A 479,367-nucleotide genomic window follows, 5' to 3' on the forward strand; every position below is an offset into this window, starting at 1 on the left:
GACGCTGTCTATAAATTTCGACGACGACGAACCGGATGTATTTACTGAAACACCACCACCAGCTACGGTCGCGAAATTCATACCCTTTTGCGATTCATTTTCTCGGCCACCCCACATCGATTGTTGAGTAACTTTGGTAAACGTATCGTTGAACAACGAATATTCGAGCGGCGTGTTATTCGCCGCTTGTTGCTGCTGCTGCTGCTGTTGTTGTTGTTGTTGTTGTTGTTGTTGCTGTTCTTGAATCGTAGACGTGATCGGTGTTGAACTCCTTATTTGATGCTGCGGTTGTGGTTGTTGCTGTTGTTGTTGTTGTTGTTGTTGCTGCTGCTGCTGTTGCAATTGTTGACTCTGCGATGATACGATAGGAGGAGACGGAGTAACGCGAACCGAACTCGAACAAGTTGTTGCGATAGAATTTTCTGGGCAATAAGCAACCACTGTACTCGTTGCCGGTGACATCGTGACGTTCGAACCAGGAGAGTAAGTAGATTTTCCGGTGTAATGGGTAACCATAGTTGGCGGGGCAGACAAAGTAGGCAGTGGTCGGCAGTGTTTCGGAGATGTACTGGCTACAGGCTGCTGAGACGTTGTTTGAGCCATTGCTGTAGCTGTAGCTGACATTACAGTGACGGCATTAGCTTGCAACGATTTCTGCTTGTTTACCGCGGTATGAGTGGACTGCATCACGGTGGTGGATGTATGTGTGGAGGCAGTGATTTCGGATAACTTTGCTGCAAATGTTTGCGTGGTGCTTGTCGTCACAATTTTTGTTGCCCGTCCGGCCGTCATGATCGCGCTCGTATACGACATTGTCGTCTTTGTGTTCGACGACGAAGCCATTTGAGCAGCCACAGCCTGAGCACGTTTCTCAGCTACACACGGAAAAGTAGCAAACAATTATTCAAGCATCGAAACACTTCGTGCTTGCACTAGATACTTCAAAGAATTTGACGGTTACACGACGTTCTAAAGAATATCTATTTGGTTACGCGCGTGTAACGAGACTCTGGTTTCGTTACTAATTCTCAACTTGAAATGTATGTGAAACGTATAATGTACATTACCTGCGGCAACAAGTCGGGGCGCCGTTGCACGCGGCAATGGCGTTGGAAATGCTCCGCTAAGTTTAATGGTGGACGACGATCGAATCGGAATTAACTGATTCACAGTTGAAACCCCCGATGTATAACTGGATTTGTTGATTTGCGTATTATTGGAATTCGACGTTAGACTGAGCGGTTTACTTACTGGGCCCAATTTTGGTTTACTAGACTGAAATTTAAGGTAAATTGCATTCGCAAAACGTACTTTTCTAATGCACAACGCGCTATACGTAGTATAAAGTTCGTTGAATCTTACGGCTATCGTGGAAACAGTTTTATCCCAAGAAGATGTCGTGACAACGACAAGTTTCGATTTTGGAAGCATTTGCAATATATCAACGTCAGGATCTTTGATCAACGCTGCTATTAGTGCATGAGCTTGCTTCGTTGCATCCGATGATCCCCTAAAATTATCCAGAAAATATCAATAAACGAAGAAAGGAAATGGAAACCATTTCCACTGCCAGACAGCATGAAAACTATGATAGGATAAATTAAGATTGAGATATCGTACTTGATAGTAATGATTCGTTCACCCTGGCATTTACTTTGTTTATCTACTTCAATATGTGCTCCCGTAGCGCCTCTGATTGCATTGATGTTGCTGCCGCCTCTTCCTATTACTCGGCTGATCGCATTCGGTGGAACAGAAACCTTCTTCGAACGGAACGGAGAATTCATGAACCTTCCCGAATCATCGGATTGTCCCCTATTTCGAAAATATTTACATTTCTTGATCCATTCTAGTTAGGTTTCTCGTTAAACGGGGAGAGTACGGGCAAGATACGGACAACACAGAATTATAAATTTATTTTCGTTGCTTTCCTTACTTTCGAACGACTTCTTTCCATCCTTCCTCGCGCTTGCCTCCTTGTTTCGGACTTGTGGAAGTGTTGGTTTTCGTGGTTGTGTTCAACGAGTCACCGTCGTATTGATTGCTGTAAGACTTTTTCCCTTTACCAGGTATATATGTCTCGTTGCCGGTTGCTTCGAAATCTTCCCTATCAGCGGGGTGCCTGGATGACTCGAATACCAATTGACCTTTTAATTTACGTTCGTTGCAAGTAATCGTCGAGGATCTGGCACTCGTCGTAACAGATATAGTGGACACAGATGCTCCGTTGGTGGCGTTAGTCATGATCCTTCTAAAAATTCAAATCAATTTAAATGTCGGCACGAAGAGACGCCCGTGTTCTATAGAAATTATGCGTAAAATAAGATGTTGTGCTACGAGATAGTATTCTACACGAGACTCACTTCTCAGTGGTATTGTTATTTTGAGACTTGGTTGGTGTGATGGAATTTTGGGTCAACGCGTTACTCTGAGCGATCACAGTTTTCGGCGATCTCTGGGGAGATGTATCCTTTTCGTTGTTGGCAGGGCTGTTGGTCTTCTTTTTCTTCTTCTCCTTTTTCTTCTCCCTAGCTTTGACATCGTTACTGCTACAACTACCTTGGCTGTTTGCATCGATTCCACTATCACCTTCTTCTCTGTCGGGATCTTCTGGACTTCTATTAACCGGTGACGGCATACTGTCCATTCTCTCGGATCCGTCGCCAGTTTCGTGTTCACTGTCGTCGGCTCGATCACATTCTTCGTCCCCAGACTTTTTTCCGCTTTCCTCCTTGTCTTCGTACGTGCTTTCATTCTTTTTATATTCCTCGTGTAATTTTCTCTTCTCTTCCTTTTTCTCGAGTTTCTTTTTTTTCTTCCGTTCTCGTCTGCGAGCAGCCGCCGCTTTCTTCGATTCTTCCCGTGTTTTCTCCATATCCAATTCTTCCAATAGTATGCTCGCGTTTTTATTCGCTTTGGCCGCTTGAGTTTCTTTCGCTGCTCGAATTACTTTAACACATTCCTGACACTTTTCGAGAAGTTCTTTGTCGCTTACAGTGGCTATGTACCTAGTCATTTCTTGGTCGCTTGGGAACTGTGTAACGTGATTCACCATCCATTTCACAACTTTAATATGTCCCTTGCGAAACGCTGCCATTAAACAGGACACCTAGATGATACGAAGTCACACGTGTACTCGTCGATTCGGTATAAATACAAGTATAATACAGTTTTAATGTATAGAATACAGACTTTCGAAATATTCAATATATACATACCTTACGATTATCTTGCGAATCGATGTCTGCGCCAGCATGGTATAACAGATCGACGACGTTCAAGTGTCCACCGTTTGCTGCTAACCACAATGGGCTGTTTCCCTTTTTATTTTTTACCTCTACTTGTGTCCCTCTACAAAACACGAACGAATAATAGAGAAATCTCGTATTTCTCTTCTCGCTTTCGGTGAGCGATTACAAAGAGATACGCGAAGAAACAAGTCCGAACAGACTACCTTGATAATAGTAATTCTACGAAACGGCAGTGTCCTTTATCGGCGGCGATGGTAAGAGCAGTGTCACGAGACGACGGAACGGGGGTGGCGTTCACATCTGCTCCTTTGGTAAGTAAAACACGACCGACTTCTACGTAACCACCACTCGCAGCTTCCATTAACGGTGTTAAACCAGTCTGTGAGAACGTACATATATTTTAACATAATGCCTAAATACGTCAAACTACACAACTCACATGGGGATATCTATAAATGCAATTGTATGTACCTTAGCACGATGTTCGACGTTGGCTTTACGATCGAGAAGAAGACTGACTACCTCGTGTCTTCCTTGAAAACACGCCAATGTTAGCGCTGTATTACGATTTGTCTCGATCTGGGCGTTTATATCGCTGCCCATGTCGAGCAACAGCTTCACCGCCGCTATAAGTTATCGTTGATAAAGTTACCGTTTACACAGATTTCATGGGACACAATGAACACAAATGATCACAACGTCAACTAAATGTTTTACGGTACGTACCAACGTGACCGTTCATAGCGGCAAGCATGAGCGGGGATATACCCAATTTTGAACCAGTTCTGGAATTAATTTCAGCACCATGACTGAGGAGAAGCTTTATTATGTTAACATAACCGCCGGATGCTGCCAGGCTTAAAGGTGTGTAATCAGAAACATTACGATGTTCTTTATTGGCAGCTCGATTAAGTAAAAGCTCTACCACTTCGTATCTACCACCGCTACAAGCCAGAGATAAAGGTGTATCCTTGGTGCGTTCAGACTGAGCTTCTATATCAGCCCCGTGATTTAAAAGGATCTCTACAACTTTATGATGTCCAGCTGTTGCAGCCAATATAAGCGGAGTGAATCCCTTTTTGTCTCTATGTTCTGAAAAATGTAACGCATGATGATAATGTTGCGAATTTGCAGATCGCATATCGTTACTTAAAGACCATTTACCTATATCTGCACCACGACTCAACAAAAGTTCGGCAAGCTCTACATGGCCACCAGCGCATGCCAAAGTCAAAGCAGTATCGTGATTACTGTCTGTTTCAGAGTCCACGTCCATACAAGAAAACGGAGCGGGTGGTACTTGATTAGTTGTGTATCCTCCAACCGTTGGTACGCCCGTTGTGTACTGACCGGCAACTAAAATTGCACACGAATTAGAAAAATTGTTACCGATTAATATCCGATATTCTTCTTTCCTATCGTATAGAGTTTTCTTACCTGTCGTCGGATCTAATTGGTAATTTTGACTGGGAAAATTGGGAGTCTGTTGTTGGGTATTGGCAGTTTGTTGTTGTTGGCATGATTGTTGTTGAGGTAAAAGCGGATATCTTCCCTTTTTTCCTTTACCGGTCGCTGGCGCAGTATAAACTTGTTTTTTGTCCGAAGCAACGATGGTGGCAGCCGTTGTCGTGACCGGTGCTTGCGTTTGAGTAGCCACTTGAACTTGATTGGTGTTACAAGCTGTCGATTGTGTGTAACCGTTCGTTTGATGAGGAATGCTATCTATTACTCCACTCGCTTCGGTTACATTTGGTAGAGCTTGCATGGGAACTGCTGAATACAGGAATAAATATATATATATATATATTTCTATGTGCAGTAATATACTATACTTGACAAATATACTTGAAACTTACTTATTTGCGACGATTGGAGTGGTAATTGCGGTTGGAAATGGCATCGTAAAGCATCGAGATACCCATCTTGAAAGTGTTTCAAATAATTCAAATCTTTCAACTCTTTAAACGGTTTATTTTGTAAAGACTGCGTACTGGTTAATTGTAGATCGGCTGATATGTCTGTTTGTATTTGAACACCAGCACTGGTGACTTGAAGCGAAGGCAAGGTCGGTAATGAAACAGAAGGTACCGATAACACAGGATTCGTGAAGTATTCTTGAGACGCATAAGGACTGCTCGTTTGCTGAACTATTTGTGCACTTTGCAATTGTTGTTGCTGCGCGGACTGTTGTTGCTGCTGTTGTTGTTGTTGTTGTTGCTGCTGCTGTAGTTGCTGCTGTTGTTGCGGATCTTTACTATTTGAAACTTCTAACCTTTTCAATTCAAGCTTCTCTTTATCTTCCGTCGCTACTGACACACGGGGAATACATTTCAGAAATAAATTTCTATGTTAATCGAAAAGGTTGAAATAATTACCGTCAACCGTGTCATCGAAACTGATAGAGCGAAAAATTTCAAAAGCGTCGTCTAGGGGAATATGCGTGCCGTCTTCCAATTTTATAACGCTTTCGCTGGTACAAAGTGCTTTTGCTTTTTGAGCAGCAGCCACAAACGGACAAGCGCCATCACGATGCAGTCTTGCTAATTCGGGATCCGCTTGCTCCGTAAGATTCTGTTGAGTTGATTGCTGCAAATGTGAATCGCATTATTTAAAGAATGTGATCATTCATTTTATGATACACGACATAAACTCGAGAAATCAATTTTAGTTTACAATTACCTGATCGTGAAGATGATGCGTATACGCAGAATGAAGATGCGACATTAATTGAGTAGGCATGAGTATGTTGTTTCCATTAGTAGTCACTGGACCAGATTCCTGTTGAGACTGCGAATGTTGTTGATGCGACTGTAAAGCTTGTTGTTGAATTTGTGCCTGCTGAGGTGGTGGCTGCTGCTGTTGTTGCTGCTGTTGCTGTTGTACCTAATTGTATTGTATGTAGATAATATTTTCATTAAAGGTGTAACATTATCGTAGTAAAACGAAAGTAGAAAACAAATATTCAAACCTGTACTTGATCAAGCTGTAATTGAAGCTGCTGATTAAGTTGTTGCAGTTGATGCACCTGTTGCACTTGGTAGGTGTGTTGCCGTTGTTTCTGTTGGTATTGCTGTTGAAGTCCAGCCATTAAAGTAGCCTGTTGTTGTTGTTGCTGCTGCTGCTGCTGTTGTTGTTGTTGCTGCTGCTGCTGTTGCTGTTGTTGTTGTTGTAATTTTCCACCTACTACACTAGACGTAGCTTTGCGGATGTTTTTACCTTCCTTTTTCGAGACGGGCTTCGCTTTAGGGCGATCGCTTATGGCGGTGTTTTGGCTGACGTCGCTACTTGCAGTGATTGGTTGAGAAACTGTCATGACGGTAGGTGGTGTAGATATACTTGGAGGGCTCGGCGTAGTCGTAGAAGATGTGTTAGAGGTAACCAATGGAACGGTCGACGTAACCGGTATCGTTGCAAGAGAGAGTGCATTTGTTGTAGGAAAAATCTCGCGACCTAATTTTCTACGTGCCATTTCTTGTCCAAGTTTTGTTCCTTCGAGAAAAGATTCATAATACTGCGAAATTTCCAGACTGGTACCTTGATTGAAAATATTACTATTAAGAATATTTTATGCAACGCAATTATTATCACCTGCAAAGAAAAGCCCAATAGACGAAGGATTTAAATACCTGGTGACAACATATCAGATTCACTGGGTTCTTCCGACTGAGACTGTTGTTGAGTTGGAACAGAATTTCCTGAACCGGAGAACCAATGGGCTGGACCCTTAATTTGAAGTTCCCTTTCTACCCTCTGCGCATATTTAGAATTTACAACATTAGAATCGTCAAAAATGTATAAATTAATAAAAAGTATACGCACCTGTAATTCTTCAAGTATTTGCCGTTTATGTAGGATTTGTTCTTGTCGAGTATTTTTTCGACTCTCGGAACCATTCAAACCCGGGGTCGGTGCTGGAGCTGGACTAAGGCTAATATTAGGTTCTGAAAGGTTGGTAAATCCTCCACTGCCTTTGTCCAAAATGTTAGTATCGTCTTTAGTTGCTACGATCGCTTCACCTGCGGGTTGAGAACGAACTTGTTGCGCCTCGGCCGAAGTAAGGCTCATATCAGGCATCATGGTTACTGATCGATTTTTTCTTAACAATGACTTCTGTGTATTATGTTTAGGTTGGATATTTTGCGCTTGCGATTGCTCTGCATTATGTTGTTGTTGCTGTTGATGTTGCGACTGCGTCGTGGATGCTTGTTGTTGATGAGGCATGCGTTGTTGATGTGCTATGTGCTGCTGCGGCTGTTGCTGTTGTTGCTGCGGCTGTTGTTGTGATTGTTGTTGTTGCTGTTGTTGTTGTTGTTGTTGTGGAAGTAACATTGGCGCAGGTGCAGCATTATGCGGAGCGCTCATCATAATACTGTGAGGATAATCTAACAAAAGTTGTACAACACTCGTATGTCCACCCTTCGCAGCTTCAATCAACATCGTAGAATTATCCTACAGTAAATATATAATCTTATTGCATTTACATAGACGATCAAATATTTGTCGGTGCCATTAAACTGATCGTAAAATCGTACCTTTAGTTTATGAAACGGATTTGCAGACTGTGCAAGTAAAAGTTCAACAACCGCAAGATGACCACCAGCACAGGCTAAGGAGAGAGGAGTATGATCGTTGTTTGTCGTTTGTCTATTAACATCCGCACGTTTCGATGTTAGAAACTGGACTGTACAGAGATGTCCAGCTCTGCATGCCTTCATCAATGGCGTTCTGCCACCTTCGGATTCATGCTCCTACGCATTAAAGAAAAAAGGGGGAATAGTAGACCGGCGGTCAGAGCTCGTTCGTATGTACTCTTTAATCAAAGATACATACTAAATCAGCGCCAAACTGAAGTAAGAGATCCGCAACATCGGTATGTCCGTTTTCACACGCATATGTTAAGGCTGTATCTCCTGTTTGAGTCTGAGCATGAACATCTGCCGCGGATTCAAGTAAATAACGAACAAGTTCCAAATGACCCTCTTGCGCAGCTTCCATCAGAGGAGTAGAAGCACCTAATTCGATGTCAGCTTCGGCTTTAATTAGAAAGTCAGCGACTTCTAAAAAACCACCACAGCAAGCTAAAGTAAGTGCTGTTTCTTGAGTTTCTTCCGTTTGAGCATTGATATTCGCTCCTATGTGTAAGTAGAAAATAAAGATTTTATTATACCATATTATGTTGTATGTTATATCATATATTCCTACCGTGTAATTAGACCAAGAATATTGCACAATATATTGATCCTTCTACAATACCTTGACTTAGAAGCAAAGCAACCATTTCCTCATGACCTTCACGCGCTGCTTCCATCAACGGAGTATAACCTTCGTCGTTTACTTCCTCAATATTTGCTCCTCTCTCAATCAAAAGCATTGCAAGATCAACGTGACCTCCACAAGCAGCCAATGTTAACGGTGATTCAAAACTGTCTGTTGGCATATTCACTTGCGCGCCCGAATCCAAAAGTAGTCGAGCTACTTCAACGTGACCATCCATCGATGCTTCCATAAGGGCAGTGTGCATTTCATCGGTTTTGTGCTCCTACAAATTGAGATGCTTTGACTCTTCTTCATGCGAGTTAAAATACAGTTAAAATACGCATAACACGAGTAATATCGGCAAGTACCTGGTCTGCACCAGCTTTTAACAAAAAGCGAACCATCTCTAAATGTCCTTTATAACAGGCCAGTGTTAACGCAGATTCTTTAAATTCATTGGAATGAGTATTAATTCCAGCGCCATGGTGTAGTAAGATCTTAGCTACTGGAACATGGCCAGCACTGGCTGCTTCCATTAACGGTGTATGACCATTCTCATTGTGATCCTCTACATTGGCACCCGCTTCTAACAATACTCGTACTACCTCTTCGTGACCACCCGCACAACCATACATAAGGGCAGTATTACCTAAAGACATCGAAAGCTATTTATTAACTTTCATATATCGGTTTGTACAAGCAGATAGGATATTAGATTTTTCTATTAGAAAGAATCCCTGATATACTGGCAGTAATGTCATGTTATATCTGCAAATTAAGTTAGTACCATCAAATTTCATACCTGAAGTAGATTGAGAATTAACATCGGCTCCATGAGCAATAAGCAAGCTTACAACATCCACATGCCCAGCACTGGCAGCTTCCATTAAAGGGGTACAGTCCCCCTTTATACCACGGTCCTCTACGTTTGCATTCATTGCCAATAGTACCTGTATGAAAACAAATTGCTCGTGAAATTATACGATTATGTTGAAGCATTTTTAAAAAGAAACTAACTTTACAATATATACTAAGATATATGTTATAATGTACACAGAATTTATATGGCATATATATATATATATATATATATATATATATATATATATATATATATATTAACATGAATTGTAATACAATAGAATCAATATGATAATGAAAGAAAGCAATTAAAAGCTGAATCGATCAATTAAATACCTAAATAAAAAACAAGTTCACAGTATAGAGGCAATCAAAACTATGGATGAATAACAGGAGATTTTCTAAAATGTTTTAATCTATACGGATCGCTCTGTTCAGATCGAAACAACTAATAATGTTCCTTTATATATACGTATATTCAAGAGATAGTGCAAGATGCACAGTGTAAAATAACTAACCAGTTTTTGGTAGTCAATAAAATTATTTGCGTTATATATACGCACAATCTTATTCTACATTTACTGTTTCTTTCAATTGCATATTTCCAAAACTAACCCACATACAGAATGCAGGGATAAAAAATTTCGACAAGTATCAAGAGAAAGGCAATGCACAAGCAAGACTCCAACCTGAGCAAGTTCGTAGTAACCAGCTGAGCAGGCGAGAGAGAGCAAACTCTCTCCCTCCTCCGTAGTCTCGTGAACACTGCGTCCTTCCGTTAATAACTTCCTGACAGTACCAACGTCTCCGTCTGTGCAAGCCTCTACTAGAGAGCGTTTTTCGTTTTGTGTGCGTGGATTATCGCTGCGCATTCGAGTTAATGCAGCTGCTGCTTCATCTAATGCACAAGAAACACTTGATGTTAAGCGACGGAGCACTTCGTGGTCAGCCAAGTGCTTTCCATCGCCTGACGACGACAACTTGCCAATACCAGCTGCTTCCAGTAAGGCTTCTAACCGTGCCTGTGTTTCAGGGTCCACGGATCTCTCTGGATCTTCCGGAGGCAATAAAAACTTGGACGATTCTAAATGATGACCTTCGTCTAATTCAACCTGATCAATTGCAAAACACTCCACCTGTAAGTCACAAAACGATACTTTTCTTAATAATTGGAGTCAATATGAAAGCTATTTGAATAAACAAGGAATAGAATGCGATCAGAAAGATATTGTATGCTTATAATTAAGAGTGAACATATTACAAACAGTAAAATGGAATATTTCACATGTTTTGTCGATAAACTCTTTCAAGTTGTTTCGATTAAAACAATCTATTTTTATACTTAGGCACACAGCTATTTAGCGTTTTTAATTTAAGCAAGATATTCCATTGACAAAGTAGCTGACAATACTAGCGACATGAGATCCAATCATGTTCCAATTATGTTCGTGCATATATAAAATATGCATGAACGTTATAACAATTAACCACTAAATTGCTGAGTCATTAGAATTCCAACATTTTTATGCAACAAACAGAAGAAGTCTTAAGATATTGTAAAGAAGACTGTTTTAACGAAAATTCGACAGGAAAGCATTTTTAATAAATTGAGGTTACTCTGTACGATATAATGTCGTGAAAATATGAGGAGACAGTAGCGATCGAAATATTATACCACGGCTTTGAAGATATTACGCGTACATCGCAATAGGAACAAAGAATGAACGTCAAGGAACTTATTATATGATACGTGATTCGAAGTATGTAGGAATAAAAGAGTCGTAGTACAGGTTCAACTTGCGAGTATAAATCTATATAAGTAATTTCTAAGAGTTAGGTATAAATTTCATCTAATCTAAATCACCGTACGTACATCTCGCGTAGAGGTCATATCCCCTCGCGCAACGAATGGAAACCGATGAGACATAAAAGCAAATCAGAAGAGAGGTGAAAGTATCCTATCTTCTTTAAACGACTAAAACCGCTTGCCAGTTACTACAGAACAGAGACATAAGAACAATGTGCAGCCATTCCAAGAAGGACGAAACTGACACTTCCTTGCTACACTCTGCGTGTCTTCGTACGCGTTTCGTTTGTTTTTCCAATCCCAACTAAAAAGGAAACGGTCGCGTACCCTTTGTTCACGTAAACACTGATCAATTAATATAATTGTTCACACTAAAAAATGAAATCGTGAAGAAAAGCTACGATTCTGTATAACCGCTGCTGGTAGAATATAGCATAATATGGTGGCTCTGCTCTCCACAATTTCCACGCCACGAACACGAGCGACACAGGAGAGTCGAGCAACCGGTAGAGGCAGTGGCAAGGATGAAACTGAAACACAGCTCCTTGACAGTACTACGGAAAGAACTAGTTGTTAGGATGAAGATAGAAATACACCTATCAACGACTAAGGAAGGTAAGTAAAGGCGACCGAGCAGACAAGCAGGCTCATGAACTCGCACGAATACGCGAGAAACGCAGCCGAGAACTCCGCTGGGTGGCGCACAACGTAGTGCAAACGGACGTAAAATACTTGTGCGCGCACGCGCGTGTTCGCACACTCTCACACATGTACACGCGCGGGGCATGTAAATAAAATAGAGGCACTACTAGATAAACGCACTCGCAAGGATGTACTTACATACGCACATCACCAAATTCACGTCGCATACGAATACACGAATTACCAACGCATGGAATCGTGTAACACGCATACGCACGCAAAACATGAATACATACCCGTACGTACATGCATGCATGTGACGAAAGCACGGGAGCTCGCACGCGCGCGCACTTGTCTATAAGTGCAATAATTGCCCACTTCTATAAACATATACATACGTATCTACAGGCGCACACGTGCGTGCGCACGCGCTTGGTTATGCAGTGCAGCTAACCAGAGTTCTTTACCCAACGGTTATACATATGTACGTACGTGTTCAATCACAGGGCATGCAAAGCTATGATACACGAAAAAAAAAAAACACTATACATATGTGCACATGTATAATAGATATATGTCGCCGTTTCGGTATCGTGTATCATTAATTTCAATACAGAATCTTGGTTTAGGGTCCGAATGGAGTGGCACGAACACATCGCCAAATTTTAGTCAAAATTCAAGTACACGTAAAAGCGAAAGTCGGTAGAAAACAAACATTTATATGTGTAAAGTATACAGCATGTATCCGTAGGAGCAGGGCATTATTCTTTGTAACTGTATCGTGTATACGCAGGCTACTATGACGCTTACAATTACCTATTAACGCATATATTCCTCTTATATAACATGCGTAAATCCCTTTCTGACTTTTTATTCTTAACTAAGGCGTCCGACTACAATTTGTCTCGAGAAAAACCGCGAGTAGCTGTTTTATGGTTATGTCACTAATTTCGTACGATCGTTGTCACAAATTTGAACATTGTGCTCAGCGTGGACACAATCTTTCCGTTTCGTATAGCCAGTTCGTCGATTTCTCTGCCAATAAATGATTTATTTACCAAAATGTATGATTCTACGTATATTACAGCACGCAACGATATGACATAATTTCCTACCTACGTTAACCATGCGTTATGCATCACGGTCGTTTTTGCATTATTCTCGATTAACAAATAATAATAATAATAATAATAATAATAATAATAATAATAATAATAATAATAATAATAGTTTCATAAAACTGAAAACCAGGATGAATCAAAGTGAAAAAAAATTAGGTAATCGTGTAAAATAATGTGACAACTATGTGTGTTCGTGCAGATTCTACCAACTGAGTTTTTCGTGACGTAGCGACAAGGAGAAGATTGAGAAGAAATAAGAAAATATCGAAGAAAAGATCAACATTGAGTGGAGTAAGTTTCATCGAAAGCTGGTGCGAATGTACCCCGCCATCTATAAGTCTACACATATACAGACAAGCACAGCTTCCACGTACACGCATATTCACGCGCGCGCGCGCACACACACGACACACGCGCGCCCACACAAGCGGAAAGAGAGGGAAGGGTGGGAGTGAACGTCTTACACACAGAAAGTAAGAAAGAGTAAGTAGAGAATACAAGCGTGCGTATGAGAAAGAAGAAGAAGAAGAACGGAACGAACGAATGGAATAGCAGGGCAAACGGCGGAGGGGAGGCGGTGGTGACTGGACGAGACGAACGACAGAAGACAGAAGCGACCAACGAATTTGTAGGTGTGCGTGTGCGTGTGCGTGTATGGTGCGTACATGCGTACGTTCAACCTCTCGTCGCAGCAATATTTTATCCACGACGTGGCATGCTTTTTTGACTTGGTTTACCTCTGAAACACTGTCCTCCTCGCTCTCTGACGAGTCTGCCATAAAGGGTGGCTGCAACTCGGAGAAGGTCTCGGTCTCTGACTTCGTAGGGCTGGAGTTCGAAGACTGGGGAGTCGACGACGTCTTTCCAATGTCGTGGTGAACGCTTGCTGATTTTTCGTGCTTCTGACTATCCGAGGTCGTTCCTTGTGCTACATTCTGCATCTTTACCTTCCAGATTAATCATATGATACTAAGGTATCGTCTCCGTGTCGCAAAACACACACAGAACACTTGCTTTTCAATAATAATCTCGAGCACGATCGCCGTCATTCACGTAAGCTAACACCCGCCATTTCTACTATGGCCGACTCCGAGACTCCCAGATGCCTCTTCGACCATCTATATCATTCCATACGATTCGGCGAGCCATCTTTCGTTTCTTGCGGCGGGAAATTTCAAACTACTAACATTTCACGATACGTCGTAGATCATGGATTTCGGTCTCTCTTAGGTCGTATATTTTTTCGAATCTTTTAAATATTTCTCTATTACTATTACGTTTAGCAGTGTCCTTATTTGTCCTCACCAAATGAATACTCATAGCGCGTTGTTGTAGGTCCCGATAAAATAGAAATTTACACGCGGATGGACGAATATAGGTTGAAACAAAGTTCATTTAGAGGCAATGTTACGTTTATTTGCATTTGATTCTAATTTACAATATCAAACATATTTAGCTACTCTTCGAAGGGTGTAAATTTATGTATTATACAGCAGTATTATACGCAGTTTATTTAATTGTTAGATAATTTTTTTTATTTTATTACCAGATAATTGCATAAAAACACCAACAAGTTTGCGTTTTCATAAAAATGATTCGATATCGATCTCTAGTACAGAGCAAGGCATATTTAAGTCAAACTTCGTGATTACGTCCGGATGTATAACGCCCATCCTCCCGATTACTCTCCCATAGGATAAAATTTCTGCACACCGATCAGGAAAATATGTAGCATCTGAAAAAGAAAAATCTATTGAAGATAGTACAAATGCTGAAAAGGTTGTCGCATTCTTGTTAGATAGCTTACCGTCGACTGTACGAAGACGGTATCCGTGGTCGTTTTCATTAATGATCCGTGGAATTTCCAATACTTGGAATATCCTATCCAGTAAACCATGAATTATCTCAAAACCATCCGACTTGTTGTAATAAACAGCGCATAATCGTCGATTATTGCGTGCACCTACTTCCGCCTTATCATCTTTCAATACAACATCGGAGATTTCAAATAATTTTTGAGGAAGGGGCATCTTCTTATTTGCAGCTAGCGTTTTCAATAATCCTGGTAGTAAAGTTGTACGTGCCACCTTTAACATTGTCTATGTTGTAGTAGTGTTTACTGTAAAATGCCAGACAGAATTTATCAAGGATGAGATCAACGTACTTGAAATTCTAATGTCTTCGGATTCGATATGTGTACCGCAGGAATATTTTCCAATTGATGACCCAACTTATCGGATATATCCTCACGGGAACACTACGGCAAGGAAATAATTGAATGTCATCAAAAATTAACAGGATCGATATTACTGTTCACATTTTAGCAAATATGTTTCGTACCGTACCAACGAGAAGGTTAATGTTTCCGTGAATCCGGTGCAAGCCAGTTCTATGCGCAATTGATCGGACAATTTGTTAAGCGGAAACTAAATTTCAATCGGAAACACAAATTATAAAGCTTTAATTTTCTTTGCCTTTGATAAACGGGTCAATTGTGATAGTATTCATCCAAACCTCTTCGGCAACCGTTGAGAAACATGGTATAGTTTTTTGAATATTATTGTATCCGTACGCTATAGCGATATCCTCGTAAATGTCACATGCATGCATCACATCGTGCCTTGTGGGTGGCACTTCTACAAGTAACTTTTTATTGTTTACAGCTGAGCTTTTCAATGACATTTTTGAAAGCAGATCGGCCACTTCCTCCACAGTTCGTTTCACACCGATATAATTGATTGCTGTTTCGCAATCGATCTCCTGGGTTCGATATTTTAAATCAGGATAACGAAAGACCTTGTTATTAGGATATATAATTTCTACCGCTTCAACCGTGTATTTCATCTTGGAGTATTGGCTGAAGGCACAAACTATAGTATCTAATACTATTTTCGCCTACAAATGCATGCAAAAAGAACATTCGTCTATTAATTTTTGCGTCCAAATATAGTTTTTTCACAAGATTGAGTATTTTAAAACGCAATTACTTTTTCAAAACTGTACCAAGTAACTTGAATTTAGCGGGACTATGGATAACGGGACTAGTGTACTAGACGATAATCAAAATGCTTTTTCTTTTTTTTTAATTTTGCTATTACTCGGAATGACAACGAAATAAAAAACTCTCGTTTTTAACTGTCTTATCTGAGCCTATAGCGTGTTGAAAATGTTATCGAAAATTTTTTAATTAAAAAAACGAGAGTTTTTAGGTCATTTTTGTGTCATCCTAATAGCAAAATTAAAAAAAAGAAAAAAAACGCATTTTAGTCATTGTCTAATAGTCTAGACTAGTCCTACTATCGTCTAAAAAAAAATTCAAGTCACTTAGTCCATTTTTAAAGAAGTTATTGCGTTTTAAAAAGTATAAGCTCAATTTTGTAACTGTATATTGCACGTTGGAGGAACATTATTTCTAGGTTTACCTTTGTAAGGTCTGTTGCTGTACATTCTATCAGAACGTTTCTAGTGTCGAGCGTGATTTTTGAATGATTTCCATTAATGATGGGGGGAAGAGATAATACGGTCCCATTGTTATCTTGCACTACAGGAAAAACTGGACTGTCTTTTATAATGTGTAAATATTGTTTTAACTTCGTATGATTCTAAAACAAAAAGTACTTTTATTAACTGCCTCCTTTAATTTCTAAGCAAAATAAAATAACATGTACATTCAAGTTCTAGCTTAGATCTTGTATACTTACAGCATACAAATTCATTATTTCTTCCCCCGTATATTTTTTATCTTGATTAAGCGGTATAAAATATATATTTGTCGGTGGCTTGGCATCGTAAAAAAATGGACCTCTAACAGTGTCTAAGTCGTGAGTACCAATCGATACCAAAGTACGGTTTCTTCCTATATTTTGGTGCAACTTATCTTGAAGATCGATAAAACTATTGTAAGAATCTTTTGTAAATTTAACATCGTGTAAAATAGCTGCGACTATATGTTCTCTGATTTTTAGACACTAAAATATAAAATGGTAGAAATGGTTCTGTTACGATTACATGTCCTGTTAATAAATTAAAGAGATTCGTTTGAAAATCATTCCATATACCTCGCTTGTCATGAATATTCTGTGGGTGTCGCTGTTTGAAAATATAGCCGTGTACCGTGGTATATCGACCCTACATGGAAACATTGAAAGACATAATTCTTAACCTATTCAGAAAAATAACATTACATAAACTAATATGACAATAATTTGATTTTCTTTAAATACTTGAACCTGTTAAATATAGCTCGAACAACATGTTATAACATATACCTTATGTGACTTTTTATAAAAGCATATAGAGATGAAAATAACGCTTACTTGTTTAGAAATATCAACAAGCCAAGAGTCAAACCTTCCAAACATAATAAATCGTATCTATTTGCCGGTATATCAATTTTATATATAACTTCCTCCGATGCTTCTGTAGTTGCATCTATACCTCTTTCTTTCATTATTATTTGTTTTTCTGTCGTCTTAAAGTAAATTAAGGTTACTCGTACATACATTACAATCTAATTAATTACAAATATTGTCAAAATTAAGATATACATACCACTTCGTCCAATTCTAGACCAAATTTGAAGCACAAATCTTGAAACTCGTCATCGGCTAAAACAATATTACTAAATGAATCAAAAAATATTACTTTAGTTTAAATTAAATAGATGAACATAGACAGCAAAATTGGTAGCAAAATTGGTAGCAAAATTAGAATAAAATGGAGTATTATATTATTATGGAGAAATATATTATTATACTCACTGTACACGCTGCCAAGTGTCTTAAATAGTAAGTCACGTTTGACATTAATCGTCGGCATGTTTTTATATTACACACGGTACTTCTTGAAATAGTACAATATATTTAATTCATACGAACTGTTTGCTTCTTGAACAACTATATTCAGGATTTCCCAAAGTAGCACTTCGGGTGACGATTAATTCAGAAAAATTTACCGGTGGACGATACAAGCCGAGGTTAGGATCGTAATTGCTGTAACATTGTACATCGACAAATGAATACAGGTTGATTATATGTATCGCTCGATAAACGTATATCGCGTTGGTGATTAATCCTTTAAAGTCTAGACTCTAGACTATTCTATACCTCAAGAGAATCATTCATAAAAACGAGAACTCTCGCTTATACAGCAATAGCAAGATCAAGATTCAGTGCCACATATCGTAAAGCAGTAAAGTAACTTACAATACAATTATACAATGCGTATGGCACAACGGCATGATATAATGCCGTACTTACTATTACATATTTACATGGTACGCCATACATGTATATACATATGTATGTAATATGGACAAGATGAACAAGATGTATAAGCGTATTAGTATGATTGGATAGGTCTACAATTCCGAAAGAACGACGCACCAATGTTCCAAACGTGTTAAACTGTTTTAATATTCGACATTAATGAATATGCGTTCGCACAAGCTGCTCGTAATTTTGCGTGGATGAATGCACCCCTAAAATTTTTGATGTTTGGTGCCATCATGAACCTAAAGGACGAAGCCATACGTCATTCATCGTCAGCCATATTGCTAGTGATTGGTAGGAAAAATAAGTAGTGCACTCTACAGGTGAGTTTAGTTATCACATACGCGATCTAAGGTAATGCCTATATGGTGATGCGAATGTTTGTAGATCGGCGTAGATGCTACGCCACTTCTGTGCTTGGCGCATCGACGTTCATAATCGGCACGCGCAAAACTAGCTTTCCGCGCATGACTCATACCTTACCCCTCAGTCGTGTAAATGTGTGTATGTAATATACTTTAGACTCCATCCTTTGACTTGGCAAAATTAAAGCGTAGACAACTACGCGAAGGAAACGGAATTGTTCAGGAGAATCTACTGTGTCGAAACCGTATGCAAAAAAACAAATGATAATATTGCGAAATGTAATTAATTGCACTTTGAAGTTTGGTTAACTATTACGTTAACTAAGTGTATGTTTCGTTGTCCTTTTTTATTTCCTCATTTGATCATAATTGATGTTTGTAAGCAACGCGATGCATTCTACATACGTGCGTGACACGTCTGTTGGCGAAGAAATAAAGCTCCGTTCGATGTCCGTGCAGCGCTAATTGTTGTAGTGATAAAATTCTCAAATTGTTAGCCAAAATCGATTGTCGATAATTTAGCTAACAGTTTGAACGTTTTGCCGCTGCACTTTACGTTGTTATACAAAGTTTCACGTCGTTGATTTCAGTTGACTTACTTTGCTTTACGTTGTTTTAAATTGTTTTTATCGCGCCCCCCACCTTGGCCTACTATGGTGAGGCACTACTGTATAAGAGCGGACCAATCACCATATGGAATGCTATTACTCTTAGAAGTCCTATCCTATTCCTCATCTTTGATAGTGACAAAACGCTCAAGCTGTTAGTCGAAAATTCGTACTTGTCGATTGAATAGAAAACTAATATACACAGAAAACTGTATTATCTAAATCATTACAGGTATATGGCAGACGCGCGCGTAGGTAAGTAATGTTTTCTATTTTATCGACAATTTTTAAATATCGATTAAGAGAGAGTGTATGAATTCAATTATTATTATTACCTACCAACAAAAAAAAAAGTAATCAATTTATAATAAATCATCGTAGAGCGAACGCGTATATATGAAACGGGAATAATTTATTATGATATGAAAATATTTTCATATAAAAATATATCAAATACCTAATTAAATTACACAATCGATTAGTTTATCTATTCTATACCCACAGAGGAATTTTATGATAGCGCCATCCGATGCTGACTCGTTCTTTCTCTGCCGATAAGTGTCTGCTAATAATTTGAGCGTTTGAAACTACATGAAACGGCGTTAAATTGCTATATAAATGTCGATACCGAGTCTGACTCGTGATAATAGTGGAAGGAGTTAATGAGCAAATGATTCTTGCCGCTATTCTCACACTGCGGCTTATGGTCAGAGCGGCACAAATCACCTGCGTCCATACTTGCAATTATTCTAATAATTAAAATGAATGATTAAAAGACAATAATACACTAATCATAGATGATAAAATATAGATAATACATTGTAAGATTGCAGAAAAATTCTTCCTGCGTCATAACTTGACGGAAACTCATAGTGAATCACATGGAAAATCCACATTTTTTGAAAATATTAAATTCATCAGAATTTTATTAACTAACATTCTGTATTTTACACAAACAGCATCATTTGCCTCCGGTACGTTTTCCCGTACCTTTTGCATGTACATTAATTACTTCTGTGTATAAAGTGCATATTATTATTATTATTATTATTATTATTATTATTATTATTATTATTATTATTATTATTATTATTATTATATTCCAAGATACAGCTCGATACAGTCGTAGGACATGTCCACCGTATCGATCCTTTAATTGTTCCTCGGCCCGCGATATTCCGCGGACTTATTCAATTAAAATGTATCCTTCCACATTTTGTCGGTCCCCGTTGAAAGCGTTTCATTCGCAGTTGTTCTGCCGGCGCCATTCGTTATTCGCGTCCGACTCGATCTCTCTCCTCTAACTTTGCTTTTAAGCGACTGCTTGTTCATTTATAATCCTGCATTGCTCTTGACTCGGCACAAAGAAAAGGGCATTCGAAGTTTTCACTGCTAAGCGAGCAACTTTCACCCTCTCGCAGTTCAAGGAGCTACCCTCGGTCGCGTACCATCGCCGTTCCGACTTCCTCGGACTTGTGATTCAAGCTGGCGCTGTTGTTTCACTGATTTTTATTTTCCATTCTTTTCACCGAAAGTAATTACGATTCGGAAATTGCCCGTAGACGTAATGGATCGGCGTTTCAGTTGAAAATAATTATACTCGGCGTACAAACGACGACGAAACGATCTTCTTTGAACCGTCGAAACGACTCCGTAGTACTAACATAGAAAAAGACCAGGTAACTCTCGTTATCTGCTCAGAGGATATGTATTGAGAGAACACTGAGAAAATACTGAGAGAAAGTTACCAGACGTAACAGTTGAACACAAATTCGATTTTAAAGTCCTCAAGAATGTTAGACCGTTTTAATTGGCCTGTAAAAATGTTCACGGTTGAGAGCAGAGGAATATCGGACACCGGATTCACTGTTTCCTCGGGTTACAACGCGACCGCGGGCGTAAATTATCGATTGAAAATTTGATACGGTCGTCCGGTATGCGATAATCGAACGTGTGTCAGCCAATGTGCGATTCCTCTTCAAAGACAACGGGGGGAAGGGGGTACATACTTCTGAAGCATATAAATGTGTGGATCCCGATGCGTACGTTCGTCTTTCGACAGTGATCTTGTCATTCAATTGCGCGCCGAGATTTTGTTTGCCATGGATCGATACCTGTGCTTCGTGCTGATGATCGTCGCTTTTCCATTCGCCATGTAACAATATTTTTCCTACAATATTTTATCGCTATTGTGCCGCCTACGTCTGTGACATTATCTGTATATCTTTGGTGATCCTTTCTTTGACTTGAACTTTGCTTCTTCTGCTCATTCTTTGTCGCGATTATCGCAAATTTCATACGACAAAGACATGTCCGTTTGAAAATTAGGTCCAGTCACCCTACAACTCGATTGAATTTATTATGTCAATCTCGATATGATATTAATTGAGAGAGAGAGAGTGAGAGAGAGAGAGAGAGAGAGAGAGAGAGAGAGAGAGAGAGAGAGAGAGAGAGAGAGAGAGAGAGAGAACAGTTCGTTTAACAGTTTCATTAATTGTGCCAGGCCACAGTCGACCGAGAGGGGACCGTGCAAGTGTGGTGTGTTTCCGGTGGGGACGTCAAAGTCGATCATCGAACGGTCGTTTCAGGTGAACGTCACGTGTGACAATGAGGGACTGGAGCAATGTGTTGCGTTATGCGTTGCTCTGGTAAGTAAATAGTTGGCGTTAATGTATCGGGGGAATAATTGAACCAGAGCAAATGGAAATTCTGCTTAGGCGAAGACTGCGCAAGACAGGATGCCACAAATGATTTGCGAGGCGATAGAGGAACACGTGGAAAATCTGCAGGTGCGTCCGTTGATCCTTTTTTTCGATCGTAAGATTCGATACGTCATTGTAAAGTAAATCGTTCATTTATTTATTTGACACTGAACCTACCGCGCTGGTTAAAATCGCCTCGAGGTTCGGTTTTTATAGTTGCCCCGATTGTCGACAACTGTAAAATCGAACCTCGAGGATCGAATAATCGTATCTCCTCTTCCCAATATTGTTCAAAAAATGGATATTGTCCACGAAAAAGTTTACAAGTTGAAGGCAATTGGGAAGAATCGATTATACATCGGCCAGTTTCGGGACTCGGTAGGTTTAGCGTTAAACGATGATATATTAAAAATGATGATAAACGCGAATAAAAAACCGGAACGATAACGTAATCGGATCGCATTGTTTTTAGGTTGCAGTGTTCGCTGAAACTTGCGACAGTCTCTCCTGGACGTTCACCGGTCTAAAAAGCGAAGAACCATTCCTCTGCTGTCATGATAGAAAATCGATTTCTTGTTAGAACAAGATCCGATGATCGCAGTCGATTAAACGCATCGATCCTTCGTTAGGCTGTTGAAGAAATTTCAAGTGAAAAGTTGCGTTGTTTTATCGTATAGTCTGTGTGTGTGTGTGTGTTTTAACGTTTTTTAACGCGCGGATGTCTGTATCGACGACAAGATCCACCAACTGTTTATCAGTTCGTCGGTAATCGATGAATTTGTATCGTAGCCGGCCCTTATCGCGTACGATTGACATAAATAAGGATCGATTGGTTCGGTAGAAACGGATTGTTACGGAATCCGCGTTAACGGTATCGGCGAGCGAAGTTAATTACTGGTAGTTGCGGCAAGCCTCGTGTTTTTTTAATCGACAAACGAAGAATCGACGATGAGAGATCGTGTAACTTGAATAAATTGAGACAATGGATTCTGTTGTTGAATATTTCTGATTGAGACTATGTCGATATTGGGCTATGAATATCGATGAAAAATGAAAATGTTTAGAGTCGATCGTAAGAAATGGAAGAACATAATTTGTCCTACGGTAGATTTGTTGCGTCGATTACAACGTTTATTAACCGACCCCTTTTGTTTGCTGTAACGCATGAAATTCGCAGTCTAATTGTCACTGTTTTTCGTGAATAACTCGTAAACGAAGCCGCGGATCGTATTTTCGCTAAGGACAAAGTTACTTCGAATCACCTTGGGAATCTCGCTTGTACAATAATTTTGGGACACCCTGTATCGTGTTTTTGCAGTTACGTTTATATTTCGAAAATTGCATTTTGCCGAATATTTTAGGAAAAGATATCACTGCGCGTCATCCGTCTCGAAGCCCAAATCTGATGGGACCTCGAGTGTCAAAGCTCTCGCTGCCGGAATGTATCCTGCTTAAAAGCATTAAACGGCGGCGTGTCGATTCTTGAACGGCGTCGCAGGTCGCCGAGGATATACACCGGAATACAAAGTGCGGCTGCTCACCCCGGCCCCCCTCGGATATCTTCCATTTCGTCGATGGTGTTCCAAGAGGTTCGTCGCAGAGAAGCCGCGCGCCATTCAATGGCAGGGTTTGTTATCGCGCCGACGACTTCGCGACGATGAATCCCGCGCCGCATCCCGCATCCCGCCTCCCGCCTCCCGCTAGCCCATCAGGCTATTGTGTTCAGCGCTGTCTTCTGCTTTTTTTCAACGCGCTTTAATGACTTCGTCGTTTTCGCGAGAAGTTCGTCATCCTCTCCCAGAAACCCACTCGCGGCCACGGCTCCACGCGAATCCGCGCTGTTCGTTTCCTTGCGAAAATTCGTCGGATAGATCTTGCTTCTCCCGACCGGGCAAACTGTTCTCTAAATTCCAAGCAGCGTTCATTCGCGGTTTTTCGGAGAGTAATCTGTAACATCGAGATTCGGTCCGTTTTTTCTAGACGTTTTATACATTTTTGCAGCAAACCATTCTTTCACGATGTAGTCAAATTTTCTCATTCGATTAATCGTGGTTATTTAATTGTTTCGCTAAGAAAGGAAAGAATTGCGTCGCTTTCGAAATGGTTTATTCGAAACGGACTTTATTGGAGCAATGCGTCGCGCAGTGCCGAGTCTCGAGGGTGTAACACCCGGCCAATCCTCGACGGCTGAGCAACGTTTACGTAAATAACTCTCTACACCGATCGGATAATCAATGAGCTGGGATTACGATGCCCGTACATCGTTGGTTCGTTAGCCGGGGGATATTAGGTTCTGGAGGTTGTGGAATTATAGAGGCTCCCCCGAGCAATCGTTAACCGGTTATTAACGTAAAGTCGATCGTTAGAACAAATACGGATCGATCAGCCTGGAAAGTTGTCCAACATTTTTCCTGCTGAAAACCCTGGGCCCCGTTCATCCGACGTCGATCGCAATCAGCGATCGTTGTCGTTCATCGAAACACGTGCTGTTCCGCGTCGTTATATCAACGTGAATATCAATGGCAATAATCTTGACGAATGCTATTGTAAAAGCAACGAGGATCGATTTCTAATAGAAAACGGTGTTGAGGAATGATTCTAGCAGAAATGAAAAAAAAGCTTGCGATATATACAAGCCCTGCGATCGGATTACAGTAGATTCTCCCTAATCGACGCTCGGAAGTGGAGGTACGCGATTAAAGGTCGATGCACATTTACGTGCCAGGCTCGGGTCGTGCTAGCAGCGTGCTCGATCGCGAGTGTTCGCATTAGACGCGCGAGCGAAAAAGTAATTCGAGCCGAGACCGGTGCACGATATTAATACGCGCGTTAGCGTCGCTAATATCCGCCTGGAGTCCGTTTTAGTCGATTCACGACCCGCCGATAAAGATAAATCACCGTTAGCGATGTACAGCTACAGTGTGTTTCTTGCGTTCCGGTCAAGCGGGGGGGCCCTCTAAAAGCGACAACTTTCCGAGATGAAAACGCGAGAAACTGCCCACGTGTAATGGCTCCGCGAAGTTTCCTACCCTTATTTCGATCAACATCGGAGTTCTCGGCTTATCCGTGCATCGGTGGCCCTCTTTCAATCTGGCTGTCCAATGCCATTTTAACCCTTTGCGCTCGAAGCCGTTTCAACCGCGAATCTAAACTGTGATTTTTCCGACTTATTTCGTACTTGTCATTTTACACGACCAAGCGCATTTTACGCGTACGAAATTCAGTCTTGCGACTCGTTCGCAACACAGTTAACACCGTTTAACGATCCTTGCAATCTGAACATCGATTGAAAATAAAAATGATTTCGGAACGCGATATCACGATTTTAGCGACGCCTCGGAGTCGCCACTCGAGCACGAAGGGTTAAGCCCGGAATGTGCCCGAAAAATGTCGACGCGGAGCGAATGTAATTTTACAGCCCTCTTTAGGGACCGAGCACTTCTTCCCCCAAGTTCTTGTCCCCGAGATAATTCCAAATCCTTGGAAAACCGGCCGATGCTTCTCCAATCCATGGGATAAGGACAATTCGAACACGAACTAATTAATGTACGTGCTGCCGAGCAATTATCGATGACGATACGAGCGTGTCTGCCCGCTGCAAGCCTCGGTGTACACAAGCTGACGCGCAAACATCGCCTTAGAGCCCATAAGCCGGGTAAATCCTGCGCGTGCCTTTCACGCCTCCTTAATGTCACTTCGATCCGTGGTTCACGGTTGCTGGCCCATAAACGGACTCCTTCGACTCGGATCGATAACGTATCGGAACGGTTGCGTTACATTATCGGGCGGGGGGTTCGGCAGCAGATTTCACTCGGTTAGAGGAACGTTCGCGGAACGCTTAAGCGGCGCTTGCACAGACCTAGTTTACCCGATGGCCGGTGCATTAACGAACCAAGGAATTCGTGCGAGCTGCCGTTATTATTACGTCCCATTTATGGCGCGATAAACGGGCGAGGAGATTGCGCGGATATGCAAAGGTAAAGAACGAAGATCAAGACCGGAACAGGTGAAACGTACAGAACAATGCGACGGAGAGAGGAACGTTAATAACGCTGCGGTGCATCGTACAGGTGATCTTCGTTCCGCCGAGAAATCTATATTTCGGTGCTTCAAGATTTCATTAGAGTTTTCTCGACACGTTTTTTAATCGCGAGACGTTCCGCGACCGTGCACCAAAGTTGCACGCAGCGTACGAAAAGCTAATGCAGAAGATTCTTGGGGGCACGGACTGCGAACTTAATTTCTGGTTCTTTCATTCCTTTTATATTTAATCTAACTTCGCAAGATGGAAAGTTACTCCCACAACTACACTTGGAAGTTATATAATAAAGATAATTTACCTGGAGGGGATGACTGAGCGAAGAAAACTTTGACGGGGAGGGGGGGGGGGATTGAAACAAGGAAGCTTCTGAAGCTATGGTCGAGAAAAATTGTTAACTTGCAGATATCGGGGAGTAAATAATTTCAGTAGAGGAAAGAAGCGTGTCGAGAGACGACGTATCCGACAAGAAACATCGATATCATCGGCGACGATACGCAAGAGAATCGTGCGAATCGGGTTACGGAGGAGCGAAATAGAGTAGGTAACGATGATATCAGGCATTTCGATAGAACCGTTGAAACCGGAAGTGAAACAGGGGCCACGAAATGTTCGGCAATCATAAGTATATAATTGAAATCCGCGGGATTCGCAGGTTAGAATAGCAATGTCCCCGCCTCGGTGGCGCCGAAACCTTTAACAGGGGTGGTATACAGCTTGGAGACAGCTGACAGAGAGTTCCTTCCATCGGAGGGGGACGGTCGATCCCGAAACTTTTCGAGGAAGCGGATTACCGTGCTAATAGCTTCGAAAGTCCTAATACAGTATTCCCGGCGTCGTGCAATTCCTCACTCGTGCCTGCGGAATAACACACAGGGTAGATGCGTCGTGATTCTTGTCGCAATTTAATTATTTCCTCATGTTTGACGCTCGAGGCGACGACTATTTTCACGTATCTTTAACTCTTCGATCGCAGTTTCTCGAATTGCGAATAATTTATATGGCCAGCTCTGCCGAACCCTGAATATGTTATAAACGATATACACTCGAAATTCGTCCTTCTGGAAACGAAATTCATCTCTCCTTCGGTAAAATCAAATTTATTCTTTCGTAAATTCATTTGTTTTCAAAAAAATGTTTCCTGTTGCAAATTATATTCACCTTCTCGCGAATCAAATTCTTCTTCTTTATTTTCCTGAAATTATTATAAATAACCTTGACATAAAATATTAGTACGTAATAATAAATCATATTAGAAATATAATGTCAGAAATGATAAGTAAAACTAGAAATCTCTAAACGACATATTTACAGTGGATTCTTATTTTTCTTTTGTAATAGTTTAAGAAAACAAAGTAGAAGAACTTACTTAGCCAAAAGACCATTTCGATCTGTGAAACGATGAATTTGATATTCAAAGACTGAATATAATTTGGAAAAATGTGAATATAATTCGTAGAAAGATAAATAAATATATAAATAAACATATGATATCGTATCGTTTATAGAAAGATGAATAAATATATGAATAATAATAAATATGTAAATAAAGATATATATCATTTACAGAAAGATGAACATAATTTGCAAAAGGATGAATATCGAGCGCGGAACCTGCGATATAACAAGATTTTCGAATACGCTCCGATATTAGAAGGAAACCGTGTGCAGAATTTAGTTGTTCGAGTCACAAACATATTCAAGATTCGCGACACTCTCCGAGCCAAGTAATCACAGTCTTATTAAATTATTGCGCTATCGATGAAATTTCGTAGAAATTCGTATTCACCGTCGAATCGATCGCAGGACAGCGAGCACAGAGATCGTATGACGGATGAAGTTGTCGTTCGAGGGTTCGTTGGCCTCGCGCGACCGTCCACGACCATGGTCCATCCATCGTCCATGGTCGACTCGTTTACCGCGAGAACGGCTCTGGTCGGAATAAAAATCGGGGGTGTTCCGACGCGCGGCACACACCGTAATTATCCTCTCGCTCGAATCGGACCGATGCGATGGTTTAAAGCCACGCGTTCCCTGTCGCGTCACGATACGCGGCGTTCGTGTAACGTGACGTGCAAACACCCCGTTAGCCGCCTTAAGCTGGCGCGAGCTCTTGTACAAGCCTGCCCCCCCCCCGCCATGCTTCCTCGACGCCATCGCAGATCATACGTTACATGTTAGTTCGGCCGGAAAGCAGATTCGGTGGTACATCTACGGCTGGCAGGCCCGCGCGGCCCCGACAATCGCGCGGCCGCCGCCTGGCCCGCCGTATTTATGCACACGCGCTGTTTACCTATTAGCGACACGTCCGTTCCGCCAATCTAGGCAGACGACGATTATTGGTTGCCTCGCGGTGATCACCGGTTGCCGTTCGATTCCCGTGAAATTGGAGATCCGCGCGACCGCAAACGCACTTTGACGATTCTCCCGTATCCGACGTATCACCGACTGCGTTCGCTCGAAAACCAATCCGTCGAATGATTTTTTGTTTGTTTGCGATATTATTTACTCGTAACATTAGTTTCGCGGATACGGTCAAAGAAACCACCGGCGGCGGATCGAAACTCCCGCGGCAAGGAATTTTCTGCAGGAACGTGTTTAGCTTCGCTTCGTTTTGATTATACGGAGAGAAGTCGATGGTTTTGCAGTGTCCGTGACAAGAAAATTCATTACCGCGATGCCTATAAAAGTCAAATTCGAACAACTCTGCAACGATGTACGAATAGAAAAGACAACAAAGAGTCTCGAAACCGATCGTCTCTGTAACTTTCGAAGGTTTCCAGAGCGACGAGGATCCAGGCAAGAGTGCCCTAACTGTGTCAGGACCGACGAAGGGAGGTTCGGTTTACGGTTTTGTTGCCGTCTCTCGCTGCATCGTTACTCTTTCGGGTGTACACTTTAGCGGTAGGTGAGAAATCTTTCGGTCGCGGTTAATTAGCCTTCGTATTCGGACATCGTCGTGGGAAACGTGTCGGATCGACCCCGCAGGATCCGGACGGGCCCGGATCGGCGCGCTGAACTTCGTGGCCCTGCTTATTAACTTATTGCGTCTTCCAAGTTCCTGCTTAACTGATATTAATTACCTTACACCTCCGATGCTCCAACTTCCCCCAAGTTGTCGTCGCCTTCTCGTTGCGACCCACTTGAAAATTTCCCTCCGCCCTTCATTCTTCGCGCGCAGTTCTATCCTTGCGTCCCTTTCTCCTGGCATTCTCTTTTTCGCGCGGTTCACCCTCTTCCCGAGTGCCGCTAATAGAAAAATCTCGTTGAGAAATTAGGAACTTTCTACCCCTCCTCGGGGATCGGCATAATCCTGTCTGAACGAATTCGAACTCTTTGCCTGCTGCGGGTCACCGGACTGTACATAACCTTCGCGTACCAAGACACGTCATCCGTATCCTCTGCTATCGTACACAGAAGTGTAAAATATAATACGACATTCGATATTATCGGTGAGACACGTCCGCCATTTTCATTGATCCTCGAATGGTTAAGTTGAAGACAGTAGTATCTTTGGCCGTATTCGGTATCGTTTAATTAGATCCATATTCATATCCAAAATGCTTAATTATATTTACAAGCAGATCGTTCAACGATCATATTTGATTCGTAGATCGGTATAATTGTTTCGACAAGTATCTCGAGCAATTATGTAATAATAACTGAACTGCGAATTTTTATGCGAAATAAAAATTGTCTACATCGATTGCAAGAAATAGAAACTAAATAAAGAGTTCGTTCTATTTTTTAATAACTTTTTAATAACTCATTTTTGCCACGAATACGTAAAATACATAAATTATAGTATAAGAAATCGTGTCGAGTCGACGTATCGAAACGAAATGTCTAGTGACACAAAGTGAAAAGAACGTAAATGGCTCGCGCGTTAATTAACGAAAGATTCGTTCGTTCGAGGCGTCCTGTACAGCGCCGGAATCGCACGTATAAACGAGCCACGTACACCGGGATAAAGAAAGCCAGGATGGCACCGTGAGAAACCGCAAAACCGATAGTGGCCCGCAAGCATCTTTCACGGAGAAAATATTTCCCACTAGACACCGGTCCAGGAGTCGTATATAGAGGATCGGGGATTCAGGAGAGTAAACATGATTCTCGTTCTTCGGCCAACATGTCCCCGGAGGTGGACACCGAAAATACGGCGGATCGTGTTAATGCGCTGGACAAACTCGCTGAAACGATCCACGCGGCCCGATCGATCTCCTCCTCGAACATGGATCCGATCGGCGTAGTAGTTTATACAGGTTCGGTTGGCAGACGTTATCGGCCACACGATTACTTTACCGATATACGCGAAATCGTCGATTTATTTCCGAAAACAGGCCCCGCGGGCTCAACTAAATCGCATGAAATTTAATAACACGCGTCATTGTAATTAAAAGAATCCGGTCGCTAACACGAACCACCGTACATACATACTATATACATACGATGAACTTCAAAATCAGGTCTCGACAGCGAAAAAGACGACATATAATCGACAACTTCGTGAAATACCTAAAAGAAGACAAAATTACTCGATGGTATAGCAATTGTAATGATAAGAGCCAAGCGGTTAAAGCGAGTTCAACGCTTGAATTGCCGCGTCACTCGCATGCCGGTGATAATATACTGTACTTGAATTTTAGATGTTGCTTCTGATATTTTTACAGACAGCTTGCTTACTTCTGTTCGTCGTTTCTTTCGCAGGGAATGGAAACAGCGACGCTCAAGATTTTGCAGGATATCGCGTTACATCGTAATTTGATTTTCGATGTGCACGGCGGTACGGTTGCACGATATCGTCGCTTGTCTAGGGGCTGTGTATCGAATTACCCAACGGCAACATCAATGACGTCACACAACGCAATTGCATTTGACTCGAGCTAAATCAATGTAGCTCGAACATTATGAAATATAAGATGTAAAAGATTTCTTGTTGTCAGAAATGACCCGGCATCGCTAACTAACTAACTATTAAACATCTACGGAAGCTCTTCAAGGAGGTACGGTTATGTAATTCTTAGGAAACCCGACGCGTGTCACGCATACGAGACTTTCGTGAAAATGTTTCGATTGTGAAATGTTGCGAAATTTCATACGCAGGCCAGTTTTCTGAAACGATATCCCCAAAATATGTATCTCGAAACCAAAACATTAAACGAGAGAGGACGCTCCGCTTAATAAATAACCTGTTATATTATAATATCATCGTTTTAATAAATTAATACGAATAAATCGGCGTTTTGAAATTCCTTTAATCTTAATACCGTTTTAAACGACGACAGCCCAATTTTGCTCTAAACGCATCGAATCCGCAGTCTAATTATCACCGGACTGGTCGATACACGCGCCGAAAGCTAGCGTCGATGAAACTGGCAAGCCAACGCGACGGACAGTGTTACAACGGGCAGAAATCATCGTGAAGTTTTCGCGACTACCATCGCAACGAATAACGCGGGAAAGTGTGAAATTTGACTGATGGGGTAATGCGATTTCGGACCGTTTTAACGCATTAGCACGCGGATGTTTGATGGAACATCGGCACCATACCGGACAAAAAAAAAAAAAAAAAAAGAACGATTCGAACGTTAATTTCAACCCAGCCAGAGATGGAACACAATTCGTTCCATGGTTCCGGCCGATTGAATTTTCATCCTCTGGACAGTAGAGAGTCCCCGTATGAACAAATACACGGCAAAATAAACCCCCGATGCGATTTTCGCGCGACTGGTCCCGCGGTTTTCCATTGATTCTCTATACTAAACTCGCGCGCATTGATAAAACTCGCTGTGCCAATGATAGCCGAAATAACATCGACGATCGTTGTTCGTCCGTCTGCGAACGAAAATCGGCATTGTAAACCCCGCACAATACCGGGCAGAATCGAATGAAATCATCGTTATCGGATAGAAAAAGGATTCGCGTTTAATCCCGCAGCAATAAAAACGGGAAATACGTTTTATCTCGATATACCCGGGACACAACGGAAAGAAAGAACGGAAACCTATTCGACAAGTTTTTCAGTGGGAGTAAAAACTTTCGCGACCACTCGAATTTTCCGCGCGAGCTAGGTCGAGCGGGCGCGCGCGCGCGCGCGCGCGCGGTAAAAAATCTTGTGGACAATCCTGTAATCGTTTCTCTACCGAATCCACCGGTGAACATGGTTTATTTTTGCGCGCATCACGAACGATCGTTGCCGCGTCAACGGCGCGCGAACATTATCGAATGCATATCCGCGTATATTTCACGCAGCGACGAAGCGCGCGCAGCTCGTTATAAAATATTTTCGAGAGTATTTCACGGCGGCTCGTTCCGGCCAAGCAAACAATTTCGATCGTCGCACAGCAAAAACCTTCGAACTTTACGAGAACTCGCTTTGTCGCGTGCGCGCACACCTCTGCGGACCTGTTGTCCCGACGCTGCCGATTTTAACGATCCTCTAGAAAATGTATATTACAATTCGCAACGTCGACCAACCAGGATCGGTTGCAACGATATCGTTCCTGTCGACGATATCGTTCGAGCACCTACATAATTGGTCGTTCAATTATATAGCGTGAAATGTTAATACGTGCTAATTTATTTAGCGCACGATTTACTTTGAACGCTGACAGGGCCAATGGAATATCCTGTCGCAAAATATTAATCTTGCGACCGTCGAATTTTGCAGCGGAGATGATTTTATTTTCTGCGCAAACATTAGGTTGCTGTAGAAATAACGGCCAATTTTGAAATCCTATTATACGAGCACACTGAATTAACGACGAACACAGTTTTAAATATTTCAACAAATTCGAAGCTTTCGTCACGAGGTAATCGAATCGCGCGTCAATTTGCTGCTCATAACCGTGCGAGAACCGATTGAAAAATTGACGAATTGTTCTGAAATGGACACAGGAACGGATGAAAATTATTGTACGTTAACCTGTCGCGGTACGATTTCTTTAACAACCACGTTGATCGACAAATTACTCGTCACCGATTAAATCCTATGCGAGATAGATAATCTATATGTTGTTCAAGTTATTAAATGTAATTCAGATTTTCATTGTATAAATGATGAAAGAAAGATGCGGCGAGTCTAGAAATGGATGGATTTCGAAATAGGTTCGTTCTATGTTTATACCAACCTAATGGAAAGCGGTAAATTAATAAATGCAGATACTCTCCGTGTTACCGATACGCCACGAATGCGAAGCTTTGTGCCGGTCACACCGTTCACCGACTCGCCGGTGAATGCTTGTCAAGGTTCGATCGGTTGCAAACGTGCCACTTCCATTGGATTCTTCGCGGAATCTACACCGTTACGTAATTTCCCAAAGAGAAAACAAAGGCGCGGGAAGAAAGAACGTTGAAGCGAACGATCGCATTAGGCAAATGAAAACATTTCGTTTTTCCCGCCGGTTTTAATTTAACACAACGAACAGACTTCCTTTTTCGTTCCGTTCTCCTGTTTTCGCCGCTGTAAGGAACGGCTGACTGGCTACTGACTCGTATTACTCGCGAGTCTCGAGGCACGGCACACGTTCCGCGACGTTCCCTTGCTCGGCTATTTTCGAGGGGAATAATTATTGTTCTTTCGCGTGTTCCCGAAGCTTTTCCGTGTCCCCCTTCGCGAGGGGGATATTCTTTCCGGCGGAATTCGCGCGATAGAACACCCAGAACATCGTCGTGAAAACGACCGAAACGTTTCGCAGGAGATTCACACCGCCGTCTGGTCCCTAATTACAGCACAATTGTTTTGCCTCTTGCACTTTTCAATTTGAAACCGGCGAGACCCGCCGGAAATGTTGGCGGAATAGAAAATCCAATGTTCGAAAAACAATGTATCGTCCGGCCTGCGTTAATATCGAATTCGTATGCCATTCCCCTCGAGAAGCTAGGACTCGCATGCCACTTTTATTCCTCGTGATATACCGTCAATTCTCCTTAGTTGACCCTCGGTTTGAAAACAAAAATGGACAATTTGGGAAGAGGACGTACGATTATTAATGCTAAAAAAGTAATAATATATTTTCTATTGTATTGTACTGTATTGTACTACATATTGTATCGTATTGCGTGGCATTATATTATATTATATTATATTATTAATAAGTTATTAATAACCTTGTGGCTCGTCTTTATAATTTTTGACAACTGGCGACTATAGGAACAAGCCGCGCGTGGCTCGGATAATCGTATCTCCACTTCCCGAATTGTCCATTTTTTCTTACAATCATACGGTTAGTTACTTTTGTCAGAAGAAACGAGAACATAACGAATCGACGCGGCCATAATGATAGCGCATTTAGAAAATATAGGTATACATTTCATATAAATTGTAAGTACATAAGTATGAGCAAAATGCATTTGTATATATTTTTAACAACGAGTGGAACATCCTTAATTTTCTATTAAAATAGAAAATGAGAAATCAAACGACTTGTAGAAATTTGGAATTCGAGTCTGTGATACATGGTACTGTTTACACGCATTTCAAAATGTTTACTTTATCGCAATTATATCGCGAGAAATTAGAGATAGCACACGTGTGCCACCTTTTCGTTTGGTAGCCTAAATATACAAGAGGCAGTATCACATTGTATCGAGTGTTCGCAAAAGTAGCGATCCAACGATATGTTTCGCAATTTTTATTTTCATTTGTGCTTTATTTCAGGAAAGTTTAACGAACCTTGTTGAAACACGCCTACAAATAGGTTGGAGAACACGTGGGTCAGATCGTTCGTCTTCCTAGAATAGACATATTGATAAATTCAAATGACGCTAATGCGGACAGTGGCGCGAACGATCTCTCGGACCGCAAAGTGCTAACAGCGCTTCCACAGTTTTAAACGAGGCACCGCCGCGTATTTCTGAACGGTGTGTGTATTATTATAATATTAAATTTCTCAGTGGCACTTTCTTCCCGAGAAGAAAGGTTATATTTCTCCGGCGTCGGTCGCGGAACGGAAACCAAGTAACCAAGATTCGAAAGGCTTCGATTCGTTCGAGGGAACGCTGTTTAATTGGCGGCTTTTACAGGAACATTTTTCAGAGTTCCGCGTCGAGTATTGGAAATTATTGTACAGTGGATTCGCGTTAGCTCCGGGGATTGGAACGGTCCGCGATAATCTGAGCAGGATCGATATGCCGGCGAAACGAAACGAGCGCGATTATGAATTCTTTGAGAGATTTTCACCAGAAATGTGCACAATGCGAGAGTTGGATGATGCAGCCGTACAAGAGGATTATCGGCTCGTTAAACGTTCCATTGGCACAACGTTTCGTTTGTCGCTTCTTCCAATTAATTAATTCTGCTTTTTAACCGATAGCGTATTTGCCGCCGGTAATTCGAATATTTCGCGCATCGATTCACGTCCTTCGGTGATCAAGCGATCTTTTTGCGACCGTGATTTTAGGATACACGTTCTGGCGGGTACAGTTTTAGTGTAATTACGCAAATTCATCCGCCAGTCTCGGATTCTTCTTATTTCTAGTACTTATTGATTTATACGAACCGGTCCACGTATATATTTCAACCATTTATTCCCGAACCATTTTTATTCCCTGCTTCTCGATCTAGTAATTAAAACTGCACAAGCACACGCCGTATCGATTCAAAATGAGCTAAAGTACGCTTAAACGAAAGAGCTTATTTAATCCTTGATTTTATAACATCGGATCACAGACTCGTTGCTTCGTAACGAGTAAACACGGTCGTACCTCTTCGATGCCAGAAGCAAAAACTTGGTAAAAAGAACGCCACAAATTTCACATATCTCTCTGCGAGCCTCGACCGTTTTTTCTCGCCTTTATAAAAATAAGAAAGTAAAATGTGTCGAGAATGTTCATTTTTGCCCTCCATGTTAAAATTGACAGCGAACTATCGGTTGTAAACGAAACTACACGAAATTTGTTTCTATAGTAACCTAAAAGTGTCAACTACCAAATCTGAAAACAAAAGAATTATAAGAAGAATATTCAACGGAAGAACGCGACGATACAAATATAACGCGAAGTTGAAGGAAATGAAGATAACTGTGTTGAAAGATGTGTCAAGTTCGCGAAGCTTCTAGTATGCCGACAAATAGAATCGACGCATGTTCTTTTTCTTCCAACCTAATTCTTCTCGAAAACGGAGCTTCGAACAAAAAAATATCATTCTAAATTTTTCTCTTATTTTTGTACGTTGAATCGGCCAGCCGGTTCTATCCCGGTTCTACCATCGGTTGATTACCACCCTGAACAAAAGAGACCATTTTCATGAGATCTGTGAATTTTGAAATCTACGAATCTTTACAGACGAAAGTTCATGAAATCTGCGAATGGCTATTCTCGGGGTTGGTCGAAAGAATACCTCGAACAACTGCAGGGGCTCGTGTGCAGCAGCATCGACGAGAAGCGATATCAAGGCGCGCAAAGCCCGATTTAATAGGTGAAACGGATCGCGGACGCAAAGCGTTGAACCGTCTGAAAAAAGATCCGGTTTTCCGTGATCGCGCGCGATCGATGGATCGAGTGTCGCGGAAACAGCGTGAACGGCTCGTAGGGAAAAAAAGCGCGTTTCCAGTGGCCCGTGGCGATTCGTTGGTCGGCTCGGACGGAATTAATCGGTTCTCCGGGAACGGGGCTGGCGGGTCACGTTTTATGAAATTCCAGCGAATCGAGGATGGGCCGGGTTATCCTCGCGGCGTTTCGCGCCGGGCTGTAAATAAGCGACGAACGGCCGAGTAATAAATTTCTGGGAATATAAATTCATATCGGCGTCGGGGCCGGTTTCCTCGCTAAATAATCCAGATCGTAATCGTTCGCGGTGGCATGCCGCGCATTTAAATTCGCAATTAGAATGTTCGTTATCGGCGGAGTGGGACAGGGGCCCGGCGTTTTTTAGCAATGCCGTGCGCGGCGGGCTGGTTTTAAGAGCGAATTGTAACCGGCGTGGCGTGGCGCGGCGCGCGCTCCGCGCGTCCGTCCTCCTGTAAATCTCTTGGAAGCGCTTTCGCGTCCCCCTCGCTTCTCCCTTTCCAGCTCCGTTCTCGCGCCATCCCCCACCTGTGCCGCCCTCTTTTTTTCCTCCTTCGTTTTTCGTTCGTTTGTTCGTTTTAAACTGCCGTAATGGCGCCGAACGCGCCGTTTATACCCCCGCGGTGTCCGTAATCAAGCCTTTCGATGCTACCAATACACCAGCGCATCCGCGCCGCTCTCTCCAAAAAGTATCAGCAGCGTTCGGCGTTTTTCCGCAATAATTCTATGTCGAAAAGTTGCACGATCCGGCAATCGATACGTATCGTACGAATCATTTTTCCGATTGCTTCGACTATTTTTCAACGATATCGATTACATGCAACGTTTTCATAAAGAGTGTACCAGAAACTAACAACGATAAAATATTAAAAGAGCCTAGATTGTACTTAAACAATTCGCAATCGTGTTTCATAAAGTAACCGCGAAAAAGCTGAGCGCGGCTCGATATTCGGAATATCCGACCCGCTGAAATTTGCATAGTTAGCTTATCAGCAAAGTGCTGTACCGGCTACTAATTCTTCGTTACATACGTGTCGTTACATACGTCCCGTGCATCTCACAACGTACACGAAAAAAGCTGTTTGCAGAGGAATCCGTCGCTGTCGAGTCGATTATGCGTTCTTTTTTTTAAACGTTCGCCCGAAGCTTCGCTTACACCGCTCTGTCATAACCTATATCGGACTTGAACGGATATCTCGTTAAAGAGGATGGTCGATGAAACGAGCGAACGGTAGAACGACGGTTCTGCATTTACTCGGAGAAAACTTCGTATCCGTCGGGGCCGTTAAATGTACACGAATAAATTGATTCGTCGAATTATTTAAGATGAAAGCGGTCCACGATCTCGTCGAGTGCGAGGAAAGGAATCTGGAATCGTTCGGCATTAATGGAAGGACGACGGGCGCGCCCCGAAGGACCGTTTCAATATTTGACCAACGAGAATTCTTTCAATTAATACGGTATTTCGCGAGCTCGTAATTACTGGCTCGCCGGCTTTTTCCCCGGGAGGCCGTGGAACAAAAATCGCATTACCCACACCCTGTCGAATCTATCGAATCGATTAGAGAATTTATATCGAACCCGATCGAAAATATTCAGACGAAAATTGTTGTTCGATCGTGAACTAATAGTTCGATGTTATTTGTTCGGGATTGGACGAGACAATCGCGAGTCGCGGTTGCTTGCGACGCGAACTTGAAATCGCGAGGACAATGTACATACGGTAACGTATCTGTATAATCTATCATCTGTCGCCGGGACCAAATTCGAAAATGTCGAGAGTAGTACGCAGCGATTGATTTCTTCGAGCCTCGCGGCTCGAATTATTATTATGTTGTATTATTATCGTTAATTTCAAAATTAGCCAAATTCATGAAACACCAATTTACCAAATGTATGTACATATCGGTCGCACATTTAAATGTAGTTTGATTCGATTCGTATATTCCGCACACCCGCGTATCGATATTTGAACGTTTACGAGAGTATTTCGATTTTTGTCAAAAATTCTTCCATTCGGTCGCGCCGCTCGGTCACCGTTTTTCCGCGTTTACAGCCACCGATAATTTGCCCCGAATCGAAACGATGGATCGTTCACGATATTACGATACACTTGGCCGAACCGCGCCGCCGCTTCTTTCGGCATCGGTCGATAAACGCGGACAAGAAACTTTGCCGCGCCGTGTTTGCGCGAGCTCGCCGCGTTTCGTGGCCAAGCAAATTCGCCGGAATTTATCGAACTTTGGCCGTTCGCAATAATTATGCGGCCTTGTACGGTTCCGTGGTGGCTGAAAAAAACCGGGTTCGTTCGAAAATGAAATTCCTCGCGCGTTGCTTCGATTATCTCGCATTTTTCGACGATTCGTCTCTGTCCTCCCAGCCCCCCCCCCTCCCCCCTCCCCCACCGCACGACCTTTCTTCTTCCTCTATCGGGTGTTCCCTGCTCTCCGGTTTCATCGAATTAACAGGAACCGTTGCGCGAACGGTCGCACCTCGGGAAAACAGCGAATTCCCAGTGATGAATTAAAACCGCTATAGCTGCCATTGGAGCAGGTACCTTTATACGTGACCCCCTGGGGAGAGCATACGACGCGCGCGAAAGCACGACGGGTTACCCACAGAGCCAGGGAGAAATCTGGGCTTTTATAAATTTTTACTTGTTTCGTCGTTTACACGTACACCGTGGTCAGCGGAGCGGAAGGGAAGCGAAGCGTGTTCTCCTAATACACGACGATTATTTTACAACGCTATTGCGAACACGAGTTATCAAAAGTAGCGGGCGACGCGAGCTTTCGAACCATTTTAAAATTCATTGCTCGTTCCATTAAAAAAGTTTCGAGTCGCGGTGCTCGTCGAGAACCCTCGAAAAGACGCGATCGCTAAAGGGCTCTTCATCAAGAACGTTTCAGCGGCCGTATTGTGTCCCGCGGGTACGAAAGGATCCGAGCGTGCGCGTTCCCCGAAACGAAGTCGTCTAAATAAGTCTTCTTCTCTCCGGTTCCGGCCGCGAAGCGATTAATCATCCGGCCAATTCTTCCACGTCGATCGAGAACCCTGCCTCCTCCCTCATCCTCCCCGTGGAATTCGCCGATAAAACGACGGTACACGAGGCGCGTCGGCGGACATTTACCAACCCGCAGCCCGAATCATCAGCCGGATTGAATGAACGAATTAAGTTTTCATTGGGCCGATACGTGACACAGCCTGGCGTTTCCTTTGTCTCCCTCGCGATCCAACTCGAATAGGCTCTCTCTCTCTCTCTCTCTCGTTCGAAGCGTCCTCCGAGTTTCGTAGCCGCGATCCGCTTGTTCTTCGACGCTGCGGCTGAATCGCGCGCGTTTCCCGCACGGAATCGAACACGCTTGCGGGATCTCGATCGACCATGATTTTGTTTCGCGTGGCCCCGATATTCTCGCGCATCACAGATTCTGTCTCCGAACGCGTACGATCGAGTTACAAGCACGAATCGAAAACAGTTATAATATTTCGGTTTCGGTTCTCGTAACGGTTAACGAAAAACCCAAATATTCAGCCAGAATCGATATCATCGTAAAAAAGTAATAACATTGTGTAAAAATAGAGTTCGAATACCTTTTAACAAATTAATTGCCAAGCACATTTCGAACAAATCTGTTGTAGACACCAATATTTTTGTTGTTGCAAGTAAATAAATAGAAATAAGTTTGAAATAATAACAAGCGAAAGTAATAACACGTGAAAAATAATAAATAGTCGTAGTATAACGTAGTATAACTTTTTTAATACTGGACGAAACGACTCGAATTTTTTGAAGATGTTACAGGGAATAGTTTACCGTACAATTACTAGAATACTCGTGTTTCAATTTTGCTGTTACTTGTAACGACAAAGAAGAAAATACAAAACGCGTCTTTTCAACTGTTTTATCCGAACTACGATCAGCGAGTAACATTGCACACGATGTCGTGGGCAATTGCGTTCGAAGGTAAAACAAAAGAGAAATCGTGACTTGAAATGGTAGAAATTGACTGCGAAACTTTACAGAATAGGAGTTTCCATGTACTCCATGTGGAACCTCGTGCAACGATCAGTCAATGAAGACGAAGGTCCCTGCGACCGACGCGTCGCAGGGAGAGAGAAGCTGCGCCCGCACGGAGCCCTCGAATCGCGCATCGCCGTATGAATACGCATAAATGGAAAGCAGCGAGCATCGTCCCACTGTCAATTTCCAAAGGTGCTGCCGACAATTTCTTCGCGAGACTGTATTATCCAGCGTCGATGCACGTGACTCGGCTGTCTACCAATTAGCTCGGTTAATCGTGGTTCTAGCTCGCACGGAAATCCGGCGACAAAAGCGGCCGTTAGGAAACGAAACGTTGTAATCGCGATGAAAACGGTTGCTGCGGTCCCGCGAGCCATCTAGTACGTCGAAAACGTTCTAAATTTGTGTAACCATCGCGAAACTTCATTAATTAGCAACGGCGTGGGGGCAGATGCGGCTCCGACCGAGGAGAGGAAGCTTAAAAGCGTAACGAAGTTCCGACAGGCAATTATATTTCCAGTCGGCAAGGAGCCATTTCATACCGGCGTCTCTATCGACCAAGATATCGCCGTCGTATCGAGCAATCCGTAACAACGGGCCGTCTCGCGAGAATGCGAAGTTAATTTCCGTTTTCGATTCGTATTTCATCGACCGCCGCGATAGCCGTAAATATTAATTCGCGGAAAGTATGAATGGATAATATTCCGCGGCGGCGGTGGCGGCGGTGGCGGCGGCGGCGGCGGGGTTCCCGCGAATCCCGCAGCCTTCTAGCGCAAGAGGAAACCGTGCGGCCCGAGTTCGATCGAAATTGAAAACTCATCCAGCGGGACAATCGTTTCCCCATATTTCCTACGTTCCTCGATTTCCTTCCGTAATCCTGGATCCCGCGCCTCGACCCCTTATCTCTTCTCTACCTTTTCCTCGGTTTCCTCGGGCTTATCCGTCGCGACCGTACGACAAACGGACCCGCACCGACGGAGAAACGTATCCCCAAGCCAAGGGCCGCACATTGAAATCATTGACACTCCGACGCTGTTTCCACCGGAAGGAGCTCGGCGAACCGGTTGGATCATTTACAAAACGCGGGACGTATTCTCCGAATATCATCCACGTTGAAACGAGGCCAGAATTAGGACAGATAAAAAAAGAGTGTTAATATTCGCGCGGAATATTATACAAATTTGCTGCGTCTATTTCAAGAATTTCTCTTGCTCGGTTCGTATCTAAGAAACAGAATCTTCCAAGTGAATGTCAACGAATGTCGGCGATGGAGCAACAAAAATGTTCTATATTAACGCAGGTGTTACTCGAGGTAATGTTCCGATCCCGACATTACATCGTCTCTACACTGCAGACCTACTTGCAATGCAAAGTATCGCAACGGCTGCATATGCGATTCTACCATCCCACACAACCCCGCGATCGATCCCGAGCAACTACGAAAATATTTGGACAAAGTTCGAATGTGTGTGGTTAGAAAACTGGAGAAATAAAGTTTAATGAAACTCTCGCATAACATTTGCATTACGAAGAAATATATGTCCTGCCGTCGTTCTCAACGGAAAAAATATACAGCAAGAAAACGAAGCGAGGTTATATTGTACGAAGCGAGGCCATAATTGCACGTTTCTTCTATCATCGACGTTTGAAATTACAATTACTCGTTTCTGTCGCAAGTGTATCAAATCTGAATCTAGTTGTTGTATACAAATCAAATCAGCATATTATCCACAGCGCGCATACGCCGATTTCATTCGTTCACTCCCCACCGATAAAATCCCGTTAATTTTCTTCGTCCTTTATTTCAGAGAGTACCGCGCTTTAAAAATACGCGGCGACCAATTTTCGTCACATTTTTCACGTTAACGTGCTATAAGCCAGACATCGATTTCGCGTAATATCTTTTTTATCGGGCATCGAAGATGAAAAAGATGGAAACACATATTTTGAGAGGTCTATCGGGAACTGCGATTTTTCACCGAAATTGGTAATTTGCCTCTAACTCTGTGTTTCATAAAACAACTTGTGGAAATAAAAAGTGACCAAGTCTGCTTCGCGATCGGTTATAATCGAACTGCGGATCTTTTCGGCAAATGAAAATTATAACTGACAACAGATCGAAGTAAGATTGTAATTTGTTTTCTTTCCGAATATGTCTGATAGATTGAAAATAATGTAATAGCATTCTTAAAGTCTTACAATCGTTCCACCGTTTGCTCTTCTACTTACACATTTTCCTCGCAAATGCGAAAAATCTCCAGTCTACAATGAGCACGGAATTATTGGCACGCATCTTAAAACGTAACAACGTTCTTAAAAGTGGATCGGACGACTTGCATTCATTCTTAAACGATAGAAGTTACTAGTTTACTGGACAATGACGAAAATGTTTTCTTTTTAATTTTGCCATTATTACTTTGAACGACAGAAGAAAGAAAAAACTCGTGTCCTTTTGCTTTTTCATTCGAGTCTATAACGAAAATTTAAAAAATGTTAACGCAGTATCGAGATACGGTCGTTGAAACATGTAGAAATATACAGACTTCTTACAATTTTTGCGACTTTAGCGACTTTTATTTATTATTAACTTTCATTGTGGACTCGAATGAAAGAGTCGAGAAAACGTGGGTCTTTAATGTTTTATTGTCGTTCCGAGTAATAGCAAAATATTAAGAGAAAGTATTTTAGTCGTTGTTCGGTAAACTCTTAACCCTCTAACATCGTCCACTTTTAAAAACGTTATTCTATTTGAAGAGGTGTGCCAATCATTCTGGGATTCGCTTAGTTATAATATTTCCTTTAAAGAAGAGTAGAAAACGCCCATTTAGGATCGTTATTTCCCCATTATTTCTATTTAACTAGATGGCTTGGCTCGAAACATTGTAGCTCCATTCGAGGCCGCGTCGACTATTCGTCAACCGAGTGGTAAAATATTTTTGTAGCGTGCATCGATCACTGTGTTGCCGATTAATCCACCGGTGTCAATCATGCTTGGTTTCAGTAAATCCTGAAGGACCGAAACAGTGTTGGTTACTAAAAAATGTACCTTGATTCGCCGTTGTCTCTGCCTGGAGACCAACGACGACAGCGGTTTTAGAACAACCCGAAGCTGTTCATCATTTTCGTCCGTCCGTTCCCTGGACGGAAAACGAAATTCCTGTCCGACAATCTGGTACATGTAATTGTTCGCTCGGAGCCACGTTGGAGGAGAGTGTTAACAGTAGTTAGAAAACGTCAGCAGTGTATGAACACTTTTTTCTCGCATCGTACGTACCTACCGTGTCAGGGGAAACGAGCAAACTGAAGCCTTCGAGGCAACTTACGACTCCGCCTCGCGTAAAACTCAGCAAAAAACCGGGATGCGCTCTCGTCCGTCGCGAAAACCGACTTTCCGGAATTTTCACATCGACTCCGCGAGCCTTGTTTTCGCATCTCGTCCCGAAAATTTCTCGTGGGAATTCGCAGGAAACTCGGCGCTCGTGAATTGCTACCTCCGCGAGTAATTAAAAAAGAATAAAAGACACGTTCGATCCGTTTAGAGCCTCGGTAACTGCGAATCGGTCGTTATCCGTTATCCTATCGGGCGGATCGGCGTGACCGTTTTTAAATGTTCATCATTTGCGAACAAGCGAAATTTTTGCAGTACATATTTATAAGAAACTCGAAAATGGATTCTTCGACTTTCTCGCGTTTTCCAAGCGATACGCGAACGCATAGTGAAATGGAAAAGTAAACTTCGAACAGGAACCGACAGATTTCAGGGATTGATATATTTGATGAAAGTTTGATCAAAGTTCAGCATTCCCCGCAGTTTCTTCGTGCCCTGCGCAAGGGTTTCCAACTTCCAACAAGAGAAACAAAGAAAAATCCAACCTGAATCTTTGACCAAGAGAGATCGAATAGAAAGCACGCGCGTGATACGGACAATTTTAAACGATCCCTTATATATTATAGAAATACGCGAAGAGATCCATTGTTACGTTTACATTTTGAATCCGTAGTTCTGTTATATCCGACCGTGATGTGCACAAAACGGAAGTATTTTATATAATCGAATTAAAATCGACAAGTTAACTTGTATAATAAGATCGATTACATTTTCAATAACGCGAATCTCGGTTAAAATTCAGAAAATACGGTAGACTGGTGCGAAAATTAATTTTCAAATCCGAGTCTCCCTTGACTGAAATGGGTCAAGGACGTACGAGAAAGAAGAAGAAACTTCTGAAAAGCCATGAGAAATGAAACGTTAAAACGATCCTAAAATATAGGCAGTCGCAAACCTAATCATACCGGGGACGTGCCAAATGTAGGTCATCCCATCTCGATTCGAGTCCGACAGCCTCGTGCATACGTGCATACGTGCATACTATGCAATTCCTTCGTCGGCAAAAATATCCGACCTTTTCTTGATCTATGTAGCGAAGTTTTTGAAAAAAAAGCGTGCCATCGCTACCTACCTCGTCCAAAAGGAAATTTCGTACGACGAGCGTGTCGTCCGATTTCCGTCCGCGGAGTAACCGCGTTTATACCCGTAAAATAAATTCTTCGCGGGGCTTGGTGTCCATGAAACGTTCACGCGCCAATTTGCATCGGGATCCGCGGTCCGGCGATCGTTCATCGAACGATGGTGCGCGCGTGTCACCTGTCCGCGAAAACTGTGTCGGCGAATCGCGCATCTCGTTCCCGGAAAATTGATTCCCGCGGAGAAAAACGTCTCCCAGCGAGTAGGTTCCGCAGCTAATCCTTGATCTCCTTCACGTGTTCGGCCCATTCTTAGCTCCCCTCTCCCTGCGGATCGTGGGGGCGTCGCGACGGACGGACGGACGGACGTAGGCGAGGACCAGCGGAGCAGGCTGGGAACGTCAGAGTACCCTACGACTGCGTCGCGTGCGCATCCCGGCCTGCTCGATCGAGGTCACTGCTCCGGATCGTCGTTCGGCTCTGATCCCGAGAACCGTGTCGAGTGGTGCACCGATCGATCCCGCGATCCGCGAGGATCATCGGATCTCCGACCGGTTGGTTGCTGACAGGTCGCCGACAGGTCGTCGACGGCGAAACCGGTGGTTCCAAGTGTTCTCCGAGGTAGCCTTCGCGTTCGAAGATTCAGAGACGAGGATTCGGAGACGCGGAGGATCCAACGACGGCCGTTCGAGGGATCTCGCTGGACGCTGGATCCGATCGCGGTTCGATCCGCGTTTCCCCGTGACGACCGTGGACGATCGGACAAAACGCGCGGGCAAAACGCGCGCGGATCGACGCTCGCGGGTTTTGCGAGCGTGTTCGACCGCGACCCGTGCAAATATCGATCGCTGCTCGCGTTCATCTAGCGTGCACGCAGCCTGCGACGATTGCTCGCCGGTAGATCCGGAGCACCTAGAGAGAGAGAGAGAAGAAACGTCCTCGAGACCTTTCGCGGCCGTGGACCGCGCGATCCAGCGGCCACCAGATCCCGGAGCGATCGCGACCGAGAGAGAGAAAGAGCGAGGCGGACGAGCGAGCGAGCGATGCGCTGAAGCATCGATCACGGACGAGCGCGCGGGGATGAGCGAGCCGTTCAATTAAAGCGTTCCAGAAGCGCGACAGAGACCGCGAAGGAACTGGGGGAGCGGAGCCGCGCGTGACTCGCTCGGAAAATATTAGTCGAGGAGGACGAGGCTTGTGCGATGTTGCCTCTTATTAGCGTGTCTGCCGAACGACAGTCGCGCTGAGAGTCGAGCCGGTTACTCGCAGCATCGGTGATCGTCCGCGGATTTCTTGCGGAGGAGTCGGTGCACCGAGAACGGGCCGGCCAGTTCGAAAAATTCGGTCAAAGTCCGCGGGACATGCCGAAGAGAATCTGAGCCGCGCGCGATCGCGATCGACGCGTCGATGCGAGACTGATCCTCCCTCTTTCTCTCTCTCTCTCTCTCTCCCTCTCCCTCCGTTTCTCAGCCGTTCTCTCTCTCTCTGTTCCCGTCTCTTTCGCCGCTTCGATTCTGTTTCGCGACGCCGAACGATCGAAAACACGATCGCGTTTTTTCGAAGCGTTCCAGACAAACGGAATATAGCCATCGCGAACGATGAAGTGGTGTTTAGTGATGCTGATCTTGGCCGGTGTCTCGTGGGCCGAAAACTCTCTCGACAACTCGGAATACATGATCTTTTCGTGTCCGAAGCTCAACTCCCAGGAAGAGATCGATCTCGACAAGGTTAGTGTGTATCCACTTAATCTTTTTTCCTCTCTCGAGTTGGACCACACCGACGCGTTGCGTAACCGTGGCGACTGTGTTAACGATCCGGCGGGATCGACTTCTGTATTCGAATTAATTGGGAAACGTCAGCGTCGGATCGAGGAGATCGTTCGGTGGAACGAACGCTTCTCTGACGTGCACGTTTGTTTCCGTAACATCGTCTCGCATTATTCTCGATCTCAATCGGGAATGTATGCGTACACAGTTCCTGCGGAACTTTGCGCGAATTTTATAATCTGTGATTCCATTGTGAAGCAACAGTTTTCGGTACAAGTAACACCTTTAGCATTTGCTCTGCCGAATCCTCGGAAAAGCTCGAATTATCCGGTCCGGTTTCAAAGGAATTCTCTCTTAAGCAATGTCTGAACATTCATGAAAAACGTTCGAAACGTTCGCTTAAGATCGATATATTAACATCTTGCACAAATTAATTTTGGACCTTGTTCTTCTGCAAAGATTAATTCGTTTAATTGAAAGAGATTCGAATGGTAGAACGTAGAGAAATTAGAGGAGCCGGTTAACAAGGCCTCCAGTCGTTATTTCCACGCATCGCAATTCGCAAACATTCTGCACTAGGGTTTCATAATTTTTCACAAGAGCCGCGTTGGTTGCAACAAGGCTGGATTATAGCAATTAGTATTTTTGACTTTCCGACAGTATATAACAATCTCTAATCGCGAGAATTTCAGCCCTCGTGACGTTTAATTAACAATTAGCAGCCCGGAAGCATTGTAACGTGTTGGCCCTTATGAAATATTAACAAAATACTATACACGATACTATACCACCGGTAGAATGTGATCTAGCCTAATCTCGAAACAGTGTATAGCTGGTTCGATGGAACTATAAATCGGTAACAATTAATAATTGCAAGGGATAATTAAAATCGTCATCGATAATACATAATCGGCAGCGCGCACAAGCATTTTATGCATTACCGCGTGCAGATTCGCGCAATATTCTATGATGCTAATTAGCTGAGAATTAATAAGTGAACTAAATTATGTACGCATCGTTAAATCCTCGGTCGATCTTTAACTTTGCAGAGCTTCCAACGCAAACTTTCCATAAATTAATAATAAAGAAAACATTGAGAAATTTGCTAGTGCCAGAAATGAATGGCAAATTTGCATTTTTGTGGAATTTTGCGCTGCAGCTTGCGCTAGCAATAATCGAATAGCTGGCAAGAATAATTCGGCCCTCCTCTCTGAAAATCCAAAATGGCGAGCATCGGGAACGTCTAATTCGAGCGACAAAACCCAATCTTTCATCGATTCGGGCAACGAGGATGACGAAATTAGTGGTTCGATATGCTCGTCTACGTGTCGCTCGAGCACCGATATCGCGACACGGTAATCAAATAATTATTTGCACGCCTTTTTCGTCGCGACGAGAAGAATTCGTTGGACGCCGGATTTTCCGGCTCTTTCCCTCTTAGGCACGAAGAGGCACCGTGTCCCGGGAACTTCTTAATTGCGTCATTAAATTCCTGTCACGTAGAGTGGAACGAACGATCAAGGCTTTTCCACGATTACCGCGAGATAATTATTCGGAGTGTTTCTAAGAAATGGTTGTTTGTATCTTTAATGAGAGGAATGGGAGATCTCATTCGACCCGCGCGGGTTGAACCGACGTGCAGAGGAAAAAATATGTTTTCGCGGCGACGCGGCGCGCCTTGGAAATCTGTGATATTTTGTTTGCTCAGTTTTCCGCACGATTTACCTTTTCCCCGAGAAATTCATTTGGGATTTGTAAATTGTCAATCATGGCTTGTAATTTGTATTCGTGCGCGGTTCGTTATACTAAAAAAAATAAAGGGAGGCAGCCTTCCATCGGTGCGAATTAAAACGTGTTTATACACGAGCTGTTTCGTTCGTACCGGTTCGTTTAACGATAAGATTGGTTTAGCGTGCAAACTGGGCATTCGATTAAGGAAATAATTTCTTCGAAATGAATAACGATATTTGGCATCGAGGCCATGACTCGCGATGGACACTTTTGATTATAACTTGTCAAATGGCAATGTTATTTCGTTCTTTCAACCGTTTTCTCCTCGTCGATATTTAATATCCAAGTAATTGTTGACACGCGATAGATATACGTATACAGGGTGTCATGTAACCGGTGTGGTACAACCGTTGGAACGGTTGTCATGGAACCGTTCGTTGGAACTTCATTTTCCAAAAAATCCAATCGTGACAAATCTTACTTAATTTTCGATAAATTTTGTTAATAATATTTAAAAAACAAAAGAAAAAAATATGCCTGCGATGTCTCCTATATTATTTTGGTCTTATAATGAAATTTCTATACACGTTTCCTAAAGTGTTGCTTTGCAATTTTAGTTTTTCAAACGCTATGATAATTCTTTCTTCTAACCGTTCGATATTCGTTGTTTCGCGAGTATACGCGATAGACTTGACCGATGACTTCAGAAATAAAAATCCACAGCTGCGAAGGCATGTGCACAGATGAAATCCCAATAACGTTAGCTAATAAGAAAGAAAGAAAAGAACATCGAGATAAATTATATTTCTAGAGGAATCTATCTCTTTTCATTTTTCAAGTCGCTTCGGGAGATTCGAATAACCCATAAAGCAAATTAGAAGCGCCCCACCACCGTGGTGGCTAAAGCATACTTCGTCGAACGGTCTCAGCCAGAGCACACGCGGTACATTAAATTGAATTAAAAATTGCATAACCGACTTGAAAAGCGAGCGATCGATATCGTTAAGGAAACAACGTTCCCGGGAAAAAGCGCGCGGAGGATCGAACGACGTGGGGGTTGATTAACGAGCAGAGATTATATTATTCACGATGCATCCGGGGCCGCGACTTCCGCGGATGTTGAAGGATCGCGAAATGCCTGGAGATTAAATATTCTTCCGTCGAGCGTTTCGTGCTCCCAGCGGACAGATCGGAAAAGGTTTTAGCGAGGAGAGAGGCCCCCGACTCTGCGTGCTGCGAAATTTGTCTAGCCCGAGAGATCCGTGCGCTTACACGATACGGCAGCGCAAGCCCTTTTCAAAGAGGGGATGAAATATCGACGCGCGCGAGACTGTTTTCGTTCGATTCGTTTTTGTCGCGACGCGAGCGAAGCAGGAGACGCGCGCGCGGTCTTCATCGTTCCCGTGTGATAAAAACGGGGAGATCCGGTCCAATGAAAATGCAAAGAATCTGCCCGGGGCAAAATGCGATTCGTATCTTCAGCCGCTGCCGCGAAGTTTATCCTCTCCGCGGAGATACGGATCTGGCTCGGTGCGTGCACGCACGGATTAATGCGATTCCGATAACCGTGGCTGCGAGTTTCGGAGCCGCCGCGACAGCTGCGATGCTCTCGCTTCCTCTCGTCCATGTTTTACCGCGTAGAGGCCGTGCAGGAGTCGCCGTGACGCGGAAAGAGATCGCGCCGATTTCACCGGCTCGGAATTGAAACGAAAAATATCGAACGAGCGCGTAGGAAACGGACAGCTTTCGATGCAACCGGCCTGATAAATGTAATATCGATAACAACGGGAAATGTGCCGGCCAGTTTTCGGGGGCGCCACGGTTTCCCAGGTTTTCGTTTCGCCGGCGATCGATTAAAAAATCATTTCACGCGACAACGGAGGAGAAACGGCCCGGCGACAACTTCCATGGGGGCAACGCGAAGGCCGCGGCGAGCTGTTCGCGTAGTTTAGAGCGTTGCGTTTTCGGATTTCAGTGTCGGAATTTCGATTTAACCGAGGACTCGACCGAGTGGACGCATCGCGAATTCCTATGCGCGGACGACTCTTGATAAGCGAGCACGGTGTAACAGTTTTTGACATTCGCTCGGACAGGATTGTTTTTGCATGGGAAAGCGTTCATCCCACGCCCGGTAATTTCTGGCGCACAATTCGGGATTGTTACGGAGGATTTCGGTCACGATTAGATGGTGGATTTCACGTACTTATGGCAGAAGTTAATGGGCGAGACTTGAAACAGCAAAAAGACCATTACCATACGATAACATTCTATTTCGATCGGCAAAATCAGTTTCCGTCGTTACCGATTCGGGCATTCGAAGGCCTGTAAAATTGCAGGAACGTCGGCGGTCCACTAATCAGCATTTTCCTACGATTTTATCGTCGTACAGCGTGTGGACCGAAACGTGGCCGAGTCGGGCACTAAAGTTCTCTATCGTTATTACCATAATTCCCCGTTACTATTCCCATTACCATAATTCACGACACGGTTTTTGGAGTCGCGTTACCCGCGGGAAGCCCGTAAAAAGTGTTTCCGAAAGTTGACCGCGGCGGCAGCGGGTGTCGTCTTACTTTTCCTCGTTGCAGTGCCGCTATCCGGACCGCAACGTACGAAACCGTGCGACGTGTAAAAAGCACAGAAGCATAGAAGAAAACCCAGCGTTTCTCCGCACGCGTTCGACTCGGCGGAGGCGCAGCCGCGCGGCCAACCGAACACAGAAGTTACGAAGCGACGTTGCTGGCGATCGCGCGACGGAGAAAGGGAGCCCGGCACGTTCGCTCCTCGGTCGTGTGCAAGTCGAAATAAACTGGAACGAATCAGCCGCGCGGCGGCCTTTGCCACGACCTCCGATCGAGCTTGCAGACTTCCGCCTTCCGGAAGTTCCACGGAAACGTAGCTTCCTATTCGGCAGCGACTGCCTCTGGCCTTCGAGGACCTGGTTTCCCCTGCCGTTCTGGCTTAGCTCCTTGCCGATTCGCTGTTTCGTTCATTTTACACGCGTTATCCGCCGGAGCTGCGGCTCGGCCGTAGGTTTCGCGCATTTCTGTGCGAATGGAATACGGAAAAATGTATGCAGAAAAATTTACTCGAACGTTATCATCTTCACGATTACAATATCGTTGACAAGAGAACAGAACTTTATTCTCGCGCGCGTAAACACGAACAGAACAACGTTCGTACTTGATAGAATTTTGTGCATTTGCCACAAGAACGAACGAACAGAATACAAGACATCGGAAGAAGATTGTAAGAACTTCTTAGAGGAAAATGAGTACTATAATTTATTGTGTGCCTACGTTTCCTCGAATGTTTAAATATTGATAACAAGGTAATATAATTTTATTCCAACATAAAGGAACGGTAACAGACTGTTATTATCGAAAATGGACTAGTACGCGTTTAATTTTTATATTATGCGTTCAAATGAATTTTATTTAACGATCGCCGATGAGAGTATTTTTATAATTTCAATAATTCCGATTGTGTTCCGAATATTCGTTGAAATCGTTATCGCGTGTCCGACTTAATGCGGCAAGGGTTCTAGAGCTTTCACCTCTGTTTCACGGAACGGATACAGAAAGTTTCTGCTTCGCGCGAAGATGCCCGGTAACGCACGACTCGCTTAGAAAGTTTGCAGGAACGTAGGGTAATATTTTATACACAGGATATGTTGTTATCGATGAACTCGTTAACGAAGTACCAAATAAATTCTCTGACAAGAATTAAGTAAATACTCTAACCCCGTGACATGGAATTGCGAAGTATATTTTCGGATAGCACGGGCGGTGAACAGCCGTTTTGCAAACGGAGCATCGCGCGCGGACATTTCCAGCTTCGTTTCCGGGCATCCTGCCTCGAAAAGCACGTTTACCCCAAGATGAAAAAGTTAGAAGCTGTCCACACGGGTGGCAATGATAAAGCCAGATTAAAATTCACATGCGGTAGTTCCAAGTTATGTCTCCTGCATCGCGGCCGGTTGCTTCGCAAATTATCTGTCACCGAGTGTGCCGTGTTGTGTCCAGGTTTCGCATGGACGATTGGAACTGGAACGTTAAAAGCGCAAAAGCGTCTGCAAAAATGTGCGATAATCGATTAACCCGTAGGGTCTCGATTCTCAGACGTTGATTCGATTTTCTGCGAACTAGCGCATTCCAGTCGTCTGCGTCATAAATTTGCCGATCGTAAAATCTCGAACGATGCGGCCTTAATCTCTATCACATTCCGTAAGCTAGCATTTGCTCTCAATTAGCGGAAAGTATGCTAGCCGCTTAACCGTTTACGGTCAGAAACATCTCTGGTCGTTTTATGGACCATCCGACGAGTACGAAAGATAATGTGTCTTCGATTCCTAAGCGAGCGTAGCCGGGGGATGACGTGCAAGTTTAGCGTGGCCGTCTCCTTGACAACGTAGGACAGAGAGAAAGAGAGAGAGAGAGAGAGAGAGAGAGAGAGAGAGAGAGAGAGAGAGAGAGAGAGAGAGAGAGGGAGGGAGAGAGCAGGAGAAGCCCAATTTACTCGCGCGGAGTAAAGCTTGTACGGCGCAGGCTTAAAGTATCGTTAATTCAAAACAATTACGAGTTCCTGGCGTGCACGCGGTCTCAGCGAGTCGTCGTGTTCTGGCTTCTGGTTATGTACGGGCCGCGGCATTAAGTGGCAGCTAGAATTTAAACGGCCGCGTCGAACGGCTCGTAATTCGTGTCTGCCTCCTCCTCCGTTATCGACGGAACCATTCGCCGTCTTTTGGAAGCTTGCCTCTTTTCCGCGGGGCGATAAGCCACCGGAGAGAATAGAACGCGACGGGAAACGCGATCGGAATCGTGGCAGATTGTGCGGAAAAATATTTATCGGGGAATCCTGTCCACCTCTCTACGCCGGATGTCTCGGAATGCAGCGCGCCACCGAGGAGACCTATTTCGAACGCTTGCGGATGCTTATTCACCGTTCGATTTCTGCACGGCAACCTCCCGATGTTGATGTCAAACGGAATATCGCTTCCGCAAGAAATTCCGACGTTAAAAATTGTTGCAAATACCGGGCCACTCGTCTGGAGCATTCTCGGACATGCCGAAAGCTCTGAAAAATCGTGTAGGAGAAAGCAGATTTTCTAGCGATCCACTTTGTGGATTAACGCGTTAAGCGCGGCGTCAGCCCCATGGGGCTGACAGTGGACTTTCCGTTTGGGCGGTTTCGGTCCTCTTGGACCGAGACGGTGTACTTTTTTTTGGACGACGTCAGTTCCCAGGGATCGACGGCGAACCTATCTCGTTTGGACGGCATCGGCGCATGGAACCCCGAATTAAAGCGATTTAAATGATATTTTCAAAGCGTGAAACGAAAAGCAATTAATTCTCTGAGGAGAAACCAAATGCATTCTTTCCTCGCGATAATTTCGACGAGCTACGAGAACGATGCATCGACATGCTTAAATTCGTTTCATCTTCGTGCCGCGTTCAAAACATATAATTTATCAAAGTCTCAACAGAGATCGAGACCGAGGAATTTATAAGGGAACAAGAAAATGATGCGCGTAAGCCCGAATATCGAGGTATCGGGAACGGGAATATACGATTGTTTTTTCCCTTCCTTATACAAAATTGTATTCCGTATCGTCGATTGTTTCTCCTGGCACGGCAAATCTTCGGAAAATTTATGCATTGGATATAAAATGATGGAGCGAGTCGGGGCGAGTTGAATTACGAGCGATCCGCCGGCGGCGCTCAAGATTGAATGCAACTTTGTCATCGTGATGCATTACGACAGGCGGCGTCCCATTCGCAGTTGCAACTGCAGCGCGAAATTTCAGGAGCCGTTCTTTCCGTCATCCGCCTCTTATCCGGCTGTTCGCAATCCGACGCGTTCGCCGAATGCTTCCGTAAATTCTGAAATCATGGTCGATTAAGTTCTTACTCGCTCGAGACACTTACGAACTTTTCAACAGCCGTTTATCCGCTTCCTGGAGACTCGATGTTTCAGAAAAATTGATTCGACGGTCGGCTATCGCGGTAATTGAAAGTGTCCCGTAACAAGTTGCTCGGAGAATGGAACGAGGATTCTGGCGTGGCGGCGATCGTGAAAACGAGATATCTCGACGGCCAGGTAAAAATACGGGCGCGATTAGCGGAGGCTCGGCCGGAAACGCATTGAACGCGAGGAAACTCGGCAGGGCCGCCGCGGGAAACGAAATAGGGCAGTTAGTTAAATCGTAGGCGTGCTGTCGTGACGCGAGATTGGCTGCACCCTCCGGTGATATACTATCACGCCACGCGAATGGAGCAAGCCCGAGTGCATTCGCAGCCGCAAGTAGGTTACTGTTTAACCGTGTGCTTCTTTCGCTGCTCTCTCTCTCTCTCTCTCTCTCTCTCTCTCTCTCTCTCTCTCTCTCTCTCTCTCTCTCTCTCCGTTCGTCTTTCTATCGTTGTTCCGACGTATTCCTCAGGCTCTGCTGACTTCGCGCAAATCCTATCCATGTCCGAGCATGGGTGCGTCAACCCGTCTGCAGTTTAGCATAGACGGATCGTTTCTGATTCGTGTCAACTTTTCTTGCCGTACTTTGACGGCAACTGACTCGCGGTGGAGATTTCTAATAATAACCTGTTAACGTTCCGCGCGAATCATGTGGGTTTTTGAGCAGTTGAAGTTTACATGCTGCCGCGTCGTGCCGCGATCTTAGTCAGAAGTGGACAAATTATGTATTTGTTATTAATAACAAATCGTTTATTTTTATGACATCGGTGTTTACTTTACAGAGGTCTGTTCCTATTACAAAAAAAAAAACGATAAAACGATTTCAACGGGTATCCTTATTGAAATTATATATTTGCAAATGGATAATTTTATCTCGATACGATTTTTTCAATGTTTAATCGTTTGTAGGTTATAACAACGTTAACCGATTTTGATGGAATTTTCAGTGTGCATTTAAGTTACCGCGATCTCCAAAACGCATTTTTCGTTGTAGTCACAGATAAAAACGTTGAGAGAATATAATTTTTTCATTTTTTTTATCGTCCCAACAATCTCGTTTATAGCCATTGTCCAGCGAACTGACCTCTCGAATATATTAAAAAGAAAATTTCGATCACTTTGATTCGATCATAAAAAAATGTTATTCCGTTTTAAAAGGTGTACGAAAAAATTTTCGACTCACTGCATGTAATAGATTCTGTTAAAAATCTCTGTCAGGAGTATATTATTAATATAATAAACATTCGAGTCTATATAGAAACACAATGAATATAATTTTCGTTTCTTTATAGGAAATGATTACAATCGAAAGAGGGTTGAAATATTCGTAACATACAGAAGACCGTGTCTAAAATCGTCCGCTAATATTCAGATCGTTCCCTTGCCAATCAGGTTATTACTTTGTGTGTGTGTGTAGGTGAACGTCGGTACTTTCATAAATTTGATATTTCGAGCGCAATGCCAAGGCAGCAAGGGTCGTGTTAACTGATGAAAGCGTTTTCCAAATTCACTGTGTTCTGCGTTTACACGTGCCTCCTCGAAATGGTTGAACCACGCCCGGCGTTGCTGTGATGGGCGTGCAGAGGCGACAGCTGCCGGCAAATAGCATTCATATTTAGTACACAATAACTGTCGGTCTTTTCCTGGCTCGTGCGAGTTCGGACAGCGACACTCTCGGCGCAGGGGATGCTGAATTATTCAGCCTTCCGCGTGGATTGCCGGAGAAGTGAAATTCCAAACGAAAGAGCGAACGCTTTGCCAACGTTATTTGATAGCCTTTTGAAAGTCGTTCATCGACAGCGAACATTTAATAATAATCGAAACAGCACCGATCCACCCTTTAACTCTTTGCACCCGACGACATTATATAAATCCAGAATTCTAGACATTTTTACGGACTTGGGAAATTTCCATTCTTTTTCGGACTTTATTCTCCTTTTGCACGTAAAAATTGAACGCTCGCTCGTGCCACGCTTAAATTTGTTGCAAGTACGATACATTTTATCGGCACCCCGGAGCTGCTATTCGAGCGCAAAGGGTGAATTTTGTGTTAATCCGATAAAAGATATTTACGTTTCTCCACGAATGAAATCTTGCAAACTTCATTTTGTTGAGTCAACTGGGATATTTGTGATTTACACGAACGATGCAGGAACGAACAGCGATGGGCCAGCTTTCTCGCTGCGTTTCTCAGCAACATTCTCTCAAGGATAATAATAATAACGAACGATTCAGCTCTTCGTTACACACCGAGCAACGGAACTGCGACAACCCGAGATCCGTGCTTGAAGAAAATGCTTCCAACGGTTCTCGAGTCTGATACCGTGGAAAGTTCGCGGAAAAACTTCGTAGCAGGTGGAGAAATCATTTATGGAGAACGGGAAAGATCGTGGAAGCTCTTCCGCGAGGTTCCAGTTGATGTACGAGGTAATAATCGTGAGGGAATTACGTGTAGCGAGTTGGTCGCAGACCGTGCCGACCGCAAACTTCCTTAAACGGTGGCAATTTCGCCGTTGGCATTGTTAAGCACGGTAAACTTTTCAATCTGTCGGCCTTATAACAGCATCGATCGCTCGGCCGGAGCAATTGGGGTCCGGCATTGTGCATGTAAAGCGCCCCGCTGTCGTTTATCTAATGCTGTGTGTACGTCGGTGCGTTACATTGGCTTCAATCATAGCGACGAACTTGGGATTGTAATAGGAGTAGCATTGAGAGCCCGGCCCTGACGAGAGACGGCCATTTGGCCAACCTAATTTCTACGGTTTCGATTCTGTGTTCTGCGATGCGATCGACGACCAGCAATGAAACCACCGCGAATACCGTAATCAAAGAATTTCCTTTCAGAGCATCAAGTGCCAAACACGGTCGAGCTATTTCTCATTTCTCAAATTAATTCACATTGGATTTAGGTTCACGGAGCACCGAGAGCAGCTGGTTTATACATTGCTTCATCAAATTATTATCATAATCGTATGCCAAATGAAACAAATTTATTGAACAAAATTGATATTTCGTTCTTTGTTCAATACCTTCTTATTGCACCGATTACAATTTTACTAATCCATTTTTATCTGCAGTCTAGTTATAACTTGTAAGCAATTGTTCTATTATTCGAACATTCGTGTCGCACATTCTCTGTTTATATATAATATATATAATACATAGCTCGGGTAATCGGGATTCGACTGTCTTTGAAGTTTTTTTTCACACACTCTAACATCCACCTTCCTGCATCCGATGTAAATTCAACATCTTTTAAGGAAACACGCTTACCGATAAACAAAGTTACTCAATAATATCCTATAATCTGAAATGATTTCGAGCCTTTTGATAATTTTAACACATTGACGGCCGGGCGCCGAAAACATCTGAAAATATCATAGAATTAAAGTACTTTAATCGATTAAATTAAACTTGCAAAGCAAAGTTATATGGCATCTCGATTACTATTTCAACATTCTTACTTCTTGCGAGTCTTCATAGAATTAAGAAATTTTTATGGATTGGCATGGAAATTCAATTTTCAATAATGTGTTAATGTTGCATGTCAAAATGCGTGCGTTGACAAAATGATAACAATTGAATTCGGTGCTTCGGAAGAGCTTCTTCTTTCGAATCTTTCTGGGAGATTTAGCTAATAATCTTGTACGCGGTAACTATGTATATCCCGGTTCGGTGTGTTCCGGCAAAGATTACCAGGATTGTTCTTCGGATAAGCCGGCGCGCATTTAGGGTAATCGAAGAATGGAAAACCAGAACGTCTGGCTTCGATGAGCCAGCGAAACCTTCGTTTCCCGACCATTGAAGTTCGAGGAGCCCTTAATTATACATTCTCAGCGCTCCAGCAAGGTAAACAAGCGACCAAGATTCCTCTGGAAATTAGCTCCCGATTAAATCCAACGTGAAAGCAGTCGCAGGCACGTTTCCAAAGACTTTGGTCGCGGTTAATTGCCGGAATCGCCATAACTGAGGAACACCGCAGCCTAGCCTTCGTCCCCCCCCCTCTCTCTCTCTCTCTCTCTCTCTCTCTCTTTCCCACTCTTTTTCTATCTCTTTGTCCTCCCAAGTCCTTCTCGCTCGCCACCCCTTATCGAGTTACTTAATTAGCGTGAACGATATTTCACCAAACAAGCCCGCTTTGTTACGTGATCGCTAATGAATCAAAGCTCGGACCGGCCCCATTAAATTACTTCCCGCCGCGGTCTCCAATCAGGACACCATTATCTCCGAGCAGCGGTGGTGTTCTTCCTTAAAAAATGACCGTCGTTAGGGGTCCATGGACGGCTGCCAAAACAGAATTAATTTTTCAATTCTCGGTCACCGAAACTTCCCGTTTAAAGCCAACCGAGTCTTCCGCACCTTCCCTCCCTTCCGTCCCCCTTTCATCCCTCTCGTACCTCTCGTTGGTTAATTAAAATGAAATACGCGGTGATATAAAAAATAAGCAGGAAGAGTTTCCCTCGCAAGAGCAGCAATTTCATGGCTTTGTGGGTCACTTCTCCGAGCCGGAAGCTTGATCTGTCCAGATTTAAACATTAATATCTGCCCTAGTACGTTGCCACGTAACTGTTGAATTTTTACTTCGTTAACGCGTTAATATCAACCTGAAAAATTATACGCATAATAAATATTATGCGCAACCTGTCAAATAAATCGACTAACATGTTAAGTAACGCTCGATACCGATGCTAAAACTGTAAAAGTTGCGATGCACAAAATTCACTAAAATGTTTGGATAATTTCGCCAGCTGTTGTTTCCAGGAAACTACAATTTTAGCAGCATCGTAGTTAGGTGAAAGAACAGTCCGGGATCGATCGGAGGCCGCGAAAGTTCGAATTGAAAGTGCGGAGGCTGATTGAAACGGTGGTCCGCGCGTTTCCCGTTTTTCCGCCCGGTTTTCGGGCGTCTTTGTTCCCCGTCTTTGTTCAGCGTGTAGCGTTTCGGCTCGTCGATTAGCATAAATTCCATTTAAGGTTCATGTACTGAATATATTGCGAGCGAGCGTGTTCCGCCGCGCGGAGTTATGGGCAAGCTGTTGCGGAATTGGTTTCGACGTTGGCTGGCTGGCTGGCTGGCTGGCTGGCTGGCTGGCTGCGTTCTCGCGAGCGTGTAAAAGGCAATCAGCCTGTCCTGGGAAATTTTCCGAGCCGGGTAACAACTTCGCTTTCCTTTCCATCCTCCGCGCGTTGTTTCCCACCGTTGCATCTTCCATTTTTTTCTCGCACGGCCGAAACCGCTTCGAAAAGCTTTCAACGGCCTGGCGCCCGGGCCGCTTTAATTACGTCCGATGATTTATGGGATCATTTGCGCGCGGACGCGACGGATCCCGGCCGGGTAAAATACGCGGTTGCAATTGCAGTTGCAGCTGCAGTCCGTGTCCGCGCGAAACTTCGCCGGTCTTTTCTTCGGCGAATAAATATATCGTTAGGTTGTTTTTGGATCGCTAACGAACAACCAACTTTCAGACACGCTTGGACCGTTCGTAATTGTACTGTAATTAGCTCGAAGGTGGAGCGGCGAGGAGATACTAATTAAAGACATTAATTACATTAGTGAAATTAGAGTAAGAATGTTAGACCGTGTAACGACCGCGCAACATTTCAATTCAGAAAACGCGAACACCCGGTGTTTCGGTCTCGCGGGGTTGAATCCGTCGCAACTACGCGGGAAAAAGTTTCTACGCATTCTCTGCCGCGTTTCTGATAATATGTGCCGGTGATTTCGGAATTGGTGTAACTCGTATATCTTTTGTTTCTAAATGTTATCAGACTTTTTGCGTTCGAGCGTATTAACTCTTTTAGGCACAGAATTTCAGAAAACAAAGTAGACTCGTGTTGCACAGAAATTTTATCGCGTTTGAAATTAAACGAAATTGGTATATTTTTATCAACAAAGGAATCGCATAATATAAAAACATGAGAAAATAATGATAATTCGATCGAATTATCGTTGGACACAAAATATTCGATAAAATATCGATATACCGTTGTAATATTGTTTTAGTAAGAAGCATGGAAACGTATCTTACGAATACTTCCATGACTTGCACCACTTTTATGATCACAGGGCACACATTTATTTGCTCTCTGATCGGTACAATTGATCGCGCACTCGAATCCAAGTTATTTCGTGCAGCGCCGCAGGCAAATATTCTAGTATTAACGCGATCGACGCTGACAAGAATACGTTCTGTAGCGCGTAATGTAATACATGTTTCGCAGCTGTAAACGCGTATTTTGCCGAATATTGAATTAAAACGTTCGTTGCAGACGACACAGTTTATTTGCTTTTCATGAATGTTTAGCGAGTTAACGATGCAGCCGAACGTTTCCCATGGGAATTCAACGATGCTGCTCGGAGATGTTACAACGCAATCCCGTTTTAATTCGTCGATCGAATATTTCACGGAACGTGAAACCGCGTTCCGATACATCGAATACATGTCGATAAATCATCGTTATCTTTATGTATTTCAAGAGGTAATTCCGTTACATTACGATGGATTATTTACGATAATGCATCGCAAAGCCCGTTCGCGCGTTTTTATAACTTTGTTATCTACAGTAATCGTACGTCGCGCGAGAGTATCGATTGAAATCGCGGTCTGTCGAATGTAACACGTGTCTGCTCCGCTGCCGTCGGACGCAGATCGCCAGCAGAAATCGTACGACAACTGCGTCGGCCGAAGCGAACACGTATTGTTCGAGTCTCGCTTCTTTTCTCTATTTCTCGCTTCTGACAAAACAAACGGAACCGTGAACGGCGGGACGGTTGCGGCTCGATCGCGGGACAGCAGTCGAGTCGTTACAGTAAATTCTCCCTAATCGGCGCTCGGATTGTGCGCAAAAATGGACAATTTGGAAGGGGGAGATACGATTATTCGAGCCTTGCGTCTCGTTTTCATAGTTGTTGACAATCGGTAACTATAAAAACGAGCCGCAAGGCTCGAATAATCGTAACTCCTCCATCCCAAATTGTCCATTTTTGCGCGCAATCTGTGCGCGAATCGGGGAGAAATTGCTGTACCGTTTTTCGTTCGCGCTTCGGTGCGGTCCGAAGGCTTCGTAGGCACCATTCTCTCGGTTCTCGGTGCGTCCCCGAACGTTCCACGGAACCGCATACAAATTAATCAAAGTGCAAATTTTCAGCAGCTGTGGAAAATGCTGTCCGCCCGATCCCCGAAACGCTAACAAAGCACGGAATTTGTAACCCTTTGATCGAGAACCGGCCATCCCGCAGAGTTAGCGGAGACATTAGTCGAAATGCAAATTGTCGTCAAAGGCGTAATTCCACGGAAATCTGTAGCGCCGCGGTTTTCGAATCCAACCGTCTGCCCTGTATTTCCTGACACCTCTGCTATCCCATACGAATTTTAATCCGCCCCTTCCTTTAATCTTCTTAAGGGACATCAGCGGCGACCGCGTTTTTATTTACGAGCTCAATTTATCCGCTCGTAATTTATCCACTAGGTTAGCATGATACATTTCGACTATGGTGGCCATAAAAATGTCACGGAATGAAAGCAAGCGCACGTATAAAATGACGTATCGTTTATGCAATTTAAAAATGCTATCCGAGATACATTTAGAAATAGAATAAATTGTACAGCTAGAAATCTGAATAAATATATGCTTGGCATTTTTACGAAGCAACATAAAATAGCTGCTCTTACGAAAACCTAGTGTTAAAAATACACGCCGCGTCGCGGTGCAAATCGAAGAGAAACCGAAGAGTTTGCAAAGCCCGGGTTCAGAAAATTCTATACAAGCCTGAAGTTTCGCAATTTTCTTCATCTCTGAATTAGAAGTTCGCGTACGGTGTTCCCCGATAAATCAAGCTACGGTACAGGAGCCCCATAAAGGTACACGTATTTCCCACGGGACCGAACAACAAGTATACACGCAGCCTTAGGGATCGAGTCAAAAGTTGCAGTAAAGTCGATCGCGAACTCGGGTCGGGCGAATCGACGGATCGATTAAGAAAGTTAAGGGAGAGACGGAGAAAAACAAGGTCCGAGCAGAAATTTTCACGGAGAAAGCGGCATGCAAAAGTCCGAGTCCCGTTCTGCCGCTGTATCATGGGCAAGCTGTTGCAGTTTCGCGGGATCCAACGGCGAGTTGTGCAGTCGCAGTTGCATGGGAGCCGGACCGATGCGGTCCCGCGCCGGTTTTGCACTGGCCGGGAAAGAATTCAATGTTTTCGCATCGCCGCACCGAAACGGCCGCGCTTTCTTTGCAAGCACGATCGATCGGGATTACCCGGGAGATTTATCGAGGGCCACGGACGAGTCTTTGGTCTTCTTTCGACGCGTGTCCCGAGCAGCCGAAGAAAAAAAACTCTCTCCGCCACGATGAATTGTCCATCGTGCAAGAAGAAAGCCCGATACCTTGGTATCGCTTATCTTTTGTCCTACTCCCTTCAGATTTCTTGTCCTCTTCCTCCTTGGCCCGCCTTCTCGCGAAATATTTTTCCGATCGTACCTAAAGAGCTTCTCTCTCTCTCTCTCTCTCTCTCTCTCTCTCTCTCTCTCTCTCTATCTATCTATCTATCTATCTATCTCTTTCTTCGCTGCGGAGGATCGTGCTTTGTGGACGGCGTTCGAGCTGCAGTAGATTTCTGTCTCCGATTTATCTCGTGTCTGCCGACGAGTTGATTCTTCGAGGGCGGATAAATGGACGAGGAAGAGCTTCGCGGCTTGATCTTATTTTCTGGCTTCGTTAAAGGTTAAATCGTCTTTTTGTCTTGTATATCACGTTCTATTAATTTTGTCGAACTATTTTCTCAGGTGCTATTACAGGAATTTTGTTACACTTTGTCATTCTGCTCCCGCGGAACGTCTATAGTTTTGTAAAGAGATTTCTTCGGCATTTCTTTGGATTTCTTTCTATCGAGCCGCAAAAGTAACTAACGCGTAGTATCGACGTATAATCTATACTCCAATTAAGAGTAAAATCATATTCTATGTTAAAGAGACACTTTATAACTTTGGCAACTTTGAAATAAAAAATGCGAAACCAATCAATTCGACGATCATACGAACTAAAACGATTTTCCCATCAGTTTCTTCCGATTAAGAAGGACTTCCACCTTGGATATGCTATCAAGAATGCCCATAAATTGTTCATTTTTATATCGAGAAAAGGTCTAACCGAGATTAAACTGCTTCTCGTTCCGTCGGATCGGTTGGAAACCAAAAGGTCGCGTTACTTTGGAATATCGGAGGATCGAAGGTTGGCGGGTTATGTCTCGATCGGCTTCTCTTTGATTTTTTCCGCGACTCGAGAAAGCGAAGACCGCGGATTTCGTTTTACGACGCGTGCGCGATAACTTTGTTTTACTATCCAGCAATCTCGGTTTAATGGTCCTCCCTCGAAGTTCGGTTTCCAACTGGCCGATTCGAAACAACAGAGGCCGGTCTTATTCTCTCGGGATCGAATGATTTTCATTTTCCCTCGCGGCGTAGACTTTCTTCTTCCGTTCGTCGTGCCCGTCAAAGTTGAACCGGCCAGCAACTTGGAGCAATTACTACGGGATCTGTTTTAAATTCCGTTTCGGAGTAGCCGGGAAATCCAGAAAAGCGCTTTTCTTCGAGATATATAGCCGGCAGAGATTGCAGGAGATTTACGGTGTCGAAGGCGCGCGTCTCTTCATCGACGAGAGAAGATTTCTGCTTTAAACGCTCCAAGTTTATTCCGCGAACGAGTCCGCGCGTACCTCGCGCCTCCAATTCGTTTGCTTTTCTTCTTCTTTACGGGCCCTCGGTCAGTAGGTCGCGAAGGACCCCGACCTACCGGTGAAATCGAGGATTTCGATTGTCGATAGTTTTTCCTTTTGCGCGCACGTTTCGCAACGTCGACACCGACTTCCGTATCGAATTTGTTCCGCTACTCGATAGGAGGAAGTAGACAAATATACATGGAATGGTTACTCAATCCTTTGCACTCAAAGTCATTTGCACTCAACTCTAAATCCAAATTAATTCTTCCGACCCACGATGAATTCTTCTTTTGTACAACTTGTTGCATTTTAAGCATAATCGAATCTTGCGACTCGCACAACATTAGTTACGCTTTTCACAGTTGCTTGGATAGGAACGAATTTGATAATGCAACAATTATTTTGAAACGCGATAGAACAATTTTTAGTGGTGCCTCGGAGGCATCGCTCGAGTGCAAAGGGTTTTAACCCCTAGCATGTTTAAGGGAGAATCAAGAATTGTCTACAGAATTTTAAACATGTATTTTTGTTCGAACAATGTTCTTTTATATTTTTAATTATACTTTTATTATTGTATCATTATTTAACAATATTGTATAAATAGATATACATAAACCACATGCAGAAAAAATAATATTTACAGATCAAGCGTTCTAGGGTTACTATGCAATAGTGTTATTTGTAAAAAAGATTGATAAATCAAATTTTATCGTATATTTATTATGTATACATTTATCAAATTATTTATTATATTATTATATACATTATATATGTATAATATAACGTATATTTGTCAATTTATCGTGCTATCGAGAGTTCAATTTATGACGGACAAATATTATTTGTTTCTCTTTTATGAAAATAATGACAGCTTCGATTACAGTTTGATTTAATTAAATGCCATACAATAGCCAAAGCGCTACAATGAATAAATAAATAAATAAAAAATTCCATATTTAACTTTTATTCCATTCAGGATGGTGTAATTTATTTTGGTTTGAAAGTCACTTCGCATTGACAAATGTTTATAATATGAATGCCCACCAAAATGTTTTCGAAAAACGGAATGGTATTATTCTACATATACGCAATTGGCCTACTTTCCTCTACCGATTCTATCGCTTCAGACGTTATTCACTGAAAATCTGGGTGTGTCGAAGTCATTGATCTCTCGACGAATAGGTGCGTAACGCATGTCGAACTGCCAGCTGGCGTCGATGCATCGAATTGTCTGCGATTCAAATGTTTTCTGCACGCGAAATTTTGTTCTTCACCCCCGTTTGCCATTATAATAATAAATATAAATGCATTACATTTGTATGTAGTAGATTGGCGAAGAATTTATTCGGTTAACGTGTTACTTGGAACAAATAAATTACAATAAAACCGTAAATATAATAAATAAATAATATCACGATAAAATCATAAAGCTAGCGTTAAAAATTCAAGAATTTTCTAATTCGATGGAACGCAACTTTTCGAAGGGATTTTTTCGCCTCCGAGGAAGCTAGATCTGAAACAAGAATAGGGCGAACAAAGGTGTGTCGGAGGGCGTACCGAAACATCGAGAATGAACCTTATTTAAATGCAGGTTGCGAGCAACGCGGGCTAGCTAATCGGGCCCATAAAAATTAGTTCACCCGGTCCCGGAATTGGTCGGAATAAAAAATTTCTAATTCAGCCTTAAGGTCGGGCGTATAGGAGAATTCGGGCGCGGGCGACGATTTTAATTAAAACATAGAATGTCCGTGAACTCGGGCGAAGAGGGTCGCGAATATACAGCTCCACAGAGAATTTGAATATGGAAATTTTATATCGTCGTCCGTTTATGGACCTTCCTTCTTCTCGTTTCTTTGCGTTCGCACGTAATAACATCCTAACACGAATACGCAGACCGCGAGCGTTGCGTAGCACGCGTTGGATAACGCGCAGCTTTATTTCTCGCCGCGATAAGGGGGGCGCAGTTGCGTCGCGCAAAGACGGATATAGAGATGTTTCCTGAAATTACCTGGTATTATTTTCCGGCGACAGATTATATTTTGTCGAGGACGCGGTCCACCCTTGAGAATATTTTGCTTCTGGAAGTAGGACGATATTCGATCGCTGTAACGCGAATCAATTGCTTCTGTGAGAACGCGCGACGCAGCTTTCTGGGAACAACAAATGCGACAACCTGCATCGCGCGGATCTTCCTATTCGCTTCTTCGACGATCCCAGTCGTTGCTCGCGATCCCAACACTCGACACGTTCACACTTTAAGCACTCTTTTCATGCACGTGCTCTGCGCAACTGCGACTCCCTTGCATCCTTATATCCGAGAGCTCCCATCTTTCCCCATATTTAAGCCCTCTGCCAATACCCACCTCCAACTCGTCTTTTAAATATTTTTATGTGCGCCAGTGAAATAGACATCCTGAGACATTCTTCGTAATCTTTTTCATAGTATTTTAATCCGACGAAGGTCTTTGTCTTCGTCGTTTAAATCGTTTCATTTTATTGCAGGTAAGCTTTACGCCCCGGGATGAAGATTCAGCTATCATCTTCCGCAGAATACCGTCGAATACCGTCGAATACCGTCGAATACCGTCGAATACCGTAGAATATCGTAGAATCGTTGATTACTTCCTGTTTACGACGTGAAATGCATTCGAGGCTCCGATGTAAATCATGATTAACCCCAGAATGTTTTGCGCGGCTATTTTCGATCATCACGCGAGGTTTTAATATAACATGTTGTTTTTACACTCCGACATTAATTTTAGTTTCTGGGTCAGGCTAAAATAGCTACACCCTTGTAGGAACTCTGTATTCGTTACGTTCCCATCGCGAATCGTTGTGTTCTAACGACTACGAAAATAATAATGTCAACTTTCCGAAGAGCACGCCGTGTCCGTCGCGTCAAACAATTAAAAGGGTGCGAACGCGTTCACCGGGAAACATCGCTGCCTCCGCATCGGTCGTACAGTACGTTGCTTGTTATTATAATGAATATCCAATTGGCTAAACGAACGCGAACAACCGTCTATAATTGACCGGACCGGTTACCGATCGACAACGACAAAACATCGGACTCTATTTATTCGCCGCGTTCGGCCGGCTGCGAGTCGATCACCGGCCCATTGTATTTTCACCGAGTCCGAATAAATTCCGGCGAAATAAAACCATAATTCGTTCTCCGTGAAATTCAATTGTACACAATACGATCTTCCTTTTTTCCTCTCTCGGTCTCGAATATCGGTTTCGGTTCGGGCTCTGCCGGGAGGCGAAAGAGCACGATGAATCGAGCGCCGCGCCTGCCCGGCGCGGGAATAAAATTCCCAAGTCCCGGAAAAAGTTTCGGATTGCCTCTTCGTTCGATGCGAAAAACCGTTTATTCCGGAATCTCGTTCCTCCGGGGGTTCGTTCCGCCCGGGATGTCTTTCCGCGGGACAGGAGGAGAGAGAGAGAGAGAGAGAGAGAGAGAGAGAGAGAGAGAAAACAATTTATAAAATAAGTCCCGGGACTTGCTTTAAATCGAGAGCGGTCGACCCGCCCCGGCGCGAAAATAAAACGACCCGATCGGGGTCGATAACGATGGCAATTGCCAGCGATATCATTATTTCCCGGCGAGCGACTCCGTGGAAAAGAAGGAAGGTGTGGCCGACAGAGCTCGTCGAATCGCTAAATACCGAGATAAGTATGGCGAACTTCGCGGATGGACGGTTGTTCGCGGAACCGAAGAAGATACTCGGCAGCAACCAGACTCCGATGAAACCGGCACAGAGAGATCCGAACCAATTCGGAAAACTTGCAATCGCGTCGTCCGGCTCTCCGCTACCGAACCGAAACAATCGAAATAAATAGAAACGTATCGATAAACAACAAGCCACTTACTCTTTGCTTAACCCTTGCACCGGTCGAAACGAGCTAACTTTTATCGTCGGTATTTGTCGGGGCCAGCAAGTCGACGCTCGTATCGCGGTCGCGTATCATGAAAAAGCTTTCTTTCCCGATAACTTCGAGTTCCCTGTCGTCTCTCTTCCGGGATCGCATCGTGGACGTACTTTTCTTTATCGACGGCCCTTGTCGTGAACATTTCTCCTGAAAAAAATGCTCCTGTTCGGAAGGGGATTCGAGAAATGTCATTCATTTTGTTCGATTTTCTCGCACATAGAAAGGCATTTTTAATCGAATTAGGCATTATCATCGAATGTAACCCGAATATATTGCGAAACGATTTTCAGTCGATCCAGTTTTCCCGAATAAATTCTTAAAAAGGACCCACGTTCCCGAGCGATTTTGTAGGGGGTGTTTTCGCGCGACTGTACCGCGAATCGACCGCACCGAAATTCCAGTACTTCGACCTAGGGAAAGGGGGGCGCAATCATCGCAGGGAACAAACTTTCCGTCGGCGATAACGTATCCAAACACGGGACAATCTTTTTCGCGTAATATCTAAACTGGAAGCCCTTGGCTGTCGTATCCCCTTTCCCGTCGCGGCCGTCAGCGGTGAAAAGTTGAGCTCGAAACCGACGGGAAACCCGAAGCTAAAAGCCTCGGTGCTTCCCAGCTCGCCTGGAAAATGTTTCATAGCTCACCGAGGGGCTTTCAGCGGGGAAACTTTCGACTCGTATAGAGTTACTCGTGTGGCAGGAAAATCTGTCCCTTCCCTGTGTTTCTCCCTTTCGAACCCGCGCGCGTGTCCGACGTGTCGGCGGCCTCGCGAGCTTTTAACTATCGACGAGGAAAGGAGCGAGAGCGGCAGCCGCGCCACGGGAAGAGGGTATTTCCTTTCTTGGCTCCGACGTGCTCTTAAAGATATATTCTCGTCTCTTTTTTTTTTCGGGCACGATCTCGTCGCATCGCGTCGCCGCCTTTCCCTCGCGTCCGTGCAATTTCTCGATCGCCGATCGATCCCCGTGCATCGTCGCTCTCACGGATCAGCGGGGTGCTGCTTGAAATATATGTGGAGAACGTCGCACTCGTTCAGGGAATTTTGAAAGCTTAGCGCCGAACAAGCCCCTCCTATGCTGACACACGCTGCCGAGACAAACTTTCGACCATTACGCGCGAAATGTACCGACAGTGGTTGGACATCTTGTAACGTTCGTTGCGGTTTGTTGTTTACTGCGATTATTTTGCATTTGTTACCCTCGCGAGTTATAACGAATTAAGTAATAGCAAAATTTAGAAAATGCATTTTAGTCATCGTTTACCAACATCTAAAGACAAATTCGAGTGGTTTAGTCGAGTCTCGAGAAAAGTTATATCACGTTTTAGAAGGTGTACGAAGACTTTTGTGGGCCTCTGTGTATGTGTCCGCCACTTTATAGATAACGATGCAATCGATAATGCGCAACACTTAGAAATTTCGGCCACGAAACGAAATACGACGATGAAAATTTGTATAAACATCCGCACGACGAACGTATTCCGAGAACGAATATATACTTTAGGTGGAAACGCGCGCCACTTTTCTCGCACAGATCGTTCGTGGTTCGCGAGACGAAGTCGGGAATCGGGACAGATTTTTCCGAGTCTCTCGGTCCGCGCGGAACTTCATTTCCTGGGCGTTGCTCGTTTTTCGATCCGGTTTTTTCCTCGGCCAGTGTTATTTCTGCGACCGCGGGAGATCGAACCGCGGCGCGCTTTTCGACCGTGGTTTTTCCCGGTGGCGGACAGCCGGCGGAATACAAATGAATCATAGCCCGCGACCGTGCTCGCCGATGCACGTACACGGTCCGCGGCATCATGTTTGCCGCACACGATCATAATCCGACGGTATCGCGATCGCTGTCCCTCGAGTGGAAGGGAACGGAGAAAGCGGATGTGCTCGGCAAAGCCGAAATCTTGCCTGGGCGACCGGCAAAATCCACGGAACGCCGGTTCCACGGCGGATGCCGGAGCAAAAAAGTTCGCCGAAGAACGTAACAACAACGGATGGCAGCCCCGGCTTCGTGCTTCTAGCTTTCCAGGTTCCAGCCCCTCGAGGAAAAACCGGGCTCGAGGCAAGAGTTTCGAATTACCACGCGTTACGTCGCACCTGCCTTCTTCGTCGGCTTTTCACGGGCCTCGAGGATTCTCGATACCGTGCACGACCTCCGCCGTATCACTTTTATTAAAACGTTCGACGCTCCGGTAACGGCTATTCGTTCCGGAACATCCTCGCCAAGCGTTACGCTGACTTTTCGACGAGCCTTTGACCGATTGCAGCGCTCCTCGGGCTGACACGACGACTAATAATTTAGTCGGTGTTAATAATTCTCGGCTCGTACGCGTACCCTTTATTCCTGTGCATCGACATTTTAGCGTCTTCCCTCTTTTTCTTTTTTCTTTTTTCTTTTTTCTTTTTTCTTTTTACCGTGTTTTCATCAATTCTTCGACGCCCGCACGAAGGCGCAGAATTCTCCCTGAGTTATGACTTGTCTTCCGGAGGATACGTTACATTGTTCGCCGTTCGTGTTTGATTTAGTGGCTCTTCTCCTCCGTTACGGTTTTATTTTATTACTTCGCGTTATTCACGGTCAGGGGAATGGAGAACATCGTCTCGTAAAAATTGCCGGCGTTTATAGAAACTCCGTGCGGTTTTTATTGCGCGCATCGAGAAAAGGGAGGGTTTAAAGTGCATATTCGATTCAGAAGCAACCCTTTCCTTTTACACACACACGCACACACACACACGCACACACATAAACGACGATTTATATCGCTTCTGCTTACTTGCTTGCTTGCTTGCTTGCTTGCTCGCTTCTAGCATAAGCTAGAGATCACGACTTTTCACGCGCATTTACCTCGCAAATATGCGCGTGTTCACGTGCAATTAACTCCCTTGCTGTACCTCAACGAGGAGTCTGACTTGCGATAACTATTTTGGCCCAAACACGAATATCACGGGTTACGCTCATGGGACGAAGGTTTGGTCAATAATTTCAGCCACACCCGTGGAACGAAGATTCGGTCAAACGTAAACGTCGCAAGTATGATTTATGGAGTACAGGTCGTGGTTTATCGTCACGATTCGTTTAAAATATTGTTTATTTACAAATATAGGTGCGATACTGTTATTTGTTGTTACGTAGAATTTAGAGTATCGTAATTTATATGTAAAAATATTGATTTTTTATGTATTGTACTATTTGGTGCATTGTATAGTATATATGTATACAGCAGCTCACGAAAGTATTTGAACGCCTTTTAAAACTGGACTAAGGGATTTGAACCATTTTCAGACGATAGCGGGACTAGTCTACCAGAGATGACTAAAATGCTTTCTTTAAATTTTCCTATTACTTGGAACGACAGAAAGAATAAAAAACTCTTGTTTTTTTAATTTCTTATCCGAGCCTAATTAGTTACTTTAATACTCTTTTGCCCGGAGAGGAGAATTTGCGCAACAATTGCCTGAAGAATTATCTCTGGAAATCATAAATGCTGTGCAACACGCGTAACAACCAAATCGGTTTATCGTCGAAACAGCGGGCGCTGTTGGTATCGAGAAAAACCGCACTTTTCGCGATCGACACGACATGAAAATGGCTAAATGCATTAACCCGACTAATATTATTCGAAAGCCGGTAACAATAGCCGCGGTAGAAGCTATTCCGCGCGCCATTCGTTCGATAAACATTGAATATAAAGCGCGGCGGGGAAGACCTGCCATTTCATTCGACGCGGCAATTTTTCAACGCGACGACGGTACATATATTTTTGCGCGTTTATCAAGGTGGCAAATTAATTCGCGTCGTCCGAACGCCGGTGCGCGCCGGCGAATCGCAACGAATCACGACAAGTATTGTACGCGCTAAACGGACGCGGCGTGTTACGTGAAATACGCGGGGCGCGAACAAAAAAATATACGACAACGAGCAGGAGGAGGTGGATCGACCCGATTGTTCCGCCGTTCTATCCCCCGCGAAGTGTATTCATCTCGTAGCCGATGTTCCGCAACGGCAGGATGCGCGTTTTTTTAAGCAAGCACAAAGCACTAATTAATTGGAGCGCGGGCGCGCGCCAGCCGATAGACGGAAACTTGCTCGCGGAGAGCGAAGTGTCTCGCACCGTGAACCGTAAACACGCGAACTTGGCAATATCGCGGAGCGTTGAATGTATTAACATTCATTAGTTCCACGAAGCATTTCGCCCCGGGGCCGCGGATGTAAATTAATTATCACTTGCCGCGAACGTCTAAGGGCGGTGGCGAATTGCTGGCAACTGGTAAACGGCAAGCGATGCGTACTCGTCGCGTCGCGACCGAGGGACACCGAGGCACTTCTAACAAGAGGCGTTTACCAAAACGGCGAAGAAAGAGCTTACGACAGAGGAATATTTTTGTCTCCGAAGCTGACCAAAATGATTCGATTCGTTTTCGTGAAAATAATAGTAGTCATCCAAAAGGTGATAAGAAATTTACAAATTTGCTAAATGTTTGTAAGAATTATGTGTCACGATCGAAGTCGCGTCTCTTTCCGAGTCGTTCGCAGAGTTTCTAATTTGTCTCTCGCGTCCCTCTAAACTCGATCTGATCGAAAACGTTTTGAAATTCGTACGGGCACCGATCAGCATCGAGTATAATAATAGTGCATTGGGCACCGATCAGCGTGGCACGTTTCGTGGCTCTTCCGAAATTGGCCATTTTTGCTTACAAGCCGAAGGATAATTGGGGAGAATTTCCTGTAATCCAGACATTACTCGAGACGGAAACGGTATCGCGAAAACTTGTTACTTCTAACAAAGCGTAACGCTTCGTGTGAGCGAATCGGATAAAAGAAAAGATATTGGAATATTCGGAAAGCGGATGTTTCATATTTCACACAAGATATTTTCAATCGACATTTTGGCAAGTTTTTGAAGCCGAATACACAGCATCGTGCTCGGGACAGAAAATAGTCGCCCGTGATTGTCCAGAGAATTATTCGCTCGCGTAATAAAAGTGAAAAATGCGATACAAATAGGAATGATATTTCAAAAATTTATAACACGACGAATGCTTCAACGAATATAATGTACTCGGCCCATTGTTGTGCAAGAGTTACGGATATTCAAATTGCTGTACTCCGAATAAAACGGACAGATACGCGTCTATATTAATATCTTTGCGATTTATGTCCGTATCGATGTCTTGTTTACACGTGTCCAGGTTTATCGTCGCATTTGGTTTCGCCAGTTCATAATATTTATGCAATCGTCGACGTACGCTTTTGCGAGCAGAATTTTTTTATAAAGATCGCCCAGTCCGCAAACTTTCGAGCGAATAAAAATGTTCTTCGAACGTGATAGAAAACGGACGCGGTACTTTCGACGAACCCCAATCCCATACGTTTATCCGTGAAAAATGCTAAAAATCGATAGTTCCGGGAACGAGAAAAATACGAAACGTTCGACGGGGGCGTGTACTCCTTGAATTCTCGCGGCACGGGTCAACGTGTCTTTCGTAACATTGAGTTTCGATCGGGCCCGATTATCGCTCGGCGAACAATCGGCAGGAAAAGCTGCGCGGCGGTCCAAGTTTGCGTGCGAAACCGGGCCGCGAAATTCCGGTGCCATAACGAGGGGTCGTCGTTATAAATATTCAACCGCTGCAAAATCTATCTCCGCGTGGAAAATTCTCCGGTCTCGTGGCCGTAAAAACGAACCGGTCCGGGCTTTTTTCCGGCGTTGCTTCCTCGTTCGCGCGCCATTAATGGATCGTATCTGGCGCGGTGACGTTCGTCGAGCAACGATTCCCGCACTCGGTACGCGAAAGTTCCTCTCTCTCGTTCGTTGTCCGACGAGATCCGGGGCCGACTTTATGAAGAAAGTTGCGGGAAATCGCTGCCCGATTCGCCGGCGATATTTTCGGCGGAACAACCCCGTTCGCCGGGTTATGAAAGTTCGCCGGTTTTACGGTCGTCTCGGCGCGAACGCGTCTACGAGAATCGTCGTAAATGCAAATCAGCCGCGATTCCGTGACACGATGGAACGTTAAGTAGCTGGCTCCGGTCGGATCTGTTCGCCGGCTGGCATCATTTTACGATCGATAACGACGCTCCCTTTCACGAATGCTGGATTTACTTCGCCGCCCGATGAAACAAGCGGTCGATCGATATTCATGCGTGGCCGACGCTCGATGCTTCGAACACCGATCACGCTTCGACTAATAGAATTGCTATACTTCGATCAGTGCCTCTCTCCTGCGATATCATCCCGGCAACGATGTCGAGTAGACTTTCAGCTTGGATGAAAATTTCAAGCGTAATCGCGTTCCGATTCGTCCGAATCGTATTACGATGAATGCGCGCGGCACGAATTTGCCTTTCTTCTGCATTTATTTATTAACGTTTGCAAACGTTGCATGGTAGCGTTACATTGGTTCCCGCTAATTCGCGCTCAGATTGCGCACAAAAATCGACGATTTGGGAAGAAAAATGTCTCGCGATACGGAAAGACAACGTTGCAAGGTCTTGTTTCGATCATTTTCTATAACTTTTCTATCTTCGATCTTTCTACCGTTTCAAATATCACATATTCGCTGTTATAACGCATGCATAATCGTCCGAATTTGTACGATCGTTACATATTTATGTATTAAAGAGTTTCTTTTAGACGATCGAGCAACTCCAGCATACGATTCTACCGTAGCAACTTCAACGTACAATTCTAATCTTATTTTAAAACATCGGTAAAAGGACTTGTTTCGACAAATTTTGTTCCCGAAACTGTGCTTCCGCGCGTGCAGTTATTATCTCCCCATTCTCCGAGAAGATTATAGAAACGAAGGCTGCAGACCGGGCAGATTGCGTCAGATAATAATGCGAACAATGCTCCGCGGTGGAATCGGAGCATGCCAACACAGTTTTTAAACTCCGTGCGCCGGTGCACGCTGGAACTTTCGGGCACGGAATGCGAACAGGCCGGCTCTCGAAAGATTAAAGACCAGGGTAGAGCTGAACGTTTCTCGCTCGTGTACCCCGTGTACCCCGTGTACAGTCACGAAATCGGAACGCTCCGAAACGATTAATTTTTCATACGTCCCGAGAACCGGAGCTTCGTCCAAATCCGCCGAGTCCCCGCCGATAATTATTCACGCTGATTAATCGTGCCGTAATTGTGCCCGCGCGCTCCGTTCGACTTCGCCCGATGAAAGAAACGTTTGTCATTTCTTCCCTGACACCGTGAAATTAATAGATCCACGTCCTTTCGATTGTCTCGTTGCGCGATCGTAATTGTTTCGGTGCCGGGGACCGATCGATCGCTGCAGGAAACGGTCGTGCTCGTGAAACGTTCGACGGATTACATTGCCCCGGCCGGGGAACCTGCCTTCGATCGTTATCGCGGTAACCGACTCGGTAAAAGATTACAATTTTAAATTTCACCGATCCACTTTTGCCACAAATATATAAAATTCGCGGTCCAATGATCAACATTTGCTCGTAGACTCGAGATGGACGTAACATTCTGATTTCATGCGGGAAATAATTAACAAAGTTACTCGCATGTGCGACGAGAGAAGCGAACTACTTAATTGCTACCGGTCGCGATGGAGATTTCTAGTAATTTCTAGTTACCTCATGTTTTTAAGTTCGAATAAAATTCTGTCAATATTTAACACCGAACTTACCGTGCCGTTTAAGACGACCGGTCTCACATGTTTATTTCCAAATTGTTTGATATACGAAGACTTTTGAAGTTAAGATACGATCGTTATAATCGAAACGATGCAAAGTCCGCATTAATTAAATCTTGTGATTTTCAAGCAAACCTTGAGACACGCGCTAAACATATATTTTCTTTTTCTTCCAAGTAATTATTACTTGGCGAAGAACTTCGAATATATAATTGTAACTGTGCGTGCGATCGTTGAAAATGGTACGGCGAAAGGTTAAGGTTCAGGGCTGTCGACCCTTCGTCGAGCTGGCAAGTTTCGGAAACATTTCTCATGGTTAGATCGGACGATTTCGCAACCGCGCGCAACGATTCCCGTAATCGCGCGAGAGGATCATTTTCTTCTCGGAGACTTATCTAGCCGTCAACGAGCGACGTTCAATTATCCGCAGATTAGGGGAACAACCGTAATCAAAGGAACCGCGCGCGCAGTAATCTCGTGGCCCGTTCTAAATCCCGGCGGAAGTAATCCACGTAAGACGCGTGTTTCCGTGTGCACTGGGATCGTTAAACGTCGGAACGCGTCGTCGACAACGGCTACAACAACGACGTCTGGTACAGGTGACGTCACGGTGAAAATGCATTTCCACCGAGACCCGTCGGCGACCCACTTCGCCCCCCCCCCCACCGTTACGTTCGCACAATATGTCGGCATTACCGTCGTTCGATACGATCTCGGTGGCGTCCGTCGGTGACGAGAAAACTCGTCTGCGTCAGCACTTTAACTTGATTTATTAGTCGCTCGTAAAAAGTACTCCGCCGGTATTCTTATTTGCTCGGGGATTCCATCCGATCCTAAATTAAGCGAATCTAAATCCGCTTCGAGACGTCGCTCCGCGCTGTTAAGTAGTCCAGCATATTCTTTGGAAGCGGCAAGATTGCACAAATCTCTTGGAACCTCTTCGAACGTTCTTGCTCGCTGACTTGATTTCTCAGTAAACTAAACTGCGGATTTTTATGCATTTACGACGATACTAAGAAATGTTTGTTGACAAATATTTCACGCTTGTCATCTTTATAGCCGTAACAGCCGTCAAAGGGGTAAAGGGAAACCATGTTTTTTCGAGATATCTAGAGAACCAGAGCGTTTTTGATCATCTTTTAATCGGCTAGGCCCTTCTTTCGCATTAGGAAATTCTGAAAGAAATATTTATTTATAAAATATTTCAAAAGTGAAATACTATTTTTCGACATTGCGGATAAAAAGAGAGAGAGAGAGAGAGAGAGAGAGAGAGAGAATACGTGTCCGATATTCTTCAACTAAAGTTTCATTAAAATCGAATTGGATAGAATTGACGAATATTCAAAGTCGAAATGCTTCCTCACTTTAGCTCTATGTCGTATTGATTTGGAAAATACGTATTCTCCATAAAAATCCGCAGTCTCGAAAAGTTAGATTAGTTCGAACGATCGAATTGAATATTGAAACACATGATACGTGCACGAATGTGTTGTAATCTTTCGGCTCGACAGCCTCTTAATCTTCTCGGGCCACGTAGATTACTGTCGCTTGCTACGTCGTTTGAGTAATTACGTGCCGCTAAAATTCCATGGGAGATTAACCACTCGCGAAGAGGAACACGAAGAAGCAAAGCGTGCGGTGATCTCGGCTGGACACGTTCTCCATCGCCGACGAAGCTTGGATTCGAGGATATCGTGAATGTAATTCGTGGTTCGGACATTAACATCTAATTACCTCGGTTTTTATCTCACGCGTTCCAATCCTGTGCAGACTCTTGAGAATTAGTTTGATCAGTTTCAGAGAGAGAGAGAGAGAGAGAGAGAGTTTCATCGACTGAATTACTATACCGTGAAATTGTTCTGTTTTCCCGCGTTTCTCTATAAAATTCACGCGATCCAGTTCGTGATAATGAAAATAAGTTTTGCGATGGTACAGTAATTTCACCCTAATTTGCGCTCGGATTGCGCACAAAAATGGACAATTTGAAAAGAAGAAGTCTCGTTTTCATAGTTGTCGACAATCGGGAACTATAAAAACGAGGCCGCGCGAGGCTCGAACGATCGTATCTCCCCTTCCCAAATTGTCCATTTTTGTGCGCAATCCGAGCGCGTATCAGGGAGAAATTACTGTCTTTTTAAATCTCTTCGTGCTCGTTTTAGCCACTCGACTTGTCAACAGGTTAAAGAACGACGATCGCACGTTTCTGACAAATAGCGAACAAGGAAGCCTCGTTTAATCGCGATTATTGGGTATCGCATGTCGGTGGTTATCGCGTGCAGCTTAGCACGGACGAGAGCACGGGAATTCCTCTGTCCATATAAGCGTGTGCAACTGGTTGCCACTAAGGCATCCACGATACGCTTATGCGTATAGATGTTTGTGGCTCGCGATCGACCGACGATAAGAAGCTCCCTATTGACGCGATAGGCGGAAAACATAAACCGTGGTTTGAACGCTACAATTCCCAAGCGACCGGAACGACGACTTTATACGCTTACCGACACAAAACTCGAGAAACAACGTAATCGTTTCATACATTTCGGTCTATTCTCTATCTTCTAAGATGCATTAACTTGGAACTAAAAATAGCATAATGAGATAGCATCCCATACATCGATGATCAATGAGTTTTTTCTCAAACATACTTGCACGCGCGCGAGAGTCGCAATTAAATTGAATCGAAGAAATAAGGTAAAAGCTGCGCGACATAAGTTAAGAAACGTACATCGCTCGAGTTATATATAATCGCTTTTAATGAAAAACAGCGATGTTTCGATGTCCGTAGTTTTCATGACAGTCCAATGAGGTGTTGGATAACCCTTGGATGCGAAGACTGCATTGCGTTTGCGTGGCACAGATTCAATTAATCGGTATTTCTGACCATATTTTCGTGATTGTTTCCATTAATTCTGCTTTATTATTATATTAAAAGAGTGACTTCCCAACTAACGTCCACAGATGTTCAATCGGGTTCAAGTCCGGGGATCGACTTGGCCACTCGATTACATTAATATTTTGTTGTGCAAAAAACGTCTTAACCAACTTGGAAGAACGTTTAGGGTCGTTATCGCGTTGAAATAACCACCCTGGTTTGTTTTCTCGTTTCAAGTCTCGTCCCCTTTGTCGATTAAATTTGGTAACAATTATCTCTGCGATCGTAGAAACAGCAATATGAAATTTATTAATTGTTTCTGTCGAATCGATAATTTCAACGGTAATACATTTGCCATTCGAATGAGCAATTCCAATTAATTTCGATTAATTATGGAGAGAATTCGTAACGTCAAACGAGAGTTTGGATTTAAATATTCATCCAAACATAATATTGTTTCACCGACAATAATAAATGGTAAAATCCATTCGTTAATTTATTATTACGTACAAAATATTTCTCGGTTCTACCCTTTTACGTTTATCGCAGCTCGCAATCGATTAAATTAGACTGCGAATTTTATGCATTTGCGACAGGAGCGCGTAGGTGATGTATGTACGAAACTTTTACTTTTTACGTTTGTCTTTTTGTCGTATACAAATCCATTCTACGTGAAAAAATAAGAAACAAATTTTGTACAACATTCTATGCAAATTCTTTGCAAACAATTTGAATTCTTCTATCCCAGTTGCCTCCGTCCGAGATAGTTATAGTATTCACCGAAAGGAATAAAGGAATAAAAAGTCGATTTTCTGTCGAAAGGATTGACTTTTGAACCTATGTTCACTCTTTAAAGAGAGAGTCTCGAGCAACTGTTCTTTTAACACCCTGTAGAGCAAATTCTCCCTAATCGACGTTCAGCTTGGAAACAGATATGGCCAATTTGGGAAGAGGAGATGCGATTATTCGAGTGTTACGGTTTGTTTTTATAGTTACCGAACGAACAACTATAATAACGAGCCGCGAGGCTCGAATAATCGGAGAATTTACTGCGTACGAGTAAAAATCGTAGTCAAGAAGTTAAGTAGATCGATAACACGATCATCATTGTCAATGACCTTTTCGCTTTTCGAACAAACTTTTCTATCCACGGTTAGAAAATGGAGCAAGATACGCGCAGCTTCCCTGTACCTTGATAGAACAGTTTTTACCCGTGTTCCGAGCCCTCTTTCCGCATCCGCGGCGCAATCGATCCGCTCTATCGCAACGATCTCCTCCGATCGAATCAACCCCGAAGCGTTCCTCGGCGTGTGTCGTTCACAGGCCTGATCCGAGCGAAGAGTATCCCGGCGTATACAATGCGATGACCGTACGCATCGGTGGCAACGCGGCCGATCGCATTTGCGGTGGGAAACGGGCCGTATGTAGGCCATGGGACACGGCGAGTCCTTGTCCCTCTATCGCGCGATACGCGCCTCCTTGTCCCCAGCGGCACCCTCGCACCCGCGCTGCTATATCAGGGTGGTCAAAGTTCGGCTTCGCAGCGGCCAGAGATACGCTCGCTTCTACGCGTCTCCTATCCGGCCGAATTTACGATTCAACTTCCGCGGTTTCGCGCCATTAAAAGCTGCTTTCACTGACGGAACTACCGGGACCCCGATGGCCGGGACACGATACCGAGTAGATTTATTACAGCTAACCCTCAAGAATTACGCAATTATCCGCGGCATTATACGTATACCGCGTGTAGTCAGTTTCAATCTCGCGGTCAAGGAGCACGACTTGGCTTTGCAGTAACCTTTGCACTTCCGTCCGCACATCGTATTATACTTGCTCGCATGCGGCTTGTCCGGGTCTCGTGCGTGGAATCGAGGCTGAGGTAAAAGTAACGCCTTTGACTTTGACTTTGACACGCTAGATTTACGGGGCACAAAAAACAGCTGTTACACGTATATATAAATAATCGTAAATTAAAAAATTAGTGACCCGTCATTTCGACGAGTTCCGTAAATTTCGTGTTAAACGATATCGATCCCCGTTTCGTTTAATAACATTTTGTCATTTCTCGGATAAATAAGAAATTCGACTTTCGTCAAAATGCCTTTGTATTATTCGAGCCTCGCGGCTCGTTTTTATAATTATTAATAATCGGTAACTATAAAAACGAGTCGCGAGGCTCGAATAATCGTACCTCATCTTCCCAAATTGTCCATTTCTGTGTACAAACTGAACGTTAATTAGGGAGACTTTGCTGCATTTGCAAAACAGTTAATAATTAATGCGCGTACTTGTTAATTATCATTTGTTCGAGATCACACGTTCCGAAACGTCCTCTAACCGAACGACCTTGTTTGTACCGTAAACGGCGTACGTGCAATGTACAGATGCAATAATTAAGCAACAAAGCCCACGTAACAACGATAATACCGTAGCTGTTCTAAAGCTACTTTTCTCAGAGCTTGCCACGGGATTATTCGCGCGGTATATTCGGTAATTGGTGGAGACACGCAGGTGCGGCGGAAGAAAAACCCATAAACAGGTATGCGGCGCGGAATACGCGCGGCATGCAGGGGTTTCGCACGTTGGATTAAAAATATTCTTCGACTACTCTCGTTAATGCGAATCACGGTGCGCCACGGCGCGGTGGGATTAATTAAGGAAGGCCCGCCGGAAACGCCCGAATTCGTTAAAAATTTTTAACTGGAAAGAAAAATTCGTTCGCCGCGGTCTCTATCTTTATCTCGCTCCCGATGCACGCTAGCAATATACACGAATAAGGTCGCAGACTAACGCGCGCGCCGATGCAATTGCCCTGACACCCATGACCTGATTCCACGAATTAAGTAGCTTCCGATTATTAAAGCCGACGCTGTGCAATTTATCGCGTCGCCGCTATTGGAAACGCATCTGCAACCGAGCGTTCCATCCCGTTTCCCGCCTAATCTTTTTTCGATTTAAGAACTCTTCTTCCGCTTCCCTTTCGGCGAGTTTAACAACTCGAACGAAACAAAAAATATCTTCTTCCCGTGATCGTTCCGTGGAGGCTTGTGCGAAACGCGTGGTAGTAAAATGTGTTTGGTTCAAGCCCGCGTTGTTCTTTGCAATTTATCCGAACGCGTTATCCACGGAAGCCTGTTAATTGGATTTTCAATTATTGGTGCTGCACGAAGAGGAATCTTAACGTTCTTTTTCAATCTATCCCCGTCGTGTACAATTCATTAAAACGGTTTCAAAAACGATAAAATCATCGTCGACGGATAATGTGTTAAATTTTTCAAACGGCGGTACACTTTTTATTCGAATCGCGATAAAGCGGTGGAGGAAAATCGTTTGAACACGTCGCTGGATAGGGAAGGCGAGCACACTGCTCCCTAAACCATCGATTATTTCGAATAGACGAAATCATCTATGAGTACTTGCAGTCGTCTGGAATCCTCGTAGTTGTAATTTGACTAGAAAATATGGCAGATCGAAGACTGAAGATACGCTGCGAAGCGTTCGCATCGTTGAATCATCGAAGCTGTTCCATCGACACCGAGCATTTCGCTTTAATTTCACGCATCACCGTACAATGCAACGGCAAACACGGAAACACGGAAACTCGGAAACTCGGAAACAGAGAGGACCGGCGCAGATCTGCCGCGTTAAAATTCCGTATTGGCGGATAGCCTCGCGATCGGTGAATCCTCCGCTTCGTCGTATAATATTATCATCGTCGCTCGGACGCGGACGTTTTCTTCGTTTTGCGAGTAAACGGGCGGAGGCTGAGGATTACGGACCGCCGCGGCGCGATATTCATGAGCTTAGCTGTGTATCGGTCGGTCGACGTATCGAGTTATTCGTGAAATATAAATTCTATTAAGCCGCGCGGCTGCAACGGCGGATGCTCCGGCTCGCGGCGACCGAAAGAGGTAAGATGAATTTCGCTCCGCGCGCGATTTCAAAGGGTTCTCGTCGGCGGCGCGATCCACAAAGGGTCTTAACGTACCGCCGACACCCGAATAGCTAGCCGGAAAACGCGGCCGAACCCGCGCGGTCGGCTCGCTTTAATTTATAATTTTAATAAACGCCGCGGCACAAACCGACCGCGTTTGTCTCGAGCGCGAAGTCCGCTCGCGGCTCCGCGAGCCTCCTCGACACCGCCATTCTTCCGGCCCCGGGCCTTTGTTCGTTTTTAGCCGGTCCTTCCGCGGGAAGAAACTTGGGAAGATCTCTGCCCGCGACACTGACTCTCCGTGGCCCGTGGCGAATGGAAACGCCAGAAAGAGGAAACACCGTCGAGATTCTCCCGCGCGCGCGCGCGCGCGCGCGGTATCGTCTTTTTTCTTTTTCGTTCTCGAGAGAAAAATCGCATTATTCGGTCTCGCCGCGGGGTCTCGTTCGGAAAAAAAGGTTCGCCCGTGTCACGCGAGTCGGATTCGCCTTTTTATTTCTTCCCGTATTTTTACTCGAACAGGTTAAAGAGCAGGTGCTTCGCATTGTTCCGTTCATTGAACAGGAGAGAGGGTGGGAAAGATAGAGCGGGACAAACGTCTCTGGCATTGTTCGGCGGAATGGAAAGGAAAGAGCTTGGAAAACGCGGCGCCATTGTTCCGAAAAACTCGGAAGGAGACAATGAAAAAGCAAACAGGCCGCGGGAGAGCGGCGAACGCGCGATTACAAGCCCGGACTCCGACCCCCGTCGGTCACCGATTAATTTCCAGCGAGCCGTGCCCCGAGCCTCGGTCGGTCACCGATTCGGAAACCTGCATAGTTTCCTGGTTAATGATTCGCCGCCGATATTTCGACGCCGCTCCGTGGCACACGCGCGAGCACGCGAGCGTCCAGAACGTCCCCGGGACCATGGCTGAATCGGTTCCGCGGCGTCCTCCGCGCGGGAACACGCTCGTTCATTGGTCTCTCGGGGAACAATTACGCGCGGTAGTAATTCCAACGCAAACTGTCCCCCGTCGACGAACCGGTTGCCCCGAAAACTTTTTAGCCTGCCGCGGCATCGGACGTAATCGCGTTACTAATCGACCTAACGACGACAAACTACCCCCCGTCGCGGCTTGGCTTTATTCGAAACTGAGAGCCACTGTCGCGTCGGGGCCGCGATCGCGAATCAAAAGCACCGCGAAATCTCCCTCGCCGCTGCCGCTGCCGCTGCCGCAGAAGTTTGCACGCTCGCCTTCGCCGGCGGATTCGGTAATCGCGATCAAATAGTAGCTAATCGTTTCGGTTTAACGAGCGCTCGTTGTTGGAACGGAGAGGAAGGGTCCGTACAACGGACAAGAAACGGCCGCGAGATGGTCGGAGAAAATGATTTTTCTCCTCGGGAAGCTCGATCGCGATAGATATCGATAAGACGATGTTCGAAATTTTTCTGCTAAAACGATACACCGTATCGCTCGAACAAGAGCATCGTGCGAATAGAACGATCGAGCGAAAAGCGACGAAGTTGGGGCACGCGACGAAGCGGGGATTAGCAGAGAGAAGCGGTAAAGTAGCTGAATCTTTTCCATTATGTTTCCTATCGGGCGAATGCTCGGCGAGTTTCCACGGCAGTGTTCTAGAGGCCGAAACGCGGCGAAGGAGAGCGGCGAAGAAAGAACGCTTGTGTGCGGGTAATTCTAGCAGGAGGTACGCGACAAGATTTGCATTGAAACTCAGCCCGCGAACAGGCGGCCAAGTTTTCCACGGACTAAGGCGTTGGCAACACGGTAGACGATCCCATTACTCTGCACCGAGGCGTCATTATATTTTGTATTTAACCAAACTTAGATGGCTGTGTAAGTTCGGCCGGAGTTACCATAACGATCCAGGGAAGAAGTTTCGCACGGCGGAAGTTCGAACGTCCGCTGTCTCGCTTCGATAGCGAACGAATTCGAGGACGTTGCGTAAAATGATGTTCGTTTGCTCGCATACGTCGCGTATTCTGGACAGGGATCTGTCGAAAGATGATTCCTCGATTCAAGGGAGGGGGGGTCTGTGCATTCGTTCGCGACAAAATGGATGCGTAACGAATAGACCGCGGATCTCTTGTGCATTTATTACAAATTGATAGATGAAATATATGATAAAATAGGGAAAAGATCGAAAGAAACGAGGAACGCGTCGATGTACTCGTTTCAACTTGTTAAAAATATTTCAGGAGGAAGAAAAATTGTATTCGGCTGTTGTGTCCTGCAATCGGTGCAGGTATCTTTTATTTTGCATAAAGAGCCGCGGGCTAGCGATAGAATCGAGTTAGCGAAACGGAAAACAAAAGACTATTGTTTCCATGTAACTACCACTTTTTGCACGATCGAAATCGTTTTGCCCCTAGAATAATTTTAATCGGCGAAACGAAGTTTTCTCCTGTTCTAGACTTCGTAAAGCGAAGCACGGAAATCGAATTGCGAGAAACGAAAGAATAAGGTAGTCGCGAACGATGTAAAAGCACATTTGAAAAATGCCAGGAAAAGTGAATTTTGCTAAACGCTTTCCCGAGCACGATGCCAGCCGTTTTTTTACTTTCTGCGCCGCGGATATTTTCGGTGGAAAAAAAGACGAATGTTGCACGATGCTGCGCGAGGAAACGGAAGACATTGTCACGGGACTCGTTTAAAACCGGCGAATATAACTCGGAAGCCAGAGGCCTAGCTGGAATAAAGAAACGGCGACGCGCCCCGTTGTCGATTCCCCTGCCGGCGGATTTCAGAAATCCAATCTAAATGTGACTGACAGTCACCGACGGATCCTCTCTCCAATTTTTTTGCGCCAGAGAAATGCGCGTCGAGCGACCGACTGAAAAAAAGGGAAAAGTGGAACGAAAAAAATAAAATCGCGAGACGAACTTCGGCGCGGAGAGGGGATCGCGCCGTGTTGCACGAGACACCGATGCCTTGATTTCGATATATTTTATCGCTGCAGTCTATTCGAACGGATTTTCCGCGGATTATCCGGCACGTGTTTTTCCAGAGGACTCGCAACGCGACGAAGAATCGTACATCGGATCCATTCGTCCATCCGTATACCTCGCTCTAAAAAATTGTTCCGCCTCCGAAAACGGCTAATGAAATTCTCAGTCTCTAGCTATTGAAAATGGAAGCTTTTTAATACTTCGACACGATCCTTTGTCAGAAGTTAAACAATTTCGTTTGCCTCCGATGAATTCATTGAATTAGAAAGTTTCATGGTACCGTCGCGAAGCGCGAGCTTATCGAATAACTTATTAATCCGCTGGGTATCCTCGACATATTGTGCAACGATTAATAGCAGGGATTATTTCACACGCGGAACATTTTTACTTTACCTTGCTCACGAAGGTCTGCAGCGAGCGTCGATAACCTGTTTTGACCGCGGATCAAAATCAACCGAGAATGTGACTATCGAAAGAGGACGTTTCGGGTCCGCAGTATTTTCATTTCGAATCGATTTCTTCAGCGATTCGTAAGATCGTTATTGAGAAAATGATAACGATACGCTTTTGAACTTTGATCATAAAAATACAAGCTTATCGTAAAAACGAATGCGATCGTGAAATTATGAAGAATAGGCTACTTGCCTGTCCAAAAGGGTCGTAGGTTGCCGGCGTCTGTTGTATCACGAGTTATGGTCGCTATTACGATGCATTTGTTTCAGCTTGACCGAGAATTTTCTCATTGTGCGCGCGAGAGAACGAGAAATGGTTGAAGAATGCGGGCAAGTGCAGAGGATCCGCGAACTAAACGGTATATCGTTCGCATCCGCGCCACGGTCCGGATGTCTAATATATAATTCATAACCAAATGGTGTACATAAATACGGGATTACAACAAGATCTGGTTTGCCGAGGCAGCCGGCCGTAGACAATGGTCAACAGTGTCCAAACCCGGAGCGAGAGAATTCAGTGAATAGCGGAACGCGCGAGGTTTTCATACGCGCAAGTAGAATATCCCGTATTTGGTCGGACAATGTGTCTACACGGTCCCCGTGGAACGCTGGTCCCTTAAATTGAATAGGTTTCTACACGTAATACCCGGCAACCGCATCCTCAAACACGCCAGCCTTACCAATACTCGGGCGAGCACATTGTTCGCGCTAAATACTCCTAGAGGTAAAAGGAGCAGAGTAATTTCGTTCACGGAAGCTTCTGTAATTAGAGGAGCCCGGAATGAATTAACACGTTCGTTGCTATCCCTCGTTTCTCTCGTAGCCTTCAAAGTCACAATTATATCTTGTCAACGCGGCATCGAGCGACCGTTGACCATGACTATCGTAGAGAGTATCTCGATTCGCAAGCAACTCGACTACAAAACTTGCGGCGTAGTTTTGTGCCGTGCATCGATCCATTTGGAAGTACAACGAACTTCCACGATAGAAAATTTGCGATCTTCTCGTCGACGCTAAAGTAACAAGCGACGAAAGAAACAAAAATTCTACGGTTCCGTTGAACGTCGAAGCATGAAAGAAGATAAAAATTTGTTACGGCTCACCTTTTCGCGAGAGCAATCGGCGGGATGATATTTCATCTTGGCGCAACGCCGTGTCGAAGTTCGCGCCGAAGTCGTTCGTTTGTCTTGGAAGTGGCGTGGCTGTATTTCGGTTCCATTAATCGTTGCTTAGCTTCGCCGAGCAATTCGATCGAGCGAGCCCCCGTTCCGGAACGGGCGCGCACTCGTTTTCCTCTGTCTTCCAGCACTTTCCGCGGGACGCCGAGCAGTTAGTATCGCCCGGTGAAATGAAACGCCGGAAATACGATCGTGCAATCCCGCAGAACTGGTCGGAACGTGTACGAACACGTCGTCGCTTCAATTTCCCTCTGTTTCGCCGCGGTGCTCTGGCCCCGAACGAGTAACAGGTATTATTTATTTTCCATCGGATAATATTTACCGGACCCTCTCCACACCGGTCTCCGCAACATTTTTCGTTAGAAATATTGCGCATAGAACCGGCTCTGCCGCGCTCCCACCGGCAGAATCAACAACACGAACGGTATTGTTAACTTCTGTCTATAGAGGCGAGCGTAGTCGAAGGTTTTGTTCGGGTTATATTAATCGTTTAACGGAAGTGGATTTTTGATCGTGAAATCTGTATCGCAAGGAAACTCTCTCTCGGACGAGGGATCGACCGATGCGAACGAGCTGTAGGAACAATATTTATCTGCGTTCGTTTCGCGTTTGCATCGTACGCACGCTTTGGAAATTGATTGCAAAAAAGCGAAGGAAAATACGATTTCAGGTGGATTCGTTTATCTTTTCGGCCTATACATCGTTCTTGCTGCGTGGAATTAGTACGGCTCTTGTTTTTGTAAACGTGTCCATACTTTAACAGATCGTGGCGACTACCTCCAGGCTCGCCAGCAGATGGATTCTCCTTTTCCGCAAGTAACCGATCCGTTTCTGTATACAGGGTGTCCCAAAATTATGGTATTTCCTCGCGAGCGAACATAGTCGCTTGGTTCGATTACCTTTAGATTTTATACGATTAAAACGATATAGCGTCGAGAATTTTACGGAAGAATACTGTTTTATGGAGTGCGAAGTTTTACGACCTTTTTTTTTATTACAAAGTGGTATCATAAAGAGAATGGAAACGAGTTTGATCGGCTACGGAGGCTTGCATCGCCGCGACCCGCTTCTCAGACTCCGCGCGATCGAACACTCATTTTTATGGCAAATGGAACAAGGCGAAATGTAGAATGCTTTATAGGAGCCGTGCTCGAGTTGTGTCGATACTTCCGGTTTTACTGTGGGAATATAGGGCGACGGTAACACGGTTTCATCGATTTAAAGCAAAGGAATGTGAAGAAACATTGGAAGATATCGTGCCGGAACGATGACAATGCGAAACAAATGACGTATCGACTTTCAGCGCATCGTATAGAATCTTTAACTTGGTAAGCGACGCGACGACGACGACGAGTGATACGATATCGTTGATATTCACAAACACACACACACACACCTTCTACCGTTTTTGCCATATTATCATTCGCGTTTCATATACAGTGACTCTCGTTAATTTTCGGACACTTTTCCAAACGCAATAACTTTTTCAGAACTGGACTATAAACGACTTGAATTTTTTTTTAAACGATAGAGCGACCAATCTACTAGATCATAACTAGAATTCTTTTTTTTAAATTTTGTTATCGCTTAGAATATCAAAAGGAAATGAAAAGCTCTCGTTTTTTAATTTTTTTATCCGAGCCTATAACAAAAATTTAAAAAATGTCTCTTGTAGATCTCGATAAGATACACGCATGTTAAAAATTTCACCGAAATAGGGTTACTTTCGTATGAGCTGTAAACAATTGAAGATCGCAAAAATCGCAGTTTTGCCCCGAATTTTGACTCTATATACTAGTCTACTACTGTACCAGTCTCTGCGTCATCGAAAAAAAAAGAAATTCAAATCGTTTATTCTAGTTTTAAAAAAGTTATTGGGTTTTAGAAAGTGTCCGGGGATATTAATGCGAGTCTCTGTATGTGGACAATTGTATTTTCGGAAAACAGAAATCTTTCAATAAACGGTTGCGCGTTCGATCACGGAAATGCCAAATATTTTTCATACGAATCGTATCGAAAATATCGTGTACGAGTACGAATATACGAGCGATAGAAATAATTTAAAACTTCGTTGTATTTTATTTGCTCGCTGCATTCCAATTTTATTATCGAAACCGTGCGCTATATCATAATTCATCGGACGTAACGAACTTTTCAAAAATCCTTGCGAATATTGCAAAGCGGGCATACAGCGAATCGCACCGATTAATATTCGTTGTTTTCCTTGTAACGCCACGAAAGCTGCATTCGACGAAACAAATTTTCCATTTTCTATAACACGAGCCAAAAGTGTAAAAATGCGTAATGCGGCTACTGTGCCGCGTCTACGAGAAGTTATATCCGAGAACGGAGCTCGCAAATACTTGCTCGTTCCACGACGCGCGGCCCCGAACGAAAAATCGGCCGGAACAGCGAGCGCGTTAGCAGGTAAAAAACGGCGAAGATTCAATTTGTACACCTGACGAGGCGCGAGGTAAGCGCGGCGCGGCACGAGGAGATTCGCGAGCAAGACAGCGGACCGTAGCGATGTAAAAAAGGAACCGAGAAGTCGTAACCAGGTATGGCAATAAGAAAAGCCGCGACGGCGGGGTCGGGACGCGTTCAATGGTCGAACGGAGGTCGCCGGGAAGCGGTTTAAAAGAAACGTTTCGGCGACGTGGATAGTTGAGCCAGCTGCAACGACGAAATTCTCGAGCTTCGGTAATGGCCGCCGGTGCGGGAACGGTGGACGTTGTTTACAGGAAGCATCGTAACATGTCGGCACGGTTCGCTGGTCGCGGAGGATTCTCTTGCGGCGCGCTCACGCGTTTGCGGTAAATTTCGCGCGGTGAAAGGATCTTGGCACCGAGTGCACTCCGCTCATAGCGAACGAGACACTCCGAAGATATTCTGCCGGAGGTCCGCTTCCGTTTTTTCCGATGTAGACATTTCTACGGACTTACCGACGAATGTAATTCCGTTGTTCAACTACGAAATCCTGGCCGAGACATTAGCGTCTCCGGAAGAACTTTATCGAGACACGAACGAACCGATTCCAACGTTGGAGACCGAATGGAAAGCTTGATCTATCGGGGTAGTATTTTTTTCATCGGGTCAGATTCATGACGAAGATTGTATTTTTTTGTTGTTAACAAAAAATCATGGTACAAGAGGTTAAAATAAAAATAAAGTCTATAGTAAAATTACGAACAAGTTCTGCTTTTGATCGTTTCTTCTTGAAAATCGTACGTTTGATATTTAAATAGAGTATCGCCATGGTTCTTGAAAACTAACGTCACGATGTTCTAATCATCACACTTGTAGTTACCCATCATTCTTAGCCATTAACACTTCCCTATGATAATTGTGTTTGTAGACCAACTCGTTAATTTGTTACCTTTTCTAGAAATGCGCGACTGTTCGATGAAACTCGGAAGTTCAGAACGAGTGAGATAAAATGGTTACAGGAAGAATGAAACACACACACACACACACACACACACACACACACACACACACACACACACAGAATAAACAAAGATAAAACTCTGCGGTTGTAAGAAAAATGGTCGCACGTCGCTATTAAAGAAGTCTAAGTTTACGAATTATTCGAGCAGTAGGTATTAACTCTTTGCACTCGGGTGGCAAAACTCCGAGGCGACGCTATTTTCACATTATTAAAACGAATTTGACGAATTGACAAATAATAGAAGTCCTCTAATTATACACGTTCAATTTCATGTGTATCAAATAAAAACTGTCATACCAAATGGAAGTACTGTAGGTTGAAACAAACGTCTTCGTTTTCGCGTTAAGAAAATCTCTCGAGTGTAAAGGGTTAATATACATATATGTATTGGGGAAAATCAATCAAGGAAACAAAGTCGATAGGTTCGAAGAAACGACGCGACTCGAACACACTGCTGATAGGAAAAATGAATGATCGGAGCTCTTTCGGCGACGATATCTCGAAAGCGAATATAACCTGCGGCACGAGACGTTCTCTGTCGCAGCTGTCGACGAAACGCGCCAGCCAGGTCGATTATCAAGAGAAGAACAAACGACGCAATCGAACCCACTAACCAGTGAATGTTCGGTAGCGCGAGTCAATGTAATCAGCCGCAGGAAGCGGCTGCGGGTAATGTAAATCAATATTCTTGCAGCGCGAAGATAGGCTAGTGGTACAGGTCAATGATTCCGGAGGCCAGGAGCTAATGAACACGGCAGTTTGCATCGGTTTCTTCGAACGCGAGCACCAACCCCGTACCGTCCCGAGCCACGGCACAGGGGGAGATAATAATTTCATCGTCGGACGGGGTGGCTAAAGTAAATATTTAGTGTCTCCGAAGAGTAACAAGTAGAGCGAGTCAATGTTATCTAGTTCACCGGAATATATTCGGTAGCGCGAGTCAATATTATTGCACTCCGCGAGCCGGGCGAGAAGCGTAGATCAATATTTTTGCAGTCTCGCGGCAGGCAAATAGCGTAACTTGTTAATTCGAGGCGTTAAGGATGTGGGAGGCCGATACGATGCTACGAGACTCCGACAGCAGAAACACGTATACGTATACGAAGCTTGCGATGGTTTCGAAGAAAAGGCAAAATAAGAAATACGGTACGAAAACTTGTCTCTCCCTCGTTATTCGGTAGCACAGTTATGGCAAACATAAATTATATCGATCGGAGCGAGTCCGAGTATCGGACCCATTCCTCGTTTGGTTCGTTTTTGCTACAAGGTTCCCGGCAAAACGCGAAACAACATTCTTTATTTTCGTTCCTTCTTCATTTTTTTATTTTTTCGTTGCTTCGGCAGACCCCGTCCGCTGTTGTTGGTATCGTCCCCTAAAGCAGCAAGTATTATACAATAATAACTATATATAAAATTAGCTAATTGACAATATTTTCGACCGATAGCTGGTTCAACTCTTTGTATTCACGATGAACATTTCATACATAATCTATTAAGTATGAAAGAAAATTGTAGTACAAGGAGTTAAGTATAATATTCTGTGACAAGAGCTAGTTTCTTATCGAGAGATTTAGCGTCTGCATGGATAATGTTTGAACGATGTATCTTTTCTCAACCACAGAATTGTTTAAGCCACAGTTTGAAATATTAATTTTTTCAATTTAGTTGGCGTTTAATACAAAACATACGTGGATCGTAGTATCGATCGTCGCTGCTCGGATATAAACTATAACGTTAGCGGTGAAAAATGTCGAAATTACGAGTTGCCGATTTGCGAAACGAATGATTTCGTCTTAGGTAACTGAGTAATGAATTATAAATACACAGGTGAACTAAAAATACGACGGTACCACTTTACGTACCTCAAAATCTATGACGGATATTAGTAGACAGTTCAGAGATATATCCAAATTCGGATATGTCCAAAAATGATTGTACAAGCGAGAAACGGAGGGTTCCCGATGTCATTTTCCGGAAGTACAATAATTTCGGAACACCCTGTATCGATATCCAGGCATTTATTCCGGCAATATCTAAAATATTATAAAACACTTGCGACGACCATCTAGACCACCGGTCATCCAGCTTTCGCAGCATATTTTCTGGCCAATTTGATCTGTCATACCAGAAACGCGCTGGCACAGTCGGAGCCGACGGATGAACGCTTTCCAACGAACCCGACGAGTCGAATAATAATGTTTCAAGTTGCTCCGTGTGTAATACGTTTCCGATGCGCATCGTTAATTTTGTAAGTTCTCGCTATGCCAGAAAGTACTTAGGAGGCGCCCTTCGTCCCCGCGCTCCAGCTCGAGGTTCCAGGCTGGTACACTCTTTCACCGAGCCAGCATTTCGGAATGTCGTCGAGGAAGTTTCGCAATATCTGGCGTCGCTTAATTCTAGCCATCGATTCGACGAGTATCTCGAGGGTTTCTCGTCGTTCGACTAAGAAGATTAGACGTTCCCGCGAGGCACTCGCTCTCTGTTCGGAAAACGATCGAATAAAACGCGCGCATCCTTTGAACCGGCTCCTCTTCGCAAAACGAATGGAAATGCTATCGCGCGCGATTCGCGGGGATACACGTCTACGCCGCGAAAGCGTGCCAATCGTCCTGCGGTCCTTCTTTCGGGCCGCGAGCTATCTTCTCCGATCGGTTTTTGTTCCGCCACCCGTGCCGGCACGGATTTTCGTTTCCCCCCCCCCCACCCCCCGCAGTTTCGCGAACGCTGCAACGCATATTTTCCCACTCGCAATTACTGCCTCGCGCAACCCTGTTGCCGCGGAATCGGCCAGTTCCCGAGAACGCCGTTCCATTTTTGTCGAGTAACGATCCCGACGGCGTATCGCCCGTAAAATCGCGACAAAATCGCACGTTCGATCGCACGCCTCGATTTTTTACGGTACTAGGTTCGCGCGACGATGCTATGGGCGGTCCTCGAATCGAATCTTCCGATATATTTTCGAGTATGCGAATCGCGATACGTTGCCTTTCTTTTACATTCTCGGAAATGGTCATCGTTTTCAATGTTTTTATAAACATTGCTTTCGTTCCGCAGATATCTGGCGAAATTTCTTTTTAACTCTTTGGGGCACGGTGGGACTAAAAGATGTCCCATCTTTTCGATGCAGGGCAATGCATGGGACATTATTAGACCCACCTCGAAATATTGCAATAGCTGCATGCGCATTCGTGTAGCACGACGAACTATACGAGTCCCATCCTATAACAACAAATTGAACCGAATGATTAGTTTCAACGAACCGACTTGTAACAACATATACGATTCACGCTTTGCTTTGCAGCTTGGTAAAGGTTTTATCGCAGCAAAGAAGATGGAACGTCGCGCGTCAAATTTCAGAAGATCCGAAATTCAGATCTAATCTAATCGTAAGCTATTTCCATTGAACATTAATTATTAATTAATTATTAAGTATCGATTACAACTTGGAAACATTTCTCGACAGTTTCTCGATATTCACAAGTATTCGTAGACCGAGAAAAAAGTTCTCCCATTCCATAAAACGTTTCGTCGCGTCGAATCCTCGTTCCGTATTTTTGATAAAAAATGACAAAATATACAGTTATCAAGAGCGAAGTAGCAGCTCGTCTCGAAGTTCTCCGGAGCTGATCGAGGCTGGAAGGCCGGTCGAATATTAAAGAAAGGATGAAAGTTTGACGAGACGAGAGATAAGCCGGGCGCCGGAGTTCATTGAAACGAAAGGGCGATGAAGTTTTACGTGTTTATGGCTTCCGTGCTTAGAGAGCGTTTCGAAGGGTTGTACGACGCCTATGGGGGTTTTATGCTTGTCCCTTGATGTCTGTGACCAGCTATAAGATTTCGCGAAGTTGTACGATCGCAATCCGTCCTGTTCGTTCGAACGAGCTCTTTGCACTAGGCTGCGCACACTGATTGGATTGTTCGGTTAAGCTCTCTCTCTCTCTCTCTCTCTCCCCTCTGTCTCATTCGCGAACAATTTCTCTCGTTTCTGAAAAACTTGGTGTACGGAGGTTCGATGCGTTCGCCAGCACGAGAAGTCCCGGGATTAAATAAATGGAACTGCGAGCAACGTGTTCCCACACACACACACGCACACACACACAGAGGCGGGCGCTGCTGTTCGATCGTGCGAGCTCCGGGAGCGTTCCGACGCGGCCACCGTTCCCGACGGCACATTTACTTTGCAACAACGGCTCCGCCGAGCTTGTTATTAATATTCCCGAGATTGTTCCGTTTTTCTTGCTCGGTCGATTGATTCGCCGCGCCAAAGGAAGAGCAGCCGGCCCGAGAAATTATACGAAAGTTTACAAGTGCCGCTTCGAAGCGCCTTAAGTAGACGAGATGTAAAGCACGAGGCAGCAGCGCCGCGAAGATCTTAATAAGCTCTTAACCGAGAACTTGGGTCACCGTGCGGGACCGTATCAGAAATTACGAGTGGGTAAATGAAAGTTCGTCGAGGGAATTTTCGCCGAGCAACGAGGGGGAATTTGAACGATCGACGCCTCTCCTACGCCGAGCCTACCGAGCCGGTCGCCATTTTTTGGTTTTAATCGCGCTGGAATTAAGCAGATTCGTCGAAAATGATCGAATAAACTTTTCGATCCAAGCATACGTTATAATAAAAATGGCGAACGCTCTAAATAAATATAACGCTCTATATAACATCCGACACGCGTGTCCGTACCGGTTAAGTTTCTCCGTTTCGAAGTAATCGATGAACGTTTGCAATTAGGTGTCCTTAATGTTAACGGGCGGCGTTTTATTTCGCACGCGGCACGGAACCTGCAGCGTCGCGGCGCGACGCGCGCCCCGCCGTCTGACAATATTACATGGTAAAGCGAGGTGTAACGACTGGAGCTTCGCGTCGTGCGAAATTTCACCGATATTGCCTCAATATGTTGCCGACGGAGTGCGTTTTATGGACGCGCGCGGGTCACCGTTTAAAAACAGCGAGCGGAAAATTGCTGCTCGTTCGGCTCTGTCCAATTCCTTTAACCGGCTCGAGCCTTTACCCACTGTCTCCTTTTCCCACGTATCCGGCGTGTGTTTCAACAGACTGCAGATACATTTCAATCCCTGCGGATTTCGACTCGACGCTGTCGCACAAAGTGCCGCGTCTCCCACGTTCGCGTTCTGCCACCCGAAACTACTGCGCGCCGTTCCAAAATTTTCGATCGCGAGCTACGCGCGCCGCTCCCGGAAAAAAGGAGAGCGAACGAGAGACAGCTTGCTCGTTTGTTACTGCTCTTTGATCGAGCCTGTGATCCGCGGCAATTTAACCGACGTACTTGCAAATGTTGCCGCGCGTAACATATCGATTCCTTTCGATTCGTTACCGCACTTGGCATTATCGACGAAAGCTTACGATTCGAGCGCGGAATAAATGTGAGAAATTCGATGGAACATCGTTGCTTACATCGATAATTTCCATGCTCGCTATTGCCACGTAAATTTGACTCGACCCCTGATCGATAGCGTTCAATTAGTACAAAGCGCGCGTCTTCTCGGGAGGAAAGTTTAATCTCGTGGAAGATGAACCGTGGACCTTGCACTGCGGGATCGCTACGTTTCTGCTTCGCTTAATTTTTCTTATTACCAAAAATTTCGTCTTATTACCAAAGAGATTATCTTGTTCGTCGTGCATATTACTCCCCGGGAACTTGCTCTGCTCGTACAATTCCCTATCGTTCGTGCGAATCTTTCATTACGCTGTGGGGATCCTAGACTCGTCTTCGGTCTGCTCAGAAACGGAGGGAGGTCCACTACTGAGATATTCAGCGAACAAATATAATCTGCGGTAGTCGGATTTCATAAATTCTACCTGTCTGGGATCGAAGCAAAGAGCTTTGTTTGTTAACGATGCTGCGTAACCGTGCTCGAGCTGTCATTTACATTTATTTATTTATTCGGCGCATTCGAAGAAGTTCTTCTCTCCAATCTTTATCTGTTATTCGAACGGCCGAGTTTATAACGCGGAGTATACTTCGAGATCAAGACGATTCTGGAAAATATAATTTTTAATCCCTTGAAAACGAGGATTTTTTCAAGTATTGGATCGTTTCGAAAATTCTGCGGTGTTAAAGAGGTATTTAAATTCTGCGGAACGAGGTAATCTCCATTTTGCCCAATAGTAGCTTTTTCCATCTCCCAGGTAAATTTCTCTTTCGTAAAAGCTCCTTTGTTTACTTGCAAAACAGACGAGATGACTCCACACAGACCCGAGAAACCGCAGAATTTTCCGATGGCCCGATATTATGGAGATTTTCCATCAGGGAAATGTATCAAAGACTTAAATAAGAGAGAGAGAGAGAGAAAAAACGAACAATACATCCTGATCTTTTGTCTTCGCATAATTACATTAGATACAGAATTGTTCGCTTACGTGTCACCAGGCTGTCCTCGCTACGTCCTGGAACTGTTCGCTCGAGCCAAACTCGACTTTTTCTATGACCTAGATCGACGATGACTCTATTATTAAGAAATCAGCCAAGCTATCGAAATAAAGATCTTTCAATCTTCGCGTTTTAATTTTAGAATTTCTATAACTAACTCGTTGAAATTCTTCCAATTAAAATAATACCAAATATAAACATTGTCGCTAGATCAATAGATCCCAACGAATGTAACTTGTTTCCGTTGACACACACGAGACACCGGGCAACGCGCGATAGACCAACTAGCCGAGGCGTCGAATGCTCGTCTTCTAATAACCAGCAGGTGTATAACGAAGCTCGTCCGCCTCCGCATTCCAGGATGCCGCCGGAATTATCTCGTGTTTCGGTGGCTTTCGCACCGGATTTCTCGGCTACGCTTACAGAACTATAATTTATTCGTGGCCGCGGTTGGTGATAACAATGACAAAACAACGGGACCGCGCGTTGCAAAATCTGCTCGACTGTATCGCATGCTGCGGAGACTTTAATATCAAATCCCAGGAACGAGAGAGGGCTGGAAGAGAGTGAAAGATCGAGAGAGAGAGAGAGAGAGAGAGAGAGAGAGATCCGGTCGGTTGAATCCGAGGCGTTCTCCACGAAAATCGGGCGATACCTCACCGTCGAGCGTGTATGCAAATCGATTCGCATAAGTTAGCATAAATAAAGGATGGTTCTTGTGTACGCGGGCCCCGAGTTCAGACAACTGATTCCGCGATGAATAGAAGCAACTTTTCGCCGGTGGGATGGGGCAGATATCAAGCCTGCAAGCGGTCGCATCCAGGCTGATGATTGAAACGCGAAATAATAACCGTTCTAGTCCGTAAACGTGCAAATCCTGCAAAACGGCACAACCGTTTTCACGATTAATTTACATATAATTGCCGATACTTCTGCTACTTCCGATTAATATTAATGTTCCCATCGCATCTTCTCCGCGTTATTTTTTTTTCAAGCGTCCATTTGCAAACATGTTCAGTTTTGCAATTGAATTTTGTGCTTCTTCCAATGGAAATACTATTTCGATATAACTCTGCGACATTTTTCACGATCCCAGAACTAATTAGTAGTTCATTCTAGGATATTCCACTGTGATATCTACGATAGATGAGAAACCGAGAAATATTTAGAGCGAGCCTAAAAGGTACGTCGAATCTCAAATGCAAATGGACCCGGTGAGTAGTGGAAGCCACTGTCTCTAAAATCGATTTCGTTCCAAGTAGATATCTCGATTGTTTCCGAGCTGCAGAGCCTCGAAAGCCTGCGCTCCAAACGTGCACTACACACATTGTAACAAGAACAGGCGAAGAAGAATCTTATAAATATTCCTGGCCAAAAAATAGATTTAGTTCACGATAATAACGCAATAAGAAAATGATCGACGTTTAAAAGAAGATCATCTCGACGTTAGGTTTCGCTTCACTAATACAAAGGAACGTGACAATATAATTGTCTATCACTTTAAAGATAATTTCATTATCGTCCACTTATCTATGCTGAAAGTTCGAAGAATCTTCCTTTTATCGTCCTGTATGCTTCCCAAAGTGGAGAAGTTCAGTTTCGTTGAAGGCGGATCGTGACACACGGGAAGAATTTGAAGAAGTTTACGAACTCTTCGAGAAATCGCGGGCGCACGACTATAGTAATACTAAAAAGTTGCCGATTCAGCGTCTCCCGTTGACCAGCGCACGTGTCAAGATCGTGGCGTAAGTCACATGTGTCAGCGAGTGAAAGATTCGACCGGTTGAACAAGAAAAACTCGGTAAACAAACCGAATAGCTTCGAGCAGAAACTTCTCGTGATTTGTTTATCGCGTCGACGCGAACGAAAACCAACTCTATGGAGAAATCGTTCGTGCTCCGAACAGTTGAACAAACGATACGTGAACAAAATGTTCTCTAACCGGAGGTTCGAATTCTTTGAAAGCTGTGTTCAACCCTTATTTCTGCGGGCGCCTCTTTCATTTCATGGGAACGTGAATTTCTGCCGTACGAACACATGAATTTCTCGGCTCGTACTGTCAGGAAGATATTGCTTTTCCATTTTCATTCGATTTAGCAAGAGTTTCCCGGGACTCCGGTGCACTTTAACGCGCCGGGTTTCCTGCAAACCGGCGAATTCAATGACGGTGCCTTGGAGAGTCACGTAATCGAATTACGAGCAACTTTGTTAACCCGTGGATGTGATTCCCGGGAAAATAGTGTGCAATGGCGGACCCGGTTAAACGAGCTTGCAAACCAGGGTGCAGGAACGAAGTCAAAGGCCGGTGTCGAAACGATCGATGTTTTCGCGAATCTTTGATCCGGCTCGAGCGCTACTTTACGATCGTCGAACAACGCGGAATCGCGGGAAAAACGGTGGAGATTGAAAACAATTACGGTCGTACGAAGAATCTCGGACTTTAATTTCACGTTGAACCAGAACACGAACGCGTTGAAATGTTTAATTAACCCCGACTAATCGAACGGAAGTTAATGTGGCAAAAATGCTAGGAGACCGCACCGGACTGGGAATCGCATCATTTATAGCCGAACGTCTAAATGAACGGGGAACATGCCCCGCGGCGGTGTACACACGTTTGCTCGTTGTTTCCCGGCAAGCATCGCGGATTCATTAATTCGCAGACATTAAAATACCCGCGAACGGTCCGCTCGTGAAAGGGCCAATTGAACCCGCCTAATCGGTCGGAAAATATCGGGGAGCGTAACCCCGCGGCCAGATTTGATTAATCCGTCGGTTCGAACGCATCGTTACGGGCAAACGCGTGCAATTACACGTGTGTCTCGTGAGCGATGCCGGTGGTCAGGCCAAACAAAACCGTTCGCGTTTCCGGCGGTCTGCCAACCGACCCGGATCCTATTGAATTGATACGAAGTCGAATTAGACTGATTAATATCGCACGTCAGGTGTTCAAGAGCGACCGCGGCCGCGAAACTGTCAGCGATCGCTTTTTTTCTTCGTCCGATCTCCATTTTTCGTTCTGATAAAAATTGGCCAATTATTTGTCACCGGTTTCGATGAACTTGAAACGTGAGGATCGACCGTATATAAATTCGACAGGAACTAATATTAAAATGTGACGCTTTTTATCATCTGATTATGATATAATAATAATAATAATAATTTATTATTAATTTAGACCGATGATAGTTTATCTCCTGTATCAGAGATTTTATATGATAATTTGAACGCATCTCCCCTATCGGTGATCGTTTAATACATTCAGCAATCAGAGCTCTATACATCGTATATCATCTGCTTCGTAGAAACATATTTTTCAACTTATTTACAGTAGCTCGCGAAAGTAAACTGTACCGAATGACTCGAATGTTTCTTTAGATCATAGAGGGACTAATCCACGTGACAATAACTGAAATGCATTTTCTTAATTTTGCTCTTACTTGGAATGACAAAAAAAGAACTGCCCTTCCGAGATCTCGGTAATTCGCGTGCATGCTGGAAATTGTATCGAAATCGGTTAACACAGAGTCAAGCTACAGGCGTTGAAAGATTTCAAAAACTGCAGATTTCTTATAGCTTTTGGTCAAAAGTGTCAAAAATCGGGACAAAACTGCGATTTTAGCGATCTTCAATTCATTGTAACTCGTAACAACGTTAACCAATTCGGATAAAAAAGTTAAAAACGAGAGTTTTCTTTTTACTTTTTTTTGTCATTCCAAGTAAGAGCAAAATTAAAAAAATGCATTTCAGTTATTATCTCGTGGATTAGTCCCGCTATCGTAAAAAAAAATAAAATTGAGTCATTTAGTTCGGTTTGAAAGAAGTTATTGCTTTTTAAAACGTGTTCGCGAATACTTTCGTGAGCAACCGTATATGAAAACCGCACTAATTCTCTCACCGAATTAAATACGAGCAGATGTTAATTTGAACTGGTCGTTACAAAATTCGAATTCGGTCGAACCGCTTTTAATGGACTATCCATTAAAATATTAACAAACTTGCAGCAGGTATAATCGTAATAACGTAACGCACGACGAGTTTCGCGGAAGGAGAGTATTTCGCTGGAGTATCGCGAGCCGCTGGAAGCCTGTCAAAAATCGTGGAGGCTGTGGTAAATGCACGACTAGACGTGAAATGGCTGGTAGGAGGGAATTAATCACGACGAATTTCGATCTAGCCCGGGGAAGTCGTAATCTTGATTAAACGCGCAGACTGCCACCGAGTCGAGCGGCTTTTCCGGAGGAAACTCGGTCGAGTTTCGTGACGTTAGCGGGAAAACTTCGAGTCGGCGAATGGCTTTAGAGCCTGCGGCTGCTTTGGACAGAGGTTTCGTGGGAAAATTTACAATTTGCCTCTCCCGCTCGCACCCTCCCGGTTAGCCGATTTGACGAATCGCGGGACAACAAACGGCAGAGCCGAGATTACGGAATTCCGGCGATTCTTTCGACGATCCGCCCCGGTCATTTTAATAAACTGATATTCCTGTTCTCGGGAAAAAGATCCCGGCGATAAGAATTACGCGAAACTTTCGTGACTTTTAAGCGTCCCCCTTCCGCGCGAACCTTGGAACTTTCTCGGGCTTCCATATCTCTCGGGCTGGGTCGGAGAGGACAATGTTTGAGGTCGCTGGGAAAAGTTTTAATGATTAGTTCCGAGAAGATTCTCCGGGACGGATATCGGGGATCCGAAAGTAGCCGCGCCACTTAAAACGAGAGCTTCCCATCCAATTTCTTGCGTCGTCAACGATGTAACAAATAATCTTACGGAATGTTTTCGCAATCCGTACGTTCTAGTTTCCGTGTCGGCGATAGATGTTTTGTACCTGCGCTAGCTGAACGATTTTTTTTTTGTTTTGTTTTGTTTTTTTTTTACTTAAACACCGATACGCAACGTGTTAATGGAGATTCTGCTAAAGTAAACGCAGACGCGTGGTTCACGCTGTTGCGATCGAAGACCTGGATCCGCGTTTTTATCGTACTCGCTTGTCCAAAATTTGCCTAACGTCGCCATGGTTATCTGGTGGAACTAAATATGGAATCCTGCGAAATGAAACCGTCGATGAAGCGTAAGAAAGATTCAAACGCTGGTCGAATACTAAAGATTAGAGCATGGTCGAACGAACAAGGCGCGGAAATCGGACGAACGAATCGACAGGGTCGATATCGAGCCGCGTTAAACACGGATAAATATAATTCCAAAGTTATTCGAGCGTTTAATCTAAGGTGCAACGGAGGTTGCACGCAGCAAGGGGAGAATTTACGGTGCACCGTATACCGTGCACATTCTGCGGCGGGGGGAATGCGTAATTTTCTGAAGCATGTCGGAACGATATTCGAGCCCGTTTATAACCGCCGTCAAATTAATTTCATCGATTAAGAACGGCCGTATTCTTTAACCGCTTCACGCTCGCCTGCTCGCGCGGATCATCCTACAGGATTCGTTTATTTCAGGGAACTTCAGCATTCTCCCGAAGTTTGCTTTTCCACCGACAAATTTCTCGTAATTTCTTCGTCGCGGGTATCCTGTTATTAATTATTCGTGGTTTTCCGTATCTTCCATCCCCTAAATCATTCTCTAGCCATCGTGATGTTATTTTGAAAATAAGATTTGCAATTTGTATTTCACGGTTGTATTTCTGCATCGTCGCGTGACCCAGAGATGAAGAAAAACTAGCATCGGAATTAATTTTAAATAAAACCGACTTTTCTATTGAAAAACTTTGCAAAAAACTCCTCGTAAAGACTCCTCGTTTGCAAAAGACTCTGCAAAGGATTCCTCCCGCCTACATTTTATTTTGCACAATAAATTTATTATCGTTACAACATAACATATTTATGCAACCGAATTGATTCGCATAAATATTAATATGCATGTTCCGTTCGCTGTGAAACACCGGCAACGGGCAGATTCGTTCGGAACAGAAGCCTTTAATCCATCGGCGCAGCTTTGAAGTCGTTCACTGTTTCAATCGCCTTTTTATTACGCTTCAAAGGAACACGCTGCAGTTCTCGCTGCATAAGTTAATGCAGAAATCGCGGTGATAAAGAGCCGAACGTGCGCGTCGCTCGGGGAATTATAGTCTCGGCGGTCACCGCGTTCCATTCAAAGTTCTTTCGACGATAGCGAAGAAGCGATTACGCGCGATCCAGGGAAACTCGTTTATTCGCCAGGCCGCATAAAATCGAGAAATGCTCGTCCGATTTTGAATGAATTATTTGGTGATATAAATCGATAGGTAATCTATACGAATGTAAACACTGATTCCCGAAAAAATCAATAGAAAATTAGGTTTTCCGATGCACATTGTTATTCGTTGACGAGTATCGAATAGCGTTTGTTATATTTATTTTTAATGGTTTGCAAATCAGCACATGTGAAACTACTCGATCAGAAGATAGCGACCAACGTTGGGAAAACTTGTCAAATTTTAATTACTCTGATATTGTATTCCGCAAATAAACATCAACGCTTGGACGTTTGCGAGAGCGGTTAAATTGTTGTCAAAAATTCTTCAATTCGGTCGAGCTACGCGCCGACGCGCCGTGCCAGCGATTTTCAAAGTCCACAAATTTCTTCGTGACGCGTTTATTAATTAGCGTTGTCGGTCGCGCGTGGCCGCCGGCCGCGGAATTGCAATCGCGCGACGCGACGCGACGCCGCGGCGCGCGAAATATCGCGTGAGCACGCTCGTTTCTTGTTCGATTATGTCACCGACACACCAACGGCGGTTAAGTGACGCCGGTTTACACAATGTATAATTAGGCGGCTCGTAAAACAATGGGTTTCAGTTTAGCCGTGTACGCGGTCGAGCAAATATAACCGTGGCGCGGCGGCCGCCATTTGTCTCGGACCCTGCTAACGCGCCGCATTTATGCACGACCTACAAAATTGTATATCAAATCACCGGTAGTCCCTCGCTGCGGTCGGACCTCTGGCATAATGCGTGAAAATTTCCGGAGCAAACGCGAAATCTCGTCGATCGTCGAGAATCCAAAAATTGCGGGACCCCGCGGGATTCGTTTGATCGAACGAGGAGCAAGCTGCGCGCGAAATATTTCAAACGTGCGTTGGTCTGCGAATTTTCCCGGTTTTAGAAAACCGACTGATTTTTCTGGAAAAAAAGAGCCGGTGAATTCCTGCTCGAAAATTGCCGACTTCATCGTTTTAACGTAATAAAGCTTTCCAATGTTTCGAACGAACAGACTTTGCCGATCTCCGTAAAATTCTTATTTTATACGCGGTAAACGTGGTATTCCACGTAGAAGCACCGAAACGTCTTCATCGCTTATGCTCGTACGTAAAAGCTCCTCGAGACAGGATTACGTTGCTTTACGAAGTAGAATCAATGTTCAAAGCCTGATGCACTGGCTTTTGGGCGTAAGCAGCTTAACACGTTTTTTTTTTTTTAACAGGAACGATGATCTCAAAGTTAGTTTTTATTCTAAGACCGTAAACACAACGAACGTGTCCAACCGATACCGTTCAAACGATCCATTTTTTATACTTTCTTTCTTGTTCATGCTTACCAATAAGATTTAACGACAAGTGCAGCGACGGAATGGTTACGAACATCCCGTCCCTCGTATGCGATAAAGATCATACTGCTATTGCCATTGTTATCATGTTTTCGTTCGATTTAAACGGCACCCAGCCGCGGAGCGAGAATACTAGGGATTTCTGGCCGCGTATCTCGCCGCCTCTGCCATCAAACTGTATATCCAGGCCAACAAGCAACGGCGGAAATCCACGGAATTCGGGATACGTATTTCGGAAATGGAATTCGCTGGCGCGGGACAGGGAAGACAGAGAGCACGGAAAAGGGAATAAGAAGACGACAGCTGAACAACGGAGGGTTTCCGTCGGGAAGTGATCGGGCCACGGAACCGTGAGAATCGCATCCTCGATCGAGATCCGCCGCCGCCGCCGCCGCCGCGGCAGTTGCTGATCCAACGAAGAACCCTACTAATTTTCGATTGTGCAATCTCGTCGCGCGAAGATATCCGGTCTCAATCGTCGCCTAACGAACGAAGTCGATATTCCATCTTGAACCGCGAACGAGACAACAGCGAGGTCTGCTAACCGTCCGAGACTTCTCTCGCTCGTTCAACAGATAGTGACAGAGCTTTGCTCGTTGTAAAGGGTAATTGGAGACGACCGGTGCCGGCACTACTCTACCGTGGACCTACGAGCGGCAACTAATTCGTTCCCGCTCTTCGGAAATCCAATGTTACGCCATGCCATTAGGGCTTAGCGGTGGTTAGAATTTCGGTTGCGGGCCCAGGAATGTACAGTAATTTCTCCCTAATTCGCGCTCAGATTAGGACAAAAATGGACAATTTTGGAAGAGGTCATACGGTTATCCGAGCCTTGCGTTTTCATAGTTACCGAGGTACAAGGCTCGAATAATCGTATCTCCTGTTCCCAAATTGTCCAATTTTGTGTACAAGCCGAGGGTCGATTAGGAAGAATTTACTGTCTTTGGAAACGTTATTTCACCAGATGTTTAAATTATGTGAAAATACTATTTACAATTTACACTCTGGTTTGAATACAAAGAACTGTATTTGAATAGATCGTTGCAACGGTATGTCATCGATCTCGAGGAGGATATCGATCTGCCCGTGAATCGTTTCAGCGAGTTTGCACGATTTTTAACGTTTCTATTTTCACGATGTTGAGAAGAAGCGTCTTTCGAGTTTTGTTGAAATTTTGTTGAGACTTTTGGTAACAATTTGCCAATTCTTTTAAGCTGAGATCAAATGTAGGCTCGCAATAAATCAACTTGTTTTCTCCTTATCTTCTAAGAAATTATTGCGATCGAGAAAGTTCCGGTCATCGCAACTGCGAAATAAATGGTACGTCGAAGGGTTAACACGAATTCAGCGTACAATTGATGAAACATTCGAGGACCGACCTTGAATACAAATTTAAAATTGATAGACGATAGGTATGAATTTCTTCGGAAATCCATAATGGAGCAATACTTCGATAAAATCTGCCCATTTTTGAATAGCGAGACCAGAGAACCGAACCGAATAATATTTTCAAGTGGATGGTCGTTCTAATATTAGCTTTACGGAAAATGGAACGAGGCAGCGTCGACTTACTTTCCCACCCGAGTGTTAACATAGAAATTGAAACCACGAGAATACAATTTAAACAGGATATCGTTGCGAAAAAGGAAGAAACCCAAGGCAAGTGAGAATCTCGAGTAGCCCAGAAGACTCCGATTCAACTTTTGAACAATTCGAATTATTCTTACTTGCCCTTGAAGCATCGAGGCAGTTTCTCCTCACGTTTTCGCCGGCGATCTACTTCCCCCTTTGGACGAGTGCGCAAGGAGAGTTCGAGGAACTTCCGTCCAGCTCGATGAAGGCACTCGATCTCTCGTAGGAGGCTCGCTTCTCTGCTGTTTATAAACAGCCTTAAAACTCGCTCTCTCGTCTTCTGTAGCCGTGGGAGAGAGACTCGCCCTTGCAATCGGGATTTCCTCGAGAGTGTTTGCTTTAGCGCGCCGTCCGTGAAGCGGAAGGACAGGATTCGAGTCCCGGAGCCGGCTGCTCTTCCGACGAGAGGAGACGAGAGGAGACGAGAGGAGACGAGAGAAGACGAGATGAGAGGAAAAGCGCGAAAGAGAGAGGCCCGTCGATAAGCCGACGGAAAAAGACGAACGGCAGACAGGAGCGGTAAATTTTCCCGGCCGGCACTGGACAAAAAAGATCGCGCTTTCCGCTCGGCGAGGTATCGATTTAAATATAAAAAGGAAATCCCGGGAAAGATAGAGTTACGGAAGCGAGAACCGTATCTCCTCGGCCTTCCAATCTCTTCCATTTTTAAACCTACCCACGCCCCAGGTGCGCATATGCGCTATTAAGCTTAAATTCCGGGCTACGGTTGCACATCCGAACCATCAGCTTGACGTCCGGTGCTCCAGGTGCGCCGTCGAGCTCGATGCTGACAGTTCTTTTATTCCTGTCCAACGTTTCCCAGCAGTCATAGCGAGAACAATACGAAAATGGATCTCGATTACCAATTATTCTGTTCGCGTTATTCACCGTTAACCCCTTGAGTAACCACTTAACGCGACAGTCACGGGCTCGCGTAACGCGAGCATGTTGCTCGATAACATTTATTAAAAATTTCCTTGAACAAAAAAACTACGTCACTTAGCAAACTATCGAACGGCAGTGAAGAAAGATAGGCAATTGTTAGACCAGATTCTCGAATTTCGTGGATCGCTTACGGAGCTAACTGTGTTCTCGGATCTAGCAAATGCTGTGCAGCAAGCTCTATGTAAGTTCGAATTAATAAATCTTTCGTGTGCGTTGATGTACCTGTTCGAATACGCGAGCAACTTTCCTGATTGAATTACCTTGAATTGCATTTCTTTATTGAACCGTGAATTTCACACGTTCGTAACATAGACGAGTAGGTGACACTAATTTACAAGAAATGAATGACACAGTAATTCGCACTCAAATTGTGCAAAAAGAATGGACAATTTGAGAATTGTTTTTATAATTGTTGACAATCGGTAACTATGTATAAAAACGAGCCACAAGGCTGGAATAGTCGTGTCTCTAGAGAAATTACTCTACATATTTAATCGATTATGTACGAGGTTTTCATCACGAGCGTGATTCGATCTTATAGCCCAACGGATCGATTACGATCATCTAAAACGCTCAACAAAATCAGCGAATATTTATTCGAATATCTATCGAAGTTTCCACAAAATCCATGCCTATGAACATCGACGGTCCACGAATCCGTCAGAGTTTGGTTACACGCAAAATGACGCGTTCGAACGTCGCCCAACCATCGAGGCCTCGGCTCGAAGCAAAGGCTGCAAAGAAAAGTCCGTAAAGAGCCTCTCAAAAGGAACGTGCGACGCTGAAGAACGGAGCCTGGAAAGAAACGATCGTGCGGAATCCATTTTCCCGCGAAACGAGCGGAAACGTTTCCGCGATGGGAAATAAGCGATCTGTTGCATCGTGGTCGCCGCTCCGGATCGATTCTCCTTTTTAATAGAAAACATCGTCGCGAACGATGCTACCGCCCCGGTAAGCGAAACGGTTTCGTATCATTGCAATAAGTACGGAAGTATCTAACTGCGCTTCGAAAGTTGTCTATTTATGCGACCATTCTTCCCGGGCTCGATCCAATTTCCTCGAATCGAATTCTCCGTCATGCGAAGTTCTTTCCATTTTCGAGACTGACGAGATTCTTGTTTTACAGCGATTGCGATCCCAGCAATCCTGATCTGATTTTTATTCTTGTGCACACCTTTCAGAAATAATCCTATCGAAGATCCTCCGATAATACCTTATCCGTTACGTTTCAAACGAATAGATTGTGTTTCAGTTGTAACGACCAATGTTATATACAGGATGTCCCGAAATATGGGGTTTCTAAAGTCATTCGAAGTACCCTTTTCCTCGGCGTAAATGCAATCCGCTGTTTTGTTTACGAGTTATCAACGAAAAATACTGACCAATGAGGGGCGACCTCGGTTGGCGCGAGGCGGTGAACGGAACTGGGCATCGTCGCGCTCTTCATCGGTCGATGATTTTCGCGAATAACTCGTAAACGAAGCAGCGGATTGCATTTGCGCCAAGGAAAAACTTATTTCAAATGAAATCGGGAACCTCTCATTTCTCGGAAGAAATCGTAATTTCGGAACATAACCTGTATATGTGACGACAACGGTTCTGTGTGTTCGCATAGAGAAGACTCAAATTACTTCCGTGTAGCTAGTCATCACAAATTTCCTGTGGCAATATTTTCGTTTTCATTTCACGAGACGATACGTCGTTGCATGTAACTACAATATATGTATAACGTACCTATGGAACTTGCTGCTAAAACAAACACTGGCAGCGAACATGCTAAGTGAAACTGGAGAGGATGTGTCCCCTAAGTGCTCTGGCTATATTACCAGATGTATTCTTAACACTTTTCTTACCGGAATCTTATTCAAATACTTTTCAATTACCGAGCTACATCTAAAAGAAGCTATAATTTTCTTTTAGATACCAATTTCAGAAAAATTCTTCTATTATACCGTTGAATTTCGACTTTAATGAAAGCACAGAACTCTGCAGATACGTAAAGTGTTAAATGAGCGACACGATGACTTATGAACGAATGAAAAAATCGTGCAAACAGTTAACTCTGGTGTTCTCCTCGAGTCTATGTATATAACCGAAATGAAATGTGCATTTCTAAAGATCCCATGTTCCCAAATATTTCGTTTATTTATATACCTTACATAATATTCGTATGTTTAGAAATTGTTATATGCTGGGATAAATATATTTCTTAGATATCAAATAAATGCCGGATGACTGAAAATAGTTATTTTCTTGATTTCTCGTCGAATGCAATTGAAAATAAAATTTGTTTATGCAATGAAATCTAAATAAAATCTATTTCGAACGAAGCAACAAACAGCCGCACCGTATTGCATTTAATGTAAGATAGAAAGTGACTTTCTATCGCAGAGTGGGTTATCGTATCCAAAAGTAATTTTCCACTTTTCCCACTCAATGATCCCGCAGTACTCGACGGAGAAAAACAATTTGAAAGCGGATCGATGTACCCTGAGGCGCAAAAAAATTTGAAGCACGGTACTCGTGCAATATTTAGAGAGTCCGCGACGGTACGAAACTTCTCGAGTGGACGGGAGGAACAGCTGTTCCGGTGAATTTTCCACGATCAAAACAGCGACGCATGGTCGGTGATTTTGAACTGCCGAGCGTGCTCGTCACGAGAGTTTTTCCGAGGAAAGCGATTCGGGCGATTTTTGTGAAACGCTCGTCAACGATCCCGCGGAGCCTTTCCCGGAAAACGTTTCGGGAGGTGAACCACGCCGAAAACCGTCACGGAAACATCTCACTTCCAGCGGCGCGACGGTTTTCCAGGAGAAAAAGCCCGGTGAACGATCCTCGCGAGTTCCGTCGTCCTTTCGTTCCAAATTTAATGACCGGGGTCGTCGGGTTTCGGGAACAGAAACGACGGGAACGGAGAACGCGATAAACTCGGGATCCAGAGGGATGAAATACGGTCCCGTATCATCCCCGAGGGCCGTTACCGTCGAACAAGAGCGGGATCGCCGAGATTCCATCGACTTCGAGCCGTTCCGGGCCTGACAGCCGGCAATTTTTCCACGGAACCTGGCATTTGCATCTTTACGACTCGCCCGATGTGCCTTCCGCAGCCTTTTTCGGCTTCCGCTTGCGACTCGCGTCATGAATCCGATGACAAATCACCTGGGAGACGATCTTCGGTGTGCTACATCCCCGCAGACTTCTTCCACCACTTTGCTAATTACAGTAATTTCTCCCTAATTCGCGCTCAAAGGAGAGAGGAGATGCGATTATTTGAGCCCTCGTTTTTATATAGTTGCCGATTGTCGATAACTATAAAAACGAGCCGCGAGGCTCGAACAATCGTGTCTCCTCTTCCGAAATTGTCCATTTTTCTGCGCAATCTGAACGCGAATTAGGGAGAAAAATTACTGTACTCGAAACTTTGCGCGGATCCGCATTTTTGTAAATTTTCGGAAATTAACGAAAGTGTACTAACGCTTTGAAGACGAATGTCGACACAGTGACGACGTCGAAACTTTTATTTCTCTTATTTCAACAGTTGCAACCACATGATTTGATCGCGTACGTAGTCAAATATCAAGGTGTATTCTTCATTATTCCCATTATTTAAGCATTCGATAGATTATCTAGATTTCTCAGAAAATCGATTTTTATATCGATAAGTATTGGGAATTTTTGTACGTCAGAAATGGCTAAAGACCGCAATTTATTCATTAACGGTCGATTATTTACAAGAAGACTTTCGCAAGCTGCTTTTACGGAACAGGCAATGGAAAGGAAATCCTTTCTTCCAGATGTATTCCAAGTGGTTATTGACCCGGTTGTCTGAACGATTCGTTCGAATGGTAATTCAGAGAAAAAATAAATGTACGATTTCTCAATTTCTGCATTCATTCTTATCGACCTTAATATTAGCATTATTCTATGCTCATAGAAAAAGCAAATATATTAAAATTGAGAACAGAGTACTATTATACCAACGATACAAATGCTAATGTCATATTACCAACGATAATGTCCATTTTGTTATTATCGATATGAAAGTGTTAAATAAATTGTTCTTACTTTCTACGTCGATAATGACGAGGTGTCCAAGTTCTGTTAAGTAGAGAAGCAAATGTATTAAAAATGTTCCTTCCATTTACAATTTTTCTTACAATTACGAATAAGAATGCATAAGTAATTAGTAACGGTCTCGCGGACCGGCAATGGTAGTCAAAGGTTCAAGAAATCGGTGGAGGTATATGAGAAAACTTGTCGTTGTTTCGGACGAGAAAGAACGGGAGGAAAACTTTATTCTAGCAAATAATCATTTCCATAGAAGCGTCTCGTAACGGACACGATCGCACCTCGCAAAGCTCCGGGTAGGAGAAAGCTCTCGACTCTCGATAGCTCGGGGTAAATAAATCTTCTCTCTCCGGGAGCACAATATTGCCCCTTTAATCGGCAGCGAGGTCGCAAACAGACGTTCCCGACAGAAAACATCGTGTAACCGTAGAGAGAGAGAGAGAGAGAGAGAGAGAGAGAGAGAGAGAGAGAGAAAGAGCTTCGCGAAAATTCTGTCCTCGGCGCAGACAGCGCGTTGAAAGCTGCTTTGCTGGCCGGGCTCCCTCTTTCCTCGAGTTCGCCTATCGCTTTTTTCCCCACCTTTTTCCCTTCGGCCCATGCATAAACTATACTCGTTTCACCGCGCTTTATCCATTGGTCGCGCGTCGTAACGTTTACATCGGCGGCGGCGGAGGCGGCGGAGGCGGCTGAATATAATTCCAGGAAAAAGGATACGTTGGTTCGCGCAGGAGGGACCCCTCGCACCGCGTGCCCGTCGCGTATAAATTATTAACAATGACTACAGAGACCGCGCACAATAAACGAAAATTTATCTGCGCCCCGTTCCCAGGAGCGGCATCGGCGCCGCTTGTTTATTCGCCTTCCATTATCCGCGGCACGCTATAGACAAAAGGAATATTTATTGCTTCCTCTTTTAACTGTAATTGCACGGCACCGGTCCAGCCGCTCGGGCAAAACTCTGGTTCCCGGTCGCGCAGTCATTTTTATCAACGAACGCTTGGCCTGTGCCGCCTCGCCCATATGCGGTCCACGGAATTATTCGTTCAGATTTGAATTTCTTCCCATTGTTTCCTTATTTTTTCACGTAGAATCCCCCGCTCGGTCGTATTACGAATTTCGGTCCATCCTCTATATACATTAACTCCATGGCATTGCTCGTGAGATGCAGTTCCTTTATTTCTTTCTGTCTTTTGCAAAAGAATCTAACACTAGTTTTGTATGTTATCTAAATATTATAATATAACACTTGTATATACCGATATAAATGTGTCGATGTTTTCAAAGTAACGCTCCTCGATTTACAGTACTGCAACCGAATCGCATACTCGAGAAGTACAATCAACGTAATGATAATATAATATCACGATTAACTAAATCGCTCCGATCGAACAGGATTTACGATTACGTGGCCCGAAATAATCGAGCTTTTTTCATTCGTTCTATTCGTTCGATTCCTGAGTCGGATCGAACCAATACGAAAGAGACCGAACTTGAACGGTTTTTGCTCGAACGGTAAACCGCTACCTACGATACGAGCTTCTCCGCCCGGCATTCCCGTACTTGCGATAGACCAAACCGTGTTTACGTTGTCACCCGACCCTAGCTCCGGTGACAAGTCAGGCCGAAACGAGCTCGGGCTTGAATCGGACCGATTCGACCGGGGAGCATCGACCGATTCGAGTAGAAAATGCTCGATGACCTATAACCAGACTGCGGATTTTTATGCGAGATTAAAATCGAATATATCGCTCCACCTAACAATCTCGAGTCGACGTTTACACCGCTCATGATTTTCCAATGTGCGAGCACTCCAGATAACGATCGAAGTTTTCTAAACAGGAAACGTCTCGTCGAAACACTCGCTATTTTCCACAAACGTTTGCAACCGGAGCTTTTTGCACCGTCGAGTGCGCGTTTAACCGGGGCAGCGCGTACGATGCGCGTACCATGCGCGATCGTTCAGTCCCATCGCTTCCGCCTTCTTTTCCCCCGTTCTCTGTCCCGCGGTAATGAAATTCGCTCGAGGATCATTGCAAATTGTCTCGTTCGTTATTCCGTTTGGCAAAGTTTTAATTGCTTCCTCCTCAATTTAGCCGGAGCCTTGAACGTGTCAACAATTGAACGCCCTCTTTGCAGTTGTTCTTTTTCACCCTTGCAATACACAACTTAATTTATTCTCGTCGGCCACTCCGACGAGAACTTCGGTTACAGCTAGCCCCCGCGACACTCGGAATTGCTCCGTTATAACCGAGGCTCCGGCAACGAATCAGAGTTAATTAACATTCATTATATCCAGCTTCTCCGACGCGGTTTTTCCCTGTCTCTTCTCCCGATCGGCCGAGAAATCGTCCGGTCCGGAGCAACAAGTATCGCTCCGCCGGAAGGAAAACAGAAAGAACGGCCGGAGCCATTCGGTGGTAATTAATTAACCGGCGCGATCGGGTATTCCCTGTGTCTAGATCCGGAAGTTCATCGCCGAGAGAAGCTCCGAAGTTTCTAATTACTTTCGCGCGGGCCAACCGAGCGAACGTTATCGACACCCGAGCGACGATAATACGCCGGAAGCCTATTTAATTTCCGCGGGGCTTATCGATTCGATAGGTTCGCGGGGCCGAGAGTTTCGCAGAGCCTCTGCTTCGTCGCGTTCGCTCGCGTTTTCGAAGCGGATGCGGCGCCGATCCTCCACGCGGAAACTTCGGTTATGTCGCTCTCGTCCGGCCCGGTATCTCCGCTCGGTTCGTCGGATTTACTGTGCTCGATTATTCGCGGCAAAACTCTCTGTATCTATTATGGTACACAGCTGCTTCTACCGATCGATCGATCCCTTGTTAGCGATAGCCGAATCCTTGCCGGGAACTTGATATCGAGGAGCCAGCCGATAATAGCTGTAACGCGAACACCGGCTAATTCAGATATTTGCGGATAACATGCAGAAACTTTAACCGTGTTAGCTTCGAAATAGTCGGTTATATGGACCAAAATGTGTTGACGGTACCACGTATTTCACCGGAAATAAACTAAATTGCCGATATCAGATATTCATTGGATAAAAATTAATTAGCTAGTTTTAAGTAATTCCAAGAGTGCCGCAGAACTTCTGCAGCGAATTTCTAATCCTCGTACAATACTCTGAGAACTGTCACGTTTGTAACGTCGGCATGCGATCGCGGAATAAGGAATAGCTGTAACGCGAACGCCGGCTAATTCAGATATTTGCGGATAACATGCAGAAACTTTAACCGTGTTATTAGATTCGAAATAGTCGGTTCTGTGGACCAAGATGAGTCGACGGTACCACGTATTTCACCGGAAATAAACCAAATTGTCGATATCAGATATTCATTGGATGTCATAAGCGATCTCTATGAAAGATTCATTAGTCCATTAATTAATCCACTCGCGTGGAATGTGTACGAAATTTTGTTACATTGATTTTATTATTATTATTATTCTTTATTTGCGGACTGCTAGACAAGTGAAACAGACTACTACACGTGAAATATAACATAATATTGACGAAATAAACGTTGCAAAGTATTATACAACATCTGATAACAGATACAGTGGAATTGGTAAAATGGCGCTAGGGTGCTCAGGATGCTTCAGAATTCAAGAATTCAAGTTTTCCAAAAAGATAAAACGTCCGAGTTTCGTAAGGTTCTGGGGGAACGTTAAGATTTAACAATTCCAGAATAAGTGGACAATCAATCATACGGTTGAGGACTTTAAAAATAAATGGATCTTCTAATTTTATAAGAATGATATAAAATTTATTTAATATATAACATCGTTGACGCAGTTTCCATCTGCACGATATTTATGTATGTTTCGTCAAGAAAATGTATCAGAACGATGCGAAAGGTTCTCTCCGGTATCTAGGCACCGTGAAACCGATCGTGATCTAAAATCGGTGTAAAAATGAACAGAGGACAGGTCTCGAGACATTGACAATAAAGCGACGCGGTACTTGCACGTGCATCCGACATTATTAAATTTCTTTGGTTCTACGGTGCGCGCGTTACAACGTGCCCATGAAGTTCGAACCGTGGCACGTTGCGAAATAAAAGTTATTAAATCAGCTTCGTGTATAGTCGGCTCGCGTAATATCCTACAGCGACTTATTCGTACGCAAATCTCTTCCATCTTACTCTCGCTGTCAGTGATTCGTTAGCATTCTTTAAAATTCATAAAATCTAAGATTAAAAAAGGAATAGCTATAGCTGAATTTTGATAGCCGGATACGCGACAAACTTGTTTTTATAACATCCTTAAATCTCAATCTGTAAAAATATTCCTCGTAATTAGACTGCATATTTTTCCTCCTAACAGATTTAATATATTATAACCCTTTGCACTCTCGCGAGCAGCGAGTCTGAAACGCCACTAAAAATTGTTATACCATTTCTCAAAATAATTGTAACAGTACCAGATTTATTCGTATTTTAAAAACTCTTAAAACTGCGTGTATTGTACTTGCGAATAGGATCAATTTCATATGCACAAACTGCATCGAATCGTATAAAATGGAAGTATCGTAGATCAGAAAATTCCGTTCCAACTTTCAATTAAAATAGCTTCGACTTCAAAGGATTAACAATGACATAATGAACGGTAACATCTGCATTGAATCATGATTACCATGATTTCTTTTCGTAATCGATTAGAAAATTAGTCAGAAAATAATAGATTGCTGTCCAACACTCTGATATCTCTATCGTTTTTATCAGAAATACATAAAATTCTCGGTTTACTCAGACTCGCTTATGTGCAAGCAAATGCCTCACTATGTCGCACTCATACTACTTACCGAACTGTCGAGCATTTGCAAAGGTTATACCACTTGTTCCCCTGACGCAGTCCCACCCATCCTCTTCCAATCGATGGAAAAGGCTATCTTTGCTATTGTTCGATATTGCTTTTTCCCAGTCACCGATCCCTTTCGTATAGATTCGCCATCGGCCGGGGATAACAATTAAATCAGTGCAGAAGTATCGGCGAAACTTTTGTTCGTCCTGGTTCTCGCCAGCGGCTGTATATTCGCCTTCGAATGTGAACCATCCTCCTGAGAAAAAGGAAGAGGCACGAAAACGTTGATTCTTTGGTTCGTTTAATTCTGAGTCCGGGCTCCGTAAAATCACCGTGGCCCTTCTATACGATTTCCATGCGAATCGTGCAACTTCCGAACTACTCGTTCAAATCGACGGAAACTTTTCATTTCCGAGCGTATTCGGCACCGATCACGTACTAAAATCTCCCTTTTCTGATTATTAAAACGTCCGATCTGGACGTAATCGCGAATTCCCGTGTTCTTGAAAGCTACTCCCTGATTTCGCGTTAATTCGAAACAATTGCCAAGATGATTTCGAGACAACAGCTGAAATGTTATCATTCGGTTATGCGAATTTGCGATATTGGAATCCTTGTCTCTTTTTTTAATAATGCTTCCCTTTCGGGGAACATGTGTTTCACTTAATAAACCTGAGTTCATCAAATTCGAATTATACTTTCGCTCCTTATTCTACTCTAATCAACTGAAATACGATAAAAATATCTTTCTGTTGTAATAACCAAAAACTTTGACCATCTCGTATTCATTTTACTTTCTTCCCTCCGTTACTTTTAACAGTCGCTATATATTTTTGCGACATCCGTTCATTAATTCTTTCGGGATATCTTCTCCCTTGTCTGTCGCACATTCTACACATTTCTTGCTCATTTTCCATCTAGCACCCCGCCCCCGTCTCGTATCATGATTCTTCATTATGTGAATAAAGTCTACAACTACGTACAACACGATTTATTTTACAAATCAGTTAGAATTCAATTTAATACTAATTAATGCTTGCACAACCCCCTGGGATTACCGACGAATTCACCAAATTAATTTCTCTGCAAAAGTGTAAATAGATACTAAAACGTTGAGATTATACATTATGTAACCTATAATATATAGTAATATAAATATATATATATATAATAATAATAATAGTAATAATAACAATATAAATAAATTTTAAAAATGAATTTCTGTTGAATAAGCCTGCAACATAATAGGAGGCTTTTAATATTACCTAAAATTACTTATGAAACAGCTTCTCTCGTTGCAAAAGCAACAATTACAGAAGCGTTGAAAAACATTTTTAACTGTGGATTTATGTAAATTACGATTTCAAACGTTTCATTCAACCTGTATTTTGCTGGCGTGGATTTCGCCGGGTAACCCGGTGAACAGGGTTGAAAGCATCACGGCTAAACGATTTTTCGTCTTCCTGGGTGGGTAAATCGACGCAGACCCTATTTATTATCTCGTTAATTCCGGTAGGACGGTTCATGGGCGAGCCCGATGGTCCTCCGTCCGGCCCGTGGACATTGATTTACGCCTGTTCTCCGGCGCAATAAAGGCGCATCACCGCACAGAGGCCAGGCAACGGTGAATTTTCCAACGAGGCGTTGTCGCGAGTCAGCTCATAAAAGAACATTGTTCGAGCGGCGCGTCGTCGGCTGCACGGTAAATGAAGCAATATCGGTGACAAATGGCCCGCGCGCGCGCGCGCCATTTTAGCCATTTCGATGCCGAAGAACGCAAACGAGGCCCTCGCGCCGCGACGTAAGATATCCGTTCGACCCAACTCGAAACGCGAATAATAAATAACCTTTCCGGTAGCAGAGGTAAGCGATAAGGGAACGACCGTTCCAACGATATCCACATTATTCGAATTTGAATTTCGGGAACGCTGCTGCTTCGCGACTGCCGCGGCTCCGCGAAACTGTTCGCGCGAATATTTCTAAATAATTTTATTTCTTGTTCCTCGGTTCCGGCGTGCTTCGCTTTTTCCCGCATAAAAGAGCTCTCGGGAGCCGGTGTCTGAAACGCCAGCGCCAGAGAATACGCAGGCTTCTTGCGATGCAACAGTATTCAGCGGCAGCGGGAATTTATAGTCCGCGGAGCAATGTGCCCGCAATAATACTTTGCTTGTTCCCAGCGGTTTCCTTCTCTCTTTGTCTTTTTCAAGACACCGAGTGAAATTTCGGTCTCCTCGCGGTGTAATCGTGTCGCGGTGCGAGCACTGTGTGCGCGTCTCGGCACCGACGCGTAACGAGCCTTGAAATTATGCCAAATTGCGTCGTCACCGGCGGCAATATAATAACTGACATTCATTTACAATTTGTATCGAACGAAGCAGGGAGATACGGTAGAAGATCCGATGCGATCATCTGGATTACAAAATGTAATTCCACGATGGAACTTTCATTTTGTATTTCAGATACCGTAATATTTATTGTCACTTTAAATGTGAAAAAAAATGTCCGGCTTTATACTCATCGTTCGAATGAGGATTTTACGCACTTATTAAATTCTATTCTCATCGCTATCGCTAATTTATTCTATTAAAAAATTGTTATTATTATTATTATATTAAAAAATTATATCTTCTCTACGCCGCCAACTACAACAAAATATTTACATCGCATTATATGTCTCTCGAAATCGAATCACTTTTGCCCGAACCTTTTTTCTATCGCTACAAACAAGCGAGATATTCGGGTGGCCTGTTTCAGATGTTTCTCCGTGCACGGTTCGAAATTTACGCTTTGCCCAACATTTTGACAAAGACGCCACTGTGTGCCGTCCGCAGCGATGCTAATCCACGGCAAGGACAATGTTTTCGGTAACCGAGATTGCAACTCGACTCCCGACGGTAGAGACAACATTTGACCGCATCCAGCAGGAGAAACAATAGCAAAGCCGCGAATGGACGTCGGCGCTGGTAGTTGCATCGCGATATCCTGTTGAAAACGACTGCGAGACGTTGCGAGGACATTGCGAGGACGCGCAGTTAGCCGCTGAAAAATGTGCTTGGCCGCGGAACACGATATTGCGAAACATCCGCGAGTAACGAAGGGCTCGGCAAGCAGGTATGCCTTTCATAAAACTGCGTTACGCAATTACGCGCGACTATGAACTCTCCGGTTAAAGGTCCGCAATTCCGCGCGGAAACGAATGCGCGTTGGTTCTCTGGTATCGGGCGTCGCTTTCATAAATTCCGCCTGCGCTCGTTTCCTCGGCCATTTTCGCCGTCCGGATCGCCCCCCCCCCTCCCCCCTCCCCCTTCTGGTATTTGTTATTTTAATTGTCGGGACACGCGCGGACAGCCATTCCGCGCCGTGTTTTCGACTCGGTTCGAATAAGTTTTCGCGCGTTATCTCGCGCCGCGGAAATAAGGGAAATTGGCTGGTCGGATTAAAACGGCGACGCCGCTAACGCAAGGCACCGTACAGATCTTTATCTCTTTCATCCCGCGGCGGTTCTCCCGTCAGCCGCCATTGGGAAATGAAATTTTCAGATTATTAAAAACGAACCGGCTGTGTCATCTGCCTCGAACGGCGCGATACTCGCCCCGCGCGCTCCCTCTAATCCCGCCACTATCCGGTCCACTCGTTAACGCTCTCTCTCTCTCTCTCTCTCTCTCTCTCTCTCTCTCTCTCTCTCTCTCTCTCTCTCTCTCTCTCTCTCCCTTTCTCTTGATCGATGCGCGACTCGTTTATTCGATGACCTGGAATCAAGGCGAACGAGATTTCCTGTCCCGTGGAGACTTTTAATTACCATGCATGGCCCCCGAGTCTTTGACCGTTTCGCGCTGCTGATTATGCAGCCCGTTCATGATGATTCCCGACAATCTATGCTCGAACAACCCACTCGCGACGAACGCGGATCGATGCGAATGCATTTTTACAGAGGAAACATGATTTGATTGGACCGACAGCGTGACTGTACGAAAAAAAGTTCCGATTTTGAGCGCTTGGAGAGCGATGTTCGAGCTGCCGCTATATGACTTCAAATAACATGTTATTTTATTCCATAGTCATTTTCATGTCTGCGATACCTTCTGAAATAACATTATTCGAAGTATTATTTTTTAAATATAATTATGAAGTTAAATTTAATGTTTGGGGCTGGTTTACACCTTTTTGGTTCAAACAATTCGTTGCGAAGATTTCATCGAATAAAATCTTTTCGTTCGTTATTATTTTGAGCATTATTTGTTTCGGCCAATTTGCAAAACGAAATAATTTATTATTTGAAACTGCTTTACCTCGAATGAATCAATATTGCTTTTATATCGGAATAACGGTACCGAAAATAACGGTCCGAAATCGATCATTTCGAACAGTTATTTTTGACTTTCATTTCAAATAAAATTCGCCCTGATCGATATTCTGCGCGAACAGCAATTTTATCTTGTAAAAAAACCTAGTTTCGTCGAAGATTGTTAGCCTTTAACGATTCTCAAAACTTATCTTCACGATCGTGTATAAAGTATAACGGAAACATAAGATCAGCCATCCACCGTGAGAAAATGGAGCATTTTAAGAACAATCCGATCTGGATAAAAGAATAAACTATAAAAAGCATGGGAACATTTAACGGAGACATCCAGCATGTCCCAAGCGGCACGAACGATTCGGATAATGTCTATTGCCTCTAAAAGTGAAATAAAATGCGCCCACGGTCGACGAAGCACGAGAAAGATTAAGAAGCAAAAGCAGTAAGGAGTGTCTGATTGCAGAAATTTCATTACGTTAAAGAGAGGGGATCCGACGCCGTAGACATTTTATGGTTCCGGTCGTAGATGAAAGCGTTAAGGCGAATGAAACTATTCGGACCGAAGATTCCGGGGCGATGAACATCGGGGCTCGAATTTATGGGGAGTTACAAATTCGCAACGCGCTGAAAAGTCTCGGTCCGATTAATAAAAATACCCGGGGGCCGGTATAACGGCACTCGAGGGAATCGCGGCGGCGAAGAGGTTCTCTTTAAACTCGAAACTCTCGCCGCGGCGTCTCGTCGGAGAGAATTTTCCGGCGGAAAAACGACGATTCCCGCCGGCAGACGACGACTTTTTGCCGGCAGGCTGACCGAAATCTTGGGGCGACTTCGATCCGGCCGATATTATTTCCCCAGGCTTAATCACCGGCGCGACCAACCGACCAATAAATCGTCCCTAATTGGGTTTAAGCGCCTCCCGGAATTATCTGTACCGGCACCGAAGTGTCTGGATTATCTCGCCGGGACCGGGTGAGTCTCTCGCGCCGACGATACTGCGCGTTCCCGCAGTCATAAATTAACTTTAATGCGTCTTGAGCGCCCGAACGATCTTTACTCGACACAGTTCGGCATATCCAGCACCTCGGTGTTCCGTGATTCGATCGACGCATAGTACGCCGAACACCGATCCCACCTGATAAATGATTCGCGCTCGCTATTGTTCACCTACTACTAGCGACTTCTTATTTCCGAAATTTCACTGGATCGTTACAGAGCACGGAGTAGTCGGGAATTGTCGGTGTTTTGTCGGAATACATCGGTAATTTGTAACCGAAACACGATTTATCAACTTTTGTGTTAATCAAACTTCCGTTTGATCGAGAGAGAGAGATACACTACCGTGTACGAACACTTTTGTCGGCCACTCTATGTATCATAAAAAAGTAAAACAGTTTTCTACCACATTGTTACGACGATACAAAATTATGACGGCAACGAACTTGGTTCTTTTGGTTGGACTTTTTCTGAAATTCATGACCGTTCGTCATTATATACGTAATTATTTACAATATTAGCAAATAATCACTGGTTTCCCGGGAAACCAGCCGAAAGTTTTCGATTCTGGGGACATTGAATTTTTGACCCCTAAAATCGCTGTTTGGCCCACTGTATATCACGGAACAGTTAATAGTTTCCAATAAACGTCTTCGCAGCATCTTTATGGCCCCTCGATTCCTCACGGTTTAATGTGTTTTTAAATCACCGACGATATATTTGCTCGATCGGAGTGGCCCGGAAATCCTCGATAAATTGTTTTAATTCGGATCTATGGCGGTATAAAGGAGAAAGATAATTTCAGCGACAATTTTGACGATATCGTTTACTCCGGTTATCGATATACGGTGTCACCAACGTGGATCAACGATCGCGAAATTACAATCGGAAACAGCTCAGAACTGTCTGCGAGAGGAGCCGCGAAATTGCTCGGTCGACCGACGCAGTAGATCGGCCGATAATTCCGGGAAGCCGTAGAATTAAATTCGATGCCAATAATTATGCAAATTACTTACTCCTACGAATCTGATTTCCGGCTAATATCCGATTTAAAAACGCATCGAATTTCACGCGCGCGCGCACCTCCTGATCCAGAAAAATTGATATTTGAATTGGAAGAACGAAAGGTCGGGATAGGCGATCGAGATACCGACGATCCCTGACGAATTTTATATTCCACGCGTTGGATCACGGTGGTCTCTCTCTCTCTCTCTCTCTCTCTCTCTCTCTCTCTCTCTCTCTCTCTCTCTCTCTCTCTCTCTCTATCTATCTATCTATCTATCTATATATCTATCTATCTTGCTGCGACGAAAAATTGTAACCTTTCGTAAAACCGAATAATTTACGGTAAATGAAAGAATTTCGATGAAATGTTTAATATCCAAATACCCCGTGCTCTAGGACGTTCGAAAATTTAATATTAATACAAATTTGTACAAATATGTACATTATAGCATTCTGCTGTAATCATTAACTTTAAGTAATGTCAACATTCGCTCGATCGTACACACGGATGTTGTAGCAAACACAAATCGTTGTAGCATATTTTTCTTTTCGCATGATACGATGCAAAATAAACAAACATCGATGCGAAAATTAAACGGGCACGATGTTTCCAATAAATCTTGATTATCGGTGATCGAACAATTCACGCGTACTACTATTTGATGTCGTAGCACGCAAAAATCTACTACTTTCCTTTACCACATTGTTTCACCGATTTGTAACGAAGACAAGATGGGTTTAGCACTTCCACTGCTAATCTAGCAATCTCAAAAGTTGCATAAAATCAAAGTACTTTGTTTAACGAAATAAAAATAGAAAAATATAGACTTAGAGAACTCTTTCGATCTTTTTATATTTCGAAGGTCTTATTCGGAGTTGGCACATTGAATATTTTAGTGAAAAAATTCAGTTACAGAGGATTTATCCCGTCGATAAATGTGAAGTTATTACTTATTTTTAAATCTCGACAATTAATTTCTATATATGGGTGACGTGACATTCAAAGTGTTAATGACACACTACATTAACAAATAATAGTTGCAAACTGTGTAAATTTTATTAAGCCCTTGCACTATGATTTTTTCGTACTCGATCATTTTCCTGATAGAAAGAGACAATTTTTGTTCCTCGTATGTCTTCGTTTAAAAATCAAATTCTGTTTCGACATAGAAAAAGCGAATAACATTGATATTTAGAAGATTGTTTATGATTTCGGGTAGGATTTGTTCGAAATCAATAGTACGCTCGCGTGTCTTCGGACGAGTCGCGATGCAGTGAACGAGTTTTATCTTTCCTTTCGCCGTTTGCCCTGGTAAAATTCTTGAACAACCCCGATTGGTCAACCCCACGCGTTGGGCCTTTCCAATCAGCGTTGCTCATTTTGTCCTTTTTACCGCCCGCCCCTTACGCTCTTTGCGTATTTTCGGGACGGCGTGGTAATCGGAGTTGTACGTGACAACGTGTGGAACTTTTCCTGCGGGTCACCCGCGTCGGACCACATGGTCTTTGGGTCATGGACGGTCTCTTTAGCTATTGAGGAATTTCTTAAAAGACTCTATTGCAAACATGTGCTATAAAGGTTTGGAACTTGTCTTCTCAAAAATAGCTTCTTCGAAGGAGAGTCAGTTTGCACGAGGACCGAAGATCTTATTGTGCGCACGACTGGTCGCTACAATGAAATCTTTATCTCGAATTTGTCTCGTTACAGTATAAGGGGTTAAATTAGGAACGATGTCTCATTCTTTATACATGAAATCTGACGACGTTAATTTCCTTTTAACAGTCGCGTAAAAACAAGTTTAAAAATGGAGTTTAGAAAAAACGTATTTGTTCGTTAACGCATCGAGCGCTGCGTCGGTCACGTACGGATCATGTTAATATTTGCTTTTCAATATTCATGTGTATGTAATATGTTCGAACAAACTGGATTTTGTTGGGATGTTTCGAACGGAAAAAGTTCAAATATAATCCACTATGATAAATAGTCAACTTTCTAGTTTCAGTTTCATTAATCGAATTACGGTAAAGTCTCCCTAATTGACGCTCAGGTTGTATACAAAAGTGGAGAATTTTGTTTTTATAATTGTTGGCAATCGGTGATTATAAAAACTAGCCGCAAGGCTCGTCATATCCGCAATATTGGCAGCAAGGCTAATCGCATCTCCTATTCTCAAATTGTCCATTTTTGTGCACAATCCGGGCGTCGATTACAGAGAATTTACTGTACTTGGATTTCGTGGAAATTATTGGGGTTGATTTTCGGCACTTAACGCGTCAAGGGGTTGATAAAACATTTTCGCAATAAAAGATCAGCGACCGATGCTGGTAGCGAACGTGTTAACGGGAATGCAAGCGAAACGTTTAGCGTTTAGTCCGCGGCTCGCCGAAATATAATAATTTAGTCGACGATGCGGGAATCGTGTTTGCGAGTGTCGCGATCCTCTGTTGCTGTCGCAGTCCGGCGGCGAGTCGCGATTAAAGCGATTTCGAACGCGTCATAACGCGTCGACGGTTCGTGAGCGTAATAAATCCCATGGAGGCCGGTTCTATTGATTTCAGATAATGGGCAAGTGGTACGTGGTCGAAGTGTTGGAGCACAAAGCCGATCCGCAGAAGCCCGCCACCAAATCGTACATCGTCGATTCCTGTCCGATTGTTAAGCTGACGTCGCTCAAGTACTTCTCGCTGAAGCTGTACTGGACCGAGGAAGCTGGGAACCTCGAATACACTTTCCGGATACCGAACGAATCGAGGAATCCGGGTGTCTGGGTATCCAGCTCTCCGCAAAACGGTAAGAGAACCCGCTCGCTCGGATTATACCCTCGAGAGCCTGAGGAGAGGAGGGAACAGAGCGTTCAGGAAACGGGAATCGGGAATCGGAACCACTTCGAATACCGCGTATCCCCCCCGCGTCATATACGCTTCCAGCTCGACAAATTTTCCAAACCCGGAGCGAGTCATGGAAGGACCTCGTCGTACGTTTCATTCGATAGAATTTCTGCCGCGTGGAAATAAATTGATCGGGCCGATGCACAATGGCGCGGAAGCCCGTTTTTCTTGGCCAAAATATAATATTTTAAAGGGTCAAGCTTTGAAGAAATTTTTTCCACGCATCGATAATTGGCTGTCGCTCCAAAAACATATGTCGCGTCTGAAACGTGAAATTTGGTTGAAAATCATGAAGTCGACGCGCGTTGCGGCTTCGGGGAGAACAGCTTGCGACAGTTTTGTCAAGAGTGCATCTAACAAGGAGAAGTTGTAATAGTACCATCCATAACACCAGCTGCAGGCGTTGTACCGCATACATTTCTACGAAACTTACAACTGCCTGACCTACCGAACAACACAACTATTATCTTCGTAATAGTCTATTTTTCATGACGAGCCGTCTCTACTAAAAAATGTTCGTCTTCCTTTAGAAAATCAGTTTAATAAATGCAAAGTTTTATAAATAATGTTTGATACATCGTAATACGTAAAAAAATATAGACAGGCGATCGATAACAGAACGGATGGATGTCATTGCATTGAGAAATATTAACGGCCTAAATTAACTGAACTAAACATTTAGACCCGATGAGAACTGGCCATAGATCCATGTTTCATCACCTTTCATTACCTTTTTCACTATACAGTAAATTCTCTCTAATCGACGCTCAGATCGTACATAAAAATGGAAGAATAATGCCTTTTCATCGAGTCGATAATTCATGAATAATATAACCTTTTGGAGTCCATCGGGACATATGTCCATAATACACGAACATACCAGTCTTAGAATGCGCATCGCGCACATATTTGTTTACATGTAACCAATGGAACACATATGTCCCAGCCCTTAGCGTCTAAAAGCGATAACCTACGCTAATAAGATCAACATTTCTTGTTATTAGTATCTACATGTACGTAAAGCTTGACTTCAGATATAACGCAAATTAACGCGAAAAATAAATCCGACTACAAAGGGTTAAGGAGATTCCTGCTGTGTACGGAAAATTATCGCGATTATTGTACAAAACGACTGCCCTCCGGCGGTTTTGAACTTCGACGCCAGTTACCGATTGTCAACCACTATAAAAAAATGAACCGCAAGGCTCGAATAATCGTATCTCCACTTCCTAAATCGTCCATTTTTGTGCACGTACCGAGCACAAAATGAGAATTTACTGTATTTCGTATATGGATTGATATAATAGTAGCAGGAATGCGATAAAAGAATTGGACAGCGAAAAGAACAGTTAATGGAAGAATCGTTCAACAAGTGTGAACATAAAGAACATCGTGCGAAAATGTCTGGTGGTTCGAGGTTTGCCCGGACCGAACTTCCAACTAATCAGGATCTTGTACGGACCTAATTCGGACGAGTTACTAGTAATCCCGGACTTACTCGGAACCAACTCGAGTCTAGCCCCCTGAACTTTGTTATGCCAGCTTTACGTCGCAAGTTCCGTATCAGTTGTATACCCTAGCCCGTCTGTATCAGTTTTAATCGTCGTCTCTTAACTTCAGTTCCACCCTGCCCGATTCTCATTGTTCTATCGCGTTCGTGCGACACATCGATCGCCTACCCAGCTAGGAACCGAAACCTACCCCCTGCCCCCCTCCTGGCTCCGCCAGACAAATGGCAAACACGGTAGAAGCTCGATAGTCACAGCGAGAACGGAAACGGAAATGTATCCTGGCGTCGAAGTTCGAAACCGCCCGAGGGCAATCGTTTTCTGCAATAGTCGCGATAATTTTCCGTGCGCGGCAGGAATCTCCTTAAATCGTTCGTAAATTATCGACTCGATATTCTTCTGTTTCATCGAGATGCAATAGTCGCTCTCTCGTTGTTTTCTCAATCGAAAGTGCAATATATTTTCCTGGATATCGATGGAATATGAAACGAAGCGCACGAAAATACCACAGTACTATGTGCTGTATTCGATGAATTTTCCGATAGCCTGTGAAAATTCGGGGAGAAACTATGAAAAGAGCTGAAAGTAACGTTCACGTTTCGGTGAAATAATAGAATTAATTGAGCGAAGCGAGGAAATTCTCTTCGGAACAGAGAGTCATTGTTCATTTCACCGGAATAGAAATTTTTCAGAGATTCGACACCGAAAGCGCAAAGTCGCAAATTGACGTGTGCCACGCGTGACTACCAAATAAATTCGGTGACTACCAACAAGTACTTCGTCGTTCTTCAACGAAAAGATATTGATCCGAAACGGAAGTTCTTTCAGAAGAATTTCGCGGTTCGCAGTCGTTCTTCTCGGTAGAAAGGAGACTTTGAAGAGCGGAAGAGGAGAGAACTCGGTGAACGAGCGCCTAACAGCAAGTCCCCTCTCATTCCGAGTCAAGAGGCGGTTAGATGGGCCCGTTTGACCAAATTTTTCCTTTCATTTGTTCCGTCGGAAGTTCGCCCGAAATTCATCGATTACGCGGCTCGGCGGCTTATGATAATCGCCTTTGAAAGAACTTGGAGCCCGGTGCTCGCAGTTATCGAGAGACCCCGTTCGTTAGTTTCTATGGAGAGGCAGAAACGGATCTCGAGGGGGCGGCGTAAGAAATCTTATTTTTGCAGGAGGCTTCAGAAATTCCAGAAGAATTATTCTTTCATATTCCGCGCGCGCGCGGTATTGTGCCGATCTTACGCTTCTTGGCGCGGATAGCAGCGACGATATCCACGGGATTAAGGATTGCAATTAGACGGACGCGAGCAGAAATCTTCTTCGGAGGAAATTCTGCACGGTTTCTGAATTTAACACACATTTTCGATCGGCACGAAATAAATTGAGCATTTCGCGGATCGTCGAATCGGTCGTATAAAAAATCTTATTTCACGACTGTGGCATTTGCCTTAGTTTTTCATTTGAAAAGAATCTTAAAGGTACGAATTCGGTTGGGTAACGAGCAAAGGCGAGGACTGAGATAGGAAATTTTTACGAAACCGTTCTGCACCATTCGAGATAGCCGATATAGTCCTCGGAGGCCGGGAATAGAATCGACTGGAGCGTGAATTGGTCGACTCCGTGGAACGATGATCGTCGTAGAGGAGCCGTTTCCACGGCGCTCGCCGTAAACGACCGCGTTATAAACGGTTAATTAACCGACCGGGGCCGAACAAAGTGGGAACAAGTCCCGGGTAATTAAAGTCGTAAGGTGGCCCCGAGGAGGATCTTAATGAATTCCAGGTATCCGGCGTGATTATCGGTTAACTGTCGGCGCGACGGGTCGTCGGTAGTCGCGTTGTCGAACTCGTCCCATCCAATTATGGACGCCGGGGCAACGTTGAACGGAAAGCGAAGGAGGAGGGCGGGGGCCAGGGCAAATCCGCGGGAAATCGACAACGCGACCGTCGACGCGGAAAATAATTTTTCAAAAGACCCGCTCGTCGTCCCTCCCGCTTTTTTAATCCCGCGACCCCATTCTTCTGGCCGGATGCCGCGAATACCCCACGCCATTGTGGCGCGTTTCGCCGCGCGGTTCGGGCTCTCTCGAAGTTCCTTTCAAGCTCGTTCCCGCCTCTATTCGACCCCGAACAGCCGAACGCGAGATTTTCGCAGCCTCGGATCGCATTCGGTACGCTGGCTTCGGTGCTCCACAACAAGACGCTCGTTCCGCGAGTTCCAGCTGCCGATCTATGCCACCGGCGCCGTGGAGGATGCCACTGGGCATTCAATTATTCGAAGAAGTGGCACCGCGACGCGTCGACCGGGCGATAAAACGAGGTCGCGAGGGTACCCTCCGAGTTTCCAGACTTCATGCTGATGAACGGAATGATAAGACACCGTCCCGTTCGCGCGAAATGTCTCCCCGAGGACTGCGGCATCGTGCTGCACCAGGGTATTGTGCGCTGGAATGACAAGTTGGCCAAGAAACATGGGCCTGATTGGTGTCCTCGTGATAATGCTAATAGGCTTGTACAATTTATTTGCTCCGTGTTCTTGTTCGTAACGCGATATTTCGGCCATCCGACATGGCAGCTACAAAGTTATAGCTAAAGTATAATTGCCTCTGTAGTATTCCACCGGCCAACTTGTCATCCCTCCGCAACATCCGAGCCCGCATGTCCGACCCTGTGCACCCTGTATGCTTCCAACTGGGTAGTGGGAGACCGCAGAAAATATGACCAGTGTGACTTCGGACACTTCGTTGGTGCGCGATCGAGGCTCTCCAATTGGCAGAGATCCAAACGACACTCGCCAGAAAAGATTGCAATTACAAAGTTTCGAGGACATGGATCATCCCTGGACCGAGGATCTTTATGCAAAATCAAAATTGTCAAAGTTAATTGCACCACAATCGCGAATTAAATGATTTCCTCGTAATTAAATTTCCTCTTTCAATAATTCTAGGAAATGGAGAATAACGCGACAACATCCGGAAGTTCTTCCGATCCGTTTTTACAGTTTTGTATTCGACCTCTGTCCATTTTTGCCATAAATGCGTAAAATCGACGCACAGTCTAGTCAGAAAAATTCTTCTTGCATTAAAATATGAAAACGGTTGAAAATACTCGTCCGAAAAGAATAGTTGTTCACCGAGTGTCATTGGCCTTCTCTAGTTACACGTCCGACGATTAAAACGGAATTTTATCATTGTCTCGCTTAGCTACGAAGAATATCGAAGGTCCGAAGCTTGCTCTCGGGTAAAAGTGCAAGCATACGCGGAAATCTCATAAATCGATCGATACTTTGAGTGGCTTCCGGACAAGCGAGAATAATTTTAAAAAAAAATTTACTTCAGACATCTGTTGCATCGTGTCAAAAATGCTGTTTCGGCCGAACGAACAGAATGGAACGTTTGTCTCGTGCTTCTCGCTATTGCCGCGCGCGACCGAGTAACACACCGCGGTCGATTCTTTTAATGGTCTCGTTATTTGTACGTCGCGGGATACACGAGATTTCAATTAGAGCGGCTGAACAGAGCGAAGTAAAAGGATAAATTACAGACCGAATGTCGGCCGGTGAAAAAGTCAACGGGATATACGTGCATGGTTAAACGATTCGTTGGCCGAGCGCGGCACAACTCGAAAATGTTGGCCCTTGATCAGTATTTCGCGCGTTCGCGCGAACTGGATACAATTAATTTCATGCGATTAAACGTCAATATCGCCGAGCTAGTGCCCATTTACACAGGCGGAACGGGTTTAATGGACGGCGCTGTAATATTGCGACGACGCGCGTCCCGCGGACGTTATTGCGATTGGCACGTACTGGACGCGTGACATTCATTTTCCGTATCTAATATCGTTACGTTCCGCTCGCGTACGCGCCGACGGCAACAACGGCCGCGCAGAGTTTCCCGAAAAACGAACAACCGTCTCGTCCATATTTCTTCGGAGGCTCTCGAGGTTTCCCGACCGAGAATGACCGACGCGACTCGTGACCGCTGATTCGTGACGAACCCAAAGCGCGCGTAAACAGCACGTGTCGCGCCGCGCCATAATTCCGTCGCCGCGTATTCCTAATCAGCGACGTAAGTACATCGTCAACGACATAATGACGCGTAATGCGACGGATTTCCAACGGGAGACACGCCGCTATTCCCAGCCGCCTGGCAAACAATAATCAGTCCCCCGATTCGCTGATTTCCGGCGTGATTCGTCCTGAAACGCGCACAGCTTCGCGCTTCCAAATTATCCCGCGTCGGCCGACCAACGAACGTTACGCTGTTCGTGTTTGCAAGGAAGATTCAATTTCGGCGTAACATTGACGCGGAAGCTCGTAATGGAGCCGCGTTTACGACGATGCGTAGTCGTTTGAGCGTGGAATCGGTCTCGTTATCCGAATGCGCAAACGTTCATCAATTTTCCACTTCCGGTTCCCATAAAACGTTCTCTCCTTGAATCGCGAACTTATAAATAAAGAAAAAATTTGCCGCGAGAAGCAAGCGGATGCCGACTATCGTGGCAGGAGTACCCATAGAAGTTCTACTTCGCGAACTTCCAAATGAAACCGTATCGCGAAAAGCTCTGAACTGTTACTATATCGTTGACAGGAACGCTGGTGAGCATGGCGGAGGGGCAGTACCAACAGTTCACCGGCACTGTGCACGTGATGAAGGCCGTGGCCTCGGACATGGTGCTAACTTTCTGCTCGGGACGCTCGGATAATCAGCTCTACTCTCTGCTGCTCGCGCGGGAGCATATCCTGCAGAAGAGCGACAAACGAGGCGTCCACAACCTGCTCGGTCGGCGTGGCTTGAAAATCACCAGCATTCGGGAGACCTGTATGAACAACGCGGCACGAACGGGGCCGTACTTCGACCTGACCGGCTGGGTGACACTTATGGGTGTCTTGTACACGAGCGTTCTCCTCGGCACGTGGTAGTGGTGATCGCCTAATGGCAACGGTTCTCGAGGCTTCGAGACGAAGAAGGCATGCTCGAGCAGGGCTCCGACGGCCGGGAGCAGTTTCCGGAGCTCGAGGGCCACGCGCGGAGCCAAAGTCGAGAGAGTGAGGGTAGCGGCGTTGCGTGGTTGGGTCTCGGTGAGAGCTTGGTCGAGTTGTAGGGGTCGCGAGACGGCATCGATCGGTGGCGGTGCTTCGCTGACGGTGTGCTCCGCCCACCGGCTCTTCTCTTCACCGCCCACTGGCCCTCGGAAGGTGTGGCTTGCTCCGCTAGCCGCTTCTGGCCCGCGAGAGTCCCGATTCGAGCATGCCCGAATCGTGGGACGATCGTTAGCTGACCAGGCAAATCTGCAGACTGGTTTGCCCGATCGAGTGCGAAGATCATTAAACGGGGCACTCTACGAGAGAGCCTCGACTGTCTCGAGATGTTGATCGTGCTGAAAGGAAAGAAATAAAGAGGCAGGCGACTTCTGCCGGAAGAAGAGTAGTAGCATCTGTTACGAAGCGACAGACTCGTTTAACGACGTAGCCGATACCAGGAGCCCCGAGTCTCCTTTTGATCGCGAAAGAAAGCCCTTAATTGCCGACGCAGCTAACGATCCCGCGTCTCGTGTCCGATCCACGAGGCCGGCCCGAGTCCCCGACGCAATCGTAATAGGAATCTCGGTTCGGTTGTCCGACGAACGAACGAGAAACGCGAATCACGACGCTGGCAGCGTCCGCTGACTCTCACTCTTTCTCTCTCTCTCTCTCTCTCCCTCTCTTTCTTTCTCTTTCTCCTCTCTCTCTCTCTCGCTTTCTCTCACTCACATCCCGAAACGCAGGAAAGAAAACTCGAAAATCCGCGCTCCGACCACACCAGCTCGTCGCGAATTCCTGTTTCTCTGGATAATGCCGTTCCGCCGGGACCGATTCTGTTGGACAGTCCATGTGCCGTTTCGTTTCGTTTCGTCCCGTTTCGTCTCATCTCGTCTCGCCTGGAATCACGTAGATCTCGCGTCGTCCCAGTTCTCTCAATTGCCGCTATCGCGATACCATTTTTCCTCCTCGACGGAACGGTCCCCCGAGTTCCCTCGAATGAACAAACAGACATACTCGGGGCTCGACTAAACCGTGTATACCCGTAATAGTCGTGTCTCATTTCCCATGCAGAATCGAATTTGCGATTTCGCAGTGTTCAAGCTTCCGCGGACTCATTCTTTCAGTACCGGATCGTTGGCCAACTCAGCCGCGACTCTATCGTCTCGTGCGTTAACGCGTTCGTTGCCACCTTTTGCCACTCGGTGACAGTCTCCGTAATTATCGAGCAACTTGGCGCCACTAACATTCCCGTACGAGAGATTTATTTATCAAAATCTTGTAAATTGCAACGCGATCGAATTCTGTTCGATAGCGAACGTATTATCTGCTCCGAAGAATTTATCGTTCTATTTATATTTGCTGTAAATAAAGCCGACCGACTGTACCATAAATCCGCAGCGTTTTCCGAAACAATTTTTTACGGCATTGTGCACTGATAAAATGTATTGAGAAGAGATCGTAAATAGCGAAATGGAATACAGTTTACATTGAGTTGTTTATTTTCGGATCGAAAATGAATTGTTTCGAAATGGTTGGGAATAAAGCTACGGATTTATTGTACAGCGTGAATTCTCCTGCCAGCGTTAGCCGACGCCGACACCTTTCCCTCGTCCCGTGATTCCTTAGCCGAAGAACAGGAACAGTACCGTCGCGGAGCGACACACATATCAGCGCGATGATCATTGTCAGAAGGGAGGAGAGTTCGTTGGGCGACGTTCGAACGGAGGGAAGAAAATAAAAGACGGGGGAGGAGTTCTGTCTGCGAAGCATCGGGGCTGAAAGAGTTGATCGCGGAGCACGCTCGTTCCTCCGGGAAACGATCCTCGCCCGGAAGGAAACGGGTCTACCGTGAACATTAGTCGCGTTAGATAGCATTGCATGTTGTATGTATCTCGGTTCGTGGATTTAAGAAGACAATAGCAGTGTCGAGACGATCGCGTTCTTCTACGGAGATCGATACGGTGTAGCCGATTATAAGAGATTCGTCCTACTAAACTTCGCGAACGAGCGGGAGGGAAAACGTTACACGGTGAAACCCGCGTTCCCCCTTTCCTCCGCGTGTCGATTCGAAAGCTAGAAGACGGTGGGATCGATCGTGAAGAAAATCGGCCCATAAAATGCACGACGGATTGCGGAAGTTTACGTGAACTTTCAATTTCGGAGTTTCGTTAAGCTTATGTTCGGGGATTAGTAAAGTTCCGCAATTTCGTTGAACTCTCAAACTCTCGGATTTTGGAGAAACTTCCCAGAAAAGTTGAAAAAGTGTTCGGAGCATGCCAACGATTGTACCACGATCTGTCCTGTGCGTCTCTCGATCTGTTTCCAGCTCGTTTAGGATAAAGAAGTTTCGACTTTCAACTGGTGGAAAGAGATCTCGCGACAGTGGATACCGATCGCGTCTACAATTTTCGTGGACAGTCCGAATAAGTTATCGAAGAACGCGATCGCGTAGAAGGACGCGGACACCTGCTCCTACATTTCCGTTGCGGATTCGCTGCGAAAATGTTCGATCGGGATCGGCGGATACCACTGTCCCGATCTCTCCTCGTAAGCTACAATTATTGCGAGAGCTCCGTTCCGATGGAGTCCGGGGGGAAAAAAAGGCGTTGTACGATTGTAAGATAATTCAACTTATCGTTAGATGTTATTCGTGTCGCAGACGAGAGCCCGTGCTCGTTCCGACGCGCGCGACCCAAACGTTTAATCGAATCGAGTAGCCGTGTCGTTGATTCAAATCGCACTCGCTTTCCAAATGGGAATTCACGCCGCTGATCGTATCCTTTTATACTTATCGAGATTCGTTGAGGCGATCTTTTTATATGGACCTTTCGATTCCGCCGGTGTTCCGTCTTCTCGTATGCATTTTTATACGAACCTACACGAAATTCGATTGCGAAACTTTTTCATGCTTGCCACTCTACCGTATTTTTGATCTAGACGGTTCTATTTCGCTACCGATTAGCGCACTACCTGTGGCCGTTATCCGTATATAATCGAAACACGACTGCCCGAAAAACGAACTAGCCGATGCAGTCTCGATTCGCCAACGGTAGTGACGAAGATCAAGCACTGGAACTCCGAATTGTACTACATGGCTCGAATAGTTTATCCACATTTACTGGGAATCGATCCAATATATCGTTACACATTGTTGTCAAAGTAATCCTCTTACATTTTCATTAGAATTGAACTCCGAACTTTTACTATGGTTCGATAAAACAAATTTATAAGTTTTCAAAATTGCTGGATTTTTAAGGATTTGGAGGGACTTTCAGAAAAAATTCTTTTTTTCAATCTCCCGATCCTCCTAATTATATATTATTATATTATTATATATAATATATATCCATTTAAATGATTATGTAAATAAAAGATTGTTTGTTATACAAAGTTTAAATAAAAGAAAAGAATAATTACTTATTATTTATATATGTAGATCTAAATAAATTAATATTGAAACAACAAACTTTATTTCTTATTTATAAATACAATTTCGATCGTTACTTATTAATTATAGCCAGGAAATAACACATGTCGTAGACTGGAAATAAAGATCTTCGATCGCGCTAAGCGACATCATTGAGTTCACGGATGAAGACGAAAGTTTGTAAATAATAATGAATGGAAAATTATTAATTATTACACGATAGACGAAAAATAAACAAACATTGTTTATTATTTGTTTTTCCCAAAAATCAAAATAAAAAATAACATACTGTTTGCAATTATTTTCGAATGAAATATTCAAACACGACCACTCGATGATTCTCGGCAGCGGTGATCGAATAATTAGAGACTGTCGGTACAATTCCAAGTTCAACATTTATTTACAACCCCGGCGTGGAACATCGATCTCTGACCGTTGTTTACCACCTCGCGAATAGTTGAACGAACCGCGAATCGAACTGCGCGGCCCACAGGTGGTATGATAAAATTTTTTATCGCGTGTTACGTACAATATTTACATTTCCTCGATGTCCGCGAAGGCGAGGAAACGCGTCCGAGCGTGCAAGCGAGTCGTTCGACGCGTTCCTCGGCCCGCAGCTTCTCGTGCCGATGCGATTAACCGATCAGAAACGAGTGAGGAAACGTTAAGGATTTGTTTGATGATTCGACGAAAGAGAAAACCCGATGTCCTGTATATATATCCTCGGATCGAATTGCCTGTTGCAGTCACAGCGCCCGACGAGTATTTTGAAAATGATGATATACATATAGGGAACTCGTTAAATTATTGTACACTCGACGGCAATCGCAAGAGGGTGCGCCATGTTATGTTTAAAATGCTCTAGAGTCTTTATTTATTGTACAGAATGCTCGATATATATATATAAATAAATCTATATATATATATATATATATATATATATATAATGATCTAGTACCTAATAATACGATGTAATCGTATGCTTATTATGTGTATAAATATGAAACAATAAAGAACGACTTGGACGGTTTCCAGGGATCTTTCTATTAACACTTTGCCGATCCTAATATTCTCAGTTCTCTACAGGGTGTTCCAAAAATGTCTCTTAATCAGGAAATCGGGGGTTCCCGAGGTCATTTGAAGCAACTTTTTCGTTAGCGAAAATGCAATCCACGGCTTCGTTTACGAGTTATTAACGAAAAACAGTGACCAATGACAGGCAAGATCAGTTGGCGCGAGGAGGCTGAGCCAATGAGTGGAACTGGCAATTTTTAGTTTCAGTAGAAAACTTGTTTCTACGATGCGGTGATAATTCTTAAGCGAATTCATCGGCGACCGTAATCCCAGTGGACGTGTTGAAAAACGAACCCGAATTCCGGCATGTACGAAAATATGAACACGTTTCAGCAGCCGTCACTTTGAAAACGACAGCGTAAAGCTGCCGTGCGACGATAAAGATGAAACTAACAAGAACACATTAGCGCGTGAGCACTGAATACTAAAAAGTTCTCGGAGAATCAAGGGGTGGAAAGTCCCTCGACGTTTTACGTAACGCGTGTACATAGCCGAGCGAAGCTATTCCTTCGACGAAAGACGTAATCGCAGGTGCCACCGGATTAACCTGCAACGTTGCTGCCTGTTCGAATTAGATAATTGGCAAACAGGGCATGGACTATCCAGGAAGACCGATAATTAAGGTCAATTTCGCAATTAACCCCGTCCACCTCCGCCACGTGAACGCCTACGATCGAACAGTGGGGGAAAAAAGTATGTACTGGTACACTCGTCTAAACCTGTCGCATCTATCAGGGACATTAGACATTGTGTAGAGAATTACAGATGCACGAGAAACATCGTTTTAGCAGGACGGTGTGCTGCAAGGGATGCTGAATTTATTTAAGCGTTGCACAATTTTCCTTATAGCGTGCGCTGCAATCAGTTGAGAAGTATCTTCGTAATTTCAGTAATTATAAAATAGGAAATCGGACACCGTCGGTTTCAACGGCAGTAGTCGGTTCAGTGTTGAACAACGCTGGAATAAAGAAGTTGCGGCGAACCCGCAACGTGGAGGGAAGAAATTTTCGGACGCTGAAATTCTAGTAGCATCAAATTGTTTCTAGCAACCGCCGTCTCTATTTTGCTCGTTGAACCCAATATCGAAGCGTGTGCATGTATCCTATTATTCTTAAAAACATGTAATATAAATGTATAAGTAACCCATGAATTACTATTTAAGCATTACTATTTAAGCAAAATGTATAAGAATGCATTCACTTTATCGTATACAGAATAAATCTCATCTGAGATATGGAAGCTTGTAATAAAAAAAAACCAATTCCTTATTATTCTACGATATGCACAATGTTCTTTTTTACATGATTATTTTCTGGAACGGATCTACCGTGTAAAAACAGAACTGATCGAACCCCAACATCCACAAGTGCCACAAAACGATCTACAAAACCTAATTACGTCCTTCTGTGCACCTGCTTTTTTCAGGCAAGCCGCCTTTCTTAAATTTCCCGACGCGACGAGTGTACGACGGGCGAGAACGTCATGAATGTCGTAATTAAAGCGAGCAATTAGGCCTTGTCCGGGCGCAACGAGCCAGGAAGAGGATCGTCAGAGAGTCGCGATTTAATTCGGGCGCGCGAATCCGAAGAAAATAGGGAAGAAATCGGATCGGGGATGCAATTCTCCGGTTGATGCCACGGCAGAGAGAGAGAGAGAGAGAGAGAGAGAGAGAGAGAGAGAGAGAATAGATTAGAAAGCGCGGCGCTTTTGTCGTGAGAGGCCCGCGACTCCGCGGCTCCAAAGAAAGCTCTCTGTCCGCCGAGTTTCGTTCGCGCAGCCCACCCATCCCTGATCGTCCCCTTTCATCTCCATCTCGAGCACACCCCCCGCCCAGTTCCGGCAGTTTCTTCGGATATCTGGCCGTTTCATCCGGCAGTCGTCTTCGAGTATTCTTCTGTCGAGCCCGGCCCTCTCGCGCCTCTCTCCCCCGCCGCTCGTTCAGACTCGATTTTCCTTAACAATTTCCCCTGCCCCTCGCGGAACGAAGCGCGGTATAAGCCGACGGTCAAAGGAATTCCGCACAAAGGGCCGTCGCACAACGCCGAGCCGACGCGGCGAGCGCGCAGTCGAAAAGTTTCGAGCTCGACTTCGAGCGTCGCCGGACCGGAAGCGCCATCCGCAGCCCTCACGGCAAACACCACCGGGTAATCCGGTTAACAGGAACCAAGAGAACTTGCGGTCCGTGTCCGGTGTCTCCTGTGATGCACGCCTAGCCGCAGAAGTCGATATCGTTATCATTTTCGGGTACCGTTTGCTGCGCTACGATTGTGTCTAGAGCCAATGGGCATGCAGGAGCCTAACCGGAAGCTTTCGAATCTTGCGGCGGAGATAGAAACATCTACAATGACAGCTTTCGAACGATCAGATAAAATAGGGAGAGTAGAAGCCACGAAATATAGATATTATTACGTGGATGCGGGAAAAATAAGAAACTCTCGTTTTTTAACTTTCTTATCTGAGCTTGTAACGAAAATTTAAGAAATGTCTTTCGTAGATCTCGGTAACTTATATACATGTTGGAAATTTGATCGAAATCGGTTCACGTTGCGACGAGTTAGAATTGTGACCGTTTGTTGCAAGGATGTAGAAATTGTGCCGAGGAAATAACGGTCGAAAGAGAGTTGATCGTTGGCCAGCAAAAATAAAAAATCAAGAGGATATCGAGGAGCTTGTACGCCGGAGATAATCGAGTTCGAATCCGCACGTGACTCGGAGACGTTTCCTTCGAGCCGGCCGGCTTCCTGTCCGGAATCGGTCGATTCATCGTCACGGCGATTAACTAATTTATTAATCCGCTTATCCGTTCCGGCCGGCGGTCGGAAAGGTCGTGATCTTCTCTGTCAGCGTGAAAAACTGGCCGGGTCGTGAGCGTAATCCTGTGAACACCCACGGGACAATTAAACCGGTAATTCCCATTGATGGGTTAATCGGCGTGTTGTTTCGGAAAGTCGATTGCACGACGACGCGTCCGGGACCGTTTGTCATTGTCGGATGACGAGGGGCTCTGTGCCACGGTAGACCACGGCCCGATCCTCCCCCTATTCCGACGAATATCAAGTGCTCTCGCGGTTACACGGCCCGATAATACTCGTCCGGGTAATATTTCTTCCCGCGACGTTCGTTTCGCCAGCACTCTCCCTCCGACCCGATTCGCGGATTGTACGACGATGGATTATAAACGTTGACTCGATTAATGGCTTCGTTAATCGATCCTGTCGAACAATGCGACCGGTTATGCGAGCGCCGGAGCAAGCTGTGCTGTGAAATTTTCGAATAGGACTCGCGGCATTGACAGGCCCGCTCACCGCGAGCCGATTTCCACTCGTTACCATCGGGTTTCTATGGATCGAGCGTAATCGCTCTGACCGTTTTAAACGGGCCAAACAGAAACTATTTTGGTGCCCAACTGGTTGCATTTGGTGCAGTCGGAAGGATCAACAAGTTGCATCTCTCGATGCGTAAATAAACTCTTGACATTCTATTCTTGAATTTGTAAACACATTCCGAACTCTGTAATCAAAATTGTTCCGCTTCGATCGTGCGGCGTAGTCGCTAAGAAAAAAAAGGGTAAAAATGAAACTCTGTAAAGGAGAGAAATCATTCAGGAATGTAACTGCTGGACCGTGGATCTTATGCATTCATGACAAAGCCGAGTGGATGAAATTTAATGTATTGGCAATATTAAAAGATCTTAAAGATTTCAATAAATTATTTTGAATGAGTTAATACTCATCGGGCCACGGTGGGACTAAAAATGTCCCATCTTTTCGATGCATGGCAATAATACATGGTGGGACATTTTTAGACCCACACATAAAACGATTCATGATGAGTATTCTCGTCGAGAACAGCTGACTGACCGGTTATTTATTTATTAATTATTAGAGAAAGGAAGAACTCTTTGATTATAGTTTCTATTTCATTCAATATTAATACAGACAATATTTATTTTAAAATTATTTTTTAAAATTTTAGTTTGTTTTCGGGCATAATTAATTTTATATTTACAGAAAATTTATATTATTCGAAGATGAACGAAACAAAAGAATAAAAAAATTTAATATACCTTATTCGGTAAATATAAAGCTAAATTATTAATTATATAAAAATACGCCTCTACCCTTATACCCTATATCAAAAGGAACATTATTTGCTAGAATTTTACGTGTTCGAAGCAGCAAACTTTGTCAACTTCCCGATATGCCTGTTTCCCTCCATATTCCTCAAAAGGAAGAAACTCCTGAGGGGCGAAACTGTGCATTCGTTCTGCGTGACGATCTACTTCTCGGTATCCGCGAATGTTTCGCGAAAACTCTCGTACCGTGGACAGGGCCAGAAACAAAGTTGCGAACAGGGAATTGCGAGCGGCAAAAAGATCGGCGATAAACATAGCGAGGTAGTGAGGAGGGGTTGGGAGAAGTGGGAGAGAAGGGCGGAAGAAGCGTTGCGGAGTTTGCCCAGTGCTGGTACGAGGCACCGTGGCTTTACGGTGCACACGTTCGAGGAATAAGAATTAGTTTCAATTACCGGCGGCATTCTGCACGCGTCCACTTACATAAACTTTGTCTCTGTAAACTGGTCGGGCCGGCGCACTGTCGCCCGCGAAAGTTACGTTGTTTCCCAGCAACTTTGACGACGAACGAATCGGTCCTACCAGCCGCGTCAGTAGCAGAGGCGCGCTTTAGTCGGACACGGCCGGTGTCATTAGGTTCGTGGGAAACAAATGACCCGTCACCTTTGCGTTTGGCATTATAATTTTGCTATAATTTACGCGTGTCGAACACACGACACCACCAGTTGCAATTTACACATTTTTCGCATCGAGATGATCTGGCATAACTTGCCTCATAAAAATTACAACATTAAACTAATTCAGATATTCTGCTATCTTTATTGTATAATGTGTGTCCACGAATTAAGAAATATATTCAATCGTTTCCTACGAGATTCTCTTTGCAAGTTCGACCATTTAAAGATAAAATCTGTGGAGCCGGTCATTTTGCAATATCCATTTCACGCGTATTTAAAATACACGGTGGAAATTCAACATTTTCTTTTGGTTGAAAGAAATAATTTCCGGCTAAAGACAGTTCTTTTTCGAATACCCGTGTGTACAATAAATTCTCCCTAATTGACACTCAGCTTGGAAACAAAAATGGACAATTTGAGAAGAGAAGGTACGATTAATATTATAATATATTTATTTATTAGTTATAATAGTAAAATATATTATGTATATATATATATATTAATATAAATATATTATATTTTAAATATAAAAAAATAAATATAATTATAATTGTTGACAATCGGTAACTATAAAAACGAGTCGCAAGACTCGAATAATCGTATCTCCTCTTCCCAAATTTTTGGGGGAATTTTTGTATCCAAGCTGAGCGTCGATTAGGGAGAATCATTAGAATGCATTAGGGAGCAATTGAAATACAACAGTGATGAATAAGTGTCCATCGTTGTGTTCTAGTAATTTTCTTTAGATTCAGGCAGCACGTTTTATCGTGAAAAAGAAGAATACGTTGAACTCATTTTTAGCTCTCGGAGAACTTAAAAAATTCATTGCGGATCTTTAACGCGTTTCGCAAGAGAAAACGGAGTTACCGTTCGACAAGATCGATTTTTCGAAGACTTTCTGAACGCTCTTCCGCAGTTACGTCGCGTGAAATGCACAATAATGCATAATGCACGACCCATGGACAGGCACGGTTAACGAGGAATTTAAAGTTACCGATCGAATTTAAACTTACCGGGCCCGGGACTTCAAACTTGAAAACTTATGCTCGAGTGCACACTAGGCACACGTCGTTCTGCGCCCACTGGAAGCCACTTTGCATGCACGTTGCGCCATTACGAATTTGTAGAGAAATTTTATTCTTCGCACGCCTCGGCCACGTCGTCTACTGCCTCGCTATTGCGCCGGTAATAGCGTCGCATCAACCGGGAAACTATTAAAACACAGACAAACGAATCATTTGGCGGGCGTCGAAATAGTGTCTCTAGCATTGGTTCGGTAATATCAACGTGACGTGCAGAGGGTAAACGAAAATGTATAAGGGGTGCCCGGGCATGCGTGAATACTAATTAATAATAGGTGGTTCGCGGCGGACAGTCTCGCGTGTACATCTCGATAAAGCCACCGGGACCAATGTTGACCTTGCGAATGGATATCCACCGGCGCTATTACACCCCTTGACCTTCCCTCTTGCAGCCAGGAAACGAGGAAATTGATTTCTTAGCGAATGAACATCAAATTCCTCGATGCAGACCACTGTACGACAAGAGTGCTTTGAATAATTTCAGTTTCGTGTGTTTCCCACCTTTCGTCGTGCGTTGAATCGGACACGAACCGGCCTGACCCCGATTTAACCCGTTAACCTAGCTAACATTTCGAACGTGAACGCTCGCGCGAGCATAGTTAACCGGCTGATCTCTCTCGGCCATGAAACGGATCTGGTCAAAGGTGAATAATAACTCGACTGTGGATTTTCTGCGTTTGTCGCGTGCAAAAGGAAACGCGCGTGTTCCTGATACAATTACAGATCGATTCGTCGTTTGGAATATCATAAGCTGAGAGTTAAAAAGATGCAAGTTAATTTTTATAAACACGGTAAAAATACATAGGATACAAAATGTTTCGATTTGTATATGGGTGAGGTAGAGTTGAACACATTGTTCGAATTGTTTCGAATATATATTTGTCTAAACTAATTATTTCGGGTTGATATGGCTCCCTAAAAAATGTGGCTGGAAATATGGGCTTCGTTGTATGATAATTAACCTTTCGTACGGATAACAAGCATGTCCAGTTTAAAAGGCGTGCAAGATTGGAAGGGATGCCGAGGGATCTGGCAGTGACGCGCAAATTCGTGAAATATTATCGAGAAATTTCTGCAATATGATTAAATGGATGCGTCGGCTCAAAACTGAGGCATTCAAATCGGATTTGCTCCGATCCAGCGTGTCGAAATATCGGAAATGACTGGCGAACGGCGCTGACGCGATTATCGGGAACACTTCGAAGTCGGGAGCGTAATGGCTCGGCTGTTTGCCCCGTAACGAATGTACGCACAGGAACGCGAATAATGTTTCTACACGGCAAAGTGGATGAAATTACTCGTAATTTGGTAATGAGCGCTACGAAACAGCAAGAATCGCAATAACCCACATCGCGTACTCACGGTCGTATGCGTAATGTAATGTAATGCGTAATTACGACAATAGGATGAATCGATGAGTCGGCCGCTGTGCTCGTTCGCGTGTTCGTGAAATCGGTGCATGCGGGGCGAACGTATTACTGCGACAGAACCTCCTAAGTTCGAGTATAAAACAATTCTGGCAGAAGCGAAGAAATTTCAGAACTTCTAAAACAGCTGATCGTATATATAATACGTTAGATCCTACCGAAATGGATACAGCGTTCGCGTCGTATCGTTTAACTGGTGCTAGGACTCTTTCAGTTGTTGAAAAGTAAAATAATACCAATTATTTTGTTTACTAATTTCGTTTACGAACTTTCTTAAATAATGCTATTTTTTTTATAAAACGGAACATTTCCAGCTGATATTTCTGCGTTCACGCGGTGGTCAACGCCGCAAAAAAACATGCCCCAAAGTCAAAGTAATCCGCGATTAACGAAGTCAGAATTAAAAAATTGAAGTGTAACACAACGACTACCGCGTTAATCGGATGAAATTCAATTTACGCGAATATGTTGCGAATGAACCGTGGATTTTCTGCATTTAACGCAGAAATCCAAAAAAAGAAACAAAAAGAAAAATGAGGCAAAGATCCGCAGTCCAGTGAGACCAGTATTGTGCATCCTTATTATCGCGTCGGAAGCAGCCGTCGTTCACTTTTGTTTCAATGGGAGCAGAATTGTATCGTTCTGCGGAGACAGCCTCTATAATGATTACGTTCGGTCAGGCTTGTACAAGAGCTGAACGAGCATCGGCCTCTGATCGAGGCGACGTACATGCAGATAAGGTCCGGCGATCTGTTCGTTGCCATTGTGGTTCCTATTCTGGTAGAATCGCGTCCCTGTAAACTGTTTACGGGCTCCTGTTCGACGACAACGAGCGAACGCTCGCGACACGGACTGCTGGTCGGTCATCCGTGGAAAATTCGTGGAGGCGCGATGCTCGCTTGCTCGTGAGCGATTCCCTTGCGCTTCGATGGCGCGGGTGGTCCTTTCAGCGTTGATTGTAGGTGGGCAAACACAGCCTTCGAACGGCGCGGCGAGGCCGCTGGAACACCGATGGTGTGCCCCGTCGTCTCTCCGTTTCTCTCTGCTCGCAATCCCATGCTCCCCTGCGGAGACGATTGTTGCGGTACACTGCTGCGCGGAAATATTGCAGCATCCTTCGTCGCGTTTTTAGCGGATGAAACGCAGTAGTTACCAGCAGAGCTGGGATTCTTCCAAGTAAGTGTTTTTCAACAGAGATGCGAACACTTTCCCGCGCGTGAATCGATCGATTTTCATGATACATACTCTCTAAATAGAAAGCGCGTTCTTACGAAGACAAAAATACCGAGATTCACGCGTTCGCTAGTAGCTATTAACAAAATAATGCGGAGAAAAAGCACGAACCGGAGGCCCGCGGGTCGATCGATGGCAACAGCCACGGCCGAACCATGCTACCGAAAAAACCATCGAAGAAAGGTCGGCCCTCGGCGACTAGAGACAAGCCAGGTGAAAACCAACCTTCCGAATATCGAGCCGCGGCTTGTTTTGTTCGCCGCAAGTTGGGCGGCCAACTTCCTGCCTCTCACTCGGAGTATAATGGATATTTAAGTCGCGCGGACGAATACCGAGGGCTGACCGCGTAACGACGCGAAAGATCCACGGCATTAGCGGCCTCGTGAAACGCGGGGAGCGGTTTTTGCGAGCAGCTTTTGGCTAGACATCGCCTTCGAATAAAATACACGGGACTGATGGATCGCTGATTTTTCTTTGCCACGGATTTCCTGGGAGCCATGATTGCCCGCTCGCCGGGATTATTATCGCCCACTTCGTCCCACTAAATTCCCCTCTATTTTTAGTTCACGATCGGTAAATGATCCACTGTTTGAGGATTAATTATTCATTACCGGTTTGTTTGCTCGGTAACATTGTCGCGCGTGTTCCGTATACGCATATCGAGTGCTGCATCGATTCGCTAACGGAGACAACGCTTCGTGCCATCGTTGGTGCTCGTATTCGCGAGCCTGTCTGAAAAATGTGCCCAAGGCAGGCTCGGCTGTTGATGCGATTTTACTCTTTTTATTTCCACTATGCGCGATACGATGGTCTCCGTTTTATAATACAACTGTCCGTAGAGGATCGTAATAAAAGCTTTCGAAGGCGGTATACAGCCAAATCAATCGTATCGTAGTTCACGCAAACGAAACAAGCGATACCACGAAAACTCCGGGGCCAAATAGAACCGTCATCGGCCTACCAATACCCGAAACGATAAATCTAACGGAGTGAGCGAGGCATGTGCGACGAAAGAATCGTCGGGCATCGTTTCGAAGCACGATTCTCGCGAGACACCGGGTGCAGCGCCGAATTCGAATCCCGCCCGACGGTATGCAACCCGCGTGCACCGGTGGCGCACATGAGCGTAACAACGCGAGCGTATACTGACCTCGGCATTCTATAGAAATAGACAAAACAAGAAATAGGAAAACACGGTCGCGCGTGTAACACGACGAAACGAAGGACACCGCGGAGAGAGTTTTGATTTTATTTACGCGAGAAATCGTCGCGATCGCGATCCAAAAGTATCGAAATAAGGGACGAAACACGAGCGTGCCGTAGAATCTCGACGCGCGGTCGATTTTCCGCGCGTAATTCCCGCGTTTCTCGTCATTCCTGGCTGCTTTCTATTTAGTTTCGGCTGCGCCTCCGGCCCGGAATTTTTCGTTTTCAACGCATTCCGCCCTGTTTCGGGACTCTCGTTAGTAGCTGCGCGCCGACAACCCGTACGTGCCGGATAATGAATTCCGCCCGGGACTCTTTCCGCGCTCCGCCGCTCTGTCGGATTTCCACCGGAGAGGTTTATTACATTTGATACAGTCGAGATCGAAAAGGAACGATGACGTTGCCTGACGGCCGTTGATTCGAGTTGACTCGGCAGAATCCGCGCGAACACAGATTTGTCAGGTTTCCACGACCGTGCGGAATCCGCCTTTATCCGACACGGCCCGCAAAATCTATCACCGATCAATTATTAATCGTTCCATCGAGCCTGAATCGCTAGAATCCAGCGAACGCTGTTATACGGTGAAACAAAATCCACGGCCACCTAGCTCGACTAAAATGCAACGATTACCGGTAACTTTACATAATCGCCCGTCGCTGCCGGTACCCAGCTGCAATTGGGATAATTACAGCGGGTCGCGCGTAATTAACAACTATAGAAATGAACTGACAATCCAATCAACAGTCACGTTTCAATCGCCGTTGTTAACGCGGGATCGGATTGCGTTTCGGCGAACTGTGCTGCGTCCTTATGTAACCAGAGGTATTTTGCATTTCCGGTGCACGGATCGAAGTAAATTTCGGCCGAAGAGTGGTTCTGCGAACTCGACCGTGAGCCGACTGTTTTCGGGAGGATCGACGCGACGGTAGCCTTGGCAGGCACGGAGGAACTCGAGAAACGACCGTGGAAAGAAGGGTACCGACACCGATAGCTTGAGTCAGCAATTACGATTAATTAACCCAGTGCCGCTCGTTGCCCCGAATCCGTCCGGTAACGCACGTTTCGTTTTGTGCAATTTAAACGGCTGAATTAGGCACCGCCGGGGCTGTTCTTCAGGTGATTACCGAGTATCTTGTTACCGGCCTCGTTACGAGAAGGAAAGAGTGCGGGCGCGGTGAACGAGACCGAATGCCAGAATGGTAACGAGCTTTAAAGAACCGTGTCCTCAATTGAGGAGACGCTGCTGAACTTGAGAGAAGAGACGGGGAGAGGGGGCACTTCCGACGGATTAATACCTTTTGCGGTGTAATCTAACGTAGCCATCGGAGATCTCTCGTCGGCCTCGTTTTTCACCGGTAGTTCGACGGTTTCGGTTATCCGCAGGAACGGAAAATCAATCTTCCTCGCGGTTTTTGGCCGATATTCTTCTCCTGCTTCCGCAAGGACCCTTAGGAGACCCCGCGGGGGGAATCTTTAATCTTCCCGATATGTTCGCAGAGAAACGGCGACAAGAAACGCGGAGGCAGAATGAACGCGCGAAAAGCTATTCATTCTAGCGAGAGAAAACGAACGGCGCGAAGCGAGGTTTGCTAAAAGCGCGACTCAAACCGAAAAGTCTTCTAAATACGGGACGATCAAATATCCTTGCGCCCCGAGGGGCGATAGTTAGGTTGTCCGATCGAATTTACCCCTGGGAACGAACGAACTTCGTAAACAGCAGCTGTGCTAAGCGAAATAAAATATCGTCCAGCGCCGGTAATTTTCCTCCGGCCATTAAACTATTACCGTCGTTTCGAAATTTCCGAGGAAACTCGGACATGCTCGTGCTGTTCCGATGTAATTATCGTCATGGTTACCTCGACAACGAATCAACGCGGCACGATGGCACAGTGAAACGAAAAAACCTGATCCCCTGTTTTCACGGGATCTCGCGTTTTTTCGTTCAGCGTTAACGAAGATTCCCTTGCACCATCAACGTGTAAATTTTCCGAACACCGGAATTTGTTGCAATTAACTACAGAAATTGTCACGATTATTCGAAACAAAGCTGAATGTTCAACAAGTGTCGCACCAGACATTTTAACGGTTACTTTGAAAAACCTCTAACAATGTGCCAGCAACGATGTTTATTACATACTGTGCCGCACTCGTTGCACAATAATTGACCGTAAGAATCGTTTAAACGAGACTAATAAACCTGAATCTGAAAGCTTGCGATTTTTAAAGAATATACAAAATTGTGTCTATGCGGAAACGTGTCTGTTCCGAAATCGAATCTTTTGGAGACAATTGAAATTCCATTGGGAGAATAGAGTTTTTATGTATCGAGATTGGACGGTGCACTGGGCGGAACCGGGCCGACGCGAGGCAGCGGACGAAAATCACTCTGCGAACGGGACAAAATTATTTATCTGCTCGTGGTCGGGCGGTGGACGTTGATAAATAGAAGCCCGTGCAAAACGCTCGAGAGAAATGCCGGAACGGGGGAAGGACGATTAAGCAAGATTCGCGAGAGGACCGTTGGAAAAAATTGTCGCTCTCAACGACGACGAGAAGAAAGATAGAAACTCTCCGCACGGAGGGTATCTGCTCGTCTCTGTTCCCTTTTTTTCGCCTTATTTTCGCCCCGGATGAGAACGAAGCTACTTAATCCACTGGCTGGCCCTCGTCGCTGGAAATGCGCACTCCCCTCGCATTTATGTTTCGAGATGATACTATGTAATCCCTAGCGCGTTGGGTATGCGTGCATTTATCTTGGCGGGGCGATGCCATGCGGAGGAGTGTCTGTAGAAGGAGAGCCGTTCCATTGCGAAAGGAGGAGCACGTCGATGCCGCTACGATCAAATTCGCAGCAGAAGCCATGCTTTCGAGAGAATGGAAATTTCGCATTCTCCTCGGCTCCGAATCGAAGCGAACAGAACCGAAGCGAAAAAGTAGCAGAAGCGTCGGTCTAACTCGAATCCAAGTGCTCGACAAATATTTAAATTCGATCTCCCGCGCATCAAATGTAATTTGATTCCTGTCTAGTTTCCCCCGTCCGCGGACTGTCCAATTCGTTCCCGCGAACTTTCCTGTCATTCCTTCATAATCCGAAGTACAACGACTGGAAATGGAACACGCGCGGCCCGCCCCCTTAATCCAGTGAGATGTAATTAACCGATGCAACTTCTGTAACAAACGCCTCGATGCGGGCGCACCGTCTCGACCATGCCGCGCGCTCCGCGGAAAACGTAGACACGTTAATTAATGAACTAAACATCGGCCCGCGACCATCGCTCGTTAGCCGGCTATGTTCGCGGAAAACGCGAGAAAATTAGTAACATCCATACCGAGCTTTGCCGCCACTAATTCGAAGCCATCCGAGATCTCGTTTACAAGGACAGATGGCAAAACCGCTTTGTCGCGATTCGTGCGTTCGTCCGAGGACAGTGTCCTGAGTGGAAAAGGTAGGGTAAGCTATATTATAGAACGCACCGTCTCATTTGCGACCTCTCTATTTGAAACAGTAACACAAATGATACAATAAAAACTAGGTCCATATTTTATAAAAATTCTATCCACATTTTTGAATACCAATTTTTTACACGTACCAATCAGCTGTGAAAAATGTTTATTCGAATACGGATGTTTCTAAGCAAGAACATACCGTTCCATATCGAGTACATGTAGTTCAATTTTTGATATACAAAAACGTTGACTTATCCCTAAAGCATTAACCTCTACGAAGACGATCGCGATCACAATTTACGATACTCAGAGTCGGCATTCGAGTGCAAAAGATTAAATCCCTTTTTCGATCCACCCTGTAACGAGCATCGCTGCTCGCAGCTATATCGGTTCATTTGGATTAGAAAAAAGTGTTCGGTGCAATAAGAACTAGCGAAATGAAACTACATGAACACTAAATCTTACCAAGTCTTACACATATTTTATTTTGAAATTGTTATCGAAACTTACTAAATAAATTCTGTCGTGTCGTTAAGTTTCATTAAACTATGTTTTCAACTGTCCTAATTATTTTAGTAGTTGCCGTCGCTGAGAAACGATAATAGTTCGATTAAGATGGCACAGTAATTTTTGGCTAGCTTCTAAGGGAAATGAGGTAGAAGAAAGCAGGTATGTGTGGTATAGTAATTACGCGCAATTAAATTCAACTGTTGCCGGTTGAATTGACGCGTGCGAGCGGAAACCAACGATACAGAGAGTCCTCGGCAACGCGAAAGCAATCAAATTATCGCGCGTGAAATCTGTGTCGACAGGATGACGAGGCGGACGGTAGCCACGTTTATCATTCATTTCGCTTTTATTGTTCGATCGGTCGTCGATAGCTCTCCAACGGGGAATTAAAACTTCGCCGGCTGCCAAGAACGGGCAATTCCGGGTCGTTTTAACGACATCGTTAATCCCCGCCCGTGGAAATGCAAAGAAAACCAGTGCCGGGCGTAAATCTTCGGTTTGGACACGATCGCGATAAACCATTCCGTTCGGGGAACATTAACTCTGGATTGTGTCCGTATAGTAAACGCATCTGTTTCCTACCTCTAATTTTTACAGATGCCGAATCGTGCAGGGAATCTGTTCTCTCTGATAAGCTCGAGGCAACACGACGAATCCCGCGCTTTCGAGTAAAAGAAAGAAGATGTACTATCGATTATAGATTTATCATTCTGCGCTGGATCACACTGCGGTAGAACGAATAGGTCAAACAAGGCTAACTTCTGAACGAAAAGAAATGATTTATTATCATACGAAACTAAATTTTCAGTAGAACGAATTCATTAGATCGGGAAATTAATTAATTCCATCTCATCGTTTCAGGCAAAAAGAACATTCTACCCCGAACGATGTGATTTATGAGTTCGTCATAAAGGATCTCGGTGGTATGAATTCCTTGCATCGAGAAATAAATTAATTGTCGCACCTCGTTATTTCAAGCAAGAACTTCCGAGAATCCTACCGTCCTAATGATTCTTAAGAACGAACTTCTATAACGAATTGAAATAATGAAAAACTGAACGATCTCGCATTTCTCGGACCGAAAACGCTCGTTTCGCGCGAAAAAGTGGTGACAATGGTACAATTGTCGCGTCCACCTAAAAGCATAATGCTGTTCGCAGTATCGGACCGCGCGCGCGTCTCCTCCGTTCGGGCTCCGGAACGAGCGAATAGAATCAAACCAGCTCGTTTCCGGGGGCATAATTAAGGGATAAGTTTGTCCCGTGATTTAAAAGAGCGCCGACCACGGGAACGTTCGCGAATTTAATAAATCCCGTTGATACGAAAGGGAGCAGATTAAAGTCGTGCCGGGACGGAAAAGGACGAAGAATACTCGCTCACTGCCGGCTGATGAAATTATTTTAACGCGCGGTCCTGTAGTCCGACCGGGTTTCTCGGTGGAAATCTTGAGGCCTGCGGCGGGCATCGCCGTGCAATCGTGAAATAAACAGCTGCCTTTAGCGCGAAATTAAAACCGTGACGCGCTCTCGTGAAACAGCTGTTTTAATAAACGTTTCGCCTCCCTATTTCTGGGCCCGTCCGACACGCGCTCCAGATGAACTTTTTCATCCGTGACATCTCGTTGTGATCTCGCGGGACAAGAATATTCTATTTCGCGAGAGAGAGAGAGAGAGAGAGAGAGAGAGAGAGAGAGAGAGAGAGGTGCGACCGCGCGAAAGTTAGAACGCATCGTGTTTCTCAACAAACATTTGTTGAAACTTCCGCGCCGGCTCGCGTCCCGTTGAATAATTCGCTCGTAACGAAGAGTTTTGTTTTCTTGGCCCACATTTTCTCGAGGATTGCTCGACTGCACGTTCCAACACCGGAACGATGAAATTGTCAGCGCACTCGAGCGCGTCGATATCGCGTCGCTGCCCTGTCACGAATTTCGTACCGGCGACGATCAACCATCGAAAAACCTCTACCGCGCCGCGCCCCACTCGCGTAGATAAGCTCGCCCCGGCGAGCACGTGCTCTAATTACGAAATTAACGTAATTGGAGAGGTCGATGGTAAAACGGGAGGGGACAATTCGTCATTCCGGAAATTTATCAGTACCGTACTTGCGCTCGTCCATCTATCAGAGTCCCGGTATCACCGCATCCATCTTAATAACTTCATTTCGCGTGCACGAGTGACAAATGGCCGCCGCCGAACGCTTTCGAGCTATCCGAGGAAAGCTTGGGAACACCGCGCAAAACTACAGACCTAGATGTAAAGCAGACCAAAGAACGATTCTAACAGACGCTAAAAAATTCAGCGTTCTCAGATTCGGAAACTTTCGACTTACACGGATCTCGATTATCTTTTCGATTATTATCTTCTGATAATTCGTGCTTTAAACAAGTCTGAATTAACCGAAGATAAAGAGCAGCAATTTCGCTGTGAAGTGGAAGAGATGGTTATAACTGGGGATTCGATACAATTGTGACATCAGTTTCGATCCTTGAAACAGTTGTCGAGAACCGAAAAAGTCTCGTAACTATTTCGATTCTTCAGAACCCCGATATTATATCTCATTATATAACTGTTATTTTTCGGCTCGATTCGGTAAAGAAAATCAAATACATAGATATGCGATCGTACCACACGCATTTTCAACTTAAATGTAGAATCTATACTTTTAACCCTTTGCACTCGAGACTATTTTAATTACAAACGCGATGAAAACTCAATTAAATGACTTGAATTTTTTGTAGACGATAGAGGGACTAGTTTACACTAAACGATGACTAAAAAGCTACTTTTTAACTTTACTACTACTTGGAATGAAAAGAAAAAAGAAAAAAACCTCGTTTTTTTAATAGATCTCCGGTTATAATACACGTCTCTAAGTTCTATATTTCCAAAGATGCTTCCCTCCTCGAAACTTGCAATTCAAGTAACTAAAGCATGCTCAACAAAATGCCCCCATCGAACACGGTTTCTTATTGGCTAGAATCGTGCATCCGCAATTGATCCGTTTCTCTAACGAACCCCTCTCCAACGAAGCTCTTTATTTATCACGGAATCGAATCCCATTCACCTTTCGGCGTTCCGAGTTTCACTGATTTCCATTCTCCCGGAGGATCGATGAGAAAGGGGTCGAACGATAACGGGCTGCTTCTCAATGGTCTCGCGGGGCCATTATATCGAGCCCCGCATAAGGTTGCGAATACGGCTCAGAGCGTTGCGATAATCCTCGCCGAGCCGGTCGAAGCGGAAAGAAGCCGGTGCGCGAGACGCATTCAACCCGCGACATTCGCATGCAAAGTTTCATGGAAATGCGAATACAGTTATCCGTGTTTCCCGCGATACCGGTGAAAACGGAAAGAAAACGCGCGGTGGGTGGGTTCCCGTGATTTTGTCAACGAGTTTCGTTAACCGTCGGCATTCGCGACGCAATCACGTCGCAGCCTCGTCTCTGCTATCAGACACTCGGAGAGCTCTCCCTCCACCCGCCCCCGCCCCCAAAGGGAGGACCGTAATCCCCTTTCCGTGGAATCCCTCGCGGATCGCAATTGCACCTATGCGCCAGACCTCTCGGAGGCCGCGAGGCCGGAATTGCACACGCTGTTCCCGACTGCAACGTTGTCGAGCCACGACGGAGCTTTAGGGAGTGATGGCTGGCTCAGTATCGAACGTGCGGCGTTCCTTATTCGGCTTTAACACAACACCGATGGAGATTCAGGAGCTTCTCTGATCGGCGGGAGTAGAGTTTCGAACGTGTTTCACGACGTCTCCTCATTCTTCCGGTATTACAGGCGATCCCGGGCTCTTCTTTGGCCCCTACGGATCCCCTGAATGCAAATTGAAGAACTACCTCGCGGAGAGGTCTCGCGTCGTATGTTACTCGCGTACCAGTACATGCGACACACGGTACATGCGGTAAACGCAGGATTTTAGCGATCTCTGAGACGAATGTTTCCGGAAATTGCTCGTTACGCAAGACGAACTACATCCCTGGTAACTACGTTGAGCTCGGTCGGAAATTTCGTCTACGCTTGAAACAAGTAAATAGACCGCGAATTTTATGCGTTTGTTACAAAACTGAGCGAGGAGTATCGACGTATTACTTTCGACCTGCTCTGTAATTGTTAAAAGAAACAAAAGATTCATAAGTTACTCTTGGTTTTTGACACGGATGCGGGCGATTTTTATTTTGCGTAAAGATCCGCAGTCTATTAGTAAATTATGCTTCGTTTGCTCGAATAAAATGTGTATCAAATGCTTCAGAGCATGAAAGAGAAAATGAAGGAATTTTCTTAGTAAGGAACTATTGTCCAGCGGTTTATTTAATAACGTATCGGTTTAGTTACAATAATTCGTCGAAAAGTATCAATGGATCGACGTTAAAAAAAGGGACCATTCGCTTCCTAGTTTCTCTGATTTTTAACTTTATGCATTGCAGTTTCCAAGAAGTCTTGCTTATTGAACAACTTATCGCGCTTTAAAAAGTGCACGAACACTTTTGTGGGTCACTGTATATCCACGTAAAATTTTGGACTTTTGAAAACGCTCTTTCTGCAGGATGGATTTCCATAATTCGTTAAATATCCTGCCCTCGTTGGGATCTGAAATTATCCGGATCGAATAATTGGAGGTACTCGTTCCCCGATGAGGAAACGTACCCCCGACTCTGTTCCATCCCTTAAGCCTAAGCTCTATCGATTCCGGCAATGCTCGCCGCCGCTCGTGTAATTTTCACCGGGCGATTTAAGGCTCGGATGCGTGGGTGCAACTGTGATCCATAGCCACGAAGGAATCCCGGGTGAGAATTAAAGCTGACGCGTGGGGCACTCAAAATATCCACCCACACAACGTCCCGGTCGTGTATACAGGCTTGCGAATAACCGCACACGCGTACCCCGCCGCGTAATCTGCATGAAATTACGGAATGACGTTTTCGTGGCACGAAAAATGCCGCGGAGACTGCTCGGTCGGTGCCGAAGGTTCTGCTACCCTCGCAAGGGTAGAATGCGTGTCGCGCACAGATTTTGTTCTGAAACTTGCACGAACTTCGAGATAGCTCTTCGGTCTCATCGTCTTCGCGTTTACGACTCTGCGATATTTTCCTGTAACGTTAACCAGCGTATAGCTTAAAAGTACAATCCTGTAGAAATGTTAAATTTCACTTTACCGTCTAATAAAAACGAAACGATCGCAGCTCCTCGAGCGCGTGGTCTTCGTTCAATTTTCTCTAGATATTAATTGCTTATTTCTAGAATTCGAGTTGTTCGCGGTTACTCCAAGCATTCTAAAATTAATCTACACTCCTGTCTCTTTGAAACCTGGTTGTCGAACGCGATCCCGCAAAGTCCCCTTTGTCGACGACGTGAAAGAGTTGTCGAGTCGTCGAATCGGGTCGAAGATGGCGAAATGTTCTTCGGGGATGCATCGATCGCAGCAGGGTGGAAAACAGACGGGACAACGGTTTGGAACGAGCTAGAAACGGGTCGTGAACCAGCTTGAAGTTAGGCGGCTGGACAATATCAGAGAACGGGAATTTAATAAAGCCGAACGCCCGGACGTTGCGTGGGACGTGGCTGAAAGAAATGGACGTGGAGCGTGTCCAGCATGCATAGAAGCCCTCCTCTTTCTCTCTCTCTCTCTCTCTCTCTCTCTCTCTCCCTCTCTTTCTCTTTCTCCCTCTCTCTCCTTTTCTTCGTTTCCTCCTCGTTTTTTTCTCACCCCAGTTCACTAACCGACACTTCTCTCTTCTATTTCCTACGACCGACCGACCTCTTCCCGATCCTTTCCAGCTCCAGGGATTGCCCCTCTCTGCTGGTCCAGGATGATATAGATCGAACCCAGCTGGCCTGAATTTCCATTTTATCTAGACGCTTGAATCGTCACGATTCGGACCGAGGCAGTCTCGAAGATTATGGACATGCCTTCGATAAGTGTTTAGACTGGATGTTGCGAATCTCATTTTAGAGACTGTCGTTTGCTATTTCCGAGGATCGCAAACACGTAAACGGAAGACTCTCGTTTGCTACTTTTTAGTGAATGGTATCAGATAGCTATTTGTGCTAGCCGGAAGAGGATCGGCTTATCCGCTGTTTCATTGTCGCGGACACTTACACATGATACCACGAGTCAACTGTCTGATTTTGATAAAATCACCATTTTCCCACATGTATCCGTTTAAAATTTTTTTTATTTGGAAGCACTTTGGAAGGAGGAAGGGGAGTGACGAGGGTTAATATTTCTTGGAAGTTTTTTGAAGGGTTTATTAATAAATTTTGAATACTTTTCTTGGGTATTTATTTTTTTTGGATCAATATCTTTTGGATGTTGTTTTGGATGAATTAATTGTTTTGGAGATTTTTGTGTGTTAATTTGTTGAAATTAAGTTGAAGTTCGGAACTCAACTACTTGGTGTTCTTACGTTTGAAATGTTTTTTGAGTGAGATATTAAGATAAAGACTCTCGTTTGCAGATTTCACTGTAAAGTAACAGGTGTCACTGGAGTCATATTGATCGATTAGTAAACGTCCTGCAGTGGTGGTTCGACAAAAAGTAAGGTTTTTATTTACACGTTATAAACCAAACGAAATATCACATACACGTACATCGAAAGTCGAGTATTAACGAACCCCATTAAGGTTCTTCCTATTATTTTAGACACTTTTTTTTCAACTCTTAACAACGTTCCTCGGTCCCATTACGACATTCTCGTTAAAATCGATTAAGTTGTTCTGATATTCTCTTCTTCTAGAAATCATTCTCGTGCGATTGTGGTACTTATGCGTTTCCAGTACAAGCATCTTTAACATAACCGGGAATTAAATATTAGAGCTCGTGATTATCAGGACGAATGAAACAACTTTTTCTAGACATTTATTTTTCCGAATACTAGTTTTCTTTGATAAATGAAGATATAAAAAAACGCTTCGAAATCTGATTAATTAGATGTATATTATATATATATATATAAACTCTTATTTTATGATGTCCAGTCTAACGCAAGTGGATTATCGTAAACAAAATTTCCTCAGGACGCAAACACTCTGTCTCTCTTATTAGAGTACTTCCATTTTGTATGTATCACTCCATTATATCGCCTCAAATTTCAATACACATGAACGTATGACTTCTTTCTTGAATGTTGTATTATCACAGAAGATATACTGTACAGTATTACGTCGTACATGTAGGTGTGCGAAGTATTTATACATGCACGAGACAGGTACCTCGCATACATGTTTGTAATCGTTACAATTGGTCGTCGTTACTATATCACTAATCTACGGTAACCTTTTTCTTCTTTTAAATTACAGAAAAAATAATTTTGTTATCGTTGACTAGGCATTAATTGTTACTTATCGGTATTCTTCTGTCAACGCTAAGGCCCTCGTGGTCAAGTAACAAGTAAGTTAATTCTCGAAACTTGGTTGACTTCATTGTATTAAAAAGTCTGATGTTCTGAGAACGTGAAAAATGTTTCAATAATTTTGCATTGTTTCATTTCCAAACGTGATGCAATCATCCAAGTTTCTATCATTATTATTCGCAAGTTTTGTAGTAGTTGCATTGTTAGAAACAAATAACAATAAATGTTATAAAAAGTATCGGTAAATATTTTATATACATACTTAAGTTTAGATCAATACTTTAGCAAACTAGTTCTCAGTTCCTACAGATTCAAATGAAATTTTAAATAGGTCAGCGTATTCCAATGTGTATTGTCGAATATAGTTACAACTTCATGGTTTTAATCATCGTTCTCACATGTACATTCTGGCACCCTTGTATCGATACACTCCGATGGACATTTTTCTCCCATATCAACATCGTAAATGGTGGATTTTGGTTGTGGTCGCTCGTATTTACATATCACGGAGTACATGTCACCGCCTAAACGAAGCGCCAGCCACCGATTTTTAATAACTGCTAGCTTCAAACATTCGCAAGTCAGCTTTGCGTAAAGATTTGTATGAAGTGTTCTGCCCATGCCTTCGATTACAATAAGATCAACGTTATGCTTTACCATCGCGAGACACAGATCTAGATTCAGGCGGCTATTGAAAATCAAACAATTGAAAATCATTAATATATCCCAATGTTATAAACGTGCGCCAATCTTTTTCAAAGGGTCTTTCCACATTGGTGGTTTCAAAATATTGAATTCCTTTTGTTTCTTGTAATTTCTTCCAGTGTAGCAAACATATACATAACAATTTGTAGACCAATTCGTGAAATGAAGCATATTGCCATTTTTCTCAAAATAATATCTTTTAAATTGATTGTCATAGTATCTATAAAACCAACCATGCAGAATGTGTGACCCTCTCTAATACTTACCTGAGATCAAGACAAGGTCCTGCTTGAGCCGTTTCCATGGGGATCAATCGATTTTCTTTCAGAGCGTGCCTAATCACTTTACATATTTTTGCTGCGTCCCGCAACGTCACAACCAGTTCTGGATATGTTACATCGTTTAACGCTGGCATTGAATTAGCGCAGAGTATAACCTGAAACAGTGATAATTGTATAAGTTCATTTGTCACACAATCATCGATTTGGTAATTGTCATTTTTATCACCTACTTTGGTGCCTCGCTGTAATAAGTCTCGGGCAAATGGTAAAATCCCCAACACTATGTCAACTCCACTGTTGTCGACAAAAATGGCTGCGCATTTATGAGGTTTTCCTACTTCCAATCTTTCTATCCAATCATCCAGATCGTCTCGTAACCAGGGCCTACCTATGTTCAAAGAACTGAATCATTGAGCTTAACACAACTAAACTATATATTTTGATTTGAATACCTGGTATTTTTGCTTCAGCCTCTGCAAAACCAAAGTCTGTTGTTTCCATTAAAGTAGCAACAGCTTTCGCACCCCAATCAAACATATTACCACTTAGAACCCCTAATATTAAAGCACTTGTCTTTTCCACTCCCTTTAACTTATCCACAACAGCTAATCGTTCTTTCAAATGATTTAAAGCTTCTTCGTTTTCCTTCTTCTTTTGCTTTAAAATATAAAACATTTCCAGTATATATATATATATATAAGCGACGATGAAAATATTTACCAGGATTTTTAATTCTTTAGTTACTTACATGTAAATAGGGATCGGGGAAGTCGAATTCCTTCATACAATGTTCAATAGTGTCCAACAATACTCTTACAGTGAGCGTTCCATATGCACTGTAATATAATTAGAGTTAGTGTTATATTGCAAAACTTTATATTATAACATATTATAAGATATTACATTTTAATTATTGATGAGAGCTTACAATGGTTGCAAGTGTAGATAATGTAGTCTATTGACATATTTCTCCTTAAGTTTTGTTGCTCTGTCCTTTGCAGTTGGGCTATGAGGTTGACTGTGAATAGCTCTCGCCACAAACTTGTCCACCGATTCCTCGAAGCACTGAAGCCAGTAATCCCTGTAATCAATAATTTGCATTATACTGCCATATCTTCAATTATATCAGTGGAAATAATAAAACCTTATGATTTACCTAGCTTCTTTGTCTTCTGCAAGATCCGTTGTATCAGGATTGTAAGTTGCAGGATCTTTTAATAATGGGCAAAATGTGACAGCATTTTCTGCTTGGTCAATCTCCAACTGATCAACTGTAATTCCAAGATTAGTGCATACTGAATCCTTGAATCCTGAAGAACCTGCATAATTTTCTAACCAGCTATGTTCATCCGACTGTTCAGCGCCGTATAAAAATGCCCCAATCGCACCCAGGTAACCCTCGTGGCGCAGGAAAAGCGGTTTTACTTTCCCCTACATTTGAAATGTTACAATGTGAAGTATAATGGAACAATTATGTATTATATTCTTCAATGAAAGAAGTTACTTACATGTGACCAGTATTTGATGGAATATGAAATAGTATGCATCGATAGAGGGTGATTACGGAGAAAATAGCCTCCAAAATAAATCTTGTCTATTTTATGCACAGTTGCATACAAACTAGCTATTTGTCCAATATCATTGCTTATTGTGAATAAAAGACTTCTAACAAGATCTGCTTCGGAAAATTTCAATCGCCCTGGAAGATAATTAAAATAAATTATTCTGCAATTTATTAGTCTTTTTTTTATTTCATTGTCTCTGACTAGTCTAGACTTTCTTACCGTTATTGCAAGATGTTGCTTTACCAAAAGAAGATGCAATAAGCTCCCCAGACAAACCTTGAGAAGAATAATCACCTCCATAAATATCTTTCACTAACATATCAACATTACGATGATCTCCTCGGTCTGCAAGTTGCAGCAATTCATCAAAGCCCTAGCAGGGTATTTTTAAAATAACTCTTTAAATGTGTACATTTGTCTCAGTGATGTTATGTAAGCACAAAGCTTAATACAATATTCTTTATAATGAAAAAAATAACCTTAATCAATACTACATACATTGTATACAAAAACATTGATGTATACTGATCTATAGGCTGGTAAAGCGATATAGTTAATAGATATTTTATTTTGATCACAGTGAAACATTAAAAATTGGTATATACTTTCTAAAATACTGAAAACTGATGCGAATACCTTTCTCTTTGTGAGTAACGAGCCTAGACCCCAAAATGTTCCTCCTCCGGTAGCTGTGCCACCAACTCTTTCAAATACTTTATCAGATTCTACCTAAGAAAATGTTGTACAAATATCGTAACTTTGGAAAGCAATGTTTCGTGATTGTTTCAGTATATTTATACTTACTTTCATAATACTGACACCACTACCGATATTAACTAACATATATGGAAATATGTTAGGATCAGCCTTTTGAAATTTATACTCAGGAGATCCATGCCTTTCAAATTCGAATGCTTCGCATGGTATGTTTTTAAGTAAAAAATTACAGCCTTTTATCAAACATGCTATTTCATCTTCCTTATCAACACTAAAACGACAAGTTAATCGTTTTTATCTATGAATTACAAACTGATAAAACTAACGAATAATGAAGTTGCTTACATCAAGCCCAATTTTTCTTGCAACAAAGGGGTATATTTATATGCTCCTCCTCCAGTTACTTTAATGCTTTTGCCTTGAAACCTTTCAACATTCACTAAATTTTCTTTTACAGAGTCTAAACAGTTTTCAATGTATTGAGTTTCAAACTTAACAAAATGAAGTTTATTTCCTTCGTATACTTTGTATGCCCGTTCTCCAGTATTCCCTAAACCTGTATCTTCATAGAGTGCTTTGCGATAACTAACTGTTGAATAATAAGCTATTTTCGTCAGTGATAAGCCTATAATTGAACAAAAAACAAAGCGGTTCTTATAAACAGAAGAGACAATATGTGATTTTTAACAGAAAATTGTGAATTTTCCTATCGGCGGATTCAAATTAACGTATATGAGTTTACGTCGTATCAATATAAATACATTATGACGTTTAATGTGTGACGAAGTACGTACCGATGTCAATAGCGAATTTTTGAGCATTTTTCAAATTTGCGAATACCTCGACTGTGGCTGGTAATTTTATGGACTTAGGGTGATTCCTATTCTCCTCGATTTCAGCCGTTTCCATTTTAAATCAATTCCTTTTCGACACACTATCGCTAATCGTGTTCGGTGCTTTTACGGTCTGGCTGGCAATGTAAGAACTAAACACATGACGACGAACAACAATTTTATCAGTAATCAAACATCCTGCCAACGATATCGCGTACATACGTCAGAAGAAATCTTTTCTTTGAAACACACATCAACGTGTACATGAATTTAAACACTTGTTTCCTCGGAACAACTCAACTTACGGCGTTGATTTAAACCAGGCCTCGGAATTAATTGCACATGACAAAGACAGAGCATTTTCGGAGACTGCTCTGAAATATGCTGCAGGAGAGATCTCACAAATGGGATTGGATGATACCATTCTGCAGCACATTTCAGAGCAGTCTCCGAAAATGCTCTGTCTCTGTCATGTGCCGTTAATTCCGAGCCCTGATTTAAACATTAAAAATGGCTATCTAACATAGACTGACAGAAGCGCCGTTCATTATGCGCGGCGCTAAAAATCAAACATTACACACATTTTCTATCGAAGAATTAAACAGTGGGTAAAACTTTTTGAAAATTTGTAAATTTCGTGGAATTCAAATCTCTTTAGCAATATCGATTATTTTAATTTCTAACATACATGGTGATTATAACATGACAGAATGTTTGAAAACTACATTATATAATAAATTATTTAATTTACATGATTTAAAAAAAACACACACACAAACAAACAAAAGTTTTCAATTTTAGAGAAATCTTGAGCTTTAACGGTAATTATAATATAGTGAAATTACTGGAATTAGTCTTAATCATATAGTGATTTATTGTATAAGAATATAAAACATGATGTATTACATCAAATTATTATATGAATGCTACTACAATCGAATATGTACGTTGGTGTAGTCTACATTGATAAGCCTCTAACGCTAATTAAAACAAATATATATAATTCGTAAAATTATTTAATCTTTCCTTAGGACCACAATGTTTAAATTAAGGTACCGAATGTTCTTAACTGCCGTACAATAATTTATAGCTTATATACAATCGAAAGCAATAATATGTACATTCTTAAAAACATCCTACTTTAATTTTCACTAACATATGTACAAAATTTCATTCGGTGTAAAATAAATATTTCATTGTATGCGAAAGCGTATGATTTTAATTGAAAGATTTGTAACAAATGTAATTTTGTTTGAAAAAAATATAACGTCTTAATTATTTTGTCTTATAATTGCGTGCATTCACGGTATTCACTTTTTCAAGCGATCATGAAACAACTCGATGCACGTTAGAATGTAGTCATACCAATATACGAATACTATGTCACCTACAATGTTTAATATATATTTATGCAATAGTCATACAAAGAACATTTATGATTAGATTAGTTATCGTTTATTAGAACATTAAGTCTTGATCTAGTAAACTTTAATAGAAAAAGTTTTTTTCACGTATGTAGTAGATGTAGAATGCATTGTGAAATGCAGTTTCTTTAGAAATTTCAGTAAAATCTAAAAAATGACGCAATATACGTATAAATTTTAAATTGCTTCCAGTGACTCCATTTTTTGGTATAATTCCCCTGATACAGACCCTGTATATCAAAATTATAGACATGTTTGAAAATCGTTGTTCAAGAGGTCTTTGTATCTTTCTCCTTTGACGTCTGAGAAACGGGCTTCAATTTAGTATTTCGCAACAAATTATATGAACCATATGTACAAAATTTACGAGATACAAAAGGTATATAAAACGCCCTGAAAAACTGATGTGATCTGAAAAATAAATTTTGAATATAAAACGATATAATTTCATTAATAAATTGTGTTCTGACGAATAAAAATTGCATTTTAATGCACTTACCTTGCAGAATCTAAAAATTTGGAAGATTTTATTACAGTAAAATTATCACTTAATCGAGCATAATTCGGTTCCAAAGCGGTCTCAATTCCAACATCTAGATCTACTATAAAATGGCACTTTTCTAAATTAAACTAAAATAGACAAAAGATGATTATTTCAATTGAATGTCTGGCGTTTACCATACACAATATTTGGATATTTACATAACGCGATGGTTCTTCTCTGTTCATATCATTAAAATTGGGTTGAATTACAGTAGTTGCATTTTCATGATCTAGATAAGGCTGTGGTAATTGTCCTCTAAATTCGGACCTCAAGAACTGAAGTTTCCAACTGAAAATAATATTATTTTTAATAAAAATATAATTAACTAATGTTAATTACACTTATTGAATCATTGCTTACTTATTCGATGGGAAAAAAAAACTACTTGAAAACCGATGCCACTCCTTGCCAATGCAAAAATTTATATTCGTGTCTGTTGAAATATCTCCTTCTGATCCAAACTTGTTACTTTCAATCATTATTTCCATTGGTGCATAATAGCCCTTATATATTGCTAAGGATCTGGATACACCAAGGAAGCCACATATTAAAACAGTAAGGAGAGTAATGTGAATTGTGTATTGCAAATAATGATAAGCGATATGCAAGGGGCTGAGTTTTGTTCTTATAAAAAAGTACAATTTTTGAACGACATCCACAGCTACTGCTCCAGCCAAACAGATCATTGGATATACAGGAAATAAAAATCTTTCCTCCTGAAAGCAAAATGATTGTATAGCAAAATATATATTATTTTAATATTTAGCATAGAAACAGTACATGTAAGTCACCTTATGAGATTGAAGAAAGAAAACCAGAAACCAACAGTATAAAGGTGCCAAAGAATACCAATATGACAAACACTGTTTGTTCCTTGGACGTTCTGGTACAAACAACCATACTAAAAGCTATATAATCTTGTTAAAATATTAATAAACACCCAGCTTTCCATTTCTATAAATTTTATAAACATTACCAATCCAAACGGAGCCCAAAGTGCGCCAATGAAAATAAAATTGAAATTTAAAAATCCGTTGTAGATATAGTAACTGAGAGGTTCTGTCCCATAAATATTTGGACCATGATTAGTAAAAACATTGTACATCACAATGTTTAATGGTGCTATTACTAATTTTCCATAATACATTGAATCGATCCATACCATTGGTACCAAGATAACAATACCGGATATAATAACCCACTTTAAAAATTTGATCCATTCTTGCTTACAAATTAACATTTCTATCGCAATTGGAACTCTGTAAAGAAAAGAATTTATGTAAACTTACTTATCTTATACTCTACGTTTATAAATAATATACATATAAGTAATACCCAAGTAATGCTGCAAATGGCCACCCTAATAATGCAGATATAGCAGTGGCAAAAATAGCTAATTCATATTGACGTCCGTACCAAGCTGCTATGGCAACAGTACTTAAATACCTATATAAAAAATGTAAGTAATTCATATTTCTTTCATTCTGTTTGAATATTATCTTGTATACATACATTGAAAATGAAGATGGTAAGAATGCAGCACTTGCAATGTACATTCCAGAACTCACAATAAGGAAGACAAATGTTAGTCTTCCTATATGAAGTCCAAATTCTCTGCATACTTTCCTGGAAAAATAAGATATAATTAATGACTTTGCAAATGTTTTTGCTAGTGTATCATAAAAGGGAACCTACTTATAGAAGTACACTTCAGATAATGCGCAACCTACACATAGTAGGCATCTCACAAAATAGAAGACTAACACAGGATTTGGCTCTAACAAATAATGATAAACTTTAGCTGGTACCATATGAATTAATAGGTACACGTAAGATCTTAATGCATATTGCGGACTGTATTCCCATGTTTGTTGGCCGTTTCCATAAAGCAAGTAGTGACTCTACAATAAAGCAATAAAGTACGATGGATAAAATGAGATTTACAATTATAAAATAAATACATTTATTAAAACAAAGTAATATGATACAAGAATACACATTTATACGTTCAACATAAGAAATATATTTGTTCTTATCATTAATAAATGTATCAAAAATAATATGGTAACTCATAAGAATATAAATTACTCCTTACTGGTTCCCAATAATTATATGTTTCGTCGCAGTCAGTTATGTGACTCCATATAGCAGAACAAAATCTAACAGATAAAAGTAATTTAAACGCTGTATCTACTCCGGGATAAATGATACCAATACCAGACGATTCTTCAGGTCTGAAACATACATGTATCTTTAATTTCCTTTCATAATTTGTTTACCTTATTCTATACATGCATTAAAGTTTTACATTTATTTTTGATTGTCATAATTGTTAAAAATTAGTATAAAATGTAAAAATATGTTAAGTATGCAAATATTGCTTCTTATTCAAAATACATATCTGTAATTCGTTACTGAATACACACGATATAAAATAAACGGATATAAACAAAACATATCGAATTTGTTTTTTATTATTAATGTGTTTAAAATATTGTCTCTACTTTGAAAATCTTCTGCCATTGATCTTTTTTAATTCTTTCTTTGAAATAAAAAGCTGACGTTGACGTTGATTCGGCGCCATGGCACAAATTGTTTGACCAAAGGCAAAATTCCAAGGTTTTTTAATAGTAGGGATAGGAATACGTAGTTATAGAGGTAATTGTGGCACATAGACGGTAAGGAGCGTTTACCGTAAATTCAATTTTTAGATACAGTAATGGGACCTACTCCTGCATGTTTTTCTTACTCTCTAAGCTGGTGCACACATCCCCACTATTTTACTGCTTATCCAATCCGCAGTAGATCCGCTGTCGCAGTAGCGAGCTGTCAACCAACCAGAGCAAAGAAAATTTCTTTATCGACCCTCACTAACGAATCAAGCTGCGGCTTAGAGGTGTGCAAGAGTAGATCCCATTACTGCATATACACCGTGGGTAGATGGCGCAACGTGGAAACTAGAAGTTGTCAATCTAAGTACAGCTTTATCAATGGAGAGGAAGAACTGATTAGGCATGAGATAACCTCGATTTTAAATAATACAATATTTTTAATAACGATGATGTAAATACTTGTTTTGAAACATAATTGAGAGACATACTTGTTAGTTTTTGTGTTATATTTCAAAATGAACTTAAGTAAAACTGAGAAATTATTGGCTGCCAAGAAAAAGGTATTGCTTATTCTATCTAGTGACAGCCACGTAAATAATCGTAAATAATTGCTTGTGAATAAATATTCATAAATATTTCAAATTTCTATAATCACATATTAGTTTACAAGCATTTATAATACATTCAAGAGAATGAAAATGTATTTTGATGTATTGCTTGAAATATTTTAAGATTTCTAGGCTTCATAGTTTTAGGTTATTTCAACTGTCAAATATTTACTCAAATCACTTATTATCAGATAATTATGAATACTATTTTTGACATTTGTAGCTCAGAGAATTTCAATTGAACAAAATAATGCAGGATGGTTCTGCAAAACGAAAACATTCGGGGGATGTTTCACAGGTATATAAATTGTGAACCTATCAATAATACATGCAATATGGTTACATTAATATTTTTTATTAATTTGTAGGGTCAGCATACAGAAACAAATACACCAGATTCCAAAATTAGTACAATATCTACATTGGAAACTTCTGCAAATGGTAAATCTGTTCCTGATCAAAATTGTCAAAGACATGAAACTCCATCGGTAGATACAATAATAAATACAGAAAATACTATAAATGTTGATAATTTACATAATGTGGTAGAAGAGATTGCTAAACCTGTGCAAGATATAGCACAGGCTAAGTTGAATTCAGAGGTTGAAAATAAAGTGGAATTAAGTGATTTTCCAAAAGTACAGAAAGAACATCTTTTGGAAATGGTGTCTGCAGTTACAGATGTTTTAACAAATGATTCTGAGCACTCTGAAACAAATTTGGATTGTGATTTGGTGTGTCGTAATCAGTTTCTAAGTTCGTATTTGGAAGAACAGAAAAAGAATATTAATGATCTACACATAGAGCTTAGTAATTCTGTAAGTGAATACATATTGTTTTATTACATTCTTACTAATTTTGTTATTAGATCTTGTGATTTCAATTAAATTTTTGATCAATTAGCACAGCAGAATTAAAGAATTGGAAGCTAAGTTGGAGACAAAAGAGATGGAATTTCAAGTACAATTAGCACGCGAAGTAAATCCTTTAAAAGAACAATTACAAATTCATACACAAACAACTGGAATCCTAATAGCAGAAAAGGCAGAGCTTACCGCTGCTCTTAGTCAAGCTCAACAGAGTACTAGACAAAGCAGAGGTTCGTTTTCTTTATCAAATAATATTTGAAAGTTTATAAAAAGTCAACACTTTTTCAGAAGAGATAAAAGAATTAACACGAAAGTTAAAAAATTCTCAAGTACATATAATTGAATTAAAAAAAGAAACAGTTGGCTTAAAAACTGCTAATGAAGAATTGAGAAAAAATTATCATCAGTTGCAAAATGAACAAGAATCTTTGGCAAACAAATTTTTGGAATTGAAAAAAGAAAAAGAAGACTTAAATTTAGAGACGTCTGAATTGAAACAGAAATTAAATTTGAAGAAAACAGAACTAATAGCTGTTCAACAAGAACTTAATGAAAAAACAGCATTACTTTCATTGAGTGAAATTAGAATACAACAGGTAATAAAATATGTACCTATTATTATTAAAAACTGTAACTTATGATATAGTTGCATTATTAATAGAAATAGAATAAAACTACCTTTTTACCTTTTTTTGTAGATGACAGGTGCTATACCTACAGAAGAAGAAAAGTATGCAGCAAATGTTTTAGAACAAGAACTTGCACATGTCAAAGAGTCTCTAAATGTTGTAAACATTGAAAAAGATGAAACTGTTAAACAATATGAGAATTATGTGAAACAATTAGATACGCAACACGATAAATTAGTAGAAGAGGTATGTTTTAGAATGAAATGTAACTAATTTGATCACTAAAGTACTTATTGTATTTTTTTAGATTCAGAAACAAAATAGAACTATAGAAAATTTACAATCCAGAGAACAGAGTTATGTACAAAGATTGTCCGAACTGGAGCAACAGTTGCAAAAAGAAAGGGAGAAACTAGAAAATCTATTGCCTTTACAAGATTGTCAAAATGAAATGAATAATCTTCTAAAAAGTATAGATGAGCTTACTTTAGAACAAGAAAGACTACATATTACACTTTCTGAAAAGGTCAGCTATATTTATAAATATTTTAATAAAATGTTTGTTATAAAAGTTTGATTAACACGTTTTTTTATTTAGGATTCACAAATTGAAATGTTAACGAAAGACATAAATGACTTACGTGAAACAGGTAATAATGAAGCTGAAGTAACAAAATTAGTTACCGCTCTTGAAAGCGAACAGTTAGGAGCATCTAGAGCACTTCATCAAAATCGACAGTTAAAAGAACAATTGACTGATATGGAGAATGCTTTTGTTTCCCTAGTAAGTTTACCTTGATAACTGAATTATCAATTAAGTTCGTAACTTTATTTTAAAAAATATAGAAATTATGAAAGTAATTGAATTTTTAAGAGTAATGCAAAGTTGGACTTGACGGAACAACTTCAAGCAGAGCGTTCGATTGGACGAAAATTAAATGTCCAGTTAAGTAATGTTGAAACTGAGTTAGACCAATTCAAGGAGAAGTTAAAAGAAAAAGAATCTGTACTTGAAGAACTTGAAAAAGAAAGACTTCAAAGTGCTCAGATAGCTGATCAGATGCAGCACTATCAAGCACAATCTCATCATGCTGATATTTTTCAACGAGAGCTACAGAATGCGTTGGTAAATAACTATTTGTCGCATATATTATCGTAAAATCTTTCTTAACTTTTAATTAATATTTTTCTCTTAGATCACCATTGAAAAATTGGAAAAAGAGAAGAAAGCTCTTATGGAGATGATAAAAGAAAAACCACAAGTCAATACTTCTTCTGAAGAAGACTCGAGTACTGTAAATGCCAATGTCTCTGACTTGATCGAACAAACAAATTCGGAAAAATTAGTACATGATATAGTAGTATCCGAACCTATAAAACAATTGGAAGAAAGATTCAAACAGACAATGGAACGAGTGGCTGAACTTACAGAAGAGAAACAAAAGCTTGAACATCTTGTGTTACAATTACAAAGTGAAACAGAAACAATAGGTACATGCTCCTAGAGAAAAAAAATTAACTCCTTTTATGTTAGAATTTATTCTCTATACTTTGACAACTTTTTTAGGCGAATACATAACATTGTATCAGAAGCAGAGAGCAGTGCTTAAAAGTAGAACAAGAGAAAAAGAACAAGTATTCCGACAATTGCTCGATCAAAGAAATCAACAACAAGAACAACTTCATAAATTGAAGGTTTTGGTTAGCGAATTCCTTAGAAAAGAATACATTCATTCTAATGGGACAGAACATATAACACAAACAGGTATGCTGTCTTAAGAATTTTGAGTTTTTATTTTTTACATTATTCGTGTAAAAATGGATTTCCTATAATAATAGAATATACGTATATTGTACATAATAAATATCATTTCTTTCAGAAATGAGTGCTAACGACTTTGTTTCCGCAAAGAAGATAAACGAATCCGAAACCGAAAACGGTGTTTCTGAGATACTAGATATTTTAACAGAAATAAAAGATTGTAAGGATTCGTGCTTATTTGAGCCGAATTTCCACCCATGTCCTTGGTGTTCTGGAAAGTTACTAACAGTCTAAAAAAGTATGATGTATGGTATACTTTATATTATAATATAGGATTTTTAATTAACGATTTGTAGAATATAAATGTATATATGATATATAATAATTGTAACTTGTAAATGATCGATGTGAGACATTTTTTCGTAAAAACAACTTCTTTAAAAAATACAAATGAAGGAAAAATTATTTTTAACTTCAAGTCGCTATTTTAGAGAATGGTAAGATTACAAGAAGTTTACTTTTTAATAATAGTTTTGTCTCTTCTGTTGTAAAATTTTTAATATAATTACTTGTTATAAAAAGTAATTTATTCTTATAAAGAGTAAAATACTTGTTTGGAAATGTAGAATTTTATTTTATTAGATTCAGATTTACAGTTTCAATTTTTTTGGAAGTCCACCATTATCTTCAATATCATTCATTGTTTCTTTTTCTTCTTCAATTATGAATGCTGCTTTCCCTCTTCGTCTTCTTTCTAAAAATTGCTCAAGATAGTATAATAATACCAATTAATATTAAATAATAAAAATTTATGTTACAACTTTTTTTTGTGTTTATAATTTTGTTGTAGATATACCTGCTCTCAGAAGAAGCTTTCTACATTGGTGTGATACTGATGCTTTGGCTTTAATTTCATTCAATCCAAGTATGCGTGATAAATAAATTAAATCGTATGGATTCCTAATGGTTTTGGCATCACTAGCACCACTAGATAATATAACATTCTGCAAGGAGGTAATATAAAATTATAATTATTTTAAATAATTAACAAATTTTACATAAGTATATAACTTATAAAATTGTGAAATATATTTAATAATATTCATGTTAATAAAAGTATTTTTAATTATAATAAAATATAAATTGCTCGATAGCAATATTAACATACCTTACTTTTTCCATATGTATGAAACAGATGTGAATAATGTATAGTAAGTTTTCTAGATTCTGTATTTATTAGATCAGTATATTGAATTTCAAAATGTACTCCTCTTTCAATAGCTTGTTTATATAATTTTTTGTTCAATTTAAAAGTTGTAGAAGATGCTTTCAAAGTAATTATATCACAATTTAATTGGGTACATGCAAACTGTAATGCATTTTGTGTTTTTGGAATAAAAGCATATAAATCGTATTTCTTTAAACTTTGAGCATGATTTAATATATGTGTCTTTGCTGGATCGGAGCAATGAAATGTAATCCGATTAAAAATTTTTAACTTTCCATCAAACTTCTCTCTTATGCTTTCTATATCAAATGTGTTTAATGTAATATTCTGGAATGATTCGCTTTCATCATTTTTCTTTTTTTTCTTTTTATCCGGTACAACGGCACCTTCATCTAAATTAGTATTTAGTGCTACTGTTTTAAATCCCAATTCATGCAATTTTGACAAAATAAGATATAAATTGTGTCTATCACTCGCTGGATCATTTACACATAAATCATAAAATCCTACAGTTTGTCTAATATCCATACTACAAAATATATCGAATCTGAACAAAAATACAATTTAAATAAGCTTGCATAAATATACAAATAAATTTATTTGCACAGTAAAATGAACATACTTTCATTTGAGAATTATGGCTGTTCAAGTTTGAATCTTTTTTTAGGTTATGTTCATTATCAAAATTAAATCTTAATCTAAATTTACTAGGCTAGGATAGCTTCCCCTGTCCATACAATTTTTTCATATGTACAGTCATGCCTCACCATAGTAAAAGATTCTGCTTCACCATATAGTGCCTCGCCATAGTAATCCAAGGCAGGGGCAACCGGCTTGAAATTATGAAACAGGTAGAGAAACTGCTTCTCCTCTGATTGGTTGACGGTTCACAACTAAATAGTGCTGCCCTCACAGATCTAGGCAAAGAGAGGAAGTGGCGAGTTAGCAAGAAAGAACGACATCAGCACAACCGCAAGCGAAACAATTCACATCAACGACCAATGTAGCTTGTCTCACTTTACATATTCATATTCACATTCGTATGCCTGGTGCTCCATCTAAAACACGTGGCGCGACATTCGACTTGTGTTCACTGGTGAAACTTTTTCTGTCCGAGCCTTGGCACGTGCTAGGCCTGTTTGACTTTCGGCCTCCTGTATTTCACAGACTCCTCTATTTAATAATAACGATCTTTTCCGGGGCCTTAAATTTATGCAAGCAGAAAAATTCGTCCTTATTCACCCGTTCTTATTCTCGATCATCACCCCTTCTCTTTCCAAAGTAACTGCGCGGACCTGGATGCGTATTAAAATGGTGGGGATAAAAATGCTTACTATGGTGAAGCAGAATTGTAATGCTTGCAGTATTACCAATAGAAATAGATGTGAAATTGAACGTAATTTCCAAAATTGACGTTAATTGAAGAAAAGCCTTGATAAAATATCAATTAGTGGAAAAACATAGACATATCTAAAATGCATTTTATTTGTGTTTCTTTATTGCATTCTGTATTTCGGCTAAGAATAAAGTAAGTTTGGCCAACTTAATAAATTTAGTTTACTGTAAGGAGAGAAAAGTTGTTGTTGTTGTGAAGAGGTGGTATTGTTTGAAAGGGATTTGTAAAAGTTAATAAAAATGTCGAAGGCAATGTCGAAGGGAATGTCGAAGACACTTGCGAAGGGTAGAGTTATGAAAAAAGTTACAACCAAAGTAGTTCATTCTTCGCCACTACGGGTGACCATTCCTGCGGGATTGGCAAGTAGCAAGCCACCTCTTGGATCACAGCTTGGACAGGTTAAAAGAGCATTATATGCGACATTAAATACGCGTAAAGATATTTGTTGATTAACAAAATAATATTTTTATTTTCAGAGAAATATAAATGTACAAAATTTTATCAACGAGTTCAATAAAAGAACTGAAGATATGAAACAAGGCATACCTATCCCATGTAGAGTCAAAGTAAAAGCAGACGGTTCCTTTGACTTAGTCATGCACAGTCCTCCAGCTACGTATTTCTTAAAGCAGGCAGCTGGAATAGAGAAAGGACAAATGGTGAAAGGTAAATATTACACAAACTGGGACCTTTAAACATCTTTTGTAATTATATACATATTTCAGGTGAAGTAGCTGGTAAAATAACATTCAAACACTTATATGAAATTGCTTGTATCAAGTCACAAGATCCACCCCAAGCATTAATGACTTTGGAAAATATTTGTAAGATGCTTATTGGTGTAGCCCGCAGCTGTGGTATTCAAGTAGTACATACTTTAGACCCTGTAGAACATGAAGAATTTATGAAACAGCGAGAAGAGAATGTTCAAGCTTTACTAGAAGAGATGAAGTTATCCAGAGAATCTAAATTGCTCAGAACAGGAGTTCAGTAAATTATATTAATGAAAATGTATAGATTTAATAAATGTTACAGTATATATTATTATGTATATGATTGTGTATATATCATAATTTAAGCTCGCAAGAGATACAAAATTCTTATGGAAATACACTCTTGTTAAAATGATTTTTTCAGTAATATAGAGTTCATGAAATAACGTGCATTTATTAAACATGTATTTCTATCATATAACATGTTAAATTTGACGCGTTTCGTTCAAGAGTCTGTACAGCGCCATGACACAAATAGCAAAACGCTCAAACTGTTAGACAAATTTAACCGATTGAGCTGGAAATGAATAATGGTACCATCTTCAGCTTCTAAGAAACTATTTGCAGTCGGTACTTTGTCTACAAGCTTCAGCATTTTGCCACTACATGGATTGGTGCTGAACGGACCCCTTTAAAAGTAAAGGGGTAAGTAAAACAAAGGTTTCGAAATTTCACCATAAGCGTATACATATTTCTGCATAATATAGATTCATGAGAGTACCGTCAAGATTCCTACACTTTCAAAAAGTTCTTCTAATTCTAAAATTGCTGGAAATCATGTGCAATTCTATATAGAAATTCTTTTGAGAAGACAGTTTTAGTACAGGCGCTTACCACTATTTGATGATAGCGTATCATGGTCCATAAACAGGCTATTTTTTAAAAATACAATAAATATTTAGACGCGTAATTATGGCAATTTATGGTATGAAATCGATGAGCAGCACCATCACGATTATTTTCAATCTAATAATTTCTGAATTATCATATTTTCGTCAAAGTGATAATAAAGAATATCATCCATGTCGAATAATTGTACTACACCCCTATTTTGTTCTTTATTATCACTTCGACAAAAGTCATAATGGTCATATATCATAGTCCATTGACATGCACGGGTTGCGTTGAGTTATATACTATTTTAGTACTGTGTACAGAGTTCGCACATATTATTATAGTTCTACTATACGGGAAAAAAGTGAATAATTCAAAATAAATGCCTCTTCCTTTTCCTTTGAAACGGTAAGGCATTTTTATTTTAGTGCCTATAGAAATATTTATCACAGTATGTACTCTGTGTAGGGTACATATTCCGTGATCTTGTGATATAAATTCGAAGAAACGATATATCGATAGATTCTCGTCGAACTTGTAATCGTTCGACAGTTATTAACTAGCTTCACAGCGATTTGCTGACGTTCTACTCAAAGATGGCGGTGATGAGTACGCCATGTTTTTTTGTGATGTTCGCGCATTAGACAAATTTTTTGAGAATCGTAATTCGTATGAGCAAAATGGCTGATGATGACCCGTGGTTATTGAAGGAAGACGGTTATTTAAACGTGGACATCGAGTGCAAAAATATAATCTATCATGCTAATCTAAATGTGTTACTAATCACCACTGGCAGTGCGCAAGTATACGTAGTTGATGTCAACTCAGGAGAAATATTGCAAAAGAGTTCATTGTCGGGTAAGCATCGCGGTGTATCTTTGTTTTACGAATATCAATCATCAGGTAATAACAAGTCGTTTTGTCACGAATTTCATGGATGATTTCTTCGCATCGGACCCAATTACGCCTCATGGTCAAGGTCGTGTACGTGTATAAAACGTCAGGCGTGACTAAAGTTTCCATTTTTTTTTTATTCAAGTGTTTTCATAATAAAACAATCGATTCGCTTTTTTATCAATCATAAAATACTAATTCCACCACTTCCTCTTTCCTCAAAGTCAATCAAACTCTTGCAACTATTCCAATGTTTTCACCAGATAGCATCCATTATTGTTTTACATGAATAAGTGTCCGACTATGTGAAGAAGTTAATGTAGAGACTTTGATCCATCGTATAAAGACCAAAGAGTCAGTTATAAAAGCAAACATTAAAATAAGAATTTGTATTTCTACAGGAAAATCACATGGGAAACTTCAAGGTACATATTTATCAAATGGTGTAGATAAGGTATTATATACAGATGGGAGAGGAATTGGAGTACGTGGTGAATACAATGGTATACTCCTTTTGGACACTCTTTTACAATCGACCGTTTCTCGAAGTGAACATGTTGTAAAGCTAGAGTTAATGTTTTCTGAAGCTAATTTGTTATGTCAGTGTCTGCAATGTGTAGAGCTACCAGGTGCAGATCACGTACAAGAAGTGATCCAAGAATTAACAAGTAAAACTTTTAGTGTGGAAGCAAGTCAAAAGAAAGGGATCAAAGCCCAAAAAGTAAGCAACAGAAAGAAAAAAACGTTTTAAATTGATTTGTACCTAATTTGATTTTTGTTTGATTTCAAAATAGTGGAATACAGTATGTTTGGAACTACCGCATGGTTCCTTGAAGCTCGTGTGTTTGGCGCTAGTAGCGGAATTGAAGAGATTGAACAAACATATACCCGCGTTGCCAATTGCTTCTGCTATCAATGAACGATTAAATGGCCTATTACCAGGTCTGGCATTAGAAGGGAGTCTTGCCGATAGAGCGTTAATGTTTAGTGAGGAAGTTCGCAGGGAAACTTTCTCAAAATGGCCGCATATAAACTACGAGTATGAAGCTTTAACGATCGGTATTACGCGTCAGTTTAATACATATTTTTTATCTATATTATTTATTCTAGATGGGCTCTACCCGACCAAATGGCTCAGTTCGGTTTATACCACCACCCAAATGGAACAGGTGATGATAGGGTAATGTGCTTCACGTGTAATGTTTGTTTAGTTTGCTGGGAACCAAAGGATGAACCTTGGTCAGAACATGAGCGCCACTCTCCCGTGTGCCCCTTCATCAAAGGGGAGTACACGCAAAACGTTCCTTTGTCTGTTACCCTTGCTACCGCTCCTGCACGTGAGACTGGTGTCGGAATAGACGTGATTAGCACTACTAATGTCAATGGTCTGGTGGCTACAGCTTCTTTCAGTAATGGTTCTGTAATAATATGGAATGTAAAAAAACAAGTGAAGGTAAATACTTGGTGTCAAACGCTAATCTCTGAATGTTCAGTTTCACAATGCTGTTACAAATATTGTGGTTTTTGCAGAAGGAAGTATTGTTTTTTGTGGCTCCGATTGAACAGGAAATAAACAACAAAGAAAGCATACAGTTTGGTTCTAGCAGATCCTTGTCTTCGTATTTAAGAACGCTCAATACAGAAACGGATTCCCTGACCGAATACAAGTATCCGGCATCTCATAAAGTGCAGATCACAGCGCTGTCTCTAGTAGGACCTCCTAATTCGCAGAACAGTGATGCAAAAACCTCTGGTTCGATGCTTCTGACTGCGGAACCATCGGACTCTAAAATTAGGCCATGTGTAATATGTGCTGTTACAGTGACAGTCAGTAACCCATCGCAGTTAAGGACTTTAGAAAATGTGTGGGCTGCTTCGACGCATCTGGCTTCCTCGTCGTCCCTCGTTCGCGCGATGAACAGTGTAAATAGTGCTGCCAGTGACACTTTAGACATAATGAAGGTGGCAGGTGATAGGTATACACCGTCGAAACTGCACTATTTGGTACTTTATGATTTCCACCACAAAACTACCACCACGCAACCGATAAAGGAAGATAATGCAAAGGACTCGAAAGCGAAGAAGACACTGTCAGTAACCGGAACTAGCGCCAGTTCGAATGGAGAACGTCAAGAGAATCCCTATCAAGATTTCTTGCTCGGCAAATTTTTGTACGAAGTTCCAGTGATAGAGGATGTAGATTCAGATCTAGTAGTTGGTTCGCAGTTTGATGGTATCTTTTCAGCGCCCGCACTGACCGCGTCGTCCTCCAATGGAATTTACTCAAACCCCATTGGTATTACAGTACCACCTACATCAAGCTCGTTCGATGCGAACTTCAATCCTATCAGCGGACCAGAACATTTCGCATCGACGTCCGACTTAGCGGCGGTGAACAAAAAGAGCCTGGACATCCTGAAGATAACGAAGACTGAGCCAGTTGTTATAAAAACGTTGCCCATCGAAGCCCCTGATAACGTCAAGATCACGTATGTTGGACCATCTGTCGATGGAAGGCACGTCTATGTGGCTATGTGTCCTACAACAGACAGTGCAGATTGTTCAGGTTCAAATAACAATCAGATGGATGTCGACGAAGACAATGAATTTTTCCCACAAAAGGGCTATATGTATTGGGACCATGATACACAGTCCAGTAGATTAATCAACGGTGAAGTACACGAGGAAGCGGCCAATGCTAACGTTATATTACTTGTGTATGCCCTGGACTTTTCTGGACCAGTCATCAAAATATGCTCGGAGCCAGTAGCCAGGCGAGAACTATTAGCAGAAGAAGCACCTCTGGAACATGTCTTCCTACCTCTTCAAAGAAAGAGCAGACATCCACTGTATGGCAAGAACACTAGCAAAGGTCCTAACACTAATTCGATTGTGGAACCTGTTGGGCAGGTGGTATTAATCTGCAAGGATGGCGTGATCAGAGTATTAAACTTATCATCACTGAAGACTGTCACTGAAGCAAGAGTCGAGGGAAAGAAATTCATTTCTGCAGCTTATTGCAACAGTAAGTTTGCATTGTATTGGATGCCTCATTTTAAGGAATTGTTCATTCAAAAATTAATCCATTAATGCACCTTTACTGTCCAGGTTTGGAAAGGTTATGCGCATGCACGAGCGATGGTGAGCTCCATTTCTACATCACCACCGATGAGGAAGATTCTATAGAGGACAGAGAGGGTATTGATGATGTTACTATGATGACAACAGAGGAGCTCTGCAATAAGAAAATAATTCCCAGCACGTCCACGTCGTCCGGTTTTCAGTAAGAATAAAAGCAATAATAAAGCACAATGTTGCAGGGTAATTTTAGTGTGAGATACTGTACGTTTTCAGGGACTCCTTGATCGCGCACAAACCAAACTTCTCACATTCAGATTTACGCACTTTGTACGAATTGACGAGGTTTGACCGTGAGTCTCCTGCGTATGGTGCTACTGTTCCACCTTGCTGGCACGAAATGATGCAGGGTAAAAAGCAGCGTCGACACCCGCAGCAACACCATACGAGAATTTGGCGTTTGCACGATGAGTGGTATGGGAGAAAATTAGAATTCAAATGGGTTCTCTCCGAGGGTTAATCATATTAATATTAATTTACAGGCCCACATGGGATGAGTATGTATTCGAGTTGACCCTTCCTCGAAGCGCGGCAGGAAATGTTGGCCACGTCGATGTGAAGTTTAGTGTATGTTCCAATCGCCAGGAATTACCAATTATTCAAATAACTCTACTAAAGCAAAACGTGAGGAGAATTGGCAACCACAAGATGCCATTGACTTCGGTGGACGAGAGAATAGACTTTAACATAGGTAACGAGCAAAAGACGGAGAATCCTGTGGTGACGGAGGAGTATCAAAGGCAGCACAATGCGGAAATCTTATGCGGGCCCATTGAGTTGCATCGGTACATGGATTTAACGTGTCGATCCGGCTGTGTCACGCTTACCAGTCCCAAACTGTTCCGAACCAAAGCCAGAACTCTTCTTGTTCATATTAAGACTTTGGCTGATCCATCAAAGGATGGCGTAAGAGTTAATACATTGTTATAATTAAATCTGCAGTGTAGGGCCAGTGAAAGATGTAGGTTAATTATAGGTGACGATGAAACCGAAGACTAACGCATCAGCCAATAAACCTTCTACTTCAAAGAAGTTGAGGAGATTCGATATTGTGCGACCTTTTCACTCTAAAGACACTTCAGAACGATTTACTGAAGACGCGAACAGCAAAAACTTTGATTGTGATATTGGTAAATGTTTTACCTATTTAGTTCCTGTTTCTTGCAATCGATGCAAACTATTTGTAATTAACATTTGTGTAATGATTTCAAGCATGCGAATGGATCCAGGAAATAGCTATCACCGTCAGAACGATGCAACCGACTAATGTACCAAATGAGAAAGCCGAGCGTTGTGCTATGTTAGAATCGAAGGCATGTTTCGAGAATCTATTAAGAGTAGCTTGTTTGGAAACAGCTGACAAGTAGGACATTTTTTGTGATAAGAATTTAATTTTTGTTGTATAGAAATATGTTACAGAATGTTTAACTGGACGTTTCGCAGGTCGCCTGTTACGCAGTCCCTTGCTTTAGACATTTTAATATGGATAACGACTATCAGATTGACGAGGCTTCGCAGTAGCCACAACAACGCGAAAATAATATCGTTCGAATTAAAAACAATCCGTTCTGTCCAAGCGTGGTTACCTAGTTTACTAAAAACTTGTCTTTTACATGCTGGTCGAAGCGTAGCACGCAAGTGTATAAAATTAATTATGCTTTGCAGCAGGTATGTTAACGACACGATAATAATAACGCAAGAATATAAGCATAAATGTAACTATAATATTAACAAATTGCTTTCAGGGATTTTTATAATTTAGAACATCCGCCTTTTAATTTTTTCGATGAGACTTTAGTTTCTGTGTTGGTGAAGTTGTTACCGTCAATCATAGAGGTTCAATGGGCTGGTTCATTAAGGTGGCTTCAGCTGTTGATCACTAGAATCTTACCATTGGATAGAGATCATAGCATCGCTCAACAGTGTGTCACTTTAATACAGCAAATCGCAACAGAAATAGCGAATCGAGCGAATCCTTATCATTTATTGCTTGCAACAAGGTATAATTCGATGTTTCAACATATTATACACGTTAAAGATAACTTGACTCGTATTGTTTCGCAGGTTTGGTTTGTACAGTACACCTTTTGAAACGGAGCTGTTCGACTTGGACCCACCAATGCCTCCAAAGTATAGTCCGCTGCCATCCGCATATGTGTCAGCAGCAGCTAACGATCAGACAGTGACATTGGCTGCATCGTCCAGCACCATGTTTTCTCAAGATGCTATTGATTTGAGGGACCTACTCACGCTGCCTACACATCCAGCTAGCGAACTGGTGATGCCTAGTAAACTAAAGGCTTTATGTACAAATCATAGTATGAAGGGACTGTTAGAGGTAACGCATCGATGTTAGACTAAAAGAGAATCTCCAACCCAATATCTCATTGTAATATGTACGTAAATGTGTTTTATATACGCGCGTGTTCTTACGATTTCCTAGCGTTTTTAATTCCCGGGTTGGAGATCTTCCTTTATTAGTTGACTCGTAAATGATGAACAATTTTTCATGAGCATAAATTTTCAGGTTGAGCCGCTCCATTTTTCTTGTCACGCTGTGTCGAACGGTACCAAAATGGAGAAAATAGATCCGTGTATGAGTATTAATAATATGGGAGCTCCTCTGTACGATAGCACAGTGACAAACAATAACGGCGTACCTGATATCAAAACTATTCACCAGAATTACGTAAGTTTCCTTAGACAAGACGAACCGAGCGTTGTTATTTTTCTTTATTAGTGCATCAAGATTTCTTCCATTCTTTCTGTTTCTCTCCTTTGCTCTATCTTCTGTTAGACTGTTTAATCGGAACGACATGTACCTTGGAGCATGATCGATCTGAACACAGAGATCAAATGATTGTTTCTCTGAAATCGTGACACATAGTTAAGATAGAATAGGCAGGTTGTGTACAGTTTTCTTTTTTCCTTGATTCACGACCAACGAGAGAATTGGTTCGCCGTGGTCGTTTATTGTTGTACAGATGTTTTTTCGACCAGAAGAAACATAATCCAGAATCGAAATCATTGTCCATTGTAGAACTTGGATGCTGGATCGCTAGGACCAGATGTTCAGGCTAAGTCGACACCTATATTAAGCGATCTGCTTAGTCTCTGTACAGGAAGAGCGTTAAAGAAGCCAGCTTCGCAACTGATGTTTACGCCTGATAATCAATCAGACTGTGCCGAAGCTAACGATATGTCGGTGAACAATCAGACGTGGCATGACACGCAATCCGACATGCCTAATTCGCATATATTAAATTCTGCTTTAACGAAAGAAAAGTCGTCCATACAAAATCTCGGTACTACCCTAAACAATGTCGAAGACAGCAATTCTAAAAAGGTAGATTATCATAGATGAGAAGTTGTACCTTCTTATTTCTTCCTCTCCGTTTCTCACTTCGACAGGTTTCTTGTCGTTATCACGATGTTTTTTATAGCTTTATTAATACGCTGTTTACTATCATTTTTATATATGATTTTTTTTTTATCGATGTTGACAGTTACACTCGCATACGTATTACATGTACAGAGTTGGGCAATACTTAATGCAATTAATGCTTAAAGCAATAAATTTAGTAAATGTATGATAGATTAATCGCTAAATCAAATGAAAAACTAATAATAGCTTAATGCTCAATTCTGGCACACACATAAACACGCGGCAGGATACACGAAGTGCAATTTGCATGACAGGCTTTGAAACTGTTCTGTATCATACGTCAGTGTGATTTTAACGTCGTTATACTGCTTTGTATACCGTGTCATACTGTGTTTCTGTTCATAAGATCTAGTGGACCCAGATGTTATCAAAAATATTTTCAACAAATTACTCATGCAATCTAGGCTTTTATTTTCATAGAAATATTCATGTACCACGAATATTTGTATTCTATACTGTTATTGCCGGCCCTGTGTTACAATTTAATGCTTTTACGCCAAATGGAACATCGAATTTACCTGATCTTTTATTTTCAATATTTTTAGAACGCTCCATGTTCTGAATATTATAGAACGGAATTTTTTCCAACATTCCCGTATTATCCAATTCCTCTCCACACTGTCTACTTCCATGACAAAGTAGAAACAAAGTAGACAACTAGTATTTACTGCGTTTAAAAGTGACCAATTACAATAACCATTGCCTATACACATTGCAGCGGGACGACGTTGCATTTCCATGGGGAAGATTACTATGTTGGCCACCGCAGCAAGCATTAGTGGTTGACAGATTGCATTCTGGGGCACGTCGGTTCGTTATCCTGGACTTTGGATCACCAGTACTGCTCACCGACTTGATAATTCCTTCCTGTAGTGACTTGGCATCGTTAACAATAGATATATGGACTAAGAACGAGGACATTGATAACACCAGACTAATTGTCACTACCGATATTGCAAGTAAGCCGTTGGTCGTGTGCGATCTCCAACCGCCTCCAGTGTGTAGATATCTTAAGGTATAATAGCAATAAACAGTATCGATAGAATTTCACGAGAAATCTGTTGGCACCGATATCAGAAACATTTGTATTGGTTTTAGATTACAACTATAGGTCGCTATGGCATGACTCCAACCATGTGCAAAATACCATTAGGACTTTTCTATGGACACATGGTGGTCCTACCAGGAGAAGACTACGCAGAATTGCACAATTCTCCTGCAACCTTTGATAATTTCAATGCCTCTGTGCAATCCACCATCGACACGCAGTGTAACATTTTATCTGCCCTCGCAGAGGATGTCCAGTGCAGGTGCTTGCCATTTCCAATTTTGATCTCGCAAACAAAGCAACCGTACCAATGTCAATTCTTCTTTCAGGTTCAGCTTGGCCACCGAACGATTAAAGAGCCTATTAAATCCACTGTTGTGTTCAGAGACCACGAATTTTATGCATATGCAGCACTACCTTTGTTACAATAAAATCCCCAATGTAAATAAGGAGCAGCCGTCTACGAAAATATTGGCAACTTATCAGGTAAACAATATCGTGTAAACATCAGGTGAATGAACTGAAACGAAGACGGAACTAAATAGGAAGGTCAATGTTACAGGAATGTATAATGTTTCAACATCAGTTAAATGTTGTACATAGCGTGTGGAGACGTTTGGAGTCCTGGAGAGGCTCTCAGAGCGTACCATCGATGCTTCTATCGAATGCACCTAGTGACAAACTGCGAGTTTTAGGGGAGACATTGCTCGATATTCTTTTATACACTGTGTACGAAGTCGGCCCCGTACCAAGTGTGCGTTTCATTGAATTGTTTGGTACTGAAGTCGATTGTTGTCTAGTATTATGTCGGATATTATGTGTTCTTTTAGATTCCGATGTCCATTTGTGACGTCTTTACGCCTACAGTGTGCGAAAAGTTTTTCCACTCGATTTGCGTGGTCACGCCAGCCCCGCGCTTGCAGTTGTACGCTGTCGCACTTTTAGCACGCATGGCTGGTCATCAACCTTGGTGGGGTAACTTCTTGTCCAATACGCTGATCAACCTGTACTCGTCCTCATCCACGCACATATTTCCTCAGGATAGGTACAACACGATCTGTTAATATTTCTGTTCAATTATTACTTGCTGTTCAAATCTGCAGTGTATCAATGGTGGTTCAGTTGACAATATATTTAAGAATTTATCGTTTCATTGTTTCTCCAGGGTATTCATTCTGCTAACGTACCTTGGACGTAAATTGCTAATCGCTGGTGTCAATAGATCCTCGGTGATAGACGCGATGGTTCGCACTCTAGGGAAATTACTAGCACCGTTGTCGACTCCTCCGGCATCTAGTGCTAATCGTTTGGATATAACACTGATTGGCTGGGTACTGCTCTTTTTGTCCGTGTGCTTGGACACTGTGGCCATTCCGCCTCCCTGCTCAGAAGGAAATGGCGAGAAAAATAAAGACCAAGGTATTTTTACACATTTTTGAAACTGTAATAAATTTACGTTTCTATCGACAATATTCTTGACGAAAGCTCAGACGTTTTGATGTTGTGAAATTATTTTTCAAAGGTTTTTCGTCACGTTGGGAGTTCATACAGGGGGAGTCGGCAATGCAGAGAAAGTATGGCAGTGCCAATCGCTCTGTTATTCCCTGTACCCACCATAAGAAGCTACAGAGACGTATAATGCAATACAATCAACGCTTTCAAGAACTGGAACAAGCTATAAATGAGTTTCATTACTCGTCACAGGTATGGCGTAGCCGGGGAAGTCATTTATTCTCTTTATGGTTTTATCGTAGGGAAAGAAAGGTAAATGACAAACAATTATACTGCAGGGTTGGGAGACTCTTTCCTCGCATACTGCCTCGTTAAGCAGTAAAATAGAAACGATGAAGACTCAAGACCGTTACTTCAAGAAGCATTACACTGCCAAGCATTGCAAAGATCTTTTAATGATTCGAAAGAGTGATCCGCAGCATTCTTCGCGAATTACACGGACGCAGACGCAGACACAATCACAGTCACAGTCACAGTCACAGTCACAGTCACAATCGTCACAGTCACAGTCACAGTCACAGTCGCAGTCGCAGTCGCAGTCGCAGTCGCAGTCGCAGTCGCAATCGCAGTCGCAGTCGCAGTCGCAGTCGCAGTCGCAGTCAACCGCTAGGTCTGTAATACAAGCGTGATTTTGTCATTGTCTCCTCTAATACCCTATAGATAATGTCATCCCCGTTTTATTGAAGCAGTTCCAGTAAACCGGAATTAATGGACTTGAACCTCGAGTACATATCCAATCTGTCTCATCAGCACGTTCTACCAGTAGCACGAGGACTAATCGCGTTGATCTTGTGCAATTCCGCTAACGTGGACATGTTCCTGTTAGCCTGTAAGGTCAGTATACAATTCATTAATCGTCTTTGTACCATTTGTATCGTTCGTGTCTGTGTCCTCCTGTAGAAGTGGCGCTTCTTCGAATTGAATTTGAGTTGAATTTATGCGTTATAGGTAGTCGCTAGGCTAGTGATATCCACACGTCCTGCAATTAGCTTGTGTGAGCTCATGAGCGAGGAACAGCTCTTAAAGTTAGTCAAACTGGCAACGGGTAACTCGGACGCTGCCTGGACTTCTCACGCAGTCTCGTGTCTCTTGCAGGATCTACTTGAAGGTATATACACAGCATCTTTTTTTCATAAATATCTAGACTGCGGAATTTTCTGTATAAGATTCTACATTTGTCATTTTCTGCAGTCTGGTATTAGTTGTACAATTAAATTATGTCTGACTGATTTCGTTCAATCAATACAGCTGTTGGGACACATATTACACATTACATCCTTGATCACATTTTTCTGTACGCGAATTTATTGAACTTCTTATTCTTAAAAGCGTGCTCTGCGTACAAGGCAAGTCCTTCAGAGGAGAGTTTCGAGTCTCTTGCGACAGAGAAATGTCAGCCAATTGATGAAGAGTCAGCCGGCGCGGCTGGAACGAGCGGTGCAACAGTTACTTTAGGCAATGACGAGGAATTCACAGCGGTGGAGGTTGAGGAAGATACTCAGGATAGTATAGGAGCGTCCACGGCAGCTGCTGCTTCAACATCAAAATCTAATGGATTCCTTCCTTCTCTCATGGAGTCTGATGACAGTGAAGTGGAGGATTTTTTGGATGACATCTTAGAACGAGGTAGAAACATGCTGAAGAAAGAGAATTTAATGTTCAAGACCTTGGCGAGCTCCAGGTAATTTTCACATAGCATACATGAAGATTACAAGATGTTTCAACATTTTTTAAATGTACTACTATTTGGTATATTATTTTATAGCATTTCTTCGGCAATGGATGCAAGATTAGAATATGGATTGGATATGGGAATAGAAGTATCGTTGAGACTATTGTCCACTTTAGGAATGTACAATTTACCTCAAAGTATAAATGCAACAATACATGTAAGTTAATGATTCACTTATTTTAATTTTCTTCATTGTTTTTATTATCTTTTAATTTTTCAATCTCCTTAAACAGGTTCCAACAGAATCGAATCGTTCTCCACCACAACCACCATTAAAGGATACCACAGCTTCCAGTTTGTTAATGTTAACCAGATGTTTCGATAAGATATTCACGGATCTATATCTACAGAATGTAGGGACGAACTTGGAGTTGATCTTGCAATTATGGTTAACATTGTACTTGGATTCTTCTTCGGAACCGGCTAACTCTTCGAGTCAATTTAATCCACCGCGAACACCTCTTGTTCCTTTGAATTCTGCTGCTATTTCCAGTCTCATATCTGCTCTAATATGGTAAGTATGCATAATGGTAAATACGTTGAATCTTTATAGGGAAAATATGGCAAATGCATTATATTTTAGGCATCCAGGAGTTTCTCTGAGAGCTTGGTGTCTTGCTCTGGAGTGCCTGAGTCTTGCGACCAAACAGCCTGAAGAAGTAGAGGCTATCATAGTGGATCGTAACTTGGGTCCAATGCTTCTGCGCTTGCTTTCCGGAAGTGGATTGAACATTAACGCCATGGACAAACAATATATCATGGTACATTGGTAATCTTTCTACTACTGTTCTGAATCTTAACAACAATTTCTAACGTTGCAACTGTTTTAGGCTGGACCTATTGTATGCCAAGCGCTACAAGACTTTCTCAGTAGGGTAAAAGTGAGATCCGACATCTTTATAAGAATTAAATTTAAGGAGCAGCTGTTGTGGGTGGTGTACCAACTTTTACAGCCCGGCGGAGCTCTTTCTGCAAGGAGAGGACCTCTAGATGCACAGTACAAATTTATCACGTTTTTAACAACTTTGAACTTTTATCTCAAGATGCACTTGGAAACCGTGATGAACGTGATCGAGTGCATCGGGGTGCTAGTGTTTACTTATGTCAGGGGTTCTGGAGGTAATTTTCAGAATTGTGCTATTCACAGATGTGTTGTAGCAAATAAAATTCATTAAAATGATTTCTTTTTGTAGTCGGGGTACAATGCAGTGGTTCAGTGGATTTAGCGAATCCATCCGGTGAATTTTGCGGCTTGTTCGCATGCGTACTGGGTGGAGATGTTCGGCAAGATCGTCTGGTTTCATGGGACACCTTGATTGTCGCTCTCATTAAATTAGTATGGCATCTGGCTCAAACACCTGTGACTGGTGTACGTTTTCTTGCTGTCCAAAGTGTCGTTAATTGTACAAAAGGCACTGTTACAATTCAATTACATTATATTTTTGCTCGCAGAAGTTCTCGGCAACTGATCTCGGCAAGGGCGGTCGTGGTTCAGCAGGCGACGTCAACTATGCACAGATGTTCATGAATATCTCCGAAACAGAGGAGGCCACAGTTGCAGATCAGCAATCTTCCTCTCGCATGCAACAGTCTCCACCTAACAAAGCTAATCAAACGCGGCCCCGGGTTGCTGACGCAGGTAAGGAGAGAAGCACCAGCGCGATTCTCGACCAGTAAAACACTAATTACTCCAAATGTTTTAAGTTTTACAACACGAACCTACGATGATGCGACTACTGGGGGCACTGGGTCACAGCACTGGCTCGTCTTTGGCCATGCTCTTAAGCAAGGGCACCGGAGCAGGAGCATCAACCGAGCTGGATGACATGGCTTCGATCCCAGATGCCATATTCCAACTTTTAACCACGCTTACAGAGAAAGCCAGCAATCGTAGTTTGGTCCTCAATCCTCTCTACCAGTATCTCTCTTCTTGTAAGAATATATTTTTTTAAAATTCATACTATCTATTTGATACTTTAGCTATCGAAAGCCGCCGATAATCATTTTTTAAGCAGAAGTGAGAAAGAAAGATTCATACTGATATATAAATAATGTTGCAGCGTCAGGACAAAGGGAACTGGATCGTCAGTTAGGTGTCATGCAGTTATCCGAGCCACTTCTCTGGTATATTCTGTGGGTCTTGGACAATGAAGTATCCTTGGCGATGTTCACAGCGATGGGTGGTGTGAGAGTGCTTTGTGAGAATTTAGTAAAGTCAGTAAGCGGAGGCAACAATAATTCAGCATCGCCTGGTGTAATCGCATTAGTCATGGAACACCTTTCAAACGCTCCTAACTTGGTACCAGCGGCTTCGACGAGCAGCAAGAAATCTGTAAACACCTTGGAGGCCCATGATGATGGCTTGCTAAATTTTGCTCCACTAGGAACCATATCTTGGTTGAATCCCACTGCGCAACCAGCCGACGTTCTGATACAACAGAACACCACTCCTCAGAAACGAGCCAGGACTGCCGCCTGGTTGTATCATTGCTATCCTGACGAAGCGTGGGTGGATCTTACGATTACATTACCCTGCGCTATACTACTAAGAAAAGTCGAGTTGCAGCCACATCTCACGTCTCTAGCCAGTAAGAGAGAGCCTTTTATATTGTATTCAGCTGGGAATGTCAAGTGGCATACTTTTCATAATAAATTTTCTGCTTTCAGCATGTCCATCGGCTGTAGCCATTGAAGTTTCACGTGAAACTGGCAGCCCACTGACCCCCGTCTGTCCACCGATGCCAACAGCAGGATTAACATTCATATGCATCACGCTTTCTCAGCCGGAAGTAGTAACTTGCGTGTTGGTGCGGTTGTACAAGCCACATGACTCGACAAACATAAGTCTTAGCCAAATCAGACTGCTGGGTACAACAGCGTTCGGTGAAATAAAAACGAATCACGATACGATTGACGAGGAGCAGCTTACAAAGACGAGCTCGCGTTGGTTGCGGTTGCTGCATCAATGTCTGTTTGTAAGCGCACTGAATCCTAATCTTGCTACCAAGGTGTTAAACTCAGCTGCCTCGGTAGATGGACTGGTGGAGGCTTGTTGCAACCTTCTTTTGCTCTCAGTACCGTCTTTTTTCACACCGAATTTGGAGACGGTCTTATTTCAATTGGGCTTGCACTCTAGAGAACTTGGACTACGATTGATTGGACTCTTGCTGAACAACAGGTCTACTCCCTTCTTTCAAGGCGCAATAGCTACGCAAGAGACATCAACGGTACAGCTGGTTGTTGAACTGGTACAACAGCTCTGCTCTATACAAGACTCTTCTACGGAAGCTCGTATGATCGCGGTGTTGTCTTGGCTTCATGCTTCAGCACTCAATGGAGTCTCTAAACCATGCAGCAGCCCTAACGCCATCAGTCCACCAGCTGTTTATATTCATTGTGTGTCTTCCATCATATGGAAGGCCCATCAACAACAGAACCTGAATTATGATCTGCCAGCGTTGCTAACGGACGAGCTCTTTAACGCTCTGTACCAATGGACTTTGACTTTGGACACAGCTTCAGTTCTGAAACAAGCAATTGACTCCGCTCTATGCGCCTTTTGCTATGTGAGACCGACGTTGTTCCCTTTGCTCCTTCAAAGAGTACGGATCCTGGTAGCAAACACATCGACGGACTACCCTGCATCTATGGAGGGTGATAAGAAGGAAAGAGATGGGCTGATCGACGATAAAAATGCTGAATTCCCCGGTGAGGAATGGTCTTGTCGTCATCAGTTGTCAGGGTGTAAATGGCTAAACTTGACAGAGGGTCAGTTGTTGACTGTTGCCGCGGCAGCACGGTCCCCGCCTGGTATTCAACAATTGATCGATTCTGGGTTTCCTTCTCTGTTGATCTCAACGATCACTGATTTTTGTCATTTGGAGGAGTCCAAACAGCAACAGCAACAAAGGAAAAAATCATCATCGGAGGAATACTGTCAAGGCAATTCTGCAGGCACCAGTTTTGGTGATGCTGATAAAGCCAGCGAAACATCTACACAAACAAATAGTCATTCCGATGGTTTATGTTTGACGGAACCAGACAGCATAGCAATGGTGTTAGAGTTCTTGACATTGGTATGCTCAGAGGGCAGGATGCGTGATTGGCTTGGCAAAGAGGGTCATGGGTTTTGGTTACCTCTCCTCTTACTCTTGAGCAATCGAGTTGTGGAGAGTCCATCTGTATCCTCATCAAGGTGTTCCAAAACGAGCATCTCGTATGCCACACTTGAGAGTGCCATCATTAAGTTCTTGTCCAGGTGTTGTTGGTGTCACCTCGAGAATCAAAAATTGCTAGCTAAGTTATTAACTGATGTCATCTCGCAACAACAAATAACTTCTAGTGAGCCTTCATTGCCTTTATTTTTAAAAATGAAAAGAGATGATGCGCATTACTAATGTTGTTGTTTTTTTCTCACAGATGCATGGTACTTTCACGGAATTTCGGGCTTCACAAGAAGGTTGATCCTGCAATTATTACTGGAAGGTGAAAAAGTGCTGGTATCCGTGACGTCGGAAGCACCAGTGAAAGTTCCAAATAGGGCAGCAAATTACAGTATGCCTTCTATGTCTCCGCACCCTGCCCACCCGCTGGGTCATTACCAGCAATTATTGTATATGTCTACCCAATCGACTGTAGCAGACATATTACAGCAAGTGTCTGGTATGTCTATGTCTTACAAGTAAACCAAGGCTTTTTATGCATTTACAATTAATACGAATTACTATTTGATTAAAGGTACTTGGTTCCTACTATTGCTGCCAAATACATACAAGAGTAACGAGACTGGATCTACTAGCAATCGATCCAGAGAGGTTTGGGAGTCAGGCATGGCTATTATAGTAAACAAACTGAGCGTAGCCGCAGGAAATACAGCGAAAGATAAAAGGGCTAAAGAAGCATCGAATAGATCACAAGCACGTGGACCTACATTCAGAAAGTTTAGGGCCAATTCTGGTAAATTGTGCCTCATCTCGTTTACCATCCAATCTTATATTCACATGATACTAATCCAGCAAATCTCTTCCGCAGAGGCATCATCTAGTACGACGACCAAAACAACGAGCAATAACGTACAACCGAATTCTAGCAGTTCCACGAATCAGCAGTATTTGATACACGCGTCTAGACCAAACATCCCCCTACCGCCAAGACTGACAATTGCTCAGCTATTGGCTATCGCCGAAGACAGCGGGATATCGTTATCGGAGCCTTGCTTGCATCTCATATTGCGCCAGCGTAACAAAGATTCAAAAGGTTATTATTAGGCACACCAAACATCAGCCTTTGTTAGATAGTATCATTCAAGATGAATATAACTGGTTTTATCCTTACAGAGGACCTGACGAAGCAAAACGAAATCGATTTACTAAACTATAGGAGTATAGAGAGTTCTTTGGGAGTGTTTAGTGCCGGTGGCGGGTTGGCGATTCTGGCAAGGCATCTGCCTCTGGTGTACCCGGACTCTAGAAGACCGCCGCCAATTGCCGAGAAGACGCCCTCGTCGGAGCAGACCTGTACAGACTGGGTGGAGATAGAGGATGGGGATAACATGTATGAGCTCATAGAAGAGGGTGCGAGCACTTCTTCTCCGCAAGCGTCGTCTTTAGCTCCGTACGTTCCTCCACATTCTCTGGCAGCGTTTGGCTTGTTCTTGCGACTTCCGGGCTACGCGGAAGTCCTACTTAGACATCGGAAACGAGCGCAATGCCTGCTGAGGTTGGCGTTGGGCGTCTCAGACGATGGCGAAGGGGGGGACGTGTTGACTTCCCCGTGGGCAGCTTCATTGCCAACACTACCGTTTCAAGTATTAAGACAGGTGCTCGACGCTACACCATTAAACACCGATGACGGCATACTGCTGCGCAAGACGACCATCGAGGTCGGCGCCATGCTCCTCCTGCTAAACTGTTTGGCGATCTTTACGCATCAAACCACCCAGAATGAGAATGCTGAGCAAAAGGGAGGCGGGATACAGGGCGAAGCGGGTCGCAGCGACGACAATTCGCACCTGTACTGGGCGAAGGGCACCGGGTTTGGCACCGGGTCAACCCAGCAGTCGTGGAACATCGAACAGGCGCTGTTGCGCCAAAGATCCGAGGAGGAACACGTCACAGTATTATTGCAAGTTCTCGCCAGCTATATAGGACCCGGAGGCCAGAAGCAAAGGGAGCTGCCCGCACCCTTCCCAGACTTGCTGGCGATGTCCTGTTTGCTCCCAGCTTTGTCCTCGTATTTGAGGAACGACTCTGTCTTGGACATGGCCAGGCATATTCCTTTGTACCGAGCGGTGTTGCAACTACTCAGAGCTATGGCTCGCTCGAACCAGTTGGCACAGCTTCTGCTGCCTAAGAATAGCAAGCCCAGCGAGCCTTCCATCGTGTCCCTTCTGTCCAGCATGAAGGTCTGCGTAGATATCTATGTCCATAAGATCAACCGCACAAGAGGCAACAAGTCGAAGACCTTGTTCAAATATCCGGATGATACCGAGCAGGACGAAGGATTGGCTACCTTGATCCCTGACATTCAGGAGAGCGCTACCATAGTACAAAACGCTACGGCAAGGTTGACGGCTATGGACGAGGATTTGCCTGGACCCAGCCCAGCGGGCCCAGAACTGCCACTGAGGTCGATAGAGCAACGATATTTAGAAGTTATGAAGAACTTGCAGTTTGGTAAGATCTTCGATAAAATCTGTCTCGTTGAACAAAGTGGTGTATTTCTGTTGACGGTCGGTCGGTACGTGTCATTTAACTGTTGCATACAATTGCAGATACGTACGAGATGATCACTGAAAATCCAGAGTCGGGGGGATATAAGTTCGCAGTCTCGTATCACTTCGAATTTAATATGAGGACAGCTGGTGAGAGAAGTCATCCTGCCAGGGTCAAGAGATTGGCACAAGAAGCTGTGACTCTATCGACAGCTCTACCTTTGTCGTATAGCAGTAGCGTGTTCGTCAGGTGCGACACGGACAGACTGGATGTGATGAAGGTAATTTCTCATCCTCATCACTTTGTCGCACATGGAGTTACAAAGTGGAAGCGACAAGCCAGTAATGGCGAAGGCACACAGCTTCTCCTAATTCCGAAGAAATAGCGTACTGTTCAGTGAGAATATTCTAAGTTCGAATATTTGTTCCAGGTGTTGATAACGGGTCCAGCGGAAACACCGTACGCAAACGGATGCTTTGAGTTCGACGTGTATTTCCCTCCGGACTATCCTCACAGTCCAATGTTAATAAATCTAGAGACTACTGGTCGCCACACAGTGCGGTTTAATCCTAATTTGTACAACGATGGAAAGATCTGTTTGAGCATACTAAACACGTGGCACGGTCGGCCAGAAGAAAAATGGAATGCACACACTAGTAGTTTCCTTCAGGTAATTACCGTTGTCGAAAATGTTAGTAAATTAGATTGTTGCACAATTGATTTTAAATGTTTCTTATTTTTCGAACAGGTCTTAGTTTCGATACAGTCGTTGATCCTGGTATCGGAGCCATATTTTAATGAGCCAGGGTACGAACGATCGCGAGGTACGACGAGCGGAGCCCAATCTAGTCAAGAGTATAACGCGAACATTTGTCAGGCTACTGCGAAGTGGGCGATGCTCGATCAGATTCGCAATCCGTGTCCTTGTTTCAAGGAGGTACTACAGAACGATTTCCAGTTATACATAGAAACATAGAAAAACATAGAATGTTTGAAAATCTGACGAAAATGGAAAGCGATTAACAAGCATAATACGTTTCAGATTATTCATACCCACTTTTGGATAAAGAGGCACGAAATCGTCGCACAATTAGAAGGCTGGATAAGGGACATGGACATGCACGGGACGGACCGGAGCTTTGGTCGCACCCTTTCTTTCAACGCCTTAGCTTTAAGGGTAAGAAACGCGACAGAAACAGTTTGCGAGTATGCGTTTGACATCATTTCTAATCGCTTTGAACATTGCAGAGGCACTATAGATTGCTGAGAGAAGAGCTGAACAAGCTGCCGACTCCCGAAGGATTGGAGGACCTAGTAGAACCTCTGGCGTCCCCAGGATCCCCTATCGAGTTGTCCGGGACGCCGGACACCTTAACGACAACACCGACGTCGACGGCGCCCCCGGCGACCGCACTTTCCACGTCCACCAGTAACTCCATCGTCTCGATGAATAACGCTAGTGCCAGCAACCACGTTCACCACGACATCGACACGGACGTTGACATGGAGAAGATGGTTTCGAAAGTGTGTGAATAGCTACAGGATGTTAATAGACATTGTTGGACATTTTGAAGTCTATATTGTTTGTGTTATGACGGACAAATCACGGACTGACCGGTAGCGGGAAGGGGGAGAATCCTATTATCCCCGCGAATCCTCAGACGATTTCGATTAGGTTCAAAGTCGGGACGAAGAGGGTCGCGTCAACACTTCCGGTTGAACAAAACGACGACACCAAGCCAGGAAGATCGACATGGAGCTAGGGGGTAGAGACGTATGTCTGCATGTGTGCTTGCTCGTGCATGCGTGTGTAGATGCGTGACGAATAGGGGACAGAGAGTGCGAGAGAAAGCAAAAGAGAGAGGGAGAGCGAGGAAGCGTGACGAATGAGAGAGAGAAACGTGTAGTTGACGCGTACACGTGAAAGTAAACGAAAGATTGTGTGCAAGAGAGAGAGAGAGAGAGAGAGAGAGAGAGAGAGAGAGAGAGAGAGAGAGAGAGAGAGAGAGAGGGAAAGAGAGAGCGAGTGTGCGTGTGTGCGAGGAAAACAGAGAGAGACAGAGAGAGAGAGAGAGAGAGAGAGAGGGATAGAGAGAGGAGAGAAAGGGAAATCGAGTTGGTTAGAGAGAAGACGATTATAAGCAGAAGTTTAAGTATGAATGTGACAAATTCGTACGTGGTAGGTACTATCTGTGGCTACTGCTATGCTATATGTACGCTGCATTCTACTTCGTATTACTATAAGTACCAAACTGTTATTCAATATTTATTATACGTGTTCCTCGTTTACGTAGCCGGTACCCTCTACTCGTAATGCGACTGATTTTAAAACTACGAAAAACAAAGAGATGTACGCGAGACCGGCGATAGAGACAAATGCGTAGCAACGACAAAACCCGCGTGCAAGAGACAAGAGATTAATTATTGTTTCACGTCGACAGGACACCGGCTCGCAGAGTAACTCGTCTAGGACTTTCTGTTAATAGTTTAGTTTTTCGTTACCGCCGCCGCAACAGTTCCGTTCCTCCGTCGTTCTCTTGCGTTTGCAAACCGAAAACCGCGTTTGTATTGTAAACCGTCTCGCAGACTCGTTCCGTAACACGCATAAACGCGTCGACACGTGGCTGGCGCTCAACAAGTGAGCGCGGTGTGTGTGTGTGTGTGTGTGTTGTCCGATAGCTTCCGCGCTGTATTTTTTACGAAAAAAAAACTATGGTAGAACGTGTCCGGCTCGGAAACGATCGGATTTTCATTATTTCTTTTTCTGTTACTTTTTGTTCGCCGTTTTTAATTCTCATTGGAACAAGAATGTGTACCGTATGGAAAAAGAGAAAATCAAAGCGCATATTTCGTTCCTCTCGAATTCTCGTTAGTCCGTTCCCTCTTGTTCGTTTTGTTTGTCAGTCGATCGATCGCGATCGCTAACGGTGAAAACTATTGTGCACGGTTCGACGATGTGTCTCTCCCCTTGCGGACAGACTAGCAAAACACTCGGGATGCATCTGAATAAAAACGATACGATGGAGAGAGAAAGAGAGAGAAAGAGAGAGAGAGAGAGAGAGAGAGAGAGAGAGGAAGAGAAAAATTGAACCACCCCCGTTTGCATTTCAAGCGTGTGTCTATCAACGTCGCCCATTATTTCTCCGTCTCGCCAGGTAGATTATGGTTGTCTGTAACAATGACCCGGCTGACGAGCCGAGAAACGCCGCCAACATGTCAATGATCGTTTTCTTTTTTTTCTGTTCTGTTCTCCTCTGTAAATAATCGTCACACACGAGTAATTGTACCGCATTACAAGTAAATGTTTGTAATTCCGAAGTAACTGGATACAAAAAAAACTGCTCCGATGTAACGTATACTATTGCATGGATTCCTAAGCAATGAACGAAAAAAAAAAAACAAAAAGCGAAACGCACGTGACAAAATGATGTACGTGGCAGGAGAACGTGTCAATAGTTATTTATAATAAACGAATATTACCACGCCAGCTCGGTAGTATTTCTCTGTCGCATTTTCTGTCTGTCAATTAGAACACTGTCGTACACCTGTTCCTAAGATACAGTCCGCTCTTCTGACTCGAGCCAGATGTCTAATTAAAAATTTTTAATATTACAAGTGACTATTGCCTATTGCTTTATAAGAATAACAGGTATAATTGCTGAATTTATTTAGACTTTTTGCCATGTTTGTTATAAAGTATGCTCGAATTAAGAAATCTATTCAACCATTCTCTATGAAAGGGTCACTATAATTCCAGCAATTCTAAAATAAAAAAAAATGTGAAATAAGTCATTTTGACCGGAAATTCAACTTAAATATTGTAGATCGAAACTTAACAGTTCAAGAATGAAAGTTGATAATTCAAGGTCGATGGTTGAAGATTAAGCATTTTTTCAATACACCGTTCGGTGAAAATAAAAATAATTATGTTGTCAATGCGTAATGGCTGCCAACGGGCAACCGGTCGGTGAAGTCACGCGCATGTGACAGCGGCCATTAAGGCAAGTTTCATTTTGAATAATTCCGAGTTTCATCTAGGTCCTTGGAACATTCACATTATTTTTCTGATTCCCGTTGCATCTCTGATTCCACCCCCGCATCGTCACCACCGTTTCTCCTTCTCTGTGCCTCTCTCTCTCTCTCTCTCTCTCTCTCTCTCTCTCTCTCTCTCTCTCTCTCTCTCTCTCTCTCTCTCTCTCTCTCTCTCTCTCTCTCTCTCTCTCTCTCTCTCTCTCTCTCTCTCTCTCTCTCTCTCTCCTCTCTCTCTCTCTCTCTCTCTCTCTCTCTCTCTCTCTCTCTCTCTCTCTCTCTCTCTCTCTCTCTCTAGCCGAGGAGAAAGGAGGGTAAGCGGAAGATTTATTCGGCCATTTCCCGCAAGATGTATGCCGGCAATTTCGCAAACCTCACCAGGCGCGAACGCACCGTGATTTATGCCGGAATTTCTCGGCTCGAAATTAGAAAAATCGCGAGTCGTTCGGTCAATTCGCGTGCCAATTTGTCACGAGCCTGCCTGTGCCGGTCCAGGCCCGACCCGTTCCGACCCGTTTCGAATCGCTTCGACCCGCGCCGAGTCCTAAATCGGGGGCTAGACCGGCCCGTGTGCCGAAGCGGAAAATCATTTTCTGCCGTAGGTTGCCTCGGCTACCCCCATATGTTGCTCGCCTCGCAGAATATTAAATTTTCTGAAATTCCCGTGACGCGAAACGCCACGGGCGAATGCTCGAAATTGATCCAGAGGCGTCGCACGCTACAGGCAGCCTGCAAAACGCTTCACTTTCGAATACATTCTGCTGGATTTTCGATCAAATTTCCCACCCCGCGCACCGTTCTTCGCATACCTTCACGGTGCTCGCAGATTCCTGGTATTCTACTAGTCAGTCGTTGTACCCCACTTTTTCATCCCCCAAGACCCAATACGGTACCAAACTGTATTCGCAGCGATTCTTTTCCTATTCTTTGTTCTGCTGATTCTGGTCTTGTCGATGATTAACTGTACATTTATTAAATAAGGCATACTAGTTCATTCTTTTATTTTCACTTCTATTTTATTATTTATTTTATTCTTTTATTTTTTAACTTTTTATCGATCGAGTAAGACGCATTAAATTTTTTTATTCAAAAATAAGCAAAATAAAAGAATATAATATTCGATAAATATAAAGTTAATTATGCCCGAAAACAAATCAAAGACACGGTAACCGGTTCCATTACCTGAGGTCAGGTATGGACGAATCGCGGCTCGTGAACTAAATCTGGCTCTATCACACTTTTACGGCTCTCCGTGATTCGTTCCTCGCACATCCATGCGACACGAAAAACGATATGGCATTGTTTCTTCTGTGCTCTACGCGAGGCTGCCTATGTTATACAGGGTGTCCTAAAATTATATTATTTCCGAGAAACGAGGGGTTCCTGAGGTAATTTGGAGTAATTTTTTCCTTAGCGAAAATGTAATCCGCCGTTTCGTTTACGACTTATTAACGAAAAACCGTGACCAATAAGAGGCGAGCTCGACTAGCGCTAGGCGATGGAGCCAATTAGCGAAACTGGGCTCCGTGCACTCGTTGGCTGGCTCGCCTCGCGCCAGCCGAGCTCGCCTCTCATTGGTCACTGTTTTTCGCTAATAACTCGTAAACGAAACCGCGGATTGCATCGTCGCTAAGGAAAAAGTTACTTCGAATGATCTCAGAAACCCCTCATTTCCCGCAAGTACGTATAATTTTGGGACACCAAATTTGTACATTTGAACACCAGATTAGTAGTAGTAGAGCGTGTGACCCGCGGCCGAAATGACTCGTTCATACCTGCCCCAGGTGTTCCATGACACGCGCGTTTCTTCTACAAATCAGCCAAACAGGCAAACCCGGTTAGCAATTGGAAGCTAGAAGGTCAGTTTCCCAGTGATTCGGGCATCGGACAGGAAACGAGGACGGGGATGAATAGCGACGGCAGGAATTACGGCGAGCGAAGTATAATAAAACGATCGTGGATGTGCGATGGCGCGTCGCCGCCGTGATGGGCGTGCTTGCGGCACTGATTTAATTGCACGGAACTGGTCCGGTGCACGCGCGACTCGCGCTATTCCGTCGGGTACAGCATGCACACACCTGCTGCGAGAGCTGCAACCGTCCAAGTGCACGTGCCACCGTTTAATATAGAAACAGGGGCCCCAGTGCCACGGATGAAATTTCGCGTCGGGTTTAACGTCATAAATCAGACCGCACACGCCGTGTACCGTGTCCTCTCCGTTCATTTTCCTTCGCACCGATGCGATGCCCGACACCATCGATCCGAACAGTCGAGATACCAATCGAAACGCCACCCCGGAGACCAATAGTTTAGGCGGAGCTGTTCTTTCATTGATCAAAAACAAAGTTCTGTTTGCGTAGTGCTGTTTTATCTGTTCGAAGCATTCCCGCGACCCTGAACAAGGCAAGAGAAGCTCGGCAACCTCCTTCCGATTCTTATCAATTTATTCGAAACAATCTTTCGGAAATTATGGGGACGTTTTGTTACGCTGTTCGAGTAACTGGAACAATTTGTTGAAGGGAGCTATAAAGCAGATCTGGGGACATTTGAAATGACATTACTTTGAATACTATTGTAAATAACACGTTATTTTATACGTTTATTACAAATAATTGAAATTTCATTATAATAGAGTTTTAGTGGAAATTTAGATTGTAACAGATTTTTAATAAAAGTACGATATATATAGGTTTTTCATAGAAATTTTAATTCTAATAGCTTTTTTTACTTGATTCGAGATAATTGTGAAATTCTTGTTGAGAATTATATGGTGATCGAATTATCAGCCCGAGCCTGGTTCACACTGGCATTCTCATTGACATTTCCGCAAGATAAAAAAGACCGATCCGACTATGTTAAATGATTATCCGATAATACGAAACATTTTTCCGAAGAATAACAGCCCTCGTCCATCTTCCGTACCAGTTGAACGATTATTTTCTGTCACGACAATATTAGATGGATCCAGACAAAAGACTTTTAAGGATGAATTTTTTGTCGCATGTTATTTTTTAAGATTACTTTCGTTATATTTGAAATAATGAATAACGAAATTATTTATTATTTGAAATTGCTATTACTTCAAATGGAGCCGATATTATTTTCATTTTCAGTTAACTGCATACAACGATAACGGTTCCAAATGAATCGTTTCAACTAATTATTTGTTGTCTTACGTAATGCAATCGACTCTTTTTTGAAATGAATTATCACTAGCGATGAAAAATGGATCGTTTACAATAACGTTAATTGAAAAAGGTCATGGTCCAAGCATGATGAACCAGCACAAACCATATCGAAAGCTGAATTGCATCAGAAAAAGATCATGCTGTCAATTTGGTGGGACTATAAAGGTGTTGCGTACTTTCCTGCCAACCAAATACTTCAATTTGATGAAAGTCTCGAGGTTTTCGGCCAAGGTTTTGACCGTGAAATTATTAAAAATAAATTGAGACGAATGCCGTGGATATTAGTGTTCCGTGTTAACTAATTAGGCTTTCTGTAGTCAGCCATATCGGTGTATAAATTCCCGCAATCATGTACAGTTGACAGTAAGTCTCTCTCTCTCTCTCTCTCTCTCTCTCTGCTAAAGCGGTTCGTCGTCCTCAACAGCAAAGTGACTGCACTGTGTGGAGCGTCCCTCTTAAATTATCCTCTCTGAAGAGCACTCGCGCTTCCGCTTCCACTTCCACTTCCGTTTCCGGGGGCCAATTCTGGGAAAGATCCCAGGTAGCTCTGCGCAATCGTTATCCGACGCATCCACATTCGAAATTGCCGCGGACTCGTCGTGCAACGCGCAATAATCGTGGAAAATCGCCTGCAACGCGTGTTCGCCGCGGCAACGACAGCGAACGGATAGACGTCAATTAGGCGCTGCCATAGGCGTACCCCAACGACCGGCACGTATAGGCGACCATACGCGTTACGATCTATCGTATGGCGAGTCGTTACGGCGAACGAGACTCGTCGTAATTTGCTCTCGTACCGGTAACGATTTGTCGAACGACGGGATTCCGCTGGTTTTGGTTGTCTAATAAAATTACGAACCGCGATAAAACGAACCTGCTTCCTTTTCCTGGTCTCTCAAGCGTTTCCGTCTTGTAAAGGAGACTCGTGCTCGAGCATGTCTCGTAAGCGCCTGTTCGATAGCTCCGCGCGAAATCAAGTTTCTTTGATGTTCTTTATGAAGACCCAAGTGAAACGGGAGTCGATTCGTTGATCATTCTAAAACACTTCCGGAACGACGTTCAGTCTTATAGAAGTTCGTTGTATTTACCTTGTGCGTTTTTTTCTTCTTCAGGCAACCCCATGTGTTTTCATGTTTTGTACACCGACATTATACACGAACGTATACTGATGCCGATGACGCTCAAAAGTTAACCCTTCGCACTCGACCGGCGACTCTGAGGCGACACTAAAAATTGCTGTACGCGGTCTGTAAAATCGCGATCTGACAAATTCATCAACCTTGACACTTCAGCCTAGGACCAGCAACCTTACTCTAAAAGTCCAAAGTATGATTAACGAATGATCGATCTTTTCTTTGAAAATATACGCGATGCAAATTACTTCGTTAACACGATTACGAAAAATTCCAAACAGATGAAAGATGTTCGGGTCGGATAAAAATGCCGAAGCACGTGCTCGTTTTCTCGCAGTCCCGGCAAAACCGGCAGGAAACCGGAAGCGAACGGCAAGATTCACGCGGTTCTGCACTTTCACCGCACGATCTCTGGCCACGGTGAATCCGTGTCGGTTTCTAATTGGATACACAGGGCATCGATTTAAACGAGCGAACCGTTATCGAGCGGCGCAAGGATGGAGTACAGCCGAAGGACAATTAACGACGCGCCTGCACCTGACACCGAACGGATCGCTTATGCTCCTCGATCACTCTAGGCTCTGACGGGTTTTCAAAACACTCCTGCTGCGCTTAACACAGGTCCCGCATTGTGCGCGGCGTCGCGTCAACGTTCCCCGCGATGGAATTTCCGGCTCGTTCCCGTCAGAACCGACGACTGTCGAATTCGTTCTCGTTTTATAACGCTCCCTGGGGATCCAGCCTGGACCAGCGGGACAGGCTCCAAAATCCTGGAAAAACTGGAAGCCCCAGGGCTCCGATGAAAACCTTAGCCTGTCTGCTAAATCCATCAATTTCACTTAGCGTACCTCCGTTTCTCGTCTCGTTTCTCTTCCGTTAGTCAATCTTGGACTGGCGTCTGTTATTTGGTCGGCAAGTACCTCTTCAGCTTAGATTTCCAGAGAACATCGACGTAGTACTTACGATCATTGAGGAATCCCATCGCGCGCGGTAGACTCCAAGTGAAACTGATTATAAATGAGCAATACATTCTAAATTTTCTTGTGTCAATATTCTTTTGTTAAACAGTCTTCAATTGGTGTTTATCGTTTGTCATCGAGTACCACTTCAGGCTTAGATCTCCAACGAACATCGACATAGTACTGCGATCATTGAGAAATCCTTTTGCTAGGCTTCGAGTGAAACTGGTTAAAAATGAGTAATACATTTCAGATTTTCTTCTGTCAATATTCTTTTGTTAAACAGTCTTCGTTCAGTGTTTATTGTTTGTCATCGAGTACCCTTTCAGCTCAAATTTCCAAAGAACACATCGACGTGGTATTACGATCACTGTTCGTAAAAGAGCAATATATTCAAGATTTTCTTGTGTGTATTTTACCGGTCATCGAATAGCTCTTCAGCTTAGACTTTCAAAGAGCATCGTCACAGTGCAGAAGAATCCTGTCAATAGGCCGTGGGTGGGACATGATCGATGCGCCGTAATTTAATCCACAGGACGAAAACATCGCTCGTCGTTACGCGGGTATCTCCTGCGGCTATTGGTCCCCTGATTTACCAGACGCTGTCGGTAATTAAGACTGATTCGCGCTGTTAATGCACGCAGGCAGAGCGAGGAAATTGAACGAACGATCCTCGATCCCATTTCGGACCACGGGGTTATCAATCATTGGAACGCGTTCTCCGGTTCCCCGTCGATTCGAACTTGTTGAGTTATGACTTAGTTAACACTCTTTATCGGATCAAGGACATTGGATAAATAGTTTTGCAGCCGATAGAGATCTTTGTGGGACGAGAGAGACCCTTAGGGCATTCATAACATTTGCGAATACGAGTAATCGTGGCACCGTCTTTGTCGCTGGATTTACTATTTGACGAACCTTGGTATTGATTTTCTCGAAAAAGGTGCTCCGAATGGGCAAATTCTATTCTTTCTCAGCGACGTGTTTTTGAAGGAAGAATCTACTCCTGATCAGCTGTATTATGATTTCAGACGTCGTATTTCGCGCTAAAATTAGTTGTTTATTATGAGCGTCGATCTCCGTTATTCGATCACGTTTCTCATATAAAATCTGCTTGATTTAAGGCAACAGACGTGCAAAATACTTTACCGTGTATTGATAAAAATAATAATGGTAAATATAAAATTATCAGTGTGATGTCCATATAAAATAGTTGTCCGCATATAAGTGAATAAATTTGTCGTTATTATTATTGTTATTATTATTATTATTATTATTATTATTACTATTATTATTATTTCAGGGTAAATTGTTTTACATATCATTTTATTATACATAAAACGTGATCGAATAATAGAGAATTGGAGAACAAAATAAATAATTAATATTAATACAAAAATCAGCGTCGGCTCTGAGATCATAATACAGCCGACCAATAATAGATTCTTCCTTCGAACACACGATCGTAAAAAAAGAAAACCATTTTTTCATTTAGAGCCCCTTTTTCGTGAAAATCTATAGCAAGTTTCGAAAAGTTATTAATGTCGGAGAAGATTTCGATCGGAGTAGATTCTCCCATGATAGCTTGGTTTCTCGTTTACCTGGATCTTGTTTCCGTGGAGACAGACGTCGGTGGGACAGGCGACAATGGGGGTCCTCGGCGGAGAATTAACGACGGCTGGATTTTTCCCCAACTCGTCGCGACTCGACTCGACTCGACTCGACTCGACGCGACCGTTCGTAATGCCTAACGAAGCGATCCCGTCGAAACGATCGCGTCAGCTCGAATCCGACGTCCCGACGCGATGTTTTATCTTAAATCGGCCTCCGAATCACGGGGTACGTCTGCCGGATTCACTCGAGGTGGAAAGGGGTAATGGGACGAAGGCTTTTCGGGCTAGACGAAGAGACAGAACCCGTCTTTTGTCGCAGCCAGGCGGACCGGAAGCTGTTTTTGCCAGGTTTTAATCGTCCCCGAGCGATAGCGCGCGATTCAAATCGGATTAGCGGCGGGCTTCTCCCATCGAGACGCACGATAAAAGGAACAGTGGAACGTACCCCGGATATGGTCGTCGGACCGGATGCAAACTTTCGAATGGCCACCGCTCCAAGCGGAATTAATATCGGCGCGCGTTCTGCCCGCGTTTCGCTCCGTTAAGTAAACAATCGTCTCGTAAATATCCGTTTCACGTGGAAAACGCGTACTCTATGACCCTACGACCTCGGTTACATCCCACTCCTCCCGCCTGACCCGTGTGTCCGTGTTTCGGCGAACGTATCGCGTTTAACGTTCACGTAAATTCCGAAGCGATAAACATCGGCGTGGAAACGAGACTCGGTCGCGAATGAGATCTGGAAATATCCGCAAAAATATCCCGCACACGCGTAACGCCGATGGTTGGCCGCTTGTACAGGGTGTCTCCGGCATTGTGGTACCGAGGGCAGGCTGATGATTCTACGTGCCGATGTACCTAAGTCGAAAAGAGGATAACAGTTGTCCGTAGCAACTGCGAGCCGCTCTATTTCTACAATAATCGTAATCTGTTTATTGGCTTCTTCGAAGTCGGTTTCTTCTGTGAAAACAGTGGTTTAAACTGAAGATATTTTTATAACAATTGATGCTTCTGAACATTGTAGGTGACGCAGTTCCATTTCCGAATCGGTTGGAATCTTCATTCCTGAGTATTATTATTATTTATTATTTATTTATAATCTTACACAAATAGATTAACAAATATAAGTGCTATTGTTATAAGAAAGTAATAAGTGTACTTTCTGTACTCATCTGTGACCAAACTCTAGCTCGACTAGATCGGAGATTGTAACACAACCGTTATGGTGTCAATGAAATCAAGGCGTGAATGGTTCGAATGGGCCCGGAGAGCGATAACACGAAGGCAGCTCGCTTCCGATGCCGACTCGGAGCGTCGATGGAAAAACCGGTCGCGGGAAATACAAAATAGTTTAGCAGGCATCGAGACAGCCCGTAAAATTTAACGATGGACATCATGGTTGACAATTCCATTAAGATTCTCTGGCGCGCTGAAGGCGGAAAGGCGGGAGGGCGGTGCGGAGGAGAAGATACGAGACGAGACGCAAAGAGAAGAGAAGAGGAGAGGATAGAAGAGTCCCTTTACGCGAGTCTCGTTAACGCCATCGCAGGAAATTGCTAGTTGCACGGGCACGAAGTGTGCCCGAGTAACTGCATCGACGCCACGCCTCGACCTCGACACTGCGACAGGCCGCTTCGCTCTGCTCCGATCCGCTCTGCTCCGCTCCGTTCTGCTCTGCTCTGCTTCGCTCCGCTCCGCTCCGCTCTGCTCCGGTCTGCTTTGCTCAGCATCGCTCCGCTTTGCTCCGTTCCGGCCCACTCTTTGAGCGTGCCGAAGTTAGATGGGTCGTTAGTCGGAAATGGAGTAACCGGAAGTTAGCCCGACCCGACAAGACGGTCCCGGGCTTGGAACTTCGGCAGACGAGCTTCTTCTTTGTCCCAGCCGGCGCGAGGCATTTCCAAAGCGTTTTCGAAGCGGTGCGGATGAACAAACCGGCCCCTCCTGCACTTCCCGTTTGCTTCATTTAATGCATGGTAGCCGAAACGGGCTACGTTACCCGATTCCGCAACCACTTTGCTTTGACTCGCTTTGTTCAATCGACACCGATGTCCGACCAATGTGATCCGAATGGCGACGCGGCGGCACGAACTGCCCAATTTATGCAGGCTGCTCCATTTTGGAATACATTGTTTGGAAAAGTGTTCCAACGACGATCGATCTAAATGATTTCTTTATAGTCGAATATTTTATTCGAATAATGATTGTTCATAGCAAATTATTCTATTCGTTTGAATAAATTATTCGCGCGATCCTTTATTCAAACGAAATCTTGTTCCAATACATTTTTATTCGATCGGATATTTATAACGTCGAATAAAAGTGAAGGGTGTTGTTTTAAATGTGTGAAGTGAAACAATGCGTTTTCGTTCAGCTAGTTCGATAACCCGTTTCGAGGCGAATTCATCGACCTAAATATCTTTGTGTTTCGAGGTCGTCAAAGGTCATGTACCGCCGCTCCAATCGCATCTTTGTTACGCGAGTGGAAACTGTTTTCTATCCTCCCGTATTCGGATGAATATGCTTGGCGCTAGTTCGTAACCAAAACCAATGGTAATTCGCACAATTAGCGCGACGCTGCGCGCGATGTATGTCGTAGAGGAGACAGAGGTCCTCGACGAAAAACTGGACGGACATGTAAACTGTTCCGGGTTAGCGAGTCGAAAGGTCACGGTTAATTTCGACCGGCATTAATAAGCTCGCGGGAACGTAGTCGCGCGAGGGTGGCCGACCCCTGTATCGACCGAGCAAACACAACTCGGTTATAGAGGTATTTAGGCTGTAACAGGCCAAAGAACGGGATTGGACGGAACTAATTATACATCAGCATAGCACACACTGCGCGCTCTAAACGAGGTGGCTAGGATAGGGCGAAGTTACTTCGCTGCTACGTAACTTCTCCTATCGCGGCAACCCCGGCGCCCGCAAATTCCGGCTTATTCCGACCCTATGTCCCGACGAGGATCCGTCCAACTTTCGAAGCGTGACCGTCGTTACGCCCAGAGACGAATATTTCTGGTCCCCGCCGAACGACGTGTTCCTGTTCCACGGACGTTCTCGCTCCCGCCCCATTGTTTGCACGCCGAAACCTCTTCCGTGCAGAAAAGATCTTTGGTAATTCGCCGCAACCACCGTGATTCCGGTGTCTAAAGTGCTCCAAATTTGTCGGCTCCATCTTCGTTCGATTTCAGAGCTAAAGACGCGTAGAATCCTCTAAATTTTCGCACCCTATTTTCATAGAGTTCGAAGCATAGGATTTTCTAAATTCTCTGCACGACATCCGTTTGTCTATAGGCTCGGATAAAAAAGTATTTTAGTACCTTTTAAAAAGGTGTCCGAATACCTTTTTTATTTACTGTACATACAAAAAATTGTATCAATACATGCATCGCGAGATTTTAGTTTGACAAATTTCTTGTCCTTCTTTTTGCGTAATGTACAGCACGCTTTTCGAGAAGACAAATAAAAATTGCAAAGCTGGCGGATTGCATCGGATGCAAAGCGAACCGATGTGTTTCAACCCTCGTTTCATACGATCGAACGAATCGGGAAGAAGTCGAGAAAAATTAGCGCAGTCCGGCATCGGAGCATTCGGTTCGCGTCTCTAAAGTATCTGCGGCGGAAAAAAAACGGGAGATGGGCTGCTCTCTGGCGCGGCGGAACCCTAATTAAGAAAACCGACGCGGCGCGACGACTCGCGTTCCTTTTTTCCGCGAACATTTCGGCGGCGGCGCGGCTCTCGCGTCCGCGCAGGAGCGCTCGTCAACGGTGTTTCTGAATATTCGGGGTTGTCTCATTAAATGCAAAGGAGCCACGAAACCGGAAGGAACGCCGCTCGGTCTGGGAGTTCCGAACTAAATGGAAAAGTTTACCACTCGCCACTTTCTACGGCCGCTGATCCGGCGCGCAACCATTCGTGCGGGCTCAATGGGCTCCCGAAACGCCCGTGAACACAAATTCACCACTTGTTCGTCGTACGCCGACGTCGACGAATTCACTCGAGACTCGACTTGTCTCCCTGTCTTCTCATTCCTGACTTGTTCGTCGTTGCCTATGTTACCGACGCCTTTGCTCCGAGACAAGGAACAAGCTCGAGAAAAGGTACCGAAGTTGGTCTTTTCTCCCAAGCCTTGAAAATCTGCAATAATCGAAATACTGTAATTTCTCCCCGAAACCAGTCATCGTAATATGACTAAAAAAATGTATGGTCTCGTTTAAAAAAAATCAACTTGACCTTGAAATATCGTTCACCATTATATCAATAAAAAAATTATTCGTATTACCTAAAACATCTCTTTATACCGAACACTTTTTTTGTATAAACATTGTTTTCGTAGCCTCGATCTATTCCGAGATATTTCACTGTTAGGCGTGACATCCTGTATAATACAGATGCAATTACGAGTTCGTATATACCCGAGGTAGTACGTTAATTCGTTCGCATAAACAAGGTGCGGACAAACGATGTTCCGTTGTACTTGTCACGCGAACTGCAAGTAACAGCGACAAGGTTCGGTAACAGGTGTAAACGCACCTTTGAGGCTCCGACACAGTAGTCACTGCGGAGTTTACTCAGCCGTTTGCCCGGTGCTCCATCGGACGGTCGGTCACACAGACTCTAGTCGGACAATTAGGTAGTGGAAAGCGACCGGTTACTAATGACGTTGCCACTGATAGCTGTATTAATTAAATCGCGCAACGGAGTATCCCGTAACGCGGAGTCGAGGTAGACCCCGGCAACATAACGGTCGCCGCTTGATAATTGGTCGGTTGCTTTCGGTTTGCCGGTTGTTTCGCGGCGAACCTAACCTGCCAGCGAATCTTCGCGGCAAGCGAATCACGAGGCCGTCGATTTACGGCGCGGTTAATTTACGGCGTTCGGTCACGGCCGATTCCTAACCGGACCGACCCACCTCGCGATATTAATTCCCGTCGAAGAGTTTCCCGACGTTTCGCCCGGAGATGAACCTCCGCTGGAACAATGATCCGACAGACACGCTGCGGCGACGACTATTGCGGTGGCGACAATGGTCGGCGGACGCGACGCAGACTGGTTTCTGGTTTCAGTAAATTCGGTTTGCGCGACGCGCGGCCCAAATCCCGACAGTTATTGTGCGATTATAAACCGATTAAAAGAGTGTTCGCGTCGGCCGTGCGGCTCCCGAATCCCTCGATCATCCGTTATTGTTGCGCCACGCGCGAATTAATTCCGGTCGATCGCGTTCACGGTGTTTCGCTTGTCCCGCGAACAATTTTTCCCAAACGTTCGGGAGCAGATTTTCGGATAATCGGGGCACCGAGCCCCTAATCAAAGGTGAGCTGGCTGCGAACATTTAATCCAATTCGTTTGTCAGCAAAGGGTGCACTTTTGCGGAAATGGAATGCATGTTCGGTCTTTAACAGAGGGAAACAGAATTGGGCATTATTCGAATTCTTTCGAATAAATATTTATACAAGATAACTGTTTATCATTATTATGTTTATTTATATTCGAATAATTCTAATAAAGGATTTATCCGAACAATTAATGCGTATAATTGTCGACTGTTTTTGCTTTTACGTAATTTAATAAGAGTATATATTTATACGAATAGATTCTCCGGTTCAATTTCAACTATTTCTAGAATTATAAAATTGCCGTGGCATTTCTCTGCAGCCGCAGAAAGATTATTTAGTCACGTATCGATCATTTATCTATTTAAAAGTAACAAACTTCCTGATGCAACATTTAAGGAAAAGGTAAATGTAATTTATTCGAATAAGATCTTATTCGAATAAAATTTTATTCGAATAAATTTCTGTCTAAATAATTTTGATTCGATCGAAGATTTATTCGATAGTGTCGAATACAATTTTATTCGTTAATCTCTGTCCGTTACCTGTCACCAGAATAAAATGTTGCTCAACTCCGATACACACGTGTAGACGGCCGTAGAGCCAATAATTGTCACTAAAATTGAAATAACTCGGAGAGTAATCAAGTTTCCGAGTTGGAATTTTTCGTGCAGTTCGTGTATACGGTGTCGAAGAGAATCGGGTAGAGATTTGCAATTCGATAACTTCATCATAAAATGAAATTGTTCGACTATCAAAAAAATTAGTTAGCAAAATAATTTGCAAAAAATTCGAAGCAGCGTAAAGAATGCTTTTTGAAACGCATATATTAGCAATTTTATCTGCTAAATTACTGGTAAATGATTTTCGCTTAAATGCTCTCTCCCTCTTTAAACGTATAAATGCTATGTTATAAATACAGGGTGTTCCAAAAGTGTCTCGTAATCCGGAAATGGGGGGTGGGTTCCTGAGGTCGTTCGAAGTAACTGTTTTCTTTGCGAAAATGACCATAGGAATCCCCATTTCCGGATTGCGAGACATTTTTGGAACATCCTGTATATTGATTTAGAACGCAACGATGCTCGATCATTCCTTCCACCGCGAAGGAAGAAATCCCCGTGCTTTACGTTTCCATCTTGCGCAAGGGACAAAGATCAAGATCGACTCACTTGCACAGCATTTGCGTGAATTTAGCCTAACCAACTCGAGGTAACAAGCTCGCAAATGATATTCCCGATGCGATCGTGCTTCTGATCGAATATCGCAGTCTGATAACGATGGCAGATACGATGCTATTCACGCGCGACCCTGTACCACCTTCTTGGAACAATAGTTTGGCTCCGGTGCTTGGTAAGTTTCGCCCGTCGAGAAACTTGCTCGGTTATTGTAATCGCTATTGTCCGACTAGTTACCGAGCCGCACCGCCGGCTAATTACTGGCACAATATGAGCGAATGTGCAGAGCATTCCTCTAACTTCCGGTCTTACGACTCGATTAGCAACGGGAATCTGACGAGGCGTGCCCGGGTAAACATTTGCCACCGATATTCTAACTGGTTCCCGATCGCTGGGAATTACGTCTGACTCATCGCAATGCTATACCACCAAATAAGACAACGAAGAGAAATTTCTGGCTGGAAAATTATGATTACAGTAACTTCTCCCTAATTCGCACATAAAAATAGAGATACAATTATTCGAGCCTGGCGGCTCCAACTGATCTATTCTCTTAATATAATAGCAAATGTTGTATTAAAATTTTTGTATCGTTAAAAATAAATGAAAGCGTCGGTATTTCGGACAACCCCGGTAATTGGGAACCATACCCTACGTCGCAGCAAATGTTTTCTCGGAAGAAACGGTGTTCTCATTTTACGTCGACGGTAGTTCCCGCGTTATTACCAACGTCATTTCCTTCTTTTTTTTTATCGCGAGAAGGTTCTTATTTACGGGCCATTTCGTCGAACGTTCCATCATTATTGTTTGTCGGCTAGCTCGATCACGGCGTTTATGCAACGAGAAGAGAACGAGGAATCCCTTGATAGCCGAGCCACGCCTAACCGAGTTAGCCGTTCGCCGATTAAAGTCCGAGGATAATTCGGTACGTAACGCGTTTTCCTTTTCGATCGTCCGCGCCGCGTCGCGCCGGAAAGCAATAAATCAAACGATATTGCCAACCGCGAAATATATTACGCTGCCGCTAGTAATCCTCCCTCGGGCTCTTTTATTTCCTCGCGGCCGCGTATGAGCTGCCTGTCTGTCTTCCTCGTCGTCCTCCATCAATCTGTTCTTCCGGCCGTTCTCTCCGCCCCGCAACCGCCGGCGTTGGTTCCGAATATAACAGAGAACCGCGCCACCCGAACATCGGTCCTCCTCGGTATTAGTTCAGATTTCCGTTTCTTGTCGAACCCCCGTGGCAATTTATGGCCCAAGTTTGCGTACAAGTGCTTCGTCGAATCCGGATTTCCGGGCTATTATCCTCCGCTACCTTCGCCCCCCACCCTCGTTTCGTTCCATTTCCGGACGCGATCGCTTCAACAACCGCGGGCAACTTTTTATTGTCCCGGCAGTCGCGTTTAAAACCTGTCCATTCAAACATTTATGCACATATTCATCCGCGCTGCTCGATCGGAAGTCCGATACTTTCGTTGCCGTATCCTGGATCCGAATCGTTGCGATTCAGCCACTTCCATTCGCAGGCTCTTCTCGAATTACCTATCCGAGAGCAACTCGGACGTATTATTTATTTGTCGAGCTTCGCGTACAATTGGAAATTGTAAAGGGTTTACCACTTAACCCTTTGCCGTGCCTTAACGAGTCTGGGCCGTGACGGAGATTCCTAATGATATCCTGTTAAACTCGAATGTTATTCCGTTCTTTTTGATCTCAAATATTTAATCGTTTGAGTAAATGTAGGCACGCGATAAATATGGATTTTCTTTTCCAGCCAACGTGTATCCGTATTTGAATCCGTAAAATCAACAAATTATGAAGCTCTGCGCACAAGTGTCGGTACTTTTTGTGATGCGGATACGCGGTTTAAAGGGATGAAAACACAGTCCTTGAAAGAATTTCAATGTTTTCTTTTTCGTGAGATATCTTGAGAACCATCGATGATATTAAAATCGAGGGAGAAGTAGGTTCAGTTCCTGTGCACGGTAAATGAACTACTGAAATTAAAACTGGAAACAAAAATTCAAATATAAATTCTCTAAATATCATGCTATGCGTTACAATTACAAATAATTATATTCACTTTACAATTATATTCAATTTGCGACTATCTGTTATTAATTGTAATATCTAATTAGAGCTAGAATGATTTTAGAATGATTTATTTTACTATTTTAATATTGATCTTCATTTCCTCGATATGTTCTTAAGCTTTCTTAAATCAGAAATTTTCGCAATTTCGCCATCAAAAAATTGAAACAATTTTAGTAGCATTTTAAAAACTTCTGTCTTTTACACGTACAATTTTAACAAATACACAATTAATTCAATTTTGATAAAAAAATTGAATACGTTTTGTTGGATAAATATAAAGTTAATTATACTTGAAAATAATGTAAAGACACGGTAATTGTCTACCCCACGGTAACTGGCACCACCACAGTGAACGAAGGTGCATTCTATAACGATAGAAACTAAAAATGACACACTCGTGCAAGGGGACAACGCCTTGTTGAAAGGGTTGAAGGATGAAAAGATGAGTCATCGGTTCGGTATAATGGCAGAAGACGCTGCCGAAGGGTCGGAGGCCGCAAAAGGGGTTTCTGCGATTATTTTCCGGGCGAATCAATTGACGGAGCGGAAGGCAGGAACATCCCCCATAGAGGATGTCCCTCGGCGTGCTAAAGGGATGATGTATCACGGGCCGTCGAAGATGTTCAAGCCGAGGCGAGAAGTCGCGTTTCCCGGCTGAAAAAAGCCGGCCTGGATGAAGAGGGATGAACGTACGTGAAGGGAATTGATCCTCTCCTTCCTTTTTTGCCTAACTACCACCGCCTTTTCTGTCTCACTCTCTCTTATCCCTCCCTCTCTCTCTTTCTCTCTCTCTCTCTCTCTCTCTCTCTCTCTCTCTCTCTCTTCAGGGTCCCGTCTCTCGCCCAAGCGACCACGTCGGCTCGTTGAAAGCCCGGTTCCCTGGCCTCGGACGTTATCCCATCGCAATCTCGCGACAGATCAGACTTATTGCTCGACTTTTCCGAGCTAACCCGTTAGCCCCGACCACCATGAAGAACCGGCTCGCCAGCGGTCGACCTCCGCAAGAAAATTCGTTTGCAGTTTTTCCACAGGAAATCATTTGCCAGGCACCCTCTTGTGTTACTCGGCCTTTTCTTGCTCGGGAACGCGGTAAGAAACGCACGACCAGTATCCCCGCGAAACATGAAACTCGAATTTCCATGGACGCTTCCTAGGATCCGGCACGATGGAATGGCGAACGTTCGGAATTTTATGGGCGACGCGTTTGTCGCCGGCACCGGGTGCACGGTTTCATTTGGCAACCGATACGTATGCCGATTTCATCGCGGATCCTACGGGTTGATATTAATGCTGAAACTGTCCGAGCAGTCGGCGTTGCTCGGTTCTTTGTCCTAAAATCATTGGATTTATTACAGTGTTTCTGCGGTGCATTGCGGTGGCTGAAGTACGTTTTCATGTAATCGATGTACGTAATCGGTGTACGTTGCTGCTTAATCGATGTACCGTGTCGTTGTTTGCAAGCTCGTCGTTATCCTTTGTAGTCGTTCGTTCTTGTCCAATGTGTCACGTTTATTATACTTATCGTTTTACTTGTATTATATTAAATATATTTAATTATACCGTGCGAAGGCTGTCACACGACGATCGATTGTTGCAATGTAAATTGATCATCATCCCTTCCTCATTTCTACAGCATAATCTATCATTTGATATCAAACTGATACAATGATAACAAATGAATAGGATGAAACATTAAATAATCAGTTTTGTAAATTGCTTTTTTAAGAGAAGTATTTGACTGTTAACAGAAGAAAAAAGATTTATACAGAGTCCACATGCTTGGTAAATTCTGATTATATGTAGTTCATTTTATTTTTGATGTTCAAAAATCGCCCTTAGTTCATGAGGATGGACAGTGACAAAGTTCGAAAAAGATTCGAGCGCTGGACAGCGAATGAAAGAGACAGGGTATTGCGTCGACGACGAATACGATGGTCAAAGGATTTTCCCACCGATGAAAAATGGCTTTAGCGTGACGATCCTAAGAGGAGAAAGTTATGGACAGAACCCGATCAATCATAAACATCGACGTTGAAACCCGCCGTTCACGCCAAGAGGGTGTTGCTATGCGTTTTATGAGGCATTAAGGGCGCCTTTATCGCCAGTCTCTTGCGATCTATTTTGCCTGATAATTTCGATGGCGAATTGAGCTATTATAATATTCGTTATAGAAAAAAAAAATCGTTCGGCGATGCAGCAAAGGAAATTACTCATTTCGAATTGCTGAAGAGTTCTTCACGCCGTTGAATCATCGAACCTAGCCCCGAAAGATTATTCTATTCGATTCATTCATCGTTTCGAAGACAAACTCAAATAAGCTGAGATCTATCCGAGAGAAAAGTTATCTTAAAACTACTCTTATGGTTTTCTCAAAACTGTTGGGTTGTAAAAGTAATTTCGATTTTATTGCAAGCTATCTATTTGGGAAACCGATATTACTTTTGCAACAATCCAATAAATTTCTCGATCATCGATGGCCATCGCGAAATCTCCGAAGTTATACATCCGATTTACTTCGAAATTTTATGGAGGTATTCTGAATAGAGCATTCTAGAACGTAGCGCGTGCGATCGATTATTTAATTCTTTATAAGCATCTGAGGTTGATTTTTTGGGATTAAAATAGCTCTTTTATCTTCAAATTGCGGTTATTTCTACCATTATCAAAATGTGAACCTATAAATGAAATCCTAAGTAAACATTCATGATTGTTTACGACTTGTTGACTAATAATCGTGCGGTCGAAGGACAGGACAAGGGATGGACAACGGTGTTTGCTAATCTCGGTGAGGTAGGGTTTGTTGGTGGCGGCCTTAATGGCGAATCGGAGTATTTGTCGGACAGGTGGCGTGGAAACGGTCGCCGACGATGCTCGTCGAGGAAAAACAGGCGGCAGGGAACAAGGAAGGCGCGGTAATGGACTTTGCGGGTGTCGATGGGCGACGGTGTTAATTGCGACGCCTCACCTAATGGCTCGAAACGTCCGCAAATGCCCCGGAGACTCGACTTTCCCGCCTCCTGTCCGCCGCACCGTGAAAACGAGCCTTTTAAATCGACCGCTCTCCTTGCCTTTCATTCGCGGATCTGCCGACGATTCGCGTATCCTCTAACCATTCCCTTATTCTATTAGGTCGCGCGACACGGCACAGTGATCGATTCCTTTTAAAAGTGGGACAGAAATCATTATAACTTGAAAGCTCGCTTCTCGATGGATTGATTTACTTTTTTTTATTGCTAAACCGACGAGGCTCGTGACCAGAGGGTACGATGTTATGCAAAGCATAACATTGTTTATGGCTTTCAGATAGAACTAAGTAGAATTAAGAAACACAATACGAACCATGTTATGTAACACAAGCAAGTTCAGCAAGGCAGTTAAAGTCTGCGATAATACGATCGAATACGGTTAATAATACGGTTTTTAATTATAATTCTACCCTTTAAAAATATACAAGGTGTCCCGAAAGTCATGGTACAATTGGTCGGGTAATTATGTTACGTGCAAAAATCAGTCGAATAAAAGTGTAATATTTTTTTCCTTTAAAGCTTTCTCTTCGAGGAAACTGACAAGGAAAGGTCCCTAGAGTTGACGCTTACTTTTCGATGAGATTTGGTATCGAATGATAGTCGGTTTTAGGGATAGACGATTTATAGTTGTTGAGATAATTAATGTTAAAGTTGTTAATAAAAGGCCAGCAAGACGCGCTGGATTCAATTTTACAAGCTCTATCACTGTACCAAATCTCATAAAAAAGTGAGCGTCACCCTTGGGGGCCTCTCCTTGTAAGTTGGAAGATGCGTCAAGGTTGCGTGGCTTGTAGTACGATGAGAGGTAGAAGTGGTATGCCGTGGCCGGACGCACCACTTGATTCCTGTTCAATATACAATAGTATTATTTAAACAACTAATTATAATTCCAATAAGGAGAAAATCAATTTATTTCCGTCTCCTGTAATTATTAGAGTAAATATTAATTTTGTATAGAGGTCCGTTAACCAATTATTGCATCTCATTTCGTAGTCTACAAATTCGTGTCGAATTGTGTGCATTATAAATGTACGATCGATAGTGTTTTGTGCAGAAGAGATTGTTATCAGCGAGGAGGAATAATACGGAATGTTTAATGAACATCCGAGGGTTTTTCTTGATGTCGCCGATGGGAACAGAGCGGAAAGTTTCACCTGGCTCATCGATGACCCACGCAGCACTCAATGTGTTAATGGAAGTGGTACTTTAACCTTTTATGTCCTCTGTAGATACTTTAAAGTATACTCTCTGCCCATGTTCCGGATCAATAGTCCCCAACCAGAGGCTTCAACCTGTTAACCGGAGGACTCTTCGTGTCCGAATATTCATACAGACACAAGCAAAGCGGAATGATAACGATCCGGAGTCAAGTTCGCTTCAATGAATGCAATTATCATTCAATTAGCATCGCTCTTGATATTATTGTACCGTATAATCCATTGCGAGAACTAAATATTAGCCGAATATTAAAAAGCAGATTAAAAATACACTTTCAAGAATACCATTCTAGCATTTAAAAATATATATAGAATGTGACCTTTGCAATTGTTCCTGGAAAGTTCCCGATAATAACCCTTGTTTCGTCGATCCGTGCCTTCTAATTTCATCGTTCATATTTTATTACGTTTACTGTACTTTTATTGCTATATTTATTTTTGTTTTCAATTTATTTGATTTTATCGTGTTTATAAATTATATTTCGTTCATTTGATTTGCTTGTAACGTTAATCTACTATTATTTTATCACCGCGTCGAAACGGTATCAAGTTCGTTCATATCCGTACTCCGTACTATATCGATTATCATATAGATTTCTTTAATGCTGTGCATTTAGTATATTTTTCATATGGTATTTCGTTCGATCGAATAAATATCAGCCAATATAATATCAAATCTATTTACACTGTGCCATATTAATTATTGCCTGCATTATACCTTAGTACTGCATCATATTTACTACAATTTTCATATCTGTACGTTTTGTGAATGCGTAACCATAACATCGGAGCAGTATGAATTGTATTTACACCGTATCGCATCGAGTATCGCATTCGTACATTTAATATTTTATTATATTTGCAATTTTTTGCGAACGCGTAAGCGTGCACGCAACACCAGCAGCTATTTTGAAATGAAGACCCGCGAACGATCACCTTTGCCCTAACCTCTAGCGATTAATCGCAGTACGCAGATACAAAGGTTTCGTTCCACGATGTAAACACAAGAATAACGTTTACCTTTACGATGCAAATGGAAGAATAACATTAATACGAGAACGGAGCTTACCCGAGAGCTGCAATCGCAATTGCCTCGCTTTGAACAGGACAATTAGATTATCTATCCATCAAATCCGTAGATCCTCGTCGCGATCGTTTCCATCAAAGCGAAATTATGCGACTGCCTGGCCGCGAAATAGTCGCGGAAAGTTCCTGTAATTTAGCGATGGCGTGGGAGAGGCCCGGGTCGGGAAACGTGCCGGCAATAATCACGCTTCATTACTTTGTAATTTGAATGTTTCCTATTTCATGGCGCAGCAGCGCCGCTACGGCCGCGCGAGTTTTCGCTTGAGAATTCGACCGTTGGTTGGACGAGGAGCGACGGAAGAAGGCGAGCGAGCCTGTGATTGGTTCGCGGTGGGGGTTCGGCTGGTGGCAGCACGCGAGTATCACGGAGACCTGCTATCAGTACGCGTTCGACGGTCGCATTGGTCGCATCGGTACGGCTTCGTTGTTCTTCATTGAAACGGTCTCGTGGTATTTCGGCGTAGTTCACGTGCGCGTGGTTGATTAGTCATTTGTCGCGGACGATAAACGAAGTTGTAATGAAGTGATCGATAACTCGACGTGCCACATCCTCGTCAGCGAGCATGGATCAACGTGCGCTGCGCTGCGTTTCGATCTTCTGCCTGCTGATCACCATAGCTGTCGCCTCCCGTGAGTCGCATTTCTGTCATGCTTCTTATCGATCGGTCGCAACGAAATCATTCATGATAGACTGGTATTGATCTCGTACTCTCGTACACACGTGGTGTACGCGGTATTTCAGAGGTATTTTCTTCAAGGTTTTGTTGATATCTCGAAATCTTATAAGAAGACGACCTTGAGAAAATGTTCTTCCCGCCGAAAGCTAGTTCTTCCGTGCTAGGATAGAGCTAAGGCTGTCCACTTGGTTTCACTGCAATAGTAATATCGATCGAGACCGTTGGCCCGATGAAAATAGTTCGGCGGATTAACGATTGATATTCGAATGAATAATTAACAACTAGTTTCCGCCTGGTCGTAAACATTAATCGATCCGGAGGACGTAATGGGTTAACGGCCACAGTTCAGGCTTCAGCGTCCGTACATTAAGTGAATTTTGTTGAAATTGTAGTAAAACGAACGAAGTTGAAATGGTATCCGTTGCTTGGTAAGGCGTATGACGTCAATTTTTTATTCGTTCTAGTAGTTTCCCTGTACAACCATGCGGATGCGTAATATATTGGTGGATTGACAGGTAGAATTCCGAATGCAAGCTTTTGTCCAGAATTGCCTTTTGCTCCCGATAAAGTGAATCGAAATTGTGCGATACAATTTTTCCCGATGGAGATACGGTTTTCACTATAATCTGTCGAGAGAGCGCGCACGAAGTCAGCTGTTTCGTCGACTATCGAGTTTTTCGAATTGCGCAACGGTACCTGTGGATTCCATATCGATCGAACGTGATCTAGCATTTAACCGTATTAAAACGCTAGTAAAATATTATGCATTTACCATGGTAACGCGACGATACTGGTGGGACGGAGAGTTTAATCGGAAATAGTCGGTAATATTCGACGAGCGTGGATTTTCATAAAATATTCAAATTCCGCTTTGTCGACGATGAAACTCTCTGCCCGATAAAATTCCGTTACACCGTTCCGAATTGATTTTGGACGGCCGCCCCTTTCGGCGACACATTGTTGAGCAAAGGGCGTTATTGTAATCGAAAACGTGCGGCGCGCGAAATTATTATAGTTTATGCCGTAGCAGCTGAAAATATTGTTACGATCGGAATAATAAATCGGCCGTTCGAATATCGGGGAATCGACAGCGCCGTGAAACGTCCTGTTCGTCAATTTCCGATATCCGAATACTTCCATCGTCTGAACATTTCGAATCGATTCGGCATCGGCTCGTATGTTTATAGCATGATCGATGCTCGATCGTTGCCTAGGAAAATACTCGCGGCCACACGTTTCGTTCTCGTTTTCGTAATTACAGAATCTCATTGAATATGCTGATAGGAGTTTTGGTTGCATTTCACGCTTCCCGCTACGTACACGACTGTACGTTTTGAATGCATTAGCGCTGCAGAGCGAAGTTTAATCTTTAACCTAAAACCGAGCAAGACGAGCTAATTTGTCATTCGCGGAAGGGGCAGAGTCAAGGCTGCTCTATCCATGCTGCGCTTTAAGCGCGGTACTTAGGACCTATACAAAATTTCACCGTGAACAAACAACGCGCGGTACCATAATTCCTCGATTCACAACGGAAACAAAGCCTCGAGCGAAAACTTATTATTATACATTTCGGACGCGTATTCTTTCACAGAGAATTTTTCCGTGTCTCATCGCATCATTCATTGTACTCGCAGGGGACGCTACAACGATGGTAATAACGATGTAATAGGGTTGGTCGTTTGAAATGGGATTATACGGTTCTGCAAAGAGTTCCGAGGGGTTTTATGCGATACGTTGAGGGGTTTTTTGAAGTGCGCATAAGAAGAGACGTTGAGTATATATAAGAGATGTATAGGGCATAATAGTTGTTGGGATATTCATAACTGCAACTGCACTTGACTCGCGTAGTCACATGTTTATCCGCCGACTGAATGGAATACGGAAGTATGACCGAGCCTCGAGGGGCAAGTAAACCCTGATGTCGTGTCGTCGCATACCGGGTGCTTAAAGAGTCGTACTTATATTTAAAGCAGTCCCTCCGTTGCATTTTTCATTAATTAATTCGTACAGCTGCCTCGAACATAATCTGCTTGTCTAACGTCGTTGTTGGGTTTTTCAGTCGATTAATTAACGCTGCGTTCCCGCGATTTCCATTACGTGGATTGGTACTCCTGCGAATTGCCATGTCATCGTTTACATCGACGCGTATCTCGCAATTAATTAATGCCGTATTTTTCCCCGTCGTTGCTTTCAAAGTAATACCGTCGACCGCGGCGTTTACTCGCGTTACACGACATCCTTTCAGGCATCGAGCTAACAAACAACTTTCGTTGTCGAAAATTGATTAAATGAAATTTCGTGCGCGGTCCGCAGTCTTCGATAAAAAAGAAAAGAGGATTACAAGAAATATTGGCCGAAATAGGTTTCCTTTATTCAAGGTAGGGGTCGAATCCTATTATCCTCCTCGAGCCCTTATTAACCTTTTATATTCTGATTTATGTATGGCGTCTTAACTTTTTCCGGTATTTGCAGTGTACATGCTTTACGACTATTCGACAAACGCGTAGGCCAAGCGTACACCATTCACCACACAATTTGTTAAACATTCAAACAAATTCCTGGTAATATGTATACAAAAGCAGTATTTTCAACCGATCCGCGGCTGAAATCCGCGGCGGTCCGAGTGGAAAGAAGCAGAAGCGAAAGTTTAAGTAGTACAAGTCAACGAATCCCGGTATTGATACTTAATAGACCGCGGGAATTTACGAACTTTTTAATATTCCCAATGGTATCGTTCCATAAACATGTTTTTCACATTTTACTCCTCCCACTCGTAAATCATCTTGTCCATGTTTACCGATCCATTTCGCATCTCGTCCTATTCCGCACCACCTTCCCCCTCTGTTTGCTTTCGAATTTCATTTCCGTTCCGTTCCGTTTCGTTTCGTTCCTCATCCATTTTCATTCTGTTTTTCCTGTCGTTTCGTTCAGCACTTATTCTTGTTCCGTTCCTCGTTGCATCCCGGTTCGTTCCTGATTCAATTTCGTTCCGTACTTCCATTTCGTTTTGTTCCGTTTCGTTCCTCATTTCAATTCGCCTCGTACCGTACACCGTTTTGTTTCGCCCCGTTCTGTCCCTCATTCCAATTCCGCCTCTTTTGTTCCCCGTTTTAATTCGTTCCGCATTTAATATCGTTCCGTTTCGTTCATTGTTTTAATTCGTTCCCAGTTTCGAGTCGTTTCTCGTTTCGATTCGTTCCTCGTCTCGATTTGTTCCTCGTCTCGATTTGTTCCTCGTTTCGATTCGTTCCTCGTTTAATATCGTCTCGTTTCACTCTCCATTTTGTTCCGTCCTGTTCCGCCCCTCATTTACATTCGTTCTCTTTTGTTCTTCATTTCAGTTAGTTCCGTTTGGTTCCTCATTATGATTGATTCGCTCTTGTTCCTCATTTTATTACCTTTTCTTCCGTTCATCATATTCATTTCTTTCCTTTATTATTTCCTTAATCCTTTCACTTTATTTTGCTCCGTTTCGTTCGCCATTTAATATTAACATTCCATGTCGTTCAATTTCGTTCCTAATTTCATTTCATCCGTCTCGGTTCCTTTCTCGCTTCATTCTTACCACCATACAATTTCGTTGCGTTTCTCATTTCAATTCAGACCGTTTTGTTTCTGATCAACGTCGCTGCATTCGATTCCGTCTCTCGTTAAACATCGTTTCGTCTCTCATTTAACATGTTTCCGTTTCTGATTTACCGTCGTGCCGTTTCTCATTTAATTCCGTTCCGACTCCGGCCCCGTTCCTATCCACTCCGCGTAGGTCCGTGTTTCGTTTCGGTTAAGAGGTTAACCGCTGAAAATGTTCCGCCGGTACATATGTATACTTCCGGACCGTTTCTTTCATTGTCGACTGGCGGCGTCCGCGTGAACATAGAGGCACCGTCCGGAGCGTAATTCGCTTGACAAAGAGCAGGCGGCCAAGCTGGGTGGCTTGACGGCAGCCGCCCCTCTCGAAACTTGCCCATACACCTTGCTAGAGAAGGCGAGAGAGGGAGAGAGAGAGGAAACTAGAGAGAGAGAGAGAGAGAGAGAGAGGGCGAGTGCACTAGCACCAACCGACCCTTTTCGAGTCGCGTACGCCGGATTTAACGAACCGACGTTGTTCAACCCTTACCCGTTCCAGATAATTATCGGGGTTGCCCCGCAGTTGACACATCCGAACCTGGGAACAGCTTAAACCCCTACGCTTACACGCTTCTGGTTCTCGCATCTTCGCTGCGATCCAATTCTCTACAAGAATGTTTCTTCCTCTATCGATTCCGACAACAATCAATTCCTACAATTTTACTTAGCACTCTGCTTGGTCAGTCTGCAGCCTTGAACATTCTGTAAAAGTCATCTATTCGGTAAAATAAAAATCATAAAGTTACGATGTCGTCTGGTATCGCTGCAAAGCGATGATCGAGTGCCGGTAGTATCGCATCGGTGTCGCGTTTGCGGCTGTAGGCCAAATGCCGACGGCAGACGAAATCGTTCGTGTACATTTTTCGAACGCTCTATCTCGAAAAGCATTAACTGTACATGAAAATGATGTATACACGATTTACACATTGGCCCAACTTTCGAGATTGGTCTAGTCCTTTAAATACTAACGATATAAGTCCTAAAAATAATTATGTAGCCTTGATAAGATTCTACCGTAGAAAAGTGTGTACACAACAATTACAGTACTCTTGGACAACAGATGTAACCCCTAGATTATCGAGACCGCCTGGAAATTTTAAACAATTTCTGGATCGTATAAATGGCCGATAATTTGTATTACAAAAAATACAAAGCGCATCGTTCGCATGTCGTTGAAATCGGTGTTTCAAAATCAGCCGTAGCCAATTATTAGGCGCAGCTAAATGAAAAAATCAACGATACAAGTGCTTCTACACTTTCCTGGCTTCTAGATTCGATAAATTTCTAAACAGGAAGTTGTCGAGGTCGAATGTTGAACAGCTTGGTGTTAGAGTAGCGGGCCACCCGTTAGATCGAGGGTCGTTCTCCGAGGGAATTGGAACCGTCGGGATTTCAGAGGAAACGGAACTACTGTGTTCCAGTTGCGGACAATAAAAAAGCTGTCGGTAGTTTACCGCGACGCAAACTCTCAATCCAGTTTGCACTCTGTCCACGTTAAGACAGACGTATCGGCAAATATCCCGAAGGAAAGTTGTCCGCGACTTTGCCAGTCGCGCGCTTGTACTATACTGCGACAGCGTCGCGCCGGTCCCAGACCGGCAAGTTTGTTTGCGGATCTTGTCGTCGCGTCGCGTCGCGTCGCATCGCAATCCCTCCACTTCCGCTGATTAGTCGGATGGCGCCCTTCCCGAAAATCCTTATATTCACAAGCCAGTCTCTAATTAGGTTCGGTCTGTGTACGCAGATATTCTCGGAGTTCGTTCGACGGCCCTCGGCATTCCGAACTCTTTGAGAGACTGCCGAGGCCAGCTTAAGAGTGTTTGATCGAATGATTTACTTGTTGAATGTTTGATCCCGCCCTTAACGAACTGTGAACCGCGCGATGATCCATCGGCGCTTCGCGCTCTTTTCCGATCCATGACCTGGGATTTGCGGGCTCGGCTTCTCGATGAACACTCTCTGCTGATTGCCGAACGATCAACTCTTTCTAGATGCATTTTCTAAACAGTTTTTGATCGAGCAACGCTCTCGAAGTTAGGGTAAAATAATAAATTTTCTTTCATAGAAAGTTAACTTATTTGTGCGAGTTTTTCTTCCGAAGTAATTCAATTTTTCCGAGACTATAGCGGCTGAAGTTTGAGGAAAGGTGCGTTCTACGACCGTAGATACGGTCAAGTATTATGGCCGAGCATTTATGGAGTTCCGACAAATACGGGAACCGCACGAGTTTTCTCGACAGACCGGTTGTTCTTGAAAACCGCGGCGGTTCCGACTTTTCCCAAAGTCCCCTAACTTTTTTCCCACGTCGAACCACGTTCACAGCTACGTTTTAATTGGCCGACGGGAGCCGCAATCGAGGGCTTCGATAAACGGAGCGCAGCTGCGAACGGGAGGGAACAATGCTTGCCGCTGAAGACTCCTTGCTCTTAATTAGCAATAGGGATTCCCACGATGCTTAATTATGGATATCGCTCGTACCATGCGGCGGAAGGCGAAGAATGGGTTGCCTCGCGACGGTTAATAATCATAACCTTGCATTCTGCGCGGTCGGGCCACGGAACAAGAACCGTAAAGCTTCCTGACTCCATTAAAACGCTAAACGTTGCTCCACTTGCGATTCGTTAACCGTTTCTCCATAGAACACAACGAAATGAGAAGTTTCAACACACTTTACCGATCGGTGGCTGATTAATCGTCTTTTTGTCCCCAACGTTCACGGACCGGTAGCCAATTAACAAAAAAAGGAGTAGAACAAGTTTTGTCTGTAAATTTTGCAACGTTCCACTATAAAAATATCTTCATATGGATTATGGTATGTTATATAAATGTTAAACTGAAAACGATTGTAATAGATAAAATAAATATTGTTTAGCACTAATATCATGATTATAATATCATGTCAGTTTCGAAAGCTCGGAGGAATGATTTTTGCGAAAAAATTTTTATTTCAATAGAATTTTCGAAGGGTATGTATGTATGAGAAATGACAAAAAGTTTCACGAATGTTTTATCATCCTTATTTTTATCATCCTTGATCGCTTCCAAAATATGAGCATTAAACCGAGTTGAAAAAAAATGCTATAGTTTATTGAATTGGTGGCATGCTTAGGTTTTGGATTAGACACCGAAAACAGTTAGATTCGTTTTCAGGGCCGACCGGCGACCTTTAAGCCCATTTCCGAGCTCAAAGGGAACGGGTAGACCGCCGGGGCGTGTTCCAACTCCAACTTGCCATAATCCGGCATAGTTGGCCCGCGTTGTTCTCGTGCAATTTAATTACTTCGGAAGCGGATGTAAATCACGCACGCGAGCAATCTCGCAGCGACTCGCGCGAGCAATCGGCTCGCGAAGCGCTGTCTCAGCTTTTAGATCGTTTCGGATATTAATTGAGTCTGCTATCTGGGCGGCTGAGTCGCTGACGATACTATTATCTCGCCTCGGACGAGCAGGCTCGCTCGTGCGACGTCTTTCTCGCGATTCTAGCGATTCCAGCGATTCTCGCGATTCTCGCGATTCTCGTGTCTCGCGTCTCGCGATTCCAATAATTCTCGCGACTCTCGCGATTCTTGTCCGTTTTCGATTTTTTACCATTCGCGGAAGATAAGCGAAACGACACGCCAATGGCACGATGCCAGTTCGCATCGCCGGACACCGTAATAGAGGAGGACTAGTTTGTTACTAGATAGGTGTAATTGGATAATGAAGTAGCCGGGGTGCGCAGTCCGTTCCCCGTTTAATCCGATTAACGGATCCGCCGGCGATTTCGCTGTTGACGATCCCAGTTAATTGGCTTCGATGAGCAAAAATTCCGCCGTGCACCCCCCGCGCTTCAAACGTTTCTCCGCGATGAATCGCCGAAGGCTCGATTCGAGACCCACCGTGCTTCGAGCACTCGCAAATATTTGCGAACCAGTCGAATCGAAAATCATTCTGCTGCACTTTTCGCGACGCGACTATCGTCGCAACTGCTCTCCCTCTATCCCTCTCTTTCTCTCATTTCGTTTCGTCGTGTTGCAGTTTGTTAATTCTTGGATGGTCCTGCTTCTCCAGAGTTTCCGATTTTTATTACTATTATCATTAGGAAACGGATCTCCATGCGCAGTATGATAACGTAGGATAAAATTTCGTATTGTGTCTATATATATATATATATATATATATATATTTGTATTCTTTATTTTTTAAATTTATTTTCTAGGATTAAAAATGTTTTTTATTTGTCGCATGCACTAAAAAACAAAAACAACATTGCAATTTAAACAACGTGCTATACGCTTTACTGTAATGCTTCGGGAAACGAACAATTTTTATCAAGATCTTACTTTACACGAAACAGAGTAATCAATTTAATGAGCATGCAAAGCTCGGAAGAGTTTTCAATTCAACCCTGTGTTATTTATTCCGATAGGACACATTTTTAGAGAGCTGCAATTTGATTTATCTTTTTCCGACACTCGTGGAACGTACGTTAGGCCAATCAGTTTCACAGAACTTCAAAGAGCGAGTGGAACACGGAAACAGCTTTTGTTTTTTCCTGCATTGTCGGAAGAGAGCAGGCTGTGTCCCAACGGTTTGGTGAACAAGAGTGATGCAAAGTTTCGAGCGGACATCCGACACGGTGGTTTCGACCAGGTTTTGGGTCGCACACGAGTGATTCGTTATATTCGAAACACGCTTCTCGCTTTTCGCTTTACCATTGTGGCTCGTTTCACTGTTTTAGAACCATTATTCCCGGTTGCGAGTAGTTCGATTTCTCTATTCCCTGAGAATAAAGACTCCAAATGCTTTCCGTTTTGCTCGATGTCTTAAGTAAGCGTGGCTTCGTTGCTCTCGGTGAAGCCTCTAAAGATTAGCTAGAGAATGCTCCCAGTTCAGCATTGTTTGGAAAATCTTTAGACACATTTATTTGTGAAACGTATGAAAGGTGTGCCTTGCAGTTCTTGAGCGTTTCCTCTCCGTACGTTCAATGCGTGATTTCCTTGCTCCCAAACGGAGTTAAAATAGTGCTCCACATAGGACAGTATGAGCGCAGAGTTGCTCGAGATTAGAATGACTTGTATTTGGAAAAGTGGTTTCCAGCTCTTGCGACAACAATGACCAATCTTTGTGTTTAATACCCTAAGCGGGTGTGGGGTTTCTGTGCTCCGAACGGAATTAAAATAATGTCCCATAGAACGATACGTGCACGGAGCTGCACTAAATAAAAAATTCTTTAGAAACTCAATTTAAAGGACTATAATGACTTTTATTCGCGAAGGATGTGCAATGACCACTTCCTGCGTTCTATGTCTTAAGTGGGCGTAACTTGTTTGCATAGATTTATTTGTACCCAGATTTTACATTATCTAGACACTGATATAGCCTCAACGATCTTCGAAAGTCCAGTATTATAGACTAGTACGTTCCTACTTTGTGAGAAATATCTCTGGTAGGCGTCGCTTCCTTGATCTCACTTGGGCTCTCCGCACGGGACCACGTGCTTACACATCGATTAAGACTCGATTCTTTAAAACTCCAGTCCCAAAGACCAGAATGCATTTCTCCGTGAAAGATACCTGGAGTAGGCGTGGCTTCTTCGCTCTTACTCGGACGATCTACGTTCGTTCGACTTCGAAGACCTCTTCGGATCCTCGAAGGAGGCCGATAGAGGCTAAAGGTTAGTCGTTTGCAAGGAAAGGGTTACGTATCGCGCCGTGGCGAATAGAATTTTGAATTCCGAACAATTCGATCGGTGGAAAACCCCGATGAAAATTGCAGGCTCATAGTCCGCGGAATCTGTTTCCCGTGAATTATCGGGCCCCGAGGATTAAACGTCCAAACGGAGGAAATTTATCGACGCGGCCCGCCAAGAATAACTGAACGAGTTCCCTTGATTCACTCCCGTTTCGAGGCGTCGTTGATGCGAATTTATCGAGCCACGTCGCTCTCCCCCCCCCCCCCTTTCTCTCTCTCACTCTCTGTCCCTTTTCTTACTCATCTCAGTATACAGCACTGGACAACATTTTCATAATAATGCGAATAAAATTTATTTAGGTTCGTTATTATTCCTGTTTGCGACGAGGCTGTCGGGTCTTTATACGTTTGTAATAAATTCGAATTAAGATTCAATCATTCTCCCTAGTTAAGGAAACCGTCGAGGAAATTTTATTTTACGCGAGGATCAGGAGTCTGATTATCGCATAGGCTAATTTTTAAGAGGATCTAATTTACATGCGACCAGATTATTGGCTCTTTATATATTTGTAACAAATTCTAATTCAGATTCACTCATTTTATTTGTGCGATAAAAATGTTAAGCAATTCTGAGAAACAAGGGTCGAACTACTTCAATTGTCATCAGATTGCGGATTTAATACAAATGAAACATACACTGACCTATTAATAGCAACGTAACAAAATCATTAAGACAAGAATGATCTAACTACTTCGTCCTCCTTTTTTTCCAATTGATGCAAGAACTTTTATATTTTGCACGAAGATCAGCAGTCTGATTATCACATAGGCTAATTTAAAAAAGAATCTAATTTGCATACATCTCGCCCGCGGGTTTTCATGCATTTATAATTAGACTGCGGATTTTATGCATTTAAAGGTAACTAGAAAAAAATAGCCATTCGGCTAAACGTATTAAAAAAAGTTTAATAACATTGCTATCTTTTCTTCAGTTTATTAAAATCATGAAAATCGAAGATACGTGCTTATTTCATTTTCGTTTTTGAATAATAAATAGTGTCTGATAGCGCGTGTATGTAGGTATAACAAATAATAGATATATTTGCAAAACAACAATAACAATAAACTAATCAACGATGTAACAACAACGAGAAAACGATAGCAACGGTAACAAAGGAAAATAGCAATAACGAAACAACAATGATAATAATTCCCAACGAAAGAAAATATCGCGGTGATACGTATATAAAATATCTGCTATGTGTGTCGTTTGATCGTTCAACGCTTTAATGAAGAACTCGACTCGACTGGCCAGGAGCTCGAGTTGGAGCTGTTTCTAAAATTCCGAAAACTCGTGACATCGTCCAAAATTCGTACAAATATTTTCCGCGCCAGTAATAAAGGGAGGCACGCGGTGAAATCCGTCGATTAATTGTCCGGTCACTAATCGTCTCTTCGGTCGAAATTTGCGAGAGAGATTCGTTAGCGTTCCAATCGGAAAGTAGACTTCCCGAAGAAGATGAAGAAGGAGAAGAAGAGAAAGAAGAGGAAGAAGAAGGTGGAAGAGAAACGGTGGAGGGAGGATATTCCCGGTGGCAATTAAGAAGAACGAGGTTTCTAAGTCGGCCGATCGCGCCGACGAATTAGGTGATCATCGTGGGCCGGGCGTCGAAAATAATTACTCCGCCGGGAGCTCTTTACGATTTCTCCCTAACGAATTCGAGCCCCGTTTCCGGCGGAATAATAATTTCAGGAACTGATTGGCGGTCGAGGCGACACCGGATCGTTCGAACTCGCCGTTTTTTTGCCGTCTGTAGCGTCCCGGTTTTCCAGAGGAAAGCGACCGAAGAGGATGAAAGGGGAGTGAAACGTTGAAGGGACGCGCCACTTTGCAAATCTAATTTCATTTCCGGCTTTATTTCTTCGGAATGCCAGACGGTAGCACCGTCGTAGCGTGGGGAGGGGCGAGGGGATTTCCATTCGAGACAGAAACACCCCCGGCTAAGAGATTAAAACCCGGCGGAGCCAAGGGATGATATCTTCTCGCCCGAAGTCGCTTCGATCACGGAAACCAGCCGACCAATCGTTTTAATCCTCGCCAGATCCGCTCGAGCCGACACGAGCGTATCGCGCGCGATCGCTTCGACAACTTCGAAAGAAACGAGAGGAAGCCTGTTCTTTGGTCTCTCTCTGCACTCGTCGATTATTAGGCTCTACACCTTTCTGCCTGTTCATCCTATTACGTAACACACTTCCTACAACTTAATTCTCTATTATTCCGGTTTGACTTGTAGTTGTTCGATTCGATGTTGGTGTACGGTTGTTCTATTCAGTGTCGATTTATAGTTCTCGGACTTTCTGCTCATTCATAGTTGTTGATTTTGTGTTGATTCACAATCGATTCAGTGTTGATTTATGATTATTCATAATTATTCATCATTGATTCATAATCAGCCAGAAATAAATCCCAGTCATTCATAGTTGATACATAATCATTCATTGTCGAGTAGCTAAGTTTGTTCGAATGAAAATATTGATAGTCAGGTGTGTGTATTCGCAGGATGGATTTCGAATTAATTTTTGTCTCGAAAATATCGAGATTATATCGAAGAACGATTCGCCAATCAAGTAGTGCAACCAAGCCATAGGTCAGACGGGATCGAGTGATAAAAGTCAGCTACAGGTCGACCCCAGTCACGTAGTGCAGATCAAGAATAGGGTAGACTAGCGTTCGACAGTGGATACAGACTGTAAGTGGTACAGGTCTGCCATTCGTCTGGCAGTCGAGTGCGGATCGCGTCTCCAAAGGAAGCTATCGAAAGAAGTACAACCTCTCGTATCTGAATTTTTTATATCCGAATTTCTTATATCTGAACCTCCCATATCCGAAGTTCCCATATCTGAACCTCTTATATCTGAATCTTTTATATCTGAACTTCCCATATCTGAACCTCTCATATCTGAATCTTTTATATCTGAACTTTTTATACCTGAATTTTTTATATCTGAAACTCTTATACCTGAAGCTCTTATATTTGAATCTCTTATATCCGAATTCTTCATTATTCGAGTAAGTTTTCCAAGCTCTATCGAAAATTTTCTTCGCTGAATAATTCAACGATATTCGACGTAGAAATTGTTATCGTTAATATCCGTAGAAAAATATTTGCATTCATATGGAATTTCCAAAGACCAGGAGTTCTAATAAAGTACAATGTTTTATTTTCACCGTTCCCCTCCGCCAAGAAAATGGAAATTTAGTTAATTTCATTTTGTCTAAGTCCTCCATAAAAATATAAATTTGCATAAACATCAGCATTCTGATAGTGGAACGCGTCCACGGTGTAGCTAAATGTACCACGAAATTCGGGTATCTCGTGAGAGGACGGAGACTAGTCCGAAACGTGAAATGATTTCCTCTCGAACGTTCGTTTAAAATATGAATGGTCGATGCGAACGATTTTTAACATTCAACAATCTACAACAAATATAGAGTACCGTGTCGCAATTGTTGCAACGACATTTCTTTTTCTAGTTTTCATGTAGACAGTCGGTGACACGACTTATTGCATGGCAGTCCATTTTTCATTGAAAAATCGTTCACGATTTTTCACCGAGTCGTTGTAAAGAAGGAGCTTCGATCTTTAAAGTGTCCTCTTTTCACAATTTTCGTTTGTTTAAAAAATTTCAAATAAAACAATATTACTCGAATGAAATATTTTTCAAAATATTTTTATAGAGTCGGATAGTGTTACTATGTTCTGGTAAATTTCTTCCTCGACCATATCATTCGCTACTTCCCTTGGAGAAGATGTTGCATTTAATCAAATAAATCGAACGGTTATGGACGCTATTAACGTAGGCAGCGAATGTGTTAAGGTGTTAACGAAATTCCGCCACCGCCGTTACTTCTACACGAAGCCAATGCCAGTACCGGGTGAAAACATCGAGCGTGGTCTTGTAGTTCGGTTCGTTACCTTCTCCGGCTTCTATTCGTCGGCGGGTGTATATCGCGAGCCGCAATATCCATTCCAAGATGCCCGTGCGCACGGTATATTTTCATGGAACGATACGGCGAGGCATGAATGCCGGTGGAAAACCCGATGGGCCGGCTTCTTGCATCCTCCATCGCGTTTCCCTGGCCCGCGGATATTTCCGGCCAATGGAGAACGCGTCCTATTGTGTCGCGTTCGCGAAAGCTTTCGTGAAAATTGCGTAATCCCGTAATCAATGGCCTGGTCGCCGCTCGTTCCAATTTTCTCGCCCTCGAGCCCTCGAGTTTCCTCCCCTTCGCGTATTGCAAACCCGAAATTCCTATTTACCCAGACTTTTTATCGATATGGAAAGGTAAATCGAAGCCTGCACGATTTCCGTCCATTTTCTAAATGGTTCATGAAAACGATAAGATAAGATTTTGCCACTTGACAGAGCTAAAAAGACTGTTTGTTATTTTTTGAATCTACTAAAAATTCATTTTATTCATTTTATTTGAAAATCAAAATAATATTGGTCCATGTGAAATAATAGCAATTTCAAACGATTAATTATTTCATTATTTTTTATTTCAAATATTACAAGAGAAATAATTCCCGAAATAATGCGCAACAAGAAGATTTTATTCCAAGAAATCGTTACATCGGTTTGTGCTTCGAGCAAAACCTTCTCCTCAAAAAGTTCAACGTTAAGAGATTTTTATCTGGATCGATTTAATATTGCCACGAAAGAAAGTAATCGTTTCACTGGCGCGGAAGATGAAAGAGGGTCGTTATTCTTCAGAGAAATGTTTCTTATTATCGGATAATCATTTAACATTGTCGGGTCGGTCCTTTTGTCTTGCAGAGATGTCAATGAAGATATCGAAATAAACCAGACTCAGAGCTGATAATCTCCGAAAAGAATTGTACAATTATCAGATATATTTATTTCAAGTAATTATTTTAAATAATACTAAAATATCGTATAAGTGATCGCAAGCATAGAAATAATTATGAAATTAAATAACATGTTATTTGAAAATAATATTTCAAAATATTGAAAAAATTGAGATAATATATATCACAAATAATGTCGTTTCAAGTGTCTCCAGGTCTGTTACGTGTTACATACTTCGTACTGCGCAGAATTCCATCTCTAGACTTGCACGATCTAAAAATACCTAAAGGAGTAAACTATATGGTAAATTTCAACTCTGTAGTTTCAGTGTCTCATTAACAAAATTACCACGACTCGGTGGAATTTCTGAGGAGCAGTTTGTTGAAGGATTCCAAGGATACCAGGTGCACGTAGGATATTCCACGTGGTACTGATCCGTGAGACAGACGGCGGGATGGTGCAAAAACGCAGGCGCTCGTTAGAGCGATTCGTAGAGACATTAAGGTCGCGTCGGATGATCGGTCGAAGAAATCGGAAAGTATGGAGCGGAGACAAGAGAGGCCGCAAAGGGGGTCACCGGCGTGTCGCGAAGAAAACACTCGTTTGGCCTGCTTTTGTAAGGAGCCTCTATATTTACGGGCTCGAGCCACATATCGATCCCTCGACCTCTCCGAGGCCGAGCGTGTCGTCGTCGCATAGTCCTTGGTAGCGTTTCTCTCCTTCTCTCTTACTCACTCTTTCTATATGGTTTATTCTCTCTTCGTCCACTTCCTGCACCGGCTGCGTCTCCCTCTTTTATCTCTCGGAAGGCATTATCTCTATCCGCTTCCGTGTCTTCCTCTCTTTCTCTCTCTCTCTCTCTCTCACTCTCTGTCTCTTACCATCTCTCTCTCTCTCTCTCTCTCTCTCTCTCTCTCTCTCTCTCTCTCTCTCTCTCTCTGACCCTTGAATTTGACATTTGGCCAAGGCAACCGGGAACAAAGACCGCCCCGGGCGATTGTTTTGAGGTCGTTTCTTCGCCGACTCCTCTCACCTAACTCACTGCGAACCTACTCGCAGCCCACGCGTCACGGGACACGTTCGCGGTCGTTTCACAGGCAAGTTATTATCGTCTTATCACCCTGCGCTGTCAAATCTGCCGCAGAACGTATCAGACGATGACGTATAGGAAATTCGGTCTATTCGTCGAGTCATAGAATTTGTGGACTTTCGAGACTTTTTTCTTTAAAGGAAATTTCGATTATTACTTTTTAATTAGCTATTTTTAGTATTCGAAAGTTTATACTTTAGAGTACTCGTGGAAGATTTGTCGACCAAATATATAAATAAACAGAGAAAATACTTGACAATAGCCCCGGGTCGTCGCGGCTGAAAATCGCAGAAAGCGATCGGATCTAGAGGTCCCATCGATTGCTGCCGTTAATCTCGTGTGCGAGCCAACGATCAGAGAATCGGCCAGGGCCCGGAGCAACGAACGAATTCTTTCCTGGAACTCTCCGGGCGAGGAGAAGCGTGAGAACCAGCCGGCGAAGCGATTCCAGGACTCTTAGCGGACAGTCTATATTTCTCAGACGATGGAGAAACAGAGCTCCAGGCTTGGCGCACCGAGGGGCAAAGACGCCATCGACTACCGTTATTGCCAAACTTTCCAGCCAATCTTCGACGATGAAGAAATTGATAAAAAGTTGGTCGCAGCCGCCCTCGCCACGGCCGGCAAACCGGAAACACCGAGGGATCGATCCTCTGACAAAGGCCCGGCCAATTACAACCCCCGCTGCGTCCGAGCCGGAGACAGGGCTGTTGTTTCAATGACCGCGATATGATCGATCGGATCGCGTGCTCGGCAACCGTGATCGCCGGAAAAATGCCTGTCGAGACGATCCTCCAATGTGCGGCTCTGTTATCGCAATGTAGAACCAGCAGTCCTTTCAGCTTCTCGATCGCTGTGATTCCTGGTCGCAGACATTTTTAACCCTTTCTGCTCGACATTGCGCCACTAAAAATTGCTGTTTCTTTTTATTTTTATTCGGCAGTTTTAAGGTTTATAAGTTGATATATATATATATATATATACACATACACATTGTTTGCATCCATTGCAAGATATACGAACTGCACAGACAGTTTCTTGTCTTAACACTTTGACGGCCGCGGCACAAACACTTCGAAAGTTTCATAAAATTAAAATATTTTATTCGGCGAAGAAATTAATTTTCGATAATTAAATATTATACAACTTCGTGCAATTGTGATATACCATATTAACAATATAAACAGGATAAATTTGGTTAATAATATAATTATGATGCATTCTTCAGAAAGTTACGCTAAATAGATTTTTATAAGTCAAATTTTCGCGAAGTCACGTGGCACGTGACTCTAGCCGTAAAAGCGTTAACGATTCTAACAAGTTACAAATAATGTAACTGAATTTTTAAATTTCTTTAGCATTTTTACTGTTTTCTGTTCCACCTACTCATTTTTATCGTAAATGTCTAAAATCCACGGTTCAGTTATTATCCAAAATATCCTGACACTTACAGTGAAATGAAAATAATTCCCTCTAGATTACTAAATCCTCCAAATGAAATTACGTTGATTAACCTTCCGCCGGCGGGCGCAGGGTTTCGCGAGACGACCCGCGGCGAGTCAGAGTTGTTTCATTTTTTCATCTATAATCCTCCTTCTTTCTTTGTACGTTATGAAAAATTAAATAATTTAATTTTTACATTTAAATTATAATTATTTATTATTACAATTATTTGTCAGACATCTTGCAAAGTAATGTTAATTGTACCATACACATGTATATACAAATCACAAAACGTCTGCGATTTGGCAAAATCGGGCGAATGGCCCGATGTGTGAATAACCTTGTTGTAGTTCATGGCACGCACGCGCGCGCTATTGGAGATTAAATCGTCAGGCAAGGGGTTGATAATATAATTCGCGGATCAGGCGTACTCCCGAGGACATTTCGTGGATCCGTGGAGAGCGTCGACTTGAAAGTGACGCGCACAATAAATCGGATGTCGGCAGGGGCGGTAAAGTTGCGGGTTTTAGCAGGGCGCAGCAACGAGTATGAATTCGAGCGTCGACGGTGGAGGCCAGACAGAAAAAAAGTTCCTGTCCCGATCCATTATAAAGGACTCGCCGGCCGCGCTGGTCATGCAGGCGCTTTCAGGATTGTCAGGATTGTCCCGAAGTTCGAGGAGGGCCGAGCAAAGTCCCGCGGAAAGTACCGCGTCGTTTCCGACTCGCGAAGCTTTGCTCGCGCCTTCGACCCGACGAAAACATTGCCGAGCGATATTACTACGCTCCGACGCGACATAATTTCGAGTTAGCCCGCAGTTAGGTCGCCTCGTAACTTCGGGAGTCGAGGGAAACTGCGTCTCTCGCCTCGTAACGTCGAACCGTACTGGCGAAATGAAAAACAGAAAAACGGCTGCGAGCTACGCCCTGAAATTTACCGGCAGAGCTGTTCGAAATGCGTAGGCTTGGGAATTTCTTGAGGGAACGACGCTTCGAATAGGAATGATGAGAGATAAAGACGTTGCGACGTGAAGAAGATTGGAGACAGAGATGATTAGAGACCAAGAACTCTCGTCTTCATAAAACGAATAGGCAATCTTCCGGAATTTTTCTAAGGAAAACTGTTGCAGTTATCGGCATCAAAGTTTGCAGGTTTATTAACGGCAGTTTCCAGAATTTGAAGTACAGTAAATTCTCCTTAATTGACGCTCAGCTTGGAAATAAAAATGGACAATTTAGGAAGAGCAGGTACGACTGTTCCAGCCTTGCGGTTTTTATAGCCACCGATTGTCAACAACTCTATACAGAGTGTCCTAAAATTATGGTACTTACAGGAAATGAGATCATCGATAAATAAGTCTATACAATGAAATAAGAGAGAGAGACAGAATAAAATACAATAAAATTAGTAACTTATTTGGGGCATTGAATCGGCAACCTTGAAACTTGAATAAACCTTGAATAAAGAATGTTCATCGACAAAATTCGTGGTCACCGAGAAGAGTGTCTTCGATATACGAGTATTTGTCCTCAAAGAGCCGAAGTTTGCAAAGGCAGCAGACCTTTGGAATCGTCGGGTTCTTGTTTGGCAACGACGCCGGACCAGAGGTTTGGCAAAATAGCACGGTCCGGGGCGTCGGGTTATCGAAGAAGATGGTGGGACAGGTATCAGGGCCCGGGTACCGGGCGTCTTTGTTAAAAGTTCGCGTAGCGCATCGATGCCGGGTAGCTAGGAACCACCGAGGCAAGCTCGCGGGACCATGAAGCGCGACAGGTCGATAAATCAGAGTGAAAGGAGTCGTAGACCGAGGCCAAGGAAGCAGAAGAGCTGCGGGAGAGAGAAGAAGAGAAGAGTTGGCGAACTGTCCTTCGTGTAAATAGACGACTGCTGGCTTAGCACCGGGCCGGGGACGTTCTTGGGAATTTATCAGCGACTCGAGTCTCTTGGCCTCTTCATCCTCGCATTTTCATCTTTCTCGCATCCCTCCTGGCCGGACGTTTAATCCAATTCGCGAAACGAGTGAGAAATAGTCGGGGATAAATTCGAGAATCGCCTCGACGCCTCAACGACTTTTAGCTTTCGATAGGAACCGAACAATCTTTCAGCTGCCCGCACCTGCGGGCTCCGAATACCGCGAGAGCGCCGAACTCTGTTCGGTTAATGTAACATTGGTCTGTGATACCTCTAAACGCTCCAAAGCGCTTCAAAATGCTCTTGCTTTATTCGGCTTGATATATTCGAATCTGTAGTTGATATACCGACCACGATTGCGAGTAGATTATCTTGTGCAAAAATTCACTAAAATTGACTAAATTTTCATTTAGTTTGTTCGAATATATTACGATAAAAGTGACTTTTGAGAACTAGTCAAAAATTAGATGATAGAAACATCAACTTATCGATTTCGATGAAATTTCAAGCATGCGTATAAGTTGCCGAGATCTACGAAACGCATTTGTTAAATTTTCCTTATATGCTCGCATGAAAAAGTTGAAAAACATAGGCTTTTCATATTTTTTTTGTCATTGCAAGCAATAGCAAAATTTAGTCATTGTATAGTAAACTAGTCCATTAAATATGTCCAAAAAATTCAAGTTATTTAGTCCAGTTATGAAAAAAGTTATACCGTTCTAAAAGACGCAAAAAATAATTTTCTAAAACATATAACTTCTGTGTATCTTATATAGGTATATTTGAAGAATACCGTATAATTATTGAAATTGCAGAGCCACTTCCACTGGAAAATGTCGAACAGATTTGTTTATTCAAGCACAAATCATTGTAACAATTACGATTTTTAATGAATTAGCCTACGGTATGATTGTTACTAACACGAATTGGAATCTCGTGTTCGTGTTTTGGCCAAATGGTTCACCTGTTCGAACCAGCAGTCTCAAAGCGCTCTAACAGGGTGCATCTGATCGAACTGAATTAATATTTGTACCCAATACCGATGTTTATTAATATAAACTACAACGGCGCTCGTCAATATTCCATTATTCGGACTAAATTATTCTTGCTGCCGACTGGGCACGTGTAACCGTTGCAATACAATCGGTCACGGTAATGGATTAATTACCAATTTCGTTTGAGCGCAGCGAAAATACCCGACCGGAAAATTGACTTTGTTAGCGATTCTATGTTTCGCTGGATTCTATTTTTCTTATTTAAATCGCGCGCCATGCATGAATTTTGCGTTTTATCTGTGGTTGGTATATTTCCGAGGCAAATACCTGGACAAAGTTAATTTGTCCAATCCATTTGTGATTATTTTTTGCAATTACATGTTCAATAATTTTAGCAGGTCAGAAATGACATAACAATATATCCAAATTGAATTTATTCGTTCCTGTTAGAACTGCATAAAATTCGCATTCCATCAGCAGAGTTAGTTCTTTCATCTCGTCACAGAAAATATTTAATATTTAATAGATAACTGTTAATATTTTTAATAGATAACTGTTTTATTCCTTAATCGGTTAGCTGTTGCAATCCATTTGTTAATTGTACTGTACATGTTTGATTTTGTTCATACTTTGTTGTAACAAAGAAATGACAATATTTCGTGTCACGACAACTATACTCGTCGAAAACAGCTGATAATCCGTTTTTACCAAATTGTTATCATTTCTTACTGAAACTTTTCTTAAAATTTTTGCTACCTTTTTGCTCAAGGTACGCGTAACGATTTTGGTCGGCGCAATGAAAGGGTTAAAATATAGCGGATAGAAACACCAACGGTACAAATAAGACAAATTGAAATGGGACGAACGGAATCATTTTGTCCTACAGTCCCTTGATCAAATATCAATCTCGATGAAATTTAATTCGCGAATCGTCCGATTCCCGAGCCGATCGTGCGCGAACGAGTCCAAAAATCGTATCGAGGTCCCAGGGTGGCGTGTACGCTACCGAAAATATGTGTTAAGGGGTTAATGCTCGCAATAGCAGCGCCAGCTAAATTGGATTCGCGTTCGCCCGAACGGAATCTTTGTTACATCGATTTCATTTGTCCGCGCCTGGTCAACATGATTGTCCATTTGTTCCCCGCCCCTATATATAGGTGGGTATCGATTATGGGGTGCGGGGGAGTTGAGAACCCCCTCGAGGGTGGGTGCCAGAAAGCTGCAGGCGTGCCAGAAGCCACGGCCACTGGTTGAATGTTGTTCGTTGGTTCGTTCGCTGGTTCGTTCGGTTGCGGTCGAAAAAGCTCGGGAACCCGGAAGAAAGAGGAACGACACTGGAAAAACCGAGCCACCCACACCACGGAACAGAGCCGGTAAAGCAGCAGGCTCTGTCTGTCGTCGTTCGTCGAAACGATTCACCATGAATTAACGCTGTTCACCGTCAAACGGGACAATCGATCGTCGCAAATCGGATCGAAGCGGTACAACGATCTCGATCGAAGAATTCAGCGAAGCGTGATACGAAATTTTCAATGAAAAATATCGGAAAGTAAAAATAACAAATAATAATAATAATTCTATTATTACTATTTGTATTCAACCATTTGTACCAAATTGCGATCACGCGGAAAATGATGACTAAGCACGTTGGGATAAGTAGTGCATTCGTTTATGTTTCCTGATTATAATTTTGATATTTTTCTACCAGAATCTTGTTGTTTCTCCCATTTGTCGATAACACAAGAAAAGTATTACATTCGAATTTTGCCTGTATCAATTTATGCTATTTACCTATGTCTTATCAAGAAACTCGGCCGTAAGTCTTCGTAGTCAGTGAAACCAACGAAAGACGATCTCTTCTAAACGAAGTTCATCGCAGACATCATCTGTGACTTCTTCGGCATCAGTGGCAACCGCAAGCACAATCCCTATATGCTAATGATTCGACGAGCAGAACAGGTCGTCGTACGAGTCGCGGGACCTGCATCTGTTGGATTTCAGCATACGAGGTCGCATCAGCGCTAAAGGCTAATGGCCTAGCGTCCTTCGAAGGTAGAGCCGAGCCGAACCGAGCCGAGCAGAGCCGAGCAGAGCGGAGCCGGACAGAACAGAGCAGAGAGCAGAGCAAAGCAGAGCAGAGAGCAGAGCAGAGAGCAGAGCAGAGCACAGCAAAGCAGAATAGACCAGAGCACAGCAGAGCAGAGCAGAGCAGAGCAGAGCAAAGCACAGGAGAGGTTGTCAGACGGAGCAGACGCTTAGTCTCGAGCCTCTCCAGAGACATCCTTGCCGAAGAAGTGCACCGGAGCGTTCGTAAAAAGATTAGCTGCTCGACGAAAGGCGCGTCGGTAACAATTAACGTTCGACATGACAAGCGGCATCGGAGAGGGTCGAAGAGAGACGTCGGATGGGTCGATAAGGGAGCCAGAAGATCCGCGAACTCTTCCCAGACAGATACTTTTTATGAACTCGTGGCAGTCATTTACTAGATCCTTTCGAAAGCGACAATATTTTTTACTTGCTTCTTCGAGAACTACGTTGATCTCTTTATTAGACTCGAGACAATTAGCATCGAATATTACTGGACTAAATTTCGATCGAGATTTTCTACGAGATTTCGATCCGTGGAACGAACTTGTCAACGACTGTGATCACAGGTTTGAACTTTTCGGGAGCAGGTCTATGAAAAAACGCGCAGCGAGCCGCGCGCATACCGCTTTAATCGAATTAGCTTTTTCGGATGGAAATCAGGACGGACGGGACGCGCAGCAAAAACCGTCGAGTGCTCGGAATTTTCGTGTTTATAGAGTTCCTTGGACACTCGGTGTTCGTTTGCCTCGTCGAGAGTGCTGCTTCCGCGTCCTTTGCTTCGCCGAATACTCGTCCGATGAATTAATATCGGGCTCTCCGTTGGAATCGCTGTGTTTGGTAATGTTTGATGATGTTTGACGAACGAGCCGCTTCACGGTAATGCGGGCAAAGGTGACACGAGGTTTATTGGACTCGATGTCGGCCGTTTGAACTCGTGTTGCGTTGTGTTCTGAGTACACGATGCTTGGTCCGGCTGATGCAAATTGTTTGTATATTGTCGTTTACACTTGAATATTTCCCTTGCGATGCGAATGGTATAACAAATGGTCTCGAGCACGTTTAAAACGAAGAATCGTTTGTGTACACCAGCGAATAAAAATCGTTTGAATATCGTTATTAACGCTTACATATTTTTCTACGATGCCAATAGAGACATCTTGGTATCGATGACATTTGTGATGAATATGTTTTTTTTTGTCTGAAAATATTGAACACAACAATGTGAAAGCACGGTTGATACGGATGATGTTTGATAATGTTCGACGATGTTGTTGATCTGTTCGAGCTGCGACACAGTTTTCGTTGATTCTCTTCGACCTAACCTTGACCTAACTCTAAACTACATTTCTACACGACAAACGTACGCCTAAGAGCCTCGCTTTGCAATCGTCCAACAATGTTTGTACAATGTTTGAAGCCGTTCGAGCTGCGACACAGTTCTCGCTGATTCTCTTCAAAGTCCTCGCGTTTCGGAAGACTGCTGTCCTTCGCGAATCCTTTGCCGAGGTAGCATAGTATTAGGAAATTCGTTTCAGTATAAAACCATGACGGAATCCGAGCGGCACGAGCTCGGAAAGAACCGCTGCATCTCCGAGGGAATTTAATTCACTGCAACGGCGACCTCGCGAGAACGGAATTCTTCGAAACGAGATCTTGAAGGGCCAGTGAAGAGTTAGAACACTGGAATCAAAGAGCCTCTGCCTTCAATTTTCAACGTGAAAAATATCGCGCGAAATCATTCTAGGAGAGTAGTAGCAGAACGACACAGGAACAGCCCTAAATCACAAGTAGTGAAATTACGAGGACGTATCTGTGCGATCGAAGAAGAGCGAAAAACTTTTCCACGATCGGAGAGAGGGTCTCTCTTCGAACGGAACCTCCTCGTCCGGAAGTGGAAAACTTAATTAGGAAGTTCACGGACCCCGCGAGCAATTTCATCGGAACCTCTTTAATTATTAGCGCGCAGCCAATTTCGAATTTCCGGACTCGACGCGGCCAAGATCTGCTCGACGTCTCTCGAACGTGATCACCGTGCTCTTTGACCCTGGGTCCGATTCGACCCGCACTTCCAACACGACTCCTGCTGGCCAACTTCGGTCGCCGATTGCAATCAATTTAACCTACGGATTGGATATGGACTTTTCTAGGAGTCTCTTGACCTGGTAATTCGAAGCATTCGCTGCCTGGCGTCGTTCGTATTCGCCGATCAGAATAATGTTTATTCATGATATTATTTCATTACAAATATTTTCACTGGTTAAACTGAAAAACGTATGAAAAGCATTTAGCGTTAGCTAAAGATTATAAGTAAACTGTCGACTCTATGTGTAAAAAATAAAGCAGAAAATATATAAAAAGAACACTGTCGATTCATTTGGTTTAATCCATTTGATTTAATTTATTTATACCGCCATTTATACCCTGGCCCGTTTTACGAGACCCGGCCAGCACACTGCTTGGTGCTGATCGATTAGAGAAAATTGTGACGTAGGAAGAACACTCCCGGTTAACCAGCGAGCAGAGGAAAAAAGAAGTAAGCACTTGTGGCGGCTATTTCCAGACTCGCCAGCAGATGGATTCTCCTTTTCTGCAAGTAACCGATTCGCCTCAGTTTTATACAAACTTCGTCCGTCCTTCCGATATCCCAACGTCTAAGACAAGGGCCTTACCGATGAGTTCCCTAGCGGATCTCGGACAAAACACTCTCCCTTCCTTTTTCCACCAAACATCGGACGTTTCAACAGCAGCCGCCAAACAGTTCAGCTGTCGACTTGATCGGGTGAAGACCGCCTGCCGAGTAAATAAAGTTACGTGTACAGATCAAAATCTTGAATTCATTTCGCGAACTCGCATACTCGAACTCTTCAACAGGATCGATCACACTAAATCTCGATGAGTAGAATGAAATTGTTCAAACCAAGATTTATAGTTCACGCCGTTATAACACTTCGGACTGGAAAGGAACTTGTACCCAGCGCTTATTTCTTCAAGTTGCCAGAAGAAATTCCGATTCTCCATAAACATTCGCGGTCTGCTAACAAGTGATACACGTTGACCACCCGTTTAGCTACCCAGAAAGGGAGTGGCCTGACGATTCTGATCCTCGAAGTCGCAACAGACCCAGGAACCGGCGTTAGTTCGGTACGGAAACATGGTGCAAGTAAATCCGTAAAACTCGGAGCTCCGGTCGTCGGCATTCGCGGATGTGGAGCAGAGGTGGACGCCAACGACTGCGGATTCGTCAGGACCGGAGGATTAAGGGACCGGAGTTGGAAAAATAAGCTGGTCGCAAGAAGCGTCGTAATCCCGAATAAATTTCAGGAAGCTGTCTGGAACGGTCCCAGGAATATCGCAAGAAACACGGTTTCCTAGGACTGTCGAAGCGTCCGAGGCAGCAGGACGTATCTATATCCTGGTCGACGAGTCGGAATGAAAAAGGTCCTCCCGGAGTCCCGATAAGAGGGAGGACGTCGAATCCCGACATGATTGGAATGAGTTTTCCGCGCGAAGATAAATGACCGCGCCTCGAGGACTCTTTCCCTTTTCCTTTGACCTTCCGCCGACAGGGGGAGAAAATCGCAGATCCTAGTAATTCGCAGGAATAGCCGGGGACGAGCGCAAGAAACCCGAAAGGCTGTCCCGACGCTGCGCATTTGAAACGCAAATGAGATTCGAACAGCAATTAGTTAAATTCCAGAGGAAAAAAAGAATGCCAGCCGGACTACAGTCTCGCGGAGAAGCTCGGAACATTGCCAACGGAATTTCTTAACGCTCCGCACATTCTCTCCCAATCGATCCGGGACTCGGAACTTGTCACACGTTTCCGGTTCGATCGTTTCTCAAGGCTTTGCTGCAGTCTCTACAATGAGATTCGCGGTTTTCCTGTAGGCAGTCTTCCAGAGAATTCGATCTTACGCGCATAAATCTAAAAACATAAAGAAGGAGTTGTCGAAAATGCTCATTTTCCTCAACTTGACGTTCCATTTAAAACAAATTAACTCGAACAAAAAAAAAAAAGAAAGAAGACATAGATTCCGGTAGAACGAAACATCCTCTTTCGGACGATTTAAAATATTATGCCAAAAACATTGAACGATACATGTGGAATGTTAAAATTTAAGAAAACGGCGGGAACTTAGGTGTCAACCTAATAAAGTAGACCTATGTTGCACAGAAATTTTATTGCGTTTTAAATTAAACAAAATTAGTATATTTTTATTAACAAAGAAATCGTATAATATAGAAACATAAAAAAATAATAACTCAATTCGATTTGTTGTTATAGGGTCGGACTCAAAATGTTTCACCGTGCATTACCGCGCACCAAAAAGATGGGACATTTTTAATCCCACCGTGCCCCAAAGAGTTAAACTGCATTTACGGCGAATATTTTCTGGACGTTCCGCGAATGCAAGCTCAACCGTTCGATATAATCCTGAACGTTCCGCAAAGGAAAGCTGAGCCGTTTAGTACGATGCTTTCAACAATTTTCTATATTCTTTCTATCGATCTCAATCTTCCGTTCCGAACGTCCATTTTATAGAAACTATCGCATCAATTTATATTTCCAAAGAAAAGGTTTATGCAAGGAATCTGAGATACCAATCGGTCGGGTTATCAAAATTGATTTTTATTGCGATGTATTCGAGCTAACTGAATTTTATTCGGATGTTTAGAATGCAAAAGATTGAAAGTACTATAATCCGCTACAACAAATTGTAACTTTCTAGTTTTGGTTTGGTTAAGTGAATTACTTTGAATTTGAATATTTGTGGAAATATCTGGTTTCGATCTTCGACGTATCTTAACGTATTAATCGATCGGGAACGACCTTGAGAACTTCTTTCTAGTTTCTCTGAATTTACCGAATTACTTTCAACCGAATATGTTGGAATCATAGCGAGTTAAGTGACATTTACGAAAATGTTCGCTTACGTCTTAAAACGTGATCTGTACACGAGAAAATGTTAGAAAGGCGAGCGAAATAAATCACATAAAGTTACTTTAAATTAACTTGATTCTAAATATTATTTGAACAATAAATTTGGTCGGAAAACACTAAACATGTTAGCAAACAGTAACACTCCTTGTTACTCACAAATCGAATCAAACAGAGGCCAGTGCTGGTACGTTTCTCTACTATTTGGACAGCATTTAGGTGTGCTACGACGAAAGGCAATGGACCATGAGACTGCGTCGCGGAGCAGCCGATCAAGCGCAGTTAGTAAAACGCGAACTACGTTTTCCCCCGATGTTAGAGTCTTCGAATTATAGTTGGCGCCCGGCGCGGGAGCGGTAAACTGCAAGTTGAACGGGAGGAACGCGTTGTGTTCGCGAGCTGTACGTGTTTACAGTGCGTGCATAAAAGGGTGATTGCAGAGCGGAAAAGCGAGGTGCGAGAGGCCAGGTTTGATCAGTTTATACGAGACCAGCCGTTTTCTCGCGGTGTTTACGCTGCACGAGGCCGCACTGTCCAACGAGCTGTGCGGTTTACTTGCCTCCCGTCCGCACCGCACACAAAGACCCGCTACCCATCCCGCGCGAACACCTTGTTGCAGTCCCCGGCAGATCGTTGCTGCCCTTTCATCTTGTTCCGGCTCTAAAACCCTCTGCCGTTCGGAAGCGCTTCTTGAGCATGTAATCCTGAAAATATTAGTGGCACGTCACGTTTTGATGTTCCCTCGAAGGAACGAAGAATACGGAGAATAAGATTATTGGGATTACCAAGACGATCGCGAAGTGTCCAAGCAGATTATCTATACTTGTTAAACATAATATGGTGCACACAATTGCCGAGTATCGAGACAGATTTATATACTCGTAGGCAAATTCGAAGAACGAAATAAATGAGAGATAAGATGACACGAATTGTCAAGAAGATTATACAGGGTGTTATGTAACTGATGTAACTGATGGTTCGATCGGATAGGAGAACCGATTCTACGTAAAAGAAGAAGCCGAGAATATAGCATAAACATTTATCATCGAGGACATCGATTTACGAAAAAATCTTCTTCAGTGTCAAGATGAATCTTGTTTAGTATCGGATCAATTTCATTAACGGGAATACTCTCTCTGTCGAAAATGACGTCCACGACGTCTCTCGTATAATCGTGCTCGTCTAATTGTTTTCTGAAGCGTTGTTTTGTAATTTTAGTTTTCCGAACGCTATGATTATTCTTGCTTTCTATAAGAAAAGAAAGAATATAAGAGAAAAATATATAAACGGAGATGACGAAGCTGTTCAGACAGATTTCCATGCACGTAAGCAAATTCAAAACACGGAGAAAATCAGAGACAAGCCTACCGAACTCTGCAACCCAGTTTCTCCGAGGATTCCGTCCCCGACCGTTCCATGTTCGTCATCGGAACGATTCAAACTGGCCCCGGCTCAAGGACCTCGCAAGAAGCAAGCGTCGTAAAAATTTACAGCCGGAATTGATCGGCGAAAGAAACTCTTGTCCACTTCCGACCCTCGGGAAGAACGCGGAAGAAGCCGGCGGACGGTGAACCACGAGGTTCTTCAGGGAACGGTCCCCTGTATCGCCGAGTTAGGTCTCGGAACGTAAAAAAGCTCGGCAGTCGAAGGTTTCCGGCGGTGAATCTTCGCTTCCGGTTCGCCGGTTGTTCTTCGAGTCGGCGCGCGACCGAATTTACGAGGCCGCGAACGACGGTGTAACCGAGACGCAGCCGAACCCGCCCCGACCGCGAACATAACCCGGCCTCTGGTTGCCATAAATTCCACCGCAAAGCCGTCCTCGCGGGCTTGGCACCGCCGCGTCGCACCGTTCCGCGAGGAATGTATCATCTCCTGGGATCACCGGGAAAAAAACCAATCGACCGTGCTTTGCGACGTTTTGAAATCTGCTCGAAAATCCTCCGCGTTCCATTTTGTCCGTAACGCATAAAATCCTTGATCTAACTGGATGTCTTTGCTCTCATAATTGCTTCTTCTCTATTTATTCTAACTTGTTTCGCATTTTCTGCACTCTCATAATCTGTAACTCTGCCAAGTCCGGAATTCTACGTAGCGTCTTATATATATATATATATATATCGTAGTTTCTACGAAAGTATCGTCAAGTATTTTCAAACGCTTTTCTAAGCCCAAAGCGTACAGCGTCTGTCCGGATCATCTTGAAAATGGAAACATAGTCCTCCGGCGCAACAGTGAAAGCAGCTCGATGCTCTGTGAGAAAGTCCGTGTGTCGAAAAATGATTACACAGTTTAGGAGATGTTTTCGGTACACACTGGCTTCGCCGATCGGGATAAATCGATCGGAAGATCCATGAGCAAGAGTGAACAAAGTAAAATGAGGTTCAAAGGGTTAGCAGCAAGCTGCCGGGACGAAGAGAGAAAGGAAGAAAGGGTCCTTTTGCTGAGACGGAATTTTATCGCGTTCGCCGGAGGAGCCGGCAAGTCGCTCGAGGACAAGAGGCGATTGAATTTTGTCGGGGAGAAGATGTTCGAGATCCCTCGATCCTCGATCCGCATGCTCGAGCGCGATCGTCGATCCGTGAACTGCAGCTTATATTTTTGCGATCGACGGCCTCCGAGGCGGAGAAGAAACCCCGTTCACGCGTGATCCCATTATCCGCGAATCGATTCGCGTTTGCACCGGTCCGATGAACCCGATCCAGGTGTAAACGTTCGTCGGTTTGTCCGGCAATCCGCGATTTAATCCATTAGCAGCTCTTCTCTCGATTGATTAACTGTTTCTGGTTCGGGGGGCGGACTCGTTGGTGAATTTTAGCTTTCCGTGTCGTTTTAGCTGCCATGATTTTTTGACGCGAGATTGAAATTGCAATTGCAATTAGAACGTCGATTAAATGGATTATTCAGGATTATTTAGAATTACTCGAGGACTATTTAAGATTATTTAGAATTAATCAGCAGTATTTAGCATTATTTTGGATAATCATTTTTGATTATTTTCGATTTATCTTGGATTATTTATCGAATTAATGTTCTATTATTACGAGAACGATTAACTAAATCCATAATTCGGTGAAATGTTTCTAACTCTGGGTGAAATTAAACCCATGCCGCGTCATAGTAGGTTTAAGACATGCTTAGATAGAATCCACGGATTTTTAAGGAGGGTTATAAGATGATTCGATCGGAAAATACGTGTTTCTAGAGACAATTACTACGTTTCTACTTTATTGTTTTGTTATTTTACAAGGAGAAAGAGAAATATGTACTGTACTCGTTAGAACTATTTTTACGTGGAAACGTTTTTACTTCCGTACAAACATTTTCATGCGTTTCTCGCAGCGAAGATAATTATATTTTATGGAATACGAAAGAATGCACAGTATTTCTATTAAAATCGCAAATTAGGTAGCTTCGCCTCGCTCGAAAATGAATTCTGCATACCTTTACGATAATATTTGACAATGAGGCACGTATTTCTCTTCGGCATATATATATATATATATATACGTATTTTTCGCTGTTGAAATATATGTATATTTGATGAAAGCTTCGTTTCATTAGGCGCGTTTAAATTGTATTCATAATAAACGTTCAAGCAGTATTTAATTTCCCACATTTAGGTAATAATTTCGCGAAGTTGCATATTCGGTGACGCTCCAATAGCTTTCAAATCGAACTCTAATAGCTTTTGAGGCAGCTGCACAATTTTCATTGCAAAATTCATAAAAGCAACTTTTGCAATTTCAATCCAAAAATGTTGACGCGTTCGCGCGTCGTTATAATTCGTTATAATTATTAATATGCTATGAACTTTCATAGCATACGAGCGTTGATTTTATTTAACGTTCCTTCATTATCTTCTCATCAAAAGTCATTATTTCACGAAGTACTGGTACATTCATACAGAGGTATGGCTTTCAGTCGACATTATACTGGGCTTTCGTACGATATGAAAATAAGAAATAACTAATTATTTCAAGTAATTCATATTGAACCATTAATTTCAACGCTGTTGCTCGAAAATGTGAATAATATCGATCCATTTGAAATAAAGCTATTTCAAATAATGAATTATTTCGTTCTTTCTTCGTTCCAAATATAACAAAAGAAATCATTCGGAATAATACGCAACGAAAAGATTTTATTTATTTTATGTTTTAAGTCCTCCTCCAAAACTGCATCCTCAAAAAGTTAATTCTTAAGAGATTATTGTCCGAGTACGCGTCGGCAGTCGAGGACCTCTGAACTCCCGTTACGATATGCCGATTGTAAATATGTCTTTACGATCATCGAAAGATAAAAGACTGAAATTAACTTGTACACCTCCTGAACGTAGTCAACTCGGATCTAACTCTTCGAGTCTCTGCAAGTTCCTTCGTGATCACCAGCCTCCCCGAGGTCGCAGCATTGCCGAGATAGCATTCTCGAAGGGGTGTCGCAGCAGTGGCAGTGAGCATTGTATCGGTTATTCTCAGCGGAAGGAAGCAGAAACAACGAGCATCTTATCGGAGCGAGCAGGCGAGCGGATCAGGGTTTCCCGGCCGTTTAGCGGCCGGTAATCAAACGTAATGATCCCGAGTCGACGATAAGAAGAAATTGCAGAGAGTGTGGAGCAGTAGGGTGGTTGGATCGGACCGGGGGGCGCGTCGCTATGAAATCGTAAGGGTATGCTGTGCACGGCTCGCTCGAGCGGTCAAAAGAACGCGTCGGAGAAGTTGCGGATCGCGCGGAAACTCTCTGGGAAGCCATTGCAGCGTTTCGAAGGTGTTTGCGCGCCCTACGGGGTTGGAGGGGCGGGCGGGGCGGGCGGGGCGGTTTCGATTTCTGGAGAGCGCGAGGATATTGCTACTCAAAATTTTACGAATACGCAATGCTGCCGCGTCGTAAACCTCGTTCCGCAACTGTACCATGCTTCCGAGGCAATTTCCACTGATTTTTCTTATTTTCTCGGCCACCCCGGGAGATCCGAATAGGGCAAACAGCAGGACGGAAGGGAGGGGGCAGCGTTGGTTGACGAGAAAGCAACAGCGCTCGGTCGAGAGGCCATATAGCAATGTTGAACATGGCGCAGAAGATGAAAGTTCAAATTTTACAATCGGACTGTATTCTAGCAACTGAAACTAGCAAGTTTTCACTATTATTTTCCATAGACTTTTTATATTTTGCAGCGTTTGTTTTTTTCAGGGGTTTCAATAGATAAAAGTATTGTAAATACAAGAAGGTTGATAAAGTTGCACATTAGTTAATAAGTACACGAGCGAATCCATAGCTAAGTATATTATATTTCGTAAACAATTATTATTATTAAGAAATAGTTAATCAATTTCATTTAATTTGTAATAATTTACAAATTCCATTATTCGGTATCGAATACGCGTATGTATCATTATCGCTGAAATTCTACAATTAAACGCGGTTTGTGTTCGATCGGATTCGAGGTTTCAGTTGGAGAAATTACAAAAATTAAAGATCAGTTTTTAATTATTTGCTACTTTGCGTTAAATTGTTGTTGACCTGTTTATAATTTTTTCATAATTTGCTAATTCGTTGTTCATGAGTTGTCAATTGGTTTAACACTTGGATATTCAATATATCTACTTTATAATTATGTTTTTGTGTACAAATGTTGTTGGAAAATAGATTGTGCAACTTATTCAATGTTCATAAGTACATATACATCATTGTAAGGTTATGTTAGTTGATAATAATCAATATTATTTTCACTAAATGTTGTAATAAATGTATATCGAGGAAAATAAAATAAAATAAATATAAATAAATATAATAAAAAGGAAACTATTATATATAAATATAGATATTTTGATATATATCAATATTTCCCTAGATACACGCAAAGAACGTAGGAATGTAACAGTGAGATATGGTGATTAATACTGTTTCGTATGAAATAGTAGAATATATCTTCAAATTACGATCTTTTTTAAATGTTTCAGTATCGAATTAGACCGGCGACGTGTAGGATTTCAGTCAGGAAATATTTTTTATCGCTCTTGGGTGCCTCTTGTCCGATCGTGCGACGACGAGCTTTATGCTCCGAGTGGAAATCGGTCGCGCTTTTTGTTCGCGATCGCGGCAGCTGGACGGAAAAGTCGTAGTTTTTCCCACTGTTTTTCCCCTCTCTTTCTCTCTCTCTCTCTCTTCGTTTCTCTGTTCGTGTCTGTTGTACGGAGGCACGCGTGAAACACCTGCGGGCCACGTAATTACTGCTACTATTTCTCCGGCGTGTCGGGGTTAGTTTATAATTGCGTAGCGTGCGCGCGCGCGCGCGCGCGCGGATTATTTGTTCGCCGCGCGCAATTACCGTGGCTTACTCTCGTTAATGCTTGTTTCGGAGGCCACGTCGAAGTTATGCGATACAAGGCCTCCTAGACCGTAAGTCGAGCCGACCGGGGTCGCGGTGAAAAGTCGATGCGACACGCGACGCGTTACTACGACATTATTGTTGTTCGCACGAACCGGTGAAATTGACGATAAAATTCCCGGACCGATGGCTGTTCGGGAACGTTTGTTGGGATCGCGTTTTTATTGCCAATCGGCCGATTTTCGTTGGCTGTAATTACCTGGGATCTTTATGGAACTTAAAGAGGAAGATAAAAACTGATATCGTACCATGGAAACATCTGTCTTTATATGCGGTTTTCGACGGTCTATTTCCGGAAATCAGATTGTACCTAAACATTATTTCGTTTCGTTCGTTATCCTTCGCGTGATCGTCGGTAATGGTTGCATAAAAGATCCTGGGCTCTTGCGGTCTTTATCGATCCAACCGCATTTTCGCTGCTGCAACGCTGCTACAACGCTGCTAAAATTGTGCCATATTATTTGACTTATTGCTAGCCTTCTCAACACCGAATCTATCGAGCTTTAAAGGCGATTGTTTTCTGTCGCATCATGATAATTACAAGACCTCCTGCTATTTTTATTAGAGATTGAATGTATCTTCGTTTAAGCCTGACAAATCTTTTATATTTTATTTTTGCCAGTGTTATTTAGTCAATTACGCGAGTATTTATCCGGTCTCCTATTAAATAGCAAAACTTGAAATAGCCTGTCCAGGAAGGTATTGTGCAAAAAACCTGATCCTTTGGCCAACAAAAGCTCGAGCGTCTCGTTATATTTTCGGTCCAACTTGTTCGGATTGCACTGTCGCGTGTTCAGCCGCACTTACAAATTCAACTACCAAATATAAGAAGTTTTCCCGCATTAAAGAACGTATCGACTCGTCCCGGTTTCGGTGCAGCCCGTTCGGTGTAAGTGGCACGGAACGGTTGCACCGCTTGCAACCGATGCACAAAAGTATCGAGAAGATGGTAGTAGAGAGAAGATTCGTTGCGGCGTTAAAGGACCTCGTTAAAGGAGTCGGGACACTGAAAAGGACTCGGCACACGGGACAGTCGTTCTTTATTCTTGGAGGATTGCGTGAAACCAGTTGTTACTGGCCCCGTCCCCGATCGATCGGTTGCACGGTGGCAGCCGGGGGGGGATCGATGCTCGTTCCATTTACAATTCGTCACAGGAAGCACCCTCCCGTCACGCCCACGATCATGACTGTTATTCCCGAAAGAGTTTACTCGGGCGCAGAATGGACGATGGCTTCTCTCCTGTCCCGCTTCCGCCCCTCCTTCGTCGAATAACAAAGTTCGAGGGCGCACCGATCGATCGTTATTCCACCGGAATACTTATCGCGATTAACGAGTCCTCCGGCGGGGGCGCCGAGCTCGTTTGCCCGTGCTCTCTTGTTGCTTTGTACGGGGCAACGCGGTCAATTAGCCTCGAAGATGGCCCCGCGAATACCGATCGAAAGTAACGAGGTTAATAGAGATCGGGATTGCCGTCGACGATCTGCCTACCAACTGGGACGTCTCGAAAAAACGCTCGGAGCCGTTTAATTGGGGAGAATAATCACCGTGGCAGCCTCCGAACGGATCGCAGCTATTCCGAAATAATCCCCGATGCGCAAAGTATTCTAGAAGTGGGGTAGAGAAATAAACGCAAACGCGATCGAACAGCTTCGGACACTGTCTCGAACACACACTGCTCCAATTATATTATTATTACACTGCTCCTCCTTATTGCGATCATTTCTTAGAAGGGAAAGAAAATTGATGCTTATCGCGTGCCCAAAAATACTTGAATGCTTAAGTAGCGGCGACGAGAGAGATTAGAATTTCATTCCGATATTAAAGGACAGAATTACGTCTACGTATACTCGATAAGCTGTTGATAGAATTTTTCACGACGAGTCAGGCTCGTGAAAGTACGGCAAGGGGTTAAATAGCCGTTGCACAAGTTACGAAAGCGCCGCACAGAACTTGTTAATTAAACCGTTGTTCCAACGAAATAATAGCCAGTGGAAAATTAACGATGGTTGGCAGAGGTTTTTCTCACGGAAGTAGATTAATTTCTTAGAGGATTTCGCAACGAAAGTCTGCGATATGGTCGATGAATCCGCGCGGCCGCGATCCATTAACGATACGAAGGGGTGCAGCACCGGAGGCCGAAAAATGGGGAATTCGATAACTGCGTGTTAGTTGGCCCAGCTTTTATCGGTGGCCCGGCTTGTAAAAGCTTTCGGCGGAGCGCGCGATAATTAGACTCGAAAGCCCGTGGTGAACGACGAATTACACGGCGGTGATGCTGATGGATCCAGCGTCGACGATCAGCCCCCATATATCTGGGCGAATCGAGGTCGAATATTTCGCACAGAGCTCCTCGATATTTCTTGCCGCCAAGATAGCTCGACAAATATCACTGTGTCTTCGATTCCTATCTGGAATCTTCTCGGATATTGCCCAGGCGACCGCCATCGATCGCGCATACCTTTTCCGATCATCTGTCGATCGTTATTTTATACATACATAGTATGTCACAGTACATCGTTTATCCATACCTTGTTTGTACGAGAACGAATTAATTAATTGATAATAATAATAATAATAATATTATTATTATTATTATAGATTTATTTATCTTAGTGTGGTTATTTATCTTAACTGTCATGGTTCACAATTATATAAATAGAAACATATTCTAGACTGTAATTAAAATTTACATTGAAATGAGTAATTATAACAGAAAACTATAACGAATTATATAGATTTATGAATTTAAGGAAAAGGAGGATGACGAACGATTTAATAATGTTTTACTTCAGCTATACGAACTCATAAGCGGACCTTTATTATTTTATTTTATTATTCATTTTATTATTTATTATTAATTTATATTAATTTTATTTTTATTATTTTATATTATTTTATTATTTATTTTATTCCTTTATTTTATTTGTTACACGCTGTCGAGCATATTCTCAGTTACACGAACGCGTATTCTTATTCATAAGTACATCGTAAACAGTACCACGTGGATTCAATGATCGAAGAAGACGAATTTCTTGTTGCCATTATTGTTTAGTAAACGACGAAAAACAAGATTGAATTCTAAAATGCAGCAGCACGCTTCTCCGAACAAACTGCCAGATAGAATAGACGTTAACGTCCGAAGAATAACGTGTGAAATTTTTCTAGTACGAGAAGCGTCGTGGAGTTCGAAACGACGGCGGCAGTCTGTTCGTATTTTCCTGGTCGATTTTCAATGAATATTATCGGGTTGTCGTCGCCCGGAGATATCATCGGGGGGATTCGGCGCGATGAATCCGAGAGCAGGGGTGACGGCAGATAAGTCCACGGTGCGAAGCAAGCCCGAACGAAAACACGGAAGTTCTTCGGCTTCCTTCTCTCGGCCGGATCGACCGCGGAACGCTCGCGTTCCTCGCAGCGCACGCGTTTCTCGAAACGCGTATGAAATATACATAGCACGGAAGACGGTAGCTCTCCGCGCGAAAAGTAACTGAAAGGTGTATTATTACTCGTGGGAACCGAGGAGTGTTGCTCGCCCCTGTAACGCGCCGGCCCCGCAGCTGTTTTTCCCGTCGATCGGAAGTCGTATGTTATCTATTCGCGCGACGGAAACGGTAAAAGCAATAATACCGGCCGTATCCGTTTCTCGCTCGCGGATAACCCGGGAAAACGGGTCAACGTTGGCTGTTTATAAATAATACCAGACTGCGCTCAAACAAACTCAAGTTCGGCAACCGAGCATACAAAGCGATCTTTCCGATATTTTTATTTCGCAACTGCGCTATTGTTTCGTATGAAACTTTAGTGTGTACCTTGCTGCGGATTTTTTTAGGAAGATTCGACAAAAGTGGAGCACACGTTTGGAACTATGCAGACAATATTGCTACTACAATTTTCATTCCCCATTTTTTTACTACGATAATGTGATATTGTTCGGTGTGAAACATCATTGTGCAGCTTTTTCCGTGTTTCAATTGCGTTTTTCAATTTCTTAGGTAGAGGACGTCAAAATTTCGCTCGGTACAAGCAATTAAGTACATTCTTGAAAATGTGCACTGTAATTACTATTTGCAGCCACGATTTTAATTTTCTGATTTTTTTTACCGAAAAATTTTACCGATTTTTTTTTTTGTATGAAACTGTAGCGTGCGCCTTTCTGTGTGTTTTGATTGTGTTCTTAAATTTTTTGAGCCAAAGAAAGCCAATAGCATATGCAATTAAATACGTCCTCAAAAATGTGCATTTAAATCGGTAATTAGAATCGGGATTCCAAGTTCCCGGATTTTTTACTACGGGACTGCGATATTGTTTAGCGTGATACTTTAGTGAGCAGCTTTTAGCGTGTTTCAACTATGTTCAGAAATTTATTGAAGGAGATTAAATGAAATTTGAACTTGTAATAAGCCGTCCGAACGCATTCTAGGAAATATGCAATAAAATTGGCATTTCTTGTCACGCGGTTTTCACTTCCAGATTCTTTTAGAAGGATTTAATAAAAATTTAACTCGATGGAAGAAATCAAGTGAATCCATGTGCCTGGAAGCGCTCCTAAAGCAGTGAACATTCTCTGTAAGTCTAGTTTAAGATTCACTTTCTGTCACACGTGTCTTCATTATTGAGGAGAAAGTGTGACATCTGCGAATTGGATTGGCGCGAAAAAGTCCCCGGGAGGAAGAAAATACCTAGGTCGTAGGAAAGCAAGCACGGTTGCCCCTCTCAACCCTGTGCCCTGGGTCGCAAACTTGACGTTTCCGTACACACGTTACAGGTGTAAGCTATCTTTGCTCTCGTCGTAACCTGCGGCGTCGCTGGTGAGCCGAATCTTGTCATTCCGAACACCTTATACGCCTTTGTGCGAATTCAAACGACTGGAAACGCTTTTGTCTCTTTCTTCAGGATATCTTCTCTTGTTTGCTTCTTGAATTGCTTGCCGACAATCTTTCTGGAGGAAATGAAAGCATTTTGATTCGCGAATTAGGTCAAATAAGAAACTCTGCTTTCGTTCTTTGCACTATAAAATCGACGTTATGTACTGCTTTTAAATCGAAACAAAATTCTACTCTTCAATTGTGAGTACTTAAACGTTAAAGTAAAGGTTGACATACGATAAATATAAATTTTCATTTTATAGGAATTTATTAGCGACAAAGAAGTGCTACTATATCGATGTAGCTGTGAAAGAAATTGTAGTGCAAGGGGTTAGATTATTATTGGTAGATCCAAGGCTTGTTAGAACTCGTTCTTCTGTTGCCTTGTGGTCATTATTCGTCACGCTAGCTTTTAGCCGTCGAATCCTATCGGACGATCCAAGGCTCTAACAATTGCATCATTCAACTATTGACAATAACTAATTGTTTTAGTTACTTTGTCCATTTCTTCCGCCCCTCTCTTCTTACATTTTTATGTACATTACATCATCCATAATAATTTATTAAATTGAGATAACAGCAATTATAATACATTAGGTTGGCCAATAATAGCGAACACTTAATCTTAAAATAATCTACCCGATCGAACTGTGTACCTTTCGGAAGCAGGTTTTCTCCCTCGGCATCCGCACAGCGTTTCGAAGTGTGGAGAAACTCGAGGGAGATGTTTGGCTCATAAGCAGGGTCGATGGTAATCGAATCCGAGTGAAAAAGTTGGTCGGTCCCGAGGATAGAATACAAGGTGGGCGAAAGTTGCCTCGGAACGATAAAGAAGGGAGCGCTGACTCGTCAAGAAGCGAACGTTCCTATCATTTATACGGGGCGTCGCTTGTCGGCGCCGTTGGCCCGTTTCGAGTAATATTTTGCAGCACTTTCGAGCTGCCTGGAGCCAAAGTTTCTGCATAACTTGGGAAGCGGCTCGGTCTGCTGGCTCGCACAACTTCCACCTTCGCGTGCGAGGTCGAGTTATTTTTTCTTGTCTCGAGTATCTTCTCACTCGACGAGTCGCTCATTTTCAGCTCGAACCTCCGTTCGTCGACTTCGCCTGCTTTAACTGCGTTCGAAGTCTCGAAGCTCGTCTTTTGAGATACGAATCTTAAGTTTCATGGTTACAAGCTCGATTCTCGAGATACAAAGCTCGAACTCCAGATTCGATGTTTCGTTTCTGTGATTCGAGCTACAACTGTTGAGGTATTATACAATGCTCAGTCATCGAGCTTCAGGGCACACAAAATTCGAGGATATAATTGAAAAACTCTATGTGGTGTAGGTTAAAGATATACGTTTAAAAACTAATATATATATTTACAATTGACGGGAAATTAAAAAGATTCCAATTCTTCGCAATAAAGGAAAAACTAAAAGTATGCAAATTCGCAGACTTCAAACATACAGAAATCTGCACGCTAAGGTTTCGCACCAAACAATTTCGTAGTTCCGCGCTAAACAGATCCGAAAGTTGGAATCCTAAGGGAAGGCTAAATACCTCGACGAAGACAATCACAGTCGAAAAACAACGTTGCGTCAAAGAAACCCCGGCGAGCGCATCCCTTGCAACAGGGTTTTCCATCGAAGCAATAGGCAGCGAGTTAAGATAACAGTTCTTATTGACTCAGCCCGTATGCGCCGACGGTTTTGCTCGCTGCGTAACAGCGGCGAGCTGCAGCCACGGTGCAACGCTGTGCATCGCTGTGCAGTGGGTAAAACATTGAACGAAAGCGGGAGAGGGAAACGCGTGCGGATGCAACAGCGCTACGGCGCGCGTCACGAAACGAAAGAGCCGGGAAACGAGCCGAGAAAAAGATATAAAAGGACAATGGACAAAGGACGGCGAAGAGAACCGGGAAACGGTGAGCGGGAGGTGGAAAAGGGAGAGCGGGGAGGATGACGAGGGTGAGGTCGGAGGGAGGATACGCTGGAAACTTTATCTCGCGGAAAGTTCCAAGTCACTAGAAAAGTAATTTCGTGGACGATACACTACCGACGATACAAGCTGGGGGACACGATACTCGCTCGTCGTTGGGAATCTTTCGACGAGAACGGTAGCCTCGGGTTCCCATCGGGACCGGGGGTACTCGCGCGACAAACACACTGCTCGGATAAGTGGGCTTAAATGTTTTTTCCTCGGTCGGGAACAGCAATGACGGAGCCTTTCGACATAACGAAGATTGCGATCGAGGCTCGCGCAAGCACGACGCACGGGGTTATCTCGAAATCACCAACAATTATTTCACCGACAATGTTTTCAGCGATACCGCGTTTCATCGGAATTGTTTATATACCGAAACGACGAAATCACCGACAAAGGTTTACATCGACTCTCGTTTCACCGACAAATGTTATTATCGGCATTTCGTGTATAAAAAATGCAGAAATAGAGACAATCCGTTCTACCGGGAGTGTGAAAAAAGTGGCAAAAGTGGGAACAGGCGTGAGTGCAGAGGAAGGGTAAGTACAGTATTTGTAAATGGATAACATAATCATGCTCCAGGAGCAGCGAGTCCTCAAATTATTACAGCTTGCAATAAAATAAATGAACCGACTGTAGCTACCGACAAGAGACCGTGCAAGATTATCAGAAATGCGACTGTAGAGGCAGAGAAAATTATTCGACCACAACTTCCGAGTAATTCTGCTTTGAGACAGCATGCGTTGTATAAACGACGAAAAGATAAGTCTGCCGAACGAAAAATATTGACGAACTTAATTTGTCCGACGAAGATGTTGAATACTTGGAATGTGAAAAACCTTTCGCTAGAGTTATTAAAGAAGAATCTGAATGTGCAGTGCTATTTACAACAGTTGCAATTGATTCTCGGTACTGGGACCTTCCGTTGATAAATCCATTTCATTTACCGTAAATAATATGTAAAACACAACGCTAACAATAAGTGTGTACAAAAGTGAGATGTTGCATATTTCATGCACACCGATCAACTCGATAGACTAGAATCGATACTCGCGCATTGAACAGGAAATTCTGACATTTCGATCGCTCAAATGAGTTTACGGTCGGTGATCAATTATAAAAGAAATCTGAAAGAATGATCAATCGGCAAGCTAATTTCCAGACAGTGGACTTTTATGCAAAATAAAAATCATCTACGTGAACTGCAACGAACAGAAACCAAATAGTATGTTCCTTTTGTTTTTAATAATTTTATATATTTATTATATCATTATATTGACGTAAACGCGTAAAATCCGCAGTCCACTAATTATTTGCAGTAAAATATTACAAAGTGCCAATACAAAGCTTCTAGACGCTGCAGCGAAATGTACAAGAGGAGGGCGAAGCTTCCAAGAGCAACGATAAGCAATTATCTTGTAATTGTAAGTAGTTTACACCGCGTCATTGTACAAGTTTCAAAGAGTCTCTCAGGTTAATTTTCCTCCGAGCGTGCTCGAAACTATAAACACGTCGAATTACGAGGTGGAAAGCGTTTAAACTATTCCGAAACATAAGTTTATTCAACAAAGTAACCACCAACGCTGTACAACGATCTGGTGCTCGCGAAGCAGTGCTTCCGGACAAAGCATTCTTCTTTCTGTATCGAAATCTTCCACTGGCGGAAAATAAACTAACTAACTGCTTCTTTGACCCGGGCTTCGTTTATCGTGCTCAGGCGAGTCGCCGGGGCGAGAGGGAGTTGAAAACAAAAGGATTGAGATGAGAACGCGGAGAGTCTCGCTATCGAAATGTCGCGGCGGAGATCTCCGCGGAACGATGAGAAATAAGTTTTCGCGAAATATGTCGGAACGCTGGGAAAATGAGTTTCTCGTGAAAAATTGCAGAGAGAAAGAGCGAGAAAGAGAGAGAGAGAGAGAGAGAGAGAGAGAGAGAGAGAGAGAGAGAAAGAGAGCGAGCGGGAGGGGGACTGGGAACATTCATCGTTATCAACGGGGGACGCGCGTGAATAAATAAGAGATCTCTCGCCGGAGCGGCGAAAGTACAGAATTATCCGACGTCTCTTCCATTTAATGATTTGCTTGTGCTCGCGTTTCGAATATTCATCTGCCGGCAATTTTTCCATTGTTGACTCTCGAGACAGACGATCCTCCCGGCGCCCGAGAACCGACACCGGCAGCGGCTGCTGCAACTGCAACGGCTGGCAAGTTTTCTCGTTAGGCGGTTAATTCGCGAATCGATCTCCCGGATAGTTAAAAAGCTGCGGAAGCCGCGGGCCGATCGCCGAGACGCGGAAATATTCCGATGAATATTCCTGCTGTTACGAGTAGTCTAAAATCTGCGTCGAGTACACGGAATTTCCATTATCTCCGGTTTGTTCTTCCGTCGATTCTCCTTCGATCGTAATTGACTTTTTTCCACCTTTGGATTCCGCGTTCGAATTAATCGGAACGCGTTACAGGAATTTTACCCAGATGAATTTCACTCGTAGATGTAAGTTCTAATGCCTTCGGTAAAATTGTCCAAATTGTCCATTTTCGTGTACAATCCGAGCTTCGATTAGGGAGAATTTACTGTATCTTCGATCGCATTGTTTCTGTCGTTGATTCGAGCCGAAGTCATATTCGAGGTCTGCGATGTACTGTGAAAACAGAGGTTCGAATTGGATCCAGTTTTACCTCGGTATTTTTTTTCGAGTATCGACGACTTTTCGAAAAATCAGTGTACGAATGCTCGCCGGAGCGACCACGTGCGGTGCATTCCCGTTGCATCGCGCGACCAAATTAGACAAGGGGAGGGGAATTTCATTTTTACGAGGTTTTCGCCTTAATGAAGCGTTCGTCAGCGATGGGCTCGCGATCCAATGGAACGGGCTCGCTGGATCTAACCATTTCCGGTCACGGGCGGAGCCGGGCACGCCGTGCAACGCTTGTAAAACAAAATACGAATGGGGTTGGAACGGCGCTGGCGGCTGAGGGTGCGCGCGGGGCTCGCCGGGACAGAGAATGAAAAAGCAACGGCGGAGCACGGTGAAAAGCGTGGCCGGGCTGTAGACAGGTCGATGGAAATCAGCGCCGCCGCGGAATATGATTTTTCCGAGCAAGCGAACCGATTAATGCGCGATAGAGAACGCCGGCCGGGAACAGAGGAACGCGTTCCCACTCATTTTTTCTTCCTACCCTTTCAATCGCTTTCATTCCCTGCTCCGCCGCTGTACTCCACCATCTAGGACTCTCTCTCTTCTCTTTACTCTTCGCAACGGGGCCCGCCCATCCGCGCTCCATTCACGGACTAATGGAATGTTCGCGCCACGCGAAAAATACTCGCGAACGGGGCCAACCGCCCCTGTCTGCCAATGATCGCGGTGTCTTTCGGTATCGACGAACGCGACGGGCCATAATTATCCGATGCCACAATGAACCGAGAGCTCCGGAAACCACCGATGTATTCAAATCCGGGACTGTGCGATTCCGATCGGCGAATGAGTGAAATTTTGATTTTTTATCGATCGCTGATTTATCAATCAGTGGCCCACAAAAGTGTTCGTATACCTTTTAAAACGCAATAACTATTTTAAAACTGAACCAAATGACTTGAATTTTTTTAGACGATAGAGGGACTAATCTTACTGGACGATGACTGAAATGCTATTTTTCTTTCATTTTGCTATTAGTTGAGACAACAACAAAATAAAAGTCTCTCGTTTTTTAACTTTTTTGTCCGAGCCTGTAACGAAAATTTAAAAAATGTCTTTCAACGATATTTTCATATTCTTCTGTTGATCTTTTAATATTATATTTGAACTGTGTTTATTTTTGTCATAAATGCATAGAAACCAAAGTCTATTCATGACCGTCTTCTGTTATCGATCTTCGGTTATAAAATTACTTTTCCAACACCCGTCTCCCCTTTCGAGCAAAGAGAAACGTAGAATGGCTAATTGATGCCACCGAAATTGGCTATTTGTCGGACCGTTCGCGATTCCGTTTCGCACGGTGCCGGGTCGTGGTTCCGGTAGCGGCCGGAAACGGTTACACCCGGAGCGTTCCATGTACCGGTCGGTGATGAACGCTTCATTAACGCGGGCTATTTTAATGACGCGCAACGTTTCCCGATCGAGCTTTGTCAAAGAACGCGTCCCGCGAGCCGGATGAAAATGCGAGCCTTTCTTTCCTCCCATTACCGACCGGGCGCTGGTCCTTTTATCTCTGTTCCCATCTATCTATCCCTCCCTTTGACTCTCTCTTTTCGTTCATTTTCGACGTCCACAGCGTGTCATGTCGCTCGCGCTAATCGTTACCGGACCAAATGGAAGTTAAAAATTGGATATCGCGATCGTGATTGTAACTCCACGGATCCGGTCGGCTTCTCCGGAAGTTATTTCCGGAATTTCGAAGGCAGTCCTCGAAACATTGGCAACGCTTTCCCGCTCTCTACCTCTCTCTCTCTCTCTCTCTCTCTCTTCGCTCTCGCGACGCTCGCTTTTCAGATTCTCGAATTTAATTTCGCGGCTGAATCGACGCCGCCGGGCCACGGCTTCGCGTTGCCGTCGTGTTTTTCGACGATTGTTTCATTTGCTCCCTAAACGTGATTATGTCCCGTTGCCGAGGGCTTCGTAGAATGCACGAGCAACAATCTCGTTGCTCTCCGAGCATGACAAATTAGGGGTTTCCAGTTATCGCGTTGTTGCTTCGAAATTATTTCTTCGTTATTGCGGATGCTGACCGTACCCGACGATTTCGTGAAATTATTGGCTAGATTCGGTTGATATTTGTTTACTCTTGTCCGAAAAGCTTGGACTGCTGTGGGAATAATAATAATAATAATAATAATGTTTATTCTCTTAGCGGGATGAACGCTTTGTTATACTATACAAAAATGCAACAATCGCACAAAGTTCTAACAAGGAAAAAAAAGCAGTGAAATATTATAACGAATGATGTGCATACGATACGACGTTTAAAGTAAATTAATAGGTGTTAAGGGAAGATAAGGATATCTGAAGATAAGGGAAAAGTGTTAAGCATGGTGTACCGCACGTAATGCTGAATATTTAAGGGTAAGGTGAAGGTACCTATTATGGAACGCTTTTCAGAGGGCAATAAGATTATCATCGATTTTATCGCAACTGAAAAATCTTATCGTTGAATATTTTGACTACTGTTCGATAGATCGACGATGTTCTTAGATAACGCAATGAATTTTGAAATCTTTATTTCATACGAATGAAAAGTAATACGTGTGAAACAATAAACAGTACGAGCATGTACATTGTATGGAACACTGTTTTCGTACCATGACCCGGTGTTCCATATTCAATGTTCCTACTTTGGCATGGACATTTGAAATTCTCGTTTCAAACTAGGGACATTGAATATGAAACGCCGACGCCAACTGTTACGTGAATCGGGACAATGAAAAAATTGAGGTTAGGAACAACCGTGTACTAGTAAACATATTTTTCAACAACACGACCGAATCGATAAAGAACAACGTTCAAAAATATGAGTAAAATTTTTACATCCGCTACCTAAAAAAGTTTACAGAGTCGCTAAAACGACTAGCAGAATTTGCTAATTGAAAAGTTCATTAATTTACGAAGCACGGTCTCTCGAACATCGCGGTTTCCCGTGCATTTCTATCTGGAAATTCTGGACTCCCGCGTTGTTTGAATTCGGAGATCTCTAAAAATGAATTTTATAACGCGAGGAATCATGCTCGAATTTCACGGAGGTCGAGAGCTTCCGAACTTGTAAAGCGCAGCGGAATTCTCGCGAATAAAATTGACGGAAATGCTCGGAGTTAAAAGAAAAACCCTAAAACGCGGCCGATCCGGAAACAACAGCGGCAATTGAAGCTGGGCTTCGAGTGGCAGAAATTTTCTAAAAGAATTTCAAGTTTGAAATCCTATACCTGGCGCAACGTAGCGCAACGCAAGGGGGTCAATTGATCCTCGAAGCATCTCGAATGCGAGCGCGGCAAAGAGCCCGGACTGCATCCGAAGCGGTTCCCCGGCAGCGGAGAATTTCCAAGATAAAATACAGTGGATGGCATGGATTCGCAGCGAGCAGAGTGCGTTCGCGAAAAATGGGTGGCAAGAGTGCACACCGAAATGTAGACGCAAAGCAGAGCGAGAATGAGATAGTCGGAGAGAGAGAGAGAGAGAGGGAGAGAAAAAATTCGCGGAGGGTAGCAAGACTCACGATTCCTAGCAGACTAAAGGATTATTCGTGCAAGACAAGCACGCTTCGGAATGCTCGGCCCAAAGCGCCCGCCATTCACCGAGGCCATTTACCCCTTTTCTACCCCGTTTTTTCTCTTATCCGTGCCTATTGTTCGCGCTCCGAGGGAGGAACGAAACTTCTGGCTGGCCCGCGATATTTCAATTCCCGTGTCACGCGCAACTCTAAAGCGACGCGTCGCGACGCCGTACCACCGCCATCGCGATACCACCAAAAGACTACCTGGACGGGAAAAAATAGAGGTGGTCGCACGTCCGAGAGGACCACCCACACACACGATCATTTTGCTGCACCGGCTGCGAAACTTGGCGTCTCGGTTCGAACCGCCGAGCGGTCTTCGCACGCGTTAAAACTTCGTCGATGTTTGCAGTGACACATTTTTGGTGTCTCGGATAATCTTTAAGTTCGTAGTTCGAAGTTTAAGGCTTTATCCCAGAACGGAAACACCCATTTGCGACATTTAATCCTGATAGTTAAATACTGATGACTTTAGGCTGATAGTTCGATTTAGAGGGTCGAAGTTTAGCCGCTGATGGTACATGCTTTAAAGTAAATTATTCGACGTTCATTGTAAAAGCATTAACGACCGAAGTTCGAAGTTCAATTTTCATAGTTTAAAGTGTAATCTTCATGGTAGAAGGTTCGATGTTTGACCCTTAACTACTGCGCCTATTAAAACTTCCGTAGCTAGTATAAGCGGTCTCACAGGCCGCTAATGTTTGTTGCGATATTATCGACATAAAAGTGTTGAAACAATTGTTCTCACCTCGCGCGTCGGCAACGAAAATGTCCAAGTTCGATCGAATAGTAGCGAGTGCGTTAAAAACGTTCCCATTCTTACAATTTTTCTTACGATTATATTATCACCTCGGTCGAACGAGTAATTAGTAGCGATCGTACAAGCCGGCGATAGCAGTTAAAAGACAAAGTCCTACTTTCTTTGTTCAACTTTCAATGTCTAATTACGGAGGAACATGATTCCCAGCCCGTTCTAAAGAATAATTTTTCAAAAGACCTACGTAAATAGAAAAAAAGTGCTGCCTCGGACAGACAGGGCTTTTCGAATTAATTACTCCGAAGCGAATTCATCCTGAACAAGCCTGTCGGAACAATCACAAAACAGCATCCCGGTTGCAGATCTGCATTACAGAACCAGTTGTAGAGAGCTCGCTTTAACAAGCGAGGATATCATCGAGGCCGGGCTACAGTGTGACGACGGTAATGGAAAAGCAATACCGTGGAAACGCTATTCAGCGTTTTTCAGCGCTGGAACGATAAAGAGAACCGTGCGAGGCTGGGGGGTGGGGGTGGATGATAGGGAAACGAATTCGGTTGGGACGGGTGGAAATTATTCGAAAGGTACACGGCGAAACGAATAGGGGAATGCGTATTACCGGCTGATTCATCTTTCCGTGGCGCGAGATACAGGGACGAGAGAGCGTCACTTTGTATCTGATTCGGAGCTCGGTCTCGGTCCGTGATCAAAAGGACACGCCTCGCTGGCGAATCTGTACGAATAGACAAGCAGAAGCTGAGTCGAGCGCAGCCGAGCCGCTGCGTTGGTCGATCATGCTTGCCGAGAACGATCGATCAACCGGCTGCACCGCTCAACGAAGAAGAAACCGACGCGATGGCAGGACGAGGCGAGACAATGCCAAACACCGGATAATAGGACACCGGAAACCACGATGTTTCGATCTTGATCGCTCTGCGTGCGATGTAATTAATTATTAAATGTTGGTTCCTCGTCGTTGCACCTTCGGCTTCGATCCTTGATACCTCGACGCTAAAAACGATAGACAATAGCCTACGTTGCACAAACTATAATTACGTCGCACCGAAGATTGTATCGTGCGCATCGTGTACATCGATCGTTCGACTACATTCAAGTCTATTATCAATATTGTGCATTCAACACTTACATCGAACAATCAACATCGACTAATGAACGTTGAATATAGAATCGTGAACATTCGGTGATCAATTGTGACAGTTGAACATGGAATAGTAAACGATCAACATTGTATATTCAGAAGAGAATATTGGACATTGAATATTTCACATTCAACAGCGAAACATTGAACATTGAATAGCGGACATTGAACATTGAACATTCAACATCGAATATTGAACAGCGAACATTGTTCTTTCAAAAGTGAATAATGAAATCGAACATTGAACATTCAATAGCAAACTTCGAACATTCATAATTCAACATTCAACACTCAAATAATGGACAGTGAATAGTGAATAGCGATTCAACACTCAACATTATTAGATCTTGAACATTGAACGCAGAATATTCGACATTTAATATTGAACATCGAATATTCGGCATTTTATACTTTGAAATACGATCTCTAGAAATTGAATTCAGAACATTGGACTTGAAAAATGATGGACAAATTTAAACCGCTTTCGTAACTGTTTCGACACGTTCCTTTTATGGAGCGTTGCGTAGATGTTCGCGAACCTCGTCAGATATGTTGACCCAGCCGTAAAATTGAGAAACGGGCAATAGGAGCGACAATTTGCATTTTCGTGAGCGGCCGCGATTAAGTGGAATTAAAGGACAAGGGACGGCACACGCGGGTCGCAATTATTTTCGATTCACGGGCAGGAGGCGCGCACTCGGCTGCAGCGGAATTTATTTTCCCCGAGCCGATATCGTTTGTCGGTTGGTCCATCGGATCGAGTTTATATTCCGGGGTCGAAACGATCCTCGGCGTTGAAACGCCGGTTAATGAAGAATTCACAGGTCAGCCAATCGACCTGATTTTAATCGCGATGGCTGGTCGTGTTTCGGAGCGTCGCGTTGTAAAGTCGCGGACGAAACTAGGCTCGTATTTTTCGAAATTGGATCGGACGTAACCGAATTAGGAAGGTTAGAATTTCCGCGTCCGAAAATTCCTTTCCACCACCTCGTTGCGGATTCGCTACATTCATCGGAAGAATCTTCCGTGCGCCAAGGGTTATTAGAGTACTTAGGACCGCGATCACGACGGAGTGGCGTTGCTAAATGGACTGTGAGAAAATCGCACGCCGCATGAACGAACACGGTGCCGCCGCAGCTTGGGAAAAACAAAACCGTGCGTGTACGGCGAGCCTAATAGTTTAGCGAATCGGCAGGAATTTGTCGCGGCCAGCTGCGCCCGGATTTAGCGCACCGTTAAATCGGATCGACGATTACTCGGCGTAAAAATCCGAAACGCGTCATCGATCGAATGCGGTCGGAACCGCAGTCATCGACACGGACCCTTGCCATCGGAAGGACCGCGACAAGTTATTCCGATCGAACGGTCACCGACCAGGGATTTTAATCGCCCGACGAACCGAACCGGGATAACCCGCTCAAAAGGGCCCGGCTTACGCCTGAAAGCCCGATGTCCCCGAGTGTATGATGCCGTTTAAAAGCCCGGGATCGCTGTACTTCAGCCACGTGTAGTAACGGAATGAAAGGAATCCACGGACCAGCGGCGGGTTCAACGATTTCTATGAAGGCTCATCGGACCGTCGACGGCGTCGCCGAGGAATAAATACTCCTCGAGCACGAAGACGGGATCCTCCGGGACGAATCTCGATCGAAAAAGAGAGAAAGCTCGCCGAGGACGATGGAAAAGCCCGAGGATTTCGCCGGGGTCGCTAGGCAGCGATTTTTCTCTGTTCAGCAGGAGCACAAAGGCTGCGGAGGGAGATTAGGCCTGATGCGCTGACATCGAAAATCAACCCGCAGAAATCTCTCTCGGATTTTGCAGCAAAATTACGTTCGCGAAAGTTCGCTCATCGGAATGTTCAACGTTATTATTAACTTCGAAGCCGGTCAGAATCATTCGTTTCATATTTTTGCTTTCGAAGTTCATGAAATTATAAACACTCTTCCATGGAGAATGAGTGGAGAAATTTATTCGCGATCCGTGTAGACATTTTAATGAAATTGGCGTATGGTCGGTAAATAAATAGGCAATGATCGGTAAACGAGTACAGACTTTTACTCGTTATAAAGAAATACGCGTTGGTTAACTTTAAAGCTCGGCACGCGTTAACCTTCGACTGTAAAATTTTGACGCAGTTTAAATTATTAATACATCGAGTGAGGTATACAATTCGTTGTTGTTAAGAAGTAATTTTTCTCATAGTATGATCGCTTAAACCATACTTCCGAATATCAAAAGTCGGTAAATGAATTAAATCTGTGATTGCTGTTACTTGTGCCTCATAAATTATCAATATTAAACGTTGAAAAACTGATGAGATTCATTTTTAGAAGATTACACACTATAAAATGTCAGACTTTATCACCTTTACAAAATATCGCAGTATTTGGGGCGTCCGCGGCAATACCCACGCTCACCCTATGCAAAGAAATTTTGTTTTCGGTGAAATATGTCCCGGCTTCGGCTTTCATCCGACCACCGAAACCTTTAGTCATCCTGCGGTTAATGTGACCCGTAGGCAGTTGCCAACAATCTCGTATCCGAAACACACGCAAACTGCAGCACAACAAATTTTCCAGAACAGAAAGCGAGTGAATTTGTAGCGGAGGAGCGTGCACGGGGTTAATAAAAATCAGCGAGTCCGGGTCAAAGGAACTAATAAAGCTGCGCGCGCGAATAACAGAAAACAAAGGTGCAATCGAGGGAAGGAGGAGAGCGAACGGGACAGCGGAACAAGGAGGAAAGAGCGAGCTCGAATAAAGTTCCGGTCGCATGATCGCCGGCATGTTGCGATAGACAGCGTAGAGATAGATAGATAGGTAGATCGATCGAGAGAAAGATAGATCGAGAGAAAGAGAATCCGCCTCGAAACTCGTTACACGCCGGTCGACTTATCGGAGCTGCCTCGATTTCAACGCCGATCGCGATAAGCCGGCTGTCCTCGGACCTGGACAGCTCCTCCGGAAGATTTAAGCCCTTTGTGACGTCGATCCTCCTACGCCGAGTGCTCTGTCGCCGCTCAAATTTCAATGGGGACGCGTCGCATCGTTTTGCTTTGCGAGATCCGTTCCCAGAGGAAGCGAACAGCTCGTCAAAGAACCCGGACGGATCTATCGGCGACGAGTTGATACGTCGCCGACAATCCGTTAGTCCGTCGTCGTCTACCGGCAATCCCATCGCTCGGGAACCAAGAAAATCAAAGAAGACGGCGAAGCTATTCGATGACCATCGGATCTGAAACCCGAGCGGACTTTGAGTCAAATAGATCCGCGTTAGTTTATTATAATTAGACTGCGGATTGTACGCGTTTATGACGAAAATGCGTAGATGGAACACGAAACGGTGACATTATCAGAAAAATTTAACGATACGATTGTATCATTTATAACTCGTTAAAATTATTCATGGCTGGAACAAATGTTCACGCGGTTCCTGTTTCTCGCAACTGAGGCACAAGTTTTTTTATATTGCATAAGCATCCGCAGTCTAATTGTAACGGGTAGCGGAGACATGCAATTGTGTAGCTGTAAGGAAAAACGCGGATTGTCACAATTACAAAAAATTTCAAGAAAGCATTCTAGCTATGGTTCAGCAGACCGGTCCCTCTGTCATCTAAAAAATATTCAAGTCGTTTGGTCCAGTTCTGAAAATGTTGTTGCGTTTTAAAAGGTGTCCGAATATTAATGGAGTCGTATGCGTTCGGACGCGTGCGACCAGACGCGTGTTTCGCATACGATGCATTTATTATTCGGTGTATTACCGTCTGTCAGATAGAACATCGTGTGTAGAGAATGTGAAATAACTTTTTGAAAGAAGATGATAAAGAAATTGCGTCGAGAACTGTCGAGAAGAAATTGTATCTTTTAGATAAATGCTGAATTGATCGAGCTTCGCGATCGGAATCCAGGCAACCGAATCGTCGCGGAAGATTCGTATCTCCTCTTCCGAAATTGTCTATTTTTGTGTACAATCTGATCGTCGATTAGGGAGAACTTACCGTATCACGATTCATAGAGGGAATACCGCTGTACCGAGAGCAGACAGAGGGAGAAACCCGGAGAAAATGGACCGGGGGGTTCAAGATTCTTTTTTCAGGGAATTTCGTTTCGGCGAAGTGCGACGAGATACTTACGAGAAGAAAAAAAGCCGGTCATGCATTATTTATCCACCTGATGGAGAACCCTGAGAGACGCTCGGAGGACTCCGAGGATCACGGTGAATCTTCCTGCGCGTCGGCCGAAACGCGAAGAGCTCTGTTATTTAAAGGACTCTGATTAAAACAGATCTGGACAGCGTTCGCGCGAGCCGCGAAAAAATGTTAATTAAATTTCACGCCGAGTCGCGGGCCGCGTCGACACAATAACTAAACCGGGCTTAAAGTATGCTGAAATTTAATTAAATTTCAGGGCATCGATGCGTGCGTACCGACGCGACGCCGCTCGCCCGAGAGCTTAGCGTTTAAAAGCGGACTCCGATGAAAGTTCGATGCTCTGTCTTCTCCGGTCATCGCGAATCTTTGCGAAGCTCCGCGATGCTGCGCGAACCTCCGAGGAAGCTACGAACTTCTTTTCGATTCCCTCGCGTATCGGTATTTATGGCAAAATCAGCTACCGAACTACGCGTCTGTGATTCTGTTAACTCTTTGGGGCACAGGATTTCAGAAAATAAAGTGGACCCGTGTTGCGCAGAAATTTCATCGCGTTAAAACTCCCTCTACAGATTTATATGAGAGATTCGGAACGAATGCTCGTTTACGGACACGGGATATCCTTGTTCGACAAGGCCAGTTTAACAGGCGACACTATTCTCAAAATTTTTATAAGAAGAACGCGAAGCCATGGTTCGTCTCTAGGAGCCTCGCCCACGAGTTCATTGCGACTATCAATCGATGTAGGGTAAATCGCTATAGTTCAAATGCACCACTGGATCCAAGTTGGAATTATGGATAATCCGGAGTGTTAGCGCGGTTATACTAACCAAGGTATAAATCACATAGCACGACAGTGCGAGCTTTTCCACTTGCAGCGTGCTATTCTAGTTGAACAGTTGCGGAAACAAAAAATTTACTTGCCCCTGTGTATGGAAATGTTCATTCTTTCTCCAAATGTTAAATTTCTTAAAAAATGTGGTCTAAAAAGATTTAGCTATTTTCTTCGCTGTATTTAGCATAATAGAGGGTGTCCCAAAATTATGGTATTTCCGGCAAATGAGAGGTTGCCGAGGTTATTCGAAGTAACTTTTTTCTTAGCGAAAATGCAATCCGCGGCGTCGTTTATGGCACACCCTGTATAATCCAATATATTAAATGTAATATATCATCTGGTGTACACACTGCATATTTGTATGTATAATATTGTTAAATATATTTCGTAGAATGGATTCTCTCGCGAGCCGATAGGTATTTCAGGCGAGATTCCAGGTGCTAAATAAGAAGAAAAAACCTCCGAGGAGGAAATAAAGTCGCCTCAGGGAATAAGTTCGGACGGAAAGATCTGCGAACATTATCGAGAAATAAACCGGACGTTCCAATAAACCACACGGACCCACGGGAACGCTGCGGTGTCCGCGTGCGACGCTCTCTCCTACGGCCAGTCTATAAAGTCCCTTTAAAGATGGTATCGGACGTGACCGGAACGAGGAGGCGGGCCGAATTATCCGATAATTTGGCAGACGGTGGCTCATTGCCAGACTGCCGGGCCAACAACGACTCCTGGCCCGCACAGACGTTCGCACTTCGTCCCGAAACGCGAACCCGGAAATTCGTTCGCCTCTGGATACAATTCCGAGAAAATTAACGGGCCGCCGAATCGCGAGCGTGTTCGAAGTCTCGTATTTTCGGGGAAAAATTTTGCGATTATCTTCGTTTTCCGGTGCGTCGTTTATGTTCGAGCCGTGATAAAAGCTATAACGGCATCGATCAGACCGACGAAAGCGAAGAGAATCGAATGAGCTGGAATTATAGCGACGCATATCACGTTTTTCTTATCGCGAAAAACGTGCAGTGTTATTCTTCGTTAACGCGCGTATTGTTTATCGATGCAATTTTTTGTTAAGTGAATTTACGGTAACTTTTTATAATTTACCTCGATTGTCTTTTTTAACGTTTCGGCATGCCTAGATTATGTTTTAATCGACGTTCCCGAAAATGTCACTTACGCCACTGTGATTCTGACACACTCAATGGCACGCATCGTTGTCTACAAATTCGGGAATATATTATAGTATAGAAAACAATAGCAATGCGAAAGGATCAAGTTTGGAAATGTAAAACAATAGAGTTGGAAAAACATCATTTTTGAATTTTTTTTATCATTTCAATCGGTTGCAATCTAAAAAACTTGTTGTATTCTCATTTCATAGAAAACTAGTCGGTTGAACGTCTGAAAAATATTCAAGTCCTTCGAACCAATTTTAAAAAAGTTATTCCATTTGAAACGACGTTAATGTACTTTCCGAGGCGACTGTACATATTCCAACAGAAAAGCTCACATTCGATAACGTAAGAATTGTTTTCGTCCTGACCACGCTTCCCGGATTTGGGACCACTGTGTGGAGCGTGACGCCCGAAAAAATTGATTTCTCTGGTTTCACGGGGAATTTGACGGTTAAACATTCGTCCGGCGAGCAGCGCGATGCTGGAATGTGGGTCACGCGCGGCCAATTTTCGGGCAAACGCCGGGCAGATTGAAACGCCGCCGCTCAATGACATTAACCGATCGCGGCCGAGCTCTTTTCTCTGTCGAGCAGCTCGTTCCAGTCGATTTTTCTAACCCTTTAAATCTCGCGATGATCGCGCACTAAAAAGCGAGGATGAAAGAGCTTCGACGGATGGAACGTGTCCCATAGGCAGCCAGGATCGATGGATCCCGGTTACAGCGTCGTTCGACGCGTATCGCGCTTCACAGCCGGAATTAATGTTTGCCTTACACTCCTCGCCGTCATTCCGAAAAAATGGATTTACCGTCGCATGTTCGTTCCCGTGCCCATCCGCCTCCAGCCGTTGACGGGGCCCGTTTCGAGCAGTTTTTCCTCTCTTCAGCGTTTTGCATGATTCGATGGATCGTCGAACGAGTTCCGCCCGGCTCTGCAAACTTTCGGATTTTTGAGTCCGTGGCAATCGAACAATTCGGGATCCGATCGGACACGCCACGCCGCGCCGATAACTAAACGAATCGGTCGCACTTGACTCGAGAGATTCTATAATTAAAGAATGAGAAATTAGGTGTTCGTAGAGGTGATTATTCTTCTGCCGTGTCCGTAGCGCTGTTTCTATCGATTTTTTCTATGCATTTATTTTTATCAAATTGCTTTCATAATCTTTATAGGAGAAGTTGAACAATTAAAATTAAGGAAAAGCATGATTGAACTTAAGGAAATAATTAGACGTTAAAATTTTATAAGGTGCCTTTTGATAGAGATAGAGTCGAATTAAAATCGTGAAAACTGTTTTTTAACCCCTTGTCAGAGATAAATAACACTATATATATACATATATTTCGTAAAATACCGAAATTTTTTAGATAAATTCTTTATAAATAAATATAATAAATATAATAAATATCTCGGCTCTGGCACTCTAATGGCAACATGTGAAATTGGATTTATTTGCAAGATAATAATGATCCGCATTAATTTCAACAAACTGGGATTGGATAGCAACGCAGTTTTCCTCTCAATAATTTTCTCTCTCTCTCTCTATTCAGAAACATTATATTCGTACATTCTTCTGACGTTTTCTGTATTTCACTTTGTTCTTCTGCTCACAAATGCAGAAAGAGATCGGCAATCTACAATTGAATTTAACAGATGTTGGCGTCTCGAAGATGTTGATTTCCACTTTTAAAAAAGTTCCGAATGCCGCAACATTTATCGAGCTCAGGATCCAGCAGGATCGAAGACGATCGCGATACGATCTCCAGCGAGGAATCGAGTCGCAATCGCAGTAAATTGATAGAAGTGGTGGTCGGTTGATCGGAACGAGGCTAACGAACCACGCCGAAGCCGCTGGAGAAGCAAAGGCGAACGATTTCCTGGGCGTCGGGCAAACGAACGGGCCAATTAGGTTCGGGAAGAAGGAGGATGCTCCTTCGCGAGAGGAAAGATCCTGGCAGTGATTTCCGCCGTTTAAAAGAAACCATCGAGCAGCGCAATGAAAAACTTCCTATCCCCCTTCCTCCCTCTCTCTCTCTCTCTCTCTCTCTTCCTCCACGAGAGTGGAGAATGGGGAACACGAATACTCTGTGAAACTGGTTGTGAGGAATAGAATAGTGTATAGGAATAGAAAAGTATATCGTACCATTTAAAAAAATGAACGTAACCCTAAAATCTTCAAAATTCCTCCACCTGTAAAAAAATTATTTCTGTCACATTAGAGCCTCCTTCAAACCGTACAACTTTTGTTAATATAGTTTTTCTGTATCTCAACAAATAATTCAAATATTCAAGATGATAAAACTGATTGCCCTGTTCAGTAATTTCTTCCGAATTCGCGCTGAGATTGCGCACAAAAATGGACAATTTGTGTCTCGTTTTTATAGTTGTTGACAATCGGTAACTATAAAAACGAGCCGCAAAGCTCGAATAATTGTATCTCCTGTTCCCAAATTGTCCATTTTTTTGCGCAATCTGAGCGCGAATTAGGGAGAAATTACTGTATATGGTACGACGCTTTTTCCGGCCGAGCTAGGCTTTGAAATGAGCCGCAGCGTCGGAACAGCGGCAGCTTCAATTAGAGTAAACGAACGAAGAAAGAGAGAGAGAGAGAGAGAGAGAGAGAGAGAGAGAGAGAGAGAGAGAGTCCCGTGAAGCCCACTGCTGTGAAAAGTACGCAAAATAAAGAAAGACCAGCCCGCGGAAATAAGAGGCGGAATCTGCCGGACCGTGGAAAGTAATTTCCTGAATCCGCGGTCCCGTTGCGTCTTCGCCGCGTACTCTACTATCCGAACTGTGCTCGGTGCACCGTTCTAACCCGTCGCCAAACTTGTCCACTTCGGAAAAGTCCCGGGAAATTAAAGCCACTTCCTTGATGAAACCGAAACTGCGAGGTTGACATTTCTGCCATGGTAATTGCTGTTTTACTTCTTTCGCGTTCCGAGTATTTTAATCAAATCGGGTTTCGCGAATCGTTCCTTTCAATGCAGCGAAGAACCATTTGGCCGATGTTTGCGAAACGATTCTGTCGCGCGGGTTTTTCGGATACAAATGAAATTTTTATCCGCGTATTATGGTTTACGGTTTGTATTATGAAATTGTTGGAAATAATTGACTCCTTCTATTGATCCTTCTTTGACGACAATACCGATTTTGAGTTTGTCGGATCATCGCTTTCAACATTTTAACCTCACATCCACATGGAGGTGAATTATTTGCTCAGATATGAAAATTAATGCTTGCAACGATGTATTAGATCTTTCTAATTTGACTCGGTTCCAATAACAAGAACGAGCAGTAGTTGATGCCGTATGACTTTTCAATTTCAATTTGATTAAATGAAATACTTAAATATGATATAATTTTTGCGGCTGCTGGCGCGGCAGTCAAAGTGTTAATGCGGCAATGAACAATTTGATTACAGTCGTTTGCGAAACATTTTACTTCGTGTTCGTACTGCTTAGTTACCGTGTGCTGCATAGATTATTCGGCCGACGATCATTTAGCGTAATGGACTCTTGGCAAGCTATCCTAGTTTGTACTTCGGAGGACTGGTTCATTATCTTGATGCAGCGAAAACGAGAGGCACAATCGATGCGACTGCGAATGAAGCGAAATGAAAATATAATTGAAGTCGATCGAGCCTGTAGCACAGGAAATTGCAAAGAATTGTCTGTAGCGAGAAAAATACACCGACCTTTCGAAAAATGCGATTCTCGAATAAAGTATCACGCGGTACGATTTTATTAGGAAGAATCGCTGTATTATATAGGCAAATCAGCCGAGAATGTTAGGAAGACAGTGGCGCGTTTCAGTGGGATACATTAACCTGGACGTAAATTGCCTCTGAATTTCATTAACTCCCGAAGTTTCGTATTTTCATGGTAACACGCTGCATTATAAGGGGACAGAGAAACGGAACATTATTGGATTAGCGAGAACATGGATAACGGAAGGAATTTGCGAGGAGATGAGTAAGAGATTGCTCATCGGATTACCTTCGGGGGATGTACAGATGAGGCAGCCGGCGCAAAAGAAAAAATGAGAAGAACAGATAAGAAAAGAAAAGAGAAGCAAGAAGAGCCAAGTGTTGATGGTGACTAAGGAGGAAAGAGAAAATCTTATAAAAGTAGTTACCATCGCTTCGTAGAGTATACGTATTCGCGAATATGTTGCATTATGAAATTTGCATTCGAAAAGGACACCAGTGAAGTTAAGCGTAATATAGTGGAGGATATAAGCGAACAGATGGAGGAAATAAGAAATTCTGTGGCGTGCCACAGCATCGCGTCGCTGCCGTATCCTTTCAGTTTTAGTAGCTTCTCTTCGAATCTGTTCTATTCTTTTCTTGGATTTTCCTCACACACCACTCGCTCCGACTTTGCACTCTTCTTATTGTTCGTTACTTCGCCATTTTCCGGCTTCAATTTTATTCCCACCCTGCTCACCTTCGATTCCTTCAGAAGAGAACCATAAGTTTTAATAAAATGCTATCCTTCGGACGATTTTTTTGCATGTTTAAAAAAAATAAAATACTTTATTTTATCTCGAAGTTCGAAATAATATAGTTACTTTCGTTCGATACAGGAGTTTTCGAGGATAATTAATTATTGTTACTTCAGACGTTTTTTTTTCTGCCTCAAAGATCTATAGATTGCGACAGATTAATTAAGTGATACGGACGAAGGTGCACGAAGCGAATAGAATTAACGAGGCTGTCGGGCAATCGAATATGGATTTTTGGACGAGCGATTCGAAATTCAATGTCTGGATCGTTCGCATCGGGAGCCAGCGAGCTCCATCCGAATTCTAATGAACTTGTTACACAGCGATGGAATTTCGCGGAGGGATTCCGTTGATCACTGTCATTAACAGGTACGCGTGGCTGATTTACGTAACAGGAAGATACCAACTTCTCCATGTTGAACGTTGCGTCGAGGAACCGAGGGCGGATCCTTGTTTCTCCGTGTCGTTCACGGTTCGATTCGTGAGCTTGCGTAACAAGTGGCTCCGTTTTCGCCGATGAATTGGCGAGTTTACGCGATTCAGAATTCCCGTTTGCCACCGCTATTCACGATACCCTGGCAACCGCTCAAAAATCCTGTTTTATTTGGTCTTCGAGCGTCGACCGTTCGAACAACGCTCGTATTTCAGTAGACGTTTCGCGTGCACGAATAAGAACCGCTCCAATAATATTGCATCGAACCTACCCATTTGTGCTGTTGGCATAGAAATTAAACATTGCGCTGTGTTAGCATAATATTTTCACGAATGTTTGTTCTGCAAGTGAGTTTTTCAAGCGAAATTCAACGATGCGAGCATTTGAAGAATTTTATTTGGAAATTGTATTTTATATCCGAAAATCGTTTACCATATTTATTTCTGCGGTATCGGTACGAATCATTTGCTTTTAAACAATATTTTCAGCTAGAAACAAGTTATTCGTTCGGTCGGCGCAGAATTTTGGTATACGCTGTTAGCTTAATGATTTAATAAATATTTTTGCACGATTTCCACGACGGAAATTCTGTAATCGCACATTTTAAGAATTTTATTCGATAATACCTGTTCTAGTTACTTGCAATATTTATATCCGCGTCTAATGCTATCTCTAGACTGCAGATATTTACGCAAAATGTAAACGTTCCGTTACAATTACAACGAACAAGAATGAAATAGAATGTTTCTCCTTGTGGACGAGGATTTTTTGAAGTACCAACAATATTTTTCTCACATCATTAGAAACAACTGGATTAACAGAAACGAATAATACACTCTGATCTTTCGTTCCGTACATAATTTAATTATGGAGTAAGGTGTTTATAGAGCTTTGGTAGTTTCAATAAACCGACATTCGCGTTCTTAGAGGTTAATAGCCTCAAAATAATACAAAGTTTGTGCAAAATAAACTAAATCAAATGACACGTTGTTCAGTCGATTCTTGCAAAACGAAATTGACCGTACTTGTACGCGAAAAGATTCGATTCGCCGAATCGAACTCCGTGTTTTCGGTCAATCGAGTACGCGAACAAATGCGCCGGTCCAGCGTGCCGCATCATGAATTTCGCAACAGGACGATCCCTGTCCGGTGCGTCGTCCCCTTATTTTTGCCCGTTCGCAATCTCGAATTGCCGTGTGTTCACCGAGCCCTCGTAAATTTGATGGAAGTTCGACGATCGCGTTTCGCGGATGACAAGCAATAACCCGCGGTGTTTTCCGCTCCCGGTGCGCGAGCATCGATCATGTTAGAGAGACGACTGGTCACGCGGATGCCCGTGTAATGCTTTTCCTCGGTCCCATATTTTTCCGCGTCGATTCGTACGATCCTTAAGCCTCGTACCTTCTTTCCGCGACCTCCATTTGTTTACGCGTCACCAGCCGTCGATATACAGTCGCTGAACTGAATTTTACGCGATTACGCTACTCGTGATTTTGAGAAAGGACGGCTTCTCGTGCGACGGAGTCGAAATTATTCACGAATTTAATAGATTTTGCTCGAAGAGAAATAAACAACAAAATTTATTTATTTAATTTCGCATCTGCTTAATAGCAATTAGCGGCCACTCGTGGGATTATGTGTACATGTTTTTGCTAATTAACTTAATTTATCCAACTAATAACTATATTTGAATAAGTATAATATATAATAAATTTTAGCTTCGTATATATTTGCAATTTCATTGATTAAATTACTTAAATTTTGTAGGACTTTCTGGTATTGATTTTCGATATTCAAAGATTTTCGTGTTAAAGTACTTTAAAATAGTAATTCTTGGGACACTTTAAATATTAACGCTTTAACAGCCGCGTGACCCGCTTACGGATGACGAAATTATTTGAAATTCAATTTCCATGCTAATCGGTATAAATTTCTTAATTTTATCAAGATTCGCAAGAGGTAAGATGTTGAAATAGTAATCGATGTCATATAACTTTGCTTGGCACGTTTAAAATTTAATCGATTAAAATACTTTAATTCCATGAAATTTTCAGATGTCTTCGGCGCGGCCGTCAATGTGTTAAAATTATCAAAAGGATCTTATTTTAACAACGGTATTACTTGTGCGTGTCTCATCGTTTATGTATATTTTTCTTTTTATTATACTCGTGCGTCGGCTATACAAAATCTCTTATCTTTATTTACTTCTTTTGTTTTGCAACAAAGATTGTTTTACTCGTATACGCGAATAGAATGATCATTACCATCGTTATTATAAGAAGCTAAATTAAATGATATTGCTCAAGGAGATACTGTAAATAAAATTGCCGACGTATTCGAACGATGTCTCACCGAGTGCTCTTCCAGCGAGGCGATCCTTCGACTCTTAAACGACCACAAACTCTCCGTATCACGCAAATCGGCATCGTTCCGATTTTCATTGGAGCGAATATCTGAATTTATTTCGGAGACCCAAAAATGCGAGTCGTCCGCCACGGGCAGCTCTTTCTCAAATATTTATTCCGCACGGCTGATCGATTCCAGCGGCCACTTCCGGCGCCGAGCCACATATCCGTTCGCCTAACCGTGGCCCAAAGAATTCCCGACGTCTCCGATCGTCTCCACCGAATCGTAAAAATATAAAACCGATACGGGAGCGCGCCGTGATTCGGCGTGTGTCCGCGAGCAACAATACGAGCAAACGACTTGGGCGGAGGAACCGGTCGAGGAATCAGGGATGATCGATCGCCGATGAGGAGTCTCGGGATTCCAGCTGGGGCGGGATCGATCTCCTAGGCGTTGATCGAAGGCGGATCGAAGATCGACGAGCTTATTACGGCGCCCCAGACAGCTGCCAGTCTACTTGGCTTGACCGATACACGGGAACCCTTTCTCTTCGATCCGATCTCCCGGCATATTCTAGCTCGTTTCCTAGTATAACTCGGGACCTGGAATACTTATCCGCGAATTTCGAGTCGCTTGGCTGGCGAATTTCGTTTAGCTTCTTTCGCTAAAACGCTCTCACGTCTCCTCGAATGTTGTAAATTCGTGAAGCGAATTTGGCGGCATCGTAAATCCATTTTCGCTCGCTCGCGACGATATTAATCCGTTGACGTTTGGATGACTGAAAATAGTGATTTTCTGAACTGCTCAAAGGTTTCGCATCCTTTAAGCGACAACAACAAAGATCAACGAGCTTGGTTGGATGAATTTTTCGAGTCGAAACCGGGAGATTTTTACCAACGAGGTATTTAAAATCCTGTTGAACGTTGCGAAGTAATTGTAAACAATAAGAGAGAATACAATATCGATCGATTAGTTGCTAATTTTTAATGAAAAATAAACTTTTACAAAATTTTTAAAAACGGCGAGAACTTAATTGCCAACTCGATACAATTTAAAATAAAACATCCAATTATAAAATTTAATTGTGTAATTGAATCTAAATAAAATATCGGTGTTTTATAATATTTAATTTAATTGAACCGGCTGATATTTTATAAGTTATATCCATTTTTGTAAAGTGATGTAAACAACCTTAAAATAACCTAGCTGTGGACAAATATATATGTGTACACCTTCTAAAACGGTATAACTTTTTTAAAACTGGACTAAACGATTTGAATTTTATCTAGATTTTTATCTTTAACGAAAATTTAAAAAGTGCGTTTTCGACAAATACCTGCCAGGAAACTGCAGTTTAACAAATCTTCCAACGCTCTCGGCTTGACTCTGCTCCAACCAGTTTCGATGAGATAAGTTATCGTGCAAAATGCATTGTTTAAATTTTCGTTACAGGCTCGGATAAAGTGAGAGTATTTACTTTTCTCTTCGTCATCGAATATATGCTTGCAATTGAATCCTCGGTTCGTTTGTGCGAAATAAATTGCTTCGATTTTACGGAGCGTTCGAACGAGCAACGCGTTAATTTCTTAATTTAGTCAACGAACGCGGACTCGTGAAGTGAACTGCGGTTCTCCCTAATGAAATACGGAATGTAGAACGATCAAGAGACCGGTTCCAAGCAAATCGAAGCAAGCAATTCTGGTGGAGAGCCCTCGGTAAGCCGAGCGACAAGACTATAGCCGTCGCTATCGACCGGCCGGGCGTTTCGGACAGCAGCGGGGGCGTAACAATCGGCGGTAGACAGCGCATTTTATTTTCTGTGCTGCTTTGAACGGCCGGAAAGGGGGCAGCAACCACGGGGAAAATAGAAATATTGTTTCACGTAATATTTTCGATACGCCGCGGTCCTATTATTGCGGTGTTCCGCAGCTTAAAAGAGGACCGATTCCGGATCGATGGCGAACGTGACCAACGGAACAACTGGCGCGCCACGGCCTTCCTCCGACTATCTTTTTCTCTATTTTTCCCCGTTTTCCCCGTGCGACGAAAGCCGCCTTTGATCAATCCGCTCGTTCCCGCGACCCCTATTTTCAACACTTCCGACGAATTCTGTCCAATCGGAGCCCGGCACGAATTGCACATATTAGCGTCGACGTCTTGCTCCAACACTTCAACGTTGGCAAATTTCAATCCGATACATGGCCCCGGTCGCCCGAAATTATTTCCAACACTCTTCACATTTTTAAGTGTTCCAGTTCTTTTTCTCTTTTTTTATTCGAAGCATTGAAATCTTTCAGAGATTCATTTGCCCTGTTCGCATACTCGATCCTTTGCAGTCGAGTGCAGTAATTTTAACAATAAGTTTTCTACGTGTAACTGTGGAATATTTTGCGATAAAAATACGCAAATACATGTTAAATTTATATTCAATGTAAATATTGATATCATATTCATTTCATAGATAATGTATTTTTCTTGGAATTATGACGAACTCGGTGTTTGTATTATTGTCACAAATTCGGATGTTCGCAATTAAGAGTTAAGGAAAAGTATGTACATAGGTTTTAGATTATGGTATAGCAGGGACTATTTTACGATGTGTTACGAGGCTCCATGGCAAAATGAAACGACACGCGCAGCTTGAATAACAATAATAATGACGGTTTATTAACAAAAATAACAACCAGTCTATAGAACGTAACAACTTCTCACGAATAACAACGCAACGACGGTAACAACAACGACCACGACTTCGTTAACGACAACTACAGCAACTGAAACAATAACGACAATGACTTCGACGACGTACGACTTTACTCGCTCACAGCTCTGCTTAGGTCTCGAGCTTTGCGTTCGGTTCTACCAGCCTCGCCAAACTTTTTCTTTGTTACGTATCCGAATATTAACGGGAGTCGCTGCATATGCTAGCTCCTAAACTAAGTTCGCTGACACTAAAATTGTTCGTCGATCGGAACGATTCAAGTTTCGCTTCGTGTATTCTCTAATATGTCCGACAATCAATTAAATGGGGACATTGGGTGTTTCGGAAGATTGTTCGGAGGTGTAGATGGTCGCGAGAAACGGCAGGGGGGAAGACTGGAAGGTTCAACGACATTGTTGCAGGGCGCTTTAGATCGCATCGATAGGAGAATTCATCCGGGGACATTAAATACGTCGCAGGTTAATCTGAATATCATAGCGTGCGATCGCATTTATATTCCACGCGGTGGTCGGCTCTCCTCGGCGTACGTGTTTCGCCGCGGTCTCTCACCGTCTCTCCTCTAATTCCGAAGAGAATCTCCGCGAGGCGGAATTCTAGCGGTCGGATAATCATCCGGCCACTTCTTTTATCATACATTTATTCGTCCTTCTTTCCCGCTTCTATTAAGATTTCGCTTAGGAGCTCGAGAAGCATTTCGCTTGAGATTTAGTTGGATTCTTACGGTTCCTTTTTGACGTAGAACTTTCGTAATCTACATTTTTTTATTATTACATGGAGCAGAGCAATCTACAATTTACGTTGTCGAAAACAGGGCAATCTGCAATGCGCGTTGCACGAAGCAAGACAATTTGCAATATACAAAATTGTGAATTATGATGATAAGAATTTGCGATATACTTTCTCTAAAATAGAACGATTCGAAGTGTACGTTGAATAAAACAAGACGATCTGCAATATTCTGTGTCTAAAATAGAATGATTTGAAATGCACGATGCATAAAACAGAACACTCTGCGATGTAGTTTGTCCGAAACCACACAGCTTGGAATATGCATTGCATAAAACAAAGACGATCTGCGATATATCTTGTATAATATAAAGCAGGACAACTTTCAGCATATTGTACGATGCAGAAAGCGAGACAATTTGCGATATGTTTTTAAAAAAAATAGTATTATTTTAAATGCATATTGCATAAAACAGGTCATTCTGTAATATACTCTGTCCGAAACTTTGGTAAAGGTTATTCAATTTTTGCCCCACTGAGAGAAGTAAATTGAAATTTCTGAGAGATTTTTCGGAGTAATTGTCGGACGCAGAAGGAAAATTGCAAAGTGGCTTATAGGAGAACAGACAATTGGTATTCGCGATACGTTTCTATTTCACATTTATTTATTAGAATAGTCGCGGTTTTTAATGCCTTTAGGAGTACCTCTCGTGACGCGTACCTCTCGAGTAGAGAGAACAGAAAATTGCTGTTCATTAAGATGCTATGTCACATTTTGTTAGAATAATTACGGTTTTTATTGCCTTTAGGAGAAGCTCCCTTGACAGCAGGGAGAAGCTGCCTATGGTGCGGCCAGTTCTTCTATGATAATAATTCAGCAGCACGGTGCGCTGTCTCAGAGAATTCGATAACGTTGAAGGGTGCTTACGAGGGCTGCACGACGAGCATCCACTTCCGGTCTGCTTCCTTCACCTGTCAGTTCTGCACGGTCCTTTTATTAACTCTGACGGCAATTTTTCCTGCGAAGGACCTGCAATGTAGATCTTGCTTTTGTCATTGAAAATGGTATTCGCGATAAAGAGACTCGAATTATTAAAGCTCTAAAAGAGACCGAATAGCGGACGGTTGAATATCGTTTCCAGTTCTATGCAAATCGTTTCTGCATACAGTCGTCTTATCGACGATATTTTTGTCCAAGCAACATCCTTTGAGGATAACAAACACCATATTTATTGTTTTCTATCCGATCCACTCAGTTCTGTCATACCAAATGCATAATATCCGCAGTCTATTGACGAGTTAATAGAGGATCGCGTGAATTTTTAAACAATTACATTAACGTGTATTAACGACGACTTGTTTAATATTGCGTCGGGCCGCCATAATCCGGTTAAGGATCGTATTTGCTTTCGATCCATTTATCCGAACGGGAGCTTCGCTTATTTGTACGGAAAGTTACAAGTAACGTGGATAAGCGGCGGACTCCTATTATACGAACCTATAATCGGTCGAGTGAACTGCTTGTCTCCCGCCGGGTTCATATAAATGGAGTTCTTCTGGAACCCGTGAAGTAGCGAGGAATCGATTTCACAGGGGTGTGGGACGAGTATATTTCTGGAGGATCGACCGTGTTTCCCGCGCGACTTAGGATCCAGCTTCGGCGTCGCGACGGCGACGGTGTCTTGTTGTGTATCGGCAGGATCTTCTCTCGAGCAGAGGGAATAATTCTCGAATGATGTATCGGTTGTAGCCGTCGGCGAATACGGCACGTCCCACGTCACTGGATTTATTTATATTCCCGTCACGTAGCCGGGATCGGAACGTGAAGCGGTAGACGGTTCAAATAAGACTGTTATTTTGCGGCGGAGCTTCGACCGGTAAATTCTAGATGCGATCCGTCCCTCTTTCCCCCGATCTTTCCGGAATCTGGATCTCCGCTGCATTTGTCGACCCGTCTGCAATCCTTCTGTCCTGACCTATTCGTTAATTAATCTGTCTCGGCAACGAAACGTCAATTGTACAGAGAGCGAGTCGCTTTTGGCATTCTCATCCACTATTTAGGTGCTTCTACTCCGTTCTCGAGCTCGATGCTTTTTGGAAAATTATTCTTTTCTTCTTCTTCTTCTTATTATTATTAAATCATACAACTTCTCTTATATACATTTGTTTCTAATATCAAGCATAACGGAGATATTGCGTGTGCTCGAGACAAGATGAACGCTCTATATAGTACATTTTTGCAGAAGAAACTACAAGATGTATGAATAATGCAGTCAATATTACAACTAAGTCTAAAAGTGAAACAGAAACAGGAACATCGAACTTGGTCCATCGCACGAGTCTGCACAAAGGCAAACGATGTAGAAAATGGCTAACAACGAGAGTCATCGTATGTAAAGGCTCTGCCAACAGAACTTTTAAACGAGTCGAGTGTACCTGAAAAATAACCAATACCAACGCGCATATTGTTAGCCTGCGTTCAGGTTCTGGTTATTGTGTCGTGATTCATTATGTTGCTGCAGCGACTAACATTCTGTAAGCTTAATCGAAGCTGCGGTAACGCGGATTGATAAGACCTATAGAATTTTTCGTTCGAATCAACGAAGGCGCAACAGCATTTTACACCGGTGTTTACATCGTAGCTCAACGCGAATATTTTGCAGTGAAATAAGCATTGCAGTAATACTACTTTTACAATGTGTAATACATTGCAGAAACAATGCGATCCTAATGTGTACCCGGTACCCTATCGATAAAGTTTCGGCGAAGTTCACCTGCCTCGGAAATAATTCCCAAGTTGAGACTCATTCGTCTTACTCGTGTCCTATTATGAACCCACCGAGCTTTCGTGCTTCATCACTATGCCCCTCATTTTCTCTCTGTTAATTCTTCAAGTAGGGTTCTCAATTTGACTAATAATTATAGTATCGACATTAGTTTCCTCATTGACGACTTTAACAAATTTAGCAATCGATTATATAATGTTATCAGAAGCTAGCATATTTAGTTTGCGTTTGCTTCGTATAGCGTAATCATATTGATTTCATTTTTATTTTTGTTATTATTCTATTACTATATTGCTATTATTATTATTGCCATCATGACGTTTAATTGTAGAGCCTCTCTGGCCCGTTTAGTCTTAATATATTAAATGGAATTAAATCGAAGTTAGCACGATACAAAATAAATGTCATCGATCATTACAGAGTTCGTAAATCTACGCTCAAAAAGATTGCTCCCAACGTTACAAATAATCGACAATCGACGTAAATCGCACAAAGCTTCCGTCTTCTTTAAACGAACAAATATAAATAAGAGTTTCTTATAAGAGTTCTATAAAATCGGGGTCAGAAAGCCTAGACTCTTTTACGTCGCAGAGGCCAAGTATTGTCTACGACGATATCGGAACCGTTTCTCATACCGATGGGGATTCGGAGCAAGAGCTTGTTGCCGAGCACCGACCGAGGTGGAGCTCTCAATATCGAGATCGAAGGTACGAAAGTACATATTCTCCGGCTCTCCGGAGCTGATGGAAGCAGAACATCGGAGTCTTTCTTCGCGAAAGGTGGAGATCTCTCGTACGAATAGCGTCCTACAGAAACGTCGAACGGTTCAACCGAGGTCCCCATGTGGCTAGGAACTTGACACAGAGTCGGGCTGTCCAACATCGTAGTTCCTAACGTAGGGTCGCGAAGTCTGCGAACCCAACCCGAAGTCTGCGATGGACCAACTTCGCTAAAATTTAATGGCTTAAAGTCCGAGGTCGTCTGCAGTTGCTTTAAGAAGGTCTTCTGGTCTAAAGTGTTATTTTCTTTATTTATTCTTTTTTTTAAGTAATATTGTTCATTAAATCAGTGGATTCTATAGGGTGTCCCAAAATTATGGTACTTCCGGGAAATGAGGGGTTCCCGAGGTCATTTAAAGTAATCTTTCCCTCAGCGAAATTGCAGTTCAAATTGACATTGAAATGTTTTTATTTCGAATGTGAACTTTTAAATGACTTGTTATGATACTACATTTTTTAAATACAAAATAAAATTTACTAAAATATGTTAAATGTTAAATTTTTATTGTACACAGTTATCGAGGCTCGGTATTCAGGGTGGAGAAAGGGGAGTCCCACGGTAACCGACTCGCACAGTAACTAGCTCTGGAACTTCTTTTTCCCTTTCTCCTAATATTCAGAGAAGAAAACTCCCGATGTCCGTCAACGAGGCACCGTAATTGGTTCCTCTACCCTACCACCAGGTGCAACCGCCGCGAAAACAGTGGTTGGCCGAGAATTTCGGGAAGGAGATCTTAGCAAAGCGGATTCGAGATGGCGAAAGAATCGCGAGGGTGTCTCTGACGGGCGGAGTGTAGCTTTACGAAGGACGCGCTAATGTCAGTGCAACGGGATACAATCGCAAGAACGTGGGAATTACACGAGCGCCTTGTAATTACAGGCGGAAGAGTAGTCGCGTCGCGTTACGGTCTCGAAGCGCCTCGTAATCGGGGCTAATGAAAAATTCCGCAGAGGATAAGTCGCGACGGCGGACAGTGTTCGCGCGTAATAATTCGCGATAAAAAGTTTACGAGGAACGGTCTCCTCCCCCCTGCACCCTTGTTTCACGCGGAAACGATGCAAAAGTCTGCAGCAACCGCGAACGTCTTTCCTGTCCGGGATCGGATAAAACAATTAAGAGAGAACTCGCCGAGGATCGCGGGAAAGTTCGGCTACGAGGAATCTCTTTCCCAGCGGTTCGGGAACGCGAGAAAAATGTATCCCGGTCGAGATTACGCCAACTCCGCGGAAAAGCCGTTCCAGCGCCAGGATCCTCGCCAATTGTGCTGGCGCCAGCCGTCCTGCCGTGCAGACCGCCTTAAAAAACTTGTAACACCGGAACCAGCCAACGGAATTTGATGGAATTCCGAGGCTGCCTCTCGATTACGATCTGGTAATCGGCAAAAATGTTTCGGAACGCTGGATGAAACGACGACAGAGGAATGCACGTTTTATGGGTCCTACTTTTTCAACGAAAATCGGTGGCGGTGTTTTGGACAGAGTTGGACGACATTTTGTTCGGATGACGGATAACAGTTGGAGACTAACGAGTAAAATTTGATTCGAAACCGTCGAATAAATATTGATCTAGATAAAATTACGTGAAACCAAACAGCAGTCAGCAATTTTATTCGAGTTATTATTTGAATAAAATATTTGACTATAAAGTATTCATTCGGATAATTGTCCTGTTGTTGGAAAGAAGAGAAGAAAAAAAATCTTGTTTTAAAAGGCGAAGAGTCTACTTTTTCATCCGTGCCATTTCTTATCGAAAGCGATTTAGCGATTTTTCTCGTCCGATTTTGATCGAAAGTTGCGTCGTGCGAGAGAATAAAGAAAAAAAACTGAGTCCGGTTTTCAATCCCAAAAAGTGGTATAAATTCGGACGATTTTACAGAATTTGTTAAATTATGTTTTCTGAGATTCGATTTCTGACGAATTTGTAGAGTAAATAAAAAATAAAAAAATTATTCGAAAATATAAAATCATCTAACACCATCGTCTCGAATACCTTTCTTCGATGATATTCGAAAACATTTAACTCGACCGGTTTTGGATAGTCGACGCTGTTGTATCGTCACGTGGCAGAGAAAAGCCCGGTCAACGCAAGATCCAGCGACCTGTTAATTTCGGGCAGCGTGTTTCGGAAAGAAGCTGGAGGCCGCGTCGCGCGGCGTCCACAAAGCGCAAAGTTCAAAGTTTATACGAATCGATATCGCGGCGCAGTTCCGCGCGTGAATAATTCAGGAGCGGCAGGTATTATGCGGCCAATAAAGCAGGCTAGAAACGTCCGGCGAAAAACGTATTTTTTCTGCTGGGCCAGCGGCTCGGCCGGCAGGCGAAGTTAAAGGCGAAACGCGTCGCGATAATTTCAGGAACGGGGTCTTTACGACCGACACTAGATTACGTTGCCGCAACGAAGCGGGTCGCCGCGCCGCCGTTCTGGCTGATCGCGGTCGGGACAAAAACGAGAGAAACGCGAAATTGCTGTACGTGCGTGGACGGAAAGGATCGGTGTATCGAGCTTTTCGCATCTTTGTCGCTTCGAGTACGATTGCAATAAATTCTCCTTAGAAGGCCCGGAGCTCGGAATTGAAAACGCTAATCGGCGTACACTCGAACACGATTCTTCGAGTCTTGCTGTTCCTTTTTATAGTTGCCGGCACCTCGTGAAAGAGAGAGTGAGAGAGAGAGAGAGAGAGAGAGAGGGGGGGGAGAGAGGAGGATGGGGAGATAGAACGAAACTCGGCTGCAGCTTGACTATGCGTCAACCAATTTTAATGAAATTTTTCAGCATGTATTACAATTTACCGAGATCTACAAAAGTTTCGTTCTAGGCTCGAGATAAAAAATTTGAAGAACATAATTTTTTTCATTCATCGATTAAAATGTTTGAAAACAATTTCTTAGCCATTGTCTGCAAATATCGCGTCGTTATGCGACGACTTCTCCGTTCCCGAGTCTGTTGGCGATTTGGTCTTCAAATTTCTGAAGAAAATTGTAAACGCTTTCGGTGAAACGTCAAAAGCGGATCGATTATAATTCCGACGCGTCTCTCGTTCTTTCGATAGATCTCGTCGCATCCGTTCCCGCTAGAATCGCGTGAAACCGAGGCGAATCTTGACAGGCGTCCAGAAGACGATGGAGACGGGACAGCCGACGACCGACGAAAAAAAGGAACACCGGACGGCCAACGAAAGAACGATTCGTTATCGTCGCGGGCCGGCAACAGAGCGCCGGATTAAGCGTAGAAAGCGCGACTGCCGCTGCTATCGGAATCCGGATTATAAATGCAAACTGCATTCGTAATTGCTCACCGTGAACCGGTAGCGTGGCCGATGCGAACCGTCGCAATTTTTCTGCGGACGCGGATCCGTCCCGATCGCGATCGACTCGTCCTCGGGCAGAGATCGATCGCGATTCCGTGCAAATTGGAAATAACTCCGGGCCGCCGCGGCGTTAATTCAATGGCGAACTAGGCTCGGCTTATCCCGTCGCGGCGGCGAGTTACAACAACGAAAAAAAAAAAAAAAAACGCAACGGGGGGGCGGGCGACCGGGGAAAAAGTACACAAACCGTGCAGCCATTTCGTTAACCGTAAAAACATTCCGGCGAACGATACCCGTAAAACACGATCGCGTTATTTCCGCGCGTTTACAAGCGGTGACGAAACTGTTTTTCGCGAACGAGCCGCGCGCCAGGGCCCGACATTTGTTCGCCGCCCGATAACGGATGCATAAAATGTTTCGGACGTTTGTTCGGGAATTACGACAGACCCTCCGAGCCCGATATACGGCCCGGGAAAGTTCCTCGCAGCCCGCGATCCCTTACCGACGCTCTGATTCACAACCGAGCGATACAAATCGCTAATTCTAGCTTCCCTTGTCCCGTTTTCTCGTTTCTCCGCCGATCCACGCTCCGTCCAAACGATTTTCGCGATTGTTGAAATTCAAATTCAAATTGTTTATAGTTAGTTTAGTTTCTTCGCTGTAGATGCCGTTGTACATACGTACAGTCGGTGTAAAAAGTATTCGCGCACCTTTTGAAACGGGGCAACAAATTTTTTATAATCGAGCCGCGCGATCTAAATTCTTTTCGGGATGTTAGAGAGATTAGTTTACCGGACAACGGTTAACAAATTGTGTTTAGAATTTACCAACTGCGTTTTATTAACCTCTTCTTTTAACTAGGTCTGTAACGATCATGGTAACTTGTATACCATTCACTTCATTTGATCGTTGTTTCTTGCAATTTATATTTCACATAAAGATCCGCAGTTCGCGTCCATTTCTAATTACTTCGCGACGGCTGAACGCTTTCGAAATTGCTCGGTCACGTTGTTGTATCGGCGAACGACCGAATGGAAACTATGCGCATCGGCAAAAAGTTGCTGGTACCGCCCGACCGGCGTCGATTTTCAATAAATTCGCGGTTAAGCCGGTCGCCGGCCGATCTCGCGAATAATTTACCGGCTGTTCCGGTGGATCGGATAAAGAGAGATTTTCCGGGGCTCATCGACGCTCTCTTGAATTTAATTTAATCAAATTCCCGGGAGCGAAATCCTGTTACAAACTCGCCGGTCGAACGCATCGGTTTTCCTCCCATCGACGACGGAGCATCCTTTCCTCCGGGTGAATCGGTTTCCCGAATATTTTCCGGCTGGAACCGAAATCGCAGACTCCCCTGGATTTTCGAAAGGAGATACCTGGCTCCCGGATCTCGCTCCCCCCTCTCTCTCTCTCATTCTCTCATTCTCTCTTTGCTATGACTGCGCTGGCCATTGTTCCTCGAGCATCCTCGGAAACTTCGCAAGCGAGCAATAACCTCTGAATATTCGATTAACAACGATTAACCGAAGGGTTCAGAATTAGAGCCAGAAAGGCCGCGATTAAATTCGAATTTCCTCAACGGAAGATAGTTTCGCTGGACTAAGAGGAGTCTACCACTTGCTGGAGGCTCAGCCAACTGATTCCCTTCTGACAACTTCCGGCCACGATGGTACACGATGCCCCGAAGACGCGCTCGCTGTTTCGATCTTTTCTCGAGAACGTTCTTATAGCCGTTTTCTTCTACACACATTCTGACGATACGGTAGACCTCCGATTATCCGAATTCAAAATTGATAGTCAATTTCTTTTTATTATAGATCGATTATTAATACAATAGTGTTAAGTGATAGATCGAGTTTTAATCGAGGTTATATAATAATTTCATCGTTATTACATTCGAACAATCAAAAATTTAAATGACGAAGATCGAAGAGAATCCAGTTGGATTAATCGAGGTTCTACCGTTTAATCGTATTCGATTATGTGCTGTAGTTTCCTCAACCTTGTTCCGGGTCACTACAAGAATTGCATGAATCGTATTGCATTAATAATTTATCCAAAATAAAAAGAATAGTCGAAGTTCGTTTATCCTGCTTCTAGGAAGAAAGCAAGTCGATCGGTTAGCAGCAGCTTCGCTGACTTTAATGATCGGGCAAATTCTCGGCGCGAAGATACCCTTCAGGGTGTCCTCGTCAAAACGATGCCAAAAGTAGGTCGCGCGAAGGAATTTATTCCAGGATGAACGAAATTTTTTTACGCGCTACAAAAATTTGGGTATACCATCGAATCATGCTGGAATATAATAGGAAAAGTTTCGAAGCTCCACATCATTTCCTGGAATACATTCTGAAAGGTGATCTATCTTTTTGGTAATTTCGCGGGGGGATATCCTAAAAAGGGAGTGCTTCAAAAATTTGCATAAAAAGGACTGTTTATGAAGCAGTTAGAAAAATCCCCATCTCTAAAATAGTCTTGCAACGTACGTTCCATGCATGCGTCTAAAGATATTTCGGTAATAAACAAGATAACATTCTGACAGCGAACTTCGTCGGCAAGAAGAAATATCCTTGACCAGACACTCTTCGGCAAGAAATCCGCGAGGACTAATCGAATCGTTTACAAGTCGAGAAACTGGCCCCTCGATCGCAACAGCTTGTCTCATCTATAACCGCTCGCAATCCCGCAAATCCACCGGACCTTTTTTCGGCCGGGTGGAAGATTGTTAGCCGCAGCAGATTGCTTCGAGGGGAGAAAAACGCGGCATTTGCTCCGAGTTGCCAAAGTTTGGTCGGGCCAGGTGTCGTTGTAGGACAGGGATGAACAATGGTGTCCCGGGCCGATGCAAAGAACGCGATGCTCTCGGTTGGCGGCGGACAGAGATCCAGGCGGCGGCGGTGGGTCCCATAATTTATCGCGGACCACTTAGTCGTGGCCGAGAGTCATTAAGGACGGCGTGGATGGCGGCGTCAGGAGTTGCACAGTTTGTCACGGCAAGTTTCTCGGGCGTGGCAATTCCGCGCCGCGCCGATTAAATTACGCGGCGACCATCGCGAGGAGGAAACTTCTCCGGAGCCGTGGCCTCGTTTGTTCTTTCCGCGTGTTCCCGGGCCCGCGAACCCGGCTTCCGTGAACGTCCGTCCATCCGGCTGGAAACAGCTTCCTTAAGGAGCCGAGTCCGCAGATCGAGCGGGATCCCTCAACCGGAAGCCATATTGTAATTGTCAGGTTCCCCGGGGCGATCGCAGAAATTAAATCAGAAATCGGCTCCGAAAGTTTCGCCGATTTATCAGCCCATCCAGTACCAAATGGGCCGGGTCGGCTTCGACGGCCGTAACATAAATCCCACAGATTCCATCCACCGTCGTAATTTCGACGCGTCCCAGTCTTTTGACCCTCCAACTTCTCCATGATCACCGGTTCCGTAGCGCAGAACCGATGTTCCCACGTTCATACGTTCTTCGGGAATAATCTCGTCAAACTTCTGCGAATCCGCTCGATATGCCCGGTCTTGCGATTCGAAGATTGCGTGGCAGATTCTCCTGCAATTTTATAGTACCGAGTTCGATGCTGCTGCTAGCACCACGATTGTTCGAATATTAAGGTGACAGATTTTTCATCGTTTCGAGGAGATACGAAGGATACGAGGATAACTACGAAGCATAGCAATTTGTTCGCACTGTACAGGGTGAGTCGAGTAACTGGCTACTAGCTGTAGCTCTGTTTCATAAGCACGATGATGATAAATAAGTCGATATCGTCGCGTCGAGAGAACAGAAGAAACGATGTATGAAATATTTTGGGAAATAATTATTATTTTGTTATTGCATCCTAATACCTTTTTACCGAGAATGTTCTGGAGAATCGATCAACCCGCAAAAAATATACTGCACTATTTGAAAAAACAAAGTGCGGTTGCGCTTTGTCATTTTTATTACAATGTAAGCTCGAACAAAGGAATTTATTCGATCGTTCCTTAAGAGAGAGGATCTTCGTAATTGCAACAATTTAAAAATAAAAAGCGGAAGACATAATGTAAGTAGAAATAGCGCGCGCTCGACTAAATTCCGACGTGGAGTTCCAGCATATTTTTATAGTCTCCGGAAAATGAAAACTGTCGTCGCTGAAAACAACGACGATGAGCCGGTCGGGCTCACGAAATCTGAATAGTTGAGCGGGAATATCGAGGTTCGCGTCGCGTCGCGTCGTCACGAAACTCCGAGAAGAACAGTTTCCGTGTCCGGGATACAGACAGATCCCGCTCGAGATCCAGAGGGTAGGTGGAATACGGTTTGACACGTTCCACGAGATTGCCGAGCCGAATATCTGAATCTTACATTGCCGTTTCAATCCGAATCTGTCTTCGAGATTCCGCCTCCTTTCGCATGCATTACCGCTTCTACCCGCGTAATAACGTCCCGTCCAAACGAAATGTTTCATAATCCCTGGCAAGAGTTACAGTTTCGTTTCTTTGCCGCTCCTTCTCTCTCTCTGTTTTTCCGTCTCTCTGCATCTCTCTCTCTTTCTCTGTCTGTCTCCGCTTCCCTCTCCTTCCCTCCTACACTCTTCCACTCTCACTCTCTCTCTCTCCCTCTCCCACTCTCTCTCGCACACTCTTTCCCTCCCACTCTCTCTCAGTCTCTCTCTCCAACTCTCTCTCTTTCCTATTCTCGCTCTCTCTTTTCTCACTCTTCCATTAGGCAAGCGTGCGAAGGGATACAAGCATAGAAAAATGGAAATGCTATTGCTCTTCGTTTTTATCGCGACCGTTTCTTCAGTCGCAGGCGAACAGCTCCGGGTTTACGACACGGACGTGACCTCTTTGTTGAAAGCACCGGGAACTTATTAAGCTTCCATCCAAATTCCGATTTTTAGCAGCTGCTGTCCAATTCCTGAGCTATTTGCGCCGACTCCGAGGAAAAAACCGACGCCGGTCTCGAACACGCGCGAGCAAACTGGTCGACCTTTCGGCTTTTGTTATTTTCCGTGCAGAAATCGTACTTTGTCAACCGTTGCCAATGAACGGTTATCTGTGAATTTATCAGTTTCGTTGGTAGATTGCATTTAAAGAATTGACGACAATGCTGCGTACGATTCCGGACGATGAACTGCTCCAGAAAATGTATTTATGGAACCCGTCGAAATGACGGGTCGCTAATTTTTTAATTTACGATTATTCACCGCCTCGCGACGGTTAAAGAGTCGAGCCTTCGCTCTCGCATCCTAACTTGATAACAATTTGCAGATTCGCTTCACCATAATTACCCCGATATCCCTGTACATCGACGCATCGGATTTCGCAAGCGCATTAACCGTCAATTTCTATGCGCTCGCCCTAAAGCGCGTATTAAAAAGGTAGCAGCGAACAGGCCCGCGATATTACAGCGCGGCGTGCATCGATTCGGAGGCCGGGTGGATTTACGCGGGCTACGTCGTCCCTAATAAACTGCCGTCATGCTCTAGCCGGAGTTATTTATGGGCGCGAGCGCGTCGATCGCGCGCGGCCCGTTTAATTGGCATTAATTAAGCGTAGACCGTAAATCGCGGGCTGTCGCGGAACAGGCGGCCGGGGTACAACAGGTTACGCGACCCGGCCGACACTTTTCCAGGCCGATTCCGTTCACGGGAACGAAGACGAATGGCGAGTGTCCGGCCCGCGGTCGCTTTTCTTCCGTTTCCTTCCGCCACCAGGACTTCCAGCTGGCCGATCGCGATCCTCGGGAACGCGGAGCAGCCTCTCTCCGCTCGCACGAGTTCTCCTCCTCGAGTTTTACGAAGCAACGATCCGGTGCCACCGTTCCCTCGGTCCCCGGGGAATAATTAAATGGCTCGACGTTGCCGGCGAACTTGTAATTTCGTTTTTCCGACGGACGTTCCGTTTTCTGCTCGCCGCGGCTGCTATAATTTTTCAATCTTTCGGCCGGACGCGGCAAAACCTCTGCACTGTAACCCGTCCCAACATTTTTCTTTACTTCGGAAGAGATTTTTATGCTGAACGAAAAATTGTAGAAAGTTGTCGAGACCCTCTTCTCGTATGGTGCTAACCAGATTGCGGATAGCATTTTCACCGAGGAAAAAGTTACTTCGAATGACCTCAGGAATCCCTTAGTTTCCGGAAGTACCATAATTTTTGAACACCCTGTATAGAACACCCAGTTAGAAAAAAAAATAACATAAAAATGCACGATACACAAGTAAGAGTAGTACAATAACTAGAGTTACATGTATAACTAAATAAATACAATTATCCAAGAAATTGTGACGTTCGCATCGTTTTTCATAATTTCCGCTTTTGCACTTATTATGCGTTCTTAATAAAATGCCAACAAAATGCATAAAAGCAATCTCAAATCGTTTCTTTTTTAGCCTCTGCAACCGTTTCAACTGCACCCTATTTTGTACCGAAAAAGAAGCGAATCTGTTTAAAATTTTGCAGTTTTATAAACGATTAAGATTCAGAAATATGTAAAGAAAATCGAGTATTTAAACGGGCGACCGTTATTAAACCGTCGAAGGAAAGCGGCGCGCGAAGATTTGCACAGTCGCCAAGAAACCATAAAAAACCGTGGAGGCCGGCGTGAAAGCGAATAATTTTTTTCAAACAAAACACTCGGTTTCCGCGGGTTTTCCGCAATTTTTCCGGCACAGCTGGTTCGCCGGCGACTCTGCCGAATACGGTATTCGGAAATCGTAAAACCGGGCGATACGGCTGCAGACTCTACTGCCGATTACTTTTACACGGACGGCAGGTGGCACGCGAGAAAAGGACCCGTGGCCCCGATTCGGTGATTTACGCGGCTCGCGGAAAAACCGACGAATTTCCCTCGGTCGGCGACCCCGGAGAAAACGCGCCCGTTGATTCACGCGCGTCGAACCGTCCGATAATTTCGAAGAAATCGAGCGCGGCTATCTATTTTCTGTTGGATGTCGCCCGATCGCGGTTTTTCGTTGCTCGAACTCGATTAATATCGCCGAAACTGGGCCGCCGATAGCTTCTGATTTTTCCAAGCATCGCTTTATGATTTCGCAGAGTCGAATCGTAACGGTGAACATTGGAGTATTTTTTTTACTATTATATTATTTATTGTTAATTCCAGTCTCAAGGCCAACCAATGGATTCGATTCACATTTTCAAATGCTTAACCTACACTTATCCTTCCATTCTTCGTACACGCGCATCGCACATTTTCTCTGCTTCTACAGTTACTTGTCAGTAGCGACAACCAGTTCATTTATTTGATTGCAAACTGTAACAATTTGAGGACTTGCTGCTTCTGGGTCTGAGTCGTCTGCCGCGTCTCTATTGGTCTTACGTTCTTCTCTCAGTCGAATTAGAAACATTCAGAAATTCTTTCGGGCTCGAATCGGCAGCTATTTCCTTTCGTATCGTGAAGAAAAAACCGTACCGATTTGTTTACTTACAATATTCTCGAAGTCACCGTCGGTGTTTGTTGCGACTGCAATTTTACCGAGTCACCTTTCACGTGCGCGTGCAAACTTAGCACTCTGTAAATAACAAATAAGAACATCGTTCGATTGGAACGAAACTGACTCGGCCGCAGCACGAGCTCGCTTTCGCTCCTGTTCGTGGTCCGGTTTCCAATACAAGAAGTGCAGCAATTTTTTAAGCAACTCCGCAAAATTGCGCCGCGGCACGAACAAGAAATGGGTGTGTGATGCAGTGGGAAACAGTTTGGAAATTTCGTTCGGGCGAGATCGGCCGATGATATAGGGCAGGGTATATTTTCGAAATGAATTTTTCAAAGCGAACTCGAAACCTCGCTAGTTCACGGTGTTACGGTCGATATTCGATCGCGCGAATAAATCCTGGAAGTTCCGCGGGCGTGGATCGTTCGGGGCTCGATTGGTATTTATCGCTTCGGAGAAATTGCTGCGCGAAAACACGGGTATCGGGGCCGGCTTAAAAATACGGATCGCGTTTAATCCGGGAAACTTGCGCGCTCGAGCAACCGGCGCTGTCTTAATCGACGCGTTCGTCGATTATTTATCGAGTCCGCTGTTTCCTCGCCGTTAGCGGTGACGGAGTAATTAATAGGCGACGCGGTACGACACTCGGCGTCGTATTCGCGAGCTGAATGCCGCCTCGACTGTTCGCGAGCGTCGATGAACTTTTCGCTTTGGCGACTTATCATTTTTTCTGGCTGGATTTCTGCCTTAATGATAGCAATAATAATAATAATAATAATAACGAGAATAATGATAATTGCTTTAATGGTCAACGGGATGACTGATGTAGCAGTCGCATAAGGATGCATAAAATATATGAAATTTAATTTGATTATGCGAGCAACGATGGAGACGAACGGCGAATAGCATCAGCGGTAGAACGCTTGAAGAATCCATATATCCGTTTTAAAAGATGTTGACTCAGTTTTTGCTCTTCACTGTATATCCATTTAATATAAATAATTTTTATTGTAACAAATGCAATAATTTTCTTGTTCTTTCTGTTTTAGGTAAGTTTCAATTCGACGATGGTTTGCTGTTTATCTTTGGTAACGTAAATGATATGCACAAAGTATATTAATGCATGATTTTCCCAGGAAAATATAATACCAAAACAAGTGCACATATACAGTGACTTAACGATATATAACTTTTACGTTATAGAATGGCTAGTCTGTGTTAAACAATTTTATGATGGACATAGGCGACTCGGTGTAATATAAGAGAAGTTTTTATTTCGCATAAAAATTGTCTACTTTTAAAAATTATCTTACATTTTTATGCGAAATAAAAATTGTCTACTTACGATAAATATAACAATGATACTTATAACTGATGAGACTTTAAATAATCATTTCAGTAGCCTGTAAACTACAGATCTTTATGGAAAAATGAAGACCTGTGCATCAATTTGCAAGGTATAGGAATTCAGTAGAACGTTATCGTTTCTTTTAATAATTTCACAACGTGCCGATAATAATACAATGATATTCCAACAGTTTCAGTGGTTTGTGTTTCACGCGAATGCATAAAGTTCCCAGTCTAATGATAAGGCTACGAGTAATTTAATGGAATAAGACGGTTGGGGAACTGTAATGATGATTTATGTGGTCAGATAAGTGGCCTAGGGGCGACTTACGTGGTCGGACAAGTAGAATAAGAATGACGAATGTTCAAACAAGTAGAATAAGGATGAAGAATGTTCAAAAAGGTAGACTACGTACGAGCTACCACCAGGCAAGTAGATTAGTGGCAGTACGTGATCAGACGATTGGAGCGTAACTATTATACATTAGAGAACCAAGTACGAGTTCTTTCGTCGATTCCTTGAAAAATAAAATGAAAATGTTAATACACCTTTTGTCTCGTATTTTAGAAAATTGCGTATCGTATGAACGCGTAAAGGCCATTGTTATCTTGTGATTTATATAGCCAGACAATTGGAGCAGAAATGTCCTACGTGGTCGTAGAAGTATAAGAATGAACTATCGCCGAGCAAGTAGAATAAAGACAAGATATGTCAGACAATAGAAAGGAGAATGGTCTCTACAGTCGCACAAGTAGAATGATCGATGCTGAAGAAAATTGAATAGATAAGCGACTCTTTCTCACCTTCTCGAGCGAAGTATTAACTCGCATAACAGAACATCGAGCAATTTAGAATCTTGAAAATTATTCGGTCGCTCGGAGAATTGTTTCGTTTTTTAAAAAAATTTCGTTTTATAAAGGTGTTGAAAAAGCACTCGATTCAATATTTTATATTGATTGTTTATATTGATATGTTATTGTTGATATGTTTATTTAATGCGCTAAAAAAGTAGTTTGTTGCACATTTAGAATTGAATAAATAATTTCCACCACAAGATATATATATATATATATATATATATATATATATATATATATATATATATAAACGATAATTAATAATTGCGTACAATATATCAAATTTTAGTAAAATATCAAATGGTCAGCGTAAAGAGTCGAGTTAAAACAGCTCGGCACGGAACGTGTTGAGGAAAAAATTATTTCTATCGCAACACGTGTCCCTTTGAAACATACAATCTGTTTCTCTAGCATTTTCGAATATCGTTAACGACGACGGTGATATTGCTTTGTAACAGCTTCAGTTTGCTCAGCACTAAAGGGGTTAACGAATGCGGTGTTCGTTCGAACCATGCATTAATTGCCTTCCCCCGTCATCGTAGCTCTTCTATAGAAACGAAGAAGTCCCTTTGAAGCGAGTACGTTATTTCCATTCGTCTAATTACGCGATGCACCGTCCATACGCAATGAACGCAACACGCCGCAGACCATCGGCAGGTCTGGTTCGGCATTCACCGCGTCGAGCCTTGTTTCCAGCGTTGTCCTTTCGTCGAGGATCAAAGGTGAAGACAAAAGACCCTAATCTTGCCGAGGTGCGCGCGTGCGCCGCATAATAAACCTTATTACAAACTGGCGATGGGCCGGTACGATGGCCCGCCGGATTACAGTCTCGAAGGCAAATACTCGTCTGCAACGTCAGATATTCCTCACCGTATTTCACGATTAAAACAGCGGATCCACGCTCGATATACACACACTTCGCCGGATTACATCGCGCATCTGTCACAGAGAGTAAAAACACAACGCGAGCTTCTTTCGCCGCTCGATCCTCTCGGAAAGGGAAATATATATATATATACATTCTCTCTCTCTCTCTCTCTCTCTCTCGCTCTCTCTGTAGTTCACTGTATATGTCTATAAAGAGAGAGATGGGGGAGGGGTGTTCCAATAGAGGGAAAATATGAAATTGAGAATAAGAGAGAGCCCGATGAAGATAGAACGCGCGAAACGAAAGTTTCCGCAGTTCCTCGCGCTTATCGAGATTTGGAAGATAAAAGCAAAGTTTCGCGAGCACACCGCACAGCATAGCACGGCGCGCTATTGAAAGTATGCGACCAGATTTCCGCGTTAACGAAGAAAGACCGCCTTAGCCGCGAACGATCTAATGAAACTCCCGTAACAATGTGAACGCCGGATAATTCCTTCGTTTTATTAACGCGTTCGCTGCCGCATCACCAAAACCGCTTCGCATTCGGTGACGCAATTTTTTTTCCTCCCGGTTTATCGACGCAGCAACTGCTATGGTTATTAGCAGACTGCGGATCCTTGCGCGAAATATGAATTATCATCTTCAGCGATTGCAAGAAACACGAGTGAAACAGAAATCTTTTCCTTCCTTTAACAATTTCAGTGAGTCGAATACACATAATACGTACATGCCCTTACATTTATTAAATATTTTTGCTAGTAAAAAAATAAGGAAAGAAGATTATATTCATACATAGATTTTTATGCGCCTTGTTGAAAAGTCACGCCAAAAATGCAAAATGATAACGGACTGCTTTTTTGGCGAATACTTTTCGATGCAACTCCATTTCAAAATTTCATCCGTTTTTACGAATGCACAACTGACAACAAGTGAGCCTCGGCAAGTAAACATTTGAGTATATCGAAACATACGAAAAAGAAACAGTCGGTTATTATTTTGTATTTTTATTATAACTTTTTAATAGAGCATTTAAAATTCAATATGCGTACAATATTTTTTTAACCTTGTAAAATATGCTGGTAAAGTTACGCGAGAGAAAGCTAGGATACCCTGTATCTTGACCGAGTCGATTGTTTGTTCGAGTTTGTTCGATTCGACAGAGTCATTGGCATCGTAAATCGAACTTCTCCGTTTTTGTTTTGTTAGCACGGAACATACCGAGCAATAAAATTGACTGTTTGCATCGCCTCACAAAACTAACAGGATCCAATTTATTTAGATCGACAGTTTCTATTGTAGCAGCCGCTCCAATAATGTAATTTCTTCAATCAATTCTCATGATAGAATCCGAAGCAGAAGAATTTGCAGCTTATTTTTTATTTACTTCATTGACGCAAAATTGAAATGATAATAAAATTTAACTAGTTATACCCTTGCGTATAAACGAACGTACTTTTGTTTAGGTAATATTTATTACTCGTTACCAAACAAAATTTTAGCGAATGCAGTAAAGTCCTTGATCGACACAAAAATGGACAATTTCGGAAGAGGAGATACGATTATTCGAGCCTCGCGGCTCAGTTACCGATCGTCAACAATTATAGAAACGAGCCGAAGGCTCGAATAATCGAATCTTCTCTTCCCAAATTGTCCATTTTTGTGCACAATCCGAGCGTCAATTAGGGAGACTTTACCGTATTATTAAAACACGGTATTCGCATGTTTCACAAAAAAACGCGAGCTGAACGGAAAGGAAGACCAAACAGGCTTGGCGCTTAACGTGACAACGGTTGAAATGCCTCTGCATTCGTCTCCCGCGACCATCCAGAGCCATTCGTCTTCGAAGGGTTAGGGCACGGCAAATGTTTACCTCGCATAAATATCTGCGTCCGCGGACGAGCAACATATTTTGTCAGCCGGTCGCGTTGGCTTTGAAAGACAATCGAAAGACAGATGGCATTGCTGCGCCAAATGTCAAGAAAGAAACGAACGCGTTGATCCCTTTGTTTCGTTATCCGCCGGATGAAAGGTCGTCGCGCCGAAAGAATGGTCAGTGCACAGGTGTCGGTGACCTAACGCTTGTCGGATCGCACATCGCACGCGGTCGCGTATCGACTTTTTCTCCGGGGTCGTCGGCAAAGAGAGCAGGTAGAGAGAGAGAGAGAGAGAGAGAGAGAGAGAGAGGGAGAGAGAACAGAATAAAGAGAGGAGGGACAAAGAGCGAGCTCCCCCGCGGTTTCTTTGCAAATGTTTGCGCGACCGGGGCGCGACGAATCGGCTACAAAGTGGCGTCGTTTTTCTCGTACGGATATTATTGGCTCTCGAACGAGCACGCGCGAGGCAGGGGACGAGACGTTGCTTTTATCAGCGACGACGGGGCTGCGGTACCATCCCCGCGGGGTCGCGAGGGGCCGCGATGGGTCGCGAGGCAAGCCGACACAAACGACCCTCGCCTCTCTTTCTGCCACTGTTATCGCGTACTCCGCCGCTTCTGTTCTCTTCCGGGATTTTTTTATTCTCCCGGGGATATCGAGAGCTTTTACGCGCGCCGTGGAACGGTCCCGGGTATACGATACGCGAACAGACCCCCAGCCATTGCGACAGAATCTCCATTATGTGAACATTTATCGAACACATCGGTGAACTTTTGCCTCGCTCGGGCCACCGTCTCTCTATCTGTCCCCTCTCTCTCCCTCTCTCTTCTTTGTCTTTCTTTATCTCTCGCTCGCCGCGTCTCCTCGTTGCGGATCCTAGAATCGCGAGAATCCCGAGATGCTACGATCGACGGAAATGGACAGGCTTTCTCGCGGATTTATGGCTGTTGCAAGCTTGTTTAGCCACGACGTTTATTGGCCCGAGCGAGTCTGTTAGCGGTTGTCGACCTTTTGCTTTCGTGTTCCCGCTGACTTATTAAAGTGAATTTGACTGAGATAAATGGGTCGTTCGGATTGCGACTTTTAACTATTTTTAGTGCTTTATTATTTAGTTTAATTGTACTTGTTCGCTTTATTTATTATTTTATAATAATTGTACTATAATCTCTAAGAGCGATTTTACCGAGTCGGCAACCTCAAATTCGCTCCAACATCTAAACATACAGTATCATGGTCGCCGCATATTAAGGATCCGTTAATTTTAATGAACCGCTATCATTAGGTTAAGTGTTGGCACAGTTGCTCGGATCATAGGATTTTCTGTAGTAGAGCTTGGACCCAGTCGAATGCACGCGTGAGATTTTCGGCGCGATAACTCGAGATAACGGGGCGTGGGCGTCGCGGATTTACCGAAGCTGGTTCATTGGGATTCACGGGGCCGCACGGTATTCCACGGAGTTTGTTTCGAATTGTGCATGCTAACTGGACACTATCGAGACTTTGGAAAGTCAACAAAAGCGAATGGAACGTACGGCGATACGAACTTCCAGATACAATCTCAGCTCCGCGTTCATCGTCCGATCCATTATCGTATAAAAATTAAATGTCTTTTTCGCGATAGGCTATATACCGTCACAAAATTTAACTTCAAATGTATAAAAAATGCTGTACGTATAAAATAGCATATAAAATGGAAATACTAAAGATTAGAAAGAACTATCTAGAATTTCGAGTATTTCGAGTATTTCTAATTTATCCTATTATGTAAATTGCTTAATTCTATTAGCCTGTGAAGAAGACAATTACGAAACAGAAGTCGTGAAACATAGAAACTCGATTCGACCGACCCTAATTTCTGCAAATAACCACAGCCAAATCGGGCAATAAGGGAACAAAGATTTCAAAGCCAGAATTAGATTTCGAAGGACCACACGGTCCGAATGGCAATAAAGCTGATGGATGAAAGAATCGAGTACAATGGCAGCTTGATTCATCGCGTCGAGTCGAGTTGCATCGTACGCGCTTGATTCATCGGTCGATTCACATTTCGGTCACGAGATAATCACGCTTCGCATGCTGCTCGATGCTGATCAAATGAACTCTCCGACGCGATGCGAGAGAGAGAGAGAGAGAGCGCAATTGTCCGAGAGCAAGCCGCATGTTCGTTCACGCTTAGGTTACACCGATCGGCAAAGATAGATGAGGACTGCCACCGATTGGGTCGCTAATGAAAATCAAACTGCGAGTTTGCTTATCCTCGACCGCCCGGAGACGATCATTGTTTCATCACGTCGCATTCAATGCTCATTAACGCCGAGACTTGCTGTTTTCGGTCTCGGCCAGTCACAGCCAGTGCTCTAGCTGTTTTCCGATGTGGTAAATGCCGGTTTGGCACCTCGTTAGGGTGAGCATTGCCGGAAGGACGCGTTGTTCGATCCTATTATTGTGACCTGTGCGAGGCTCGCTTCTCGGTAGTCGCGGCGATCATATCCGTTTGTGATCATCGGATCAACGAATTACAATTTTCGTTGATTATTTTACAGAAAAATTCGAATAAGACTCCTTCCGATAAGAATGGATGAAAAGTTTCAACCCCAGCTTGCTTTAAGGGAGGATACAGAACTGTTCTTCTATTAACGTTTTATGTTTTATTTTTGCAGGTATCTGAATTCATTATTTATTTATTAAATTTTATGCAGTGAGCAGTAAAAGTTATCGATTGTCAACAACTATAAAAACGAGATGCAAGGCTCGAACAATCGTATCTCCTCTTCCCAAATTGTCTATTTCTATGCGCAATCTGTGCGCGAATTAGGGAGAAATTACTGTATCGTATAAATATACCTCGACCGGAAGAGATAATAATTATAGCATCTTTCCTTAGCTCGATACAAAATTAGAACCCTTAACCTTAAATCTTCTAATACCTTAAAGCGTCCTAGGGTTAATACTTAGTCTGGTTAGAGTACCATAAATGCATAAAAATGTGCAGGCTGGTTGCAACAGATCAATGTTAAAAAAATACGTACGTTTTTGCCTCGATTATTCTCATTTCGAAAAATCGGATTTTGCAGAAAGATTTACGATTTAGATCGGACAAATGAGTCAGCGTTTCCAGAGCATTTTTATTAACAAATTCAGCCTTTTTCTTCCATAAGAAAGTTATTACTTTACGACAAAGGGGTACTAGAAATGAAATATATCATTTCGTTGCTCCACTAAAACCAAAACCGGGATTATCCTTCGTGAATCGCGCACCGTAGACGGCAAATGAGAGCGATCAAAATAAAGAATAAAGTCGAGGGGAATATAAAAATCGCGCTGAAATAGAGGGCTGCCATCAAAAATGAGGGTTAAAACGGAAAATCGTGGTAAAGGGTGGAAGAAAAGGATGAGTGCGGTTGCCACTGGATACACGCCAACGACTTGGTCGGTGCTCGGGCTACTTACGAGCGAACGGCCAATAAGGCTGCGTCCATTCCGCCCGTAATCGGCCATAAAAATTTACCCAGCTGTCCCGCGATCAAATTTAAATACGGATCGCGCGATCCGACGCTTTCGTTTATCGCCGATAATGCTGTCCCGTTCTCGAGTTCTCCATCGGGCGGCGGCGCGGTTCCGTGGAAAAATCAGCAAAATCGAAAGAGAATCGAAACCGAGAGTGGCGTGTCCGATCGTCCGTTCTATAATCGACGTGAATCCATCGATGAAACGATCCAGCGATATTCCGTCGATCGGGTCGCATCGATTTTGCGTGGGAACGGCGCGCATCTGCCGCGAGTGGCATCGATAATCGTTGAAAGCTGACACTGTGTATGGTTGGCCTGCGAGAATATTCGACCTCTAAATATTCGGTAAAAGTCTGTATTAGCGCGCGGTTATTGTTACAATATCGCATGCTGCGGCACTAACTCGGTTAAGTTTGCTCCCTCGTTCCCGGGTCTCAACCGCGTTATTAACTTTCTGTCAGCCAGGCTTCGCGCTCGCCGATATTAGCTTGCCTGGAACGCACTGTGTAAACCGAAAGTATTACACGAAAGTCTGCGCCTGGCACCGTGCTTGCATATCGGACACACGGAGCTAACCTGCCCAGGGATCTTCTGGAAAAATTACACGGGAGATGCTCCCTCAATTTTCGCTCATTTTCGTTTCACACTTTGCTGCCGTCGGTCGTCTTTTGCTCGTGAATTAATTTCTACGATAATGATTCATAATTTCCTTAAACCGTGTTCAGTGAGAGTTTAGAAATCAATAACAAGTATTATCGACTATCGATTATTCTGTAATCGCTAAATAAACTACCTGGTTTAAAGCGTTGATAAATAAACAATAATTTGTAACATCTTCGTAAATTTTATTTAGATCCGCGAAACGTAATGTTGAAAATGTAATTAATGTCATACAACTTTACTCTTCAATTTTAATTCGTTGAAATGCAGTACTTTAATTTTATGAAATTGGCTAGGTGGTTGGCGTAGCAGAGAAACTGTAAAAAATTAAGTACAGTGATGAAGTATAGCGATGAAAATTCAATTATATAGAAATGTATAATAATAATCAGATCGTAAAAATTCATTCGGGAAAGCACGCTTCTCTCTCTTTTCTCTTCTTATTTTCTCTCTCTCTCTCTCTTTCTCTTTTCTCTTCTCTTTTCTCTAGCGTTCAACTGCTCCTTTAATTATGTCAGCGGTCGTCATTTTCAGCTGGTCGAATCATCGAGGCGAATTTTCTAACTGAAAATTCAGAAGAGATTGCGCAATCGATATACAATATTTAATATATACTACAAATAAGTATAATAGAAATATAGAAATAGAAATAGAAATAGAAATAGAAATTAAATGCATATACAAATTTATGATAAAAATTAAATTTTGCGCAGGTAGTTATTGAAGATTGTAAGATGATACAGTCGGTATAGTTGGCGTTGGGTTCTGACAGTAAAGATTGGGAGGAAGTGAAGAAGAATCGATTTTTTTTGGTAGAATGGAGAGTCCTTCTTCACCGGAAAAATTGGAAGTTGGACGAGGGGATTCGAGGAGCGGAGTTCGACGCGTGCTCCATTAACCCACTTCACTGTTACGTCTGCTCGGGAACCTTTTACCTTTAAATCCGCGCCATCGTTTCGCTGTACGTCGTTCCGCCATTGGGACATTTTTCTCTGCGATGTTCGCTCCTTATTATCGCCTTATATCTCTCGCGAGCGATCCGCTCATACATTTGTCCGACGTCGTTCTCGTCGGTTTGCCTCGGTTCCAACGCTTTGTCCGATGCGGAAGCCCATTAACCTCTCGTGCTTAATAATTTTCGGACATTCGCAGTTGGATACTGGATTTCAATTTTTAATAACGGCGACTTTGACGCGAAAATACCAAACTGTTAGCTATTACGACGACGATTTGACGAAAGCAATCGTTTCTCTTCTATTCTCAGTCGTATTAATGATTCGACGATCGATGATTGGTTGATATTCTTTCACAGCTCGATGGTACAGTGTCCTTTCTGTGCCAAAATTCAAACGCTTTAAAATTCAAACGATTCAAAGTTCGAATGGTGCAAAATTCAATTGACTCGAGATTTTAATGTTTCAACATATTCGAATGGTTTAAAATTGAAATGCTTCAAAATTCAATTCGTTCAAAATTTAAATGCGTCGAAATGAAAATACTTTCGAATTAAAAATTCAAATAATTTAAGATTTAAATGGTTGAGAATTCGAACCGCTTAAAATTAGGATAGATGCGAGCAGTTAAAAAATTTAAAAGCGTTTATACGTAAGATTCTAGGAATCGAAAGTTCTAATACCCAAGAGTCGATCAACTCATAATTCAATCCGTTCGAAGTTCGAGCAGTTCGAGATCTAAACTGTGCCATCAGTGCCTAGAATATTTCCACTCATCTAAAAGCAGTAATTCCTGCAAAGCAAGTTTCAAAACATCACCAAAATTTCTTGCGCAGCCGTGTCGCCACGACAAACATCGCCATCGTCCAACCTCTCCATAACTGAAACCTCGCTAGAGGGAAACTTCCGTCTTCGGGGTGGGTAGCAAAAAGGTTCCCAGACAGTAGATTAGTCCGTCACCGGTCGGACGACTGGTACAAAGGCCACGAGCGCTCCGTTCCCGTGTTTTTCCGCGGTTACACGGGTCCACCTCGGCGAACCTACGAGCGGCCGCCGAACTGCATCCAGCTTTTTGCGCGAACGCCACACTGTTATTTCTTATTCTAATATCCGGTCGTTACATTTAACGAGGGCGAAAGTTTTCGCGGCTCGTCGCTCTTCCGCTCATGAATATGGAACCCACGAATTTCTTCTAGCCATCTCCAACCCTCCCCAACCCTCTCCAGCTCCCTTCCGCCATCTATCGGTCTCTAACCACCCCCGCAACCGGCCTCGTATCTTCGACGATCGTTATTTTCACGGTTCAACCAGCGTCGGGACGGTTCCCGCCGCGTTTCGTTAATTATTTTCAGCAAATAACGAGGAACAACGCGACCCCGTTGCGTCGCGTCGACTCGTTGTTTTATCAACAGCGCTGCTATATTCAAAGCCTGTTACAGAACAACGGCACTTTGCACACACGGGATCCAGCCTATTACACATCGTGATTGCTCGCATTGTCCTCGTTTCACCCTCTCCCTCTGTTCGGCGACCGTAGAGTCGACGCGACTACTGTCTTTATTTTCTCTCGCTTTGTTTCGATGCGTAATAACGGTTAACAACGGTGTATAATGACCGATCTCAGATGCTTTGACGCGGTTACAAGGATTTGTGATTATATTAGTGCAGCAAGCTGCGACGTTGATTTATTTTCTGATTCTACCGATAAGTCTAGACCAGGCCCGGGAAACTGGGGCCGCGTACAGTGGCCCACAAAAGTGATCGTACACCTTTTAAAACGCAATAACTTTCTTCAAACTGGACTAAGCGACTTGAACTTTTTTTTTTAGATAATAGCGAGACTAGTTTACTGGACGATGACCAAAATGCTCTTTTTACATTTTGTTACTACTTGGAATGACAAAGAAAAGAAAAGAAAAACTCTTGTTTTTAACTTTTTTATCTGAACTTACAAGAGAAATTTAAAAAATGCCTCTCGCAGATCTCGATAACTTAAATTTTTTAATTTGAAATAACTTAAATTTCTGTTACAGGCTCGGATGAAAAAGTTAAAAAACGGGGGTTTCTTATTTTTTTCTGACGTTCCAAGTAATAGCAAAATTTATAGAAGTCATTTTTGTCATCGTCTAGTAGACCGGTCCCTCTATCATCTAAAAAAAAGTTCAAGTCGTTTAGTTGAATTTTAAAAACGTTATTACATTTTAGAAGGTGTACGAACACTTTTGTGAGCCACTGTAGTCTCTACTGCCCTCGTGCGGGCTTCCACCACCACAACTACGCCTGTTATCTCACTTCACGCATGCGACGATCAACGCGGCGAGGAAAGCAAGTATCACAGTATAGCGGAGAATAGCCTAATGATCGGGGAACCGATAGCCAACTAAAAGCGAAGGCTCAAAATCACCGATAGCCGAATTGAAGTTTATATTTTGTTGCGACCAAATACTTCAATCCGACGTTCGTTATTCTCGTTTTGGATGTTCGATTGTTTTTTTTTTCTTATCCATTTACATTGTACGATAGGGCTTTGCACAGCTTGTCGAATAAATAAATAAAATAAATAACGTCATTGATTATAAATTCTACGAGATCCGTTTCTCCTTTCTAGATAATTTCGAATATTTTATCTCCGTTTTCCCACAGAATTCTATTTGATCTCGTCTCAATTCTGTGTAATCGAGGGAAGCACGCGAATCAAATTTTTAATATCATTTTCCACGCTCCGCGACGATATTTCGACGCGTGATAAATTCATATTGTCGTTGCTGAACGGCGGCTTTTTATGCATCGATGACGCGTGAAAGTGTTCGAGCAATTATAAATGTACAATGAATTTTTTGCCTGCAAATTGGGGTCGAATCAAAAGGTTCCCACCGTCAAAGGTTGCGCCAGGACGAAAATAAAATACACCGGTGTTGTGTGAACTCTTTGCAAGTTTTTTTTTTTAATAAAATCCGCTAATTACAAAGCGTAAAATATGATTGTTAATTCATCGGGAGCCATTAACGAAGAACAGAGAGGTTCGTATAATTTCAAAAGTATTTTCTTCAAGAGGTATAAGTTTTTCATGAATTTCCACGATAATGATTGTCCGGATTCTTCTTCTTTTCTTTCTCTCTGTTTACCTTACTGCTGCACTTTAATTACGAACAGTAAACTGAACACTTTGTCCCCCCCCCCTCCTCATTTTGCGCAAACGATCGACAGTGGAACAAAGACGCGTTGCCACTGCTCTTTTGTTCCATTATTAACCTTTTTCTCCTCGATTGTTTCGCTAACGATTCAGCGGGCCAATAAACACGTGATCATTATTTGATTCGGTGGCGGCGCACAGTTTAATCGGCAACGGAAAACATTGCGGTCGAATTGCATCCTGTTAAAAACGTTATTTACCGGTGGCCCGCGGGGAATGAAGGTTTTGTAACGCTTCGGAAAAAGTCATTTCGAAACGTGTTGACGCACGCGGTCGCCATATTTCGCGTCCCGTCTGAAACAGTTATTAATGACCGTTCAGCGACGAAGTGTTCGCGAATTGCCTATTTTTTCATTCGTCCGCTGCGTCAGAGTCATTGTGCAGACGATTGGCGCTATTTTACCGACAAAATGATCTTTTAAATACCGTGGACCGTTCACAATTTTCCATCCCGATTTAAATAAAATTTGTTGTCGCGTTCGTTCCCGTTCAACGCCGAATTCCAACATACTCGGGTTAATTAATACGTATGATAATTAATGAAATTAATGAAACTGGGAAATAAATATTTGTCATCGCGAATGGTATTTGAAACATTTAAGTATTTTAAAAATCCAACGCATTTAAAGTTCGTTTCTCCGAATAGCAAAGCTTTTCTATGGTAATTGAGAAAGTTTGAATGCCGATGGCGCACCTTTCCGACGATTATTAAAAATTTCGAATTTTTAATCGCTTCCTATAATTGACTTTATCGTTTCCCCGTCTCCGACATATTTCCGCAGCGTTTGTTTTTAATAATTAGTACTTCGTTGAAGTTGGAAGCTGCAGGCAAATTGAAACAGGAGTACGAGTTCCAAGAATGCCGCGCCGGCCCGTTCTTGTTTCCCAAAATAAATGTTTTTGCAAAACAAAGCTCTCGCTGGAAAGAAGTTACTCGCCGCGACCTAATGCGCACAGCTCCGGCCGAAACTTTCGAATCGCTTCGCGGATTCATGGGAATAGCTTGTTAAGTCGACAAACTTCGGTAACTGCAAATAGTCGCGTTCGTTTATAACTGGTGAGAAACGGCAGCTTCGGTAAATGCTTTCAAAAATACTCACCTGCGAGCGAGGGAAACTTTGACCGACAGTTCTCGCGCATGCAGGAGAACTTCCTTCGAACAGTAGTAAAAACAAAGCACCTCATTTTTCTTTCATAAATCTCGCTATTCCTTTCTTTACATTATCTTGAAGAAAATCAGACGTAAACGGCTCTCGTTTATTTCCAATTGCAATAATTTCCCTCAGAAATATTCGGAGGTTCGAATTGAAACCGGCAGATCCGAGAATTTCTTTCTTACTCGTACCCTTTCTATTTATTCTAACCTCATTTTTGTATTATTTCAATATTCTCATACTGTCTCATTCTCTATTATTTTCTCCATTTTTTCAATTTATTTAATTATCTCGTTCATTCATTTTCTCATCTATCGTCTTATCTTTTTATCGTATCACTTTCCTTCTTTGTCATACAATTGTAACATAGGGTCGATCGAATAAATTATTATTATTATCATTAAATGTTTGCTAAACGTCCGAACTCCTTGAAACTTGAAATGTTTGGACATTCCAAATACTTGAACGATTGAACTTTGAACCGCTCCGACTATGAACCTATTTACTCTCCGTATAAAAATCAGGTGTTCGCATTGGTCAGCGTGAAGGAGGAAGAAGGTTTCCCGATGGCTGGGCCCAGTGAAAACCGACGCAGCAACAGCCGATACGAAGTTACGTCGCCAGGGGGGACCATGGTTATCGAATACTTACTTGCCTATCGGCTGTTGATCTGGAACAGTGTTTCGAGAAACGTTCAACATTCGAAGCGAACGGAAAACAATTTCGAGGCAACCGGCGCGATGTAGCACGGTGAACGCGTTACTTGGCGAGGTTCATAAACCCCGAGGCGTCTACCAAGCGTAATACGTCCCCAATTAGCGAACTCCTCGACCGTCCCGTTAAGTCGGCCAGTTAATTTGACTTTCGAAGTTTCAGCGATTCCCTCCCAACGATTCTCTCTCTCTCTCTCTCTCTCTCTTTCTCTCTTTCTCTCGCTCTATTTCTCGTTCTCCCTACGCTTTAGAATCTCTGCCGACGAGTGGTTTTGCAATTTGCCCGGGAACTTCTTTCGCCGTAATCCGGCCTGTTGAAAAAAATCTCCGCAATAATAATAGCACTCCAAAGCATTTTGTGGTCTTCCCGGTCTGACCCAGTCACGAGTTAATCCATCGGTTGTTTGTTTTGCTTCGAAACTTCCACCTTCCATTCCAATACTGTATTATTAGGATCGTTGCTACGACCATTGACAGATTAACAATTTGGTAAAGTTCGGGAATTTGTTTCATAGGCGATTACTGGACCGCGAATTTTATGCATTTATGACAAAATTTGGTGGTCGGATGTTTTTCTTTTGCATAAAAGTTCGCTGTCTAGTAATTATCAAATAAAACATTCGGTCTTCCTAAGAGAATATAAACATAAGTTTTAGCTATGTCTTGAAATTTTTTCAAAAGCAAAAATCGCATAAAATGGCGAAATTATTCGTTGTTTCCAAAGTCCCTTCTCGTGTAACATCGATTGCTGGCCGTCGCAGTCGTGATTCGTAAACTGGAAGCTATTACCCGAAACGTAGCGTAAGGTATCGAACAACAAAGAAATTCTAATTGCTGCAACATAATTCACAACGCATTGGAATAAGCGATAATCGAGCCGTACAAAGGACGAAGTCGATAATTAAGTTACAAACGGAACAAAGCGACGCCAAGCAGAAACTATAGGCGCGATCGCCCAGAGCCAGCAGCCAGCTGTCGACAGCTAGAGCAGGTCGACATCGGTAAAATCCACAAACGAGTTGTTCACGCTTTGGAAAGTACGGGGCGGTAGCCGAGAGGGAAATCGATTAGCCACGGCGAGACCAGCCGATAACAGCTTCTGATCCGTTTATCGGTGGCTCGTCTTTGGCCGGAAGTTACGTGCCCTACGTAATTTCGAAATGTGATTAGAGCGCGCGACAGCAGCTGCTGGGGCTTGTATCGCCAGTCGATGGCAATTAATGCCCGGGCGATTGGCCGGGAGGACCTGCCGGCTGCCAGTCTCGGCTGTCCGGTCTCGTTAACGCTTTTAACCGAAGGGACTAGATATCCTCGACCATCGTGCTCGCCTTATTAAAACGCTCGAACAATTTCCGTGCTCTCGCTTGTTTTTATCCCCCGACTCTCTCTCTTTGCCGGTTTACCGACGAAGAAATTTTCGTCGCGGAGAGATGCGCGTTTCGGAGTCACCTGTTGCTCCGTCGCTGCTGCTGCTGCTTGCTTCCTTGCTTGCTTGCTTGCTTGCTCTCTCCTTGTCCCGGGATTGCGAAGCGCGATAGTTTGCTTCTTTTTAACACGCGTCTCTTTCTATTGGCTCGGTCCGCGAGCTCCCACGGGATTAAGCCGGCCGTTTTTAACAAAAAGTCGACGTCGAAACTGCCAGCCACGGATTCGTGAGTCGCGACCAAAGAGAATCTTCTGTCCCGATAAATTTTCCTCGAGTGTCCTAACTCGCATCTCCCGAATGCGCATCGATTCTTTTCGAGATTGCTATTGGTGGCTGCGATTCTAAATAGCCCGCGTTCTCGAGCGTCGTATCACTGTTATTTTATTAATTGAAGTGACTAAATTACCGACCAGATTACGGTACATAATATGGACTAATAAGTTTAGATAAAATGTGTCCTCTTTGGTTAAATTGTCCTAACCAACATTCTTGGTTCGAAAAGTTTATTTAGAAGATAAATTTCTGTTTTCTTATTAAAAGATCTTCTGCAGAGGATAATAAACTTGTTCGAGGCCACGAAGTCCAAATCGTATGAAATTCGTCACGATGAATTAGAATTAGGAGAAGCTTTGTATGCGGTCGGCTGGTTTGCGGGGTGCAAACAAAAGCCATCAGACGCATCTCCCGCCGAACGCATTCGAATCAACAAGCTGCACTCTCCGCGTGCGTCGCATCGGGATAGCGTTGAACGGTCTCCCGCGAATTTGCCGGGAGGATCCGAGACCGTCTAATGCTCCCGACGCTAATCAACTGGCACAATCGTTCCATTAATCGACGGTGAGATTGCCTGTTAGCGATGTCGTATCTGTGCACGCTAACCGCACGATGGATCCCAAGGGAATCGTTGCGTAAGCCGTTGACTTTTACGTCCGACGCCCACGCACTATTGCACAAGCAAATAATTTCAAGCGCCTGGTAATCAATTGCACGAGGCCTGGGAGAATTGCTCGATTAGGCTACGGACGAGAACGGTGGTTCGGTACCACGCAATATCCGAGTCGATTACAATCGTCCTTTATTTTTGTTAGGAAATGATGAAAATATTGGGACACCTTGTTAAACGGAATAACCTTTTTTAGAACTGGAATTTTGTTTAGTCGATAGCGAGACCAGTCTACTAGACCATAATTAGAATGTTTTTTTTTTAAATTTGTACCGTTGCTTAGAATGATGAAAGAACATAGAAACTCTCATTTTTTAACTTTTTTATCTGAGCTTATAACGAAAATTTCTGAGCCTGAATTAGGGACAATTTACTGTAATAGCAAAGTGAGAAAGGAAGTATTTCTGTCATTGTACGATAAACTAGTTCTTTGACATTTATAAAAAAAAGTCAAGTCATTTAGACCAGTTTTAAAAAAGTTATATCGTTTGAAAAGGTTATGCTCCTCGCTGTATTTTCGGTTCAGTTTTCTCCGAGGAATCACTCCGTTGCCACGATTTTCCATATACCCTGTATAAAAAGTTAAGTTCATTAAGTACTAAATGCATAAATAAACAAAAGCGGAAATTCCTCCAGACTGCGAGGAGTTAATGGATTCTAATATCGTTGCGGAGGAGAGGAAGCAAGAAAAGTGAAACAGTCAACACGGATTATTATAAAAGATCGTTGGCCGAGGGCGATCGCGAAACTAGCTCGAAGAGAGTTTCCGCGTAATCGGGATCAAGGTACACAAGCGGCTGCGTTATTAATTATGAATTAATTATCGAACCGCCTCGAAGGAAGCCCATCGAGCCAGCTCGATAATTAATATTTCCGGCATGGAGCGATGACGAGATGGGCATCCGGAGTTGTTAAGAACGGACCGAAGCAGTTTAGCTGGGCCACTTCTCCAGGGTTCCTTTCAAAGTTACCCAAGAACACCGCGTCGATGATTAATTTTCCCTTTGACCAGAGTTTTTAAACCCTGGCGAACTTTCGGCGAGAGATCTACGGAGATCCGCGTTTCTCTCGCTGAACGGAACTTCGATCTTGCGGCGAAACTTCGCGAACAGCTATTCAACTTCGATGAAAAAGCCGAGACGATCTATGTATAGAATCAGGATTTTCTCGCTGAGGTATACCGTTTCTATCGAGTCTCTGGATTTCTTCGATGAAGTATAGAATTTCTGTAAGATCTATACGGTTCCCAGCAATTTATACCGGTTGAGGTGGTAAGATATTTAGAACAGGAGTAGATCGTGTGAAACTTTCGCTGCGCTTGGTTGTTCCTTTTTTTTTAATTTAGTGTTTAAGATCACATCGACTCCTTTGGGCTATTAAAGATCATGTTAGAGAAGAGTATGCGGTTACATCAAATGATGAAGTTCGATTTAGTTTAGTTCGATTATAGCCTTTTAGATAGGCTAAAGGCGAGTGTCCACCTGAGGGTAAAACTTTCGACGGTTGCTCTACAGGGTGTCCCAAAAATGTCTCGCAATATGGAAATAGGAGGTTCTTTAGATCATTTGAAGCAATTTTTTCCTTAGCGAAAATGCAATCCGCGGCTTTGTTTACGAATTATTAAGGAAAAACATTGACTAATAAGAAGCGAGCTCGGTTGACACGAGGCGACCTAGCCAACGAGCGCACGAAATCCAGTTCCGTTCATTGGCTCGGCAGTCTCGCGCCAGCTGATCTCGCCTCTCATTGGTCAGTGTTTTTCGTTAATAATTCGTAAACAAAGCCGCGGATTGCATTTTCGCTAAGGAAAAAGTTACTTCGAATGACCTCAGGAACCCCTCGTGTCCTGGAAATACCATAATTTTGGAGAGAGATTTTTACATCTTCTAACACCTGCAGTCAATTCGATGAAATTTGCAACTTGCACATTAGTTACCGAGATCTATAAAACCCATTGTTTAAATCATCATTATAAGCCTAGATAAAAAAGATGAAAAAAATATGAGTTGTCACTCGAGGTAGTAGCAAAATTAAAGGTTAGTGTTTTAGTTGTAGAGTAAATTAGAACCTCTAATACGTATCTCCAAAAAATTCAAGTAATTTTGTTGAATTTGAAGGAAGTTATTCTGTTTTAAGGGATGGTCCGAGTATTATTGCGAGTCACTGTATACGATTTAGACGATTACATTTACCAAATGTAAAATAGATTCTAAGGCTGTGCAAGGAAATATTGCAAAAATCAAAACTTATTTAATAAAATGACGCTCGCGGCCGATTTCCTTCGATTTTTTCGACATGTTGCCGACAGGCGACGACGTATCCAATTGACGAGTCGTTTTAAAACGAAACCGATATCGAGACGGAGAGCATTTTCGTAGGAGCCGTCCGCCAGAACGGATAATCAAATTAACGGTGATGGGGGACGGGGGGGGGGGGGAGATCGCGACGAATTTAGCCGGCTAGAAGTGGATCAGAGCGGACGGAAAGTTAACGCCGATGAGGGTTGGCCGGGGGTTGTGAGTGCTAGCAGCCGATTTCCGCCGCCCCTTCTCGATTTCGGACCCGCTAAAAGCCATCGGGCGCCGCGGTCCAGATTCGATTATCGTCCCGGTGCGGGCGTTATTGGCCGCTTAATTTCTAAATGCACGCCGATAATTATTTCCCGATAACGCCGATGCCACGTCCTCCTCGCCGCCCACGCAATTATTATCCCGGCTCGTTCGGAGCTATTTAAATCGCGGCCTCCGACGCGACAATCGATAATTATTTCATTGGTGTCGCTTCGCGAAGATCTATGGATCTTAGAAGTGAAGAAATTAATGAAGTTGAATAAATATTTTAGTTACTAAGAACGATTAAAGTTGCGCGTTTTGAAAGTAGGATGATTCCATATTTTCCCTCAGCCTTTTTCTGTAATGAAGATGATCCCTTCGTTATAACAAATATTATTTAATTGCCAACCACTCGAAATGACTGGTTTCCAATTTTTCCTTTTACAGTTCCTGTTACTAAACTGGACGGATAAGTTTTCGCATTCCAGTGTCGTTTCTATCGATTAAACTGTTTCGATTCCTTTGAAGTTCATATTGGACGATTATTATGGATTCCTATTGTCCGATGCACATCGAAGACCGTGCTCGATAAACTTATTTCTGCCACGAATGCTTGGAAATCCACAGTCTCGATACCCCGGTATTATTATTTATTCTTCTTTTCGCGACGATTTTCTCTTTTGTTCGAAGAACGATTCCGAAGTTCCCCGAGGAATGCGAGGCATCTCGCGGATCCGAAGTGGATAGGAATCGAAGCGATTCGATTCGATTCCGGCCGATGTAAGCCCGATCGAAACTTAATTACGGTTTACCGACGTAGCGACGTTAACATTCCATTTGGCTGCGGTGCCAGCGGAAATATTAAAATTCATAAAGCACGACGTCGGCAAGACGGATACCCGGTAATGGAATAGCGATGGCCGTTTCGGCATGCCAAATCGAGAGTATTCGGCTCGGCTGGACCGGTTGCGAATTCTATTCTATACCCGCCGCGAAACCGAGAGTAAAAAAAACAACAACAATTGCTTTGAATTGTTTGAAGAAGCCACACAAGATCGATTCCATTCAGATCTCGCACCATTATATATTTAACATACGACGTTACAATAAATTAATATATGCAGTAACTACTCACGGAAGATCTGCAACTAACAACTCGAACCCTCCGAAGTTCAAATTTTGTATTTAAGTACAACAAATTTGGTGCAACTTGGAACCAGGAAACATCGATCTTCGCTTGTCAATTAACAGCGGATCAACAAATTTGAATAGATTGAATTTTCTCGGATGCGCGAAGCAGAAGTTGATAATCATGATGCATGATCTCCCGCGTCACGAAGTAGAAACAACAGAACGAAACATTTTTGCAACGTTGTGGCAAACAGTGCAATTAGACTAGAAAAATGTGATAAATAGGTATGCGACGTGGGATGACAATGCGCAGTGGGATTCGGTGTTTAAAAATCTCCAAAAAATGTTTTCTAATTAAAACCATTCGTTTGCCCTGTATTCTTGATTTTGATTTTCTCTACTGTACTATCGACGATGTTTATAACAATTGTGAGCTTTATTCAGCAATTTTTCGAAGCACATTTTTGAAGATATTTCTTGCAGACTTATTAGCCTTTCTGTTATTCCCACTGCAGCAACATTCTGTATTTGTAATTATTTAATTAGAATTATTGAAATAAATCCAATCTCACGATTCTGATAAAACAATACACATTATAGTCACGTTTAGGTCTTGGTATTTCTGATGTTAAGTGAACAATTTAAATACTTTGGGTAAAAATTGACTCAGCCACCGTCTTTCGAAGGTTAATTGAGACATATAATTTAATCTGTTTTGCGATCTCGTTTGTACCGTAAAATCTACAAAGACTTGCGTTTTAGCTACGTTGGGGATATTTGAAATTGTTAAGAACTTCGGAATTGCGACGAGGGAAAGGAAAATATGGCGTGCACGGAAAAAGCGTGTTTGCGAAGTCGACCGCGAAACGGCGTAGCAACTAATTTTTCCCCGCGGATACGAATCGAATTATCCCGGGCATTGTTTCGCCGTATCACAAAGGCGCGGCCTTGTACGCGCTGCCCGGTGTCTGCGGTGATCAAATAATATCCGATAAACTGAATTTGCGGGCAACGGATGCGCCCGTACGAGAAATTCCATTATGGTATTACACAGCGTGCTTTGTAGTAGATTGCGGTCCGCTGGTACGTGAAGTTAATTGTTATTTCTGAACAGTCGATTGCTCGGCCTCTCGAATCATTCGAGGATCGATCGCTCGCGCACCTGTTTTCTTCTCTCGGCGACTGATTTTTCGAAAATGACGAAATAAGCTGCGATCTGCAGCGAAGAGATCGAGTCACCTTATCCTGAATGAGAATAAACCACGCTAAGGGAACGCGCGCATTCTTGATTGTAATTACAAAGATTACAAAGATTACAAGGCTTACAAGGCTTACAAGGATTATAAAGATTACAGGGACTATAGTGACTATAGGTATTACAGGAATTACAGGGATTATAGTGACTACAGGTATTACAGGAATTACGGGGATTACAGGGATTACAAGAATAGCAAGAATTATAATGATTACAAGAATTACCAGAATTACAAGGATCACAAGGATTACAAGGATTACAAGGATTACGAGAATTATATAATTATAAGAGAATTATCAGAATGATAAAAGTTATAATAATTATAATACCAACAGTAATAATAATAAGTTTAATTAGAACTAAATTACGCGAAGTGCGTGGAGTAGCGGGTTGGGATGCACAGCGATCAATTTTTGTGAGCAAGTTCGCAATTTCTTTTGTTTCCGTTATTACTATCCGAATTTTCCAACAGAAATTGAACCCACGGCTCCTCTTAACTCGTCCCAGAACTCCTTGTCGTTGGACCGGCTTCCGGTCCGATTCCTCTGTTCCGGTGGACCTGATTCCAATCCCCACTCGTGCACAGCCCGCTGGGAATGGTCGCGCGCGTCCCCGGGCCGTCGAATAATATCGCGCAAATCGAATTTGCGACCGAATATGAGGCACCGTCGACCAAATATGGCACACCGATTTCCGGGACAACTCTGCTCGGTGTCTCGAATGGCCGGTCGATCGATCTGCGCGAGATTCGGCGACGCGTTCGCGCGATCTATCGCCTGCGAGATCTATTAACCGTTTGCGTCGGCAGAACAGATTTATGAGCGGTAAAATGAAAACAATTCGATGGATCGGTTTGATTTTTGCATCATTCGAAAGCTCGTAGCCTGTGGGTGGACAAAAGAAAAAGAGAATTAAGCATTTATCTTGTCAAATATGACGAACGAATCAATATTTATACACTGATTTTACACTGGATACGCATCTACTGTCGTTTCGTTTAAAAGAAGAGATTCATAAGCGTTTGGAAAACAAATCTACTAGATGGATCGATTTGATTTTGATCTCATTCGAGAAAGAGTAGAGTTTGAAGTTGAACGCGGAAAAACAAGAATATAAAACATTTATCTTGCGTCAAATATGTTCGACGCATTAATTTTTGTAGAATGATCGCGTTGGAATATGGATTTACTGTCGTTTAGTATAAAATGACGGATTCAGGAGCAATATGTAAAAATATCAACTGGATGGATTGGTTTGATTTTGATCACATTTAAAAGAGTGGAGTTCGAAGTTGAACGGAAAAGAGAATAAAATATGTATCTTGTCAAATATGACGGGCGCATTAGTTTTTGTAAAATGATCTCGCGCGAATATGGAATCACCGTCATTTTGTATAAAAAGATGGATTCAGGAGCGTATGTAAAAAAATCTACCGGATGGGTCGATTTAACGTTAGTCTGATTTCGAAGAGTAGAGTCTATGTCTCGCAATGGTCCGCTGTTTCGCTGTTTAACACAGTTTCACAGCTGAAAAAGAATTACTAAATCCAACTATAAATATTCCTTGTAATTATTCTCGACTGTATAGTTGTCAAAGAGATCCACTGTCAAGGATTATTAATTAGTTGGGCTATATGCCCGAACTATAAAAACGTGCCGTGACATGTTGAGCGACAAATCGGAGAGAATTTACTATTAAATTTTACTTCGAGCAACTTCCAGTTCTGAATCCGAAAGCAGTATTTCGAATGCTCGAATTCGAGAGCTTCTGTCGTTTCTGATAGCGTGATTTACCGAAACGATGGGAAGAGTGGCCCGGCCGTTAGGCGTTCGATCACTATGCTGTCTCGCGCCGGTTGGGAGGTGGTCACCGTTAATTAGAGCCCGGCGATAACGCTCGGATCGCGGCCGCCCTCCCACGCTGGCATTCTGCCGGCTCGTTTCGCGGAATTTAAGGCAGAGAGACACCTTTTCATTTTCGACGAACGTTTCACCCTTCTCCGGCATGCATAATTCATCACCGTGCCGATTCTCCGGTCTACTGCTCGACTCGTTTCTACCTCAACTCGCCGAGAGACACTGCGATCATCGCGTTAACTATGATTATTGCGCTGTCCCAGAAAGATCCTTTCAGTTTCAACCGATGCCGAATAATTTTTTAAGCAGCCAAATGCCGCGACTTACATTTAGTGATGTAGTGACCTGCATTTAAAAAAAAATACGTACAGTATCATTGTTAACACTAAGCGTGTTGTTGCCGGTCAAATGGTCGATTTACAATTTTCTGTTTTAGGATTATTGAAATTCAAGGATACTTTCATGGAAAACGACTGACTATATATTTTTATTATAATATTATAAATATATTTTTAATATATTATATTATTATAATTATATTTTTAATATATTATTGTAATTATATTATTATTTCAATTTGTTATAATATTATTATAATTTTATACATTAAATACATTTAATATTTATGTATATATTTAAAAAAATTGACAAGTTTAAATAAATGCAATCTTGTATAAGATGAATGTTTCCGATAAAAAGCAGTTTGCGATAAAATGTGGATTGCGATAAAATGCGACTCGCGATAAAGACCAGCTAGCAATAAATTATAGCTTATCGTTATATGGTAAGTGTTCGGAGTAAACGTAACGACTGGATCGTCTGTTTGACTCTCGGTCGGTTTTTGCATCACGGTGCCGGCTTCCGATCTTGCAGTAGGTATTGTTCGCTTAATTGTTTGATGCGAAGTATTACTTAGCGAGATGAAAGGAGGAAACTGAAACGATACGAGGCCGGTTCCCGATAAAATTTGCAGCCACGAGAATGAGCTTTCCTCCTTCGGAAAAGCTGTCGCGACAGAAGAGCCCGCTCGTAAAACTCGCGTCGCTAGCTCGCGCACCGAATACAATGGGCAAGCAATTTGCGAGCGGCGCTAATTTCCCGAGAAATAGGAGACAAATGCTTCTTTCGGTGAAGCTTCACCAGCTGGAAATTCGCTCGTCGAACAGCTAGCTGAATAGAATAAATAGTCGTACGCTCGTGTATACAACGCAGAGATTAAAGACACCGAGACGAATTGAAATGATTTTCAACGTTGGGCCTCACAGCACCACTTCATAAAACTATTTACAATATTATATGATTATATATGATATTATGTAAAGATTTTCAAGAAATAAAGAGAAATTACTCGTCAGTTATTAGGTTTAGGACTAACGAAGATCGATACTTTTTTTACTCATAATTCGATATTCTTCCATATTTTGATGTAAAAGATATAGTAATCAATTTAAAAAAAAAAACAAAGTTGACCTTCAGATCTCCGAAACGCTTCCACCTATAATAAAAACTAAATACACTACATAATGTGTCTTCCCTAATCTTTTGTATACAAATTTTTTTTCGTGCGACGCATATTTTGGAAGTTATAAGAGGTGCACAAGTTACGCGTGGTCCACCCTGTATAATATAATATTATATAAACTATACGAACGTATAGTTATTAGTTAATATAGTTTATTAGGAAGTAGATAGACCTTGACAGATATTCGTATCGCGATCAGGTGATTCCAAGAATAGATTTTTTATTATGCACATTTTGCATGTTGCACATGTTTTGCACATGTATGAAAAACGTATTGAAAACGTATACAGTAATATATTGCGGTAATGTGTTGCACATGTTATTTGCCATGTAAACGCATATATCATGCTCATCTGAATCATCTATCTTGCTAAATTAATTTAGTCTATTAGTCAGCGTTTGTATCGTAATCGGATAGTATCGCTAGCAGTTATGTATCGATATAATGCTGAATGTACATCGCAGCAAACCGTGCTTCCAAAACATTGAGCTGGTAATGGAAAATTAAATGTAGTTATTTAGTGTTCCGAATGCAAACAGGTCAGTTTTATTGTTAATGCGACAAGGTGAACGTGTTGCGCGAGCGCGTTTCAATATTTCGGAAATGCCGACAGTTCGAGAACGCGGAATTTCATTAATCAAATGAATCATTGATCATCATTGATACGAAGTATTAATTATCAAGCATGCGATAAAAGTGTAATGCGCGATCGAAGATCACAATTGGTCCGATCGCATGCGGCGCAACACTGTTCGAGTAAATTTACAAACGAATATTTACCGATAAACGGCACCAACTAATAAATAAATATAGCGAAAATGTTTGTGGTATACCGTAATTCGAAGCATAACAAATCCGAATAAATGTAGAACGTTTCTTGATACTCGACATCAAACTGAACACTTAATATTGTATATACTTAATGTCGTGCATATTTACACATCTCCGTGAATATTTTGCATATTTTTCATTCGTAAATGCCACTTGCATATTTATCGCGCGCGAATCTCCGCAGCCAACTCATCAATTGGCGCAGAAATGTTTTAACGAACGCACACCGTAAAGTTCATACCGTATCGCAGTTATAAACAGCTTCTCCGTTGGCTCCAGCGAGGAAGATTCTGCGGATTTTTTTTTTTTATAGAAACGCGAAAGTTCGCGGATGAATTCGCAAAGATCGCGATGCAGAATAATTCGTTCCCGCTATCGGATGTTCCACCGTGTTCAGAACAAGTTAAAAATCTTATTAAACTTTCTGAAACGCTTTACGAGATATCGAGTTTCAAGGGTACCGATCAATTTCTGGCGAACGTGGACGTTCGAAGATGGGAAGATTATTTCGGCTAAAAAGACTGTACTATTTCTATTCTGGAAATTTTCGTTTAACGCGATTTACGGCGTTTGGCACACATTCAGCGTCCGTTCGGTCGGCAAATCCGTCGGCCCGTTCAATTTTCGTGGACGATAAGAACGGGCTCAATAAATAGCTCGGTCCGGGCGGGATTCATCGGATATCGGATCTTTTACAGCCGCCTGAAATTTCGTGCGAGACTCCCACTCGCATACTGAGACCGCCGTTTACATTCTGCACCTTTAAGAACGCGATAACCATTACAAAATTGTAATTTGTCTCGCGTTAAATATCCTTATGGTCGTTCATTGTTACACTGCGGATCTTTATGCAAAATCCAAATTTTCCGAGTCGATTGTAAGAAACAGACGTTGAATCAAAATTAATTATTTCTTTCAATAATTTTAACAAGTCGACGAGTATGCAACGGTATTCTTAAATAATTCCAGTATCTCCACAAACAATCAGAAATGCATAAAATCCGCGCGCGGTTTACTAATTATAATTCTTTCCTGTCCGAGTCTTTAGCGCAAATTTAGAAAATAGAAGAAACATCTACCTTTTAATATTATTTTCATGACCCTAAATTGTAATCCTATTATTCGAATGCCATACAGATCGTATAACCTGTACTTAAATAATAAAAACATTTTTAGCGTTTAAAAATTCGGCGCCTAATGGATCGCGCGAGAGAACGAATTTCCAGTAATCATCGATCCATAGAAATACGCTTCTGCAACACCAAAGGACGCACGAAACATCCTGAATCTTTTCTATCGACAAAAAGCTGACTAACAGAATGATGCTAGCAGAAGAAGAGGGGGGGGGGTAATTCTTTGGTAAATAGAAAGCACGGAGTCGTTCGAGGAAAGTTGATAAGCTCGGCGTACAAATGTCGCCGGCCACCGGGGTCGATTAATAATAATTAACGCCGGCCCCGGCCCCGTTGGCCGATCCACGCAAACGCGATCGCATGATTTACGATCGCGAGGGTGGCGAGAGCACGTCGTCGACGGTCGTGACTCGGCGCACGCGTGAGTTGATTAATGAATTAGGCGTACACGCGGAATAACGCCGATGAACCGTGACCCCGCGACGCCTGGCGATGCCCGGTGATGCCTGGGACACAGATGCCCACTCCGACTGCATCATCCTGTAAACGTCCGGCCATGAATGATAGCTGCCCGACGATTTTATGCAACGAAGATCGATGCATGGCCCGGGGCCACCGACGCGACAGCCCGACGACTGTGTTCACCTGGATAACATCCCTCACCGTGGATCATGCTGTCGTCCCGAAAAACCAGGTGTCCCTTTCTCCTATTTTTTCACCGGTTTTTCCGCTGGGAAATTTTACGGGACAACGAAAGAATGGGATAAAGGAAACAGCACATTGGTTCATTATTTTAACGCTGGAACGGCGGAACATTTCGAGAAAAATAGAACCGAGTATTTTTGGAATCATTTGTTTCTCCAAGCTTTTTTTTCTATAGACCTCGATGAACGTGTGAAAATTGAAACGAATTGTCAAAAATTAGATGATCGTGTAATAATATTTATACCTTTTTTTTATATAATAATCGACCATTTCATTTTATCATGCTGAAAAGGTCGAAAATAACCTTGACAAAATAAGAAACACGCCGATAGGTAAACTTGACAAGAATAAATTACAAGACCTACGCGAATTTATATAAAAAAAAGAAATCTTTATTCGCCGATTAGTTGCTAATTAGTACGGTAATCGATGAACCGAACGTTCGTGGGATTGTATGAACTGCAACGAGGTATAAATGACGCCAAGTAAATAGACTGCATATTTAACGCATCTAAAAAAGGAAATGAAATGAAAGTAGGTGAAATAAAGAGCAGAACAAACGTCACAGAAATTAATGAACACTGTTCTATAATTCCTGTTTAGTTCCCATTTCTCGCAATTAAAGCCGACGAGTTTGATTTCCAATAAAATCTGCGATCCAGTAACGAATCATGACTGTTCTCGTTTCAATTGATTTGTCCTGCCGATGTTCGACAAATTCTACTAAATTTTCTCATAAATTCATCAACGAGGAACAATGCATCATCGGACAACGACGCAAGAATAAACGATAATCAAAAAGTTCTATGACATTTCTTTCTTCTAATTATTCCACAGACTTCTAACTGCTGGAAATGTATCGAATAATTTGCACCAGTTCCGTATAAATAAATAATTATACGGCGATGCGGCAGATAATCGTGGCCCATGCAACAAGGATGAAACGCATCACCTCCGTGAGGAGTTTAATTATGGAGAACATCGATCCGGAACACGGACGACTACCGTGTCTGACCAATGATCGCCCATTCTACTTTCAACACGCACGCATAATACAGCGACATGATACTGCCAATTTCGTAACCGGTTCGTTATTGTCCCCACTGTGTTGGCGTACATTAAATTATTGCTACGCAACACTCGCATAATTTATGGACGTTTACAAACCAGGATAAAGCCGATTATGAACAGACGAGGCTGCCGAATGGAATTCGAATGTCGAACGCGGCAAATATTATATTTCTGCGTTGGTCGGATGCGAGCCCAAAGAACTTACCAAAATTTTGTTTGCACAGATCGTCGATCTCGCGATGCGTTTGAACGCTAGTTTGTGTTTAAGTCCGTGTCCCGGTCTGTTTATCTATAAAATTGTCGGATTTGTGATCCACAGAATTGAACAGGAACGATATATAATTTTCAACTTCTTGATTCATCTTTGGTTTCTGAGTTTTGCTGTTGTGTTGCAAACGATGCGCTTGTCGCAGATGAATCAGTTGTTCTTTGACTGAAAAGTCCTTGCAATCGATACAAATTATTTCGATTTCGCAGAAAGATCCTTGGATCAACCAAGGTTATATTTCTGTAAAATCCAAGTTTCCGGATTCGGGTGCATCGGGGCTCCAAGGTGAAATGTTGTTTCGCCTTTCGCCATACTGACACAGATATCTGCATAAGCAACTGCTGGGGTTGATCCCAGAGTCGGTTCAATGCGCCAGAAAATTGATGTAGGACTATCGGGAAACGTCTGGGAGGTTTTCCCTCGGAGTCGGAAAGGTATCCGCGATTTATAAAATGAAATCTCTTTGCCTTTACGGGCCCCGGGATTAGTGTCCGGAGACCGGAGAGCCTTCTGTCGATCGTAGATACTCCCGGTGCGAGATAAATCGATCCCGTCGGCCTGCGGCGCATTCTCAAAGGTCCGTATTTGCATAAGGCAGTCGCGTTGCACTTAGCTGCGATCTATTAGTAGCCGAACGGGTCTCGGCGGTCGCATTACCGCGCTGGGAATGCCCTGGTGTTGTCCTTTGATGTCAGCCTAATTAACGATTATCGATCCTAAGTGGCGCAAGTGCTCCTAATTAATTTACCGTCTCGCCTTGGACGCCTGTCGGCGGCGTGATAGCGTAGGCGCGTATATTGTTAATCAATTTTCGGCGGGTAATGGTCGGAACATTGGAAAACGGAACTACGGTAAATTCTCCCTAATATTGACGCTCAGCTTATACACGCTGAGAACGTATGTAATTCCATCTATTGAACATAATCTGTAACCTAGATCTAATCAAGTGTATATATGTATAAGATAGCGGATAAATTTAAATAAAATTATTCGAGCCTTGCGACTATTCATAGTTACCGATTGTCAACAACTATAAAAACGAGCCGCAAGGCTTAAATAAACGTGTCTCCTCTACCCAAACTGTCTATCTTTTTTAGCTGAGCGTCAATTAGGGAGAATTTACTGTACCACTGTACTAGAATTTACAAAACTATCTATTACAGATTCTTTTTAATTAAATCTTAAAGACGATCTAATATTTGTTGATTTAGAAGAGAAAAATTCTCTGGAGAATTTCATAAGACTTTCTCGTTTAACTTACTTGAGAACGCGTTGGAACTAGATCGCGATTGTTTGTCCAACCCTCGATGCAGTTCCGCGGAGCACAGTTGCAACAGGACGCGAGTGCAGCCGACGCGAGGCAACGCTCGGAGCTGCAGCTGCAGCGGCAGTCGACCGACGACCAATTCATGTTTAATTCGATGTCGGAAGTTTTCGGGGCAACAAACTTCATCAGACACCGTTTATTTATTCACGCGCAGCGGGTCCGGGCAGTTTTTAACGTGCTGCGACATAGGTTCGCGTGCATTATTTCGCGTCTTTGGGAAACGTCACTGCAACTTTTCTGGCGGAAGATGGTGAAACCAATTCAACGATACGACGCGACGCGTCGGGGACATTTCATTTGTAGCTCTTTATCGCGGACTAACTTTTCTAAACATTTTATAGAGTCGCGTATCTTATTCTAAGATGTTGTCACACTTATGATGACAGACACCGATATCTAATTCGGCTACAAGTGACATAGTGAAAACGCTGTACATTTATTTCGTAGCATAGTAAATTCTCCCTAATCGACGCTCAGATCGTACACAAAAATAGACAATTTGTGGAGCGGAGATACGATTATTCGAGGTTACCGATTGCCAACAACTATAAAAACGAGCCACAAGGCTCGAATAATCGTATCTCCTCTTCCGAAATTGTCCATTTTTGTGCACAATTCGAGCGTCAATTGGGGAGAATTTACTGTATACTCGAGTATACTCGATTGAAGGAATGGTGCTTGTTAAACAAATTGTTCATTAATTTAGATAAGTGTCATTGTTCGATTTCATAAATAGGAAAAATAATCTAGTTTAGTGCGCATCTTCATGCAAAATAGAAACTTCGTACATTATTTACAATATACGATTATACAGAGCAATAGTAACATAAAAATGTATTTTTCCTTTCGACGGCCGAAGAATCGCGACTTAGTATTCTCAGATCTGCCGGTTTTTCAATTCCGACCTCCGAACATTTCTGGGAGAAATTACTGTAATAAGACAGTACAAAGCGAACAAAGCAGGAAGGCAAGTGGTTAAACGCAGCACTGCAACAATAACTGAGCCGTTAACTCTCCATTCGCGCTTTAATGCACAGTTTACCTCTGGCCTCACGCTTCCCGCAAATTACACAATCTTTCCAATTAGACACTGCAATACAAACGATCACGATGCTATTTAGATTACAATGGTAGCGATACGCATCCGCTGTTACACGTGTGACGCGACAAAGTCGTTCATTATCGTTATTATTATCATTACGATTATTATTATTCCTATCGACCCGTTCACGATTCGAAGCACGCGCCTCTCTCTCTCTCTCTCTACGCTCGTTAGTCACGGTAATGAAGACGTTAATAATTATAACAATAATAATAATAATGATAATAATAATAATCTGCCGGGGCTCTAACGAGTACCGAGAGACAGTTCCTCGATCGTCGACTCCGGTTGGAAAATTTGTTTCGCGGAATTACTCGCGGGTTACCGCGTCTCTCGCTGCATTATTATCGAAAATTTCCGCGGATCGACTGAAAGAAAATGTCACGAGCGAGCGAGGCGACGAGTTTATATCAAAGTGCGGGAAAATTGGGCCACTGACGCCGGTGTATCGGAAAATCTGCTCGAATTTGAGGCCTGCTTCCGCCACGGCACGTCCAATAGCTTTCCTGGTGAATCCTTTATTTGCGAATTTTTCCGAAACAAATTCCTAAAAGCGTTTCTCCGGGCTCCGCTTAATTAGAGCCTATCATTATTATAATAAAAATTAGTAAAAGTCCAAGTAAATGCAATCTTTTATCATTTTTATAAGATGAGTCGAACCAGACGTTTTTAGTGCTCGGTACGTTTAATGTTGAACAGACTCTTCGAGCCAATCATTTTGAAATATCTTCTTCGTTGATTTTTACATTTACGTAACCTGATTAAACTGGTACCAATTTAATTATTCACTATTAGCTGAGCACTATTTATGAATTTTTCTTGAATACACTTTTAATGGTACACTTTATAAAACATTGCACTTGCCTAAACTGCTAGCAATCCAATTGTTTCGCAATGTTTCAGTGCACAGACGATGCTTTTAACAAGCCCTTTTTAATCAAAATGGCGATTGTAACGGTTCACTAAACATTAATAAACCAAAATTTATTGCAATTTTCACGTTTCCAAATTCGTATTTAATGAATCGCACAAACGGTGATAATTAACAATCTTTTCCGCGAAAACTGTTCAACTTTATCCAGAAACTGTTTCCACGTCTAAAACAGTGTATACCGAAGAGTGTCTCCCAATTTTTTGATTAAAAAATATTGATCAATGTCAAAATTATGTTCGAGATCTCCCAGTGGCCCTGTCAACAGAGTAGGATCTATATCGTGGTTTTTGTGCAATTATGGCAAAATCGAGTAGATGCAATATATTTCAAGAATTTTAAATTGTTAATGGATTTCTTTCGATCTACCAAAACGATCAAACAAAGAACGAACTTACTATTTAATTTCTATATCTTCCAATTGTTGCAGACAATTCTTATTTTGCATCCAAATCTGCAGTCTAGTAATGTCAATTTCCATTGGGTGCTGGTAGCCTGCCCAAATTGAAGATTTCGATATAATTTATTCTATATATATGTGATATGAAATTAAAAATGTTCACACTGTATCGCGAATCACATTTGAGAAGTATACAACCGTTAATGAGTGTGGTTTCGGAACCGCGCCCCAGAAGCGTAATTCCAGCTCGACTTTCCCGAAAGTTTATTTCGGAACGAATGAAATTAACGAGAAGCATCGTTTGTTTATCTGGTCCAACAAGTTTTTCTGGCTTCCACAATCCTCCCGCAGTCCCCATGGCGCAAGTATTTTCGCGATATCTCGCAGCGTACACGCTCCAAATACGTAATGCGGCATTTCGGCGATCAATGTTGCATGTATAGCCACGCTTCGATTCCTGGTATGCATAATTCATCGCGCCGATTTCCGTCCCCTTTCCGGATTCTGCTATCTCTGTTTCTCCCCCCCTCTCTCTCTCTCTTGCTCTATGATTTCGTTTTTGCTCACTCCGTGGTCGATACAGATTTTCCTCGGCCATAATAAATTGATCGTTTATTGGAACGACATTTTCTTCTGTCCGGGGAAAAAAGAGCCACGGTCGTTATGACAATACGGAAATTTGATGCGTGTAGTTTGCGGGACGCGAAAGGTCGAAATAAAATGTCGTATAATTGATGGCACGGCGGGAAACGCGCTGACACGTTGCGCGATGCACCGGGGCTGACGCAATAATTTCTCGTGGACAGCCTTCTCTGCACTGTCTGTCTCTTGACCGTGATCGCTGCAGTGCAATTTATCGCTAATGCGAACCCTGTCCGATTGCTCTGCCTTTAGAATCGTCGTGCTGAAATTTCTGTTACCGATTCGTCGACGGAACTCCATTTGTATGAACTCGCCGGAAGACAAGCAGTTCGTACAACCGGCTAGGTTCATGTAATAGGAGGTCCACTGATTAACCCCACTGCTTGTAACTTTTCGGTCAAATAACCGGAGTTCGCGTTCAGATAAAATTGATCGTTCGGCGAAAACGTGCCGAGTTTACATTTGTTCACGTTCGCAATACCTACATACGCGTTCACGCATTGGCGTAACGCTCGACGGTACTTCAGATAATAGGAGTTCGGCTGAAGTTCGCGACGTCGCCTTTGCGACTATTGCGACTTTATGGCTTTTATTCGTTTAACATGAAGTAAACGCGTAACTATTATCATCGATGAAAAATCGTATATAACGCGAGGACGTGACACAATATCGATAATAGAAAAGGGTCGTGTGTGTCATATTTTCTCGAGTGTTCACTTTTCCCGTAATTTTGTTAGTTCACCGACGACAGAATTTCTTGCAAAATAAGAAAAATCTTCGCTTTCGTGATTCGGAGAAGCATCCGAATCCGCTAGGATGTACGCAAATTAACGACTCCAGCGACGTGGCGGAGCTACGAAGATCGACAATTCTAGCAGTATCGAGAGACTTTGTTGTTGAGACAACAATTTTGTTGTATTATCTAAATGTTCAATAAAGTCGTCCTAAAGTGTTGAAACGGTTCGACTTATCGTTGTCGAGAATAAAGAAATTCTGAAAAATCACTGATATTTCAGCGCGCTAAACCAGATCTCCCCTCTTATTAGTCGAGGACGCGGAACAGAGTTAACGATCGCATTAATACGGTAGTCGAACGGAAGGGTCTGTTATTTCCTCGCGCAACATTCAGCAAGCAACGCTGATGGATTAAAAGCTGTCCGACGCGGATCGACGCAGAGCGACGGGGCGCCGAGATCGATTATAGACACGGATGCGAGCTTTCGCGGCCACTCGATCCTCTTTCACCGGATGCCGGATAAACAACGACGTGACAACCGCATAAAGCCAGCCCCGGACGCGCGGAGTTTCGATCCGAGCGGCTTCATATTCGCCGAATGGACTCATTCTCGCCTGCCCGCCTAGCGATCCCGATCCCGATACCGATCCCGATCCCTGCGAACAAGCGAATCCCAGACCAGTCCATCGACCGGTTTTTTCACCGACGAAATGCCGTCGGGGATCGTGTTCCCCCGCTTGGAAGCACTTTTGTTCGGCCACCGATTCTTTTGAAATGTTGATCGCGATTTCCGGGCCACGCTGCTACCCTTTGACAACCGCGTTCGTACGCCAATGATTAATACTCGGGCGTACGCGCTTGCGAAGCGGAACTTTCGCGCAGCGCTTCGCATTCCTTCCGAGAGCTCTTTCAGTTTTACAGAGATACGGCGAGCTCTTTTATTTCACCGAGATACCGAGAGCGTGTATGTAATATATCTGTTTCACTTTGCTTGAGAATTTTCGTGGCGCTGACACACGCGAAACTGCATCCGTCGAGGTCTTCTATTATTTCTCAGCGATGATGCTTTTGTATTTTTAATACCCGGGATCGTAGCTGCGACTAGATTCATTCAAACTTTTTCGCAAGCAATTCTTTTATTCTATTCTATTTTATTTCATTTTCTTTTCTTTTCTTATTTTATTTTATCTCTTTTATTTTATTGTGTTTATTTTATTTTATCATTTGTAATCCGCAAGGAAATCAATAAATTTCTCTTTTATGGATTTTGTTATATATTCTTTGAGATCAACGTAGAGATACTTTTAATCGAGCGAATCGAATTAGTCGTTTGAACTGACTTTCAGAAAATTACGATGTAGATGGTATCGATGGTTAATATTATGCCACGAGAAGAATGAATTTCACAATTAATGCAATACACTTACATGTGAGATACCGAGTTCTAATCGAGGAAACAATGTTCTAGAATGTTCAAATTATATTCTCAAATATTTGGGTTTCAATAGTGTTGTTGGTTTTTCAGTGACAGTTGTTTGAAAACTGAGCCGGGTACAGCACACGTGTTTCGCATAGGAAGTGCGACAACGAAGGATCCAGTTGTCGTTAATAGTTTTTTTAGATTTTCTTATTCTTCGTATTTGGCTACTTATATTCAGCACGGTGATATACATGATTTGTTACGCACTAAACGAAGACGACTTATTGCCTCTGCCGAGCGTGAAGCTTTTGATTAGATAGCCACGATTTTCCCAGAGTGCCGTGGGCATCCAAACAAGTTTGAAAAGAAACTTTTACTCACCCCGAACTCGGCAGCATCCCAAGACAGTCATCTCGACGCTGGCCCGATACAGTGATTCAGTCGCAGACCGTCCGAAGCACCCTCGACGGATAGAATTGCTCGACAACTGTAGCAGAAATTCGGGCCAGAGGATGCACTTTAACTCGAATCGGCTAGTAAGAGCGAGCAGTCGAAAGGGTGTGTATTTCAATTAAATGCAAGATAAACCCTGCTTCCTCGCGAAAACAACGCCCGGCGTCGATCCTTATCCCGAAGATAGGGCTCGCGTTTTCTCGGCGTTGGTGCTCAACAGGATCGGACGCCGAAGTAATCTCGAAGTTCGCGGACTGTAACTTCGGTCGACTAAAAAGTCGTCGGTCCTCTGTTAACAGCTTGATCAGCGTTTCTTGCGTCCGTTTACTTTGCCCGAGGAGCTGACTACATCTGGCCGTTTTTAGCAAACTTGTTAGCTTTGTTAGTAAATTAGATCGCAAAGAACCGACGACACCGACGTGTACAATTCTGCACGATAAACTGAAATACAGAAATCGCAATAAGCTGTCTTCGCTTAATGCTTAACGAATAATTTATTTCATCGTGTTGAATATAAATAGGCAAATATAAAGAATAGGAGAATCTAAAAGAACTATTAGCCCTTTTCGATCCACGGTAATGCATGATGGGACATTTTTAGACCCACCTTGAAATATTGTAACAGCTGCACGCGCATTCATGAACCCATGTGGCACAGCGAGACTATTCGAGACCTATCCTATAACAACAAATTGAATTGAATTATTATTCTTTTATGTTTTTATATTATGCGATTCCTTCGTTAATAAAAATATACCGATTTTGTTTCATTTGAAACGCAATACAATTTTTGTGCAACATGGGTTTATTTTACTCTTGGAAATCCTGTGCCCCAAAGAGTTAATAGCAACTGACCGTTGTCGCACTACCTATGCGAAACACGTGCGTCGTGCCCAGTTTCTTTTTTGATTCATCGCTGAATCATGACTGAAAAATCGTTGACTGTAAGGTTCCTCCAGTTGACTACAAAATGGCTAGTCGTCTGCTAACAGCTACAAAGCTGATCACAGCGTTCTCTTTTCTGTTTGCTTTGGCAATGATCAGTTTCCGGAGAAAGGCACCGACTATACCCCGATGTTTTTCGTGCAGTTGTTAGCTTCGTTAGTAAATCGAATTCGGAAGAATTTACGATAACGATGCACACGATACCAGGCATTATCGTCGTTTATGCGATTTTCGGTTTGTTAAACTAATGTTTCGTTATACTGTTGCATTTAAACTGCATTTAAAGAATTCAAATTATGTCATGATTATGTTACATAATTATGTTAGAATTGTATTATAATATTATATTAGCATTATATTTAATCCATTGTTATATATATATATATATATATATATATATATATATATATATATATATATATATTTAATTATATTTATTTTAATTATATCTATTGTAAATTAAGTATGATTGTAATTATATTTCTCGTAGATTTATCGTACGTTCATCGTAGATTGAATATAATGCAGTAATAAATATTTTAACGATACAGAAATGTTTTTAATTCATTATTTATAAACGCACGAAAGAGCGAACATATCGAAAATATTGAAACATCGAGCGTCGTTCGTGTGTCGTTAAATTCCAATAATATTATATAAATCGCAATTAAAAAATTATAATTTTAGTACGTCCATAATGGATTACACGCCAAACGTTATTGAACATTATACAGTTATGTTATAAATTATGATGTTAAAATTTATGAAATACGATTTCGTGTAAAATAACTTCACGACGTTCTATCTGCGCTCGTTTCAAGGCACCGAGTCTCCACTTTCACTGGCCGTGTTAAGCACAGTTCATGAACCGGTAACTTCCCTTTTTTTTAACGAAGAAAGAGAGTCGGCGATTTAGCGATTTTCTCGCGCGAACTTCCGCGGCTGCGGCGCAAAAGCAGCCCGCGGCTCGTCCGTTCCGTTGTTAATGGTGAGCGCAGCTGTTGCGGACGGTTAATCGACGAGATTTGTCCGGTGCTAAGTACGTACGAGCGGTGGCGGGTTAATTGAAAGCTACGCGGCCCTTGCCGCGCCGATTATTTCGAACGGACCGCGTCCGGACGAGTTACAGGCGCGGTCTGGCTGCTGCTCTCGTCGATTAATCGTCCGACAAACGTATCGCACCACCCACGAAACCGGAAAGCTAACCATTTCCGTGCAGGCTGCGATCGAAACCGGCTCGAACACCTTGGAGATTTCGGAAAACTCGAATACCTTTCTGTAGAATTGTTCTGTACATTGTGAAATATTACATTGTGAAAACGAATGTTGCGCGATTCCGATTTTTGGTTCCAACGTTTTGGAATCGATATGTACAAATTTATCGTTACAGTAATCTCTGTACAGTAATTTCCAGAAACGTTTGGAGGTCGGAATTGAAACCGGCACGACTGAGAATACTGAGACGCGATTATTTGAACCTCGCGGCTCGTTTTTATAGAAACTGGGGCAATATATAGGTCATTTAATTAAAAATTCGTCGCTTGTGAAATATTCGAAAAATAACGAAAACGAAAGAAAATTCAAACCGAATACGCCATTTAATTAAAATGTAAACATTTGCTTAAATTTCTCACTAAACAGTCTGTGTATTATAAGGACACAGAATAAAAGAAAAAGATTCGTAACAATAATGAAAATTCAATTAATTTTCACCGATACCTGTTCTCTCTACCTGTCGATGCAATTTTGTCCTCAACTGTATTTTTAAAAATACCGCTGCGTCGCTCTCGTGTTTTCAAGCTCGAATACTTTATTTCCCGGTAAAAAAATCCTGCGTTTCCCTCTCCGTCGGGGAAACCCTTCCAACACCGCCAGCACGATTCCACCTCCTCTCGAAGAAAATCTAGCAGCATCCCATGGTACAGCGACCGCATAAAAATCACCGTGAAGCGACGCGGAGGCGAGTTTAATGGGTGCTCGTAAAGTAAAAAGAAAATTAAAATCTTCGGAGTCCCTTCTCCCTGGAGCTGACGGCGGGTGCGGGGCTGGCGTTCAAGAAAAACATACGCTATCAAGGGTTTCATAGCCTCCGATAAAAACCGGACAAATCCCTGTTGCCGGCGAAGAATGGAACGTGTCCCGTTCGGCGCTTTTACGAGGAGAATGAGGGCGTCCGAGTCGCAGCCTGTCGCCCCGTCCCTCCGCCGCCCTCGTTGTCTAAAATCCACTGTCAGTTTCCGCGAAGTCAGCCAACCAACCGGTAGCGATGGGATCAAGTTCAATATATACTCACGAATCCGAGTCAATTTCACTAACCAAGTTTCTGCGTTCCATGGATTTCGTTTGCTATCCAAAAGACTCTCAAAGTATCGCAACGATTAGATTTGAAAGCTATTTATTCCATATAAGATTATTATACTTAGTATTATTATTATTATTTATTTAATATTATTATTTATGCAATTCATACTTCAAAAAATTCAGCTTCACGTGCCGTACACCATGCCTAACGCGATTCACTTATTTTCAGATACTTGAATTTCTATTATTTCATATATTATATTATTTTATTTTATCGTTTGCTTTATCATTTCTCTTTTCTTTTTCCTCGTTTGCCCTCTGCTTGTCCGTTATTGTATTTTTGTATCGTATAACAAAGGATACATCTCGCGCGCGTTAAACGCATACATATTCTCCCCCTAGTTAGAATTTAACCAATCAAAGTCCGAATCTGTTTGCGAGGCACTCGATCCCATCTCTACACACCAGCTTCGAAATCCTGGGCCCGAAAAGATGGAAACCCTTGAGATGGAAACGCGATTCTCCGGCTGGCAACTGGCCACGTTCCTTAATCGGAAGCAAACGTTTATTTCTGGCCCCTCCTGCTCCCCCTCCCCCCTCCCTCTCACTCTTTCTTTCTCTTATCATCTCCACGCGCTCTTTTCTTGATAGAAAATGTTGCGAGTCAAATTTTGCCTCGCCTCGACTCCAATCTTCTTAACATAGAACTACTTATAAGTTTTCGACGGTAGAATGTTCTAAAATTCAAAACCAGCGTTGCAAGTATACTTACCAAAAGCTTACTTATTTCTAACAATAGAAGTGCGTCTAGTGCAAAAAAGTTTGGTTACCGAAGCAGACTGGGATTCGGAAATAGCGCATGCATAGTGGATTAGATTTCATTTCCGGCGCCAGCGTGTCCGACCATTGTCGGATTTTCTACTTAACGCTAAACCCACATGGTGAAAATCACTGGTTCCGTATTTCTTACTTCCATATCGTTGAAACTATTCGCATTATTATTCGAATAATTTTACAGTCTGTATTCGAATAACTTATTCGAATAGAGAATTATGCGGTCGCTTCATTCGAATAAAGAATTATGTGAATAACTTATTCGCGAGTATAGAATTCAATAAAAAATTGTTCGACTCAATATATAGTATAATTCACGGCGAATAACGAATAATCGTTATTCGAATAAAATTGTCGTCCGAAACGAATTCATTCGGTTAACTATTTTATCAAATATTTATTCGAAACAATTCGAATAATACCCAACTCTGGTTTCAGCAGGGCGATTAAAATCGGACGAATGGTTCCTAAAAAATTGTCCTAAAAAATGCCGACACAGTTTGACCTTGGGATTCGAGGTAACACTCCGGGAAGAAATCGCGTTCCATCGCCGCAATTTTTATCACGCGCAACATTGTCCAGTAAATTGAACTTTTACCGTGAACAATTACGTTCGGCGGTGCTCCTTTACTCTGACCGTTTTGAAGACCCATGCTTCCCGTTCCCAAGACGCCCCGGGGGATTTTCTCGCTTCTGTTCCGGGAAATTTGATTTTCCGTAGCCGAGAGGGGGCCCGGGCAATCTTGCTGCTCGTTTCGCGGCGCCTAGGCTCCACGGAATTTTCCGAGGCTGGACTTTTCGCGACTATTCCGCTCGCGAAAGCACGTTCGGCGAGCTTTAAATTATGCATTAATGGAGCCGTCGAGCCGGATGCTGTGTCACGGTCCAGCTGGTTCCTCGAGTTTCGCGAATTTCGACGGCTACATTTGTGAATTTTTCCGCTCTCGCGCGCTTTCTGCGGCTAATTGATCTCGAAAATCTCGTACGGATAGCGAAACATTGTTCGATCATTTTACCGATTTCGGGAGCTGCTGAAATTTGGTATCCTGTAACGAACCGATTCGTTCTCGAACCTTGTTCGTCGTAGCATCCATTCGCGATTGGATATACTGATCGATATTGATATCGATTTAGAGCTTACGATGATTTCTTTGAACGGGCGAGATGTGTAATTTTCCAACAAACAAACAAAAAAAAACACAGAACGGTAAAATATTAGGCTAATGTCGAATAACAAGCTGTTCAAGTCAACTTAATAAATGAACAGTGATTGGAGAATCCGAGAAGGTGTGTACAGTTTTCTTATGGTGTATCGCGGTGTCGAGCAAGTTCAGCTGGCTACGAGTCAAGCGAGCGAGGTGAACGCATGCTCGCTGGAAGCTGGGCCAAAGTTATCCTGTTAGATGAAAACGGCTGCCGGGAAGCGAACTGTGTATCCGCGGAAATGAGGGGACGCTCCGCAGACGAAAGGATGGTTATTGTTTCGATCCGAGCATGGTTGTCGAGGCTCCGTCATCGTCGGCGTTGGTATCTGGCCCTGGGAAACTCCCGATATGGTCGACACACCGTTCGAGCCGGTTTCGATCCTGCATGGGAATTGATTTCGCTTGGAAATGCAACAGTTCCGAACTCCCAGCGAATCGGAGCTGCTGACAAACTTTTCCAGCACCGGGAAAACTCGATTCTTCGAATCTTTCCTGAAAGTCATCGCGCCGAAGTTGTACGAATCGGTGGAAAAATATTTTCTTGTTGCAAAAGATACGGTAGAACTAGCAGACTTGTGTTGCATTATTCGTATAATTGTGGCTGGTGTTTCTGAAACATTCTTTTGATTTATTTACGAAGAAATTAACCGGATACTTAGGTGGTCTGCTTTAATACAAGTCTCTCGATTTCTTCAGCAATTCACTCTTTCCGTTCACACGATCCACTAATCATGTTCTATTAAATGTTTAATAGCCTTTAGTTTTATTTTCATTTTTGACTTATTACATATGCATGCTCGCCTGCGAACCATTATTTCACGGTTTATTTCTCTGTTTGTAGCAAAGAATTCCTTACCCGTACATATAAATAAATAAATAAATAAACAGCAAATAAATAAATTAATGAATATTAAAAAATTGGTAATCGCAATCGCAGATCGGACAGCTTCGGTTAAAAACTGTCGGGGTTTAAACGGTTGCAATATTGCGACAAAAAATTATATAACAATGTGTCTTACGGCGATTTAAAGTAGAAGCTGCGCTTTAAAAAATGAGCCCAGTTAGATTGCTCTATGATTTTCGTTCGCAGAGTTAGAACCGTTTAAACGCCGACGATTTTTCACGCGATATAAACTTTCTAACCGCGGGCGAATTTTCGATTTTTCGGTATGAAATCGCGGACTAGTTTTATTTGTTACGCAGACGCGTTCTAAGAATTAGATTATAAATGATATAAAAAGAGAAACAAAAATGTTTAAAAACTACGAATTCTTTTCTTTTTGTAAATCAGCGTTGACGCGATAATAGCGTGGCCCGCAAAATTTGATTTTCGTTCCGATCGGTATATCCGATTTCTGTATAAAATATACATCGGTGCAATACATGAATCGGACACGAATGAATTTGTGAATTATCTGTTGCCAAAATTGTGTGCACCTCCGTCAATTTAAAAACGATTAATTATTCCTCGTGCATTAATGGTTTAAATGCAAGTGCTGCAGCCATCGGATGACAAGCCCCGTATTTAAAAATTTAATTGCATTTGTTTTGGATTTATTTCTCTCGATTTGTTTACGCGTTTCTCCTTCGCCGTGGAATCGGTTTTGGAGCTGCTCCACGCAGTCCTTTCAATTAACTTGAGCCGGTCGCCAAAGCTCTACTTAATTACGTTCATTTGGCGTGCTCCTCGACAGTGGTCTCCTCTAAAAAGTTACTTGGTAATTCGCAAGCACGTCGGAACCGTCGCGACGATGAAAAATACACGTCGAACTGCTTCCAGATGCGATCGATATCGCTTGTATTAATTACGTTAGCTGTTTGATCCGTAAGAGAAATATTTTATCAAGTAATCAGAACGTAGCAGCAGAGCGAAGGAAATGGAGAAATTAATTAAGACACATCAAACATTTGCATATTTTATTACACGCAAGTAAAGTACGATATATGTATAATGTGAACATATTTGCGATATACGTACCGTGCAGAACTTTCTCTGGCGGAATTTGTCGATATATATTATTTTTCGAATATATATAGAACTCGTTCAATATACAATTTTCCAATATATAATTATTTCAATTTCCATTTATCCAATTTTAGACGGAATTTTTCGACACAACGTTTCAATATATAATGTATCATTTTAATTGTATCATAATAAATTATATATTATAGTAAATTCTCAATATAATCTTGTAAACTTCATGTTGTATAAAAAATATTTTTCGAACACATGTGTCACACGCGTTGCTTAATCGCATACATGTTTGCATTGATGACAACATTTTGAATTTTTCTAGCATTAATTTCTGATCCAATACGCGCCTTAATAAGTTTTTCTTCTGTATTTAATAGACTTTCGAATGACACGATTAAATATTACACATTATAATTAAAAAGCTCAAGGTGGCCGTTATATTTTGATAAATAAAAGAAAATAGCAAAAGATTAATTGTTTATTAAGTATGGAAATGAAAATGGCGAATGTAAGAGTTAATTGACTCACCCTGTGAACAAATGTTTCATTATATAATTTGTCGAATATACAATTTATCGGATACGCAAACCTTCAATATTGAATTTCTTCGATACACAATTTACACTGCTTAACTGTAGGCAGAATCCAATATATGAAATTACATATCAAACAAGGGGAATCTCTAATTGGATAACTCGGATAAAAATGACGGAGGATGAAGCAAAGAGAGGAGGAAAAACGCTAGTACGATCCCGGTGTAAAATCACCAGATCTTTGCGTCGGAGCAATCAGCCGACGAATTTAATTACGCGATCCCTAATTGCAATTACTAATGCACTCGCGCGGATCAGGTCCGCCGAGAGCGGTCCTGTCCAAGTATAATACTGACTCTATAATGAGCCTTTGATAGATTGCAGTGCTAACACGATGCACGCTTTCGAGGGTAAATTGCCAATAATTCACGGGGTATTAACAATAAAGGGCCGCGTCCTGTCCGTTACAGGATTACGAATTTCCAGCGATTCCTTATTCGGTGTCCGGGCATTTTTTACGCCAGAATATCTACGATTCCTATGGGAAGAGGACGGTAAAGGAATCGGAGCGTTTACCGCTCGTGCCAAGAATCATCCTCGACATCTTCCAACCGCTTGCCGTCCGTCCTTTTACGAGCCGGTTGTAAAAATTCCGAAACTCGTCACCTTCGCGCCCTTCGAAATCCCCCGGAATCGCCGAGTTTCGAGGCGAAACGAGACCGAGAGACCCACGGCTTCCTCCCATTCTGGCTTTTCGTCCCTTCTCGACCCTGTCCACGACCGTTTTACGTTCCTCGAGATTATCCGTCGACGCTCCGGTTATTTCCTAACAGGTATTCGCTGCTCGAGACCCTCCAAAATAGCCAGTTTTCGGGATTTCGCTTTTTAATAGAAACGCTCTCTGACTCGAGCTTTCTTTGCACCATGGTTCAGTGATTTTTTTAATAAAACGAGCGGTAGATTTTCCTTGGAAATTGTTGATAACGTTGCCATTTCTGCGTAACGAGTATACCCGGTAAAAACAGCTAACAGGTTATTCTTTATTAAATTATTTTTTTTTTTTTTGGTAAAAGCGTTGTACTTAAACAAAATACGAAGAACGTCGAACATGTACGGTATAATTGCAGTAAATTGTACACTTTTCAAAGAGATCTCAACAGCTGGCCGATTCATGATATCAAAATTTACGACAACGATCGAATCGTAGGTGTTTAATATTTCGATCGAAATTGATTTTTTTATCTTGGAAGAAGTTCTTTTTTACCAGTCTCTTTCACCAGTCCCAAACTTTGTAAATATTTTAATACATACTTGAACAAGCTGACTGTTTTTTTTAATTAAAAATTATAATTGAACGCTATAGCAGAACTTCTGGAACATTTCGATTGCATCGTCGATACCCTATCTTTGTTAGACAAGGGTCGCGTCAGGAATTATTTCAAGACTATTTATTGGACCTATCAATTTCAAATTTTGTAGATCTATTAACACGTACTTGGACCAGCTTTAGAATTTTTCTTACTTAAAAATATTAACTTAATTGAAAACTATAGCAGATTCTTTCTTAGACAAAGGTTGCGTTAAAATTATTTTAAAAAAGAATCTGGTGGACCTATCAAAAAATTTCAAATTTCGCAAATCTATTAAAGCTCTCTCCTCCAGTATTTTTTCGTGTGAGAAACTTTAACTTGTCAACAAGTCGCAGTAGTTGCCAGCGAAGCACCTTGATCAAGCAGGTAATTACTAGAAAAATTCTCGTCCATGCGTCCATGTGCCATTAGCGAGCCATAGGCCGCCGCAGGAGATTGCCAAGCCCGGAAAACACTGGGAACGAATCAATTTTCGGAGGCCTGACGCAGAAAGCGCTTAATTCGCAAAGAATTCGACGGAACGGTGTTCGGCAGTCGGTTCAAAGGGTTGGTCGAGGAGGCGAGCGACAAAGGAGACAGCCCGGGCTCGTAAATTTGCTGGCGAATCCGTCGCCGGTCGAGGACGTGACTCAGATCAGAGAGATAGACGGCAGAATATAGGAGAAGCTGGAGAAAGGCAGGCGACGGTGGAAAGCGATTGGCAGGGGCAAAAAAAGGTGGCGAGTGCGGGGAAGGGAACCGTGCAAGAGGAGGATAGGTACCGGATAGGGGATCGGCTGGGAACAAAGTATAGAAAATCCGCTATAAAGGAATTCAATCAACCGGTCACGATTACCGGGCGGCTGTACCAGGCTTTTCCCAATAAGCCGACGCCTAAAATTAGTTTCCATCTTGGCCGGAACTCTCGTACCCCTCCTCCTCTTTTTCCGAAGAGCTTACTCCTACGTCGTCTATCTTTTTCCGGATTGCAATCGCCGCTTTTTCTCCGCCCTCTCCGCCATGAAAACTAGAATATTTTCGGGCCATCGTCTCGGAGTGTCCCCTCGTCGTATTTCGACGTGCAGCGGAAACCGAGACCGAGCGCGATGGCTCTCCTCCTCTCGCAACGGGCCAGAGAGGGAAGAGCGCCGGCAGTCGTTCGAGTGCTCTGCGAATTTCGTGAAGCCGCCCTCTTAAAACTCGGTAGTTGACTGTATTATGGCACTGGAAAGTGCGATTGCGCCCTACCAGGGCCAGCCGACTTAAATAAAGAGACTCGGCTCGCAAAAACGCCTCGCTGCCTCGCGCCAGCGTTCGCTGCAGCGAGACATCCATTTTCTTGAACATTATCGGCCAAAATTTATTCTCGAAATTTTGTACCAGAACAGTGGAGTCGGCTGCGGTGCGGTGACCAATTGCTATGCCTTTGATCAGGTTTCGGACCTTAAATTTATCGAGTAAGATGTAACAAATTTGTTTATTTTTTAATTATGCCCGGAAACAAACGAAAAGCACATCGGTTCGAAGTTCTGTATTTGTAACGTTGTATGTATATATAACGTTGTATATTTATCTCTTCCTTTCAAATGCCCGTGTGACGTGTGACCTATTAGTTCGCTATTATTGCCGAGTCTTTTCGGGGCACGTAATAGATTCGATATTGCCGGCCATTCTTAACGTACGTTACAAGGGAAGAAAACGCTTTAGCAAAATCCTTGGAGACATCCTTTTTTTCTGGAACTCGTTCCGAACAGATGAAATAAAGTACAGATGCGATTTCGCCCAGGGATTTGAAAAAGTTTCCCGGAGCGCTATGCCTTAAATTTCGGTAAATTCGGAGAGTGTCCCGGCCGGGCAATTCAGCCAGGAAGAATTCGCCGACGATCGCGCGTCGCCCAGCATTTCTCTGAAGCTAATATCCTCCATAGAATATTAAGTTCATCCCTCCGCGGAGTTTTTCGAGCTGGAGATGCTCCAGACTCGAATGCTACTCGTTCCTCCGCGCCCGCGCGCTTCACGCCTCTGTCCGACTTCCCTAATTTGTCCGCGCGCCCTGCAACTCGCCCAACTGTCATTTTTCCATCGCCACTCTCCTTTATGGGCCATAGTCTCTCATTCGAATCGGATCGAACCTATAAACCCATGGAATTTTATTGCTACGTTGAAACTTTGCTTTAAAACACGCCGCTTGGTAGCGTCTTACGCGTCGATATCATTTTGAAATCCAATTTTTACTGCGATTTCATGAAATTAAGGTCTGGAATTAATTCGGTCGGAGTTTTATAGAAGTTTCGAACGTGTTCCTAGCTCAATGATCTAAATATTTTTATAGCATTCTTTAAACCGCCCACTCGAGGCCGAGTTGAATTGCTAACATGAAAATTGAGGGAGAAAGATGAGCGGCCCAATTTTTGGACGTTTAGACGTTGACTAGTCGGAAAAAAAGGTATGAACAATCTTTTAGGATTTGAAGTTTCTACAGAGAAATCTGTTATTGCCTAAAAAATATATATCGACTGGGTAAGATAAATTAACGATAGAAGTTAAACATTATTTAGAAAAGTTTAATTAAAAGTAAAGTGTTATAGTAATAGAAATATTGTATAATCGGGAAACATGCGTGGCTGGGAACGAAAATCCGTGTTCCGAGCAGCCTCGAGGACCGAAAATAAAGTTCCCGAGTCGGAATCAGAGTTCCAGCGGAAGCAGTAGACCTATTATAGCCGCGCGCGGCTAGGAATCTCGCAGTTATTTCTAGAAATCGATCGCCGTGGGGATGTTCACCCCCATCCTCCGATAGCGAAGCGAAAGCACACCGGCCAACGGCCTTCTCGCGTGGACAGGGTGGTCTCCGGAGGTTCTAATTTCCAGAGGGTGCGGGTCGGGAAAACCCGAAGAAAATTCCTTGAGCACGCTCCAAACGGAATCCATTTCCATATATCCTTGGCATTGTCCCGGGCAACGAAACCTACATACAAGCGTGCGCGGGGGCTCGCGTCTATTGTGACTCTAACAATGGAACTTTATACCGGCACATAAAGCTGCGTGTGCCGGCTGACAGCTGTCACCTCGCAGACTTTCCAATAATGGAACCGGGAACGCGGCTCTCTCTCTCTCCTGCCGTCGTCGTCGTCGTCGTCGGCGCCGTCGCAGCGCCGTCGCAGCGCCGCCGTTCTCCTTACGTTCGTGCGCGCCAAGAGAAACCAGCTCCGCGAACAAATTCGATTACCGCTGAAAACGCGGCCTTTCGAAAAGTCCTGTCGAACCCGGGAATAGACTGCTCGAAATATTTGCTCGACGCGGCCCGGCACCGGCTCGTTGTTTCCCGGGAACCTTCTGCGGAGCGATTTCACGCCGCAGATCCGGGGATCTGCTCCGCCGCAATCCTCGTCGGTCCTATCGGAAGCACTCGCATCGAATCTTAGAAACTTCGAATCGAGACGATTTATACGCTCATTGTCGCGTCGGCCATGCAAATCTTCTTGTTCCGGCGTGCAATCTCACAGTTATAAGTGGCTTCGCCACGGAAGCTATTCGGAACCTGACACCAAGAAAGAAGGTACTCGACCCATAAGTTATCGTCTTTTCCGACTTTGATCTATTGCAAAACGTTATTGCGATTCTCGTGAATTCTTTTGTTAGCAGAATTCGCTAATAAGGCTATAGCCTTGGTAATATAACCGAATCGTTTCAACGAAGAAATCACGCGATAACCAGCTGTGTCAGCTTTAGCTGTGGATCTAGATTACAGGTAACCAGCCACCACGGTGGATCTCCGTTTAGGTGCGCGACGTCCATATGTTTGGGTCGCCATTGCGGTGGTCGTAAAGGCTGGCCCTTGCTCGGTCCGAACGGATCAAATTGCTTCGGTTTCGCAGGATTCCCGCGGGAGATCGTTCGTGAACGCGTTAATCTCGTCGCAACAGTCTGCTTGCTCCGGTTCCGGCGAGGAATTTCACGGCTCACAGGACTCGCGGCGAGTCGATAATCAAGCGTGTCCCCGGGAAATCGGCTCGAGTGATTTTGCTATAGTCAACGAGGAGGGGTGCGGGGGGCAGGATCGTCTCCGATATCCCGGTTATTTAAGAGCACTCGAGCGACGAGGAAGGCCGGTGGCAGCCGGCGAAGCACCTCGAAGAAACAATGATAAACGAGCGCGGGGCTCTCGAGCAAGCACGGGCACGTAGGAATTTTATGAGCGTGGCTTTACGACGTGGAACGTTGTAAATGTAACAACGGAGACCGCCGCGCGAACCGCGAAACACCGCGCCGCCCAGCCCATGGGATTCATAATTTTTGTTAAAAGGGAAACACGCTCGCTAGGGGCGACCTCCACCCCCCGCGAAGACCGTGTTCCACCATCGAAATTGCTTGCGATCGATCGCTCTGCTATTGGATTTTAGTTGTTTTATCGATAAAATTTCATTCCGTTGGATTCTCTGCGTTTGTATCGTTGATATTAACACTGGAACTGGTTTCTGATTATTTCTGTCGCACACTTTCTGATATTCCAACAACGTTTCAATCAGAGATTTTTAGATAAACTTCTTTCGTACGAAGTTTAAATAAATCGAATCTTGTCACTGTTATAAACCAATGTGTACATTATAGTTGCATTTAAAGCTCGGTAGCTCTAACGCTAGAGTAAAAGTACCTGTTACGAAACACCGTTTAAGCCCTGCTTGAAACAGTGACACAAATAATACGATAAAAAGTAGATAAACAATTTACGACGACGCGAAAGTGATCGTAAAAATTCAATCCATATTTTTGAACATCGTTCTTTATATGTTCGTTCGCACAAGTATCGTTACGTAACAATGAGCGGCAAAAAGAAATGTTCACTCGAATACGGATGTTTTTAAGCAAGAACATACTGTTCCACGTTGTGTACATCAATTCTTTCATTGTTTCGATTTATGGAGCAACTCTCATTCGTGTTTCATATTCAATGCCGTTCGAAATTACGGACATTGAATATGGAACGCCGCGACATGGTATGAAAACGGTGCTCGATAATAGAGATACATGCTCGTACTTTACTGGTATAGTCGTATTATTTTTTATTCGCATTAAATAAATGTTTCAAAGGTCATTGTATTATCTAGAAACATCGATCTATCGAACAGTGGTATAAATATTCAGCGATAACATTTATCGGTTCTAATAAAATCCATAACAACTTCGTAGTTTTTAACAGACACGTGTCGAGATAAATTAAGAATACATATTTTACCGAAACGCTAGGTTTACGTAACATTAGGTTTAATAAATGCAGCCAAAATCTGCATATTTTTTAACAAAAACTCTATGGATATTATTTCATGATTTACTGCCTAAATTCCTCCTAAATGTATCTTCGCAATCTCGATAATTGTAAATTCCAAAATTCGGAACCTGTCGAAATAACGAGACCCGTAAACCATTCGAGTGCAACGGGTTGATTACTTTACAATCGTCTATCAGTTTTCGTGGCTAGAAGCATGACAATTGGCGGCGGTGGAAGCATCGGAGAGCTTGCATTTCCGGAATAATATCTCTTGTTTCGAGGCACGTGGTTATTACTTACCGGAAGTCGCGGTCGAAACTTTTCACGACCGATCTTCCGAGTTTTCCCGGCCAATACCGCTTCTCGACTAGCCTCGTTTCCGGTTCGCCTAACTTTCGACGCCGAGCGCGTATATCATCCAGATACAACTCTGAGCTGAATTCTTCGGCTACCTTGCGCACGGGACGGTCCCACTGGACCCCGAAAAGTTCATTCGAACGCTTACGCTGCTGGAAGACTGTTAATAAACTTTGCAACGGTCGGGGAGCGAGTGTTGCCGAGGACTTCGTCATAGGCGATGATCAGATCTTTGGAAATCTTTATTAACCCGTCGCATTCGATGCTATTTTAACTCCGAAATGAAGACATTTGTTTCAACCGACAGTATTTCCATTCTGGTATGATTGTCTTTATTCGATACATACGAGATTGAACGCATGTGCTTATAAAAGACTTCTATTATTTGATTTATCAAACACTGACAAATTTAATAATGCGAACATTCTTTCGAGAATACCGTACTAATTTTTGCCGTCGCCTCAGAGTCGCCACTCGAGCGCAAAGGGTTGAAGGTACAATAATGCGAAAGTAGGTCACTTTTCGCAATTTCTAACCGGGAACCTGAACAATACGGGAGTAGAGAACTTGTTGCAAATTGTTCGGACACGGTTCGGTATTGTGGACGAACTTTTGTTGCTTACTGTGTAATGGAAAGCTTTTTTGTCTATGAAATGCAGAAATATTCGTGTCATTGTATAGAATTATGAAACAGAAAAACTGATCATCGAATAAATCTATTCTTTCTATGCGAAAACGAGACTTGAATATTCTATTCTATTTAAACCTCAAGCACATTTTCAGTTGTTTTCCAGTGGATGTCTGTCGATATTACTTAGCTTCAATCGAAGCTGCAAGTGTCTTTTCTAAAATGGGGTAGACCAGATTAAAAAATAATGGTCGGATCATTTCAAAAAATTGAAAATTCCCGACAGCTGTCTCGAAGGAAAATGCCTCGATTTCAATGAGACATTTCAAGCCCATTTTAGGTTATTTTCCCATGGAACGCTTTTAACGTTGCACACCTTTAATTCAAGCTGAAAGTATCTACTTTACGATAGACTGGACTAAATTAAAAAATAATTGCCAGATCTTTCCGAGAAATCGAAAATTCCGAACGGCTGACTCGAAGGGAAATGAATTGAAGTCGATTGTATTCAATTTTGTAAAACTGCACTGAAAAAATGCAGTTTTAACTTACGAAAGAACGTGCACAGTTCGTCGAATCCAGGTAATAAGAAAGGCCTCGTCGAAAACTCGAAAGTTCGCGGAGTCCTAGTTACCAAGCCGGAGAACGTTGAACAAAGATTCGGCTTGTCTTCGATGCAGGCGAGCCCAAGTGGAGCAGCCGGAGTGCCATTTAATTATCCCGCGGCAGCTTAATTAAAATTGCGGCCTCGATATCCGGAGGCCTCGCAGCCCAAGAAACCCGGTCCGTCTTTGAAGGAACGTGTTCGACGCGCGGTTGCAAGGGAACCCGCTGGCTACTTGTTCCCCTAGCAGCCGGATACCTTGAAGGAGCTATGAAAACGATCGCGCTCGAGGCAGCCACTGCCGCCACTTGTTAAGAGCACCGCGGAGAGAGCCAGTGCTCGGCGGCTTTTACATGAAACACCGGTTCCGGCACGTTTATAAATAAAACATCGTTCGCCAGGGAATATCTCGGCCACAGTTTCCGCCTTTATTCCCGAGTTTCAGCGCCGCTCCGCGAAATTCTTACCCTCCCGCGGTCGGAACCCGTAACGCGGGGGCGGGCTTGCAAATTTTCTTCGATCGGGCCCCGTCCCTCGAAAGGAATTTTCGGAAAACGCAATTTCTCTTGCCTAGGGCTATCTGCGTGCTATGTTGCTCGCGATTTAGTATTTGTTATCGCCAGACCGTGTCGAATGCCAGCCTAGACTTACACGTTAACCCTTAAACAGTTCTCTTTTTTTATTTATTAAGTTATATCGTGGAACATCCTGTATATTTTCAGCTAGAATCTAGTTCTATAATTATACAAATGTTTTATTAAAATCGTTGAAGCAAACGAAAGTGAGCGTATTCCGGACAACAACGGAAATTGGGTTCCTCTCCTATGTAGACAATTTGTCTGTGCAATCACAATGGTACCGGACGAAAGATAAAATTCTCCGGACTGCTCTCTTTGAGGAGCCCAACCGTGCGGATATCGACCACAAAAAGACGCAAAAGTCGGGCAACGACAAAGACGGTTTTGTCCCGCTCGTTTCGGGCGTCCAAATTGAAATCAGGAATTTATGCGTTACGCTCGATGCAACGTGCCCCCATCTTCGGCCGTTCGATCGTCGTTGCACTTTATTATCGACGTTTCGCTGCAATGAATCAGTTGATAATAAAGGGGAGACGGTTCCGGCGTCGCGTCGCGTCGAGCTTTGCGAGCGAGTCTCGTCGCTCTCCTTCGCTTCCCTTCGCTTCTGTCCGCTTCGATAACGTCCCGCGGGAGAGAAATATCGTATTACTGTAACACATTACCGTATGCCATTTCAGCTTCCACCGTATCGGAATTCACAGCGATCGTATCGCCGAATAATGCTTGGCCGAGTGGAGAACGCGAGGGGCCGCGTCATAAAATCGACGGTGCGCCGTCGATCGTCGTTCCAAGTTTCGATATAGCGACCGGCCTGTGCCATGTCCCCTCTCGCATGGAACAATCGACTCGATCGCCGTTTCTGATGTAGACGGTTTGCGGTAACCGGTTCTCCAAAATAACCACGCCGCAGAGATATGACGCGAGTCGAAACGATCGACGATCGAAAGTTACCTAATATGGTCCTACGAAATTTTTCGGACACGGGACACGACACGGTGGTTGAAGTGGAGACTTCGGCCTTTAAAATAACCTCGGGTGGATCGCCGTACAATTCTTGCTGTCGAAGTTGTAGTAGCTTAAAAGTGGACTGTCGTACTTAAAGATTTCGAACGACGATGCTTGGAGCGTATCGACGATGAACTCGAATAACTCTGCTGAAAAAAATCGCCGAGTAACGAATCAACGTTCGTTTTACCCCGGAAGGTAGCCGCATTCGATTGGCGCAAGATTCATCCGCTCAAAAAAATCTGGTCGCTTCGTACAACACCGCAAAGTTTGATTTATAATTCGAGAGCCTTTAATATCGCCATGACTTCTCTTTTATCTTTGATATTTATGCCGTCGTAACTTTGTCGAAAAGCAACACAGCTAAAATCTTGAACAAGCATCTGAAAGTAGAGATTCTACACTTTCCGACAATATTTCATCAATATCGACACAACGAGTTCTGCCGCGTAACGGTGCTTTGGCCGAAACCCCGTTTTAAGAGGATCAAAGGAGGAATTACTCGAACGAACTTCGAGCCTGTTCGCTGTTCCTCCGACCAAAGTCACTTTGATGTCCCAGGATTCTTTGGTAGAGAATACGTTAATGCAGGGCTGAACATTAAACCTACCGACATTTTCTACGTACAGTAAATTCTCCCTACAAGGCCCGTAGCTCGGAATTGAAAACGGCAATCTGCGCACACCCGGACACGATTCTTCGAGCCTCCCGGCTTGTTTTCGAAACTCGGGGCAGTTGCATGTCGGTGTACATTGATACAAATTTACAATAATGTCAGAATAAAAACGACGCCATCGCTCTTTTATTTCTAATTTTTTATACATGATATTTTTTTCAATATATTGGTCAGATTCTTCCAATAAAATGAGACCAAACACGATATGCTTTAGACCATATTTATTTATTATAGGTATCAAGTACCTTATTCTATTTCATTACACAAATTGTGTAATTATAACAAACAAAACTCCGCGGTGTTTCTTACCTGATTCACCCAAACCTGAGTCGACCCTTAGCATGGACGTAGCAAAAGGTCTTATAGGCGTAGGAGTAGCACAGGGAAATTCACAGCATTTCGAAATTTGGCATTCTAGGGAGAATTTACTGTACTTATTTCTACCGAAATAGGTCGAATCGATCGCTTTCTAGATAAACGTTGTTATATCCTTTCCAGTTAATTATAAGCAATAGGCAATTTTACATAGGCCATAGAACACAAATTAACTTAAATTTTATTTCGTTAACTTTCTGAACTTAACTGTTTTATTCCCAGTTTCTGTATATCTATATATGAGTAACTAACAATCAAGCGAATCAGCGTTCAAAGTGTAGCCAGTCTACAGATTAGCGTCCGAAATAATTTCCGTGAAACTCGCAGTTTATCGTCCGGGAAAGTTTCGGACACACCGAAACTCCCGAATCGAAAAGAAATTATCCAGCGACGATTTCGACGGTTCTCGGACGCAGTAAATATGCGGGGGTGGAGATTAAGAGATCTAGAAGTTTCCGAGGATCCTCTCCGCAGCGTGGGCCATGCGTCTTACTTTTTCAGCCGTTGTCGTTGCAATAGAATCGCATCGGTGAAACTTCCCCGGACTTCGTTTCCATATATTTGTCCCGGGGACGTCTTGCCAATAACGAGAGCCGCTGCGGATCTCGCCCCAGGGACGTTTTCCAGTGAAAAGAGAGAGAGAGAGAGAGAGAGAGAGAGAGAGAGAGAGAGAGAAAGAGAGAGGAAGCGGATAGATGATAGTAATTGAAAATTTAAGAAAACCGTTTTACGCGCGATTCGATGGGATTCCGCGCAATCTAATGCGCTTTATGCTCGCATTAGACCGCGTTCCGACAATTCGCGTAAACACGAGCGACGCGGGGGCCGCGTATGGAATTCATTTCGAAGCACAAGCGACGATTAGTTCGCGGAGTTTAATTAACTTCGGCCCGAGCGTTTCTCGATTGGTCGCCGCGACAACGCCAACGCCGATGCCAATTTCACCCAGACCCTTTTCCACGAATCTACCCGCTTTCATAATACACGCCGACGCGTTTGTACTCTCGGCTTCCGCTGCTGAAATCGCTGCCATTCAACCGTCCTTTTTCCACGGATTAGCGGCACAGCTGTTTGCCGAATGCCTCCGATCGCGCGCAAATGTTTGCCTTCTGATGGATCAAAGAAACGAGCCGGCCAATTTGCGCGTTTCATCAATTCACGCCACCGTTTAACGCCTGCTTCGCGTTTCAATCATCGATGGTTTTCTTCGTCGGTTTTGTAGTTCCCTAGGAAATATGGTTTTTGTAAGTGGTGTAAGAGCTGGTGAACATTGTTGTAAATAATTTTTAATTCTTTCTATAATTATCATCTTATTATTTTTTTCTAATAGTTTAAATTTAATCAATCAAATTAGAACCGAAGAACGTGAAATATGTGAAGCGGCGCGATACGATGCAACAGAAAGGAATTCCCAAGTTTGGAAGGCCTGTTATGTGTTCTGTTCTGGGAGAGTTATGCGAATATTTCTCGCAGGAAATCATCCCATAGACTCGCCTGAATGAAACAGTCTTTTGTAGGTTTGCCAACATCTGAACGTGTTTGAATAATGTTTAGAGGGAACGTAGACATTCCTCGAGTAACGTCTTCTCCAAAGGCCTTTTAATTAGCCCTCCAGCTTTAATAGTTTGCTCTCACTCTGTTTGGAGAGCCGGTGGGAACGTTCCCGAGTATGTATTTCTCGAAATAAAACGACGCGGTTTTCTCGAGGAACTTTATTAAGCAGATTATTTAAAGACGGACCGTGTGTACCGCGCGTGCTCGTCGACACAGTTTTCGAGGGGAAAAGTAGAAACTATAGAAAAATGTGTACCACGGGGATTGAAGTTGCACGGGGGAGGGGTGACTATAATTAGAAGAGACACTTCCATCTTCTCGTTCTCGGAAGTAGAACGGTCCTGTACACGGACAAGCTAATCAGAACTTTTAATTGACCAGCTGACCAATTAAAAGTTCCCCTGCCGATCAGCGGACTGTGACACGGGGCACATGTCGGACAATTTTCCCGACGTGTCTAGCGATCGGAACACAATTACCGACCACTTTACACGAAAACGATACATACTCTGCGCCACGGAAACGGAGAAACTAATACTGCAATCGTTTGAAAATATTTGATCCTTTTCTAGAACTTGACGTGACACGATACATCGGTTTTTCGTTCTTTATCGCTAGACTGCCGATCTTTATGCAAAATACAAATTTGCTGCAGCAGTTAACAGGAAGCAGAAGCTAAATAAAAATTGATTTCGTCTCTCAAATGTTTTAGTAAATTGAAAATAATATTACAATAATATTTCTAACATTATCTCTATTTCTAATATTATATATATATAAATGGATGGACGGAGCGGATGACAGTAAAGATATTAGAAGTATTAAAAATATAATATTGGAAATATCATATACGACTTCTCTTTAAATTAAAGCTTGAAACCTTTGCGCAAAATAAAAGTGGTTTGCACCAATTAAAAGAAGCGGACATTCAATAAGGATTATCTTTTCTACCGATTACTGTCGCAAAGTCTGCAGTCTAGTTATTAAATGTCACTGTTGCTTGCAATGCAAACGGTATTCGAACGCAAGTCACCGAATCCTGCGGCACCAAAAATCACAGCCGACCATTACCCGGCGGGAATTTCCGTACCGCGGAAGATTCGTTCAGGTGTGTTTTCCTATGCGATTCGGCCGACCAGGTGCACGAGATGCACGTGCACGCTGCAGGCAATCGTTATCGATCGACTCAAAGGCGGCGCGGCACGCGGTGGTTCACCTAAAGGCTAAAGCAGCATGTAATATTCAACCGAGACGAGTATCAGCTGCGTGGATAGAGAGACCAACCCCCAAGATTGTCTAGTAGGAAAGGGTAAAAACCCTTGTCCTCGCGGTTCTCCGTTCTCGGTTCTCGGCGGCGTCGCCCATTGGGGAACAATGACCAAGTTTGTGCCATAATCGTAGAACTTTTGACAAAAATGAGATAAAAAGATGATTTGTTCTTTAAAGCGAACTTAGAATATTCTAGACTATGAGAAAATTATAGCGAACGTTGCACGAAGAGTTTTTGACATTGAACATTTATGTTAAATTTGATATTTTCCGATAATATATTGATTTATCCAGTATTACATGTGATTGGATCTTACAAATTATGTCACCGTGAATTTAAATGTCGCAGCAAAATTTGTGTAACATTTCAGAATTGGAGATAAAAAAGATTTAGTAGATTTTTCTTTTTCAAATACTTTTACAACCCTTTGGTTCGATCGCATGCATCGCATTTATTCGTATACATATAATGGAGGAAGAGAGAGAGAAGGAAAGAATACATAAACAAATACACATCCAAACCAGTAGAATACATGTCCATGCTGAATTGCATGATACGAAGGGTCTACATTTTAAAATCACTGAAAAATGATCACATGCCACAATGGATAAACCGACATTTTATCGAAAAATATGCGATTTCGTTGTTGAAAATTGTTCGCGCGTCATTGTTTATAATTCTTCCACGTTCTAGAACATTTTGAGTTGAATTTTTAAAAAATCATCTCTCTATCTCATTTCTGTCAAAAGTTCTACGATTTTGACACAAGCTCGGTCATTTTTCCCGACTGTGCGTCGCCTCGGGGAAATCAGGTGGCAGTTACATTTATCGACCGGTGGTTGGACAATCCTCGGGCCAACCACCTGCGCACACATCGCCTGGAACGTATGCAAGCTTTTCTTTTTCGATCCCAGGACACGCTGCTGACACGCGTCGTCACCTCCGATCGGCTAAGTTCGCACGTTCCCGAGATCCTATGGGAAATAAGCATGGATAAGATCGGTTCCCATGCGGTAGTCATCGACACGTGGCCATGGGACAGGTTTTCCAGTGATCAGGTTCGATCGAAGCTGAACTCTGTGTTTTGCTCTTCCCAAATTGCCCATTTTTGTCCACAATCTGAGCGCAGAGATTAGAGAGAAATTACTGTACAAAGTAAGAATTTGAAAATTATAATGCAAAATTTTCTTGCTGATAAAGAAAATCAGAGGTTACGTTAGCACTCTGCTTACCGGCAGTCTATTAACAGGCTTTTCGATGATTGTACGTGAAAGAAGCCCGATAAATTGTTAGGTTGGCTAATAATTCATTGCGTTTTTCCACATCTTTTCCCAGATGGCAATACAGCAATAAAACGCAATGATTTATTGGCCAACCCAATACCTTCGAATAACAATTTCAGAAGACGTCGTCGCGCGATATTGATCCAAATAATTTATTGTAGTATTAATGAACTGCTGTCGCTTTTGAGGCACTTTTTAATAAACACCCATTTATCGATCTTCGATCTTAAAACGACTGTTATAGAAAACTGCCGGTAGATAAAGTATTGGAACGCAGTGATAAATCGTACCGGAAGGAATCGTTCGATCGATCCTGTAGATCGAATGGAAGAATTGTTGGATTGCTTGTGAAAGGTGGTTTATTAGAACCGTTCGAGGGTTAATTCGGACACCGGAGGCTCTGCAGTGTATTACAGTTAGCCGACAGTAGCTGAATGCGCCGCCTAAATCACTAGCCGAGCCTAATCACACGCGGCATCGCTCTAAAAGCCGGGTACTCGGCTCGCTGATAGACGACCGTGGCCTGAAATAAGGACTAATTAAGGACCCGGACCCGCTTTATGGAGCACGAGAAGCAATAATGCTTCCGGTGGAAGGACCGCGACGATAAACAGGCCACTCGCGCCGCGGTTTAAAGTACGCCCTGCAAGACTGACGCGAGGAACGCGTTTGCTACCTTATCGGTGCAAATCCGGCCTCTTCTGGCCGGAAAAATTCGCGACGAATCGTTTCTCGAAAAATATTGCACATATGAAAAAACCAGTATCATTCATCTCATTGCGCATAAAAAATATTAAAACTTCTCCCTCTTTCGTTTTTTTTCATATACTTGCTAGTCAAATTCAACGCGAACACCCTGTACACATATATGTACATATTTTTTAAAAGAAATGTTCTTAATAGATCATTTATAAACACGATCTTGGCTCTGGTACTCGGAATGCAAAAGTGCAAATTAGTAACCAAAAGGAATAATGGATGAAAGCTTCTTTTGCAGCGCACGATGCGATATTAGCCGTGCAACGAAGCAATATTGTGCAATGATGCACTAATTAAAGTCGAAACGAATACGCTTGTGAAACTTTATTGTATCCATTTGAAACTATCTACGTTCAGATATTTCATACGCTAATTGGACGTTCCGGATAGCTTAATTAATACATACATTCGTCATTATATGCAGCGACCAACAATGGCCAACGGCCAACAATGATAAATGTGTATTAACAGCTCTTTCCCAGGGACATAGATTATTTATGAACAATTCCGAGTTTCTCGATGCCAGAAAAGCGAGCACTTTTTGGTGTCGATGGTGGCCTGTAGTCGGAGACCGGATCCGCTGCTGCCTCGACTCCAGCTTGGAATTACCGTACGGGTCTCATTAATATCCTCGTCGTTCTACTTCGCAGCAGGGACCACGCGTTGCACAACTGCACGTTTCGTACGTGCTACCGCAGACGACGAATATCACGGCTGTGACTAAACCCTCAGAATTATCATCTGTGGATCATTTCGGCGAACAGTTTCGATGTTATGAAATAGAATTTAATAGCAACAACTTGTACGAACGAAAGACTTGCAAAGTAAATGAAGATGTATAGAATTATGTTACATTCCTGTGGGACTTCTTGAACGTAAATTAACTTAAATTAAGGCTTGAAGTGCGTACTTTGAAATAGGTTAGATCATGTTAAGAAGCAATAGCAAGTTCGTTTCTAGGAATCGAAAAAACCCGATACCCGATGCGAAGATAAAATACTCGATTTTAAATAATGATTTCAAATCGATCGAGGGTGATGCGAGTGACATTTTCGCAAATTTTGAAATGTCCTGAAACGTTTTCGAAATGTTTTAATATTTAACACGCGAGAAATATGTTATAACTTAACTATAGACTAGCATAACTACAAGCCACAGCCGAACTAAAAATTCGATTAACAAACAATACACTTGTTAGGAAACAATGACATTGCTTCCTCCTTGCAACAAGGAAAATGTGAATCGTGCCATTATGAGTTCCACCCCCTCGATTATAAATTATATTCCCGCGCGCGGGACCGTGTTATTATTTCCGCCGTAGAAATCGTAATAAGTTCCTAAAAGAATATGAAATCGAACGAAATTCAGCACGCCACCGGATGCAACCCCGTAAATCGAATTAATTTTCCATTCCACGCTCTGCGCAATTTGCTGGCGGCAGCGTGGCTTAATTGCGGAATTTTTCAGATCCCCGACAAATTGGGAAGGGTTGGAGAAGTTTGATACAAAGCGTCGGGAAACAAGAATCGAAATTTTTTTAATGGGTCGAACAGGCGACGCGGAACGAACTCGATTAAACGAACGTCAGGAGCACGCGCACGCACGGAGACCCAGCTGTTCGGAGGTCTTCCGGGTTCGGGGCTCTCGGAGAGCTCAAGGCTCTGCCGAGCCGTCGAACCCGCGACTTTTTACAAAATTAACTAGCCTTTCACCGCAACGCGCTCGTATTCTATTATTTCCCTGGCAGTCGGCGCGCCGCGCCGCGGTGCTTCGATCCGAGTTTTCAGGACGCTGTTCCACCCCTCCTCGGTTCCTTCCCTCTTTCAAAGTGATTTAATCTGCGGTTACGCCGCGCCCTCCCGCAGGCTCGGTCCCTTTCATTTAATTCTATTCACGGGAAACAGCTAATTTAAAAAGGCTACACGCTCGCGGCCGGCCGGTCCGCCTCTGGAAAACGAACCCTATTTTTTACGTTCCCTCTCGACTCCGCTCCCGAGCCCGGATCTCGCCGAGCAGACGCACTGTGGCGCATTCCGCAGAAATCGTGGCCAAAGTCCAAATAATTTCTGCTCGTACCGTGACCCAGAAAAGTGTTCTAAAACGTAATAACTTTTTTAAAACACGCGTATGTAACTCGTTAAGTTACATTGGGCAGTGTCATTGGAAAGTGACCTCCGCACAGTGGGATTCAATTCTCGATGACTACTTTTTCTTGCTTTTTGTAAGTCCATTTTTCCAGCCTCCTTTAAAGTACATACCTCGGGTAGCCCAGCTCGCTCGTTAACACGAAACAGGACGGTCGCGTCTAATCGACGGATTACCCGCGAAAGGATCGCACTCCTCGGATTTGCGCGAGATCACTCGCGACGGAGATTTATATCCCGGGATCGAATCCGGGTACCGTTCAACGATTCTTTATAGCCTGTGAATTAGGTGTAGAACCCGCGGTCCTGCTTTATTGCCGAGTCTACTCGCGGGTTCCTGCCGAGGATCGTACTTTATGATACCTCCCGTCGATATTTCAACCGGAGACTAGAGCTTCCAGCCCATTTTTTTGTTGTCGGCTTACGCTCGTCCGTCCTGTTCAAAACTTTTTCACCGGGTCGATCTAATGTTGAGTTACTCCGCGAGGAATTCTCAACTCGGCCATTTCATTTTTCAAGCGACGGCAATATCTTGCTCGAGAGCCTGACTCCTTTTAGAGAAACGAGGACGGCACTCTTCGCCGCTTTACGAATTTTTATTAACCCGTCCACTTGGCGGAAATTTACAAAACTCTTTTAGCGTTCTGATGGGACTTCGGAGGACACGCACAAAAATGTTCAGCCGGAGAAATTTCGGAAAGACTCGGCAACTTCTTTCGCGGACGCACCTCGTTAGCGAATTCAGATCATATTCTTTAGAGACATCTAAACATTTTTAGCTGCACAACAGCCAAACGTTTAGTTTACACTAACGCACCGAGCGCTAGAACTAATGATTTTATAATAATAAATCCCTTCGTTAGAAGAAAAAGAAATAAAAAAGAGATTTTGTATAGCCGTCAAACGAGTAAAATAAATATAATATATTATATGTAACGATATAATAATATATATATTATATTATTATTATAATAATAAATAAACAGTACAAACAGTGAGAAGCAAAAGTAAGAATAATAAATATAGGTAGGGCAAACAAAGAGTGTCTAAAAGATGAGTACAAATTGTGCAAATAATTCAGAAAGATTTTATAGCGATTAGCATTAATTAGCAGACGGTCTTAACGTGACTGACGAGCGATGCTTCGCAAGAATAACAAAATTGAATTTAATTAAACTGCACATCGTTATTATAATAATGGGCGCTTCGCTTAAGAATTTTAAAATAAAAATATATGAAACCGGTCATTTTCACCGACAACAATATTCACCAACAATCTCTGCATTTAACCGATTCAATTAAGTAAAACGCTCTGTAGAATATCGTGGATCGCTCTATCCACGGTCCAACAAGGTTATCGAACATCTTTTAACGACACGGCGCTGCCGCTTCCAGTTTCTTCCTCGGAACGTGTCTGTTTTACGCGGACTATGGTTGTCCGGCCACGTGCCGTCGGCAGTCCGTAATTCCCCGAGGCGCAGCTTATCGTTTCGATCGACGTTATCGGAAAGATTTGCTTAAAATACGAGGGAGCCAGGTCCGTCGCGACGACGATGACGACGAAAACGAGACAGGGAAAGAGAGAGAGAGAGAGAGAGAGAGCGAGAGAGTCCAGCGCCCCGGGCACGTCGATCGTTTCCGGCGAACGCCGGCTAAGGTCGCCGGGATTACGGCATAATTTAGGCGACCCCGAAATTTACTATGAAACTCGAGATATACTTGATGAAGCTGTGTAAACGCATACGTAATGAGCAAACCCACCACCCGGACGACGAACGTAAACTGGAGTCCCGACGGCGCGATGCGGCGGCTTTAAAGGGAATACGAAGCTTAATCCGGCCCGTTAAGTCTAAATAACGCACGAAATAAAGATGTCGGCGAAGGGCGCCGCCGCGCCGTGATAACGAGCCCGAGACACGCGACGAGCGAATCGGGTCATCCGTGAATCGATTGGCAATTTTTTACCGAGACGTCTGCCTTCTTTTTGCTACGCGTCGATTCATTGAATTGCCTCGGACAGCTGTTTCTGGACGAAGCGATTATTTTCCCTGGAAAATGAAATTGTATCGATATAGTATACGTTATATTAGTGAGAGTTTATGCGATGGATTTGTTGATTTCCTTTTTTTTTTTTGAAAGTACAGATCTTTTAATCGATCTCTTAATTTTCTTCTTTTCGCACGATACCAATCGATCGAAGCGATGTTTTTCGCAAAGTCGATTACTTTCTGCAGAAAATCGAATTCTGTCGTTGTAATATGTGTTAAATTAGTGGAAGTTTGAATCATCAGTTTGCTGATTTCGCATCTGTTTGTAAGATACAGATCTTTTAATTGCTGTTTTCTTCCCTCTGCTACTTTCGTCTTTTCCGCGCGATCCCAATCAATTTAAGCGACGATCTTACGCGAAGTAAATTATTTTCTGTGGGGTTTAAGTAAATTTAATTGCTTATTTCGCATTTCTCGGATCGATTCAAACGATGATTTCACACCAAACGCATTATTTCCTGTGGACAAAAGAATTGTGTGTCGACGTTTGACAAACACCGACCTTTGAAGTTGAACTCCGGCTTTACAACTTTGACCTGTTGTACCTGCAGCACCTGTATACAAAGTTCACGTGTACACGAGTATTGCATACCTATGCCCGTATAATCTTTTTAAGCGGTTCTTAATCGCATCAAACACCTTTTCCACCGCGACAAACGCAAACGCAATTCCGTAAACTCGGATTTGTCGGACATTCCCGGCGAAGGAAGCTTATCGCACACATTTCGCGGAGCTCCATCCGGTAGAAAATTTCAATTCCACCGATCTCGTCGGCCAATGTTTATTCTCAGCCAGCACACGCGCCGGAAAAGCCACATTACCCTCGGGATGGGCCACTAGGAACGCCACGGTGCATTTAACAAGTCGGCTGCTCTTTCCGCGTCCCGTTTCGCTCGGCGCATTCTTCCCGGGACCTCTTACGCGGTTCTTGCTGAAATTCGAATTATTCACGGACACGTTTAACCGTGTTCACCGGTCGTTTCCGCTTCCTGAAGGCATCCGGGCGCCGCGAATTCCCCGAAGACGCACCGCGACCGGTGGAAACAACGTCTTCCCTCCGGTAACTCGAGCAAAAATTGGCCGGTTGAAAACAAATTGGCTGTTTATCCAACGTAAACGGGCAATGGGGTTTTGCCGAAAATCGAAAGAACGCCGAACCGAAACGAAGGAACCCGCGGAAGCGGGTCCTGTGACGAAACGAAAGGTAACGAGCGACCTAGAGACTCAAAGGGTTCTGCGACCGCCGCAGCCCGTCGCTTTTGTCGCGTTACCAACGCTGCGCGGTCGCTAAACACGTTCTGCTTCGATCCTGGCACAGTTCGTGTCGTCTGCAACAGTGTTTCGAAGTCGCTGCTGCCGGTTTTGGAACCGCAATTCTACCGCGGAGCGAGTGACGCGCGATTTGTCGCTTAACCGGCACAATAAATATTGAATGCATGCTTAGCATACTTTTAAAAAGTATACGAACACTTTTGTGGGTCACTGTATTTCGTTGTGCTCTCTTTTGAAACTATAAAATTGCGGCATGTGCCTCTGTTTTCCACCGAACCCCTCGATTGATCGACCATACCGCGGATATTGCGCCTTCGTGAGAAAAAAAGGAACGGTCGAACGATCGATAAAGCAAATGCATTTTCATTGAATTTCTGTTGCCTCGAGTCAACTTAGGGGATGTTTATCCGAAATTCAGTTGTCATTGGTTGCCGGTGGATTCGGAGGCGGCGGGCAAACATCGAAAAGTTGGTGTTCCCGCGAATCCGAAGGGCAAACGAGTCTATCCGGAGCGTTCGCGCGAGGAATAGATATCGATATTTGCTCGTGTGGCAGTCGGAGCGCGACGAATCGCAAATGAAATAAAAACGCGGCCAGATAGCGCGGCCGTAATCGCATTTTTCGCGTCAGCTTCTGGCCGGCGATATTTCCGGATCAAGCGATTCACAATTAGCCCACGTCGAGCGAGATAACGCCTGGCGGACGTTGAATAACGCTTCTCTCTCTCTCTCTCTCTCACTCACGCTCTATCTATCTATCTATCTATCCCTCTTACTCGCTCCCTTTTTCTCTCTCTCATTTTTTTGTTTTCCTCGTTGTGTTTTCGCGAGCGGAAACATTCCCCGCTTCCGCGAGGGACGCGTATGTTTTTTTTAAACGGGAAAGCGAAATCCCTTCGGACACCTCGGGACTCCAGATTTTCCTCGCGGCGATCCTTCGCGTTCCAACTATCGGTTCGCGGCTGCGCGATGTTGCAGCGACCGGAAAATAGCGGCTGCGAAATTGTTTCCTTCCCTTTGGTACTTCAGGAATTTTTCGTTCCCTAACGAGGAGACGGAAACTTGTAAAACTTTTGGTGCGTTTAAAAGAGGCTTCGAGGAACGTGTACGACAATTATTAGCCTGAGGAAAGCATTTTTTGTTACGGTACACACCGCTACAAAAAGATTGCACACGTTGAAGTCTTCGTGATTTTGATTTATTTATCATATCAACCAAAGTTTTTATATTATTATTATTACTATTATTATTATTATTATCATTATAAGTTGATTTGATCGCATTAACTTCGAGGTAATTAGCGATCACGTGGTTTACGATTAATTATACATAAATTCTTATAATCTAGAGTATAATTATAATTTCTATTGACATGAATAATCATAAAAGAAAAATATAACGAGACATACAGATTTATGGATTTAAAGACGTTGAAGAGGAGGACGTTCTCTATGTTGTCATTGTTTAGATTCGATCTTAATAGAAAATCTGGTTCATTTTAGGAAAAACCTAGGGCTTCGCCATTCTTATACGAAAATTTACCTCGATCTTCGAACATCCTAACGTGGCGGAAGAAACGCTGTTCTCCAAAGCCAGGAATTCTCTCGTTGTAGTTCCGTTCGTCCCACCCGCGCAAATTCGCAGGATGTAACGAGGTGCAATTCTGTCCGCTTCCACGCCGGTATCGAACCGCGCTCGAGCGCTCGAATGCGCGATTAGGCGTCGTAATCGCGTGAACTTTCCGCCCGGCGGACATTAAAATTCTATGCCCCGCTATCCGGGAGGAATTGCTGTTCGAACTTCCGGTGCGCAAGTGGCTTAAGCGGCTGCGAACGCTTAAGAGCGATCAAACCCGGGGGCTTTATCTAAGAAACACAGCTTTATTTTCGCTTATAAACTATATTTTACCAAGAAATTATCAGGAAGTTCGCAGCTTCGGGAACAACTGCTGGAAACTTCATTGAAAACTTTCGAAAACTACGGCGGTGGTCTGCGAGTGACGATGCATTTCGGGAACTGTGCTCGCGGTTCAACAGAAATAGGATAAAGGAACCTATTACTGCGGCGACAAGCTTCGGTTGCACTTTTTCCCACTATTTCTCTCGATTTCTTATGAAAAAAAGATGAACGAACTCAGAAAATGTAACCTAAGACACAACAAATATTGAAAATCGAGTAAATGACATTTTTTTTTACGAATTACATACTATGGGCGAAGATGAAGCATGCAGTAATTATAGCGCATGTTGCTGCGGATTTAGATTATATCTAAACTTATCTATTATCTTATACGTTACAAGTTATGTTTAATAGATGGAATTACCACGGTATTACATACGTTCTCAGCGAATTTTGTGCCGCAGCGATAAGCTCATTTACCAACCGAGTGTACGCCATGCTGAGGGCTTAATCATTTTATTACAAATGCAAGGGAAGTTCTTTTTCATGTTTTTTTCTCTAACGAAGCAGATATTAAAGTAATAAAAAAAATCTTTTTCCTAATTGGTTCAGAACTGCGCGTTGGATGCACAATTATTCAAGCAGCAAGCCTTCGGTAGTTAGAATGGGAAAAAATGATCTGTTTTGCATCTTTCATAAAGATCGTTGTTTCACATACTAACGTAGGAAAAATATGAGAATAATTCAACGATATTTCTATTTTCTTAGCTAAAAGATATTCTCATTGAAGCATATAATTTTTTTGCAAGATAAGAAATTAATTTTATCACAAATTTTGGATCTCTATACAAAAAATATTCCATAACACCGCAAAATTCTTCCCAATTGTCCATTAACTTGTAAACAAAAATGGACAATTTCGAGGCTCGATGCTCGAATAATCGCATCTACTATTTCGAAATTGTCCATTTTTGTATACAAGCTGAACGAAAATTGGGGAGAATGTACTGTAATAAGTACATTTTCCCTAACTCTGTCAATTTTCACCTGGCTGTATCAAACGGAGCGTTCCTTTGAAGCTGGTTCCTCGTCGTAACCGATTTGAAATATTTCACGGAAATGCTATTCGTCTGGGAATAAAAGCGCGCAGCACAGAAAGTACAATAAATATCGAAACATCGAATAGCACTATAAATAAGTCCGCCGGTTCTGTCGGTATTCTTGGTGGCATTTTCGGAAATGCCGCTTCGGAAAGAACGTCGTTTTCCGTCGCAGTTTATATTTGCAAGGGAAATGAGGCGAGCGACACGCGTCGATTTTGATACGCTTTTAGGGCGGCATAGTGCTCGGAAAAGCATTCGACACCTACCCTTTCATGGCTGCAATGGTACAGTTCGAAGGCGTGGGAGTAGCTTTTGGAATTATGCGCGAATAACATCGTCCATTAAAATATCAATAAACAGTGCCGTATTTTCTTGAAAGTCTTACAATTATCTTGCGTCAAATGCTGCGTTAAATGTTGCACCAGCTAATTACAATTGTTGCATCGAATAGACACCAGATTTACGGAATTCGTCGATTCGACGGGTTTCTGATTTCATGGTTGAAAATTCTGGACATATAAATATTATTCTTTAGTTATTATATATTGATTTTCAATGATATAATGTGGCGAATATATATCTCCACTCATTTTATCCGGAAAACCTACAACTATAAAAATTGTTACGAAAATCCGTCAAATTGACGAGTCACTTGATATTCAACGAATCGTTTTAATCGTTGCGGTACAACAAAAATGAAATGAAAGAATAAAAAATAAAATGAACGTTACTGAAAATGTACCGAATAGAACTGTTAATAAAAATCTATCGATTTAAGCCAGTTTGGATGTGAAAAAAAATTGCATTTTTATGTAGTCGTCAAGAAGACGGATTTCAAGTACTAAAAATAGGTGCGCAATCGATACCCGTGAATCTAGTGTTTAATAAACGCGCGAAGCACGCTGAAACAAGTGTTAAAGTAAACTGGTAATTTATCGTTATCGCCAATTTAAGGATCGCGAGAGCTGACTTTTACGGTCCGCCATCGAGGCTCGGCTTCCTCAGCTTTCTTCTTTTTATTGTAGACCGAGTCTGGAGTCTCTAGACGGTGCAGCGAGCGTGCTCCCGCAGCAGCCGGCTATTTATTAGCGTAATATCGACGACTAAATTCGAACGAGGCCGGGACACTCGAGTAAAACCTAGTCGCCGGGTTAAAAGCCGTATCCTCTCGTAATCGTAAGCCGTAACGACAACCATCTCGATGCCGGTCGCTGTTTAGATCCCGCCGCCAATGAACGCTACACGGGCCACCCAAGGAAATGGCCCTGGATTTTGTCGACGTGCTTGCTTCGCGGCTCTCGGCGATCCTCGCGTAACTGCATTGATAAAAAGATGCTGGCGGAAATCGTGTCACGGAGCCGCCGTTTGCGTGGCCCGTCCGATTCGTTTCTTCGTTTCGAACGCTTTGATCGTTTGCCCTTCGAACTGCAATTCTGTACTCAAAAAATGGGAATCTAAAAGACAGCGTTATCTGTCAGCGAGTTTGATGTATTTGTTCGCGAAAGAGCAAGTAATGCGCCACAAGAATGGATCATAATAAGTTTGTTTCATTGTTATAATATGTACGATAATTAATAATTACATATAATATATCAAGTTTTAGTAAACTATCAAATAGCCGGTGCGACGAGTCGCGTGAAAACAGCTCGGCGCGGAACGTGTTGAATAAACATGTATGCATGTACCACCGGTGGTACACATGGCACGGAACGTGTTAATTGTGAAACGTGTTTCTCGTCGGATAACCACGAATAACCCGTATACGCGATGCATTAATAAATTCAAGAATTTCTCCGAACCCGAAAAGCGTAAGGATCGTTGCAAAAGAACAGGCAGAAATGTTCATGAACTTCCATTTGAATAATCAGGAGCGTACATACATGCCGTAAAAATTCAGAAGTCGGATAATGAGAAAAATTTGTTCCCAGAGCCGGCTCGATTTATCCATACACGGGCGCATCAAGAATTTGTTCGATCCCAATGAGCAAAGGGACCGTCGCCAAAAAAAACACAGAGATGTTCGTTAGCCTTCGTTTGAATGGGGAAAAATAAATTTCTACCGAAAATCATAGAACCGAATCTGGGGAAAAAAATGGTTAAATTACACGAGTCGCGAGTCGCATGATCGGAGCTAACTGGTATCGGACAGTGGAGCATTTACTTCGAAAACGACAGGATTTGATGTACTCGGTATGTACTTAAATTATGCCGAAGCACACCTTTCTATTGCCTATATTCTTTTAGTTATATCCAATTAAATATGTTTTATATTTATTTCATTTTTTAATCACAAGTGAAATTAGAACGCTACCGCGAGGTACAGCGTTCTTTTTGGTGGGTTAATTTTAAAGGGTATAATAATTATTAATTACTATTAACTTCTACTTTATTTTAATTAACTGCTACTAGGTGCTATTAGAGTAGTTAACTGGAAATTTTGTACAATTTTTTTATAATTTCCTGTGCATCGGTTGCAAGTTATTTACAATATATATATTGTAACTATATATTGAATATCCAAATGTTAAACCAATTGACAACTCGCAAACAATGAATATATATATATATATATATATATATATATATATATATATATATATATTCATTGTACATATTTCATTGTACACATATTACGTACAGTGTCTCGTAAAATATAGAAAATAACCTTGACATAAATATACGATTTCAGTGAGAAAATGTTTTCCAGCACGTTTTCAGAGCAAATGCTTCACCGTGCACCGTCGCGATCGGAATTCCAAATGGGAAAGGTCGATCCTCGAGGACGGTCGTCGGTCTTAATGACCGACGCATATTTATAAGGATCGGAGATCCTTCTTGGGCCTGGACAAGCCAATTAGGGCCACGCGCGGCTACTTTCGATCCGCGTGGTTGTCGACTGCGCAGACGGCCACATATAGATCGAGGGAAATTAATTCATAGCTCCGCGCTCCTCCATATTCATTGTACACGGCCGGCCGAGTCAGCACGGCGCGATAATTAATCTCCATAGGGAGAACAGGCGTAAACCGGGCGACGATGGCTCGCGATTCGCGTGTTTAATGACGGTTTAATGAAATTCGATACCGTGTCCGAAGCGGAGGTGGCGGGCCGGACCGGGCCGTGGAACGGGCCGAGCAACGGGGTCACCCACGGCCACTGTATTATAAATAATAAACGCGCGACCGACGCTTATAAATATTACCGCACGGCGCCGCTCTCGTGAAACATTCGACAAACAACGAACCCGATCGGCAATATGTTGCGACCAGGCCGCTGCGCCCGCGAAAATCATCGAATTAACCGGCCATAACCACGAATCATCCGGCCAGAACTGCAATCTATCGTTTCGACCCTTAACCCTGCGTTTAACCCTGCAATTATCGCCGCGGATATATTCCCGCATCGAGAGCAAGTGCGTTCCAAATGCATTCGAAATGGATACCATCGATCATTCTCTTTTCGCGAGTCATTTCATGCTGACCCGTTCACTTTTCACTCAGAAGCGGGGGAAATTAGGGGCGATTCGAGTCATCGTTTCGCTAGTTTCGCAATTGCATATAGGATATATACGTTAGGGTGGATTTCCTCGCCAAAGACCTTTCAAGAAGGAAGGATGATCCTGGTTGCAAAAGTGGAATTGGAAAACTTGAGAAGACAGTTGCTGTGAACGACGTTGCAGAAAGAGCTGTCAAACTCATTCAGGATTATGATAACATTCTCGCAAGAGATGAAACTGAGAAACAATATGTTTCACAGATCGTTGCCGGAGACCGTAAAAAATACCCAACTGCTACTAAACTGTCTCTAAGGAAAAATATTTCTTACATTTTTCATGTTATTTCAGGAATTTTTCGAATTAACTTTTGAGAAATTTGATTCGGAATGTTTTTAAACGATCGCTGGGACTTCCTGGACGTGTCCATATAAATTTCTCTAAGAAAAATTGAAAATTCGACAACAAATATCTGAGAAATCTCAAAATAAAGAGATAACGAACGTTAGAGTAGGAAACTGAGACTCTGTAGCACACCTAATGCAATTTTGTATTTGTATCTCGGAAACTATTTGTCGGATCCAATTAAAACTTTCGCCATCTTAATCCGGGAGGTCCAGCCTATCCTATCCATTTTCTAAATCCGATTACAAATGACTCGGCGATCTCGTGACGAAGATACTCCTAGACTTAGTTTAAAAATCGTCACACCCTAAGACCCGTCCTACGTTTGCATTTTTATCTCGCAACGATTCGCTTGATTAAATTGAAACGCGTTTCGTATTTTAATCTCGAAGATCCGGCCTCTCTCCGGACGATTTTCTAAATTAAAAATCCGATATCAAACGAGCTCTGCGATCTCGCAGGTAAAGAGGCTCCTGAAACTTGCAATTGCACAGTTTCGAAAGTCGCGCCCCGAAACAATGATCGGATAATTTAATTCGCGGGCCGTTTAGACCGCTGCGAAATGAAAACTTCAACGGCGGAAGTTCCGCGCCGGCTATCCCAAGGACGAGGAAAAAATTGGAGGTAACGGTGACGTGCCGCAGGACTTCTTCAGAGGGCGTTCCTCGTTCCCGCGACACTTCAACTCTCGTTAATTTGACGGGAAACGATCGGCCCGGGGAGAATTAGCCCGCGGCCGGACAATGAAAAGTTTTAATAAAGGCGTCTAGTCTCGAGAGCGAGGGGAAAAAGGGAGTACCGTGCAACTTTCGAGGAGAGCTCTAACGACGCTCCAAATTCTCGTGGAGCTCTGACGCCGCGCCGCGCCACGCGGCCGGGCGTCGCCGATTCCACGTCTCGCGCGATTGTTCGCTAATTAGCAAAGTCGTTTCGCCGGAAACTTCTTTCCCTCCTCTCCTTAGCAGCTCCGAATAACGAGTCGCGAAATTGCTGGCAATTACCTGACGTTGCCGGGTCGCGAGTCCACTATCGATCACGCATCAAAAACGAACACCGTTTCCAGAAACGTCGCGCGAACTAATGGCTGCCGCGATCTCGCGATTCCAACGATCCCGATCAAATTTTCAGGAGACGTTCTCGAAAGATCGTTGTACGCGACACGCGGCTCGGTTTTTATTAAAACATCGTTCGAACCGAGTGGAAAATTCATTAAGCTCGACCCGGTTCTGGACTGATCAAATATTTGTAACCCCTTAAAAACTGCGCCCGGAGAAATGGCTGTCACAACGTTATTACTTCCATTCCGTCGTTCAAATTTTGAGGAGATATTTTACAAAGATAGCTCCGTGTCACGCGTTCGTCGGTGTTTAATAGAACATGGCACTGGGTAGATGTAAAATTTACACTCTTATTCATACTTTCTCATCCGCAGTTGGCCGCAGTTTCTTGCGAACAATAGAACTTCGAACCAGTAAATACATTGCTTCGAGGGTACAGGTGCAATTTATTAAAAAATATATCTTTTTTTTACATCACAACACAAAGTAGCGTTAGTAAAGAATCTGTGGAATTGTGTGTGTGTGTGTATTTTTTGCAATAACCTAAGCATAACCTTAGAAAGAGGAAACAAAGAAATTAGTGGAGAAAGAAAATGCGATGAAAATTTTAATAGCGAGAAGAATTAAACGAGAGAAAACACAGATGAAACGAAGAAAAACAAATTAGAAACGAAACGAATGAAATCGAAAGAAAAGGAAAAGAACGAAGAATGAAAGAAACGAGAAAAACATAAAAGAAGAACGCGAGAAGAATAAGAAAAATTAAGTTAAAAGAACTACTGTTACGTTACCGGTACATATCATCGTATGTTACAACACGCTTGCTGAAACGCAAGTTCTTCATTTTCCAGTAAAATACAATCGTCGAGCCGCAAAGAACTCTGAAAATCGGGCTGCTATTATCTCGACTATACAAGCATAGCACTTGCGATTCCTCGCAGCCGCAAGCGCAGTGTAAACAGCGATGCACTCCGAATTTCGCTTGTCGCATGGTTATCGGCTCCCCGGAGCCGAATGCATCAGCTCGATACGCATCTCTCTGCGATCGACGCAGCATATTGTAGAACGTTCCGCGCGGGCCGAGCGGGTTCGACGTTTAATAACGCGGAAACGTTGACGCGACAGCCGTTATCGAGCGATTTCAATTCCTTTCCGGTTCATACAGCCGACGCGAAGAACAACTGCGCGAACTGCGTGCCGGACAACCTTAAAAATGGAGGAAAAAAGGACCCGACGCGACGCAGCGCTGCATCGCATCGCGTTTAATCGGCCGAATATTGACGCGAAATACGACTTAATCGTCGACTGACGCGAGACAACCGGCGCAAATTCAATCGCGAAATCCCGTGGAAAAGAATGATCCGTTAACGATCCGAGCGCGGATAATACGAGCAACGAACTGACCGAAACGGTTCCATCAGCAGCGAGCAATTAAAAGTAATCGAGCGCGGCTCGGCCCGTGATTCACGAGGTTAATTCTAACGAAGGGCCGTTCGTTATTTGCAACATTGTTAGCGGCGACTCGTCGCGTTTATTATCCGGCGCCTCCTCCCGCGCGTCTCATAACGCGCGAATACATGATTTTAACGCCCGTAACGAAGCAAAAATTAAGCGAGCGTCGCCATTAGGGGCCACAATTAAAACTGTTTTTCACGGTGTTCCGACGGCTCGCCGGACTTTTCTCCAGGGGCGTGTCTTGCGCGATTTATTCTACCCCCGGTTTGCTACGCTTCCTCTAATTACCCAAGCGTAGTTCGTGAATTTTTTTTTGGTTCCCTCATCGCCGGACACCAAGATCGAAATTTTCCTGCATCGTTCTACGGTCGGAAATCTTCGATTCGATACTGAAATATTTCGTCGTACCAGGAAAAGAACACGCCAACAGACGACTTTTTTCAGGGTTACCTTGAAATCACCAACAATTATTTCAGCGACATTGTTTAGATACCGACACGTTGAAATCACATCCAAATGTTTACACCATCTCTCGTTTCACCAACAAATGCTGTTATCGACAATTCGTGCACGAGAAATGCAGAAATAGAGACAATCTGTTCTTTCTGTGGATGTGGCAAAACTAGAAATAGTATTTCCGTGAATATTTCGTAAATTAAAGATACGTTCCGAATAATTATCATGTCTGTTCGAATAATTCTTTATACGAATGATTCTTTATTCGAATAATTTTACATTCAAATGATTCGAAAAAATAACGTGAAAGGAACAAGTCGATGAACTATGGAAAAACACTTTATATTCAATCAATTTTATTCAAATCCATTATTTTCCGTATGAATTCACAGTCGAATAAAATTTTATTCGTATACAATTTTTTATGTAGATAAATTTGTATTCTATTCCATATTTATGCAATAGTGTAGAATAAATTTGTATCTAGACAAATTTGTAATCGATTGCACATTTGTTCGATAGCGTCGCTGGAAGAATGGAAATAAACGATACCCGTTATTATCCCGGAAAATACAGCCGAATGATTATAAAAAAAAATGCTCCATAGAATCGCCACGAGCTCGCCGATCGTCCTTGCAGGTCGGTACCCGACGTTCGCGTCTCCAATTAATCGGTTTCCGCGAAAATCTGCCGCGCAATCTGCACGCGAGGAACCCCATTGTTCCCGCTGAACAATCTAGCCGCGAAAGTTCTTCGCGCGCGATAAAAAAAGGCTCGTTTGTGTCCGCGTGCGCGGTCGCGTCGGTTTCATTCGTGCCCGCGTAATTAACCGACATCGGATCTCGCGCTGGCATCCATTCAGCGGCTTGGCAATTAATTAGCGGAGCGCGGACGCCTCGGTTTTTTATCGACTCGGTCAGGGTCCAAACTCTACCGATCCTCGACAATTCGATAAACGTTAAAGCAGGATCAAAAACTAACGCGTCGACGAAACTTTGATTGGACCCGCGTTAATGCCTTCCGGCTAGTAAGAAACGAATCTGTTGATCTAACGAGACCTCCCGCGTGTATCGAAATATGTCACCGATTGGATCGATCGCTACGGTAACAGATTGCGGGTCAGACCGAATCAAAGGAGATCGCACTTGATCGAACTTGGTTAGAATCGATTAGACTTGGTTAGATTTTGTTATACCTGGTTAAAAATGGTTAAACTTGGTTAAGCTTGGATGAACTTGATTATATTTAATTGCACTTGATTACACTTGATTACACTTGATTGCATTTGCTTAAACTTGATTAAACTTTGATTAAGTCTGATTAAAATTTCATGAAGTACGTATTAATAATAAGAACCAAAAAGTTGACAAAAAAGTAATCATAATTTTGATCAATTTTGTCTAAATCGAAACAAGAATTTCATTTTTCTGTTGTCAAACTCTAAAAATGGAAGTAAACGAAGACATCAAAGTGAACAAAACGCGTCTGTTTCTATCGAGTAAATGATTAAGGGCGAAGAAGTATTAATCGACACAGTTGCGAAAGAAATCGTGGCTCGAGGGTTCGCTATAAATATATTTATATATTCGCCGTGCAGTTTTATCGAAAAGCTTTCTGCCAGATCCTGTGGCAGTACAATAAAGCTGTCCGATCGTAGAACGCAGCGTAGAACGGTAGTTTTCTGTGCAGCTCTATTTAAGGAACGCTGCAGCCTTCCTTAGCTCGATGACAAATCGATTCTCGGTCCCGCCGTTCCACGATCCGACGATCTCGCTATACCACGATCCCACGATCCTCGGATCGTTCGAGGATATCGTTGTCCGCCCTCGCGATAAAGAGTAAAATCGCCGCGAGGTTTCGCAAGCGTGGCGGTTCGTTAGCCGCTCCCGCAAGATCGAAGGGGTGTGCAAAGGCAATTTCTGGCTTCTCGAGGGTGGCTTCCCGGTTATCTGATCGGTAGGGACCGGAGCAGGTTGCAGCTCGGCGTAATGCACTTAGGGTAGATTGGGGCGTGCGATAGTCGGGGTTAAAGGCGGCCGAACGAGTGGATACCGTGGTGTACGCTCGACGGAGAGCTCGGGAGACAGAGAGAAAACGAGAGAGAGAGAGAGAGAGAGAGAGAGAGAGAGAGAGAGGGAGACTAGCCGGAGAAGCGAGAAGTGGCCGAGGGGGGAAAGTAGGCGAGAAGACACTTGATTCTCTCCGGCTCATTTGTCTGATGTTTCTCGCGCGTCCCGACACCCTCTGCCATCCTCCGACACACCCGCACACCCTCTGCTCGGCTCGGTTGCGGGACCAGCGAGTGCACTCTTTTCGATTTACTGACGGGGCAGAATGAAAAAAAGGAGAACAGCCCGCGACAAAAGCCCTGCCCGTCCTCGGTCGAGCTTCTTCCTAGCCTCCTCTATTGGATCTGGGTTATCGGAGACCTCTTCCCTCCTTTTCTTGCCCTCCCTCTACTCGCCTGGCAAATAAGGTCTGAGCTTCTAATCGCGAGCGTTGCTTAACACGTTCGCAGACGGTAGAAATTTTAATCAGCTACAAAAATAGACAGGAGAGTTATTCCGAAACTAATTGTTGTAGCCAAATTTCGATTAGTCCGATCTCGTTCGAGTTCTCATAATATCACGTTTCGATAGTTGCGTGCAATGAATAACATCGGTAACATCCCCATGTCGATACAGGTCGAATCAAAGTGCACAACAATTTAAAAAAAATGAACACGCGATGTAGAATGGAACGCGCGATAATGTGGCTTATAAATTTGAACGTTACAGCGTTCGTATAATTTTGCATCACGATGAAAATGAATGCTTTAGCATTCACGTCCGCGAACGTGTTAACATATCGCGTCTGTCACATACAGTGGTGCGCATAATTATGGACTGAAAGTAACTTCTACATTGTTACTGATATCTAGACGAAAACATGACATGATATCGCATCTGTACATTTCTATTTTCTATTATTTCAAATGTAGAAATATACAAATATGGTATATATTCAGTTTTTTTCATCGTAGGTGACATTTTTTAAAATTATTATTTATATCACAATCAGCTGTTTTCAATGCTGCGATTGTAATCCGCTGATAATTGCAGAAATAATTTTCCAGCAAGTCGGAGTCTACCAGCAGCATAAAATTATTGACGAGTCGGCAGATTCCTCTCATCGGGACCACCGTCGCTCTTCCCCTATACACGTCTGACGCGTCCATTGCACTTGGCAAACACGGCTATCGGCTTCTGTCGGCCCGTGTTCATTTAGCATGTATTTAGCAACGATATGTCGCCGGGTACAGCGTTCGCGACGACGATTACGTAGCCGGGGCCGCGTTTCCCATACGCGATCCCCGAATATCAAGGCCGGTAAAAGCCGTAAAGCCGATTACGCGATTCCACAAATTGCATCGCTTTGTCCGTGTTCCGGCCGGTCAGAGAGCAGCATCGCGGCGTTGATATGCAGCTATGCCTGACGCTTTGAGCTACGGGCCACTACAGAGATGTATGCATCACCGACGGTAATGCCTTCCAGGTTGAATCTTGCCGGGGCCACAACACGCCTATGTCGGCCCACCGAATCGTGTCTTGTTCCGCGCCTCTTCGAGCATCGACAACTCCGCGCTTTGCTTTCGAAAACAGTTCGAATTTCCTACGAAACGTTCTTCTTCTCTCTTCAACCCCTTGCCATATTTTGACGAGTCTGATACGCGATGGAGATTTCAACTCGAAATAATACCGAAAATTAATAGAAAATAGCGACGGTCCGCAACATCCCTGACGCAATTTTCCATTTGTATGCGAAAAACTATTTGTCCTATCCAATTGAAACTTTTCCCATCTTAATCCGGAAGCTTCGGCTTATCACGGGCATCTTCTAAATTGAAAATCCGATAACGAATAGCTCAGCAATCTCACGGTGCAAAAACTCCTAAACTAGGTTAAAAGAATCTCCCTCCAAAACACACTGTACATTTGATTTTTTGTTTCGCGAACTACTTGTTGCATCAGATTGCAACTTTCCCCATCGTAATCTAGAAGATTCTGCCTATCTTGTCCATTTTATAAATTGGAAATCCGATTACAAATGACCCGGCGATCTCACAACGACGGTACTTCAAAAATTGATCGAGATAAGTCGCACTCCGAAACACACCCGATTTCTTCATAATATAACAACAGATTAGCAGCACTTATATCGATCACGGAATGACTAAACGAAAAATAGAAAAAATTATAAAAAAGGGATAGAAACGAAAGAAATTAAGTAAAAACTAATCAAATATTAATGTTAACTTCTTTTTTCTTTGGTTATAATAAAAATTGTGCTTTGCATTATTACTGGCATTGTTATTTTCTCACAGCTATAATCTACCGAATCCTTTTTTATCCAAATTTTAAGGATAATGGACTTACACCGAACGGGGCTTCTGACCCGTCCACGCGTGTAATCGACCTTTATACGATTTCTCTTCGCGATCTTCTATAAAAGGGCCACTCGTTTCGGAGCCAATTTCGGTGCGAACTATTTTTCGGCCGGCTCGTCGGTCCCGCTGTATCAAGGGGATTGATATAGTCGCGGTCTAAACAGCTTAAAAATGGAATCCGTCGCGAGTCGGCGAAAATCCGTCCGGGTAAATCGTTCGTCCCAGATCCTCGGCTTCGCAGCTTCCCATCGGACCGATTTGTCCATTTTAATCTGCGTCTCTCCTCGCGAATTACATTCGGCTTCTCCGGTCCCGGTAAAAGTGATTCCCAGCCGGGCTGCGAGAAGAATCGAATCAGCCGGGGATCGATCGAATGGTCGCATCGCGTCGACCGGCTAACGCGATTAACCGGTCCCCAGAACTCTTTCCCTTCACCCGCGCCTGTTATCGACACCGTTGATCGTATTTCCGTTGTTATTCGAGCGGGATCCATCCGGCTGATCCCTTGAACGATCGTTTAATTAAATCTCGGGTTCGCGGAAATCGGCCGCGCACGGGTCGCGAGGATTAACACCGTTTCTCTCCCTGGTCCCCTCCCCCTATTTCCTCCCTTTGCTGACCCCCTCCAGGATTCCCTTAATTGACGAACGAACTCGGATTAATTCAACCACGCGTCGAATAATTAACGAGCACCGACGTTTCGATGATATTTGCGTTAATCGCGCTCCGCTTACGAACGAGTGGCCCTCGACGGTTTCGGCCCGTCGACAATCGGCCCGTCGACAATCGGCTCGTCACTGTAGAGACAACGACGTCCAATGCAGAATTTTGCCAGAGCTCGTTCCGCGCGGGCGATTTATCCGTCGATCGCTCGATCCCGTCGAGGAACCATTCGCGAATCACTCCCGGTACATTGCATCAATGAATCAAATAGCACTGGACAAAGATGTTCGAATTTTTACCCTTCCTTTGACATAGCTTTCAACGTTCGATAGGACAGTGGAGATTATTCTGGAGAACTTTCCGAACGAAACGACATACATTTTTATGATATTACAAACATTTGAACAAATTCGACAAATATTTAAAGCGAGCGACGCGCTATAGTTCTCGACACAAAATCAAGTTTTCATCATTGGAAATTCTTTTGTGCTTTTGCTGTGACAGTTATCGAAATGTTGTTTTCATTGGAGGATTCTATGGAACTTCCGAAACGAAATGATATATATTTTTATAATACCGGGGGCGTTTGAACGTATTTAAAATATATGTAAAGCGACCAGTCGCTCATTCTCCGCGTTGCTGGACACAGTCAAATTTACGATGGGTTTTCAATATTCGATGGATGAGTGCAACGAGTCCGCATATTTTCTTGCGCTGAATGCGATACAGGAAACCATATTTTTTTATCAACTTTAGTTTTCAGAGAATTTAATACCGAAAACAAAGTTGAACTTCAGGCATTTTTTGCGGTCTCGTTTTTGCGAAAGCTATTCAAATGTTTTGTATGGGAACCTGTTTTATATACTTTCCACTCGAAATGCTGTGTACATATTTTCATAACTTCGTGTACATGTAGAATGGTACTCGTACGATATTCGGACCGAGCGGAATACACACGCGTCGGGCACTAGTTTCGATTTTTCGATTTAATTTCAGAACCGAGATCCTCGAGCGAAATATGATCAAGTTAATTCGCGAAGCAGACTCCTTTTCAGCCCAGCTGCTAAACATAATGTAATACAAATATCGCGATATGAAACATAATCCTTCCGTGCGATTTTCTCGATCAGAAACAAAACCTGTGTGGTAAAATTTCCAATTTTTCTGAATTCTTCCAATTTTACTTGCTTTTATATTAAAAAGATAGAAATGAGATGAATTTCCTAAAAATAGCAGGATAATATACTCCGAGAGTCGAAAGAAGTGTCAAGTTGACGCCAGGGACGGATGATGATACAAAATCGCGAGACAAAAGGCTACTCCGATTAATCGAACGCTCCGGAATGGCCCGTTCGTCGATCCGGCGAGATTATACATGGGTGGAAAGAGAGAGAAAGAGAGAGAAAGGCTTGGTGGCGGAAATTGTGCCAGAATTTTCATCGACGCGACGCGACGCGCGGAAGGCTTTTTGCCTAATTGCTCGGCAGCTGCGCTAAAACGCGATAGGGCGCGAAAGGGAGCGAAAAATCGCGAATGCGTGGCCGTATTAATCGCAGTAAGTAAAGCGTCCGCGATCCAGACACTGACGATGCGTTCGTTTCTCTGTTGCAGAGCCGGCCGCCGCTCGGAGCCAAGGTAAGAGGACAGGAGGGAAAAAGCGTCTACCAAAAAGATAATCCCTTTTCCCTTTTCTCGCGGAGCCGAGGCGAGTCTAGCCGGCGAGAACGCCCGTTCCCGACCGAGCTTTCACCGTGTAAGTAGCTTTGATCGCGAGAACGGGAAACGCGTCTTTGTCGCTGCCGTTTCCGGGACGCGGGCTCTTTAAAGACCCGTTACTCTGCGACGGGCTTGCGCCACACGCTCCCTGTTCCGAACGCCGACAAAAGCGATCTCTCGCAACTGGCTTGGTGCGTCGAGCAACCTCGCAAACTCGCGCAAGCAAGCACCAGCTTCGAAAGAAGAAACGCCTTTGAACGCGCGGCCAACGATCGTTGCTCCGCCGGATGGTATCGCGGAGTCTAATGTCCCTCGTGCTCTAATTAGAAACGACGATGCCCGTTTCCACGCTCCCCCCTTTTTCCTATTTCCCGCGTCTCTTTCTCTAGCCTCGCGTTGCTTCTTTGTTTTCCTTTCTTTCCCGCGAATTCTGCTGTTTCTTGCTTCTTCTCGGCGCTCTCGGTTCTTTGATTTTTATTAGTTTCTGCTCGAAGGAACTCCTGTTTCTTTTCGCGTACTCTTGCTGTTTAAAAGTCTCGCTAATTTCGACTTAAGAAATCGTTTATTTTCCTTGGTACGGTAAATTTCTCCTAATTGACGCTCAGATTGCGCAAGGAGATACGATTGTACAAGCTTTGCGACTCGTTTTTATAGTTACCGGTCGTCAACAACTATCATCAATCGCATCTCCTCTTCCCAAACTGTCCATTTTTGTTTATAATCTGAGAGTCGATTAGGGTGAATTTACTGCATTTACTGTACAGAGCTCTATTCTTTCTCTTGGCGTTCAGGCTTTCTTTTCGTTTGTATTTCTTGCGATTAATGCAGATTTCACATAACCTAAAATTTCACATTATTTCACATAAAACTAATAAATATAAACTAATATGTATTTATAATAATAAATATAAAATATAATAGAATAAGTATATAATCTCGGCGAAATGCAAGCGATTCCTTAATCCTTCGCGAAACTTGATCGGAAAAAAGAATCCGCGATCAGCGTTTGAAATAATAATGCCGGTTCCAGATCGGTGCCAAGGATCGATAGCGAAAATCCGCGGAGACCGGAGTTTACGCCCGCCACGGGAAACAATTTCCTCGTGGAAACTCGATGAAAAGTGAGCGCAGGGTCGCGCGACGGTACCGGCCGGATAGTTTGCCCGGTGAAAGTTTCCGGTACTTCGCGGATTTCTTGGGAGCTGAGCCCGGCCCGATCCGGAACCGCGTTCGACGAGCTCGTTTACCCGTCGGACTCTCGCAGTCCCTCGCATTTCCTCGCAGTTCCTCGTGTACCGGCTATTACTGCCGAACTTTCTGCTCGGCGAAGTCGATTGTTCCATCGGATTACTCTACCGGGCACTATCAATCTCTCGCCGGTCATGCCGACACCCCCTACGAAATTTTCTGCAGCGCTCCGACCCACTTCCAGAATCGCTACCGCCGATTACGAAGATTATTCGAAAGCTGCCGTTATATCCGATACTGAAATTTCTATATTTATTAACCCAGTTATCGACAATGGTCTCGAACGAAATCCGACGCGATCCAAAACAATATTTCTATCGAGTCGAAATGGAATTCCGTCTTTCTCCTCTATCGACGTTTAAACACATTCAACCTTTTGCGTGACGGAGATTTCTAATAATCACCTGTTAAATATAAATGTCATTCCGCTCTTTTAAGGTTTGAATAAAATTCTGTTCTCTTGTCGTCGCTATTTAAGTAAATATAGACACACGATAAATAATTTTCATTTTCTTTGTTAGAAGTATGTAATCGTATAGTTATGTTGACAAGACAGAAACATAACGAGCGACATCTGGTTTTTACATAGTTAAAACAATTTCAAATATATTTGGCCTGGCAGTAGTATATATATACATCGAAACGTCGAAATATATATGCACCCGTGATTTTTCATGCACCCGTGATTACGACGTAGCTCGATGTTGCCACGATGTTTCCATCGCAGTTTCATCCCTACGTCTCGACGGCAAACAGTTTTTGCAACCGTGAACAGCCCCTCGAGACGTCTATGGGGCGATTTTCCCGAGTCATGTCCTCGCGCGGGCGAGCAATCGTTTCGAGGATCGCCCTCGAGATTCCTCGGCGTCTCGCCGCGGGAATCCCCTTATTTCCGGTCGCCATGGACTCTTTCACCCTTCCACCCTCGTCGCGAGACGCGCCGAGGCCGGTACAATCCGCGGATGCCGGGTATCTCGAGAATGATCATTTCCAGACGCGACTTTCGTCTCCGCGTCGCGATTTTCCGGCGGATTTTCTGATGGCGGAACTTCTGCGCTGCAATCGAGTCTCTCCGCTCAAATATTTGTCTTTGCCCCGACGATTCTCTTTTGTGTTCCTACCGTGTCTTCTGACCGAGATTAAAACGAGTCCTCCAAGTCACAGGCAGCTTGTGTCCCGACACACGCGATGCGATCGATCGTCGTTTAATTACTAACGCCGTGTCTCCTTCTCTTCTCCTTCTTTTTCTTCGTATTTATTTACCTCATACTACATTCGTATTTATGGTAATTTCTTCCTAATTCGCGCTCGGATCGCGCACGAAAGTGGACAATTTGGGAAGAGCGGATACGATTGTTCGAGCCTCGCGGCTCGTTTTAAAAATAAAAAATAAAATATAAATATAAATATAAAATATAATAGAAACTACAATCTATAATATAAAAAATACTATAATCTCTGATAATAATCTCTGTGCATTCTTTCACGTAGAATCGCGCAAATTAAATCACATTTTTGGACTCGTCGGCCCAGTTTCGTGAACAACGGTGAACAGAAAGGCCGCGGAATCCTCTAGCGGGACATCTTGCGAAGGCTAAGCTAAGGGGATGATGGAAAGCGAGGTCGCAGCCAGGCTCGCGGCCGAAGAGGAGGCGGTTACCCTCGCCCCTTGCAATCCGGCGCGGCGGTGGCGTGCAGTAATAATTAACCTCTTGCGAACGTGTTATCGCGATCTGACCCGCGCTGGCTGCCTGTAATCCCGCCCCGGAATTAGGATTTATCGCCGGCCGTGACACGGAACTTTTCATTAACTATTTAAAGGGGTTGCGCGGGGGTTCAAGAGAAAAACAGAGAGAGAGAGAGAGAGAGAGAGAGCGAGAGACGTCGTCCCGGCAAACTTCCAGGAGGGACCGTGAAAAATGAATCGCGTTAGAGAGCGGAGTTTGAGGCGCGGTACAAATTACCGCGAGATTACGGCGAACGGAGACAAATGGCCCCTTCAGACCGCTCTCCGGGCTAACCCGGAGCGAGACAGCTCCAAGACGCGCGTATCTAATTGCAGGTGCAAGCCAGCCCTATACCTCCACGGACACCGGAGCCTCGCCGGAGGACAGGGCTGCACGAGCAATCGGATTAAACGAAAGTAAATGGTAGCACCGGATCCGACCGAGTGTCTCCTGCTGGATGGAGACCTCGGGGATCAAACTGTGGGACACTAGCGCAGGAGGATTCTGTCGAGGATGTCGAGCACGTCGAGGACCGCGAGCTCTCCCTCGATCGAAGGGTCTACAGTCTCGAACGGATTTTTTCGCGCGCTCTTATTGTCCGAGGATCGCCGAGAGCTTTAAACCGAGCTGTGTTGCGAGGCTGTTTAATATTGCGTGGATGCGGCTCGGAGATTCGTCTATTCGATAGACTCTGTTCTATTCGATCGCGATCGGTTTAAAGAGGATTTTCTGCACCCCGTTTTGCACGGCTACTTGTCGATTCTCCTCTGGGAGATTGGGTGGACATTTCGAAGCGCTTGCTCAGAGCGTTTTATAGCTCGATGTTCAAGCTTTGTGCGTCGATCGTTTAACTTTCTGTCGCGCGAACGTCGCGACCTTGAATATTCTCGAAACATCGTTAGGCAATTTCAAGAGGGTTTCTTTGTATCCGGATCTATAGCGCTTCTTTGGGGGTTGATTTCTGACGGAATGGATTGAGATTTTGAAACGCTGTTCAGTGCATTTTTTAGCTAGATGTTTCTGCTTTATTTCGTGATGTTTGAAGTTTCAATTGTGCCAGAATTTAGATGTTGAAAATTCTGAATTCGGTCACGGTGCATTTGAAGAGAATTTTCTGGGCACAGTCGTTAGGGGTGCGCTTGAGATTTTTTTCTGATAATATAGATTGAGATTTCGAAGTGCTGTTTACTGCATCTTGTAGTTCGATGTTTGAGCTGCATTTCCAGATATTTGAAATTTCCATTGTGTAAAAATTGAGGTCTCGAAAATTGTATTTGAAAAGAATTTTCTGAACGCCGTTATTAGATGCTTGTGTTGGACTTTTTCCGGGTTGGTGGATCGAGATTTCCGCGTGCTGTTTTGTAGGTTCTATACTTGAATGCCTGAGCTTCGATGCGAGAGTTATTTTATGCGGAAAATTCACGATTTAAATATTGGAGGAAATCTAAACGACCACCGTGGGAGTACTTACAAGAAAAATACGACCAAACAGCTTTGCCCTTATGCAGTACCTGAAAAATAACAAAGAAAAACGAACCAATAGAGCTGAACGAACGTAAAGTGGTATATATCTAAAAAAAAAAAATACGCTTCAAACAAAACAGTTTTATTTCATTAATTTGGCACACAGCCAGTGGTTTAACGGGACAAAGCAGAAACCTCCTAAAACAAAGCCACGCCAACCGTTTCACCCTCCAAATAAAAACTATTTTAAAACCATTTCTCATAAAATGAAACATTCACTTTTCAAAGTTAAATTCGCAATTTAAAGGAAAAAAGCGTACGCCTGTAATTCGCCACTTGATATAGAAATACTCATAAACAATTCCACGTTCTTGTAACTCGTTTGAATAAATAGCGATTTAGAGCGGTGAAAGAAGGTGACACGTCGCGTCGATAAAAGCGACAACGGATCCCGGTCGCGTCGAGGTGAAACGAGCCGGGCCCGTATGCGTAACAATACTCTATCTTTGATACGGCTAATGATCGAAAACAAAGCGGAATTTTACGCGGGCAAAAGTGACAGGTCCCCTCGGCCCTTTGATACGGGTCCAGCCGTGGTGATCGGTGTAACGTCGAGCCTGGAAAAAATTCGTTGTCATGGGAGACTCTAATGGAGCTGGCTGATAGTGGAACAGGCCGATCGATAGTCAGCCAGCTCATCGGAGGGCATGTTTAAAATCGGCGTTCGAGCGTCGAGCGCGCGGTGTTCCTCTCGAAATAAGCTCCATCGCTCGATGACACCTGAGATCCGGTCCTATTTCACTTTAATTGGATCGTCGACGAATAGCTCGAACGTCCTCCGACTGAAAATCCTCGCTGAGCATGCTACTAACACCTAATGACCCGGGATCATCGATTCATCTTTCAATTTTACTGCAGATTCCTGTTTAGTCGTCATAATAACGAGGTTGCAGATATTGCAGATCATTATGAAGAGATTTTCCATAAACTGTTTCCTCGATTCAACATTTAATAGCTCTTTGGGAATTAATTTCACGAGTTCCGTCGCATTTGCATCTCACAGGATCGAACATAATGTTTGTTTCATCTTTGCAATCTGCAATTGCGTTCGGTTTTCACTCTTTGCACTCTAATGGCCACTATGAAGCCCCATCAACCCTTTGCAGTCGAAGCTATTTTAATTCGAAATTCAAAACATGTTTTCTGATCTACCGTATTTCCATTTTATACGATTTAGTACGATTTATTCGTATGAAATCGAGCTTATTGGCGAGTACAATACTTGCAAGTTTTAACAGTTTTTTAAAAATATAAACGAATCTGATACTGTTACAATTATTCAGAAAAATAGTATAGCAATTTTTAGTGGCGCCTCAGAGTCGCTATTCGAGTTCAAAGGGTTAAAAGTTATGTCAAGGTATATGTAAAAACGATTAGGCGATGAGCGACGATGTTCCACGCAAACGTGGCAGAAAGTGAGAGAAGGAAGGATTGTGCAGTATTTACCATGTACCGTCTTACGGAATTAACGGGGTACCCGTCACGTATTTGTTCGACGCTGTTTGCCATGCAGATTAACAATTAAAGGAAATAGTCCGCGGGGACAAGGGGTTCCGCGGCTGTTTAGAAAATAAACAGTGGCACGAAATGTTTCGCGAAGCACGATGGAATATTTAACGAGCACTCGACGTGTCCCTTTCTCGCGAGGCTCGAAACGGAAGCGAATTCGGCATGCGACGACCCGAGGCCTTTTCCTTTGCTAGGCCACGGTAATATACGACTTAGAGACGATTTCTACTTAAGAGTCGACGTTAAGCTGCGTTTAATTACCGGTTTAATACGCGAATCAGTCGAGAAGGCACTGCGAGACTGGCCCGTTTACGTTCATTGTCGTTGTTGCTTCGTCCGATCTTTTTTAGACCTCGATCTTTGGATCACTCGGAATAAAAAAATACCATTACAAAGCTTAGATGTCGAAGTATACAGAGAATAAATTGTGCTTCAAAATCCCGTTCCGTTCTTACAGGAAAAAATTCGAAAGATACCTTTGGAAACGACGCGCACGAAACTCATTTCAAATACATTATGAACCAGTATATACAATTCTCGAGGGCTCAATTTTTGAGTTATTCAAAATGAAAAGATGCTAAATTAGAGCTTAATCATCGAACCATAAAACCTGTAAAATAAATTCTACCAGAAAAAAATCCAAAAGACGTCCTTGAAAATGATATCCAGGAAATCTCACTTAAATACATCTCGAATCGCTGAATTATTTTTGGAGCCTCGATCTTTGGATTATGGGAAATTAAAAAGTATCGAATCGAAGCATATACATAGAAACCTGCTTTTTGAAATTTCGTTCTATTCTGCGTTAAAGAAAAATCCAAAGAATTGTTATAGCGAATCAAGAAATCGTCGAGTTCGTCGCCATCGATCATAAATTCAAATCGATCGACGCCATAGCGTTTTTCTAAGGATAAATCCTAGTGTTTTAGATCTCTCTCGGAGCCTTGTGGAAGGATTCCGCTTCAGGCAGGACCTTAATTCTTTTCTGGAGCTGTCTCCGCGAAGAGTAACGCGCGTTTCAGCCGTCGTCGCGATTTCAGTTAGCGAGCTTATCGCGCCAGGCTCCCCTCTTTCCCCCCCAGCCCGATATCGCTAGAGGTAATTTAAACGGCTGTTTCCCTTAATGCAATTTAAATGCGCGCCCGTGATGTTTCGTACGTGTGCTGGTTTAGCCCGCGTTCCCGTGGTTTTTCTCGCAGAATTTAATGACCGGCGATCTTCGAAGCATTCCTCGGGCAATGGGGCGGAAGGGAAATAACGGCGCGCAGAATGAAATTACGTTGGTCAACCGACGCGTTCTGCGTACGAGGCTTTAATTAATCCTTGGAACGCGGCTGTTTATTATCCCGAGGCTGGCGCGGTGGCGCGAATTTTTATTTTTTCCTACCAACGCTTCCAGTTTTTGTTTATCACTTGCTTGCGCGCGACATGCACTTTTCCTAATTGCTGCTAGACACTTTACACATGCCTTTTGTTAAATATTTTCTGTGGATTTTTATTGTACGAGTGCGAACGCAATCTATCTATCTATTAACAACGTCGCCAGGGGTCGGCAATATTTTTAAAGAATTAATTTTAAAAAGCTTTATGCAAATTCATGAAATAATTCAACATGTGCGAACATACGCATAAAACAAAATGAAAACAACAACAACAATAACATCGCATTTAATACAACAAATTTAATATTTTTCCTTCGTGTGATAAATATTAAAGCGATCACCTATATGTGACGGTACTTGACAAGCCTTATACATAAAATATGTAGCTTTTTCTAATTTTATTCGTATATCAAACGCGACAATCCCTTCGTACACTCTTTTGTATTACTGATATTTTAACGAATTGATGTTTTATTCCTCCGGCTAATCTTTCAACTGGATCTGGACGAACGACGCGAGATGTAGCAAGGTCACGATCATTAGTTTTAATTCGCGCACTTGCTAATTTAAGTAAAAAATCGTGGTAATTTAATTTCTGAATGGGATCGGTATTCAAATGTCCATATATACGAAACGGGTGAAATACGACACAATTTATTAAATAGAAAGAAAGCTTCTTTGTCCATTTTTTTGTTTTTCCAAAAACCTTCGGCGGTAGCATGACACGCATGCTGCGAAAGCGGCCATTAAAGTGTTAATGTTAAAATTGTAAGCGTTCGAGATCGATAGATGTAAATTCCATGAAACTCACTGTTTGACATTTAAAGTTTACAATAAAACAGACTCGCACAATAATTTTCTACAGAATTTTCTTTTCATGGTTGATAGAATGGCGTTTGAATGCAACGAATTTAATTCAAATGTACGCAACGATTAAATTTCAATAATATAAAATACAATTATAGAAACGGTCACGGCCACAATGATATTTAAACAAAGAGCGGCGGGAACAAATGATTCAAATATTAGTATCCATGAAGAAAGTTTGGACACGCTACATTCAACCGGATATTAAAAACGGTACAACGGGTGCGGATTGCATATTCCATTAATAGTTGCGAAAATGGTAAAATGAAGAATTGAAACTCATCAGAATGCCGGTGGAACAAGGCAGGAATTATGAATAATGAGAGCGTCAACAGCTAAAGCAAAAAAAAAAAGAAACAGCGCAAAATGCAAGCAGCGAAGTTATGCATTTGTAATATACGCAAGAAAGCAAAATCGAGTCTGGTACAATCTCATAGCACACTTTCCACTTTTTCAAATCGAATTTCTCCCGCATACGATCTCCTCAAATTTCTCCATGAAAATGTAAATTCCCAGGAACGTCCGTAGACCAAATATGAATTAACCAGCAACTTCCTCTTCCCGGTGTTTCGTTACATTCGCAATTAAATAAAATATTTAGCTCCCCTTTAATTCGTCGCGGTTTCTTTCCTCTCTTTGACCGCAGCCTCGACAATTAGACTGGGGATCTGGAGATTTTCATTTTCACCGCAGAGCAGAGAACTGTTTCTAAAACTGCAGTGTGACAATATTTTAAATCCCCAGAAAGATTTACTAGATGTTAGAGGGGCCAGTTTATACTGTACAATGACTGAAATGATCTTTTTCAATTTTTCTATTACTCGGAATGACAAAACAAATAAAGATGTTAAAAAGACAAGTGAAATAAATGATAAAGTTACTATGGATTAACTAAACATTAAATTATTCTAACAATAAATTTTATCGTCAAACAACGCGCGTGTTGGTAGACAATAACGTTGCTTGTTTCTCACAGCTTACGCCGCTATGATTCTTACTCGCTCGTTTATTGAACGAACGTATCTTTGTAATTAGGACAATTTTGTGAGAAAGAATGTCGGACGATTCATTTTGACTAGTACGGTTCGTGTCAATTTGAACGGTGCCGACAGAAGAATTTCGTAGCGTCACGCGAGCCGAGACGATACGGAGGAAAACCCGCCGCGGATAGGAATTTGTCTCACGACCGCAGTTCCAATAGAAATTTACCACAGAATTTCGACGAGGACGTCGCTGTCTTCTTCCGCCACTTTCGCATTGTTATTCCACGGAAAGGTAATTTCAGTTGCGCCGTTCCCCGCGAGCTAATTCCAAGAAACTTTCCTCTCCGCGCAGACTATATTTCCGCGCTCATGAAATTCTCCATCGATTCTCTCCTCTTCCCTGCCGTACACGTCTCGGCCGGTAAACGCGCGGCGGTGCTGTCTATAATTTCCCATTTCCATTTTCATTTCATTTCCCCACAGACGCTGCTCGATTTATTATTTATCCGCTGCGGATAACTCGATCGCGGCCATTTCGTCGCGTTTCTGTCGGCGCGAATCCTCCGGCATCCGGAATTTTTCAATTAATATTCAACCGATAGAGACTTTCTTCCCCTCTCTTCTCCGAATCCCCGAGGGATACGAGAACTTTTTGGTCAAAAGTCCCACGCATCGGCAATTTACTCGCCACGTTTCCTTTTTATCATTGCAATAAGTCGGCTTCGCGCAGCTGGCAACGCGTATTAAGTGTACTGTAGTATAACGGCGTCATTGTTGCAAGATATTTATTGTGTATTTTTGTTTAATTCTATTTATTCGGAATTTTAGACAATTTTTATCAATGGTTTTGACTTTGGGTTTGTACAATCATCGTCGAACAGACTCAAACTACAGCTCTTTGATCGTATGCTGTTGATCATTGTAGAGCAACGGTTGTTTGAGAAATTAAAAATAATGTACGCCGGGTTACAAAGAAGAAAGGCATACGTATTGTCGTACTCAAACATCAACAAACAAGAGACAATCATGGATGAAACAACAAAGAAATAAGGATAATTGGGTTTTGTGCACCAAAGTAAATGTAGATAAGAATTGTAATCTGTGACGGATTGCTTGTGGTTTAGTTTCATCTGTGATCACGGTCAAACGTAGACAAACTAGTCTAAACACATTCATGAATATTAAAAATTTTATAAATGTCTAGCTTTAATTTTAGAAAGTCGTACAGAACAAGATTGGCATACAACTCTGTTTGCTTCCAGCAACAACGAGCGTCCGAATAAAGTCAATAAACTGTAGGATAAAATCAATAGAGCATCAAATATAGAGTAAAATATACAAAATATGAGACATGGAACGAATTCATTGCAGCAAACAATTTCGGATGAAATCAACAAAATATAAAATATAAGACAAAATTAGTACAGCACGAAATATACAATAAAATCAACGAATGAAATTAAAAACATAGTAATAAATAAAAGAAATAAAATCAGTAGAATATAAAGTGTAGAATAAAATCAGCCCAACATACAACGCGGTACGAAATTAATAAAATCTAAAGTACAGAATCAATCGATGCGATACAAAAGTGAACGTAGAAGTTGGCCTAACGTGGCGATTGCTATGTTGCGACTGTTTGCGATCGCCGAGGATTTGCGGGCCGCGGAAGCGGTTCCCTCGGTATAATTACAACAGTGGGCCGTTCGTTTTAACGAGCCTCGGTTACTCGGGCGATAATTTTACGCGCGTCTCCGTTTTCTCCTTGCCGCCAACACGCTGCTCCGCGCCTCCCTATACCGCTCGGCACCGGTCTCCTCTACTCTGCATCGCTCGTGGCCACTGCAACTGCGACCGCGACTGCACCGTGCCCCGGCGTGGGCGGATCGGAATCAGCGTGGTGGTCCCGCGAGACTCGATGCACGAGCGTTGTTTCCCGCGAAACTTTAGATTACAGCGGAGAAAACTGCCGGCCGCGGGAAGCTCGTGAAATAACAGCCGGTGTCGCGTTATCGCGCGATACAGCCTCCCGAGCGTGGCAATTACTTAGCATCCGGGGGACCGGACCCTGGAAATTACAGGAGTCGCCCACGACTCCGCGGAATTGCGAATAAAACGGCCTCTGCGTCGCCGCTGAGCTCCAAAGTCTTAACTAATGACCGCGAGAACTGTACATCCCTATATACCTGATAAAATGGCCACGAGATTGCTAACTCTATTTAATTTCCACCCAGATCTCCATTAATAATTACGCCGAATACATTGTAACCGCACAGTTAAACTGTTACACTACTTTATTGATATTTCATGTCGAGAATATAAATGGATCGTGTAAGTGCTTTTAGATACAACTTTAATATTAACGATGGAACCAGAAGATAAAAATGAGGAAGTGAATTTTGATTTTATTGGTCGCCAATAGCGACCATAAGTTTATAATACTGGCCAACAATTAATTTTCTTCCGAGGTAGCCTTCCGGAAAAACGCCTTGAAGACATATTTCAAGTGTCTTATAGACGTCTTAAACACGGCTCGAGACAGACGTCTATAAGACGTCTTAAACACGGCTCGAGACAGACGTCTATAAGACGTCTTGTTTGTTAAAATGTGCTGCCATCTTGAAAATTCACATCGTGCCCACGAAAGGGTTTAAAAAAGCTCTCCGGGAATTGTAAACGTGCTTAAAATTAATCTATCGGTAGCCGGGGCGAGGCTCGAGTGTATTATTTCAGCCGAGTTTCCGGGACACCGACAAATCAAGGGACCAACTTTTCCCCTGATTAAATCAGTGCTTTGGAACGCAAACCGGAAGGAGCTGTGTACCTTTGAGTCGCCGCCCCAAGATTAATATTGATCCCCGGGAGAGGATCTGGACATTGAATGCCAATGGCGTCTTCGCCGCGATTCGGCCCGAATCGAGTTAACGGGAATCCGTTTAAGAGAAACTTTTAAGCGACTTCCTCGAGATTTATCTTGGCGAAGGGAACTTTCACCTTCGTGTACCCTGCCGGGTTCTCGTCCCTTGAAAGAAACTAGCCTATCTCCTGTTAGGACAACTCTTCCGTGTTCTATTTATTTATTCATTTATTTATTTATTTTGTCGCGGTGGTAAAGTATTTGATTTAATTATAAAACAGTTCTTCTGTCTACTCTGTTTTTTGTCATTTTGCACTAGCTGTGCGTACCCGTATTTTATAATAAGTTATGTTTGCGCACGATGCGTGCAATTTAATTTCTATACGTCCGACAAAAAAAAACGTTAAATGGCTGGTTGAATAAAAGGTCGAACAAGAATGGCATGCAGTAAACGAGTTGGTTTCATTTTGTGCAGCATTTTCGGCGTTGCTGTGAAAATAATTAGAAGCGTAATGAATAGTGATGCGAATAAACTGTGGACATTATGCATTCGTGACGAAAATGAGTAAGAGGAATTTAACGCCGGGAATGATTAAAATAGTGGAAAAGAGAAATTTCTGTCTGACTCAGTTTTCTTTTCAAATTTCTGTTCACGGATTTCAATATATTACTACCTAATTACTATCTGCTAAATTACCCAATATTATTATCCAATATTATATATATATACCCAATATTACCCAATATTCATTATATACAATATACGAAAGTTTTTACGATTACTGCTACCATAAGAGTGTATGTGCAAGAAATTTTTTTTATAAACTATGGCTTTTTATGCGTAAATTCTTTTTATGTCTTTATCGTTCTGTATTTAACTTACCCATTTTCCCACAATTACATAAAATCCGCGATGTAATTATAACAAAAATCTTTTGAAATTTAACTAAATCCAATTTTATCATCCACGTAAAATACTAGCCGCGTTTGGAGCTCGACTTCTTCGAAATGCTGGTTTCTATTCCCTGCAAACCGTGCAGAAAATTATTCCGCATAAAGATCCGCAGTCCAAGTTCCCGTATTATGAGGCAAGAAAATTTTAGAATTCCGCCGAATATTAGCTAATACAGCGATGAAATAAAATTGTTACGGTGTGAACTCGCAAAAACTACTCTCGAAGAATTGCATCCCCGAAATAGCAAAGATGGAGACCGGGCAACAAATCACTGCCACGGTGGAACCCCGTAGTAAAAGTAACCGGGCCATCGCGCGGGTGTAAATTAGAAGCTCCGTTCGTCGAATCGCAACCCCTCGTTGGCAACGAGCCGTAAAATTAACTGCTGAAGAACACGGGGCGTAGGATACGCGTGGCGATCAAGGAATTCCGAGGCGGTGAGCATTAAATATCACGATTCATGGCCGACTAATCTCGTTCGCTAAAGCGGCAAGTGTATTGGAAAACATTCCGTAACAATAAATTCAGGCATTCGGTGAGAAATCTTAAATCGAATTTAGTTGTTCTTCGCACAATCCATCATAATCGTATACTTCGATCTTCTATGTGTAAGTGTATGAAGTTCTAGAATATACGTTCACGATTCGATCGTCAATTTTTAATGTTTGTTGAACAGTCTTGTGCCAGTCGCATCGTATTGCATTTGTCTCGCGTTGCCATCGGACAAATAAAGCGTGCAACTACATTATCGTATTATTAAAGCGTTTTTTAATTATTTTAATTATACCACGTCAAGATAATAATTAAGCATATGTCTTTTCTCACTTATAGTGGGCGTATAGTTCGATGTGCCAAGATTGCTGTTGATACAGCAAGATTGTAAAAGCATATTTGTTAACACTAATCCTACCAAAACCGTCTAGAAATCGTGTTTCATATTTTTTGTTTCTAAGTTAGAACGATTGAATAAATTTCTTATTCCTAACATAAATGCATTATAATAAAAGTGACGAAAGGTAAAAAACTGCGGATTATATCGCAAAATGGAGTAGTGCAATTTAAAATAGTGAAAAGATAAAGGGAATTTTAAAATGTTAATGCATCATTTTTGATCAATTAAAATTCTTACGGGTAGAAAGAACTTGCTATTTAGTTTCTATTCCTTGAAATTGATGCAGACAATAATATAATATATAATATAATATATATAATACATATATATAATATATATATAATACAATATATAATAGTATAACATAATCTTATAACTTATAACAGACGACGAGCAATGAACACCTCATGCAACGAAAATGAAATGATCCTAACAGACCATAAAACGGTCCTGCTTCGCATAAAATGGCCCCGTTTACCGTTAAATGGTCGTGTTTCGCATACAAAATCCCGTTTCCGCCAAAAGCAACCCGGAGGCCTTGTTCCGCCGATTTTCTGGTCGTCCTACAATTTCGTCTGCTAGTGCAGATGGACTTCGTAATTCGTTTTGCATCTTACGGCCTGTAACAGCGGCCCGAATCGATAGGGTTGCCGTGGCTCTATGGCCTCGTAACTTTTATCCGCTGGCAGGATATCGCGTGCTGGCTCGGGTTAGCTGCCTCGCCCTTGTTTCACCGTTAACAGCGCATATTCGGTCACGATATCCCAATTTCGTCGGTGACGGAATCGGGGAAAAATCGAGAAATCCGTGCAGGCCAATCGCGAACAGTGTGACCGGGAAAATAAGTTACGCAATGAGTGGGATAAGTGACACATGCGCCGGGAGTCCCGCACAGCGGCGTGGCGCGTCTACGAGGTGAACATTATAATTCTGTCTGACCGTAGTACTGAATTACAACGTTCACGCGGTAGACGCGCCACGCCGCTGTGCGGGTCTCCCGCGCATGCGTCGCCTGCCCCCACTCCTTGCGTAACCTATTTTCACGTATATGCTATGATCGCGACGCGACGTAGATTCGTAAACAGCATTGCATTCGTCCACCCTGTAGACGCGCCACGCCGTTGTGCAGGAGCGCGATCAACTTTTTAGGGCTTATTATCCGAGTCGATTCGAGTTCGACGAGTTCGCAACCCGAAGCGGAGGAGCACTCTCCTTCACGATTTACTTGAAAAATGAATAAGAGCAATTTCTATAGCTCGAGGGAACAGCCGTAGTTTCATCGAGGTTTCTGTGAGATATTAAAAAGATATATGTATATGCTGCACCGATGTAAAACGATATCGTCGATCTTTGTGATTTGAATAGTTGGGAAATGAAAAATCAGTGGTAAAGATCGACGATTGCACTTCATACTGGCACAGAGTTCGGCAACATTTTATTCGGATCGTCGATAAGCGATAGGTACCAACGAATACAATTTTATTCAACGCTAATAAGATTTTATTCGGTTATATTTTTATTATATATACGGTTCATTCGAAAAATTCATTCGTAAAAAAATTCATACGGAAAATAATCGATTTTAATAAAAATAATATAGAATTTAGAGAATGCTTTTTCCCGTGGATTTATGGATTTATTTCTTCCATATGTCTTTTTACAATCAATTTTTTATCGAGCGTTGCATCGGAAAGTTTGTTACTTTCGGGTAGATTGGTCATTGATGCATAACTTAAATAAACTTTCCCATGTATGATAATAGAAACGACGGAAGATGTCATCGGCAATTTAATAATACTACAAATATTTAAAATTAAACTGATCCTAAACGTATTCGGATAAATATGTTGTTATGGAAATTACGTTGAAAATATTTTAATTTTACAATCTCTATTTGAATAATTTATCCGAATAATTTTGCAATCTCTATTCGAATAATTTATGACGAACAAATACATAGAATAATTTATAAACAATAAATAAATAGAATAATTTACGAGAAATAATGTATAATTGTTAGTCGAATCAAATATTCCACCAAAATGTATTCATTCGGACAATTATCGTAGATAAATATTTATTCGAAATAATTCGAATTAATAAATACGTATCCGATTAATAAAATGATACCTTAAATATCCAAGCCATTCTTACAACGAAAAATGATTTATTCTTGTAAAGAAAAATTCGCAGATGCGCAAGAAAAATTCTTCCCATAAAATTCATCAAAAATCAATGTACGTTGAAGGGCAGTATTTAAATTAGCCATTGTTCAACATTCTCTACCCTCTGGCACCGTGCATGCAGGACGAAATACCATAAAAATGACGTCAGCAGCTGCAGTCGCTGCAGTGTTGCATAAAAGCCGATGTAGGCCACGGTTTGCACGCGAATACATGAAATAAATAAAAGACGCGTAATTAAGCAAACGAAATAAATCAAATCTCTCGCATTCCTCGATGTTGCATATCGCGCGCACGCGTTTCTTTGCAAACAAATTCCAGGAATCTCGTTTAACAACTGACAGCCGATTTCCTTTTACACGGTCCACGTTTCAAACGGGCGAATATTCGGGATATGTTTTTGACTTTTCCCGTATCAGGTATGCGAGATTCAGTAGGTATAATGAAACCGAGGATTTACTGTGCATTAAAGTCGAAAGTCCCGCGATTCCAGCGATTCGAAGCTTTCCCTTCTTCTCCTTCTCGCCGTTTCCGGAAATACGTTCTCCGCGGGAAAATCGTTCCGAGACCATTCGAGAGGGTTAATCGAGTGGGCTTTGGGGGGCGGGAAAAAATCTGGATCCAACCCGCGCTCGTTTAACGGCCGGCGAATAACCAGCCAATATCCGGGGGCTGTTCCCCGCGATTTATTCTCACCGTCAATTACAAAATATTTTCGCAATTTATGCGGCATCCGGCGGTGATTTACCGGCGACGCGTATATATCGCCCCGTACCACGGCGTCGCGTATGAAATATTTTTAACCCGCCGTTATTTACGGCTTGATTTCGCTCGTTTATGGCCACGCGGAACGGTCGCCGGCGTCGCGACGCTCGGCTTTCCACTCGCGACGCTGCGTCTTCGATATCCCATTTCGACAATTAAATGGACAATTGAGAGAACCTGAGATCTTTCGTTTCTGCTTTCGCTGTTCCGCGTTAAGGTTGCGAAGCGTCGAACGCGTCAATTTCATGCAGTGGTTTGTATAAGGGACGAGGATGGATTTACTCGGAATTTTGGCGATTTTTATCGTAATTTATGTTCGCGGAAATAAAGAGAATTTTTACCGCTGCATATGCGCGAGGAAATAAATAGCAGTGATTTACAGAATTTCGAGTTCATCGGTTTAATTGCAGTTCCGGCGTTAATATTTTGCGTAATATACGGTTGCAAAGCAAATTAATGAAGCAGCTGTTAAGCTAATATGGAAGGCAGAATATTAAATAAATTATTTATGCCATTTTACACTTTTTAAGTAATATTTGTAGACTACGGATTTTTGTACAGTGTAAAAATTGTTAGCATTGTTTGCAAGATGCATGGGAACATGTAGATTTTTATTTCTTTTCTTAATCATTTTAATCAATAGAACATAATGCAACATTAAAAGTAGACATTTAATTCTTTTCTTAATAATTTTATTATATAAATCATAATTATGATAAGATCATAATTTAAATTCTTTAAATGTTTTCACTGTGTTTAAATTGAAGTACTCGCACACATTTCTGTCATCGATGCATAAAATCCGCAGTCTAGCAATATGTCATATAATTAATTGTTCAGAATTGTATGTCTAACGCATCGGATGTGTTTGGAAAATCACTAAATTATGACCCACAAATGGTCGATCTTCGAACTTCAGTAACTTCGTACAAAAAAATCCTATGGTCGTCTAGCTATGCTTATTTTAATGGTTGAAGACTGTACTTTCGCACTCTTGGATTTCGTTTTACAATAAAAATCGATGTTCGAGCAAACTCGCTACAAGTTCAACTGTTATATTTCTATTGTTTCGAAATGGACTCCATTACTCCGGCATTTTCGGCGATTCTGTCACGAAAAAATACGTGCAATCCGTCCAATATACGTACTTTCAAATAACATTCTCGCTCAAGGTTGAGCTTTACCAATCTTCTCGGAAAAAATTCCCAAAAATCGCGATTCGTTTAGATCGCTACCGACACGCACCCTTGAAGGAATAAGAAGAGAGCGGAGAGGGAGAACACGAAACGGAAAAACGCGCGGAGGACGAACGATAATCGGCTTCGATGGGGAAACGGTATTTTACGAGCAGTTGGTAATTAACAGGGGCAACGTTTTATCGTCGCTCGAGCTCCGGAGTCGTTCAATTTTGTAGGAGCTTTAATTGCTGGCGCACCGCATCGACACACGCTTCTCATTCCTTCTCTCTCTCTCTCTCTCTCTCTCTCTCTCTCTCTCTCTCTCTCTCTCTCTGTTTCTGTCTACGCCACCCTACATCTCTTTCCTACTCTCTCCTCTCAACATACTCTTCTTTTGTGCAAACTCCCGTGCCCCGCGGTTTCGAATCATTTGCAAGCTCGTCCACGAGGCCACCTCGAAATCGAACGCGACGCGACGAGAGCGCACGGTTTGTTTCAAAACAGGTCGAACGAAATCTCTCTCCACGCTCCGCCATTTCCGGCTCGGTTTCGATCGTTTTCGGTTGCGCGTTAAAAACCCTGTTAGCTCGTCTTTCCTTCTCTCTCTCCCTCTCTCTCTCTTCTCTTCGCCAATGCATCGAGCTATTGCAACCACCATAAAACCTCGATACAACGGACCCACGAGATTAAACACCTCCTGCTTAACCCTCGTCGCTTTCCGATGTCAATTTGACACTATTTTCAAATTTCAAAGTATATCTATTCTTAATCGAATCATTTCTGCTAGAGCCAATATTACATTAATTTATAAGTTTCAAGTAAGAAACTTATACAATACATCTTAGTACGAAATCGATTTTTCATCGGAATTTTCTCTGTTACGTTGAAATATTCCACGCTGCAGCTTGAAAATTGTTTATAAATTTTCCCGTCTACGCGAAGGTTGAAAAGAGTTGAAGAACCTCGTATATTTCGCGCAACAATCCAACTTGTTGCGTTTAAACAATTTTGTACAGCCACCACAATTTTCCCTCTCTCGACCCAGGGGGTTGAAGGGCATCCGAGGGAGAAGAAGCACAATTTTCCAGTCTTTGTTCCACGTCCGGGTTATACGTCCGGTAATTATAATGTTCTGCGGCCTTTGCGGAGCAAGATCAAAAACACGGCCGTCGTTCGAGGGAATATTTTAGGGCACTTCTTGGTATTAAGCGGAGAGGATCCCCCCTCTCGCTCCCTCTCTCTCTCTCTCTCTCTCTCTCTCTCTTTCTCTCTTCCCGGCGGCACGAAAAAACCTCGAATAAAAGGAGAGCACCGAGGCACCGTAAAAGACCACTTACGTTCAATTCCTTGATTCACGTGCGTCGGCTAGCGCAAAAGACGTTGGAACGAGTCGTCAAGAATCTGTGACTTTGCTTCCGCTTTTTAAACTTTAATGAATTCTTTACAGGTTAATCACTACAGTCTGCGTTGTTTATTGAGATAAATCGTATTAGAGCATCGAATAACTTGATGTTTATTAACCCCCGATCGTAGACCTGCCGGATATCAGACTCTTAAAGACTGACACTTGTTAATCGTATAGTGTGCAGAAACAGTATTCTCACAGGCCGTTTATTGCATTATTATTGACATAATAGTGGTAAATAGGAAAACAAAATCAATTGTTCTTACTTTGCACATCGATACAAGTATCTAGCTTTAATTTAGTATAGTAGCTCTAGTTTAGAATAAATTCATATAACATTACAGTTTTAAGACTTTCATACTGTAAGAGAAATGAAGATAAACAGATCAAGCATGGAAAAGAAAAAGTTAAGAAGCGAATTTCTCTCTCTCCATCTCTTTCTATTTCATTCTCTCTCCATCTCTTTCTATTTCATTCTCTCTCCATCTCGCGCTCTCTCTCTCTCTCTCTCCCTTCCTCTCTCTCGGAATTACTTCTCCCTGAATCAACACGAGTGTCGTCTATTAATTTACATCGTACGAAAATTGACTTTTGATCCGTGTAAGATCGTTCCATCGCATTCCATGGTGCCAAGAACGTGGGCATTCAAGGTGTTGGAAAATCGTCGCGACCCAGAAATGCAGCGGGAAACGCATCGTTGCAACCACCCCGCCACCCCCGTTTTCCTATTAATACGTACGTAATAACAGTAATTCGCTCGAGCACGAACCGCCACTCCGGGAAAACGATGATTTTATCTCGTCCGCTGGATTCTTGGTCGAGATCGAGGTCGCGCGCGATATCTGCGAGACGCGGGGACGAGCAAGTAATTTCATTTTCGACGGAACGCCGAATCCTCCGCGCGATTCTACTGCATACATGCCACAAAGTGTTCTCTCTCTCTCTCTCTCTCTCTCTCTCTGTCTTCCTTCCTTCTTCTCTTCCTCTCTAGTTCTCTCTGTTCCTATCTAGTTCTCTCTATTTCTCTTGTTCTTCTCAATTTCTCTAGACTTCTCTCTAGTTCTCTTTGGCTTTCTCAATTTCTCTAGATTTCTCTCTAGTTCTTTTCGTTTGTCTCTATTTCTCTCTATTTCCCTACATCTCTCTTTCTCAATCTCTGCTTTTCGCTTCTTCTCAATCTCTCTCATTTTCTACCTGTTTCTTTCTCTTTCTCAATCTCTCTCTCTCTCTCTCTCTCTCTCTCTCGATATTTTCTAAAATGTCTTTACTGAAGAAGGGATGCTCAAACGCTCCTTCATTACATTGTAGACATTTCTGATGTTCTCTTATTGTTTTCATAACCACATTTACCATCTTTCTGTTTCTCCATGTCTTTCTCTTTCTCTATCTCTCTTCCTCCTACTCGCTTTCCGTATCGTCCTCTTTTTCACTCTCCGTCACGTCCTCTCCCTCACTCCCCCTATCTCTCTCGCCGGTTTCTCCTTCGCCATTTCTCCTCCGTGCCTACATCATCCGTTACATGTGCGACTGCACATTGCAACGGCGGAATACATGGCCGCGAGTAAATACTGCATAATGGAAATGCGGTTACTCGAATTGCATAATTCCGTATTACGTCGGCCGAATGCTACCTAACACCGACGCACCGCGACATCGACGCTCCGTCGTCGACGCTGCGTCGACGCGCGGCGTCCACAAATTATTCCCGGACGATTTTCTGACGGCGGGGCTCAAGCATCGCCGCACAATTAGCCGGCCCGCATTCCTAGTTGTCGCCACCACCAAGTATCCACAGTCGCGCAACCGTTGTCCATGTGTAACTCGACACATGAGAGAATGTAACTGCGCGTGTATGCGATGATCTTCTCTCTCCCTTTCTCTCTCTCTCTCTCTCTCTCTCTCTCACTCCCCCTTTCTCTCGCTCCATCTCTCTTTCTCTTTGTCTCTCCTACTCCCCCCTTCTCCCTCTCTCTCTGCCTCGATTTTTCTCCTGCAGGATGCATTGTGTAATTCCCGACATTCCATATCGTCTAGCACAACGCGCTGCACACCATGGAACGCCCGCGTCAAATCCCATGGTGCTGTAAATCAGCCGGAGAAAACGCCGTGCAGAATCCCGGAAGAATGCGCCGGGTATTCCTGTCTCCGCGCCAATCAAGCTCGCCGAACTTCGCTCCAACGTTTCAAGTTTTATTTTGTTTATTATATTCTCTTGCAACGCGTGCAGAGTTTTGTTTGTCTCCCCTAATGAGGTAAATTCCACCATGTTGCAGCTGTGCGCGCGACTTTTTTTATTCCCGCTACAGATTCTTGCAGACGAAGTTTTCATTTATTCTCAGGTAGATTTTCTTGTTTGATATACTCAAACTCGTATTTTATACCGCCTTCGCTCTTTTTGTCCACTGTTTCCTTTTGCTCTGGAACTCACGATTTTTTCCCTCACGATTTCCTTTTACTACTTCACAACATGCTCTTCGGTTTTATCAATTTTTTCCCTCTTTGCTTTTTAATTAGTTCGTTGTCTCGAGTGGGTCGATTTTTCAATTTTATTTTCACTATTTTCATTGCGTTTCCATTTTCCCGTTTTCTCTTCCATTTATTTTCCTCACTGTGACCAAAACATTTTTCCCGTTGTTGATTTTTATTATTTTGCGACACTTTTTTTGATTTCACAGTCTCTTCTCCCCTGTTTTTCAATTACCTTGTTATCTCGAATGGGTGTGTCTCCAATTCTCTTTTTTTCCACTATTTTTATGGTATTACTTTTTTTTCTTGTTCTCTTTTGTACCTGTTTCCCTGCGCGGTGGCCGGAACTTTTGTCACTGTTAAATCTTTTTTTTCTCTCTTACATTTCTCTTCCATTAGTTTCGTTTGTTAATTATTGTTTCACAACTCTCGTCTTTTGAGAATGTTTGCGGGAACTTCATTCCAGTAATTTCTACAAACTTGGGAAAACACGCATCCAGAAATTATGTATGAAATTACATAATCTTTTTCAATCTATAGAACCTGTTTTCGCGATAATTTTTCTGATAAATACATTAGAGACTCCCTTATCCAAACATCTGTTTTTACAATATTCCAGCATCAAAGCTTAATCACATTGCATTATTTAGATACATTATCATCTAGTGAAGAACTCGAATGAAATTTTCATGCAATAGAATGTTTTTGTATCAGGCTATTACAAAAATAAAGTGAGATAAGAGAAGCTCGAAGAGAAAAGCTCCTACTTGTCACAGTTCAATTGGAATGAAAAAAAAACTCTTGTTTTTAACTTTTTTATCTGAGCCTATACTGAAAATTTAAAAAATACCTTTCGTATATATGCTGAAAATTTGATCGAAATCGGTTCACGTTGTTACGAGTTACAACAAATTAAAGAGTAGCTCGATTCTCGGTTAACCGCTTTCAATCTTCATAATAGTTATTGCGTTTTAAAAAGTATACGAACAATTTTGTGAGCCACTACATCTATCGTTCAACGACACACAAACACGAAAAACAGAGAAACACATAAAATTTGTGTGCATGGTGTTCCTTCCGAGGCAACACTTTCTCATTATTCGCCGGATCGTAATCGAGTCCGCAACGCAGTTTCCGGTCTCGGGAGCATTCGGAAACGGGCGAAAGCAAGAAGTGCTCGTCGCTGATCATCTTCACGCTTCTAATACCGTTGCTACAACGTCTCGGGGGTTGTTCGTAGGTTATATTCTGGCTCTCGACGGTACGTGTGATTCTTCGCAGGGCTTTAATGCCTCCCGCGGCGCGTCGTGTCACGTCGTACATTATAATGCTACTTCGCGCACGGGAGGCCTGCATCAAGCCGGGCCGGGCCGGGCCCGAGGACCGTGTTCACAGGGAATGCAAAAGTGAAGTTTTATGTCGCCCATAAACGATGTGTCTGCGTACACGCGGGTCCGTCTGTTTCCCGGCACGACGGCAAAATATCTGACTGCTCTGTCTCTCCATTCGCATGAATAGAAACCTTCTCTCTCTCTCTCTCTCTCTCTCTCTCTCATTCTCGTTTTTCTACGGATTCCACCCATCTTGCTTCTCGTCGCGGGTGCACGTGGGATCCACGCTCCCCCCACCCCCTCGATATTTTTCCAACTACAAATTCTCTTTTCGAATATTAAAAAGGTTCTTACCTGAAAATGCAAGCCAAGTGCAGCTGCAACCCTCCCGAGGCTGTGTTTTCTTCTTCGAGAGCGCGATTGTTTCTCTACAGACATCTTGGTCGGTTAGTTCTCTTCGCAGGTAGACTGCGAATTTTATGCATTCACAAGATCCGCCGAAATGTTTACGGAATACGGGGTACCATTATTTTTGACTTATTTAAATTATTCAGAAAAGATATAAACGAAGATAATCGGGTATTGTAATAATGTAATCTGATATTTTATTACTTTGGACGTACATTAAGACAAATGTCGATCACAAAATTAACGAAAGTCCAGGAAAATTGATAAAACTCGAGAAAAAAGTGTGATAATAATCGATAAAGAAACGATGCAAATTCCGATAAATAAAGCATTATTATTCATAACAATTCATGAAGAATGGTCACTTTCGAGGATGCAGCAATACGAATCGTATGATTAATAATGTCAACCTTTTGCACACGAATATTGACATTTCTGACCAATCAGTTGCGTGTTCGAAGCAACAGTTTCGAAGACTGCTCTGCCAATTAATTATCCGTTATCAAAGACTTAACATTTATGTGAACTTTTATTTATATCTCTTCTCCTCTTGTATGCTTCTTCTTTTCTAACGAAGGTTTGACACCGCAAATAAATTTATTATTATCGTTATCGTGCACAGCTGCAACAGGAATTGCGTCCAGTCGTCCAGAAACCGTGTAAAAAGTGGAAAGAGACAGTGGCGCAGGTTGGTCGATTTTCGAACGTGCCGCACGAACGATTCGAATTTGTGTAAAGGATTTGAAATGGCGTGGGGGATCAGTGTGCGGCTTGCCCCGGTTTACCTTGGGATCTAGGTTCGAGGACGTTTCGGTGGCCGCGGGACCGTTTTCGCAAACGATACACAAGCTTATCTCAGAAACGAGATCCTAGTTTTATTTTTGATATCCTCGGAATAACCGGAGCTTCTTCCTTCGTTGTATTCCCTTTCCACCGCGCGGAGCGTTTCGCTCCGCTAGATTTATCTTCTTTCTGGCTGTTTCTTGACAGAGTGATAATTCAAAGGAATCTTTTCCCTGAGAAATACACTATCACAGCGTTGCCTGGAATTTTTGGTTTCCAAATTGAATTTGTCCACGTGGTCGAATTTATTTAGTTGTTCTTGCACCTTTCGCCGCAGAGAAATATTTTCGATGCGTTGTATTGGGGCTTGCTATCTTCTCTAGATGGCGCAGGCAGATTTGCTGCCTGAGAATTGTGCAGGATTTTACTACGTTGTGTGTACACTTTTATTTCTTTCAAATCGGATTCGACATAAAGTTTCTTTATAGTGTATACGATTTTTATAACTAATACGACGAATAAAAGTTTTATATCACTAAGGATTTTACGTTCACAGGTGTTGCGATGTTACGCAATTCTTTTATTTGTTTCAAATCGTATTGATATAAAATTTGTTTGCAGTGCATACGATTTTTACAACGCACACATAGGACGAATACAAAGCCGAAGCCCAGTTCCGCTTATTGACTCGACCGCCTCGCGCCAGCTAATCTCGCATCTTATTGGTCAATGTTTTTCGTTCGATCGCATTTTCGCTAAGGAGAATATTATTTCAAATGACCTCAGGAACTCCTCATTTCCCGCTTGTACAATAATTTTAGGACACCCTGTATATAAGTGTGTCCCAAAATTATGGTATTTCTGGGAAATAAGGGGCTCCATGTTAATTTTTACAATCAACGTTTCTTTTAAAAAATTACATTAAAAAAACGGTCAACAATCATTGATATTATTGTTCGAATAATGTTATAATTTCTATTCGATACAAAATGAAGAATTATTCGAATAAATAGATAGAATAATTTGTTACGAATAAAGCATTAGACAAAAGCATATTCATTCGAATAATTGTTTTCTATAAATACCTATTCGAAACAATTCGAACAATGCCCAACTCTGAGTAGATATAATAAAATTTCACTTGTGGCGACTAATTAAGCTTCTAATTAGCCTTCCGATGTTACCATTGAATTCTCGAATTCTTCTATCGCCGATACAGTATTGTTTCCAGTAAAGCTGGCAGTCCGCTTGTCTGGACAAAGCGGACGCTCCGAAGCAGTTAATTGTGTCGCATTTTGCACGGAGGTCGGTGTACAACTGGAAAGAGGCTCGAGACGGCGAAATCAATTAGGAAATGTCTCGCGTCGGTCGCAGACTGTGGTCAGCGTCTGAATGAGGACTGTGAAAGAAACTGGCAGAGCGGAGGATAAGAGAATACAGCGTTGCGGAAGAGAATTGAAAAAGGCACGGGAGCCGAAACGCAATTAAAAACGTGAGTTTGAGGAGGGGCGATGAACGAGCGAAGGATCCTTGTGAAAATACCGCGACGCGGCCTGGGTCAACAAAGAGCCAGGGAGAAGAATATGGAGGCAAGGGACCGGCGAGAACGCGTCTAGTATCCGCGAGGGAGAGGCTGTAATTAAAGAGACAGCCGCAGGGAGCCGAAATCACGTGGAATTGAGTTAAACAGAGGTTTAGTAAACGGGAACCCTCTAATTCTGCCACTTACACTGTGCTACGTTTGACTGAAGAGTTCGAGCAACTACTAAACCGTCCGTAATGACGTCGTTGAACAAACGTCCTGGTATCGTCCACGGAAGCACGGTGATTTGTAAATTACATTTATTTGAAACATTGCGGGGAACTTGTTTCAAAGCTGTCGAGAATATTATTAAACATGGATGTTCAAGTGTCGAGCGCCGTTCGAATGCTAATCAATATTCTGAGGATACTGTTGGATTTATCTAATAATACCCGTTTATTTTGAAAGTGGCCTAAGTCCATTTATACTAAATTTATTTTATTTTTAAAAAATAACGAGTCTCGAATAATAAGGTAAGTTTTAGCTATTATAAAAAAAAAGCATGAGACTGGACCTAATAGAAAAGAAAAAGCGGAAACATTATCTTCGGTAGCGACAAACTAACGTGTAACAAAGAACTAAAGATATACAGTAAATTCTCCCTAATTGACACTCAGATTATACACAAAATTGGACAATTTTGGAAGAGGAGATACGATTATTCGAGCTTCGCGGTTCGTTTATCTAGTTACCGATTGTCAACAACTATAAAAACGAGCCGCGAAGCTCGAATAATCGTGTCTTCTCTTCCCATATTGTCCATTTTTGTGCAAAATCTAAGCGTCGACTAGGGAGAATTTACTATAAACGGATCAATATGAAATTTAACACACGATGCGAGCAATGCAAACGAACGATGAAATAATCCTAAAAACAAATGCAAACGGAATCGTATAGCAATTCACATGGAGCGACGCATTAATATCCATTGCCGTTAATGGACGCTACCATGAGAAGAACATTATCCTAACGAACGAAGTACAACCGAGGATTAACAATAACGGTCTTTTTAGGTAAAATGGAAATCGGCCGTGGGGCATATCAGATTTTCGGCGGAATCACAGTTCAGTATATTCGACTATATCGGTGGTGATAACTGTAACCGGAAACGAAGTCTCCCGCGGCGCATTGCGGGAATATCGGCGGCCGAGTCCGAAAAGATCCCTGGGCATTATGGTTGGGGAATAGCGAGTAAAATGTGATCGAGGATCGCGATGCGGAGATCTGCCTCTTTCATGTACTTACGTAGATCCAAGTTCTGAACGCTGAAAATTCTTCGTTACTTTCGACCAGGCAATGTTAGCTCGTATTCGCACTTCTTTCTCAAAGAAATCTAGCAGGATCAATTACATTCGACAGGCGGACAAGATTGAAGCAAAATATGTCGACAAACTTATTCTTTTTTTTAAATAAAAGCCAGTGGCAGTTGTCGTAAGGTGTAAAATATTATTCCAGATATTTGTATTATATTATATTTTATTATTGTATTTTTATTATATCGTATTTTATTATCGTACTTTTATTATATTTTCTTTTATTATCGTATTTGTATTATATCGTATCTTATTATTATATTTGTATTATGTTTTGTCAAAGGAATATAATATAAATCTTTTATATTTTTCAAACTCTTGTTGGTATCTCCAAATTTTTGTGTCAGAAAAAAAGTAATCAGAAGAACTACACCACAGTATCCACACTACCCAACGTTTTCTACATATAAACATAAACATTTACGAAATAAGTCGAGCGTCTTATTCTTTTGTCCAGCGTTATATCTCGCGAAGAGCTAGAAAATCTCTGCGCTGCGTTTTTGGTTACCGGTCGGTTCCTCGAACATATTACCTAGGATTTTCGGTCGTCTCGGAATTAAGGTCTGCCAGAGGGATAACCGGTGACGTAACGCCGGTTATAACCGCCGTCTTTATCCTCCCGCGACAGAATGGGAGAGCTTAAAGAATAGTAAAACGAAGGCAAAGCAAACATATAATGTAATAGAACCGTCTCGCCTCGCCACGCCTCGCCGCGGCTTGACACTGCTTGCCTCGCGAGCGAGCGAAAAGAGGACGAGCTAACGGCATGAATTATACGCTATTCTGTTTAAAAAGGGCCCGGGACAAACTCGTTTACAAAGACCGGCGAAACGTAATATCCAGTTACTGTTTTGCTTCGTTAAGTTGCCGCATCTGCTCTGTGGACGGCCGTGCATTCGCGAAATGAGGTTCGTTGAATAGTTTCCGCGCGGAACGTGTTTATAACCGACGAGATTTTCGTCGTATATGATAATACGCTGCCTGGTTTTTGTCGTCTTTCCGATGCCGGCTTTGAATCTTTCGGGTTGCGACTCCATTTGCGGTCTCCGAACGCTGCTCGGGTCTTTCTTGACCCTGCTTTCTAAACGCCGGAACGCTGATCTCTCGTGAAAATATTTGGACTAATAACGAATATTTGATTAAAAATCGTTTAATAATTGGATTTCTCGCATCTTTTTACTCGCCGTGTCTGTTCCGCTGCTCTAAAAGTAAATAAACAGGCAACACACGTAGGAATATCAATTCAGTTCTGATTATAGAAATGTGTTTGCTGAATATTTCTGCCAGGCAGAAGAAGAAAATCGCTCGAGTGCCATAGCTCACTTAATACGGTGGAGTATAACGAACTAATTAGTTCTAGAACCTTGTTTTTTATAGAATCCGTCTATGTACAGCACAGTTGAAGTACAACGAAGTGTGGATAATAAATATGAGGTAAAAGAATATTGGAACACGCAAATATGCACGCTACAAATTCAACTTATTATACCAAAATAAACATTAATAAAATTCCAAGTTAATAAAATCTTATACATTGGACGTGTGCGTAAATTTATCGAGAATTATAAAGAAGAGAAAGAACAGAACTCGTCCATTCTACTTTTATCGGATTTCCCCGCGCTCGTTGTAGCGCTTTGATTTAACGAGAAAAACTGTTCGCTGTAACGTTCGTGCGTTATGGGACACCCCACTAGTCATCGGCCGACAACATTTTCCGTGAACTTTCTCCGAACCACAGAGATTAACGGCAACAGAAAGAAAATCGAGGTTTCCAAGGGTTAATCGAGATAGAAATCGGATCTGGAGATAATTACAGCTGATGGGTCCGCGGTGGACGGAATCGCGCCGTTATGCAGGCGTTATTTAGCTTTAACGCGATCTTAGAGGGCGACGGGGGTATGTAACGAAATAATGACGGAGGAAAGCGTCGCGCCGGCGTGGGTGGGTGACCGTCGCCGAACACTCGGAGTTCCAACGGGATCAAAGGCAATTTGCAATTCATAGCAGACTGCGGAGGACAAAGGCGTTCGAGGCGTGGACCGAGGGCCGGGGGCACGGTTTTCTGGAAACAACCTCGGTTCGGGGGCGTCCTTCCGACCGGAAACGATCCCTCACGGCCAATTCTGGTGCCTTAATCCGTCGATTAGTCACCGGTCGTGGAAACAACGGGCTCCTGGACGAGTTATCGTCCGGCCGGCTGATCGACTCTCGCGCGGGAGTAATAAGACGGGAACACCGGTTCGAATTCAATTTAATTAGCTTGCCCCGGTCGCCTGAATTATGGCGGATTTAACGGTCCATCCGAAAACCCCCTTCGTTTAGCCAAGGATTTCTTCTGCGCCCTTCGTCGCCCAATTAATCCATCGAACTGTCCAAATAACGCGTCCCCGTTTAATTCCTCGATCCTCCAGTGAAATAATTCAATTTTGTGCATTCTCCAAAATCGATAGTTCTCGAGCGTTCGTTAATTTCGTTCGTTGATCGTTTTAATTTCTAAAATTTTTCAAACTGACTCGATAGTTTCGCTAATTTGATTTCGAAATTATTTCTCAGTCTTTAAATAAGACAATTCAATTTTTGTATTCTCCGCATTCGATATTTCTTGAGTGCTTATTATTTTAGAACTAACGCTGTTGTTTCATTAATTTGATTTCCAAATTATTCCTCGGCGTTCCAATAAAATAATTCAATTTCTGTATCCCCTAAAATTAATATCTCTCGAGAGTTTAATGAAGCCTTTTCAAGCCACTTCTGCTGTCGTGAACGAAATCATTCGTTCTCCACATTCCATGACGCATTTAATTCGGTTTTTGTATTCGCATTATTTATGCACTGCTCGTGTCTTTAAAAATTTATACGATTTTACGTAACGTGGGAATGTGACGGCGTTTATATTTTCGTATCCGACAAGCTCGTGCGGTGACGGTCGTAATTAAATTAATTCGTTTTATTTTTCTCGACTATTCTTCCGCTCGAACAAGGGTTTGACAAATTTTGAAATGTTATGTGATTTTAATATTGCCTAATTAAAATTGTTGTTGGACGCGGTGCGACAGCTTTTCATAATTTCAACGACGAACAGAATGAAGGAATTAAATGTTGCTCTTTGTAAACAATCGAATGTGTATTTTTCAATCCCTGCCCGATCTTTTGTACAGCGATCAAGTAATTGTGGCGTTAATAATTTTTTAATTAAAATGCCTAAATGTTGACATCCAATTAGAGAGAAAGACTTCCCGTTCGTTCGGAAGGCGCGATGCAAAACGGTGTTCAATTAATTTGTATGTTTCTGAAACGAACAACATAATTAAAAACAAAGATTTGCTCCCGACATCCAATTAACCCAACCGGTGTTATTTGACAAAAGTTGTGTACAGTATTCATTTTACTCGCGTCGTTATTTCGTTGTTCATCGTTTTATACAACAAATGCATCGTTGCTGTTGCTTTTCGCGATATTTGGATTTACACATTTTTTCCCCGAGAAACGAAAGAAGTTATAGGACTGGTATATTTTTTTTTTAATTTGTATACATTCTTTGGCTGAATAAAACCGCCGATAAAATTCCAAAATGATCGTAACATCGAAAGTTATCATTTTTATGTGTTAAGTCGAGGCATCCGAAATCTCAGTTCCGACGAACCCGGCGATTCCGTGGGCAAATTATGATGCAATGATTAATCAGCGTGCGACAAAGGACGATTTCTCAGCCGCCAACGACTGCCATGGATCCCGAATATCCGGTGTCCCCGTGGTTGTTATTCTTGGCAACAGGACGTACGTGTTCAGGAGCGAATATCGGTGCACCGAGTGATCCGGGATGATTTGTCTGACACGGTCTGATTAGGCCGATCGATAGTCGGACACGCAACTGTACACCCTTAACGCCATCAGAAGGACCCACGGTATTAATCCCCGGTGAAGGATTATAGATTCTATCGATGTTGACACGGGTCTCGAATCGATAGGTGCCGGCGACCGGAAGCGGAACCGTCGCGATCAACGCGATACGCTTCGGCTTCGATCTTAACAGCTCCGAGGACTGTAGATCCTGTCCCTTGTCCACGCTGAAATTGATTAGAGACCTTGCAAGCGCTGATCGATACGCTGCAGACTCCATTTAGTCGCTATTCTACGCTGCACCGTTTCATTCGGTTGCTCAGAAACCAATTTCGTTCTTTCAAGTAGACGCGATATTTATGCCTGCGTCCGAATTTCGCTGACAGAAATTAACGCGGGCCTTTAACACTGAACCGGGCGAGTGCTTTTACCGCCGGTGGTAAAGTGCCTCCCGTAGTCTACGATCATAAGCCAACAGTATTTACGTAAACACGCGACACTCTCGACAGTCGATGACATGCTAACTGTATCGAGCACAACCCATTTAACAACTATTAGGAAGCGCGCGCAAAAAACAATTTCGTAGAGGAACTGTGACACGGCAAACATTGCGTGGTCTGCAATGATGGACCACGCGCTTGGTCCAAGGTTAAACACTTCAAACACACACCAAACTTTATTAACTATAATATTAATATAATATTATTATATATATTATAATATTAACCCTTTCCACTCGAAGCTATTTTAACTGTAAATATAAAATCATTTTTCTAATTTTTAATTCTTCCAATTTTTATTTTACATGACAAAATGCATTTTGTGCATATGAAAATGACTCTTGGGACTCGCACTCTTGAACTTTGTTAATGTAAAAATTATCTTGAAACGTGAAGCAGCAAATTTTATTGGTGTCTCGGAGTCGCCACTCGAGTGCATAAGGTTAATTATAATATTATATACGTTATAATATTAATTATAAAATTAACTATAAAACTAAGTGACGCAAATGATACAAATTGAACTATATGATCGACGATTATGATTGACATTTACCTTACTATCGAAGCGGAGGAAACTTTGAATTCCGCGCAGCCATGTTTCAAATACAGGAGTATGCCTCCGGGAAGACGTTAGTGAAATTCAGAGAGTAGTACCGGAACACGCGGGTGGTGATTATGAGGCGCGAAAGAGGCTTCGTGAGGTAACGCTCGCTGTGAGCGACACGTGTTCCAGGATGGTCTGAGAAGGTTCGCATGATCGTTTCGAGCGGATTTCGCGTGACTGCGTTCCCCAGAATGTATCGTAGCATGTGAAGACCGAGGATCCGAGGTGCTAGCGTGTTTCGCGGCTCCGAACACTTACAATTAGAGGGCCAAGCGATGATGCGAGCGTGTAGAGCGTAGAGCATGTGCCTTTGTTGCGAGTACACGTGATTATGTAGTGCGAACATGAATTTGAATGTGCCGCGATCTAGAACAGAAACAATGGCAGCCCTTCCTGGTCGGTCCTTTTAGAAATCATTCAAACCGCGAACCGAAGCAAGGATCAATGTGGCCCAAGAAGCGAGTGAAAGAAAGCCAAGAGAATCAATTACAATTTTATATATTATATATATATATATTATATTATATTTATATATTATATAATTAAAATTAATAAATTTTAAATTATTTTACTATGTTATCTATATGTTATACTTCTTTTTTTGCTCATTAGCTGTTATAGCTACGGCGTAGTGCTTGTTCAATCGACGAGAAATTAATGCGCGAGCTCGCTACCGTGGCGTTTAATTGTTACATTAACGTTAAACGCGGTTCAATTATATTCCGATTAAACCGACCTCGATTGTAGAATGAAATTGGCGGAACTGGTATTCATTATTGAATTACCAGCTTGCGTGCGCGACTCGTTGCGAAAACCTTTGCGTTTCAAATCGATCACTGGATCGTAGATCGTTGCGCGGTTACCGAATATTGTGCGACGATTCAGTGAAATTTATTTATAGTGCTCGCGGTATCATTAATCTATAAATATACTGTATTCACGGTGCTATGAATTTATTTTAATATAATCGAGCTATGGTTGAATTATACAATGAATATAATTTGGATCGAGTTAGATTTTTAGTTTTTTTAGACTGGAGATACGGGAATCATATTTATGATCCCTATAATCTGATACAGTTGAATTAAAATTAAATTGAACAGTAGATTTAATTTTATAAAATTTAATTTAAACCAAAATTATAAATCAAACAGTAGGTTTAATTAAATGAAAATGAATAAATTAAAATTAAATTAAAGAATATATTTCATTGAATAAGATTGAATAAATTAAAATTAAATTCAACAGTAGATTTAATTAAATAAGATTGAATAAATTAAAACTAACTAAACAGTTGATTTAATTGAATACAATTGATTTAAATCTCTCCGAAATGAATAGATAAAATCTGAAAAACACTGAAATAGAACAAAATTAAATCCTATCGTCATATTAACTCTGCGCTGCTTATTATTTCTGGCAAGATTGATTTATTATAAACGAATCTTCCGAGTCTCTGCTTAAGATTGCATAAAATTTAATCGAATCTGCCGAGTGTGCTTCTTTAACCATAAAAATGTTATAGTATCGATTAATTTGAAGTGACTGGAACCTCGATAAAATTCAAGGAAACTAATGAAGTTTGATTAAGTTTCATCTTGTATCGGAAACAGCTTCGGTCCATCTGGTTCGTAAAGCCGAAACGGCGTATCGAATTTTGAAGGATTTGTACAAAATCTCTTACGCGGAACTCCGGACCGAGTATAGTATCGAGATAAAAAAGGTGTACCAAATACAGGTATAAATATTGAAACGATTCATGGGGTCGGCAGAAGTGATATTCGAAATTGAAAGAGAAATTCTGATATAAAAATATTCTTCCACTTTAATCATTCAGAACATGGAACGAAATATTTGAACCTTTTTGTTTCAAATATTTCTTGCCAATAAAAATCCATTTGAGCGAGCTTTCGGTATTGTAACGCGAAAAGGTCTACACACAATATTTGCGAAGCAAATTTTATTTTAATTTTAATCAAACTTTTTCTCGTGTAAATTTCGTTCGGTCCCGTCAAATAAAAATTCTGCAAAATAAACCTTCACGGCTTTCAATATCTTCCGCATGAAGTACCATTTCTATATTTTACTTCGAAATGAAAATACTATAATAATCGATTTACTATTCGAAGCGATATTTTAGACGATTCGAAAGCCGATTGCTAGGCGACTGATTTTTATGACAATATTAATTTTTACAAATCTATTTTTGAAAATTGGAATCGAATCGTTTTGGTTTATTAACGATATTATAATATTCCATGCGAAGGAAAAATCTCACAATGCTTGCAGAACAATGTTTTCAGAGTATTCGTTAAATTTTTAAGATTGAAGCGTATCAAAGTTCATCAAATTTTCCATGAAATTTCGTTTAAAAATAAAGCAGTACAGCATGCAGCGTTTACACGCGAAATCTGCATTCTATCGATTCCTCTATTATTCCACTATTATTTCAAGTAATTCGCCGTTCAAATATTAATACAGCACTATCTCCTATAGTTCATATAGCACGTAACGCATTGACCTCGGTATATGGGAGATTGTTGTAGAAAAAAAAATAGAGAGAGAGAGAGAGAGAGAAAGAGCGAGATACCAAAAAATAGGGAAAGAGAGAAATCGGAAGAGAGAGAAGCAGAGAAGAATAAGGAGCTAGAAAAGTACAGAGAATTATGGAGAGATAGAAAAAGAAATAGAAAGAAACAAAGGGAAAGAAAAAGATAGCGATAGTGAGAGAAACAGAGACAAATAGAGAATTATGGAGAGATAGAGAGAAACCGAGAGAAACAGAGAGGGAAGAAATAGAGAGAGAGAGAGAGAGAGAGAGAGAGAGAGAGACAGTGGTGGAATCACGAACAGGGATTATGAGGGAAGTATCGGGAAAGCCGGAGCCGACCAAAAGCGATGCACGCCGGCCAATACTCAACCCGATAAGTCTCTTACCGCTCTTGTCACGGCTTCGTTACAGCTCGAATCTAGCTGCACACGCGTTTACCCGCTCCGTTGCGATTGGAATTCCCGCGGGTAAACGCTTCTCGCCCTCGGAAAGCTGCGAAGCGTATCGCGAGACACGCTTCGATCCCAGGCGAGTTTTAATTTTCTGTCGCGTCAATTGGCCGACTCGGAGTGTCATGCTTCGTTAACGACCCTTGCGGAACGTGTCCTTTAACAATTCTTTCGTGGCTGAACTGGTGGACTTCTTATTGAAACGGCTATTTCGTCTGAAAGTAGTATTATACATAATATATTGTACGGACTGAAGGAATTCTTTCTTTTGTCGAGAAATATTTTTTCTCTTTCTTCATAGAATGATCGAACATGTTGGATTTTTGATAGGAGAACAACACTTGCGTTAATACTTAGTGGACCAGAAGCACCATATTTCAAGTTTACATACCGCCAAGTCCAAGCTATTTTTCATACTAATACAATAAGATATAGACAAAAATATTTATTTCTCAATAAAAATTCGTTGATGTATTTTCAACAGAATCATCGTGTCTGTTCTTCCATAGTTTCCTGCCAGATTTTACAGTGTTATTGATTTTTGCCGCGTATACGACGGCAATGAACCGTTCAGAGTTAACAACAACAAATATTTAGTGAATTAATTACGACATCACTCGTTGAACACACAAACATACGTCAGAGTCTCTCTCACGTTTCATAACATGTACTCTCGATATAATATTTCGCATTCCCTGATTGACATTCGAAACAATTTTACAACTGAACAATCATGCAAGATGAAAATTGTCTTTATTGAGTTTTAGCAGCGGAAGTCGAACAGAAATTGAATTCTGCCTCTGATAATAATGTAGCGTGTTGAGAAAAATTTGGAATTAGTATGGTGCGTTCTTTTTCAATACTTAATAGGTGAGGTAAGTGTAGTTTTATAAAAATAACAAGATTGAATTAATTTAGACTTATCGACATATATCTTATAATGTAAGTTTCTGTAAAGGAATTTAGTTTGAAAATATGTTTCGTCCGATCATTTTGATCGTTACAATTAGGTTTTTTTATTTTACATTACTATTTTCATATGTATTCTTAATTTGACGTAAATTTCTAATTTGACGTGCATCGCGAATTTGCGCGCGTCACAACTTTATGTACGTCACGAATTGGCGCAGATCAGGAGTCTTCGTTCGACAGAGGGTTCGATCAGGAAAAATTGGAAAGAGAAGAAGAGGAAAGGGCGCATTACAGGAGTACCAGATTTCCATTACGTTTGCGATTCAATCACAGCAAGTCGGCTCGCGAGATTCAAGCGGATTCAGCATAGTAAATCATCCCTTCTTTGCCCAGGTATCCCGGCTCTCGAGGTATAATTAGTAGGCCACTCAAGTGCAATCGAGGGGATCGCGTCCATATTAATTCCTGATCGATCCCCTGGCGGTGGCTCAGAGCTCTCCTTCAGTTAATCGAGCGTTCCACCAAAGGAGAGCGAGATCTGCGGACGTTTCATCCTCGACATGCCGCTGTTTCAAATTCCATTGGTGCAAAGAAAGTGTTCCACTTCCAATCTGCCCTTAAACTCTTCGCATTCACAAATCGACTTGTGACATTTTTATATTGAAATCAGGAAAACGTTCCATATCCGATCGGCGATTAAACTCTTCGCATCGACAAATTCACTTGTCACAGTTTTATATGCGCACTGTCCGATAAAATCGATGCTCGATTACCGGACTTTGATTAATATATCTTTAAATATTTATATTCGATGCTACCTAGCATTCGATTCGATAGAAGGATTATTTTTCTAAAATTGATCGCGCTGCGCCGTCCATGAAAAATTGAGGATACTCGAACCGCTGTAATTACGTGGAAGAAGATCGTATTGCATTCTACTATAGCTCATTCTAAAACATGAAGCCTACACTTGAATCGTGCCTCCTGAGTTCTGTTTCTTTAACAAAATTGTTCGGATCGTGCAGAAGTTGAAGAAGCGACCACATTTTTCTCGTCTTGATAATCGCGTAAATTTGAAAATTTCGTCGTGTCTACGGATGTGAACAAATTTGTTTCGTAACTGAAACTATAATGAACTTCAAGAATAAAGTTTCCAGTTTTCAACGACATACTAAAACTAGATATGCCATTTTTTCCAATTTATTCGAAGATACATATTCCTGACTCGAACTACTGTCAAAAGCTTGAAACATTTTTTCCCGTGATTAAAATTACCAGGATCTTCGAGAATGAAGTCTCCTCTTTACAACGATCTATTAAAAGTTGATATACGATTGTGTCTCGTCGTTTTATCCAGCTTTTCTTATATCCATTTACCTTTTGCATTATTTCCAGCGATAAATTACTAACGTTCTTAAACGATAACAGTATTCGCGTATAAAGAAGTATTAAAAACTCTACGTTACATGAATATGCTGCTCCTTTAGAGAAGTTACCTCCAATAAACTGTCTGTGCAAACAGTTGCCCGGTCCACTGCAAAAATCCGTTGCACCGGAAGCTGTTTGAACTTTGAACTCCCAAATCCTGCGATTCCTTTAAATTCCGGAAAGAAGGTTAAACAAATTTGCATAACTCCGCTTAACTTTGAAGCCAATACATTTATCGTGTATACATTCATAAAATCCTATTTCATTTGATCACTAAGATACAGCATTCCATTTTCTTGCTCTAAGGTGTTCTTTAATGCAATTTTGCGATAGCCAAACAAACATTAATAGCACAAAATCGGTTTCAAATCATAGCTGGGCGAAATTTTATTCGGACGACGGATGAAAGATAAAGACTAACGAATATTCGAATCAGTAAAAATTGATCTAGATAAAAATTGATTCGAATAAAATTTTACTCGACACTATCGAATATTTATAATATTCAATCGAATCAAAATTTATCCGAATAAAATTGTATTCGAATATCTTCTTCGAATAAGAATTTATTCGCTCAGGGATTCGTACGGAAAATAATTGATTTGAATAAAAATGATAGTGTACCAAGTGTTTTCTCATAGTTTATCGATTTATTCCTACCATGTCGCTTTCTCGAATTATTTGAATAAAGAGTTTTCCGAAGAAACAATCGTTCGAATAAATAGATAGAATTATTTTTGACGAATAATGATTAGTTCGAATAAAATATTCGACCAAAAGGAATTCATTCGGATAATTACCCTAGATAAATACCCTAGAAACTCTGTTTCAAATCATGATGAAATAATTTTCAGCATCGCCACAGAGTCGCCACAGGACCACAACGAAATCGAATAAAGTATCGCGAGCGAATATAGATTCGGTATCCCGAACGTTCGCATCGACGAGCCAACTAGTATCGTTTCTGGGTTAGTTTGGAGCATCGGATGGTCGCGTACCGATTCGACCGGCATCCTATTGTTATGGCAAACGGGCCGGCCCGTTCTTTGGCGAGCTTTTTGTTTGGCAAGCGGCGGGCACGCGAAAAACTCGGCCATAAAACGCGATCCTCCTTTTTGCCCCGGCATCGGAACTCATAAACGGCCCGGGAAATAACTGATGATAGAAATATCGACGTGTCTCTGTTTTTCCAGCACCGTCTACGCCGTTTCTACGCACACTCTGTCACCGATACAGTGTCACGGTGTCCGAGGACAACGGCTGCGCGTTAATGGCAGCCGCTGAAAAATCACCAGCGACTGCAAATCGACCGATCCCGCCGCTCCGCTTTGCATAGCGTTGCTGTGCGTTGCATAGCGTTACACAGCATCGCATAGAGCGTTGCGTAGAGCTGCAATAACGAGTCCCGAGTCCTCCAAACCGATGTTTCCATCCGTCGACGTCGACACTGGTCCTCTCTACTCGAAAATTCGGATGCTACAATCGCGATCTCGTTTTGTGCTGTTTCATTCGCGATGTTTCTCTCGGAACTGTAACATCCTTGTTTATCCAAGATGGCTTCATTCGAACGGATGGTCGTGCATTTTTTTCAGTTACGAGTTTTCATACCTGTCGGAGATTTCGTGCCCATCGATTTCCGCACGAATGCCGCATGGTTGCATTTTGTGGATTTTCGCTGCTGTAGTAGGATCACTCTTACTTAGGATCACAATTTTTATATTTTTTAAAAACGCAAGTGAAACCACCAGTTTCACGTTGTTGAGAAATTGTAAAGATTCTTTCATTGGAAATTATGAAATCATTTAATTTTCGGCGATCTCTTTCTTCCTCGAATAAGTTTTTTTCATTACTTCTACTCCCTTTATCGTGATTTTCACCCTCTTACTGTTATCGTACAGAGAGTGCGAAGGAAATTTTGTCGATTTATCGAAATTACAACAACCGAGTGTGCGACGATCGTTAACAATTCTCGAAGCAAGCTTCGAGAATGAATCGAAGCGAAAGGAGCAAATTTTGGACACTAAATGTAAATTTTATTGTACAGTTTTGTGATTAATATGTTCGTTAAACTGGTAAAATATGTATACAGAATATTAAATCGAAGCGTCCTTATTTCCAAAACAGCTAAATATGAGTATATAGATATAGGAGCAGAATTTTCTCCGAATCCTGCTGACGCATAAAATCCACAGTCTGCCTACCCATCATAAAGAAATCCTTCGAAATCCTCTTTGACAAGTATACACCAGATTATATCGAATTATTATACCTATCGAATAAAATCGATGAGTAATTTCGAAATATCGAAATTATCATTGCAATTGTGTAGGCCAGTAGTAAATATAATAATAGTAAAATAATAATATTAAAATAATATTAGTGAAATAGTAATTCTCCCTCCGTATTTTAGAAAGTAATGTTTTATACCTGCTCTATCATTAATTTCAAGCCGTAAGCTTAATCTATTAAGTACGGCTAATTAAAAATTAAAGCTTCTGTCTCTTTAATTCGATGCAAAATAAATAACAACAGTATAATAATTATAGTAAGTGGTAGAGTCTCAGATAAATTCTCAGTTGTGATTCCCTAAACACCTGTTAAAACGAGCTTCGGACATAACTGCATGAATTCTAAAAACATCTTCAAATCCTATGTTAATACGGCAAATACAATAGGTATGAAATATGGGATCACGTCCGGGTGGACAGTTTAAAAACAGATTAAGGTCCGTGTGCATAAACATCGTGCGCCGAGTGACCGATTCCATTGTCCGGTGCTCTCGCATAAACATCATCGAGCAGCGAGCTCGGACCCAGGATGCATCAGTGCGTCGCTGCAGTTCTGCGGGGTTGGAATTATAGCCGAACGCGAGGCGGCCGACTCGGTTCCCCGTTTCAGCCACTCGTTAGCGCCCGATTAAAATGTTTAATTGATGCGGTTCCCATCGAGCGACGTCATTACCCACGGCAGCCAATTACACCGAGCGCCCAGAGTTTGTACATTTGTCGCGCGCCGCACCATTATGTCGCGATTACAGCATGAGATTTATCTCGACAGTCGACGATGAGACGCGCCGAACGTCTCTCCGAACGTGAAGCTGTCTCACAGGGACGTATCCCATCGATTGTGTCTAAAATCAAATCGATCCATTTTAGATCGCCAGTAAATCATCTCGTCTTACTGGTATCACCTCGGTCGGTGTATAAAAACTCTAACGCGACGTTACTTTTTTTTATACGCGAAGTCGAGCTCGGCTGTTCGAGCTCGACACCGCGGCCTAGGTGAATGACCCGTACTGAACATATTAAACAATCTTCTGTTTGATTCGTTGCCTGGACAATCCTTTCGATAATTCCAACATCAAATTCGTTATCAATTTTCCATTGTTTCCCATGCAGCGCTGTTCGTTAGGGCATCGCCCTCGTGCACTGTAACGAACGTTCAGCGCTGCTTAGTTCTTCCAATATTCAAAAATCCGACTCCTTTTTCTTTCCTACCCGATTGCCCACAGTGATATAATAGACACTTCATACATGTTTCTAAAAAGATTCAAGACCTCTTATTAAGAGCAGACAACAATTTCTCAGAAATGGTTTTCAGAAGCAGCTCGTCTCGAGCAAAACGAAAGAAATCAAGGAACGATTCAATTACTTGGAGAACTGTTCGAAACATCGAATCTAAAGTGCCAATGAAGATTTTCCCGAAACCATTAAATCGGAGAGACTTGTTCTCAGCAGCGATTAATTCCGGGAGAGACGGGCCTGGTCTTTAATTGTCGCGAGCGTGTAATACCCGGAACAGAAGTTCTAGTTTAATGAAATCTCGGCGACTAACACCGCTAATGACTCGCATAATAGTCGCGCAATAAAATCTCTCGATAGCGGGACGAAGGAGCCGACGAAGAATATTCGATTTCACCGGAGAGATATAAGAGTCAAAGTTAATAGGTTTCTTCCACTGCGAATCGTTCGCAGGATTTCCTCTCTACCCCTGAGTTTAATCTGGCGACTTTCCGGTCGGATTGCAATCGACTCGAGAGAGGAGAACGAGTATAGCGAAATAGGGAGTGAGTGAGAAAGGGGGGGGGGAGACGAGAGAGGAGCATTTCGCAGAATCCCAGCGTGTCATATTCTCTCTCGGAATTCACGAACGGTCGCCGGCGCGGAATTTTTAAGCGCGTCCCGACGCGCAACGGTGAATTAAAATTCTTAGTAGATCGCAGCCAGTGCACCGAGTGCAACGACTGCAACGAGTGCAACGAGCGCAGCAAGCCGCGCCGGGATCCTCGTGGGAGACCCGCTTCTAATTTATAAGCCCGCGACATCGAAATTCCAGCATCGATGAATTCGGCTCAACGTATACCACCTACGTTATTATGCGATCGAATATCTTACGCTCTAGCCGGATAACTTCGGACGTTCGTATTAATCCCGCTGCATTTTGTCGAGAAATTCCGAATTGCAGAATCGAAATTTCTCTGTGTGCTCTCCGTTGTCTAACAGCAGCCTCCCGCTGGGTAACCAGTAATCTGGGTAGCCAGGTAACCGGAAATCTTTTCCGAACTTCAACTCGTTCTCTCCGCTGATATTTTAACTGTATCGCAATTTTTATGCCCGTTGAATATCCGTTTAAACGTTTCGGATACTGGACTGACGAGATGATACTTTCGAAAAGGCTTGCGCAAAAATTATCGCATTAAAAAGGTGCATAAAGTGCAATAATATAATAATATAATAATATAATAATATAATAATATAATAATATAATAATAAGCAACAACTAATACATAGTTGCAATTATTTTAAACGAGGAGACGCTATTAAAACTCCGATAAAATTAATTGATACTCTCTAAATTTTAGTAATTATTTTAAACGAGGAAGCGCTATTAAAAGTCCAATTGTTCCAAAGTAATTGTTTCAAAGGAAGCAACGTTATGAAAGTAAAGCCTTTACCATCTGAGCCTTTTATTTAAGCCTTGACGACCTGATACATAAAGGACAGCATGCCCGTTAATCGCTAAAAATTAATAATGATGCTAATAAAATGTCACCGATCATACTTTTTCGCCGAAGATTCGGAACGTCTCGCAGAGCCTTAATTAACCGAGCTCGATCGCGGGCGTGCAAACTTCTTGCTGTTGCCTTAGCAGCAGGTCCTGCAAACGTAGTCCGCAGTCGTAATTACGCGAAACAAACATGGCGCTTGGCCTGCAATCGAGTCGTTTAAACGGCTGACTGCGATATTCCGAGAGTTCTGGTCCCGTTTCTGGAGGGGCATCTACGTTGCACCCTCGAGTGCAGTTCCGGTGCATCCTGAAAAAGCGCGGGAACGAAAAGTGGGAGGGAGAGTTGCGGGACGCCGGGCGAAAGGGTTGCTGAAAATAAGCGCAAACAGATAATTAGAGTTTCGAATTTAATTGAGAACGAGCGGCCCGAGATTTCCTACGGGGAGGAGAGAAAGGACAGAGCCGCCGGTGTCGTCCGAGCCCTCTAATATTCCCAGACTTAATTATGATGACGAGGCGAGTCTGGGAAATGGGTTGCTTCCGCATTCAAGAGATGGCTCGCGCTTTTCCGACGCTCGAAAAATTCTCTCTTTTCAATTATCCTTCCTTTTCCACCTTTTCAAGAACTTTGGCTCTTTCTCTTTCCTTTCTCTCACCCTCTCTCTCTCTCTCTCTCTCTTTCTTTCTCTTACACTTTCTGCTTCCTCTTTCACACCTTGTCGCAGTTTTTGCTCTCGACCCTCTATTCTCTTTGCATTCGCAGCTTTCTATACGATGCCAATGTTTTTAAGCTGCAGTTTTTACTCGGGCCTCTAGCTTCCTGTAGTTCGCCTTCTATCCACGATTCTGTGACTTTTGTTCGCTGTTTTATGCCCTCCATTTAGTTTCTCAACGCGCCCGGATTCTGTCATCTTTCTGTCTCGGCTTCTGCGAGAATTATGCCATCTCTCATTCATAGTCTATAATGGATTCTCTATAATGCGGCCTCAATAATCTGCCTCTAATTTGTCATTTTAAAGACACTGGCTTTCAGAATATTGATTCCATCGTATAGTCTAAATAATCTAGCCACGACAATCTCTATTCTCGACGAACTTCACCTGTGTAACGGGATATACCTTTTATCCTTCTCTATCCTTTTTCCAATACCTTTTAACCTTCTCTATCTTCTATCCTCTACACTCTATGCGCTTTACCAATCGCCAGCCTCCCAACTTCTGCTCTTCAGCCACAACTGCCGTTCCCATTTTTCCATCCTCTACGACGTTCCCATTTTTCGTCCTCTATCCTCTATCCGCCATCCAGTATCCTCTATTTTGCTCTCAACGCGAACCGCATTTTCGCTTCCAACCTGCCCAATCCCTGTGCATTCCGTTCCCATTGTTTTTCGTTTAATTCCCGGCTTTTACCGCGTTTCCTCTGTTACTCCCCTTTGTCTCTTCTTCCTCCTCTTGTTTCTCTGGCTAGTACTAAAATCGCACTACGATTCTCTATAACCGAGTTAGGTTTCATAACGGAACGTCGCATTGTCCTCAGTATTTCATTGTCGTCCCCGGTTCGTTTCTAGATTAGCCTGCATTTATTTTCACTCGGACCTTTCGCCGCGGAGGCTCGCCGCCGCTGCATCCTGCTCTCATTTGTTAACAAGCTCTTTCCAAACGGCACACCATCGCCGGAAAGTAGGGAGAGAGAGAGAGAGAAGAGAGAGACCGAGAGAAACATAGAATGGAGTATGAGAGAGAGAGAGAGAGAGAGAGAGAAATATAGAATGGAGTAAGAGCGAGAGAGGAAGATAAAATGGAGGAGAGAGATAGAAAAAGAGATATATGTAGATAGAGAGAGAGGGGGGGAGAGTGTGTGTACGAGCAGCCTTTTTAATCTCCCCGGGGAAATATCGCGAAAAATGTGGAAGACGCGGCGAAGAATGTTTCTGACGAAAGTTATTGGTGTTTGCGTATTCCCGTTTCACGAGGCCGTAGCAATATTTAATATACCCACTATTAATAAAGCGAACAACGATTTTGATTCGATTTAAAATTTCAAAGAACCTTCAAATACCGGCTCTACCGATACCACCTTTCCACCACAACCCGCCTTTGACATTTTATGTTCCCGCAAATTCACAGATCTTTTTGCAAACTAATGTCACAAAGCAAACGGATTAATTTACACTCGTGAAATTCCTGTTTTGTATTTTTTCGCAATCTACGCGAACGGAATGGCATCGTTGGCCGGACGAGAGATTATCGACAGAGAAACGCCTTTTCTTTGCAAGAATGCAATCATCGGTCTTAGATTACATACTCGCCGCAAATGAGATAATATTACATGAAACAGTTCACAGTATTACATAAAATAATATTTCGTGAAATTGTTACTATTATTATGTAATATTATGTGAAATAATATAATGTGAAACAGATCATTATTATGTAAAATAATATTGTGTGACACGTTTAATTAACGTCTAATGTGTATTTATTTGTTTGCCATGAACGATGAGAAATAATATTATAAAACCACAGTTCTTACTCGTTGAACGAAATCGCAAAATTGCGACTATACGGCTGCTAATTTATATGCAAAATGAAAATTTCATCGGGCAATTCTAAAGAACAGAAATTAAATGAACATGTAATCAAAATGCTATAGTCCATCAAATGAACCACTGTCCCTCTCAAAACACGTTCTTTAAACATAAAAATGAAATCACAAATAATATTCGTAATTATCGCTTATCTTACATTTATCTCCCAGCCACGGCATTGTTCAATTAATTAACAGCCACTTTTGAAACACCGTTTTTCACGAACAATGTCCAGAAAACGTCACAAGCTAGGCAGCTAATTGTCGCTGACGAAACTGTTTCACAACAGACGCAACCAGAACCGTTGTCGCAAGCGAGGTAGTTAATTGTCGCTCGCGAGGTGACACGTTTTCGCGAGCACGAAATGTCTCTGAACATCGAGCTATTCAAGCACTAACGAACCCCGTTTCTCGTTTTTTGCAGTTCCCGGTAGCAGCGGGGAGGAAACAACGTTACCGGCCGCACCGGTGAGTATCGCGGAATCCTAATCGCAAACCTTGTCCCGTTTTGGTCGACCTGTCGATGGCGGCACAGGGGGAGGGAGGGAACGATGTTTGTGCCTCTGCCAAACAGGTAACAGTGTACAGAGGGGGAACGTGCTCGGAATTTGTAGCAAATCGTTTCTTACCCAGCGGCGTTTTTGCACATGGGGTGCGAAACGTTCACTAAACCTAAACATCCTCTTTGTACGTCGGCCATAAGCTTTCCAGGAAAAAACAAGCTAATTCCAACTATATACTATGTAATCGTTGGGTTAAATTTGATTCTCCGTAATAATGTGCACCAGTGTGCAAAATCGTTAGATTTTATTTAATTGTTTTTATCAAATTGCGTATTGATGCTTGAAAATTGCAGAATTGTTTTCATTAAATTGTCCTGCGGATGAACAAATTATTAGAGCCACTTGTACAAACTTGTACACACTGCAAGCAATATTATTCGTGACTTATGTAGATGTAATCAGACTGCAGTTCTTTATGCAGGTGATGCAATTGAAAGAAATAAAAGTTAAATAAAAATGTATTTCTCCTTTGAACGACTTTAAGAAATGAAGAAGGATATAAGAACATTTTTTAATTCCTGCAATGTCCGTATTATTTATACTTCACCTAGTAAACTGTATCACAAGTGATTATATAATAATGATTATGTCGATTGCTTTGACTTCGAAAATCAAACATAAACATGAATGCACGTTCAACACAAGCAGCATACAAAATATTCATTATATCGTTTCAACTAACAGATGTATATAATAATCGATTATATACAATTAGGTGGATAACTGCAATTTAGAAAATTACAAGACAAAGCCAGTTTCTAACAAACAAACTTACTGAGCTGGAGTTTCATCATTTTGAATATAATATTTCGTTGTCATTGATTTAATTGCCGAAGACGTTGCTCACAATTAAACGAGTAAGGTAAACATAGACACTGGCCCACTGTGTGTTGCAATGGCGTCGGTAACCTCGTCAGATTTCGGTAAGCATTGCGCGAGAGTAGTGGAGCGGCGAACTTCAGAAAATATACGTTCATAAAATTTGCAATTTACGGATAATGGGACGTTGAGCAGTTGGACGAAATTATTAAAGTTTCTCGGCGGTTTTTCGAGAGGGGTCGGCGATGGCAGGAATATTTTACTGGATTCTAATTCCCGGAGTTACGAACCCAGCCATTACGGCCGGCGAACGCGCACACACCACCAATTAATTCCGTGTAATTGCCGGCATCGCTTCCGACCCGTCGATGAACCGTGAACGCGTTCGAACTCGGCCATTTTCGAATGCACTGCAGGTCGAGGACCGTTTCGTATCTTTGTCTGTTAATTATCACGCTTCATTGGCCTCCTCCGGAGCTGTCTGGGTCATAACAGGTGCCATAACATTTTATTTGTTGCTTTAGGATTTGTTTTACAGTTACAGTGTTTACAACTTCTCCGACGGTCGTGCAATTCCTGTGAAAGAAAGAACATTCATTAAGAATGTATTTCACAATCATTAAGTACACTTTCGTGCAAAGTAAACATTACAAGACAGTGGAGCCAAATAAAAATTTATATCCGTCCTCAATTATTTTAGTAAGTTGGAAATTACGTATTGATCAATCGTGTGTGTCGACCCGATCGATGATCGATCGTTTAATCAATCTTTTCATCGTTGAAGATGTCGCCCGTTCATTCTACCCATAAATGCATAATATCTGCAGTCTACCAATGATTAATAATGATAAATAGAATTTACACGAATAATATGCATTATTGTGCGTATTGAATAAATCGTGTTCAAATTATTCGTCGCGGATCTGACTTTATTATTAGAAAACAAGAGGTTATCGCACGAAGCGCGTTAGTTATTTTAGCGACAATAATTGGCTTCTGGTGTACGTTCGTCGCTTTAAAATATAAGGATATTATATGTGTATAGGGTAGAAATAGTATAATGCAAAGACCGTATCAGGATCCAGATAGTATCAATGGCCCATTTTTCTGTAGAAAAGGCCGCGAAAGAATTGCGTGTACTATATTTAACGGCTGTATCTTATCCATCTGACATAAAAGAAATGGCCACGTTCCACCATCCCTCTGTACAAGGTAATTCCCCCACCCACGAACCGGGGCACTAGTCGCCTAACGAGCATTTCTTCGCTAATTGCCGTGCATGGAAAGCTCAGTTACATTTATCAATATTTTCCAATATTTTTCGATATTTTCCAATATTTGTCAGTTTCTCTCGTTTATTCTCAATATTTGTATAACGTTATTAGGCAAAGCTGGATATTCATAACTAGACTACGAATCTTTATGTAAAATAAAAATGTTCTGCGTCGATTGCGGAACTGATTAGTGAATTATTAACAAGTTGCAATCCGTGCACCAACATTCTTAGTTTTATTTAGTCTTTTCATTGCTTCCGGTTCTATCCACTCATTTGGATGAACCGAATAATCGAAATTGGATAAAGCCGTTATATACACAATTATAATTGCAATAAACCTTCGATAAACCCCAATCCCCCCAATCCCAATCTATTCCTAAATCCGACCACCTGGTCCACCTTCGAAGCACAGACACGATTAAAATCTCTTGCTAACTCCAATCCATTCATTCGTCTCGAAGGAACACGTGCCCCCAATCATCAGACCACACATCAGACCACACCTCATTCATCTCCAAGACGCGTGTCGAAATCGCCTAAATAATCATTTCAAGATTCAAGCCATTCCGGGCAAGTCATAAATTCTCGAACAAACTTAGACCAAATTATTCATCCTCGCGGTCACTCTGCTCAACACAGTCCGCCAAGACTCGGATTGTCCGTGATTGACACTGGCTGCGATGAATTGCAGGCAGCGACAAACTGTCTGGTGAACAGCACAACATCCAGCAGTCCCGTGGACAGCGGTGTCGGCCGAGGACATCCTCCTCGGACGTTAGGCGAACGAGAACGAGTGGAGCCAGCTGCGAACGAGCAAGCCGATGAACAGGAGGACGAGGGAGAAGGGGTCACCGAGGCCGAGGAGGATGGGGAAGGAGGTGGCGGTCGAGAGGAGGAGGACTACGAAGGCGAGGACGAAGGAGAGGCCGAGGACGAGTACGAGGACGAGCTGAAGGCCGTCGCCGAGTCGCACGAGGCGATGTCGAGGGACGACACTAGGAATTCGAACGCGTCGACGGCGACGGCTGCCTCTCCGTCAGCTGCGTTGACCGCCGACGGGACCGGTCCCGCCGCTGCCAACAACTTCGACTCCAGGGAAGTGATCACTGTCAACGATTCCGACGAGGATGTCGCCTCCAACGAGGCTATCACCGACGAGATCGTCGACAAGTACGACCAGGAGGTGAGTGGATTTTTCTTGCCTTTTCATCCTTTTGCTCGCACAGCCTGTCGAATCTTCGAAGCCTCTTCTCATTCTGTTCGATCAACCCTTCCCTTTTGATGTAGGCGTCTCTCTCGGCTTTCTGTCATTTTAAACGATCATTTAACAATCCGTGACTTTTCACGAGAACCCACCGAGCTTTCCTGCCTTCGAATAGGACTCTTAATTTGGTTAACAATTGTACCAACGACGTTGATTTCTTTTTTTATAATTTTAACGCTTTCCTTGCTGAAAGTGTCACAAGACAGCTTTCAATCATTTCTATTTAACACTATTTTTACCAGGAACCGGTCTTTTTCTTGGACCAAGAGTTTATCGGTGATATCTGTTTTCATAGTTCTTCTTATGTTAGTATTAAAATAGATCAAAAATTCCAGTTCCCATAACTTTCTGAATAAAGATCGTAGAATTATGAATGCTGGCTCATTTTAAAGCGTGAATCCTGTATTTTTAAGGTCCTGAATTGATTTTTTTCGAAAATATTTTTACGCCATGTGACGAATGCGAAAGCCAAGACACTTCTGCTGTTCGATATTCAATTAATTCAAGCGAGTACACATTTTCTGTTCTTTAAATTCAAATGCCTCTACGGAGCGCGACAAATTTTTTTCATGATCCTATATCTCCACGTACTTCGACATCGAAGTTTTTTCTTTGCAATGACTAATCAAATTCCGATGTACGATTATTTTCACCGCTGTAAATTGCTTTCTTTCTTCCGCGAGTTTTACACATACAAATATTTCCACGCCGCTTGAAAATTTGTCTCGCTATCGATACCATCGCAAACTCCAAAATCAAAGCCTTCTTTTCAAGATTCGATGTACGATTTTTGTTTTCACCGATTTATTGCAACCTTCTCGCATCCCCAAAATTGTTTTCGCGGATGCAAGCCTGATAGAAACGTCTCGTAGATTAAAATGACTCTGCGAAGCTCGAAAATTTTTGATCTCGCGTCAAACCTCCATGATGTTGAAAGCTCTGTCAAACGAGTATTCGAAACTTGATGTAGGATTTTTTGTCGGCGTTTTACAGCAGTTCGAAAATTGTGTGGTGTCGAAACAATTCAAGTTGTACTATGCTGAAGACCGGTGCGTTAAAGCTCACTGTGCGCGTCTAAAATACATATAAAAATATTAACAAGCTGCTTTCTAAGCATCGCTTAGGCTCATTAATCAGACTGTATGTTCCAACTTTTCTCTCTACTTTCCAACGACGCTGCACGATCGATCATATCGAGCACAAATTTTATCAAATAGAAAACAAACTTTTAAATACAGATTAAATATAAATTTTCGTATTAAACGCAGGCTGATATAAACGTGCATTTTTAAACGAACAAACGTATCGCCAAATATCGGTCTTTCCAATAATATCGTAAAATCCACAAACTATAACGCTAGTACATAGTATCACGCGTCCGGCATTGTCTCGAATTCCTCTCGAACGAGATTCAAAGCGAATCGAGAGAGGTTTCCTCGCGCTCCGAGCAATTCGAAACAATTCGAAAACATTCCCGAACGATCGACGTTCGTTGGACCGTGGGGGCAAACGCAGGAAAGCTGGGGGCGAGAGAATCGATAATAACAGGTATGCACGCACAAAAAGAGAGCGACGAAGAACGAGAGGTAAAGAGAAAGAGTGAGAGTGAGGGGACGAGAGAGAAAGAGAGAAAGAGAAAAAGAGAGAGTGTGAGAGAACGAGGGAAAGCTCCGTTGACCCGATTCCCGCGGAAACGTTTGACCAAGCCTTGACCACCGTCTCGCTGGAAGGGCTGGAACCATGACCTAACCGCGGCCCAGCCCTGACCTGCCCCTGGCTCATCTCTTACTTTGTTAGCCCCGTTGCTCTATTTACGATTAAGCTGGCCGCTGGCCAGGACAATGTCGCGTTTAATCCCTACGGCTAAAATCATCCGATTGATTCGTTACCTCGCTGTCCGTTGTGCTAGAACGTCGTCTATCCTCTTTGACAGCGGCCTTTCTACGTCTTCCAGGCTTTAATTTCTTCGTTTACACGAGCTTTCAACCTTGGGTCTATTTTTATCCGTGCAATATCTTGCCAGGCTATGTTACTCTTGCACGCTAGTTTAGATTTAAACGATCCCTTTTTATTTCAGTGAATTGTCATTGGACCGTGGATGCTATTTATTTATTTATTTGAATATTTAACTGGACGAACCCTTTCCGTTACAAAATTAGGATAGGAAGCGATAACTGTTCGTTACAGGCTCGGATAAAAAAGTTAAAAAAACGAGAGATTTTATTTTCTTTGTCATTCCAAGTAATAGCAAAATTAAAAGAAAAAGCATTTCAATCAGAACAGTAAACATAAACTGATATGACATAACTATCTCTATCATCTAAAAAAAAAGTCGAGTTATTTGGTTCAGTTTTGAAATAATTATTGCGTTTTAAAAGTTGTACGAACACTTTTGAGGGTCACTGTACCTAGAACCTACCACGTATATACCTGGTAGTTCTGCGGTGTTTTTTCTTACCTGACTCACAGTCAAACAGACCATTTTGTGTTGTCTTCCAGAAATCCGCGTCGCGAATTCACACGCTTGCCCGACTCCGTCGATCCTTAGCGTGGACGTACCAATAAATTACATAGACGTAATAGGACTAACAGGGAAATTTACAGCAACGCGAAATCTGGCAATTCCGGGAGAAATTACTGTATCTTCAAAAATATGTTTCTATTTCGTACGAAAGTCACGGAAACAATTTTACCGAACAATGACTGGCATCGGCACTTCTACCTAATCTATTTTACATCGGTAAAACTTTGTGATTCAGTTGCTCGTTCATTGACACCGGGATCGAAACGATCGAGGGGGAAAAGACGCCTCGAGAATTTGTAGGCGGTTCGCCGTACGCGAGCCGTTTCGCCGGAAGAGAGTCCCCCGTCTGTCGTCTAATGTTTATCGGTACATATACATACAGGTGGGAAGGCACCGCGGGAACTATCGGAAAGTACTTTGCATCGACAGAGGTCCGAAAGCTGTTTCGCGATTGGAAAACCATTCGTATCGTCTTAAGGGGGAAGTTTAAATGTTTCCTGGTCCACTATCTGTCTCGCGGAATGTATCCTCGACGCGTGCTGCGACGTTTTCGCGTCGCTGAGCAACCTTTTATTGCGCCCCCTTATTTCAGAGCCGCAGACAATGTCTCTTTCGCCTATCGAGTCGCGTTTTACCCTTCCTTACCAATTCAAGCTAGTTCGTGCCATTTCGAACTGAATCATCCGACAGTGTGTTCTATAATATTCTGGGATACAAACGCACCCACATCACATATAATAATTACTAAACGTTAGCACACATGCACAATAATCTCTAACTGCTTACTCGTAATGGAAAAACTTTTTCCGACGATTAGATAAATTAAATAATCACACGGTATAGCATCGTGAAAAGTTTCATCCGCTGGCGGATCGCTTTTTAAAACTTATTAATAGAGGGAAAATGTTCTTCCGCTGAACGGAAGCTGACTCCCGTTAAGTGGAAGAGATAAAAATCCTCTTAAGTTCGTTAATGTTCGCTTTTTCCCGTGTTTTGAAAAATTTGCGCGTACCATAAACGCATAGAGATCCGCAGCCTAGCGATATTAAACTTGCGCGAAAGACCTTTGCGAGTACCAGTGTCTCCTCTGACGGTTCTGAGAGCTTTATTTCCCTCGTCAAGGTGAGCTCCCACTCTTTTCTAATTAACTGGAATACTCGTTACAATCCGTCGGTACCGACATTAGCTAAATTGTTCCATCTCGGTTGCGGATTTTTACGAAAAAATGACATTTACTTGTAATTCACGGGGATCCGGGCTGAAAGCTCATTTCCTCTGCTCGGTTATATTATTGCGTTCACACCGACGTGGAATCCACAAAATAATAAATTTAATCGCGCTTTATATTTCGCTCTGCGGTTTCATTGAAATGTTTCCTCTACTTTCGGTTTCACGAAGTTCCGCATAATTTTGAAAACGCGATTGCAGCGCTGTTAATCCGCTAATTTAAAAAATTCGCTGCAAGAAAAATTGGCTTTTTTAAATAGCATTATGTACTTTAGCATTATAGCTGACTTAACAACGAAACACGATGAGCTTCGAACGAATGTTAGCTTAGAAATTCGCAGTACAGTAAATTCTCCCTAATTTTTCTTCAGCTGGTAAACAAAAATGGGCAATTCGGGAAAGGAGTTTTTATAATTGTTGACAATCGGCAACTATAAAAATACTCGTTATGGTACTCGTCTGACAGCTACATCAAATTTCTGTTGTTCTCCAACAAAGAGTTTTCTACCCGAATGAAGAACTTTCAAATAAAACCAACCCCTTTTCCCAGAAAATATTCGTAACCGCAACCATCACGGAATTGTTCTCTCAATCAAACCCGCAAACATCTGCCGTTTAATTACGCATCTAGAATCCCGGCACGTCCGTAGACAAACCGAATTACGCGAATCAATCGTGCCGCGCGCATATCTCCGTGAAATCGGGACAAGCAAAAATTCGCCGGCGGCTAATCGTGGGATCGCGAGAGCATAATTTCTTCGACGTTCGCAAACAGACGTCTCTCGCGCGACTCGGTTCCTAATTTCGATCGGCGAGCTAATGAAATTTTTCAATTATGTGTGGTGTTGTTTCTCGCGCGCAGTGTTCGCTGCCGGGTATAGTGCAGCGTGGCAAGCTGGAATGTTGGCCCAGGTCACGGGTGAATCGTATTTTACGGAGCTTTCCCCGACACGCGCTCCTCGTTCCTTCTCGCCCTGTTTTCGTTAAATATTTTTTGCGCGTGCCTCCGCCACTGCCGGAGAATCTGTTTCTCCCCGGGGCCCGCTGACAAATAGAATCGAGAGGGTTCCCCCTCCTCTCGTTCTTCCCGGCACCCTTTCTCGTGTTTGCGGGACCCCTGTCGTTAACCTTTCGACTGCTGGCCTGATGCCACATGAAGTCGCTAATCAGAGTTGGGCAACATTTTATTCGGATGACGGATTAAAAATAAAAATTAACGATCAACATTTTATTCGATAACATCAAATAAAAATTTATCTACATAAAGATTTATTCGAATAAGAATTCGTTCGAATAAGATTTTATTCGTACAGAGATTCATACGGAAAATAATTTGAATAAAAATGATAGAATATAAAATACTTTTTCACAGTTTATCGATTTATTTCTTCCATATTACTTTTTCGAATTATTCGAATGAAGAATTTTTCGACTTATTCGAGTGAAGAATTTTTCAATTTATTCGAGTGAAGAATTATTCGAATAAGTAGATAGAATAGTTCATGACGAATAATATATTCAACCGAGACACTGATATTGTAATATATTTGGAAGAGTAGTGCTGTACGAGATACCGAAGAGGGTACTGGATACTTTCTCGGCCTCGTTTTATGCTGCGATCTTTCTCGCCTCCCTCATTTGTATTCTGCTTACGCTGTTGTCGTCTTCTTGTTGAATTTTATTCCAGTTCTTGCGTACGGAGGGGAATTATTAGACCGAGGATATTTATGCATATTTCTGGTTTTGCGGATGATTCTGCGGAACGTGATCTGGGGCAGAATTGTTTTTGTCAATCGGAAGATTTGTTGGAACGGCGTATTCTTGGATTTTGCGGAGACGCGTGCTGCGAATGCGTAAAGTGATTGCAAAATACTTCTGCGAAAACGATCGGTGAAATGTAATCTTTAAATTGTTACGGGATACTTGTTTGCTTGAGGTTTTTAACGAGTTAGACAAACAATGTCGCGGTGCCGTCTGTCAGAAATGGCATGCACTTGTGTTCTAACTAGACTGCGAATTTTTTGCGTTTATGACAAAAGCGAATAGATGCCATAAACTACTGTGGAGATACTGGAAGAATAGAAGTACACTGTTGCATCGTTGCAGACTTATGAAATTAAGGAAAGAAGAAATTAATTTTTATTTCTCGCAGTCCACTTGTAACTCAAGTTCTACAAATTCAAATCTCCCTACAGAGCTCGATAATGTTTTATCACGATTCAAATCACCATGAACTTGAAGATTGAAGTCTCCTCTTTACGTCGGAACTATAAAATACGGTCTACGATATTTTTCAACGTTTTATCGCGAATTTTACACCTCCTGTGATGCTCGGTTGAACGATGCGTTTTCACTAGCAAGTTTCGATAGTTTCGAACGTCTCTGCGAAGCTCCAAAATTTTTTTCGCACATCAAACCATCGTGGACAGAAAGATCGAGCTCTCCTCTTTACAACAATTCCGAAAAAATTTCACGAACGATTTTTTCCTGTCGACCTGTCGCAAACTTTTCGCTCCTCTTAGCTGTTTCTCATTTTTCGCGAATTTTGCAGATTTAAACAACTCTACAGAATTTCAAAAATTGTTGCTACTACTCGAACTTCAAGCTGAAAGACTCTTCTTTACAACGGCACCATAAAATTTATCGTACGATTTCTTTCTGTCGAGTTGTCTTAAATTTTTCACTTTCCCGCGTTATCTTTTCGAAGACGCTTTTCTACTCTGGAAGCTTGATAGATTCAAACGTCTCCTGTGAAGCTTTAAAAATTGTCTTCCTTTCTGAAACTATCATGGATTTGAAGATTAAAGTCTTCTCTTTACAACGGCATCGTCAAATTTATCGTAGGATTTTTTCCTGCCGATTCTAGGATTTTTTCCAGCCGATGGCACATTAACTATTTCTAAATCTTATATCTCTAAATCGCTTGAAACGTATTTACCACCACTCGAACCATCTTAAATTCACAGATACAAAAAATCTCTACTCTCGCGAACTTCGTTTAATTACAACTAAAAGCTTCTATTTTCTGTTGGATGATCAGGTCGCCGAGCTAGTGAAGTACAGAAAGGAGCAAAAACAGCGATTGTTGGGCAGCAGAACTAAGACGAAACGCGTGCCCACTGTGAAGAAGGAGCTGAGCACACAAAGGGAGATCCAGCTGGGCAGCAACGAGACGCAGGTGCCAAAGAGTCTGGTGCCAGCGGAGGACACGTTAAATCGACTGAACGAGGACGCTGAGACGATCCGCAGGCGGAACACCGCTCGAAATGGGGTGAGCGTCCTCGACGACTCGAACAACAACGGCATCGATCGTTATCGGGCTCTCGAACGACGCCTCGAAGCTTTCTTATTCTCGACAGGATCGCGATAGAATGACTAATCGATCTGCTCGAGATCCTGCGACGACGACCGTAGGACCGGTCGCGAACTTTTGTCGACGCTACGCGAAAAACTTCCGACGATCTAATCGCCCGGCGAAATCCTTCGACGCGAGGCGACGCGATACGACGTTCCGACTACTCGCTTCCTTATTCCCCTTGCGAGCGGGCGAAGCATCCGGTTTACCGGCTCCCTCGCTTCAACGAGCTTTCGAGGGAAATTAAATATTGAAGGGGACTTGAGTGATTCCTGCTCGCAGATATTTAGCTGCTCCGCGTGCTAAACTTCCGAATCGTTTTTAACTTCTCCTCGGGGTGTTTGTGTTGTCGAGGATGTGCGAGAACTGATTAACTTTCAATGAAGGAACTTTATTGCAGTTCTTGTTTTGCAATTGATAATTTAAGATTAATCGAGAAGAAATGTTTATTGCATATTGCAGCTTATTTTTGATTAGATGCTCGCAACTTGCATCGTAATCGTTGCTTTGCACCGGAAAGAAATGCTTGCAGACAATTTTTTACAACATTTAGTAGAATTGACAATCTAAAAATGTTGTAACCCTTAACTCTGGGACGATTTTAGTGATACCGAATGGGATGAACAAGAGTCAATCTTTCTGTTGACAGTCGATAAAATCAGAGAATTTTGGGAGATCTGGTGGCGGTGAGACCTCTGTGGACAATAGATACTCGGATCCGGAACTGGAGAGCCCGAAAAAGCTTGACAAGAGACATCACAGGGTGAGTGCAATGTTAAAGCAATTTAGTATACAGTACAGAATAAAATACAGAATAAAGTACAAATTATAGAATGAAATGCACTATCAAATCAACAGTGAAATACACAATTAAGTACACGGTAAAATACACACTAAAATACAAAATAAAATACAGAATAAAATACAGAATAAAATACCGAATAGGATCGATAATACGTAACAAAACAAAGTAATAATAATTATTATTATTATTATAAGTATAATAATAGTAATAATAATGAGTATAATAATGATAATAAATGCAGATCAAAGTATAAAATCAACACAGTGTTCGCGAGATGAATTAACGCAAGACTTCCACGGGACCCGAACGGCCACTGCCGATCCATAGATCGTTTATTCCGGGTACACAGTGACAGGCATCGCGGCGTCGAGATAACAGCCATAGAAGCGGCAGTAAAGTCAAAGGGTTCAATGGCGCGAAGAAATTTTTGTCGCGTAGCGAGGGAACAGCGGGGAGGAAATATATTCAGCTTGTCCCCTGTGTTGCGCGTGGTCGGTCTCAAAGGATCGATAGACCCTTGGCGATCCACGGTTGAATGGCCGAGCAACGGCGCAGCGTTCTCCAAACCGGAAGCGTCTTTCCCAACCACCTGCGGCGAGACGAAAGCGAGGAGACGTGGCTTTGATCCTCGGGGACGATGATTGAAATCGACATCACGGGCTCTGTGTCTTCATACCGGGAACTGCTGTCCAATGATCCTACCGTCCCCCTCCAAATCTCCTCCTTCTGTCTCTCTAGATCTCCTGAGTGGGTTATCGGGTAAAACATTGCACCCTCGGGCTTCGCGTTTTTGCCGAATACTTCGTGTCATTTACCGATCGTTCTGGGACAAGCTACTTCAATATCCGATCAGATGAAATCATTAATTATTAGACTGCATATTCTTAAACATCTACGCTCGTATTTACGGAAGAGGGAACTTCGAAATAGCATCCACAGTACACAGTACTCCAAGAATATCCGGATCAGATTGAAAAACGGTGCGATGTATGGCATATCAAAAGTGAATGGAAGCTAATCGATGCATATCGATTTAACTTGAAACATATGTACGGGTAACATTGAATAACACAGAAATAGCAACTAAGGAGACGGTGAAATATCGAAAACAGGGTGGGTCTGTAACTGGGTGATTCTGTATATAAAAATAAGACAGAGATGCCGAATAATATTTTGTCGTTTAAAGCTCTGTTTTCAAGAAAATTGAGTTTGAAAAATAATGGTATCGAACAGGAATCGATTGACGCGTCTGGCCATGACAGACCAATTCCACTTCTGGTCACACTACGAGCCACGCGAACCTGAATAATCTTCCAATTCGTTTTTCTTGAAAGCGAAGCATTGCATGGAAAAATGTTATTCTTCCTTTCGATTTCATAGCGCTAGGCGAGCTCGCCTCTCATTGGTCAGCGTTTTTCGTTAATAACTCGTAAGCGAAGCCGCGGATTGCATTTTCGCTAAGGAAAAAGTTACTTCAAATGACCTCGGTAGCCCTCTATTTCCCGAAAGTACCATAATTTTGGGACACTCCGTACAACGAGCGGCTTAGCACTTGTTTGTACAGAACTACGACCAGCATCGATTCACTAAAAGGTACGCAAACCCATTTAAAAAGGCACCTTTCACGTTATACATCCTCGACATAGACCACTTGCAAAAATGGTAATCGTATTCGACAACGTTCCAGAAGGGGCCATTCGCTTTTCCTCTAAAAAAAGCTTCAGCTTAAACTCCAAAGGATCACGCCCTTTTCGTTCAATTCTACTTTGTTACAAACTAGTGCTTGGAACATTTTTATCATCCCGGAGGAGGGATGCATTCGAACGCATCCCAGCGAAGAACAAGATGCGATTCGCCGGAGCTTCGGATTCGAAAGCAAGAACAATCGAGTGAACGGAGGGAAAACAGAGAACGATTGTGAGATATACAGAGAGCGAGAGGGAGAGAGCCGGGCGTGGCTTGCGACGAGTTAATTCGTCTTTGCCGGTTAACAGGTTAATGCAACGTCTCTCGAGGCCTCGGGCCTCGGTGATTCAATAGCCGGGGCAATTGAGGGCGGCTGCGACTGCATACGGGCCGTCTCGCGCGAAGAATATTGAATTAGCCGCGAGAATGCGCCTCTTTGTGCTAGCTACACGCTCACGACGATGAGCGCGCCAGGCCAGGTAGTAGGTAGATGTAGCTCGGTGTTGGTAGGTGCAGCTGGATGTTCGTGGGTGTAGCTAGTGCACCAGCCAGCACGATAATGGACCGGCGAACCGTGAGACGGCGAGAGCGACGACGGAAGAACGCGTCCAATCTGCCAGGACGCAGCTTCCAAGTCGCCCAGACATCGCAGAGCCGCCACAAAACAGAGAGCACCATCTTTCTCGACTTTTGTTACGGCAAATATTAAAACGGTCCCGTCAACGACGCTCCGTTGTTCATCAGCTCGAGTCGTCGTTGCGCCACGATTAATTCGATTCAATTCTGTTCAATTCAATTATTCCCTCCGAAGCGCTTCAGGAAGCTTACTGAAATCGTACCAATTTTATTTACGTCGTTTAATATTTATATCAACGAATTTATCGAATTGTTGATGTTACGTTGATGAACTGTTAAAGCAGGGTGAATAAGAGTGGATGCGAAGACGCGTTCTCTTTTTTGGAAATTCTACAAGTTTAGACGCTGCGGGGTAAATAAAGCTTTAAGTCTCCTCTTTAAAATGATACCATAGAACTCGATGTAGGATTTGTTTTTGGCTTTTCTATAGCAAATTTTACACTTCTCTACGTTGCCTTTTCGAAGACTCATTTTTATTAGGAAAGTTTAGGATATTCAAACGTGCGTACAAAGCTTCGAGCATTTTTTCCACGCGTGGAACTAACGTGAATTTGGAGATCGAAGTCTCCTTTTTACAATGACATAAATTTTGACGTACTATTTTTTTTCGGCCGATTCATCGCAACTTTTTCGCTTCGCCTTGGCTGCTTTGCATTTTTCGATAGTTTTCCAAATTCGAACGCCTCTAGGGAGCTTCAAAATTTTTTCTCGCGCGTCGATTTGCCATGGGTTCAAACCTTGAAATTTCCTCTTTAAAATAACGCAATAAAACTCTGTCTAAAAATTTTTTTACCCTTTTATCGTGAATCCGACTCTTTCCTAAATCATTCCTTCCGAAGATACTTCTGTACTAAAAAAAAGTGCACTTTTTTTTTTAATTTATCAAATACAAACTTGAATAACGTGAAAATTCTTTTAAAATATAATGTAACAATTTTTAGTGCCGCCTTAGAGTCGCCAATCGAGTGCAAAGGATTAACACGCTGTTGTGGGTAACAGGTGAAGTTTTACTCGTGCTTAACGGTAGAAATTCGGTGAATTTTTAAAAAAATCCACTTTCTGAGGAACATTTAATATTTGCAAAACTGAGAGAGAGAGAGAGACAATAAGATTTTGATAAGAAGTATACAACGAGGATTTTTAGGATTTCGCAGAGGAATTCTTTCAAATATCTAACGAATAAACACCCAGAGAAATCTAGAAACGAGTACCATCTCTTCGGTATCTTTTGATCCTGCAAATCGTCCTCTATACAGCGTATTTGCAGCGTCAGTGGTCGCAAGATCGAAACAAAAAGTTCGCGCAACGAATCCCATTTGCCGGCCAGTTACGGCAATTAACGGAAGCGTTCGCAGTCAACGGAGAAATTTCTTAGAAGCCCGTTTAAGCACCATCAAGGAGAATCAAGGGTGGACCAGTGACAAAAACGCTGGAGTGTCCAGGATCCAATTGTCGCGGCAATTGCGGATCCTGGAGCTGAAACGCCGCGCCGCGCCGCCGTGTTAAGAATACCGAATTAGCCGGCAGAGTGCGTCCTTTGTGCGCTTTTCTCTGGTCAAGCGACCACGACAATGAAACCAAGGTTCGACGATCATTCTCTGCCATCCGAAGACACGATCCTCGCACTTGTTCGATTACTCGAGATCGTTTCTGTCCCTTGAACCTCCGATGGCTCGGAGTCTGGTGACCAGATCCTTCGAAAATTAGGAAAGACTTGGGAAGGTTCCGGAAATTTGCTGATTAGAGTGAATTGGATGACTGATACGAGCTTCAGAAATACCATTACTGTCTTCTTGAACTATTTTCTTCTCGGTAAATTGTTATTATTATTATTATTTATTAATTACGCGAGCAAAATACCCTTTAGATTACAGAATGTATTATACAGGGTATCCTAAAATCAATCAAAGTGTATGGTATCCGCAGTCTACATACAATTAACGTTTAAGTCACTCTTATTTCTATGTCTAATCGTTGCAAATTATTTCTTAGAACAATCGCCAAATAGATGGTCTACTATAGACGTCTAATTGCACACATTTCGATCACTGTAGAAATTCGAAATGGGATAAAAGGAACCTGCGCTCGGATTTTAATTTCCGAATGGTATCCCTGGAGGATCGGATCAAGTCGATTGCAAGAGGATTCGGTTTCCATAGAAGAACGATTACTCGAATTCTCGAGATTCTGCCGTTGAAAGCGAATCTACCGTGATTCGTTGACATTGCCACGGGGTCGTGGCACGAAACGGTGTGTTTTGTGCGTGCGACAGGAACAAATCGGACAAACGTCGTCCCCACGGTCGGGCCATGGGAAAGAACGCGGGACCATTGTCTCTGCGCCGATAAAGGACAGCTCGCCGCGGCGAGCCCGGCATTTATCATCTTGCCACATTTTATTCGCTCGATCGTTCCCAGGGAACTTTCCCGTTTGTACCCGACACGGTGCTCTCTGCCGCTTCGCCGAGTTATTGTTCATCGAACGAATTTTCCGAAGATGAAATGGTCCCTCTGCTCCGGGGCTGCCAGAATCCCTTCCTCAATGATTTTCATGATCCGATGATACCGTTATTCATTGATATTATCCTTTATTTATTTGCACCTATTATTTAAATCGGTTTCTGTCACTTTACCGGCAGTTATTTCATCGACACCTTAAAATTGAGAGAAATAAGGATTTTGCAAATTCACTGTTTAAAAATGGAACAATGCCACTATATTGGTTTATCGATCGAAAGATCCTATGACAAAGAAGCGTTTGTACCGCATAATTCAATTTCAATGAAACGTGAACTTACACCGATTGGCTTCAGAACCGTCCGTTTACTTAACATCGGATTAGATGTTAAACACTTTATCAATCATGGAAGAATGATATTAGTCGCTTTAACGTCACAGTAAAATAACCACAAAGGTTTGAAACCACTGATCGAACACGTTGTTCAAAACAAATTCACAAATGCTGCTTAATTTTCAACAATTTGCTACCGCGTCGTTCACAATTTTCTAGTTTATGCAATAATATTGAAGATGTCTTTCCCTTTCTAAATTGCATTAACGATGCATAAAACACGTTGGACTCGATAATACGCTTTAACAACGAAGATAAGCGGCGAAACTGATGCTGTCGCGAGTGAAATAAATCGTTTCAGTTTGTACGAGACTGTTCGAATTGCTGGTTCAGCGTTGAAAATACAAAATCGTCGCCGGTAGTTTCAGCAGAAACTGCCCCGAAAATCTCGAGCCGGTGAATCAACAAAATCGGAGCTTCGAGGAGGGGTTGGCCAGGTCGAATCGACGCGGGCAAGAGTGAATAAAAAGGAACAGGTTGATCTTTATTAGAGGAGAAGGCAAAGTGGAGTCCGCCGGAAAGAGAAGACGGACAGAAAGGGGATGAAGAATGGCGCGGGGGTGGTGTGCAAGGTTTTATTGGAGTCACGGAAAGTCGAGAACAGAGAGAGAGATTTACTTTGATTTGTGTTAGATGAGCCAGTTCGAGCCGGGATTTGCATCGGAGGAAGGTAAAAGGAAGATTGGTAGGTGTGTCAGTTTTTACATCGTCGCGAAAAAGCTTCGGAGAGGCAAGAGACAGAGGGAGAGAGAGAGAGAGAGAGAGAAAGAGAGAAAAATCACAGGAAAAGAGGGAGAGAAGATCGCGTTGTAATAATAGAAAGCAGAGACGAAAGCTTTTTACGTCGGAGACGTAAAGATAAACCTCAATGCAGAAAATACCGAGAGAGGAGCAGTCGATTTTTATTAAAAGGAACAAAGCTGCTTGCGCAAAAACCATATAAAAAAAAAGGCTGAATAGCGAAACCGGTTCGTGAAATATGATATTTTAGGCTGAGAGGACTGAGAGGAGAAGGGTTTTTTATCGAGCGAGCGGAGGGCTCTCGCGGAATCGGCCGCGAGAGACTCATTAATTTTTATTAAAGAGCTCTGGAGTATTAAAGAGACAAGACGAAGGCCGCGGATTTTCAGGGCGAACATGGAACAAGGGAGCTGTTCATCTTAATGCCACTGATTTACGATTATCCGGGCTCACGAGAGGTCGACACAAAATTACCGAAGCAAATAGCGAATAGATCGTCGATCAATTTGCTGAATAAAAATCGCGGATTCTTTTCTCTATTTAATTGCGTGCATCGAGTCGTTACGCTGTCCTTGAAGTTTTCACGATTTCTGATATTATTGTACACTGGACATTCTATTAGGATGTGCTTAACTGTAAGCTCGGTGTTACAGTTGTTTCTTATTTTTTCTGTCGTTCCAAGTAACACCGAATTTTTAAAAAGGCATTTTAGTCATCGTCTGGTAGACCAGTCCCTCTATCATCTAAAAAAAAATTCAAGTCATTTAGTTGAATTTCTAAAAAGTTTCGAAAGGTGTTCGAACACTTTTGAATGTATCCATTCTCTCTTGGTTTCACTTATGCCGAATATTTTTTGCTAAAACTTTCTGAGCATCCTCAAATGGGATTTCAATATTGTCGTGTTTACTTTCGCAGAGGGTCATATTCCACTTTCTGTATATAACTCGATAACAAATTTCTGCTTCAACTTTCCGTGCGGAACGAAAACGAGCGATAGACAGAGAACAGATTTAGCTGATTGAACTTGACCCGAGCCGACATCGTCTGCGGATCCCACGCAACAAAGTTCCGTGTGTAGCAGGTTGCAGGTGTAGGTAGCGCCAGCACGCCACCAGAAGCCATCGCCGCGGTCGTTAATGATCGCCGAGCCGCATATTTTCCTGGCTCGGGAAAATATTCCGTCGCTGAGAGTGTATATTCGCGACGAACGTTCGAGCGCATAAAAACCTGGGGGAGAACCGCGGTGCGGCGACGCGGAACCACGCTGAAAATTCGCGCTCGGGTTGCCGTTTCGCGAACGCGTCGGTAAACGTTCGTTAAGCGGTTCGCATTTTCTATATCGACGATTTATTAATTTCGCTTTCGAACCGGCGACGCGACGGTCTCATCGGCACTTCTACACGGTGCTTGTGTAATCATGCCGCAATCCGAGCCAATTCCAGACAGGCGGAAATTGAATACGCGAACGCGTCGGTCCTTCCGATCTTTCCAGCAGAGATTTTTAACCTGGACGCGGTATATTAGAGCTGGAAAATTTATGCTGCCGTTTATTTTTTTTTTTTTTTTTTTTGACGTGGAAGTAAAATCATTTCTGTAGAAATTGGCAAGTGCACGCGTTTCCAGAGGGTGTTGGCGTGTACTTATTTAGTGGTTGAGTTGGGCGGAATTAATTTGGTTTCTAGAGAGCTTTAGAATTTCAGAGGTTTTTTTTAATGCTCGCATATTTTAGTCGGAAAATCTAGTACGTGGTTCTCTATCTTGAAATTGAAAACTGAAAATTGAAGTTTATTCAAGGTGCTCTGTTAGCGTGGTCTTATTTACCGGTTGGGTTGTGTGCAATTAATTTTAATTTTTCGACTGTCTAAATTGCTTCAGAATTTTTTAATGCGTACTCAAAGCTTGAGATCTATTTAAAGAATGAATAAATTTTCGTAAAACTTGACGAACGAGTTTGAGCATCTATTTAAAAAGTGTTAATATACGTGCACATATTTTTCAGTCGAGCAGCTCGGAAATTGCATTAATTTTTTCAATGCAGACTTCGTAGAACCAGATTGTTGATCGTATTGTTTCTATTTTTAGAGCAGTCTGGAATTTTGTAGAATCGTTTAACGTATATAGAACTTGAAAATAAGACTCGTTTCACGGAAAATCGATAAATGAATAGATTCTTTGCAGGTCGCTTCGAGCGGGATTAAAGCCGTAACTGGCCAGAACGTAAGCAGATTATATGTCAATAATGACAATCCAAATGTAACCGTTCATTTAATTGGTAGTTTCCCTCTGTAATTGTTAATCACAGAACTCGTAATCGAATTAACAGTTATCGTGGAATCGTGATCAGCAGTGCGCGATCGGATTACCTATTGTCCCCGCCGCTTGTAGCTGGAAATGTTCCTGTTCCTTTTAACAAGTCATTGATGAATGTGAAATCGTTAAGAAATGTATAAACATTATTCAAAATATATTATATCATATAATTCCATACGTTCAGTTTAACAATGCTTAAAAACACCGTCAGCTATTATAGAAAACTCGTTCACAACTAATTCAACGTCTGCTATTTCTTTTTACAACCAAATCAATACGAACGAATTAATCTGTTACATTAAGATGCGCATTCGAAGTGCATTAAACTGTCCATAATTGTTGTTTCGTCCCAAATATTTCGAGAACAAGTCGAGAGAAGCTGTTGTTAAATTGAACTTGGCACGAATCGCAACACTAATTACATAATTTTCTAATTGATCAGGACGAAGACGAGGTGCGCGAGGAGGTGGAGGAGCTGCTGAACTCGATGAGAGAGATGGCTCAGAAGCTGGACATCCAAAAGAAACTTCTCTGTGAGTACGAACGGACGTGGATAGATCTAATGCGAGCAGCGGCTGCGCGAGATTGCTGCACTCATTAATTCGGCTTCCATTAACCGTCGATCACGATCGATCGATCCGGGTCTCTCGACCGTGAGTCCTCGTCTCGAGCTCGTAAGGGAACAACCGGGTTTGTTTGCTCGGGAAGCGAAACCTCGAATCGCTCTGGGATGCAAGGGAACCGCGCCGTGTTGCTCTCGCTTCGCCGGGATTCATCGATTATCAACTCCACCGACGAGCAATCGCTGCTCTGCGATCCTAGAAACTAGAGACGACTCGGAGCATCGAGAAAACCAAATTTAAATCGGCGGATTGAAAACTAGGTCACTGATTAGACATTTTTCCGCGAAAACTTTGCATCCTCTCGTCTCACAATGGACGTTTACGATGGACTTTATAGGATTTTGTTTCGGTAGTATATGTGTATTTCTTTTTTAAATCGAGTAGATTAATTAAGTAAAATTGGAGTACATTTTATTTGTTGTAGCAGCTGGTGGATATGCCAACGCTTACCGACAAAGGTTAAGAAACTTCAGATATCGTCTTAGTATTAGTATAAGTACACAAATTGAAAGAGTGCTTCGTACACGTCCCAACTTTTGAATTTGATTATCCTGACCGTGGAGGATTCTCGGTGGTCGCGAGGTTCGAGCAACAAGATCGCCAAAAAGCAGACGCTTCTGTAACGGATGTCGCGCTCGCGAGCCCTGGCGTTGTAATTCGCGAACTTAAGAATAAGGGACCTGTTGCGAGCGAGAACGGTAATAATGGAACCGACCCGTTAATTTTCATCCAGCGTGCTCTGCGAGATCTGCGTGCGCGAGCGGAAGAGCAACAAGTATTTAAATTTTCCCGGGTGAAGTTAAAGCGAAGAGGCTTGTCCGCGTGCGATTAGAAAATACGTCGCGGCTGGCGAACAGAAAGAGAGAAAGCCCGTCCCGTCGACGAGTAACGATTCGACGGTGAATAAATTCTGCAGCCGGCCGTTGCTGGCTTTCGCTCGACGATCCTACGAATAAAACGGACAAAACGAAGGAAACGGGCGCGGGACAGGGAGGCGGAGGGAGCTAATCGCGTTCAGCGTTCACTCGGGAATCCAATAAAGCCTCGCAATCGCTCGATTAGCTGAATCGCGCTCGCATTATTGCTTGGTATAATTGCCTCCTGACAATTAGTCCGTCGTATTACTCGGGAATCAACGCGACTCGCTCCTGCGATTGGACTTTCCGCGATTCAATCCGCCCAGAGAACGCCGATCGACCGTTTTTCGCCAGATTCTACCCTTGTTCGATTGCTTCCGGTTCTTGCGCCCTTCATTCTTGTTGGTCTGACCCGATGGGACGGGAAATGTGATCGAGGGCCGAGTAGCTGTGAATTGTCTTGTTTTTTCGGGCAATTGCGCGTTCATAAATTGGTGGATGAAGGAACTGCTAAACTGCTGGGTCAAAAGATGAAAAAGAATTTTAAACGCGTATTTTTGTTCTAACGATGCTCCTTTAGAAATTTTTATATTTTATTTTTGCGCGTAAAATAAATGTACCTCGGACAGAAAAAAATAACATTTAGAGCAATCTTTCTTACATGAATTCAAAATGTCTCTTAACACGGTCGCCTAGGATCGTCACGCGTGTGCGACAACCATGAGTTTGTATTTCGGGTAAAGAACATCGAATGAATTTTGTGGATACAATCATTTAAAATTGTAACACGTAGCATGATGTTTAGAGAATTTACAGCTTCTCATTGATAAACATTATTTCTAATACATTTTTCTAATGCAGAGCTCTCTTATGTCAAGATTTATTGATACAGAAACATCTTGTTATCTTAAAATCTCATTCAAGTTCTGTAGTAGGTGATAACGCGTCTACATAATACAATGGTCAGATGATAGAACGCTTCGAGTCCAAGTTTCCTCTAATTATCATTATTGTTACGATTATTTAGTTTATAGTAAATTCTCGCGTATAAAATTGTTAATTGAAAAAAGAAACAGATGATTTTGACCCCTCCGGTAGAAGCAGGTATACGTCACTCTTGGGTAGTTCTAACGTTAATATATTCTCGAGAGTAGTTTGTGAGAAATTAGCGACATTCTAGCAGCTCGGCAGATAGCGAAAGACAAACGGCTGGCCCATTTCTCGATTCCTCGGGACTCTGCCGGGTTCGAGCGTAGGCTGTCTCCGTTAATTCGGTAGTTAACGCGCTTGTCGCCAGCGGTGGTTAATATTTACACGGGGACAGTGAATAATCCGGGAACAAGTTAGTCGGAGCGGGCGTAGAGCGTCGAGGCCGCCGCACCGCGCCGCACCACCTGCCTGGAACACTGCATAAAGAGCTTTGCCGCGGCACGGAGTCGCGTCGTCTTAATCTCCATTACCGGGACAATGCCGCTTTGATAATAGCCATTTGCTACCGTTGACGAATACGAATACACCGAGTTCCATGCCCCGGGCGATCCTCGCGTCGCGACACACAATTTTTTCCGTGAAATTAATCGACGCTGTCCGAAAATCCGCTCGATCGCGCCCGGAACAAAGAAACAGTCCGAACGTTGGAGAAATTTTTGTTCCGAATCGAAAACCTCTGCTCGCGTGGAATAAACGTTGATCCTGTATTGTGTACCGTTCCCGATCGGGAATTTAAAGACGTAAATTAAAAATACGAAGACGTCGAAAAAAATTTAATAATATTCTTACATTGTGTTCAGCTTAAAAAAGAAGTTAAAAGACACGATGTATTTTGATTTAATTTCTGTTCCTTAGAAATGTCCCATCTCGCCGTGGAACATTTTTATTTTCCATAAAGATCAACAGTATAGTAATTAGCCCTTTCGCTGCCGTTGGTGCTTCGAAAATTTGCCGTTGATGCTACACCGGCCGCTGGCAAATTAAATCGTAGGCAAACTCTATCCAATTAAAACGACGCAGGCTCGCGGAAAATGTTCTCGTTTTCAACGTAGACCGCGTTTGCATCTGCCGCCCTATACCGTGCACTCGGCAGCAAAATCAATCGCAGCGAAAGGGTATGTTTGACGAATCGTTCGTTTGGAATTAGTGACAAAGTTGGAGAACGCGACGAAGCTGCTGGAGCAATATTACAAGACCCGGTCGACGTCGTACCCCCCGACGGTCGCGTCGTCCTTGGACTCGCGTAAATTGCGCAAGAGGTCCAAGAAGAAGAAAAAGAAGCTGACCGCGTTGACGCCGGCTCCGGCGACGCCGCCTTTGTTGACCACCACCGAGACGTCGTGACAAACGACGCCCGTTCAATGGCACCTCGTCGCTGAAAGGCTGTTCGGCCCGCACTGGCAGCAGCAGGATCCGCTGGCGGTGGACCCCGAGAACGGTCCGAGGATCTCGCCGAGCTTTCGGGATCTGATTGAACGGAACAAGTCGAGGAGCCACGCGAAGAACGCCTTCCCCTCGGTCGAGAGGAAGTCCGCGTTCGGGCAGCTCGATGGTCTGGAAGCTGGTCGCGTACAAGGGCTCAGGGATTTCGGGAACCTGTTAGATAGATCCTCAGGTAAACCATTCGACGCTCTCCTGCCGGTAATCTTCCGCACAAAGGCGCCAATTTTGTCCAAGTCGTCCCTTTTCTTCCTTTGACTTTAATCCGGGAGAAAATTGCGTCTTTCAACTGGCGTTCGTAGCCGGTTTCACAAGTCGCCTTTGATTGCGATTGCTACTGTATAGATTGCGGTTCGTGTGCACGTGTCCGATTGGTGGAAATATTTATTGCTTAGTTATCGATGCGATATTCTGTTGTCGCGCGTGTCCGTCACGCCAGGTGTTCAATTTTCAACGGAATTTGCACTAGACAGCGAAATTAAAGCATCGGTCAGTTTTGCCCGGAAAATTGTCGATCTTCGAACAGCCGTAACTCCGTTAAAAGCTATCGCGAAATTATGACTTTTATTTTAAATGAAATATTCACGCGATGCCTTATTTTTATATATTAGTTTATATATCAATCTACAAGGTATCCCGTAATTATGTTAACACTCGGAAGGGGTCATTTGAAGTAACATTATTAACGAAAAACAGTGACCAATCAGAGGCGAGCGCGGGAATTGCAAGATGGTCCGAATATTGATATATTCTTGTTGATATATTCTAGCTCATACCGATACATCGACACATCGATATGTTGATTCTTTGATCAATCGATCAACAGATATAGTATTCGATTAATCTCGTTGAATGTACATACATATACACCGTCCCATGTACGCATCGATTCATTGATATACTGGCACGCCGAATAGTTCCTCGGCACATCGATATATCGATCCCCTGACAGACTAATCAATCGATGTATTGTTCCGTCGATCTTGGTGCATGCACCTTCGGCGAACGAACCCAGCAAACTCTATGACGCAGTCTCTCGAATAATGAGGACACTTCTAGCACTTCGGAACTTGAATAGGCAATTAATCGACTTTACAGACGGGGGACGCATACCGGATTACGAGGCGATCGACTCATACCCTCGGCGGCTGCGATACAATCAACTGTCTCCGGTGTCGAGGAACTTTCTGCGCAGACAGGAGGAGGATTATCCGAGCGACTTCGGCCTGCAGTCGGACGGTTTCGCCAGGAGCCAAGAGTACGAGCCGGCAGCTCGCGATTTCCCCGCGAGCAGAAGCTGGCCGGATATCTCGTACAAGTACGGTCCACCTTGGAACATGGAGGAGCGGCCGTTGATGCCGTTCGGCTCTGAGAAATGGCCCTGGAGGCAGCCGCAGGCCGAGGCAAAGTACTGGGCTCAGCGAAGCAAGTTCCTGCCCCTAGAGAAAAGCTACTGGTCGCCGTTGATCAACGAGGACCCCGAGGAACTTTCCGAGCCCGAGAAGATGCAGCCGCCGCCAAGGGTTCATCATTCCTGGGACAGAAACAGGTCGGTCCGATTTTTAATACGAATGGAACTTTGATCCTCTATTGTATGCTCTTTGACGACAGCTAACATGCAAAGAAAACAGACAAAAAATATGGAAACGGTATCATTTAACGATTTTGATGACTGTTCACGCACGGGAACTTCGCACGCGCATAAGTTGATCTCGTATGAAAATCAGAATATGATACCGATTTATCGATATTCGGACATGCCTTTGCATTTTTATTCGAATACAGATGACTCTATCTTAAAGTAGACACTTCGAGCTTTCATTCGATCCCAATAATGGTAAACAATTCTCGCAGAAATGCGACTTAAAATCGATTAAAAGCGATCTCTTTTAAGTGAAATCACTTTTCATTCAGTTATCAATTTCGGTTTATTAATTTCTAAACAACGATCTCGATCTTTTTTTCGAAGCTGAATCATCCTATCTTAAAGCAGACACTTGCAGCTTCGATTCGAGCACTCTGTAACCGGCGGTTCAGCTTCCTAAGAAATTTGTCAGCTCAGTGAACATAGGCGCCCGATAGGCGAACTAGTTCCTAACCACGAAATAACAAGCCGGTCTCTGAAACTTGCCGAACAGATCTTCCTGGCCAATGGACAACAGCTTGAAGGTCTACGCGCCCTGGGATCAGTCCGAAAGATCGATGAAACACTACGACCACAATGAACCGAACCTCGGGTCCTGGGAGAAGTCGAACAACCACACAGACCCCAACCGATCCTCGAAGCACGAGGCGAAACAGAAGATAGTGCTGCCTCAGATTACAATGAAGACATGGAACAGCTTAACTTCGGATCCGGCAACGTGGCCTCACAAGTTGCCGGGCGCAAAACCGTGGCCGAAGGACGAGAACGGAAAGTCGTACAACCCTAACGCGGACCTGGTGAAGAAGCTAGGCTTGGACAAGCAGGACAACGGCTCCTGGTCGAAGGAGGAATCCGAGAAATCGAACTCTGATAAGAAATCGAACGATGACAAGAGCAGACTGTTCGGTTCGAAGGAGGCGTCGAAGGAGGAGGAGCTCTCTCGTCCCGAATCCTTCGACCACAAGAAGCCCGGCAGCGAGAGGAGCAACTTCAGCGACTATAAAACGAAGCCCAACGATTCTTCGAAGTCCTGGACTATTCTGGAGGAAGGCAAGAGCCGAAAAGACTGGGCCAAATCTGAGACACTTCAAAACGATGACGCGGGTGCTTGGAGGAGGAAGCACGAGGAGAAGGCGACTTGGAGCAACGAGCCGCCTGCGTCCTTGCCTAAGATCCAGTCCGTGGGTGCCTGGGTGATGTCGGCCGACCAATCCACGTGGAAGCCTTACCAGATGAAGCCTGTGGAGTCCACCTCGGGCAATTCCGCCCGCAGATGGTCCAAGACGAAGGACAAGTGGCCAGGCAAAGGGTCTTGGGCGGACAAGGTGAACGACTCCTGGATGGATCGCGACGAGCAGAGCTTGTGGCCAGAGAAAAACGTCGCCGAGATCTGGAAGTCCAGCAAGTCGGGCTCCTGGTTCTCCAAGACCTCGAAGAACAAGGAGGGAGAGTGGTTGAGCAAGCCGGAGTCGTCCTGGAACGCCAAGCTAGCGGAGAACGAGTCCTGGCCTGCGAAGGCGAACCCTGGATCCTGGTCCAACAGGAACACCAAGGCATGGGGATCGAAGACGACGAACGACGACGTTGCCAAGTTCAATGGAGACTCCTGGCCCGTCAAGCTAAAGGAGGAGTCCTGGAAGAACGGGGATACTTGGCCTAGGAAGTCGACCGAGAGGAATGGCTGGAGCTCGAAGAACAACGAGCTGACGCCTTGGCAGCAGAAGATCAACGACGAGTGGAGCTACGGGAAGAGCAGCACTGGCACCTGGCCGGCCAAGTGGAAGCAGTTTGCGTATCACAGGTAAGCTGCGAGTCTAGAGGATTTTTATGAGAAAATTGACGGCGTCTTTCAAGCATCGAGCACATTGACGTGCACGTTTTGAATTCAAGGATCGCTATACGACGAAAGGTCGTAAAAGTCGACGAAAGGTTCTTAATATTTGAACTGCCCTAACTTCGCGACAAAAAAATCGTAGAGGAATCAATTCCTATTCGTTTTACAGGTTGAAGTCTCCACTTTCACGCACCTCGAGCATCTTTTTGTACACTAAATTTTTCCCACTCAGAATGGGTCATTAACTGGTTAACTGTTCTCGACGAATATTCTCGTCGTAACATGAAATGCTGCCCAAAAACAGCTAACTGATTAAGAAAGATATACTTTGACAGTATGTTTTAAATTATATATTCCATAAAAATGCTGTATTTGAACAAAATCTGACGAAAATCAAACATATATAGCATAATTACAGTAACTTAAGCACTTTTCAAAGAGATTGTCACAGCTAACTGGACCAAATCGCTCATCGAACATTTTATAAGTACAGATGACCTCGCGAAGCTCAAAGAATTCTGTTCGCGACTGAAATCGCGATGAATATAAAGATCGAAGTCTCCCCTTTACAAAGACATCTGGAAACCTCGCTTACGTCTCTTTATCGCCGTTTTTACTCAACTTCGAACGAAAAGTCTGCCACCGTTGCAACGATCCCCTTGAAACTTCTATAAAATGGCGAAAAAGTCGTGGATCGATTTTTTGAACGTTGTTGTAAAGAGGAAACTTAAATCTTGATATGGTGCGACTGTTCGTATCGTAAAAAAAATCTTCCAAAGTCCGTAGAGAAATTTTAATCGGTCGTAAATATTCGAAAGAATGAAAACTGTTGCGTTTGGCGATTGAAACAAGTTCGTACAAGAACGAACGAAATCCACCAATATAAATAAATGCTTTTGGGCTTCATAGGGTGACTGCGATGCCGATTTCGAAGCCAGGCACGACAGCGGACGCGTCTTCGGCGAAGTCGAAGAACGCGTTCGTCGCTGTGTCAGCTGTCTCTTCTCAGAAGTCTCCGGGCAACGAGTGGAGGAAGACGGAGGACGACAACAGGAGCGAGAACTCGAGATCGGAGGATCAGGACCGTAATCAACTGCAGGTGGGTCTGGAGCGACCCATCTACGCCTGGAAGAAGGACGCCGAGACCAGGACGGGTTCGACGAAAGGAAACAGCACCGACCCGCTGGAGAACGAGCTGGAGGCACTCAGGCAAATAGACTTCTGGTCCTCGTACAAAGAAAACGACGCTGAGGTGAGCTTGATCGCGTTTCATTAAATTGCATCCGCGAGCTGCACGCATCCTCGGCCCTCCACCGACCTCCCCTCCTCGACATTTAATTGAATCTATTCCCGGTGAATTAATATTGGGCGCACGCGAACTAATTCGCCGGTGAAAGTTCGCGGTGGGTTGCGATGCTGCGCGGTCGAGTTTTAAGGTGATTGGATGGCCGGCGCACGTGTGCAACCGAGACCTCCTTGCATCGGAATTGGAAACCGAGGTCCTTCACGCTACCGACCGCTCCGCTTCCGGTTCGATCGATTTCAAACGTCCCCGCGAAAAATTCAATTAAGCCACGCCGCACTGGTACCTTTCCCGAAAAGCTGGCCGAAGTGCAATTTTCGAAGTACACAGGATGTCCAGAAAGGTTGGGGCCGAACTGAAACTACAGTGGTCCACTAAAGCGTTCGTTTGAAAATGCGATAACTTTTTTGAAAGTGGACTAAGTGACTTGAAACGTCTTGACAATGACCGAAATGTCTTTTTTAAATTTTGCTATTACTTGGAGCGAGAACAAAAAATAATAACTCTCATTTTTTAACTTTTTTACCTGAGCCTATGACGAAAATTTAAAAAATGTCTTTCGTAGATCTCGGTAATTTATATGCAAGCTGAAGAAAAATCGCTAATCATACATATATATATATATGATGAATTTTGCATACAAGCGATGCAAAATATTTTGAATTAAATCTTGTGCTTTTCACCTCGATATACCCTAAATCGTTGTCATATTAATAACGTAATTATTGAGAAAAAGCTGTAATAGTCATCAAAAGTCCTGTATTAACAAGATTCTTGACTCAATACGGGTCACAGATCGAACTTTACTCGAGTCTAATGAGGGAGATAAGATTTTGATGCCAAGTACATGACGAGGACTTATAGGATTTCATAGAGAGATTCGTTCAAATATACAAACGAAATTAAAAGACATTAAATTTTCCTGTCCACGACACTGTTAAAGATGTTGAAATTAAGATGGTGATATTAAATTTTACATTCTAATTGTACAATTATAGAAAGAAATTTTATAATTGTATAATTATAAAAAGTAAAATAAAAACAGTGCTTGTGTCAATGGTGTCCGGTTTTCCATTTTTAATTTTATATTTCTGATGACATATTCAACTTCAGCAACCTAAGCAACACAAGAGACCTGATTTTCAAAAACAAATCCTACGAATTTACGAATCGCGGCCAATTTTCTGGGGAAATATATCACTGTATGCCGTTCGAGGAGCGTTGCAACCGGCTCGCCGGGCGACTCGGGTTTCGGTCGACGTGCAATAGAAAAGCGAGAAAAAATCGTACGTTGAATTTTGAAGCGTCGTTGGAAAGGAAAAACTTCTAGCTTTGAGTCCGCGGTGGTTAGAGTCCCGCAGAAAATTTGTTGAGCTCCACAGAGACGTCTGCATCTGCATGATTTTCCTGGTGAAAAAAGCACCGTGGAAAAAAAACGAGATAGGGGAGTGAAAAATGTGTGATGAAACGGCAACAAAAAATCGTACGTTACTTCCATCGGTGACATTGGAAAAGGGAGACTTCAAGCTCGGAGTCCGTGGTGGTTTCGGTCCTGGAAATATTTTTCAAGCCCTGTAGAGTCGTTCGAAACTGTCTAACTTTTCAGAAAAGTTAAATGACTCGGAGGAGCGAAAAAGTTGCGACAGATCGAAAGAAAAATTCGTCGACCAAATTTTCTGATTTTATTATAAGGAAAAGACTGCATTCTTCAAATATCCGATGGTGTAAGTCGAAGTAAAAATCTCGTCTGATCTAAATTCGTCAAATGTTCATGGAGAAACGCACTGTGTCCATTTGCACAAGTTCCCATTTTTTTCGCCAATTTTCAGGAAGAAAGAACATCTTTAGAAAATAAACCATTAAACGCAGTCTTAGGTGGAGGATTGCCCTTTAAAATGTGACCAGATAGACCACCATTCGATCTTCCCTCACGAAGTTACAACAGCTTAAAGTCTCGAGTCTGATATTTGTCATGAGTGGTTAAAACTTTGAAATTGCAATGCCTTTGCAAATTCGATTTGAGTACTTTTCATTATTTGGACGTCTTCGATAGAAAGCCAGAGAGGTTCGCAGATTGCATTTTGTCGGATCGAGGGTCTGGATTATTTATGTGACCCGGTTTCCGTGATACGGAGTCGAATGAAATCTGGACGATGGAGAAATACCGCTGAAGGGACACGTAAGTTTCGAATTAGTTCTGGGCTGAACTGTCTTAAGGGGATTCAGAAGTTCGCAGGAATTAGATCTAGGTTCGATAGAAATACCGTTAAGGGGACAGGGTTCTGGATTACCGGGAGGATTAGGGGGGAACATCGTTGATCCGGACTCTGCTGGCTGAGGCGAATGAAAGAGCCCTGTGGCACTCATTTTCCCTCGGGCTCTCATAATTCGATTAACGCTTCGGTCGATAATCTTCCAAATTGCTGGATCGACCGGCAGGATCTAAGTACTCAGAGTAAAAGAGCAGCAAAAAGAATTTTTTAAAATGCTGAAATTCGTCGTTCATTTTTAATTCTAATTAGTGAAAATCTTGACTTAATATGGAAGGTATCTCAGGAATAAGTGGTCAGAATATCTGAGCTATTGTTGACGGTGAAACCAAAAATGTGCTACAGAAAATTGCATTGTTATTGTCCCTTTGGAAGTTCTCTCTAATTGACGCTCAGCTCAGTTGGAAACAAAAATGGACAATTCGGGAAGAGGAGATACGTCAACAATTATAATACCGAACCGCAAGACCCGAATAATCGTATCTCCTCTTCCCAAATTGTCCATTTTTGTGCGCAATCTGGGCGTCGATTAGGGAAACTGTACTGTATCTACCAGCAACTCGGAGCAAATGCAAAAATTGTGATGTTGCTACGCAAAGTCGTATTGAAACAAAAATGATTATACCGCTGTAAAATTTGATTGGAAATGAATAAAATATCTTGCGTTTTTATTTATGTATTTTACATGATTAGCTTACAGTATGAAAACAAATGCAATTTTTGAAAATAAAAATGAAATAAAAAAATATAGTGTCGGCGACATACGAGTGCAAAGGATTAAGCAAAGAATTTGCAGATCTCTACAAAATTGTAGAAAGTATGATATAATTTGTCCGTAAAGAGATAGGCCACGCTTTGTATTTTTTAACTACGAAGGCAGATGAACTCACACCGATGAGATAATATGTTACAATTCCATTGCCTGGTATTACAATGATACAGTTTATTTCCTGAAATATTAGTATCGTCAACATTGCATCATATTACGCTTCGTTGCACTTTAAAATAATACGATATTCTACGATAAGCCTCGCAGAACATTTCTTCCGGATGTTGGCAGTTAATTTATCAAAGGATGTTTCCCGTCCGGTAAATATATTTCGGCAATCATGATATAATATTACGTATTCCGAACTGCCAGGAGAATTACGCTCAATATTCTGTTTGTTAATACGGTGCTTTGCGGTCGAGTACCATGTCCGTTCCAACCATGATCTCAATTGAATGCTCGCTGAAGCCGATAACGTTTATAATACTGGGAACAAGCTCTCATCAATCGCCTCGTGCACTTTTCGTTCACAGAACAGCGTATATGTGGTCCACATAAAATCTCAATTTCGGTGGCCGTAGTACTGAAAAATCTATTATTCAACCTTCTGCGACAATCTCGTATCATGGAAAATGAATACTAAAAATAAAAATCTAGTAAGCACCGTTAAATTGAAAGTCGCGTGTTACTGCGCGCATGTTACATTTTACTGAAAACAGAATTACGGTTGTTTTTCCACGATCCATCGGCAATTTTTGTCTCAAGGATATTTAAATTGATATTAATAACAGGCTTATCTCGGCTGAATATTCCAGTTATAGATAAATAATGGAGCAAAATCCGAAATAATACACGAGGTTGGTCCATAAATCGGTTGCCGAAATATTTGTGCTGCTTCTAGCGAGCAGATAATATTCGCAAGCGTGCATTGACATTTAAATGAACAATTTGTACGCAAATGAGCGATCCACAGAATTTGAGAAGTGAAACAAAACCATGAAAGTCCAGTAAAAACTAGGTGAATATTCAGTGAATTCCTAATCGAAGAGGAACGAGCAGCGAGCTAAGGAAAGCCTGGTCGCTCGCATCAAAATCCGGAAGTGGACTCCATCGAATGGACCCGGGGGCTGGCTCCATGACCGATTCATCGGATCCAGTCTATCGCGCGTTCCTTCTGACGGCCACGGGAGTTATGGCCGTTCCGAGGCGAAGTTGCGCGGGATTGGATCGCGTAGAAAAGTTCGGCGACGACTGGTCGCACGAGTAAATCACTCGAAGTTCTCTCGACCACGTCACGGAGTTCCCTAACTGCTAATTCAGAAATCAGTGCTATTTTCGGTGCCTTCTTCCGCGATCCGAAATTTAGATCTTGCGGGTTCCGGCTTGCCGAAAACGACAGAACGTGATCGAAGTTTCTCACAATTCATTTTCGAACAGGTCGAACTTCGATTTCGAGAATTTTTTCGGCTTCGACTGCAATGGCCACAGCGGTGACATATATGTAGAATTATTCTACAGACTCTACCGAATACGATGATGTATTTTTTTGTAATATTAGGAGCATTTTATTATGTTTAAATAACTTTTTAAGATAACGGGAACTCCGGACATTTTACGAACCGGGTCGTATTATCTTTAATTGTAATTATTTATTGAAGTAATTAATCGCTTCGTTGCAATCAAACTTCTATTTAACAACCGTTTTGTTGCACATGACATTTTTATTTTCTATAGATTACGCCTATTTTATTTGTCCGATCATTGATTGGCCTCGTATTACTTACAAACTCAAAGGTTGCCACGTTACAAAATTCAGACGACACTGTGAAGTTTGAAAATGTTTCTTCGAGATTCGTCGCAACGTGACCTTGTAAAGGGTAGTCTGCGCTTCACAATGACCTCTCGAAAGTTGGATCTTTTTCCTGGACTTGTTGCATTTTAAATGAAAAGTTTCCCAGAAGGTGACTCTCGCTAAGCATGTTTTTCACTCGAAGTACAATAAAACTGTGAATAAAAAAATCGTAGATCAACTTTCGAGAGCTCGTTATAAAGGGAAAACTTCTCTTTACAGGGTTATGCTGAGACGAACCCGGAGAAAATTTTGTAAACGCCGTAGAGCCCGTTGAATTTTGTACAGTGGCAACTCGAATTTTTAAGTGGTACGATGTCAACCAACGACCAAACAAATAAAATAGGACTACCGAATACGAAATAAAAGCTTCCGCAACAGAACAGTCGTTAAATAAAAGTTCGATTTTAGTAAATCACACTGAAACGATTTCGAAATGAAATTTATTGAATAACGTACAGTTCCACGAGAGAGCATCGTATCAATTTTACTGGATTAATTTTAATAAATCCCTTTCGATAAATTTGACTTATCGAAGCGTTGGATCACATGTTTAACAAGTGTATTACATTTCACCCTGTCTCTCCTAATAATTTGATCTAGTCGACTCATCGCAATCGCTCTTCTGCGTCAAGTCTGACTAATGGCCGACCCGTATCACTTACAAGGAATATCTCTCATCTAAAAATGCGAACTGTACAAAACAACACGGTTTCTCCCCGTTTTCTTTCCTACAGACTATTTCCCATGGTACACGGTGAACATAGCCGGAAGAATGCTTCCCTCCGGATCATTTGTCTCCGCACGTCCCCGTTCCAAATTGATCCATTGTGGATCGTTTGTCTTTATCACCGCGACCCTCGAGCGTCTACTTCGAGGAGACTTTTACCAGGCCCCGGTCCCTTAAACTTTAGTTACCCGGACTTTAAGGAGAGGGTTTCGAGTAACGTCGGGTCTTGGCTCTCAAATTAGTTCTCTCCGGTTCGGGAGTGGCGGGTAAACAGACCGGAAGTCCCTGAAATTCCCCTCGATTCCAGGACACGATCGTCGAACAGCGTGGTTTTAATTCGTATTCGAGCGCGCCGAGAACGGAGGAAATTGAACGATCCGCTGTCGATCGCGCGCTTAACCCTTAAGGGAGGGCGCCACCCTAACGGTTGCAAAAAATGGATTCCTTTTTATTTTCTTAGAATGTCAAATGTGTGGAGTGTTCTGTCGTTGGCGGCTCTAGTGGCGTCGAAAGGATGAATAGTGGACTGTATGGTAAATAACGCTGTGGTACAATAAAACTAAGTTTACAGGGTGTCCCAAAATTATGGTATTTCCGAGAAATGAGGGATTTCTGAGGTTATTTGAAGTAACTTTCTTCTTAACGAAAATGCAATCCGCGGCTTTGTTTACGAGTTATTAACGAAAAACGCTGACCAATAAGAGGCGAGATCGGCTGGCGCGAGGCGGCCAAGCCAATGAACGGAACACGCGAATCAAATTTTTAATATCATTTTCCACGCCTCGCGACGATATTTCGACGCATGATAAATTCGTCTTCTTTTTACTAAACGGTGGTATTTTATGCATCGATGCCGCGTGGATGCGTTTGAGCAATTATGAATGTACAATGAATTTTTTGCCTGCAAATTGATGTCGAATCAAAAAGGGACCACCGTCAAATATCGCGTCGGAACAAAAATAAAATACCGGCGTTGTCGAATTCTTTTACATTTTTTTTATCAAATCCGCTGACTAATTGCGAAGCTCTGCCGTGTCCGCAGTTAAGGCTTAAAATACAATGACCGATCCAAATCGAATGGTTGATTTTAATAAGAAATGTTCCATCCCCAAAAATAGACAGGATATTCGATTGAAAACGACGACTTGAATTTGATATTATCTTGGCCAAAATACAACCTGTACTTCTTTCCTCGTAAAAAATTCTACTTATTTCGCTCCCACTTCGGGTTAAACTTTTCGACAATCCACCGTTTGTCCTGTTGAAACTCGACGACCGATTACCTCGCAGGCTTTCGCACGATCAAATTATTCGATAGGGAAAGAAAGGCTCATCGATCAGAGCCAAATCGGATCTCGAGAATCGGCGCGAGGATCGAGTGGACTCGACGATCACGGTGGGAAAATGAAACGAGGAGGGAATAATCGCGAGCGTCGCTCAATTTTTGTTTACTTATTTGTTTATCGGAGGGCCTTATTGTACGAAATAAACGGATAAGAAAACAACAATCGCGCATACAAAACTAGAATAACGAATTTCTGATCCGAGCGCTTGTTCACAACATAGCTTACATCGGTGATTTTGAGAATCGATTGCCTACACTCGTCGATGGAGCTTCGCAATTAGACAGCGGATTTCATAAAAAAAATGTAAAAGAATTCAACAACGCCGGTATTTTATTTCCGTTCTGATGCGATATTTGACGGTGAAACCTTTTGATTCGACATCAATTTGCAGGCAAAAAATTCATTGTACATTTATAATTGCTCAAACGCATCCACGCGGCATCGATGCATAAAATACCACCGTTTAGTAATAACAAGACGAATTTATCATGCGTCGAAATATCGTCGCGAGGCGTGGAAAATGATATTAAAAATTTGATTCGCGTGTTCCCCTCAATTGCACAGAATTCAAGCGAGATTAAATAAAATTCAGTGGGAAAACGGGGAAAAATATCAGAAATTATCCAGAAAGGGGAAACCGATCTCGTAGAATTGATAATCAACGACGTTATTTATTTTACTTATTTATTAAACAAGTTATACGAAATCCTATTGTTCAATTTAAATGTATAAAAAAGTAACAATCGAACGTATAAAACGAGAATAACGAAACGCCCGATCGAAGTGCAGTAAATTCTCCCCAATTGTTCTTCGGCTTATAAACAAATTGGACGATTTGGGAAGAACACGATTATCCGAGCCTTGCAGCTCGTTCTTATAATTGTTGACAATCGGCAACTATAAAAACGTGTCGTAAGATTCGAATAATCGTACCATCTCATCCTAAATCGTCCATTTTGGTTTACAAGCTGAAGGAAAATTGGGGAGAATTGACTGTACTTGTTCGCAGTTTTACCGACGGTTACCGAATCAACAAATTGCCGTCCGAATGACTAAAAGCAGTAATTTTCTTGACGGCTCGTGAAACACGGAATATGATTGAAATGAAAAATAGTCAATTTTCTTGATCGCTCGTGAAATGCCGAAGAACTACAAATAGTCGCAAAACTTAATAATAAAAAAAAAAAACTTAATGTATGTAGTTCAAACTTTAATTTTCTTTTGAAAAACAAGAATCGCTGTTTTTAAGAACCCCTGCTCGCAAAAGTTTTCGCACGAACAGCCCGGCCAGTATTGCGTTAATACGATTAGAAATTCTGGTAACGGTGTCAACGAATCTCGGGTCAGTCTTCTAAGCATCGATTCCGTATAACAGACAGCTGCAATTTGTTTCTGATAGTCGAGGATTCCAATAACTCGCGGGGCAAGTCGTCCGGTCTCGAGTATCCCGAGCCGTTTCCGCACGCGATCGGAAAAGGAAGAGCGCGAGGCGCGGCGCGGCGCGGCGAGACGCGACGCGACGCGACGCGGCGGAAGGAGAGTTTTATGTTCGGCACGCCCGCGGCCCGGCGAACTTTCGCAATCAGACCAAGGATCACGTAAGCCCCGAGCCGCGCCGGAAGGAAACCATCGGTCACTTCCGGTGTGCTGGTCGACGGCGACCAGACCGAGTCCGGGCACGTCCTCGTCAACGGATCCCGGAAATTGCGGCACGTAAAGGCCCCGCCGCGATGCCCAAGGATTACTTCCAATTCGAGTGTCTTTCGAGCTGCACCAGCTGTTTCGCGTCCCCGCTCGCTCTTAAATACCGCACCCGCGCGGCATCGCTGCACACCCTCCGACCCTACCGGAAAGGTCAACACTCGTTAATCCCGCGATGATCCGCCCGGCTCGCGCCAATTCCATCGACGACTGCAAATTATAGCCGCCTTCCGGAATTTTCTCATCGGAAGAGCGACGCCCGATTCGGGAACTATTTGCTTCGCGTTCGTTGCTCCGACCTTCGTGAGTCGAACGGTATTTTTTTCTGATTTTTTTCGGACAAAATGGCGGCTCTACAAGCTTCTCTGTAGCACCCTTCTTCGTCGCAAGTATTTCTTTATCGATCGAATTCAAGGAAAATCTTGTCGATTATGGGATGATCTGATAATGTCACCGCAGAAATACTTTGAGGTATATACTATACTATTCCTGTGGTAAACGGTATTCGAACGCTTTTTAAGATGCAACGACTTTGTTCAAACTGGACCAAATGACTCGAATGTTTTGGTGACGTTAGAGGGACTGGTTTACTGCGCAATTACTAAAATAACTCTTTTCTTTTCAAAATTAACATTTTTGGAATTACTAGGTTGCAGTAATAGCTTCACGCTTTAAAACAAGCTTAGGTAGATTGTCCTACGTTCTTTTGTGGCGAAGTTAAAACAGTTCAAATATAGCTCACTTTTATTATATTTTTAGCACGAGAAATCTTTTAGTCGTCGAAAAAGAATCTTTCCTTCGTTTGAATTTCCACAAAATTTGTTGCAAAAATTTATCGAGCTGTACAGAGTGTCCCAAAAAGGTATCACAATACGGAAACAGTTCAAGCTCGTTGCCAGCTGTCATAAAAAACTTAACAACACGAAAGCACTGCAAGCATATCTTTAACACTTTGACATTCTGTTACACGTCCCTATTTTTATTAAGATGTACAAGACATAAAAATATTGAGAAAATAATTTACCTCGCAGAAATTTAACTTCTCAATTTTAGTTCGATCAACGCGTTCCGTGCCATTAAAGAATCTATCGCCGTCAAAATAACGAGGTATCGTAGAAAAATACAATATAAAACAAAGCAAACAAGCTTGTTTAATCGTCGTGTACACGATGGCCAAAAGAAAACATCAAATGACCGAATGAAAAGTCGAACTTGTTGAATAAAGTGCTTTGATTTTACGAAACGTCGTTTGTCGCGGCAATCGATGTGTTAGCGTCATTCGGTGGTTTCACTCCTGGACGTTCGTAATAATTTAATCGCCCACGGTCCAATCAATTCCCAAGACAACGAAGTCCCGCCGAGTCGAAGATCCGAGGCTTTCCTTTGTCCACTGTACAATAAATTTCCATAGAGAACAATGCAGCCGCACAGAACAATGATCCGAGGATCTTCCGTGTTTCTTTTCCACAGAAGAGATCGACGACGACGGCGACGGGCACAGAGAAGACGACGACGGTGCCGACGAACACCACATCGACGTCGTCGCAGCGACGAGGATCGTCGGGCGTCGCGACGCCCAACGGCGAGCCGCTGGATACGAATCGGCGAACGATCCCGATGAAATAGGCTCGGAAAGAGAACCTCGTAGATCATCCGACGATCCGAGCCCGACGTGGTACCAGTCCGTTCTCCGTTCTCCGTTCTCCGTCACCTTTGGCAGTAGGCTGTCGCGACGTCTCCGAGCAATTTCCAACGACCCCCGTGACACCCGCGCCTCGACCCTCCCCTCGATTTTCTAATCCGATCGGCGACAGAACACCATCGCGATTCCTCTTCGCGTCGGCTGTGCGTCGATCGAGATCCAGATCGGCCGTCGGGATCTCGCCGCGATCTACAGGGTGTCTCGAAACTCTCTCGTAATCCGGAAACGGTGGGTTCCCGAGGTGATTCGAAGTAACTTTTTCCTCGGTGAAAATGCAATCCGCGGCTTTGTTCACGAGTTATTAACGAAAACCACTGACAAAATGGAAGGCGAGATCGGTTGGCGCTAGACGGCCGAGCCAACGAGTGCGCCGAACCGATCTCGTCTCTCATCGGTCACCGTTCTTTTGCGAATAACTCGTGAACAAAGCCGCGAATCGCATTTTCGCTAAGGAAAAAGTTACTTCGAACGACCTCGCCAACCTCCCGTTTCTGGATTTCGTGACACTTTTTAGACACCCTGTATTCGATCCCCTTGATCGTCCTCTTGCATCGATCGGACGAAACCGACGGGATCCAGAAGCGATTGGACGCAGAGATCGAGGTTCCGAGCCTGTTGCAAAGAGAAATTTTAAATCATTGGCGGATCGAAATTGCCGTCGATTGAAATACAGTCATGTATGAGTGACCTTGTCTAGATCGGTGCCAGTGATCGGACGTTGGCACTTACATTTTTATTGCTATCTGGCTATTTTTGATACGTTGTATTAAATTAATCGAAAGAATTTGTTAAATTACCAATGAAATTATTGTCGCTTTTGAACAGTTTTTTGAAGGAATTTTCAACCGTTGATTTTCAAACGATTCTTAGAATATTGTTAATAAAAACGCAAGGAGATCCGCGGTCTAATTACAAGGCTTGACCGTTGGCTTTCGCGTATTCTACGTCACATGGATCGTTCGCTAGGAAATTTCCGAGCTTGCCAAAAACATTGTCGCTCGATCGATGGCTGTGCGTCGACCGATCGCAAAGGCCGTGACAACAGAGAATATCACCGCAGACGTTCTAGATCCTCGAGAAAGTCCGTCGCGGAATGGAAACCGCGTCGAGCGTGACACGCGAACCGGGCACCGATGAATTCCGAGTGGGGTTGGCTGTATTTTTGTACGAGAGCCTCTTTCCTATTCGAGAGCCGAGTCGTCCCCGCCCCTTCTGCCCCCCCCCCCCGTCCCGGCCATATTTTCCCTCGTAAAGGATCGAGCTAAACGGTCCTTCGTTCCGGTTTGCTCGAGATTCGAATACCAACTTGCCGCGGGTAAAGAGCCCTTTTCCCGGCGCGTCGATTCGAGCTCGAAAACCCGGAATCGATTTTCACGGGCAGCGCTCGGTTCCTAAGTTCCTTCCTCGATCCTTGGAAAACTCTGCCGAGAAACCGAGAAAGATGGAGTGCCGGAGAAAGATTCAAAGAGGACTCACTCGAGATCGGAGTGCCTTCCGTGGGAAGAAGGATTGCTGTTTTTCCCGGAAGGAACGGCTTCGAGGAATCGGACTATCGCGGCAGATTTGCTGGAGGATTCGATCGCGTCAAAGGGGAACGCACGCCTAGAATCAGACTTGACCGGCCTTTTTAGGGAGTCGATGTAAGAGCCCTTTCAAGGGAATCGTAATTTCTCGCCGGTTCGTGGCGAACCTTCCCTAGAAATACAGCGGCGATATTTTTTTTTTTCTTCGGGATTCGACTGCGAGAATCCTGTGCTGCGAAATGCTAATGGCAAACTGTTAGCGTCCTGACGAATGCTTCAACTTTATCGCGTAATTCGGTAACTAACTCTCCGTTGAACCTTCGTTTTCTATATCGTTCTGCCAAGATTTGAAAATATTTCGTACGCGAGGAAACCATCGAAATATTGGTGTTAACCCTCGCGGATGGGGCTGAGTCCGTTGCGATTAATTTCGATCGCAGACTGTTTAATTCGGGGAAATTGCTTTGAAAGAATACCATATTTTCTGCATTCGAGTTTTTTTTTATCGTTACAGAACGATCTTACCGTAAGAAAAGTATTTGCGCGGAAAATAGTACAAAATTTGCCAATCTTGGGGTCAAGAAATGTCAAGGGTGCAGAAATATTCAAAAGAATCTGCTGCATCTGTATCCTGTAAAAATCCGGCACGAATCGTCTGCTTCTGAAAATATAAATGCGCCGATAAACGCTCCAATACGCGCCGATGCGCGTAGCGACGAAACGGCCAAACTGTTCGTCAAAATTATCCACATGCGATACATGCGATGCATGCGATAACATCGAGGTTTTTATTCCGACTCGGATGGCGTTATCATGCTAATTCCGTTAGAATTTTAGTTCAGCGCCGCGTAGTGGCAAAACGTTGAAACTGATTGGCAAATTACCAACAGTTGATTTTGGCTAGCAGTTTCAGCGTTTTGCCGCTGGACTTATCGGCGCTGTACGGATCTCTGAGTAGAGCTTTGAAATTTCGCCGCAAGTGGCGCCACTTATCGTATCGCGCCGATTATCCGGCATATTCGATTGAAATTTTATACTATTTTGAAAAACCGCTGAATAATAAATGTAAAAATCGATGTCTTTACGGGGCAACCATTTCCGAGGGTTAACAGACGACTTCTTTATTTACCAACACTATCTTAAATGCACGATTTAGTTACATTAAATGCGTAACTTAACACTAGAACTATCAGAACCGTGGAAATAATAGATTCTTCGATAGAAGGCTTTGGGTTCCCACCGATTCTGTCGAGACTTTGTACTCTCGTTGATCTCGTTGTCCTGTTTCCGAATAAGTGCCATTGTGGGAACAGGCAGTTGATAGTTTTTTAGATATTTGCGATTAAAGTTTCATTGTTTCAAAGAAATCTTGATAGCGAGGGTAGCGGACTCAAGAAATTTGAGCACCGTTTGTCCAGAATTTGAATAACGAATAATGAAACTTTAATACATACATAAAAAAAGCTATTGACCGTCTATCCCTGTAACTGTAAGCGTAAAAGTTTTAACAACATCGGTGACCCCGAAGCCTTGCACTCTCCTCGTGAAATCGTAAAAATACTTTTGTGGACAATTACTTATTCAGGTCCATTTTGTGATGAAAATTGCGCAATGTCCTGACAAATGCGCTCCTGTTATTTTATAAGTCTCTTTTAGTGGTCGCTAGTTCCAGTGTTAAACACATATAGTCATGGACAAATGTATGCGGACACATTTTCAAATGGAATAGCTCTTTCGAAATTGGACCGAACCAGTTAGATTTGTTTAAGATGTTGGAAAAACTAGTTTTCAAATGTAAACCAGCAAACGGTATATCGTTGTTCGGTGCTATAAATGTTAAGCTTCCGTTATATGGTCGGATAAAAAAGAAAAATTCAAAAACATTCTTTTCGTCCCCTCCACCCGATTGCAACGTTGGCAAAAGTATTGTTATCCATTATACAGGGTGTTCACCGTAACGGTCGCCACGATTTTCTAGGCATTTGGGCCAATCTAACAAAAAAATCTTTCGAATAAAAGTTATTCAGTACTTTCCCGGGAATAAAGTGCATTGATAAAAATTGCGCAAAATTTTGTTATTCGATTAAAAACTAAGGTCGCCTTGACTTTTTTAAACGGCACCATGTATTTTTAACTCCATATTGTTACAGCTGATGAGAAAATGAATTCAGTGGTCTACCATACGATAACCTTCGGATGACCTTGAGCTTATAAATTGGCGATAACTAGGAAACTAAGTTTCCTACGCGTTAAGGAAACGTAAACTTAATTCGTAATCGAATAGTAATAACGGCGACCGTTACGGTGTACACCCTGCATAACAAATCGGCCCTTTTTCGTCTCGATAAAATTCCAATCGTTTTGTAAATCTCGGTAAAAGTCCACTTTTCGAGAAGTTATTTCGAAAGGTGTCCACATACGTTTGCGTCGACGACTGTAGTTTAACGTAGTTCGAAGACCGCGGCGAGGCGGAAGAGTGTATAAACTAAAAAAGCGTAGATGCACAGCGAACAACAACGACAATAGCGATCGCTTAGATACACCGAAGCAGAGGAATGGTTGCCAATGAGGGAAAGTGAGAATGGCTCGCGTGTCGATTATCACGGTTCCAACGCGTCGTCCGCTGTAAAATAAGAGAGATATTCGAAGGAGGCGCCGATGAACTTGTTGGATCTTGCTCCGAGAGTCGACCGGCTGTAAATGAAATGTTTATTTCAGGAACGTTCTCCCGATTTCCGGGCGAATCGGCCGTCGGTTTATCGTTTTCCCATTGGTTTGTAGTTCGATCGCGGATCAACGATCGTAGCAGAGACGAATTAGATCGTGGCGTTTAAGTGTTTGTCACCGAGGTGAACACCGCTTTCAAGATCGTTTGCCATTCGGTTTTTCATTTTCGCGCTTCTCGGGTGCTGGCGACGTGTGGAGGGGTGGAGTATGGGGCGGCATGGATACGCAAACACACGCACACGCAGTTGTACACGCACAGAACAGCGTAGAATAGAAGAGATACGCGAGGGGTACGACGGTGTATGTCCTCGAATTTTCCGGGTTCATGGAAATTCGTGTACCTTTATAGGATCCTCTGTATCTACCCGTACCGTAGGATGTCGATTTAAGGGAAACGAGAGAATAAATGTCGTACGATGTACGTTCGATCTGTTCCTTGCATTTCATTCTGCCCCCGCGAACCTAATTCCCGACAGCCGATTCCATCCCGATCCCGTGTACCATCGAAACGATTACTGTTTCAGGCGATACCAAGATATCGACATCATTCGTTTCACTGAGAATTTTATCGGGATCTTTCATTGCCGCATCTTACGAAAACCTTTCTTTCGCTATCCGTCTTAAAAATTTAATACGCTGTTAGGCAAAATAGTCTTTCGAGATGGTCGATTTTTTTTAGAGTCTGTTTCACAGAGTTGAAACAAAGTCTGTTTTAGCTTCGTAATGTCCTCGATACTTGAGTGTCCTATTTTTTGTAACTTACCGAATGTTTTGGTAGAAAATAGATAGTACAGATTCAAATGTGAAGCACCTTTTAATCCGTGGTTTTGATAACAAGATTTTTAAATCTTGAACTTTGTTCGATCGATCTGTGATAAGAGATCGTAATTATTATAGAAACAATTGCTCGACGAACAGAAAGAAACGAAGAGGATATGAATTTTGTAATTACTCGGAACAAGTGGAAACTACAAGGCTGACAACACGAGCGATGATACACGGGTAGTCGACGGCTGATAATAACTTTTTTTTCAACGGAAATCGAGTGGAGCGGTGATAAATGAGTTTCGAATGGTTTATAATAAAATAGATAATAACGAATGATTGGATTTTGCGTAAAAATTAGAACATAGTCCACCGCGGTAAAATATTTAATAACAAGCTCTTATTGTCGAGCATTCCCGATATGGATTATTGATACGTGATGTCACGAAAGAATCTTGGAATCGTATCGATTGAAATTTGATAAAGAGAATCTGCTTATTCAGATTTTGACCTACATCTTTCTGTTCTTTTCTTTTTTTAACTGGAAACCTAATTTCAAATTAATCACACTTCGTGCGAAATTTAGATAAAAATAATAAAATTTGAATAAAGAGCCATGAGAAAATCATACGTACTCTCAACTTTTTGATAAATTCATTATTAAACTCGTCGTTCAAGGCTACTCGAACACTTTTATAAAGCACAAAAACACGTGCACTGATTTTTACCTTTATCATTTCACGATCCAGACCGTCGATCAACATGGCATGCTTATGCAAATCAACGCAAACACGAAACAGACCACGCACTCGAATTCGGCAAGGCCAAACTACTGAAAACTATGTTTGCGAATCTGTTATATAAAACTCATAAAAGTTACCATTACAACTTAATCACGTTCCAAACAAACAAAATCTCCGTTCTCCTACAAAGCCCGATACAAACAAACTGTGTCTTTGATATTCTAGAATTAATCCATTGAATATTATACGTACGTTTCTTATCCTACCCCTTACGGATCTTAGACATTATAGTCGATTCAGTATAAATCGATACGGAATAAATACAAATTATCCATAATTAATTGTACAGAAAAATGGACAATTTGCGAAGAGAAGATACGATTATTCGAACCTTCCGACTCGTTTTTATAGTTATATTTTATATTCTAATTATAGCAGTGTTTACAGCAAAGCTCGAATAATCGCATCTCCTCTTTCCAAATTGTCCATTTTTGTGCATAATCTGAGCGTCGATTAGGGAGAATACAATAATAGTATACACAGGGTGTCCTAAAATTATTGTATTTCCGGGAACTCGGAGGTTCATGAGATCATTTGAAGTAACTTTTTCCTTAGCGAAAATGCGAATAATACGTCTCAGCGTTCAAAGATTAGATCAGAAAAATACAAGTTTCATACGAATCGATCGACGTTAACTCGATGTTCCCTTATCTCATTTTCGGCACGTCTATCGCCATAATTTGCGTCACGCTCCTAAATTCACGTTTTCTTCCGCGAGCGTTCTGAACGGCTAGATTTATGGTCATTTAAGCAATCTCTGAATATCACAGATTGCCGTAGAGATTCCAAGATAAGCGGCGTTATCGGGTATGGAACGATAAGTCTCCGACGAGTACATAATAATTTATAAAAACAAACACTCTGCTAATCTTCGTCCAATTGTGGATCCTAGACTTATACGACATATCTATATATATATATAACCGCGGGATAAATCACGGTTGCCCATTGGTAATAGTATCCGAATCGCTAATTGTACGATCGCTCGTAATTCGTTCGTCATGGCATTTACGCAAATTCTGCTGGTCACCGGACTGCTGGCTGTCCAGCTGCTGGAGGTCTACGGCCATGGGATGATGATGGACCCCGTGTCCAGGAGCAGCGCTTGGAGGAAAGGGTTCCCCGTTGAGCCGAACTACAACGACAATAGTCTGTTCTGCGGAGGATACGACGTAAGGATCTGAAACCGATGGCTGGACTGCCGAACTTTGTGTGTAAAATCAAACGTTTCTATGTCAACTGTCGGTAACAGAAATTGGATAAAAATGTGTGTTTCTTCGTTTAAATTCTTCTAGAATCTTCACTGGTTTCTATGCCATAAATCTGTGTCATAAATATTTTTGCCATAAATCGATCAAATCCGCAGTCTACCGATCGCTAACTTATTCATCGATACGTTACCGAACACGAGACGCCATCCATTTCGACGTTAAACTCGAGTAAATTCTATCGAAGTAGTAATTATTAACGTCAAGCATTAATTGGAGCGGAGCAATCGCTAGATTGCGAATTTTATGCATTTATGAGGACAATTAGTGAAAAGTCTGAAGCAGAAGAAAGGCTAAAAGACTCGAAGAATGTGAAAGTATTATTAGTGGAATAAATAAGAGACCTGGATTAGCTGCCATTGCTCGGGCACCTTTTAAGATTTCGCAGCGAAAAAATTACTTCTAGTTGTGCTATCTATGCTATTTTGAATAATCTACTTGTTTCAAAAATAAGTCCGTTCCGTTAACCAGAAAAAAAATCCTAAAGATCGTCTGTCCTCGGACTGACAACTAGACAACTCTTCTATCTAGTTTTAATAGATTATGATTGGTAAAGACTATGTCTGTTTTATGTCAAGATTAATTAATTTAATTTTATGTAAAGTTGATGGAATCAATTGCCACTTTGAACGTGATTATTTAACGTTTTGGTGTCTCACCGAGCGCCCGGAGATCGCAACAAGAAATACACGGTCGTCGGAACGAGAGCCAGAGAAAGGGGCAGTCTCCGAACAATGGCGTCGCTCTTCTAACCATTCAACCATCTATTGTAGGTTATGTGGAATCAAAACGGTGGACGTTGCGGTCTTTGTGGCGACAACTATGACATTCATCAACCCAGGCCCAATGAGAACCGCGGCGTTTATGGAACAGGCGTGATCGTGGAAAGGTAAGGATCGTTTCGACAGCTAATTCGTTTCACTTAATTTAAATAGAGTGCTCGATCGTTTTCAATCACAGTGCCTTCGTGGAGCAAAATTATTTTCAAAAATTGCAATTTGTTGGCATGAAAATGGAATGAAAAAATGATGTTTTTTCAACCTTTTTATCCGAGCCTATAACGAAAATTTTAAACATGCATCTTGTAGATCTCGTTAACTTATATGCATGCTGGAAATTTCATCAAAATCGGTCGACGCATAGTCAAGCTACGGATGAAAGCTGAAAGCTATCAAAATTACCTGCTTTTGGTTGAAATTCGTGAAAAACTGTAGTATTCGCGATCTTTGATTGCTTACAGCTCACGTCAGGGTCAACCGAGATCTTCAAAATAAATGTTTTAAATTTTCGTTACAGGCTCGGATAAAAAAAGTTAGAAAAATATAATTTTTTAATTCTTTCACCATGCCGCCAAATTGCAGTTTCTCAGAAGAATTTTTTAGTCATTTCCGACTAGACCAATTTCTCTATCATCCCAAAAAAAGTTTAAACCGCGTGTTTAGGCCCGATCATAAGAAAGTTATTCCGTTTTAAAAGGTGTAAAAGGTGTAAAGGACGATAAATTGATTTCCTATAGACTTCAACTTCATGTATCGCTATCTCGAGAAAATTGTGATCTTGCGCAGCGATCGAATCGCCGAAATCCAAACCGCAAAATTTGAAAAATGTTCATCCCTGCAGAATGCCAAGATTATTATCATGACCGGGTCGAATTAGACCTAGTTCTGTTGAAATTGAAACAATCGCTTCAAAGGTAATAATACGGCAGGTACAACCACGGCGAGACGATCAACGTGAACGTAAAGTTGACCGCGAACCACATGGGAAAATTCACCTTCCACATGTGCCGCCTTCCGTCGCCGGAGCACCTGGAGTCCGAGGACTGCTTCAACGAGCATCCTCTTCAGCTGGCTGATGGCACCTACGAGCAAGAAGTCTCGCAGGGTCAGTACGAGTTCAACGTGCCAGTTCGCCTTCCCGAAGATGTCACCTGTGAACAATGCGTGATCAGGTGGACCTACACAGCCGGCAACAATTGGGGAGAGTGCAGCGATGGCACCTCGAAAGTGGGCTGTGGTCCTCAGGAAACCTTCAAGAACTGTGCCGACGTTTCCATCTCGTAAACAGCTAAATTCTAACGAAACTAGCAAAATTCTACATTAAATTGAACATAAATGATAAATTTTATATCGATTGGAAACAAAAGGTATTCTTCTAAAATAGTTACAGGCATTGATACATTGCGAAATTGGCATTTTTATAGACTGCTTATTGCTCGAGCATAGACATCGTTTGCTAAAATATTAAATTGTGTAAAAAAAATAAAGTGCCTTGTTATTCCTAGAGAAAGGAAAATTGGTTACTTAATTCGAAGAAAAATGTTGTTAACCAGAAGGTCGCTTGGAAAGTTGTTTTTCAAAGCTACCAGAGAAATGTTATAAACCTTTCTTTTCTTTAAACATTACAAATTCATTACATTTTCTTTAAACAAAATCGTATTTCATTTTCTCGTGAAAGAACGAAACAACTTTCCGAACAACTCGATAAAATGAGATCGTTAGATCGTGACCCGTGTTGCCTGTCCTCGATGATCCCATTAATCTGACAGAAATTAGAAATTAATTTTATTGCCAAGTAACTAAAAAAAAAACACATAATCAAAGTTATTTAGCTTGCGAAACCAAAATTGCAGGACTAATATCGATTACTCCTTTCATTCATAGAGATGAATTTTTTAAAATTGTGTCGGACATAACTGATAAGATAACGTCGATCTTTTCAAGGTCAACGAACGATCGGCCAGTTTCTATCGGAAATTCGCGCGGAATGCAGACATCGGCCGATCGGTGAAATTCCGATAATCGTATCGTGCCGACGACATTTTTGCGATAGGGGAATAATCGAAGAAAAATCGAAAGCGTGGAATTGAGAATGAATCCTGTAGCAGGTACACCGTGCGAATGCATCGTTTTAATGGTCCTATATAAAAACGGCCACAGAGAAATTGCGAGCGCGTGGCAATGGACGATCGACCGGCTGACAAACAGCTGTTCGCCAGCCGTTAAATAAATCGAGCGTAATTCGGTGGCAGTAATTGCGTCATTAACGACGGCGTCGCGCGTAAATTCACGGGGCAACGATAATTGCCATGACCCCGACACGGCCCGGGAATTTCGCGCAATTACCGTATTCGTGGGCGAAAATTTCTGCCTCGATCCGAATGCTGTCAAAAATAGGTCTCAAATATTCAACAATTACTGAAAAAATTATTTAATTCTCAGTTTTATTCAGCAGCTAATAGTCGATGCGTTCAGTCGACAAAACGAGTTAAATATCAGCCATTTTGCTTCATCGTTAGATGCAAGGCTCAAATTTGCAGTAATTACTAAGGAAACAATGCACAACAAGATCTATAAGTTGACTTTTTGGTAAACGATAATTCTACGTCTAGAAAAATTATTTAAGTCTACTTCTCAGTTAACAACTTGAAGTCGATGCGTTCGGTCGACAAAACGGGTTCCGTTTAAATATCAGCCTCTTTGTTCCTTCGACAGACTTAAGGACTTAAATTTACAACAACTATTAAGACAACAACGTACAACGGGATGTATACGTTCAATTTTTAAGGAATTGTAGAACCGCGTCTTGAAAAATTGTTTAATTCTCCCTCTAATTTAACGCCGCAAATCCGATGCGCGCAGTCGGCGAGAGACGGTCCGAGAAATTTTGTCACGCCGCTTATGCTCGGGACGCAAACATTAAATGCCCGATCTCTTTGTTCGACTCGGGATCGGTTGCGACAACAGGGCGTGCAAACCTTCTCCTGGAGAAAGCGCCAGTGGGTCAGGGTGACGACACGCCTCCGCTTTTGCAAAGTCAAGCAGCCGCTTCTCGAGCGTCGTGCGTCGGCCATTATCGGATTATTGGGTCATGCGACGCAAAAGAGCGTATTCCTAATCGCAGTCTAATTAGCGGAGCAGAGATCTTACACTGACAATAGCTACTTTTGGACGGGGAATTCTTTTACGGATGAAAACCGACTGGTTCTGACGAGGTGCGTTGGCGCACGTGTGTGCGACCGTGCGCCTCGCCTTCTTGATAATCCGGACTCGTTTGTGTCAGTGTCTTATGTCATGCTGAACTGGATTCGACGTTCTCCAGGCTAGAAAATCGATTAATCTTTCTAGACGAGCCACGATCGCTGCCTGCCACTTTTTCATTGTTGGGCAACCGCGTTCTACGATCTTTACCGAAGCATCCTTCGTAAAAATCGTGTTCGCTCGCACACATTTGTGAGCCATTTTTTGCCGATTTAACTGGACCGGCTTCAACCAGCCGTTCCGACCAATAGACTGCGGGTCTTTATGCAAAGTAAAATGTTTGTATGTCAATGGTGAAAAACAAAGACCAGACGAAAACGTATTTCTTCATCTAATATAACGCGCATACGCCAGAAACAAGCATCTCGTAACGGTGCTCCAAAATTCTTCTAATCTCCCCTGGTTCGTTGTTAATCTCCACCTACTCATTTTTGCCATGAATCCATCGAATCCACGAACTAATAAATCGAATAAATGTAGCAGACCATGGTTTGACGAGTATCCGTTGAGCTGAAAGTTTTACTGTTTCATTCATTCTATGCTTCCCGTAGAAATCTAAATAAAATGTAATTTCTATGCAGATCTTAAGGCTGCAGGATGATTGGAAGAACAAGATTGCAACACGCCAGAAAAAGATTCCGAGTACTTCCTGCGGGAAACCCCCAAAGCAGGATCAGCTCTGATTCATCGGAACACGGTCTTCCTTAATTTCTCGGAACATTTAATTCGTGCGCTTTCGAGGAGTTTGTTCAAGGTAAACACGCGCGAAGATCCTCAACCGAATAATGACCTTTCTCGAAAGTGCAATTGACCTTTATTTGAACGAGGAGCAAGCAATTCCCCCCCATTAGCATATTGATTACGCACTACATACTTAGAGTGATCCATCAACCGATCCGGAGACAACGTAATTCTATTTACGGACCGTTGAACGCGTCAATGTGATCCTCCATAAAGAGAAGATCGATTAAAAAAGATTTCTCTCGGTTGAGGATCGGCGAAACGGAATAATGCATTCGGAATTAACACCGCGGATTATTACGCCGCGCCGGAATGTAATTCAAGGCAACGCTGTTGCATCGCGGACGGAACAATTGTGTGCTAATTAGATCGTTAAAGAAAAAGTAGCCGAGGAGAGAATAGCTGAATGATCTCCGGCTGAAATTGTTGCGAGCGAACTGCTAGGCGTACTTTTATCGCGGACGAGACTGTGAGAAGCACTGCGGAATTATGAACCGCGACAGCGTTCCGCGTTATCCTTGCCGCATCGATACTTTGAATTCACGAACGATCGTTAAGAGACGCGGTGAAACTCTTCTTCAATCCGATCCTGTGCAAACTGCATTAAGGAAATTTGATTTTTCGTCGAGATCGGCTGTGCTGTTGCAACAGTGTGCATACGTGCGCGTCCAATGGGAAAAGATAAGATGGAGGAATTAGATTTATTTTCGCCAGGCTTGTGGGAATATAGTCGATAATTGATTTTTTTCTTAAGAGTTCTCGTTAATGAGCGGTTTATTGTATGGTGATCTTCTGCAGTGACTCGCATTAATATTCGGACACGATATTATTAGAAAAATTATTGCTTTTCCTTTTTTATTGTTTATGATGGTATTATTGAATCAATTGTTTTCTCATATAATAAAGCACTTCTTAAAGTAAGTAGAAACATAAATTTTGTTTATTTATTTCACATGTTCTTTTGTATAATCAGCGATAAACAAGATTGTGACAATATTTAATGTCGCAAAAATATTCGGACACCGAATGAATTACATTAACTTTATATAATCTCTCGGCGTTCTTTTCATATGTCGGCGCCTTTGCGTCACCGGTGACCAACCGAAATTCATTTGTGACACTGTTTCTCAATCCTTTTGAGTCACCAATTGCTTCTACAGTAAAACCCAATGACTTATAAATCCCTCTCTGACTTTCAATGAGCTACAACTCATCGATAGCGTTCGCCCATTAAAACAGCTTTCCACGAGAATGCATTAGCAGCATGGCTAATGGTAAAAAATGGTAAAAATCACAAAACTGGACAATCTTTTTTATGAACGGTTTTTAAATAAATAGTAGAAACTCTGAAAGATGTTTGTTTAATCAAAATCGTTGATCTTGTTTTCTTTGTATAAAGAATTTAGGTATTTTTTTCAAATCTATGAAGTCTCTCTTTGTTGACAATATAAGTTTCTATTCGAAGAAGCAAAGTCTCCTTCGAACCAAAAGTTAAGTTTCCGCTTGAATAAATTATCCGAAAAATCCTTTATTCGAACAATTTTGTCTCCGTGTTATTTCGGATACGGGAGGTTCCAATGTATTGCGACTACACCAACGTTCAAGCTTGCTAAGATCTGTCTATATAAGAACAGCGTTTCTAATTAACTAAACGAAACTAAGGTTTCTAATTTTTACCAAATACAGTAATGTCTCCCTAATTGACGCTCAGATTCTGCACAAAAATGGACAATTTGGGAAGGGGTGATACGATTATTCGAGCCTTGCGGCTCGTTTTTATAGTTGTTGACAATCGATAACCATAAAAAACGAGCCTCGAGGCTCTAAAAATCGTATCTTCTCTTCCAAAATTGTCCATTTTTGTGCACAATCCGAGCGTCGATTAGAGAGACACAACTGTGTACGCTAGTTTCCCAATAAAAAGCGCTCTTGTAAAAATACGGACTTTTGGAGAGCTAACGACTTTTGCTTTCGATTTTCTAAGACAAAAATTTCGCGAACCGAAGACGAGAGAGCTGGTTCTTGTTCTTCGATGACCTGTCAACTCGTTAATCGCGGATCGCGTAAACTCGGGGAAGAAAAGAAAACGAACGACAAGAGCGTCCACTTTCAATTTCACCGCTTTCGCCGCGCGGACAGCGTCGCTTATTCTTTGATCCGACTTGTGGACAGCCTAATATCGGAGCCAGCGGGAAAATTGCTCGGGAGGATCGCGGTCGAAAGCGGTTGTTCCGCGAAGGACACGCGGAATTGCACGCGCAATTAAACTGGAAAACATTTCTGGCCCGGAGGAAAGCAAGTTCCGTCCGAGGAACGTCTCCGAGGAGGACGATCTCCGAAGGAAAACAGGGACAGGAATCCGAGGTTGGAAACTGCGGAGAGATGACAACGAGTCTCGAGGACGTGGCTGCGTCAAGCTGCACCGAGTTGCACCGAGTTGCAGCTAGTTGCAGGCGAACTGCAACGCGCTTATGCAAATCCAGAGTGTCGCTGATTTTATTAAACTGCCTCCGCCCCGAACGTTTGCATATGCAACGAACGCGCACGATTTACCGTCTGCTTATGAAAGTAGCTATCCCAGAAAGAGAACAGCGTGTCTGCTTTTGATTATCGTTATTATGCCCGCGGATTTAGTATCGTTGCGAACGACGCCAAATTGGATCTAGCGAGAGTATTCAATGACGCTTTTAAATTGGAAATTATAAAAGTGTTCTCTGCCGATCTATAATATCGTCGATGCTCCGAGATTTTGGATGTTTAATAATATCGACCGCGCTGTTTTAATTTATTGAGAATACGCGTTGATCGTCAGAGTCGAACGATCGAAAACCTCGATTTTTGTTTTAACGATGCTTTCAAATCGAAAACTATGAAAGTGTCCCCCAACGATCTGTAATCTATATTATTGTCGATGTTTCGAGTTCTGGATTTTCGATAATATTAACTATACAACCATACTTTTCCAAATGTCTGTAGATCGTTCGAAATCGAAATCTCGACAGTCAAAAGCATTACCGATGTTTTGAAATTCTAGATTTTCGATGATATTTATTGAGAATGTTGTGACAATATTAACGATGCATATACATCTGATCTATCGGATCATCTGTTTCTATCAGCATTTGATAACCTAGATACACTCGCCGCGGAAAGTATGTCGACAGCTTTGCAAACGGAATAACTTTTTCAAAATTGGTCCAAATGCTTGAATCTTTTTTTAGATGACAGAGGGACTAATTTTCTAGACAACGACTACGCTACCTTTTTTTAGTTTGCTATTTCTTGGAATGACAAAAAAAAACAATAAAAAAAACTCTTTAAAAGATTTATGAATTCGTTACTCCGTCGCTGTGTATCTGAGCAGTGTTCTTCTCGTTTTAAAGAAACTTGTGAGACGCAACTTTTTACCGGTTTTACCAGCACTCGCGCTTCGTTGAAATTCTTTTCGAAAATTAATTTTCGCTATAAAGCCATAAAATCGCGAATCGTCGGCGTCGCGCTGTGGGCAGGATACTCGTCCAACGAGAGTAGCCAACAAATCGGAGGCTAAGCTCTGATGTAATT

General features: G+C 42.8%; 12 protein-coding genes across 35 annotated transcripts in view; 7 read left to right on the plus strand and 5 right to left on the minus strand.

The window, feature by feature from the left end:
* The window catches only part of mask (multiple ankyrin repeats single KH domain), a 17,957-nt gene extending 3,929 nt beyond the window's left edge, over window positions 1-14,028 (minus strand). For 2 of the 9 annotated variants that reach the window (XR_013032645.1, XM_076518530.1), the window contains exons 1-25: window positions 13,676-14,028; window positions 10,058-10,504; window positions 9,310-9,457; window positions 8,876-9,156; window positions 8,505-8,790; window positions 8,082-8,383; window positions 7,784-7,999; window positions 7,071-7,700; window positions 6,878-7,001; window positions 6,220-6,785; window positions 5,931-6,134; window positions 5,627-5,837; window positions 5,108-5,560; window positions 4,689-5,024; window positions 4,416-4,607; window positions 3,978-4,343; window positions 3,723-3,877; window positions 3,455-3,630; window positions 3,219-3,351; window positions 2,364-3,109; window positions 1,937-2,251; window positions 1,621-1,815; window positions 1,363-1,510; window positions 1,068-1,275; window positions 1-875 (exon numbers count right to left, since the gene is read on the minus strand). The exon at window positions 1-875 is cut by the window's left edge and continues 9 nt beyond it. Coding sequence is in view for 8 of the 9 variants with exons in the window: in XM_076518530.1 (XP_076374645.1) it covers window positions 1-875; window positions 1,068-1,275; window positions 1,363-1,510; window positions 1,621-1,815; window positions 1,937-2,251; window positions 2,364-3,109; window positions 3,219-3,351; window positions 3,455-3,630; window positions 3,723-3,877; window positions 3,978-4,343; window positions 4,416-4,607; window positions 4,689-5,024; window positions 5,108-5,560; window positions 5,627-5,837; window positions 5,931-6,134; window positions 6,220-6,785; window positions 6,878-7,001; window positions 7,071-7,700; window positions 7,784-7,999; window positions 8,082-8,383; window positions 8,505-8,790; window positions 8,876-9,156; window positions 9,310-9,457; window positions 10,058-10,504; window positions 13,676-13,879 (7,917 nt within the window). In the remaining variant the exon portion in view is untranslated. Of the gene's footprint in view, window positions 876-1,067; window positions 1,276-1,362; window positions 1,511-1,620; window positions 1,816-1,936; window positions 2,252-2,363; window positions 3,110-3,218; window positions 3,352-3,454; window positions 3,631-3,722; window positions 3,878-3,977; window positions 4,344-4,415; window positions 4,608-4,688; window positions 5,025-5,107; window positions 5,561-5,626; window positions 5,838-5,930; window positions 6,135-6,219; window positions 6,786-6,877; window positions 7,002-7,070; window positions 7,701-7,783; window positions 8,000-8,081; window positions 8,384-8,504; window positions 8,791-8,875; window positions 9,157-9,309; window positions 9,458-10,057; window positions 10,505-11,241; window positions 11,806-13,675 lie in introns of those variants that run through there. The other 7 variants (XM_076518536.1, XM_076518535.1, XM_076518534.1 and 4 more) reach the window with 7 other exon arrangements.
* Window positions 14,029-14,332: 304 nt separating this feature from the next.
* beta-PheRS (phenylalanine--tRNA ligase beta subunit) lies at window positions 14,333-19,244 on the minus strand. Of its 5 annotated transcripts, none has more exons than XM_076518549.1 (12): window positions 19,173-19,244; window positions 17,699-17,929; window positions 17,490-17,545; window positions 17,255-17,409; window positions 16,997-17,066; window positions 16,640-16,906; window positions 16,361-16,540; window positions 15,453-15,833; window positions 15,284-15,364; window positions 15,103-15,195; window positions 14,746-15,025; window positions 14,333-14,673 (listed from the first exon to the last, which is right to left on the minus strand). In XM_076518549.1, the coding sequence occupies exons 2-12, from the start codon at window positions 17,754-17,756 to the stop codon at window positions 14,522-14,524; spliced, it is 1,773 nt and encodes a 590-aa protein (XP_076374664.1). In that variant the 5' UTR covers window positions 17,757-17,929; window positions 19,173-19,244; the 3' UTR covers window positions 14,333-14,521. The 5 variants fall into 5 exon arrangements, with proteins under 5 accessions (XP_076374664.1, XP_033324246.2, XP_033324247.2 ...); XM_033468355.2 differs by lacking the exon at window positions 19,173-19,244 and adding an exon at window positions 18,979-19,160; XM_033468356.2 differs by lacking the exon at window positions 19,173-19,244 and adding an exon at window positions 18,323-18,493.
* LOC117219308 (uncharacterized) lies at window positions 18,690-22,870 on the plus strand. 2 transcript variants are annotated; one of them, XM_076518551.1, is made up of 4 exons: window positions 18,690-18,852; window positions 21,685-21,829; window positions 21,899-21,970; window positions 22,356-22,870. In XM_076518551.1, coding segments are annotated over exons 1-4 (327 nt in total). In that variant the 5' UTR covers window positions 18,690-18,850; the 3' UTR covers window positions 22,464-22,870. The 2 variants fall into 2 exon arrangements, with proteins under 2 accessions (XP_076374666.1, XP_033324253.2); XM_033468362.2 differs by lacking the exon at window positions 18,690-18,852 and adding an exon at window positions 20,244-21,336.
* Window positions 22,871-45,320: 22,450 nt separating this feature from the next.
* On the plus strand, window positions 45,321-136,058 carry LOC117219307 (uncharacterized). Of its 2 annotated transcripts, XM_033468361.2 has the most exons (4): window positions 45,321-45,534; window positions 46,477-46,640; window positions 124,742-124,973; window positions 131,168-136,058. In XM_033468361.2, the coding sequence occupies exons 2-4, from the start codon at window positions 46,512-46,514 to the stop codon at window positions 131,497-131,499; spliced, it is 693 nt and encodes a 230-aa protein (XP_033324252.1). In that variant the 5' UTR covers window positions 45,321-45,534; window positions 46,477-46,511; the 3' UTR covers window positions 131,500-136,058. The 2 variants fall into 2 exon arrangements, with proteins under 2 accessions (XP_033324252.1, XP_033324251.1); XM_033468360.2 differs by lacking the exon at window positions 45,321-45,534 and having other exon boundaries at window positions 45,541-46,640.
* A 20,227-nt stretch (window positions 136,059-156,285) lies between these two features.
* Window positions 156,286-161,570, minus strand: LOC117219256 (4'-phosphopantetheine phosphatase). 3 transcript variants are annotated; one of them, XM_076518543.1, is made up of 14 exons: window positions 161,434-161,567; window positions 161,173-161,363; window positions 160,724-161,003; window positions 160,466-160,649; window positions 160,298-160,390; window positions 159,881-160,034; window positions 159,605-159,795; window positions 159,253-159,527; window positions 159,025-159,177; window positions 158,845-158,932; window positions 158,549-158,753; window positions 158,327-158,484; window positions 158,082-158,251; window positions 156,286-157,798 (listed from the first exon to the last, which is right to left on the minus strand). In XM_076518543.1, exons 2-14 carry the CDS (start codon window positions 161,285-161,287, stop codon window positions 157,492-157,494), a joined length of 2,373 nt encoding a protein of 790 aa, XP_076374658.1. In that variant the 5' UTR covers window positions 161,288-161,363; window positions 161,434-161,567; the 3' UTR covers window positions 156,286-157,491. The 3 variants fall into 3 exon arrangements, with proteins under 3 accessions (XP_076374658.1, XP_076374659.1, XP_033324134.1); XM_076518544.1 differs by having other exon boundaries at window positions 161,517-161,532; XM_033468243.2 differs by having other exon boundaries at window positions 161,173-161,570.
* Window positions 161,571-162,061: 491 nt separating this feature from the next.
* Alg9 (alpha-1,2-mannosyltransferase Alg9) lies at window positions 162,062-165,839 on the minus strand. 3 transcript variants are annotated; one of them, XM_076518546.1, is made up of 12 exons: window positions 165,684-165,839; window positions 165,275-165,413; window positions 164,875-165,080; window positions 164,692-164,805; window positions 164,515-164,625; window positions 164,156-164,438; window positions 163,971-164,087; window positions 163,540-163,895; window positions 163,338-163,467; window positions 163,135-163,265; window positions 162,865-163,046; window positions 162,062-162,782 (listed from the first exon to the last, which is right to left on the minus strand). In XM_076518546.1, exons 1-11 carry the CDS (start codon window positions 165,761-165,763, stop codon window positions 162,905-162,907), a joined length of 1,809 nt encoding a protein of 602 aa, XP_076374661.1. In that variant the 5' UTR covers window positions 165,764-165,839; the 3' UTR covers window positions 162,062-162,782; window positions 162,865-162,904. The 3 variants fall into 3 exon arrangements, with proteins under 3 accessions (XP_076374661.1, XP_033324051.2, XP_076374662.1); XM_033468160.2 differs by having other exon boundaries at window positions 162,062-163,046; XM_076518547.1 differs by having other exon boundaries at window positions 162,062-163,046; window positions 165,488-165,802.
* A 311-nt stretch (window positions 165,840-166,150) lies between these two features.
* On the plus strand, window positions 166,151-170,812 carry LOC117219251 (golgin subfamily A member 2). 2 transcript variants are annotated; one of them, XM_076518554.1, is made up of 13 exons: window positions 166,151-166,351; window positions 166,623-166,697; window positions 166,768-167,217; window positions 167,303-167,498; window positions 167,557-167,864; window positions 167,967-168,143; window positions 168,205-168,423; window positions 168,496-168,681; window positions 168,772-169,023; window positions 169,094-169,388; window positions 169,465-169,662; window positions 169,778-169,964; window positions 170,510-170,812. In XM_076518554.1, exons 1-12 carry the CDS (start codon window positions 166,307-166,309, stop codon window positions 169,951-169,953), a joined length of 2,577 nt encoding a protein of 858 aa, XP_076374669.1. In that variant the 5' UTR covers window positions 166,151-166,306; the 3' UTR covers window positions 169,954-169,964; window positions 170,510-170,812. The 2 variants fall into 2 exon arrangements, with proteins under 2 accessions (XP_076374669.1, XP_033324127.2); XM_033468236.2 differs by having other exon boundaries at window positions 169,778-169,957.
* Rpp30 (ribonuclease P protein subunit Rpp30) lies at window positions 170,270-172,073 on the minus strand. The gene is made up of 5 exons (XM_076518555.1): window positions 171,924-172,073; window positions 171,510-171,804; window positions 170,828-171,434; window positions 170,516-170,663; window positions 170,270-170,413 (listed from the first exon to the last, which is right to left on the minus strand). The coding sequence occupies exons 3-5, from the start codon at window positions 171,413-171,415 to the stop codon at window positions 170,310-170,312; spliced, it is 840 nt and encodes a 279-aa protein (XP_076374670.1). The 5' UTR covers window positions 171,416-171,434; window positions 171,510-171,804; window positions 171,924-172,073; the 3' UTR covers window positions 170,270-170,309.
* Window positions 172,074-172,184: 111 nt separating this feature from the next.
* mRpL11 (mitochondrial ribosomal protein L11) lies at window positions 172,185-173,334 on the plus strand. The gene is made up of 3 exons (XM_033468237.2): window positions 172,185-172,681; window positions 172,760-172,949; window positions 173,009-173,334. The coding sequence occupies exons 1-3, from the start codon at window positions 172,523-172,525 to the stop codon at window positions 173,275-173,277; spliced, it is 618 nt and encodes a 205-aa protein (XP_033324128.2). The 5' UTR covers window positions 172,185-172,522; the 3' UTR covers window positions 173,278-173,334.
* A 1,132-nt stretch (window positions 173,335-174,466) lies between these two features.
* Bruce (BIR repeat containing ubiquitin-conjugating enzyme) lies at window positions 174,467-195,859 on the plus strand. 4 transcript variants are annotated; one of them, XM_076518556.1, is made up of 44 exons: window positions 174,467-174,748; window positions 175,186-175,505; window positions 175,579-175,823; window positions 175,895-176,237; window positions 176,315-177,809; window positions 177,893-178,067; window positions 178,139-178,336; window positions 178,405-178,828; window positions 178,899-179,052; window positions 179,135-179,285; window positions 179,366-179,590; window positions 179,668-179,922; window positions 179,987-180,260; window positions 180,450-180,611; window positions 180,963-181,268; window positions 182,086-182,382; window positions 182,466-182,677; window positions 182,745-182,901; window positions 182,978-183,169; window positions 183,246-183,460; window positions 183,581-183,834; window positions 183,938-184,119; window positions 184,206-184,537; window positions 184,614-184,761; window positions 184,876-185,035; window positions 185,257-185,608; window positions 185,693-185,816; window positions 185,893-186,173; window positions 186,243-186,420; window positions 186,490-186,778; window positions 186,853-187,028; window positions 187,112-187,298; window positions 187,364-187,591; window positions 187,720-188,247; window positions 188,327-190,000; window positions 190,079-190,321; window positions 190,397-190,615; window positions 190,691-190,915; window positions 190,996-192,333; window positions 192,432-192,652; window positions 192,803-193,042; window positions 193,121-193,309; window positions 193,415-193,549; window positions 193,621-195,859. In XM_076518556.1, the coding sequence occupies exons 1-44, from the start codon at window positions 174,562-174,564 to the stop codon at window positions 193,906-193,908; spliced, it is 14,178 nt and encodes a 4,725-aa protein (XP_076374671.1). In that variant the 5' UTR covers window positions 174,467-174,561; the 3' UTR covers window positions 193,909-195,859. The 4 variants fall into 4 exon arrangements, with proteins under 4 accessions (XP_076374671.1, XP_076374673.1, XP_076374672.1 ...); XM_076518558.1 differs by having other exon boundaries at window positions 187,115-187,298; XM_076518557.1 differs by having other exon boundaries at window positions 184,617-184,761.
* Window positions 195,860-217,595: 21,736 nt separating this feature from the next.
* On the plus strand, window positions 217,596-468,607 carry LOC117219259 (uncharacterized). 2 transcript variants are annotated; one of them, XR_013032648.1, is made up of 12 exons: window positions 217,596-217,850; window positions 379,479-379,502; window positions 425,246-425,289; window positions 428,171-428,662; window positions 435,535-435,765; window positions 436,499-436,612; window positions 445,320-445,410; window positions 448,495-448,962; window positions 449,886-450,336; window positions 450,926-452,233; window positions 453,176-453,518; window positions 463,705-468,607. XR_013032648.1 is itself a non-coding variant. In XM_076518560.1 (5 exons), exons 2-5 carry the CDS (start codon window positions 450,125-450,127, stop codon window positions 463,858-463,860), a joined length of 2,019 nt encoding a protein of 672 aa, XP_076374675.1. In that variant the 5' UTR covers window positions 448,689-448,962; window positions 449,886-450,124; the 3' UTR covers window positions 463,861-468,607. The 2 variants fall into 2 exon arrangements, 1 of the variants encoding a protein (XP_076374675.1); XM_076518560.1 differs by lacking the exons at window positions 217,596-217,850; window positions 379,479-379,502; window positions 425,246-425,289; ... (2 more) ...; window positions 436,499-436,612; window positions 445,320-445,410 and having other exon boundaries at window positions 448,689-448,962.
* Window positions 468,608-470,680: 2,073 nt separating this feature from the next.
* LOC117219248 (uncharacterized) lies at window positions 470,681-473,317 on the plus strand. The gene is made up of 3 exons (XM_033468230.2): window positions 470,681-470,926; window positions 471,796-471,911; window positions 472,731-473,317. Exons 1-3 carry the CDS (start codon window positions 470,756-470,758, stop codon window positions 473,083-473,085), a joined length of 642 nt encoding a protein of 213 aa, XP_033324121.2. The 5' UTR covers window positions 470,681-470,755; the 3' UTR covers window positions 473,086-473,317.
* The last annotated feature ends 6,050 nt before the right edge of the window (window positions 473,318-479,367 follow it).

The sequence above is a fragment of the Megalopta genalis genome, chromosome 2 (assembly GCF_051020955.1).
Source record: "Megalopta genalis isolate 19385.01 chromosome 2, iyMegGena1_principal, whole genome shotgun sequence".
NCBI classification, from domain to species: Eukaryota; Metazoa; Arthropoda; class Insecta; order Hymenoptera; family Halictidae; genus Megalopta; species Megalopta genalis.

Excerpts from the sequence above, each read along its gene's own strand:
- beta-PheRS (XM_076518549.1), bottom strand. The coding sequence starts at position 17,756 with ATGCCGACGATTAATGTCAAACGTGACTTACTATTTAAGACACTTGGC. Across the intron at positions 16,907-16,996 it reads GAATATTCATGACAAGCGAG|TGTCTAAAAATCAGAGAACA; the intron begins GTATATGGAATG and ends TTTATATTTTAG. Across the intron at positions 15,196-15,283 it reads AAACATTAACCTTCTCGTTG|TGTTCCCGTGAGGATATATC; the intron begins GTACGGTACGAA and ends TCCTTGCCGTAG.
- LOC117219308 (XM_033468362.2), top strand. The coding sequence starts at position 21,206 with ATGTGTGGATCCCGATGCGTACGTTCGTCTTTCGACAGTGATCTTGTC. Across the intron at positions 21,337-21,684 it reads GTCGCTTTTCCATTCGCCAT|GCCACAGTCGACCGAGAGGG; the intron begins GTAACAATATTT and ends TAATTGTGCCAG. Across the intron at positions 21,971-22,355 it reads AACACGTGGAAAATCTGCAG|GTTGCAGTGTTCGCTGAAAC; the intron begins GTGCGTCCGTTG and ends CATTGTTTTTAG.
- LOC117219307 (XM_033468361.2), top strand. The coding sequence starts at position 46,512 with ATGAAGTGGTGTTTAGTGATGCTGATCTTGGCCGGTGTCTCGTGGGCC. Across the intron at positions 46,641-124,741 it reads AAGAGATCGATCTCGACAAG|ATAATGGGCAAGTGGTACGT; the intron begins GTTAGTGTGTAT and ends TATTGATTTCAG. Across the intron at positions 124,974-131,167 it reads ATCCAGCTCTCCGCAAAACG|GAACGCTGGTGAGCATGGCG; the intron begins GTAAGAGAACCC and ends TATCGTTGACAG.
- LOC117219256 (XM_033468243.2), bottom strand. The coding sequence starts at position 161,287 with ATGGAAACGGCTGAAATCGAGGAGAATAGGAATCACCCTAAGTCCATA. Across the intron at positions 161,004-161,172 it reads AAAATTCGCTATTGACATCG|GCTTATCACTGACGAAAATA; the intron begins GTACGTACTTCG and ends GTTCAATTATAG. Across the intron at positions 158,754-158,844 it reads TCCCCGATCCCTATTTACAT|CAAAAGAAGAAGGAAAACGA; the intron begins GTAAGTAACTAA and ends TATATTTTAAAG.
- Alg9 (XM_076518546.1), bottom strand. The coding sequence starts at position 165,763 with ATGGCGCCGAATCAACGTCAACGTCAGCTTTTTATTTCAAAGAAAGAA. Across the intron at positions 164,088-164,155 it reads TTTGGGCTCCGTTTGGATTG|CTTTTAGTATGGTTGTTTGT; the intron begins GTAATGTTTATA and ends AAGATTATATAG. Across the intron at positions 163,896-163,970 it reads TCTTTCTTCAATCTCATAAG|GAGGAAAGATTTTTATTTCC; the intron begins GTGACTTACATG and ends TTTTGCTTTCAG.
- LOC117219251 (XM_076518554.1), top strand. The coding sequence starts at position 166,307 with ATGAACTTAAGTAAAACTGAGAAATTATTGGCTGCCAAGAAAAAG. Across the intron at positions 166,698-166,767 it reads ATTCGGGGGATGTTTCACAG|GGTCAGCATACAGAAACAAA; the intron begins GTATATAAATTG and ends ATTAATTTGTAG. Across the intron at positions 168,682-168,771 it reads AGAATGCTTTTGTTTCCCTA|AGTAATGCAAAGTTGGACTT; the intron begins GTAAGTTTACCT and ends TGAATTTTTAAG.
- Rpp30 (XM_076518555.1), bottom strand. The coding sequence starts at position 171,415 with ATGGATATTAGACAAACTGTAGGATTTTATGATTTATGTGTAAATGAT. Across the intron at positions 170,664-170,827 it reads ATACATATGGAAAAAGTAAG|AATGTTATATTATCTAGTGG; the intron begins GTATGTTAATAT and ends ACCTCCTTGCAG. Across the intron at positions 170,414-170,515 it reads AAAGCTTCTTCTGAGAGCAG|AAAGAAGACGAAGAGGGAAA; the intron begins GTATATCTACAA and ends AGCAATTTTTAG.
- mRpL11 (XM_033468237.2), top strand. The coding sequence starts at position 172,523 with ATGTCGAAGGCAATGTCGAAGGGAATGTCGAAGACACTTGCGAAGGGT. Across the intron at positions 172,682-172,759 it reads TTGGATCACAGCTTGGACAG|AGAAATATAAATGTACAAAA; the intron begins GTTAAAAGAGCA and ends TTTTATTTTCAG. Across the intron at positions 172,950-173,008 it reads GAAAGGACAAATGGTGAAAG|GTGAAGTAGCTGGTAAAATA; the intron begins GTAAATATTACA and ends TACATATTTCAG.
- Bruce (XM_076518556.1), top strand. The coding sequence starts at position 174,562 with ATGAGCAAAATGGCTGATGATGACCCGTGGTTATTGAAGGAAGACGGT. Across the intron at positions 184,762-184,875 it reads TGTTCCTGTTAGCCTGTAAG|GTAGTCGCTAGGCTAGTGAT; the intron begins GTCAGTATACAA and ends TATGCGTTATAG. Across the intron at positions 192,334-192,431 it reads TATGAAGAACTTGCAGTTTG|ATACGTACGAGATGATCACT; the intron begins GTAAGATCTTCG and ends ATACAATTGCAG.
- LOC117219259 (XM_076518560.1), top strand. The coding sequence starts at position 450,125 with ATGGAGGAGCGGCCGTTGATGCCGTTCGGCTCTGAGAAATGGCCCTGG. Across the intron at positions 452,234-453,175 it reads AAGCAGTTTGCGTATCACAG|GGTGACTGCGATGCCGATTT; the intron begins GTAAGCTGCGAG and ends TGGGCTTCATAG. Across the intron at positions 453,519-463,704 it reads ACAAAGAAAACGACGCTGAG|AAGAGATCGACGACGACGGC; the intron begins GTGAGCTTGATC and ends TCTTTTCCACAG.
- LOC117219248 (XM_033468230.2), top strand. The coding sequence starts at position 470,756 with ATGGCATTTACGCAAATTCTGCTGGTCACCGGACTGCTGGCTGTCCAG. Across the intron at positions 470,927-471,795 it reads TGTTCTGCGGAGGATACGAC|GTTATGTGGAATCAAAACGG; the intron begins GTAAGGATCTGA and ends CATCTATTGTAG. Across the intron at positions 471,912-472,730 it reads ACAGGCGTGATCGTGGAAAG|GTACAACCACGGCGAGACGA; the intron begins GTAAGGATCGTT and ends ATAATACGGCAG.